This window comes from Balaenoptera acutorostrata, chromosome 2 (genome assembly GCF_949987535.1).
Source record: "Balaenoptera acutorostrata chromosome 2, mBalAcu1.1, whole genome shotgun sequence".
NCBI lineage: Eukaryota > Metazoa > Chordata > Mammalia > Artiodactyla > Balaenopteridae > Balaenoptera > Balaenoptera acutorostrata.
This window is the reverse complement of record NC_080065.1, coordinates 67,937,879-68,514,594: the sequence shown is the minus strand read 5'-3', so window position 1 is coordinate 68,514,594 and position 576,716 is coordinate 67,937,879. Positions and strand designations below refer to the sequence as shown.

The 576,716-nt window shown below is 37.2% G+C and overlaps 3 protein-coding genes across 11 annotated transcripts; 2 read left to right on the top strand and 1 right to left on the bottom strand.

Moving 5' to 3' along the window:
- The first annotated feature begins 141,240 nt into the window (after positions 1-141,240).
- On the top strand, positions 141,241-455,662 carry SSBP2 (single stranded DNA binding protein 2). 8 transcript variants are annotated; one of them, XM_007193053.3, is made up of 17 exons: positions 141,245-141,402; positions 215,672-215,744; positions 225,773-225,834; positions 237,076-237,160; positions 357,901-357,990; positions 378,829-378,888; positions 399,900-399,966; positions 400,694-400,764; positions 407,702-407,793; positions 412,719-412,767; positions 423,572-423,607; positions 425,397-425,451; positions 429,070-429,140; positions 431,966-432,044; positions 434,694-434,722; positions 440,304-440,402; positions 447,606-455,662. In XM_007193053.3, exons 1-17 carry the CDS (start codon positions 141,341-141,343, stop codon positions 447,633-447,635), a joined length of 1,110 nt encoding a protein of 369 aa, XP_007193115.1. In that variant the 5' UTR covers positions 141,245-141,340; the 3' UTR covers positions 447,636-455,662. The 8 variants fall into 8 exon arrangements, with proteins under 8 accessions (XP_007193117.1, XP_007193118.1, XP_007193115.1 ...); XM_007193054.3 differs by having other exon boundaries at positions 141,249-141,402; positions 407,726-407,793; XM_057540550.1 differs by lacking the exon at positions 225,773-225,834 and adding an exon at positions 204,710-204,778 and having other exon boundaries at positions 141,353-141,402.
- Positions 455,663-486,834: 31,172 nt separating this feature from the next.
- ACOT12 (acyl-CoA thioesterase 12) lies at positions 486,835-543,532 on the top strand. Of its 2 annotated transcripts, XM_057541869.1 has the most exons (15): positions 486,835-486,967; positions 491,797-491,866; positions 496,965-497,025; positions 507,744-507,845; positions 512,047-512,182; positions 516,471-516,627; positions 518,184-518,303; positions 519,155-519,305; positions 519,811-519,866; positions 520,152-520,215; positions 520,891-520,974; positions 538,266-538,399; positions 540,155-540,283; positions 541,657-541,783; positions 542,052-543,532. In XM_057541869.1, the coding sequence occupies exons 1-15, from the start codon at positions 486,835-486,837 to the stop codon at positions 542,199-542,201; spliced, it is 1,674 nt and encodes a 557-aa protein (XP_057397852.1). In that variant the 3' UTR covers positions 542,202-543,532. The 2 variants fall into 2 exon arrangements, with proteins under 2 accessions (XP_057397852.1, XP_057397853.1); XM_057541870.1 differs by lacking the exon at positions 507,744-507,845 and having other exon boundaries at positions 486,847-486,967.
- An 8,242-nt stretch (positions 543,533-551,774) lies between these two features.
- On the bottom strand, positions 551,775-560,281 carry ZCCHC9 (zinc finger CCHC-type containing 9). The gene is made up of 6 exons (XM_007193058.2): positions 560,145-560,281; positions 558,607-559,013; positions 555,792-555,942; positions 555,389-555,481; positions 553,394-553,462; positions 551,775-552,123 (listed from the first exon to the last, which is right to left on the bottom strand). The coding sequence occupies exons 2-6, from the start codon at positions 558,988-558,990 to the stop codon at positions 552,005-552,007; spliced, it is 816 nt and encodes a 271-aa protein (XP_007193120.1). The 5' UTR covers positions 558,991-559,013; positions 560,145-560,281; the 3' UTR covers positions 551,775-552,004.
- Positions 560,282-576,716: the final 16,435 nt, after the last annotated feature.

The following is a 576,716-nucleotide window of genomic DNA, read 5'->3' as shown; positions in this document are numbered from 1 at the left end:
AACCAGGGCTCCAAGGCAATAGGTGCCTTTGTGCAAATTAGCAGAAAAGCAATCCCACTGGGTAGGTGAATTGCAGTAAAGTGCCCCTCTGGCACCCTGTGCTGCTAGAAGAGGAATGGCTTTAATTCAGCACTCACTCATCCCTGTAGCTTGATATCTTTGTGTGGGGTACACACTGCATAGTCATTTGCGGTAGTTTTGGATTCCTTCTACAGCAACATTCCAAAGTGAGTTTTGAGGCCACCTAAGAAGAACTTCCAAAAGACTTGGTAAAAACTACCAACTCTACCCTGAAAAAAGAGATTAGAGAGGTCAAGAGAGAGGATGTGTTTGGAGAGAGTTGTGCTGAGAATCTAACAGTCTAAAAACTAGGTAGGATGGGAGATACTTCTTCACCTCAAATGTGAGAGGACCTCTTTTGGGACCACCCAGAAAGTATCTTATGTGTTTCCTAGTATTGGGACTGCATGTCTGATACAGGCCTGAAAAAATATAAACTGGCTCAAGCTTTAAGCTACCTTTAGCCACAATGCAGAGGGGAATAACTATAGTATAACTGACGTCAGATCAGTGTTTTGTGGACCAGACTAAGCTATGAATGAGCAAAACAGGCCAGAGATGTCTAAGGTTCTGCCCAGAAGGATCACCTGGAGGGTGAGGAGACCTCAGCATAAAGAGGTACAAGTTTTCTGCTAGATACTCAAGAGCTAATGGAGGCATCAGAAAAAGACCACTTTGAGGAGAAACATTTCTACTTTTCAAAGGACATTCCAGGTAAGAGATACCCAATGATGTGGGAGTCTCAAAAAAAAAAAAAAAATTACAGATGAGCTCATGAGGGAAAAAGTCAGGTGTAAACATTCACCAAGTCTGAAGAGTGTCAACACATGAAGAGTGTACCAGTCAAGGGACTTCCCTGGTGGCGCAGTGGTTAAGAATCCACCTGCCAGTGCAGGGGACGTAAGTTCGATCCCTGGTCTGGGAAGATCCCACATGCCGCGGAGCAACTAAGCCCATGCACCACAACTACTGAGCCTGCGCTCTAGAGCCCACATGCCACAACTACTGAGCCCATGAGCCACAACTACTGAAGCCTGCGCGCCTAGAGCCCGTGCTCCGCAACAAGAGAAGCCACCGCAATGAGAAGCCCACGCACCACACAAAGAGTAGCCCCCACTTGCTGCAACTAGGGAAAGCCTGCACGCAGCAACGAAGACTCAACACAGCCAAAAATAAATAAATGAATAAATGAATAAATAACTAAATAAATAAATAAAAAGAGTGTAACAGTCAAGTAAACCTTTGCCTGTTTCCTTACGTCTTTCCCTCACTCACATCCCAACTCTTGTGGGGTCAGAAATCACAGTTAGTGAGTGGCAAGGAAGAGAAGGCAGAGTCAAAAGAGAAGAAGCTAACTTCTCCCTGTTTTCCGCTAAAGGCCCGAAGTAAGAAAAGGTGCTTAACTTCAAATTAATGTCTTAAGCTTTAACAGTTACACAGAACTAGGCATTAATTAGTAACATTAGTCTCTTTAGATTAAAAGTGTCCAAAGACATTTTGTTAGCTAAGTATGTATATACATCTATCTATCTATCTATCTATCTATCTATCTATCTATCTATCTATCTGTCTAATCTATCTATCCTAATACTGTAGTGCCTTCTACAAGTCAGGGGAAAAACTGGTTGTACAGAGTGGGTTTGAATAGGCAGTATGGGGGGAGGGGAGAGAGTAAAATTGTATTGGTGTGCACTCTAACAGTGCCACTTTTCAATGTATTCATTCCTAAACTATCAAAATCAATAAACTACAATATGAAGAGTAGCCATGTCTTTTTAAATCACAAAATGTCATTTCAAGAATCTCTGTAAAAATAACTTTGATTCAATTCAAACAGTACTTTAAGTAGATCCCTAAAGAAATAACTGTACTGTAATTTGGGCATTGATAGCTATAACACAATTTAAACACGACTTCACTTTTTTGTCTTAATACGATTCCACCCACTGCATCCTTGTGTGTGTTGTTTTGATGACCCTGTCACTTAGGGTTCTTTGAGCTCAGTTTAAAGGCGTCAGTAATGAATGAAATGAACTCAGCATTGGGATACATTTTCAAGAATTCTGGTAGTTTGAAACCATCCTATATAATTCCATCATACTTGATTATAACATGAAATAGAAACAAAAAAGCTAATCATGACATAGAAGCAACTTCATGTCAAATGATGTCCATGAAAGAGCCAATTTAGTAAACTCTGAATTTACTTAGCCTGTTTTAACATCCGTAAAGGGGACTTAGCAAAACAGTCTTTCCATATGCCAGGTGAAACCCTCAGAGGGAATAGACCTCAGTTTAATAATGAAAGAGAAGGGAAGGGGCTGATAACTATTCTGTCTAAACAGTGTTTTTGTGGCCCAACATTGATTGTGTCTTGAAATCTCCTTTGGGAATGGAGCAGGCAGCTTTTCCTTTGCTTTCAGAAACATCATGCAAATTATTTAAACATTTTTGCAATTATTTTCCTGAAACTGAGTTTTGGCACAATGCCTAGAAACACTGAAAAGTGACATCACACCGCACCCAGAGATGCAGTTTCCAAAAAATTCTCTGGGGAGCCTTACAACTGTCTTGGACGCCGATTTCCATATCGCCATGTAAACATGGGAGTCTATTGGTACTTCTGCCTTTAGAGAGGCTCCAGATAAGGACACCACCAGTAAGCAAAAGTTTAGGCAATTTAATTCTAGTTATCTTCCTGTAACTTGACTGTATGTGCAGTTTTTTAAAGTCCTTTCTAACTATCTGTGTGAAAAATATTTCTGTTGGCACTTTCTTAAACCCTTGATGTGTCTATGACCACCTCTTTTTAATGTTAACCACAGAGAGAAGTCTGATCCCCTTTTCTCTATCCCAGACCTTATATCTGGTTATTCGTAAGGATAATTTTATAATTCATGCAGATGACTGGCCTAAAAATGATGACCCTCTTTTGTACTATTACTTCATGCTGAGGACAAAGAGGATACAGGAAAATTACTCCTTGGCCCAGGAAGTTTATTAAAATGCTAAATGAAGGTCTGGCGGCAGCTCAAAGAACTTTAAATAACCTTGTGGTGGAAAACCTCCAAAACCTCTTTTTACCGTCAGCTTAAACTAGGCTGGTTGTGACAAAGAGTAAGAAAATAAGTAGTTTCAAGAGTGCAAAAACACATCTATTTTTAAAAGGTAGGTCCGTCCAATGGTTGCAGGCAAATGTGACACAGCCTTCTGAGGCATGATGACAATAATTTATCATACAGTGGTTTTGCAAGGTTCACAGCCAGTCCTGGGCAGATTCCACGTGTCAAGCATGGATGAAGTTCTGCAGAAGGAAGTGTAATTGCATCGTGGTCAATGCAGTGTTCCCTTTTGTTCATCAGTGCAAAACATGCCACAGACACATCCTGTGAATAACGTTCTTGTGGCTAAAATTCCATGGAATAAAAACACAAAATTATGTGAAATAGAATGGCAATTGCTACTCCAATTAATTCCACTCTAGTGCCATATGGGGCTCTAACTCCATATGTGGTTTTGGCTCTGTGTTACTCTGCTGGATCCTTCAACATGCAACAAGTAGCAGACTCTCTAAGAGGTAGGAGTCTCCAGGGCAAAGTCATTGAGTCATGGTATCTATAAATTATTACTGGGGCATCTGAAACCTGTATTCGAATTTTCAGGAAACCCATAGGAATGGGAAAACCACATACAAATTGAACATGAGAAACCTTTTAATAGGGTCCCAGGGAGAACAAAAGAGGTAGATCTCCACAGCCTCAGAAGAGCCAACAGCAATGGAAAGAAGGCATGTTTTTCCCAGAGCCCTCATCTGGAGTACCTGTGCCCTTTCTTTCCAGCCTGACTTCCTGACACACAGATGCACAACCTCAGTGAATACAGCCTGTCCCCATGGCCTTTTTCCCAGTCCCTGAAGTTGTCCTCGTAGGGAGTCCCTGGGCTCCAAATGCAGCTATTCTGACAACCCCTTCCCTACAACCGAGCTCCCCAGGCCCAACATTATTCAGGAATGACTTAAGGAAATTGAGCCTGGAATTCAGTGTCTGCTTTAGGTCTGACACCTAGGCTTGGAAGGCTTGTTCCCACCGTATTCATTGGTCTTGTAACTGCTGCCCTTTTGTGTTTCTTCTCCTTGGTAATTTAACTATTATGGGTTCTTCTAGAACTAAAGCTCACCTTGATCCTATTTTTCAGTCCGCAGGCTGCTCCTGAACCTCAGGCAAAGGGCTGGAACCCTCAATCTCTGACAGCTTCTGGATTCTTCCTTCGGCATCAAGCCCCAAGCTGGCAGCCTTCTGGCTAGACAACAACCAGGTCAGATGCAGACTTCCTTTGCTCTTGGGCTGGACTCACTTCCAGTGCCTGCAGCTGGGCCTGTGCCCCCACTGCCTGCCTCACCCTTGTAGGAGAGGCAACTCCTTAACCTGCCTTTTCTAGTCCATCCTGCCTCAGGTTATCTAGGTCATCTCAGACAGTGCCCCAAGATATGAAGGCTGGAGCTCAAGAGGCTGACTTCTTCCTAAAGAGTGCTAACTGAAGCTAGAAAAATAATTCAGATAGCTCTGGATCAAGATGCTTCTTCCTGGGCAAGTCACAGGTATTTTGGTAGGAGGAAATGCCAATATATTTTGTTAAAAAAAAAAAATCCCTGAGACCAGTCTTCCCTCTCAATCCTGATCTACACATATTTTTTATTTATTTTAGAACTAGATAGTCCTTTGAAGGGTGGCCTGAGAAAATTGGACTATGTATGTCTAGGGAAATTTAACATCCAAAGCAATATGGAAATTCTTCTTAGCGCTGATCTTTATGAATGTGTATAAGCACAGGAATGCTGCTCTTATGATGCTTTGTGGGTTTCTCTTCAGTAGATATCCCAACAGTTTATTACTGTGAGTAATAGTCTAAAATACTAGGTTATTGAACCTTTCAGTAATTCATGCACTTGGTTGAGTGGCTATCAGCAAATGTGTGAGTAGCACAGAGGAAAATGTATAATAGTGTCCTTCCTTAGAACAAAATCCCAGCTACCAAGAGAAATCAACGAGCAACATTGATAGGAAGCAGTGATAGTCTTGCTTCTTTGTGTAAGAGCGCACAGAGCTTTTCAGTGTCTCAGCCGCACACTAGGAGACTGCCTGCTTTTGACCATGGGTGAGAGATCAAAGTTACATGGGATAAGAGCCTCCCACCCCTCTATCAACACCACCGAGAAAGCAGTCAAGGGAACTCTGAATCTGAACCAGCTGTGATCACTGAGTTGCTGCAACCCTCAGAGTGTGGGGACCCCATTGATCTTGCCAACTGAAGCAGCAAAGTACAGTGAAATGGAAGGAGCATGGCATCTAGTCCAACAGACTTGGTGTTAGAGCCCAGAACAAGCATCCATCAGCTGATTGCATGAGTTACTTGACCTCTCCGGGCCTCAGTTTCACCACAGAATGCAGATAAATAAACGCCTCATGGTGTTAAAGGAAAAAACGCATGTAAAACTCCAAGCACAGTTTCTGGCTTATAATGGGTACTCAGTAAATGGAAGTTCTCTTCCATCCATGACCCCTGCCCCCCTTATTTCTCTGGAAAATTCTTTATCTTTATCTTTTAGAAAGACTGACTTCAAATCCAATTTTTGCAAAGATAGTTATTTTCTTCAAATCTCTGAAATCTGGTAAAAGGCTAGAGTCACCTTCTAATTATTTTTTGGAAAGAGATGTCGTGCCCCTGAACCATGAAAAACTGTTGATAAAGGGAAACATTCTCAATTAGCTGAGCAAATGATCTATGTCAATATTGCGTGTGAGAAATGGATCATCATTTAACATGTAGGAATCAACATTAAAATTTAGGATAAAGGTATTAAAGCCCATGAGACTGAATGGTGTAAAAAAGGATTGATATTTGCTTGGCGAGTATGCCAAGCTTCAATAGATGATCAACACTTTCTTCTGTTTATTGAATAAGGGAAATACTCCATATTGAGCAAAATGCCTTCGTAAACTGCTTAGGTGTGGCTGATTAGCTTGGACGTTAAGATGCAGCTTCCCATATCCTTCCAAACAGCATTTTTCTTGCCAGTGTGTAAATGGGACTCCAGTCTCTCAGAAGGGGATTCAAGAATAGAAGTGCAGAAAGGAAGGAAACTCAAACTGGAAAAGAAGCTTTGTCAAAAAAGAAAAAAAATCAATAATTTTGCTACTGAGAAATTGCTACCATCCTTATTCAGGAAGAGGTGGGAAGGTCAGAATAACTTGTGTGATAAATGAATTTATAAAGTAGCCGGTATCAGGAGACTAATTTAATTGGATGTTTTAAGTATGATAATATACCACACTTTCTACAAATTCTTTCCTTTATTAAAATCTTCAAATTAAGCTGAGTATAAGGCTCACCATGTCCACCTTAATGGGACAAGCAGCACCAATTGCTTCTGGGGCATAAAAGCACTCGTTATTAATTATTATTACCAATACCTATCCCAAAATATATTTTTTAAATGAGGTATTTTTTTCTTCATGACATTTTAGACACTTTCAAGTCATAAAAGACAAAGGAAATATTTTTGTTCTACCGTCTCCCTCTCCACCAACCCCTGCCCTGGATACTTGGAACCTCACTAAATACCCAGTGTTGTTGCTTCCAAATTACAAATTAAATAGAGATTTAAATTAAGGACATTTGACTGTATAAATTTATAAACACCTTAGATGTGCATTCTCAAGTTTGAAACTCAGTTTCTTTCATCGCTACTAGTTGTATGTTATCAATGTAGTTCATATTCCACTGGCTGTCACTTTCTCCATTAAGAGAAAAATAAGATATTTGGAAGACAATGTCAGTTTTAAACATAATTTTATACAAGTTCCCTACCGCTTTTGTAAGAATAACTGGTAGAAGAAACAGCAGTGGATTAGCAAGACAGTTGAAAATACTATAGAACAATGTAATCCAGACACCATGTGCCTCCTAGAATATATATATTTTTTATTTTATTTATTTTTGGCTGCGTTGGGTCTTTGTTGCTGCACATGGGCTTTCTCTAGTTGTGGCGAGCGGGGTCCACTCTTCGTTGCAGTGTGTGGGCTTCTCATTCGTGGTGGCTTCTCTTGTTGCGGAGTGTGGGCTCTAGGCACATGGGCTTCAGTAGTTGTGGCACGTGGGCTTCAGTAGTTGTGGCTTGCGGGCTCTAGGGCACAGGCTCAGTAGTTGTGGTGCACAGGCTTAGTTGCTCCGAGGCATGTGGGATCTTCCTGGACCAGGGCTCGAACCCGTGTCCCCTGCATTGGCAGGTGGGTTCTTAACCACTGTGTCACCAGGGAAGTCCCTGCCTCCTAGAATATTAAGAGAAGGAATAAAGCCAGTGCAAGAACTGTGTTGGTGCACTCAGTAAATGGTCCTGAGTTTAGAACCTGCAAATCTAACTCTATACATAAGGGAAACAGTGAGAAACGAGAGGAAAAGATCCAGTGCAGTATTAGATCTTGTTTTCTGGTGATCATTGATAGAGCTGATGGTAGATGTTATACAAAACAACCACCAAAAAAATTAAAAGTTCAACTAAGGTTAGGAAACTCTGTATTAAACAGGGTGAAACAGGTTTTTTTTTTCCCTCTCCTCCCTCTCTGTCTCTGTTTTCTAACTTGAATAATTCCCCATGCCTCTAATAAGCTAAGGTACACCGAAATTTTCAAAAGGGTAACAATAATAATAGATTTCTTCCTGTACAAGAAAAAGCTAAGTTTACATATTAAAACAGGTAGCCTGCTGAGTACTTTCCTGAATTTTCCAAGTTCTCTATAGTGAACATGTATTAAATTTTTCATCAGGGAAAAACGAAAAGCTCTCTCCTTTCCTAACCCTTATATTCAGTCCAACTGTAAGTCCTGTCAGTTGTGCTTCCTAAGTATATCCTGAATCCAACTTCTTACCATGTCCTAAGACCACAACCATAGTCAAAGCCCCCATCTTCCTTTTCCTGGATTAATGCAACACCCCCAGTAAGTGGTCACTGCCACCACTCTTGCTAACCTTCAGTCCTTCTGAGTCCTCCACAGAGCAGCCAGCTAGAGGAATCTTCCTGAAGCATAAAACTGGATTATAGAGTTCCCCTGCTTGAAACCCTCCAAAGGCTTCTCTGTGAACCAGCATAAAATTCAAATTGCTGCCCTTGGTCCTCAAAGCCCTTCCTGACCTGGCACCTGTCTGTCCTCTTGCTCTCACAGGCCACCCCGCTCCCTGACTCCTGTGCTCTGGTCACTGTCTCCACAAAAGCCAAGCTCATTTCACTCTCGGGACCTTTGTTCTTGCCGCGCCTTTTGCTAAGAATGAGCTTGTCTGGGATCCTCACCTGACTCCCTCGTTTTCATCTTTCAGATCTCAATTCACACATCACCTTCCCAGAGAGCTTTTCCCTGACCCCCCTATTTAGCTAGAGCACCCCACCCATTAAACCCTCATTAACACTTATTGCAGCCTGAAGTGATTATATTTATCTCTCTGCATACTTACCATGTCCTTCTTTGCTAGAATATAATCTCCTTGAGAACAAGGACCTTTACCCTGCTACACGTTCACAATGGTTAGAATGAGGCATAGCACATAGTACGTGCTCAATACATCTTTGAAAGAGAAAATTCAGAGAAAAGCACATTTATTGTACCTCATATGACACAGTGCTAAATATCTGATTCTCTGCATAGACTTGTCAGCTGTATGTTATCCTCATTTTTATAGAAAGAGAAACTAAGATTTAGAGAAGTTAAGCAACTTGTCCAACGTCTCACAGCGAGCTCCTGTATGTGACCAATAATAACTGGGGAGAAGATACCTAATTCAAAAATTTTATTTCATAACCCCCAAACCCTCAGCAGTGTAAACTCCCCAACCCCTAATAACTACTACCGTAACAAAACCTACAGTTTCTCTCTTTCTTGTTATTGCAAAATATATTGATATTTCATTTATCAGGCACTTGACTGTTCCAAATAAGTGAATTTTTCAGATAATGTAAACTTACCTGTTACATGTCAAAACTTCATTTATTTACATTATGTTTGGTAAGATATTTCTGTATATTTCTCAGTCTTCTGAAACAGAGTATATTCAGCAAAAATTTTTTTTTCTGAATAACACATGGTAATTTTTAGAAACATCAGTTACTGTTCTGAGCAAAAAGAATTTTCTATTCATTATAACAGGAGTGGCTACAGAATCTGTAGGGCCCAGTGCAAAATAAAAATGCAGAGCCTCTTGTTCAAGACTTGATAAGAATTTTAAGATGATGACAGCAGAACATTAAACCAGGCACAGGGCCCTGTATGACTGCACAGACCGCACGCTATGAAGCTGACCCTGCATCATATAGCGTCTTATACATAATAGGAATTCATAAGCATTTACTGAATAATGAATAATATCTTTAAGCCTCAGTGAGCAAGGCTCATTTCTCTAAATGAATTCAGATGTGATGAAAATAATAATAATAATAACATTAATTGAGTTATGTAATAAGCACTGTTTTAATTGTTCTACATGCATTATCCTATCTGATTCTCAAAAACCCTTATGAGATTCATTTAGGATTTTATGGCTGCATGTAACAAACTCAGCTGAAGTGGCTTAACCAAACATGGATTCTATTTTCATATATTTGATAAGGGTCTAGTATCCAGAATATATAAATATATAAAGAACTTTAGCAATTTTTATCCCTCAGAGTTCTTCAGAGAAACAGAACCAATAGGATGTATATGTATACTGTGTGAGCGTGTTTGCATATTATATATGTGTATACACATATATATATACATATATAAATATATAATATTTATTTATAAATATATTATATATAAGCATGTATACATATATATTATATATATTGTATATGTAGTTATACACAAACACACACACAGACACACACATGCATATGAAGAGATTTATTTTAAGGAATTGGCTCGCAATATTATGGGATCTGGCCTAAAGGCTGGACACTCAGGCAGGATTTCTAGTCTTGAGGCAGAATTCTTTCTTCTTCAGGAAACCTCAGATTTTGCCCTTAAGGCTGATGGAATTAAGGCCCACCCACATTATCAAGGGTAATCTCTTTTACTTAAAGTCAACTATAAATGGTAATCACATGTACAAAACACTTTCATATCAACATATAGACTAGTGTTTGACTAAACAATTGGGTACCATAGCCTAGCCAAGTTGACATATAAAATTCACCATCACACAACTCAAGAACAAAAGACTACACAATTTTTAAAAGAACAAACTTCTTGAATACACATTTCTTCAAAGAAGGTATACAAATGTCCAATAAGAACATGAAAAGATGCCCAATATTGTCAGTCATCAAGGAATGCAAATAAAAACACCAATAAGGTGACTGACCTTATGACATTTCATATCTATGAGGATGGCCATAATAATAATAATTTTTTGAAATAGAAAACAGCAAGTATTGGACAGGATGTGGATAAACTGAAACTCTCATACAATGCTGTTGGGAATGCAAAATGGTGCAGCTGCTATGAAATACAGTTTGGCAATTTCTCAGTATATATATAAAATCACCATATAACCTAGCAATTCTGCTTCTAGGCACATACCTAAAAGAATTGAAAACAGGTGTTCAAATAAAAATCTGTACACAAATGTTCATAGCAGCTCTATTCACAATAGCAGATAGGTGGAAAAGACCCAAACGTCCATCAAAAGATCTATATATATATATATATATATATATATATACACACACACTACCAAATGTAAAATAGCTAGCTAGTGGGAAGCAGCCACATGGCACAGGGAGATCAGCTTGGTGCTTTGTGTCCACCTAGAGGGGTGGGATAGGGAGGGTGGGAGGGAGACGCAAGAGGGAGGAGATATGGGGATATATGTATATGTATAGCTGATTGACTTTGTTATAAAGCAGAAACTAACACACCATTGTAAAGCAATTATACTCCAATAAAGATGTTAAAAAAAAACAAAAAAAAAATGAATGTATAAACAAATGTGATATATCCATACAATGGAATATTATTCAGCTATAAAAAAAGATATAGTAATACATGGTACAACATGGGTAAACCTTGAAAACATTATGCTATGTGAAATAAACCAGGTACAAAAAAGGTCACATATTGTATGATTCCATTTATATGAAATATCCAGAATAAGCAGATTCATAGAGACAAAAAGTAGTAGTTGTCTAGAGCTGAAAGGATGGTGGTATGAGGAGTGACTCTAGTGAGTCTGGGGTTTCTTTTTAGGGTGATGAAAATGCTGTGAAATTACATAGTGGTGATGGTTGCACAACAGTATATATATACACTAAAAACCACTGAATTGTACATCTAAAAGATTGAATTTCATGACATGTGAATTACTTTTCAGAAAAGCTGTTATAAAAAAGAATCAAGGGCCTAAACATTGTGCATGTCCTTTTAACAAGTTTGGGAGTTTAGGGGCTGGGACCTTTTTTCTGTTCAATTTCTGGGCATTACACATAGGTCAGTTGATTGATGTAACTGCATAAGGGGGCTCCAGGTAAAGGAGCTATTTCAGAATAAAATTGGGAAATTCAGACAGAAGGCACAGAGGAAGAGAACAGTTCCTTTTGCTGGAGTCCTTGTCTCTGCTCCTCTGATTCCTGTAATGCCCTCAGAACTGCCTCTTGACCTTTCCAGGTCCTAGAATTCAGTTTGAGAAGCTCTGGTCAAAGCTATTTGGTAAAGCCAAGATGATGTGTATCAGTGCCTCATATTTAACCTGAAGGACTCTAACAGGTCATCTGAAAGTATTATTAAGGGGCTAGAGTTGACATTCTGGTCAGAGACCTAGCGATGGAGAAAGACATGTTAAAGGAATCAAATTGCCTAGATATGTTAAACTTATTTGTAGATAAATATCTCGGTCCTATACTTTAAAATAAAACAACCTGCAAAGTCATTCACAAGCTTCAGAGAAGAAATTAAATGAGCTGAAGCCCACTGATATTGCTAGAGACTCATAGCATGTGAGGAAAGAGAAGAGCTTAAAAAAGTGACTTATTCCAGGGAAAAGCTCAGAGAAGATCAACGCTTTTAATGAGCATAAGCTTCTATGCCAAAACAAAGCTCAAGGGGAGAGACCTGCGTCAAGAAAAGAGGTGTTGCCTGGAACCACCTTCTTTAGGAGGTTTACTTCTACTGTCCCAGAAAAAGAGAGTTGCTTCTGATACAGGACAATTTGAAATGATGTAGTATAAAATAGTAACATCTTTGTGCACAAAATGGAAAGAATGCAAATTCTGAAACTGCTTCTAAATTTATCAAGAATCTCAATTTCAAAGCTGGTATGTTAGGGATTTTTATAAATTGGGTTTTGCTATTGCTATTGTCACCAGCAAAGCCCACTGGGGTCCTGGGGAAAATAAGATGGAATCTAGATGATAAGATATAAGGTCTAACCACTTCTTTTGTGCTTAGTCTAGTTTCACTTGCCTGTAGGGGGGCCCTGCAGAGGCCTTGCACCTCAGACATGGGATTGGAGTTCCCAGTGCACAGATGCTGGCACTGAGATATGGTGTGCCTTGCGCAACACACCTGCCCCAACGGGCAAGGACTCTGCCCCTCCCTCCGCAGATGAACCCTATAAACTGGTCCCGCCAACCGCCCGTCTCAGAGAGCGTGTACTCCAGAGCGGGAGCTCCCACCTCTCCATTCTTTGATCAAAGAATAAAACTTTCCTTCGCTTCTGAACCAAACTCGGTCTCCTTCTATCAGCGCGAACAACACCAGGCAGAAGGACTCTTGTTGGGGACCCACTCTGGAAGGTCAGTAACACTATCATGGTGCCACTTTTAGCTGATAACTAGGAATACCTGTTCTTTTTGGGTCATGATTAGGTTGGAATTAAAGCTTTGAATTACACAAGATCTTTAGAACTTCCTCCTTTATGAAATGCTACTGCCCTGTACCTTGAAGAAGAAACTGATCATGGGAATTCCTCATTCCTTGGATCTCAACAGAATAATGAATGAGGAAGTTCCACAGAGACCCTTTAATCAAATGCAGTCAGGACAGGGAGTTGGTTGGTTAGTGGAAGATGTTAAAGAGATGAATCATAAAAATATCATCGATATACACATCAAATTTGTATTTTAAATTAAAATAACTGCATTCTTTTGCCAAGCTTTTGATATAAAGGCTTTTTCATTGAATGTTGGTCAGTTGGTTGGAGTTCTACCTTATCTTTCATGCATAAACTGCACCCGTAGTATATCCAGTACTATTTCCAGTTATAATTTCTTTAAAAGGAAGCAAAAACTTAAAGACACCTGTTGGACAAACTGAATGCAGAGTCCATCTAGATTTTTATAATTGCTTTTCCCCTTTAACCAGTGCCCAGCAACTTACTTTTATTAAATCTTTTCAAAATATTCAACCAAGTTTTCATAGAAACAACTTTTCTTTTTGCATTCATATTTCATATATTTATATATTTTATTTATTATTTATAATGACATGTTTAACTGGCATGAAACAGGCTGAGGAACAAATAACCTGAGTCTTAGTAAGTATAGAATTCAGCTGATGGTAGCAGAGTGCATGGGGGTGCTAGAGAGTGGCCTTCTGGCTGTGAGTGCTCAGGTGCTGAGGGTATGAGTCAGGATATTTCCCTGCAATATTGGTCACACTCTCAGCAACGTGTCTCAGAGCCGATTGGAGCTGCTCTACACCACCAACTCTGCATTGCCCAGTGCCTCCCTTTTCTTTACTGCTGCAAGTTCCTTTGCAAGCCCAGGCCCCGCCTTCCTCAAACAGCTTAGCTACTAGTGGTGGCCAGTCCAGACCTGCTATGCTCAGTGCCTCCTTGGGTCCAAGGCCCACTGGATGTATGAAAGCATGTGCCCACAGACTGGTTGTCATCACAGTGTTGTGGTGTGACTGTTCATGTACATGCCCAGAGGTTACTTTATAATCTGTGGCTGGCTTGGCAACATAGTTCTATAACCTAGAGGAAACTGTTTCTGACATCTGAATTTTAGGTCCAGATGATGCGGCTAGCCCAGAGCAGTTTTTGCCACCACGTAAAGTAATTTGGTTGGAGTCTTAGGATGAAATGGTAGGGGGCACAAAATGCAGTGAAAGCCCCTTTTTGGTGCTCCCTCAGCCTAGCTGACTTTACATCCTGGACAGCTGACCATCACCAGCCTAATGCACTTCCCTTGGTGGAACGAGGGAAGATAGATGCACATTCATTGAATCATGACAAACTTGATACCATCTCATATCTTCGTTGACACCTGTATCATTTAAATATGAAAGGGCAAAGTCAATTTGCAGAGTGTTATGTGACACAGTGTATGGTCCCAACCATCCGTTAACCCATGCTTGGAGCCACCAATTCCACAGAATACTAGCTTCCCTTCCCTTCCTTTTCTAATCACTTTGCTGGTCAGCTATCCTGGATTTTTTTTTTTTCTTTTCTTTTTTTTTTGCATGTCGGGAAAGGGGGCAGGGGAGTGGGCAGATACAGTTATGAAAGGTTTAATGTGAACATTAAGGGAAAGGGAATTCAAGAGGACCAGAAAATTCTTGAGAACCACCAATATTAAGAATGGAATCAGGTTTCAAAACGATGTGTATATAATGGAAAAAAGTTAGAAATAAATAGCAATTACACATTTCAGAATTTCAGAAGAGGAATAACAGACTCAGAGAATGTATAGGAAATATAGTTAAACCAATAAGCCAAGGGCTGCTAGGCTGGAGGTAACCAGGTCAGTGGGTCCTGAGGGCCCCAGGCTATACTTGCAACAGAAAGGGAACAGCTTCCAGGTCACAGGTCAGCGTTCCAGGTCCTCTTTCCACGTTTTCTCTTTGCTATCTTTATCAAACCCTTTTCCGATTACAGCATGATTTCATTTACATTGATTTTGTACTCATACACGCCTCTCATGTTACCAGAGAATGTTCCTCCCAATTGCTTAAGTATTTGTCCATCTTAACGGCAAAGTTTCTTCCTCTGGCTTTTTGTAATACTAACAAACTACAAACTCCCTATCCCCAGTACTCCTGGCAGTAACCCAGTGAAGGTTCTACCTTTGTCACTGTGTGAAACCCCTCCAAGAATGTCTCCTTACATGATGCTTCTCTCCTAGCCCACCTCTAGCTGGACTAGATTACTCGGGCCTCATCACCCCACAGACCTCTGTTACGTGTTCGAACAAAGTCATCTCCATTCTCTATTCTGGTCTTATGCATCTGCATATTCTCCATTAATTGTATAACCCACATAGCAGCTGTCAGCTCCTCCCTCACTAGCTTCCAGGAGTCTGGTCTGCACACCTTGTGATATGTGTGGTTTTGTTGGTAACCTATGGAGAAGGGTCACCTCACCCAATGACAGCATCTCAACAGAGACACCCCTTTTAGACACTTCTTCCCAAGCCTCAAGCGGCTCCTCCTGCTGGCAGCTGCCACAAAGCCCCTCCTCAGACTCTACCCCTTCCCTCCAGGCCGTTTCCAGCTCTGTCTCCTGGTTATGCAGAGCGGCTTTCTTCTCCAGGCTCTGAGACTTCTTTCCACTCTGCAGAGGGATCATCAAAGCACCTTCTCAACAAAGACTGGTCTCTTCCAACATGGAAATTAAACTGAAAACTTTCTTCATTCAGTTCTTCAGATCAGCTCATACCTCAGATTCCCACTGGTTGGCCAACTTCTGCTTTGCCCACAGTGTCCAGCTCTTTAACTGGTTCCTTCACATGAGCTTCTGTTGCTCCCTCTGCTGCAGCAACTCCTTTCTGGACTTTGGATTTGGGGCAGCTTTCTGTCTCTACTTTTATAGGTCTACCTCAACCTCAATCTGAACTGTCACATACTTAATACATTTTGCGATAAGATTTGCCAGCAGTAAGAACTGTCACTAAAACAAGACAGCAAAGCCACTCTCTAGGGTGTCGTTTTTGGTAACAAAAGAAACTAGGGATTTCATTTAGTTTGCAATAACTAGCCTTTCCCCTCTACCATCACCCAGGTTATCGCTAATGCTCTACACAAGCTGTCTCCTGGGGTGGTCTGATGGTACAGTTCTGGATGGCATCCTGGTTATCTTGCTAAATTCTTTACTTACCTCAGAGTCAGTACCAAACCCTTGACCATTATACCTCCTCTCGGGGAACCCATGATATGATAGTTCTTAACTTTAGGCTGATGAAAATCTCTCAGAGAGTCTGTTTGTAAGGCAGGTTTCCAGGCTTCCATAAACCGGGAATCTGCCTCTTTGTCATGTACACCTTAGTGATTCTGAAGCCAGTATTGGAGGAGCATAGTCCTTCCCAAAGTGGCCATTCATATTGTGGTGGCCCAAGACATTGTAAGAGTTACATGTTTATTTACATTTAAAAAACCCATATAATAGCAAAAATATTATTTCATATACATTACTTAGGATGCTAAATTAAAATAGTGATTTAATTGAAAGGATTATTAAGTAAATCAGAGTGGAGGTAGAACTCGTATGGCAAAAATTGTGAAAGTGGCAGGTACATGGTGAAGTTCGAGGAACAGTGAGTCGACGACTAGGTCTGCTTCTATGAATATCCAACATGATTATTTTTTAAGTTCCAGAATATTTCTTTTATGTGTAGTTTTTTAAAAAAATTATAAAATGATACATTTTCACCATAGAAAAATTTTAAATTTCATAAAAATAAGAAGAAGAAGATAAAATTTACTGAGAAACCATCATTGAGAGATTAGCACTGACGTCTTGCATACTGCCTTCCTACCTTCTCTCTCGGTGTTCCTCATGCTTGCTTTTTCTCCCTCAGTCTCTCTCTCTCCTTTAATCATCATATTTTTAAAACTGGGAGCATACTGCGTATACATATTTGCCACCGTTTTTAATTTTTTAAAACACTTTACCATGCCATTAAGGGGTCTACAAAAAGATTATTGTAATGGTTTAATAACATTTCAGCAAAGAACAGTAGTTAAGAGCACGTGGGCCAGTTTGCCTGGTTTCAAACCCTGGCTCTGCCTTGCGTAGTTTAACTGCTCTGTGCTTTCATTTTCCCATAAGTAATATGGGAATAGTGGCACCTAACTCAGAGAATTGGAGTAAATGAGATAGAATACTTAGAACTCTGCCTGCCTGGTCCATAGCAAGAACTTGAAAAGTTCAGACATTATTATCCCATGTGTATTATCATATTTAAAACCCCTTTTATTTTCTGATGTTTTATGTTCTTTAGAATGTTTGTGATTCCTATAGCACCTGATCCTAGGGTCAGAAAATCCATGTAGGTGAAGCAACAGTTTCTATGTTCCCTAATTCCCATGGCCTGTCGGCTTTAGCTCTTTGGTTTTCACATTTCTCCTAATACTTTTGTAGTTGTTGTTGTTCAAAATGTCTTCCCATTCTAGGCTACTAACATCTGGCTCAAACAAATATGACCTTTTCTACTGGCACCAAAGGAAGTTCTTAGTTTGAAGAAGAGAATTATTAGACACAAACTTGGCCAGTCTTTAAAACAGTCCCTCTCACTTATTCTGCTGAAGAGTTGAATGTCTTAATCAACCCTATCGGTGGAAAGTCACCCTTAACCTCTCTGTTACACCTTCCTGCCTGTGTATATATCCTCATCTTGTTGTTTGGATTGTACCTTAGAGTTTCCCTTTCTTATACTTGGATCTTGCTGACAGGACTGTTTTGTGACATGTGCGTAGAAAATGCCCACACCTTTCTTAAAGAGACCAAAGTTTCCACAGTGCTGTTATCTTGCTCCCATCACAGAGTTACACCTTGTGATTCTGTTGTGCTTGAGTTGCAGGGACGACCCTATCGCTTTTTCTCACTGCAATCTCCCTCGGGAAGCTTCAGTGGAGCAAGCTCTTCCTCCACTTGGGCCTCCATTTGTACCTGTTTGGTCAGAAAACTTCTGCTGAACTTTTGAGTTTTAACTGGCTTAGGAGAGACTTGTGTCATATGATTGCCATCTACCTTATTTTCTCTGGTAATTCTCCTGTCAGCTTTTTGGCCTGTTTATTTTTCCTAACAGTCTCAGTTATGTGTACGTCAAGTTAAAGTATTGCATAGGGCATCTTGGTGACTAGGTTAATATTCTATGCAGTTAGTGGGAATTCTAGCAAGCACCCCTGAGGCCCTGTCAGAACGTTTGCTCTTTGCTATGTCTTCTTCCACTATCAAGTTTCACTAAGATCTGCATATAATCTACTTCAAGATATTGGAGATGCTTTTGCTTTACTGTGCAAGAGGAAATCCTTGGTTCTGTATGCTCTGCTATAAGTGGTGGCTATGGGAGAGAATGCATGTCACAGAGCAAACCTATAAATGGGTGACAGAGGACAATTGTACAATTCGCACTGGATGATCCAACATTGCACTAATCTGTGTAATAGCAAATTAGGAAGAGCAGTACCTAGAGCTGTAGAGATATATTTATCTTTCTCAGCTTTTGTTTCGAAAAATTACAAGCCTACAGATAGTTTCCAAGTATAATGAACATCCATATAACCTTTATGGAGATTCCCCAATTATTTTGTCACATTTGCTTTCTGTCTCTCTCATATATATGCTTTTATACATCACACATAAACACAACAATTATTATTATTATTGTTTTTCTGACACTTTACCCCTAAGAATAAAGACATTCTCTTACATAACCATAAGACTGGAAAGTTAACATTGATTTGATAACATTATGTATTATACAGGCCATATTCAAATTTCCCCAATTGTCCCTTTAGTCTCTTTTAACCTAAATCATTTCCCAGCCTTTCTCTCTTTCGCCACATCGATTTACATATTTTGTTGTTGATGATACTGTTTTGTTTTACAGAATGTTTCTCAATTTGGATTGGTCTGATTGCCTTCTCATAATTAGATTCAGGCTAAACTGGGACTTGGGGAGTCGGAGCAGGAATACTACACAGATGACTTTGTGTGCAACAAATTAGGGACCTCATGATGCCAGCTTGTACCTCATTGGTGATGCTATGTGTAGTCTCTTGGTGAAGGTAGTATTCACCAGATTTCTCCATTGTTAAAGCTGTATTTTCCCTTTGTAGTAAATGAGAATCTATGAGGCAGGATTGTTTGAACATCCCATTCCCCAATGTTCTTTCACCCAATTGTTTTAGCATCCACTGACAATTTTTGACTAAATAATTGTAATTACTGTGGTGATTGTAAAATGGTAATTTATTATTTCTATTATTTCTTCTACATTTACTAACGGGCTTTTTTTTTTTTCTAGAGAAGAGCTTTCCCTTCTTCCCCTCTCTTTTAAATTTATTTCCTAGGCATATAAATTCATAGATATGTTTAAAATTTAATGTGTTTAATTAATTCCTGTCATTGTTCATTCTGATGCTTGGATTATTCCAAATTTGGCCAGTGGGAACCCCTTCAAGTTGGTCAATATGCTTTTGAAGAAGACTCTACTCAAAGTCCGGATTTCGGACAATTGCATTCAAACTGGAAGAAGATGGCGGGGGAGAGTAAAGCTCATCAGCTCAGTGATTAACACTCTACATGCATTGTTTCACTAATTCTTAGAAAAGCCTATAAAATAATCACTATATTTTAAGGAGTTTAAAAATTCTGTAATTAATATAAAAGCCCTGATATATAGAAATTACAGCACAGATGAACATTCAGGGTAGAACACATAAGAATACCAACAACATATAAACGGAAGCTCACAATAGGGCCAGAACCAACATTTCCTTTCCCCACACCTAAGAAAAATACCTTTGCTTTAGGTATGTGTATGTCTGTGTGTGTTTAACCATTTCTTTAGTAATGTTTATCTAGAATCACATAGCTATTCTGGGTAGTTAACAAAAACTAACTGCTTAACTAACTGTATACAGTAGAAACCCTCAACCACTTCCACTTAACTAACTTGCCAGATTCACAGATGTTCTCCATTCCCTCTGTGGACTGAATTTTCTGATATGCACAACAGGCTGAGCACATGAGGGCAGTAACTACTCTCCAATATATCCAAGGACTTCTGCTCCCATTTCTGCTGTGGTTTACTAACCAAGAGTTCATTGTATTTGTTCCCAAGCCTGATTGGGTTAATTAGAATTGTGATTGTAGTATTTTATTTAATTAAATTAAGCATATTTTAATTAAATATTATGAAAATCGACAAACTAGGATAGCAAAAAAGAGAGTAGTTGTTTTTCTGAAAATTAAGTTGACTGTATTAGAAAGTCTTAATAACCCCAAACCACTAAAAAAATTATTGTTACAATAGAGGTGAGCAAAAAAATGTTTAAAAGACTGTAATAGGAATCATAAAAGTCCCATCAGGTTCTAGATTCAGACTGCCTCAGAAATGTCTGCTTTACTTTAAATAAACTGAAACTAGAAATAGATGCATTGTGGATGTGATTTATGTAAGAAAGTCTTTAAAACACAGATCTGCACTTAAGGGGGAAAAAAGACCTTGACTGTACATCAAAATATTGCCAAAGCATGTTTTGTTATTTTTTAGGAGTTGGGACTTTAACCAAATTTTTGGATTAATTGACACAACACTGCTTTTGGTCTTATCAAATAAGAGTTTGTACTGTAAAGTTCTCATCCTACAAGGGTTTCAGCCATTCTTAATTAAGGTTTCTGTGTCTTTTAAAAATCTCGATTAAAGAACCATTTTTAGGTACTGTTAAAAGTCTGTATGTGGAATACAAACCCAACTAACCACTGCAGCCTATCTTCTGGTGCCCAGAATGGACAAACAGGGCAAACAGCCCCCTGGCAAGATGATGTTTAAACAGGGTTTATAGGTGCTGAACATAACTCAGAGGAAAACACTCTGGAACTTTATATGCTACTACATATGATGTTATATGGTGCAAATTATTTTTTTTTTAAGTGAGTTTTTTTTTTTAATTTATTTATTTTTGGCTGCGTTGGGTCTTCTTTGTTGCACATGGGCTTTCTCTAGTTGAGGTGAGCGGGGCTACTCTTCGTTGTGGTGCGCAGGCTTCTCATTGTGGTGGCTTCTCTTGTTGCAGAGCACAGGCTCTAGGCCCGTGGGCTTCAGTAGTTGTGGCACGCGGGCTCCGTAGTTGTGGCTCACGGGCTCTAGAGCGCAGGCTCAGTAGTTGTGGTGCACGGGCTTAGTTACTCCGCGGCATGTGGGATCTTCCCGGACCAGGGCTCGAACCCGTGTCCCCTGCATTGGCAGGCGGATTCTTAACCACTGCACCACCAGGGGAGCCCTATATGATGCACATTATTAATAGGTTAAAGTTTCTTTTGAATTTCTGTATTTCTGGAATGGCTATCACTTCTTTTGTATCTTGCTAAATACCTAACATTATCTTTGCTTCTCCTAAATTAGAATGTAAAAAAATTATCTGAGAAATTATTATATAATAGTACAGTATTGCAAAGGCAAGGATTCCATAGCCTATCTACTGGGTGCACCAACCTTAGCCTTAGCCCTTTCCTATTCTGAGTTCAAGCTTTTATTTTGCTTCTGGCTAAGACTGCTATTTTACCACCAATCTAGAACAGGGCAAAACTGCTGCTGTTCATCTAGTAGGTGAATTGAAAATATATCTTTAAAAATATTTTAATTTTTATTTAATTAATTTATTTTATATTAATTTATTTTAAATTTACACTTAAAAAATATTTGTGGATGATGCTGGTTTTTTCCCTCACTTCTGAAAATGTTCAGGAGCTCAAACGACACTTAAATAGCCAGGTCACAGTCCACATTCAGCAGCTAGATTATCCCTGGGGGAGTGGGAGGAACTTACCCAAATACCCCCTACCATGCTCTGCCCTTCAAGTAAATCTGTAGTACAGAACCAATCTCTCCCCCAGGGCTGGAGAACCAGCCTCACCCTTTCAGCAGGCGAATGTGACTGAGTACAGAAGCATGGGCACCAGAGCATAAACAGAGTAGTGTCATGTCACATCATGTCACATCCATCGACTTCGATGGAGCCCCACTGCTGACTGAATCGAGTCCAGACTGCAGGCTTACATCCAAGTCCAGAGACCCCATGACTGCCGCCCACCTTCCAGCTTTAGTGTGGCTACTCCCACATACGTACATCATGCTCCAGCAAAACAGGAAACTCTCCTCTCAAATAAGTTCTGTCTTTCCCTGAATTGTTTTCCCCACTCTGCTCAAACCAACCTCATCTCTGCTTATTGAAATCCTATCCATCCATTAAGGTTCTAGGTCAAATGTCGCTTTTCCTTGAAGCCTTCCTTGATTTCTCTAACCCATGGTCTTCTCTCTCTCCTTTGAACCCTTAGGGCACTGAACATATTGTGTCATCTACTATCATTTTTTACTTTACTTCCTATGGTCTTTGGGAGGAAGCACTAGATTTTACTCCGTTTGCATTTCCTGCAGTACGTTGCCCACTCGGCACCTTGAACACAGAAGGTGTTTAACCTCTAAATAAATGTTTGATAGCTTTTAGTTGAATTGTGTAAGTTCTTGACTCCATAACCAAGTAGTGCAATGCTGGTAGAGTTTAGGAAATATTTTTAGGAGGTAAAGGTACATAGATTTGGAATGAATATATTCTACTATAAACCATGAAATTCTCTGAGCTGAAAAATGATAACACTTAAAATTCAGATAGAAGAGTTGACTTCCAGAGATGTCCTTTACGTACGCTATAAATAGATACAACGTTTATTCCAATTTTTTATTTATTGAACACTAGGAAATATGTTACTTCTCTTTTTTTCTTGACACTTTTCAATTCTTGTCTTCAATATTTTTGACTTGTACTATTAATTTATTATTAAAATATCAATAGTCTTAAAAAAAAGACTTGACTGTTTCTTTTTTTTTTTTTTTTTTGGCGTTGAGTGGTCAAATACACAATCCTGAAGATTGATACTTCAAATAAATATAGGGAACTACTCCTTATATATAAGACATTTCTATAATTTATTATTGATGCATTCTATAATGATATATCTATTTCCTCCTTGCTTTTCTGCCACAGAGTTGGGTGGCAGGCAGCTGAACAAGCACTAAAGAACTTTCCCTATTAACTTTATTCTGCTGTTGAGGATGAATTGTGACATTGACAGCATTATGGATCACTCAGCATCCTCCCCCCAGCCCCTTGATTTTTTCTAGTACTTCATTCTCTAGGGACTGAGGGGCATTTCAAGGTGGGTTCAGTGCATTAAAATATGTGTGTGGTCTGACTACAGTTCCAGGATGGTATACACTAATGATATCACTCCAGGTTCTGGCTTCATTTTTAACTCCATGTGTGCAATGCACTCAGCTAGACCATGATCAGCCAGACACATTCCCAATTTTACTCATCTTGTTTATTTACTGAAGGGTTTCTACATGTGCCATCCAATCAGTGTCTCTCTTAGGTTTGGGGGAGAGTTTCCTTAAATGTGGTCATCAAGTACAGATTTTGAGCATCTGAAAATGAAATGAATAGCTTAAAACTACAAAGGAAACAAAGAACTATTCTCTTGGCATTGGCATGATAACTGGGCTTCACCGCTTAAACGCAAAATTGCTGGTCTTGAGTGATAGCAGGAAACAGTTTAGTTACTTCTGTCTAAAATTCAGGCCCCATAATGATCTATAAAAGAAGATCCTGTCAAACTCAAATACTTTTAGACAAATAAGTAGAAGTTATGAATGATATGTAAGAGGTGATCAGTATTTCTTTGGTTCAGTGCCTCCTTCATACAAATATGGGAATGTAAATCTTAAATCCCTCTCTTTTGTCATCTTAGGGTTTTCAGAGCTCTCATATAATACAGAGGGCTTTGCACTATTCCTTCTGCCTAAAATTCTCTTCCTACAGATAGCCACATGGCTTGCTCTCTCTTCCTTCAGGTCTTTGCTCAAATGTTCCCTTCCTTCTCAGTGGGCTTTACAATATATAGGGTGAAGTGTTCACCCAATTGCAAAGAATGTATCTATCTTCCTTTCCTGCTTTATTTTCTCCACAGAGCTTTTTACCACGTCAGTGATTATATGCATATATTTGTTTATAGACTGTTTCCCTCCTTAAAGCTGCATGGGGGCAAGAATTTTTTATTATTTAGCTCAATGCTATATCTTCAGCCCCTAGAAGATGCTTGGAAGATGGTAAGTACTCAATAAATATATGCTAGGTGAAAATGAGTGTATTTAGTCTTTTCCTCCTTTGCTTATTTTTCCAGTCATCTTTCCAAAACATAAATCTGATCATGTTACTCCCATGCTTATAAACTTTCAATAGCTCCCCATTACCTACAGAATACAATTCAAATGCCTTAGCTTGGCAAACAGAATCCCAACCCACCTCTCCAATCTCTCCTCTTAGCACTCAACCACTCAACAGTGTACAAACCTGCCCTACTCCTCACATCTCTATGCTTTTGTGCACATTGTTCTTTTCACTTACAGTGTCCTTCCCATCTTTCTACCTGGGCAACTCCTGATCATTCATCAGGACCCATATGAAATTGGGGCTCCTCTGGGAAGCTTTCTTTGTCCATCCTAGGCAGAATCAGCCTGTCCCTTATCTGGGCTCCTACTCTTAATACAGTACCAATGACACGTGGTTATAGTTATTTATGCATTTACATTCTGCTACCAAATTGTGATATAGCCTTTGTCTTTCTTAGTCCTGATGATTAATTAGATGATGTATATAAAACTTGGCACAGTAGTTAGAACACAGTTGGTACATAATCTCCTTTCCTTCCTTTCTTCCTGACAAACTTCCTTTCTTTTCTCAAAACTGGGTCTGCTCAAGTTATGACATATAAACTCTTCAAAGACTGGAAACATTTTATAACAATCTTTGAATCTTAGTAAGTTCTATAGAGACTCACACTTTGCAAGATTTTTTTAATGGAATGATGGATGGATGGGTAGATGGGTAGATGGATGAACCACCAGAGGATAAAGTTTCAGGTCCTTTCCCAACACCCCCCCTTTTTTTGTTGCAATACTACTTTTGTGCATAACTGCTTAATTACCATTCTTTCTTGTATGTACAATTATCCCCCCCATGTGCCCAGTTAAATGATTCCATATATTTGGGGGACACAAATGATTTATCACAGACGCAAGTGATTAACATTGGACACCCAAAGTTCATGTGTAAAAAAGAAAAAAATAAAAGGTTCATCTGAGGCTAGGCTGAAAACCTGGACAAAAAAGTTAAAGACACTGTGTACAAAGCAGCAGCTTACAATTCTTCAACTTCTAAATGTATTATTCAGTCTCCAGGGAATAAACAATGAGCAAAAAGTTAGAGTTGAATCCATTGGAAATTGTTTCTTACTTGATTCAGAAAAAGAATTAAAAAGACTTGACGTAGAATAGAGTGATTTTATCAAGGCAGAGGACACTGTGAAAGAAAGGTCATAGAATGTAGCTGAATACACAGGGACAGCAATAAATCATGTTAGCAATCAACACACCCAGTGTTCTATGCCCACCAACAGTGGCCTGGGTTTGAAAGAAAGGTGTAAATCCCTCATTCAGCATAAGTTTTTGCAATCCTATGCTGTAAAAATCATTTCTTTCCAAGCCCTTCCAGGGATCAGAATATGACCTGATAAATAGCCCCATTCTATTTTCGTTATTAAATACATGGGGTGGGAAAAGCAACAGCATTCACAGCAGAGGATCAGGTGACAACAGCCTTTTGTACAGTGGCTTCCACATGTGAGACTTGTAGCCCCATCGTCCCTGCACTTCCTTTACTCTGGGAATCTCATCTATCGCTACTTGACTCACCCAAGCCAGCTCCTGGATGACTCCTACTCCAATACCTTGAACACTGAACTCACTCTCTCTAACCACAGAGTTCTCTCCTCTTCTCCCATTCCTTCCCTCCTGCTGAATCCAACTACTTCAGAACCTCTAAGACTTCACCTTGGAAAGACAATAAGATGTTTGTGGCAAAGAATGCCAGTTTTCCTCCAGTATTCCTCCTTTGTCCTCAGAATAATAGAAGCCCATGTTTTATCAGGGTATATAGCTGCTCACATTAAAGGCTACATTTCTTTGCTTTCCTTGCAACAGTCTGTGGGCTTATGACTAAGTTCTGGTTTGTTGGATGGGACATGGAAGTGACATGTGCAATCTCTAGGTTGTTTCCTTAAAAAGAAAGAGTGTGCCATTTTGCTAACTAGAATGTGGACATAGTGCTGAGTTGTTCTGAACCATGTGATTGAGGGCAAAGCAACAAAATAAAGAGACCTTGGGCCTCTAATAACTTCTCAAAGCAGAGATGCCCACTAGCTCAGTCTGTAATATAATAGAGATTATAACTTTTGTTGTGTTTAAGCCACTGTTATTTTGGATTTCTATCACAGCAGCCAAACCTATAGCATAACTTATATAGTCTTTCACAAAGTGACTTGCCCACCAAACATGTTTTTCCACCATTGTTTTACAACTTCTTCCATAACCATCAATGGTTCTCAACTTTGGTTGGGTATTATAACACCTGGGACTTCTTAAAAAATCTTGATGCCCAGGGCTTACTGAAGACCAATGATATAATAATTTCTGGGAGAGACTCAAGTATTAAAATTTTTTGAGGTTTCCCAGGTGATTCTAAATGTATAATCAAGGTTTAGAAGATGGTTTCGATGATCTGCTGGTGTCTTGAGAAGTGAAAGAGTTCATTCCTAGCTTGAAGTTGGAAGAAGGAAAAGAAATATTAGAAAGTAGATAAAAAAGAATGATAACTCCTTATATCTCTTGCTTCAGAACCTGATACAACTATCCATTTTCTTGCTTGAATTTTGAAAACTCTCAGTTTACCACAGTGGCCATATTTGAATATAACTAGGAAGTACATTCCAAACAATGTTTTGATGACTTTTTTATTTTCAAATCTTGATTATTTTCATGACTCTGACTTCTTTCATGACAATGTAAGGTTGAACCACACAATTAACATCTTGCAGAAAACCACACAGATCAAAAACAGGGGCCACCAGGGAGGACCAGTAACCAAGCATCCCATTGTGAAGGGAAAGTTCATCCTAAGGAGTGACTTTAGGCACTTGGGAGAATTCAATGTTTAAAACACACAGACCACCTCCCAATAAGACAATAGGTTCCCAGGCCTGAGAGATTTGTAAACTGGGAAAGAAAGAGAGAAAGAGACTGAAAGAAAGAAAATGGGGGAGGAGGCAATATTGAGAAAGATGGGGAGGGGAGGGGAGGGAAGGAGAGAGACAGACAGACAGACTGGCAGAGAGGTAGATGGTTATAGCTCTTGAGTGGCCATTAAGGTTCAATTCCCTTGCCACATACCTCTCCCTCCATCACTCAGCTGCTCCTGTAAATGACTTTTCTGATTTATAGGGCAGGGGAGGGGCTGTTCATTTCCTGTGTATTATTCCATTACTTACTAATATCTGAAACCAGAATGAAAGATGGAGTAAGCTGAATGGGAGGAGGGCAGAGAGAAGTTGTAATTGTACGAATTTATTATTTCAGATTTTTTTTTTTTTTGCCAATGGGTTCATTTCATCTGATATCTGGTATGACAAAAATGCTATTATAATTTATTAAGATTGTAAGGGAGGAAAAAGCAAGCTTTTTTAAGTGCCAAAAGAAATAAACCCTAAGACTGATCACTTTTTTAAATTTAGTAGGGATCCAAAGTCTGAACTAATACACATTGTCATCACCTTTCCAGGCTGTCCTCAGATAGTGTTCCTTCTGAAACTAATGTTCCTTCTCAGAGGATATTCAGTGGAATCATAAGGTGGTGTGTCTCTGGCTAGATACAGTGGGAGTTGAAGAGATAGCATTTATAAAAAAGTAATTTGTCACAACTTAGATCTAGCTTTAACAAAACAGGGAATGATGTAAAGTCAGCTATCAGTGAGACATAACATGAAAAGAGGGCAAATTGCACAGCCCTCATTTGAGTTAGCAGGTGGGAGTTGGTTCTTAACTGTTTCTGTTTGTATTATCAAAGCCCAGCCTAGGAAACAAAATTTTAAACAAATTAACAGAAAAGCCTGATGGGTTGAAGAGAGCTCTACACCTTGTAATTAATCACAGAACTCATACTTAGATGGGTAAGAACTTGTTGGCTAAAACACTAAAATAACCATTTCAGAAGATCAGTACTTCACAAGAGAGAAAGCAACCACTGAGTCACAGACTCGACATGCTTCAGGGGGGATAGAGGCAAATGGCTTTTAGCCTGACTTTGCTATGATATATAATATTTTATTTGCTGCTTTACTGGACTTTCTTTACCAGAACCTTACAACTCAGGCTATGGTTTTTAGAATCTCTCTTAAAAGGCAAGGACAATATTTCTTTTGTATAGGGTCTAGCTCATTAACTAGTTGTAGACACACATTTAAAATATCTCAGATGGATACCATCAGGGAGTTTTCCAACAGTCTTTCTCCACTCTCCTTTACCCTAATTATTAAAACCCTGATTTTGTTTGGTCACAATGTGCCTAGCCCCAAGAAATGAATCATGGTTGGTCTAAGGCCCTTCTGGTATGGCCATAAGGTCTTTTGCTGGATATTTGTTTTCTCAGCTTCCCCTACAGTTAGTGGTGGTCACATGAGCCAGTTCTGGCCAATCAGATGTAAGAGTGAATCTCCAGGGGCTTTCTGGGTAATATTTTGATTTCCTTGGAGTGCTCCTATTCTTCCTGTCTGAGATATTGTTGTAAAGGACTGATGCTTGGAAGGGAAACATACATCTTGTGACTGCACATAAGGCAGCAACATGATAGAAGATGAAGATAATGTCAAAGATGCTGACCCAGAGCCCTAACATTGTTGAGCCCTGGGATTGCGTATAACTAGACTCTTGTTAAATAAACAATAAATATCCTTTTGACTTAAACTAGTGTTTGTTAGATCTTCTGTTATTTGCAACCAAAAACATCCCAACCAATACAATTCCTTTCCTTTTAGGACATAAGTTCTTATCGCTTTGTCATGTGATTATGGAAATGATTCTCATTCAGTTTGCCCTTTTGAGTTATTAGTCCAGTTTTATATAAAGTTTAATTTGTAACCTTCTCAAGAAAAGAAATAGGATCTTTCTTTCCATGAAATCAAATAGCTATTACTTAAAAATGTTAACCAGCCATATGGTAATATTAACCATGATCAGGGTTTCTGACAGACGTAACAAGCATTCTTCATCTTAAAGGTTGGTACTATGACTACAGCAATATTGTTTCCATGTTGATTAATGGGCATTGTTGTGAATTTGCTATAAAAAAGCAACTTTTTGCTGGACTTCAAATTTTACAGAGTGCTTTCACATATATTAGTTCAATTCACTCTCACAATAATCTCACAAGGCAGAAATTATTTTTAGCTCTGTTCTACACATAAGGACACCAAGACTGAGGAAAACTAAGTGACTTGCTCCTGCTAATTCAATTAATAACTTGAAGAACTTGGATTTAGATCAAAGCTTATGTTCTTTCCACAATACAATGCCATGGAGAAGAGTCACTAGGACAGCTCTTGAGGCTCTTGCTTTCAGCCGTCAGCCCAAATATTCCCAGATCTTACGATGTATTATTAGTATATTTTATTGAGTTTTATAGAACTTAAAAATAGGTAATATATATGCCACACCCATAATTAACTGCTAGCCTAATGTAAGTTTTGGTAGAACTGGCTTAAAACAAATTTTGCAAGGCCGTAAAAGGGCACCAGGGTGATATTTGAGGCATTCCTTATCCTGGGACTACCATAGTAATTTTTCCAACTGACTATTACTACTTACGTCACATTAGAATTAATATGTTAAGCCCATCCAGGGCAAAGACTCTATATTTTTTGTTTTTGTCCAGCTCAGTGCCTGCCACATAGTAGGCACTCCATAATACTTATCAAATGAACAGTGAGTTATTGATCTACTCACTCATAGACACAGAAACACTTTCATCTTTTCTCTCTTAAGCACATTAGTCTATTGTCTCAAAAACTTGCTTTGGACACCCAAAGCTCTGTGCAGTTTCAGGAAAGAAACATTATAAGTAGCAGCAAGGTGAAGTTTCTTCACACTTTGTCCTTCCTGAACTGGTGAAAATATCCAAAAACGGGAGGAAAGCAATTAGTTTTTGCAGTAGTAATGGTAGTTTCTAGAAATAGCTTATCCATCTTCCATTGGGAACTGTCACCTTTCTAATCACTTTTCTCCTCATGCTGGATTAGTTTAGAAATATTATTGCCGGAGTTTAGTGCATGCCTTTCGTTTTTAATATTGTAACCACATCACCACAGGTAGTGAAGGAAAACAGCTGTATTGAGGAAAGCCATACACCTATCAGAGTGTCAAAAAAAATGAAATTATAGCTCAGAAAACCTTAATTTTCTGTGAAAGTTAAAAAAATTTTAAGGGAAATCTGTGCTCCTGATATTTTTGAAATGTGCTTCCATTTTCATGGATCTGAATTGCTCTAATAAAGGAAAGAAGCTCATAACTGGAATTCAAAATGCTTGTGAATTATCACTGTGCAAGCTGAGTTTGTTCTAATGGGGAAAACGACCACTTCAAGAAATATTCATGCTTGGATTTTACGTTTTTAATAGTCTATTCAAATTTAATTCCATAATCAAATACATTTTAGGATTAAGGAAGGATGAAATGATCACTGAAAAATTTCAGGCACTAAAATATCAGTTAACTAGAAATCCAGAAAGCCCAGGGAAACTAAAATATAGGCCATTCCATGACCCCAGGAAAACATGGCTACAGTCACCATAATGTTAGAAAGGGAACTCTTACTATTAATCATAACATGCAAAAAACTTAGGAAAATGTGTGCTGTTGTTAATCTGATATCAATCAACGTTTGTATTCCTAGGGAAGAAATTCTTGAGGAGGAATAGAGCTGTGAAAATAAATTTCTTATTACATAGTAGTATGAATCTGATAGGTTTCTAGCCATTTATACATAACATGTCAGACTCCCACCAGGTGAGTGCTGGGTAGTTTGTAGAAACCTAAACTTGTTGTTTTTTTTTTAAATTTCATCTTATGGTATCTATTTTATTTCCCTTCATTTTGAAAGAGCTAGGTAGTATACTGGCAAAATCAAGGAGAAGGCTGCTGAATGTGAAGAGAGCAAAAGAGAAGATTTTATCCAGTTTGATCTGCATCTTTATCTGTAGAAACATGTTTGATGCATTTACTTAAAGAACCAATTTAAATTAAAATATATGAAATGCATATAATCCAGAACTTCATACTAATATTGACTATTAGTATTCAATTATCTACAGGGAAAATTTCAATCACCATTTGGAAGAATAAGGTCTGGTTACCAATTTTTTAAAATACATATGTTTTAACACTAGAATCCTTTTCTCTAGTTCAAATTTTTAAGTAGAACCACAGTATGTAAAATCCTCAAAAGTAGTGGGTTCTAGCTGAAGAAGGTGAGAAACAATCAACTCTCTCTTCCAAGGGAGAGACTCCTCAAGCCCCCAGACAGACAGGCTTGAAAATCACTGGGAAAGTAGCTTGACCTCAAAACCAGGCTCTAGATCTGGCTGGATCACCAGAACTGTACAACTTTGGAAAAGTGATTTTGCCCCTTTGGGCCTCAATTCCCTCACTAACAGACTGAATGATCTCTAAGAGTCCTTCTTGTGCCAATATTTCATCCTGATTTCTAATATAACTATTCACATAACGACTTTGTAAAGAAATCTATTGGGAGTAAAATATGAAGAAAGGCACCCATGGGTTACGTTAGCATTAAAAGCATGTAGTTTTGAAATATGATGTACTTATTTACTCTTGAAAAATATAATAAAAACCCATTCAAACCCTCAGGGTCACATTTCTTCATCTGCGATCATTGTATTCCATCTCCAACTTAAACCATAGCACATCACTACACATCAGAGGGAATATTTGTTACCTCACATGTCTGCAGCCCTCAATATTTTAAGACCCTTAAGATTACATATGTAGAACTTTCCTGGTGGCGCAGTGGTTGAGAATCTGCCTGCCAATGTAGGGAACATGGGTTTGAGCCCTGGTCTGGGAAGATCCCACATGCCACAGGGAAACTAAGCCCGTGCGCCACAACTACTGACCCCATCTGCCACATCTATTGAAGTTCACACACCTAGAGCCTGTGCTCCGCAACAAGAGAAGCCACTGCAGTGAGAAGCCGGCGCACTGCAATGAAGAGCAGCCCCCACTCCTGCAACTAGAGAAAGCCCGCCTGCAGCAACGAAGACCCAATGCAGCCAAAAATTAATTAATTAATTAATTAATTTAAAAAGATTACATATGTAATATTTTCAGTTTCATTGGCAGGTGTCTCATTTTCACCTGGGAAAGTTGCCATTATTACTCTTATGTGAATAATTTATGATTTGGTCAGTGGTATTTGCTTGGTTAGGTTACAATATAGTTAAATACATATCTTTATTCTAGAAAGTGTACACTCAAACCTACAGCATTCTTCACAAGCTGATTTTTTGTTTCCCTGCACAGCTGTTCTATATTATGCAAGTGTGTTGTGCAGTATTTGGCATACAAATAAACATTCAAGTACACCTGGTATAATTAGAATTGCTGTGGGTATTGAGGAAGTTGTAAGTGCAATGCTGAAGTGATTGCCCAGGCTGGGCAGAAGATAAATAGAGTTTTAGGGAACTGGTGGACTAGATGGGGAGGAAGGAAAGTGTCCAGGGATTTTACATCCAGGTGTTGTTCAAGAACAATGAGAAGGGGGAAAGGGATGGTCAAAGGGGAGAAAACCAGAAGTCTGGATCTCCCAGTAGGATGGGATTTCCCACATCCTGTGGGAGGTTGATGGGATAATTTCCATAACTCCTTCTTATTCCTAAAATTCTGTTATTTCCACCAGGAAAAAATATTACAGTTAATTTGATCTTGCCCAAGTCATAAGCATTTATAATTAGAAGTCACAATGATTCACAATATATTTGGTAGTGAACTACAGATATGAATGAGCTTTTAAAATGGTAGAATTTTAAAGATCTTAAAGTCCTATTTCTTCAGTACACAAAGGAGACAATTGAGGCCCAGGACGAGCATATGATTTGCTTAAGGGTATGAGACAAGTTTGACTACTCTGGACTCTAGATGAATCTCTTTTTTCCCCTATATGGGGCTGCTTTTAAGCCATTTGAATTTTGTGCTGATCTGCGAATTGGAGATAATAGATGCCATTAGCTGGCCAGATCTGTGTGAACAAAGAGAATTGCAGATTTGAAACAACTGTGCAGATAATTCTGTTTCCTAAGATGCTAAAAATGTTTCAGTGAAAATATCCAGATAATTGAAACCTGACCATTTTACCTTTAAAGTATTTTATGAAATAATTACCTTATTCACCATTTCACTTTACTAAATGCTCAATAAATGGATATATTGGTCTCATCTCTATGAGCTTCCCATAATAAATGATTCACTTGAGAAGTGTACAAAAAAAAAAAAAGAGAAAAGTGATCAAACTGCACATCACCAATAGTGAAACTACTTTCTCATGCTCTGCACTGAGAAGGAAACATCTCTTATGTAGTATTCTTCTCCCAAATGCTTAACCTGAATCCAACCATAAGGTAACAATCAGATGTACTGTGGGACATTTTACAAAATGATGGGTATGGATTCTTTAGAAATACCAATGTAACTGAAAGATTTTTAAGAAGTTGAGGGACTGTTTTAGATAAAAGAATACTAAAGAGACATAACAACCAAATGTAATGCATGATTCTTGTAAGATCCAGGTGAGAAAAAAAGCTAAATCAGATTTGGGACAATTAGGGAAATTTGGATATAGACTACGTATTGGATAATTTCATTGTATTAATGCTAAATTTCTTGAGTGTGACAATGATATTGTGGCTGTGTAAGAGAATGTCCTTTTCTTAGGAGATGCATGCTGAAGGATGAAGGGGTAACATGGTGATGTCTGCAACTTATTTTCAGACTGTTCAGTCGTAAAAAAGTGTGGTGTGTTCGTGTTGGGGAGAGGTAGAAGGGAAGAAGGGAGAGAGCATATATGGCAAGATGTTAATGATTGGTGGTTCTAGGTGAAAGGTATAATGAGATTTTCATTGTACTTAAAAACTTTCAAAATAAAAAGCGGGAAAAGTTGAAAGTTCTGTAAGTTGTTTCCCTTCATACAAAATATACAGTTGGAAATGAATAAAACAGGAACTTTTATACCTTCTCCAGTAAATTATTACTTGTCCTGGGCAAGCATCTATTAACAAGGTTATTATGAAGCACTTTATAACACTTGAAAAAAATGCTCAATAAATGACAGATCTAGTTTTATGTGTTTCCTAAGGGAATCTCTCTCCAGTTATTTAGGAGTTTAGTAACCACACATTTCAGAAATGATGTACATCAGATAATCCACGTTCTAGAATTGCAGAACACCAAGGGTCCTTAGTCACAACTAATCAGAAGCAATGAATGTGGCTTTTTCTTTCCTTTTTCAAAATCCCACCTTACCCAAGTAGATCTATATTTATTGTACAGCACATATTTTCCCCCTAAACTGTAGAGTGCCCCCCATCTAACTAGAGAAAGAGTGATCTAGCAGCTAGCATGCAATGCCGTGTGTGTGTGTGTCTGTCTGTCTGTCCTAAACAAAGGAAGGGTTTCTAGTATACTTGGTGTGTAGCAGGGGTTAGGAGTTGACTAGAGAGGTTTTCCAGAGAATGTGATACCTGCTGAGCTAGTGGAAGGTGGAGAGGGTAAAAGGATTTTGCAAAAAGTGGCAGCAGAATGAACAAAAGCAGCTGCTGGCTAATCAGTTTATCCAACATATAAAACAAGATTTAATGTGCCCAGAATGTCTGGTTTTTTTCCTCCTCTCCTCCCATAATTCCTGTTGTTTTGCCTTTGTTCATTGACAACAATCTAATGACTGTTTGTCTCATATATGAGTCAAATATTTCTGTGCAGATAACTAACTAAATATTTCTGAGTTATTCTTTGACAAGAATTATCATGATTGGCTTAGAATAGACAAATCAAGACTCATCCTTTGGAGCTGGGACAGAGACTGATGCCAGTTTTCCCTCAAGCACATATCTTTACAGAATCACGTGGATACCTGAGCAAAACTGGGATTCTGTTAGCAGGGAAGGAGGCAGGGAGAATGTTTGTTGGGCAGGTGGTCATTAGCATCTGCTACAAGGGGGGAATCTACTCAGTAAATATTTTAGAAGACCAACAATGTGTTGGGTCAGGTCAGGTGAGTTGAAGGTCAGAAGACAAAAATGGGCTTGCACCTCTGGGAGACTGGTATTATAAACGGAGACAGAGAATATAGCAGGGAAAGCAGATTTGGAAGTAAGATAATAAGTTCTGTTTTTAGTAAGTTGAATTTGAGATACCCTTGGAGCATCAAGGTGTAAATATACAGCAAACATTTGAAATTCCAGGTGGGACACTGAATTGGGTATATATAGATTTGAGTGTCAACAGCATAGAGTAAGAATGAAAACTATGGAGTAGTTAGATCACCCAAGGAGAATGTAGCATGAGAAAACCAGTGAACAGAAGAGGAAACTATAAGGGTAATAATAGAGAAGAGTGGTTTTAGGGGGACTGAGTGAGAGCTGTGTCATCTTGGGACCTAGATAGAGAGCTTGAGAAGTGAAGTGATAGACATCGTCAAAAGTAAAAGAGAAGTCTATTTACCTATGGTCTAAAGATGTGTTTTACGGTCATGCTTCTAAGGTCTTAGGAAAGTTTTTGTTTGGCTCACATTGGATCAAATGCCTACTCCTGAATGGATCACTATGACCAAGAGGATATGGTCATCCACCCAAACCACAGACATGAGAATGGTGAATGAGGAGGGTGGTGGTAATCGCCAGAATAAAAGGGGAATGGATGCTGAGCAGGCCACAAAGATGTCCACTGCCAAGGTCATTTGCTGAAGGCAACTCTATTGGGAGTTGCGTAGAAGACCTGTGAAGAATAGAGATTTGGAATATTACTTAAAAATATATGGGAGCTTGAACTTTGCCAAGTAAGAAGATTGACAGAAACATTAAGGATCCACCTGAAGTTGTCTAAATCATAACAGACAAGACTTTATTGAACAGTGCTTGACTACTCAGGAATAAATAAAAACAATAATACTAAGTACATGTGAGGCATTGTTTTAAAGAGTGCATGTACTGACTCATTTAATCTTCACAACAACTCCATGTGAGTGATGTAGGGATCAAATTGTGTATGAGCAGAGGAGGTTGATCATGGCATTGAGATTTCACTGATGGATGTAATAAAAGTAGAGGGCTATGAGGGGATCAAGGCTCTGTGAAAGCTAAGGATGGAAGTGGGGCTGAAGGGAGGCCAGTGAATAGGCAGAGTAAGAAGTTGAGGTTCTGAGGGTCTCTGTGAGGTTGATTGGGAATGAGACTTGGAAAGACATTGTACTCAGAGAGCAGGATATTGGAGTTTGAGATTTTAGGGGGATTTCAGATTCATTTCTGCTTGACTTCCATTCCTATCTCTAATATCTAAAAACGCAGTCTTAAAAGTCATCTAGACCAGAGTCTCTGGATGAGTTTGAGCTTTAGATGAGTAATCTCGAGCAAGAAATTTAACTTTTCTGATGCTCCTATTTCTTCAGCTGTAAACTAGAGATGATAAATGCCTACCTCATACATTGTGTAAAACTCAGGTGAATTGATGAACATAAGGCACCTACCTTGTAGTATATCTGGTATACAGTAGATGCTCAATCTACTATACATATTCAGTATCACTTTTACATTATTATCATCATTGTCATCATCACTATAATTAGTTTATACATAGTTAAGAGAAGCTTTAAAGAAACCATGAGGGCAACACTCAGTGTCCCATTCATCATGTATCCTTAAGACTTAGCACAGCGTCTGGCACACTGGAGGGACTCAGTGAATGGATGTGGAACCCAAGTTATCTTCTGCCTTCCATTTCAGGGGTCACCTATGTCTAATGTCTTTGGGAAAAAATAGTTTTTTCCCATATCATTGAACAAGTATCTACTGAGACCCACTTTGCAACTGGCACTATTCTAGGAACTAGGGATATAATGGTGCAAAAACATCTCTCATGGAGTTTCTATCCACAGGGGAAGCAGACATGAATGAAATAATCTTACAAATAAATGTAAAATTGTAACTATGATACATGCTACTAAGGAGAGGCAATCAGGAGGAGGCTGACCTAGTCGGGGAAAGTTTCCTTGTGTAAATGATGATGGAGTTGAGGATGAGAAATAGTTAATTTGATAAAAAGGGAATGGATGAGCTCCCTAATTAAAGGGAACAGCATATGCAGTCTCTGTAAGGAGCACATCAAGAACAAGACCTGTATGGTTGGAGCAGAGAGATACAGAGTGTCTTGTGCTGGATACTGCTGGATAAGAAGGTCATGGAAAGAGGAGCAGGGCCCAGAATCTCCACTCACTCTATCATTCAGGACACCATTTTCTTGACAAGGTGCTGGTCTTAGCCAAAGAGAAATGAAGAAAAGCCTTTACTTCACTTTACTCTATCTCTTAATTCTTCATTCGCCACTAGCCCCAGACTGCTGTGAAGAGTAGAATTTTTATAGGAAGTTTGGGAGTAAGAGAGGGTGAAATGTGGCACAGTTCAGAATAAAGGGACAACTGAAAATTGAATAACAGATGCTATTGGTCTTAAAATGTTTCAAGGTCATCTTTCACTCCAAACTCACCTAGGATGCTAAACTAAGGCCATCTACTTTGTGTTTCTACCCCTAGCAATGCAACTGCACCCATGATTCCTGCTGGTGTTTGTTCTCTTTAACCTGTCCAAGGTCAGGTTCTTTCTATTTTTTTTTTTTAATTTATTTATTTATTTATTTTTGGCTGCATTGTGTCTTCATTGCTGCTTGCGGGCTTTCTCTAGTTGCGGTGAGTGGGGGCTACTCTTCGTTGTGGTGTGCGGGCTTCTCACTGCAGTGGCTTCTCTTGTTGCGGAACATGGGCTCTAGGCATGCGGGCTTGTAGTTGCAGCACGTGGGCTCAGTAGTTGTGGCTCACGGGCTCAGTAGTTGTGGCTTGCAGGCTCTAGAGCACAGGCTCAGTAGTTGTGGCACATGGGCTTAGTTGCTCCGCGGCATGTGGGATCTTCCCGGACCAGGGCTTGAACCCATGTCCCCTGCACTGGCAGGCGGATTCTTAACCACCGCGCCACCAAGGAAGTCCCCAAGGTCAGGTTCTTAAGCATGACTTCCACCACTACAGATGAGAGCAGAGAGTATGTACATGTATGAAGGCAGGTTCATTTCTTCAAGTTCATTTCCTCCATCACAATGAATGACCAAGAACTCCTAGGTCAGCCCACTGAAAACCAGTGAGGTGACTTTGTGCAATCAAATTCCCTTTAATTTAAAAAAAAAAAAAAGCCTGTACCACTTAAAACTTTTCATTCATTTAACAAGCATTTACATAGCACTTAAAATGTGCCATCAACTGTGATGATGTGCCGACATACACAAAGATGAATAAATCATGGTCCTTGGCCTGGAAATGTTCACAAAACAAATCAGTTCAATGTAATATCTTGTGACGGTGCTATAACTGAGGTGTAACTGTGTTTTGTGGAAGCACAGAGGAGAGTAATTCTCTCTGGGGAAGTGGGATGGAGGGACTTCACACAGAAGGTAACATTTGAGATGTGACCATGAAGAACGAATTGGAGCATTCCAGGAAGAGAGAAAAAAAAGGTATGTTCCAGCACAGAGAACAACACATGGGAAGGCATGTTGGAAAGTGTTAACAAGTCTGTCTGGGGAGATGAACCAGGCAAGGAAGACAGACTTTATGGCCTTAATAAAGCAATGATGTAACCAAATCAATTTCTGAAAGGGTTTTCAAAGCTCTGGAGATGCCATTGTGGCAACATAGCTGCTTTAAGAAATTTTCCTTAGACGTTGTATACATTAGTCAAGAAAAATTCAGTCATCTTGAGTGTTTAGAAATGATTTTTAAATTTCATTAGATTGTCATTAGATAAACCAGCAATATATTTCTAGCCTTGTGGTTTGTTCACCTCCCATTTATAGTAGTCCCCAATTAGAGCACTGGGTGGAGACCAGGAAATGACTTTCTTATACAAAATAAGGATGAAGTAGGTGTGCAGGCCTAATAAAATGTAACCATGAAGCTGATTGAGAAGACCCAGTCAATTACTGGTTATCTCTATGTGGATTATCCACTGTTTGGTTTACTCCATTACTTGGTAATAATAAGAGCAACCATTTATTGAGTGACTATTATGTGTCAGGAGCTTTACTTATGTTAATATCTAACCCTCACACCTTCTTAAAGTAGGTTTTGTCCCTATGGTAGCCACAAGAAAACTACATTTTATAGAGATTAAGTAGTTTGCCCAGGACAGAGTGATTAGGAGCAGGGACTATAATGCCACAAGCTTATGTATGAAACCTGGCTCTGCCACCCATCTTGACCTTGGGAAATATGTCTGACCTCTCGATGGTGAAGTTTCCCCATCTGTAAAGTGGGGCTACTGTATCTAGGCACTTCAGAAAAGTGGGTAGCATAATTTTTTGCTGTTCTGATTATTAATGGCCAGATTAGAACCTCTCAATAACCCTCTGCTGCCAAGTATTAACCAATAAAAAATTTGTCCTAGATGAAGGCAACTGGGAAGGAAAAATGTGCTGCAAAATGATTACAATGCTTTCAAAAACAACAGAGAAGTAAGTGACTTCAGATGATGTCTTTATTTACCTTCATGATTTGGAATCATAGAAGGATGGCAGTATTCTTAAGCTGTATGGCTATAGCTCTCAAAATTCAGCATGTATAAGAATCACTTGTGAAAGTTTTGTTGAAACTTCAGATTCCGGAATACACCCCTCCCCTCCTACGTAGGATGCTGGTTCAGGAGGTCTGGGGTGACTGCTGGGTGTTAGCATTGCGTATTACTTAGAAAAAAAAAATGTCTTTCTGCTTTTGTTTTTTTATTTCTGCTAATTATATGAGCCACCAGCTGCAACCCCCTGCTATTAACCTGAAGCCCATCTGGATTTCTGCAGACCCAAAGCTTCATTCCCTTTCTTGTTCTCTTGGCTCCAACATAATGCCTGGATTCTCCAGGGTCCAAAATTCTTTAATAAAACCCAGAACTGTTTTGCCTTCTTCCAAGTGTAGGGAAGTGGGACTGACTTACCAACTTTTAGCCCTTAAGAGATAGCTGCAGTGGTTTAACATAACAAAAATAGGAGTCTACAATAGCAACAGGAGGAGGATTGATCATATTCTTCAATTTTCCTTTTTCTTATATACAGGGTAAGCACTAAATAAGAGAAATGAAAAAGGCTAAGAAAATTTCGCTCTTTTCCTTACCCTTTCAAAAAATCTTCTTGAGGTAAATCTGGGGCAAGGAAATTCTAACATTTTACAGAAGTTTTAAAGCATCAGAACTCACTCTCAGAGGACACTCCAGAGCCCAGACAAAGCTGGACTGGGAATCCTAAATTGATGAAGGGTTTCTCCCCAGGTGGATATGTGCCTCTGTGCCTTCCCGTGCTGGGTTGGGCACACTGCACCCACCCTGGATCCAATCCCACCTCTACCAGCCCCCTAGGCAGGAGGAAACCCAAAATCTGCTCTACCCTAGGTTGCCGCTGACAACTGGAAACTCTAGGCCAGGAGACAGCCTCCTGGGCAGCCTGGTTTTGCTCTTTCCCAATCTGTTCAACTCAGTTTCCTGCCGGCAGGAGTGTTCTTTTTGTGCCAGCTTTAAACCGCTGAGTGCCCTGGGCATGGGCCTGGGCTCTGGAGCTGTGCCCAGTGCTTGGCCCAGTGCTTGGCTCACCGCCCAGGAGTTGTCAAGTGTCTGCACCGGGTATCTGTCCCTTCAGCCGCCTGTCCTCCAATCTTCTCCTTGGAACAGTGGGATGAGAAACATCCATCCTTGTCATTTTTCCAAGCCTACCCAAGCTTTCCAAACTTCTTCATGCCCTTGTTGAGGCAATGGGCCCAGTGTGGTTGCAAGCCCTGGCCAGATGAGGGAGGGCACTGGGACTTTTAAAGGCATTAAGGGATTCCTTCAGAGCCCTCTAGTGATCACAAAACATTTTAAAAGGCCTGTGGGCCCTGGGCTATGGATTCTTCAGGAACCAGAGCCTGAATGCAACCTCAGCTTACAGGCCTCTTCTAGAACTTCTCCATCCTTAAGATCCTTTGGTTAAATATAGCCTTTTGGAAGAAGGCAGGAAAACATGGCTAATTTTAGCCTTAAAGAGCTTGTATGTGAGGTTAAATCTGTCAAACTGTACCCCTAGAATGTTATACAGTCTTTAAGCAGCTGCCTTCTGGGCTCTCCAGCCAGACCCAGTGGGGCACACTACAGGGGGATGGCTCAGAGCGAGAGAAGAGTCAAGTGTGTGGGATGGAGACAGAGCCACCGACTTGGAGAAAAGACTGACACAAACCAGAGTCAAGGCTGGAGGATCCTGCTACATCAGAATTCCCATACCAGGTTCTTGAGCACAGAGATTTATGCCATATTTAAATCTCCAAAGTTGAATGGGTTCAGAAAATTGTAGGAAAGTAAACATACTATTTAGCCACTAGGTGGGTGGTCATCACATATGTTACATATCTAAAAATTTAAGTCAGAACAGCTTGAACCTTTCCATATCTAATTCCCAGTAGTAGTTCTGAGCTGGGTTTGTACTGTTTATTAACAAAACCAAGGCTTCTTCTTTCCCCCCAAAAGAAGACAGTTAGCCCTTCAATATAAATCTATATTTTAAAAACTCTTGTTTCCAAAATCATAAGCAAGAGAGCCAGATTTTTTTCTAATTCAGGATTCTTTGTTTCCATATGTAAACAGAAAGAGATGCCCAGTCTGGTTTTTAGAAAGCAAGTTTAGTTTGCAGAATAGGCAGTTAGAAAAATCTCATTTGTACCTGAATATACAGCAAATTTGGGGAAAAAAGCACTGGTGGACCAAAAAACATATTGCCAACTACATGGCAAATGTAATTGCCATGTAGACTCTGACTATAGCCGCAGTCAAAAAATATTCTAAACTTTAAACCCACAGTTTAGTTGATAGCTTCTTTTTCATGTCTACTCATTACACAACGTCACAGAGTAAATGGTCATTTAGAGCATTATTTATCAAATTCCCACGTTCACAATGAGCTGGAGCTACTTTCCACATTCTACTTTTAAAAATCACTAAAAATTCTTTAGGTCACAGGAGTAAAATTAAATACCCAGCCATGGATAATGGTAAGTGAAATTGCAATCTGTGGTCCTGGCTGTAAAGATTAGCTTCACTCCAAACCATTTCCAAATCAAGTAACTTCAAATGATAAACTTCTAAAAAATATTCCTTATGGACAAAGAAATTCCATAACAACTTTAGGAAAAAAAATGCACTTTTATGCAGTATTAAAATGTTAGAAATATTTTTTATCCATAAAACTACAATTATTATCAAGGGCTTAATAACCCATTTAGGATTTTAGAATCTTTACTGTCTAATCTTAGCATACTGTACTAATACTTTTTGGCTAAACACATAAACTCATTATAATATGAACACAGAATTTTTTATAGCAGCAGCAGCACCACTTCTAAACATGTAAAAACATGTCACAGATTATAAAACAGCAATTGATTTCAAGTGCAAAGTAATCTCAGATTAAAACTGGCATCAAATTCTAATAAGCATTCACCTACCAGCACTAGAGATTGGACTGGTTATTAAAAACAAAGGAAAACAAGGAGGACACCAGAGTATACTCTTGTGTGTGTGTATTTTTAAACACACACATACAGAAAAAAAAAAAAAAATATATATATATATATATATATATATATACACATTTTTTTAAATAGAAAATCCCAACCAGCCCTATGGGAAATAGGAACATCTCTCTTTCTCTCTCAGAACTGCTTTCATTTTGACCCAAATTTGCTGGCTTATTCAAAATGATTTTACCTTTCTCATTATAAATTCATTTGAAGTAGAACTGTAGAATCTTGAAATTTAGAGCATCAGAAAGTATTTATCTTAAGGGAATGGATTCTGCCATTAATTAATTTTATATACTGTTTCTCTTCTTTTGTCATTCATTTGGTGTTAAATTTTGCAAATTTTGTCTAATGCCAATCAGTGATCTGGGAAACCTACCTTAGCAGGCAGATATCCAGATCAAAAAATAGCCTATTTTTATGGAAGAACTATACACAAACATTTACACACCATATAAAATAAGGTTGAAATGGGTGGGGTCACTTGATTGACATCCATTTGTCACTTTCATTAGAAAATGTCATGGGTAGCTTCCAATATGCTTAGACTAATGTAGATGAATGGAGGCACTGACTAATGATGCCATTATCTATGTACCAAATATAAGTGAAGGCCTAAAAATCCTGAGTCATTCATGTGAGCTACTATAATGACAGAGGAGTGGAACTTAGAAAAGTGAAAACAAAATGTCTTGAGGTGGCAAATTAATAAAAAGAAATAACATTCAGATATGTAAAAAGATAAAATATGCTTAGTTTTGAGGAAGAGATCCAGTAAAGTCCAGCAAACAGGGCCAAGTCTTATGAACTGCAAAAACTGCATTATGTACAGTCTTTTTAGCAATAGAATTATTTTAACCATCAATAACTAAGGGTTGTAATTTTAGGAGACTGAAGTCAATACATTTGTTTTCCTGAGGCAGGCAGGGGCAGTATTGTGCTATTCATGAACTTCATTAATATTCATTAATTTTTAAAGCAGTTTGGTTAGCTTTGGCCATATCTATCAGATATTTTTGCCTTTAAATAAAAATAATTACAAGAAATTCATTATTTAAAAATGTAATTAGCATGAAATTTAAAACCTATGTTTTCACTAGCGGACATTATTCATTGGAGGGTGTATATTTTTCAGCAGGGTCTGTTTTAATTGAATTCCTAGGGTAAAATTCTAAAAATCATAGTAACTAACATAATCTAAGTGTAACCAAAAGTAAACTGAAAATACTTTTTTTAAATGTTCGAATTACTTTCCACTTTAAAGAGTACCATAGTTGACCCAATTAGCTCTGTAAACGAATTCTGTTGTTTGACATTCTTTAGCATTTCACAGTAGACTATTTTCACCGGTCCACCACCTTAGATCCCCAAAGATCTCAGTGCACATTTAGTGATATTTACCTTATGAAGTAACTAAATCCAGATGAGCATAGAGCTCACATCACTGTAAAAAGAAATTGTTTCCTCATGCTTGCTGCTCCCATTCAGGGACTAGAAACTGAAAACTCTGAAAATTATCCTTGTGCAACTAGGAAATTGTGGACAGAAATGCAAAATAGTTTTATTTGTATATAAGCCCAGCCATAGAAACCATACAAAATCTTGCTCTGCAAAAGCCCTCCAGCCTTTGTAAATCAGGCTTTTTACACCATGACAGATTAACAACCAAGGCAAAAAATTCATGCACGTGGAGTTGGAAATGGAATCCTCCACATGTCGTCCTTCTTGATTCATGTCCACACTGAGGTACAACAATGTTGAGTAGTACTTTGTGGATTATAAGAAAATAAATAAATAGAAATTAAAGTACCATCCAAAGAAAAGAAGTCTGAATAATTCAGGGACATTTTCTGAGGCATGGCCAAAGGGAAAATTCACTGTAGTGAATAGCTAAACTTTCAAGAAAACACACTTCTTTGTGTGTGGCTTTTATTTTTTTTTAGGACTGCCTGCTCTGTAACTGTATTTGAATCAGTTTGATTTGTGTTTGTCAAAAGTAACTTCCAGTGCCAGATAAACACCTCAGTGTGTTTTCTTTGGATTTTATTTTTAGCTTTTTGTTTTTGTTTTGTGTTTAAGGTAAGCTAGCCCCTTGGGACTAGAACAATTTTCCTGTTCTAGGAAATTTAGGGTAGTTTGAAAAATAGGAGAAAGCGTCTTGCTTCTTGTTATCAAAGATACATGACTGTAGATATAATTTTTCTAAAAACATGATTAATATCAGCCTACCAACAAGAGTAAATGCAGTACCTGGCGCCCTAAATGGATTAAATCAGCCTCCCCACAATATCATAGTGGGATAATGGGTAATATTCTCTTCAGAGATATTTATTCACTCTGACTTATTTTTGAAGAATATAGAAAAATTTTGCTGCATCCACAAGTGGACATATTTCCAATTCAAGGGAGCAGACTTCGGGCTGTCGCTTTAGGGATACTGAACCCTCTCAGCCGCCCATACCTGACTTGACATTACACGGGGGATACCGCAACCCTCTCTCGGATTTCCCGGGTCTGAAGGCAGTATGTGGCCTCCCAAACTAGATATTAAGTTAATATCAGTGTCTGAGGTTTCCAGCTCCTCCACAAAAACCTGTGGCCCCCAAGTGGCACTAATTCATGAGTGCCTAGGGTCACAACTCAGCGAGTCAGGCCTTGTCCTCTGCAGTCTGAGCAGGATTGAACGTACCCGGATAAAAGTACGGAACGGAAAGGGTTAATCAGAATCCTCCTCTTCCTCCTCTCCCCCCTACCCCCGTCACCCCACTCCACCCCCATTTGAGCCTGGAGTATCTCAGCAGACGAGCAGCTGGAAACCACAGACACCCAAACTGGGGAACAGCAACTCAAACTAAACCTGGAGACCTGGCTTAGGGAAAGGAGTTTAAGTTTAGACTAAATGGCTTAATGAATGTATCAGAAGAGAAAAGGTGGTACATCTGTGCCCTCAAATAGCAAGGATTTCTTTTAGGTTGCAGTTGAAGCCTCAAAATACATTTCATGACCCTAATGCCCTTTATTCCGAAAGATCCCGAGAGGTGTTTGCAGAACCGTCCTGCAGGAGTGCAGAACGCAGTGGGAGCGTAGAACCCTCCCACCCCCAGCCGTATACGCCTGGCCACCACGTCCAGGTAACCTTTGCTGCGGGGTCGGGGCCGCAAAAGCAACAACCTTCTCCCAAGTCCGTGCGTCCTCCAAGCCAACCGCAGCCCAGGGGCTGCAGGACCCATTTGCCAACCCCGGTCCCAGCCCCCCGCCCCGCGCCCAGGCCCCAACCTCCCGCACGCCCTGCGCGGTCCCCTCCCTACTCCCCACCCGGGGGCAGTCCCTTATCTCCTCCCGAAACCTACCGGCGCTCGGAGCGCCCACCAGCAAATTCCTAACAGCCCCAGCCTTCCAGAAAAGCAAAAGAAAAAAAAAAAGACCATGACATCACGGGCAGGTTTATTTGGGTTTGTTTGTTTGCTTGTTGGCTCGATTAAATACTCGTGGAAGGTGAACGTACCCCACACAGGAGAAGTTTGATGTTGACAAACTTCTGGTGGCAGCGAGACTGTGTCAGCACAACTTCCGGGATAATGAGAGCTGCTTTGCAGCGAGCGCGGCAGCGGCGGCGGGAGGCGGCCGCAGGACGGAACAGCAAATGCTATTCAGCCCGAGCAGTTTCAAGCCGCCCGAGCTGGGGAATTACTGTAGTCGAGCTACGGCTCTTACCGCCGGCGCTGGATCTGGGCGCGCGTTAGGGGGGGAAGCTGCAGGCACAGGGCGCCGAGAGGGGAGCTTTCAAGTTACTTTGCTCCATCCCTACACCCGGCAGAGGCTGGCAGGCCGCGTCGTAACTGCCAACATCTTGGTCCCTGCTCCTTTGGGCGGCCGCCCTGGAACCAACCAACTTTTCTCTCCCCCAAAACTCCCTCTTTGTTTCAAATAGGACTCTCCAAAATTTATTCTTGGGAAGACTGACAGCCGGGGTCAAGAAACAGCTGTTGAAGTTAATGTTTCTTCCTCCCACTTCGTCTGATGGTTGTGCCCTGCCAAGACAAAGTGAGAGGCACTGCCTGGTGGCTTCTTTAAACAGACAAGCATTTAGCCAAAAAAAAAAAAAAAGGTTTGGGGGAGGGCGGCTATTTTCCTGCTTAACATACAATCTGATCAGAAATGCAACAGCATGTGCCTTTCAACTTGTGCTGATTACTTGCTGAAAAGATGCTGCAGCTTTTAGTTTTGAACACTTTGAGCATTGGGGGCAGGGATGGCGGGAGAGGTGGTTGACACTTTCCATGTTTTGGTAAAGGAGCAAAAATGTTAAACCTTCCTCTTTCAGACCCACCTCTCCCCCCTCTAAGAATGGTGGAATGGCCTGGGGGAGGGAGAAAAGAGTTGCATTCCTTTGCAAGGTTTAATTCACATTTCAAAATTCATATCATTATGCAGAACAAGGACTTGCCTAGAGCTAGGCAAATTGTTTTCATTTGGAGACCTAGGCCAACCTGGACCTTTCTGCCAGCTCTTTGCAGCTCTTGGTGGCTTTCTCCAGATTAGGTCTGTCCCCTCTCCTGTTACCCAACCCAACACCTTGGCCCAGAGGGCGTACTCTAGGGGAAGCTACCTTGTTTTTTCTGCTTTTTTCGGGGTGAAGGTTGGTTTTAGCACAGCCCTTCCTCTGCTCACTGTGCTGTTCAGGGTGCCCTGTTGTCTGCCTGAGTCTCCATCCCCTGACTGAGCCCTCCACAGGTGGCCAGTCTCTGCAGTGGGAGTGGGTGATTGGGAACTCTTCCTTCCACATCAGAAAGCTTAACCACTCTTCCACCTGACCCATTCTCCTTTGGGAACACGCTGCTCTCGTGGGCCTCTGTCAGACACAGTCATATGAAGACATAAAAGGCCTTCCTACTCCACCACCAGGTTATCCTGTCACTGCATCGCAATGCAGTGCCATCACAAAGTGATATTGCATCAGACCCAAGGATATTTTAGGAAGCTCTCAAGCTGGGTCCAACCAGCCTTCCGTGCAGGAATCACGGCCATACTGCCAAAATGAGGGCTGCAGAGATGCTGGACAGGTGGCAGTGATGCCCTCTCTATTCTCAGCTCCATAACCCACTGGCACCCCCCTCTCCACCACCGCCCCAGCCAGTCAGGTACACTCAGTGGCTTCCCCACCTCTCTCTGCCTAGCTCCTAGATGCCACCACCTTAATTTTTCCTTGTGTCTCTTTGCAAAGTGTTTCAGTTCACCTTCTGATGTATTTCCTGTTTTTCTGTCTATCGTGGTCACTCACTGAGACCTTCATTAGCATTTGTTCTTATTAACTGAATCGCCTGAATTACACTTGGAGTTGCCCTGGCTGCCGCACACACTGAGCCTCCAACTTGCGTGTCTGTAGTCCTCCTTGGTTTGCTTGCCTTGGGTAAACTTTTCTCCTCTCAGACTCTGGATCGCCCAGCTGGACTGGCATGATAACAGCGACCAAGAATCAGTGGCCCACCCTCTGCAAGTGCCCCCTTTTCTGAGTCCTGCTCATGCAATCCAGCAGCCAATTGACTTAAATTCCTTCCGCTTTATTGTTCTCCATCCTTAGAGAGGCCAGTGCTTAGCATCTAGCAGGGCTGTAAGGCAGACCTCCGCTGATCCTGGAGTTGTAATTCCCTACTGCTGGCTCCTGCAGTTTTATTATGGCCTCCTTTTTTTTCTGAGATTGACAGACATAAACCTCCAGTGTGGAGGCCTGCAACAGCACCCTTAAAGGCTTCTTTGTGTGGAAATGTAACCTTAGGGCAAAGTCGGGCCAGCTCCAGGAAAGGCACACTATCCTGCCACAGGGAAGTACTGTGCTGGGACAGACCTCAGGATTCCTCCTTCTGGCTGGCTACCTGGCATCCTCCCAGGGACAATGCTTTCTTCCTCTAAGTAGAATTTTTTGTGGGGAGACTTTGGTGGATTGGGAATAGTACTGTAAGAGAGTACCTGTAGTGGCTGTCCAGTGAACTCTACATGCAATCAGAGGAATCAGATGTCCTTCAGTGGGTGGGTCTCTAAATGCAACCATTCCTGAAGCCCTAAAGCACCGACCAGGTCAGGGTGCCCCCTGGTAAGGGAGCTCCTCTTAAAGCTAATGCTACCCTTCCCAGTGCCTTTGTATCACTTAGAGGATCTGATCTACTCATACAGGTGTTGGGTTAGACAAATTACTCCAAAAAGCAAAGGTGAAAAGATACAGAATCTTAATTTATCATGCAGGATTAAAGTCAGATTTAAATCAGGTAGAATTATTAAGGGATTTAGAGCTAGTGTCTCTTTCCAAAGAGAAAAAGGACCTAGGGACTTCCCTGGTGGCACAGTGGTTGGGAATCCGCCCGCGAATGCAGGGGACACAGGTTTGAGCCCTGGTCCGGGAAGATCCCACGTGCCGAGGAGTAACTAAGTCCGTGTACCACAACTACTGAGCCTGTGCTCTAGAGCCTGTGAGCCGCAACTACTGAAGCCCACGCACCTAGAGCCCATGGTCCACAACAAGAAAAGCCACTGCAATGAGGCCCGCGCAGCACAAAGATGAGTGACCCCCCCGCTCGCCGCAACTAGAGAAAGCCCGCGCACAGCAATGAAGACCCAATGCAGCCAAAAATAAATAAATAAATAAATAAATAATTTTTTTTAAAAAGGACCTAAAGAATCCTCTTTGTTGAAGGGTAGTGAGGTCGGGAATGTAGCATCTTATGTTTGAAGGGTTTTTTCTCTCTCTCCCTTTTAAATGTTCACTTATATTTCAATCAGTCAAATAAAACAGTAATAGGAAATTCAGATGTATGTAATTAGGCCTTAACTGTTGCATATAGACAGGTGCAAAAAAGAAGAGATGAAGGTGTGCACTTGTCATGACAGAGGACTCCCTGTAAGAACTGGGACTGTGCCTGGATTAAGAGTCAGGTGAGTTATAGCTGGTTAGAGAAGATGAATTTGAAATCAGGGAGAGGTAAATAAGACACAAATACAGTTCACATGGAATCTTGTTGAGATGTGGGCATTTAGTCCTATAGCCCCAGGAGCTGGAGTTATTAGTACAGAGAGGTTAACACATGCTTTTAGTCAATGTTTCTGAAAATGTATTCTCACAGAGTCAAGAACATGAACAGTGAAGGAAATGGAAACAAGATGTCTTTGCATAGTATTTGAGATTACAGAATATGGACAGAAATAAAAATACACATGCAATTATTTTCCCCCCTTCCCTTTTCATTCTAAATCTAGGCAAGAGTTTAATTTAGGATTAAAAGTGTCTGTGTTGTTTCTCCTCTAGTTTCTCCTCCAGTTATCCCATCCACACTCCAGTTCTGGTTTTGGGCAGAACTGCAATTGTCCTTTGTAGGGAATTGCAAGAACTCCTGTGCTGGTTTTCTAATGTGGGAAAATGTCAACTGGGGAGGCAAAGACCACCAAACTAGTTTCATTATGACCCAAGTTACACTAAATCCAGCCCTTCAGTGGTGGGCAACTGACCCAGCACACTCTTCCTCTGCAGCACTCATTAAAATCTTATTTATATCTTACAGCATGATCCGAATCCAAAAGTTGGAATTTTATCTTGGCAAATGGAAAAAGAATACTCTTGTCATATATGGGCCTGCAAAGTTTTAACTTCCACTGTGGACCTGCTGGTGATTTGCGAAATAAGTTTGTATCACTTGAGAGTGAGCTCTTCCCATTTCAGTTCAGAGAAGCTGGCAGGGAAGTAAAGAACAGATGAAAAAACCCATGGTCACAAAATCAAACTTATCAGCCAGATAGATTTTAACTTTTACCTTCCTTTTAAAAGTGAATTTATTGTTTGCCAAAAGTACAAAGTCAACAACTCTGAAGAAAGCGTGCTTCATACTTAGGTCCCAAACCCTGCAGCAAAGGTGATGATTCTTCATAACTATGCCCAGTCTCCTTCCCTTAGAACTCTCATTCATGTGACCAGAATTATTCCAGATCAAAAACAATATCATAAATCCCAGTCACTTTTAGGTGAACCAAACTGTCTGGATTCTTACCTCAACCAACCAAATTAAATTAACATTTTAATGATGTGTTTCTGGCATTGTTCATGCTTCATAAAGAGTAACTCACTTTATTTTATTTTTTTTTTGGCTGCGTTGGGTCTTCGTTGTTGAGTGCTGGCTTTCTCTAGTTGCGGTGAGCTGGGGCTACTCTTCGTTGCGGTGCGTGGGCTTCTCATTGCGGTGGCTTCTCTTGTTGTAGAGTGTGGGATCTAGGCACATGGGCTTCAGTAGTTGTGGCACATGGGCTTCAGTAGTTGTGGCACATGGGCTTCAGTAGTTGTGGCTTGCGGGCTCTAGAGCACAGGCTCAGTAGTTGTGGTGCACAGGCTTAGTTGCTCCGCGGCATGTGGGATCTTCCCGGACCAGGGCTCAAACCTGTGTCCCCTGCATTGGCAGGCAGATTCTTAACCACTGTGCCACCAGGGAAGTCCAAGTACCTCACTTTATTTGACTCAAGGCAACAAGGCTAAACAAGTGATTCTAAAAAATGGATCACTTCCAGGTCTGAAAATTAAGTTTCCTTAAGTTCTTCTGAGGCAGCAAATATTCTTCAGACTCTGTAGGCCCAACTATATGATGCTACCACCTTCCCAAGATAAACATTAAGAATTGCACCTAGAACCAGTTATGAGAGTAACTTTTTGTAAAAGCGGAGGCTATCTCTCAAATGGCAATAGGCCAAACATCTAAGACCTCTGGAGATGCTTGACATCTTGCCATGTGTCATCACAATCAGATCCTGGATAGGGTATTCTCGTCTGAGTTTCTCTGACTACCAGTAAGGGGCATGTGCAGAATAATAAGTGATTCAAGTTTTAGTGCCCCAGTTACAACCTAACATGCCTAATAACATTCCCTGGAAGAGGGTATGGGGACTGTGTATCAAAGATGGCATCTGCTCTTCACCTGTCAACAGCCTGATGATACCTGGCTGGGAGCCACCTTAATTCTGTGGTTTGTAAAATTCTGGGATTATTGTGAATACTATATGGGACTCTCAGCTGAAAACAGTGAGCCCTTTCTCAGCTGCAGATGGTGAACAACAAGGTCAACCACAGAGGATTTTTAAAAAAAAAAAAAGCAAAATTTAGGGACTTCCCCACCAGTCCAGTGGTTAAGACTCTGCACTTCCAATGCAGGGGGCGTAGGTTCAATCCCTGGTCAGGGAACTAAGATCCCACATGACACATGGTGTGGCCAAAAGAAAAAAATTTAAAAAAACATTAAAATAAAAAAGCAAAATTTAGGGGAAAGTAACCACTTCACTGACCCAAGAGAGCTTTTGTTGCCAAATAGCCATCTCAGACCCCAGCAATTACACAGTACCTATGTTTTCCAAAAGTGTTTGCCCCCAAAAGATCATAGCAATATAATATTACTATGAAGGTGTCTTCCCATTTCTGTTCAAAGAAGTCACATGCCAGTCTGCAGAGAAATACACAGGGAGTCTTCAAATTTAAAAGTACATCAAGAGGCCTTTAACACCATGCATCTAATTATAATCTAAATATAAATATAATCGTGGAATTATCTAAATATAATCATGCCAATTAACAAGTGCCATCATTTTTCAGCATTGCACTAGCATTTGACTTTCTTTTCAGGAAAAATTTTCACAAAGGAACAAAATTATTGTCTCTTGGCAAGATTTATTGCAGATGTGACAATTAGAGAGAACCATAAGAACTTGCTTAAGATGTGACTACCAGGTGGATGGCTGGGCCCACTCACTAGTAAAGTGCTTTGTTCTGAGACAGTCATGTTTGGGATTCTGATGCTTCCCTCAGCAAAACTGCAAATTATTTTTTTTCATAGAGCTTTGAGGTTGTCCATAAGTCATTGCCATGTTCAATGCCAAATCCTCACATTTTCAGAAATAAAGAAGGCAAAGAAGGAGAGAAAGAATGTGTAGCTCATTATCCACAAGTTATTTTCCTGTAGTTCAGGATGTCGAGAATACTTTTCAGAAATTTTTCAAGGCGATGACTCCCAGCCATTTTCCATAAAAGGGGTATTTTTGCATTTCATGTACTATCCCAAGAGTGGATGTAAGAATCAGTTTGTTTTCACTCTGCAACAAGGGAATTGATCTAAACAATTTGTCTTGCATTTCATAATGACCACAGTAGTGAACTAAGACCTTTTTTTTCTATATTTGGTTCTTCTATGATACAATTTTGCAAGTTAATACATATAAACTTTGCCTAAAAGGTCAAATGATTTTTTTCTTTTAACAATGTACACTCCTTAAACTTTTTAGGGGGCTTCCCTGGTGGCGCAGTGGTTGAGAATCTGCCTGCCAATGCAGGGGACACGAGTTCGAGCCCTGGTCTGGGAAGATCCCACATGCCGTGGAGCAACTAGGCCTGTGAGCCACAACTACTGAGCCTGCGTGTCTGGATCCTGTGCTCCGCAACAAGAGAGGCCGCGATAGTGAGAGGCCCGCGCACCGCGATGTAGAGTGGCCCCCGCTTGCCGCAACTAGAGAAAGCCCTCGCACAGAAACGAAGACCCAACACAGCCAAAAATAAATTAAGTAAATAAATAAATTTAAAGTTTTTAACTCTTTTGAAATGGGTCATAAATCCAAGCTAAACTCTAATTGATAGTTAAGTACTTTCCTTGTATTTCAAAGAGATCTAAAGAACAAGTTGGTGTAATTAAGTGGTAAATATTATGGCACACTACATTATCACTCTAGGTTATGTTATATAGCACATATAAGGCATTTTCATCCTGGATATTGAAGATGCCATACAAAGTGAGTCTGTAATTCAGATGTCTCAACAACAACTGTTTAAAAAGTGATTTTTGTTGCGGCTGAATTCAGAACCCAAAGCACTTCTGATTATCCACTGCTTAGGCAGAATACAGGCAGAAGAGAAAGTGTTACTGTGTTTATGTGCTTCAACTCTGCCCTAAAGGGATTATTTCCAGGAGTGGGTAGGAAGACCAAGTCTACAGAAATCTTGGCAAACTCTTATTCAGGAAGACTATAGAGATTTCATGGATCTTGCTGTTGTTTGCCAGGAGGTATTACCTTTCTCCAAATTCCATTCATGCAGCTGGTTTCCTCTTTTCTCCTGGGGTAAACTTCACAGTAAATATACACAACAATTAGTGCCATGCGGAACATTTCTTCCTTCCAGGTGATGATTAGCCTATAATCTGCAATGAGGAAGGAGCCGGTCATAAAAATTGCATGCAGGCTCAACCGTCACAGTGCTGGGTTCAAATCCTGATTCTGTCTTAGCAGCAGTGTAAACTTGAGTCAGTCTTAAGTTCCTCATTCATAAAATAATTGTGCAGAAGATTAAAAAAAAATACATACCCATTGTTCACCATCTCGCTTCATTAGTATCCCCATCAAATGCAACCCGAAGCTCTCATAAGATCTGGATGGAGCTCTAACTGGCCTTTGGAACAGTCTGTGAATTTCCTTTCCCATGGCAGCTAAAGGATTGCATTTCTCTCTAAAAGTTAATACCTTACACTCAGTGTAATATCTTATACTCTCATCTAATGTTTGACCCATCAAAACCTAAGCAGAGGCAGACTCAGAAGTCAGACAGCCAGTTTCTCAGCTGTCCCATCACACAGCTGTGTGCAGTTGCTTAGACAGTGTTCAGTGATGACCAGGTGTTGTTGCCAACCTCATTCACCGAGCAGCTTCTCATCTTCTCAGCTAGACTGTGAGCTTTCTGACTACAGGCTCTAGCAGTCTCATAGGTCCTTCTATCCCTCTGGGCACTAAGTGCAACACAGTACCTTGAAAATAACAGATTCTCAGCAAATGTTTTGTGGTTTGGTTATTTTGAGAAAGAGTTCTGGTGTGTTTGTAACAAAACAGGTTCATATTGAAGAAACAGGTTCAAAACAGGCCTATAAAGGCTCTTTCTAGGAGAATTCTGTTTGGTCACTAATGTAGTAACAGCTCATTTTTCTTTTCTTTTCCTTTTTTTTTTTTTCATTCTGGCCGCGTCTCAACTATATTAGTTTAAAATACCTTTAATTGGTTTTTTATCATATTTGAAAGTGCAATAAATTCTCATTAAAAATAAGGTGAGGTACACCTGAAACTAACACAACATTGTAAATCAACTATACTTCAATAAAAATTTTTTTAAAAAGTCGACATAGTTGGGCTTTCCCCATTTTCCACGTACCTATTAGAAAATGATTGCTAATACTTTGGAACAACCTCTTCCAAGTTGTTTTATTTATTTATGTTTTTGATGCACATATTAACATTATTATTTCATAGGAACATGGTTACACTGTTCATTGTCTTTTGGAACTTGCTTTTTTTCATTTAACAATGCATTGTGAATGTTCCTCCATGTCAACACACACGTCATTCTGTTTTAGAGTTGCATAGTACAAGTTTCTTGTGATCCGACTATTCATTATCATTATCTGAAACCCTGTAGTTGCTAAGTTGTATAGGGAAGCAGAAATAGGTCATAACAGGAAAATATCCACTAATGAACTGGTCACTTACTAAATTAGTCCCTACTCAAATAGCCCTCCCAATTTAATACCAGCATTTATCCCCACTCAGCCAATTTTGCTGATTGTAGATGTTATAAACATCCAACAATACAATGTAAATAAAATGCATTTCGGTTGCCATGTAAAATTGCTAATCTTGCAAAAGATGCAGGATTTTATGAAGTCATTGAAAGTGATTCTGGAGAACTGTTCCATAACAAAATGAGTATCCGGCAGTGTTAGACCAGTTAACAATTAAAGATGAGAAAAACAACAAGGATGATAAGAGGATAAGTTCTTCCAAAGGAAAATTATTTGAATATCAAAGGATTAAGAGAGGCTCTCAGGAAAATTGATGAAGCCCTCACATCTTTTTTCAAAATGACCTTTGTATGATTCTGCTATAAAAGTCAGTGTGAAGTAAAGGGTGTCAAAATTTGCTATCAAGTAATTTTGCTAGAAAAATTATCCCCCTCACCAAATCAACACTTGATTTATCCTTTGTTTATTCTAAAAATTAGAGCATAGTTGCAATTAGAGTTGTTATATGTATATCTTCAAAGATAAATCATATTTAAAGATAAGATAATCTTTAATTTTTTCAAAACAAAGTCTCAATCAAACCTTTTTTTTCATTCTTCATTTTACAATACTAAACTCTATTTATTACTTTTGCAGCTTTCATCAGCCATATAATGGCAAACAGAAGAAACAGATGCTGAAAATAAGGCTCCTAATAGACTAATCAGATTCCCTAGTTCTCTCTCCGTGAGGCATTTAGAGGAAGGACAGGCCACTTTGCAAGAAGTAAAGCCCCAGGGTGGTTGGATAATTCATGGGAGGGAATAGGCCTTAAGAGAGGAGACAGGCAGTGGACTTCCTCTGGCACTAATCCGGCACATTGATGTTTGGGCCTAATGTAATTTGAAAAAAATAAAAAAGATGTAACCTTATTTGTGTCCAAGCTGGTAAAGCAAGTTATACCAGTTAAATGTGGGTATATCAGGATTTATTTTTAGCAGTTACCTACTGACTGATATTTGGGTTGTTTCCAATTTTTTGCTACTAGAACCCATGTGGCAATGAACAACTTGGTGCACTTGTATAAGCATCTCTGTAAGAAAAATTCCTAGAAGTGAAATTCCAGGGCTTGGCAAAAGATTTAGCATTAAAAATGTTAATAGGCATTAGCAAATTGTCCTGCCATTTAATGCCACCTACAGTATCGGAGAATGCCTATTTCTCCACACCCTTCACAAAGGGACTACTATCACTTTTTTGCCAATCTGATTGCAAAAACATGCTATGTCCATTGTTGTTTTCATTTTCAATAATATAAATTCTTGATCTGCAAGATAAACATTGCTTACTGCCTGCTTAGAATCTTTAGAAAGAGCCTCATTATAGACTCTGGAAAATCTGCATGAGAGATGCAGGGAGAGATCATCTCAGCCCTGGTAATGAATGGGCAGGAGCTAAAAAAATGAGCTTACCATGCATTCATCTGTTTAAAAAAATCTCTTTTTGAAACTATTATAGTCATTGCTCACACAAGGTAAAGTGTTTATAGTCAGTAATAGAAGATGGAGATAACTTTTTTTTGCAAATTCCTGATTGCAGGACTGTGAGTTCCTTTACAGATTTTAAAATATGTGAACAGGTAAGGTCAGTAGATCCTGAAACTAGATGCTTGATGTTATCCAAACCCATACTCTTTCCATTAGGATTTTGGCCAAAGAAAGTGGCTGCTTTCTAAGTGAAAATTTCTTAGGTATATGGAGGACCTAAAAAAGAAACAAAAAATATCCACTAGAGTGTGCATTTGTCACAACCCATCAAATGGTAAATTAAGATGTGTGCATTTCACTGTGTGCAAATTTTACATAGGAAAGAAACCATAGAGTCCTCAAAAAATTAAGCATAGAGTTACCTTATGATCCAGCAATTCTACTTCTGGAAATATACCTTAAAAAAATGAAAGCAGGGACTTGAACAGATAACTGTACACTCAGGCTCATAGCAGCATTATTCACAATAGGCAAAAGGTGGAAGCAACCAGGTGTCCACTGATGCATGAAATGATAAACAAAATGTGCTATGTACATACAACAGAATATTATTCACCCTGAAGAAGGAAGTTCTGACACATGCTACAGTGTGGATGAAACTTGAAGACACTATGCTAAGTGAAATAAGCCAGTCACAAAAAGACAAATATTATATGATTCCATTTATATGGGTACCTTAAATAGTCAAATTCATAGAGACAGAAAGTAGGATGGTGGTTGCCATGGGCTAGTGGGAAGGGAGAGTGGGGATTTATTGTCTAATGGTGTAGAGTTTCAGTTGGGGAAAATGAAAAGTTCTGGAGATGGATGTGGTGATGATTGCACAAGGTGAACGTACTTCATGCTACCAAGCTGTATACTCACATATGGTTCAAATGGTAAATTTTATGTTATGGATATGTTACCACACTAAAAAAATGTTTTTAAAATACAAAAACAAATATTGAACTCAAATGAGATGCACGCTGAAGTGTTTGGGGGCCGATGTCTGTAACTTATTTTGAAAGGTATCAAGAAATGAAGATGAATTGATAGATTGATAGAGGAATGAATGAATATGTGATACAGTAAATATAGCAAATGTAAACTGTAAATGTAAATGTATGGGTGTTCACTGTGCCATTCTTCCAACTTTTCTGTATGAAAGTTTTCTTAATAAAATGTTTGGGGGAAATGATTTAGGCTAAAAAAATAACTAGCAAATGAAAGACTCTTTTTCACCACAAATTCACATTTTGCTTTTGTTAATTATGGGGAATAATTTTGCCATGGAGAGATCTTCAAGCAGATTTAAAGAAATAGTACTGATTTTTTTGTTTGTTTTTAATAACGGTCAGACAGAAACATTTATTAAACAAGTATGGGACAGGTATTGATTCACAAGTGACTCCATGATATTAAAAAAAGAACTCAATATCACCAAAGTTGATAAGCATCTCTGCATATCAAAGGCAAGAGCCATGGTTCAGCTTTTTCTTCCGTTTGTAGGATTTGAGCATGTGCAGAGGGAAAGGATCCCAGCCTACTCAGTCAAATGGAAAAGATGACATAAATAGATTGGCTATGATGACATGCAACTCTACAGTGTTTGAGAGACTGGAGGTCCTCCTGATAAATACTAGCTCATTGCAGAAGTATAGCAGATTATAAATAGCAGCTCTTCATCTCCTCATAGAAACATTTTAGAGAGCTCTACATTCCTTTTCTTCAGTTCATTAAAAAGTAAACAGAGAGAGATGGCCTTCATTTCTGGGATCTCTACGTTGCAGCAGAGGCAGTTTTTATAATTAGAGAAGCATGTGATCATCCTGTCCAATAACATTCTTATTGCAGTGAAGTAAACATCCAAAGTTTCAGAGGGGCAACCTCAGTGCCTACAGGGGCAGGGAAGTAACCCCAATGAGTAACACAGGCCAGTCCAAGGAAGAATTGTTACCTCCTAGAGAACGCTTATCCTGACTAAAAAAGGAGTCCATGACTCAGTGCTAGCCAACTGGCCCAAGATAGCCAGATATATCAGTTTTTTACGAGCAGTCTGAAATCCACATTTTTATGTGAAATCTTCCAAAATTAAATGCAGGCAACAAATTCAAATGTTTTCAACAATACTGTGTGGGTCAAACAAAATGCTTTTTTGACTTCTGGGGTCTATAGGTTGGCTCCCCACATGTGACCTCTAATGTATGTGTACAGGATGGGATAGTCCAATACTCTTTGGTGCTAAAATTCAGTAGAATTCAGATCTAGCAATGTTTCAGCTCTTTGGGATTATATGCTCACACCCACTGTCCTCAGTTTCTCCCTTGTAAATGTGGAATATGAGTAGTTCAGGTCTTTACCACTTTACATAGAAAACAAACATTTGACCACTGCAATGTTTGCAAAATTCACACAGTAAAAGTGTCTGGAAAGCGTGCTTTGTGTCATGAACCTCTTGTGTCCCCCCAAAGAGGTGAATTGACAAAAATATATAATTCATGGAGTCCTCAACTTATTTACATGTAATAATCCCCATTACGTGTTTGAAACTAGAAAAATATTTTCCCATAGGATGATAGCTACCATTGAATGAGTGCTGTCTCTGGATCATTTACTGTCTGAGGCCCCTTATATATTTAGCTTTTTAAATTTTCACATTATTCTCCCAACTTTACAGATGAGGAAAGAATGGGCCCAGAATAGTTGCATGACTTGCCAAGCTGGTAAGTGTCAGAGCCAGGAATCGAAAACACGTGAGCATCACGCTCCAAGCCCTGCTGTTCTTAATTCTTCATCACCATGGTGCCTATGATTGGTGTTCTACCTGGTGCTAAGGCAGTCTGAACAGGCTGCAAAGTACTACTGTATCCATAATGTACTTGTAGAACTATATTCTTAATACTCGACTTCCAGCAGAACCCATCCTCAGGTATGATTATGCTTCTTTTTTATTTACTTCCCTTGCTTTTATGTAGGAAAAATATGTTTAATTACCCAGGTGATGCATAGATACGTTCTCAGTGTGAAATATCCAAACAACACAGCAGCCTACAAGGCAGGAAGGAAAATTCCCCTTGGCTTTCTCCTCTAACACTGATCCGTCTCCCTCTCCGATCTCTGGCTCTAACACTGTTAATAGTATGGCTTCTTTCTTCCAGACTTTTCCTATGCATTTACATACATACATGTACATATATAAATATGCATGGAGCTATGTTTCTATGGTAAAGACATTCAGAATTCCACCTTGGGATGTCAGCACACTTTTCTCTTGCAGCCCTGGCAACTTCCCCAGCTCCAAGTCAAGGTTGGGAGGGTCTGGCGTGAGGTGGGGAGGGAGATGCCTGAATTAGTTATCTCCTGCTACATAACAAACCACCCCACAGTTTATCAGCACAAAACAACGAACATTTATTATCTCACAGTTTCTGAGGGTCAGGAATCCGGGAGCAGTCTAGCAGGATGGTTCCAGCTCAGGGTCTCTCATGAGGCGGCATTCAAGATGTCAGTTGGGGCTGCAGTCATTTTGAGGGTTCATTGGGGTTGGAAGATTCGCTCCCGATTTGGCTCATTCAATGGTTGTTTGCTGGAAGGCCTCAGTTTTTCGTTGGCTGTTGATAGGAATCCACAGTTCCTTGCCATGAGGTCTGCTCCGTAGAGCTGTTTGGGCGTTCTTATGGCATAGCAGCTAGTTTTCCCCAGAGTGAGCAATCTACAATTCACGAGAGACAACAAGGAGGAAGTTGCAATGTCTTTTATGACCTGGTCTTGGAAGTCACAGACCATTGCTTCCACCAAATCCCATTCGTGAGAAGCCAGTCTTTATATCCAGCCGGCGCTCAAGGGTATGGGGGTCAGGCTCCATCTTTGGAAGAAAGGAATGTCAAAGAACTTGTGGACGTATTTTCCAACCACCTCAAGGGCCATTTTGTGTGGGCAAAAAAAAAGGACCAAGGCAGAGTCTAAGATCAGGGCGGAATCTTCTGAGTAACAGGGAGGAAGGGAGAGGTGCAGAGATAATGAGGTAGTAGGGTGGTGGGAGGTGGAATAGCATGGCTGGCAATCCTGGCTGCACATTAGAATCACCTGGGGAAATTTCAAAAGTCCTCCTGCCCTGGTCCCCACTACAGATCAATTAAATCCATATTTCTGAGATTGAGGCCCAGGTATAAATAATGTTTAACAGCTCTTCAAGTGCAGCCTGAGTTGTAAACCATGTAAAGGCAGAGGTGCTGGAGTCCAGCTGAGTCTGGGCTCCAGTCCAAACTATGCCAATTAAGTATCCTGGGATCTTAGGCAAGTTAATTAGCTTTTCTGTGCCTCATCTGTAAAATGGGGATATTAATAGTACTTCCTCATGGGGTTGTTGTGAGGATCACCTGGGTTAATAACCCATGTAAATTCCTTGAACAGTTCCCTGCACAGTAAGTGCTGGGTAAATGTTACTATTGTGATTATTAGTAGCATTCGCTGGATTTTTCCTTCCTCCCCCTTTCCAAGTGCCTAAACCCGGAGAGGCGTGTGGCTTCCTGTGCCCCACCCTCCTCCTTTTCCCTTGAGAGGAAGGTACATAGACTCTTCAGCATCCTGCTCAGTCTCTACAAGCCCTGCTGGCCCTCAGGTAAGCTGGGGAGCTGAGCTGTTGCCCCGAAATGGTGGACGTAGACATAGAAGAACCTCCTGCCTGTCGGGAGGTGGCCGGAGAAAGGAGCCCTCAGGGTGGGAGAGGAAGGGAAATTCCCCTCTGCCTCAAAGGGAATTGAGAGACAGCATATTATATGTCACATGCCTTGCAGTTCCTTCAAGAAGCCTTTCCTGATCTCTATTTCTCTGAACGCCTATAATATCAACATGGTCCCTAAATTACCTGCTGCCATTTATTTACTTACTGTCTGTATTTTCTTTCCTTCACACAGTAAGTTCTTTTAGAGACGAGAGCTATGTCTTCTGGGAGAAGTATCAGTAAATGGAGGGAGGGGAAGATGAGGAAGGAAAAAGGGATGTCTTGTTGGCATTATAGATACCTCTGTAAGCTTTAGAAACTTACATGTGTGTATTTGGAAATGTACTCTGTTTCTTTAACTCTCTCTTCTTTTCCCCTCACACCCCTGCAACACCCCTTCCTCTAACCACCATTTTCACGGAAAAATAGCATGAGTCTTCTTTCTCCTGCTTTTACAGCAGAGGTTAATAAATTGTCACGATTACAGGGCATTCCCAGCTGATATTGATGAGGCAGGTACAGAAATCAGCTAATGGGTTATTTCCTATAAAGAAATGTGTTTTCCAAGCATAAAAGCAGTACTCCGTGGTAAAGTAGATTTAGTTTTTTCAAACCTGCTAAGATAGAAGTTGGGGGGTGGGGGAGGATAAAGAATAAAATAATTAAACTATAAAACTAAACTATAAACAACTATAGGATTGTTGACGGAAGTCCTACACAGATTTTTTCCCTGTTCTCCAACATTAAAATAGTAATAATTTGAATAGAATGTATCTTCATTCACTGCTTTTTAAAAACAAAATCCCTCTATTCTGCAAGTTTATAATTTGAATCTTAAAAGTTAAAAATCTTTTAAATAAAATATATTAAGCAAAAACATAGTTAAAGCCCCTGCTGTTTGTTAAGTGTGCTTTTATAGTAAATGTGGATGACAAAGGAGAACATGGTATTAATAGTTAAAACTGTGACAGTAAAGGGCCTAATTTCAGTAGCACTTGGGCTTAGTTTTCTAATATAGACACGAACATGATGGCTAAAAATTCTGAGAAGGTGAGACCTGATCTCGTGTATACCAGTGGTATCAATACATGCTATCTTGTTAGCAAGCATCTAGATGATAGAAAGAGGTCACTCTAGATTCCAATTTCTCCTCAGTTCATTCATTTCTGCCAATGCAGGGAATCCTGGAATTTAAGCCTTATAAGCTAGAAATATAATCAGCCCTAAATCTAAAAATTATTCTACAGAAATATGGCCTGGATGGTTAAGGTTATAATAACTGTTACTTACATAAATAGCTGATTTTATTGGTCTGGTTAAATGATTCCCATGTGTCCTTCTGAAACTTTCTGCAGTCATTCTTCATTGACTGCCATCTCAGCTATTTGAGAAGAAAAAAATGATGTACTCAAGCCTTCTTCATCAATGAGCTCAGCCAATAACCCAGTAGAGGGTTCAGTGGGCACCACTGACCTTCCCAGGAAAGCTACCAGCCTGAAAACGGAGAAAACATGGCACAGAGACACTGCAGTAAAATTCAAGAGACTAAAATAAACTCAGTGAGCCTGCCTGGTCGCTAAACACTGAATACATTTAAGTGCTATTTCGACAAGAGAGCATGGCGGCTTTTTAAGAATTTCATTTTTAAAACTCTAGTACGATTTTGTTCTTCTAACAGCATCATCCTGTGTCTGTGTTTGTTCCCAGTGAGGTCATTATTAAGTGAATTGAATTATTGTTCTGTTCAAATGACCTGTGAATTCAACAACGTGAGCCGAGCCCCAGCAAGAAATGTTTTATGTATTATTGGGAGATGGCCATCTGTGGCACAAACCGGGCCTCCCGACATGCAGAAATGTTGGGAGATAGTTTATGTTCAGTTTTATCTATGATCAGAATTCCATTTATAAGCTTTTTTTCATCCACTTGTCAACACTGTTCACTATAGCAACACTGAAAACGGCCAGAAATGAACAGATTTATCAGAGCAATGTGAGGTCAGACTGTATGTTTCAATTACTATATATTGGATTTTTATCATACATTTTAAATTTTGTCCATAAAAAGAAGAACAATGTAGTAATAAAAATGGAAGTAGTTTTCTCTGATCAACTTCCAGTTATTATATGTTACAAAGTGAACAAGCTAGATTGCATGACTTTTATTAGATAATGTCTCACATTATACATGTATATTTTAAACATAACATTGGTTGTCCATGCCAAGAAACATGGATTAATTTTTTCAAGTCTGAAGAACACTGCTCTTCCCTTTCCTGCATGTATAATGAAACAGCATGGCAATATGTAAAGTTAAATTTTAAAATTGCAGAATATATTTAAACCACACCCTCCCAACCTTTTCATATCCTTTTCAAGTAAACTGTTGGTAATACTAGGGGAATGTCAGACCAAATGAATGATTTTTCATCACCTAAATATACCCAGATATTCTGTATTACAGAATGAAATGATTTTAGGTATCTCTTCTGGCTGTATTTTGGTAGTTGTTGTTGTACTGATACCTCAGTTAACAATAGGCATCTCTTATAGTGAATCTCACAAGTGAAAGAGGACTTTGACAAGCAATTTTCTTCTCTCCCTCTTTCCTTCCTGTCTTTCCTCCCTGCTTGCTTGTTTCCTTCCTCTCTTTCTTTTTTTAAAATCAAGACCTTCTAAATAGTATAAAGTAGTGTTCACTTTACACAAATAGCCGTGCAATTAAAATATATTCTGATTTTAATTTTATTTGTAAGTGGGGAGTGTTTGTTAGAGAAATGACTTGTATCTGCAAACAGGTAAAGAGATAAGCTTTGTTCGCAAATGTATCCCGGGAGTCATACTACACTCTCTCACCTTCAAAGTATCATAATGAAAATGAGGATAATGATGATGAAGATGCTGGCGCAATAACTGGCGATCAACGAACACTTTGTGCCTGGAGCTAGGCTAAGTGTTTCACAGGCATTGTCTTATTTGCTCTTCACAATAACCCTATGAAAGCAGATAATGCCATCTTTAGATGAGGAAACGGAGGCTTCAGAAGCTAAGAAATTTGCCCAAGGTCACTTACTAGGACCCCATCCTAGGTGTGTGTGAGCTCTCAGGGTGTGACCTCTCTTTGAGATATGATGGAAAGTGTAGACAATGTGGGACTATCTCCAGTTTCCCCCAGTCAGTAGTGGAAGTCAAGCCAAGCAGAGGCCCGTGACTCTTGAGAGGCCTCAAACTTCTGATCTGGAAAGTGCCCACCCTGGGCTCGCTGCTTTTTCTGGGCCTAAGGCCCTTGGCTCTAGTCCAGATCACTTCATCAAATCCTTGCTCTGTGTCTTCTCCATATCCACCTCTCTGGTACACTTTTGATTTTCTGGTGCAAAATATTTTGATTTAGTATTTGCTCGATGTTTCATACTGTGACTCTACGTTCTTGGTGTTCTAGAACACACATCTCCTACAATGGGCATGATGGAGTGTCCACTTCATCCTAAATTCCCCAGCTTTTGTTATTGTTGTTCAGAGGATACCCTGATGGTACCAGAGATGGTGCCTTACCCGCCAGTGGCCGGGAAAAAAGAGCTCTGCACAGTGGAAACAGCAGTGTCACTAGCTGACCTCCTGGGATTTGAACTGACAAGTGGGAGAGTGTTGATCAGAGAGGAGCAAATGGAGAATGGAACAGACGCTCTGAGAAGCAGAGTTGACATGGAGAAGAGGCCAGGAGAGAGAGAGAGACCTACAGAGTAGCTGGCCCTGACCTGTCTCCTTTTTTGGTGGCTTTACACTTTCAGTCTCCACATATGTGTCCTTGTGAGACCTGAGTGAGGCTCTGTTTCTTGCAGCTACAAGAGCGTGACAGTACATGTGAGCATCCCACCACCAACACCCTTCCAAGGCTTCTTTCTTCCACCTCTGTCCTTGATGGTTTGATTATAAGAGGGTTACTAGTCACGATTCTTTCCTTTGCAAAAGTGACAGAAACCCAACTAAAATTACTTTAAGCAAGCAAGCCATCAAACAGCAAACAAACAGGGGTGGGATGGAGAAATGGGAGAAGTATGGAAGTTAGAAAGATACTGATAGAGACCACAGAACTGAAGAAATTGTTGCAGAACCCAAATAGCTCTGAGCCCTTAGTGACTAGAGGCAGAGACTTGTTGCTACCATGGTTCTCTTCCGCTCCTTCTTTTTGGCTTTTGTCTTCTTCATTCTCTTGCCTGTTCTACACTGTGGAGGGTATGGCTGATAGCAGCTCTTGGACACATTCTTACAGCTCTGTGACCAGAAATGAATGAATGAGAACTTTCCCCATCAGTAAAATTACAAATTCCCAAGGAAGAACTCTGATTGGCTGGGCTCTGGTCATGTGCCAAACGAATATTTGCCAAGGGAAGGGCACACATCCCTGTGGTCGTGGAGTATAATGCTCTGATTCTAAGCCCACCAGAAATATATGCTTGGAAAGGGGAAGAGCAGTTCTCCAAGGGAACAGGAATGCCTCTCCGTGCAGACAGAACAAGTGCGTCTGTGACAAGAGGTGTAGCTATACAACTTGGCTGTATCATCTTCTGTTACAAAGGAGCAGAAGAGCAAATGGGCTCTTTGTCTGATTTCCCAAGGTCCTCATACAGACCTCTTCCACACTCCCTGCTCCCACCTCAGATCTTTGGCTCATCGCGGGGATGAGAATCATTACCTAGGATGTTGACTCACCTCCACTTGGTAGTCATCCTCACCATCAGGCTCAGCAACCTGAATGAATTTGAGGACCTCAGAAGAGGACAGTGGAGTCTCTTTTCTTTATACTATGGGCTCCTAGAGTGGGTTCCCTGGACCAGCATCACCTGGATATCTGTTAGAAATGCATGTTTTCAGGCTTTACCCCAGACATGCTGGATCAGAGACTCTAGGTGTGGGGCCCAGGAATCTGTTTTAACAAACCCTTTAGGTGATTCTGAAGCAGGTTAAAGTTTGAGAATTTCTCCTTTAAGCCATCCTTTCAGTAGCCCCTTGTTTAGGTGATCTCTCCAAAACATTACTGAGGGAAGACTGTTGAGTCCAAGGATGTTGGCCTATCATCCCAACATGTCTCTCTGTGTCCAATATGTGTGGCCACCATGCACTATGCCACTATGCATCCATCCATTGCCACCCACATCCCCCAGATAGATCCCAGAGAGAGTCTAAAGGATAAGGGGAGGGCAGATGAAGCCGTTCTTTCATATGGCTTGTTCATGGCAAGGCATTCCTGCACTGAGAATGTGCACTTTCCTGTACAGGCGTACACACACACACACACACACACACACACACACACACATCTAAAGTGTACTGGGGGCACGGTGTCAGCCACACAGGCTCCTTGTGGCCCCGGAGACTTTAGGGTGGTTCTTGGATGAACCTCATCTTTCCCACATACCCAGTGGGACTTGCTTAAGAAACCTCACGGGTTTAAAGAGGAAAACTGAGCCCCAAGTGTTTCCCTGCCCTGTTTTCCTTTTTATATTGTTAGAAATCTGAGATCATGTTTTTGCCCTGCACTGTGCTCGTCGTCATTATAGTATCTCGTAAGGGCTGTGCATACAGTAGGTGTGGAGATGACAGACTCTCATGGCTCCCATAGTTCTTGCTTCAAACCATCAGTTATGGTTTCTGGCCCATTTACTCAGAAATAGATATTTTCTTTGCATATCCCAAAGTTCCTAACATTAAAATATCCCACTTTACTACTAAACAAAATATAGCATTCTGAAGATTTCAAGAAGCTTTATATTTAGAATAAGTCATCGATATGTACAATATAGATCCATGTTTTGGACAAGTTAAATGATTCAAAAACTAAAGATCATAAATCTTAAAAACAAACAACTTTTAGTTTTTGTCCTTAGAATCTTCTGGGTGCAAGAACCCTCGTACAATCATCTAATCCACAACTTCACCTTTAAGCTGAAACTGCTTCTGCCAGGAAGGAGTTCTCATCTCAGAGTAAAAGGATTTGCAAGCAAGGATTCATAACAGAAGTGCCATCTCAGCCTTATTGGTGGGATTGCAAAGTGATAATTTAATTTAATTACATGGTAATTTAATATCCCTTGTGTTTCTCCGCAAGTACTTTGAGGACAGTGTTTGGAGTGGCAGCTAGGTCTTTGACAGCATAGTTATACTAGTGGAAGGTGAAGTAGTGCCCACAAATACTAGGTAGATTTTTTTTTTTAACATCAATCTCTGAAAACATTTAGCTCATGTGAAAAAACATTTGTTTACATGAAATAGCATTCTTTGTCAAGGTCATTCATTTGCATTCTTATAGACAGAGTAGGGCTTCCAGAGAATAGTGGAGAGTTTATTTGCCCGAACAATGACTCAAGCTTTCTTCTCTGAAGTAGGAAGAAGAGACAGCCACTTCCTCGTTCCTTAGTTATACCACCAGTCCCCAACCCTAGCCCTAGAAACTGCCTAGAAATCTGTTGTCTTGGCTTCTTCAGTAATTCAGGGAGTAAAAGACAGATAGGACCTATGCCAGATTTCACTTTGTAGTGAATTATTTAAAATTGTTTAAAAGGATAAATATGCTGGAAATTAAATGTGACAGACTGTTAAAAATCACCCAAGGCAATTTTTAGAAATCTTCAGATTTCTTTTCTGCTACCTTGGGTAAGGAAAAATGGTGATGCTGATAACAAAGAGAGGAAAGTAAGATGGAAAATTTAACTTGTTAATAGGAGGCTGAGTTTAGTTCCCACATGGTGACTTTGTAGTGTTACCCAGCATAGTGGGTACTACAGTGTGCCACCCAAATTCCATGGACAGGACCAAGGCACTTACTTCCCCAGCTATCAGGGTGTTACGTGTGTACCACTCACAGCTGAGTCCCTCTCCAGCAATTGCCCATAGCCAAAAGGCACTGTCCTGCCCTAAATTATGTTTCTTTCACAGGGGTAGCCCACATCCAGTGACTGGTTAATGAGGTGGTACCAAGTCCTGGCTCCCTTGCCTCAGTTTGGCGGCCTGAGGGACCATCCACTTTCAGACTTGCGGTGGGATTGGCTGAAGCCTTGTTCCAGCCGCACCAATAGCTCAACTTGTCCTTCTGCCCATTCTGCTTTTCCTCGTAAAATTACACACATATCTTCATCTCTGTCTGTTTCCTGAGGAATCAAAGCTAAGACACTATACAGAGGAACTAAACAAAGATGTTAATATAGAGTAGGGAGGGTAGGAAAGAGATGTAGAAGGAGCTCCTTCTTCACTACAAGTGAATTCACTACAAGTGAATTCACTACAAGTGAATTTATCTTAATAAACTTCCTTTAGGTTTTGTGGTTTGAATCTGTAGTATCCCTCAAGGATGATTTGATGTATTATTGTAAATAACACCAGTATGAATCAATGAGTCAAGTATTTACTAAGCACCCATAAGATAACTAGTTTCTGACTCAAAATCTCCATTAATACTGCAGTTTGTTTATAACATAACCTATTCGTATTATTCAGATGATTTTGAGTTTTGATGATAACAAGCCCAGTTTTTAAAACTGCATCGAAAATAAGACCATGTAAATTCAAGGACTTAAAAGTGAGTTATTGACCCAGGGTGGACCTCATGTGGTAGTTTCCCATAAGCAACCAGAGTCACATACAACCAGCTCCTCATGAAATCTATTAAAAATGTACTTTTTGTTTTTTAATCACCTAATGAGACAAAGTTCCAGGTCAAAGTCCTCCATGAAATGACTATATTCTGTGTGATCCAGACGGGTAGCTCAGTTTTATAGATAATATCATGAGAACCACGCAGGCAAGAGCCTGAGTGTAGCATGTCTCATCAAGAGCTGCCCTAATGTTCTGCCGTTACCTCCCCTGGTGAGAGCCCAGTACACTGGCCTGGCTGGATGAGGGGAGACCACAGCATCCATGCCCAAAGCACACAACCTGCAGAATGGGTTCCGTGAATCATCTCATTTTTGCAAGCCCAACTGTTCAGGTTCTGCTCACTTTCCAGTAGGTCCTGCAGGCTTGGGTTTGGGAACTCAGAAAAATAGCTAATTATCCCAGTGTTTATTTATTGGGGGGGGGGTATTTATTTATTTATCAGAGTATAGTTGATTTACAAATGTTGTGTTAGTTTCAGGTGTACAGCCAAGTGATTCAGTTATACATATACATATATTCATTCTTTTTCAGATTCTTTTCCCATATAGGTTATTACAGAATATTGGGTAGAGTTCCCTGTGCTATACAGTAGGTCCTTGTTGGTTACCTATTTTATATATAGTAGTGTGTATATGTTAATCCCAAGCTCCTAATATCCCAGTGTTTTAAAATGATGAAGAATCACACATTCCCTAGACCTCCTCATTATTTCAACTCTGGGACCTCCAGAATCCATGGTGTTTGCTGTATGATGCAGCACATCTCAGCCGTGACAGACCACGTGTACTAGAATTTTGCAGAGGAAGACAGTGTACAGAAGATGAATTTTAGTAGTTTCTCTCTTTTTCTGTAATTTGATATTAAAATAGTGATTTAACATTTTAATGTGGCATAGTTGACAATGCAGTTTTGTGCAATGAAAAGATAATTGCTATAACATTTAAAAATATTTCATTACGGCATTTTTAATAATGAAAACAGTAAAATGTTTTTGCATTTTAGACTCAGCCTAAACTTTGATAATCATTCTTATTCAAATGACAGGATGTGGAACACTTGAATGTTGTACATATATATCCATGAATGATTTAGGGGAACTATGAAATTATATTAAATTTGAAGAATACAGTTTAGCATATGAGAGAAAAAACCCTAATGACTTCACAGGAGAAATATTTATTGGAATATCGTGTTACCTTTGTTTGTAGCATAATGGTCTCAGAGGGACCAAGTGAGATTGTTTTGATGGTAAATTTATTACATAGTTTTTAGGGGGCTGGGCCTGAGGGATCTTCTTGAAAAGGGTTTTGTGATCCCAGAAGCTATAAGGAACTTTGGCCTCTCACAGAGAGAGTCTCCACAGAGTGAATCCATGTCCTTGGAGAACCAAAACAGATGCTGCTGGGGGGAGCAAATGTTTCAAGTTGGTGTCAGCTCACCAAGGAAGGGAGCAAATAACACATATTTCACTTCTGTCAAAAATGCAGTATTTCCTTTCGGATAGCAACTCCAAAGCATTCTTTGTTTCTTCTCATTAAAAGCTCAGACTCGAGCACTGAACTGCTTCAGCTGGATTTCTGGTTCTGCCATTTGCTGGCTGTTTGACCGTAGCAAGTTACTTGACCCTCCTGAGCCCATTTCCCCATCTGCAAAACAATAATAGGACTTACCTCATAGCGGTATAATGGGGACTAAATGAGGTGTGGATATGTGGCCCTCAGGTACAAGTACCGTGCCTTGGCACATGCTAAACTCTCCAGCAATGGTAACCATTGTTATTACCGTTGAGCCTTGAACCACACAAGGGCTGGAACTTAAAGTCGGCCCTCTGAGTACATAGTTTCTCCTGATCAACAATGATTTAATCAACCGCAGATCGTGCAGTAAAGTAGTATTTACTGTTGAAAAAAATCTGCCTATAAGTAGACTGTGCAGTTCAAACCCATGTTGTTCAAGGGTCAACTGTATTATAAGTAACCCTTTTTTTTAAAATTGAAGTATAGTTGATTTACAATGTTGCATTAATTTCTGCTATACAGCAAAGTGATTCAGTTATACATATATATACACATTCTTTTTTTAATATTCTTTTCCCTTATGGTTTCTCATAGGATACTGAATATAGTTCTCTGTGCTATACAGCAGGACCTTATTGTTTATGCATTCTATATATAATTGCTTACATATGCTAACCCCTACCTCCCACCCCATCCCTCCCCCTCCCCCCTCCCCCAGGAGCTCTTTTTTAAGGCACTGTTTTGTTGACATATGTGTGGGGAAGGATCCACAAGGGCATGATTTGTGAAACAGAGTCTGTACTTTAATGCCTCCAACTCCAGGTTCACGTCCACAGATAGGGCCAGCGTGAGGCCAGAGGTGCATGATCTCTCTCGTGGTCACTGCACACCCTGGAGGTTTAGGGGAGCCAGTCTATGGCAGAGTCCCCGAGATAGCAGAGGACCTTCCAGGCTCTTCTGTCTCACTACTCACATCTCCAGCACAGGCCCCAGAGAGCCCCGACACGCCTATGCCGGATGGGCCAGGGGGCACAGTGACCGTGTGGCAGAGTCCACCTAAGGAGAAAATGCCCCTCTCCCAACTGCCCTTGCAAGAATTTGCCGGGCTCCTTTCCTCTGCAGCTCTTTTCCACCTCTTGACCCTCCTCTGTCAGCTTAGCCTCATCCCAGGCCTGTGACCAATCTTGTTCTTATTCAGAGGAAACTGAAGAATAAGAACAACTTTGGTGATTCCACATCAGGACCACCCTGTTGTTTCTTTGGCTTTATTTGTGCCAGTTCTAGTAAGGATAATATGAACAGTAATAACTAATATTTTTAACACCTACTCTGTGCTAGCCCTATTCTAAGCACTTTATGTTTTCCATTTGCTTCTCACAAAAGCCCTGTGAGGTAGGCATTGTTATTTTTCTCATATTGCAGATGAGGAAACTGTAGCACAGAGAGGCTAGGTAACTTGACCAAAGTCACACAGGTAGTGAGGGACAGAATGGAGATTTGAGCCCAGGCTGGCTGGCTGTACAGGCCACGTACTTAACTACTTGCCCCCTAATGAGCTTCTCCTTTATTCCTCTGTCTCAGACTGCAGCTTGTTCTCCCATTCTAAATATCATGACTCCAACTTGTTCTGTCTGCCTGAGTTCTATGGTGAAGAGCTGCCTGGGGTCTTAGGTCCTCACCATAGTGTCCCCAGGAGCTGGAGTGCTGACCCTGAGTCCTAGGGCAGTAGCCCTGCTCCTTCCACCCAATTTTAGGCCTCTCTGCCCTGGATCCCTACTCAGGATGCTGCCTAATGCCTGTCTCAGAACATTCCAGATACTACCTTTCTGGCTGGGTTCCCTCCTTCACCCATGGGGACTTTGGTCTCCAAGCCCCTCGCTCACCTACACTGGACATTCCACATCTGGGCTCCAGCAACTCCAGGAATAGTTCCAACTACAATGGCCCAAGCTCCATTCCTGAAGGTGATCTGCTGGGGCTTCTCTCTGCAAGGAGTGCCCTGGCCGTGGAAGAGAGTGACAGAGAAAGTGACCACATCATTTTTATACCCGCTAATTCTTTCCCCTCCTTCCACAGCTGAGTCTGGAAGGGGCCTTTATAGGGAGCCAGCATCTGAGATTTCTCAAGGTACACTGCCTGAGCAGAGACTCCCCCAGAAGTTCCTCTGGACTAGCACGTGTTAGGGTCGCTGGTCTGTTCAACATGTGTAGACAGGCTTCTAACGGTATAGACAAGAAGAGAGAAGATGACTAAGCCCTTCAAAGACCAGTTAAAAGTATTCAGTGTGTCCTTAGACTACACCATTTTCCTTGGAGTAGGAAAGAGGAACTTAGGCTTACTGTATGAAAATGATCAGTTGGACGCTTTTCTATTTAATGTCCAAGATATCGAAATGTCAAGTATCCCATGACGTTTTGTTAGGCCAGTGGAAACTAACTGAGTAATAAAATAAGGGACTCCTTAGCCATGAAGGCACATATTTGACGAACAGGTCAGAAAAATTCCCCTGTCTGAAAGGCAGAATGTTAAACATTTTGAGAGGTGGTAGATTCCCAACGTAGAAGGTGACAGGGCCACCACTTAAGATAATTAGCCTCCAGAGCAGGAGCACACATGTCTCAGAGTCAAGGATGTCCCTGACATGAGAGGAAGACCTGGGACATCAGAGCTGCCTACAGACTCAAAGTATAGTCTGCAAAGCCCTGGAGACAGGCACAGGAAGTCCTTAAAAGGAAAAACGCAGCCCTGGTTGGCTCAACTGGGGGAGTGTGTAGAAAGTTGGAGAGAGTGAAGGTCAGAGCAGAGTTGTTAAGATCAGAAATCATAAAGGAAGATATTTTCAGATTATATTCACCAAAAAATTAAATTCTCTGTAAAGCTAAGGGCACAATAAACAAAATTAAAAGTTAAACAACAAGCTGGTTATAGGGGTCTCTTTCTTTCTATCTCTGTCTCTCCCTATCTCTTTGCCTAGCCTCTGACTTCCTATTTTTGTTTGCGGAATTCTCCGCTGTATGACTCTAGGTGAAACGCAGGGTCTACTTTCCAACTCAGGAGATGAAAACTCCCCATATTCACTCTCTCAGCCCCCTGGCAACTAGGATGCAGGCTATGACAGGGGCTCCCCAGTAAGACACTCTGAATCCGGGACAGAGAACAGACCACTCCAGGGCCAGTGCGGGCAAATGTGCCGGAGTGGCTTTCAGCATCTAGTGTCAGTATTGGCAGGGTCCTCACCAGTCATTCCTAAGTTTAGTTTGGGCTGCCCTCTGCCCAGCCTCCCTTAGTGCTGCTCTATTTTCAGAGTCCAGTTTCCTAGCTTTTCAAATGATTCTGTGATCTAGCAAATATCCTTTCAAAACATTCATTTTCTGCTGGAATGAGCAACTTTCTGTTGCATGCACCCAAGAACCCCTGACAATACACTGGGAAACCTACTTACAGCATTTTACAGGCAGAAGCGAAATATCCTGAAAGTACAAATGGTTCTAACAAATTCAATAAGGAAAGATGCATATTCCAATAGAAAACAGGGCAAAGGGCATGAACAGACAATTCACCAACAAGGAAATAAACTTAGAAAAAGATATTTTGGTCAATAAACATAGAGAAAGACTTTGCCCTCACATTTCCAAGATGCAAAATTCTCATACATTGTTGATAAATCATTCTTCCCATATCATACTGACAAAGATTAAGAATGCTGACACTCAGTGTGGTGAGCTTGTGGGGAACTAGCTGTTATTGGGCATCTAAAATGACATACCCTTTCTAGTGGGGGGATCTGATATTGTGTATCAAAATGTAAAGTGTTCCTTTTGGCCCAGAAATTTTGCTTATAGGAGTTTATTTATCCTGAAAAAAGACTATGACCCATGAATGATGTCATAGAATATAGAGTTCATGAAAAGTAAATTCACAGTTCAAAGCTGTTTCAAAATAACTCACACCCTTTACTTGTTTGTGTCAAACATCGTGGAAAGGATGAGCTCCCAGAATTATATATTAGATCCCTTTTCACCCTCTCCCCTAATTCATTGCCCCTGTACTTTGAAGCTGTGATCCTCAAATATTCTGCCCAAAGTACTCCTTCTGCCCCAGCCTCAAGCGACTCTCCTCTCTCCTTTTGGACCAAGAAGACCAAGAATGTATGTTCCCTAAGGGCAGAGGGCCCAGGGAGACTGAAATTATAGGGGAGGTAAGGAATGGGAACATTCATAAATTAATAATCCTTCTTTTAATCTTATCTAAAAATAAATAGAGAAGGGTTCTAAGAGATACATCTTAGCCCCTGTTAACCTCCCCCTCACTCCACTCTAGCCACCCTGATTTCTTCCTGTTCCCCAGGCTTTTGCCCTTGCTGTTGCTCTGGTCATGCTGCAATTCAAAATAAATAAATAGGGCTTTATCTCCCATCCCATTCAAGTCTTTGCTGAGATGTCACCCTCTCAGTGAGATCTTCCCTGGGCATCCTATTTAAAATTGCAACATGCAGCTCCTTAATACCTCCTATCCTCTTCCCGGCTTTATTTTTCTCCATGGCACTTATCATCAATTAACATTCTACACATTCCTCATTCGTTCATTGCCCGTGTTCCTCCTCGCCCACTAGATTACAAGCTTCATGAGGGAGGGATTTTTGCCTGTTTTGTTCACTGCTTTATCCCCAGTACTTAGAAGAGCAGCTGACACACAAATGCTCAAAACATATTTGTTAATGCAAAAATACCTTTGTTATCTTTATAGTAAAGGAAAACAAAACACCCTGAGTATTCTGTAAATTGTAGATTTGTTAAATTACACCACATTCACATGATGGATTGCTTAGCATACTGTGGTAGGCACAATAATATTTTATTCTGATAATAATACATTCTGATAATACAAAATCAGGTCCTAAATCCCAGACCTGTAAATGGAAACTTATATGGAAAAAGGATCTTACAGGTACAGTTAAATTAAGGAATGTGAGGAGAGATTATCCAAGATTAGTAGGTAGGCCCTAAATGCTATCGCACAAAATATCTTTTTTTTTTTTGCAGTTTATTTTATTTTATTTTTTACTGAAGTATAGGTAATTTACAATGTTGTATTAGCTTCTGGTATACAGCAAAGTGATTCAGGTATAACATATATATATATTCTTTTCATATTCTTTTCCATTATAGTTTATTAAAGATATTGAATATAGTTCCCTGTGCTATACAGTAGGACTTTATTGTTTATCTATTTTATATATAGTAGTTTGTATATGCTTATCCCAAACTCCTAATTTATCCCTCCTCCCCCTTTTCCCTTAGGTAATCATGTTTGTTTTCTATGTCTGTGAGTCTGTTTCTGTTTTGTAAATAAGTTCATTTGTATCATATTTTAGATTCCACATATAAGTGGTATCATATATTTGTCTTTCTATGTCTGACTTACTTCACTTAGTATGATAATCTCTAGGTTCATCCATGTTGCTGCCAATGGCATTGTTTCATTCTTTTTTATGGCTGGGTAGTATTCCACTGTATATACGTACCACATCGTCTTTATCCATTCATCTGTCGATGAACATTTAGGTTGTTTCCATGTCTTGGCTATTGTAAATAGTGCTGCTATGAACATTGGGGTGCATGTATCTTTTCGAATTAGAGTTTTCTTTGGATATATGTCTAGGAGTGGGATTGCAGGATCATATGGTAACTCTATCTTACAGTTTTTTAAGGAACCTCCATACTGTTTTCCATAGTGGCTGCACCAATTTGCATTCCCATCAGCAGTGTAGGAGGGTTCCCTTTTCTCCACACCCTCTCCAGCACTTATTATTTGTAGATTTTTTATGATGGCCATTCTGACTGGTGTCAGGTGATACCTCATTGTAGTTTTGATTTGCATTTCTCTGATAATTAACGATGTTGAGCATCTTTTCATGTGCTTGTATTGGCCACCTGTATGTCTTCTTTGGAGAAATGCCTATTTAGGTCTTCTGCACATTTTTTGATTAGGTTGTTTTGTTGTTATTGTTGTTGAGTTGTGTGAGCTGTTTGTATATTTTGGAAATTAAGCCCTTGTCTGTCACATTTGCAAATATTTTCTCCTGGTCCATAGGTTGTCTTTTCATTTTGTTTATAATTCCCTTTGCTGTGCAAAAGCTTATAAGTGTGGTTAGGCCACATTTGTTTATTCTTGTTCTTATTTCTGTTGCCTTGGGAGATTGACCTAAGAAAATATTAGTAAGATTCATGTCAAAGAATATTTTTCCTATGTTCTCTTCTAGGAGTTTTATGGTATCATGTCTTATATTTAAATCTTTAAGCCATTTTGAGTTTATTTTTGTGTGTGGTGTGAGGGAGTGTTCTAATTTCATTGATTTACATGTAGCTGTCCAACTTTCCCAACACCACTTGCCTAAGAGACTGTCTTTTCTCCAATGTATATTCTTGCCTCCTTTGTGGAAGATTAATTGACTATAGGTATGTGGGTCACTCAAAGTATCTTTATAAGAGAGAGGCAGAGTGAGAATTAACATACATGTGGAGGAGAAGATAACATGAAGATGAAGCAGAAAGAGATTTGAAGATTAGAATGACGTGGCCACAAGCCAAGGAGTGCCAGCAGCCACTAGAAGCTGCCGACCCAGTGATACTGATTTCAGACCTGGCATCCAGAACTGTGAGAGACTAAATTTCTGTTGCTTTGAGTTCCCAAGTTTGTGGTGACTTCTTAGAGCAGCCACAGGAAACATCCACATTCCTAACTTTTAGGTTACAATTTTGGATTACCCTATAAATGAAATTTTCTTTCCCAATAGAGACACCTCAAGTGTCAAAAATGACTCGATTCCTTTAATTTTTTTAATTAAACTTTTTGAGAAACGTGTAGCTTCACATGCAGCAGTGAGAAATAATACAGAAATCCCATGTATCTCTCACCCAGGATACAGGGGAACATCTGCCCTGATGAAAGTCCTGGCTCCCTATTTGCTTTCTCTGATCCCACCTGGCAAGAGTTTTGCTTATCACAACCTCCTGAGGGTGGAAATCTAGGATCCCGCTTGGCTTTTGCCTGTGTGAGTGTCCCTGGGGCCACAGTTCTTCTCTGGTGTTTCACTGGAGTAGAGCAGTTGCTGTCCACAAGTTTTCTTTCTTTCCTGGCTGCCCCTCTCCTTGCCCTTTTGCTAGAGAGAGCAGACTTTTTTGGAACTTTCTTCACCTGTGCCCATTGGCATTTCTGGGTTGCTGGCTTCTTCAGTTCTAAGTGTGGGATAAATGAACCAAAAGGAAACCTAGGGCACTCACCACTGCAACGTTCCTCGGATCCTGTGGTCCCTATTAAGTTCGCCTATTCTCTCAGCCTTTCAGAGTCTTCTTATGTTTGTTTTACATATAATGTCCAGGGTTTTTAATTGTATTTACTGGGAGGAATAGGGAAAAGTATGTGTGCTCCATCCTCCCAGAAGTGGAAATTTCTCAGTATATTTAAGTGTGAACAAATTCTGTTTTATTTGGGATTTTCTACCTATAGGAAGAATGAAGGAATAGACTATTTGGAAAGCTCTAAAAAGCAGAGGAAGCTACTTTTCTTTAAGGTTTCCAGTTCTAAAGTCATGCTGACCCTCTCTTAATCTTTAGATGCCTAGTTTCCTTGTATACATTATACTTTGCCCATATTTTTAGCTCTTTCTTGTAAGCTCAGTTCCACTGTGAAGCCTTCGGTAAAGACCACATCTTATACTTTTTTTTCAAACTGGTTAACCACAGAGGAGGTGTCTAATAATTGTTGATTGAATACGTAGAAAGAATATCTACCACAGACCAAGCTATATGGGAATCTTAGAGAAGTGTGCAGGAAAAAAAAAAAATCACGATGTTCTTAGTGGCCTTAAAGTCTGGCATAGAATGAATTACCCTGGCATACCTTTTACGTCAAGTTCACCAACTTGATTTTGTGACAGAAATGAAAAGGTTGCTCATTCTATGGGATACAGAACCTAACTCCTCATTTTAGCATGTGGTATTCTGGACTGTTTCATAAGTCGGCTGGTGCTGGAAAGCAATGAAAGCTGGCCGATCCTATAGTTTCATTTCCTCATACATTTCTTTTTAGATTTTTTTCTAGGAAAGTCTCAAATAGTCTATAATATCTGGAATAGATGACTCTTAAAAGTAAGCTCTTCACCACAAAGTAAGGCATGTAGGCTCACCCATATCTTAGTCTCATAGAGTACTTCTGAATAGGCCTGGGGAAGACCAGGCCAGATGAACCTATGTGCAAACCTTACACCTGCCCCTATCTTATCTTGCAGACTGAATTCTTTCAAGCAGTGACTGACAGCTTCAACAAGCTGTCAGCAGTGGACAGAGATGGTCAATGGCTGTGAAACCACCATTACTCCTGAAATAACATAGCAGCTTCTTTCTGAATACCAATACCCCATGGACGATAATAACTTTCTTTCTCTGATTCATTAAAGCTGAATTGTCTCATCTGCTTAGGCTTTAATGTGAAGGGACAGAGGGACAAAATTATCTTTTCATCTGGAATACAGACAGTGCCAGGACTGGGGCCATTTTGTTCTAATTTGGACTCTCCCTTGACTTTTCTATAAAATGTTTAACCTCTTTGTATCTTCTCATCGGGATGTCATAAAAATTACCTCTTCACTTGAATGTTGTAAATGAGACATATATATCAGTTGAGATTTTTCTGATGTGAGGTACACCCTTAAGCAAAAGTACTGTCCTTGTGTTTCTAAACTATAAAGTTTAATCTTCACTCCCCAGCGTCGGAACCCTTGGTTGATTAATTCATATAAAATCTTCACACTTTCAACAGTTTTCTCCCTTTCGTTCCCAATCCAAATCTCAAGGACAATATACAGAAATTAATTTTTGATTTAGAATGGGAAAAGTTGTGTTAAGTTCCTTCAGAGAATTCATGTGGAGTTAAATGTAATATTTGTCAGCTCTACAATGCTTTTGCTAGTCTTTGTCCTTGCCATTTTTATTTTAATCCTTTATGTCTGCTTTTACAGTAACTATTTTAATTTAGATTTTCAAGTATTTTTCAATAATGTTTAGTAGAGGGGGGAAATGGCCAATGTACAGAGACAGTTTTCCTAGTTTGGATGAACATTGTTGAGTGGGTTGGATTTTCACCATCACTGTCTGGAATGTGGAGCTTCTACCTGACTGATATTAAGGGACACTTCTTGTGATACTAATACTAAGGGACTGATATTAAGGGACACTTTTTGTGACACTAATTCATAGTCCTAGGAAAAGAATATAGTTAACTCTTCTTTTTAAGAGCAAAATCTTTATTTCCTCAGACACTGAAGAGCACATTTAAAGTTGTGATGAATCTGAAAGACAGGTATCCCCCATTTTTCTTTTAAAAGTTCGATTTATGCCACTTCTCTTTTAGGAAAGACTTATTTTAGTACCTGTTTTCACGAACCGAGAGAGGATTTTCACTTTTATTTAAAAAGGTAATTGATTGCTTCTTCGCTTCATGTTGTTCCAGCTTACGAAAGATTTCATAGGAACGCTCTTCTTTCACATAGAAGGGAAACCTGTAGTTAGAAACTTGGTATTTTACATCCTCTCTCCCCCAGTTCTGATATTGAGAGCTTTTTGGATGAATTCTGACTTTTTACCACCTCTATTTACCCCCAGGGCATTATGGGGAGAAAAAAGTGAAAGGATGAATGCGAAAGTAATTTGGAAGCTGTAAGGGTAGTTTAATGTTAAATTCTTATAATCTCTGAAGTCATTGTCATCGCCATCACCACGCCACCTTCCCCAGTGTCATGGTACCTCGACTACTGCAAACTCATTTTCCTTTCTCTCTTTGATCCAGTCAGTTCAAAATCCTCTCTGAGTAATCTTCTCTCCCATCACTCCCATCTTATTCTTCTCCTTCAAACCTCTCCTCTGTCTTCCAGATTAAGCAACCTCACATCTTCCAAAAGATTCATTTTCTCCTCTAAGGCTTTTTCCTTAACCATCAACAATCTCAGAAATGTCCAGTGTCAGCGATGACTGATGACAGAAACTAATCTCTCTCCCTGCTGTCTGTTGGCTTCTGCCTTTCATATATTCCATTCTTCTCAGCGTAAATGCCCTCTCTTTGAATCGAGAGTTCCTAAAGACTAGCCTCCCTCATCTAACTGATACCAGTACCATCATTGCAATATATGGGTGAGGCACAGTAGACATTAATGCCATGTTCTTGCTCTAGAAAGATGGCATTGGAGACCAACCCTCCTAGGCTGCCCACAGGAGTTGTTTTCTGAGTTAAAGGACAATGGTGATGAGCCATCTTCCATGATCTCCTACATCCTCTTGTTCATAGGCATACAACTGAGAAACAGGTATTGTACAAAACAGGTATTGTTCTTCCATCACCCCAGAATAGTGGTTTCCTTTGGCTTCTTTCTACAGCCCTTTCTGTACCTCTCAGCTCCTGGTATGCCTATTACTAAGTACCCCATTTTCAGAAAGTGGCTGCTTCCAACTTCTGATGCCTGAATGACAGTCTAAATGGTAGGTGCTTAAATTAAAAGTTATTTATGGAGTTGAAGCTTGTTTAAATATATCAGTTCAGAGAGTTTCCCCGCAAGTCTTTTTGATTATCCTTTCTTGCTGTCCAAATTATAACTACTATTCATTTGCATAGTCCCTATGTTCCAGGCTCTATGCAAGTGCTTTATATATAGATATACATACATATATGTCTTTACAATAATCCTGCAATTTATATAATCCCTATTTTATGGTAGAGGAAATTTGGCATCTGAGAGGTTAAGAAATTTGCCCTAGGAAGTAATACCAGCAAATGACAAAGCCCAGATTCATATCAAGGCTGCCTTTTCTACCAAACCACTCTGGGGGCCCTTCCCCCCACCCAAATTTAGTGCCCCATACTACAAAAAAACTTTTTTCCTCCTCTCTAATTAATTTTCCTATTCTTTGAGTTTTTGTTGTAAAGAAAAAAGCAAGACAATTGCCTAACTAAATTAATTTATGCTATGATATTGATGACTCTTACCCTTAGAAGAAGAATTTGTCAGGTCAAGATAATCATTAATTTGTGGAACATGTGAGAAAACAATCTTGGCAGGGTGCCTTTCTATTCTTCCTTAGCTCAAGTCACCAAAAGCACTCCCACCAACACATGCTAATATTCATGCATACAACACACACACACACACACACACACACACACACACACACACCCTGGAGAATAAGAGGTTAACAATTTGAAGCTTGCTTTGTGCTGACCCCAGATTTAGCCAATTGAGCTAAGTGGTTCAGTAAGTATTGACAAACTGAGACCTGAACCCTGGCTTATATATGGGATTCAAGGTTCATTTTAATATTAGTCTACACAAAAAGCTACTGGGCTTTCCAATTAGCCAGAGAATATAAGACATTTTATGTTCAATACTTCAAGTTTAGCCACTGGAGAGAAATTATTTGAAAAGAGAATTGCTAAGGGACCTGACAGAGGAGGCACTACATCAATATATATACTCTCTCTCTCTCAATGTCTTTTTCTTTCTCTGATTCTTACCAGTCCCCTCTTGAAGTCGCCTACTGAAAATTTTGAATCATTTTTGTTAAGGCTATATAATTAAATATCTAATCATATCCCTAAGTCTCTTTGAAAAATGTTTTATTTTAGATTATACAAGGAACACAATTATAGGCTCACTGTAAAAAAAACAAAACAAAACAAAAACCCAAAAAAACCTAAAGCCTACAGAAATATAGAGAGTAAAAAATTTAAAATTCTTTATCATCTTCATTCCTGTTTCATTTCTTTCCCCCAAATAAATCAGTATGTATAGTTTGGTGTATAGCTGCCTGGACTTTTTCTATCATTTACAACCAGGTAATTTATACACAGACATATTTTAAAAAGTTTTTTATGTGACTGAGTTCATACTAAATATAATCTGAAATTTACTTTTTTTTTTGTACCAGGGATGCTTGCAGGTTCTCAGTCAAGTCCTTTAATCACTTAAGCCTCAGTTTCTCATTTCTGCTGTAAGAAGCAGAGGTTCTTACTGGACTGGCTCTTGAAAGCCAGTGGTGTACCTGTCTTTCTAACTCTTTGTTCAAATGTCAGGTTGGTAGCTTAAATTGGCCATGGTGTATGTATTTATACCATGGAAATTGGCAAATACTGCAAATCAAGGCTCCCCTAGGCCAGCATGCTAACCCTAACCCCCTGGCCTTCATGGTGTGGCTAATCCTAGCTCCTCCCCTTCCCTTCTGGCACACTCTACATCATTATTCAAATTTAATTTTGGTTCTTCTCTTCCACTGCATCTCTTCCCCCCCCCCCCCCACCATCCTTTGTGGGAAAGAAGTAATCAGAGTGGGCATTGGTCCACACAGGCAGTAGATTAAACTGGTAAATGGGGCTCAATGTCCCATTCGACAACGTAAGTCACATCCATGGGAGCATTTTGAACTAATTCCTCCCCCAGAGTTAAACATTCACCACCACACAACTGCTTACATTGTAGGTTGTTATGAAGATTTAGTTAAATGAAAGGTGCCTGGCACATAGTAGGTGTTCAACAATATGTTAATTCCTTTCCTTGTTTATGTAAGAAAGCTTCAGTTCAGAACTTGCTTAAGGATGCACAGCTGGTTACTGGCAGAGCAGGACCTGGGACCACAGTCAGAACTCACAGTAAGTGTAGTTCTGTAAAACCAATGGTTCTCAACATGTGGTCCAAGGAGTCCTGGGCAAGTCTTCCCTTTTTCAGCTACATATTTGTATGAGGCTAGGTTTTCTTCATACATTGTAACCAAAACAACATAGCACAACAGGTTAAATGCAGATGCAGATGTGAGAATCCTACCATATTCTATTAAGCCAGGCATTAAGGAGATGTACAAAAATGTAAATGAGTGACACACTTCTCACCAATTATTTTTATTTTGGAAAACAGCTATTTTTTATAAAAATATGTTAGGGTAACATATTTTTTGTTAGCTTATTTTGAATGAAATTCATAAATATATATTTAAATGTCTCACTTTTTATTTCTAATATATATATTTCTCTAAAGCATAGTATCTAGAGATATGACCCACGAAAACAAGCCCTCTTTTACATTCTTAATTTTTAAGAGTGTGAAAGCGTTCTGAAACCAAAAAATTTAAGAACAACTGTATGTATATATGAAAACATCCTGCCCTCCAATACTTTACAATGCTTCTGTACATCAAATACGAAGAAGGAATTACAACCATGAACAATCTTTAGAATCTTTAATAACTTAAAATATGCTAGAATAGAGCATTTTCAATCTGGGAATTTTGAAAGAGTGCCTGAGTTGAAAAACAGTTGGATTAAAGTTGGTGTGTTGGGCAAGGCCCACTCTGGCTTTAGCAGTTGTGATGGTTAATTTTATCAACTTGGCTGGGCCATCAGGTGCCCAGATAATTGGTCAAACATTATCCTGGATATTTTTGTGAGGGTGTAAATTTCTGGGTGAAATTTACATTTAAATTGCTGGACTTTGAGTAAAGCAGGTTGCCCTCCATAATGTGGGTGGGCCTCATCCAATCAGTTGAAGGACTAAATGGAACAAAAGTCTGACCTACCCTGAACAAGAAGGAATTCTGCCAGCAGACAGCCTTCATTTGTAACATTAGCTGTTTTCTGGGTCTCCAGCTTGCTGGCCCACTGTACAGATTTTGGACTTGCCAGCTTCCATAAGCATGTGAGCCAATAAATCTCAATTCAATCTCTCTCTCTCTCTCTCTCTCTCTCTCTCTCTCCCTCCTTCTTTGGTTCTGTTTGGTTCTATTTTTCCTCTGGAGAACCCTGACCAACACAGCAGTAAAGTTGGGGACAGACCTGGTGGGGGATGGCAGGGGGGGCGGTACAGTGGTTGAGGCCTTTTAGTTCTATTAGGTGGGCAAGACTTCAGTCTTTGGAGGGTGGAGGCATCTGACTCTGTCTCAGTTGCTTCAGGGCCAGGTCAGTGGGTCTTTAGCTGGGGAGAGCATGCTCTATGGGCAGTCCAGACTGTGGGCTCTGTTCCACTTCCACACCACTCCTCACCTGTTGTGCCACACTAAGGGGCTAAATTAAGGTTCCTTAGGTCCCTTGATTCTGTTGGAAATTTCCTTAGGGAAAAAAAATGTGTGTGTATATATATATATATGTATATATATATATATACACACAATTCCATAGGAACACTTCAGTGAGACTGGGGTTTGTTAGAGTGTCAGTTATTTTACATGCTATCAGAATCTTCTCAGGGTGGTTGAGGGTTGGGTTGTGAAAGGAGCATAAGGACAACCACATGCTCGGTGAGAAGACTGTCCCTAGGCTCTGAACGAGGGGGCAGGGCAGGCAGGCAGGGGGCTCAGGACCACATATTTCACCACTCTCATTTTTGGTTAGGATTGGTTAGCTCTGCCTGTGTCCATGCAGTTGTAATTCAGTATTTGTCTTTAAATCTAAATATGTTTGAACTAGTTTTCTGGGGGATTCATCAGTTGAGGCATCTTAGACCCTTGGCCATGGGCCATAAAATGCACTTGACCTGAGTATGATATAAATACCTTCCACTCCATTAATGTATTGCTTTGTTTTCATTTTGCTGTCTCTATGTACCATACACATCCATATCCCAGCCTAAGTTCCTGGAGAAACTTAGAGAAATTCTCTGCGCAAATAAGTGTCCAAAGAGGGAACAACTTCATGTTTATCCAGAACCTAAAATGTGACAGGCAGTTAAATATTAAACTTATCTGATCTTCACCACACTTAACAGATAAAGGAACTGAGTCTCGGATAGGTTCTATATGTAGTGTGGAATGTTATTTTAAAAGCATTTTCTGGGCTTCCCTGGTGGCGCAGTGGTTGAGAATCTGCCTGCTAATGCAGAGGACACAGGTTCGAGCCCTGGTCTGGGAGGATCCCACATGCCGCGGAGCAACTAGGCCCATGAGCCACAACTACTGAGCCTGCGCGTCTGGAGCCTGTGCTCCGCAACAAGAGAGGCCACGATAGTGAGAGGCCCGCGCACCGCAATGAAGAGTGGCCCCCGCTTGCTGCAACTAGAGAAAGCCCTCGCACAGAAACGAAGACCCAACACAGCCATAAATAAATAAATAAATAAATTTTAAAAATATGGGACTCACCATCTAAAAAAAAAAAAAAAAAAGCATTTTCTGCTGTCTTTCCCCCTCTTGGTAAGTTAGAGGTTTATTGTTGGTCAGTTTGTCTCCTTGAAGCTCTAGTTCCATTGAAGCCAAGACGGAGACTGACCAGCCTAAGGAAGCGGGGAGGGACACAAGTGAGAGAAGAAGGAAGTAAAAGGGGAGGGGAGAATGGACATAAAAACTCCCCAAATAGACGATTGGAAGCTGAAAGATGCTGAGTAGTGTTGAATGTAGAATTTTAACCTTTTTTCCTAATTCTGAGTAGGAATGGGAGATAGAAACTAAGTTATCAGTATTCTTCAAACTTCTTTGATCACTACCCTCAAAAAGCAACACATCTGACGTTGCAACCAGTAAACACATGAGTGTGTGTATACACCCCCCCCACACACACACATCACAAACATCTGAAACAAGCTTCATGGAAAATACTTAACCCTTACCATTTGCAAAGAATGCTATTATTTTCTATTCTGTTCTATTTCTTTTTAAAAAATGTTTGTCAAGCCTATAAATTGATTTCATGACCCATTAATGATCACCAATCTTGGAAAAACACAGACCTATAGAAAAGTTATTTTTTGACCCACCTAAGTAATTTGCTCAAGGTCATGTAGTGTAAATGGTGGATCTGGGTTTTACCCCACACTTATTATACTGAGCATGAAGGAGCCCCGGGAAGGAGAAGCCCCATCCATCAGTCACAGGTACCCAAGATACACCCAGTCTTCATCTCACAAACTTTCCCAGTTCATATGGGATATACACTTTCTCCCCCTACTACTGGAATCCCATCTGCTTTCAGCCACAAAATGTTTCTTCCTAGACAAGTTATGGAACTATGGGGCTGCAGGCAAAATCTGAAGAACTTTAATCAGCAATTACCAGACAGAATAAAAGAAAAGGCCATTCTCCCCACTGTAAGGGGAACTTCCTATGCAGGTGTACCTTGTTCAGGAGAAAAATACAACATACACCAAGTTCAGGGAGAAAAGGAGGTAAAAAATTCTCTTTCCTAGGGCCACCTAATCCTACACCCAGCCAGGCCAGACTCCATCAGGATGAGGGTGATGGGGAGCACTGAGTCAGGGGCGCAAAGGGCAACTCTCCCTTTGCTGACTTGTTTCTGTACTGCCCCTCACTTTGCACCTCCTTGGAAGTTTTTTCTCCTCCTTGTTTCTTTCTTTCACATTTTTCCTCTTGTCAATTTTACTTTGGGGTTATTTAAAATATCGAAGGAAAAACAAAAAACAAAAAAGCCCTCTCTTTCCACGAGGCAGGTGAGTGATACTTTTCCTTTGGAGAAAGACTGGTGCCCAGGAATCGGACTTCCCAAGCATCTCCTTTGACCGAGCTGAAGTCTTTATCTTTAATACATGCACTCCTTTCCTTTCAGAGTGTTTCTAAAATGTGGTGATTCCTTTGGGAAAGGCCTAGAATAGAAGTGGTCTGAAATTCCCCTCAAGCTTCCATTTGCTTGTCTGCTCTGCTACCTCTCTTAGATTCCTTTCATTCCTCCTGCTGAACCAGGGAAGGGGGTTGGCAGGACAGAGCTGTCAGCTCCTGATCTCCCAGCCCTGAAGGATCTGGTCCCTGCCCCTGTTATTCCCCCATTCAGGCTCTCAGCTCCAGTCACTCTGGTCTTCTTGCTGTTTTGGGAACAAAACGAGTTCTTTCCTGCCTCTGAGCCATTATGTAAACCATTCCTCTTCCTGTACAGCCCTTCCCTTGATTCTTCCCGTAGAAGAAGAATTAAGGGGCTCAGCTTAGAGACCACATTCTTAGGGAGATTTTCTTCAATCATATCCTCTAAAGTAGGTCTCCTTTGTTCTTCTCTATCTTGGCCCTTGGTTTCTCTCATGATACCAACCACAATTTGTTAATAGTTTACTTAATTGTCTTTGTTTCTGCTTCCTCTACCATAATGAAAGCATCCAAAAGGCAAAATCAATCCTACAAAGTAGACAGTGTACCACCACCACCCCCGCCTTGTGCATTAAGAAATCTCATTTGTCTTATGATTAAGATATTGTTGGCAACCTTCAGCAAAGTAAGTTCTTTGCCAGGCTCTTCTTTCTCCCCCACCAAAATTATTCATTCATTCATTCACTCATCCAGTCAACAGATAGATATTGAGTGTCCACAGAGTTATTCTGCACCAGACACTGTGCTCCGGTGATGAACAAGGCAGTTCTTGCTCACTTCACTCCGTGTTGCAGCTGGCCAGAAGGATCATTCTCAAGTGCATTTCTCTGCTAAAAATCTTCATCAGTTTCCAGTGCCTTGTGGATGAAATCTGAGCTCTTCAGTATGGAGAGCAGTGCATGCCCCACCCCCCACCCGTGACCTGGCTCCTCCTTCCTCTGCAGCCACACCTTTCGGTGCTCATCTCCTGCCCTAGGCTCTGCTGGCTAACTAACTACAGACGGTCCCCTGGAGGGCAGGCAGGTAGCAACAACAAAGGTCCCTTGGGTTTGCTTTTTCTGTTTTCTCTCTCTCTCTCTCTCTCTCTCTCCCTCTGTCTCACACACACACACACACACACACACACACAGCCTGGGTCAGTCACTTACAACAATGGCTTCTGGGTTCTCATAGACAATCTCAGCAGGTGTATTTCTCTGCTGGTTGGTCAGACAGGTTTTGCCCCTACCTGCTGGACTGTGGGCTTTTTCTAATTGAGATCTCAGTCCCAGTGCAGCAGGCCAGGGGTTGAGCTGGCCCTATGACTCGAGGGAAAACCTCCATAGAGGAACCCCACTTTGCCAGGTCATACTGTGGCTGGTGGTGTCAACAATGGCATGAACTGTGCTCGCTCAAGGATGCTAAATGTCTGCCAAGTGCTAGAAAAGAGGGTGTCAGGAGCTACAAAGCTAAGAGCTTTTTATCAAGAAGCTTTTCCTCGGTACAAAGGCAGTACCTTGGGTTCCTATCTTATTAGAAGGGCCAGAGAAAAGGGAATTTAAGTCTTTGCAATTTGGAAATATTTACTTCTTACTTTCAGGTCCACCTTTCTTCTGGATTGCTGATATAGACCCTTATAAAATTTTCCCTTTTTCAATTTTTGTGCTACTTGGGGCTTGCTTTTCATTTATTTTCCTTAGGGGAATACCATGAAGAAAAGGAATTTTTTCAGCTTTTCTGGAAACTTGCAGTGGCTTGTCTTCTAAATGCTTTATGCTTCAGTTTCTTCATCTATAAAATGGAGAATTAGCAAAATTAACGAAGCTTTGTCTTTTATAAAGTGTCTTATAGGCTAGGTGCCATGTGAGTAATATGCTATGGAATGATAGTGTTTTGTTAGTGTTTATAAACATAATTTGAATTCTCCATTAACTGGAATTAATCCTGTTTATAAGGAATGATCTTTCCAATTTAATCACTAGTGTGAGACTTTCGGGTGGCTGAAGCCTTCATTTTGCTTTACTTCTAATAAAATGGGTTCCTACTCTACTTTTGGTAAATTCTTAATTTGCAGCTTCCTTTGGCCTGTTTCAATGAAGAAGTTTCACCTTGTATGTAGTCTCTCTAAACATTATTATTTGTATTAGAAAATTTTCTTTGATATTATGCCTCTTCTGATGATTGAAAATCACTTTATAGCTGAAGGGTAATAACAGTGTTTATTCAAGGTAAGGCTACTATGTGCTTTAAGATGTTAAAATAAAAACAAACAACCTTTCATTAAACCATGATTTTAGTAGATCATATTCTATTTTTACCCTGGATGCATAATGTTCCTTCTCTTTAAGAATTAAAATTATTTTGAACACTACTCGCCCCAAATGGTAATGAACAACAAAACCATTTATACTATTAGGTTTCTCGTCAGTAAATGTCCACCTGGTTCTAACATTGACCTATGTTTTAATGCTATTTCCCCACTTATAAGCCTTTTAACTCTTGTACAATCTTTTTTTTTTCTTGAAAGGTAAAAGATTTTTTCAACATTCCTAGATATGCCTTGAATCTAAATCTCAGTTGCTTTCTAAACAGCATTTGTCACTGAAGTCATATACGTGATATTCTATAAATTGGAGTATCAGTTTGTCCCTAAGTGGTACCAATACAATTAGCAGCCACAGAGGGCAGAGTATGTCCTGACCTCCTGTGACCTGTTTAGTAACTTGGTGATTTGGGGATGTTTTGAATTTGAACCCATTTGGTGTTGGTTCTAGACAATTTATTGTGGTTGGAAACACCCAAGCTGATTTATTCTGACTCAAGAAGACAAAAAAAATTCTAGATTATCCTTCCCCCATCCTAAAACAAGGGGTTCCAAATAATTCAGGGAGAAGTGCTATTCTGTGAAACTCTTCCTGTTCCCCAGATACCATGCTAAATAGATTAAAATCCTGGGGGTGGGTTTCAAGATGATTCTTAGGTACTTAGTCTATAACTGTCAATTAGGAAGTTCTTAATAAGAAAACCCCTGTTCCTTGAATTTCTGGGACTGGTGCAAACTTGAACTGGGTCCTCCAGGATATCTCTAAATCAATATGGTTGTTTAAACACCCTAAACAAAATCAGTCTTCATGCCGCAAATAATCTGCCTACAAATCTTTATGTCTGGAATGCTGTAGAATCAGGCAATACTCTGAATGGCCCATAATCAGGTAAAGTTCCTTAGCCCCTTGTCTCCTTGGTGGATACCTTTGGAAATACGTGGCGCTGAGGTTAACTCATATGAAGTGTTTAGCCTGATAGCTGGCTTGTAAATGTTTAACATATTCGTGTCTACTTTCTTCCTTCTCGAGGGCATTTGGAGTATGAGAAAGCTCATGGCCAGTAGACTCCAAGTCAGGCCATAGTATTCAGCCTCATTTTCCTCTTCAAGAGCAGACGACTCCTAGCCCATACATCTCTTGTGCCTAAAGGGACTCCAGTATCAAAGCTCTGCTAGCTGCCACCCAGCCATGCTGTATTAGATATGGGAGGAAGAGCAGTACTGATTCTGAAACTGCCCCAGTGCAAAGTCTGGGGTGATGATGATCAGAGCTCTTCCCAAAAAAAGTCTTAAAAATAAGTTGAAAAGTGGGGAATTTTGAGCAGTAAGCCATCTGAGAACTAAAAGGAATTATGTAAATTGTTTCAATTGCCCCCTCACAAAGCTTTCTGTATAGTCCTGACAGTCACCCTCAAGTCACTTATGGTATGAGCTATAATCCATTCAGACCAAAAACATTAGCCAGTCTTGTAAAATTTACTAAAGATTTTGGAAGGGAGATCAAGGAATGTTTTACACCGCACCCTGCATATGATACACTCTCGTAAACCCTCTTTCTACTCAGCAATGCCTCTCTGCCCATGTCTCTCTGGCATGCCACTTAGACCCACACCACAGCAGACCTTCATTTCTTTTCTGCCCCTCCCCCACAATAATATATTACTCTAATGTAATACTCAGCCTTCCAAACTCCACCATTTCTCCCCCATCTCTTAAAACTGCTTTATGCCTCGCCATTTCTCCAAACTTCTCCACTTTCTCCAAACTTGCCTAGTCACGTGCAGGAAAATAACTCTTTCAAAGTAACCCTGAGTTATGTACGCTTGTATGATAGGCTGGGATTGGTTTATCTCCTCAAGATGTGACCAATTGAGCCAACTGATCCTTGCTGAATCCTGTCTCCCAAGGAAGAAGATAGATCTATAGACAATATGGGCTACTGGTATCTTCGCGTAATAGGCTCTTAGGAGTCTAATTTGTTTAGAAGTCCAAAGAAAGATACAGGAAGATGTATACTTTAAAAAGATATGTAGCCAGCAGATCTTCAGAAGGTGGAAACTCTTAGTGGAGGCGTGTTGCCCCACCATCCTCTCGGGCCCCGCTTCCTCCCTCTGACTCCCCACAATCTCCGACGCTCCCACCCCCCCTCCCCTAGAGACTTAGGGCCAAGCAGACCCCCCACCAACACCTGGAGTGGAGCCCAGGTCCCCACAGAGCCCAAACTCCCAGCTTTGTGTCTCTTCTCTCCACCACTGCTGAGCTGCCCCGGAGCCTGAGGGGAGGGCGGTGCGACCCTCAACCTCACCCACAGCCGCACTGCTGCCACACTCGGGCTGGACCCCACCAGCCGAAGCCCAGTCCGCCCTTGGAGCCCCATGCCAGGGCACCTACCAGGCACCAGTAGGGGACCACAGACCAGAGATGGGAGGAACCCCCAGTGACCAGCTTGTGGGATCTTGGTTCCCAGGCCAGAGGTCAGGCCCAAGCTCCTGTGGTGGGCGCTCCGAGTCCAAACAGCTGGACTAAAGAGAACCTCAGACCCCAGGGAATATCAGTCGGAGTGAGGCCTCCCTGAGATCCTCATCTCAGCACAAAGACCCAGCTCTATCCAACTTCCTGCAAATTCCAGTGCTGGACATCTCAGGCCAAACAACCAGTAAGACAGGAATACAGCACTACCCATCAAAAAAAAAAAAAAAAAAAAAAAAAAGAAACAACAAAAAAATTTGTTAAGGATGAAGGAGCAAGTAAAAACCTGCAACACCAAATAAATGAAGATGAAATAGGCAAGCTACCTGAAAAAGAATTCAGAGTTATGATAGTAAAGATGATCCAAAATCTCGAAAAAGAATGTAGAAAATACAAGAAACTTTTAAGAAGGATCATGAAGAACTAAAGAGCAAACAAACAGTGATGAACAACACAACTACTGAAATTAAAAATACTCTAGAAGGAATCAATAACAGAATAACTGAGCCAGAAGAACAGATAAGTGACCTGGAAGATAAAATGGTGGAAATAACTGCCAGGGAGCAGAATAAAGAAAAAAGAATGAAAAGAATTGAGGACAGTCTCAGAGATCTCTGGGACAACATTAAATGCACTGACATTCGAATTATAGGGGTCCCAGAAGAAGAAGAGAAAAAGAAAGGTCTGAGAAAATATTTGAAGAGTTTATAGTCAAAAACTTCCCTAACATGGGAAAGGAAATTGTCAGTCAACTCCAGGAAGCACCTTACAGAGAGTACCTTACAGGATAAACCCGAAGAGAAACAGGCCAAGACACATATTAATCAAACTATCAAAAATTAAATACAAAGAAAAAATATTAAAAGCAGCAAGGGAAAAGAAACAAATAACATACAAGGGAATCCTCATAAGGTTAACAGCTGACTTTTCAGCAGAAAATCTGCAAGCCAGAAGGGAGTGTCAGGACCTATTTAAAGTGATTAAAGGGAAAAACCTACAACCAAGATTACTCTACCCAGCAAGGATCTCATTCAGATTCGAGGGAGAAATTAAAACCTTTACAGATAAGCAAAAGTTAAGAGAATTCAGCACCACCAAACCAGCTCAACAACAAATGCTAAAGGAACTTCTCTAGGCAGGAAACACAAGAGATGGAAAAGACCAACAATAAAAAACCCAAAACAATTAAGAAAATGGTAATAGGAACATACATATCAATAACTACCTTAAATGTAAATGGATTAAATGCTCCAACCAAAAGATATAGACTGGCTGAATGGAAACAAAAACAAGACTCATATACACATGCTCTTGTCTCTCTACAAGAGACCCACTTCAGACCTAGAGACACATACAGACTGAAAGTGAGGGGATGGAAAAAGATATTCCATGCAAATGGAAATCAAAAGAAAGCTGGACTAGCAATTCTCATATCAGACAAAATAGACTTTAAAATAAAGATTATTACAAGAGACAAAGAAGGACACTACATAATGATCAAGGGATCAATCCAAGAAGAAGATATAACAATTGTAAATATTTATGCACCCAACATAGGAGCACCTCAATACATAAGGCAAATGCTAACAGCCATAAAAGGGGAAATCAACAGTAATACAATCGTAGTAGGGAACTTTAACACCCCACTTCCATCAAGGGACAGATCATCCAAATTGAAAATAAATAAGGAAACACAAGCTTTAAATGACACATTAAACAAGATGGACTTAATTGATATTTATAGGACATTCCACCCAAAAACAACGGAATACACTTTCTTCTCGAGTGTTCATGGAACATGCTCCAGGATAGACCATATCTCGGGTCACAAATAAAGGGTTGATAAATTTAAGAAAATTGAAATCATATCAAGTATCTTTTCTGACCACAATGCTATGAGACTAGATATCAATTACAGGAAAAATAATTGTAAAAAATACAAACACATGGAGGCTAAACAATATGATACTAAATAACCAAGAGATCACTGAAGAAATCAAAGAGGAAATCAAAAAATACCTAGAGACAAATGACAATGAAAACACGATGACCCAAAACTGATGGGATGCAGCAAAAGCAGTTCTAAGAGGGAAGTTTATAGCAATACAATCCTACCTCAAGAAACAAGAAACATCTCAAATAAACAACCTAGCCTTAAACCTAAAGCAATTAGAGAAAGAAGAACAAAAAAACCCCAAAGTTAGTAGAAGGAAAGAAATCATAAAGATCAGATCAGAAATAAATGAAAAAGAAATGAAAGAAACAATAGCAAAGATGAATAAAACTAAAAGCTTTGAGAAGATAAACAAAATTGATAAACCATTAGCCAGACTCATCAAGAAAAAAGGGAAAAGACTCAAATCAACAGAATTAGAAATGAAAAAGGAGAAGTAACAACTGACACTGCAGAAATACAAAGGATCATGAGAGATTACTACAAGCAACTATATGTCAATAAAATGGACAACCTGGAAGAAATGGACAAATTCTTAGAAAAGCACAACCTTCCAACACTGAACCAGGAACAAATAGAATATATAAACAGACCAATCACCAGCACTGAAATTGAAACTGTGATTAAAAATCTTCCAACAAACAGAAGTCCAGGACCAGATGGCTTCACAGGTGAATTCTATCAAACATTTAGAGAAGAGTTAACACCTGTCCTTCTCAAACTCTTCCAAAATATAGCAGAGGAAGGAACACGCCCAAACTCATTCTACGAGGCCACTATCACCCTGATACCAAAACCAGACAAAGATGTCACAAAAAAAGAAAACTACAGGCCAATATCACTGATGAACATAGATGCAAAAATCCTCAACAAGATACTAGCAAACAGAATCCAACAGCACATTAAAAGGATCATACACCATGATCAAGTGGGGTTTATCCCAGGAATGCAAGGATTCTTCAATATACGCAAATCAATCAATGTAATACACCATATTAACAAGCTGAAGGATAAAAACCACATGAAAATCTCAATAGATGCAGAAAAAGCTTTTGACAAAATTCAACACCTATTTATGATAAAAACTCTCCAGAAAGTGGGCATAGAGGGAACCTACCTCAACATAATAAAGGCCATATATGACAAAACCACAGCCAACATCATTCTTAATGGTGGAAAACTGAAACCATTTCCTCTATGATCAGGAACAAGGCAAGGTTACCCACTCTCATCACTGTTATTCAACATAGTTTTGGAAGCTTTAGCCACAGCAATCAGAGAAGAAAAAGAAATAAAAGGAATCCAAATTGGAAAAGAAGAAGTAAAACTGTCACTGTTTGCAGATGACATGATATTATACACAGAGAATCCTAAAGATGCTACCAGAAAACTACTAGAGCTAACCAGTGAATTGGTAGAGTAGCAGGATACAAAATTAATGCACAGAAATCTCTTGCATTCCTATACACTAATGATGAAAAATCTGAAAGAGAAATTAAGGAAATACTCCCATTTACCATTGCAACAAAAAGAATAAAATGCCTATGAATAAACCTGCCTAAGGCGACAAAAGACCTGTATGCAGAAAACTATAAGACACTGATGAAAGAAATTAAAGATGATACAAACAGATGGAGACATATACCATGTTCTTGGATTGGAAGAATACATTGTGAAAACGCCTATACTACCCAAAGCAATCTACAGATTCAATGCAATCCCTATCAAACTACCAATAGCATTTTTCACAGAACTAGAACAAAAAATTTCACAATTTGTATGGAAACACAAAAGGCCCCAAATAGCCAAAGCAATATTGAGAAAGAAAAACGGAGCTGGAGGAATCAGGTTTCCTGACTTCAGACTATACTACAAAGCTACAGTAGTGAAGACAGTATGGTACTGGCACAAAAACAGAAATATAGATCAATGGAACAGGATAGAAAGCCCAGAGATAAGGTGACCATATGTGTGTGGGCTTATGTTTGATAAAGGAGGCAAGAGTGTACAATGGAGAAAAGACAGCCTCTTCAATAAGTGGTGCTGGGAAAACTGGACAGCTACATGTAAAAGAATGAAATTAGAACACTTCCTAACACCATACACAAAAATAAACTCAAAATGGATAAAAGACCTAAATATAAGGCCAGACACTATAAAACTCTTAGAGGAATACATAGGCAGAACACTCTATGACATAAATCACAGCAAGATCCTTTTTGACCCACCTCCTAGAGAAATGGAAATAAAAACAAAAATAAACAAACGGGATCTAATGAAACTTAAAAGCTTTTGCACAGCAAAAGAAACCATAAACAAGACGAAAAGACAACCCTCAGAATGGGAGAAAATATTTGCAAACCAGGCAACTGACAAAGGATTAATCTCCAAAATATAAAAGCAGCTCATGCAGCTCAATATCAAAAAAAAAAAAAAAAACCCAATCCAAAACTGGGCAGAAGACCTAAATAGAGATTTCTCCAAAGATGATATACAGATTGCCAACAAACACATGAAAAGATGCTCAACATCACTAATGATTAGAGAAATGCAAATCAAAACTACAGTGAGGTATCACCTCACACCAGTCAGAATGGCCATCATCAAAAAATCTACAAACAATAAATGCTGGAGAGGGTGTGGAGAAAAGGGAACCCTTTTGCACTGTTGGTGGGAATGTAAATTGATACAGCCACTATGGAGAACAGTATGGAGGTTCCTTAAAAAACTAAAAATAGGGCTTCCCTGGTGGCACAGTGGTTAAGAATCCGCCTGCCAATGCAGGGGACACGGGTTCGAGCCCTGGTCCGGGAAGATCCCACATGCCACAGAGCAACTAAGCCCGTGCGCCACAACTACTGAGCCTGTGCTCTAGAGCCCATGTGCCACAACTACTGAGCCCACGAGCCGCAACTACTGAAGCCCGCACGCCTGGAGCCCGTGTTCCGTAACAAGAGAAGCCACTGCAACGAGGAGCCCGCGCACCACAACAAAGACCCAACGCAGCCAAAAATTAATAAATAAATAAAATAAAGTATAAAAACAAAAACAAAAAAACATTGGGGAAAAAAAAACTAAAAATAGAACTACCATATGACCCAGCAATCCCACTACTGGGCATATACCCTGAGAAAACCATAATTCAAAAAGAGTCATGTACCACAATGTTCATTGTAGCACTATTTACAATAGCCAGGACATGGAAACAACCTAAGTGTCCATCGACAGCTGAATGGATAAAGAAGATGTGGCACATATATACAATGGAATATTACTCAGCCATAAAAAGAAACGAAATTGAGTCATTTGTAGTGAGGTGGATGGACCTAGAGTCTGTCATACAGAGTGAAGTAAGTCAGAAAGAGAAAAACAAATACCGTATGCTAACACATATATATGGAATCTAAAAGAAAAAAAATGGTTCTGATGAATCTAGGGAGAGGACAGGAATAAAGAAACACACGTAGAGAATGGACTTGAGGACACAGGGAGGGGGAAGGGTAAGCTGGGACGAAGTGAGAGAGTGGCATGGACTTATATATACTATCAAATGTAAAATAGATAGCTAGTGGGAAGCAACCCCATAGTGCAGGGAGATCAGCTCGGTGCTTTGCGACTAGAGGGGTGGGATAGGGAGGGTGGGAGGGAGATGCAAGAGGGAGGGGATATGAGGATATACATATGCATATAGCTGATTCACTTTGTTATACAGCAGAAACTAACACAACACTGTAAAACGATTATACTCCAATAAAGATGTTAAAAAAAAAAGGTATGTAATAACATGTAGTAACATGTTCTCCTTGTCCTCCTTGAGCTTCCCAAATCACAAGACTTTTTACACAAAAACATTATCAAAGTAGACTTAATAAATATTTAGTAGGAGGAAAGAGGTTGTTTTTTGTTTGTTTGTTTTTTTAAATTTATTTATTTATTTATTTTTGGCTGCTACTCTTCGTTGCAGTGCGCGGGCTTCTCATTGCGGTGGCTTCTGTTGTTGCAGAGCACAGGCTCTAGGCACACGGGCTTCAGTAGTTGTGGCTCGCGGGCTCTAGAGCACAGGCTCAGTAGTTGTGGCGCACGGGCTTAGTTGCTCCACGGCATGTGGGACCTTCCCAGACCAGGGCTTGAACCAGTGTCTCCTGCATTGGCAGGCAGATTCTTAACCACTGCGCCACCAGGGAAGTCCCAAGGAAAGAGTTTTAATTGCATACCACACAGGAAACAATTTATAAAGCCCCCATTGTGCATTCTCCCCCAAGTCCCTTTATAGGTGGGCAAACATTTGGAATCTTCTTTTCTTTGACCACTTCCTCCAAGAAGCCCTTGGCCTTGCACCTACCTGCTCTCCTTCCTTTATTAGGCAGAGTCTTCTTCATCTGCACAAAGCCTGGACCCCAGCCGAAGCCTTGCTCCTACGCCATACCAGACTTATCAGAGTGTTTACAGCAAAGCAAGTTTCTTCCTACAAAGAAATTCTCACACCAACAGGCAAGAAGGTAGTGTTTTCTCCTTGTGTTAGCTATCCTTCATTATTTGAAAGGTAATACTGTGTTTATTGAATTTCAGCACATAGGTTCAGATTCATCTATTCAATAGATAATTACTAAGGGTTTTTTATCTGCCAGGCAATGGGTGAGAAGCTGGGGCTACAGCAGTGAGCAAGACCCAGTACCTGCCCTCAATGAGCTTACAGTCTAGCAGGGAAGAAGGACAAGAAAACACACCTTTTAACTCAGAATGATATTGGAGGATATATTGGTTGTTAGGGGAACACTTTCAAGAGCCACCCCACCCCATCCTGAGGAAGGAAAGTCTAGGAAGGCTTTGCAGAGAAAGTGTTGAGAGGAGGAGGAGGAGGGTGGAGACAGCATTCCACTTAAGAAACAACTGGTCCAAGACCCCGAGGGGAGAAGGAACACAGCCTGCCCCAGGCTGGGACAGCGCACTGTGGCTGCAGTGTACAAAGGGTGAGGAGGGGAAGTGAGGAAAAGATGAAGCTGGAGAAGGAAGCATGGCTGGTCATACCTGGCCTGTAATGCCACGCTGAGGAGTTTGCGTCTGTTCATTTGTTTGTTTGCCTGAAGTTAGTGGGAGAGATTTTGAGCAGGCACTCTGCATATTTAGATTTCAATTCTTTAGAAAAAAAAATCTCATTGGATGAAATATAAGCTAAACTAAACCAAAACAAGACAAAACAAAGTATATGTGTGATCATTGCTGTTTGAATTGTGTACAAAGTGCTTTGAAAGTGCTGTGAGGGGCTGGGTAACTCCCGTGGCTGAGGTGGGCTCAGGAAGTCCTTCTAGGACAGGTGGTCTGGGGATTGAGGAGACACTTCAGCAGTGCAAATACCCTGCCTCCTAAATGTATTGGTTTTATTCCAATGCACATCCTTTAATTCTTGAGAACTTTGAAGACAGTATTACTCAAATATCTTCTAAGGTCCCAGTCCCATTTATTATTTATCTGAAGCTCCTGGTGGCTTTCTTTCTTGTCAGGGATATGAATCTGAAGGAATATTAGAGCCCAGAAGATAACTTCCTTGAATAAATTATTATAACATTTTCAACTTCGAGGAAAATCACCAACTACAATAATAATGTTAGGAGTCTTAATCTAATTTTAGTGTTATTTCCTGACTGATCTACAAAATCCTCAAATCCTACAAAAAGGTTGAAGAATGAGTTTGCGTGATCATTAATTTCTTTTTTCAAAAGAAAATAGCTTCTCTTCTCTAATGAGAGCAATATAATAAAAAACGTGAATCTAGTAAGAGAGATTTGAGCATGTAGAAAAGGAAAATAATTTGATAGAAATAGATGTCAGATTTTAATTTGTCAACAAAAGAACTGTGAAAAATAATAGCTAAATAATGTTGAACACTTGCTATGTGCCAAATGCAATTTTTGCATTTTGTGATTTAATACTCAAAATAGTCCTATGAACTATATACTAGTAGTACCATCATCCCCATTTCACTAACAAGGAAGCAGAAGTTCAGAAAGACTATGCAACTTGCCTAAAGCCATATAGTTATTAAGCAGGAGAGCTGGGATTTGACCTAAGTCTCTCTCCAGAGGTTATGTTTTATTTCTTGTTATGACAGTTCCTCTTCTTAGAGATCTTGGAGATCTTAGCTCCTCCCTTTGGGCTAGATATTGGATACCCAGCGTGGCAAAAGGATAGAGAATAAGCATATGTGTAGAAGAAGACTAGTACAGAAGGGATAACTTGTATTTAATAAGCCTATAATTCCATCAGCGATCCAATAATTTAATTTTAATGTTAACTTCCAGAGCCTTCTATTCTCTCAAGGTCACCATCATCTTTATTGAAACCTGTGGGGTATGGCCCAAAATTATTTATTTTTCCTAGAGTTACAATTCTATCCTATTGAGTTATTTTCCATTCTCATCAACCTGTGGGCCATTATTAATTAAGCAGAACTGAATACTTCTCCCAACATGAATTGCTTTCATTTGTTGGGAAGATAGTTTTCTATAGTGCAAGGAGTATAGGATACGGTGAAAAGTGGCTCTGACTTTGAATTCTAGCTCTATCATTTACTCGCTGTATATGCCTAGATAAATTAAACTTCCCAGAGCTCCAGTTGCTTCATCTGTAAAATGGGGACCATAAGACCTACCTTGCAATGTTCTTAAGGATTTGATTACTTAACATCTGCAGGCACCTGTCAAGAATTTGCCAAGAACAGCTTTACTTATGGTGAAATCTGCTTTCTCTAATGCTACCACAGGTTAAACTATTGCAATAGGTTTCTCGGCTCTGGCAGGGTTTATTCACAAATATTTCTTCTTTCTTATATAGCATTATATATGAAACCTTTCTGAAAAGGTTTGATTAAAAGAATGACAAGTGATTCTGGTGGTGATGATTAGAGGGTAGGGTTTACTGGCTCCAACTGCCACCTATAAAATGTGTCTATCAGAATCAGATGCCCGCTTGGCTCTGTTTCATGTTCAGAACTAGGTGGTTTTTTAGTAGGATGTCATTTGCTAGAATCCTGGAGGCCTCAGTCAGTTCACTGTTGCTTGAACCCGTGCCACAGACTTAACAGTGATATCTGCCTTTACAGATCAGGAAACTGGTTGGTTTTTAGGCACAATGCCAAGGATCTGAATATAACACACATTTGAACACAGACAAATGACAAGTTTATCCCATTGTTTGTTGGTTTATGATTTTTACAACACAAGGCTTCTCTCAGGATCAGCCAGACCTCCCTCCCTGGCAATCTGTGAAACTGGTGATTACTCCTGCCCAGGCACAGTGGGACCCAGATGACCTAAAAGACTTGGTGATTCCCTCTTTTTCAGATATAGTTCACATTCCATAAAATTAATCATTTCAAGGTTACAATTTCATGGTTATTAATATATTCTCAAGGTTGTACAACCATCACCACTAGACCTAGTGATTCCGACTTGTCCAAATGCATATACCTGAGGGAAAAACAAAACTTTTCCTTAATATCTATTTACCTTTAAATAAGTTGCTGGTGCAAAAAAATCCAGAATTCTGTGTGCAGTGCTCTACTCTTCAGGTCACTTTAGTTTGCATATTAACGTGAGTTCATTAATATGAATTATAAGCATATTCCTTTCTATTTAGATGTCTTCTCCACTTCCAGTGATGAACGAAATGATTGTGAAATACATAGAGCCTACACATGTTTAATTCTTTCCTTCATGAGTATGTACAGCATATACTCCGAAAAATATCCTTCCAGAGGGTAACACTCAAGCTCCCCACAATTCCATTACCTTCTAACATTGTCTTTTCTTGTCAGGTAGAGGTAGAAGTGTAGGTAATCATGTTGCTTCCTTGTTTTAGTGATCCCACTCACATTTGGTAAAATCTAATTATTTTTTGCTTCTCTTATTAATCTTTTCACATTTAAAGTGTTTTATTTTCAGTGTAGGCACTATGGCACTATCTTTTTAAAATGTAGATTTTTGAAAAAATAGACAAAATGTGCTATAGTTTTTATATAAAAATAATACTATTGCCCAACCGTATCCATGTAGAATTGTTTTCCACTAGTAATGAAGGATGTATGTCAATGGTACAATTACAGGTTTAGAGAAACATAAATATCCCAGGCCAGATGAGTACCAGCCAGTTAATGCCATTGCAGACAGCGTTATGGTAGCACAAATAGCTCTTCTGTTTTTGCATGATAATAAGCTGGTTACTTTTTGAAGGAAGCATCAGGGACAAACAAAAGAGTCTAGAAGGTTTCATATGACAGGCTGCAGTTTCACACTTAATTCCTTCAAATAGTGATAAAAATGGTGATGAAGAATGAAGGCCATGCTAATTGCAGTTCAACAATTCTAGTAGTGCCGTTGCTGTATACCAAGGAAACTAGTTTCCATTTCATAACCAGTAATGGCTTTCACATTCTGTTGTAAATTGTTCACTCCTTCTAGTGTTTCTTAAGCATCTACTATGTATGAAACTTTGTGTTAGGGTATATTTTGTTCTACTGGATCTTGTGATCAAGTAGAAGAGCGCTCGCACTTTCATATGACAAAGTTATAGTTACAAGGTCAAATTCCATTTTAACAGAACTGAAGTGACATACAAATTATTTTATTTCACTAGAATTTTATGGTATTGAATATGCTTGAATAAGTAAGTTGCTGGCTAAGGCTGAGAATTTTTTTTATAATAGTGAAGTTTTCATTATGATGGTATTTATTGTAAGGGGATCTGAACTGTAATATAATACAATTACAATCATAAATATAACTACGAGTGTGTAAGTGCTGAGGGAATACCGTAGAGGAGATTAATTAGAGACAGGTGGTTCTAGGACTCCTCCAAGGGCTTCTGATTGATTTCAGGGGGAGATCCTGGTGCTCTCTAGACTGCTCTTTGCCCCCAGAGGACTCTCCTGCACAGAGGGCTTATGATGGGGAAGGTAAGGGTCTTTGCATCTGAGCCCAAATCAGAAGGATCTTTTGGCTCCAGCTCTTAAGAGTCTCACCTTATTACTTTAAAATAACTAACACTACTAGAAAATACTCTATCATCCATTAAATAACTTACTTTGAGACCTCTGATGGAAGTTTTCCCCAATTTTGAAAAATAGCTTTTTAAAATGAAGTGACATGCAGATGACCAGGGTCAAACCCCCAAACTTTGGTGAGGAGAGGCATGCTTAATGATGGATACCATAAGTTATGAAACATTAATGGGTCCTGATTTAGCCCTCACTGGGGCACCATGGTCATTCTGGTGGTCATGCATGAGATCTTACTTCCATTAGAGCAGGAGTGTAACCAATCCACATCCCTTTGTCCTCCCATACACCTACACCTTTCACAGTCTTACATATTTGATAAGAGACTTTCCTAACATTGATCAATGGGTGAACTGCTGGGTATAAGATTTGTTTTGCAGTAAGTTATTTGGATGGATATAAACACTTTTTTTTTAAAAAATAAATTTATTTATTTATTTATTTATGGCTGCATTGGGTCTTCATTGCTGTGCACGGGCTCTCTCTAGTTGCAGTGAGCAGGGGCTATTCTCCATTGTGGTGTGCGGGCTTCTCATTGTGGTGGCTTCTCTTGTTGCGGAGCAGGGGCTCTAGGCGCGAGAGCTTCAGTAGTTGTGGCACGCAGGCTCAGTAGTTGTGGCTCGTGGGCTGTAGAGCGCAGGCTCAGTAGTTGTGGCGCACGGGCTTGGTCGCTCCGCGGCATGTGGGATCTTCCCGGATTAGGGCTCAAACACGTGTCCCCTGCATTTGCAGGCGGATTCTTAACCACTGCGCCACCAGGGAAGTCCTGGATATAAACATTTTGACCATCACTGACACTAAAGATAATTAAACAATTAACTCAGGGAAATAAAAATATCACTAGGTTTTGCTGGCTACTCTTAGGTACTCTAAGCTTCAGGGAACAGCAGTTAGAAGTTCCTGCCTGACCTTGTCTAGACTGTCCTTGGTCTTGGGGTTATTTTAATGTATCAATACACGTTTAATTTCCATGAATAAGTAGCTGCAACAAAACTAGTCAAAGCCCGAGTTAAACCAGAAAGGAGAATTTTATGGAGCTTTAACTCCCAAAGTACTATAATCAAATATATTGTGTTGACCATCAACTGTCAGGAACTCTGAGTCCCAACTTCAGCTTAGTGATGACTCACTCTGCAATCCCCTGAGTCCCTTAAACCCTCTACTCTTCAGTTTCCCCGCTCGTCTCCCTTTAACATGTATGTAAAGACCATGCAGAAGAAGACTTTTTAAAAATCACCCGTTTTCAAGCATCTGAGTGGGAAATCATTTTATAGGCTCAAAGAAAAGAAACTTTTTTTGAAAAGCAAACTTCTAGCCTGGGTTGACTTTACATCAGTACCAAATTACAGTCTGTTGCCATACAGGGTTAGAAATCAGCAGTCAAGCAAAAGTTAAGTTCCAAGAATCTGCATTGTTAAAGTGCCAGCAAGCAAAAGGTAGCTTGTCATGTTTCTAAACCACTGGTAAGATGGGAGCAGGCTGAAGCAGGCAGCTAGGAAAACCATAGGCAGGATGTAACAGAGCCCCAGGGTTAAAAAGAAGAGGTAAGGGGGAAGTGGGATCTATGGCTCAACAAAGTGGTTAACTGCCGTCACATGATTCATACATGTTTATTTCTTAAACCTTCACCCTAGACTGAGGTGGGCAAGGGGCCTCCTTTTTTAGCTATAGATGACTATTAACAACAAATAAGGGGAAAGAAAGAAAAAGAAAAAACTGAATGAAAGAAAAGTATTGTATTTGTATTATCAAGAGTGATCAACAATCAATTCCTTAAAGACTGCCAGAACAACATTTCACCATTATTTTCCAGCTCCAGCTACCAGCAGAAACTCCCTGTCCAAGGAGGCTCATAGCAGCTCTCCAGACAACAGAGAAGGAAGCTGCTTGCAGACAACAGAGAAAGAAGCTGCTTGCTGTAGCCAGCACCTTCAGGATGGCAGACAGCCGACAGGGCATCTCACCCTGAAGGTGTGTGTGTGATTACACAAAACCTTCACTTGGTCATTTTTTAGGTGTTTTAGTAATGCTGATGCAAAATAAGAGTAAAATTACAGGTGCCAGTTCCCAGTGTAGAATGCTGATAAACAACTTACCATTTTGCAGTGGCTGGTCACATCTGGAGCCTTTTGGGATGCAAAAGTACTGGAAGGATTATTGCAAAACTTAAAGACACTTTTGCTGCCATTACTTTGTTTTTAACCTAAATTAGTGAGGGGTTTTGGGGGGGGGGGGTTGGAGGAGGAGTGCTCTTTTAGAGAGTAATAATGCTTATATCATAAACTTATTTAAACACTAATCAGATAGCAAAATGGAAAAGGGAGTTAGGTTTAGAGTAGTTGCTTGAAAACTTTTCTAAATTGACTTTAAATAGACAGAGGCTGTTATAAAACTATGGACTAGTGGATAATAATTTATTAATTTTGGTATGCTATCAAATTTCCCAATTTAAATAACCTGTTTAAACTTGATTTGTCATTGGTGATACCTCTCCTTTGGGTGTTGAATTAGCATGTAACGTACACAGCGTAAGAATAATAATATAAATAGAAGTGCTTTGTTCTTATTCTTTATGAAATTATGGTTTCCACAACCACAGAAGAACATTAACATAAGAATAATTAGAGTATTAGAATATAGTTGATATTGTAACTCATTTTTAATAAAGCTCTTCTTTTAGAATATAAATATTTTTCTATATTTTCTGTCCACTTTCAGGTTATTTGGGCCTGGCACCGAGACTAGACATAGATGGATGGAGAGAGGCTAGAGAGAGTACCTGTAGAAAAGTATTTGTGATTCTTTCGTGTTTTCTGTCAGGTTGCTTAAGGAATAATTATTCATGTATAAAGCTAGTAGTGTATGGTCCTCCTGCTCTCTTTTTTGTGCACCTCCTTTGAAAACATGCAGTTTAAACCTTAGGCTGCAAACTGATCAGAGTCACTGAGGTTTGGTTTCTAGGAGATTATTTCCTGTATCTATCACACAGGGGAATCAGACATTTTAATGAATGCACCTGGTTTTCTATAGCATTACATGGACTGACAGGCCTGGAGTAATCTAAAAAGATTTGGTTAGACTCATCGCCGTCCTCCAGAAATCATTTCCTGTGATATCACGTACTACATTTCTCATAGGACTTCCTTGTCAAGAATATTCCTCTTTTAAGCTAAATAATAACTTATGGGCTTAATAGATTTTATTACTGAATATTGAAGCAGTGTGCCCGGTATGTGAAGCTTTCTAGCTTTCTTCATGCAAATGAGCAGATATGCTTAACAAATCCAGTTTGAGTTTATGGGATAAACAAAGCCACTCTGTTGGCTGGGCCCTGCTAGTACATGTAGACACACGCACGCACTGGCTTGGACATGCATTGGCATCACATGTTACTGCACCGAAAGAGTAATTTGCTGACCGAAATATGCATATCTGAATTAAATAAAGTCCCTTCTGCCGAAAGTCTGATTTTAAGCCCTATGTATTTCCTCTTTTTGGCAATAATGTAAGAAACTTTCTGACTGACTAGGCCAAGAAATCAAAAAGAGCTTGTTTTCCTTCTAGTTTCCACACCCTGCTTATTAATTTGGAGTTATATTATGTGGTTTGTTGTAAAAAAAAAAAAAAAAAGGACTTACATGGTGAGAGAGGGGAAGGAGGAGATGAACATTTGCTGAGTATCTGACATGTGCTAAGCTCTTCCCATAAATTATCTCATTTATTCCTTACAACAAACTGAAAGGGAACTGTTGTTACTCTTAATGTATAGATGAGGAAACTGAGGCTGAGAGGTTAAATAACTTGACCAAATTTACAGAGCTCATACTTAGAGGAGCCAGAACTTCCATCTGAGTCTAACTCTAAAATTTATGTTGTTTTTATTATACTGGGGTACCTTCTATGGATTGTGAAGCTTCATAAAGGGAGAACCAGAGGATAGAATTCATTTGGAGGGTAACACCTCATATTGTTTGAGTTACATTTTCAAATCTAGTTAGTAAATCTATGTGCTGCAAATTGAACTTGTTCTTGAATCTTCTATGTTGCAGTCTGCATTTTACAGTTGGAAAAACATATCTAGAAAGAGTTCATCTTGGTAGCTACAAAGGACGGTTGGAAATTTTTGCTTTTGATACAATAAAATCTATGGTGTTCTTGGTAATGACCTTTCAATTGAGGTATTAATGTTTTAGCCAAAGTTCTACTTATAGCCAGGAAGAGAAAACCAATCAAGGGGAGTCTATTGTGAGGTAAAAACAGGCCATCTTCTGGTCATCCTAGGGAAAAAAAATCAGTGTTCAGCCCATACACTGGATTAAGAATGAGACCTAAAAAAAAAAAAAAAAAGAATGAGACCTAGAACCAAGGTACTTCCTCTGTCTCCCCTGTGACCACATGATGTACTATTTTTGCTTCTCTCTACTCCATTCTCCAGCATTCCCTGCCTACTCATCAGTGTGCTCATGGTTGAAAATGGCCACCATAGATCCCAATTTCTCATGGTCACCAGATTGCTCTCTAAGGACACTCTTGATTCTCTTTAATTTTGAGAGATCTGATTCCTCACTGCCATTTGTGTCCTTGATCACGTGTCCACCAGAGTCACCAGGGAGGGAGGCACAAATGTGATTGTTATGCCTACCTCCTTAGGAAAGGTTAAGAGCATGGGCAATTCCTAGAAATAGAGCTCTCAGTGAAGCAGGCATTCCAAATATACCTCCAACCATAAATAAAAAGTATGTGAATATGACTTTATAGTTTGGGGAATATTTTCATACAGTCTCCTTTGATCTGGAATTATCTCTCCCCACCTTACACTTAAGGAAACTATGGCCAACTGGCTGAATGATTTGGGAAGGTCATCTGGCAAAGTAAATGGAGGACCCAAAACTAGATACCAAAGCCCCAATTCTTTCCACCCTATTAGTATTTCCACCATACTAGATACCAAAGCCCCAATTCTTTCCACCATATTGTCATCTGGCAAAGTAAATGGAGGACCCAAGACTAGATACCAAAGCCCCAGTTCTTTCCGCCATATTAGGCTGCCTCTTTGTCCATGGAAATGGACACAGCTTATGGCAGAAGGTTGCTGTTGTGGCGGTTTTACATCTACAGTTTAATTCACAATTAGCACTCATGAATAAATTTGCTAATTTGAAACCACAGTGGGTTTTAGCTTCCTTTCACAATACCACATTTTTGTGTTGTACCTAATGGTTAGTACTGCACTCCGCTGGAAGCTTGTGAATACATTTTCTTATATTGGTACGGCACAAACTTATAGGAATTATGGATACCATGAAAAGAATAAGTTGAATAGATTGTTTTGGGTTATTGAGTAATTGTAGTTCAATTTTGTACAAGTAATAGAATATGCCTTTGAAATGTCACGTGACAGTTTTGTGGCACTAGAATTTTGGTTAAGGGAGGCATAGGCTCCCTGAAGGTGGGGATGTCCTTAAAATGCATGGAGAAATGAACCCTTAGTCACGTCTATACCCAGGCACATTTGTGCCAGTTTTTTTTTAATGACTCCTGAACCTCAAACCAAAAATCAAGAAAAAAAATTGAATAAAAATGCTTGGAGTTATCCTCTTTGCCCAGAGATAATGCAATTTCCCTGTGCTAAATGCTGTTAATTTTTCCAAAATCTAAAGAAGTGATAACATTTTAAAGATGAAAGGAATTTATTCCTGTCCTCAAGAGAAGTCTAGTATAGTGGACAAATTGAAATGCATCAAAATATAAAATACTTCTTTATTTCATCCCTAATGAACATATCTCCTGGCAATGACCACCATGGCAAGAAATGAATGGAAATTTTTCATGCAAGAGCATTACAAATAAATTCCTGTAGTGCTTTAAATGTCTGGAAGAGTCTCTAGAAATGGATCTTAAACAGTTACACAGTTAACATTCAGATATCAAAGAATTCAGCAAAATAGAAACTGCTTAAATATTAAACATCAAGTTTTCCTTCTATCAAAGGACTAATAACTTAGCAATAAAAATTGTCTGAATCTTGACATCACAAGGTCTCAGTCAGGCAGTGGATTTTAAATAAAAATTTGCAAGCAGTTCCTATTTAAGCAAAATTAACAGCTGAGCAAAGAGGAATATATTAGTAGCCTGCGCCAAACTCACCTTGAACAGACAACAGTCCACCTCCTTTGCAGTCCAAGCTCCTCCTCTGTGGAGCTGCCTGCAAAGGGAAAGCGCCCGGGATCGATGCTGTCAGGGAAATGCGTCTGCACAGAGGCAAGACACTAATCAAGTTCTCCTGCAGCTGCTGACCTAGCCCGCAACACCAAAAGAAGAAACATGCAGCCATGAAAGAGAAGCAGATGGTGGACAAGGAATTAGAGGATAGGGAAACAATAAAGGAGGAATCCCTGAGCTTGAAAATAATGGGACACACCAACAATAAAAACCCCTTTGTCCACAGTGATGAGGAAATATTTCATTAAGATGTTCTCAAAAAGACTCACTCATGTAGAGTGAGCAGCAAAGGGTAAAATGACTTGCTGAGGCTGTTCCTGGGGAGGAACTGGAGCCCGAGTATCAGTTCCCAAATGGTAGCCCTGGTACTGGACCAAAGAAGGAAGGTAGAGCCCAGCCAAAAATAACAGAAGGAGTCATAATCTGGGAGGGGGAGAACTTGACAATACAACATACTTTTTCTGTACTTGTGTTCCCCTGAAAAATATTGATTCTGCTTGGTTCTCAAGAGAACACTTGCAGAGAAGGAACCATGATGTCATAGAATCTTGGAGCTAAAAATAACCTAAGCCTTTCTAGTCCAACCAGAGACAAGGAATGTGAGATTCAGGAAGATCCAAGAGCTTCCCCAAGGTCACATACAAACTAGGGGCAGAGAGCTAGAAAGAACCAAAGTCAATTTCTCCTAGGTCTCAAGATAGTGCCTTTGGTGTTCAGTAAATTTTCTACACTTCTGAAGCCCTATTAGTTGTGGGCTCGTGTTGGAACACTTCACTTCAATAAGTAGGCTAAAATGAAACACTATGGTATGGTTAATAATAAAACTGGTTTTTATAAATAATAACTTCTATAGGAAATATGACTTCTATCAACCTATGAAATACATTTTGGTTTTGCAAATAATAAGGCAGTTGTGCCCCTATTGGACGTCTGGGATAATTTTCCAGATATTGTCACCAGCTGGGTTAGGTGTTATATAGCATAGATTGACATCTGAACTAGTAGATTTCTACAGCAAAAACAAGGAATTTAGAGACTTTAGGTAGCATTGTAGACAGTGCCATTGCTTCCAAAGCACTCACTTTATTCCCCTCATTTATTTGATTAATGCATTCAAAAATTATAGGCATTGTAAGGAATCAGGAGAGGAGTGATTTGGCTGGAGTAGTTTGCATATTGAAAACCTCTCCTCTCGAAGATCTTTAGGCAAGTGTCTCATGTTTTCATCCCCTAAAGAACGAGTGGATCACTGTAGAAGCAGCCGTCTCTTTTTTTTTTTTTAACACATGTCAAAGATTTCATTTAATTCATTAATTAATAAAGGAACCACTAAGATGTTACAATAGATTCAAAGGAGAATTCACGGTACCACACATCTGTGGTCAAATAATATATGCTGAAATGAATTTTAAAACAGATGCAAAAACAGGCAAAATGGGCTAATAGCCACAGGTAAATAATTGATTGCATTCTGCCGGATACAATTTGGGGTTTTACCGTCAAGAATTACATTTTTATCAATTTTCTACAAGTTACAGTTTACAGTAGCTCAAAGGCAATGAAAAGTAAGAGATCCCATAGAATCAGATAACCCAGAAGGATGTGTAAGACCACATGCCTTGTTTTCAACTGAAGACACCCAGCAACCTTTTGGTCCATTAAAATTCTTTCACAATTTTACCTGCAATTCACATTTTACAGATGAAGAATCTCAATTTAGAGAGGTAATAGCCTAACCTGGATCCCTTGGTGATGATAGAGCTTAAATGGGAACCAAGGCCTGTTTAATTCCAGGGACACTTCTCTTAAACTAAAGGGTGGTAGTTCTCAACTGGGGGTGATGGTGTGTCTCAAGTGATATTTGGCAATGCCTGGAGACATTTTTGGTAGCCATAATTTGGGGGTGCTTCTAGCTTCTAATGAGTAGAAGCGAGGGATGCTACTGAATATCATACAATACACAGCACAGCCCTCTACAACAAAGAAACCATCTTTTGAACAGTATCTGTTATTAAAAGGTGATATTTCCTTTGGACATATGTAGGTTATAACTGACTAAGAACCTACATGCCAAGGCCACTGTAAAAAGCAAAAACACGTTTCAGAGGATCATCTACTTAAGAATCTTCCACTAGCATGTAAATCATTAAAGAATTGAAACGGCTAAGAGCAACAGGTAAAATTCAATGAGAACTTGTAGTAATTGGCACAGTACTAATAGCATCGTAGTAGTGTTTATTCAACTTTCCTACAGGCACTGCTTAGGGTGTAGAGGCTCGTGCCAGGGAAAATATTTAATTGGCAGCATTATTATGAAACTTACCTGCATTTGGAAATAAAGGTAAATGAGAAGTATATATTTCAGTATTAAATGCAACATAAGTTAGATTCTGGCATGTACTTAAACTTTCTTTTAATATGTACTGTGTGCTAGATGTAATGCTAGGTGCAAGAGATATATGAAGATAGAAGCTTCTGAGCTAGTGGGGAAGATGAACATGCACATAAAAGATTGTAATGCAGCATGATCATTCCAGGTTCCTAAGGGAAAGCAAGCAAGATTGAAAAGAGTGAGGGAAGGCAACTCAGAGAATGCAGGCTGATCCTGGGAGATTGGACTAGGAGAATAGGAGTAGAGGGAGGGGGAGTTCTGGGCAGATGGAATTGTAGTTTTTAGAGGCATGAACATGAGAGAGAGTGTTGTGTTTTGAGAGTGTAAGTGAAAGGGTGGGAAGGACAAGGTGATTTATGTAAGACGACAATAGACAGGTAGCTAGGGGTCTGACAAGGAAGAGCCTCCCAACTGCATTGTCTCCAGCTTTTTGGCTATAATGAATAAAGCTGCTATGAACATAGTACAAGTCTTTTGTGAACACATTTTTAAAAAATTTTTTTTCTTGGATAAACACTTAGGAGTGGAATTGCTGGATCATAGAGTAGATACATATTTAACTTTATAAGAAATAACACAAGTTTTTTTTAAAGTGGTTGAACCATTCTATATACTCACCAGCAATTATGAGAATTTCTGCTATTCCACACCCTTGCCAGTACTGGATGTTGTCAATCTTTTAGATTTTAGGTCAAATTAGTGGATGCACGGTGGTATATCAGTGATTTTAACTGGCATTTCCCTGATGATCAGTGATGCTGAGCATATTTTAATGTACTTATTGGCTATTTATAAGTCATTCTTTGTGACATTTCCAAGTCTTTTGCCCACTTTTAAAGTGTGTGTCTTTTTATCATTAAGTTATAGTTGTGCTTTATGTATTTTGGATATAAATGTTTTGCCAAATCTATGTGTTATGAATATTTTCTCCCACTCTACTGGGACTGCCTAGTTATTTTCTTAATAGCGTCTTTTGATTAGCAGAGATGTTTTGACTTTGATAAAGTCCAATTTACCAATATTTCCCTTTTATGATTAGGACTTTCTCTGTCCAGTCTAAGAAATCTTTGCCTATCCTTCTTCATGAAGATTTTCCCCTATAGTTCCTCTAAATGCTTTATAGTTTTAGCTTTTGTGTTTAAGTATATGGTACATCTCAAACTAATTTTTTGTGTATGATGTGAAACGGGTCAAGTTTCACTTTTTTTGCACATATTGTTGTCCAGCTGACCCAGAACCATTTACTGAATAAAACCGTCCTTTCAACCCCACTGAATTTCTTTGTCACCTTTGTTGAAAGTCTTTTCACCCTATAAATGAGGGTCTGCTTCCAGACTTCTCTATTGTGTTCCATTGATTTATCTGCCTATCCTTTTGTCAATACTACTTCATTTTGCTTATTATAGATTTATAATATGTTTTGAAATCAGGTAGATTAAGGATTAAGTCTTCCAACTTTGTTCTTTTTTTTTTTTCTAAAATTACTTTTGCTATTCCAGGTTCCTTGTTTTTTCATATGTATTTTTTGAATTAGTTTCTACAAAAACACTTCTTGGGATTTTGATTTGGATAGCATTGAATTTATAGATCACTTTGGAGAGAATTGACATTTTGACAATATTGAGCATATCAATCCATGATAATGTTTAGCTCTATTTAGGTGTTTTTTTCTTTTTCAAATTTCTTAGTAGTACTGTATATTTTTTCAGCACAGAAATCTTGTAATTCTGTTATTAAATTATCCCTAAATATTAACAAAGTTTTTGAATGTTATTATAAATTTCACTTTTCAATCCTATTTGCTTTATTAAGAAATGAAAAATCCTCACTGTTTTCTCATTTTGGAAAATATATAGAGAAGAAAGTATCAATTATAATACTACCATCTAAAGATTATTATTATTAGCACCTTGGTGAATATGCAATAGTCTTATTTATATGCATACCTACATACACATTTTTTTTTTTAATTTTTAAAAAATTTATTTATTTATTTATTTTTGGCTGTGTTGGGTCTTCGTTTCTGTGCGAGGGCTTTTTCTAGTTGCAGCAAGCGGGGGCCACTCTTCATCGCGGTGCACGGGCCTCTCACTGTCGCCGCCTCTCTTGTTGCGGAGCACAGGCTCCAGACGCGGAGGCTCAGTAGTTGTGGCTCACAGGCCTAGCTGCTCCGTGGCATGTGGGATCTACCCAGACCAGGGCTTGAACCCGTGTCCCCTGCATTGGCAGGCAGATTCTCAACCACTGCGCCACCAGGGAAGCCCCATACACATATTTTAAAAATATAAATGGGGAGTCTTTTCTTTAAAAATTCAATCTAACACCAGTATAACCCAAGAAGCATTAAAAGGGAGCCTTACATTGAATTGTCTTTCTAAAATCCCTATAAACACTCATTGTTGGAAATCAGAACACAGTTTTCCCGTAGAGACAATGTTCAAATGACAGGTTATCAATTCAGGCCCACAAAACAAAACCTACTTAGCCCATAATGGCTTTTAGCCCTCTGGCCTGCACCTATTTCTAAACTCCTTTAAGGGAACACAATCCCCACACATTCATTCCCTACATAAGCTTTGGATCTCTTAAAACCCCGTAAGGAGAGAGACACAGGATGGAGCTGGTGCGTGAGGATGGAGAAGGCTTAGAAAGAGCAGGAGGCTGGAGTCCTGCAGGGAGTCTGTACCAGTGTTGGCTCTGGGGTTCTTGTGTGTGAGCTTCAGAAGTCAGCTGGGCTCTGGCCATAGGAGGACAGAGTAGTAGCAGCAGTTTACCTGTATTAACATTCATTAACATCTGCATTACATTCTCAAAGAAATTCTACTGAAGCTGAAATTCAGGAGATCCAATCTCAGGGTCACCACGCTATCCAAGAAACATGGCCCAGCAACTAAAAGGTAATCTCAAAATAATTTAAATACTTGCCTCTCTCAAACACAGTGTTGTCAATACATAGTCCACAAAAGTATTTGGTTTAAATCTCCTTTTGCTCTCCTGTTGGCTTCATCCTATAGCTTTTCTAGAATTGCCTTCTCTAAACCTGTAAAGCTTTCTCCCTAGCCACATCCCATGCACTTTTTTTTTTTCTTCTTCTCCCACCCCCTTTCTCCTAATTCTGCATTCCCTAAGCCCAGAGAAGCACCCTGGCAGTGGCAGAACCCTTTCTGAGTAGATGGGGGTTTGAGGGGCTAGGGGGCTGGGGTAAGGGAAATGCTGGGAAGGGCTCCACATACCAACTTCCATCACTTCTCCCAGAGCGTCTGTTTCCTAAATTAGGAAGAACCTGTTTGACTGGAAAGACTTCTGGGAATTCCTGGAGGCTAGGGAAAGATGAGACAGCCATAAGAATGGATTTTAATTCTTACATGTAAAGATAGTAGATACATGAGAAGGTGCTCTAGAAGAAAGTCATTTTCAGGAACTTTTCTTCCTATTTCCTTTGCGCCTCCATTATTAAACTGCCCAAGAAATTGGCTCCGTCCTGTGCTTGAGGGGGACCCAGGTTTGGGATTCCTGGGGAGCCGCAGGTCAGGAGGGTATTGCCGGGCAGTGCAAAACAGGGAAGCTGGCAGGGTGGTTGTCCATGCTGTGTTGATCTTTTGGTCTGATACTTGTTTTTAGTTTCACTTTCTTTTAATTATGGTCTCTCCATATCTGACCTGAACAGCACCATTCTTCTGGTTTGTTAGTTCATTTTAATGATAACACCATATTACCATCAGAGTGCCTTCTCAGGTCACAGTGTATTGCAGAGAGCAGATTGTTAATTAAATGGTAATGTTTTCTGAGTTTGGAAGTAATTCCTAAAGTTAATAGTTATTAGCTACCTTGAAATTGTAAAAAAAAAAAAAAAAAAAAATCATCAGTATATAAAATCAGTGCATAATTAGCAAGCTGCCCTCTAAGAAGCAGAGCACATCACATTCTGTCCAAAAGGAACAGCTCTGCTGATGAGGCACTGACATAGTTAAGAGAAACCATGAATCATGAGGGACCGGGAAAACGTTGCTGCCCAGCTCACATTCAGAAGCAGCATAATTTATGAAGCGCTGAGGACAGTGGGAGGTAGGCTGTCAGAAATGCTAAGTTCTCTGTGGAATTATTACATTCCCTTTGAAAGATTGGATGTCATTGAAACGAGGTAATCTGGGGAAGCTTGGAGGTTCTGTGCAATTGGTAAAAGTGCAAAGATACTTGGAAATGAAGCCAAATTTCTTCAGCCCTTTTCCCACTGGAAATCACGCCCAAGGTCTTATGAAAACAGACTTTCATTTCAAGCATCAGGAGGAAATACTTCACGAAGGACACCCGTGGCACGTGGAAACTTCCTGATCCATCGATACTGGAATGGTCAGAACTATGCAGAGATTGCATCGACTCTGCCTTTAAGATCTATGTTTTCTTTATTTACCCTTTGGCACACTCTTTTCAATTATTTAAGATTACGTATTGTCTGTGGGTCCAAGGGAAGGAGAAAATGTAAAAATTAACAATATATGTTGATGACTTCAGCAAACTTATTATCAGTCATTACTTTTATTATTCCTTTTGATAAATAATAATTTCTAACATTTATCATTGGCTGCTCACTAAAGTGCCAAAGACAGTGTTGAGTGCTTTTCATGGGTTATTTTATTTAATCCTGCCATAAACTAAGCACCACCTTCAATTTAGAGATGGGGAAACCGAGGCTTAGAGAGGCCAAGCAACTTGCCCAAGATCACACAATTTATCAGAGGTGGAGCCTATATTCCAGTCATTTCCTTTAGCTGTTATAAAGGTATCAAGTTTTAATCCAGTAGAAACTTTAAAATGACTAAATCTACTTGACATTTTGGAAGGGAATATGATTCACCTTGAAGAAGAGCACTCCGGATTTTGGCATAGCAGACTGGCTATTTCTTCTTGTCAAGTCATTTTTATACAACTCCTATCTGGTCCATAATGGCTCTGTGGCATGTATTCTCTGAATATAGATGAAATCACTCCACTGTTAACAGCTCAGTGGAATGTTCCCTCAACAAGTGAGAAAGTTTATTCAACTTTGGAAAGTGGTATCAGCAAACTATTCCAAAACCACCTCATACTACTTTCAGACCCTTTTCAGCTTGTCCATTGGAACTTGAATCATAAAGGGATTTCTTTTAATGGGCTGTATTATTTTCTGCCAAGCAGTCATTTATTTCCTTGGAGGTCCATTGTATCACTATCCATTTCCATGAGGGTAGGTAGTCCGGTTTCTGAGGTATTTATAAGAAATTTTATAACAGTTTCTATGATGATAGAGAATGAGAACATTACTTCAAGCCATTTAAAATGATAATTCGCCAAAACAAGTGTATACAATTTTGTTTACTACCTGGTCATTGAAAGGTCTAGGGTAACTTGGTTGGCAGTTTGAACAAACTTTTTTACTCCTCATTCTTTGCATCAGGCAACTACCTGGTCAGAAAATTGATTTCCAGAAGGATGAATGGCCACAGAGCAATTTTAGCAACAGTTTTAGTTGAACCTTTGCAGTAAACAATGCAATTTCCTGGGTGCCGAGTGATTGGACTTCAAAATGAACCATCAAGCCCACAGGCAAGCTTAGTACAGCAAGCAGGCCTGCTTTCCAGGCTAAGAGCTAAGCTTTTCTCCTCTGATTCAAATATCAGAAATAAGCCTTTCCCATTTATGTGTGATACCAAAATAAACAGAGGTCCCTCACAAGGGAAGCCTTTTGATTCGGCTTAGCTCAACAGATGGTTATGGGGACGTAGTGTGGCATTATAGAAAGAGAGCAGGCTTCAGGCCCACCGGAGGTGGATTCAAGTCCTGGCCTTAGTTGTACAGCCCTGAGAGAATGACTTAGCTGCCTCAAGGCTCTCTCTTCGCCTGGAAATTAAAGACACTAACGTCTCCATTGGCAGGGTGTTTTAAGGACTAGAAATAATATATATGTGTTCTGGGTCCCCATGTTCCTACCTTGGAGAAGAAACAGCAGCTAGGAGCAGTTAGAAGCAAATGATATCCTTTACCTGGATTTCTCAGAGCACAATGAAGGAGGGCCTATTTGTCATCTACAATAGCGCTCCCTAGAATAACCTCTCCGCTAGTCTTCTCCTCAAAGTCCTGTTTTCATAGGGCTATCCTTTCTTTCTCTCCCCCTTCCTCCTCATTAGTTCTGTTTCTCTGGCTCCCAGTCTCTCAGTTCTGTATCACAAATGTCCTGGAATCTGGCAAAAGTCTAATTCCCCTCAGAGGGCAGAGAATAGATGGTGTGGAGCAAAAGCCAGCATTCTCTTCAGAGGGCAGCAGAGGTGTAGCTAGGGCTGTGAACACACACTGTGAAAAGGTTTGTTCTGTCTTACACATTGTAACACTCACCTCAGTGGCTGGAACCTAGTAGGTGCTTAATAAAAATGTTCTCGACTAAGGAGTATCTACAATTGCCCAGATACTTATCTTGTGATTGTGGGGTTTAGAGCACAAAAATTAGTTAAGATAAGACCCCTGCTTCAAGGACTACACAGTGTAGAAGATATTCTTGAATTTTGGTGACTGTTTTTTTGAGGGTTTTTAAAATAAATTTATTTATTTATTTTATTTTTGGCTGCACTGGGTCTTTGTTGCTGCCCACAGGCTTTTCTCTGGTTGCAGCGAGCCAGGGCTACTCTTCGTTGTGGTGCGCGGGCTTCTCATTGCGGTGGCTTCTCTTGTTGCGGCGCACAAGCTCTAGGCGCGGGGGCTTCAGTAGCTGCGGCACTCGGGCTCAGCAGTTGTGGCTCACGGGCTCTAGAGCGCAGGTTCAGTAGTTGTGGCGCACGGGCTTAGTTGCTCCGCGGCACGTGGGATCTTCCCAGACCAGGGCTCGAACCTGTGTCCCCTGCATTGGCAGGCAGATTCTTAACCACTGCGCCACCAGGGAAGCTGTAGGTGACTGTTTTAAGCAGCTACATCATCACTGAAACAATGAAGATGCACTTGGTTATATCCATAAAATGTATTAAGCATAGTAAAACATCTCCATGGCATAAATGACTGATTACTGCATTGGTTGTATTCCAGAGAACTAACTTCAAAATGACCAGGCAACATTTCTTAAAAAAAAAAAACAAAACAAAAACTGAAACAACCCACCAAAAGCAAGTTATTTAAGGTATACCTTTACTAGTTTTATGCTTAACAACAAATGCTATTTGTGGGTTGTATGATAACGGACGTACTATCAATGTACATAAATTGTGTCATTGCTTTTTATCAATTATGTCATTGATTCTTGGGTTAGAATGATAAACACAGATTATTTCATTCATTCATTCCTTGCTTCTATCATCTTCTATAACTGCCACGCTATTCTAGCCCTAATTTTGTTGTGGAGTCTAAAATCAGCTACTTATTAACTGCATTTTGCAGCAAATTACTTAACCTCTCAAAGCTTCACTTTTAACATCTGTTGAGTGGGGTTAACTTTGATAGTATCTACCTCTTGAGGTAGGTTGTAAAGATTCCATGAAATAATGCACCTTTAGCATCTAACACAGCGTCAGGCACATTGTGGCCAACATTTAAGAAATGGTTGTTATTATTGTTGCTGTATGATCGTTGTTGTTTATTATTGTTGTCATACCAATATATTATAGGAGCAGGGCTCTATGAGGTACAAACAGGAAATAGCTTTATTTTTAAATTTCATTGCCTTTAAACATGTTCTGTCTTATCTCCCTTCCCTGCCCCTGGATGATACCTCTGACAGATTCTGTGTACTTTCCTGTTACTTTAAGATATTAGACAACAGTCTCATTTTCAAAATTTAAAAAGTCTAGTCCAATCTAAAGCAAAACATCCATTTCCCATCTAGTTTAAATCTTCTCCCCTCCCCCCAGTTCAGGCCCAGCCATGGGGCCCACAGATCGGTGGAGGGAGCAACACAGAGTCTGTTCCTTGGCCCTCTTTGCTTCTGTCTCCTGCTTCTGGCTCCTTCAGGCTGGAGGGTGGGGTTGGGGGTAGGGTGAAAGGGGTGGAGGGGACCAGAGGAGGTGGTATCTGCTGCCCCCTGTACTTCTTTCTTGATTCTCTCTTGACAGATTCTCTCAAATGGCCTCAGTCCCAGCAAATGTCCAAAGCTGGCCCTTTCCTTGAAGGAGCATTTTTGCCAGTTCTTTGGGACTCTCATCCCTCCACCTCCCTGCTGTCAAGAATGTCAAACACTCCTCTATTCTCCCAAGAAAGTGATACTTGCACCCAGCAAGCAGCCCTGGAACCCAGCTACCTCCCATGCTATTTGGCTTATGGGAAATTTACCCACTTTTTCTATCACCTTCTGGAAGCCGGGCTCTCCCATTGCTGTCTCTCTGTCCCTGTCCACCTCCAGGTGAGAGGCAGGCATCAGATTCTCTGGTTCCCAAACTCCAGGGAATATGTGATTTGAGAAGAGACACAGACTGTAGCCCTTTCCACTTGCACCCCAGATTCTTCCCATAATGATTCACTAACTTCCGTTATGTAGGATGGGAGCATAATTGAATGGACAGTCACAGAACCAATTAGCAAGTGCTAGCTGGATGTGTTTAGCAACTGTCTTTACAATGTGTGGACGCCTACTGCCTATTGTCCTCAGCTGGGGCGCTTTGGCGGAAACTCTGAGACAACAGGAAAAGTCCCATCCAGCATCCTGTTACATTTTTATTATGCCTGAACTTTTACAACGGTCTCGTAATTGGTTTTCCTGCTGCCTATTGCCCACTATTTCATTTCATCCCATACCTAACAGCTAGATTAATCTTTCTCAAAAGACACTGGTCTTGTCATATTTTTCTTTTCAGTCCATCACTGTGGCTTTTGCAGGTTGGCTACCATCCCAACAGCCCTTTCAAAAAGAAAAGAAAAAGCCCAGGGTCCCCAGACTGAATTGAATCCCAGAAGATTAAGCCAGATAGCACAGTAGTAGAGTTTCTGGGAGTCCCCAGAGCTCCTGTGACACTGGTTTGCTTCTGCTTATTATGTCATATAAACTCCCCAGGCTACAGACATAAACTCTACTTATTCAATGAGGTATTTACACTATGATCAGAGATCCCCGAGTCACTAGAAAGAATGTCTTTAATATACAATTCCAGCTTCATCATTTCATCGAAGTCTTCTAAATTTTGAGGAGTGACCCACTGGCTGCACATCACCCAGATCATTTAGAGCTAATTTCTCCAAGAGCCACACTCTGTCTACACCAAAAAAGTGCAAAGTATGAATTCTAGAGAACTAGAATTTTGGAACCCAGAGAATATCTAATTCAACTTTTCTGTTTTACACATGACAAAATGGTGACTCAGAGAGGCTGTGGCTTTGCCCAAAGTCACCAGGCCATTTGAAGCACAACCAGAATTAGTAGCCAGGTCTCCTGGTCCCTAGAGTCAGGCTGATTTCACCATCCCAGGTGACAGCATGCCAGTTGGTTTCATTTCTTTGTAAACCACTGTGCACTTAGCCCCTGTACTGCAGAAGGTCATCCACATGTAATGGAAAGGGAATGTTCTTTCTAAAATTGGTATTAAATCCTTCTCTGATAGCAAGTAGGGAGAAGAAAATTATTACTATTATAAAGAAGTAAAATGAACTGCAGACCCAGAATTTGTCTCTGAAGACGCTGATGCATATTTTTGGTAATGAAAGGGAAGGCCCAGGACATATCCTGGATGGAAAAGGCTGAGACAAAACAAACTAATTTGCTTTAAATAATAAAGTAAGAGGAATTTTCCATTTCCAGTGAGAATTGAGAGAAAGGTGTTTTTGCAGGCTAAGAACTTGGAAAAGAGAGAATAATGGGGAAAAAAGATCCCTGTAGATGGACAGAGTGGGCAGACCAGAGGGGAAAATGGCTAAAAAGAAACTCCGGGTGGCCAAAAACTTTAGAAGCAAAGATGTCTTATATTTGATTTTAAGTGCTTTTCTATACTGTACTGTGATCACCCTTCACGATTCACAAATCTTCAGTAAAAGTTCATTATACACAACAATGAGGGTCAGAGAGGTACCAGGGACAAAGGGGAGTGGGGAGAGGAACAAAATCGTGGAAGTACCTGACTGCTAGGTTGCTGTGGTAAGCAGAATAATAGCCCCCCAAAGATGTCCGTATCCTAATCCCAGGATCCTGTGAATGTGTTAATCAACGTGGCAAAGAGAATTAAGATTACTAATCAATAGATAAGGAGAGTCTCCTGGATTATTCAGGTGGGCCCAATATAATCACAAAGGTCCTTAAAAATGGAAGAAAGAGGCAGAAGAGGAGGTCAGAGAGATGCAGTGTGAGAAGGACTCCATCTACCACTAATACTTTTGACGATGGAGGAAAGGGGCCATGAACCAAGGAATGTGAGTGGCCTCTGGAAGCTGGAAAAGACAAGGAGATGGACTCTGCCCTCAAGAGTCTAGGGAGGAATGTGGGAGAGGGCACTCTGATGTTAGCTCACTGTTCGGCATGCCTCTGCTCTCTGTCTCTTCCTTCCATGGCAGCCACTAATGTTTGGGTCTACCCCTCCTTCTCTCAGCCTCACTGCTTCCTATCCTTGGTTTGTTTTAGGGGAGTATCTGCAGTAGCAGAATTTGAGGAAGAAGAGAGAGGAAGACAGAACAAATCCCCAAGTTAGCTGCTCTCTTATCACGCTCACCATTCATGTGCCCCCAGCCCTGTCGTCCTGGTCTCGTCTCAGTGTTCCCAGGCATCATTCCCATCCTTTATTGTTCTGTTCCTTATCATTCAATGTCTGACCCTGCTTTGTGTTCCAACATCCATCACCGATTTTAGGCCCAGACTGATTTCACAGGAATGATCACCAGTATCTGTCTTACATTCAGGGTTACCCCCAATCTCAGAGCAGCAGAGATGCTCCTAACATCTCAAATGGCAACTCAACATATTTTCCTACAGCAGCAAATTTCAGAATGTGTTTTGGGGAGCTCTAGTTTTGAGTGTTAATATCTGTTACTCAATAAAAGGGTTTCAAAGGCAAAGAAGGTTGATGAATTCTCAATGGAACAATTTTAAGCAGTTTTCTTTCCTGCAGAACTTCTTAAAGCTTTTAATATGCAAATGTACATTATGAATCTCTGAGTGGGATACATGACACGCAGTGTTTCCCAAACTTATTTGATCTTGGAATTTTTTCCTTGAAGCTTTCTTGAGAGAATATTCTTCTGTGAAACATATTTTGTCTTAAAGTAACATACTTAACTCTTGTGGGTCAGGCATAGGTTCTTGTGAATTGACACAGGGATATAGGCATTATTGTTCTGGGGGGACAATGCTTTCTAACTTCTTAAACTGCATTTTTTGGAACCCAGTAGTTTGTGGAGTGGAAAACTGCATGCAAGACCCTTCCAGCTAAGGACTGGGTAATTGCCCAGAAAGCAGAGGCAGATGACCAGGTAGAAAGCATCTGGGATCACAGGTTAGAAGAGCTGGTATCTGATCTCAATTTTACCACTATTAGCTGGGTACTCCTGAGCAACCTTCAATATTTGTCCTCAGTTTCTTCATCTATAAAATGGAGGGCTTAATGGTAATATTAAAATAAAAGTAAATAATAACTGCTTTAAATATTTCACAGGAATTTCAGGAGTTTCTAATGAGATGATGACATGAAAGCACTTTAAAAAAAAGAGTGAGGCTTTTCTAATGGTACAGATGAGCCGGTTTGCAAGGCAGAAATAGAGACACAGACGTAGAGAACAAACGTATGGACACCAAGGGGGAAAAGCGGGGGGTGGGGGTGGTGGTGTGATGAATTGGGAGACTGGGATTGACATGTATACACTAATATGTATAAAATAGATAACTAATAAGAACCTGCTGCATAAAAAATAAATAAAATAAAATTTTAAAAAAAGAGTAAGGCTTTTCTTAGTAAGTATATGGAAAAAATACTATATTATTTCTTAATTAACTTGGTTTTATACTAGGATCAATGATTCAAGCCCATAGATAACCTCTAAACCTTATCGATTGATTGATTGATTGCAAAACATTTCAATCCAAATTATTTTCCCCAAACTGGTAATAAAGAATAATTCACAAATTACAATTTTACCTCTTTTCTCTTTCTAGCTCTTCTGTCTGGTGGAGGAACAGTGCAGTGGCCAAGACAAAGATGCAATCAAGGGAAAGGAATAGAAGCTGGACATTTAGTAAACTGGATAATCAGGATAAGTCAGGTCATTGCCACATTTGAGCTTCAAGTGGGGTCTGATTGATTTGGAAACAGTGCCATTGGGGGCAAATTCTATCCTCAGATTTTCAGGTAACTTTGGATCCAGTTATTAGCTGACAGTTAATATTCCCATTGGCAAAACCTGAGAGTCTGACTCTGATTGACAAAGCCTAAAATGTCATCTGTGACACCAGGAATAAGTTTCATTTCACAAAAGAGCAGAAAGTATCAGTTATCACACTTCTCCATTGTCCATCTTATGTGATGGACACGTGAGAACACGCCAGTGGGTCATGGGCAACAGCAACAGGGTCTGTTCCTTGGCCCTTTCAGCTCCAGGATTGTCGTTATCTATTAACTTACATCACAGCATTCTGGCTATTCTTGTGCAATATTCAACCTCTTTGGTTCAGGAACTGACTTAGAAGAGGGAGACTCTAGATAACCTGTTATAAAGTATCATTTATCTGGTAGATCCTGGTATGTTGAGCCTGGATCAGCAATTAAATTTAATTCCTTGCTCTATTTGTTTGAAAATGGAACCTGTAGCAAAAGTAGATGTGTCATACTGACAAGTGTATTTTTAAAGCAATCTCCATTGTTTTTTGGTTTTTTTGGTTTTTTTTTCTGGCCGACTTCCTGGTAGCTAGGGAAAGTCGACAGTGAGCATGGGTTGCTGGTCTGTTTTTTGTTTGTTTGTTTGTTTGTTTGTTTTATAAATTTATTTATTTATTTTTATTTAGTTTTGGCTGTGTTGGGTTTTTGTTTCTGCGCGAGGGCTTTCTCCAGTTGCGGCAAGCGGGGGCCACTCTTCATCACGGTGCGCGAGCCTCTCACTATCGCGGCCTCTCTTGTTGCGGAGCACAGGCTCCAAACGCGCAGGCTCAGTAGTTGTGGCTCACGGGCCCAGTTGCTCCGTGGCATGTGGGATCCTCTCAGACCAGGGCTCGAACCCGTGTCCCCTGCATTGGCAGGCAGACTCTCAACCACTGCGCCACCAGGGAAGACCCATTGTTTATTTTTTTAATGGTAGAAGTCAGGGATGATTCTAGGAAGGTGAATTATACAGATAAGGATGAATAAGGAGGGGCACTGCCTTATAGTCATATATGTATTTGGGTTTAGTGGCTCTTGGAGAAGGGGAATTTCTCTGTGGATATCACATATTATCATCTAATTTAGAGACATTTTCTTTAAATCATCTGGTTGCTTTCTCTTACCAGCAACTGTACTTTGAATATTCCTTTCTTTTGTTACTTTTATCATATTATGTGAAGAGAGTAACATCTTATGAATAAGTATGGCTTACACGGGACTTTTTCCAAATTGTTTTATTTATATATTATTATCTTTATTTGTTATCTTTCTTTTTTAACAAAAGATCTCAAAGCATGTTACACAAACAAATTCATTAATTGTATACATGGTGAACCACTTGTTTGGCATTTCATAGGTACAATTACTCTTGGTTTTATCCAAAGTGATTCGGTGTTAAAAAACAGAACCTAGTACCCTTTATTTCTCTGCTTTCGGTTCTACTTTGACCATTAGCACATGGCACCCATTCTAGGCATTAGATTGACATTTTCAACAGTGGATTAATTAGCACATGTTCTTTGTTGTGGTTGAGGAAGGGGGTGTTAATAAAACAGAGAAACAACATTGAGAAGAGTTGAGGGGAACAGGTGATTTCATCTTTCAAAAATAAAGTTCTGTGGAAGGAAGCTTCTCGGTGCTCATTAAGAACAAAAGCTTCCATACATGCATGGAAGAATGGGGAGCAAAAAGAATTTCAATGACTTTTTCATGAAATCTGACCCAGAGTTGAACAAAGAGAATTCTAAAGCTTTTGCATATGCCATTTTTAGGAGGTGGGGGGACATCCATCTTTTCCCCCCTCCTCTGGTATTGCTTGAATAAAAAGAATTATTGAAATTGAACTTGTTCAGGTTTTTATAAATCAAGATGTCAACAAACACAAGCACTAGTCTAGATACAACAAGAGACTGTAGTTTACAGAATAAAAGTAACCCTGTATCTTTTTTTTTTTTAAGCGCTACAAAGAACACATTGCTTATTCTTCTGTAAAAATGTCATGTAAAGAAGCTGTCAGGTATTCTGTTTTTATTTAGTTGTTTCATAACTCAATTATAATGTTCCCCTCTGTCTAATAATTAGCATATGCATAGTAACAAGGCTTGAAAACCTGTTCTTTTCCCCACTGTGTGTCAGTTAAATTTCCAAATTGTTATGGAGAATGAGCTGTGCCTGTGTAGGTGCGTCTCCCTGCTGCTCTGGCAGCTTGCCCCTGTGCAGTAGTTGAGGGTCAGCTCTTGGAGAAAGGCCCAGCCAGAGAGACCTGAGCAGGGACTTCCTGCCATCTGGAACAGTCTGGAGCACAAGGAAAGATGTCAGCAAGAAACACTCGAGTCTCCTCTCCAGCTCCCCAGGGGAAGACCAGTATTTCCCCCAGGTCTGTGACTGGGGAAACTTCATAGGCACTCCCAGTCACCTGATGGAGATGTTCTTAGCTCTGTATTTTGTTGCCTTTCACGCTGAGGTTTTTGTGGCCACTTACCACCTTTTGAACACCCTTTCTACCTCTGAGGAATTCCCCACAGCCTGAGTCTTAGCCTCCCATTGTATAAGCCCCAAATGTACTTTCCCATCTTCTCTTATAGCAAGAGCATAAATTTGGGACCTAGGCTCAGCCAGTCCTCCTTGCTTGTACGAGAGATTGTTTTGGAAGACAGCAATGAGAGAGGACGTAGGTGCTTCACAGAATCCATTTTCTGGCAATGGTGGTAGTGGAAGTTTCTGGCTTTGGAGGGGGACAGTGTGGAAGTTCCAGCATGTGGTGTCCAGTCCGTACAGTATTCACTGAGATGAAGGGGTTGGGGCCACAGGGGTCTTCCTGTGGCAGTTGTGATGGATGCAGTGCCTAAGACCAAGATCCTCTTTGCAATAATAAAAAAAAAAAAATTACAGGCATCTAATGTAATTGTTCATTAGATACATACACTCTGAAAATCAAAGCATCAAAATGTTTAACTTGATTTGTTGAAATTTTTAAAAAGTTATTAAGATGATTACTTTTTAAAAAATGTTGAAGTATAGTTGATTTACAATGTTGTGTTAATTTCTGCTGTATAGCAGTGATTCAGTTATACATAAATATATATATATATATATATATATATATATATATATATTCTTTTTCATATTCTTTTCCATTATGGTTTATCACAGGATATTGAATATAGTTCCCTGTGCTATACAGTAGGACCTTGTTGTTTATTCATTCTGTATATACCAGATTGCATCTGCTAATCCCACACTCCCAGTCCTTCCCTCCCCCGCCCCCCTCCCCCTTGGCAACCATAAGTCTGTTCTCTATAGTCTGTGTGTCTGTTTCTATTTCATAGATATGTTCATTTGTGTCATGTTTTAGATTCCACATATAAGTGATAACATATGGTATTTGTTGTTCTCTGTCTGACTTACTTCACTTAGTATGATAATGTCTATGTCCGTCCATGTTGCTGTAAATGGCATTATTTCATCCTTTTTTATGGCTGAGTACTATTTCATTGTATATATATATATCAATATCACATCTTCTTTATCCATTCATAAGATAACTTTAAAGTGCATTATTTTCCATAGGCAATAATACAGCTTGTGATAAACTCAAAGACCAAAGTGTTTGTGGGAAACTGGTGTGGCAAGGTTGCCCAATGAGTTTTAGCCACAGAGACAAATTCCGAGGGATAAGGAATTTATGAACTCAGCACATAGTACTAAGTTACAGGAATGACAATTAAAGATCTTCACTATTTTCTGTGCCTCGTTCTTGCCATGATGTTGAAAAAGACTGGTATTCTGAACTTTGATGAGCCATTCTTTCTTTGGTCATTCTGTTGGTTTTTAAAATTGTCTCCCCTTCCATCCTGTACCTTGTGTCATGATTTCTACATGATAGTATTCCTGTTACAAGCACCATTCAATTATCAGTGATTCAGGCCAAGAGAGTTTAAATGTTTTGGTAGAGGTCCCTCAGATGAGGCTATAGCTGACAGGATGGAGGAAGGAAACCACAGTTTTCTCCTATGTTCCAGAGTGCTCTATGTTGCTTTCTAATATTCCTTCTAGTTCTGTGAAGGCTACATGATTGCCTTGTATGTTGTATTATTTCTGTGATTTCCACCATACACACGAAAAGGAAAAGAACAATCAATATTTTTTTTCCTGCTTTTCTTCTTTTAATTCCCACTGGTATTTTATTATTTATAAATGCTTTTAAACTCAGTTTTGTTTTTTTTAATTTATTTATTTATGGCTGTGTTGGGTCTTCGTTTCTGTGCGAGGGCTTTCTCTAGTTGTGGCAAGCGGGGGCCACTCTTCATCGCGGTGCGCGGGCCTCTCACTGTCGCGGCCTCTCGTTGCGGAGCACAGGCTCCAGACGCGCAGGCTCAGTAGTTGTGGCTCACGGGCCTAGTTGCTCCGCGGCATGTGGGATCCTCCCAGACCAGGGCTTGAACCCGTGTCCCCTGCATTGGCAGGCAGATTCTCAACCACTGCGCCACCAGGGAAGCCCTAAACTCAGTTTTGAATTCTTCTTTTCTCAACACCATTTTGGTATTTCTATAATTCTGAATATGGCACTTCTAAGGGTAGAAGATATAGTTGTGTGGCTGGAGTGGTGTAGATTTAGTTCTGCTAAGGCCAGGAAGACAGCCTGGCTCTGCCTTTGAGCTCCATTCAAATGTTGGTGTACAGGTATGGGAGACACAGAGTCACCCTTTCAGAGGACACGCTACCCAGCCGTGGGGAGTGTCAGCATCTTCAGGGGCTGCCGCAGCTGCTAAGAACAACATCTCCACAGATTATGCCCTCTCTGAGGCAGCGCGCATCTGATGGGTGAGACTGGAGTATAAAAATCAGGCCCTTTTGCAGGACACAGGACATTCTGACGGATAATATTTGCTCCAGAGATCTCTGCCAGATTGGCTGAGGCATAATCAGGCCTACATTGGGCTTGACTTCTTAACGGGAGAGTGATTTTGTCTGTTTGCTAGACCATTTGTGATATTAGCTGTGCAAATAAATGTTTTGAATGTTCCTTTGGGAGAAGAGGATTATTTGATGACTGTCTTGAAGTATATGTAGGCTTATCATGAGGAGAAGGATGACTAATTTTTTTCCCATTGTTATTGCTGATTCAGTGAGGAAAAGTACTTACATTGTATCAGTAGTTAAAGATAAGAAAGAATTTCTTCACTGGAATTAAGGGATACTGTGGGAACTCCCATTTTGCAGATGTGACTAGATGACATCAAAATCCTCATTTTCACCCTTGAATCTGTGAAATTTGAAATGATGTCATCGCAGTGACCAACTGCCACCAATAAAGAGGCTGTTGAATTCGGCATTACATTCTTCAGTCACTGCCTTCAGATAAGCGTTAGCAGGTACATGCTATGAATGTAGGACTGTCTTAGGCTCTGCTGAAGAATCACAGCATTCTCCTTGTGCTTATATCTCACTGGGGAGACAAGACACAGGAAAAGTTAAGTTCTAGTAAAAGGAAGCTTTTTCTTATGTGTGATACAGATTACAAGAGCAGAGAGCGGGTTTCAGAGGAGTTAGGGGCCAGAGTAGGGAAGGCCATTCAAGGCAAGGGGAACAGTATGCACAACGCAAAACAGTATTGACAGATGTGTCAGGTAGGTTTGTGTATGGTTTCAGACCATGTAGGGCATAGACCAGCTCTACTGAAGAAAAAACACCCATAAACATTCACTAATCACCAAGCTCTATGCTAACCCCGGTACCTGCGTTTTCTCATTCAGTCCTCATAATAACTCTAACGTACAGTTAGAAACATTATCTCTGTTTGCAGTTGATAAAATGGAGGCACAGAGTGGTTAAATGACTTGCCTAAGATCACACAGCTAGCAACTGATGAAGCAGGGAATTCAAACTCAGGTTGTCAGACTTCAGCTACTGGGACTAAAACTTAATTCCAGAAACATTGGTATCACTTCCCAAAGGCAAAGCACAAACTGAGGTAGGAATTGTAGGGTTTGAGAGTAGGAAAATGTCTTCAAAAGTATATTCCCCCATATCAAGCTCAACATGTAGGTATACTGTAAATGTCTGTGAATGAAAAGGCTATTTTCAAGGAGTATATACTCTGGTAGGGAAGACAGACATGTATAAATAACTACAATGTACTGAAGGCTATAGGTACTGAAGGATCAGATTGAATAAAATCTGAGGGGAGAGAAAGTTATCCTACAAGCAGTGTGGAGGAATTGAGGTTTTTGAGTAGGAGTGACATGATGAAAGCTTATTACTGAAAACTTAATCTGCTGACTTGTGCTACTTGTTTCCTTATTGTCAGCAACATTAAGCCACTTGGAACTCCAAGTAAGTTAGATCTGTGGTATAGAAAAGAGGAGGAAATATTTCTGTCTCTCTCGTCCTGCTCACCAAAGTTCTGCTAAATTGGCTTAGATGCTGGAATAACAAATTGGAGTAAGAGCTGAAGCCTAAAATCTGAAGACATGCTGATGCTTTCTGTTCAGTCACTATTGTTCCTAAGAATATAAGGAGCCCCCAGGGTGTAGGGGTTGGGTAGAGGCCTGGAAAGATGGTTTGTTGCAAACGTCTAAGAGAATTAGGACATAAGTTCATTCATGTATGATCCTTTTAGAGTTATCCATTCATTCAGTGGGTCTGTCATTCAGTGAATATAGTTGACCCTTGAACAACACGGATTTGAACTGTGTGGGTCCACTTATACACAGATATCTTTCAAGAGTAAATATTACAGTACTACACAATCCAAGGTTGGTTGTAGAACCACAAATATGGAGGAACCATGTATATGGAGGTTATATGCAAATTTTTGACTGCCTGGAGGGCCAGTACCCCTAACCCCCTTGTTGTTCAAGGGTCAACTGTATTTGTTTATTGAGTGCCACTGGGCACTTGGTACTGTTCTAGGTCTTGGGACATAAGGGTCTAGTATGAGAAGAAGTATAATAAGACAGCTGCCCTCATGGAGTATGCAAGCCAATAGGGTTATTCAGACCATAAACATTTCATATAGTGACATATGACTCTGAAGAAAATAAAACAGAGCAACAGGATGAATGAAGAATGACAGGATGGAAGAGTAAGCACTCTTTAAAGAGGACTCTCAGAGAAAACCTCTCTGATGTTCCAGCAGACTTGAGTAATAAGGAAAAGCCAGCCATACAAAGGGCAGAGGAAAGAGCATTCCAGGCAGAGGAAACAGCCAGGACAAAGGCCCTGAGGTTGGAAGTTAGAAGAAGAGGCAGCAAGAACCGGGGGTTTTTGCTATTAGCCGCATTCAGAGCTTTGAAAAGCATATCTGAAATACTTCTTCAAATACTGTGGCAGTGAAATATTTTAACACTTAACAATTCAATGATTCTCATTATTAACTTTGTTCTTAATAACCATTTAAAATGTTCCATCTGAAAAAAATAGATATTTAAAAAAATTAATTTGAGTATAAACTGACAAATAACAAAAAAGAAATAAAGATGATAGATAATGAGGAATCCAAACTAGGATGAAGGGTTTCAGAGAATCACCTTGAGAAGGGTGGTGGTGAGGGTTGGAAATGAAAGGCTGAAAATCATGTACTATTTATTAATTTAATAAATCTGTCTTGATGTCAATGTAATCGAATGTTGCCACAAAATAACCGTCTCCTGCTGCTACATAAACGTTGAGGCCAAGCTCCGATGTTTATTTTCAAGACAGGAGACATTGATCCTTCACTAATAGAATATTACAAGTTTATTTCTATTATGCTAAGTAATCAAAGTTGATTTCATTGTTTGATTTGAAGGATGTTGGTGCTGTCAGAGTTCAGAATGGTCTGGGGCTGGGAGGCCAAGAGGATGAGTATTTTTTCTTACCTAATTAGGCATCCTTGGATTTCATTTTAATATAAATCAATAAAAGAAAATTTTAGAGATACTTAGTCTCTAGGATCTTTCTTCTGATGCCCCAGAGATTGGGACTATTTGGCACAAGATTGTTCTCCCCTGGGACCAAGAGAGTCTAGAGCCAGAGAGTGAGTGAGCTGGATGGGGGCCCCACCCAGTTGGAAAGGCAACAGGAAAAGTGATGAGAGGAAAAGACAGCTACAACAATAGAAGGAGGAAGTGAAGCCAAAAAAACAAGAGAAGAAGGAAAAGTAGCAGTGAACTACAACAATTCACCAGGAAAGGAAAACCACACAGGAAAAAAAAAAAAACAAAGGGAATTGCAATCTGCTGATTTAGATGCAGCGGATGAGTTTTTGACCATTTGCAGAGGTAGGGCACTTTTACAGTTATCAATGAATGGATGGCGATGGGATCCAGTGATCCAGGTCTCCCTCTTCCTAAGCAGAATGTGAATTAAAAAAACAAAGACCTTGGTTTTGGGGTTTTATCTTCCATAGATCACACAGCCACCTAGATCTGGGAAATGTGATTGACATTTCCCAGAGGAATGAACAAGGCCAAGACTGGAGAGAAGACATGAACTGACCAATTTAGTCAGAGTAAGGAGAATCCTCACCTCTTTTAAAAATCAGAAAAGAAATAGATTCATGCTACATCATTTCTCCTTTTAATAACCTATAGTGAGCCAAGGGATTCACTTTGCAATAGTCAAAATGGGGAGAAATGATGTACTTGATAAAGGACAAGGCTGTACTAAAGCAGGATGTGGCTTGGTGTTTCTGATTTTATTTAATCATGGGGTTGGCTGTAAGAACAGAATTCACTGCTGCTTACCATGCTGAAGCAAGATCCCATAAGCCCTGCTCAAGTGGTCCCACCTATATTTAATCCAACCTGAATTCATAGAGAAGTTGCCCTTCCAGAATCATGGTACATGAAAGAGTAAATGTTAAGGGGCAGGGGTGGTTGGAAGGATGCATGTATCAGATTCCTTAGAGGGCCTGAAGACATAGGCTGTGTGGGTGAGAAATACACTCTTATTATTCAGTAGTTGTATAACCTAGAAAATTTTGAGAATAATAACACCTACCTCAAATGCTTGTGAAGAGCATTGCGTGAGATACTCTATGTAAAGCACTTAGATAGTACCTGGCACACTGCAAGGGCTTGATAAATATTAGTGTTGTTAATACATAAGAAGACTGTGGCATGCTTTGCAAGAACTGAAATTCTTGTATGGTTGAACCATATACCATTGCCAACAGTCAACCATATTTGACTTGCAAAAATAGCAGTTTCATGTATTTCAATCTAATATTTCCCCCCAAAACTTCCCTATTTCTCTCACCTTTTGTCCTTTTGTCAGGGGCTAAGGGGAAAATAAAGGAAAGAGGGAAGAGAGAGAGGAAGAACAGGGAAAAGAAGGAATGGGAAGGTGGGAGTTTACATGGTAAAGCCCTTTGAAGAACCTTCCCTGACTGGAAGCTGAGGTGATGAGATGCAGTCCTGTTCCCCTCAACCACTCTCACAACCCTTTAGTGAACTCTCCAGGTCTTTAGAAAATTCCTGAGACATGGATGTGTCTCCTTGTGCCACACATGATAAATGCTCCTTTAAAATAAAGAAAATACCCAAACCATAGAATAGAACTGACAGCTCCTAAAAGGACACAGTGCCGAGGCAAAAACAAAGGAAGCAGTACAGGTACGGGGTACAGGGGTAACTCTTCCAGAGGGGTGGGAGAAAGTGCCCAGAGCTGGGGTCTTCCATGACCACCCTTCTCCACAGACTACCCATACCCATCACCAGAGTGAGCTCTTTGCCTGCCACCCTCCTAGAAACTGGACCAGGCTGAAACGCTAGGGCAAATGGATATAGTGCTCCTGAAGCCTCTAATTTCTGGGCACCTCCGCATCAAACACAGAATCTAATTAGATTTTTCCAGAGGTCAGTATCCTTGGTCAAAACTCTCCTTAAAGAACAGTATGGAGGTTCCTTAAAAAACTAAGAATTACCATGTGACCCAGCAATCCCACTACTGGGCATACACCCAGAGAAAACCATAATTCAAAAAGACACATGCACCCCGATGTTCATTGCAGCACTATTTACAATAGCCAGGTCATGGAAGCAACCTAAATGCCCATCGACAGACAAATGGATAAAGAAGATGTGGTACATATATACAATGGAATATTACTCAGCCATAAAAAGGAGCGAAATTGGGTCATCTGTAGAGACATGGATGGATCTAGAGACTGTCATACAGAGTGAAGTAAGTCAGAAAGAGGAAAACAAATATTGTATATTAACGCATATATGTGGAACCTAGAAAAATGGTACAGATGAACTGGTTTGCAGGGCAGAAATAGAGAAAGATGTAGAGAACAAACGTATGGACACCAAGGTCAGGGGGTGGTGGTGGGATGAACTGGGAGATTGGGATTGACATACATACATTAATATGTATAAAATGGATAACTAATAAGAACCTGCTGTATAAAAAAATAAATAAAATAAAATTTAAAACTTAAAAAAAAAAAACAAAAAAACCCCTCTCCTTAACATAGCAACAACTTTAGCCCTAACTAGCGTCCACAGGGTTGGACACATTAAGTTTCTCCTCAAAGAATTAAAATCCCATGAGTATTACAGGGTAGGAGGTAAGCTCAGAGTAGCAGACCATAAGTCAAAAATGTATTCTTTCTTAACTTTCTTAGCACTGGCCCCCAATACTACAGACAACTTGTCTTAGAAGCTGAGTGAGGCTAATGGGGATTTGTCTTGTAGTAGTCAATAGCTCAGCAACATGTGGCAGGGAGATCCTTCTCTCCTCTGCCTCAAAAATTTAGGTCCAAGGAAAAAGACCTGAGGAGTCTAGAAAGCTGATGATAATTGGATTATAACATTATTCATCTGATGAGAAATCTGGTTTGTACATGTATAATCTAATGATGATGATGCTAGCAGGTAGTAATTACCACCACAGAGTACTTATATTTATTTATTTTTATTTTTATTTTTTGGCTGCGTTGGGTATTAGTTGCAGTGCGCAGGTTCTTCGTCGTGGTGCGTGGGCTTCTCTCTAGTTCTGGCGTGCCGATTTTCTCTTCTCTAGTTGTGGCGCACAGGCTCCAGGGCCCATGGGCACTGTAGTTGTGGCACATGGGTTCCAGAACATGTGGGCTCTGTAGTTTGCAGCACACGGGCTCTAGTTGAGGCACATGAGCTCAGTAGTTGTGGCACACGGGCTTAGTTGCTCCGTGGCATGTGGGATCTTAGTTCCCTAACCAGGGGTCAAATCCATGTCCCCTGCATGGTAAGGCAGATTCTTTACCACTGGACCACCAGAGAAGTCCCCAGAGTACTTACAAATCTTCAGGAACTTACTGCAGTATATAGGATGGAATCCAACTGGTTTCAAAGACTTTTTGAACACCCCAAAATAAAATATTTAAAGTGCCCTCTATATCTTTGGGAAGTATACATGACCCTGATAGGATTGTTTATTCCTTATGGCTGACTATTGGCAATGACAATATTCAGCACTTGTCTTAAACAGATTTTCAATACTGTTCTTAAACTATTTCAAGGTAAATAAAATACAATTGTGATATATTTTATCTTCCTTTTCTGCCACACTTGGTTAGAAGACCCAGTTATGTTGGAAAATTATGAACAGCAAATGTAGTGCTATTTTTTTCCCTGCATTTCCACTCCCAACAGAAGGAAATGCTACCACCTGGAATGCTGCACAGCCTCCCTCTTGAGACTGGGGCTTTTGTCAACTCCAAGAGTGCAAAGACATCATATTGGCATAACCTTAGCAGGTGAAAAACCATTGTGAAGATTTCGGAATGCACTAAAAATATATAGTAATACTTTTGAATAAAGAACACTCTTTGGCATGCTACCTATTACATAACTTTCAACATTTAATGACAAAAATCCAGCCAGTGAACACTGCAACACTTGGAATTTGTTTTGCAAAATGTGCTAAAGTGTGAGAAATTGCCATACATGGTAGCCCAGTTTTGTTTTTTTTTAAAAATTTTTATTCGTCTTCAGCTTATGCACAATTCTTTGGATCAGAATTATTCCAAGTTCCTAAATTTCCAATTCTTGATAGTGTTAAAAAAACTAGGCACTCTAGAGATGGAACTATTTAGAACCAGTAGATTTGCACACTGTCTCTCCTAACCCACTGGTAAGTGTTTATGAATATCTAAATTGGGATTTTAAAAATCCAGGGCAATAGGTTAAGAAAACAGTCATTGCCTCAGATTAACTGATGTTAAACCAATAGCAGTGTGTCAAATTATGTTAATTTGAGGCCCCGTTTCATTTATTATTCTGGTATGAGAGACCATGTTGCATCGTATTGTAGTTCTAATGACTCTGTTCATTTCACTACTTTGGTACATGGCATGTGAACATATTTGCGAATATGAGCACGCTGGTCTGTTTGGGAGTGAAGTTTCTTTTTTTAAATTTTTTATTTTTATTATTTATTTATGGCTAAGTTGGGTGTTCGTTACTGCACGCGGGCTTTCTCTAGTTGCAGCGAGCAGGGGCTACTCTTTGTTGTGGTGCGCAGGCTTCTCATTGCAGTGTCTTCTCTTGTTGCGGAGCACGGGCTCTAGGCGCGCAGGCTTCACTAGTTGTGGCATGCGGGCTCAGTAGTTGTGGCTTGTGGGCTCTAGAGTGCAGGCTCAGTAGTTGTGGCGCACGGGCTTAGTTGCTCCGTGGCATGTGGGATCTTCCCAGACCAGGGCTCGAACCCGTGTCCCCTGCGTTGGCAGGCGGATTCTCAACCACTGCTCCACCAGGGAAGTCCCGGGAGTGAAGTTTCATACGGTAGTTTGAGTGACAAACATCTCAGAGCTTGCTCACATTCCTCTGTGGAATAGTCACTTCTAAGAGAAAGAGGTGCGGCTTCGTGGTCTGGGAACAGGACAATCAGCCAGGAACACAGAGTTCTCATCTTGGAACTAGTTCTATTTTCTTTATGGATCAGATCATGCTAATGAATTTTTCTAGGACTCAGTTTCCCCAGTTTAAAAAGCTGGTCAGGAAAATCTAATTAACTGGGGGTATATTCTGCTAAACAACTTCAAATGAAAAGTGATATGAATGTAAGTAGGGAGACGTTATTTTCTTAAACTAATTAGTTCTATAAAACAAATAAATAATAGTATAATTTTGTCCTTTGGAAAAATTACCCCCAAATAAGAAAATTCATTTTTATGTGTAAATAGTTTATTTTAAACTATTTTCTACTCTAAATGTTTTTCTTTTTTAAGTTAACATGCTAAGTATTTTATGTGATGCAAATAATTAAATTCATGATTAGCTTCCATTTAAACATAAAGAGGTAGTCTCTTTGTTCTATGTAGCAAAGGGAAATCTTTTCTAATGTTCCATGCACTGTAAGAATACAGACATTATTAACCTTAATGTTTTAGAGAAAAAATTAGAATCAAAGGAATGTATAGTCAATCTAGAGCTTGAGCAGGGTGGTATAATAAACTGCCTGTTTTAAAATGATAAGGACTTCCAAGAATAAGATGCAGGTTCCAGAAAGAGAAAACTGTGCATATGTGCCCAAACAAAATGGGAGGGAAAAAAGACCTAATGATTGAGTAATTGTGGTGTTCTATATCTGACAGAATAAAGTTTAAAAAAAATCGACCTCAAATGCAAATATTCTCAGGTGGTCAGCATTCCCCTACCCCAAATCTAGCTCCCCCAAATTAATCAGCTTCATATGTGAGGTTTAAAAAGCCCCAAAACTTATAAAAAATATATTGTGATTCTTTACACTAGGAAGCTTTAAAGCTCCTATTTCTTCCCCCTTTTAAAAAATGAAAACAAACAAAACATGGATCTTCAATTCTGTGTCTGGGATCTCAAATTTGGCTCTGAATATGTGTTTCAAATCTCATTAATTACAAAATTGGCCCCATGAGATACAGTTGCTGATGCAAAGAACACTCTTTATACTCAAAATAATTTGAACAAGGGCAAAGAAGCATTTTATTTACATGTGTTAACATTAAGAGAAAAATAAAACAGAGATGATGGTTCAGGTAGCTGCTTAGATATTTTAATGATAATTGATTTGATTACTTAAGCTGTAAGGTTACCATGTGGAGGAATACCATGTGAAGTCATGTTTTCACTTTGTATATTTGTTGCATGATAACATTCTTGTAAAGGTAACTCTGACATTAACTTGGCAAGTTCTGAACTAAGACCTTTTGGCATTTTATTATTTCCAGATACTAAGACCAAATTGTTTTGAATTCCATACCCCACTGTGCAGATCTATAATTTATTTATTTTTTAAATATCAGAAAATATGCCATTACTCAAGACTCTTCCATGTAACAAATCTGGGTAAAGACCAATCAAACGAATAACTTACAGCTGTAGACAGCAAACAGCCTTTCTTGTTTTCTTTCTTCATTTTCCTTTCTCTTCAGGAAACAGCAAATTAAACCATGGCTATTTGTGGTCTTGTACTATAAGAACACATACATTTTCATCTTATTAACAAATTTGTTGGCTCACTGGGTAGAAAGTAAAGTCCACTGTAAAGATGTCTTAATACCTAACATGGGGAGGGTCATCTGCTTTGTATAGCCACAACATAAATATCTTGCTCTGAGAGATGGTGCCCATTGGCTGTCTTTAAATGGATACTGAAGAGCAGAGCTCAACAGCCCTGGTTACATATAAGAATCACTTGGGGCTTATAAAAAGTACAGATGCCTGGGTCCATCTCCAAGGTTTCTGATTTAGTTAGTCTGGGACAAACAAACAAAAACCAACAAAAAAGAAATAAATTCTCCTAAGGCAATTCTAATGTGCCGTGACTGAGAATCAGAGAGAATCCCAACACCAGTGCAAAGATAATATCGAATTTGTTTTTAGATAATAGTATAAAACCCACTCTTGGTTTTAAATGGAAACCTTACCTTATTCCAGGTGTGGGCAGCAGCTGCCAGAGCTCTCTCCTTGACAGCATTCTCGAAGCAGCACCTTACAGGGAACATTCTATGGGAGATAGAGCCTGGAGATGCTAATAATTTTCTGGGTTAAAGCTAATGGAAGTAGATAATTGAACAACAAATTACACAGTGCTAACCTTGAAGGTAGAGTTTGTAAAGAGTGGCAGCCTAATAACATTTGAGCATTTTGAACAAAAGTTCATCAAGAGAGGTTCATCAAGAGAACTCTTTCCAGTTCTTCAGAGCCCATGAATGCCATGTCCCCATCACCAAATCATTGCAGGTCATTGTAAACAGAGAATTTTGAGTAAGAAATGGCTAATTACTTCTCTTGAAAATCAATCAGTTTAAGCCACTGTGACTTTTATCATGTTATCTTCACTTCTATTGGCTGAATTTTTGTCCTTTTAATAAAAGCATGTTTATTTTTCTTATATCTTATATCAGTCAATCCTCTTTTGTTTTCATCATCTTTTGTTATCATATTCTATGGCTACTTCATTTAATCCTGTTTCTGTTATTCTTCTTACCTATCTTTTACACTTCACCTTTTCCAATTTTTTTTCATTTTCCTTAACATCAGTATGGCAGGTCCTTTCTCTTCATTTTTCCCAGTGTTTGATTTATGTTTGGTTGCCAGCACCTTTTCTGATTCTCTCTTTTTTACTGACTGCCTTTCCTTACCTTCTGTTGTTTTATTCCTATCACTTGCTGTCAATGCCCACACAAGCCCATTTCTTTCCATTCCATCTATTTCCGTTTCTCCATATACATTTTTATGATCCTACTACTAAAAGCTTAAAGCTGTATGTGCAGAATAGAAAGGTACCTTTCTCCATTTGACTCCTTTCCTCTCCCCTCCCATAGCTGTTCCATGTCTTTTCATCCTTTCCTGATGTTTTCCCCCATCCGACCGACCCCCACTTGCACCACTCTTCCCTTCTCACTCCCTATTTGATGCCCATCTCTTCTTTTTAACCCTATTTGCACTTTGTCTGATTTTACATCCAAGGATCTCCACGAGATGAAATTCAACTGGGAACCAGGTTGTGTGTGTTTTAGAAACTTTTATGCATTTACTGAAATGGGATCAGGGGCTTGGATCCAGAAATACTCTGGGGCAGCCTTTCAGCTGTGGCACATTTTTGCACACCTTGCAGGGCAGCTGGGGCCTATGCTGATGGACAAGGACAGGGATGTCTTTAAAGGCCTTCTATGGCCCTTTCCACTCCAAAGGTCAGGATGAGTTGGCATTAACGACAAAGGCTGGAAAAGCAGGCCAGGTGGGGATACCTGGAGTTCTTTTCTGCAGCAGATCTGGCAGGGAAGCTGGTGCGTGGTGCGCCGCGGGCCTCCGGTCTTAGGGGGACGGGGTGGAGGCCACTGAGTCCCCAGGAGTCACCGGGCCATCTTTGGGAGGCAGGCCCCAGCAGAATACTCCCCCAGATTGCAGGGCGCGGCCACAGGGGCCAGGCGACGCCATCCCAGCGGCGCCAAGTGCCGGAGGCTGTCCCTCCGCGGGAGGGAAGGCGAGTCCCTCCCGGTTGCTGAGCCAGAAGGTCGAGGGAACGGCGCGCGTGTCCCTCGGCAGCCGGCCCTCTGGGAGCAGGGCGGAGGGTGACACCACAGGGAATAGGGCCGAGGGCGGCAGAGATCAATCCTGGGTACCGGCGCGGGGTCACAGACAGGAGAGGAGCGGGAGAAAGGGGCTGGTGGGGGGGGACCCCAGGGCGGCTGGGGCCGTAGGTCTGCCTGTGTACTCGGCGGGCGCCCAGAAGTCTGGGGCCGCCACGGCTCCAGCTCCGTCGGCTCCTGCCAGAGACTCCAGGCCGCACTTTCCCCTCCTCCCGGCGCCTTCTCTCCAGTGAGGAGCCGAGCGCGGGCGGCGCGGGGGGAGGGGCGGCAATGGAGAGAACAGCCAGTTGTTTAAAATCCTTCTAGAGCAGTTTCTAATTCCCCCCTTGCGCCGGGGTTCGGAGGGGGGAGGGGGGTAGAAGAGCGGGTGGAGGGAGGAGATCGGAGAGGGAAGGAGGGAGGGAACCCGGGAGGGAGGGAAGGAGGGAGGAGACTGCCGCTTAGGCTGTAGCCGCCGCCGCGCGCTTCGGCAGGCCGGAGGGAGGGGGGAGGCCTGTCAGTCTCATGCGTTGCCTGGGCGAAGGGGGCGGAGCTTTGGCATGGGGCGGCCAATAGTGGGGGTAGCTGCGTGGGTCGCCATGGGGACGGGGCTGTTCCCGGGGAGGCTGTGATGGGTTGACAGGTGCGTGACAGTGGGAGCTGCTCTCGGCACAAGCATGTACGGCAAAGGCAAGAGTAACAGCAGCGCCGTCCCGTCCGACAGCCAGGCCCGGGAGAAGTAAGTGTCTCCGCTTCTCACCCACCTCCGCCTTCACACGCGCGCACACACACACACGCACGCACTCGCACACTCTCTCGGAGACACACAGACACTCTCCGCCCGGGGAGAGCCTGGGGTGGGCTGGCAGGGGGAGGGGTACGCGAGGTGGGGCATGCGGTGCGGGGAGCGGCTGTTTCCCAGGAGGGGCTCGCGCGGGGCGGGCGGCCCTGGGGTCTGGCGGCGGGAGGGAGCGAGGGTATCGGGGGGCGGCGGCGGTGCTGGTGGCGGGGATGGAAACTTGTTTGGGTGATTGAGGGAAATAACCCGCGGGTTCACCTCCTCACAAAGTAACTTTAGAGCTGGGGTCCGGGGCTGCGGGGAGCGGAGAGACTACGTGGGTCGCGGGTAGGGGGAGAAAGGGCAGCTGCGTGGAGGAGGGCAAGCGGAGGGAATGTGGGTGTTTGGCGGAGAGGGCAGCGCTAGCGGCCGGCAGCGCGAGGGGCGCCGCGGCGGGGGCTCGGGTGCCGGGACTCGGGGCCGGGTGCGCCGAGCAAGGCGAGGGCGGCGGTGCCGGGCGCGCGGCGGGCGGAAGCCGGGCGCGGAGCGGCCGAGCGGGGCCCCGCCGGGCGCGGAGACGCGCGCGGGGCGCGGAGGGCGTGTGCGGCCGTGGGTCGGGTGGGCGTCGGGGCTTTCTCCGGCCGGCGGAGGGACGCGGCATTCTCATCCCCGCGCGCCTCGCGGAGCCCGGGCAGGGGGCGCCAGGGGCGCCGCTGAAGTTTGGGAGTCTAAGACCGAGTTCCCTGTGAGGAAAAGTGTGCTGGCGAGAAGCGGGATCTGCTGGGGTAGGCTGGCGTTTCTGCCGCTCTCAGGCGACCCAACTCCGCGGCGGCCGGGGCTGGAGAACTTTTTTTGGAGACTTGCAACCTCTCAAACGTCTGGGGGCCTCGGCGGCCCGGGCGGCGGGCGGGGCGGGGGTCGCGGGGCGCGGAGGGGTAGCCGTGGGAGCCGCGACGGCCGGCGCGAGGAGGGCTGTCTGCGGTGGGGAGGGGGCAGTGGTCCGAACGGGGACTTGCGGGAAGGGTAGAAGTGTGGATGCGGGGAGGAGTTAGTTGTTTGGTCGGGGTGGCGGGGAGAGGGGAGATACAGGTGTTAACTTCGGTGGGAGCCCAGAGGAGGCTGGCGAGAAAAGAGCCCCTCCCGGCCTGGGATGCCACCGTCACGGCAAGCTGCGAAGCAGGGTTGTTTGCTGCTATTCTTATGTATTTGTAACTGTGATTTGCTTGTTACTAACAATGAGAGCGAATAGTGACTGTGACCACTGAGGAAGAACCCCTCTTTTCTGTACAGCAGATCTAACAGTGATTCCCAGTAACCACCTCCACTCTGAGGGTGAAGTGTATCCTTGTCATTGGACGCGCTCTGCCTTTCTTAGGGGTTCAGACTGGGAAAAAGTCTGAGAGCATCTCTCAAAAGCTGCTTTAGTTACCTTGCGCGCGGAAATAGCTGCGTAAATAAAAACCGAACGTGCAAACTACCGAGTTTCCCTCCTAGCTGGCAGTTAGTAGTCGTCTCCTGAAAGTTTCTTGTGCCCTAGGGATGGGAACATTTCCTAATCTTCGTGTTGGCAGCAACACACATAATTCCTGTAGGATTTAGGGGAGGCAGGCCTTGATGTGGCAAAACAAAAAAAATTAACGGAGAGGTACTTTCCCCCCCCCCCCCCAGAGGTATTTTCTGAGTTATATTCAGGATCTTGTTGCTGTGACAAGGAGTATGTAAAAGGCTTAGCATTATAGCTTGCTTAAGAAACAGCAAGTTACTGGAATTGAAGTTTTGAAATAGCCTAATCTGTGTGCATTTACTATTTGGTTGCAATATATCTGAGAAAATAGAGACATTTAGGGAAGATGTTTTAATGATTTTTGGATTTAGAGTATTTGGATTTAGAGTATTTGGATTTCACATTTTTGGGAGTGAAGGAATTGAAATGTGTATTGAGGTATAATCTTATTTATTTGGGGAGTGGTTGAATTTGAGAATTAAAGTAATTTTGTATTTTACTTGAACTTCCAGGAATGGCTGAATTTAATCTATATTCTGATAACTTTGTAGACAATTTTTTTTAAGTATCTAATACAATAATGAGGAAGTTGAACCTGGTGTGTCTGTAGTCCTTTCTAGCTCTAATTCTGTGATATTGCCATTTTGCTGTCAAATCTACCAAACTGAACACCAAGTAACATCTACTCTTGTAGGCAAAGTGGTGACGGTTCTGCTAGATGGTGCTATTTGATTTAAATATATTTCTTCCATTCATTATAATTGGCAGCAGGAATCCTGGACTGGTTTGCCTTATGAACTAAATATAGGTGAAGAGGCCACTTTTGGAGAATTGACAATGACTGTTCTGGGTTAATTGTCGTTGCATTAATTTCTAGGTGAATGTTGCTTGAATCTAAGACAAACATTGAGATAGATTCTGTTTTATGGAATAGACTTAGTTTCATTTTGCTGGGAGAGTTGATCTGATCACTCATTTTTTCCCTTTAAATGTACTTGGGACTTTAATGGCATTATTCTACAACAAACAACCTACTAAGTTCTGAAGCTAGGAATCTTGAAGTTGTCTTTAAAATGGATGCCCCCCAGATTTAAAAAAAAAATTTTTTTTTAAGGTGGCAGATTTTAAAAGTTACCTGAGTAAAGACAAATGCTCTGTTAGTAAGCAAATCAGAATTGTACTGGCCTTAAAAGTCACAGAAATGTTTTTTAGTAATGAATATGTAAATATTTATTTTACTCTAATAAAAACATTCTGAAAACTGAGTCATTATTAAAAATAATGGCATGCACATAAAATAAAAATATTGGTTTTATAATCTATCACGAAATGTATTTTCCAATGAGTTCATAGTAAATAGCAGACAGACCCTTACCTATATTATATCTTTGCTTTCTCTTTTGTTAAGAAGTCATTATATGGAGTACTTCAAATTAATTTGTAGGTTTTACACAGGTTCTATATTTTCACTATACAGTTCTGCACATAAAAATGGCTGAAGTCAGGTTAATTACTGATTTTGTTGTTTTAAAAGCCAGACAGATCAAGTCTATACAAAAGTTTGGATTAGGTTTAATTATAGAGAGAGTGATTGAAAACCCTTGGAGGGAGGAAGGATGTTTGTGTAGAAATTTAAATTCTGATCCTGTTAGGTCATTTACCCCTTTAGCAGGTTTTCTTTGTAACACTGCACTGCAATCCCAATTGCAATTAAGTAACTGTGGAATTGGCTGTTTAATGTCTGTCTTCCTCTAAAATGTAAGTTTCTTGAGGGCAAGGGATAATGCATCTAATTTCTTCTCTGAGGTATCCTTGACATTAAGAATAGTGTCTTCAAATGTCAAAAGCACCAAATAGTGTTGAATAAATGAAGATGTTAGACTCAAGGGCATTTTTTCAGTGTGAAATTTGTTTTTCAATGACCTCCAAAATAAGAACTTTGGAAGTTTGAGTTCCATATTCTCTAGCCTAGGTGTATTTCAAAAATAACCTATGGCAACAAAACAGTAATCATTATTTATTTGTCATTCTATGTGTCAGTCACTGTGTTCAGCACTTTATATATATTTTCTCTAATTCTCCCAACAATTCTGCAAGGTATTGATTTTTTTTTTTTTCTCCATTAAAGAAATAAGAAAACTCTGACTAGTTAAGTAACTTTGCCCAGGGATACACTACTGGCTGGATTTCTAACAAAGATATCTCTGCTTAAAACCTGTAGTGGAAGATGAAAGATACATTTTTTTTCACTATCACAGACTGCTTTCTTGATTTAGGGTAGAATGCTACAGATTTAGGGAACAGCATTACATAATCAGGTATAACAGACTGTAAAGATTGATCAGATATGCAGTTTTAACCATTGGTGCACCTTATGCTTATACACTCCATTTTAACAGATTACAGATATGTGTGTGGTGTGGGGAAGACAAACTTCAGGAGGGAAAGTTGGAAGCCTAAAATAATGGAGAAGCCTTGTTTCTTGAGATTTTTCCTTCCGGAAATTTGTTTTATCACTGAAGTTTTGAAATTAGACATTGTAGTTGTGAACAATTTCTGTATGAAATGTTGCTGAACTTTAAGCTACTCTGTATGCCACACTGCCACAGAAAGATTAACTCGCACCTGCAAATAGATGAGTTGTGATACTGCTTTTTCTTAAACTAATTTTATCTTTAAAATTGTGTAATAGCACAGAAAGATGAATCTGCTGTAAAGCAACATTGAACATAAGGTACACATACTAAACAGTGATATTAAGTAAACTTGTCAGAAACTACAGAAATCTAACTGTGCATCTAACCTGGGGCTCTGAAAAGTAACTTTGGTTTTTAAACTATGAAAACAACATATACTCATTTTTAAGTGGTTAAAGTCTAAAGATCATTTAAATGCTACTCCATATAGATTATCATGCTTATACATGAAATAGAATTTAGTCAAATAAATTCTGGTCATTTAGGAAAAACAGTAAGTAAATACTACTCCATATAAAAGAGAGTTTGTAAGGATTAGTATCTACCAGCATTTTTATTATTTTATTATTAAGTTGCCCCCCTAAAAATGATAAACTTTTCTTCTTCCTTCCTTCCTTTCTGAAGGAAATAAAGTTAAGACAAGTGAAGTAATACAAATCTCTTCAGAAACTTGATTGCATTAATGCAGTTAATGCAATTCAAGATTTCTAAAACTAATGAAGGAATATCTTTATGGGCATGAAATTTTCTATAAGATATTAAATTGACTCTTCCCTTCCCAATCCCCAGGATATTTCCTCCAAAATACTTGTATCTAATATGTCATCTTAGCTATGGGAGCTTTTCTTTTGATTGATCTCTTTTCCATTATTTTAGAAGTATCCAAAAAATGATTTTTTGAAGGAACAAACCTGAAGAAAAAAAGCGTAAGATGTTGAGAGTTAAATTTTAGTATTGTTTATCTACAGGTTTATTACTCTTAGAAATAGTATTAGTGTATTTTGAAATGTATTTTTGAAATGTATTTTTTCAGAGCTATGAAAGAAAAAAAATGGAAAGGTTTATTCCCACACTTTAGAGCCAGTTTGCCATATAAAACCAATTCAGGATGAAAAAAAAAGCATCAAATTTTAGTTGCTTTGCAGTAGAGAAGTAAATGTGTCTTACATCTTCAATTACTACTAGAAAATAGAATTATTTTGTTTTAAAATTGAAACATACCCTGTGGGTGGGGGTTGGAATACCTAGGTTGCCATTTATTAACACTTCACCCCAATAGTTTATAGAGTTAGAAGTAAAATTTGGGAAAAAAAGATTTTGAATTTAGAATGTTCTCTCTTCCATAGAGATCACAACTGTTACATTAATATTGGGACATAAGATTGAGGATTAATGTACTGGATTTAAAAGACATGAAACTACTTCTTGGAATGTATAATTTAAAATATGTATTGAAAATAATTATAATTTTATTTTGGAATATGTGGGGATATTCTCTACTATTGTGCGTACATTATTGCTTTGACATTGGTATGGGAATGATATAAAATATTTTACTAGTGACACTGTTGCTTAGTAGTATGTGAGCCTCTGTAAACATGCTAAAATATTAATTTTATTAATAACATTGTTTCTCAAAGGAGGGCCTTAAAATAGCATTAGAACAATAGAATAAGATATATTTGTTAAAATCTGAAAAGAGTTTGGGATAAAAAAAATAAGTGGTTATATTTAGATTTTAAACTTTGCTTATCAGATTTCATATATATTTTACATATGTAATATCTATTAATGTAAGGTTTTGTTAACATATGTATACGACTAGACTTCACATGACTTATGACTTGCACTGTGAGAGTTATTTGATTACTGTACCAAAACCCCATGTATACTATAAAGAGTGATCTGAAGGATGGTCTACCAAGATTTATATGCTACTTGTTTTCAGTAGTGTTAGAGAAATAGTAGAGGCTATTCTTCCCCGAACTGTGTATCTTAGTCACTGTGTGAGATGTTGAAAAACATGCAGAAAATGTTCCATCCAGGGAAGAATAGAGTTTTTCCAGATAACTTTTAATAACCCTACAAGTTGCTCGAATTTATGGTTGGTCATAATGAGTAACTGGTAATTTTTGTCACAGAAGGTTGATAGTTAAAGATTTTTGAAAAGTGGAACTAATAATGTTTTTGTAACATTAACAGAACCAGAAATTTATCTGGGCTCATAAGAGCCTGGGCATTTCCAATGCAGTGAAGGATTTAATATTTGTTCTTTGTTCATCTTTAAAAGAGACAATTTAGTTGGTGTCACTTCTTTAGTAATGACAAAACTACCCTCATATTTCACTTTAAGAATTTTGATTATTCTATTTCATGTAGGGCCCATACAGTTTTCTGACAGTAATGAGCCATCATAACATTTTAAATCGCAATTCAGCTGGAGTGAGCTTGAACCAATGACCTAGCAATTTCTTATTTTTGATCTTCTGTATTAATTTTGCTTCATGGCATATCAAACAAGTAGTTGAGCACAGAAAAAATTGTAGAAACTGAAGTATAACACTTCATTTTTCTTTCTTTTTTAAAAGAATTTTAAAATAACTATGTATAATATAGTTTTAGTTACTAAAGTATTTTAAATTTTTAATTGGTATAATCTAAGCTATATTAAAATACTGATGAAATATTTGTGAAGGTAAGTAGATGAAAATTTTTATGAGGCTCTGTCCGTGTCTAAGTTAAGGAAGGAGTTGATGCCAAAAACAGGGTCTCACCTGAAATTAATGATTATTTTTCTTCAGTGATCTGATATTTGCCTTGATTCTTCTTTTTACCTACTTCAAACTTGAGAAAAAAACCAAAAGCTTCTTTACTGATGGAAGAAAGCGAGGTAAATGAATTATTTTATTAAAAATGATTTTATTTAAACAGGATTAAAATGAATGTTTTCTGTAAAATAACAAAATCCTAAATACTACATAAAGAGCTTGTGGAGTTTTGTCATAGTAAGTTTAATGTTTAATAGTAACAATAACAGCAAATACTGTTGTTTGAGTATTTTGTTTCTGTTTGGCACTTTACTTGCATTGTCTCATTTAATCCCCTCAAGAATCCACTAGACTGTAGGTACTATTTTCTGTTAATGTTACAGAAGAAACAGAGGCTTAAGAGTTTATTGTGCTTTTGGGGGCAGGTATCAAAACAGGAGATAGAAAATGGCTTAATTGATCAGGGCTTAAAAATCTCACATAACAGGATGTCTGGAAGGAGGTAGTTTCAGACTTAATTCAGGGAATCAAGAACACCAAGAGATCAGCTTGTCTGCCATCGTCATGGTTTCCCTCTCATGAATGCAGCATCCCTGCATCAGGTTCCCAGTATCACTTCGTCACACAACCAAGTATGAAGGCAGGAAAAAGGGCAAGGTTTTTCCTTTATGTCTCATTAATCAGAGAGAAAACCTTTTCTGGAGGTGCTTAGCAGGTATCTTCTTATGCCTTATTGAAGAAAACTGTAAAATTCCCTCTCCTAAACCAGTTACTGGCAAAGGTAATGGGATTACCATAATTGGCTTAAATCAGTCATCCTGTGGGCTGGAAACATTTCTCCTTTGTACCTGACTACCTAAACAGAACTGGAGGTCTTTGGCAAGGAAGATGTATCTTGAGGATATGGAGAGAATAAAGTGGGTCCCTGCCTTATGGAACTTGCTTTCAAGTTTGAAGGAGAAACATATAATAATAAACAAGTAAATAAATATAGTAGGCAATTTCAGGTAGTCATAAGTGCTAAAAAATAATAAAGTAGTGTGGTGTAATATAGAGAGTGACTGGGAGGCTACATTAGATTGGGTGGTCAGGGAAAGGTTCCTGGAGGATACGTTTAAGCAGAAACCTGAGTAATATTGAAAGAATCAGTCATGAGAAGATTTGGGGTTTAGAGCATTTTAGACAGGTCTAAACTGCCGTTGAGGTAACCTCTTAGCATCGGCATAATTGCTCAAGGATATGTAAAATATGAGTCAGAATTGGGATGAAGCTGTGCTTTCTAGAGCCTGGTTTTGGTTTTTATTGAGGAATTGGGTGGTGGGTTTAGTTTATCTGGGTTTTCCTAAATAATAAGGTTGCCTATCTCTTGTCTTCTAAACCCTAGGGATATAGTTGTTCCTAATGAGGAGAGTGGAACATATGGCCTTTATAATAATGTTGATGGTAGAAATAGCTAAGATTTCTTAAACACTTAAAGCCTGTTGGGCTGACAAAGGATGGTACAACTGGCTAATTATTTCTCATAAATCTCCCAGATTGGATTAGACCCCCTTACTCTGTGCTTCATAGCAACCTCTACTTTTCCTTTTTCACGTCTGTCACAAATTTATGGATTATTTGTGTGATGTTTTGTTTAATGTCTCATCTTCTGGTTAGATTGGAAGTTCCCTGACGAGAGGAACCATGGTTGTCTGCACCAGTGTAGTCTCACTGCTTAGCACAGTGCTTGGAGTTCTGATTAGATATTTGTGGAATAAATGGATCAAGGATGTAACCTGTTATAAATATATCACAACAGGATATCACTATATCTAGCTCATTTTCTCCCCAAATATTTCTAATATTTAGTATCAGGATTAATATGTAATTCCTAAAGAAGAGTTTTCTATAATGTAGGCATTTAGTAGTATTGTCTGTGGCTTTCAGGACTACAGGAGAGTACCTAGTTGTATTAGTATGAAATATGTGTATATTTTTAATATGAATTTTTGATAGAATAATCTTTTTTGTGTTTCAGCAAATTTAATAATAAAAATGGAATCATACTTTAGAGTTTCAGGGTATTTTAATATGCTTTATTTAAATCTCTCGATAATTCTGTGAGGTAGGTGATAATTCCCATTGACTGTAGAGATTTGTACATGGAAATTGACTTACCCAACTAGGGTAATACAGATAATATGTGGCAGAGCTTAGTCATATTTAGATTTTTTTGGTTCCAAGGTTAGTGTTTCTTTCATTATACTACAGCTGCCTCTTTTACAATAAGAGATTCATACATATTTTAAGAAGGCTTAGGTATGGATTTGATGCAACAGAGAATCATGGACTAGAAGACAGTTAAAAGTTTATGTCAATACTCGAATGAAGATTTAGGCTAATTTTGGTTGATGAACTCTGTTCTTTTGCCAATTAGCTTCAATTTGGAGAGTTGGGGTGGTGGTTTTTTCCTTTTGTGCCTCTCTCCAATAAAGGAGAGAAAGTTTTTTGATATGGATTATTGATAGAACATTGGTTTTTTTGTTTTTGTTTTTATGGTGGTGAAATATGTATAACATAAAATTTACCATTTTAACCATTTTTAGGTGTACATTTCAGTGGCATTAAGCACATTCACATTGTTATGCAACCATCACCACCATCCCTCTCTAGAACTTTTTCATCTTCCCAAACTGAAACACTGTACCCATTAAATAATAACTCCCTGTTTCCCCTTTCCCCCAGCCCCTCCACCATTCTATTTTCTGTAACAATGAATTTGACTGTTCTAGATACTTTGTATAAGTGTAATTATGCAGTATTTGTCTTTTTTGTGTCTGGCTTTTTTTCTTGCTTAATCACTTCAGCAACTTCATAAAGTTGATATAAGCCCCATTTTACATAGGGGGGAAACAGTCTCAGTGAGGTTATATACCTTGTCCAAGGCCGTGTAGTAAGTTGCATAGTAGGGATTCAAACCCAGGTTTCTGACTCCACTACCCATTTTAAACATCTTGCCTCACTGTGTTTCATTGCTTCGTATAGGAAAAAAATAATGGGAGTTGTGAGGGTGGTGAGAGGGAGGGAACTGCGTGGATAGTTCTCTTTGCACATATCCACCATTTTTACTTGGGGTTGGATGCACTCGAAGAGAGAGGTTAAGGAAAAAGGTTAAAGAAAACATTTTACAGTTGCTAAGAAGGTGGGCAGAATTACAGCTACCCAAAGTGTTCCACAAATAGCTCCAAATTCTTTAGCTGGTATCTGAGATTTAGCAACTTGGATGTAATGCTTGTCAGAGAGGAAGATGCCAGTTAAGAGCTCAGGTTATAATTTCAGGTGGAGCTGTTTCTCCATTCTTCTTTCTGTATCTAGAGGCAAAGTAATCTGGCATAAATTACTTTACTTGGTAAATTTTAGAGGCAGAAATAAATAGAAGAATATGTAATGTGTAGAAAAAATACTCTCTCCTCTAATTATGAGTTTATTCTACTTCTCTCTTCCAACCAGCATATGGCCTATTGGTTTTTTTGTTTGTTTTTGGACTAGGGCATCTGGAAAGTTCCATGTGGTCCAGGAGCAGTAGTACAACCATACTGAATCTATTACACAGTCATTTCTGTAGTACTGACTATTAGAAAAAATAAAAACAATTCCTTTGTTTCTTTTTTTTACAGTGTGATGCGCTGTCATTTATAATTGGATTAAAATTATGATTATATTTTATCAGTGCATTTAAGCAATAGCTATTATTAGGAAGCTATTAAAGGTGTTTCAATAAGCATTTTTTCCCCTGAATTAACCTGAGAGACTGATATTATTCTTTCATTTAGAAATATTGTAATGAAAAAAACTTCAGTGAGGTTTTTTTTTTTTTACCATAAAATGCATTACATTTACATAAAATATATACATTTACACAATATACATATGTGTATGTATATATTAGGAATAGTTTTCAGGTAGAAGTTCATTTTGGGAAATGACTTACTAATTCATTTTTAATTCAGATTGGTACTGGTCAGTTTTGTAAGTGAGTTGGACTTACAGATTCAGGGCCAAAAAGATAAGAGTATAGGCAAGTTTTTACTAAAACATTAAATGATGTTTCCATTTCCAATCTTTGTGATTTTTTTTCCAACCAGCACCTTGGATTTTTACTGACTATGGTAGGCTAAATAATGGTGACTCAAAGATGTCCACATCCTAACCCTTAGAACCTGTGAATACGTTACCTAGTACAATGAACTTTGCAGACATGACTAAGTTCAGGATCTTGGATGAAGGATCTTGATATGGGTTACTTCCTACCTAGCTTATCTGCATGAGCTCAGTGTAATCATAATTACAAGAGAGAGACAAGAGTTTCAGAGTCAGGCAAAGGCCATGTGGTGACAGAAGCAGAGAAAGAGATGGGAAGATCTGGTTTTGGAAGATGCTGCTGGTTTTGAAGATGAAGGGTGGGACCATGAGCCAAGGAATGCTGGCATCCTTACCAAGCTAGAAAAGGCAAACAAATGGATTCTAGAGCCTCCAGAAGAAACAGAGCCCTCCCAACACCTTGATTTTAGTACTTCTGACCTCCAGTGCTATAAGATGATAAATTTATGTTGTTTCAAGCCATTAAATTTGTAGGAATTTGTTACAGTAGCAGTAGGAAACTAATACACAGAATTTTTGCACCTCAGAAGAATCTACCTTGACCATACCAAGCTGGCAATACCAAGCTATGTCCAGGGTGAAGCTCAGACAGTTTTTCTGGTTTTGGATTGAGAAATACTTAATATAAAACTTGGGTTTTTTGTTTTGTTTTCCAGCTTTTGAGATATTATTGACATACAACATATATAAGTTTAAGGTTTATATTGTGATTATTGGATATGTGTATATATTACAAAATGATTATCACAATAAAGTTAGTTACCACCAAAAAATGATGCTTTTCTGTAAGATGGGGATATCATTAACAATAGCCCACGATATAGCAATCATTGGCAAAGATGCTGCTAGTTAGTAAAATGTCTCTGTGTTTGTATTAGATCCCCAGTAGGATAGCTGCCTTAAAAGAATAATCAAAGAGAGTTTAATGAGGTGTGTGCATGATTAAAACCCACTGGGGATAGAGGAGCAAGAGAAGCTTTTTACCCCTCTTAGGTCTGAGAAGAAAAGAGAGAGAGCAGTTACCAGAATCTGATGAACACTATGGTCATTGTAGAAAAGCTACTCTCCTGGAGCTGTGGTTTTATGATGGGGACCACAGCTAACGGTCAGACCCACTGTAAACAGAGGCTGGAGGCCTGGCAGGGAGGGGATCTTCTTTCTTCTCCTGCCCTCTGATCAGCTGATGCCTCCTTTCTGTAGAGCCCAACTGGGAGCCATAAGGTAAGGGACCTGAGGTGATATACTCTGTAGAGATCAGCCTTCCTGGTCACAGCAGGGCAGAAAGGCAGGGCCAATGGAGAATACCCAGGACAGTGTTCAAGTTTCTATGCATTTGAAATAAGTCTTCCAGTTCTTTGTATACAATGGCCTGAGAAAATAGAGCTTTTTGAAAAGTTGGGTTTGGTCAAAATAGCACTTAAAATTAGTGTTTTTTTTTTAATACATCTTTATTGGAGTATAATTGCTTTACAATGTCGCGTTAGTTTCTGCTGTACAACAAAGTGAATCATCTATATGCATACATATATCCCCATATCCCTTCCTTCTTGAGCCTCCCTCCCACCCCCCCATCCCACCCCTCTAGTTCGTCACAAAGCACCGAGCTGATCTCCCTGTGCTATGCAGCAGCTTCCCACTAGCTATCTGTTTTACATTTGGTAGTGTATATATGTCAGTGCTACTCTCTCACTTCGTCCCAGCCTCCCCTCTCCACCGCCCCCGTCCTCAAGTCTGTTCTCAACATCTGCATCTTTATTCCTGCCCTACCACTAGGTTCATCAGTACCATTTTTCTAGATTCCATATGTATGCGTTAACATACGGTATTTGTTTTTCTCTTTCTGACTTATTTCACTATGTATGACAGACTCTAGGTCCATCCACCTCACTACAAATAACTCAATTTCATTCCTCTTTATGGCTGAGTAATATTCCATTGTATACACGTGCCACATCTTCTTTATCCATTCATCTGTCGATGGACATTTAGGTTGTTTCCATGTCCTAGCACTTAAAATTAGTTTTTAAAACCTGTTTAACTACTTTATGGTACTATAAATTTGTATACATTTTATGAGGTGGGGATAATATTCCTTCTGCTTTCTGCTCTCATTTCTTATTCATTTAAGAAATGCTAACTGTCTCTGATATGTCAGCCTCTGTTGAGCCTTCTTCAGTCAGATCTGAATAACACAGTAGTCTCTGCCCACTAGGACTCACTGCCCAGAGGAGGGTCACTACCAGTGATCACCACTCTGGGTAACACACCGTATAATGGGTATGCAGAGGGTGCTGTGGGAATTCTGAAAAAGGGCATTGAATCCAGCCACTGCCCTGTCAGTAGAGAGGTTTACAAAATATGTTGTTAATTATCATTTGTAAAATACTAATTTCTTATCATTTAGTTATTTAAAAGTATATTTGAATTTAAAAAATTTAAAGTATAAGAATTAGTTCTATATAACATATCATTAATAGCATATTTGCCTTTTACATAAATCTCATGACTGTTTCATTAGAGCTTTGAAATGTAACTGACAGGTTTAAGATTGTTATTTATTTTTTGTTATATAGTTATAAAAGATACAATAAATTAAGGTTTGTCAATATATATTTAATATAGTTGCAACATCCAACATGAAATGAATTAACTAAAGTTTACAACCATTGCTGTTCTAAGCAAAATTCTTAAGTACTTTCATTTGATCATTAATTTAGCATGCTTATATTCATTTAAAATCAACAGTGAGGAGCATATGTAGGTCAATTTGATTTTTCTCTTGGGAACTTGAATAAAATGGCATTTATTTGAAAAATCTTCCAGTAAGGGCAACTGGCTTAAGAGGGTAGCATATCATCTTTAAATGTTTTCCTTATAAATACTTCTTAAATATAGAAAAATCTTTCTGTTTAATAGATTTATGAGACTTTCTAAGTCCATTTCCTTTGCTGGTTGGTTGTCTATATGGTGTATACTGTGAATTTGTTGATGTTATGGATATACTTCTCATCTATTTTGTTTGTCCCCTTGGCAAGGCTAGGAACTTTGAAATGTATAAGAATTGTGCATGTGTTATAGTAGCCTGCTGTCATTTAGAGTAAAGTAGAGGGAGGGAGATATTTTCGTCAAATTGCAAATGGAAACCAAGATGAAAAATATCTTATTTTAGGTTTACCAGCCCTTTAAAGTATTAAAGATTGCGTAGAGATATTTTGCTTTGTTTTCTGTTTTACCACATTTTTTCTTATTGTTAATATATAAGTAATACAACAAATTAAACAATGACCTTTTCATCCATATGGTTAAAAAATTATAAAAGGCAAAGAATCAGGTACAGGTTGGTGTTACTTTGCCGCATCACCTACCAATTCATTTAAGTAGCTTTAATTAAAATAAAGGGTCTTAACTCTCTATTCTAATCAGAAAATATCATCCTTTTGTCCATTTACTTTAAATGAATGGGTATTTATGATACAACATGCACATTTCTGATGGTGTCTGTAGTTAAACGTTTGCTTTTTTTTCAGATAATTGCAAGACTGATGATGTTTAAAATTTTTCGGACTTCCTTTGCAGGGCTCAGAGAACAAGTTTCGCGTCTTTTTAAATGCGTAGAAATCCAACTAGTTGAAATAAGTACTACTTAGTATTCAAGGCCCTATTTAGACAAAAATAGCCACTGTGACAGGCTTATGGGAGATCTTTCAGTTTGCTAAATTATATTGCTACAGGTAAATACTGTCCAGTGTATGATGTTTGGTCAGATCAGGGTAAGTTATATAGAAAGAAAAAAGAAATCATTAAAATCTAGGGTTAATAATTTCTTACATTTCCTAATAGATATGATCTATCAGCAAAGTTGGAGGACTATAAAGGACAATACTTGAGACTTTGATTTTGAGTAATCCAATTTAGGTAGATTATAATAAATTCATATTATGTGAAACATATCACTTAGTGCAAATACTTCAGTTTTAAGTCTAAAGAGCTTCCACCTGTGTGGCTATAATGGGGGTTTCTGATCCTTCTCTTTCAGCTGTTGACGTGTGATGAGAATCCCTACAATTGTAATTACTATAACTAAGGGAGACTCATTTTTGTAATGCTTGAAAAGTCGTGGGAGCCCTCTCTATTTCTTCTGTTTGTTTATTACTGTAAGACTAGTTCTCTTCTCTGGCTGACTTCCAAGTTATATTTTCCATTCAGTGGAATCCTGAGATTACTGGGGCCTTCATATTTTTTTCTGTTGATGACTGATAGTATTTGATCTTGCTGATTGACATTAAAATGAGCGTAATAAGACCTTTATAATTGGGGGATTCTGGGCATATTTATTTTGTCTTTGACAAAGAAGGCTACAGTTTTAACAGTCAATTAAAATATTTCAGAAATTTAAATCTTTTGAAATTATCCAAGCTGGAGGATCTTAAAATTTAGAATTACTTTCTCAGACCTCTTTCCTTCCAATAATGAGAGGAATTATTCATTTAAAATGTATGAAGGTAGAAGTTGAATGTTTCTTGAATGTGCTGTTTTTCTAATTGTCTAAAAAGTTAAGATATCACTTAATCAGCAATGGATCAGGCTACTAAAATAGCTAAGGAGTGGTGGGGGTGGGTTGTGGAGTGTCTTTTTTTTTTTTTTAATGTTTAATAGAAAGAGCATAAGATACTCTATTGTACAATAGTGATAGTTACATCTGTACAAAACTCAATTTCTCCTGTAGTCAAGATTTCTTTCTTCTGTGTGAACCACTCAAAGTAACCAAACTGCAAAGCTTTATACCACATATAAAAGCAGCATTCAGACTGCTTGTTTTCCTCTTACTTATTTGCATATGTAATTTATTGTATCTGTAAAAAGGGAAGTTCTTATAAAAAGCAACAAAACAGGAAAAACAAGCAAATAGTCATTTCTTCTGGTAGATATGATTCAGAGCTTAGTTTAAAAAATTAAGTTTTAGAGATTCCATTTAATCTTGTTAGAATTTTGATAGGAAGTTGAACATGTAAAAGCAAAACTATTTTATTTAAAACATTTAAAACGTTGTTTACAAGATGTTAAAAGTAAATTTACAGAGTGCATTGACGTTACTCTTATTGCATGTCTTGCAGTCTAGGCTATAAATTATTATTACTTTGTTCCATAAAGACCAGTAATTTTTAATATATGTTTTCGTTCAAGTATTTATCCACACTATGGATCACGGATTACCACTTTATTTTGAAAAAAGGGAATGATAGTTTCCATATTTAGAAGCTGAAAAAAAAGAATTAAGGAAAAAATTGAAGAACCAGATGCTTTAACATCATATGCCATTCATTTTTGCATACTTAATTTCTGAAGTAAATTTACATGATGGTTCTGATTGAGTAGGTTCTTTTACTTTTGATGTAGCATTTTTAAGGATTACTATAAAGATTTTCTAATTCACGTAAGTGAACGTTATCAGAGATAACCTTGATTTGACATAAGACATCAAATCAATGCCCATCTTTTGAAGCCAATTTTAAGGCCTTGAAATCTAATGCTCCAATGCATTACAGTGTTAAAAAGCCAAAAGATTTTGTTCTCCTCACATGATAATTGAAATAAAGATAGAACTTTTCATTTCTCCATTTAAGTTAACTTTATAATACAAGAAAGTTCGATTTTGGGTTTTATCTTATCACCTTCTCAAGTTATACAGAACCAACAGGGAGAAGAGAAGCAAAGTTTTGGGTGTTATCCCTCCCAAGTAATCTATAAATAAATGGTTCATTGTTCTTATGGAAAAGGAAAAGGATTTCTTTTAACTTGGATGATGATCTCTTCTATGGATGTGTTGAAATCTGGAAATTAAAAAAAAATCATATTAATTGAACTCTATTTGGATCAAGTAGTTGATTTTCTATTTTTTAAGGTTCTTTACTGGAATGGTTACTGGAACACTTGAAATGGATAAGCATTTTTGCCTGAAGCTTACTTAGGCAGCCAGGAAATCTTTCTCCCTTACTTGGCATAAGTAAAGATACTTTTCCATAGGGTATTGCCAAAGATTCATTTGGCTTGGCAGTCACATGGATTTGTGATTACTTCTTGAGGGCAATAATTCTACTCCATGAAAATAGTAATCAGTTATTCTTTAAATCCATGGTCATCTAAACAAGATAAAGGGTTAATGTATAATTTCTTAATAAACTACTAACATTTGAATGACCTACAGAACACAGCATATTAAATTAGTGACTTCATTCATTATCTTGCAGTAACAATATGGTGGATGTTATACTCTTTTATAGACAAAGAATCTTGAGACAAAAGTAGTTAGAAACCTAAGGTCATACATTTTTAGTGTTTATAGAATCCATATTTGAACCCATTTTTTTCCAGTGAACATTTGTTTTTAAATGAGTATAGAGTTTCAGTTTTGCCAGATGAAAATTTGTGGAGATCTGTTTACAACAATGTGAATATACTTAACATTATTGATCAGAGGTCTGTTTACAATAATGTGAATATACTTAACACTATTGACCTGTATGGTTAAAAATGGTTAAGATGATAAATTTTATGTTATGTGGTTTTTACTACAATAAAAATTCTATGAGAAGTGATTTTTGGGGGGATTTACTTATTAAATAAACTTTTAGTGAAGAATAACCGGAGGTAAGATGTTCATCATTTTGGTTCATTTCTTATCTAAAATGAATCTGCTGAAATTTTACCACTTAGGAGGAACCTCAGTTTCTACTTATATGTGGACTGAGATACAAAAAGTCTAGTTTTTTTTTTATTAGCAGAAGGTTATATTTCTTTAAAAAATCTACTCAATGATGTAAAGTTAAAAGATAAGATATAAATCAGAGTTATGGTACCAGAGAATAAGTGTATTTCAGTTTGTCACTCTATATGAGAAGTCTACTTTTCAGTAGAGGTAAAACTCAAGTAAGCCTACAGATTTTTAGTTACAGATATGTTTTTCACTACGTAAATTTTCTTTTAAAAATACGATTTCTTTTAAAAATAAAATAATTTCCTTTAAAATTCTTTTAAAAATAAAATTTATTTTTAAAAGTACAACATCTCTGGGAATTCCCTGGCAGTCCAGTGGTTAGGACTTGGCACTTTTACTGCTGAGGGCCCAGGTTCAATACGTGGTTGGGAACTAAGATTCCACAAGCAGCATGGCGTGGCCAGAAAAAAAAAAAAAAAAAATCTCAATTAAAAAACAACCAGCCATTGGAAAAAGCCAGTGTTTTTCCTGGGTCTCTCATGTCTGTGAGAAATTTTATTTTATGCACCTATATTTTGTAAAATTGTTACTCTTTATTTTATCTTTTAGATTAAAAAGATTGATAACATGGGCCAATTGTTTAGAATTAGGTATTTTAAATTATGAGATTTAGTATATTTATATATGTAACTATCTATTTGTTTTGACAGTAAGTGTAGAGGGTTGAGTTAATAATACTCCCCAGTTCATGGCGTAGTATCATCTTTGGTCCATGTCAGGCGCCTCTACCGTTTAATTCACATTCATTATTCCTTCACTCATTCATTTATTCCTATCTGCTTCCATTGCCCATTTGTACAACCTCCAGCCATATAGGAAACAATTTAGGTCTATTTATCCTGCTGTGTATATATATATATATATATATATATATATATATATATGTATGTATACACACACACACACACACACACACACACAAGGATAAATATAACCTAATTCAGTGATTTATAAAAAGTAAGTTTAACATGTTGAAAGCATTGAGAAATCTAAGAGAGTATATTATTTACTCTTTTAACTCACTGACTTTTTAAACTCAATAAATAGTTAAAAGATAAACTTCATTTTCCATTAAGCACCAAATTTAGTTGTTCTTTGCAATTGGCTATAGTACTGCATAGGGCCTCAAATGTAGTTGGGATTCAATAAATGTGTTGATTCCATTTGATGCCACACTTACCAGTTTGTAAATTGGCTTGGTCGTTTGCAAAAGTTAATTCATTCTTGGGGACCTTAATATTTCAATATGACTTGGACATCAGCCAAACAACTAGAATTTATTTATTACAAAAGCAATAAGATATAGTTTTTTTCCTTTTTTAAAATATGTATATATTTTTGGCTGTGTTGGGTCTTTGTTGCTGTGCTTGGGCTTTCTCTAGTTGTGGAGAGCGGGAGCTACTCTTCGTTGCTGTGCGTGGGCTTCTCATTGCAGTGGCTTCTCTTGTTGCAGAGCATGGGCTCTAGGTGCCCGGGCTTCAGTACTTGCAGCACGTGGGCTCAGTAGTTGCAGCACCCGGGCTCTAGGGCTTGCGGGCTTCAGTAGTTGTGGCTTGCGGGCTCTAGAGTGTGGGCTCAGTAGTTGTGGCACATGGGCTTCGTTGCTCCGCGGTGAGTGGGATCTTCCTGGACCAGGGATTGAACTGTGTCCCCTGCATTGGCAGGCAGATTCTTAACCACTGCACCACCAGGGAAGTCCAAGATGTAGTTTCTAGTTTACAGTCAAGTTGGTGACAGTGTTCCCCCCTCAATATTATTGCTTTTGATTCACTATTGTGTGTGGTAAGCATGTCAGGTTTATCTCCGTTTTAATGAGACTGAAGATGTTAAGTGGCTTGTACAAGGTTACTTTGCTATGAAGTCATTCTCAGGACAAGGACTGGAATCTTCTGATTCCTAGGCCAGTGTTCTTAATTGTATATCCATGTTTTCAAACTCTTTTCCAGAAGGGACTGAAGGAGGTGACATGGTATGAAATGAGGACCACACTATGGTATGAAATGAGGCCATCTTAGAGTAGCTCCATTATTAATGTTTTTAGATAGTGGAGTGAAAAGAAATGTTTTGTTTTTTAAAAAGTGCCATTCCTTTTAACAAAACTTAGAAAATCATTGCTGTGTATCATTGTTGCTGCTTTTGTTTCAGGATGAAAGCTCTAGGTCAAATTAGTCAGTGTTAACTCCACAAAAGAATGAGAAAAAAAGTGGAGATCACTTTGGGTAGTATGGACATTTTACCAATATTAATTTATCCAGTCCATGAGCATGGAATATCTTTGCATTTATTTGTGTCTTTAATTTTTTTATCAATGTCTTTCAGTGTAGAGATCTTTTACCTCCTTTGTTAAATTTATTCCTAAATATTTTATTCTTTTGATGCTATTATAAATGGGATTTAAAATTTTTTCTCTAATAGTTCATTGTTAGTATACAGAAATGATTTTTGTATATTGATTTTATATCCTGCAGCTTTACTGAATTGATAACTATTTATTGAATGAGTGAATGTTGAATAAATAATGAGTTATCAAGAGATGATTAATTTACATTCACTGTTCTCTGAGAAAAATCTCAAAGTATATACATTTGATGAATATTTCCATTAAAATGATTTTGTCTTAGTGCATAATAGTATATGGAGTAATGTAGCCATGACTTAAAGAATGTTGTACCAGCTTTGGTATGTGATTTCTTTAATACCCACAGCAACTTTGAGAAGTTAGTAGTATATCCCCACTTTATAGATGATGAAACAGACAGTTGACACTTGCTCAAAGCTAGTTAAGTGGTGAGATTTGAGCCTAGGTGTTTCTGTGGCTGAAGTCAGCATGACTTGACTTTGCTGCTTCCTAAATTAATGCTTAAGTTGTCTGGAAAATTCACTTCTGATAAACACTTACCCTTCCCAATGATGCTGGATAAACGAGGTGTTACTGTAATAGGTGCTAATTGAGTGGCTCAGAGAGTACGTGCAAAAGAAATTAAAGAAGGAAAAGGTGTGTGCTGAAGTCATGAGGGAAGCTTCTTGGAGTATCTGTGGAACCTCCTTCAGTTAGTGCTACGAAAGTGTTCAGAACACTGGACCTTGCAGGATATATGGGATATGAGTAAGTATATATCGAGGAGAGGAGAGGTATTTCAGTTTGGAGAAAGTGCTTGGAGGCTTGGAGGTGTTGTGGGTATCTTGAAAGAAGTAAGGACTGGTGTGACTGGAAGAGAGGATTTAGAATGGAAAAAAAATAGGATATTTGTTGAAAGAGTGAATGAGGGTGATTGGGGGCAGTATATAGTCTATAAAGAATTTAATTTTTTTCTGTGGTTGTCAAGATCAGTGGCACTGTGGGATGAAGTAATATTTTAGGAAGTTGAATCTAGTAGCAGTGTGCAGGTTTTTTTTTTTTTTTTTAATTTTATTTATTTATTTATTTATCTATTTTTGACCGTGTTGGGTCTTCGCTTCCATGCTAGGGCTTCCTCTAGTTCCGGCAAGTGGGGGCCACTCCTCATCGCGGTGCGCGGACCCCTCACTTTTGCGGCCTCTCTTGTTGCGGAGCACAGGCTCCAGACGCGCAGGCTCAGTAGTTGTGGCTCACGGGCCTAGTTGCTCCGCGGCATGTGGGATCCTCCCAAACCAGGGCCTGAACCCGTGTCCCCTGCATTGGCAGGCAGATTCCCAACCACTGCGCCACCAGGGAAGCCCCAGTGTGCAGGTTTTAAGTTAGAATAGTGCAGCGTTGGTAGCACAGTGAGTAAGAGTGGCAGTTCTGGCCCTGGGCTTGAATTCCACCTCTTCTGTTTACTGGCTTATGAGCTTGGAATGTTACTTCACTTCTGTCCTTCAGTTTCTCCTCTGTGAAATGGGAATTGAACAGCAGTACCTTTTGCCCAATCCTGGAGATTCTGATTCAATGGGTCCAAGGTGTGGGCCAGGAATACCCCCTCCTCCCAAGTCAGATTTAGTTACCCCCTCCTCTGTGATCCTAGAGCACTTTGTATTTGCTTCATGTTTTCTTTCTTGACCTCAGGTGAAAAAAATTGAATTAAACTCCTCAGATAATGGCACTCTGTCAGCTTTGGCAGGTACAAGGCTCCTCTCTTGTTGTATTTTATTTACAGTAATTCTCATTTATCCCCAATTTCGATTCTCATTCCCTGCCTCCAAAGACATCCATGCTAATGTTTTTGAATGTGTGTGTATCTTTAAAAAAAAATATGGTGGTGTTTTATGAACATGTATGTTTTTCATTTATATAAATGGTATTCTGCTATAGGTCTGTTTTTTTTTTCACTCAACACTCTAATAATGCCTTTTATGATAGAAAATTTCAAACATACAAATGGGGAGAGAAGAGTATAACACACTCCCATGTATCTGTCGTTCAGCATCAACAATGATAAAATCATAGCTAATCTTGCTTAATAAACATTTGTAACCTCTCCACAATTCCACCTCAGCAAGCTGTATTACTTCAAAGCAAATCTGAGAGTTTTTTTCTGTAAGTATTTCAGTGCTTAATACTTAAAAAAAAAACTATCCATTTGAATCTCTGTATATATATTTCATAACTTGAAACTTCTTCAGGTGTTTGAGTGAGTATGCATCTATGACAACTTACTTGTCTGGTCCTCTGGTGATGGTCACCTAGATTGCCTTGTCACTTCCAGCTACCCCAAACAACTCTGTGATTTCCATTTTCATACGTGTCTTCTTAAGGGCTTTTGGGAGAACTCTGATTTTCTAGGGTAAGATTTCTGGATCAGAGTATACACATTCTTCATTTCACTGAGTACGGCCAGCTGGCTTCCCAGAATGGCTGTACTTCTTCACACTCTATCCAGCAGTGCATGAGAGTTCCCTTTCCCTTCGTTTCCGCTGATGCTTTATATTCCCACACATTATATTTTTGCTGGTCTGATATTTGTAAAGTGGTATATCATTACTTGAATTTTCCTTTCTCTGATTATCAGTGAGGTTGGTTATCTTTTCATGTACTTTTTATCCATTATCCTTAGAGTTTTCTGTTCTTGCTGTTTCTTTTGCCTGGAAAACTCTTTCTCCTTATTAGCTTGGCTCACTCACTTCATTCAGATCTCTGCTTAAATATCATACCCTTGACCATCTTATCTAAAGGAGTACTCTTCATCACTGTATGTCTTAGTTCTGTTTTATCTTTCTTCATAGTATTTATCACAACAAAACATAGTATATTAATTTTATTCTGTATTTATTTATTTCTGCTCAAGTTCCTTGAAGCCAGGTGTCTTATCTATGTTGTACACACCTGTAACCCTAGCACTTAAAAAAGTGGTACTCATAAATATATGCTGAGTGAATAAATGTGAATTTGCTATTTGTATCGTTGCCCATTTCCCCTGCTCAGCAGGAGTTCCTTGAATATTCTAGACATTAATACTTGTTGATTTTAGATATTGTAATATAATCCATTCCATTGTTTGCTTGTTGTCTGAGTTGGAAGAGTTCTCCAGAAGTTAAGAAAAATATTTGGAAATATTTTTAGATCCTGTGATTCTTAAGCCTGATCGAGAAGGATTAAATAGCTGACTTATTTTGTTGCTGTGACTAACCATCCCATCAAGTAGTAGTCTTAATATTTTTGGTGGTATCCATCCAGACTTGATTAGTAGCTGGCAGATTTTAGGTCTTCTACAATTGTGGCTATTTTCTAAAATTTCTGAAAATGGTATTAAGCTGGGTGGTTGATAAATATACTAGAGAACGTGGAACCGAGCCTGTTTGTATATCTGGTTACTTTTTTCCCACTTAGTTTTGTTTTAAAACCACTGTTCTACCTAATATTTTGTTTCGTGATGATTATATTAACTAGCAGGCATGCCTGTGATTGTGAAAACAATATAGCAAAAAGGAAACCCCGGGTTACTGATGTTATTTGTGTGTGTTTTATACAGATCTAGTTTTACGTGGAATAATCAGGCAGCATGCATAACAGTTCAACAGTGAATGCATCTTACCAGTTAAAAAATCATTGTACAAATTTAAGTTTTTCTATGGCTAAACATCTACTGCACTGAACGATGGTTACAGCCAAATTGTGGATTCTAAGAGTGCATGACTGATGGCATTTTAAAGTAGAACAAAAATTTTGTTCAAAAGCTTAACATCAGAGGAGAGGGGGAGATGCCTTGATATTTATCTAGTCAGCTTTCTTGCCTTTCTTCTAGACAATGATAAACACTAGTGATGTCTTTGAAATCCTGAGGCATTATTTTTTTTTGTTCTTTTGGTTGAAATTTTATGCAAACATCTAAACAGTAGCTAACAGTCTAGCTTGAGAAGCTTAGCGTGTATGCTTTTTTAGCACCTGAAGCTTTAGTGTTCTGAATGATTCTGACAGCAGTAGCATGCCTTCTTCAGAAGTTGTAACAAAGGCCATGCCATCATTTTGATGGGTTGTGATACAGGTTTCAAACTGTGATGTAAACAACAATCAGTATGAGACTAAGGGAAGATCATTTGGAATGACTACTCTGATATATTTTCCACCAACGTGTGGTAGTGGTGACACAAGGTGGAGATGGCTTGGTAGTGCTTCAGGGAGGGCTCTTAGTTTAGGAAAACTCTTTAGCTAAGAACATGCCATGCTACCAGAGTTTATGAAAAAAGTGCAATCTAGATGAGGTCTGAGCCCAGAAGTACAATCTGGCTGTATTATGTTTTTTATTTTCCGTATTTTATGATGCTTTGACATCTTGGAGCCTTGCTGATTTGGGACACATTGCCCTCCCAGGGCTAGCTAATTCCTAGAGGTAGCTAGGATTCCTAGAGATAGCACTCCCCTGTGAGTGTGCCTTTCATATAACAAACCAACCAATCCAGAGCCCTTACTCACCACGTTTATTGAGCTCTTACAGGCTGAGCTGCCATCCCTTGGCCCTAATAGCACCCCAGGGTCAGGTAGCAGCCAACTAGGGGCAATCCCTGTGCCCTAGAGGCTGCTGAAATGAATCAAACTTGCCAATCCTGAATGACTTACCCTGTCCTACCATGCATTTCCTGAGAAAACCACGGTAAAGGCTTGTGCGCATGTTTTCCCCTTGCTCCTTCTGCCTCCTGACCCATCTGGTACTTGCCCATATAGCCCTATGTGGTGCAGCCTGCCCACCTACCCCGCCTTGGGAACTGTGAGTAATAAACTCTTCTTTCAAAGGCAGTTGTGTCCATGTCTGTCATCTTACTATACCCAATGAAAACAAATCCTGGGTACATTGTAAAACATGGGCCCAGCTCTCTTCTGGAGTCCCCTTAGCTAATTCTGGTCGAGCCTCAATTCAAGCTCGTAATCAAGATGGGTAGAAAGATCTTGGGTGCCTGTGGTGTTCCCACTGTTACTGTGAGAAGCCTGTTTTACACCTTTTCCCTCTGTCTCCTTTGTTGTGGATATTGAGAAGTCCATGGAGGGCATCTCTTTGAGAAGTAATGGGATTGGCTGGATGAGGATGGTAATCTGCCCCCTCCTTTGGGATTGGCTTTAGCTGTTCTTGGAGGATGGGGGGATGTGGTGGGGGAGAGGAGGAGCAGTGGTGGCTGTAAGTCCTGGAGAAGGGGAGCTGGGTAACCTCAGAGGGAAGTCCACCAGTGGCTCCTCACTGCTGCAGAAGGCACAGAGCCAGATCCCCGAGACTGCTGCTGCTTATGGCCTGAACACAGCCTGTGGATTTCTGTAGCAGGAGGTTATTATCATACTCTGTTTTGAAACCTGTGGCGACCTCATCTGGATTCTAATGTATAAACAAGGATGCTTCAGTGGAAACACTGCAGGAGTAAACATAATAAATGTTTACTGAAGAAAAGATGATATTATATAATTCTGGCAAAAATATAATCATGTTTTTTATAAAAAATGTAAGTGGAGGAAAAATGGAGAAAAATCACAAATTCAGTGTTTACTAAATATCAGTTGTATTTTAACTGAGAGATTAATGTATGGGGTTTATAGTGATGTCTAGATTAGAAATGGCCTTAGAAGTTTACATTAGAGTTTCTGTGTCCCAAAATGCTTTTATTTGTTAGGGAAGCTACAGACTTATTTGCGATGGCATTGCTGGTGGCTACATATTAGGGAAGACCCTAGACAGTGCATTTCTTACGTATGTTCCCCTAAGGATTCCGTTTCATTGACTATTGACAGATTGACATATTCTTTTTTCATGTGTGGCACTCCTGGGAATATATGAAATGCAAAATTTATATTCTTATCATAGTTGTGTTAATAAATTTAACTAATGTAGAGCCTCAGCTTAGAGCTTGCTCAGTGAAACTGTGCTACCCTCAGCTTCCACCAGCTTCTTGATTTCTTAAGTCTCAGTTGCTTTCCTTTGACTGTGGAGAATATCTTCACTGAGGTTTCGCACGAGAGCCTGAGCTCTGCTGATAGTATGAGGCTGATGGTAGTTGCTGGATGACCTAGTGAGAGCTAGACTACTTTTCCTGCTTTCAAAGCTAATCGATGTCTCTGTTTTCTTTTTTTTTAAAAAATCACTGTTACCTTTTCTTTCTCTCAGTTTTTGTGTGGTTTTTTTCTTCACTAGTCTGCCACTTTAGACCCACTCTTTCCAGTTAGCCTTCTGAACTCTCTCTCTGTCTAGGGTACATTATATTATTGCCAAAATGAAAAACCTGGGTAGTTTCTTCCTCTATCTACCCCTTCTTATGTAAATTCCTAAAAAGTATTTCCCTGTTAATAATGTGTCACTTTGAGCTTCCCTTGTCTCCTTTCCCTGCCTTTTTCAGAAGTGTAATTTCTTAGTTATTTGCTTAATGTCTGGGAAAGTATGAAAGTCTATTATCAAAAAGAAAAACTTATAAATAAATGATGGAAAAGCATACTTAGCATCCACAGGGTGGTAAAAAAAGTTCTCAGGGGCTTACAAGATTAGAATTCAATCTAGAGTTCTCGAACTCAATTAGAACTCAGAAGAGGTACCAGCATGCTTCAGCTATATACTGACAACTTTTTGTTTATGTGAAGAGACCACAACTTATGCTCCATTGATGGGTTCTGGTACCTTTTAGGTAGGCTTTGTGAATTGTTTGGATGTGGGTTTTATATCTTATGGTTGGAGAAATAATATACTGGAAAACTCGTCTATTTTAAGCAATATACAGAGTAAAAGAGAGAAATGAAAACTTAAGTAGAATCATGAAGTTTATTTGGTTGGGGACAAAAGAATTGAAGCAGTAAAATAGTATAAATAAGCAGGCAGAAAATCCTGAAATGTATAGTAAGTTGAGTTTTGCGAGGAATATGGATTTTCATATATTATGTTTGTTTTAAATGGGTGGTAAAGAAGAAATGGCAGTGTTATTCTATAGTTTCAGTGTCATTCTATAGTTTCAGTGTCATATATTTGGCCCCAGAGGTTGGTGAGTTGCTAAGATGCAGGTTGGTGGGTCTGGGATTTGACTTCACTCTACTTATAAGTGGCCTGTTACTGTTTCATGACTGCTGGTAGAAGACACAAGACTCCTTGCCCCCAAGTCCCATGGAGGTGATACAGAGAGATGCGGTACGTGTAGTGGATTGCTGCTGAGGAACAAGGATGGGGACTCCACCACTTTTATAGTAACCAAGACTGCTCTTTGTCCTGGAGGGTGGTTTTACCTCATCCCTCAAGGTTGCTCACTGCAAACACAATCCTGAGAAATGGCCGTTGTAAAGAGTGGTCAGGATCTTGCATTTCTGGCATACCCAACAAGACATATAGGACTGTGAGAAGTCCATAGAGGAGTGTCTCCAACAGGTTATATTAAGAGTCAATAAGTACATCCTATTAAGTTTTAGAACTGTGAATATAGTATTTAAAGAATAATTAACTGAAGGAGATTTTAAAATGGAAAATTCTTTTTTTAAAAATTAATTAACTTATTTTTGGTTACGTTGGGTCTTCGTTGCTGCATGCGGGCTTTCTCTAGTTGTGGTGAGCGGGGGCTACTCTTCGTTGTGGTGCACGGGCTTCTCATTGCGGTGGCTTCTCTTGTTGTGGAGCATGGGCTCTAGGCGCGTGGGCTTCACTAGTTGTGGCACGCAGGCTCAGTAGTTGTGGCTCGCGGGCTCTAGAGTGCAGGCTCAGTAGTTGTGGCTCACGGGCATTGTTGCTCCCCGACATGCGGGATCTTCCCAGACCAGGGATCGAACCCGTGTCCCCTGCATTAGCGGGCGGATTCTTAACCACTGCGCCACCAGGGAAGCCCCCTAAAATGGAAAATTCTTCTAGCGAGATTCAAGCCATATGTTTCTTTAATGATGCAAAAATTAGAAAATTTATACCAAACTTTATATTACCAATGAAGTCATTATGTTAGGCAGTCATGCTGCAAATAGTTTTGGGGGGCTTACTATTTAATGGACTCGGGGAATTGGAAGATTAAACCACATGTCGTACCTCTGTGCACTGAGGATCGAATGGAGGGGCAGACAGGTAAATTATGTTATAGTGTAATAAATGCTGTGATACCCAGGATGCTGTGGAGACACAGAAGAAAGGTGCCCAACTCTGCCTGGGGTGAGGTGGTCAGGAAAAGTCTTCTGGGAGGAGTATGCCTTTAAGTTGAGTCTTAAAAAATAAAACGTCAGCAAAATGGATAAGAGAGGATGAGCATACAGGCAGAGAGACTGGAAAGGACAAAAGCACAAGATAAGGGAGGTTATTGCATTCAGCGACCTGCCAGTAGTATAGTAGTATTGCAGCAGCGGTATTTCACATATGCGGAAAAGGTCATTGAAAAAGTCTAAGCATGGGAGTGATAGGACAAAGGTTTTTTAGTTAAAAAAAAAAAAATCATGCTGGCACTAAGGTTGGAAGACAGGTGAGATTGATGTGGAGGTGTAGAGACTCCTCATTAAGCTAGCGTGGTAATTTAGGTAAGATTTGGTAAGGGTCTGAAGTAAAGGCTATGACAGAATTAGTGGCGAAGAGGGGACCAATTCAAGAATGATTTGAGAAGAATTGACAGGGTGCCATAAATGGGAAGATAAACATGAGGAAGAGGTTGTTGGGGAGATAATATCTGACAGACTAGTTCAGGCCTGAATATGTTGAGTTTGAGGTACCTATAGGACATCTAGGTGGAGATCTTGGTTGATTATAAGGATTTAGAATTTAGGAGAGTTTTGAACACCAGGATATAGGTTGGGGGGTCATTTATTCATTCAACAAATGAGTATCTACTGTATGTAAAGCACTATGCTAGCTGCTGAGGAACCAGCATTAAACAAAAGTTGTTCTCATGCAGTTTACATTTTCATGGGACACAGACATTAAACAGGAAAACTGCAAATTCTTTTGTTAAACTGCTGCCTGTCTTAGATTTCAGAGCTCTAGCGTTGCCCAACTGCAGGGGGCATTGTTTACATAGAATAAAATGAGTAACTTGAGGGTCTCGTTCAGGATGAATAGGAGTTAGCCAAGGAAAGATATGTGGAGAGGGGGAGAGAATTGTTTTAGGCAGAGGAAGCAGCATGTGCCAAGGCCTCCAGGCAGGAGAGATCTTGGTTAAATTCAAAGAACAGGAAGACTAGTGTGGTCGGACCATAGGGAGCCAGAGGGAGAGTGGGTGAAATGAAGCTGGAGAAATTGGCAGGGGTCAGATTATTCAGGACCTTGTAGGCAGGAAGGCATTTGGGAGTTTATTCTAAAACAAGAGTTAGCTATTGAAAGGTTTTAAGGAGGGTGCTGTGAGATTAGATTTGTGTTTTAAAAAGGTTCTGATTGTTCCGTGGAGAATGCTTTGGAGAATGCTTTGGAGGGGGGTGGAAATGGAATCTGGGAGATCAGTTAGGGCTCTAGGCTGGTGGTGATGACGGTTTGGACTAGGTAGTAGTAGTGGAGATGGATGGAAGTTGGTAGATTCAAGCTATTTAAAAGGTAGAATTAACAGAACTCTGTGTTTGACATTTATCTTCATATCGTACTGTTAGGGAGTCATCCAGAGTGAGGAGAGGAAATGGAGGATGAAATCCTGCAGGACACCAATGTTTAAGGGGGAGGCTGAGGAGAGGGATTCCACGAAGGAGAGACAGAATGGGCTAGAGAGAGGAAGGGAATCAGGGAAGAAACCACAATTCAAGTGATGGGAGTTTGAGAAAGGAGACCTCTGTTAACCATATATATGCTGAAGAGTAAATAGAAAAATGATTAAATATGTGATGCTGCAGAATAAGGTGGAGTACTCTAGTGTTTTAAAGGAATATTTATGGACATCAAAAATGTTAATGATATAATGGTAATTGAAAAAATTATGTAAATTTTCATATTCTGCATGAGCCCTCAATTTTAAAAAAGTCTGCACACGTGTGTATGTAGCAAAAATATTCAAAGGCAATACAGCAATATATTAATAACAGTTTTATCTGAATGGCAAAATTACTTTATTCTTAGTCTGTGCAGTTTTCAAATTATATGACCATGTATTCAAATTATGATTAGGAAAATTATTTTTTATTTTGATTTAATTTTATCAGTGATTTATTCAATATATGCATTTTATCAGTGTTTCACAAACACGTTGTTTAAAGAGTGCCAAATAGTTCTCTGAGGCTTGTAATGGGAAACTACATTGTCTACTATCACCCTTATCCCATTTTCTGTTTCTTAAGGATGACCACCTTCAGCAATTTTAGCTGATTCTTTTGCTACTTACTGTCCTGTCTCCAAATAACAAACTTATATTGCTGCTACTTAATTTTTTAGACGCCGTCTATTGACTTCCCACAGTTGAAGATGAGAGTTTTGTTCTCTTGCTCATTCTGTTCCCACATCCATGTATACATTTCTTTCCTTCCCATCCTCCCACTACAGTTTTTCTAATCTTGGTTAGAGCGGTATTTAATGTTTACATTATTACAATGATATAAATGCTCTTCATAGCGCTGCCATGTAGTAGTATTCTGTGATTACTTTTTCTTTCTTTTACGCAGTTTTGTTCCTGGAATACATTTATTTGTTAAAAGGTAGCATAATTTTCTGTGTACTTATCATTAATTTATCCCCAAATTCTGCGCTGTTGTGTAAATACCCTCTTAGTTATTCTATTAATTTTATTTTCTTAAAGATACATCTCTCAGTCTCTTTCGACCTGTTCTAATCTATACTAGATATTCTTTTGGTCTTTTTCGTAATTGTTATCCTAGACCCTTCCTTTCCCCTCATCCCCATCATCCTCGGGATTCCTCTTGCTTCTTTTTTTTTTTTTTTTTTTTTTTAGTATTTATTTATTTGGTTGTGCTGGGTCTTAGTTGCGGCAGGCAGTCTCCTTAGTTGTGGCTCGTGGGCTCCTTAGTTGTACAGGCAGGCTCCTTAGTTGTGGCATGCAAACTCTTAGTTGTGGCATGCATGTCGGATCTAGTTCCCTTGACCAGGGATCGAACCTGGGCCCCCTGCATTGGGAGCACGGAGTCTTATCCACGACACCACCAGGGAAGTCCCTCCTTTTGCTTCTTTTTTATGTTGGATCCCCTGTTACCTGATTTCCACTTTGTTGGGTCCTCCTGTGGTGGAGCACATTCTCCAGCAGCATCCTAAGTATTTGGTGGCTTCTTTTGACCTAGAAAATCAGGCCCAGTTCTGGGGCAGTTTTATTGAATTAGTTCTTTAATTTCCTTCCCTCAATTCTCTCATTCTCTTGCTTTTTAGAATTCCTATTTTCTTTGGATGTTGTAGGAACTTGGACTGGTCTCCAATTGTTTTAGCTTTTGTCTTCAGTTGTTTTTCACATCTTTCTTTTTGGTTTATTTTATTGGGAGATTTCCTCAGTTTTATCTTCCAAATGTCTGTAGATTAAAAAAATTTTCCTCTTACTGGACCTCTACCTCTTTTTTAATACCATCTTTATTCTTGTTTCATGGATGCTTGTATTCTTTTATTTCTTTGAAGGTTATTAATGATAGTTTTAGGAAATTTTCTTCTCTTTACGTATTATCTGTTCCTTCCAAATTACTGTTTTATATTCGCTTGCTTTGGTCTCTGTGTTCCTTGTTTCAGGAGTCCTTAAACATGTGGTGGTCCTTGGCTAATCTATTCACTTAAGCATTCTAAAAAGAGTTCTGAAAAGTTGACCAGTAGTTCTGTGTCTCTGGTTGAAGCTTGTAGATTTACAAATTTCAGTCTTGTAATCTGGCTTTCAGGGTAATTTGGCCGAGCTGTTCAGTTGGGGAATCTCTGATGTCCATATTTTTTAGATGTTTTATTTTAGGCTGCTTAGATTCCCCAGAGAAGACTCTTTATTACCTGACCTGAGCGTATAAGCCTGTCTTTAGTGTTTTGGAAGCCAAGTTGGGGAAGGAGCATATAAAGTTTCTCTTTATTCCTCTCTTTTTTTTAGTGTGATATGTCTGTTCTAAACTTGCCTTATGTCATCCAGTAATAATAAGACCATTTAAAAAGTCTTCTCCAGAAAATAAACCTCCAGTGTTCTGCAGGGGCTGGAGAGAAGCATTAATCTATCTGAAGTTTTGGAGAGGTAGAGTGGGGAATTAGGAATATAACAGCTTTACAAGCAGATTTTTAACCAATCCTGCTGTTTATAATCCTTCTTTGTCTTTTGGAGATTCTGTCATGCAAACTGAATTTTTTTACTTTCCATTTTTGCCTGCTTCGTATTCAGATTTCTTGGGTCTGAAAAGACATTTACTATAATTTTGTTATTGTTATCTCACCTCCTGGACTCTGTCTTTGTGAATTTAAGCCTAAAAACAAAACAAAACGAAAGCCTTTACTGTTATTTTGGTGGGAGAGTGTGCTTGTCAATATAAGTTCAGTCCACCATCTTTAACCATAAATCTGAAATCTTAATTTTTTAATTGATAGTGCTGTTCCCCCCTTCCCCCCCACCTCCCCTTTTTAGAAGATCTGGTGAATATCCCTCTGTCTATTCACAAGTTCTATTTCAGCTAAAATCTCATATGACTTAGGCCGTAACTTTTGATATTTTGCATGAAGAGCTAGTGGTTAATGATAGCTACAATAGGCCCGTGATACCAACAGTGATAATAAAAATAGCTTAAACAGCTTACACTTTCATACTAAGTGCCAAGCACTGTCTAAGTTCTCCACTTAACACATTTAAACCTCACACCAACTTTTTGGAAAAGGCACTGTTATTACCTCCCTTTTATAGATGAAGAAATTGAGGCATAGAAAGATTGTGTAATTTTGCCATAGTCATCACAGCTGAACTAGGAAGTGGAGGAGTAAGAATATGAATCTAGGTAGTCTGGCTCCGGAACCCACACGCTTAACTATTGTGCGGTACTACCTCTGGATGTTGTTGGGATTATCTCTTTTGTTTGAGAGAAAGATTTAAATTTTTTCCTATCAGGCAGAATAATCAATTTTATTTGTCCACTAGAATTCATGTATCTGTTTAGGTAGGCATCATTTATCACAAATAGTCTATAGATATAAAAATGTTTCCCTTTTGATGATTATCTGAAGGTAAGTTATTTGTTACTTAGATTTTTCTGTCGTGTCCTAAAAGGCTTTACTTTCTGCCTCCTTATACAAATGGATATATTTCTGATGATCCTCTTTTATTGAATTTTCATTGATTCATACTTTCCAAAGACTGCTTCCTGCTTCATCATACTATTATTTAAACATATGGTGAATTTCTGGTAAAGTGGTGAACCATAGGAAAATGTCTCCTTTTCAGATTTCACAAGTTAATTATGTTACAGGGGAATTATCCATATTTCAGAATATTTGGAACAGATATTTCATTGAGAATTTATTGAGCAGAATCAATCAGTTGGCTGAGTTTAGTTGTTTAAAAATAGACTGGCTTTTTGTTTCATTTGTTTTACTAGGAGTTGGAAGAAAGATGTTCTTAAAGATAAGCACCGAATTATTTAATTCCCTTCCTGCATCAAGTGGTGAATAAATAATTAACTTTGTAGAATTAAACTTGCTCTGTTTTAGGCTTTTGCACCGTCTTAACTATTTCAATTTATGCCTGAAAGAAAGAAGAAAAGTTTTTATTTTATTAAATGAATTTTAAGAGCATTTGATGTAGTCATATTCAAATGTACATTCAAAAGTATATCTCCTTGCCTTTGTTCTTTAGGATTTATTTATTGTGATTTATTAAAGATATTAAAAATTATTATCTATTTATATAAACAAATCCTAGAATCAGATTTAAGTTTTTTACTTGATTAACAGATTTTTATTCTTGTTTCTATGACTGTAATGTTCTTTCTTCTCTGAAAATTTTAGCCTCTTATATTAAAACATAGCTCACTCATTTCTTTTTAGAATTCATCTATCACTTATTCCAACCCACTCTGTGAGAGTGATGCTTGGGATTCCCTTAGTGCTTATGTATTCATACTATGTTTGAGGCAATGTTTTGTTTCTATGGAAATGTGCTTTTTTCCTATTGATACTATTAAGAATGAGAGGTTGTTTTCTAATTCAGGTCTTCTAGTTCTATTTTCATCCATTAGCCCCTCATATTATACTTTGGCTTCTAGAAGATGATCAATAAATGTTAATACAGCAACTTCATAGAAAAATTTGACTAAATTTCATAATTATATGGGTATTTATTATGTCATTTAAAAGCTCATCGTCATCTGCCCAGTTCTAATTGAGAGTAACACTAGACAGTGCTGGTCTTGATCACACAGGTCCTTGTTTGAGATTCATTTAGAAGGGAAAAGTGATATAAGATGTGAAGGCATATTGAAGTTAGAGTCAAACATCAGAAAGCACTGCCTCTGTGAAGAAGCCACATTTTTCTCCCAAGATATCTACTAGACAGTCTTCATTCATTCGTCTCCATTACTTAATTTACCTTTTACATCCCATTATAGTTGGGCCACTGGTTACCATTGTGTCATATAACCTTCCCTATTCATGGCAGTTAGGATCAAGGGGAGGTTTTTTGTTTGTTTGTTTGTTTTTTTAACAACAGTGTTCTCAGTTTGAATTTTTGTGGTAGAGTTCATCCTCATGAAATTTTTTCTCTTCCAATTTAATAAAGAATGAGTTAGAATAAATTGCTGAATTTGAGGACACTGTGTAAGAACTGCCTGTTTAGTTGAATATTTGAATTGACAGTGTAAAACGAAAAGCACAAATAAAAAGTATTGGTAAGAATTTATGTCTGCTTATTTTTCTTTTGATGAATTTTTAATTTTTTAAATTAAAATACTGAATTGAGGGAAAACTCTGCATCCCAGACAGACTGAGTCCTAACATATACCAAAGAATAATTCTCTAATTGTTACACATCTGGCTCTGGTGACTTTTTGTATTTCTTTTCATTTTATTATTTTTATAACTTTTTTTTTTTTTTACTTTCTAAAAGAAAGGTGTATAAAGAAACTATCTAATACAAAAATGGATGTGTTTAGCACAGGGAGATCAGCTTGGTGCTTTGTGACCACCTAGAGGGGTGGGATAGGGAGGACGGAAGGGAGACGCAAGAGGGAGGAAATATGGGGATATATGTATATGTATAGCTGATTCACTTTGTTATAAAGCAGAAACTAACATACCATTGTAAAGCAATTATACTCCAATGAAGATGTTAAGAAAAAAATGGATATGTTTTTAAATTTTCAGAAAGGGGAAAAATCTATGTTAAATTCTTACAAATCACAGATCATTTAAAAGTCTCTATTTTTTCTTTCTACATTTATGATTTAATTCCTTAAACTCTTGGAGATCAAATTAGACAAACATGTCAAGTTTCTAGGGTTTCTTTTTTTCCTTCTTTGTTACATTTTCATATGTCTGTATTTTGTATATCGAGCTAGATTAAGATTTGTTGATGTATTATGAGTTGTGATTAAGATATTATTAAGGAATCACTGGCAACTGTGCACATAGTGGTGGAGAAAATGAAGGAAACTATTGGAGAGGTATTTGCTTAACTGTATTATAGAAGAGAAAGCAGGAAAGGGGAAGGGGGTAAAACAGAAAACAAAGGTGAAAGAGAATAGGAGAAAAAATACGAAGAGAATTATTTGCATAGCTACAGTTGATTATGTATTTGCTTCTGTTTCAATTTATTTAATTTACTTGTTCTTTGCTCATTGAATTTTTTTTTTTTTTTTTAATTTTATAGCTACTTTATTTATTTATTTCTTTATTTTTGGCTGTGTTGGGTCTTCGGTTCGTGCGAGGGCCTTCTCTAGTTACGGCAAGTGGGGGCCACTCTTCATCGCGGTGCAGGGACCGCTCTTCATCGCGGTGCGCGGGCCTCTCACTATCGCGGCCCCTCCCGTTGCGGGGCACAGGCTCCAGACGCGCAGGCTCAGTAGCTGTGGCTCACGGGCCCAGCTGCTCCGCGGCATGTGGGACCTTCCCAGACCAGGGCTCGAACCCGTGTCCCCTGCATTAGCAGGCAGATTCTCAACCACTGCGCCACCAGGGAAGCCCCCTGCTCATTGAATTTTAAACTTCCAGAAAATGGGAGCCATTGCTTCTGCTGCCTTTGCAACTCCCAGATCCTAGTAGTGTCAACTCAGTTATCCATAGAGAGATTATCTGCTTTGTGTTTTAGCCTTTGCAAATATAGCTTTCAAGTTCTTATTGACATAAGTAAGCAAAGAGGGTGATACAGGGTTTTTGAGTCATTTCACTATTTCATGCTTGCTTTTATACTCGTGTAGTTTGGCTCTTGGGTCAGACCATTCATAGTCAACCTTTAACTTTGATTCAAAATGGATCAGTTGTCTTACTTTTTTTTTTCTTAAAAAAATAAAAGCAATTCACAATAAAAGTGTTTTTCAAGTGAATTTAATTGTCTTTAAATTGACTTTTAGCCCTTGCCTCTCCCAGTTATCCTCCACCTAGGGGTAAAGATCAACCCAGTATACTGTTCTTCTGTATTTAGTTATACGACCATGCCTGGGTCACTGATACTCAGCTGACTCCTAAGGACTTAGAAAATCTTTAGCCATCAAAGACAGCTTTAATTGGGATACACAGGCCAAACACACAAAGTTGATAAGAAAGGATGTATTTTAGTAGGATTTTCAGTAAGGATTGGAACATTCATTTTCTGGTGTTCTCTTATGAAAATAAATATCCGGTTACCTAGAGCTTTAACTATAATTCTCTTTCCCAGCACAAGAGAATGATAAAATACAGATATAGCAAATTAAAAACAAACAAACAAACAAACAAAAGCAGTTTTTGTTTAAGGCTGCTCTAAAAAATTCTGAGGGATAAGGTTCTGTATCTCTAACATGAAGCAGTGATTAGCAGAGTTAAGAAAAAGCATTGAAAAACTTTTCAATTAACCCATTGAAGTGTTGCTGTATGTGTTATGTAAAGCATTGTCAATTCCAGAAAATTAAACATTATTCTATTCAAATGTAGGTATGAATGACTGTATCTGCTCTATTGTACTATGTGCATACTTCTGTCATAGTTTATATGAATCTTTGTTTAATCACTTCCTATTTCCTTTGCTGTAGAGGGAGCTCCTTGAAGTCAGGACCCACATCTCTGAGCTCTGTTAACTTTAAGATTTAACCCAGTTCCTGGGATATAGCAGACACGGAACAAGTTTCGATGAATTAATCATTATATGAGCTATGAATGTTTCTGGGTGGTTTTTGTTTGTTTATTTGTTTTTTAGGGGGGATTGCAGTTTTAAAAGTAGATAAGGAAATATTAACCATGGTATACTTTAATTTGCACTGTGATTTAGTTTTTGGTTAACATCTGAAGTCATTAGTCACTCATTTCTAAGGAAAAAATGTAGGGACCACCTATACCTTTTCTGTACCTTTGCTGTTTTTCTTATCTAAAAGCCAAATGTATTAATTGTAAATGTTGGATGATAACATTTTATATTTAATACTTTGTACTTTTCTAAGAACTTTCATACATGTTATTAAACTTTATCTTCACAACAACCTAAAAGAGGTATAGGTAAGGAAACTGAGGCAGAGATTTATGTCAGAAGTTATCCATTTAAAACCTAGAAATTAAGACTTTTGAATTTCTAGTTTAGTGCTATTTTCCATTTACCTTACAGACACCTTTAAAATTATTTCTTGTTGCCTACTGTATTAGTTTGATAGGGCTGCTGAAACAAAGTATCATACAGTGGGTGGCTTAAATAACAGAAATTTCTTGTCTCAGTTCAGGAGGCTAGAAGTCCAAAATCATATTGTTTGGCAGGATTGGTTTCTTCTGAGGGCTGTGAGGGAATAGTCTGTCCAGGCCTCTGTCCATCTTCTCCCTGTGGTTCTTTACATCATCTTCCCTCTAAGTGTGTCTCTCTGTCCAGATTTCTTCTTTTTATGAGGACACCAGTCATATTGGATTAGGGGCCCACCCTACTCCAGTATAACCTCATCCTAACAAATCACATCTACAACAACCATGTTTCCAAATAAGGTCATATTGATGTATTCCCGGCTAGGATTCTAACTTCTTTTTTGGGTGGGGACTATTTAACCAATAACACTTAATTAAACCTTTTAGTAAAAGAAGCCTGACTGGAGATCAGGACTTTTTTTTTTTCTTCTCCAATAGCTTAATAGAAACTCATTTGATCCTCACTGCTCTGTTAACTCTCAAATGAAATTAATGCCAGTGGGAGGCATTTTTGACAGAACCGTCCCTGTTCTGGTTCTTAAGGCTATAGAGTTATCTAATGAGTAGTTTGTGGAAATACGCCTGTATATAATTTTATTTCCCTGGAATTTTCTTAAGTTAGAATACACAAAGTTAACTGAGAACCAAGCACTTCTCTTGGGGCTAATCTCTAAAGTAAATCTATCTGTCACTTCATGCTCCAGCTGTTCTCCTGTGCATCTAAATGGCCCCACTTCCCTGGAGGACTTAGGCAGATGATGGGAAGAGTCTCTGAAGGAAAGTTTAGGTTAATCAGACTATCAAGCAGCTAGTTATTATTTTTTTTAAGATTATTCTATAAATAAATGGTGAGAAGACTTCTTGAACAATAAGATTCAGAGGGAGACAAGTAGCTCTTTACTGTTATTTAGATAAAATCCCAATTAACTAAAACTGGTAACTGACCTATTTAGTTTAATTGAGCACCCCCCGCCCCCCATTGTATCATGCTTTAAGAGGAAGAAATAACACAAAGGCTGTTCTGGGCCAGTAGACGTTTTACCAGATCACTTTCATCTTATGTGTATCATTATCATCATTCTTAGGATTGCCAATGATTAATATTGAAAAAAATTGTGATTTTGAAACAATGCAAAGTTCTTGGTTATAGACACAGGTTGGCTTTTTGTACTTATTAAAACTGGAAGGTGAACAAGTGTAGTTTAGCACAATTTATTTATTTATTTATTTATTTATTTATTTTTTTTTATTTTTTTTTTATATAGCTACTTTATTTATTTATTTATTTATTTTTGGCTGTGTTGGGTCTTCAGTTCGTGCGAGGGCTTTCTCTGGTTACGGCAAGTGGGGGCCACTCTTCATCGCGGTGCGGGGACCGCTCTTCATCGCGGTGCGCGGGCCTTTCACTATCGCGGCCCCTCCCGCTGCAGGGCACAGGCTCCAGACGCGCAGGCTCAGTAGCTGTGGCTCACGGGCCCAGCCGCTCCGCGGCATGTGGGATCTTCCCAGACCAGGGCTCGAACCCGTGTCCCCTGCATTAGCAGGCAGATTCTCAACCACTGCGCCACCAGGGAAGCCCTATTTATTTTTTTAATACGGGCTAAACCAAGGAACAGTAGATTAGATCCACACACTTGGGTTCTTGCCCTGTTTCAGTTCCCACCTGACTGAATAACCTTGTGCAAGTTACTTCACCTTTCTAGGCTTCCTTTTTTATCTGCAAAATGAGAGATTTGCACATTCAGCTGTGAAACTTTATTATTCTGTGAAATAAGTTGTGTGCTTACTTTATTGAAAGTGTAGTACAGGATTTAAAGAAGGGAAGGAAATGTTGCTTGCCTTCAGAAAGGTTACAGTATAGATACATGGAAAACTATAATACATGAAAAGTTAAGTGGCAGTATAAAGTAACAATCTAAGTTGTAACATAATAGATGCTATGAGTGATACGGACTGTTAAGTACTGGGAGTTCTGAGATGGGTGAGATAGATACCTGTAGGGTGGAATCATCGAAAATACCTGCTCAGGATTGGGGATTGATCTAATTTTAGGATGCTGTGTTGACCTTGCATAGATGAAGGGAAAAGCACAGGGGAGTGTCCAGCAAATGTGTAGAGACTGGAGCCATAAGTAATATTTGTTTAAAATGAGTAAGATTGTTTCTGAAGTACAGCACACACTGATCATGGGTATATTTGGTCCCCAACATGTCCAGTTTGGAATGTCTTACCACTTTTAAGTTTTACTTGATAAAAGTATTTATTGTCAAATAATTTAAAGATTTTTCCTATAGTTCTTCAATATCAAAGTCAGGAATAAAATGAGGCAGCTGAAAGAAGGCTTGACTTAGAAAAAAAAATTCTAAAGTTCACGGCAAAAATTTTAAGTAATTGGTATTGCACAGTGGTTGATTAGTTGAATCTAATTAGGATACATTTAATTGTCTTGATGTGTTTATGGCTTTTAAATCCTAAAGTATATATTTAAGCACATTTTAATTTTTTAGACTTAAAAAATCAGTTGATTATTTTTAGCTTTAGTTGCTCCTGGAAAATTATGTACTTATAAACATAATTTAAACTATATTTGTGATATTTAGTATTTTAAAGCACTTTTATGAAGTAAATATTTCCTTCGTTTACCACTTGTAATTTCTTTACCACTTATAATTTCTTAAGTTATGTTTTCTGTTAATAGAGTCTTCAAGAATTTTAACATATTAAGTGGCTTTTAAAAACTCCAGTATTTTGTATGGAGATTAATAAGAGAATAGTAGAAAATGTGTTAAACATATTTCCAGATTTTTTTATCTCCCATAGCACCAAGCACAAGAATGTTCACATATATAGACACTCTATATGTGCGTTATCTGTTGGATGGCTGGTGGAATGGGTTTGTAAATGGATGAGTGGGTAAATTAATATATTCAGATTTGTTTTATATACATATTTATATAAATATAAATATTTTACATATAGATATATAAATTTTTGTTTATATATATACATATTTGTTTTATACATAGATATTTTATATCTACATTTAAAATGTTCTGTTTTGAATAATTTGGATGAGAGTTTTCCAAGATGTATACCATTGAAAATGTTCTATAAAAAAAAGGTCTCTCTAGCCAAATAGATTTGGAAATGTGGCATATTATGTTTATGTCAAGAAATTAATAGAGGTTAGCACATTAAAGGTTCTGAATGGTCCAGCAATAAAGAAACTTATTTAAATTTAGCCCAGCATTTCCAAAATTGTGTGTGTACGTGTATGTATATGTGTGTATATATGTACATGCAAAATTTGGAAAACAGTGGGTTTTTATGTAATGTAAGTGATAGAACTGAACAGATGGTGGTATGGCAGGGAAATGGGAGGTGGTGATGGTATTTCATAAGACTTGTAGGTAACTGAGAAAGCATATGTAAGCTTACAGTTTTTACAGGAGGTAATGAACTAGAGATAGTGAAAGCCTGCCACACCCTTCACAATCATGCTGTCATTAATTATATACCACAATGGAAGGACTGAGAAAGGAGAACAAAAGTGTACCAGGTGACTAAGGAGGAGAATCACCAATCCTCCACCTCATTGCTTAGGTAACACAAATGCCAGTGCTGCTTTGTGACAGCAGTGATCATGTGACCATTTCACATGGCTCAGATTGCCTGGCTTTTTGCCTGGCTTGGGTATTCACTCAGTGCATCAGCTCCCAGTTTTCTGTTCACATGTGGAAGAAACTAAAGCAGCAGGGAAGATCCATAGCCAGGTACTCTTGGCATTTATTCATTTTAGATAGCAAATATTTTCAGCTTTAGCTCAGTATATTTATTAGACATGAAAATATAATAAATATAATAAGGAAACAAAATGTAGAATTTGTCTATGGGTGCAAGGAGAAACTTGGCACCAAATTCTGGATCTGTGGATTAAAAAAAAAAGTATTTAAAATAAACTGAAAGATAATCTGAAATAAGCTGACTTTATTAAGCTCTTTTTTGGTTTTTCTCTTTTAAGAGAAAACATTAATAAGCATAATAAATCCAGTGTTTTCTATTACTAGGAAAATAAAAAAGACTTAGACTCAATGCTTAACAATTAAGTGAAAGAGGAATTGAATTTAAATGAGTTTTTTTGGTAATTCTTTTTAAAATTTTTTATTTTTTTGAATTTTTCTGACATTGGTGTTTATTAAGAGGTTTATATAAAACTCTTCTTCTCTTTCCCCACTATTTTTTTAAAATAAATTTATTTATTTATTTACTTTTGGCTGCGTTGGGTCTTCATTGCTGGTCGTGGGCTTTCTCTAGTTGCGCGAGCGGGGGCTACTCTTCATTTTTTGCGGTGCGCAGGCTTCTTATTGCAGTGCCTTCTCTTGTTGGGGAGCGCGGGCTCTAGGCGCGTGGGCTTCAGTAGTTGTGGCTTGCAGGCTCTAGAGGGCAGGCTCAGTAGTTGTGGCGCAGGGGCTTAGGTGCTCCATGGCACGTGGGATCTTCCTGGACCAGGGATCGAACCCATGTCCCCTGTATTGGCAAGCGGATTCTTAACCACTGAGCCACCAGGGAAGTCCCCCCCACTATTTTTTTTAAACAATTGAATTTTAAAGTAATTTGTTTGACCTTTTTTTCCCCTGGAAATATGTGTTGTGTTTCCATCTGGGCCTCCTCAGATAATCTGATGTGCTTCTCTTGTCCCATGGAATCACTGTATTAATGCTAAATTTTGTGTGTCCATCTGACAGACAGTGCAGATAATGGCTGAGGATGCCTGCGTTTTGGGGGTCCTCCTGGGTTGCTAGCACTACACGTGTCTTCTATCATGACTGATGCATATGTTTTGTCATGGCTTAATATCTTCAAAATAATTTGTGTGTTCTTAAAGCTCACTTTTAAATCTAATTTTTATACTTCTATTAAGTTATTTAATTTTTAAAAAAGCTTTGTAAACACTGAAGGTTTTTATAATTTAATGGGCAAACTGCTTTACCATTTAATCCTTAATTAAATATTGAACCACTTAAAGTAGCCATCACACGAAGAATACTGAATAAGACATGTGGGAAAAAAGGGGGGAGAAAAAGACAAAGATCCCTCATTAAAATGACCAGTTTGTCTTTTGTAGTAAACAGTGGAGACTGTGTGTACATATCTGTTCTTATTCCTAGTTATTGGTGCTTGAGTATGTTAAGGTTTAGCTGTAGCCTGAGAGATCACAGTTCTTTTACTGTCCAGTAGTTCAATCTGAGACATTAATGGCAGTGTGGAGTGGGTCACAGATCTCTTAGCTGGCTAAAGGCTATGAAGATATTATGTAACTGTTTAAGGGGACATAATGGAAAGAGGCAAAAAAAAAAAAAAAGTTCCAATCTACCTTCCTATAATAAAACAGTAAAAAAATGTAGTGATCCAGTTTGAATTGGCATTTGGGTCGCGTGACATAAGGATTATCTCTACTGGGGTTGAGCACTAGCAGAGAGCTCTTGCTCAGATGTCTAGATGGAAGTGTAAATTGATAAGCTTGGTTAAAAAAAATAGCATTCCTGCATTTGTTCAGAACTTACTGGCATTGTGTTTCATATACTTTGTATTTTCAGAATCCCATTTTCGAGCTTCTGTTCCTTTCCTTACATTGCTTTGCATGAAAGCCCTGTGTATAAGTAACATTGAGTAGTAGGAAGAATCTATAGCTTTTGTCCTTTTCTAAATACTACAAAATCTTTTTTTACTATGAAAAAATGAATGATGTTGATTTCTTTCAAAGTATGCCTTATTAGTCTCATATATCTTTTTTTTTTTTTTTTTTTTTAAAACGGCTCTGATGTCCTGCTAGCCATCTTTTTTTTTTTTTTTTTTTTTTTTTAAATTTATTTTATTTATGGCTGTGTTGGGTCTTCGTTTCTGTGCGAGGGCTTTCTCTAGTTGTGGCAAGCGGGGGCCACTCCTCATCGCAGTGCGCGGGCCTCTCACTGTCGCGGCCTCTCTTGTTGCGGAGCACAGGCTCCAGACGCGCAGGCTCAGCAATTGTGGCTCACGGGCCCAGCCGCTCCGCGGCATGTGGGATCTTCCCAGACCAGGGCTCGAACCCGTGTCCCCTGCATTGGCAGGCGGATTCTCAACCACTGCGCCACCAGGGAAGCCCTCATATATCTTTGTTTCTGATCATCCCTATTAATGATACAGTTAAACTTAAGTTTTAATCCTCTGTGAAAACATTAATTACTATGTAAATTGGCATTCTAGGATAAAAGGGTTCAGAGGTCAGATGGGTTTATGGAATGGTACATACTATATATCTTTTTAGAGATTTACAAGGTACATCATGTCAAAGGCTCTGATAGTTGCTAAGGTAAATAATTATTTTAGTCCAGAGTTTCTTTGGAGGCCAGTGATAGAATAAAGTGACAAGGATGTGTGTTGCCTTAGTACTATTGTATTTTGCTGGGCTTGTTTTGATATTACTAAAATAAAAGGCCTTATGAGATTAACCTAGTCAAAAAGTTCTTTTTCATTTGAGAGACCTTTAGTGGAATTATTTAGCATAGTGTTTGACACATAGATGCTTAATAAAGAAAGGAATTTGTTCAGATTGATCAAGAATGGACAGTGAAATAAAGACTTAAGAATTAGATTGGCCTCTTGTAGTGTTTAGTATTTCTGTAGAGTTCTCCTTCCTTGATTGCTCTAGGAAATATTTTCCTACATTATCCCTCTGGCTTTTTTCTGGCTTCAGAGTTGGGGTTGGGAGGTGGAGGGTGTAGAGACTCAAGATCTGGGAGACCAAGGACACAAGCCTTAGGAATCCTGGATTCCTGAACCGAGACAACCTGGGCACTGTAATAGAGCTTCATTTAGGGCTGATTTTTCCTTCCATTTATACTCATAGTTGTCTGTGCCCTTACAGGGCTGCAGCTGAAGTTGCTGCTGGATTGGAAATAAACAGGCCAATTGAATTTACCACCATATTATTCTTCTGTTTTACTTTAGAAATCTTGAAGTCTTTCACAACTTGGAGGGTTACATTTCTGGCTCTTTAAGTCCTACTTGAAAGAAAAGGAACTATAGTTACTTTCATAATGTGGTCAAGTTTATCTGTTTATCAATATATTCGAAGTGTTTGCCACAATAATAATAGTTACTGTTTTAATCATAATGTGCTAGGCTTTTTAGGTGGCTGATCTGTAATTGTCATAACCACCCCAAGTGGTAATTTACTGGGTAGTTCAATTTTGCAGGGAAGGTAGGGTCTCAGAGAGATCTATATTTGTTTTGTTGTAGTTCTTCTCAAAAAATAGTCTGTAATTCATTTTTTAAAACTTGTTTTTAAAGCCTCTAGTTAGGATTCAGTATATTAGAGAGTAACAATAGGGTAAAAACCCACTTATTTCTCTTCTTTGAAAACTCACCCTTATTTTTACTCATATACATATTTTCATTTTTTACTCACCCACTGGATTAATCATTTTTTTGGCTTCCTCTTTTGTATCTTGCTTAGAAATAACCCAGTGGAACAGAAAGATGCTTGCTGAGACCAAGGAATTAATCTGCTTCCTTCATTTCCACTTTTCCCCCAGCAATGCTTTTCATTGCTGTGGTTTAGGCATAGACAGGGCTGTGGCACTTGTTACAGAGATCAGGATTTTTGAGGGAGTGTAAAGGCTGTGATGGTAGGATAATGATTTTAACTCCCTGTTCTGCTGCCATCTTGGGCAAAACTAGTGGCACCAGAGAGATGCCTGGAAGTTCTTAATGATTTTTTCAATGGATTTTTTTTCATGATGTGGGAATTGAAGAATGGCTATCCAGAGTAGATGCATTGAGCATTCAGTAACCACGACCAACACTCCGCCTTACATTACACTTAGCAATTATTTATTTAGACTGTTGCAATATTTTTCCTGTTTTGATTTTGAATCTTGAATCTTTTGATCTTGATCTTGAGTCTTGAATCTTTCTCAGTCTCAGATTAACACTTTACAATGTGTGATGAATTAGGACTTTGAAACTAACAAAATGTTATATTGGTTTAGTTAGTTAAAAACTAATGGATGCCAATGTCATTCAAAGTACATGTTAAATCAGAATTCTTTTACCAAATCCTAGAAGCTTAAATTATGTGCCAGTGCTTTTGCTTTATTATTTCTTAAACTTATTCCTGGCAGACTAAAATTGTAAAGATTTGTTGGACTCTACTCTCAACCATTGGCTATTTCATTTTTTTTTATTACAAGTTGCACTATGGAGTTTGGTGTTTATTATTTTATCAGAAATTGGCAAAAGCATGCACAGTTTAAATAAATGCCATTTCTCTTTCTACTCCTCTTGTTATCCATCAACCCTTTCTTATTGCTGAAAATGAGTTATTTGTTCAAAATAGGATAACTTTTGGTGTTCACTGTCTTACCTTTTTATTTTGAGTTAATTTGTGCCCTTAAAAAAAAAAAACTAGTATAAATTAAGAAATGTGGAAATAGGTGGAACATCCAGACAAAAAGTATTTATTAAATACCTGTAGTGTAGATAGCATTACATAGTACATTAGGCCACCCATTTTACTGTTTACATATAAAGTGGAATAATTAAGCTTAATATACTAAAAACTCTTAAAATTAATTTTGACTATAATCTTATTTTTATGGTTGGAATTTTATATTTAAAATCTTTTACTATCTGTATATTTTCTTTGTAGTTCATTCATATTCTATGTTAATCATAGTCTGAGTATTTTAAGTAGTCACATAAATTTCTCAATATCATTTTTAACCTTTGAGGAGATACAGTGTCTTGAGAAAGAAATTTACTATAAAAATTAATTAGGATATAAAACACTGTGTAAAGAACTTATTTTTCAAAAGGATATATAGATGAGATTTTTGATAAATAATTTTACTTGGGCAAATAATTATGGTTATATTTTTATAATGTCAATATTTGTTCATTTGATACATTTAATCATCTTAATGTATCATTTGGGTATATGACTAATTATTATTGGATTTAAGGGATTTATACTTGTAACAATGTAATATTATAATTCAGTGTTTTACCTAGCCTATTTTGAGAACTTTATTTCTTTTTTAAGGAATTTTAGTGGTCTCCAGAACAACAAACAGCAGAAATGGAACCTCAGATCCTGCTTCACTTTATTCTTCAAAATCTTCTACTAAGTAGTTCAACAAACAATAAGATTAAAAATATTAAAGCTAGTAATCATAGTTGTTAACTACTATATTTCCCTTTTTGTGCTTTATTTCCTGAAACAATTGTTTCATTTCAAATTACTTAAACCTAATTAAAATAGAAGATCGGGCAAGTGATATAAGTGAAGCATTCTATGTAAATAAACACCAGGTTGTAAATTCCAGCAGAAGCTGTCATCGACTGTTGTAATAAAAACATACCTAAGAGTATAACTATTTTAGTGAATGAAAGAAGAAGTTGAAGCAAAACAAACCAATCTGGATAATTCAGTCTGAAAGAGTTTTCTACTGTAGCTAGTCTTCTTTCCCCTGCTTCTCAGCTTTATACAGAAAAATGTTCTCAGTCCTCCATTTAATTTTTCGGGCTGGTTAAAATTGAAAGCATTTATAATGTTATCTTGCAGTGTTGCCAGTGAAAGATGACTTAACATCTCATCTTTCAGCTGGACAGACCTAATTTTTGACAGCCTGTCCTGGATAGGTAAGATTTTGGCCATGAATAAGTTAAGATTATTTAAAAAGGAATCGCCACTTAGTCTTAGGTAACCTGAAGGATAAAGAAAACTCCTTTCTTCTCGATCTCTGAAATGCCCTGTACTCTTCCTTAGCTAATCATGGACACAAGTTCATCATGGAAGAGGACTCTTGGGGATGTTGGGCTTCTCCCTGTCCCCAACCTCCACCCACCTTCTTTTTCCAGATACTTGTTGAGTGATTAAAGTGTGTCAAATGCTGGATACAGGATAAAATGCTGAACAAGACACTCAAGGTTCCTGCTCTTCGGCAGCTTACAGTTTTATCTCCCCATACTTTTTATTTCATAGTATGGGAAAATACGAAAGAATAACTCTACATGCTGTCCCTATTGTTTAGGTAGGTTGTCTTTCAAAAGGTGGTTTATAAATTGGCTTGTTTGATACAGGGACCATATCACCAAAGAAAATATTATAAATTGTAATTATGTTCCCAAATGGTACCCATAATATAGCTGAATTCCAGAACTAACGATACTATGGTTTCCCATTGTCTTTGGGGATGTGAATTTCAACTGTAAATTTAAAATTTAGACACTCTATTTCGCTTTACAACAATTTCAATAACTGAAGAATGTTCCTTCCCCCCCCCCCCACTACCCCAATTTCCATACGCCTTAAACAACTGGGAGTATTTCAATTTTTTTCCCCACCCATTGGCAGTGAGAGATTTCTTCACCAACTGTGGTAGTGATGGTGGCAAGAGGAGAATGAGTGTCCTTGCACCTGTGACAGGAAGGAGATACGGGCTTTGGGCAGTTTGGGGGATGGGTGAAGTAGTCATACAGGGGGACTGATCTATGAAAGATCATTCGGGAGATGGAGAACCTTTTGCACCTAGAAAAGGAAGAACGGGAGTTGAGGGTAGATGGGGTAGTATTGGGATGGGGTCAAGATGGCATTAAAGGAGTGCGGTAGCATAAGTTGGATGTGGTAGAACAGGAAACTGGAGGGGAATGTTTAACAGTAGCTGCACAAAAGGGAACTGGAATCTTGGCAGTCAGCCCGCCCAGGGGCTTGAATTTCTCACATGCGGCAAATTTACGGGATTGACATTTGCAAGTCAGGTTCTGCCTGTACACTGTTTCTTTTTATTGATGCTTCCTTTTTATCTTTAGTATCATTAGGAAATATTTAAATGTCTACATATCACATGGATTAAAAATGTTACTTTTATGCATTTGAAAGTCTTTGTTAAAATCTCCTTTAAGTTACATAATCTTTGTGATCTTTTCAAAGATAAATGTTAATATCATTTAGCATAAACTAAAAACAGTGTAAAATAAAATCCGTTAAAAGGAGAAAGCACTATTAAAATAAGTCAAACGTCATTTAGTCAAAGTAAAGGGAGAAGTTTCTAGCAATAATAATCTGGTTAGCTTACATTAGCCATCTGTTTTTGCATGTTGTCTACTTTTTACATTAAAGCCGTCAGCATATTAATCATAGTTTAAAAAATTCTTGGTCTGATAACTCCAACATTCTTGCCATATCAGACTCTGGTTTTGATGCTTGTTCAGTCTTTTCAAACTGTGTTTTTGTCCTTTTGTATGCCTTGTAACTTTTTGTTGAAAGGTGGACATGATGTGCTGGGTAAAAGGAACTGCAGTAAGGAGGCCTTTAGTAATACAGTGGAAAGATGGGACCGTATATTCCATAGTCCTAGGATTAGGTCTCAGTCTTTTGGTGAGCTTGTGTTTCTGGACTGTGAACTTTGCCAGTGCTTCTCAGTTTTTGTGGTTTTCTTTTTTTTTTTTAAACTTCCTAGGTGGGAGAGGATGCCTAGAGGAGGCTGGGGTTGTGTATGTCACTTACTCCAAGTAGGTTAGGCTCTGATGAAACCCCAGCAGTTTAGGCTCTAAACTGGTTTCTCCTGAGGGCGGGCCTTTTTAAGAATAGAATGCTCTAGCATATTTCAGAATGGTTGCTTCCCCCCACCCCCTGCTAGAAGCATGAGGGGATTTTTCTCTGAATTTCACTGTAAGAACCAGGTTGGGTTCCTGGAGATAAAACTCACGATGATATGGAGGCCCTCCATGACTGGTTGCCCCTTTTTTTTTTTTAAATCTCTCAGACTTGTACATACTGAGTCTCTAGCACTTTGTCAATTACAGCACAGGTTTTCCTACCCAGGCACTGGTTTCTGGGTAGGTTCCTTTTGAGGGGTTTCCTTTCTGTTTGGTTGTATTTCTCTATATCTGCCTGTGTGTCTCTCCAGTTTTGGGGGCAGTAGTTTGCGACCTCACCTCTCTTACAGATCTAAGGTTTGTTGATTTTTCAGTTTGTTCAGCTTTTTACTGTAGAAAGAAGCCATAGCTAAATCTGGGCAGGCTGCATTTGCCATGTTTAGGTATCCGGCCTTTATCGTATAGGTATGCGGGTCCACTGATGACCAAGGAAGCAACTTTAAGAGATCGATGCTTTGTAATGATCTTTTGACCTCACAGTGGAGAGGAGTGAGGATAGGAGAAAGGAAGACCAGTTCAAATACTATTAGAGTAATCTGGGAAAGTGACAGTGAGGACATTGCCAGAGAAGATAGATATGAGCCATAGACTATAAGCTCTAGAATACTTAGTGACTGATTGCATATCAGGCAAGAGTAAGGAATTGAGGATTACTCCCAGGTTTTTGGTTTGGACAGCTAAATGAATATGTATCATTAACTAAGAGGTAGAACAGAGAGCAATGTGGCATGTAAGTTGCCCAGGGGATAGTCAGATGGATGTGCTCAGAAAACATTTGAATAAATTGACCTGGAGCTTTTGGCAAATTCTGAGTTGGAGATAGAGGTTTAGTAGTATCAACATTGACTGTTTTCTCTTGACTGGCATAGTACGTCTGAGGAAGACATGTAGAATTGAGAAGAGGACCATGAAGTAATCTTAGGGAATGCCAACATTTTAGGGGTAGGTGGAGGAAGAAAAGCTTGTAGAAAAAACAAAGCAGAGGTCCTGAACCAAGATGGTGGAGTAGAAGGACGTGCTCTCACTCCCTCTTGTGAGAACACCAGAATCACAACTAGCTGCTGGACAGTCATCGACAGGAAGACGCTGGAACTCACCAAAAAAGATACCCCACATCCAAAGACAAAGGAGAAGCCACAATGAGACAGTAGGAGAGGCGCAATCACAGTAAAATCAAGTCCCGTAACTGCTGGGTGGGTGACTCACAGACTGGAGAACACTTATACCACAGAAGTCCACCCACTGGAGTGAAGGTTCTGAGCCCCACGTCAGGCTTCCAAACCTGGGAGTCCGGCAACGGGAGGAGGAATTCCTAGAGAATCAGACTTTGAAGGCTAGTGGGATTTGATTGCAGGACTTCAACAGGACTGGGGGAAACAGAGACTCCACTCTTGGAGGGCACACACAAAGTAGTGTGTGCATCGGGACCCAGGGGAAGGAGCAGTGACCCCAGGGGAGACTGAACCAGACCTACCTGCTACTGTCAGAGGGTTACCTGCAGAGGCGGGGGGTGGCTGTGGCTCACCGTGGGGACAAGGATACTGGCAGCAGAAGTTCTGGGAAGTACTCCTTGGCGTGAGCCCTCCCAGAGTCCGCCATTGGCCCCACCAAAGAGCCCAGGTAGGTTCCAGTGTTGGGTTGCCTCAGGCCAAACAACCAACAGGGAGGGAACCCAGCCACACCCATCAGCAGTCAAGCAGATTAAAGTTTTACTGAGCTCTGCCCACCAGAGAAGCAGCTCTACCCACCACCAGTCCCTCCCATCAAGAAACGTGCACAAGGGCTTCCCTGGTGGCGCAGTGGTGGAGAGTCTGCCTGCTAATGCGGGGGACACGGGTTCGAGCCCTGGTCTGGGAAGATCCCACATGCCACGGAGCGGCTGGGCCCGTGAGCCACAACTGCTGAGCCTGCGCGTCTGGAGCCTGTGCCCGGCAACGGGAGGGGCTGCGATAGTGAGAGGCCCGTGCACCGCGATGAAGAGCGGTCCCCGCACCGCGATGAAGAGTGGCCCCCACTTGCCGCAATTAGAGAAAGCCCTCGCACGAACCGAAGACCCAACACAGCCAAAAATAAATAAGTAAATAAAGTAGCTATTAAAAAAAAAAAAAAAAAAAAGAAACGTGCACAAGCCTCTTAGATAGCCTCATCCACCAGAGGGCAGACAGCAGAAGCAAGAAGAAACACAATCCTGCAGCGTGTGGAACAAAAACCACATTCACAGACAGATAGACAAGATGAAAAGGCAGAGGGCTATGTACCAGATGAAGGAACAAGATAAAACCCCAGAAAAACAACTAAATGAAATGGAGATAGGCAAACTTCCAGAAAAAGAATTCAGAATAATGATAGTGAAGATGATTCAGGACCTCGGAAAAAGAATGGAGGCAAAGATCGAGAAGATGCAAGAAATGTTTAACAAAGACCTAGAAGAATTAAAGAACACACAAAGAGAGATGACCAATACAATAACTGAAATGAAAACTACACTAGAAGGAATCAATAGCAGAATAACTGAGGCAGAAGAACGGATAAGTGACCTGGAAGACAGAATGGTGGAATTCACTGCTGCGGAACAGACTAAAGAAAAAAGAGTGAAAAGAAATGAAGACACCCTAAGAGACCTCTGGGACAACATTAAACGCAACAACATTCGCATTATAGGGGTCCCAGAAGGAGAAAAGAGAGAGAAAGGACCAAGAAAATATTTGAAGAGGTTATAGTCGAAAACTTCCCTAACATGGGAAAGGAAATAGCCATCCAAGTCCAGAAAGAGCAGAGAGTCCCATACAGGATAAACCCAAGGAGAAACTCGCCGAAACACATAGTAATCAAATTGGCAAAAATTAAAGACAAAGAAAAATTATTGAAAGCAGCAAGGGAAAAATGACAAATAACATACAAGGGAGCTCCCATAAGGTCAACAGCTGATTTCTCAGCAGAAACTCTACAAGCCAGAAGGGAGCGGCATGATATACTTAAAGTGATGAAAGGAAAGAACGTACAGCCAAGATTACTCTATGCAGCAAGGATCTCATTCAGATTCGATGGAGAAATCAAAAGCTTTACAGACAAGCAAAAGCTAAGACAATTCATCACCACCAAACCAGCTCTACAACAAATGCTAAAGGAACTTCTCTAAGTGGGAAACACAAGAGAAGAAAAGGACCTACAAAAACAAACCCAAAACAATTAAGAAAATGGTCATAGGAACATATATATCGATAATTACCTTCAATGTGAATGGATTAAATGCTCCAACCAAAAGACACAGGCTCGCTGAATGGATACAAAAACAAGACCCATATATATGCTGTCTGCAAGAGACCCACTTCAGACCTAGGGACACATACAGACTGAAAGTGAGGGGATGGAAAAAGATTCCATGCAAATGGAAATCAAAAGAAAGCTAGAGTAGCAATACTCATATCAGATAAAATAGACTTTAAAATAAAGAATGTTACAAGAGACAAGGAAGGACACTACATAATGCTCAAGGGATCAATCCAAGAAGAAGATGTAACAATTATAAATATATATGCACCCAACATAGGAGCACCTCAATACATAAGACAACTTCTAACAGCTATAAAAGAGGAAATCAAAAGTAACACAGTAATAGTGGGGGACTTTAACACCTCACTTACACCAATGGACAGATCATCCAAAATGAAAATAAATTAGGAAACACAAGCTTTAAATGACACAATAGACCAGGTAGACTTAATTGATATTTATTTATAGGACATTCCATCCCAAAACAGCAGATTACACTTTCTTCTCAAGTGCACACGGAACATTCTCCAGGATAGATCACATCTTGGGTCACAAATCAAGCCTCAGTAAATTTAAGAAAATTGAAATCATATCAAGCATCTTTTCTGACCACCATGCTATGAGATTAGAAATCAAGTACAGGGAAAGAAATGTAAAAAACACAAACACATGAAGGCTAAACAATACGTTACTAAATAACCAAGAGATCACTGAAGAAATCAAAGAGGAAATCAAAAAATACCTAGAGACAAACGACAATGAAAACACGATGATCCAAAACCTATGGGATGCAGTAAAGCAGTTCTAAGAGGGAAATTTATAGCTATACAAGCCTACCTCAAGAAACAAGAAAAATCTCAAATAAACAATCTAACTTTACATCTAAAGGAACTATAGAAAGAAGAACAAACAAAACCCAACGTTAGCAGAAGGAATCATAAAGATCAGAGCAGAAATAAATGAAACAGAAACAAAGAAAACAATAGCAAAGATCAATAAAACTAAAAGCTGGTTCTTTTGAGAAGATAAACAAAATTGATAAACCATTAGCCAGACTCATCAAGAAAAAGAGGGAGAGGACTCAAATCAATAAAATTAGAAGTGAAAAAGGAGAGGTTACAACAGACACCGCAGAAATAACAAAGCAGCCTAAGACACTACTACAAGCAACTCTATGCCAATAAAGTGGACAACCTGGAAGAAATGGACAAATTCTTAGAAGGTATAACCTTCCAAGACTGAACCAGAAAGAAATAGAAAATATGAACAGACCAATCACAAGTAATGAAATTGAAACTGTGATTAAGAATCTTCCAACAAACAAAAGTCCAGGACCAGATGGCTTCACAGGTGAATTCTATCAAACATTTAGAGAAGAGCTAACACCCATCCTTCTCAAACTCTTCCAAAAAATTTCAGAGGATGAACACTCCCGAACTCATTCTATGAGGCCACCATCACCCTGATACCAAAACCAGAGAGAGATACTACAAAAAAAGAAAACTACAGACCAGTATCACTGATGAATATAGATGCAAAAATCCTCAACAAAATAGTAGCAAACAGAATCCAACAACACATTAAAAGGATCATACACCACGATCAAGTGGGATTTATCCCAGGGATGCAAGGATTCTTCAATATACGCAAATCAATCAATGTGATACACCATATTAACAAACTGAAGAATAAAAACCATACAATCATCTCAATAGATGCAGATAAAGCTTTTGACAAAATTCAACACCCATTTATGATAAAAACTCTCCAGAAAGTGGGCATAGAGGGGACGTACCTCAACATAATAAAGACCATATATGACAAACCCACAGCAAACATCATTCTCAATGGAGAAAAACTGAAAGCATTTCCTCTAAGATCAGGAACGAGACAAGGATGTCCACTCTCACCACTATTATTCAACATAGTTTTGGACATCCTAGCCACGGCAATCAGAGAAGAAAAAGGAATACAAATTGGAAAAGAAGAAGTAAAAGGGTCACTGTTTGCAGATGACATGATACTATACATAGAGAATCCTAAAGATGCCACCAGAAAACTACTAGAGCTAATCAATGAATTTGGTAAAGTTGCAGGATACAAAATTAATGCACAGAAATCTCTTGAATTCCTATACACTAATGATGAAAAATCTGAAAGAGAAATTAAGGAAACACTCCCGTTTACCATTGCAACAAAAAGAATAAAATACCTAGGAATAAACCTACCTAGGGAGACAAAAGACCTGTATGCAGAAAACTGTAAGACACTGATGAAAGAAATTAAAGATGATACCAACAGATGGAGAGATATACCATGTTCTTGGATTAGAAGAATCAATATTGTGAAAATGACTATACTACCCAAAGCAATCTACAGATTCAATGCAATCCCTATCAAAGTACCAATGGCATTTTTTACAGAACTAGAACAAAAAATCTTAAATTTTGTATGGAGACACAAAACACCCCAAATAGCCAAAGCAGTCTTGAGGGAAAAAAACGGAGGTGGAGGAATCAGACTCCCTGACTTCAGACTGTACTACAAAGCTACAATAATCAAGACAATATGGTACTGGCACAAAAACAGAATCATAGATCAATGGAACAAGATAGAAAGCCCAGAGATAAACCCACGCACCTATGGTCAACTAATCTATGACAAAGGAGGCAAGGATATACAATGGAGAAAAGACAGTCTCTTCAGTAAGTGGTGCTGGGATAGCTGGACAGCTACATATAAAAGAATGAAATTAGAACAATTCCTGACATCATACAGAAAAAGAAACTCAATGGATTCGAGACCTAAATGTAAGATGGGACACTATAAAACTCTTAGAGGAAAACATAGGAAGAACACTCTTTGACATAAATCACAGCAAGATCTTTTTTGATCCACCTCCTAAAGTAATGGAAATAAAAACAAAAAGAAACAAATGGGACCTAATGAAACTTCAAAGGTTTTGCACAGCAAAGGAAACGATAAACAAGACGAAAAGACAACCCTCAGAATGGGAGAAAATATTTGCAAACGAATCAACGGACAAAGGATTAATCTCCAAAATATATAAACAGCTCCTACAGCTCAATATTAAAAAAACAAACAGTGCAATCCAAAAATGGGCAGAAGACCTAAATAGAGATTTCTCCAAAGAAGACATTCAGATGGCCAAGAAGCACATGAAAAGCTGCTCAACATCAATTATTAGAGAAATGCAAATTAAAAGTACAATGAGGTATCACCTCACACCAGTCAGAATGGGCATCATCAGAAAATGTACAAACAACAAATGCTGGAGAGGGTGTGGAGAAAAGCGAACCCTCTTGCACTATTGGTGGAAATGTAAATTGATACAGCCACTATGGAGAACAGTATGGAGTTTCCTTAAATCCCACTACTGGGCATATACCCAGAGAAAACCATAATTCAAAAAGACACATGCACCCCAATGTTCATTGCAGCACTATTTACAATAGCCAGGTCATGGAAGCAACCTAAATGCCCATCAACAGATGAATGGATAAAGAAGAAGTGGTACATATATACAATGGAATATCACTCAGCCATAAAAAGGAATGAAATTGGGTCATTTGTTGAGACATGGATGGATCTAGAGACTGTCATAGAGAGTGAAGTAAGTCAGAAGGAGTAAAACAAATATCATATATTAACACATACATGTGGAACCTAGAAAAATGGTACAGATGAACCGGTTTGCAGGGCAGAAATTGAGACACAGATGTAGAAAACAAATGTATGGACACCGAGGGGGGAAAGCCACGGGGGTGTGGGGGTGGTGGTGTGATGAAGTGGGCAATTGGGATTGACATGTATATGCTGATGTGTATAAATTGATGACTAATAAGAGCCTGCTGTATATATATAAAAAAAAAGAGCCAAAACAGCCAGGACAGTTTTGAAGAGGAAGAAGAAGATGTGGTAGTGATAAGGTATGGAGACTTATTTATGCAATAACAAGACTTTAAAAATAAAACTAGTGTAATATTGGCATGGGAGTGGGCAAGTACTGTATGTCAGTGTAACAGTTCAGAGTGCTCAAGAAATGACCCACATATAATGAGAACTTGGCGTTATTATAAATTGGCATTATATTGATTAATCAATATATTGTGCTAGATAATTTTGTATGAAAAAAATCAACTTAATTCTATATCTAGGACTCTTCTTGGAGTTTCAGACTCATACTCAAACAGTGTATCCCAAACTGAACTGATTGTAACTTGTCAAACTATTCCTTTTGTATTCTGTGTATCACTAGCAAAGAAATTTGAGAGCCAGTATTTATTCTTCTGCCTCCTAAATTTATTCCGCACATCCAAGCAATGAAATATTTTGTAGAGTTTAAAAAAAGAAAAAGAAAAAATAAAGCAATGTTTTAAGATATGGAGGAGAATGAGTAAAGAGTGATTTGAGGTCTTAAGTCTGAGGGAGTTATCACCAGAGTCAAATACACTAAAGGAGTAAACTAAGACAAGGATTGCATGGTGACCACTTTTGACAGTGCAGCAAGAGTGGTTCAGGTAGAATTGTGTGGAAGTCATATTATGGGAAGACTGGAGAGTAAGCCTAACTTAGCAGCACATGTACTAGTTAGGAGTTGATTAGGTTGCACATAATTGGAAACCCTAAATAAGATTAAAAGTTATTTCCTCTTAAATAAAAGAAACCTGAAGGTTGAGAATCCAGGGCTGAAATGGCAGTTCCATGAAGTTGTCAGGAATCTATACCCCTTCTACCTTTTTTTTTTTTTTTTTAAATATACACTTTTTAATATTTATTTATTTATTTATTCATGACCGTGTTGAGTCTTCGTTTTCTGTGCGAGGGCCCTCTCCAGCCGCGGCAAGTGGGGACCACTCTTCATCGCGGTGCGCGGGCCTCTCACCGTCGCGGCCTCTCTTGTTGCGGAGCACAGGCTCCAAACGCGCAGGCTCAGTAATTGTGGCTCACGGGCCCAGCTGCTCCGTGGCATGTGGGATCTTCCCAGACCAGGGCTCGAACCCGTGTCCCCTGCATTGGCAGGCAGACTCTCAACCACTGCACCACCAGGGAAGCCCCTACCTTTTTATTCTAGTGTTTTAGTCAGCTTGGGCTGCTATAATAAAGTACCATATTCAGAGTGGCTTATGAAGAACAGAAATTTATTTTTCACAGTTCTGGAGGCTGGAAGTCCAAGATCAGAGTGCCAGCACAGTGTGTTTCCAGGGAGGATGCTCTTCCAGGTTGTAGACTGCTGACTTCTTGTTGTGTCCTTACATGGTGGAAAGAAAGCTAGCTAGCTCTCTGGTCTCTTCCTGTCAGGGCACTGATGCCATTATGAAGACTCTACCCTCATGACCTAATTACCTCCCAAAGGCCCCACCTCTAAATACCATCACATTGGGATTAGGGTTTTAACAAATCAATTTTGGGGGAACACAAACATTCAGTCCATTGCATCTGGCATTCCTAGAGTGGTCTCATTCTCATGGTCCAAGATGGAGGCTGAAACATCACTCCAACCTTATAGGCTGAATGCGGGATAAGGGAATGTGGAACAATACCCCTTAGTGTAAGTCTTCCAATTTAAATCTCTATCTCCTTGGCCAAACTTCAGGCAAGTGAACACACCCAGCTTCAAGGGAAATAGGGGAACATTATCTTTTAGCTGAGGAGTAATATGTCCAGCTAATAATTTTGTTTCTCACTACTCAGAGGAGAGACCTTCCAGGCAACTAAGAGTCTGTACTGTAGAAGAGGTTAGAAGTGTGTGTGTGTGTGTGTGTGTGTAACTGAGGGGGGAGAATAGAAGCTTATTAAAGCTCTGTAAATTCAGTTAATCTGCTGTTTTGGAGCTTCCATGGTATTTCTCCTGGACATTACTGTGGTTCATCATAAGGAAACTGTTAAAAATAGAGGAATAGATTGTGCACCTGACAGTGTTGCTCTGCAAACTATTCTGCTTTTAAACACATTTAATTTTGCAGACATTTAGGGAAGTCAATTAAGGAAGGCAGACCTTTGCTAAAATATTTTACTTACATTCTATAAATTATATTTTGGCATGCCAAGGAAACACTGAAACAGCATAGTAATCTGATTTGGTACCATGAACCTATTATAACACATATTCTATTTAACTGGCTTTGTAATTGTCAATATTAGTGTAATTTATCCCCTTCAACTGTTTTGGAATAAAAAGTATGGTTTCTAATTATAGGGTAGATTAGGTTAAAAAGCTTAAACTAATATAGGATGTAGCAATTCTCTGCTAACATCTGGGAGAATTTGGAAAGAGTAAATGTGTTTAGAAATTGCTTATTCTTTTAGATAGAGTTTTATTGTAATATGCCTCTTTCCATTTACTGATTGGAACTCTGCTTTTTACCCATCAAACCAACTTGTATGGAGTCAGTTGACTACTCTTTCACTGGTATGGTCAGGTTTTTCCCATAGGTATAGATAGCATGCTTTTATCTTCCATTTTTGGTTTGGAAACCTTGGAACATTGGTCCACATGATCTATAGGAACGACACAGACTTATATCATGGAGAAACAGTTTATCTTCTTAATGTTTGAGTGGAGGAGCAGGGTGGTGGGAGTGGTGGTTGTACTAACAGTTGCCTTAGGTTGACTTTGACAGGTAAGCTTGCCACTTCTCCATCTTTCACTTGGTCACAGAGTGATATTTCCTGGGAATATAATTTCTTCATGGAAGATGTTGAATCATGTTGTTTTGCAGTATTTTTCGAGATACAGCAGACTAAGCTCTGAGTCATATATCCTAATCTCAACTCTTTTACCAAATAGTTCTGTTGATCTGGAAGTCACTCAATTGCTCTGGGCCACATTTTAGTAATAATAGGATTATGTAATCTTGTATTTGAGAGGTATTTTAAAGTTCATCTGATCCAAACTTCTGTTTAATGAATAAAGCCCCTGCAGTATCCCCAGCTTCAACCTGTACTGTTCCTTTACTCTTTCAGAGATTGGACACTCACATCTCCCAACCCCAAAATGGTTCTTTTCTCAGCCTATAAGATTTTTGGATAGCTCTAATGGTTACAAAAAGGGTCTTTGAGGTGTTGAGTTACAATTTGCCTTCTTAGCACTTTAACCCATTGGTTTTAGTTCCACCCTCTTTAGCCATGTAAAATAAGACCAATCCCTCTAATAGCTGACAACCTATTCAGTGTTTGAGTCTTTACTTTCTGCAGGTTATGCATCACTGATACTTCCAACCATTGCTCACAACTTGTCTTTTTTTTCCCCTCATCTTTCTAGGATTTATTATCTCTCCTTTTTTAGTTCTATGTTAATGCATTTAAGGTAAAATTAGCTCTTGGCAGGGTGGTCTAATATACTATTAATTCATATTAAACTTGCAGTCAGCTAAAACCTCTCTTTTTATATGGGCTATTGTTATATTTGTCTATCTTGTACAAGATTTTTGATTCAAGCACAGTATTGTACATTTATTTTTGTCAAGTTAATCTTATTAGATTTAGTGCAGTGTTTCAGAGTGCCTGTTCTTTTGGGATAGTGATTCAAGAATCTAAATATATTAGTTATCTCCTTTTATTTTCAAATTCGATGATTATGCTGTGATTGTATATCTAAAATCAAGGAGTTTGATTATTTGTATCGGGACTTAAGGAAGTCAAGATCTCTTAGGTCACTCTTTTCATTGATTTAGGCACACATGGATGCCAAATGCTTCTTAGTGCAATTGACTGGAAGTTGAGTATCTGGAGATTAATTTAGAAGAGGTTCATGTTGTATTTAATCCTATTTTCTCCCCTTGTCTGTTTTTCTCTTTTATCTATTGATTATTTTAGCTCCTTATGTAGAGATACACTTTAAACATTTATTTTTAGATACAAATATAACTGAAGAATCAGAATAACTTTATCTAAATTTATAGATATATAGATCCCACTTTCTGATATTTAAAAAAATGTGGGTTTTTACTTATGTTTTGGGGTACAAAATAAATTTCTGTATTCTAAAGCTTTACCTGGTAACCTAAATTTTAATTAGGAAATGCCATAGGGAATGACTTCTAGATGAACATTTTTCTCAATTACAAATGTACATAAAAAGGCGTATTTTTTAAAAATCTGAAAAAATAAAAGAGAACTATGTAGAGAAATTCTTAATAAAATAACATTGCTATAAACTGCTACTAAATAATTAAATGTTTACTTTCATATGTGAATGCATTTTATAAGCTATAAAATAGTATAAATATAAGTTCCTATTATTACTCTATCATATTCTGTATAATAGAGTAAAATCTTTCTATTGCATAGTGATACGAGAAGTCTGTCTCAATAATGGAATATTTTGTGAAACATTTTATTACTTTCAGGTACATAGAGAATTTTATTTTGGCCACAGTGTTGTATATAATTTAGATAATTCTTTCATGCTATTATCCTTTACTTAAACGTCCTCTTTTCTTCCTGCTTATCCCATTTCCCTTAATACCTAGCTTAAGTACAATTTCCTCTGTCAGTTAAAGCCCTTTTGTAAAGAGTCTCTTACAGTGGTCTCTTCCTGTTCTGAATTCTTGATGTTTTGTTGCCTGTACACCAATCATATGCCACTTTGTGTTACTGATCTTATTTTTAATTATATTTTTCTTCCGATTAACAAGTCTGAAAATTACTTGAGGGCAAAATTTGTGTCTTCTTCTTTTTTTTTTTTTTTGGTTCAAGACCTAGAACAATGGTAGGAGCTTACTAATTGTTGATGGTGATGAGCATTAAGTGTTTATTTGTAGAATTTATCAGGATGTTTGAAAGTGTTTTTCTTTCTAACATTAGATATTTAGAATTATCTTTATGCTGCTAATTTGTTAAACTCTTTGTTAGTGTAAAGATGCATTCTTTTACCATATTGCCACAAACTCTGCCTTAGTGGGTCCTAAATTAATGATGTTTCATTGGTTCTCAATACTTTACACAAACTAGATGCTTAAGAGTTGTCTAATAAAGAGATAAGTAAATGTCCTGAAAGAGCAAATGCTGTAAATGTCTAAATATTTCAAACTAATACTAGGAAATGGATTAAGCCCTAGACAAAACCCCTGTGGTTCTAATTATTTTATATGGAGCTTTTTAAAAATAGCTTCAAATAGGGATTAAAAATATACATTTATACCCTCTGAAAATCAGAGAAGAATTATCCTGTGTCTTTCCTAAGTTGGGTTTTTCCTTCAAACACCTGCCCACTTCCTTCTGTGGTATTAAGAGTTCTGGGACCTGTGTCTATGGGTGTATTCTTCTGAAGCATTTCTTCCCTGTTCTGCATGTGCCCTAAGGAGTACAGATCAGAGACATTGCTGGAATTTGTTATGAGAAAAACTCTTCCAGAATTCCTCTAGGGAAAGTGGAAAATGAATTACAAGCACTAGCCTCAATGAATGGTGCATATTAATGTGGATACTTTAAACATGGCAATAATGAAGTAGGTCTAACTAAAGACATCACCAAATATGTTATAGCTAGATGATCATACAGATTTGGCTGGGGTTAAGGAAGTTAGAACAAGGTGAAACATTTAAAAAGAAGGTGCAAGAAGTAGTAGGGAATGTAAAGTGAGTGCTAAAGGAAAGCAGATATAAAGCAGAATAGATCTAAATGCCAAAATAGCATGTGCAAAGATTAGAAAAGAGAATTAACAGGAAGAATTAAGAAAAATAAGAATGTCAGATCAAGTTCTTCTCATTTCTATTCATGGACGCCTTAGAAGTCCCCATCACATGGAAACCTGAGGGTAGAGAAATAAGCTATAGTGACTTCAGTCCACATCAGGGAGCCTCAGACTTTTAGTGAGGAGACTATTAATGTTGATGAAGCAGGGAGTAGAAGGATATTGGAGGATTTACAGTTCCCTAAACTTGTTGGGGATACAGGTTACTAAAACCTGGTCAGAATGAAGTGTTCACCTCTGTGATCCCAAGTTTGAAGAGCCTCAGAAAGGAAGGTAGGTCCTGAACTGCTGATCTTAGACTTGGTTCTGTGGCGTGGGTTGCAACCACCTGGCATGTGACCTGCTGGGCACCAGAGAAATGATGTCTTATGGTGAGGAGGTGCTGCCTATACATATAGCTTCTGCTGTGTGCACTGTTTAAAAGACAGAAATAAGGAGAGAGAGTTTTTTTTTTTTTTAATTTATTTTTTATTTTACATTGGAGTGTAGTTGATTTACAATGTTGTATTAGTTTCAGGTGTACAGCAGGGTGATTCAGTTAAACATATACATATATCCATTCTTTTTCACATTCTTTTCCCATATAGGCTATTACAGAGTACTGAGCAGAGTTCCCTGTGCTCTACAGTAGGTCCTTGTTGATTATCTATTTTGTATATAGTAGTGTGTATATGTTAATACCAAACTCCTAATTTATTCCTCCCCACCACGTTTCCCCTTTTGGTAACCATAAGTTTGCTTTCAAAGTCTGTGAGTCTGTTTCTGTCTTGAAAATAAGTAGAAGAGAGAGATTTTAAATGATGCAATTTATTTTCAGTTCTACAATAAACTTCTGCATGAGGTGAAAAAAGAAAAAAAAAATCGTAAAGCCTGGAAGAAATTCTGAGTAAGTTATTTTCAGTGCTTAGTAGCCAGAGGAAAAACATTAGACTGCTTTTAAATGTTTTCCACTCATCTTAATTTCTTGGGATATGTAATTTATATTATTTATAAAGAAGATATTTTCTTGGTTATTAACTTATTATTAGAGTAAACTGTTATTGTTCATTTGTACTTGAGGAAAATGTTACACATAGATAATAATTTAAAATTAGCTTGGGGGGGGCTTCCCTGGTGGCGCAGTGGTTGAGAATCTGCCTGCCAATGCAGGGGACACGGGTTCGAGCCCTGGTCTGGGAAGATCCCACATGCCGCGGAGCAACTAGGCCCGTGAGCCACAGTTACTGAGCCTGCGCGTCTGGAGCCTGTGCTCCGCAACAAGAGAGGCTGCGATAGTGAGAGGCCCGCGCACCGCGATGAAGAGTGGCCCCCACTTGCCACAACTAGAGAAAGCCCTCGCACAGAAACGAAGACCCAACACAGCCATAAATAAATAAATAAATAAATAAAATAAACCCCCAAAAAAAGTAAAAAAAAAAAAAAAGCTTTAAAATTAGCTTGGGGAAGGAGATATGAACTGATGACTAACTTTTAAAATAATTTTTTCTTGATTATAGAAATTTGCAAAACACAGAACAGTAGAGAGAGGGAAGTAAGAAGCCCCATTACCTAGTGTAAATGCTTTGAAAAATACTTTTTTTAGAAAGAGCAGTTTTAGGTTCATAGCAGAATTGAGCAGAAGGTACGGAGATTTCCCATACTCCCCTTGCCCCCAGTGGACATGTCATTCACCAACCTGAAAGTTATTTTAATATCTCTGACTTGATACTTGGTATCACTTTTTAAAAAATATTTATCTTTACTTAAAGCTACTTTCTAGCCAAATTAATCTGGCTACACTGCATGTTGTTAAAAGCTTATTTGGGTTGTTAAAATTACACACTATGGTTAGGGTAAGTCTACTTTTACTTTAGGACTAGTTTAGTGCTACCTCTGAAGTGTGGCCCGTGGGTCTCTACCGAATGCTGTTGGTGTTCGTTGTGAGTAGTGTTCTTGAAGTTTCTCTTGTGAGTAGTTAGTGGTTTCCCAGCCCTCTGTGAGCAACAGTTCTTTGCCTGGCTTGGTGGGGTTCCACCCTATACATGGGCAAAGGGATTCCTATGCAGATTGTTGGAGTTGTTTTGCTGTGTAGCCCCCTCCTGTCTGATACTCTGCCCACAAATTCCAGCTGCCTCAATCCTCCCCAGTTTAATCCCTTGATCTCTTCAACTTGAGACCACTGTGCTGTATTTGAATTTGTTCCCTCCTTGCACTTTGTTCTGGAATGTGCCTTGAGGCAGAAAACTAAGGTTATGATAGGACTCAAATCTTGTATGTTCCTCTTTTTGCAAGTTTTACAGGTCTGCACTGCCTGTTGTCCAGTATCTAAAACCAGTTATTTCATATATCCAGTTTTCTAGTTGTCTGCAGCAAGAGGGCAAGTTCAGTCCCACTTACTCCTCCATGGCATAAGTGGAAGTCTGGTGTCTGGTGTTAATTTTGATGTTAACACATTGAAATTGAGTGTGGGATGACTCCCAAGGTTGGTCAGCAAGTGTTAGGAAGCTACTAGTATTCTGGGTGGATATAAAAGAAAATCTGCTCTCTATAAGGATGACACAAACAGAACTATGTATATCAGACAATATATATCAAGATTCCATGGGCAGGTGGGAGCATGGGTATAATGTATAATCTTCAAGCTGGATTGAAATGGACTAAGTGCTATTATCAAGTATACCCAGTACTGTATTTCCAATGTATATAACTTAGCTCTAAGAGTGGATGGAGTGGTGCAGTAGTTAAGAATACGCCTGCCAATGCAGGGGACACGGGTTCGACCCCTGGTCTGGGAAGATCCCACATGCCCTGGAGCAACTAAGTCCATGCGCCACAACTACTGAAGTCCGCGCGCCTAGAGCCTGTGCTCTGCAACAAGAGAAGCTACCGCAATGAGAAGCCCGTGCACCACAACGAAGAGTAGCCCCCGCTCGCCGCAACTAGAGAAAGCCCACGTGCAGCAACGAAGACCCAACGCAGCCAAAATTAAATACATATAAATAAATAAATTTATGAAAAAAATCAAATGAGAGATTATAGCAAGAACAATTATTTTAAAAAATGGATAGAAATTTTTACTAAATTTTACAAATAACCATATTTCTATATTACAAATAACCATATTTCTATAAACTCTTGATTAGTTTTAAATTAATTCTTATTTTTATATCTTAGCCTTTTTATTTTCTCTATTGATAGTCATTTTAATCATGAATTTGCCTGTCTGCACAAGGCAAGTGTTTTTATTTCTAAGCACACCAAATCATTTAATTCCAAATCCATACTCCCAAGCATTACTTGTCTATCATTTATGACATCAGTGACACATCAGCAAAGAAATATTTTTTATGCCCAGCTATCCATTTAATAATTTTTAAATCTTTCACTCCTTTCCCTGTCAGTCTTAACTGATGCAATTATCTCTGCACCAGAACATTTAATTCTGTTTAGTATCTTCAATATCTTTATGTATATCAGGTATCTAGTCTCTAAAACTGATATTGAGAGTATAAAAAATAGACTAAGTGAATTTGAAACAAAGGCTGGATATTAATATTATTGGGTGGTTGCATAGACAGTTTTTGACATGCTAAATCTGTTTTTTAGCTTCACTGTTTATGATGAAGAACTTTAAAAAGACAATGTTAGAAACAGATTTCTAATTTTTCACACCTCCTTAGCACCAGGTTGTAAGCTCTGTTGAAAATTTGAACAGGCTGATCTAGTTTCATTGCTAAACTACTTACAATCCCATGAGCAGTCTCTCGGTGGCTGCCAAATGCTCCTTGCTACTTGTTAGCTAGCTGTGATCCGGCTAACTCTTGGCATTTTATCACTTAGGAGACACATGTGGATACTGATACGTGTCATTAGTCAACAATGGAATTATACAATGGATCAGGAATAAGAGAGTTCTTTTTTCTAAATCCAACATGACTTTTTAAAAACTTTTTATTTTATATTGGAGTATAGTAGATTAACAATGTTGTGTTAGTTTCAGGTGTACAACAAAGTGACTCAGTTATTCATATACATGTGTCTATTCTTTTTCAAATTCTTTTCCTGATTAGGTTGTTACGTAATATTGAGCAGAGTTTCCTGTGCTGTACAGTAGGTCCTTGTTGGTTATCCATTTTAAATATAGCAGTGGGTAGGAATCTAGATCCCACATGACTTTTTACTGTCCGTTAGGAGAACTTAATCTGTTCTAAGTTCTCTATGTCTGCGGCTTCTCGAGTTAATGACACTGGGATTTAAGGACAAAAGATGGGGAGTGGATTTTGGATGTAGCATTTTGCAGCACATACTACTCACCAGTGTTAAATGTAACAGCTAGACCATTCTTTATAAAATAGCCCTCTTTCTAGCCCTCTACAATCTTTTTATTGTTTATTTCCTAACCTTGATTTATTTCCTTTAAGGATGTAGGCGAGAGGGAGGTTATTGTCTTTTGAGAATTTGTTTTATTAAAAATAACAAAACAACAGATATCTACCACCCACAACTAAATGGATTAATTTATTTATTTTAAAAAATTACCCTTTGTATGTAGAGATAGGAATCAGTGTGAAGGAATTGTTTTAGTAACATTCATGTTGATAAACGATAGTATTTTATTGAGAGGCTGAAGCTTAAGGATACTACAAGGAGGTCAATGCTAAAGTAGGTCTCTAAGGAGATTCCTTATGCTTCCCCTTTGAATGCCTTGACTAGAGGAAACCAAAGGATTCTGTAAGTGCCTCATGCCTGGTATAAGAGAGTCATTCCTTCATTAAAAAATATTTATTGGGTACTCACTAGTTTAGGTGCTGGAGATACAGAGATAAACAAGACAAAATGTGCTATATTAGTTTAAAGAGAAATTAGGAACAGCTGTTTTTTTGAAGTTAATTCTCCTACTGTGTCTTCCCTCTACCTTTGCACATATAGTGAATCAACCAAAAGAATTTTAAAACTACAGGTGGGGATTTGTTAATTTGAAGGCTTTATGTTTGAATCTTTTTTTTTTCCTTTTTTCTTGCTAAATGTAAGAAGATGGCAAAATCAGTTTTCATCACTGAAGTTTGGGATGGATGTATGTTTTCTCATATTAAATGGCTACTTTCTCTTGCTTTTCAGTTTCAACACTGCATCTTTTTGGAATATTAAAAGAATGGCATGCAAAAGACAGGTTATTTAATAGGTAAATGTGTGAAAAGTAGATATAGGATATCATGGCCAGGCTGACAGACATAGCTGTTTATTGGTAGTTGGACTTTTCATTGTATGAGTACTTACCTAATGATGTTTATACATAGTTCGTAACTCTGCCTCATAGGAATATATTGTGAGGCATGATTAAATGTTATCCACAAGTGGCACACATTCCTGAAAAGTTTTATGAACATTAAATTGTGTTATTATAACTAGCATGTATAATATAAAGAAAACTTTTGATGAATCCTGTTCATAAGATTAAAAAAATTGTTTCTATGATTTAAACAGTCATATCCATTTTAACTGTTCTATAAATTCAGATTAAACACATTAGGTCATTTTTATTGACTGACTTTTGTGAAATAATGATTATATAGATGTATTATACACACATGCATAGATATTGACATATGTACATATATGTGTATGTAGAGAGAGAGTTAGGAATTAGCTCTGAACTATAGGTAGTATTCACCTTTTATTTATGTGTAGCTTGGAGAACTTTTTTGCAAATTAACAATACTGTCTTTAAAACCTTTTTTATATGTTATCCATAGTTCCTTATTTTCTACCATTTCCTTCAGAGCAAGAGATTTAATCTCAAATTAGATAGCTAGATTATAGAGTGAAGTAAATTCTTTACCCCTTTTCCAGACTGTGAAGTCCTTATTTACAAGTGTAGTTGAGAATTTGCTGTAATTAGACTCCAAATGACATTATGTGTTGTAGATGTGCTGTTAAATACTTAACTGTCTTAGTACTGTTAGATGATACCTCTTGGCAAGCATGTAACAGATTTTGTTCATGTGAATGGTAAAAATTTGTTTCCTTGTTAGATTTTGTAATTTTCACAAGGTAAATTTGAAATAATTTTATTTGGTGGTATGGTTATGACATTTTCTCACATTTTAAAGTTCAAGAATTAAGCAGAGGGAAGTCTCTTAGGTGCTTGTTGAATGAATATATCTAAATTCTGAGTTATATTTTCAAACATGAAATTAATGCAAAATATTTTACTATAAATCTAGCCATTTTTCTTTTTATTTATATTTTGATTGTTCTACATGTTCTTCGGTTAAAAATTTTTGGGCATTAAGCTTTTCTACATTTAGGATAATTTCTTTAGACTAGACTCCCAGTAATGGAATTATTGGGTCAAAGTGTGTGAACTTTTTTTAGCAAGCTTTTGACGTATACTTATTGCCAAATTGGTTTTGAAAAGATATCTTAGATTTTTGTATAGTATGAGTGGCACAAAGTTTAATCTTTTACTGGAGACACAAAGCTACCATTATGATTGTTAATTAGAGGACAGTGCTATAACAAGAGTTGTCCTCAGGCCTTCTGAAGGAGGCATGGGGATGTTAGCTCTTACTCTGATTAGACCATACTGGTTTTATGCTTTATTTAGTTTTTCTGCTACATCCATACTAGTTGGACTTCATCTGTTGCTTCTTCTATTATTAATATTTCTACCAGTAGCTATAACTCATATTTCCTTCTACTCTTTTTCTCAATGCAGTATGTATATTTCTGTGTATATATGCTCACACTTTTAGCAATGAATTACGAACATTTCTTCATTAAACATCTTCAAAAATATATTTTCCCATCACCTGCATATATCACAATCCAACTATTCCCCTTTTATCAGATATTTAGGTTGCCAGTTTTTCACTGCTATAATTTTACCACGAGCTTCATTATAAATTGTTTGGATTTCGGATTAATTCTTTAAAATAGTATTTTAGAATAGAAATTACTGGGTCAAAGGTCACAAAAGGTTTTATTATTTTTTTCCTATTTGCTTGTTTATTTCTTTTTAAATACGTAATAGAAGAAGTACGGGGAAATAATCAAACAGAAGAAAGTTTATGCAGTAAAAAGTCTGCCTCTTATCCTAGGCTCCCACTCCCTAGGAAAAACACCCCTGCAATAAAAGATACTGTTTGGATACATATGTTTCCACTAGGGGGGGAAGCCTGGTGAGTTAAGCTTGTTGTTCCTGTGCCTGTATGTATATGAATTACCTCTGAAGAATATATGTGTCATATACATGGGAGCGTACTATACAAGCTATTCTACACTTGTGTTTTTTACTCATTCACTTACCTTTTCACTTTGCCATGTTATTTTCTTGAAAAGCTGTACCATTTACACGTCCGTATATTACCCTTTAGGCACCGAATGCTTTAATGTTTTTAGAGTCTTTGGTACATTGATTGGTGACATTTTAAAATATTGTTTATGGCTGGGAGGTTGAATATTTTTCCTTAGGATTATTTACTGGCCATAGGTAGCCATTCTTATTTGACCTTTAACGTCCATCCTTGCTCATTATTTAAAAATTAAGGTCTTCTTATTCTGGCAGGACATATTATATGAGCTGTTTATATATTAAGCATATTAGCCTTTTGTTGTCCTATTGATTGTATATCCTATTTTCTCAGTTCATTATTGCTTTTTAATTTTATTTGGGGTTTTTTTTGGTGGGGGGTAGTCAGGTTTAACATCTTTCTGTGTTCTTTTCATTTTTATATATCTTTAATTCACTTCTAATTATATATTTTGTAATTAACAAAAAAATCCACTTTTGTTAGAATCATGCGCAAAGTAAAGTGAGTGGGATTTCCCCCTTTCCTTTTGTAAATAGGTTAAAAAGTTAAACTGTAGACTGGTCAACATCCAAATTTATTAGAGATTTTGAATCCATGAAGTCTAGTTGAAATATCAATAGATTTGACCCTATCAGAATTGGAGATTGATAGAATTTGAATTGTGAAGTTTTATCAGTGGTGGTTGACTTTTCCGTTCTGCCTTCGATGGCACCCATGAGTGTATATGTGTGTAACTGAGGGGCAGTGAGTTGAGTGTGAATCGCATGGGTAGGTGATATGTAATTACTGTTTTGAGGGCAGTGCCAGGTGGGCTCAGGCTTTGGCTATTCTCAGTTCTCTTCCCATTTTAACCTCTACCTTTGCTCTTACTTTTAAAGCTTAAGAGCCTGCAGTAACCAGGGAGTACAGAAGGTCTTGAGCTGTTTCAGATATATTTTGCATTCTGGCTTTGCATTCCTCTCTAGAATTCCTGGTCATGATTTTGTTAACTCAGTCATTGGCATCTATTTGAAATTTAGAATGAAATGAAGGTAATTTAAAGGCATATGATCCATGAATCATTGATATGCTTTTTCATTAATCAATGTTTAAAAAAAAATCTGTGTCTACTTTCTGCAAACAAACTCTTACTGCATGATTATTAATTTTTTTCTGTGTAATTGGATCACATCATAAGCCACTAGATTAAATAGCCACTCTGTACTTTATGAAAAGTAGTTAAATTTGTTAAAGATCCTAAAAAGGAAAATGAAAATGTTAATATGAGAGTGTACACATTTTAAATATTTGTATATTCAATATTTATTTTTAAATTTTCACTGTCCAGTAGAAACTGAATCCGAATAAAATGTTTGATGATCTCCTGTCACTAGGTAAGGGACCATGCTATGATTCATCTGCACGGATGGACAAGTGTCACTCCTCACTCCCCTGGAATCATTTGTATTCATACACAAATAATTTATTGCAGGGCTTTTCCCCCAGAACCTCCTGGAGATTCTTACTTCTGGTGGCCCTAATGCCTCTATCGTAGGCAGCTAATGGGAAATACACAGTATCTGAAGGTAGAACAAATACTCCTATTGATGTGGCTTCTAGTGGTTCTTCAGGAGCAGGAGGGAGGATAGAAAGGAATGGCAAATGTGAGAGAGGCTGTGGCGTTGGAATCCAGTATGTGACTTGGTGGTAATATAATATGTAACAGAATTAGCTGAAACTGTTGCAGTCATTGTTACTATTTACTGTGCTGTCTGATCCTTTCAACAATACTACAAGGAAAGTATGCTTCCCATTTTACAAATGAGGAAACTGAGACTCAGAAATTGTGTTTCATTGAAAGTGACCACAGGTACTGTAAACAGAGGGAGAAGGTGAATTTAACTCTGCACATGGTCAAGTTAAGAGAGAGCTATCTTGCTAGAAATTTCAAACAGTAATTTGGAGAAGCAGGTTTGGAGCTTGGTAGAGAGGATAGGGCTAAAGACATAGGTTTGGAAAATCCTATGCACAGAGGTAGTAGTTAAAATGTTGGAGATTTGCTAGTGATGTATTCTGGAGTCATCAAGGCAGTAGAGTTGATTAACTGTTCACCCGTATGATGCTCCCTGCCACTCTCTCTGGAGTATAGGTCCTGACTGCCTGGGAAGCGTTCATTTTGTTCAAGGGAGTTACAGAACATGGATATATGAGGCGGTGTTACAGATAGATTTTCTCAGCCCTGTCCCATTTTATCATCCTGTTGATAACAACACGATGTCCTGCTACAGCTCAGGTTCTAAGGGTAGGAGGACAAGCACACCCCTAGGAAGACACTTCAAAATCTTTAGTTCTGCGGTCTGAAACCCCTTCCCCCCATTGATTCTGTGCCTCTGCCAATAGGTCTTTTAGAATCACTGTCCTGAGCCCATTGAGAGAGAGGAGATTGTTGCTTTAAATTCTACTTATAAAGAGAGATACTTTTTGCTACCTAATTAATTGGGGGAAAACATAGAAGAAATATATTATCTCCTTTAATATTACAAAGAAGAGGTTACAAGGAAGTGGCTTGCTTAACTTTAAGGAATGGTGTTTATTGCAAGGACACAGCAACAGTTGTGCTCTGGCCTTGACTGTTCTGGGGTCTGTTTTCTTATCACACCCCCCCCCCTCCCAGACCCACCACGGTGCCTCTGCTTCACTCAGTGCCTCTCACTTCCAACTTCCCCAAGCTTGGTGGAACATCCTTACTGCTGAGCCTTTGACTTAGGCCTGGCTTTCTTGTCCAGACTGCACCACTGGTATGGCTCTAGGCCCAAGATTTTACAAGCCACAAGGAATAACCCGAGGCTGTAGGGCCGTAGGCAGTAGGGCCACACTGCCACTGGCAGGCAATTTTGAGGCTTCAGTCTCTCCAGGAGAAATTCACAAATATTTTTTTTTTTCAAGGTGAAATCTGCCATCATGGTCAGGAATCATGTGATGGGTTTGGAAGTAGTTAGTGGAGAGACAGAGTATGTGGGATATGTGTGTTTGAAGAATGTGTGATAAGAATCACCAGTTGGGTTTGTTTGTTTGAAACTACAGGAACATTTCAATTCCCATATCCCATATGACATACTTTGGGGTATGAACCTTCCTCAGGGAGCCCCACACAGGGATGTGACATACTACCTGTGTTAGGGTAGAAAAAGAGTTGAGCAGCACTGATCCAGGAAGTGGCATTCAACTTGAAGAGAATAGGAGATGTTTCTAAATTATATTCGTATACTCACTGTCAACAACATACTTTTCATCTATGAGTAACTTTAACAGATGTCTGCTCATGGTGCTTAGTAACTACAGAATAATTCTCATCTTAAGAGTTTGGCAGTTTTGGAATGGAGAAAGAATTAAATGGACAGAGCAAGTGATTATATACAGGCTTTCCCTTTTCATGACAAATACATGTTATGTTTTCATGAAAATGGGGAAAATATTCATTTTTTCAAATGCCATCAGTCTTTAACAATCATAAGTTCACTTGGCGAGAGAAATGGAGTAGCTCTACAGAACTGTGGTTATTGTTACATTGTTTTGTTTACTGTAAACCTGGCTCAATATTGGTAAATACAGTGTAGCAGAAACTGAACTGTTGTGAGCCATCTGGGCATCAGTCCAAGATATCATTAAAAATACTGCCTCAGACTAATTTGGGTTTATGAATAATATTTTGTTAACAGCTTAACTAAAATTGAGCCACATGGTGTAGCTTAAAATTCTGAATCCACAAGATAATGAGAGTAGTATAAATGTATAGTGCATACTTAATATTCTATATTTGAGTGATAAATTTATATGTACTTCCGTGTTAACCTTTAAACTCTAAGCACCCAAATGCTTAATATAATCTGGTATCTTTAAAGTTTACTTAATGCTGTGATTTGCTGTTAATTTGAATTTCTTTTAAACTAAAATATTATTGGTTTAGCAATCTAAACTAAAGAATAAGGAGAGAGTGCCTGAACAAATATATTAAAATGGACATTCAACACCCATTTTGGCATAGGGATATGTAAACAGCTGGAGTTTATGTTAACATTCACCAGAAAGATGGAAGGATATAGTGTTGTTGTAAAGGTCCAATAACTTAATTCATTTGTTTTACTAATAATTAGACCTTCAAGTAGGTTATGGGAATTATTAATGTTTGGTTTTAAGTTAGTAATTCATACTAGGTATAACAAAGGGAATTGAAGGCTTGATAAGTTAGATGATCCAAGACAAAAATCCATATTTAGGTGTTTCGTGCCAAGAAACACCTAAATGTGTCTTGTTCTTTTGCGTCCTATTTTAATTAAAGTTCTTTCTGAACATATGTGTATAAACTCCCATTGAAAAGATGTTGGAAGAGGTGATTTTCTGTCACTGTTAGTGTGAAAAATATTTCTGTAATGAAAAGGTGTGTGCATTATTTAAAGAATGAATTTTAAATATACCTCTTCTCAATAAATATTTTACTCATTTTACAGGTTAGCACTCTACGTTTATGAATATCTGCTCCATGTAGGAGCTCAGAAATCGGCCCAGACATTTTTATCAGAGGTATGTTTTGTATATTTTCTGCATTGTATTTTGATATCCTATATAAGTGAATGAAAAATATACTGTAACAGTTATTTGAAAAAAATATCATTATGTATTATATAATGAATGTTCAGTTATCAGAATGCATAATATACTCTTTGTAGATTGTTTGTAAGCATTTTTAGTATCCCAAAATTCCATGTCCATGCAAATAACCTCCTACTCAACTTTCCAGCCATTTTTTCCCTGTAGAAATAGAACCTTTAAACACCATCATATCTCTAGTTTTAGCAATATCTTATTTTGGCATTATTCACAATTTTGGAAAATATGGTTTTTGTTTTTGTTTTGTGTGGATAATAGTGGGTTGATGACTGAAACTTCAGTTAGAAAACATTTTGATAATCTTGCTTCAAGTTCTTGTTTCTCTTTCTGTTTTTCTCCTTCACAATATTTTAAACTTTGAGCTCTCATACAATGTTATTTTTTCCTTCTCTAATTTATATAATGATGAGGATGAGGAGGATTTTATTGAGTTATATATATGCCAGGCATATTATCTATAATTATAATAAATATTATATTATCTATAGTTCTTTTAAGAAATTTGCAAGGCATATGGTATTATTCCTGATTTACTGATAAGAGCTACAGGGCCCAGGGAGTTTATATTACTAGCTTATGGTCACATAGCTTAGTAAGTTATGGAACTAGAATTCAAACCTTAGGTCCATGTTAATTCCAAAGCCCCTGGTTTCCCCTCTATATCTGTGCTGTCCAGTATGGTAGCCGCTGGCCAGATACGACTTTTTGAGCACTTGAAATATGACTAATGCAATTGAGAAGTGCTGTAAGTATGAAGTTACACACTGGATTTTGAACAGTTGGTGTGAACAAAAGAATATAAAATATCAATAATTTAAAATTTTTGATCACATTGAAATGATAATATTTTGGATATATTAGACAAAATAAAGTTACTAACATTATTTTTCTTTTTTCTTTTTTTAATGTAATTACTAGAAAATTTTAAATTACATCTGTGGCTCTCATTTGTGGCATATGTTTATGTTTCTGTGGGACAGTGCTGATCAAAATTACATTGTCTCTAGTGATCTCACTAGTTTGCCCCTTCCAGATCAGGGATATGACGGGCAACCCCTTGACCAAAGTGCCCTGCCTGAGGTACAGCCTTCTTGAGATTCACTATCCTCCAACAAGCACACAAGTAAACAAACACACGTAGTAGCCCCCCAGTCTTTTATCTAATTAATTAATATATGTGAACTGTTAGGGCCTGTTTGCAAGTAAGAAAATTGAGAGGTATGCTCAGAACTTAAGAAGTCAATTGTTTTACTATAGAAGGAATATATGCAATGTAATAAAAATGTGATTTCAAAGTTTATTTAAATCAAAACAGAAGTTTAATATATCCATATCTCATTAAATAATTAATTAGAAGACTTTGGTCTGTAACCTTTCTGAGTCACATTCACTGTTTGATATTATAAAGTGACTGAGATTGCAAAGAGAATGCTTTTAATAATTATATTCTTAATCACTGCCAACTTATATTTAAAAGAAACTAAAGCTACTTATGGAGATTTTCAAGTTTTATTTTAATGCATTTGAAAACTTGATGAAACTTGATAAAAGAATTTACTGGTCACTTTCCTTATATAAAGGAGCATTTTGGATTGGCTCAATTTTCTGAGTCCTCGGGGGTTCCCAAGACTATTTTTTCTTAGCAACACTAATAATCACTTCATCAAAAAAGAAAAATGTTGCTAACGTATTTAAGGAAGTTCAGGTACTAGGACTCAAATAAGTTATGTGGATTGAACAGATAACTAGATACTGTACTGATATGCTTCTGACTCAATGGACAATGGATATACAACTTTTCTAGAGCTACTTGGTAAAAATAAAATTATAATTCCAGAAGAGATTTACACATTTTTTAACAAGTATTTACCATGATTTTATTTTCTCTGGCTGCATTTGGAATACAAAATTGAGGATATCTCTGCATTATTAATCTGGTTCAATTTCACAAGAGGAATCAGTTAAGCTGAAAATAAACTATTTTCACCAGGAAGACACAATATTATTGGACTTTGGAGAGGGGTGTATGTGATTCCCAGAATAGTTACATGGAAATCGTTGAACATAAAGCAATCGTATATATTTTTGTGGGTACATACTTACGAATGTGAAGTATAGTAAAGGTCTGAAAGAACATACATTCCAGACTAGTTGTTGATGGGAGTGGGGATGTTAAAGGAATCAAAGGGGAATTTTATCCTTACTTGTAGAATGTTTTAAAACAAGAAATATATATGTATATATATTTGTATAGTTATTTAAAAATAAAAATAATAGAAGATAAAATACAAAATTACCTTGATTTTAAAATGGAAGTCTGGAGGTAGATTTGTAATAGGCCATTGCTGAGTATACCCTAGAGTTCTAGATACAGTCGTCCCTCCGTATCCACTGGGTATTGGTTCCAGGACCTCCCCACCCCTACCCCACTGCTGTGGATGCCAGAATCCACAGAAATCAGGTCCCTTATGTAAAATAGCACAGTGTTTGCACATTGCCTACACTTATCTTCCCATGTATTTTAAATCGTCTCTAGGTTACTTCTAATACTTAACAGTGCAAATGCTATGTAATAGATGTAAGTACAATGTAAATGATATGTAAATAGTTGCCCGTAGGAAGCAATTTCAAGTTTGGTTTTTTGGAACTTCCTGGAATTTTTTTTCCAAGTATTTTCTCTCCGTGGTTGGTTGAATCTGTGGATGTGAAACCTACAGATAGAGAGGGTTGACTGTAATTTCAATTGGTTAAATTTCAATAGCTTGCTATATTGTCCTCCCTCATATTTTAAGTTTCCATAATACCAGCTGCTTGTGTTTGCCTATACATACCAGAAGCCTTCTCTCATCTGGGCATTACTCCGTGCTATTCACTGCCTAAAATCTCCTCCCCTTCTCTCCTTGACTAGCTTCTAAGTAGCTTTTTCTAGGAAAGCTTTCTCAGGGCTCCACCTCTCTGTGCTGATAGTGCATTCTTACCTGAAAGCCTTTGCATATTCTGCCAAGAAGCTTGGACTTATCTTCTTGGCAAAAGAGAACTTTTATTCTTTTAAGTAAAAGAATAGCATCATTAGGTTTGTACTGCAGTGTCTATGTGAATGGCAGTACCCATCCTCTTTAACTGTGGACAACAAAGAAAGGAGAATGTAATCTTTTAGAGCTTTGTACCCTATTTAGCATTGCTTTCTCTCTTCCTTTCACTTGGATCATCTGGAAAATTTAAGGCTGCTCATTGTAGAATGACTTCTTCAGTCATTTGAGTAGTGAAGGACCATCTTATCTAAATTCTTACTCTATACCCAGATTTTTACCTAATTCAGAACTGTTATACAAGGAACTTAAAAATCAGGGGGACCTATTTATTTGGGTTGGGTATTTGTGATAAAAAGGAAATGACTGAAGTGGCACCAATTACTCAAGTATTCGATGTTCTCACACTGGTTCAAGGCGAAGTAGAATGCTTCTTCCAATTTCGGCATTCTCCCTCAGGATGAATGAGGATATAGATGACTATGATGTTAATGAGCCCTTGTGAGCCAGGATTTACTGTGCTGGGCCACCTCTTTTGTTTATATGGGTTTGCTTTTTGGATGAAGTTGTGAGAAGGTCAAGTTGGAACTCCAGGCATCATCTGAACAAGTAAGATGTGTATCTCAGCAGCCTAATCTCTCACTTGGGCTTAGCCTTTCTTATACTGCCCTTGGCCTAGCCTGTCAGAAATTGGACTGCTTCTGATAGCTTTTGTTATCAGTCAGAATAGTAGGGCACTATTAGCCCAGCTATTTTTTTTCTTAGTTAAAAGAGATAACACTGGGATAACAGTAGAAATTAAAACATTTCTCTAGCCAGGCTGTGTTAAAGCTCATTGTTATCTCTGATTCATCATAGATCCTAAACCACTACCTGAATCCTAAATGTAGTTTGTATGACTTTTCATTTTCTTACCACCAAGAGGACAAAATGGAATATTCTTTAGAAATATTCTCAATACAGAGCCCCTCCTCTGCTTTATATTTTATTATCTTTCAGTATTCAATAATTATAAACAGAATGCTAAGAAATCTTCTTTGCAATTCTATATCAATTTTTGTTATTTTGGGTTCTTTAAAAACGATTCTTTTCCTGCGTTATATTATTTCATTATGCAAAGATAATTCCTGCTTGTTTCTGAAATTTTGTATGGTATTCATGCCTCAGAATGAGGCTTGGTGTCTGTAGCAAATAAAATTAAGGATTAGAGTGTTGCAGAGATCTAGGTTTTTTTTCTCTTCTTAAAAATTTTACATTGTTTATACTATATTACTAGCCCTTATTTGCCATAAATTAGCCAATAAGTTAGCCAGAAATAGAAGCTTAAAAATATCTAATGGATTGTTTCTTCAGATTTTATTAGGAATGCTAAATTATTGAACTCCATAGACTCCAAAATTCTGTTCTGTTTATTTTTTCACCTATATGAAGAGAGAAAATAATAATAATAATTTCCTTACCTTATCTGTTTCTTGAACTTTAATTTGGAGGCAACATAGTGTAGTGGGTAAGAGCAATCACTTAAGGGCCACACTGCTGGATTTGAATTGTGTTCTACATTATATTTACTTATTCAGTTTTCTTAATTATAAAAAGAAGATAATCATAATAATACTTTAAAGTGGTGCTGAGGTTTAATTGAGTTACTACATGTAAAGTGATTTGAAGGGCCTGGCATGTGGTAAGTGCTCAAAGGTGTTATTTTAATGCTTGACTGATTCTTTTCTTTTTTTTTTTTTTTGCTATGGGATCTTAGTTCCCTGACCAGGGATTGGACCTGGGCCCTGGCAGTGAAAGCCCTGAGTCCTAACCAGTGGACTGCCAAGGAATTCCCCTCTTTTCTATCTTGTGTAGTTTATTTCTTTAGAGTACAAGTATAAATATATATCCTACGTGCACGTGTGTGCTCCAAGTATCTGTCACCTGGATGACCCACAATCCTCCTACCTCCTGGGGTTACCTTTTCTAGCAAAATGGCTCCAGCTCTAATCCCTAATATAATAGGTTGTCTCAAGTCCTCTCTAACATCTCTGGGGCTTACTAGGGGGAGGGAGGACAGTATGGTTCTCTTGCTGTAATTTCTTGCTCTCACTAAGTATTACAGCCCTGCTGCTTCTCCTCCTTATGGCTGATACCTTTTCTTTGCCTTAACTTTCCTGTTTCCTTCATATGCATCAAGGAGTTTTCCCAATAAAGGGTATTCCTTTTTAAGAGGACTTCTACCTTCCTTCTAAAGCAGAGCAGGACTATTCAATAAAACTTCCCATGATTATGGAAATGATCTCTAATCTCTGCTGTATAGTAAGTTCTCCACTAGTCACATGTGACTACTGAGCCCTTGAAAAGTGGCTAGAGCAATTGAGGAATATTCAATTAATTTTAAATGTAAAGAGCCACATGTGGTTAATGAGTACCACATTGAACAGCACAGTTTTGGATTATATCTGCTTCAAAGTACAGTCAGATTTTTCTTCCTGTTATACATCTATCAGCTTTAATTTTTTAAATTAGAATGGAAAAATTTTTACTTTTTTTTACATTTAGTTTAGTTGTATGGATGCACCGATACTTCTATACATGGAAGGTTTTAGAAAATTAGTAGGAACAGTGGATTATATCTAAATTAGAAGTCTCAGGATTTTGTCTAGCAACAAATGTGTACATAGGTATGCATTCTTTTCTTAACACAGGAACTGGCTTTATCCTTTCAGGGTATTAATTTTTTTAATATTGGTTTTCAAAAAGTATGAAAGGTTTTAGGAATACTCTGTAAAGCTTGTATCCCATGAGCTTCACATGAACTGCTGTGCTGTTGGAGATGCTGTTGACTGCCTAAAGTGGTCCCACATTGACGAGGCTGGAACCCCCCAAAAAAGGTGCTGTCGACATCCAGAATTGCCCCACCTTGGCTTTGTTGCTCCTGCTGCAACCAGCAACTACTCCTTTGGAGCCAGGGGCAGGAAGCTTCTCTTCTTCCTCCTGCCTTTTGATCTCCTACTAGTGTCTCCTGATAGCAGAACTTAACAGGAAACTGGCTGGCAAGGAGCCTAGGAAATGTAATTTTCAGAATCCAAGCACCAAGTGTAGAATGGAGTGTAGGAGGGGTGGGTTTGGGGCTGAGAGATAATAGGTAACTGACCAGTACACCTTGCTGGAAGCAAATGATGATGAGATGATAAGTAAATATGTGTGTGTGTGTGTGTGTGTATGTATATATGTTTGTATGTGTGTGTATCACAAATGTTTTTTTTATTATACGCTCTGTTCTGTGCTTTGATTTTTGTTTCACTTGTTCGACTTCAGTTGTTTTATATTGGTTCATTAAATTTATAATTCTCTATTTGTGGTTGTAGGGTATTTCGTTCTATGAAATGTGCCATAATTTCACCAGCCCCCTACTGATGGACATTTAGATTGTTTCCAGTCTTTCGCAATTACAAATGATGCTTCAATGAAAATTGTTTCATATATAATTTTGCACATGTGACCATATTAATAGAATAAATTCCTAGAAGAAGAATTGCTATCAGATAGTGATAGTTTGTAATTTATAATTTTCAGTTATAAACCATATGGCATGTCTTACTCTTGCCAATATACCTTTCATTCATGATTCAATGTTTGGCTGTGCATTTACATAGAGATGCTGAAAACACTAGATCATATGATAGAGACACTGCATAATCACAGACGGGGCCCTCAGATGCAGAGTATGGCAGTGGGAATTGGCCTTGGGATTTACAAGGTTACAGGAGAATACGGCCTTTAGCTGGACTAATGTCGGAAGGAAGGGAGGTGGATGATTAAACAGCAAAAAGCCTAAGGACTAGGGACTACACATTGGGCCTGGAATAATGCAAGAAGGAAAAATAGAATAAAGAGAGAGAGATTGTTTGCACAGATGCCGCTTAAACACCTAAACAAGCCTGAAGCCCATGAAACTCAGTACAACAGAAAATGCCTCTTCATAAATAGCAGAAGAATTGTTCCTGAAATGACTGTTGACATTTAGAAGTATTTTCTGGCTATTCCTCAACCCCATCCATCATTAATACACGTTTGCTAAAAAAATTAAACTACATATGTGGATGTGAATATGATTTTAAAATGAAAGTCTTCCTTTAGCTTTTTCCAGAGATAATAGTTGTAAGTTTGGTGTCATTTTTAATATGCATGCACCCAAATGCACATGTACATATTCATACATTTCTTTTTAAACAGGAAAGGTTTTATACTATATGTATTTGTTCTCCAACCTTTTGTAATCTCCAGTTTGAAAAACCAATATAGCATGGCTATTTTTCCATATAGATATATCTTATTCATTTTAATGATTACACACTGTTCTGTAGTATTTAAGCACCAAAATTTATTTTACATTCACTATTGGTGAATGTTTTTCAGGTTGTTTCTAATTTTCATTGTTTCTAAAAATGCTGCAGTAAATGTGCCAAAGTTTTCTATAGATCAGGTTCTGTTTTCTTGAGCATCATCTCATGCTTTCTCTAAACAAGTAATATCTAGAGTAGTAATTAGTTTGGAGGCAAAAACTACCATTCACTATGGAAACATATTCCTATGTATAACGACCTCTTCTTTGCAAATACCTAAAACGTTAGTTGTTGTTCATTGAATAACTGTGAGTTTTGTGTTAACTTCAGTATGATGGACCAAAGTTTTAGCTGTTTCTGCCACAGACTTGCAATTTAAAGTGAGAAAGATGAACTTTACTCACGATATAGTAAAGAATGTTTGAGGATGAAAAAGATGATGTATGTGAAACATTTTGAGTTTCTCTTAGGAATAATAAGATGTAATACTGTTTAAAATACAGATGCTTTACCTTCAGACTTCCTCTTGTGAAAGACCATATCAAATGTAAACCATATAGTTATTTTCCTAGAGTACCTTATCTCCTGAAATAGCTGATGATTGGTTGTGGAAGTTGTGAAGGTACAGGAAGGAGACTGCTTAGTAGCTGATGTGGTGCAGTGGGACTCATGTTAGACTGTGAGTCTAATCCTACCTCCAGCACAGTCTGGCACTGAGAGCTAGTCATGCTACTTTGACTCTTCATAAGTCATCTCACATTCTCCTTTTAATTATTTCACAGTTGTATTATATAAAGTCAAGATGAACTGAGATGAAACATAAGGACACTACTTTAAAAAACTTACTGTTTATATGCTTAGGATGATTCCGGGAGTTAGGAATATTAGTGTGTCTGGGGCGCATCTGTGAGGTCCATTATTATGCCCTTTCAAGAAGACTAGTGAAAAAATGGTAAGAGAAAGGATTGAGAGAAAGATGAGACACAAGTTTCTGACTAAATTATAACTTTAGCAGGACATCAGAGTTTTATTTCTCATAAGATTCATTAAGTACCATTCCTTATTTTTTCATGAACCAAAAAGATAGAATATTGATCAACTGAAATTATCAGATAAAAGGTAGTATACATTAAAAAATTTTTTTTTTTGAGTGTTACTGCTTAGGAGAATTCAAGCTAGGATCTGGCTTACATTTATATAACATGTTCTGGTTCATAGATCACATTTAGACTTTATAAATTCAAGTTCATTAATTGCTAGAGTTTCACCTTTTAGCTCTTTTTTAAAATGGTTATCACATATATAATTTTCTAATCTTTAGAAAGTTTGTTTGTTTTTTGAGAGCAAATTACTTGTCTATGTCAGGGTTCCCAGTGGTTTATATTTTGTATACATAAGAACTCTAAAAATGTAATCAGTTTCAGTTATTTTAATTGCACTTAAGTTTTGCATCTCTTCCTTAGAGAGGTTTTGATTTTTTTTCTTTTTTTACATTTAGGGCCACTTCTTAAGTTTTTATTTTTAAATGTTTTTGTTTTTTATCCTTTTGGGATAACTTCTTCCATAGTAGGTGATAGAAAGGATTCCTTGAATTTTTTGAAATCTATAATTATAGTTGTTTACTTCCTAGTAGTGTTAAGGGCCTGTGGGCACATTTTATTGATTGGAGTATTGTTAAATATTTTTAATTATTTAAAAAACTACAGGATATACTTATACATAAGGATTGTTTGTTTTCAAAGCTGGATCACCTTAGCTAAAATTATAACTTACATTTACCTTTTGTCTTTATCCTCCTTCACTGTTTTGTTTTCCTCCACAGCATTTGTCACCTTCTATTTCTAATGTAAATACAATTTCCTTTTTTTGTTTGTTTGCTTGTTTATGGTCTATCTTCCTTACTAAAATATTATCTCCCTGAATGCAAAGATTTTTATCCTTTCTGTTGACTGTGATCCAATGCTTAAAAAAGGCACTGTATGAACACCCACACAGCTTTCCAATTTTTAAATTTAATTTGTAAAAAGCATTTAGTCAGAACTTGTAATTTTGAGAATATTGACCTTGTTTTAAATGTTTATTATAGTGAACTCCAACTCATCTGAAATATAAATAATTGGAAAGTTTATGTCACCATCTTTTAAAAATTCTTATGGAAGTCATATACCTTCTTACTCCAATCCCCTCAAATAAGGAACTTATTAAAAAATTCAATCCTTAGAGTATAATTTAGAGTCTACATATTAAGCCCAATCTCTTGCAAATTTCTGGGTTAGTGGTGGTAACTGATTTTCATATTGGTGTTAATAATGGTGATTTTCATGTGCCTTAAGATCTTGAAATATCTTCTGAAATTATGGCACAGTGGGAAGCAAATTCAGGAAAATAATGGTGGCATCGTCTCTCAAACTATCCAGTCAGGAAATCACAATATAAAATGAGTATTTTTAAAACTTGAGTAAAGAATAACATGAAAATCTTATATATTATCATAATATTTTAAATGGAAAAATATTGCTTTATAATATGTGTAAGAAAAGTATTATTAGGAAGTATTTAATATCTCTTTTATTCATTTTAGATAAGATGGGAAAAAAACATCACATTGGGGGAACCACCAGGATTCTTACATTCTTGGTGGTGGTAAGTATCTTTAATTCCATTTTCACTAGATTGATGATGCATTTCAGTAGGCCTGCACTGTACCTGTTTATGATTTCATGCCTCTCATTTATACTTTTTCATTTTCTACAATTATTTTCTGAAAGGTAGCACTTAGAAGAATAAAAAACAAATAAACTCAAAACCAGCATTAATGTTATTTAACTTAAAGATACTTCTATTAAATCAAGCTGGAATTGTGACCAGTGTGTGGAATCTCCAGCTATAAGTATGATATTGTATTAGTCAGCTTTGGCTACCGTAATAAAATACCATAGACTGGGTGGCTTAAACAACAGAAATTTATTTTCACACAGTTCTGGAGGCTAGAAATCCAAGATCAAGCTGCTGAGCATGGTCTGTTTCTGGTGAGAACTCTCTTCCTGGCTTGTAGATGGCTGCCTTCTTACTGTGTCCTCACATGGCAGAGAGAGAGAGAGGGAAAGAGAGAGTGAGCACATAACAGAGAATGAGAGAGAGAGACCAAGCACATGCTAGCTAACAAACTAGCCTTCTGGTGTCTCTTTTTATAAGGGCACTAATTGCACGTGAGGGCCCCACCCATGTGACCTCATCTAAACCCGAGGTTACTGAAGGTAGTGGTGGTGATGGTGGTAAATTTTTAGGAGAGAGAATAGTCCAAAAAAGTTTGAAATAATTCTGTATAGACTCAGAGCTAGAACTGACTAGGAATGTACACAAAGATGGTCAGTCAGTATTAAAGGCCCAGTTGATATCAGAACTTATAAATTTTATTGTGGTACAAGTATGCCCAGGTATGTGACTTTTCTGCAGCAGTAATTGTTAGTCTAGGTATTCAAATGGGCAAGCTAGGCTTTTCTTTTTCTTTTATTTTTAAAAAATTTCTTCAGTTAGGAGCATTTCCTGTTCAGTACTTTATACATTCATCTCTCAACATCTTATTCAAAAGAAAAAACAAAAGCTCTCTTCTAGTGCCGTACACATGGTTTCCTTGGTCCGTTACTTCATGCCATCATCTTTTTAATCTCTCTCCTGAAAACGTGCTTTACTAGAAGTTCCATGGTGAATAGAACCACACTTGGTCAGTTGTGGTTGTGGGTTTCCCTTGTTTGTCTCACATACGTATGGCAGGAACAGGTGCAGTCCTTTGGTTCAGACTTGTTCCTTTATTTGGAACAACGGTTCACTGCAGTTAAGCACTGTCATTGTGCTGTTTTCCTGGGGTTTAAGACTGACTTCTTGTAACATATAGTGTTATAAAAGTCAGTTTTTCATTTTACATAGTCTGTATTTATGATATCTAGATCTAGACTAGAAACGCTTAATTATTTGCTGAATGTAGTTGAGTTTCCCACTTGTTGACACCCTTATATTTTGTATGTTTCCTATTAGGTCTGCAAAGTGGCACAAGAAACCACTTTAGAAGTCTGTCCCTACTGGATTAGTGGGTTAACAAAATGAGGATTTTAAGTTGTTCATTATAGAATTAATTCTATTTCTTGCACCTATTTCTGTTTTACTCCCTTCCTCATGAATTTAACCTATCCTCGTACTGTAAATGGTTGATAAAAACTCACTGAATACTTTGGCTTTTTGCTTCCATCAGACTTGAGTTTTTCTGGTCTTTGCTATCAGAAAGTATAGCTCTTAAATCTGCTATTGCCCTTCCTTTTTCTATGGCTCTTAGATTCAGGGGAGCTCTTCCTCTGTGGTTTTGGTATTTTAAGAAATTTTTACTTAGTTAGAGATATCAAAGAAATTGTAAATAATGAGCATAAATATTTTTAGACCATATTTATTTTAATTTAAATCTAGCACATGCAAAAGGTACATTATTTTCAGTGTTTTTAATGTTCTGAGAACTGATGAAAGGCTGTGGATCCCCTCTTCCAGGAAACTGCCCAGATCCTAAGCTTTCCTGATCATTGTGTGTAGCCAGCCATGACTGTGGGCCTTAAATCCAGCAGAGGCCTGACTTTTTTTTTTCAGCTGTTTCAGAGGTCCCTTTTATTTTATTTTTTTTAATTAAGACTTTATTTATCTTTTAGAGTTGTTCAGTAGGTTCACAACAAAATTGAGGGGAAGGTAGAGACTTTCCTTATACCTCCTGCTTCCACACATATATAGCCTTCCCATTATCAACATTCCCCACCAGAGTGGTACATTGTTGTAATTGATGAACCTACTTTAACACACTAAATTACTCAAAGTCCATAATTTGCATTACAGTTCATTTTTGGTGTTGTACATTCTATGGGTTTGAACAAATGTATAATGACATGTATCCACAATTATAGTAATATACAGAGTATTTTCACTGTCCTAAGTTCTATGCATTTAAAGTTTCTCCATGCCTTTCCATGGCTTGATAGCTCTTTTCTTTTAGTGCTGAATAATATTCCATTGTCTGGATGTACCATGGTTTAATTATTCATTCACCTACTGAAGGACATCTTGGTTGCTTTCAAGCTTGGCAATTATAAAAAAAGCTGTTATAAACATCCATGTGTAGGTTTTTATGTAGTCATACATTTTTAGTTCCTTTGGGTATATACCAAAGAGTGTAATTGCTGGATCATATGCTAAGAATATGTTTAGTTTTGTAAGAAGCTGCCAGACTGTCTTCTAGACTGGTTGTACCATTTTTCATTCCCACCAGCAACAAATGAGAGTTTCTGTTGGTCCACATCCTGGCTAGCATTTGTTGCTATCAGTGTTCCAGATTTTGGCAATTCTAATAGGTGTGTAGTGGTATCTCATTGTATTAATTTGCATTTACCTGATGACATACAATGACGTGGAGCATCTTTTCATATGCTTATTTGTCATCTGTGTATCTTTTTTGGTGAGGTATCTGTTAAGGTCTTTGGCTCATTTTTTAATTGAGTTGTTTTTTTTTTCTTATTGTTGAGTTTTAAAAGTTCTTTATGTATTTTGAATAACAGTCTTTTATCAGATGTGTGTTTTGCATATATTTTCTCCCAGTCTGTGGCTCGTCTTCTCATTATCTTGACATTGCCCTTTGCAGAACAGAAGTTTTTAATTTTTACAAAATCTAGTTTATCAATTATTTCTTTTATGTATTGTGCCTTTAATGTTATACCTAAAAAGTCATTGCCATACTCAAGGTTATCTTGGTTTTCTTGTAAGTTAACTTCTAGGAGTTTTATTGTTTTATACCTTACATCTAGGTCTGTGATCCATTTTGAGTTAATTTTTGTGAAGGATTTCTAGTGTCTAGATTCTTTTTTTTTTTTTTTTTTTTGCATGGGGTGTTGTCTAGTTGTTGCAGTATCATTTGTTGAAATGACTATCTTTGCTCCATTGTATTGCCTTTATTCCTTTGTCAGAGATCAGTTGACTATATTTATATGGGACTATTTGTGGGCTCTCTTTTCTGTCCCATTGATGTATTATCTGTTCTTTACCAATATCACACTGTCTTGATTACTGTAGCTTTATAATAAGTCTTAAAGTTGGGTAGTATCAGTCTTCCATTTCTGTTCTTCTTTATTATTGTGTTGGCTATTCTGGGTCTTTTTCCTTTATAAACTTTAGAATCAGTTTGTCAATATCCATGAAATAACTTGTTGGGATTTTGATTGGGATTGCATTGAATCTATAGATCAAGTTTGGAAGAACTGACATTTTGACAATATTGAGATGCCTGACCTTTTTATCCTTAACTCTTTAGAGCTGGGCTTCATAATCTGTGCCCTAGGTTAGGGATTCAGAACTGCCTTTTTTCAGGTTGTCTTTTTTTTTTTTTTTTTTTTTTTTCTGACTGGGAAAGCTGTTGCTGCTATTGAGGTCCAGATGATTAGGATAACGTGTATTCTTTGAGAACTTACTGCTTGCTCATTTGGTTATACTAAAAGTCCCTGTTGGATGGACCAGTTGCATTTTTATGACTTCTTCTCACTTCTGTCTTTTATAGAATATTTGTAAGTGGAGTTTTCCTGTTGTTTAAGCCTTTTCACCAAATATTTACTGTGCAAAATTATGCTGCCTTCAAGGGAATAAGTAGTAGGGGAGATAAACAATTAGTAGTATTATAACTGAGGTATGTACTGGTTATAATAGCAATACAGGAGGAATACTTACATCAGCTTGGAAGAGGTAGGAAAGGCTACACAGGGAAAGTGAATCTGAGCTGATTTGAAAGTTGAGTGAGAAAAGGGTATTTTGGGCAAGGAATAGTTAGCATGAAATCTTAAAAGTGATCCTTATGCATTCAAGGAAAGGCAGGTCTCTTGGATCAGTTGAATTGTAGATGCAGTACTATGAAGTGATAGAATATAAGGCTAGAAACAAAGGCAGGGGTCAGACTATGAAGTCCTGGAGTGCATCAAGGACTTTGGACTAGAACTCAAAGATCTTAAACAAGGTATATGACATGATTAGCTTTGTGCTTTTAGATACCTGGCATTACCATAGACATGGATTGAAGAGGATTGAGAGCAGAGGCAGAGTCTAGTTTACAGGGCAGTTGTTATTGTCCAGTTGAAAGGTTATTAGGTGATGGACCCCAGATAGTGAACACTGAGTGGAATAGATTGGAGGTGAATGAAGAAGTTGCCAAGTTTTAGATTTGGATGGTGGGATGAACACTGATGCCATTGATTGAGTGAGGGAGTATAGAGAGAGCAACAGGCTTTGGGAAAAAGACCATGATTTAGCTCGGACAGATTAAATTTTGAGATGCCTGTGTCACATTCAGAGAGAGATGCCCTATACAGTCAGAGATCTGGATCTGTAGGTCTGAGACAGGCCCATAATGGTTTGGGAATTATCAGCATAGACTATACTGTAGGGAAGAGTGTTCATGGGTGAAACTGCCAGTGTAACAAGTAAGAGCAGGGCCTGGGGTTGGGACTCTGGGCAAAGTCAACCTTTAAGTGTAGGTGGATAAAGAGGAGCCTCAAAACAAAATACTTAGAGAGGAAGGAGGGTAATCAGGAAAGAATAATGTATGGGAACCAGGAAAGGCATTCAAAGGAGAGATTAAATCTGCAGCAGGTAAAAGTAAAAAACAACAACAACAAGTATTTTCCTGAATCGGGAAGTAAAGTGAACTTTGGTGGTCTTGGGGAGAACAGTTTCAGTGGAGTAGTGAAAGTGAAATTTAGAAGGCTGTTATATTTCAATTTTCCAGCTCCAGGTTTATGGAGAGTAGTTGAAGTGTGTGGTGATGTGTGTAGTAGTTTCAGGATTAACAATGGAACAGGACCTAACATTTTTATTTTTAAAATTGAATAGATTTGAGCATGTGTATAGATTGAGGTGAAAAGAGTAGGAGAGGTTGAAGATGCATGAAAGAGCAATAAACATGCACAAAAATGCAGAATAAACTACAGGAGAGATGAGGGGCAAAGGCCTTGGAGAGAGAGGAGGAGGGGAATTTCTCCTTTTAGTATGGGATAGAGGAAAGTGTGTGATTTTATTTTCTGGAACTGTTTTTCTTGTTTTTGATATGATTTCCCTTATCATTTCTTTTCTTCTTTCCCAGTTTGCACCATGCCCCAGTGCTGTCATATTTCTTAGGCCTCCCTCCTGTGTTCATTGCATTTACCTTGATCAAATCCCTCTTGAAAGCGTATTTCCTCTTAGTATGCTTTAATTAAAAGTTCCCAACTCTCTTCCATGAATTTCAGAAATACAAATGGCAAGAAACTTCTTTCCTCTGAAATTAATGTCCTTTTAGATTTGTATAATTCAAAAATACACACTTTTTGAAACTTCCTATTTAAAGTTTTCATGGCACAAACTGTGACTCATTTTTATTTAATATTATATGTAAAACACCTTTTGAAGTAACTTTGGGCTTATGTATTTATATCCTGTAATTAAATATGTATAACATTGCAGAGAAAATAAACTAATAACTAAGATTATCATGATAATCCAGTTTCTGTCACTTGGCAGTGGAAAGTCAAATCTTGCAGCACGCTAGCACTCTAATGATTTTAGAATCTAACGATGACATCAGGTATAGCTAAGAATAACCAAATACTTATGTGAAAATAATAGCATTGGAATTAGTCAGCAGGCTTACTAGAATGGTATAATATTTGTAATTGGCAGACTAGTTCTTACTCATTAGTTCTTGCCTGTAACAGGCATTGCGTAGCTAATTATTTACTTGAATTAAGTTAAACTAAACATCAATATAAGACAATGTAGGCAACAACTAGGATAGAAGTAGAGTATAATCACAGTGATAAGGGAATAAATAGTATTAGGAAGAGAGAAAGCAAAGAACACAGGTGGTCAGGCTATAGGGGAGAAGCGAAATGTGTCTGGGAGAGTAGGAAAGGAATGTGGAATACAGAGGAAGATTTGGTGGGGAGAAGACATTGTAGAAAAAAAACTGATGGAATCTTCCATTAAATGCAAAGGATTAGAAAGGAAATTGAGGCAAATTTTACTAAATGAGAAAACTTTCTTTCTGGCCATAATAACTCTATGAGACTTTTCTAGAATACTTTTAATACCTTTATACTTATTTTAAAAGTACTTTAGTGTAAATCATCTTTGTATCTGCACAAAAGTCTGTAAAATACATAACAGATATTTTCTCTTTACATAAAAAAACTAAGGAACAAAAGTATTTGCTCAAGATCAAACTCAGAATTAAAGTTTTCTGAATTGTAACCAGTACTCATCGCAGTAACAGATATTATTTCTTAAATAGGGAGCAGAATTTAGTGGCCCACTATTAATAAGACACTAATTACAGCCCCCTTTTGAGCATCATGAGTGGCTAATTCCAGACAGTAGATATAAATGACTCAGGAAAGTTGTCTTTTCTGAGTCCAGTCTGTCTTGAGACATCCATGGATCACTGGCGGCTTGTGTAGGGTGAGGAGGTGGTTGCCCTAGGTTACTCAGGAAATGAGTTGGAGTACAAGGTAGAAGGTAGGGTAACAAAGTGTTTGCTGTCTTATCCAGGACAGGTCTCCATCTACCACACTCTTGGAACAGCTGATGGTGCTCACACTGCCAGAGCTGTATAAACCTGCCCATCATCAGAATATAAGGCATCTTTGAAATAAGAATTTTTAATACCACACGCACATTAGAGGCAAAACAATGTAAGATAAAAAGTTCGAGCCCAGCTCTGCCATTTGTGTGGCACTTGTGTGGCCACTTGTGTGCCACTTGTGTGGCCCTTAGGTAAATTATTTAACCTTTCGAAGCCTCAGTTCCCTTATCTATAAAATGGGAAAATAATAGGAGGATTAAATGATGAAAAATGTTTAGTATATGATGCTTGAATTTAGCACATACTTTTTAAATGTAAGCTATTTTGATGATACTTTAAAATATGAATTTGTTACTAATCCAGGATTATGTGAGAATTTTATGATAGTGGGGCAAAATTTAATGCTTACATTTTAGAAAGTATTAAGCAGTGCTAAGGAATGATACAAGTACATGTATGTGGAAGCTCTAAGGTGATGAGCAGGTACATGTACATTTCACTACCCTCTGTAGTGTTACGAATGGACAGTTTTCTTCAATATAGGTTAAGAGTAACTAACATTAATTGATAATGTATTTTTGGGACAGTCAACAAGAAATAACTTCCTTAGTTATTTTAAGACTTGAACTTATAATAACATGACTTGCTCCTCAGAAAAAAATGTCTTCCCCAGGGTTTTTTTTGGTCCTTCTTTTAATTTTTATTTTCATGGAATTCTAGATCTTGCCAGTGGCATGAAGGTTATATAATTACGTTAGCATCCCATCTTCTGGGACACATCTGGCATGTTTACCCACCCTCGTAGACTTCTCTGACAACCATTTTGCTTTCTATGTTCCCTAGAGATATTGAAAGCTAGCTAGTCACTTTGACTCTCATCCTCAGGATAGAAGGAAAAAGTATTTGGATGAGATCCTCAACCTGGGAATCCTGTGTTTTCTTTTAACTTAGGTGGGGAAATTTTTAATAATAATAAATGATACAAGAACAAAGATTTCAATACTGTGCAAGTTTTGCTTCTCTGTATTTAGTCTCTATCTTCTTCATTTGTAAAATAGAGATTTTTCACTTGTTTCTGCTTAGGAATAAAGAGACTGTAAATCTAAAACATTATTCATGAATATCAATCCACCACATTTCAAGGATAGTATTTTGGATTCAAGCTTTGGATTAGAGAAATTGAAAAGCTCCCGGGCCTCCAGCATGTCAGGTTGTAGAGAGAGGAAGTCTGTATTTGTTGATTACTATAACTTTATAGTATAGTTTGAAATTGGGAAGTCTCCAGCTTTATTATTCTTTCTCAAGATTGCTTCAGCTATTCAGGGTCTTTTGTGGTTCCATACAAAGTTTAAGGTTATTTTTCCTGTGAAAAATGCCATTGGAATTTTGATAGGGATTGAATTGAATCTGTAGATTGCTTTGGGTAGTGTGGACATTTTAACAATTCTTCCAATCCGTGGCATGGAATATCTTTCTATTTTTTTGATTTCTTCTTCAATTTCTTTCATCAATGTCTTATAGTTTTCAATGTATCGCTCTTTCACCTCCATGGCTAAATATATTCCTAGGTATTTTATTCTTTTGGATGTATTTGTAAATGGGTTTGTTTCTTAATTTCTATATCTAATAGTTAATTGTTAGTGTAGATTCACAAAAACAAACATCACAAATTACAACAGACTTTTGTATATTGATTTTTTTTATCCTGCAACTTTACTGAATTCATTTATTAGTTCTAACAGTTTTTTGTGGAATCTTTAATAATTAGAGTCTTCTTTCTTTTTTCTTAGCCTGTTAGCTAATGGTTTGTCCAGTTCGTTGATCTTTTCAAAGAACCAGCTTTTGGTTTAATAATTTTCTTTTTTTTAATTCTTTATTTCATTTATCTCTGCTTTAATCTTTATTATTTCCTTCTGCTAGCTTCTTTCCTTCTGATTTCTTCTTTGACCCATGGGAGTGTGTTGTTTAATTTCCACAAATTTGTGAATTTTTCCATTTTCCTTCTGTTATTGATTTCTAACTTTATCCCATTGTGGTCAGAGAACATACCTTGTATGATATCTATCTTTTTAAGTCTATTGAGACTTAATTTGTGCCCTAACATGTGATCTATCCTGGAAAACGTCCCATGTGAACTTTAGAAGAACGTGTATGCTTTTTGTTGGTTAGAGTGTTCTGTGTATGTCTATTAGATGTAGTTGGTTTATTGTGCCATTTAAGCCCTTTATTTCCTTGCTTTTGTTCTGTCTGCTTGTTCTGTCCATTATTGAGAGTAGAGTATTGATGTCTCTATTATTGTAGAACTGTGTATTTCTCCCTTGGATAAATGAGTTTAAAAGGATATATTTCTTTACCTTTATTCAAGGAAAAAATGTATAGGTAATGTAGGATTGTTAGAAATACCATATATAAAGTTATCTGCTTTAGTAATTTGGTTTATTATCCTTAATCTGACTCTTGCAAATTTTTGACCTCCTATTAAATCCATAAAGAGAAACATTGTCATAATATTGCATATAATATTCTGTGATTAAACTAAATACAATTTAAAGACAACCATTATAAAATTTTGGTTTTAAGAGCATTGAAGTTCCTTAAGAACATGAAAATGAGAATAATTGCAATATACTGTAATTCATAACACACCTGATCCAGGTGGAAAACTTTAAGCTGTATCCTTGTCTGTGTATAATTCTTATACTTTTTGTCCCAAAAGGGATAGAGGGAGGTCAGGTACAACTTTTAACTGCTTTCACTCTCCTAAAGGAATTGAAGTTTATTTAAATTAATTTGGTCTTTATTGTTTGCTTTGTATTTCTTGCTTATTGTAGAAATTTAAAAGGAAATAAATGCCAGTACTTAATCTTTCATATTTTTCACCTCTAAGGGTAATCTTATTTTTAGTGAATTAATTGTGTTATAAGGCATACAGAATGTTTTATCCTAACTGAGGAGAGAGACCCAGGTTAAATGAGACTTCAAGGGTCAAAACAAAGGGACCAGTTTGATTTACCAAGTTTTATTGTACCATTGTTAACTGTGCCCTCAGCCCAATGACCTGCCTTAACAATATGTATGCATTTTAAGCTTTTGTGCAAGCTAATTATAGTGTTGATGATATTATTAATAATACGCTTACTATAAGACCCTGTGTTTATTTTGTATAATTTAATTTTCTCAGCAACCCCATTGTATAGAGGAGGAAATTCCTATCTGTTTAAACAAATTGAGCTAGTAGTGGGAGGGAGTCTCAAGAGGGAGGGGATTATGGGGATATATGTATACATATAGCTGATTCACTTTGTTGTACAGCAGAAATTTAACACAACATTGTGAAGCAATTATACTCCAATAAAGATTTTAAAAAAAAGAGCTAGTAAACGGCAGGGCCAGCTTTTGTCTCAAATATGTCCTATTCCAAAACTTGTGCTGTTAACCACTTGGCTTAGCCTACTTTCCAATTCTATAGAGTGGGAAATGTATAATGAAAAATACTTGTTGATCAGTAAAATTACCTTTGTTTATTGCCAGTACTTTCAGCCATTTGCTTTCCTGATTTTTAATCCCATGCTCATGTTCATTGTTAATTTTATAAATGGGAGGATGACTGGGGCCATATGTTTTGTAAGCAGTATAATTATTTTTTCTCAACCAGTTCCGTCTTGCTTTTTCCCATTGTTCTTGAGTAGGAAGAAAAAAAGAAAGTTAGTGTGAATTTTTTAATTTTCAAAATTACTAACCTGTCTTTGTAATTACAAGGGAAAACCAGAGGATATTTTAAGAAAATATATTTATTTGACAGGTGTGACTTAACGGTCAGGATAGGGTATCGGCCTGGGGATTGGACAACAAAATTATCTTGAAAAAATTAATTCCACTTTTATAAGTAAAGTTACTTTAATTCCTTAATGATTAAATTGGTATTTTTAAAACCTTTTCATTCTTCATGGGGAAGTTGTGGAAAGTATTATAATTATTTCAATCATGTGTTTAAGTCATGTAAATAGACAGTTAAGAATGACAGTCTAAATTAAATTTTCATTTTGGAAAAATCTTAGCATTTCTAAACAATGGCTAGGTTATACCCTATTATTACATGACGAGCCTTGTCTGTATTTAAACCTTTCAAATAAATATTTGTCCTGAAGAAGAAAACACATTTTGTGTAAAGAACATTTGTCTTCTAATTTTTGGAATTGTGATCTCTCATTTGACATTATATGATTTTCTTAATGTTACCATAATTACTTTTTTAGTGTATTTTGGGATCTCTACTGTGCAGCTCCAGAAAGACGGGAAACATGTGAACATTCAAGTGAAGCAAAAGCCTTCCATGATTATGTAAGTTACTATATAATTTTACTAAGTTATATTGTCAGTTTTCTTCTTAACCACTGTTCTTGAAAAATGCATTGGACCATCCATGTTTTCCCTTTGGTACTTAAGAAATTATTCTTTTTGTCTTGGGAAGTAGGCTCATCACTTTAAAAGTGAAATACAAACGGGTTTGTGAGTCTTGTTGAAGAAACTTAGGATAAGAAAGTAGTCCTAGCTCCAGGATGTTAAAGATGTTTCTTATCTTTAAGTGTGCCTGATTTGTGAAGTTGCAGATTTATAAAAATTAAGTAGTAATTATTCCACAAAATTCATCATAAGAATTCTATAAGTGAAAAGTTCCTCTTCTGCACATAGCATTTTAAAAATACATAGAAATATTACATTATTCTCTTTTGCAACTTTTAGTTACACATCATAAGGCTAAATATCCCCTTCACTGAATTCAGTTTCATAAATAAATTTATTGTAAATTAAAGGAAATACAAGATAAGAGAGCAAAAGAGTCTGGGCAAAAATGAAAATGTGAATTTTTTTTTTAATTCTTAAGGAAGAGCAGTGGCCTATCCTTGGCTAGGTGATGTATTTTTTTAGAAGAACTGTAAATGTGATTTTAGAGAGTTGATGGCATCAGGAAGTAGAATTGTAAAAAAAAAAAAAAAAAAAAGTTGGGGGGGAGTAGGTTTTCTTTAGGGAAGAATAACATTTAAGAATGAGGAGACTGTGTTTTGAAGGGGCTGGGAAAACACTGTGTTTGCAGAACTGACCATAAAAGACATGCAGATTGAGTTTGGGGTGGAGGAAAACCAGTTTCCTTGGTGTGGAACAAGTGGAGTTGGGCCTGGAGCCTGAGGAAATATCGATTTTAAGTACCTGAAACTTTACCAGAGGGATACATGTTTAGTTGGTAGAAGGGAGGCATCATTCTGTGTAAACAGCCTTTAAAACCAGAACCGTGGCTCAAAAGGGAAAAAGAACTTGTTCTTCCAAAGGAAATACCTCAGCCTTAGTCTGAAGAGTGGAACTAGCCAGAAGAATTATAACCCCAAACACAGCACAAGGAAGAGTATGCAGACTTAAGAGAAGTGAAAATCTTGGGCACCTTGCAGGGACTGTGTAATACTTTAAACGTATACTAAACTGATTAAAGTGAGACTGCTTGTGATTACTTCATCAGATATTGATTGTACTCATAAAGCTTGCTATGTGCTAAACACTAGCTCTTGGGGACAAGGTGAGTGAAAGGGATGCTGCTGCATATAAAGAAAAAGTACAGAAAAGGCAGATAAGGCAGGGCCCAGGACACGGCATTTATTTGAACAATCTCCTTCTTTTTCACCTTTGGGTAATGGCTATAAAGTAAAGCAGAGACCCAACCATGAAGAGTGTAAGGATTCTGGCTAGAGTGAGATACTCATCTCATCCGTCTCTCACATCAAGAAAGACGTGCCTAGGTTTGGCCTGCCAGTAATGGGAAAAGTTTTTAAAATAACCACTAATTTTGACAACTAGATGGCATTAGATAGTATCAGTGGTCTGCTGTAAAGGACGTACAATGTTTGTGGATCTACATCTTAAGAAATTAATTATATAAGTACTTTTTCAAAATTCCATAGTATAGAAAGATGCAGCCTTCTGTTCACCATGGAGACCTTATAGGGAACACTGAACTAATTTAGTATCTCCTTAGAAGCATAGATAAATGATCATTGTTGTCATAGCCATCATCATCATCGTAATCGTAATCATTTTGCATCCATAAGGTGCTTGCGGTATTTCAGAGAGTACTCACACTTAATTAGCTTTAGAAACCCTCTTAAATATTTCAAGGTTTTTTGAAAATGAGCATTGACCAGAGGTAGGAGTGAAATTAGATTTTATAGGAAGAATAACCCCTTACCATGTAATTTGGTCCTAAGAAAATGTAGTTTAGAAAAAAGTCAGTATTTGGATTTTACAATTTGTTATGAATTAGCACATGTTTTATCAGATGTTTCATAATTTTATCTTAAATATTAGTTTTAAGAGATTTGATTTCTTAGGTGGCATTTTTATTATACCTTTAAGTCAATTTATTTTTAATGGTAATACATCTCTAAATTTTTTCAAATGGAGGTTCCTGAAAAGATAAGAGTTTGACTTACAGAATCTTATATTGCAATTGGATTTTTAGAAATGCATTTGTTTTCTGTAGCAAACTTTTATGGTAATTTTCATGGGTAGGATTTCCTGAATTCTTAATAGTAGACAGTTTCTAAAAATGATCAACATAATTCATGTTTAATGTGTAGATACAGAAGTTTGAAAGATTCAGGGAAGAAAATAGGAAACAGGAACAAACAATAAGAGTTTGGTAAAATTCTGTCACGTAATATTGCTATATTAGAGTCCATTGGGAACCATTTCTAAGATAGTGATTAGTATGTATACCTACTGAATTTCAAGGTAGTTCTCAAGGAAGCATTCTGAAAAGTATTTTCTTTATTAGCTGCATCTTCAGAGTAAAAAAATACTTGCATGCATAAATTCTGATATGTTTAAAAAGTAGTCTCATTATTTTCTAGTCTTCACTTATCTATGAGATTGAATGGATAATGAAAGATAAACTACTTTTTTTTCTTTATTTTATTTTTTAAAATTTATTTTATTGAAGTATAGTTGATGTACAATGTGTTAATTTCTGCTATAGAGCAAAGTGATTCAGTTATACATATATATATATATGTATACATTTTAAAATACCTTTATTGGAGTATAATTGCTTTACAATGGTTTGTTAGTTTCTGCTTTATAACAAAGTGAATCAGCTATACATATACATATGTTCCCATATCTCTTCCCTCTTGCACCTCCCTCCCACCCTCCCTATCCCACCCCTCTAGGTGGTCACAAAGCACCGAGCTGATCTCCCTGTGCTATGCGGCTGCTTCCCACTAGCTATCTGTTTTACATTTGGTAGTGTATATATGTCCATGCCACTCTCTCACTTCGTCCCAGCTTACCCTTCCCCCTCCCCGTGTCCTCAAGTCTATTCTCTACGTCTGCGTCTTTATTCCTGTCCTGCCCCTAAGTTCTTCAGAACCATTTTTTTTAAAAAGAAATAGTGGAGGCATAATGAGGTAAATTATGAATAATCCTTTTAATTAAAAAATAGGCTAAAGTGTTAAAAGTGATTGTCTTTTGATACTGGGATTATGCATGATTTTATTTTTATCTATATAGTTCTGTATTTTCCAAATATCTGTAGTTAACTTTATATACAGGAAAGTTACTTTAAAGCAGATTAAATTTCACCTTACAGTGAGTTCTAATCTTTCTTCTAAAATTAGAAAATAAAAATCTTAGTAAAATAAAATTTAAATTTTAGGTGGTCATATGTTTTCATGTAACCATGTTATATTCATAAGCATGTTTAGCACTGCTCATGAAAGACTTTTTTTGGTAAATGCACATACTAAAAGAGAGATATATAAACTGAATAGATGTAATTTTGAGCCATTCTATAATTTCTAATAACATTTTTGGTAATAATTATCCCAGAAACATTTTTGGCTTTTGGTTTTTAATTTTTTTTGGTTTGTTTTCTAATCATTGCTTTTTTAGAATATGGATTTTTGTCACCATATTATTTTATTTGCCAAATAATTATAGATGCAGCATTAATTAATATCTTTTTCCTCAAAAAATCACCCTGTTCATATTTATTGTGAGAAAAAGAAAAAAAGAGAGGAAACATTTAAGATGATTTTGATCTTTGCATTTATGTTTTAAAATATATTAACTATTTAACATCCGTGTGGAGTACCAAATGTAAAATAATTATACCTTTAGAAATCAACAATTAATAGTATGTAGGGATGCATTTTTGGATGACAAAGCTATAAAAAATCACAAGGAAATGATTACTGTACATGTCAGGATAATGGTTCCTTATGAGAGATAGGAAGAGGTTATGATTGGGATGGGGCTCATGGCCGTGGCTTCTGAGATGGCTGGCAAAGTTCTTTTTTTCCTGACCACAGTGGTGGTTACTTTACAATAACGATATGTTTGCTTTATAAAATTTCATAATGCCGCAAATTTATTTTGTATGGCTTTCTGTATTTTTTTATTCTAAAATAACAAGATTTTAAAACAGTTACACAATAATTAACTTTAGAAAAAGAATATGCACAGTCAGTTCTAATGTGTTTCCAGGCATTGTTATGGTTCATCCTTAAGAACTGATGGCAGAAAATCTAGGGATGGTCTCCAAACAAATCTGTGTTTGTTTCTTCTCTGCTATGACAGACTCTATGAAGTACGCCTACCTGTTGATTTTCTAGAGGGGAGTAGAGAATAAGATAAGGAATGACGGAGGAAAATTTAGTAATTAAGAATTTATTTTATAAGAAAAGAGAGAGATTTTACTATAAGATAATTATTTTGCTATATGGCTGGGGGATACCTAGCTTGGCCCTGTTATTTTTATCCTGAGTGAAAACCAGGTTCATCTAAATTATAAAGCTATTATTATATATTACAATATTATCATTAAAAAGTAAACCATCATTTCAAGTGATTAGAAATAATACCTGCTAGCTTGTAAAGTTTATTGGACTAGCTTTCCTTTTCTCCCTATTACTGTTGTTTTTATTTTACTCTGAAATCACAGGCAGTGCTTTTATGTGGAGCTAGTTAATGTTTACTGGATTTTTTTCCTGTTACAGCTTAACATGAGTTGTTTTATTTAATAATTTATTTCTGATTTCATTTATTTCCAAAATATTTAGGAAAAATATCAACATATACTACTAAACTTTTAATGAAAAACATATACAGTGATTATAATTTTAGTTCTCTGGTATGAAGAGAAGATTCCTTAATTGTCCTAAAGCAAAGATAGAGTCAAAATAAATTATTGCTTTAGCAGTGTGATGGTAATGAAATAACATTATTACAGTGAGCTCTTGAGAGCAGGGAAGATCAGACCTGTTCTTCCCCAGAGTCTGTCAAATAATAGATGTTAAATAAATGTTAACAGAATGAAGTAGTCTGTTAGTTGGGAAGCTGGAAATGTTTCACATCATTCAGATGTTCAGGTAGAGTGATAGGCTTGAGTCATAATTGTTGATAACATGTGGCTGGTTTTTGTATTCTTGCCTAAAACAGTGTTTGTAACATTTGGAAAGGATTATGTTACAGGTTTGTAGTGATGGGATGCTTTTTAAAAAATGATATAAACACACATATATTATGTAAATAAAATAATATGAGAAGAATGTTTTCATTCATACGTTGTGAAGAATTTTTTTACAGATAATTACATATTATTTAGGAAAATATCAATACTTGTGTAGAAACTACTGCAGAGTTAGGTGCGTTCTTTGCCATTATCCTGTAACATCCTCTGTGTATATCCTGAATATCCCTATATATTAGATTTTTGTAACAGAATGTTTTCGCTAATAATTTGTGAGCTTCTTCAAGGAATAGACTTTGTCTTATTTATCTTTTTCATGCTCTTTACCTGGCAGGGTGCCTGACATGAGATGTTCAAATTATGTTTGGTGTTTACATAAATGAATGATTAAATAAAATATTACCTAATAGGTGTTTATCATTTCTTATTTTAGTATAACTGAATATGTAGTTGCAGGAAGGTAATTTAATACTACTTTTATTCACTTTGTATTTTAAAACAAATTTAGATAAAACAGCAACTTGTAAAGACATAAGTGAATCAAAGCAGGTAGCAGAGGCTTTCTATCTTGGGAGGCCTGGCTCTAGGGAATGTAGTGGTGAACAAAACAGATATAGTCCCTATGCTTATGGGCTTATCATCTAGCAAAAGAGATCTTTCCTCAAGAAGTCTGAAATATCAAATAGTAAAGTACATGTAGAGATAGCATTATATTGCTAGACCAGTCAAAATTTATAGATATGTAAGAATATGGAAAGAGATAGGTAAGAATATGGAGAGTAAGTACATATAACTTTTGATATATATTTGATTTTTGGCATATAGAGACATAATTAGTAAATGCTCAAATGAATGAATAGTTTCACATTGGGCCATAATTCTCCTAAACAGTCTATGTAAACTAGAGTTCTTAATAGGCTAGGAACAAATAAAGTTATATTTAAAATTCATTAAGATGATAAAAACTATCGTAGGTATATATTAACATTTGTCAGTCAGTACTGTATAGGCTGTTGTTCAGCTCAACAGGTAGGGACATACAGTTGGCTCTCCGTATCTGCAGGTTCCACATCTGTGGATACAGAGAGCTAACTGTACTATGCCATTTTATGTGAGGGACTTGAGCATCTGCGGATTTTGCTATCTGCGGGGATCCTGGAACCACTCCCCTGTGGATACCTAGGGACCACTGTAATGGGATTCATTTTTCGCCTTATTCTTATCTGCCATATTATTTCTACCCTTGTTTTCATTTCCTGTAGGATCCAATTTAATTTCTTTTGCCATATATAAACAGTGTAAACCACCTTATATTCCTTATAGAGTAAGGTAAGTTGTTTGTTTTGTTTTTGTGCAAGCTGTGTTGATTTGAAGAAGTACATTCACCACTTTACCTGTGAGATGTGTGTCTTATCAACTTGTCCTTCGGCCTAGGATGGCTTCTGGGTGGCATCTAAGTACTGCTAATAACTCTTAGCTATTTTCCCTATTTCTTTTGATCCTGAGATTTCTTGTAGGGAATATGTTATTTCAGTCATTCGATGCGAAACATGAATAAAGGGAGACGATCAAGGAAACTACAAAGCATTGTGAAAGAATTCTACTTTACTTAAAAATCTTTTACAGTAATTTACTGCATTATATAGACATTATGAAATTCATAAAGAAATAAATGAAGAAGCTAATATGGAAAAGAGATAAAGAAACAGAACAGGTCTGACCTTATTTATATTTCAAAGTATGTATTTTCATGGAACTTCATCTTAAGCCCCTTTCCTCCCACTGATGTATTCATTTTTATTAAAGTCTAATTTCTGGTGAATGTGGAAAGATGAAGATGGAAAGGCCTTAATTTACTATTTTTGATGCAGACGTTGCACTGCCTGTGATTATGTTGTCAATAGCATCATAACATAAACAACAGAAATATACTTTCAAAAATAACATGCATTTCTAACTTTCTATTAGAGATATGAAATTCATGAATTTACTTTGGAGATTTTTCAAAACCGGCTGATGTTGGAACAATGTAGACTATGTTTAAGGAATGGTAAGAAGAGCTGTTTGACCAGAGTAGAAAAATCAAACGCGGGATCAATGCTTAGCTAACAGATGGTAGCATTTTAAAACTGTAAGGCAACTGTGAAATCATCCTTTTCAGTGGTTTCATGCTGAGTTCCCTGGAATCTTGAGGTGCAGTGGAAGGCCCATATGGTACCTAGGAGTGAGAGGGAGAGAATCCTACCAGAAGGCCCTTGGCCTCCTTCTGTTTTTAACCAGAGCAGCTCAGTTTTTACTCTTTCCCAGTTCCTTCTATTTTCTCTTTCTTATTAAATGGAAACTCGATTTAACTAGTTACCTCTGCCATAAATGAATCCTCTTTTAATCTCCCTTGTTATCGCCAAGTGGTCATCAAAACCAGTCAATTCCATTGCCTAAACATTTCTTACACGTGTCTTCTCCTCTCTGATCACAGTGCAGGTACCTCAGTTCCCATCTTCATCATGTTCCAACAGCATTACAACAGCTATTTCTGCATCTGTCTCCCTTCTACTCCCGCAGGGTTCAAGAACTCTCTCCCAAGGGTTCTTGGTAAAACGCTTGAATAAGCAACCTTCTTTTTTTTTTTAATCTCTTTTATATATTCACAGTGTCAGAATCCAAAACAATCCAAAAACTTTTAAAAAGTTTGAAAACTGCTTATTTGGGCTGACCTAGTTATTTTACTAGGTAAGAAACTTGGTACTCAGAGACACGAAGGATATGATATGCCATTGTTTAAAAACTGAGTGAGGTTTAGCCTGGAAAACTCAGGCTTTCCAAATTTTCATTGAGTACTTTTTCAACTATACTGGATGAAAGCTTTGTTCTGTCTGCACTCGAGAGTCATTTTTTCAAGCATATTCAAAAAATACTGAATTCTGTTTTAGGACAATTAATCTGAGGGCATTGTGTAAGAGGAGCTGAAGAAGGGAAAAGGGCTAAAGATAAAGACTGTGAGGAGGCTATCCTAATAGTCTTGATGTGAGCTCAGAAGCCCTTGAATTAGCATGGTGACAAATGAAATGGAAAATTAAGAATGAAAATGAAGAATTAAAAAGATGAGATTGTCTAGTTGTAAGCACTGAGGAAGAGAGAAATTTTTAAAATAATTTGTAGTTAACATGACTAATGAACTGAGACTTGTGATACTTTTAGCAGAAATCTGGAATTTGGAAGGAGGAAAGACAGTTCAGCTATAAAAGTGAGTTAAATTAATGAGGGAATAGGGGTAAAATAAGAACCAGAGGCCTGGGGATAGAAATTTGGAAAGAAGTACATTTAGGAGTGATAGAAAGGAAGGGACTAGCATTAAGATAGGGAAAAGTATGATACAATGAGAGGTAAATACTTATCACACTAGCTAGTCTGGCTTAGATGGCATGAGTGGTGTGTTCCATATCCCAGTAAATTTACCGAATCTGTTCACTATTTCTGGATGCGTCCAATGTGAACTGTGTATCCTAGGGCAACTAATAAAATGTGTTTGGTGTTAAGGTACTATCTTGAGTTCCTAAGATATTCAAAAGCTGTTTATGGTTTTTGAAGCAAGACTTGAGACTCCAGCTATGTCAATGCCTGAATGATTTTTATAGGCCACAATTTTATTTTAGAAAGCAGTCATGAATTGGATTGGGGGGAGAGTAGATTCAAATTTGGAGGAAAGCTAAGTGGACTTAAATGATCCATGGCTTCTTCCAGAAGTTTTTGAAACTTAGATTAATAGGTAGGGAAATCTCAATATATTAGCCTTCCTTCTTTGTTGAAACTTTGTTTTAGCAAGCATGTATTGACTTGCCTGTTAAATAAAGAGCAGTGTAAAAATTCACATACCTAAAGGAGGTGAGCATACATGAAGACTATAAAAATCCATCATGTTCAACTTGGTAGTCTAGCGGCTTGTACTTAATTGGTACTCAATATTTGATGAAAGAATGTACATTCTTCAGGCATGTGGTTTCTAAACTACGTGCCCCCACTTCCATGGGAACATTATATGTGATCCAGTCAATATTTCTTCTTGCTTTCCTTTGATTATTACCTTATCCTGTTTATCACCTTATCTTATCCCTCTTCCTGATCATCATCCTTTCTTTGTTAGCCTTTAGAGAGATATGAAAAGAGAAAATAAAGAAAAATATTTCAGAGCTGAAGTTATAACTTTTTATTATGGTATGGACAAAAGCCCAAATACAGAAAGGAAATGGAATGTTTTTAGCTATCACAAAATTACTTCTGTATTGCTTACAATAGTATATCTTAATTTAATGTGTATTAGAAATTATGAGCATAATTTCTATATGCACTTTCATCAACACGTAACCACATAACCAGACTAACTTCTTTTTTGCTCTAACCTGGAGTATCCTCGTGAAAGAACATTGGGAGCTTTCTGTAAGTTAAATCTGGAGACCTGTTCCATCACAGGCCACCTACCTGCATACCCTTCTATCTTTTCCAAACCATGACTATAACCTTTGACTTTTTCTTCCCATTTTCCTTTGTCAATTTTTTTTCTCCCACAGTGCCTAGTCCTTTCTTTATGTCTAGAATTTTCATTTCATTCACTACAGAGACATACAGGAAGTAACTAAACAAACACTGGGAGTTTGCAGAGACTTAGGAATCTCCACAAGTTTTTGTTTGAAATATAAATGGAACTTCCCTGGTTTTACCTCCATGTCCACATTCCTGATTGATTATTTATTTATTTATTTTAATTTTTTTCTTTTTTTTTTTTTCAAGGGGTTGTTGGGAGAGTGAAGTGCGTAGGGGTATTTTAAGTTTCTTATTTGGGAATTATTCTCCTCTCTTGACTGGATGAGAGCTCACGCTTCTTCAAGTTCAAACCAAGAAAGGATTGAGCTGGCACCACTGCCCAGTTCTTTAGAACTCGTGGTATCCTTGGAAGCCTCTCACTTTCCAAGTGGTCTCTCTGAGAGGGCAAAATAAATAAGGAGGGCACTTTCCTAGCTGACACTCAAAGGTTCTCCTCCTGGCTCTTCCACTACCTTTTAATGCTTAGTTTTCCATCACCTGTCCACTTGCTGGGACTTTCAGGCTAATTCTACCTTTGAGAGTAACTAAGCTTTTGTGTTCTTAATGAATGTTTGGGCTTAGTTTCTTCAGCGCTAATGAGGTTTAACATCAGGTGTTACTGTGAGGGAAGCTTTCTGCCTTTTATTACTAGCTCCCTTCAGTTGCCTTTAGCCGGCTCCTATATTTTCTTATGTCAAAGTTGTGCATCCAGTTGGAGCATCTACTGAGTTCCTCTGTCTTATCTGAGAGATGTTCATTTCTAGAACAAAAATGATTGGTGCCTTTGCTCAGGGACCTACTTGCTCAGATCAGTTTTCCAGATACTATCTGAATAAATTCTCAGTCTCCTTTTCCAAATTTAAATTCTATTAAATAGTAATCAACTTTAACAGTTTCCATCAGTGGGAAAAGGTAGGCCTTCGTCTTACCCTTGCTTCTGCCTTTGCAAGCTCTCCTGTCATTCAGGATACAAGTCAAATTCTGCTTCATTAGCGAGGACCTTCCTAACTACTCCAGTGTTAGTAAATTGTTCACTTTATGGATTTAAAATACGAGATTGCCTTATTTTTTAGATTCCACATATGTGATATCATGAAGTATTTGTCTTTCTCTGTCTGACTTATTTCACTTAACATAATACCCTCCAAGTCCATCCACGTTGTTGCAGATGGCAAAATTTCATTCTTTTTTATGGCCAAGTTGTACACCTGTAACTTATATAATATGGTTCATCAACTCTGTACAAAGATAAAATAAAATATGAGATTGCCTGTCAGTGCTCTACCTGATTTGCTTCTCACTTAGATTATTTGATTAAAATACTTTCCCTTTCTTCTTCTTTTTAAAAAAATTTTCATGGAGTTGAAGTAATAAGATTGAAACAGAAAAAAATTATCTCAGTAATTTTCTTTGAAATAAAAAAGAGCCAGAAGGATTTTTTCCCCTTATTTTAGGAATTTTAAGAAGTGATAATTATATATAGTTTTCTGTAATTGTGTGTGTAGATCTCATGGGCTGTTAGTACCTGTCAGGAACAAACAGCACCCAATGCTTTCCTTACTCATATCAGAAGACTACACTAGCAATAAAGGGAGGTGCCTAGGGAACTAGGGTTGATTAATTTAGATTAAAAAAAGAAATTTAGGGTTTTTTTTTTTCAGTTCAACTGTGATTTCTGTAAAACCTTATTTTTACTAATAATGGAAGTTAGAAATCTAAAGAGTGAATAATAGATCTTGTCATTAAATATTTGTAGAGAAAAAATTGTGCATGTTTTTTCCTTTAGTAAATATAAGTAGGTAGATACTTATTTTACTACAGTGGTGCTGTCAAGAATAAGAACATAAGAACCGTCTTTCTGTTGGGGAGAGTCAATGAATTTAATCAGAGTTAAAACAAATTCAGGAGGGTAAACAGTAATTCAGTTTAGGGTTTTTATTTCTGTAATTTTTATTTAAAAAGGAGGAGGGTTTTTTTTTTAATGAATCATCCTGAGGATCAGCTTATAAAATAAACAATAAGAATATAACTTCTACTTAATAAAATAAAATTGTAAAAGTTTAGTTCTATGTAATGAACCAGAGAGAAAGAGAGTAAGAATCAGAAACAAGACCTTCATATTTAGGAAAGTTCTGAAAGTCAGAGATTAATTTATATATTAGACTAGTGATCTAATGAAAAAAAATAACTCTTCAATTTAAATATATAAGTAAACATTAATCAGATTTATTAAAATAATTTATTATCTCATGAGTTCTTGATATCTCTTTACTTCATTTTAAGTGGAAGAAAAAATACTGTTTAATTAAACTGGTGCAGAATATTAAAAGTAAATTTTTATCATATTGAGAACTTTGAATAGTTGCTATTAGATTTCTCAGGTAATATTTTAATTTTCAATGGAAAATACAGTGTGTCTTATAACACATTACATGATCAATGATGTCATTAAAAAGATCTGATCATCAGTGCCTATCTGTATGAAATATTTAAATTTTAAAGCAGTTAAGATTTATTTTGTTTTGTATTATAATCAAAACATTTAATTTTTAAGGCCTTTGTTGCCATTTTACCTGGAATTGAACTCATGGTAGCCTTGTGGCCAAATTGAGCTTATCCTGCTTAAAAAAAATATAAGCAAGATTATGCAAGCTAATGTACCATGTTTATTTCTATAGACATTTAGCTAATAGAGTTTAATTTTAGCTGTTTGGATCTTCACAACTGAGGTCCAGATATCATGGAGTCAGAAGAGATAGCCATTTGTGCTATTCACTGTCCAAAGTCCTGAACTACAGAACGCACGAGCAAAATAAAAGGGTTATTATTTTTTCGGCTACTTTCGGCTAAGTTTGGTTTGTTATACAGCGATAGATAATCAGAACATAATTTGCTATCTGGAAGTGGGGTGCTGCTGTAACATAAACTAAATGTACATGGGACCAGCTGGTGGGTGGAGAAGACTATTCATGAAACCTGGAAGGGATTCATGGTGATGGCTGGTGAGGGCTTGAAAGAAGGTGATGACAATATTATTTGAAGCTGGAAATAAGAAGACCTTTATTATCTAGTGGCAGAAAGTTTAGCAAAACTGTCACTCAGGGTAGCATGGAAACGAGAAAATATACTTAACTGATAGATCTGGCAATGGAGATTTCCAGGCAGAATGTCTAAAGTGTTGTCAGCCATTTCTTTTAGGTATATCTCATGAGATATGGATGGAGAGAAATGAGCTAAAAAAGGAATTCTTGTTTTAAGCAGAATTTGGAGGAAATATAAAGGGTCCAGGACAGTTTTTCCAGCCTGCAAAGGATTCTCAAAGTAAGAAAGGGCCTCCGAACAAAGATCAATCCAGAATAAAGTTAGGAAAATGTGGTCTCCAGGCAAAAATGAAACTAAGGTGCAACTATAAAATCTTTTTTAAGATCTCAGAAAGATTTGAGGTGGTCCTCATGGACTCTTTCAGACACACAGAAAGCTCTCCAACTATCTTAAGGACGTGCCTTCTAGTTCCTCTCTGTTAAACAAAAGGGCTTCTAAGAATCGAAGGGCTTTGTCCCACAGTAGCCTCATAGATTGCCCAGGGTTGAGAAGGACTTATTTTAAAGAGATCTGTGGGCATGGCTTTTGCCTGAATGAGTGGATTCATAAATTGATACAAAAGAAACCTGTAAAATTTTAAAAACAATTATATCAGCCTGGACTTGGAATGAAACAACACAAAATGAAGAGACCTGTGGATCTCTGTAGGCAGGAAAAAAGCTGAGAAAAGTTTTCAGTTACAAACACGGGCTTCTTTTTTATGGAAAAGGAAACATGATTGAGATGGTGGAACCAAGAGGGCAGAACCCAGAACACAGAGAAATACTCCCACTGAGTAGGACTGGGGCCTGATCAAGGTACTGGTTACATGTGCCCTGCTGGATATTAGAATTATTATAGACCCGTGACATTTATATGACTCCTAGACCCTACCCCCACCTGCACCTTTTTGGATGGAAGTATCTGTTGTGATTATTGTATCCTGGAAAACTAAGTATTTTGGATGTGTGGGAGGTAGATAACTTGTCTCTTCAGTTCACAGGCCTTTGTATTGAGAAGAATTGTATTCAAGATGCAGTACCCAAGAACATCATTTGCATCTTGACCTGACTTAGATGATTAGATCCTGGACTTTGAACTAATGCTGTAATTATGAAGAGACTCTGGGGATTAAGGGGGAGGGAGTGAGTATATCTCGTGTTGGGATGTGAAGTGTTGTGAAAATTGGGTGGATTGTGCCAGATTGAGTTTTTAAAATTAAACTCTTTATTTTGAGATAATTATAGATTCACAGGCAGTTGTAAGGAATAGTACAGAGAGATGCCATGTACCCTTTATTTAGTTTCCCCTGAGGGTAACATCTTGCAAAACTCTAGTACAGTAACTAGGTTTGATATCCAGCAGAACACCTGTAACCAGTACCTTGATCAGGGCCTAGTCCCTCACTGGGAGTACTTCTCTGTGTTCTGGGTGCTGTCCTCTAGCCTCTTGGTTCCAATGTCTTGACAGAATCCACCAATCTAATTCAGATTTCCCCAGTTTTACTTGTACTCATTTGTATGTGTGTGTATGTGTTTCTAGTTTTGTGTGACATTTATCATTTGTAGGTCATGTATCCACCACCACAGTCAAGGTACACAACCAGAAGGATTCCTCCTATTGCTCTTTTCTGGCCACACCTGCCTCCCCACTCTGTTTCTAATCCTGCCAGATTGATTTCTGTTACAGCATTAGCTCACATTATAAATGCAGATACCCTTTGAAAAAATGAATATATATTATATATAGGATCATTTTATTAAATTGGTTCTATGGAAATTACCAACAAAGGCCTAAATATATATAGAAATATATAATGGTTGATTTTTCCAAGATCAGGATTTATCTGTTAATGAAATAAACGTCTAATATATCCATAAAGACTACTTTAATTTAGCTTACTATTTTTCACTGCTATCCAGAGATGGTTTAAAACACTGACCTAAGTGTTTCATTTGCATGAGGTCAATTGTATAGATAGATTGGGCAATAGGGTAATGCCTTTGCTTTTGTATTTAAAAAATGTATACCCTAAATAGTGATATTTTTATTCTTCAATATTTATAGCATATTCAATCAAAGGTAACCAGATATGAAGAGTTATAAGGAAAGCATTCCTAAAGGAAAGAATTGCCTTTCTGTGCTACTTTAATATCTATTCTACTGTACTGTTTTGTTGCTATAGTAAGAAAAATAGGCAAAATAATTTGTAAGGAATTTAGTTTTTCCTTTAAAAATTTTTGATTACCAAATTATTTGTTTTTTCCCTCCTTTTTCCTGTTTCTCTCATGTACTCAGCTGATCCTTACAGTCTTTTCCTGTGATTCTGAATTATTTATAACAATGCCAGAGGTATTATGAAACGTTGGTGTGAATCTTATTTTTTAATTAAGATATGTGCAGGATCTTTAACTTTGTAGAGCTTTATAGTGTATGATATGCATTATTTGTGATTCACAGATAGAAATATCTAAAATTATTACTATGTGTGATTTATTTCTAGTATCTAATCTACATCTTCTTTTACTTTTAAAAAGGCAGTTAGACCGTCTCAAACCACTCTTTTTTTATTTTGTTCCTTCTTTAATTAAAAATATATTTATTGACCTTGCCAAACAAAAGTCTAGGTCTTGAAGGGATAGAAATAAAACAGTCCCAGCCCTTACAGAGCTTCTGTCTAATAGAAGAGATAGGTCAACAGATGATTATAATAAAATGATCTCTGACAGAAAAATAAACCCAGAATACTATGGAAACATTCAGGCTGTGGGCTTTAAACTTAGCCTTCACAAGTGAGAGAAGGCTTCCAGGTGGAGGAGGAGATTGGAATTTGTTAGGCTTCTTCATGAGAGTGCAGAAAAATTGAGGCCATAACCCCCTCTGTATCCCCACTACCTATTATAATGCCAGAGTAGAGTGGGCCCATCATGTATTTGATGACTGTTGAAAAGCAGAGATGTCTAGCTGAATTTTGACAGAGAGTTTTGGAATGAGTTGAGTGAAAAATTAATTGAAAGAAGGTTGTTCCAGACAGAGGGAGCAGCATGTGCAAAGGCTTTTGTCCTTGGTAAAAATCCTCTCCTGAGGCAGACATTCTCAGACTTCCCCACTCTGTCTCCTCCTCCCTCCCTCCCTCCCTCCCTCCCCCTTTCTCTCTCTCCCTCTGCCTCACTCTCCCTCTCCCTCTCCTCCCCTCCCTCCTTCTCTTCCTCTCTTTCCCCTTAGCATCAACAGACTGTGACTACTGCCTGTTGTTTCTAAGCACAAAGCTGTGAGGATCTCTGACTTCTTCCAGAAGTTAGACAATAAAACACATATTTTCAAAATCCCTGTGCAAAGGTCCTTTGGTTTAGAAAGTGTGCTTGTTCTTGTTAAAGAGTTTTTCCATTGAAGAATAGAGGAAAAAATAGAAACTTGCCCCTTTCAGTCCTGAAGAAAGTAAAAATGATGTGATGAGATTCACCATTGAACCTTTAACTAGTGATGTAAGGGGCTTGTGATTGGCTAACATCATTAGCCTACAATTTCGGGCCTGGGAAAAAAGAGATGGGCATTCTTCATTTTTCCCTCCCTCCTGAGAATGGTCCCACTGGCAGAGGCTAAACTTCAGGTATCAGGCATTAAGTACTCTCTTTGTTATACATTCCCAAATGCCAACCCTGCTGTGGGGTTCTGGACTTTCTAAGACTGTTACTCTCCTCGGAAGAATAAGAGGAGTGCTGGTAATATCAGGTTATTGCTTGGCATCACATATGTCTGGAGAATAAAGGCAGAGTCAGATTCCTTTGTATTTTTGGTGGGACAGGAGTTACAATTTTAGTTATTAAGAATCATAGGGGCTTCCCTGGTGGTGCAGTGGTTGAGAATCTGCCTGCCAATGCAGGGGACACGGGTTTGAGCCCTGGTCTGGGAGGATCCCACATGCCGTGAAACAACTGGGCCCGTGAGCCGCAACTACTGAGCCTGCGCATCTGGAGCCTGTGCTCCACAACAAGAGAGGCCGCGATAGTGAGAGGCCCGCGCACCGTGATGAAGAGTGGTCCCCGCTTGCCGCAACTAGAGAAAGCCCTCGCACAGAAACGAAGACCCAACACAGCCAAAAATAAATAAATAAAAATTTTTTAAAAAAAGAAAAAAAAAGAATCATAGTAGGGTTTGGCTCAGAGGGAAGCCTCTCTAATTTTGATGAATCATAAGCCAATACAAATGTAAGACTAAGTATGTATATTTAAGAGATTTCTTGTAGCTTGATATGGCTAGAACAAAAGGTATGAGGGGGAATGCTGAGAGGTGAGACTGGATCAGTAAGCAGGGACCAGGTCAGAGAGGATTTTGAAGACCCAGTTAAGAAGTTTTGATTTTCTCTGAGGGCAAATTGAAGCTGATGGGAATTTTTACTTCACAGAGGGAAAAACATGATCAGATTTGTGTTTCTAAAAGTCCACTCAGGTATCAATATAGAGGAAACAAAAGTAGAAGTAGGGGTGTGTAGACCACTGTTAACTAAATTACCCCTCGAAAGTAATGGTGTAAAACAATCATTTATTATACTTAAGGGTTCCTTGGTTGAGGAATTTGGACAGGGTGAAGTAGTCATGGCTTGTCTTTGCTCCATGATATTTGATACCTCTGTCAAAATTATCACTCCATTGTCTTCTGTATGGTAAATTATGATGAGAAGTTTGTTGTAATTCCTGTCGTTGTTCCTCTGTATGTAATATGTCTTTTTATTTCTGGATGACTTCAAGATTTTCTCTTTATCTTGGGATTTGATTATGATGTGTCTAGGTAGGATTTTTATCCTGCTTGATATTTTCTGGGCAGGTTGGATCTGTGTTTTGTTGTCTTCTATCAATTTTGAAAAATTCTCAGCTATTATATTTTCAAATATTTTTTCTGTCCTCTTTTTTTTCTCTTTTCCTTGCAGATATGTTAGACTGTTTGATATTGCCCCATAACTCTTAAATGACCTGTCCTCTCTTTTTTTATTTTTATTTTTATTTTTGACCACGTTTGGCATGCAGGATCTTAGTTTCCTGACCAGGGATTGAAGCCGTGCCCCCTGCAGTGGAAGCCCAGACTCCTAACCACTGGACCGCCAGGCAACACCCCTGTTCTCTTTTTTTCTTTCTTTTTTTCTTTGTGTTTCAGTTTGAGTACTTTTTATTGACTTATTTTCAGGTTTACTGATGCTTTCTTCACTGTGTTGAGTTTACTGATGAGTTTGTCAAAGGCAGTCCTCATCTTTGTTACTAGGTTTTTTATTTCTAGCATTTTAATTTGATTGTCTTACATAATTTCCATCTTTCTACTGAAATCTCCCATTTGTTCATGCTTGTGGCCCATCTTTTCCACTAGAGCCGCTAGCATATTAATCCTAGATATTTAAAAATTTCTGATAATTCCAATAACATCATCATATCAATATGTATTTTTATTTCTTTGTTGGTTGACAGTGTGTCTTTTTTTCATTCTTTTTTTGTGTGTCTTGTATTTTTTTTGTTGAAAGCTAAACATCTTGTGTAGGACAAAAAAGGCTAAGGTAAATTTTATTTATGCCTGGAGAGTGACCAGATCTCTTCTAGTCCTTTAATGTGTGGGCAGAGCAGTTAAATTAATCTAGTCAGGGATTGAGCTGGGCTTGGATTTTGTTGTTGCTTTGGTATCAACATGCCACAGGCTTCAAATTTCTTTAGCATTACTTTGTGCTCAGGATGGAGCACAGTTTGCCAGTGAGCCAGTTTGCTCAAGAGTTTTACTCAGTATCTAGTCTGCCTTTAGCTCCAAGTCCTCTATTTGTTTCCGAGCCTTAAAGAGGGTTTCTTTTTTCTATCTGGCACCTCCCCTAGAAGTTGACTGGTTGGCTTGTTGCTTGACGCTTACTACTTACCAGTAGTATTGGGCAGGAAATGGCATTCTCTGTTGTTCTGATTCAGCCTCAGTGTTAGGCAGGGGTTGTTTCCCTGAGTCTCAAGAGTGTCACATTCTGAATAATACTGTCCTATCCCAGTGGTAGGGGATCACTAATAGTCTTGGTTCAGGACTTTTTTCTCCCCTTCCTTCTCCAGGGATGGAGAGTTTTTTTTCCCTGTTCTTTACAGATCTTTGCCTGTGCCCTGAGGTCTATAGGTTTTTGTTGTTTCTTGGGGGAGAGGGGACTAGATGGAGCTTTGTGCTTCCTCTGCCCTGCAGTAGCTGCTTTTCCTCTCCTCCAGGCCTGCTACAGGAGGGAGTCTCTCTCCAGTCTCTTGCTTTCTCCCAGTTTTTCTTGTGAGCATCTTATGAGGTTATGTGGAGAAGAGTCTGTGACTACTAGATGAGCATTCCCCTGATGTTTCTGGCTCTCAGGGACTCTGCATTCTCATGCTAGTTCACACTCAGCCTTTAGGAATTTGTTGGAAATTCTAGCTGGTTCTTACCAGCTTGCATTCCATCTGGCCTCTGCTTCAGATTATCAGGTGTCCACATCATGTTTCTCCTTGGAGGTGTCTGTCTGTATTTAGATGAGCTCTCTGATGGGTTCAAGGAAATTTGCAGTTTTGTAAATTAACTGCCTTTTTTGTTGTAAGGTTGGAAATGATACTGTTTCCAGCTTTCTACATCTTATGTGGAAAACATATGAGCAGGTCCCTCAATATATAATCACATTGTTCATCTATGTTGTTTATGATACTTACTGGGTTACACATTTTATTTGAAAGGTCCACAGTTCCGACTTTGATTTGCTTTCTGATAAATTCTTTTAAAATTTCTGGCTAGAGCCTGATAGTTCTTTTTAACCTTTTCCTCCTCACTGCAAACATATCTCTAAGGCAACTTCTGAGAGACACATTTTGAAATACATTGGTGGGGAAAGGAAATCCCATTTTTAAGGATTAGAAAAATATGGGTCCTGGTGTCATCTCTTCTTTTATTAGTTAATTCATCTAGAATCAATCACTCATCTAGCTGGACATCTTTTTTCACTTTTAAAAGAGGATTTTAAGACCTTTGTTCCTCTTATAGAGTTGCTGTAAGACTCAACTGAGATATTGTGTATAAATGATCTCTGAAAAATGTAAAACTCTATACAAATTGTGATTTTATTATTACCTTTCCCAATATACTTTTCACCCATGAGTGCATTTATTTTTACTAAGATTAAGTGGACCAGCTATAATCTTACTTCCTGTTTTTGATTTATTTAAAGAACTTTTTATGATTGGTTTAAAGACTCTTGGTAAGGGCTTGAATTGTTTTTTGATTTATCTAACTTCTAATTTGAACCTCTCATGCTCTAATTCCCCGTTTTGTTTTGTGGTCAGAATTTTCTTATCTCAAAATATGTCTTTTTACCTTTAAAGATTTTTTTTTACTTTATTAGTTGCCCATGTAAGAGTTTATTTGCTACTATTTGATATTTTTAAAGTTCTGATTTTTTGATCTGTATCCTTCATTTCTTTTTTGTTCCTAATAAGTTGTTGTAAAGTTCCCAGGCATCTTGTCAGTGAGTGTTTTTTAAAAACTTTTTTCTGAAAAGAATATCTCATTTATTCATAATTTCTTGAAAACTTGGTGACTCCATAACTGTTCTACGAGAAAGTTGAGCTTGATCAACAAGTATTTACTAAGTACTCACCCACTTGTACTTCAGATGTCAATTATTGCTCTTCACTGGGTTTAGCAACCCAGATGTTCTGCACCAATATGGTGACAAGGACAGAATGACTGGACTCAATGTCTCCATCTACCACCTTCTTCCTTCTTCATAGAAATGTTATGTTCCAGGTTTCCTTCCTTTCCTCCCTTTACTCTGGACCCCTTTCCCAAGTCACATCTCAGTTTATTCTGTTTCAAGCAGTATTTTTCCCCTCATATGTACATATTGACATCTTATTTAACTTTTCTACTTTTCTAATATGGCTTAGTTATTATTAATCTTCCTCTTTTGCTCATTTGTTTATATACGGAGAACCTCAAACAACCCTAATCAGAAATGACAAGACTCAGAATACTGTTACTAGTTTATTTGTACTAAGGATGAAATATTCATACATTTAATGGAAATGAGACGAAAACATAACAGCCTATGTTGGGTTAGTATACCAAGACCACTTGAAAATTCAGTGATTTGCTAGAAGGATTCACTGAGCCCAGCATATAGGCATACTCACTGCTGTGATTTATTATAGCAAAAGCTTAAAAAGCAAAAAAAAAAAAAAAAAAAAAAAGGTTGGGGCAGGGGAAGGCTGGAGGGAAAGGATGAAGGTTCAAGGACAGGCAGGATGGGCTGGAGGAAACCAGATGCAAACTTCCAGGAGTCCCCTCCGGTAGAGTTATGCAAGATGCACTAAATTCCTCCAGCAACTACTTGTGATAACAAATGTTAAAAATAGAACTACCATATGATCCAGCAATTTTACCTATCTGAAGAAAACAAAAACACTAATTCTAAAATATGCACCCCTATGTTCATTGCAGCATTATTTACAATAGCCAAGATATGGAAACAACCTAAGCGTCCATCAACAGATGAATGGATAAAGAAGATGTGGTATATGTATACAATGGACTATTAATCAGCCATAAAAAAGAATTAAATCTTGCCATTTGCAACATTATTGGACCTAGAGCATATCATGCTAAGTGAAATAAGTAAGACAGAGAAAAACAAACACTGTATGATTTCACTTGTATGTGGAGTCTAAAAACCAAAACAAATGAACAAACATAACAAAACAGAAACAGAGTTATAGATACAGAGAACAAACAGGTGGTTGCTGGAGGGGAGGGGGGTGGGGGAGGAAAGAAAGAGGTGAGAGATGAAGAGATACAAGCTTCCAGTTACAAAACAAATGAGTCACAGGTATGAAATGTGCAGTGTGGGGAATATAGTCAGTAACTGTAATATCTTTGAATGGTGACTATTGTAACTAGACTTGTGGTGATCATTTTGAAATGTATAGAAATATCAAATCACTGTGTTGTGTAACAGGAACTAACATAGTGTTATAGGTCAATTATACTTCAAAAACAGACAAACAAACAAACTCATAGAAAAAGAGATCAGATTTGTGGTTACCAGAGGTAGGGGGTAGGGAGAGGGGGAATTGGATGTAGGTGGTCAGAAGGTTCAAACTTCCAGTTATAAGATAAAGAAGTACTAGGGATGTAATGTACAACATGATAAATATAATTAACACTGCTGTATGTTATAAATGAAAGTTGTTTAGAGAGTAAATCCTAAAAGTTTTCATCACAGGAAAATATTTTTTTCTATTTCTTCAATTTTGTTTCTATATGACATGATGGATGTTCACTAAACTTATTGTGATAATCATTTCATGATGTATGTAAGTCAATTCATTATACTGTACACCTTAAACTTATACAGTGCTCTCTGTCAATTGTGTCTCAATAAAACTGGAAGAAAAAAATGTGAAACCTCCACCAGGGAAGCTTATGTGAGACTCAGTGCCTAAGGTTTTTACTGGGGGCTGATCGTGTAGGTACACTCTCCTAGAAGGAAAACAAATGTTAACTATAGACCATGTTGTTTGTGCAAACAGTTTAGGCATAGTGAGCTATCATTTTGTGAATGGTGAGAACCCTCCCCAAATCAGAGGTCCCAGAAGACATCCAAAGACCAACCTTGTACACAGATCTTTCTAAGGATAGCAACCTCAAGCCTACGATATTAACTGTTTTTTGCACACTGCTATTAGACTTTGAAGGTCCTTCCAAAAAGCATCCAGAAGCTCCATTCAGGTCAATACAGAACTCTGGCTATGTTTCCTCATGTTCTGCTAATTGAACAAACACTAACATTTGTTAAAGCTATTATAATGTTATGAAACAATTTTCTATTACTTTTCACCTCAAGTTGTATATCTGCTATGAATTTAAAAGGCTTTTATGAGACACCGAGAAATTTTATAGCAAGTTTTCTTACATAAAACTCCATTCCAAGTTTCAAACAACTGATTTGCAAATGAAATTTTAGAATAAGATCTAGATATAGGATTTTCTTTTTTTTTATAATTATTTTTTTTTATACAGCAGATTCTTATTAGTCATCAATTTTATACACATCAATGTATGCATGTCAATCCCAATCACCCAATTCAGCACACCACCATCCCCACCCCCCCAGGGTTTTCCCCCCTTGGTGTCCATACATTTGTTCTCTACAGCTGTGTCTCAACTTGTGCCCTGCAAACCAGTTCATCTGTACCATTTTTCTAGGTTCCACATACATGCGTTAATATACGATATTTATTTTTCTCTTTCTGACTTACTTCACTCTGTATGACAGTCTCTAGATCCATCTACGTCTCAACAAATGACTTAATTTTGTTCCTTTTTATGGCTGAGTAATATTCCATTGTATATATGTACCACATCTTCTTTATCCATTCGTCTGTCGATGGGCATTTAGGTTGCTTCCATGACCTGGCTATTGTAAATAGTGCTGCAGTGAACATTGAGGTGCATGTGTCTTTTTGAATTATGGTTTTCTCTGGGTATATGCCCAGTAGTGGGATTGCTGGATCATATGGTAATAACATTTTTAGCTTTTTAAAGAACCTCCATACTGTTCTCCATAGTGGCTGTATCAATTTACATTCCCACCAACAGTGCAAGAGGGTTCCCTTTTCTCCACACCCTCTCCAGCGTTTGTTGTTTGCAGATTTTGTGATGATGCCCATTCTAACTGGTGTGAGGTGATACCTCATTGTAGTTTTGATTTGCACTTCTCTAATGATTAGTGATGTTGAGCAGCTTTTCATGTGCTTCTTGGCCATCTGTATGTCTTCTTTGGAGAAATGTCTATTTATGTCTTCTGCCCATTTTTTTATTGGGTTGTTTGTTTCTTTAATATTGAGCTGCATGAGCTGTTTATATATTTTGGAGATTAATCCTTTGTCCATTGATTCGTAGATATAGGATTTTCTTATATGTGGTATGCGGAGAAGAAAGAAATTAAAATAGATTAGATTCCTTGGGGAAGCTTTTAAGGAGGAAACTGGAATTGAAGTGAAGATAGGGAGTATAAGGAGAGGAGGAAAAAAAGGACAAAGGATATGCCAGGGAAATAGAAGAGCATGACTAAGGGAAAACAAGAGGGGGGTGGGTTGGAGGGGAAAGATAATTGTATATTTTTTCTCTGAAGCAAATATAAACTCACAATCACTTTTTGCATCAGTGTTGTTGAGACATGATGCCTGATCCATATATTTAGTGCTTTTGTGGTTTTTAAAACTTTCTAGGAAGACTTAACTTTTCTTATTTAATAGTTTACATAAGGTGTAATATAAGTATTATATATTTCTCTTTTGTTGTTTCCTAACTGGAAACTACTTAACTCATAGGGTTGTTTTGAAGATTAAGTATGATGATATATATGAAAAAGCTGTGTGAAAGTATTTATGGCCATCATTTAAAAATTATAACTTTCTCATCCAAATGAGTTACGTTAGGCATACTTAGCATATAATATTTATTATGTATGAAATTTCTCCACAGCAATGTTATGTATCTTCCTCAGTTTGCTCTTACCTAGTCCCCTACCACCTTACTGAATGTTTTTACCAGAAGGTTCTCTTGCTGCTAAACATTATAGTTCTCCTGTTTTATAGTGTAAGCTCCTAGCATTTATATATGTACTGGTTTGGGTTTTCCTGATTCTTCATATAATATAGTTTCCTTATTTGGCCTTTGTTTCCTGTGTTTTTCCTCTGGCATACTACTCAACTATTTGGAAAGCAACTTTTGTAAGAATAAATCTTCTGTACTTTGTTCCCTTGCAGTATTTTTTAAGGTTGAAATAGAATTTAAAAGGGTTGTCTAGTCCAGGATAGCAAAGCTATATAAGAAAATTTCCTTCTTTGTACTAATAAGAGGTGGAAAATATTTCATGAGTGCCTAATGCCTAGCCTAAAGCTGCCTTGCACATTATAATTATGTATAAATATTTGTCTCAATATGAAAAGTTAACTTTCAAATATAAGATATATTGCAAGAACTATTAGGAATTCAGCTAACTAATTAATCATTGTCTACTAATACAACAAGACTCTTGGTAAACATCTAGATGAAACTTTAAAAATTTTAGACCAAATATTTGAATATATCACCCATCACTAAAAGAACCACCTAGCTATTAATGAATAGCTCAATAATTGGCTGATTTATTCTCTTTTCTCCAGATTTATGATGTGTGTAGAAACATTTTTAATGTTTATTAAATAACACATATCAGTGTTACATTGACTAACTATAATTCTCCTGTTTCAAACTAGTTTTTGAGCATGGAGACTACTGTAATATAGTTATTACATTAAAAAATTCAAGAATAGCAGATGTTATGTTTAGCATCTGGTGTATTAACACTAGTTAGATGGAAAACTGCATTTGGTGAAGGTGGATTTGAAATAAGAGCTAGAAAATAACTGGGTGGAAATTTCTGGAATGACATAGGTATTTGGTAGGTAAATATGAACAAAAATGCCATGTTCTTTTTAAAAGTCAAGAAGCTGTTCTTTATTAATAGTTTTTATATCTATCACCAGTAATCTAATATATTCTAAAACTAGTTGGACAGTGATGGGAAACCACATTTCTGATTGGAAACGTATCAGAATGTCTATTTTTTAAACTGAAGGAGAGGGCTTCCCTGGTGGCGCAGTGGTTGAGAATCTGCCTGCCAATGCAGGGGACACGGGTTCGAGCCCTGGTCTGGGAAGATCCCACATGCCGCGGAGCAACTAGGCCCGTGAGCCACAACTACTGAGCCTGCGCATCTGGAGCCTGTGCTCCGCAACAAGAGAGGCCGCGATAGTGAGAGGCCCGCGCACCGCGATGAAGAGTGGCCCCCGCTTGCCGCAACTAGAGAAAGCCCTCGCACAGAAACGAAGACCCAACACAGCCAAAAATAAAAATAAATAAATAAATAAATAAATAAATGAAGCAGAAACATACGTATGGTAGCACCAGTTACATGTTTGATGTAGTTTTCAGAATAGTTCCTTGTTGGTTACTTATGTTTTAGAATATCTATATGTTAAAAGAAGGTAGTAGTCTATATGGTAATACGTGTTTACTATCAAATTTCAGTAATCATTATAAAATTTTTCTTCACATTTGTGTCATTTATCTTCTGTAAATGAGAAATACATGTTATAAAGGAAATCATACTGTATAATAGTTTAATATAAAAATTGACTACATATACACTAGGTTCAATATAAACTGTTTTCAGAAGAATGTTTTCTTTTTGTGAATTTATGAGAATACATATTGAACTAGATAGGTTTTTTTAATGATTAAAATGGAAAAAGTCTTATCTTTTGTACCATAAATTTTTTAAAGTGTAATTTCCTCAAAATAAAACTTAATTTTGTTAACTATTTTATTTTCAGTATTTTTTAAAAGTTTATTAAGAGAAAAATAATAGCAGCTCATAGACCCCAACCCCTAACAAAGAGGGATACTTTTGTTTTGAGAGGATGGATTTTCTTAGACAAAACAACCAGAGCATTAACCTAATACTTAAACAAACTGAACTTATTTTCCGAGGGATAAGCTATTTTTGATACTCAGTTTAAGAAGCCCTTTGAAAAACTGGGGACGATCAAATGGCCTTAGCTGAGATAGAACTTGGTTGCTGCTGATAACGACATTTCTATATTTTTAACCTAGTAAGCTTTAAATCTAAATTTCTGAATTAAAAAGTTTTAGTTAGAATTCATAGCTAATATAAAGTTTTAAAAAGGTATTTGTTTTTGGAGCAATTATATGACCTTCTCCTGTTTTAGACTGCATTTTTTGTATGTATCCTTGCTTAAAAGGAGCCAGTCAAATGGAAAATATTGAGGCAACAGGGCACATAGACTCCATTATGAGAACAAGACTATTCTTCTTAGCTTTTTCTACAAAATATAAAATAAAGTTTATCTCCCGTACTTATATACTTCAAAAAATCATTGTCCTATGCTCAATTTTAGGCAACAAGTAGCTATAAGTGATAGATTCTCCCAGCAGAATCATTTTCCTCTGTCTTCTATGGGGAAAATTCATCATTTTTCTCTCTACTATTTTTAAAAGGCTGAAATTGAATTTTTCAACTCAGTAGAGTTACCCTTAATCTTACTGGATTTTCCTTCTTGGCTCTGAAGGTTCCTGTTAACATGGTACTGCCTCTGCAAAGATTATAAGGTATAAAGTAACAGATTTTTAGAGCTAAAAGTGACTTTTCGGATCACCTAGTCATACACTTTCATTTTACATTTAACCCCAGTGTCAGCACAAGCCTCCTATCCGTCCTGTGGCCTCTTTAGTATTGCTGCGTATCCTCAGGGATTATATGCTCATGGTTACTTCCAGCTTCAAATTTCTGACCCATGGGTACCCTTGATCTCACTTGCAGCACACCTCACCACTAATCCTTTTCTCTCTGTTTCTTACAGACCTAGGCAATAAATGCTGTGATTGAATTGCAATCAGTGGTTGCCTATCAGGTACCAGACCATTAATATGCCTACTAAACCAGTGTGATGGACTGTATATTTGACTTATAAAATCTGTGCTTTTACTTAACTTTCTCATGGGTTACTTGGTGCTCCAGATAGAAAAGCAGAATATTTTGTACTTGGTCTATAATTTTTTCTTTCATTTTTAGATCTGAGATCTCAAGTGGTCTAAAGACCTTTATTATGAACATAACTATATTGAATATTATCTTTAATCATTTATGCTTTAAAAAATAGGGTACTGGGATAATGGAGAAACCAGAAGCTGAGCACAATAAAATCAGCATTTGGTGTTAACATATGGTGTCATTGTGTGTCCTTGCCTTCTATTCACAGAGCATATTTTTCCTCACCTGCACGTGAGACTTTTTTTTTCCTCACCTACACATGAGATTTTTTTTTTTAGGAGAATCCTAGTTAAAATGTTTTGCCTCATAAATACCTTGACATTGAGCAGGTATATACTTGATGTAGTGTACTAGAACTGAGACTGTACTAAGATATCTTATTATTATTATCTGTAATAAGATATCAGTCTGTTCCATCCAGGACCAATTTACCAGGGTTACACAATAATTCTAATATCAGGCAGACACAACAATAAAATGTGGAGATATGAACACAGGACTGGGAGACTTGATACAGTGATGTTCTTTTCCCAAACAAAAATTAAGATTTATAGTCTGAATTTGGAACTAACACAGAAAACCAGTATGGATTTTGATTTTGCATTGGCTGTCTTTTGGTTGAGTTGTCACCTTATTTATCTTTCTTCCCTGCAGGCCTTACTCAGTGGGTACTCAGTAAATGTTCATGAGCTTGAGTAGGATTTGGAGTTAACATGGCTGATGGTCTTCACCGCCCATCTGAGCAATGCCAAGAGTGTGACCTAATATAGGTTCTTCACTCTTGAGGATATATCACTGTGACTCCGTTTCTTCGCCTACTAGCCCAACCTCTTTTTCCTCAAAGCAGTAAATCCTAATTGCTGTACAGTTGGGCAGATTTCTGTGAAAAAGATTTTTTAACAGTAGTAAATCATTTCTATAGTTCTGCTTTAATATCATGCATCATAGAGACCATAAATTTTTTTTAACATCTTTATTGGAGTATAATTGCTTTACAATGGTGTGTTAGTTTCTGCTTTATAACAAAGTGAATCAGCTATACATATACATATATCCCCATATCTCCTCCCTCTTGTTTCTCCCTCCCAACCTCCCTATCCCACCCCTTTAGGTGGTCACAAAGCACCAAGCTGATCTCCCTATGCTATGCGGCTGCTTTCCGCTAGCTATACATTTTACATTTGGTATTATATGTAAGTCCATGCCACTCTCTCACTTCGTCCCAGCTTACCCTTCCCCCTCCCCGTGTCTTCAAGTCCATTCTCTACCTCTGCGTCTTTATTCCTGTCCTGCCCCTACATTTTTTTTGTTCTTTTAAACTCCATATATATGTGTTAGCATACGGTATTTATTTATCTGTTTCTGACTTACTTCACTCTGTATGACAGTCTCTAGGTCCATCCACCTCACTACAAATAACTCAATTTTGTTTTTTTTATGGCTGAGTAATATTCCATTGTATATATGTACCACATCTTCTTTATCCATTCATCGACACTTAGGTTGCTTCCATGTCCTGGCTATTGTAAATAGAGCTGCAGTGAACATTGTGGTACATGACTCTTTTTGAATTATGGTTTTCTTAGGGTATATGCCCAGTAGTGGGATTGCTGGGCCGTATGGTAGTTCTATTTTTAGTTCTTTAAAGAACCTCAATACTGTTCTCCATAGCGGCTGTATCAATTTACATTCCCACCAACAGTGCAAGAAGGTTCCCTTTTCTCCACACCTTCTCCAGCATTTATTGTTTGTAGATTTTTTGATGATGGCCATTCTGACCAGTGTGAGGTGATACCTCATTGCAGTTTTGATTTGCACTTCTCTAATGATGAGTGATGTTGAGCATCCTTTCATATGTTTCTTGGCCATCTGTATATCTTCTTTGGAGAAATGTCTATTTAGGTCTTCTGCCCACTTTTGGATTGGGTTGTTTGTTTTTTTGATATTGAGCTGCATGAGCTGCTTGTAAATTTTGGAGAGTAATCCTTTGTCAGTTGCTTCGTTTGCAAGTATTTTCTCCCATTCTGAGGGTTGTCTTTTCATCTTGTTTATGGTTTCCTTTGCTGTGCAAAAGCTTTGAAGTTTCATTAGATCCCATTTGTTTATTTTTGTTTTTATTTCCATCTCTTCAGGAGGTGGGTCAAAAAGGATCTTGCTGTGATTTATGTCATAGAGTGTTCTGCCTATGTTTTCCTCTAAGAGTCTTATAGTGTCTGGCCTTACATTTAGGTCTTTAATCCATTTTGAGTTTATTTTTGTGTATGGTGTTAGGGAGTGTTCTAATCTCATTCTTTTACCTGTAGCTGTCCAGTTTTCCCAGCACCACTTATTGAAGAAGCTGTCTTTTCTCCATTGTATGTTCTTTCCTCCTTTATCAAAAATAAAGTGATCATATGTGCCTGGGTTTATCTCTTGGCTTTCTGTCCTGTTCCATTGATCTATATTTCTGTTTTTGTGGCAGTACCATACTGTCTTGACTACTGTAGCTTTGCAGTATAGTCTGAGATCTGAGAGCCTGATTCCTCCAGCTCCATTTTTTGTTCTAAAGATTGCTTTGGCTATTTGGGGTCTTTTGTGTTGGCATACAAATTGTGAAATTTTTTGTTCTAGTTCTGTGAAAAATGCCATTGGTAGTTTGATAGGGATTGCATTGAATCTGTAGATTGCTTTGGGTAGTAGAGTCATTTTCACAGTGTTGATTCTTCCAATCCAAGAACGTGGTATATCTCTCCATCTGTTTTTATCATCTTTAATTTCTTTCATCAGTGTCTTATACTTTTCTGCATACAGGTCTTTTGTCTCCCTAGGTAGGTTTATTCCTAGGTATTTTATTCTTTTTGTTGCAATGGTAAATGGGAGTGTTTCCTTAATTTCTTTTTCAGATTTTTCATCATTAGTGTATAGGAATGCAAGAGATTTCTGTGCATTAATTTTGTATCCTGCAACTTTACCAAATTCCTTGATTAGCTCTAGTAGTTTTCTGGTGGCATCTTTAAGATTCTCTATGTATAGTATCATGTCATCTGCAAACAGTGACAGCTTTGCTTCTTCTTTTCCGATTTGGATTCCTTTTATTTCTTTTTCTTCTCTGATTGCTGTGGCTAAAACTTCCAAAACTATGTTGAATAATAGTGGTGAGAGTGGACAGCATTGTGGTCGGAAAAGATACTTGATACGATTTCAATTTTCTTAAATTTACCAAGGCTTGATTTGTGACCTAAGATATGATCTATCCTGGAGAATGTTCCATGAGCACTTGAGAAGAAAGTGTGTTCTGTTGTTTTTGGATACAATGTCCTATAAATATAAATTAGATCCATCTTGTTTAATGTATCATTTAAAGCTTATATTTACTTATTTCATTTTGGATGATCTGTCCATTGGTGAAAGTGGGGTGTTAAAGTCCCGTACTATGATTGTGTTCTGTCGATTTCCCCTTTTATGGCTGTTAACATTTGCCTTATGTATTGAGGTGCTCCTATGTTGGGTGCATAAATATTTACAATTGTTATACCTTCTTCTTGGATTGATCCCTTGATCATTATATAGTGTCCTTCTTTGTCTGTTGTCATAGTCTTTATTTTAAAGTCTATTTTACCTGATAAGAGAATTGCTACTCCACCTTTCTTTTGATTTCCATTTGCATGGAATATCTTTTTCCATCCCCTCACTTTCAGTCTGTATGTGTCCCTGGGTCTGAGGTGGGTCTCTTGTAGACAGCATATATACCAGTGTTGTTTTTGTATGCATTCAGCCAGTCTGTGTCTTTTGGATGGAGCATTTAATCCATTTACATTTAAGGTAATTATCGATATGTATGTTCCTATGACCATTTTCTTAATTGTTTTGGGTTTGTTATTGTAGGTCTTTTCCTTCTCTTGTGTTTCCTGGCTAGAGAAGTTCCTTTAGCATTTGCTGTAAAGCTGGTTTGGTGGTGGTGCTGAATTTTCTTAGCTTTTGCTTGTCTGTAAAAGTTTTAATTTCTCTGTCGAATCTGAATGAGATTCTTGCTGGGTAGAGTAATCTTGGTTGTAGGTTTTTGCCTTTCATCACTTTAAATATGTCTTGTCACTCCCTCTGGCCTGCAGAGTTTCTGCTGATAGATCACCTGTTAACTTTATGGGGATTCCCTTGTATGTTATTTGTTGTTTTTCCCTTGCTGCTTTTAATTTTTTTTTTTGTATTTAATTTTTGATAGTTTGATTAATATATGTCTTGGCATGTTTCTCCTTGGATTTATCCTGTATGGGACTCTCTGTGCTTCCCGGACTTGATTGACTATTTCCTTTCCCATATTAGGGAAATTTTCAACTATAATCTCTTCAAATATTTTCTCAGTCCCTTTCTTTTTCTCTTCCTCTTCTGAGACCCTATAATTCGAATGTTGGTACATTTGATGCTGTCCCAGAGGTCTCTAAGACTGTCCTCAATTCTTTTCCTTTCTTCTTTACTCTGCTCTGCGGTAGTTATTTCCACGATTTTATCTTCCAGGTCACTTATCTGTTCTTCTGCCTCAGTTATTCTGCTATTGATTTCTTCTAGAGAATTTTAAATTTCATTTATTGTGTTGTTCATCATAGTTTGTTTGCTCTTTAGTTCTTCTAGGTCCTTGTTAAATGTTTCTTGTATTTTGTCCATTCTATTTCAAAGATTTTGGATCATCTTTACTGTCATTACTCTGAATTCTTTTTCAGGTAGACTGCCTATTTCCTCTTCATTTGTTTGGTCTGATGGGTTTTTACCTTGGTTCTTCATCTGCTGTGTGTTCTCTGTCTTCTCATTTTGCTTAACTTACTGTGTTTGGGGTCTCCTTTTTGCAGGCTGCAGGTTCGTAGTTCCTGTTGTTTTTGGTGTCTGCCCCCAGTGGCTAAGGTTGGTTCAGTGGGTTGTGTAGGCTTCCTGGTGGAGTGGACTGGTGCCTGTGTTCTGGAGGATGAGGCTGGATCTTGTCTTTCTGGTGGGCAGGACCACATCCAGTGGTGTGTTTTGAGGTGTCTGTGACCTTATTATGATTTTAGGGAGCCTCTGTGCTAACGAGTGGGGTTGTGTTCCTGTCTTCCTAGTTGTTTGGCATAGGGTGTCCAGCACTGTAGCTTGTTGGTTGTTGAGTGGAGCTGGGTTTTAGCGTTGAGATGGAGATCTCTGGGAGAGCTTTTGCTGTTTGATATTAGATGGAGCCGGGAGGTCTCTGGTGGACCAATGTCCTGAACTCAGCTCTCCCACCTCAGAGGCACAGGCCTGACACCCTGCCGGAGCACCAAGACCCTGTCAGCCACACGGCTCAGAAGAAAAGAGAGAAAAAAAGAAAGAAAGAAAGAAAAAAATAATAAAAAGAAATAAAGTTATTAAAGTAAAAAAAATTATTAAAAATTAAAAAATTAAAAAGTAATTAAAAATAAAGAAAAAGGAAAGAAAGAAAGGAGTAACCAAACCAAAAAACAAATCCACCAATGATAACAAGCACTAAAAACTATACAGAAAAAAACAAAAACAGACAGACAAATGGTAAAAGCAAAGGTATACAGACAAAATCACACAAAGAAGCATACACATACACACACTCACAAAAAGAAAAAGGAAAAAATATATATATATCTATGTATTAAAAAAAAAAGGAAGAGAGCAACCAAATCAATAAACAAATCTACCAATGATAATAAACTCTAAATACTAAACTAAGATAAACAGAAAACCGGAAAACAGTCAGTCGCATACAGCAAACTCCAAGTCTACAGTTGCTCCCAAAGTCCACCACCTCAATTTTGGGATGATTCGTTGTCTATTCAGGTATTCCAGAGATACAGGGTACATCAAGTTGATTCTGGAGATTTAATCCGCTGCTCCTGAGGCTGCTGGGAGAAATTTCCCTTTCTTTTCTTTGTTCACACAGCTCCTGGGGTTTAGCTTTGGATTTGGTCCTGTCTCTGTGTGTAGGTCACCTGAGGGCGTCTGTTCTTCGCTCAGACAGGACGGGGTTAAAGGAGCAGCTGATTAGGGGGCTCTGGCTCACTCAGGCCTGGGGGGAAGGAGGGGTACGGAATGTGGGGTGAGCCTGTGGCGGCAGAGACCAATGTGACATTGTAACAGCCTGAGGTGCGCCGTGTGTTCTCCCAGGGAAGATGTCCCTGGATCACAGGACCCTGGCAGTGGCGGGCTGCACAGGCTCCCAGGAGGGGAGGTGTGGATAGTGACCTTTGCTTGCACACAGGCTTCTTGGTGGCTGCAGCAGCAGCCTTAGTATCTCATGCCCGTCTCTGGGGTCCACGCTGACAGCTGTGGCTCACGCCTGTCTCTGGAGCTCGTTTAGGTGGTGCTCCGAATCCCGTCTCCTTGCACACCCCAACAATGGTCTCTTGCCTCTTAGTCAGGTCCAGACTTTTTCCCGGACTCCCTCCCGGCTAGCTGTGGCGCACTAGCCCCCTTCAGGCTGTGTTCATGTAGCCAACCCCAGTCCTCTCCCTGGGATGTGACCTCCAAAGCCCAAGCCTCAGCTCCCAGCCCCCGCCCGCTCTGGCGGGGGAGCAGACGAGCCTCTCAGGCTGGTGAGCGCTGGTCGGCACCAATCCTCTGTGCGGGAATCTCTCCTCTTTGCCCTCTGCACCTCTGTTGCTGCGCTCTCCTCTGTGGCTCTGAAGCTTCCCCCCACCATCCCCACCCTGTCCTCGCCAGTGAAGGGGCTTCCTAGTGTGTGGAGACATTTCCCTCTTCACAGCTCCCTCCCCAAGGTGCAGGTCCTGTCCCTATCCTTTTGTCTCTGTTTTTTCTTTTTTCTTTTGCCCTACCCAGGTACGTGGGGAGTTTCTTGCCTTTTGGGAAGTCTGAGGTCTTCTGCCAGCGTTCCGTAGGTGTTCTGTAGGAGTTGTTCCCCATGTAGATGTATTTCTGATGTATTTTTGGGGAGGAAGGTGATCTCCACTTCTTATTCCTCCACCATGTTGAAGGTCTCCCCAGTGTCTGCTTTATAACAAAGTGAATCAGCCATACATATACATATATCCCCATATCTCCTCCCTCTTGCGTCTCCCTCCCACCTTCCCTCTCCCATCCCTGTAGGTGGTCACAGCACCATGCTGATCTCCCTGTGCTATGTGGCTACTTCCCAGTAGCTATCAGTTTTACATTTGGTAGTGTATATATGTCCATGCCACTCTCTCCCTTCGTCCCAGCTTACCCTTCCCCCCCCCACGTCCTCAAGTCCATTCTCTACATCTGCATCTTTATTCCTGTCCTGCCACTAGGTTCTTCAGAACCATTTGTTTTTTAGATTTCATATATATGTGTTAGCATACAGTATTTGTTTTTCTCTTTCTGACTTACTTCACTCTGTATGACAGAGTCTAGGTCCATCCACCTCACTACAAATAACTCAATTTCGTTTCTTTTTATGGCTGAGTAATATTCCATTGTATATATGTGCCACATCTTCTTTATCCATTCATCTGTCGATGGACAGTTAGGTTGCTTCCATGTCCTGGCTATTGTAAATAGAGCTGCAATGAACATTGTGGCACATGACTCTTTTTAAATTATGGTATTCTCAGGGTATATGCCCAGTAGTGGGATTGCTGGGTCGTATGGTAGTTCTGTTTTTAGTTATTTAAGGAACCTGCATACTGGTCTCCATAGTGGCTGTATCAGTTTACATTCCCACCAACAGTGCAAGAGGGTTCTCTCTTCTCCACACCCTCTCCAGCATTTATTGTTTGTAGATTTTTTGACGATGGCCACTCTGACCAGTGTGAGGTGATACCTCATTGTAGTTTTGATTTGCATTTCTCTAATGATTAGTGATGTTGAGCATCCTTTCATGTGTTTCTTGGCCATCTGTATATCTTCTTCGGAGAAATGTCTATTTAGGTCTTCTGCCCATTTTTGGATTGCGTTGTTTGTTTTTTTGATATTGAGCTGCATGTGCTGCTTGTAAATTTTGGAGAGTAATCCTTTGTCAGTTGCTTCGTTTGCAAATATTTTCTCCCATTCTGAGGGTTGTCTTTTCCTCTTGTTTATGGTTTCCTTTGCTGTGCGAAAGCTTTTAAGTTTCATTAGGTCCCATTTGTTTATTTTTGTTTTTATTTCCATTTCTCTAGGAGGTGAGTCAAAAAGGATCTTGCTGTGATTTATGTTACAGAGCGTTCTGCCAATGTTTTCCTCTAAGAGTTTTTTAGTTGGAGACCATAATTTAATAGAAATACTGTTTTTATTCTATAGAAAAGCCTCTTTGCCCAACCTCATACCACCCTTTCCCTAAAATTCCAATTTTCAAAATGGACAACAAGAGGTACTAATTTTTGTTTGTTTTACAAAACTTTTTTGCATGGCCTATTTAAATAGGAAGCTTTTTTAATTCATTAAATATTATTTATAGAACATTAGCTGCTTAACTGAGGGGCCAGAGGGCAGATAAACTGAAAATTGAGTTGAGTCACTGCCAAATTAAGATCAGAAATTAAGATAAAGCATCTCTTAAATTTAAAAATGATATTTTCTCCAGCTTCTTATGAATACATCTATGGTGCAAGAGATGTCTATTTGTAATGCATTTTTGTATATTTAATGACCATATGTTTTAATTAAGTTGAAAACTGTTGCTGGCAGTTGGTCAGGGCAGGAACTGGCAAAACTGTTCACCAGGTAGTATCTAGGGGCTTTTTGACAGCTTCCTTTCCTATTTTGAAAGCCTTATCTGATTACATAATGGGTGTGTGTGTGTGTGTTTGTGCATGTGCGCTGAGGGGCCAGGTGCTGGTTTTTACTGTCAACTGCTTGCAACTATATGGTAGAAACCATGTCATTTAAAACCAGAATATCTCCACTCCTATTTCTACAGTGGATGATGACAGAAGCAGCTAAGATTAAAATTTTAAACATAATGAAGTAACAATTTTTTAAACCATCCTTAACGAGGTCTACACATTTAAATGTAATGTAATGTGCTATCTCTCTTTTTTCCTGTCGGTTCCCTTTTTACACCTTAACACTCAGAAGTGCTACAATGCCAGTTTTTTTCTTCTGTCCTTATAATTCATTTCATCATCCGTATTAGCGTGACTCCCCAATCCCTCTCAAGCTTTAGTCTTACTTCTCCAGTTGGTCCATTGGACTTTTGTACTTAGGCATCATTCTCCCACTTTAAATAAAATGTTTTTAAAATAATTAAATCCACTCCACCCTGGTTAAACCTAAACAGACAAAAAACTTTATGAGACAACAATTAGAGACTTGTTATCCCCTTCTAGCTTTCATAATTCTAGTTCTGATATCATATTTTTTCTTTTCTTTCATGATTTGGAACTTTGACCCTTCCTTCTCTTTTTCTGCTAACATCCTTCAAAAATTATCTTTTGCTTTTTGCCACCTTCCCTCCTACCAGACTGATACATAGTTAACTTGCTTTTCTCAGGTGATTACTCTATTCAAAAATGTTTAATAATTTCTTAGTACTTTCAGGAAGAAATCCAGATTTCTTTACCTGGCATTCAGTTTCATGATTATCTGCTTCTATTCTCTGTATTCATTTTTAAGTTTCTACTCCCAACCATTTCAGCCAAGTCTGTCTGCTTACTGTCCTGTGAATATGTATTAAAGCTATGCTCAAACCCATCACTTTTTAAACCAATCCAGCCCTTTCTCAGTCACATGGCTTTGGAAATGTTTCCATGAGGTTTTCTAATGGTCAAACTCTCTCTTCACCTATTAGATGTAATCCACCCTTTGAGAGCCTACTGTAGATACGATTTTCTTCATAAATCCTTTCTTGACCTCTTCAGTGGATGTACTTTTTACCCTTTACTTCCTCATATATCGCAGTGGCTATTAACAAAAATAAATCTTATTATTGGTATAAGTTGTTAACACTACGTAATTGTAAGCTTCCAGTGTCCAGCACAATGCTTAGTGCATTTCATATAAACATTAATAAATATGGAATGACTAATCATTTTGCTGTACTTATTTTGAAGGGAAGACAGTGTAGTATAACCACCAAGAGCAAGCAGTGTCTTTGGAGTCAGAAGGTTAGATCTAGGTTTATATCCATGTTCGCCATTTAAATGCCATGTGATCATGTACCATAAACAGTATGTTAATGACCCTCTCCGAGGCTCATTTCCTGATCTTTAAAATAAAAAGTAAACTTTAATTCGAGTATAACATATACACATACATGTGTATAAACATGTATAAATATTTTAAATTCATTCAGCCTGACTCTTATTCACTTTGCACTGATACATTGGTTTTTTTGAAGATAATTTTTACATCTTAGGATTGGGAACAAATTTATTATAGCAAAGTTGATTGATTGGCCCCATTTTCCATTGAGATACGTGCTTAGGGGAGTATGATATGACAGAGAGGCAATATCAGAGAAGGTTGTCATTGCTTTGGGGTCTATCCCTTGCCAAAAAGTGGTGGCAAGAAGTTCATCCCAGATCATAGTGTTATTCCTTCACTGCCTCTTTGTATTTGCTTCCTCCTGCCTAGACTGGGTGAATAGAACATACATGGGAAAAGTATAAGTTAGTTGCTTTCTAAGATTTACTGTAATAGGTAGTTGTAAATTAATTTTTTTCTGACACATTTTAGAGTCTATTCCTGGAATGTTCTCGAGTATCAGTGCCTTTAATGACTAGAGTTCATTTTATTTTGTTTTGTTTAGTTTTTTAACATAGGAATCTATTGACAAGTTACATAGCTGGTTATTTAAATAGATTCTACTTTCATTATGTAGTATGTCTTTTGTTATATTAAAATTTCCCCTCAATTTTTCAAAGCTGAGGTGTTGCATTTTATATCTGTTTGTTTCCAGTTAGGGTCCTTGAGCATATTTTCAGACCACTGAGAAGTTAATTTATAAATATATCCAGTGTGAATCAGTGGATTTGTGAATATACTTATAAAGGCAGATTTTGTTTATAATCAAAATTTCATCTGCATTAGAAGCATTTTTCTTAAGTTTGTTCATAAGTAATAAATTCCAGATTTAGGATAAATGGAATTATTTCTATAAATGAGTGTTAGCCTGGAAAAGGACCAGACAGGAAAGGATCACTCCTTTTGATTTTCGTTTCATTATAACAAATATCTTATTGGCAGGTTGGAAAGAGCTTCTAACTTTGCCTGTTATAAGTAATATATTAACCTTTGAAAGGAAATATGCTTTCTAATGTCATATTGCAGAAGAGCAATGTAAAGTGATTAATAGTATATTAAGAAAACACATTTATTATAAAATAAGAATAAACTAAAATACTTTTTAGTATTTCATAAGACCATTTAGGCTCTTGAATTTTAGTTTATGTACTTCAAAAAGAAAAAACAAATGTTTAAAGGCAAGAGACTGTGAGTAAGGGATTAGGGTGTCTCCTTAGTATTTTCCTGACCTACGTACGAAATAGCAAGCACTGTGTCTGAATAGCTACCAAAGAAGAGAAGTCTAGAAAAAAGAGTAATGAAGAGATCTATACTTAGTGGATGATTGCAAGAAAGGAATGGTCATAGACACAGATTTCTCATTTTTCATTTCTCATTTTTGCTATCAGTCTACTTTTTATGATTTATCTTTACTTGTGTAACTTACTTTTGTAGATTTGTAATTTATTTTAGTAATTTACTTTTCATAATCTTTCTCATTCTTAAATACTCTCCTTTTCTCTTTATCCATTTTCTTCTCTTTTCCCTTTTTGCATTCCTTCTTACTAGTCTTTCTTTCCCTCTCATTGCTTTACATTCTTTAAGTACTTTTTATTTTTGGTCCTTTCCTTTGTTCTCATTAAATTGTATACATTTTTTTAAATCTAGAAATAATTTAAACTCAATCATGTACCAGCTCTTTTTAAGTAAAATTTATCTTCTAATTAGTATAATAGGTCAATGTTGTTTTTGTAATGCCACTTTGATCCTTACCAAGCTCTAAAATTCTTTGGGATTTTGGAGGGGAAGAGAAAACACTGAGAAGAGAGAACTTCCTAGAATTGTGTCAGTGTGCGACTCTTGAGGCTCTGTAACTCAAGCATCCTCTGATTCTTATTTGCAAATAGTCACCAATCTGATATCTTCGAGCTGTTATTTAGTCTATACATGTGTAATTGCTAATTAAAGGAAAATTTGAATCTAAGTGAGTACTTATAGAATTATGACATGCTCTTAATATATTTTTGAAAAGTTTGGAAGTGTGCTGTTGGTATACCTACCTGGGTTTAAGTCCCATTTGAACCATTTATAGGCTGTCTCATCTTAGGCAAGTTACTTAATTCCTCTAAATATATATATATATATATATATTTATATTATATATAATATAATAATAATAATTATTATTATAATTATAATAATTATAATTGTAATTATTATAATTATTATTATTAATTAATAATATAATTATTAATATTATTATGTATTATATATATATAATATATATATTTGCTCCAGTTAAATGGGGCTAATAATAATATGTGTCTCATAGAAGTATAAGTAGGATTGAATATGGTAATTCATTTAACTTTATACAGTGGTACATAGTAAGCACTTAATAATGATAGTTGCTCTTCTGCTTTTGCTATAACATACTTGTACTACCATTTTTCAGTAAGTATATTGCATTTAAAATGTTAATCTCAACGTGAAGCAAAAGAGGTAGAAAAAAGGGTGTGATAATTATATAGGGTTACTGTTAAATTTTTTGGCTTACTAAGTTATGTGGAAGTTGAATTTTTTATATGGGAAAAATACAAATGTGTTTCATTGGTTTAAAGACAAGTGATTTTGATTTCCTTCTAATTTTGTTCTTATGCTTTTCTTATTCTCTTTGTAAGCTACTACATAGGATATTTTAAATTTATTCTTCTCAATTCTTATTTTATCTGTAAGCTAGTCAGTGATGGCCACTGTTTGAGTGTGATTTCAGAGCAACTTAAAAGTGAATATAATAGTGTTTTTTTTTTTTTTAAACATCTTTATTGAAGTATAATTGCCTTACAATAGTGTGTTAGCTTCTGCTTTATAACAGTGAATCAGTTATACATATACAATATGTTCCCATTTCTCTTCCCTCTTGCATCTCCCTCCCTCCCACCCTCCCCATCCCACCCCTCTAGGTGGTCACAAAGCACCGAGCTGATCTCCCTGTGCTATGCGGCTGCTTCCCACTAGTTATCTATTTTACATTTGGTAGTGTATATATGTCCATGACACTCTCTTACCCTGTCACATCTCACCCCACCCCCTCCCCATATCCTCAAGTCCATTCTCTAGTAGGTCTGTGTCTTTATTCCTGTCTTGCCACTAGGTTCTTCATGGCCTTTTTTTTTTTTTTTCCCTTAGATTCCATATATATGTGTTAGCATACTGTATTTGTTTTTCTCTTTCTGACTTCACTCTGTATGACAGACTCTAACTCCATCCACCTCATTACAAATACCTCCATTTCATTTCTTTTTATGGCTGAGTAATATTCCATTGTATATATGTGCCACATCTTCTTCATCCATTCATCTGTCGATGGACATTTAGGTTGCTTCCATGTCCTGGCTATTGTAAATAGAGCTGCAATGAACATTTTGGTACATGACTCTTTTTGACCTATGGTTTTCTCAGGGTATATGCCCAGTAGTGGGATTGCTGGGTCGTATGGTAGTTCTATTTGTAGTTTTTTAAGGAACCTCCATACTGTTCTCCATAGTGGCTGTATCAATTTACATTCCCACCAACAGTGCAAGAGTGTTCCCTTTCCTCCACACCCTCTCCAGCATTTATTGTTTCTAAATTTTTTGATGATGGCCATTCTGACCGGTGTGAGATGATCTCTCATTGTAGTTTTGATTTGCATTTCTCTAATGATTAATGATGTTGAGCATTCTTTCATGTGTCTGTAGGCCATCTGTATATCTTCTTTGGAGAAATGTCTATTTAGATCTTCTGCCCATTTTTGGATTGGGTTGTTCGTTTTTTTGTTATTGAGCTGCATGAGCTGCTTGTAAATCTTGGAGATTAATCCTTTGTCAGTTGCTTCATTTGCAAATATTTTCTCCCATTCTGAGGGTTGTCTTTTGGTCTTGTTTATGGTTTCCTTTGCTGTGCAAAAGCTTTTAAGTTTCATTAGGTCCCATTTGTTTATTTGTGTTCTTATTTCCATTTCTCTGGGAGCTGGGTCAAAAAGAATCTTGCTGTGATGTATGTCATAGAGTATTCTGCCTATGTTTTCCTCTAAGAGTTTGATAGTGTCTGCCCTTACACTTAGGTCTTTAATCCATTTTGAGTTTATTTTTGTGCATGGTGTCAGGGAGTGTTCTAATTTCATACTTTTACATGTTCCTGTCCAATTTTCCCAGCACCACTTATTGAAGAGGCTGTCTTTTCTCCACTGTATATGCTTGCCTCCTTTATCAAAGATAAGTTGACCATATGTGTGTGGGTTTATCTCTGGGCTTTCTATCCTGTTCCATTGATCTATATTTCTGTTTTTGTGCCAGTACCAAACTGTCTTGATTACTGAAGCTTTGTAATATAGTCTGAAGTCAGGGAGCCTGATTCCCCCAGCTCCATTTTTCGTTCTCAAGATTGCTTTGGCTATTCGGGGTCTTTTGTGTTTCCATACAAATTGTGAAATTTTTTGTTCTAGTTCTGAGAAAAATGCCAGTGGTAGTTTGATAGGGATTGCATTGAATCTGTAGATTGCTTTGGGTAGTAGAGTCATTTTCACAATGTTGATTCTTCCAATCCAGGAACATGGTATATCTCTCCATCTATTTGTATCATCTTTAATTTGTTTCATCAGTGTCTTATAATTTTCTGCATACAGGTCTTTTGTCTCCTTAGGTAGGTTTATTCCTAGATATTTTATTCTTTTTGTTGCAATGGTAAATGGGAGTGTTTTCGTAATTTCACTTTCAGATTTTTCGTCATTAGTGTATAGAAATGCAAGAGATTTCTGTGCATTAATTTTGTATCCTGCTACTTTACCAAATTCATTGATTAGCTCTAGGAGTTTTCTGGTAGCATCTTTAGGATTCTCTATGTATAGTATCATGTCATCTGCAAATAGTGACAGCTTTACTTCTTCTTTTCCGATTTGGATTCCTTTTATTGCTTTGTCTTCTCTGATTGCTGTGGCTAACACTTCCAAAACTATGTTGAATAATAGTGGTGAGAGTGGGCAACCTTGTCTTGTTCCTGATCTTAGTGGAAATGGTTTCAGTTTTTCACCATTGAGGACAATGTTGGCTGTGGGTTTGTCATATGTGGCCTTTATTATGTTGAGGAAAGTTCCCTCTATGCCTACTTTCTGCAGGGCTTTTATCATAAATGGGTGTTGAATTTTGTCGAAAGCTTTCTCTGCATCTATTGAGATGATCATATGGTTTTTCTCCTTCAATTTGTGAATATGGTGTATCACATTGATTGATTTGCGTATATTGAAGAATCCTTGCATTCCTGGGATAAACCCCACTTGATCATGGTGTATGATCCTTTTAATGTGCTGTTGGATTCTGTTTGCTAGTATTTTGTTGAGGATTTTTGCATCTATGTTCATCAGTGATATTGGCCTGTAGTTTTCTTTCTTTGTGACATCTTTGTCTGGTTTTGGTATCAGGGTGATGGTGGCCTCGTAGAATGAGTTAGGGAGTGTTCCTCCCTCTGCAATATTTTGGAAGAGTTTGAGAAGGATAGGTGTTAGCTCTTCTCTAAATGTTTGATAGAATTCACCTGTGAAGCCATCTGGTCCTGGGCTTTTGTTTGTTGGAAGGTTTTTAATCACAGTTTCAATTTCAGTGCTTGTGATTGGTCTGTTCATATTTTCTATTTCTTCCTGGTTCAGTCTCGGCAGTTTGTGCATTTCTAAGAATCTGTCCATTTCTTCCAGGTTGTCCATTTTATTGGCATAGAGTTGCTTGTAGTAATCTCTCATGATCTTTTGTATTTCTGCAGTGTCAGTGGTTACTTCTCCTTTTTCATTTCTAATTCTATTGATCTGAGTCTTCTCCCTTTTTCTCTTGATGAGTCTGGCTAATGGTTTATCAATTTTGTTTATCTTCTCAAAGAACCAGCTTTTAGTTTCATTGATTTTTGCTATTGTTTCCTTCCTTTCTTTTTCATTTATTTCTGACCTGATCTTTATAATTTCTTTCCTTCTGCTGGCTTTGGGGTTTTTTTGTTCTTCTTTCTCTAATTGCTTTAGGTGCAAGGTTAGGTTGTTTAATCGAGATGTTTCCTGTTTCTTGAGGTAGGCTTGTATTGCTATAAACTTCCCTCTTAGCACTGCTTTTGCTGCGTCCCATAAGTTTTGGGTCGTCGTGTCTCCATTGTCATTTGTTTCTAGGTATTTTTTGATTTCCCCTTTGATTTCCTCAGTAATCACTTCGTTATTAAGTAATGTATTGTGTAGCCTCCATGTGTTTGTATTTTTTACAGATCTTTTCCTGTAATTGATATCTAGTCTCATAGCGTTGTGGTCGGAAAAGATACTTGATACGATTTCAATTTTCTTAAATTTACCAAGGCTTGATTTGTGACCCAAGATATGATCTATCCTGGAGAATTTTCCATGAGCACTTGAGAAAAATGTGTATTCTGTTGTTTTTGGGTGGAATGTCCTATAAATATCAATTAAGTACATATTGTTTAATGTATCATTTAAAGCTTGTGTTTCCTTATTTATTTTCATTTTGGATGATCTGTCCATTGGTGAAAGTGGGGTGTTAAAGTCCCCTACTATGATTGTGTTGCTGTCAATTTCCCCTTTCATGGCTGTTAGTATTTGCCTTATGTATTGAGGTGCTCCTATGTTGGGTGCATAAATATTTACAATTGTTATACCTTCCTCTTGGATCGATCCCTTGATCATTATATAGTGTCCTTCTTTGTCTCTTGTAATAGTCTTTATTTTAAAGTCTATTTTGTCTGATATGAGAATTGCTACTCCAGCTTTCTTTTGATTTCCATTTGCATGGAATATCTTTTTCCATCCCCTCACTTTCAGTCTGTATGTGTCTCTAGGTCTGAAGTGGGTCTCTTGTAGACAGCATATATATGGGTCTTGTTTTTGTATCCATTCAGCCAGCCTGTGTCTTTTGGTGGGAGCATTTAATCCATTTACATTCAAGGTAATTATCGATATGTATGTTCCTATTCCCATTTTCTTAAATGTATTGGGTTTGTTATTGTAGGTGTTTTCCTTCTCTTGTGTTTCTTGCCTAGAGAAGTTCCTTTAGCATTTGTTGTAAAGCTGGTTTGGTGGTGCTGAACTCTCTCAGCTTTTGCTTGTCTGTAAAGGTTTTAATTTCTCCATCAAATCTGAATGAGATCCTTGCTGGGTAGAGTAATCTTGGTTGTAGGTTTTTGTCCTTCATCACTTTAAGTATATCCTGCCACTCCCTTCTGGCTTGCAGAGTTTCTGCTGATAGATCAGATGTTAACCTTATGGGGATTCCCTTGTGTGTTATTTGGTTTTTTTCCCTTGCTGCCTTTAATATGTTTTCCTTATATTTAATTTTTGACAGTTTGATTAATATGTGTCTTGACGTGTTCCTCCTTGGGTTTATCCTGTATGGGACTCTCTGTGCTTCCAGGACTTGATTAACCATTTCCTTTCCCATATTAGGGAAGTTTTCAACTATAATCTCTTCAAAAATTTTCTCAGTCCCTTTCTTTTTCTCTTCTTCTTCTGGTACCCCTATAATTCGAATGTTGGTGCATTTAATGTTGTCCCAGAGGTCCCTGAGACTGTCCTCAGTTCTTTTCATTCTTTTTTCTTTATCCTGCTCTGTAGTAGTTATTTCCACCATTTTATCTTCCAGGTCACTTATCCTTTCTTCTGCCTCAGTTATTCTACTATTGATCCCATCTATAGTATTTTTAATTTCATTTATTGTGTTTTTCATCATTGCTTGGTTCCTCTTTAGTTCTTCTACATCCTTGTTAAATGTTTCTTGCATTTTGTCTATTCTATTTCCAAGATTTTGGATCATCCTTACTATCATTATTCTGAATTCTTTTTCAGGTAGACTACCTATTTCCTCTTCATTTGTTAAGTCCAGTGTGTTTTGACCCTGCTCCTTCATCTGCTGTGTGTTTTTCTGTCGTCTCATTTTGCCTATCTTACTGTGTTTGGGGTCTCCTTTTCACAGGCTGCAGGTTCGTAGTTCCCATTGTTTTTGGTATCTGTCCCCAGTGGCTAAGGTTGGTTCAGTGGGTTGTGTAGGCTTCCTGGTGGAGGGAACTAGTGCCTGAGTTCTGGTGGATGAGGCTGGATCTTGTCTTTCTGGTGGGCACTTCCACGTCTGGTGGTGTATTTTGGGGTGTCTGTGGCCTTATTATGATTTTAGGCAGCCTCTCTGCTAATGGATGGGGTTGTGTTCCTGTCTTGCTAGTTGTTTGGCATAGGGTGTCCAGCACTGTAGCTTGCTGGTCGTTGAGTGAAGCTGGGTCTTGATGTTGAGATGGAGATCTCTGGGAGATTTTTGCCGTTTGGTATTACGTGGAACTGGGAGGTCTCTTGTGGACCAGTGTTCTGTAGTTGGCTCTCCCACCTCAGAGGCACGGCCCTGATGCCTGGCTGGAGCACCAAGAGCCTTTCATCCACACGGCTCAGAGTAAAAGGGAGAAAAAGTAGAAAGAAAGAAAGAAAGAAAGAGGCTATAATATAGTGAAGTAAAATAAAGCTATTGTAAAGCAAAGCTATACAGACAAAATCTCACCCAGAAGCATATACATATACACTCACAAAAAAAAAAGGAAAAGGGGAAAAATTAATATCTCCTGCTCCCAAAGTCCCCCTCCTGAATTTGGGCTGATTCGTTGTCTATTCAGGTGTTCAGCAGATGCAGGCACATCACGTTGTTTGTGGAGCTTTAATCCGCTGCTTCTGAGGCTGCTGGGAGAGATTTCCCCTTCTCTTCCCTGTTCGCACAGCTCCTGGGGTTCAGCTTTGGATTTGGACCCGCCTCTGCGTGTAGGTCGCCTGAGGGCGTCTGTTCCCCGCCCAGACAGGACGGGGTTAAAGGAGCAGCTGCTTCGGGGGCTCTGGCTCACCCAGGCCACGGGGAGGGAGGGGTACAGAGGAGGCGGGGCGAGCCTGCGGTGGCAGAGGCCGGCGTGACGTTGCACCAGCCTGAGGCGCGCCGTGCGTTCTCCCGGGGATGTTGTCCCCGGCTCCCGGGACCCTGGCAGTGGCGGGCTGCACAGGCTACCGGGAGGGGCGGTGTGGAGAGTGACCTGTGCTCACACACAGGCTTTTTGAAGGCGGCAGCAGCAGCCCCAGTGTCTCACGCCCGTCTCTGGGGTCCGCGCTGATCGCCGCGGCTCGCGCCCTTCTCTGGAGTTCGTTTAGGCGGCGCTCTGAATCCCCTCTCCTTGCGCGCAGCGAAACAAAGAGGCAAGAAAAAGTCTCTTGCCTCTTCGGCAGCTGCAGACCTTTTCCCGGTCTCCCTCCCGGCTAGCTGTGGTGCGCCAACCCCTTCAGGCTGTGTTCACGCCGCCAGCCCCAGTCCTCTCCCTGCGATCCGACCGAAGCCCGAGCCTCAGCTCCCAGCCCCGCCCGCCCCGGCGGGGGAGCAGACAAGCCTCTCGGGCTGGTGAGTGCTGGTCGGCACTGATCCTCCGTGCGGGAATCTCTCCGCTTTGCCCTCAGCACCTCTGTGGCTGCGCTCTCCTCCGTGGCTCCGAAGCTTCCCCCCTCTGCCACCCGCAGTCTCCGCCCGCGAAGGGGCTCCCTAGTGCGTGGAAACCTTTCCTCCTTCACAGCTCCCTCCCACTGGTGCAGGTGCCGTCCCTATTCTTTGGTCTCTGTTATTTCTTTTTTCTTTTGCCCTACCCAAGTACGGGGGGAGTTTCTTGCCTTTTTGGAGGTCGGACGTTTTCTGCCAGCGTTCAGTGGGTGTTCTGTAGGAGCAGTTCCACGTGTAGATGTATTTCTACTGTATCTGTGGGAAGGAAGGTGATCTCCACGTCTTACTCTTCCGCCATCTTCTCCCCCTCCTATAATAGTGTTTTTGTTACACAAGATTATTTTTCTTTTGAAGAAATTATATTTTATTTCCTCCAGAAATAATTTATAATTTTTAAATAATCTTCAAATGTTGGGAAAATTTTCACTTGGAGGCATATGAATATATCATAATTGATTTGATAAATATATATAAAAATCAAAGATTTATGGTAAAAAAGAAAAATAGTTTTCTTAAGGCCAGTGAGTCAATGAAAATATTCAACCTTAAGCAATACAAGAAGGGAGCTTGGATTAGTTTAGCATAATAGTCTAACATTGGGAAACTGAATACCCTGCTAATTAATGTAGCGCCAATAGACAAGGGATGTTTATCCTTACTCAGCAGAGATAAGTGTTTCTCTTGCACAAATGCCAAGAGTCAGAGATAGACGAAGGATGAGAGAACCTCCAGACTTACAGCAAAAGCAGAAAGAAGTAATACATTACAAAGGGGATTCATACAAATGGAAAAGAGTTCCTAAAGTCATGTGCATCTAGACATCTAGACTCGGGTGGATCCCATAGTGCATGGCTCAAGAAGAGAATTATACAAGACCAGGTCTAGGACTTTGCCTCTGTGCCTTACAGTTTCTTTTTCAAATCTAGTGTCTAGAGTTCTGTGACTGGTGGTTAATGGCAAATAATTCTATATACACACCACCCACAGAGTTGTTTGGGTTCCTCTCAGTTAATTCTGTAAAGAATTAAATCTTATTTTAAAAACCTTATTCAGGTGTTCATTAGAAGAACATGAATCAGTGTGGACCCAGATACTCATTTTTAATGCAATTTAATTTAGAACCCTGGTTAGTATCCTGCATTAATTACCCACAGCACATCAAGTTTGTCATCAAATGCCAACCAAACTAAAAGCAGTAAAGAAGAATTTCAGGATACTTTTACAAAGTATAGCTATCTGATCAATAAAATTATTGCATTTAGGAAACTATTTGAGAGAAGTTTATAGTTTAAGCTGCCCTGGACTGGTTTGTAAGAAAACAAGGGAATCTATATCAGTACAAAAACAGAGAAACAAGCAAAACCTCCTTTAATTAAGTTCCAAGGAAGCAAGCAAAGTTATTAATTAAATGTTTAGTCAGATTATAGCTGGCTTGTTAATTTTAGGTCACATTTATGATACACCATATATAATTGAGATATATGTATTTTTATATTTATGTGCAGAGGTTATATAAGCCTGTATAATCAATGTGCATAGCATATTTGCATGTCTTTTTATTGTAAGATATCATGATTTTATAATGTAAGGGAGTTTAATGATATTTTATTTTGTCCTTTTATTGTATTGTTGACAACATTTATCTTAAAGTTAAGGCTAAGGATAAGAACATATTCCCTAATTACAGCTTTTTGTGTGGAAACACAAATTACTTTGTGATTGACTTCCTAGTTCTAAATTACTTAGGATTCATGGCCAGTGGCGAAGTTAAGAGCTCCCCAATAAGTTAGAAGTGTATTTTTCACTCATATAAATATCTGGGCTGGTATGATGGCCCCGCAAATATCAGAGAATTAGGCTTCTCTTTTCTTGTTGCTGTGCCAGCTTCAACACACAGTTTACATCTAGTGGTCCAGTTTTAACCAAATCCAGTCAGCTAAAAAGGGAAAAGAAGGGAAAGAAGAGAGCACTCCTCTTCCTTTGAAAGGAATGACCTGGAAGTTGTACATAGCGCTTATGCTCAGATCTCACTGGTCAGAACTTAGTCATATGCCATATGTAGCCACAAAGCCTGGGAAATGGGGTCTTTAGCTACATGAATATGTGTTCAATTGAAAATTTCTACAGCTTTGTAAGAAAAGAGATTTGGGAGGGAAACTAAAAAATCACTGTTAGAAATTGCCAAAAACAGGAATTACTTTCTTAGTGGAAAATACAAGTGCCTTTATAATGATTGTACAGAAAAATATGCCTGTATTTTATTAATAGGCTTTCTTCCTGTACTCTTACAGTAATATTAGTTGACTTACATTGTTCAGAAATCAGGAAACTTATAATTAAACTGTCTGGAGAGGCCTAGTGTTCATGTAAGTTTTCTACGGTTAAGGATATAATTACATAATAAAGCTTTGCTATTGAAAATCAGGTTTTTAAAAATTAAAAAGGATTTTAGGTAATATTTTGTAAAATTTTTCATTTCTGTGTACTAGGAAGAACATGTAGAAATATGAAATGTCTTGCCAAGGTTAGACATCTAGTTTGTGGTAGAGTCTACGTTAATCCCAGAGGCTTCTCTTAGTTGGTAAGGAGCACAGACCCTGGAGCCTAGATTCCAATACTAGCCTCTCTCTTTATTATCTATGTAATCTTTTTTTTTTTTTTTTTTTTAATATTTCAGCTTACTTTTTTTTTTTTTAACTTTGGGTTTATTTTATTTATTTATTTATTTATTTATGGCTGTGTTGGATCTTCATTTCTGTGCGAGGGCTTTCTCTAGTTGTGGCAAGTGGGGGCCACTCTTCATCGCAGTGCGCGGGCCTCATTATCGCGGCATCTCTTGTTGCGGAGCACAGGCTCCAATCGCGCAGGCTCAGTAATTGTGGCTCACGGGCCTAGTTGCTCCGCGGCATGTGGGATCTTCCCAGACCAGGGCTCGAACCCGTGTCCCCTGCATTGGCAGGCAGACTCTAAACCGCTGTGCCACCAGGGAAGCCCTATCTATGTAATCTTGATACTTAAACTCTCTGTGCTTCAGTTTCTATGTTGATAAAAAAGGGATAATGATGGTACTTACCTCAAATTCTGGTTACGATGATTGAATGAGTTAACATGCATAAGATACTTAGAACACTGCCTAACATATAGTTAATGCTATATGTGAGTTATATACTGTACTTGTTGATATTTTAGAAGTTAACCTCAAATATTTCACTTGAGTATAAAATTAGCTCAGAATAAATAATGTATTTGAATTTTTAAGTTTTGAGGAGACAAAGACCATGCAACTTGGCATTGGAGAGTCTGAATGCTAATATGAACTAAACTCTCCACAGATTATCTGTGTAACCTGAAACTGGGCATACTATAATTTCTCTAGAGAGATTTTAAAAGAAATCTCAGTTCCTTCTTCTTTTACATACAGGGAATTCAACTAGAGCATCTCTAGCATCTCAGGTCTGAGGTTAAGGTGTGTGGTGTGTGTGTTGAATTGACAAGAATGCAAAGAAATAGAATTCTTGTACAAATTCCCCTTTTACTGATGACTACTCTCTCATCACTTTAGAACACTTTCCCAGAGTCCGGCAACTATATATTTTTTTATTTTGTTAAGCAGCTTTTTTGATAATGTCTCCTGTATTTTTTTTATTGAAGTATAGTTGATTTATAATGTCATGTTAGTTTCAGGTGTACAACACAGTGATTCAGTTATACATATATATATGAGACACAGTTTTACATGTATATTCTTTTTCAGATTCTTTTCCCTTATAGGTTATTACAAAACATTGAGTATAGTTCCCTGTGCTATACAGGAGGTCCTTGTTGGTTATCTATTTTATGTATAGTAATGTGTACATGTTAATCAGTGATTATGTTTTGCCTCAAAGTATACTTTGTCTGCTATTACATCAGCTTTCTTTTGGCTGATAGCTGCCATTATATCTTTTTTAAATTTCAAATTTCAAATTTAAATTTTCTACATCCTTATATTTAAGGCTTGTGGCCTGTTATTGGCATATAGGTGGATTTTTTAAAAAAAAATCTAGTCTGACAATATACATTTTTTAATCACAGCATTTATTCTGTTTACATTTAATATAATTACTGATACATTTGAGTTTAAATCTATCATTTTATTATTTTATTTTCATTCTTTCCATTTTGTTACTTTTTTTGGTTTTATTTTTGTTTGATTACTTTTTCTTATGGCATCTCTCTTCCTCTCATCATTAGCTTGTAATTTTTAAGTCTTTATTGTTGTTTTCATGGTTACCCAAGAGGCTGCACTATCCATCTTTGATTTATTAAGGTATGATGTAACGTAGTACCATTACCACTTCCTGGACTGTAAAAGAACCTTCTACTTTAATACATTTAATAACCCCCTCCCCCAACTTAAGTGCTATTGTTGTGTGTTTTAATTTTATATGTATTATTTATGAGGGATTTTTATTGGCACTGTTTTTATAGAAGACATTCCTTACTGCATCTCTGAGCTTTGTTTTCAAAGCATTCTTTCTGCCTGGAGAACATACTTTAGTTAGTATAATAATACTTTGTGTGGATCTGCTCATGATAAATTCTCTCAGTTTTTGTATATTTGCAAAATATCTTTATTTTACCTTTTTTTTGAAGGACATTTTTGCTGGATATAGAATTCTATGTTGACAGTTTCCTTTCAGTATATTAATAAAGGTGTTGTGTTATCTGGCTTCCATTGTTTCTCTTGAGATTTCACCTGTCTATCAGTGTTCTTGCATCTTTTTTTTGTTTTATTTCTGACTACTTTTAAGGTATTTTTTGCCTTTGGTTTTCATCAGTTTTTACTATTATGTGACTAGATATTGTTTTCTTTGTACTTATCTTGGTTGGAGTTTGTAGTGCTTTTTAAATCTGGAGCTTAATGTCTTTAATCAGTTTTGGACAATTGTCAGCCATTATATCTTCAAATATTGCTTCTGCTTCTCTTTTATTAAGTCCTTTCATTCTGGGATTCCAGTTACCTGTCTGCTAGATATCTTACCATATCCTATATATCATTTATGTTCTTTTCTGTATTTTTCATCTTTTCTTCCATATTTTAGTTTGCATATTTTCTTCTCACTTATCTTCTGTTCACTAATTTGCTATTCAACCCATCCACTAGTTCTTAATTTCACTGATTGCATTTTAGTCCTAAAATTTCCATTTAAGTGTTTTTATTCTACCATTTTCTGACGATCTCAATATTTCTGCTTAATTTGTCAGTCATATTAAGCATAATGGTTTTTAAGCCTGCCTCTGATTGTCCCATTATCTGAATCCACAGTGGGTCTGATATCTGTATTCTTTTGTTTCTCTTGGTCTCCAGATGTTTGGTTTTGTTGTCTTCTCATATATCTGGGTATCTTTCATTGTGTCCAGGTGTGGTATATGAAAAATAATGTAGATAATTTGAAAATCTCAGTGATATTCCAAAGAGGATTTTTCTTTTTGGCCTCTGGCAGGCAGCAAGTCTAGGAGCACTAGTAATTCCAGATCACTGTAAACCAACCAAGAGAATGAGGTGATTTAAAACAGGATTTATCTTCTGTGAGTTAGGGTCTGTTTCTAGAGTCATACTTACTCCAAACCCTTTGAGATCCCAACTCATACCAGGCTTTATATTCTCCTTACTAGGCTCTGAATGCTAATTTTTATGCCCCAGCACTGTAAGTTTATTAAAACCTCTGTTCCCCTTCTTAGCCTCTCAGCTATGCTTTTGACATTGACAAAAGCTTTGAGCACAAAATTGCCCTCAAATGCCAGGCTCACCTCTCTGAGCTGACTTCCTTTTCTAGTCATGACTCCAGAGTTCTTTATTACCTCAGTAGAATCTGATGCCTTAAAAATTATGAAAAAAAATTCTATTCATTTCATTTCAACATTTTAAGACAGACATACAGTAGGACTGGTCTCAAGCACCTAGTTTGTTTTCCTGGAAGTGGAACTTTGTAACGAGTATATTTTAATAATGACGATAAACTAGTATTTTACTGAGCACTTATGTTCCATGTATAGTTTTCATGCATTATTTCATTTAATCTTTACAGTACACACTATAAAGTAAGTACTATTATTGTTCCCATTACTACAGATTAGGAAACTGAGATTTAAAGAGCCAGGGTGCACAGTTATGATAAAATTAAATTTTGAACCTAAGGCTGTTGAACTCTAGAAAAAATAGTCTTAGCCAGTCAGTGCTGTATATAATAAAGTACATATGACTAATAAATACATGATAATACTGAGTCTATGATTTATAATTTTGGGTGTATCTGTGTTTTTGACTAGGGATTCTAGTCTTTTTTATTTTATTATTGAGATTTTATATAACCTTTAAGCCATTCAGTGTATATGTATCTCACTTCTGCATTAGCACAGAGTTTCTCAAACTGTCTCAGTTCACAGAGCCCTTAGTATCTTAGTATTTTTCATGGGGCCCCTTGGCACAAACAAGCAAAACCTTAAGAGTGCTGCTTATTAAGTGAATAAGTATCTGTGATTTAACAATTTAATAGCTATTTTAAAATACACATAAATGGAAAGAAAAAAGATATTTTCATTTTAAAATAATCATAGTTACTTATAGGATCTGAGCACCTGTTGGGCACTGCACAACTTCTCAAATCCTGGAATCACATTGGACACCACCAGCCTCATTTTCCTTTTCACATTAACTTTCACGTCATCTAATGTCAAAACTGTGAACTAGTGTGAGCTAGTACTTCACACGATATTCCACATATGTTGAGTACTCCTGTGTTTCCCTTAAATATTTAAGATGTCCCGTGGTGCAAGTTTGTGGATTGTGGCATTAGCATGTTTATCTTTAGAGGTTGTAAGTTTGAAAGAACTCTGTAGCCCCCAGATTCTTTGGTCTCTCAGGCAGTGTGCCTTCACATTCCAGATGAGAATCCAAGCATTACAGGTATTGATAAAGTGTTTGATCTAAATAGGATTTTGTAAAGGCAGTGAAATGTTAAAACATCTAAAAGAATACTTTTGCAAAGGATCCTTTGGTAATCTTAATAATCGCCTCCAATACACTTGTTTACATCTATCTGGGGATGACGAGCAAAGGAGTCTGTTTGGCTACTCAGACAACCAGTTGCATGTACATCAGGTAGGAGTCCATGAAGTACAAAATGTACTTTTCCTCTTCCTCAAACTTTAAAAATTAAATGATTGACCTTTTGTGGCACCACGAATTTGTTGAGAAATAGTGGAAAGAGGTTGTCACTGTGGCTGTTTTTCTCATTCTCTATGCCTGGGGACATAGGTTCGGGCTACCAAGTTATAGAGGTGACAGGGATGATGGCAGTGTATATGTTGCATTCTTATCCTGAAAACCGATTATGTAATATAGTCTATGGGGATGACATTGTCTTGTTAATATGGTGTTTGGACTTGCTAGAGATCAGGCAAGTTCATAAAGGAAAAATGCAAAAGTCAAATTTCCAGTTACGGCTGTACTTTGGACAAGTCACTCTATCTCTATAAAATGAAGGTTTTCTTAGATGCCTCTTATATGATCTCTAAAGTTCCTCTTCAGTGCCAAAACACATTGATTCTCTTGTTTACCTAAAGCCTTTGCTATATTCTTTACACCGATAGGCCATTCCTTTACTGATAGAATTTATTTGAAAATTTGTAAATCTAATGTAAATAAGCTCCCTTCTTAATGACCATTTAAATCTTCCCTCAGGATTTATCCATGGAGCCATAATGTTTACTGACATGCCTTCTTGGATGTGGTCTTTAATTGGGAAGCACATCTGCTAAGAGAATTATAGCCTCCAAATGGGATAATTCCTGTGGTTTAAAAGTTGCCACAAAGGAATTCACTGGCATTAGAAACTAAAACAGATTTATTCCTCAATACTTGTCCCCGAGGCTCTAAAATGTTACTGTAAACTCAGAACATTCCTAGAGTTACCCAGATTTATTTTTAGGTTAATTGGTTATTCAGTATTTTCCTGGAAATCCATGAATTCATATCCTTTGGAAAGTACATATGTACTGGGCCCTCAAGTTGATGTGAGAAGTAGAATGCCCTTTTCATTAAATATCTGGTGTGATACTATGCACAGACTTGTAGCTGATTTTTCCAAATTGATGATTTGCTATTTCTTGGAACCATTTAAATTAAAAACATTTACTAACTTTTAAAAATTTAATGTAATCAATTTCATTGAGGTAGAAGAGTTAGGAAGGGCAGAAAAGGATAAAAGTTTATTTTTAATTAGATGGATTGCCATGACTACTTTAAAACTGAGCTCTCACATATTTTTCTAAGGCATTTTTCACCTGTAATATCATTAGAATTTAGGTCTCTTTTGATTTGTTAGAACTCTAATAGGAAAAGACAACCAGAAGAATTAAGAAACGTTCTGCCTATGGGACTTCCTGACAAATAATATTATTAAATATTTTAGGTTATTTTATTTACTCTTGGAATCTTTATTCTAATAATTAAAAAAGAGACCAAGTCTTTCATGTACATAATTGAACTTATATAGTTAAATTTTTACAATTATACATTTTACAATATATAATCCAATGTTAGCTAGTTACACAAATAAAACCAAGTTTATGTTTAAGCTAAAAAATAAAATGTACAAATCTAGAAAAGTGACTAGAAAGCAGCTCCTTAGGGAAAATATATCTGAGAGTTTTTGATGAGTTAAGTATAATACTCCAGTAGGTAAGAAGAAATAGTTCTACACTTATTTGTTTTTGTTTGTTTTGACTTCCTCCTGCACACGACCCTTTGAGAAGTATGTTGACTAGCCTAGATGCTATTAGAGGGCTGCAAAATGTGTTTTTGCCTCCTGTACTCCCACCCCCAAAGCCTCACTAAAGCCATCCCCCCAAAAAAATTAAAGGAAGAAAAAAAGAAAATCAGCAAAGTTTGTTAAAACCTACAAGTCAATATGTCAAAGCTTGATTTGTGGCAGAAACTAAGTAAATGCTATCAACTCTCTTTGGCATAATTGGACAGTTATTAGGGAGACAAAAGTAGTATCATATAAAAGCTAAGTAGAAACTCTGTGTCTGCCCTGCGGAAGAAACTTAAAGACAAGTCCCCTAGCCTGTTCTGTATAGGAACTCTGGAGTAGCCACTTTCTAGAATCATATCATATGATAATGAATTAAAGGAACTAAAGTTATTTGCAGTGAAGAAAAGGGAGAAAAGACAAATGTGATAGCGGTCTTCAAAAATCCTTTAGGGAGGCTTCCCTGGTGGCGCTGTGGTTAAGAATCTGCCTGTCAATGCAGGGGACACAGGTTTGATCCCTGGCCTGGGAAGATCCCACATGCCGCGGAGCAACTAAGCCCGTGCGCCACAACTACTGAGCTTGCGCTCCAGAGCCCGCAAGCCACGGCTCCTGAAGCCCAGGCCCCTAGAGCCCATGCTCTGCAACAAGAGAAGCCACCACGATGAGAAGCCCGCGCACCGCAACGAAGAGTAGCCCCCGCTCACCGCAGCTGGAGAAAGCCCGCGTGCAGCAACAAAGACCCAGTGCAGCCAAAAATAAATAATTTTTTAAAAAAATCCTTTAGGGCTATCATGTGTAAGAGCAGTAATTGCAAAGGGCAGAAGTTTCAGAGAGATACAATTTGGCTTATCACAAAGAACTGCCTAATGGTCATGTATGTCCATGGAAGTACTCAAATATAGGTTAGAATGGTGTATGATGTATTTCATCTGGAGGAAGTGGAGAGGCAATGACCTAAGATTAATTCTGACTTTAAGATTCTATCTGAGATCTTCCTCCAGTAATACTACATGAGCTGCTTTAAGGATTGGCAAAGTAATATTTTTCAAAAATTTTCTATAATATTTTACCCTTACATTTTCTGTGGGTTACCCTGCAGGGACGTGGCATAACTAGTGAAGTGGGTTCAGTTCCAGGCTTCTCTGCTTCCTCAGCTAGATGCCCCTGAACAGTGAGCAATATGCATACCCTGAACCACCATACACAGCATCTGATTATTTGGTGGTCAGTGTTCTGAGGACATTTCTCTATAGACTGATTTCAGATGTGTTGTGATCTTTTTACATGTCTGTGATTGGTTGTCCAATTGTTGGCGTAATTAAAAAAATAAACATAAGTACTGTTGCTCGAAGACTTGTTTCCTCTGAATGAAGTTAGAGTTTCTTTTAACAAAAATTCTATAATTTGCTTGATTTCAGATAACTGGAAGATTTAATTTTCAAGAACTCTGATACTATTCAGTTACTAATCAGCCAGAAAATATTAATTGATCCACCATGTTTGATTATAATATTTCTAATACCAATTATAGTATTAATATTAGAGGGGACTTTCCTCCCTTTCATATATATATGTGGGGGGGGGTTATGAGTGTATGAATATATATATTTTTTGAGATCTACAGCTCCACTGAGTAAAATTGATGTAAAACTGCTCATACTTACTATATACAATTTTATGAGTTTGGGCATATGCATACATCTGTAATACCATCACCAAAATCAAGGTGTTAAACATATCCATCACCTTCAAAAGTTTGTTTGTGTTCCTTTGTTAGTAAGAACACTTAACGTGAGACCTACTTACTCTCAACAAATTAAAGCATAATACTATATCAATTTTAGGCACTGTGTTGTACAGCAGATCTCTAGAACTTACTCATCTTGTATGCCAGTAACTTTATAGAACAACTCCCCATTTTCTTTCCCCCATCACCTGGCAACCATTATTCTATTTTCTACTTCTATAAGCTTGGCTATTTTAAATTTCTCATATAGTTGGAATTATGCAGTATTTGTGCTTCTGTGACTTAGCATAATGTCCTCCAGCTCCATCCATTTTGTCGCAGATAGTAGGTTTTACTTCTCTTTAAGGGCGATTAGGGAATTCCCTGGTGGTCCAGTGCTTAGGACTCAGTACTTTCACTGCTGGGGCCCAGGTTCAATCCCTGGTCAGGGAAATAAGATCCTGCATGGTGATGAGGCAAAAAAAAAAAATAAACAAAAATAAAGGCTGATTAATAGTCCATTGTACATATATACCACATCTTCTTTATCTCTTCATCTGTCAGTGGACCTGTGGGTTGGAGTTGTTGAGTTTCATGTTGGCTGTTTTGAATAATGCTTCAATGAATGTGGGACAGCAGATATTTCTTTGATATCCTAATTTCAGTTCTTTTGGATATATACCCAGAAGTTGGATTGCTGCATGTTATGTTAGTTCTATTTTAATTTTTTAAAGGAACTGCCATATTGTTTTACACAGCAGCTGTACCATTTTACATTCCCACCAACAGTGTAAGAGGGTTCCAATTTCTCTGCAGTGTTGACAGCATTTATTATGTTTTGATTTTTTTCAATAATAGCCATCCTAAAAGGCGCCAGATATTTCACTGTAGTTTCGATTTGTATTTCCTTGATGATTAGTGATTGCTGAGAACCTTTTCATACACCTATTGACTATTTGTATGTCTTCTTTGGAGAAATGTCTATTCAAGTCCTTTGTCCATTTTTTAATTGGCTTATTTAGATGTTTTTGTTTGTTTGGTTGGTTGTTGGTTTTGTTTTTGTTTGGGGTTTTTTTTGCTGTTAAGTTGTGGGAGTTTTCTTATTTATTTTGGAAGTTAACCCCTTATCGGATATATGGCTTACAGATACTTTCTCCCATTCTGTAGGTTGCCTTTTCACTCTGTTGTTTGTTTCTTTTGCTGTGCAGAAGCTTTTTAATTTAATATAGTCCCACTTCCCTATTTTTGCTTTTGTTGCCTGTGCTTTTGATGTCATATCCATGAAATCACTGCCGAGACCACTATCATGAAGCTTTTCCCCTATGTTTTCTTCTAGGAGTTTTATAGTTTCAGGTCTTATGTTTAAGCCTTTAATCCATTTTGAATTGATTTTTGTGTACAGTATAAGATAGGAGTTCAATTTAATTTTTTTGCATGTGGATATTTAGTTTTCCCAATACCATTTGTTTTTTGTTTTAATATTTGTTTGTTTTACTTATTTATTTTCTTTATTTTTTTGGCTGTGTCAGGTCTTAGTTGTGGTATGCGGGATCTTCGTTGAGGCATGTGGGATCTTTTGTTGCGGCGCGCTGTCTCTTCATTTTGGCGCTTGGGCTTCTCTCTAGTTGTGGTATGTGGGCTTCAGGGTGCATGGGCTCTGTAGTTGTGGCACATGGGCTCTATAGTTTGCAGCACATGGGCTCTCTCGTTGAGGCGTGCGAGCTCAATAGTTGTGGCATGCGGGCTTAGTTGCCCCACGGCATGTGGGATCTTAGTTCCCTGACCAGGGATCAAACCTGTGTCCCTTGTACTGGAAGGCAGATTCTTTACCACTGGACCACCAGGGAAGTCCCCCCTACACCATTTGCTGAGGAAACTATTCTTTCCCAATTGTGTATTCTTAGCACCCTTGTTGAAGATCAATTGACATTATATAGGTTAGTTTATTTCTGGGCTCTCTGTTCTGTTCCATTGGTCTGTATTTCTGCCTTTATGTTAGTACTGTACTGTTTTAATTACTCTATTTTTGTAATATATTTTGAAATCAAGACATGTGATGCATCCAGCTTTGTTTTTTTTTCTTAAGATTGCTTTGTTTATTTGGGGTCTCTGGTTTTAATTAGTATTAGTTTTTCTATTTCTGTAAGAAGTGCCATTGGGATTTTTATGGGAATAACATTGAATCTGTAGATCACTTCAGGTAGTTATGTACATTTTAACAATATTAAGTCTTTGGGATATGTTTCCATTTATTTGTGTCTTTAATTTCTTTCAGCAATGTATTGTAGTTTTAATGTACAAGTCTTTCACCTCCTTGGTTAAGCTTATTTCTAAATATTTTATTCTTTATGAAGCTAAATGGAATGGTTATCTTAATTTCCTTTTCAATTAATACATTGTTAGTGTATAGAAGTGTAACTGACTTTTGTATCTTGATTTTGTATCCTGCAACTTTACTGAATTCATATATTCTAACAGGATTTTTTGTGGAATCCTTAGGGCTTGCCATATATAAAATCATGTCATCTGCAAACAGATTACTAGTTCTTTTCCAATTTGTATGACTTTTATTTCTTTTTCTTGCCTAATTGCTCTGGCTAAGACTTCCAGTACCATGTTGAATAAAAGTGGTGGGAGTGGGTGTCTTTATTTTGTTCCTAACCATAGAGGAACAAAAAACTAAGTTTTTCACTAATGAGTATAATTAGCTGTGGGCTTGTCATATATGGCGTTTATTATACTGAAGTACATTTCCTCTTTGTCTAGTTTATTGAGTGTTTTTATCATGAAAGAGTGTTGAGTTTTATTAAATGCTTTTCTGCATCTATTGAGATGGTCATGTGATTTTTATTCTTCATTCTGTTAATGTGGTGTATCACACTTCTTGATTTGTATATGTTGAACCATCCTTGTATCCCATGGAATAATCCCACTTTATCATGCTGTATGATATTTTTTAGTGTGCTGTTGAATTTGATTTGCTAGTACTTTGTTGAGAATTGTTGCTTCTATTTTTATCCAGGGATATTGTTCTGTAGTTTTCTTGTGATGTCTTTGTGGCTTTGAACAAGGTAATATTGGCATTGTAAAATGAGTTTGGAAGTGTTCCCTCCTCTTCAATTTTTTTTTTTTTTAATTTAATTTATTTATTTTATTTATGGCTGTGTTGGGTCTTCGTTTCTGTGCGAGGGCTTTCTCTAGTTGTGGCAAGCGGGGGCCACTCTTCATCGCGGTGTGCGGGCCTCTCACTGTCGCAGCCTCTCCTGTCACGGAGCACAGGCTCCAGACGCGCAGGCTCAGTAATTGTGGCTCACGGGCCCAGCTGTTCCGCGGCATGTGGGATCTTCCCAGACCAGGGCTCGAACCCGTGTCCCCTGCATTGGCAGGCAGATTCTCAACCACTGCGCCACCAGGGAAGCCCTTCAATTTTTTTAAGAAGAAGTTGAGAAGGATTAGCATTAATTCTTCTTTAAATGTTTGATAGAATTCACCAATGAAGGCATCTGGTCCTGGACTTTTCTTTGTTGAGAAGGTTTTAATTACTGAGATTCAGTCTCCTTACACACTATTGGTCTGTTTAGATTTTTTATTTCTTCATGATTCAGCCTTGATAGGTTGTATGTTTCTAGGAATTTCTTCTAGATTATCACATTTATTGGCATATACTTGTTCATAGTAGTCTATTATGATCCTTTTATTTCTGTGTTATCAGCTATAATGTCTCCTCTTTCATTTCTAATTTTATTTGTTTGAATCTTCTCTTTTTTAGTTTAGGTTTAGTAAGGTTTGTCAATTTTATCTTTTCAAAAAATACTCTTAGTTTCATTGATCTCTTTTATTGTTTTTGTAATGTTTATTTCATTTATTTCTGCTCTAATCTTTATTATTTCCTTTTTTTGCTAATTTTGGGCTTAGGTTGTTTTTCTTTTTGTGTTTCCTTGAGGTGTAATGCTGTTATTTGAGATTTTTCTTTTTTTTTAATGTAGGCATTTATTGCTATAAAATTCCCTCTTACAACTGCTTTTGCTGTATCCAATAGGTTTTGATATGTTTTATTTTTATTTTCATTTGTCTTAAGATACTTTTTTGATTTCCCTTTTTGAATTCTTGTTTGGTTGTTCAGGAGTGTGTTGTTTAATTTCCACATATTTGTGAATTTTTCCTCCTGTTACTGATTTCTAGTTTCATACCATTGTGGATAGAAACAATACTTGATATGATTTAAATCTTTTTAAAATTAGTTAAGGCCTCTTTTGTGGCCCAGCATGTGATGTCTCTTGGAGAATGTTCCATGTGCATTTGAGAAGAATGCATATTCTGATGCTGTTGGATGGAATGTTGTATATATGTCTGTTAGGTCTAGTTGATCTATAGTGTTATTCATGTCTCCTCTTTATTGCTTTTCTTACTGAATGATCTATCCATTGATGAAAGTGAGGTCTTGAAGTCCCTTTTTATTATTGTGCTGTTGTCTATTTCTCTCTTCAGCTCTATTAATATTTGCTTTAATAAAATTTTTGCTCCAATGTTGAATGCATATATGTTTACAATTGTGTATCCTATTGATGAATTGACCCATTTATCCCTGTTTAGTGACCTTCTTTGTTTCCTGTGACTGATTTTAACTGAAAGTCTATTTTGTCTGGTATAAGTATTGCCACCTCTGCTCTATTTTGGTTACCATTAGCAAAATATCACTTTCCATCACTTTGATTTCAGCACATGTGTGTTCTTTTTTTTTTTTAATTTTTTTAATGATATTCTTGTCTGCTTACATTCTTTTTATTTACGTTTGTATGTATGTATGGCTGTGTTGGGTCTTCGTTTCTGTGCAAGGGCTTTCTCTAGTTGTGGCAAGCGGGGGCCACTCTTCATCGTGGTGTGGGAGCCACTCTTCATCGCAGTGCATGGGCCTCTCACTACCACGGCCTCTCGTTGCTGAGCACAGGCTCCAGACGCACAGGCTCAGTAATTGTGGCTCACGGGCCGAGTTGCTCCGCGGCATGTGGGATCTTCCCAGACCAGCGCTCGAACCCACGTCCCCTGCATTGGCAGGCAGATTCTCAACCACTGTGCCACCAGGGAAGCCCACATGTGTGTTCTTAAAGTGAGTCTCTTGTAGGTAGCGTATTGTTAGCTCTTGTTTGTTTTATCCACTCCACCACTCTGTGTCTTTTAATTGAAGTGTTTAATCCATTTATATTTAAAGTAATTATTGATAAAGACTTACTGTTGCTGTTTTTTTAATGGTTTTCTAGCTCTTTTGTCATTCCTTTCTTCCTCTCTTTCTGTCTTCCTTTGTCATTTGTTGATATTTTGTAGTGGTATGCTTTGATTTCTTTGTCTTTATTTTTGTGTGTCTATAGAAGTTTCTTCCTTATGGATTTTTCAGTTCAGTTATTCTACACTTCAGCTTCAGAATTGTGGGGTTTTTTTTAATGGTTTCTCTCTTTGTTTATATTCTCATTTTGTTCATGTATCATTTTCCTGATTTCATCTATTTATCTGTGTTTTCTTGTACCTCACTGAGCTTCTTTAAGATGATTATTTTTATTTTTTTTGTCAGGCCATTCATAGATCTCCATTTCTTTAGAGTATGTTATTGAAGATTTATTTTGTTCCTTTGGCAGTGTCATATTTCCCTGATTCTGTGTATTTCTTACAAGCTTTGCATTTGGTGTCTATACATTTGAAGAAACAGCCACTTCTTCCAGTCTTTATGGATTGGCATTGGCTGAGAAAGACTTTCACCAATCAGCCCAACTAGAAATCTTCTGGGAGTCTCTAAAATCTTTTTATGGATGTGCATGTTCCACTCTTTTCCCTCCCTCCTAGGGGAGAATTCTCAGGATTCTGTACCTTCTCCCAATCCCTCAGAGCTATTCTCAGTACTGAGAGCCACCCACCCCTTTTCCCTAGGGCAGTGCACTGAGATGCCAGGATGTTAGGTGCAAGCTCCACTTCTCTCCCCATTCCTTCCCTCCTAAAGAAGTCTCAGGATTGTGTGCCTTATTCCAATCCCACAGAGCCAAGTCACCTGCTAATATCCATGCCAGCTGCTGAGAACCCTGCCAGCTGCTGAGAGCCCCATGGACTGCTGAGATCCTTCCTGGCTGCTGCAGTCTACACCAGTTGCAGGGGCCCATGCCAGCTGCTGCCATCCATGCCGGCAGCTGCAGTCCACACAGGCCACTGCTGAGAGCCACCTACCCCTCTTCCTTGTTCTTAGCTGTCTTGAGGCATTCAAACTATGGTGGATCTCTCAGTACTCTGGGTGGGGTGAAACAGAAGCAGTTCTCTTGGGCAGCACCCTGAAGGTCTAGAGATGTTGGATTCACCCTTGGCCCTCTCCCACGTGATAGAAATTACATAGTAAAGTGATTTTTTTCTGCACCGACCTGTGCTGATTTGGGGATCCGGGGAGATACAAGTACAGTGTAACTGCCCTTCTTAACTATTTCAGTGTAGTTTGTTCTTATTTGGTACTCTTATAGGGTACTGCATCTCTTAACTGCATTCTGGGGCTCTCATCAAGGTATTCTGGTCTGCATATAGTTGTTAAATCAGTATTTCTGTGTGGGGACAAGGACTGGGACTTCCTATTCCTCCATACTGCTGGCGTCACTCTGCATAATATTTTTTAACTGTTGGAAACTTGAGAAAACTATAAAGTTAGGTACCTAGCCTCTGAAGAGATATTTACCTCATCCTGTTCCTCTGCTAGGCAAGTAATGTATCATTTAAATGGAAGGGTTTATTATTAATGTATTGCCCGTTTATGGGATGTCTTTTTTTTTTTTATCAAAGTTTTAAACATTTTTAAGTCATTATAGTTTTATCTTAAAGTAAGATTTGAAACTAGCAGACTCAACAGTGATAAGTGATATAATTGAAATTATATCTGAAGTCTCAGACTTTAGGTTTTTCTAAACCACTTTACACTGCCATGATTATTACCATAACAAGCTTTAATTTGGTGTCACTTTGAATTTAGGCCGTGATGTCAAACTGCGCTAAAAGAAATTCTCTAGTGACTAGAACTATTCAGTAACAGCTGTTGCTCTACCTGTGAGAGGATTAAAAAAAAACCTGTCTGCAAAAAGCAGTCTGATATGCCTTTTAAATTATTACTGTATTAGTTGCTGCTTATATATGTAGAGGTTGACTTTAGTTGTGGATATTTTGTAAGGATACTGCTAATTTAATTCTGTGGAACAAAGTAGATTTGGCATGACTGTACCAGCAGTGGAGGTTCTCAGCATTGGAGAGCAATCAGATGTTTAAAGAAAATCATCAGTCTAATTGTGTACTTTATTTTGTTTTGTAACATCGTGGAGTCATGGAGGATTACTTCTAGGATATAAATGTATCTCCCATGTAAATAATTTTTAAGAGTTTAACTAAAAGTAGTTATTCGCCCACTCCCCAGTCACCTTTGTTAAGCTGTTTCACTAAACAAAAGATAGCTAAATTTAATGGTTAGACTAAGACACAGGATACAAAGAGACAGCACAAGGGAATTTGGGGGTGATAAAGCTGTCTATATCTTGATTGTGGTGGTGGTTACACTGTGCTTTTGTCAGAACTCACAGAAATTTACACCAGAAAAGAGTGAATTTTACTGTGTGTAATTTTAAAAGAAAAATTAAAAATACAGAAATCCTTTCTTTCCTCGGAAAATTTATTTGATATTATTAAAGATACTTGGTGTATCTTGATGCTCTTCTGCCTTTCTTTTATTCTAAGACCTAGATTAGTAACACCTGGCTGGAATTCTCAGACATACTCTCTGATTCAGAAGAGCCTCAGAAGACTGATATTTGGGCAAGACTTTGGAAGATCTCGCCTCTCTCCCTCCCTTTTTTCTTTCCTTCTTTCACTCCTTCCTTCCTGCCATATTTTTCTGTATACCTTTGTTTATGGTATTTTCACACATATGTTTATATTTCTAACATAGACTCTTCTACAAGCTAGATTTCTTAAGACCATTTATGGAGGAGAAATACCCAACTTCAAATATTGGCTTGTTATTTATAGAGAAAAATTTGTTTGTCATGTATGCACAAAGGGAAATTTTTAAATGTTGTATTTTTTTTAAATATAAAAATATATGCATCCTAATGACTCTATTTTTAAAACTTGCTTTATATGATTTTAATAATGCTAGTGATGTTTGTATGTAGAAAACTGCATTGTTTCCTCTCTTCTTCCTTTGGAATAATAGCACACATTTTCAGAATAAACTATGGGACAGAGTAAAATTACCTTACTCTCATAAGGATTCAGTTTATAATCTGAGCCTTATATGCATACTGCATTAACAGTATAAAAAGCTATTTAGCACAGTTATTTATCAGAGTCTAAATAGATTAGTAAATTGAATGAAGATATATTACTCACAGCCTGTCTTTAACAAATAAATAGTCCCAGATTTTATCTTTGTATAATTTTTTTTCAGTTGCTGTACACATATATTCAGAAATCAAGAATTTTCATTTTTGTTACGGTTCTCCTTGAGCCTGATATTTTCTCCTTTGAGTTCTTACTACTAAATGATTGATGAAATGAAAGTATTATTCTGAGTTGAGTATTTTTTAAGAATGAAGGTTAAGAAATACGAACATACAACCTTCCTTTTTAGCCAGATTAAGAAATAAATTGAGTATATTGGCTGGAAACATTTCTTTTTCTGAATGTGTGAGATACTCCAAATTTAAGGGTTACTAGCCTAAATTTACGTAATCACTTTACTAAGATTTCCCATGAAATGGATATTTCAGTCATCAAATCCTTTTAATGTGTCTCCTCTGAGGTAAGCACTGTTATAGGTGCTGAAGACTCCAAAGTGAAGTATATGGTTGGTTCTTTCTCAATGAGTTTATGTGATGTGAGGAAATGAGTTTATTACAGCTTTGAAAAATTTACTGTGTTCTACACAGTAAAAAAAAAATTTTTTTAAATAGTTGCTATCACAGGATGATAATCAACAGCCATTAAGTTGTAGTAAAGTGACTTTGTCTAGGTTTTTTTAAGATAGGCTAATTTCAGATACTGTGCTCCATTATAGGACTGTTTGAAAAAAACAGTGCCAACTTTTTAATTTAGAAATATATTCCTGGGCTTCCCTGGTGGCACCATGGTTGAGAATCTGCCTGCTAATGCAGGGGACACGGGTTCAAGCCCTGGTCTGGGAAGATCCCACATGCCGCGGAGCAACTGGGCCCGTGAGCCACAACTGCTGAGCCTGCGCGTCTGGAGCCTGTGCTCCGCAACGAGAGGCCACGATAGTGAGAGGCCCGCGCACCGCGATGAAGAGTGGCCCCCACTTGCCGCAACTGGAGAAAGCCCTCGCACAGAAACGAAGACCCAACACAGCCAAAAATAAATAAATAAAAATAAATTAGAAATATATTCCTAAAAGAAACTGAAGATGGTAATAAACTGCTCTTATTATATGGTAAAGAATCATTAAGCATTGCAAATGGAAAGAGGTATTGAGAGGAACAGATACACAAGAATACTGTACATAATGCTTTATCATCTTGCAAAGTTCACTTTTTTGATTGGAGTAGGGGTGGGAATCATAGGAATTGGTTCTTTTCAGGTGCCATGGTATTGCTTTTGAAATTTCAAGTAGACAGGGAACACAAAAGTGTAAGTATATAAGTTTTGCTTCTTTGGCAGCAACTAGCAAGATGTTTCTAGAACTAATTTCCATGATAGGGATATGTGTGTGGAGAGAGAGTGGGAGAGGAACTCTAAATTAAGAGCAGAACTATTTTCAAGCACCAAAGCATCCCTTTGAATACAGTTAATGAACCAAATTGAAATATTATTTCATCACTTCTAAGATGCACTTTTTTTTTTTTTAACATTTTAACATCCCTGTAATTAGAATACATCTTACAGTTGATAGTTGTGCAACCAATGTTGGCCAAACAGCAGTCATCATAATTGTCCTTGTAAGAATTTTGTAAGGTGATGTTTGTCATTAGAAGGAGCAGGAAACCAGGAGAGAGCTTTTGAATATCAAAGCTTGTAAATGACTGGCTCATTCTTTAGTCCAGCTTTCTCTTGATTTCTCATAATTCATAGCCTTATTTTACATGAGACTTTGACATTCTAAGATGCTGATTACAACCCTAACTCTGCCTGTCTTTTGCTAGAGAATCAATCACTGTCTGTATGAGTATGAATAACTTGGTCTTGAGAGAATCTGGTTGGGGTAGGCTGCGTTGGGTCAGATATTTCCTTTGAGCCAGTAAGCTGTATATAGTCCTTAGAGATGACAATCCCAGGAAAAAATTTTTCTGAAAGTGGTTAAGGGTAGAATAAGCAATGAAAAATGTTTACTATACCATTTTAAGAAAAAGGAATTTTATTATAAGGACTCATAAAGTGGATTAAGAACTGAAACTAGACAACTGTTAGGTAGCAAGGCAGTTCTAGGTTCCAGCTTCTTTCTCTCTCATCACCCAGCCATTTCATACAGGCACTCTCCTGGCAAGTGTGTTCTCTACACACATATCCCCCGTTCTTTTGCATGCACACAATCATTCACACTCTACTTGTTTCTGTGTATTGGCTCTTCCTTTTGCTGCTGATTAGCCAGTTTTCTCTTGTTTATGTCTGAGAATATTCAGTCTGACTGGCTAAACAAATTACCATTACTTTTTCTAAGCAGAGCTCTTCAAGCCTGCCTGCCTCACAGATCACTGATTAGCCTGGAGATTGGCCACCCCTGAGACACTAACTACTCATTGATAATAATAGATCAATGGTGCATCCCCAATTGAGAGTGGTGGCAATATAAATGAGAGGGAAGCTGGCGGACTAATTCATGTGGATTTTCTTAATAAGAACACTATTCTTTTAAAAAGCGGTTACCTTACATTCTGAGATCGACCACTTTTGGAAAAACTTGGGCCTTTAGAAAAGAAGAGAGGGAGGGGAGGGAAGGAGCAAGGGAATATTTCATGGAAGATTTAGAAGCCAGCAAGGAGCGAGGTGTTTTTCTGTTACTTCTTGTGTAATCAACTAAGGTAATTTAAGTGACATTCTTAATTTAAGTAAGCAGCATAAATAAGACTTGAAGTTAGGCCTGTCTGTCGCCAAAGCCCATGATTTTTTCCCCCAAACACACCATAGTGTCATTACTTTGATTATACATTGGTGATACTTCTTGCCTTGTGTTCTTTAAGTAGATACGTGTTCAATACATGAAATGAGATGGTCTTGAGAATAGAGGGCATGCATGACCTATTTTTGCATATTATCTGTGTATACAATAGTTTCCCAGTTTTTTATTTTATTATTTTAAATGTTATTTTTACCTACTAAATGATAGAATATTGCCTTATAGTAGTAAAATCTTGAACAGTATCCATGAAATTTGGGAAGATCATGTTTTTCAACCGATGTTCATAATCAAATAACTCAGTATTGAATATTTCTCATTGTCTGATTATGGTGTTTTTCCCCCACTCTTTATATTAATGCATAGCTTAGATACAATAAAATTCTCCCTTTTTGGTGTGTAGTCCTGTGAGTTTTGATGAACACAAAGCCATGCAGCCACCACTGCAGTGGAGATATAGAATAATTCCATCACCTAAGAAAATTACCCCTTAGCCATTCATAGTTAGCACCTCCCCCCCATTCCCAGCCACTGGTGACCACTGATCTGTTTTCTGTCCCTGTAGTTTTGCCTGTCTAGAATGTCATATAAATGGAATCATACAACATGTAGCCTTTTGAGTCTGGCTTCAATCACTTAGCGTAATATATTTGAGATTAATCCATCATGTTGCATGAATCAGTAGTTTGTCCTTCATATTGTTGAGTAGTATTCCATTGTATGAATATACCACAATTTGTTTATTCATTCCTTACTTGAGAGACATTTGAGTTGTTCCAGTTTGGGGCAGTTATGAATTAGCCAATATAAACATAGGATTGTGGTGTTTTTTTCTTTCCTCATTTGGGTACATACCTAGGAATGGGATTGTTGTGTTGTATGATGCTATGTTTGACTTTACAAGAAACTACCAAACTGTTTTCCAAAGCATCTGTACCATTTTACATTCCCACCACCAATGTATGAGAGTTCTAGTTGCTCTGTGTTTTCACCAGCACTTGTTATTGCCAGGTTTTGTGGGGATTTTTGTTTCTGTTTTTAGCCATTCTAATAAGTATGTACTGTTTCCTGATTGTGGTTTTGTTAGCATTTTACTTTTGAATAACGATGCTGAATACCTTTTCACGTGCTTATTTGTCATCCCTATATCTTTGGTGAGGTGTCTATTAAGATCTTTTACTGATTTTTAAAACTGGGTTGTTTTCTTAAGTTTTGAGAGTTCTTTATATTCAGGATACAAAAATCTTATCAGAAATGTGATTTGCATATATTTTCTCCCTGCTGTGGCTTGTTCTTAATAGTATCCTTCCAAGAGCAGAAGTTCTTACTTTTGATGAAGTCCAATTTATTAATTTTTACTTTTGGTGATATATTAAGGAATCTTTGTTTAGACCAAGATTCCACAGATAGACTCGTCTTTCTCCATTGAACTGCATTTGCATCTTGGTTAAAATCACAGTATGCGTGGATCCTCTATTCTTTCTCCATGGCCTTGTTATCTTCTTTGCTGTGCTTTATCTAAGTCTTGAAATCAGGTAGTGTGAGACTTGCAATTTTGTTCTTCATTTTCAAAATTGTTTTGGCTATCCTAATTCTTTTTCATTTTTATATAAATTTTGGAATCAGCTTTTGATTTCTACAAAGCAATCCTGTTGGGATATTGATTGGAACTGTGTTGAGTTTATAGATAGTTTGAGGATACCTGAAATGGTAACAATATTGAGTCTTCCCATTCTTGAACACTACGCATTTCTCCATTTAAGTCTTCTTTAATTTCTTTTATTAGTGATTTGTAGCTTTCAGCACACATATTTTTGGATTTATAGCAGAATATTTTTATGATTTTTGTGGTATAATAAATGGCACTTTTAAAATTTCAGTATCTAAATGTTCATATCCTATATATAGTGTATTGATTTTCTACCTTGTTAAGATACTAAATTTTAGTTTTAGTACCTGTTTTATGGTTTCTTTTGGAGTTTGTATATAAGCAATGGTATCTATTTAGGATTTCCTAAAAAGGTGTATTTTGTTTTGTTTAATTCATGAGATCCTTAGGACATGGGATGGTTGTTCTTACATACATGCCATATGATTAGATGATTTTAATGGTATGTTTTTCTTTTTTCACCTTGGTTGTTTTTAGTGTCAATTATTTAGTACAGGGAACCAATTTAATTAATTATCTCTTATAAAATGCCATATTCTTCTATAGTTATGATATACGTTTACATGAAAAATGACATGTAGCAAAGTGAATGTTTCTTATAGTCCTCTCTATTAATAGGATTTGAAAGAATGTGTATATTACTTGCTATAGACAACTAAGATAAGTAACAAAAATGGAAAATACCTTCTTGCTAGAATTGTACTTCTTTTTGTACTGTTTAGTCATCATTGTTATATAAGTAAAAAAGGTCTAAGCATTTTAATCATGTTCAAGACTGCCTTCATATTTCATGTGATTTTAAAAAAAGTTGTGACACTGCTTTAGTGAGTTCGCAAGACCTTAAAAATGAATCTTTAATTTGAGCAGATTATGATGAATGAGAGGCATTTACAGTGTACAATTGCTATCTAGATGCAATTCTACTCTGTAATGCTTTATTGATTTCTTTCCTTCTGCACTGCTACAACTCAGGATTTCTTCTCAGTAATATAAGGTCATTGAAAACAAAATGCAGTTGATTTTAGATAGTTTTTCTCCCCTCAATCTAAAAATTTTCTTACATTTAGTATTTAATAGAAGAGTTTTATCTAATAATTTGGCTTGCCTATTTATTTATTTATTTATTTGACAATGTTAGTTTCTGGACTTATTTCCTAAGGCTACTGATTTGGACTAGAAGTTATTAAGTAGAATTTTTTTTTTTCAGTATTAACAAGTGGAAAAGCACTGACTATTTTTTTTTCAGATACTGCATTGCCATCATTTACTGCTATGAATAAGAAGACAAGATTTTTAAAGATACTTACAGCCACGTTTTAGAGATAATACTCATTGTTTTCTAGATTTTAAGAGACTATTAGCAATACTTTGCTTCCTTTTTCTATTCTCAGTTTCTTCAACTTTTATTTTCCAGTGTCATAAGATGTTCCCATAATAAAGCAGAAAAGAAACATTCTTGGGGAAAGATTTATCAGGGGATTATACTTATTTGGTGTGATATTTTACTCTAGCACGTTTAGACATTTATTAAAGTAAGTGAGAAAACTAATTTCTGAAAACATTAATTGTAGAAAAGATTTCTGGGAAAGGAGAAATTCTTTTGATCAAAAGACAGTGGTGGAGTCTGGGGAGTGGGACAACAGTCTTTTTTTTTTTTTAAATCCTACAGCAATTTTTAATGGTTCTTAAAAATTCTATAATTTCTTAAACACATTCTTCTACTCTAAAGAGTGTTTCCCATTTTAATACTTAATGAAAACAGAACTTATTTATAAAACATAATTTTATAGTCATTATGTTAAAATGTATCTCTATAAAATCTAAGAATGCTGCTTCTCTCCTGATGGAGTTTGAAAAGAGTAAGGAGTAGGGGAGGCCAGGGGTGAAAAAATAAGTACTGTGGTAGCTTTCTATTCATATCTCGCTAGAATAATACTTATGCTATTATGCCATAATGCCTGCTTTCCTTACAAGTCGATTCTGAAGTTCTTCCAAAGGATTAATTTCCTTTGTTTTGGTAGGATAAGCTTAAGTGCTGGCTATGTTTTTAAATTTTCTGCAACCCTTTAACAGTAAAGAGTGTATAGTCACATCTATGTTCCCATCTAAACAGAGAGCAGGACAGTGAAATATAAAGGGTCTCTGGCTGTTGATCTAGGGGCTTGATACTTTAAATCCCAAGAAAATTACTCATATTCTTAAAATTTAAACACAACCTTTTTAAAAAAATTGGAAATGACATAATCTAGTAGGAGCATTACTCTTTTTTTCTAACTAAATAGTAAGTATTATACAATTAACCATGGCACATAGTAAAAGGCTCACTTGATATACCATTGTATTCTGTTTTTTAATATAGTTTATTACAGTTTTATTTTTTAGGAGAAGCAGTCTTTTTTCAGTCACTAATTGTGGGACTTGTATATCTGGAAACCACAGAATAATCGAAAGAAATCGAATATTTATTCAAGATAATTTTGTTTTGTTTAATAAGCAAATCAAAAGCTTATTTAATGAATTTTCAATCAGTTAAGGACAAATGAAACTAGACTTCTGATACCTTCTACAGTACTCTATCAGAATAAATTGTTTATTTTTTTGTGAAGACAAGTGTTTTTACAGTCTTTTAAGGAAACCTTAAGATTTTGACAGTTGCTTTATATAAAGACATTTTTATTGATATACAGGCTTGGATATACAAAAGGTTTAATTATTACTAAAGTGATATATATTAAAATAAAGGGTCCATTTTAGAAATATAGTTAAGTGATATTTTGATAAAAAGAGAAATTATAAGGTTTAATAACTCAGATTTTAATGCAGAAATCATTACTAGTTTGCAGTTAATTTCCAATTTTTATAACATTATAAATGTGTTTTAAAACATCTTTCTAAGCAGGCTGAGTTTCTTAGATGTTGCTCTGATAATTCTAAGTATCACTACACTGCTTAAGAGACCAGATGTCCAGTTCTGACAAGTCACAGAAAATATAGATAATACTGCTACATTGCAGAATAAATCTTCTGCTTTGACTATTAGTTTAGTCTGGAGCCTAATGTGAAAGAGATAGAAAGGGAAATAAGTTATCTTGAAAGAGATGGAAAGTAAAATACAAGTTGACTTCCCTGGTGGCACAGTGGTTAAGAATCTGCCTGCCAGTGCAGGGGACACGCATTCGAGCCCTGGTCCAGGAAGATCCCACATGCCACGGAGCAACTAAGCCCATGCGCCACAACTACTGAGCCTGCGCTCTAGAGCCCGTGAGCCACAACTACTGAGCCCACGTGCCACAACTACAGAAGCCTGCACGCCTACAGCCCATGTTCTACAACAAGAGAAGCCACTGCAATGAGAAGCCCTCGCACCACAACAGTAGCCCCCACTCGCCGCAACTAGAGAAAGCCCACGCACAGCAACGAAGACCCAATGCAGCCAAAAATAAATAAAAATAAATAAATAAATAAATAAATTTATATTAAAAAAAAATACAAGTTGAGCCAAGGTTTCATATTCAAATATGTAGGTGGTTATGATCTCCCTAAGAATAAAAGTATACCAGTATGTTTAAAAAATCATGCAAGTTAGAAAAAGTTCAGTCTTAAACCATGGGTTTATAAAAATTTCGTTTAAACATGTAAAATTTTGTATTTTGTCACCATACACCTATGAATGTTCTTATTTATTCAGCTAGTATCTGCTGTGCCAGGACTGTGCCACGTGTTAGGAATACAAAATATGCATTGCTTAAGTATGAACTTAATATAGCAACAGTATGGAGAAAGAACTACATAATGAGAAGACAACCACAATAGCAGTTTCAATGAAGTATAAGAGGTGCTTTATATAGGGAAAGTACAGGGTGCTATAGAAATATATGGCAGAAAGAGTGCAAAACCTCATAATTCACAGGCCATTGGGTATCCTACTCAGAAGACCCTTGCTACAGTAGTGGAGAATAATTATTCCTAGACTATAGGCTACTCCAGTCCCACCTATGATATCTTAAAAACAAGAACCAAAAGGATCAAACTGTGTGCAAGTAACTGTATCTCAAAACAAAACTCAAGAATATTTATAAGGATGTAGAAATATCCAGTACCCAACCAAGTATAATGTCTGCTTTCGATCAAATATGACTAGGCAATGCAAAGAAGTGGGAAAATCTGACCCATAATAAGGAAAAGCAATCAAAACTAATCCAGAACTGACATGGGTGTTAGAATTGGCAGACAAGGACATTAAAACAGTTGTTATAATTTTCAGTATCTTCAAAAAGTTAGAGGGAAGCTTGAACATATTAGGTAAAAACATGGAATATGTAAAAACAACCAAAATTCTAAAGGTGCAAAATACACTGGATGCAATTAATGGCAGATTAGACATTGCAGAAGCAAAGATTAATAAACTTGAAGACATAGCAATAGAAATTATTCAAAATGAAACACAGAGAGAGGAAAAAAAATGAAAAAAAAAAGTTAAGTAGAGTAGCAGTGAGCTATGGGCCAACCTCAAGTGATCTAATATGCTTGGAACTGGAGTCACCAAAGGAGAGGAGAGAGATAGACAGAAGAGATAGACCAAAGGAGAGGAAAGACAGAAAAAATCTTTACAGAAATCATCAACAAAGGTTATCCAAATTTATGAAAACTATAAACTTAGAATTTCAAGAGTTTCAAAGAACCCAAGCACGCACACACGAAGAAAAATGCACCAATGCACCTGATAATTAAATTGTTCAAAACCAGTAACAAAGAGAAAAATCTTAAGGATTCTGGAAATTTTCTTGTCAAAAGCAGTGCAAGTGAGAAGACCGTGGAACATCTTTAATGTATTGAGGGGAATCAATGTAGAATTCTATATTCAGTGAAATATCCTTCAAAAACAAAGACAAAATAGAGGCTTTTTGAGACATACAAAAGCTGAAAGAATTCATCACTAACAGAATTGTCTAAAAGAAATGTTAATGGAAGTCCTGAGGCAGAAGGAAAATGACACCGAAAGGAATATGGAGCTACACAAAGGAATGAAGAAAATCAGAAATTGTAAATATGTGAATAAATATGTAAGATGTTTTTATTATAATTCACATCTCACTTAAATGACTTAAAACAAAAAAATGTACCATGTGGTGCATAGCATATACACATGTACAATGTACAACAATGACACAAAGGATGGGAGGAGAGAGATGAAGTATAGTGTTACAAGGTTCTTTATGCTATACATGAAGTGGTAGCATATATTATAAGTATGTATGCTACATAAATATGGATATTATAAACCCTGGGGCAACCTTAAAAATAAGAAAAAGAGTTATAGGTAATAACTCATCAAAAGAGATCAAAAAGGAATCATTAAAAAATATTCAATTAATTGAAAAGAGGGTAGAAAAGAGGAAAAAGGGAGTAAAGAATGGATGTGATAAATAGAAGACAGATAGCAAGATGGTAGATTTAAACTTAACCATATCAAGAATCACATTAAGTATAAATAATCAAAACATCCCATTTTAAAAGCAGACATTGTGAGATTGGATGAAAAAGCAAGATCCAACTATATGCTGCCTACAAGAAACCCACATTAAGTATAAAGAAACAGATACATTGAATACTAATCAAAAGCAAAGCTGAAGTGGCTATATTATTGTTAGAAGAAGATTTCAGAACAAAGAAATATAACCAGGGATATAGAAGGTCATTTCATGTAATAAAGGGGTCAAAGAAATTGTGTGATGTACTCCTACACAATGGAACATTAACCATCCTTTGAAAAGGAGATCCACCATTTGCAACAACATGGATGAACCTGGAGAACAAACATTATGGTAACTGAAGTAATCCAGACACAGAAAGAAAAAAGAACTGCATGATTCAATTACATGTGGAATCTAAAAAAGTCATATAAATGAAAAAAAAAAAAAGGGTAGAACAGTGGTTACTAGAGGTGGGAAGATGGTGGTCAGGGGTACAGATTTGCAGTTATGTAAGGTGAATAAGTCTGGAGATCTAATGTACAGCATGATGACCATAGCTGATAATGACATATTGAATATTGGAAATTTGCTAAGAGAGTAGATAGACTTTAGCTACTCTCATCACACATGCACAGAAAGGTAACTGTGTGAAGAGATGATATGTTAATTAGCTTGATTGTAGTAATTATTTCACCATGTGTATGTAGATCAAATCATCATGTTGTATATATAAAAATATATACAATTCTTATTTTTAAAAACTTTTTAAATAATAAAGGGGTCGACTCATCAAGAGGATATAGTAATCAAACGTTTACGTGCCTATTAACAGAGCTTCAAAATTCAGGAAGTAAAAACTAATAGAACTATAAAAATAAATAGTGAAATCCTCATACCAGTCAGAATGGTGATCATCAAAAAGTCTACAAACAATAAATGCTGGAGAGGGTGTGGAGAAAAGGGAACCCTCCTACACTGTTGGTGGGAATGTAAATTGTACAGCCACTATGAAGAACAGTATGGAGGTTCCTTAAAAAACTAAAAATGGAGCTACCATATGATCCTGCAGTCCCACTCCTGGGCATATATCCAGAGAAAACCATACTTAGAAAAGATGTATGCACCCCAATGTTCATTGCAGCACTTTTTACAATAGCCAAGACATGGAAGCAACCTAAACGTCCATTGACAGATGAATGGCTAAAGAAAATGTGGTACGTATATACAATGGAATATTACTCAGCCATAAAAAAGGAATGAAATAATGCCATTTGCAGCAACATGGATGAGCCTGGAGATTATCATACTAAGTGAAGTAAGTCACACAGAGAAAGACAAATATCATATGATATCACTTATATGTGGATTCTTAAAAAATGATACAAATGAACTTATTTACAAAATAGAAACAGACTCACAGACTTAGAAAACAAACTTATAGTTACCTAAGGAGAAAGAGGGGAGGGGGAGGGATAAATTAGGAGTTTGGGATTAACATATACACATTACTATATGTAAAACAGATAATCAACAAGGAACTACTGTATAGCATGTGGAACTCTGCTCAATACTCTGTAATAACCTCTATGGGAAAAGAATCTGAAAAAGAACAGATATATGTATATGTATAAGTAAATCACTTTGCTGTACACTTGAAACTAACACAACATTGTAAATCAACTATACTCCAATATAAAACAAAAATTTTAAATTGAATTAAAAAAAAAGAAATAGAGAAATCCACAACTGTTTTTGGAGATACCCTTCTATCAATAATTGATAAAAAAAAAAGTAGATAGAAAATCAATAAGGATATAGAATATAGGAACAACACTGTTAACTAACTTGGCCTAATGGATATTTATAGAACACTCTACCCATAACAGCAGATTATACATTCTTTTCGAATGCATGTTAAATATTTACCAAGTTAAACAGTATTCTTGGCCATAAAACTTAAATCTCAATAAATTTAAAAGGATTCTAGTCATACAAACTATGCTTTCTAACCAAATGGAATTAATTTAGAAACCAATAACAGAAAAATATTTGGAAAATTCCCAAATACTTAGAAGTTTTTAACTATTTGAAAATGAAAAGTGACACATAAAAATTTGTGGATTGCTACTAAACCAATACTTAAAGGAAAATCACCTGTATTAGAAAGAAAGAAAGGTCTCGAATTAGTGACCTTGGCTTCAACCTCAAGCAAGTAGGGAAAAAAAGGCAAATAAAACCAAAGACAGAAAGAAAATAGAAATAATAAAGATCAGAGTGGAAATTAATGAAATAAAAAACAAAAAACTATAGAGAAAACCAATAAAACCAAAAGTTGATTTCTTGAGAAGATCAGTGAATTTATAGCTAACTGGTCAGAAAAAAAAAGACACAAAATCCAGTGAGATGAGAGATAAGAGAGATGGCATCACTACATATTCTATATATATTAAAAAGATAATAACTTTGTACCAATGAATGCTGCAATTTAGATGAAATGGACAAATTCCTTGAAAGGCGCAAATTACCAAAGCCCACTCAAGAAGAAATTGACAATCTGAATAGCTATTAGTTAAAGAAATTGAATTTGTATGTAAATACATTCCCACAAAACAAAATCCACACCCTAATAGATTTACTCTGAAATCTATCAAACATTTTCAGGAAGAAATAATACCAATTCTACATGAACTCGTCCAGAAAATTGAAGAAGAGAGAATACTTCCCAACTCATTCTGTGAGGCCAGCTTTATCCTGCCACCAAAATGAGACAAAGACATTCCAATAAAGATAACTAAGGACTGGTATCCCACGTGAATATAGATGCAAAAAAATTCTTGACAAAAGTTAAGCAAACAGAATCCAACAATATATAAAGAGGATGTATATACTGTGAGCAAGTAGAGTTTGTCCCAGGAATATAAGGTTGGTTTAACGTTTGAAAATCAGTCAAGGCAACGTGTCATCTAGTAAATACAGAAAAAGCATTTGACAAAATCCAACGTTCATCTTTTATAACCCACAGCAAACTGGGAATAAAAAAGGAACTTCCTCAATTTGATAAAATCCTACCACTAGCATACTGTTTCATGGTAAAATATTGAATGTTTTCCCCCTACCATCAACAAGATGGTAGGGGGAAAAAGTGGACAGATAAAGCAAGGTGTCCACTTTTACTACTTACATTCAACACCATACTGGAGGTTCTAGCCAGGGCACTTAGGCAAGAAAAAGGAAAAAAGGGCAAACAGAAAGGAAGAGGTAAAATTGTCTTTATTTGCAGATGACATGATCATCCATGCAGAAAACCTGTGGTGGGGAAAGGGGGATATGACACAAAGCTCAAGAGGTAAATAAGCCATGAATGCTTTTAAAATCTACATTAAGGAGTGCCAGAGTTTCGTAAGGGCAATGCATAACCACTAAACTTTTTTTTGCATTGATCAGATTTGCAATTAGAGAGTATGTTTCGATTGCATTGTGTAACATATATTGAAGAGGGCCTTAAGACTCAAGGCAGAGACTTCAGGTAAAAGTCTATAGAAATAATAGAGATGAAAGTTGATAGTTGCCTAGTCTGCAGTAGGGAAGGAGAGATGTGAACAGATTTGATACCTATTAAGAGATGGAATTGACAGGACCTTTACTGAATGTGGAAGATAGGGTAGGAGTTGGGAAGATGGAGTGAGTTTTAAACATGTGGAGCTTGGGATGCTTTTGAGATAGCCAAGTGATGATGTACTAGAGCCAGTCTATACAGGTGTCTGGATAAGAAGAAAAGTTTTGATGGGCGATAATAGACTGGAAGACACTGAATGGTAATTGAAGCCATGGAAATGAAAGAGATTGCCTAGGAAGAAGATGTCATGTGATAGAAAGGTGACCTTAGGAGAGAAACCAGCTTATAAAGAAGAGGAACATGAAAGTGAGATTAGGAAGGATGAATCAAAGAGGTAAGAAAAAAACCTAGAGAATGTGTTAGGGAAAGAGATGTTTTCAGAAAGGAGAGAGAGGTTCATAGTGTCAAATGCTGCTGAGAGGTCAGTAATAACTAACACTTAAATAGAGGTTACTGTGGACTAAGCACTCTTGTAAACAGTTTTGCATGTTTCATTAATTTAATTTTCATCACAATTCTTTGAGCTAGGTATTAACATATCCCAGTTTTCCAGATGAGGTAAGTGAGGTACAGAGCGGCTAAGTGACTTGCCCAAGAAAATGCTTGGCTAATAGACAATCAAGATTTGAACTCAGATTATTCAACTATGTAATTTGTACTTTTGACCAGCAAGATAAGTGATCAGAGTGACAGATTTAACAACAAGGGTTTCACTGATAACTTTAGTCAGTTTTTGTGGATCAAATGGGAGCAAAAACCTGATTGCAGGAGATTGAGGAATATATGAGAAAAATGAGAAAAGGAAAGTGCAGACAGTTCTGTCTTGAAACTAGAGTGTGAAAAGGGGGAACAGGGGCATAGGCGAGTACTATTTGAGATTGAGGAAGGGCCTTCTAAGATAAGCAAATATTAGATAAGTTTAAATGCTGATGAGAGAACACACATAAAGAGAGGGAGGGGGTTAGAGAGACGAGAGAAGGAAGGAAGGGGGAGAGAGAGAGACAGAATAAAAAGAGAGTTTTTGGACCATGATGACAAAGCAGTAGGGAATAGGATCCATAGCAAATATAAATAAATAGAGGGACCTTAGGAGGAGAAAGCCCTCTTTTATTGTCACAGTGGGGAAGGAGGAAAGCATGGATTTGGATGCATGTAAACTTGTAGGTTTCCTGCTATTCCAACTCCTTCAATCTCAATTTCTCTCTCTTTCATAGATTTGAAACAGGGATGAAAATTCTCTGTGTCAGCAAGTTACTACCCATTTAACTTGGACTTCTGTTGGCTAAAGGGGAGAGGGAAGAGCATCCTTCTACTTTGCTATTGAAATACAGGTTTCTAAGACACAGACTGAGCTGGGGAAGTCTTTCTGGTACCGTTCCGGCATGGATGATTTTCAACCACTTTTGAAGAATCACATTTGCAATTACCACAGGAAATGAACATACTCCTTGGTGATGTGTGTTGGGGTAAATCTGTATTGATAGAAGAGGTTGAGTATAAAGATAATCTGTAAAATATTCAGCTGTAGGTGATAGTGATCATGATATGCAATATTTCTTTTTAAGCAGTTGTCTAGAATATGGGGTCAGCAAACTACAGCCCTCTGCCTGCTTTTTAAAATAAAGTTTTATTGGGAACTTTATTGAGATATCCATTCTTGATGTGTGTCTGTGATTGCTTTTGCACTACCACACCAGGGTTAAATGGTTGTAGCAGAAACTATATGGCCTACAAAGCCTAAAATGTTTACTGTTTAGCCCTTTTCAGAACAAGTTTGCTGACCTCTTGTCTAGAATAATAATGCAGTAAGGACTCAGAAAATTCTTTTGTGAAAAAGAGAAATTGAGATACTAAAAATGTGAAGGGAATTAGAAAAGTAGAAGCTATTTAGGATGTATTGCTAAATGGAAATATCACTTTAAAAACCTATGCAGATTATACCTTAATCTCATTTTTATTTTTAAAAATTTATATTAAAATGTTAATTGTAGATTCTGAATGGTAAGATTACAGTTGATTTTTATTTTCTTACTGGTTCTCATATGTTTTCTGATTTTTCTACAATGAACATGTGTTACTGTATTATTAATAAAATCATCTAGTAGTAGAATAGGATGAGACATAGAAGCCAAAATGAAATAGATTGGAAAGAATAGTTTGTCAGGGTTAGGCAAAGATGAGACTCCTGGAAGATGCATAAAGAAAATGCTTCTTGTTGGTTACCAAAAAAGTTGGAGAAATTTTTTGATGATGCCACTAATAAACACTTTCAAGTCCTTCAGTTCCTTATATTTAACCAGCATCTGATATGAGCACTGCCCAAGAGTATAGTTTCCCTCAAAAAAAGAGAAAATAGAGGTATATAAGTTATAAATTACATTTAGGCTTTGTCTCTCATTTCCAAAGATTCAGATTTTTCAGTTTGGTTTATGGAGATGTTTTTAATTTTTGTGACTTGTAGATAATGCTTTATATTAGTGATTTATATTTAATTTGAAAAACTAAATTCAGTTATTTAGCTATGAATAAAACCTATACTTTATTATAGAAGTTGAGGGCTTTGTTTTGTAAGAAGTCACAATTGTGCCTTAAAAGAAAAAGGTGAACAGCTTTTATTTGGGCAAAACTAAGTCAAATTACAAAAAGTAATGTTTTCAATGAAGTACTGTTATTAACCAGGTGATACTTGAAGTAATTTTATTGTGGTATTCTATTCAACATCTGCACTGTAGCACTACCCAGATGCTCACTATAAAGTTCAATGGATCTTGGTAAACATTAAGTTGACTTCAGTGGCTGTACTATGTTAGGAGTCATCGAAATAGAAGAGAAACCAATTTTTACCAAATCTCATCTCTTAAGTCATATATTTTTATTTAAATTATCACTATGAATGGTATTTATTATCTCTGTAATGACCAAATCATTTGTTGAGAGCAATCTCAAGATTGAAGCTTGGGCTACAAACTACCGACTTGTGGATAAATTGTCATGCAAAACAAACAGAAAACCAAAGCAAAAAATAACCCCCAAAACCCTTGTTCTCTTTGTCCTTTAAATATTAGTCAAATAGGCTGATGATTCATTACCTATAATTAAAATATAACCTGTAAGAGGAATTTTTATGTAACCTTGTTAAAAAAAAAGAATAGAGAGCCTCAGAACAAGAATATATGTGGATACAAATGGCATTTTTATGTAAAATGTAAAATTTGAGCCCATGTGTCAATTAAATATGTAAATAATTACATAAAATTAAGTAAATTCAATAATATTATATATTTATAATTAAACACACATACACATATGTATATACATGTGTATATACATATGTATGTATATGTGTTTATGTGTATAAATTGTATCCATCTATTCTACTGACTATTATGACAGTGAATAATGGGAAGGATTTTGAATGAAGAATTTCAGTAATAATTATATTTAAAAGAAATTTGCTGTTACTGCAATCCATTATGTTATAGGATTATCTTAAAAGGAAATGGTAGAAGTCCCAATAACAAAATAACTGTTTGTTATTTAACAATGCACTGAAGAAATCCACACAATTGTTGGGAGCAAACTTCATTGGCCATAGATGTGCAAGGTGTCCTAATAGATCTTATCCATATCTGACATTTATTATTCAAGTTGATTTTAATCATAATGTAGACCAGAATCTGTTTTCGTTGCTTTTGCAAGCACCCTCCTTTTTTTTTTTTTTTTAAATTAATGTACTTCTCATTTATTCAGGAAGTCTCTAATAGCATTTGGGGAGGGGAAACTTATTAGCTTCCTTCCTGAGTAATGCAGTTTTTATTTCTTGTCGAAATTGTGGTCTCAGCCAAAAACCAACGATGGATGGAAGGAAGGAATAAGGAAAGAGGGATGAGAGAGAGGGAGGGAAGGATGAAAGGAGGAAGGAATAGCAAGAAAAGAAGAAAAAACAAAAAAGGAAAACAAGAAAGTTAACTATACATGTAGTTCATTTGTATAAAAATAAATAAGAAATTGTAAAATGTTCTTCCAGAACAAGATCCTGTGATTGTCTCGTTTCTACTCCCTGCTGCCCTGATGATATCATTTTATTCATTTATAAATAAACGAAACAATATGTATATTTTTGGTGATGTTGTTGTTACTGAATTTCTAAGTAATTGAAACATAAAGGAGAGTTGTTCTGGTCATACTTTTTAAAAAAAAAATTTATATTACTACTGGAAAATAGCTGGCCATCTCATATAGCTTTCTAAGTTTACTTCAGTAATGATATGTATTAATGTTATGAGTAAAAAATTTATCCTGCCCAAATCTGGGATTTGGCTAGTAGGGTAGTAAATGGAAAAGTTCAGGGCAGTGCATAAAAATCTTGTTTGGGAAGGAGAGTTTAGGCAGCTGAAAATACATATTTAATATAACTATTTTTATATTAAAAGCTATAGAAGGTAAAATTTAACTAAGTTTTAGCTGATAGGTATATACAAAAGGTGGAGTGAAAAGGCTGGCGAACGCTGTTCTGAGGTATTAAAGTGACACTTTCTAAATCATTCTTAGAGTTTTGGAATGGTAACAATTTGAGTAGTCTTTCCAAACTAGTATAATGCTACAAATATTAGGTTGCATGGTACTCTTCATTTGTCAAAGATCAAGCGTCTAGTTCATTTTCACGACTTTGCTTTCAAGTTTTGTTCCACATGAAGTGAGGAAAATGTAAAACCAATATTTTGGAGGGCTTTCTTTCCCTTCTAAAATAAATCCTCTTCCTGAAAGATTCTCATATTTTTAGAATTAATCTCTCAGCTTTTGTGACATATGTAAATCTGGAAGTTGTCTTAGAGAAAATACAACATAAAAGGTATTTAGGAAGACGAGGGCCATGAGTAAAGGAATATGTATTACATGTTCATTTCATCATGGCTCTATTGGACCTTATAATACGTTTGTGAGGAAAGTCAACTCAGAATTGCTGTTAATCAAATCACTGAGAGTTTAAGTGACTCACCCAAGACCATATAGAACATGGCGATAGGGCTGGATGACGATAGGGCTAGAGTGAGAATTCAAACTTTCTCAGCAGAACTGAGAATCAGCAGTAATGCGGTCTCATTATTACCATCATCGCTTGAACTCCTGCTGTGCTTGTAGCCCTCATCCTGGCAGTTTGTATCCTGTGACCTATTTTTAATGCTGCCTTTTCAAGGGAAGAGATAGTATTGCATGCTGTGTTTCATACATTGCTGTGAAAAATGGATGGAGAAAAATTTATAAATTCTGAGTCTACTTTGCATATTCATGCTGTTTATAATTACTAAAAGTCTATCACCATTCAAGTCATAAGTTAACTAAAAAATCAAACTCTTCCAAACTGTAATTTGTTCTACCACCTCCTCCCCCACAGGCACACCTTTACATTATTTTCTATAAATCTTGTTTTACTTGTTTTGACTGTGTAAATTTTTGGTTTTTTCATATCATTTCTGATTATAATTAAATACGTGGTTTACACTGCTTCTTAAATATGGATATTATTTTAAATATATACTGTGTGAAACCATCTTAGTCATATGAATGTGACTAGTGCTAAGCATACTTTATAGACTGTTTGCTTATGTATCACTCAGTACAAGAATTAACACAAATGTTCACACATTCAAGGACTTACCCAGTTAATGTTATTAGCTTCATGCTATAAAACAAAATAAATCTGTAAACAGTGTTTTTCTAATCCCAAATGAGTGTAACTGGAAAAGGAATGTGAGCGATCACAAATATTTATGGTTTATATTTGTTTCAAAAAAATATTTATGGTAGGTGGTTAGTGAAATATGAGTTGACATACATACCTTTTCATATTCAGTTAATTGTTTTCTTAAAATAGCCTGCTCTAAGTTCTTTGAAATTTCCTGAAACTTATAACTACAATGTAAAGCATAATTACTTTAGAAATATTTCTCAACATTTTAAAAGAATAGTTTTACAGGTATTTTTTTAAAGTACATGTGACATAAAAAGGACAATGACATAAAAACAAGCATAAATTCTAATTATTCTAAATTTGATAAAGTATACATTTTTAAATTCTAGAAAACTTAATTTTATACTGTTTTCAGTACTGAAATATAATTACTGAATCCTTTAATTAACAGGTGACTGTCAAAAAATTCAAGCAAGATTTAAGTTGAGAGCTTTACTGGAAGAAATTCTGTTACATTCCTTTATGAAAAAGGATACTTTTAATAAATAGTAGAGAATAAGTAGAAAATTGTCCTTAGAGAGTCATTTGTTGTTCGGGCTTTCCCGCTGAGACTGATTCTGGACTTCCAGAACTTTATAGGTTCACTCTGTATAAAACCTGCATTTGCATTTCTAAAAGTTTTAAAATTATAAGCATAGTAAAACTCCAAAAATGGATACGTAAGATGCTTCACTTGAAATACCATTAATTAGAAAACCTGGTGCTTATGCATGTGTTAAATATCTCCTGAATATAGAATCAAATTTATTGTTATGAAGCAGATACATATACTTAAGAAAAATAAGGTCTTGTTTTTCTAATTCCTGAAACCAAATGTATTTTATAATGTAATGAGATAACACAGAACAGAAAAATCTTAGAGGCTATTTAATTAGCTGTTTTTATAGTAAAAAGAAATTGATTCCTAGTTAATCATAATAATAACATGAGCTTTCTTTTTTCTATGATTACTATACTTACAGTAAAATATGATGCCTGTGTTTTGGGAGCTCAGAACTAGCTTATTAATAAGTTCTTGTCCATGATCCCATGGAATATAAATAAGAAGCCAAATCCTGAAATTATATCTACATGTTTAAGTCAAGTAAAGATTTGTTGATTATGTTAGACATATGTAAAAATCAAATTGCCCCATTCAGCTCAGTTAAAATCAACTAAGGGTTAAACCATTTGTGCAAATTCAAAATAAAGTTTAATTAATGGATCAGTGTGATTTGTTTTATCCCCTTTTTAAAATCTTTAAACTGTTGTTTTCCATTTTCTCATTAATAAAATTACTTTAGTAAAACAAATTGGGGTAACTTAATATGATGTTTTAATAACACTGTTTTTTGAACACCTTGCTATTAAGTCTAAGGTGCTGAATGAGGTTTCATTAGGTAATAAGAGAGTGTAAGACATTATTGTGGTCTCCAAGGAATTTGCAGTATATTCAATAGATAGAGTCAAGACCCAAACACATGAAAAGTTAAGCAAAAAAAATTTAATGTTAGACAACTTCAGAGATTAAAATAGTATCAGAATCATAGTTATGCTTTCCAAATGTTAGAAAGTAGATTTGGAGTATAAAATATAGGTAAGTACCAATTAATGTTCAAGTATAGCAACATAGGCTAAAATTCATTTACACAGAAATTTAGTCAGTCCATCAGCAAGCAAGAGTAATTATATCATAGATATTCTTTTATTTCTTTGAGCTGTGAATCTGGATATGTGTCTCTAAGATGGGGGATTGGGAGGAAGGGTATGGGGAAGTATAACATAAAAAAGAAGGGGATATGGTATCCTCTCAAGAGAAGATTGCTGTCTAGGAAAAGAGGGCACTTTAAGAAGAGGATGAATATACCAGAACCTATTGACCTTAAGATTATGACTTCTTATAGTACTTTAAAAAATCAGAATGCGCTATTAACAGGTAGTCAATCAATAAATATTCAGTAAAATCACTATCATAATAACACTTTAATTGAAATAATTTTTGTACAGATCATTTACTTATTCTTTCAATAGATACTGTGATCCCCATTTGTATGGAGGATATTGAGGTAGGCACTGTTCTTCTTTCCAAGGGGCTTACAGTTTTAGCTTGGTGGAGCAGATGCATATACAAAACAATAACAGGATGTGGGATATATGTAGGAAGGTAGTAGAAATAGGCCTGGAAACCCACTTCAGATTCAGAACATGGAGGGCCATATTATAGCTTAAAAAATACAGAATTAATTTAGATAAATGGGAATCGTGGAAGATACTTGGATATGTCAATGACATGGTTAGAGCAGAGATATTTGATATTTGGCAGTGTGATCTGACATTGTCAGAGCAAATGAGGGATTGATTGATGAAGAGAGATAAAGACAGAAAGATAGATCAAATGCTATTTTATTTCAGTGGTTCAGTTAAGGTATAGTAATGACCAAACAAAATTATAGATTAAAAGGAGAAAGATGATTTTGGAAAGTTTGGAAATTTAAAATCTTTAAAGCCAGATAAATCTTTAAATCTTGAAGCCAGATAGTAGCTCAGCAGTTAGAAGTTTACTTTGATAATTTAAAAAAATATGATATGTCTTGCTTATTAAGCATCTAGGCTACTCTTTCTCAGATAAAAATGAATTAATATAATGTTAATTAAGTGTGTATAAAATTTCAGTTTATAAACGATAAAACTACCTTCCTAATATTATACATTTTAAAACATTTCACGGCTTGCATTAGCAAATCCAGTGGAGGAAGAGAAAGGAAGGACATTTTTCACTCATTTCCCTTTAATTCCTACAGATGTCATGAAGAGCACTATTTGGGCAGAAGTAATGTACATTAGATCCATAGTTAAAACATTTTCTAAGAACTGTAAGCCTGATATAGTGCTATCTGAACATGTATTTCTTGATAGGCTTCATTTCTATTTTTTGGTCAAGATTTGCCCCTTACTAAAAGCCCAGAGTATGAGTGATGATTGGTAGGAGTTTTCAGCTAGACTAATCATTATTCCAATAAATTCTAAGATAATTCTTTCTGAATGATTTTTGAGAAAATGTATATATTCAGACTCTATAGAGTGTATTGTGACATTTAAAATTTTATGTTTATAAGATTGGCATGGTGTTAGAAGGCAAATTTCTTTTGAAAAGTCATTTTTGGTAAAAAATAGTTGATCAGTACATCTGCTGATTTTTCTACTCTTCAGTAGCCTGCCCAATAGTTACCATAGATTCATAATATTTTACTAAATTCAGTGAAGAGGAGAAATGGAAATGATACTTGTTCTGAGAAAATTAAGGCCTTTTTAACAAAGACCAGCAGTTTTATCTTTGAACATGTATGAAGAATTCTGCTAATAAAAAATTTTATCCCTTAGACTTCAAAGACCTGTTACTATAAATGTAACGTAAGCCTAAAAAGGACTAAAGCTCTAGAAAGTTAAGGTTCAAGACACTGAGAAAGTGTTCATACATCTTGTGGTAGTAGAATAAGGTTTCTTTTTCCAGTTAGTGCTTATATGGAGAAAAAGACATTTTCAAATTTCACCTGAAAATTGACTTCTATATCAGTATAATAACTCAAACTGTATAACATGGACTAAAGACTTGTTGGATTGAGGTATAGAATAACCAGTCTGAAAAACATCATTATACAGGGTAGCTTAGTGATGAAGAATACAACCTTTGAAATCAGAACTGAATTTAAAATTGTGATTTTAGTACATAGTAACATGTGATTTGGATAAGCTGGATAGCATATTTGTGCCATAGCTTCCTTATCTGTAAAGTGGGAAAGATAATGCTGTTCATAGCTACTATAATGATTAAATGAGATCGTATGATTAAATTAGATCATATAAAACACTTGGTACATACAAGGCCTAACACCCAGTAGGTACTCAATAAATGGTAGCCATGGTAGCCATCGTGCTTGTTTTTAATAAGATCAACTAGGTTTATACTTAAACATTCCCTTTAAAAACTATTAAAGGCAAAAGGAAAGTAAGTGAATTTCATTTGTCCACCGAGAATGGAATGGCCTTTAGATTCCAGGAGCATAGATTCATGACAAAGAAATGAAAAATAAAATACTCTCTCTGCCCTCTTACAAATCAGTTTTTCTCTTCCTGCCTCTTCTGCAATACCTTTTGTGGTGTCAGAATTAAAGATTTTGCATTAACACCATTTTCCCTCCTAATTTGGTGGGCACTGCTTTTTGCATTATACAAGGGTTATTTTAACATTTGTATCAGCTGCCCTGCTGTGCTCCTGAAGGCACAAAATGTGTCTTATTCATTGTTATATATCCCAGAGTACATCATAACGAATACATACTCAACAAGTATTATAAATGAATTCCCTGAATCTCAGTTATCTCATATACTGTGCCTGAGAGTTAGAGGTACTTGGTTCTTTATCACCTTAACCACAATAAACTATGCAGTGATGTTTTCAGACTTCATTCAGAAACCTAATTCTTTTTATGACTATTATTGGTATTATTACTACAAATTATTTCTATTATATTCCTTTAAAATATTTTTATGTCTTATATTAGTCAAGGTAGGCAAATGGTTATGAAACAATTATAAATCTCAGTGCCTTAATGCAATAAAAGTTTGTTTCTTGCTTAGGATGGTCTCGTGTGGGTAGGATTGTAAGATAAAATACAGGATGCCCGGGGGAGTGACATTAGCATAACGGTAGCATAAGACAACCCTCATTTTTGCCCCCCCCCAACTTCAAAAACAAAAATTTGGCATCCATCCATTAACAGAAATACCTTTGTGGGAGTTGTGGGATCCAGCAGCCTCACCAACCAGTGCATGGGGTAATAGGTAATAGACAGATTTAAGTACCAGCTGTCGAACCTACAGGAGTCTGTGAATCAATTCTGGACCCTGTTGGCTGCAGTCTGGGAGCACCTGCAGAACAGAGACGAGAGAGCCTTTGTGAAAGTCCAGGTTTCCAGAGAAGTTCCAAAACTCTATTAGAGAAGGAAAAAAACAAAACAAAACAAACAAAAAAAAAACGAGTTTGGCTGCATTGTAGTTGGTAAGAGTAATAGCTCCTCTTTGCCAGCATCATCCCTCCTCCAAGGCAGCACAGTTTAAGACTAAGTTAGACGGCTGGTGATTTCTTCTGGGTAGGGAAGGCAGGGCCTGGCTTCCCCAGCTGTGTGAAACACTGCCAGAGAGACTCATTACTGTCTCACAGCATCCAGAGCATTAAAGAGGGAGCTTCATGATTAGGGGAGGAAACAGATTGGGAGAGCAGCATATAGGGCTCCCAAAGGGCATTAAAAGGATAAGGTTCCTGCTGACTGTGGTCTGGACTCCATTAGGAAGCTCACCCACCAGCCAAAGAGAAAACTTCACCCATGGATCCCTCCAACTGTCCCATGGGCACCTGCAGTGCCATGCCAAACCCACGCCTCCCCCTACTCTGTAGCTGGCTCCCTGGGTGGCTCCGAGGGCTGCTGTGAGAGCAAGCTCTGGTAGGCAAGGAACTCACTCAGAAAGCAGGCCAGGGTCTATGGGCAAGAGTGAAACCATAAACTTGAGCTGTAGTGCCACCTTCAGAAAAATAAAAGACAAGCTGTTAGCAGCTGGCCTGCTACATGGTAGGATCAAGAGAAGACAAGCTTAAGAATTCAGCCACAAGAGGGAGGAAGGAGCGTGGAGCAGTTGTGTCCATACAAGGTCAAAGAACACCTCAGAATCTATATCAGGGCTGACATAAGGTATTTTTACACCTCAGAATCTATATCAGGACTGACATAAGGTATTTTACTGACATAAGGTATTTTGGGGTATTTTTACCCAAAAGGGAGTTAATAGAAATTGGAGAAGTTGACTGCTACTTTAAATGCAAAAACAACAATGCAAAACTTCAAGGAATGTGAAAAAACAAAATTGTAACATCACCAAAAGATCACAATAATCTTCTAGTAATCAAATCCAAAGACATGGAGATCTACAATTCACCTGATAAAGAATTCAAAATAGCTGTTTCATGGAAACTCAGTGAGCTATAAGAAGACACAGACAATTCAGCAAAATCGGGAAAACAATATGAGATCAAAATGAGAAATGTAACAAAGAGATAGAAATCATAAAAAAGAAACAAATAGAAATTGTGGAGCTGCAGAATTCAGTGAATGAAATGAAAAAAATGCAGTATAGAGCATATCAAAATAGACCAAATATAAGAAAGAATTAGTGAGATAGAGGATAGGAACTTCGAAATAACCCAGTCTGAAAAGAAAAAAAGAATAAAAAAGTATGAAGAAAGCCTAGATAGTCTATGGGACACCATCAAAAAAAACTAATGTCCAAAACATTGGAGTTCCAGAAGGAGAAGAGAGGGAGAAGGGGGCAGATAGCTTATCTAAAGAAGTAATGGCTGAGAACTTCCCAAACATGGGGAAAGTTTTAGACATCCAAGTTCATGAAGCTTATAGATTGCCCCATTATTTCATTCCAAACCAGCATTCTCCAAGACATAATAAAACTGTCTAAAATCAAAGACAAAAAGAATACTAAAGATAACAAGAAGGATATTATGACCTACAAAAGAACCCCCATTAGGTTATCAGCAGATGTCTCAGTAGAAACCTTAAAGGCCAGGAGAGAGTGGAATGATATATTAAAAGTGCTGAAAGAAAATATTGCCAACCAAGAATATCCAGTAAAGTTATCCCTAAGTAATGAGGGAGAAACAAAAACTTTCCCAGACAAATAAAAGCTGAGGGGATTCATTCCCACTGGACCTTACAAGAAATGCTGAAAGGAATTTTTCAACCTGAAATGAAAGGATGCTGTCATTTGAAAATATGTAACATGAGGAAAGATATACCGTGTTTTGGGATTGGAAGAATCAATATCATCAAAATGACTATACTGCCCAAGGCAATCTACAGATTCAGTGAGATCCCAATCAAATTACCAATGGCATTTTTCGCAGAACTAGAACAAAACATTTGTATGAAAATACAAAACACCCCAAATAGTCAAAGCAATCTTGAGAAAGAAAAACAGAGCTGGAGGAATAAGGCTCCCTGACATCAGACTATACTACAAAGCTACAGTAATTAAAACAGTATGGTACTGGCACAAAAACAGAACTATAGATCAATGGAACAGGATAGAAAGCTGAGAAATAAACCCACACACCTATGGCTAATTAATCTATGACAAAATAGACAATATACAATGGAGAAAAACAGTCTCTTCAGTAAGTGGTGCTGGGAAAACTGGAAATCTACACATAAAAGAATAAAATTAGAACATTCTCTAACACCATACCCAAAAATAAACTCAAAATGGATTAAAGACCTAAATGTAAGACCAGATACTATAAAATTCCTAGAGGTAAACTTAGGCAGGACACTCTTTGACATAAATCACAGCAATATCTCTTTGGATCCACCTCCTAGAGTAATGAAAATAAAAACAAAAATAATCAAGTGGGGCCTAATTAAACTTAAAAGCTTTTGCAGAGCAAAGGAAACCATAAACAAAACAAAAAGACAACCCACAGAATGGGAGAAAATATCTGTGAATGAAGCAACCAACAGGGATTAATCTCCAGAGTATACAAATAGGTCATGCAGCTCTATATCAAAACAAACAACCCAATCAAAAAAATGGGCAGAAGATCTAAATAGACATTTCTCCAAAGAAGACATACAGACGGCCAAAAAGCACATCATGAAAAGATGCTCAGCATCACTAATTAATAGAGAAATGCAAATCAAAACTACAATGAGATATTACCCCACACCAGTCAGAATGGCTGTCATCAAAAAGTCTACCAACAATAAATGCTGGAGAGGGTGTGGAGAAAAAGGAACCTTCCTACACTATTGGTGGGAATGTAAATTGGTACAGCCACTATGGAGAACAGTATGGAGGTTCCTTAAAAACTAAAAATAGATCTATCATATGATTCTGTAATCCCACTCCTGGGCATATATCCATAGGAAACCATACTTTGAAAAGATACGTGCACCTCAGTGTTCATTGTAGCACTACTTACAATAGCCAAGACACGGAAGCAACCTAAATGTCCATCGACAGATGAATGGATAGAGAAGATGTGCTTTATATATATGATGAAATATTACTCAGCCATAAAAAAGAATGAAATAATGTCATTTGCAGCAACATGAATGGACCTAGAGAAAGGTAAATATCATATGTATCGCTTATATGTGGAATCTGAAAAAAATAAAAAATACAAATGAACTTATTTCCAAAACAGAAATAGACTCACAGACATAGAAAACAAACTTATGGTTACCAAAGGGGAAAGAGGGCTGGGGGTGGGGGTACTATACTCAATATTTTATAATAACCTATAAGGGAAGAGAATCTGAAGAAGAATATATATATTACATATATATATATAATATATATATAATATATCTGAATCGCTGTTCTGTACCCCTGAGAATAACATGATATTGTAAATCAACTATACTTCAATTAAGAAAAAAAAATATGTAACATAAAAAGTATGAAAATAGACAACAGACTGATAAAGGGATATAGATATAGAGAGGCAAATTCAGAAAATTCTAATACTGTAATTGATAAGTTAAGCATTTGACTCTGGTATAAAGGTTGAAGTACAAGAGTATAAAAATCATCATAGCTACTATAATTTGTTAATGAATACACAGTATAAAAAGAAGCAAATTGTGACATTAAAAACAGAAAAGGGGGGAATAAAAGGGTAGAGTTTTGAATCAGCATAAATAGATTGTTATATGTATAAGATGTTTCATATAAGTCAGTTGTAACCACAAAGCAAAAAACTATAGTAGACTCACAAAAAATAAAGACAAGGGAATCAGAGCATACCACCACAGAAAATCACCAACTCACAAAAGAGTACAGCAAGAGAGTCAAAAAGGAACAAGGAAACTACAAAACAGCCAGAAAAGAATTAATATGATGGCAGTAGTAAGTCTTTACATATCAATAATTACTCTAAATGTAAACGGATGAATTCTCTAATCAAAAGGCAGGGCGGCTGGATGGATAAAAAAAAAAACAAGACCCAACTATATGCTGCCTACAAGAGACTCACTTCAGCTTCAAGAACACACACAAGCTCAAAGTGAAGGGATGGAAAAAGATAATCCATGTAAGTGGAAACCAAAAGAGTACAGGGGTAGCTCTACTTATATCAGAGAAAATAGACTTTAAACCAAAAATGTAACAAGAGATAAAGGAGGTCATTATATACTCACAAAAGGCTCAACTCATCAAGAAGACATAACAATCATAAATATATGCACACCCAATATTGGAGCACCTAAATATATCAAATACTAATAGTAGAGGATTTCAGTATTCCACTTCCAGCAACAGATAGATGCAGTTGAAAAATAAGGAAATGTTTACCTTAACCATACTTTAGGCCAGACGAACCTGAGGTGTATATATATAGGACGTTCCAACCAACAAAAGGAAAAAATACATTCTTCTGAGGTACACATCATCTGTTCTCAAGGATAGATCATATGATAGGCCACAAAATATGTTCATTTATTCTTCCATCCACCGAATAGTTATTGAATGCCTACTATTTTTAGAATAAAGCATGTATCATTGAAGAGAACAAACACATATAACCCTTGATACTGAAAGGACCCACACTCAGTGCCCTGTTTTTTGAGTCATATAAGTAGTGATGATGATTTTTTATTATTGAAGTATAGTTGATATACAATGTTCTGTTAGTTTCAGGTATACAGCAAAGTGATTCAGTTATACATATAACATATATATTATATATATGTATATATTCCTTTTCAAATTCTTTTCCATTATAGGTTATTACAATATCCCGAATATATTTCCCCGTGCTATACAGTAGGTCCTTGTTGTTTAACTGTTTTATATATAGTAGTGTATATCTGTTAATCCCAAACTCCTAATTTATCCCTAAATTTTAATCCCTAAATAGGCTGCCTCCTGATTCTCATGGTGGTCACTGACATTTCAGAATATCTGCCTAGAGTTAATGATGTCATTTATAGCCTAGTTTCAGAAAACGTAGATCTCATCAGCATTGTCCTTTATCCAACCTTCAGTGAAAAGAGAAATAAATACATTGACAGTTACGAATATTTTTAGGTAAATAACTTGTAGGTGTTGATCTTAAAAATTTCATAATACAACTTTGGTTTATTTATTAACAAATAAAGTCAGAAAAACCCAGTGAGACTGGAACATGTTCAAGATATTAATTTCAACCCATCATTTCTTTAGAGAAAGTTGACAATTGAAAATTTTCAATTTTTAAAAATTCCTTTCAGAAAATGAATCTAATCTTTTCTAGAACAGATATCAGTGCTACAATAATACCACAATTTTTGAAAATAAGATAGTTTTTCCTGTCCTGTGTTAGAATTAAACACATAGGTAAAGCTTTAAAAATTAAGACAGTTCTTACTTAGTCATAAAAATGAATGAAATTCTGCCATTTGCAGCAATGTGGATGGACCTAGAGAATATTATGGTTAGTGAAATAAGTCAGACAGAGAAAGACAAATACATATGATAGCACTTATATGGGGAATCTAAAAAACAATAAAAATGAATATATATATGCAGAACAGAAAGAGACTCACAGATATACAAAACAAACTTGTAGTTAGCAAAGGGGAGAGGGAAGGGAGAAGGGACAAATAAGTGAAATGGGATTAAGAAATAAACCTATGTATAAAATAGATAAGCAACAAGGATATATTGTATAGCACAGGGAATTATAGCCATTATATTGTAATAACTAATAATGGAGTATATTAATTAATGCAGTATATTATTAGTTATTAATAACTATAACTAATAATGACTATAATCTGCAAAAATGCTGAATCACTGTACTGTACATCTGAAAATAATATAATACTGTAAATTAATTATACTTCAATAAAAAAATAACAGTGGCAAAGAACCCCAACAACACACACACACAAAAATTAAGACAATTTTCTAAATCTTACAAAGAAACAAAATTTCATGTTTGCCTTAATTTTTATTTCATGTAAAAGTGTCATCCTAGAATCATTTTTCTAGGCAATTTTTGTAGTTTTCCCACCTACTTTCCACTTAAAGAGACAAATTTATTGAATAGATGAACATTTAATATGTGCCAGGCCCAATAGAACAAGCACTTTTCATGTAGTAAATCATTTAATTTTCATTAAAACTAGCATAATTGAGATAGATACTCATAGTTATTCCTACCTTTTTTTTAAATTTATTTATTTATTTATTTATGGCTGTGTTGGGTCTTTGTTTCTGTGCGAGGGCTTTCTCCAGTTGTGGCAAGCGGGGGCCACTCTTCATCGCAGTGCACGGGCCTCTCACTGTCGCGGAGCACAGGCTCCAGACGCGCAGGCTCAGTAGTTGTGGCTCACGGGCCTAGTTGCTCCGCGGCATGTGGGATCCTCCCAGACCAGGGCTCGAACCCGTGTGCCCTGCATTGGCAGGCAGATTCTCAACCACTGCGCCACCAGGGAAGCCCTATTCCTACTTTTTAAATGAAGAAACTGAGGCAAAGAGAGTTTAAGATTAATTACTCAAAACTTGTTGAAGACTGTCCTTCCCCTATTGCGTTACTTTGGCATCTTTGTCAGAAATCGAATTACCATTCAACTTTGAAGCTATTTCTGGCCTCTGTTTTGTCCAGTTGATCTAAATACCTGTTCTTACGCAATACCACATCATCTTGATTACTGTAGCTATATAGGGAGTCTTGAAATCACTTAGTGTGAGTCTTCCAACTTTGTTCTCCCCCCCACCCCCAATTTCTTTGACTATTCTGATTTTTTTACATTTCTATATAAACTTTAGAATTAACCCATCAATTTTACATAAAAAACTTGCTGTGGTTTTGATTTGGGATTGCATTTATAGCTCAATTTGGGGTAAATTGATATCTTGAAAATATAGAGTCTTCTATTCCACGAACATGTCATATCTCTTTAAGTCTTCAATTTCTCTGAGCAATATTTTGTAGTTTTCACTGTACAGATCTTAAACCTATTTTGTTCAGTTTATCCTAAATACTTATTTTTTTGATGTGATTGTTGATGTTTTTTACATTTTATTTTGTAATTATCAGTTCATAGCATATTGAAATTTAATAAGCTTTTGTATATTGACCTTGTATCCTTTTATCATACTAAATTTATTTATTATTTCTAGGTACTTTTTGGAAGCCTCCTATGTACTTGATCTTGTTGTTTGTGAATAAAGACAGTTTTACTTCTTTCTTTCTGATTTCTATGCCTTTTATTTCTTTTTCTTGCCTTATTTCACTGGCTAGTTTATTTTCCCTCCAATAAAATGTCAAATAGAAATGATGATGGTGGACATCTTTGCTTTGTTCCTGATGTTAAGGGGAAAGCATTTGGTCTGTCATCATTAAATGTGACTCTAGCTATAGGTTTCTCAGATTTAGGAAGTTTCGGTTTTTATTTTGCTGCAATTTTTTTAAAATCATGGATAGGTCTTGAATTTTGTCAAATGCAAATGCTTTTTCTATACATATTGAATTGATCATGTGGTCTTATACCTTTATTCTCTTAATATTCATTTTTAAATATTAAACCAACTTTGCATTTCTGAAAAAAAATACAATCTCACTTGGTCATGATGTATTAACCTTTTATATGTTGTTGTGTCCTAATTTTCCCAATATTTTGTTAGAGATATTTGTGTGTACATTTATGAGTGCTATTGGTCTTTGTTTTCTTTCCTGGTATTTTGTTTGTCTGGTTTTGGTGTCAGAGTAATTCTGGCCTCATGGAATGACCTGCAAATTTTTGTGCAGGTCTAGAATTTTGTTGGTGGAAATGTTTTTATTAAGAATTCAACTTATGTATTAGATGTAGAGATATTTAGGTTTTCTATTTTTTTTTAAGGTCAGTTGTAGTCATTTTTTTCTCTCAAGGTATTTGTTCATTTCTTCTATGTTATCAAATTTATTGGCTTACAGTTATTCATAATATTCCCTTTTCATGTCAGTAAGATAACTATTGCTATACTTTGGTAAGGGTGACTTATGTCTTCTCTACTTTTTTGAGTCTGGTTTATCAATTTTATTGAATTTTCAAAGAACCTGCTTTTGGTTATATTTTCTTTTTAAAAATATTCTACTTTATTGATTTCTGCTTTTATCTTCACTGTTTCCCTCCTTCTGCATACTTTGGCATTAATTTGCCCTTATTTTTCTAGCTTTTTAGCATGGAAGTTTTGGTCATTGATTTTAAATCTTCTTTTCCTATTTAATATTTAATGAATATATTAACTCTGTAGCACTGCTTTAGCTACATCCACAAATTTGGATATATTCTATTTTTATTATCAATCAGTATAAAGTATTTTCTAATCTCTCATGTAATTTCTTCTTTTACCCTTATATTATTTAGAAGAATACTAATTTCTAAATGTATGGAGTTTTTAAAAAATATCTTTTTGTTTGTAATTACTAATTCAATTTCAGTGTTGTCAGACAACATATGTTGTATGTTATCTTTTAAAATTTATTGAGACTTGTTTTATGGCCCAGCATATGGTCTATTTTGGTGAATGCTTCAAGAGTACACATTGAAAAGAATGTGTATTCTACTATTGTTGAGTGTAGTATTTTATATTCAATTAAATTTAGTAGACTTACAGATTTATTCTATTCCTTTATATCCCTGCTGATTTTCTCTGTACCTATTCTATCAAACATTGAGAAATGTTAAAATTTCTACCTATAACTGTGAACTTGTCTATTTCTCTTTTCAGTTCTGACAATCTTTGTTTCTTGCATTTTGAAGCTCATTAACTAGGTGCTTGTACATATTTAGGATTGTTTTGTCTTTTTGGTCCATTTACTCTTATTATTATAAAACTGTTCCTCTTTATCTCTGATATTCCTTGTGCTGAAGTCTAATCTATCTGATATTTATATAGATACTCCAGCTTTCTTACAATATTTGAAGGTAAGTCCTTTTCTATGCCTTTGCTTTTAACTTATATGTATCTTTATATATAAAGTGTGTTTCTTGGAATAGCATGTTCTGTATCTTGTTTTATTACCCACTCTGAAATCTAAGTCTTTTCATTGCAGTGTTTAGACCACTTAAATTTAGTGTAATGATCTGTATTTTGGGGTTGTCTACTATCTTGTTTTCTATTTGTCCCATCTAATCTTTGTCCTCCTTTCCCTTTATATTTGACTTTTTTTCTGATTTTTTAGTATTTAGTTTTTGATATTCCATTTTACCTCTGCTGTTAGGTATACTTCTTTATTTTAATTTTTTAGTGATGCTCTAGAGGTTACAATATCTGAAATATACTTTTCCTTAAGGAACAAAAAGCTCAAACTTAGAAAATTATTGCTGATTTGGACTGTGCACATCATTGATTAATCAATTACCAGAATTTTGAACTAAGAAGGTTGTAGTTTGAAGATGGTCATTTTAAAGCAAAAATTAATGAGTACTGCTTTATAGAGTTCCCTATTAATTTTTCAGATTTGTCTTTGTATTATCACTTCTTCCCTTGTATTAAGGAACATTCTTTTTTTTTAAGAGAATTTAGTGTATTAGAGAAACTGACAGGTTAGTCTTGTGGGTTTTTTTTTTTTCTTTAAATTTTTTTTTAATCCTCGTTCTTTATTATTTATTTATTTATTTATTTATGGCTGTGTTGGGTCTTTGTTTCTGTGTGAGGGCTTTCTCTAGTTGCGGCTAGTGAGGGCCACTCTTCATCATGATGCGTGGCCTCTCTAGTTGTGGAGCACAGGCTCCAGACGCGCAGGCTCAGTAATTGTGGCTCATGGGCCTAGTTGCTCCACGGCATGTGGGATCTTCCCAGACCAGGGCTCAAACCCGTGTCCCCTGTATTGGCAGGCAGACTCTCAACCACTGCGCCACCGGGGAAGCCCAGGAACATTCTTTTTATCAAACAGACTTCGTCCTTTCAGGTGTACATTCCCAACATAATCTTGGCCCTGTATACTCCTGGGAATACTACTCTTCACTCATTAGTTGACAGCTTACTTTTTATAGCAACTGTTTCAAATAGCTCCTTTCCAAATGTGCTCAATTTCAGCTCCTCTCAATAATAGCCCATAACTTCATATCCTTTTTGACAGAGAAGACCAAGATGGACCAAGACCATCTGGAATGAACGTCATGATATACTGCTTTCACCTCAACTAATTTCTACTTTCTTTACCAGTAGATGATGATAATCTTGTCCTTCCTTGCTGTCTCAGAAGAGAGTTCCTTCTTCCCTTTCTAAACTATGCTCTGAATTTCATTTCTTTGTCTCTTAGAGGTTCTTCTCTCCTGATTTATCATTTTCTTGCACACTTTCCCCATCTAAATAAAACCTCCAGTTCACTGTCTTGTTCCTTTTAACTACCTTATGATTTCTGAACTATCTTTCTTAGCTAAGATTTTTAAATGAGTAGTCTGTAGCTACTACCTGTATTTCCTAGCAACGTCCTTCCTTCTTCACACCTTGTACTATAGCTTTCATACTACAACCTCACTGTAATTATATTTCTTTGCCTTGTTAATTCTTACTTACTTCAACACTAAGCTCCAGAATAATAATTACCAAGAAGACTTCTCTAAACTCCCCAGATGGACTCTTTGTGAATTTCTCTTTCTTATTAGTGTGTCTAGTTCCCACTTTACACTATATTTATTCCTTTAGAGCTGTAATCATGTCTTAGTTATATTTGCAGAGTTTGATATATAAGTTCATAATTAGTTGTCTTAATTGAAGTGAAAGTCAGTATCTTTTCCTTTCCTAAAACTTTTGATCAATGTGTCATTCAGCATTTTTAATATTCCACTTGAAATTGTCTCCTCTCTTGCCTTCTAAACCTTTCTGGTTTATTCCCTCAAAATTCTTTTTTGAGAGCCTATATTTGCCAACATTTGCTTAGCACCATAAAATTACCATTATATATATTTATGTAGCTTTTAGTGAACATATCTTTAACACTTTCTGTGCACCTAGGCACAGGAGATTTAGTGATTGATAAGGCAAAGCTCCTTTAACTGAGAACTTTATTGACTCAAATGAGAGAAAAACACTCAAATGATTATAGTAACTTATACATTACACTATGCCAAGTAATCAGCTTTCTCCTATAGGACATGAGGTACCTTTTTTTTTTTAAGGTTTTCATATGAAGAATTGATAGGAGCACATCTGTGCTTATAAAAAGGTAATTATTGGCAGCCTTAAATGTGGACCTGAGGGAAAGGAACAGGAGAGAAACGGGGCTATTGTAACAGTCTTTTATAAAAGATGAGGGAAGACTTAATTTTGACAATGGCAACGGAATGAGGATGGGAAAAATACCAAAGATATTTATCCAGCTTTGTTCTTTCATCCATGTTTCAGTGTGTGTTTTCCCACTGGACTCTTAAACACCTCTACTTGTATATCAACTCAAACTAGAAATAAATAATGAGAGAAACAATAGCTAATATTTACTGATCCCTTACTTTGTGCCAGGTATCATTTTAACTGCTTTATATGAATTAACTCATTATTCCTCCAACAACTCTATATGATAGGTTCTATTATTATGCACATTTTCTGAAGTAGGAACCATTGCTCTGAGAGTTTCAGTAACTGACCAGTGTCACACAGGATCCATGTTCTTCTGTTTTGTTTTTTTAACCACAGTACTATATTGTCTGAAACCTGAATTGATTGTTTCTCTCCTGCCTTCTCTTCTAACTGTGTTCATTCCTTTGTATCACCATTTCTGCCATCCACTTTTCCAACTGAAAACGTGGATAATTTTATTTATTTATTTATTTATTTTATAAATTTATTTATTTATTTTTTGGCTGTGTTGGGTCTTCGTTGCCGCGCTCAGGCTTTCTCTAGTTGCGGCGAGCGGGGGCTTCTCTTGTTGTGGAGCATGGGCTCTAGGTGCTCGGGCTTCAGTAGTTGTGGCTCACGGGTTCTAGAGCACAGGCTCAGTAGTTGTGGCACATGGGCTTAGTTGCTCCGCAGCATGTGGCATTTTCCCAGACCAGGGCTCAAAACCATGTCCCCTGCATTAGCAGGCAGATTCTTAATCACTGCACCACCAGGGAAGTCCCAAAACCTGGATTATTTTAAATACTGGTGTCTCTGCTTTCAGTTTTAACTCGTTCTTCTTTCCTCTTTTTACTACCAAAGAAATATCACTATCATCATGTTACTGAGTTGCTTCATATCTTTGAGACATATAATAACTTTCTGTTACTCATTAAATCAAATATATCTTGATATATTTCCCAGCATTCTTGATATATTTCCCAGAATTCCCAGCAACTGGTCCTAGCTCATATATACAACTCCTTTTTCCCCTGATTACCAGGGAGGGACTAATTTCCTATCTTCTATAGTTTCTCTGTAGTTCATTGCTTCCTTTGTGCATTTTTCCATGTTCTTATTCTGGGCTGAATTTTTATTTATTTACTTTTATTCCTTTCTATCAATTAACTTTCCTTCAAGATTCAGCTTAACCATGATTATCTTCCGTGAAGTTAATCCCAATGGTTTGTTGTTTTCCTCTTAATGTGAGTTCCTATAGCACTTATAATAAGCTGTGTTCTGAATTACCTGTGCCTTTGGTGAGGCACTGGTCTCCTGGATATTGCAAAAAGGACTGAGACTTCTCTGGGGATCACCTTATCAGAGCTGCATCAGGGAGTTAGCGTGTGGGGGATAGGTGGTGGTGCCTCAACTTAGGCATGAATACCCATGTTTCTCACAAACATATAAAGAATATGTAATATTTTTGCCAAGGCAATGAAATGCAATACAGTTTATGAAAACTTCTTCCCCAACCTGAATGGTGTTTGTTTCCTTATATCTCTCTTTACTTTCCACTTCAATGCAATTTCGGGGGTTAGAATGCACACAGTATAGTTGGTTTTACCCCACAGCTATGTTTTTACCATTACATATTATACTTGCTTATATGCATTACCTTACACTATTAAATAATTGTTTCTTTTTCTTTTCTACAATAAGCTTAAGAATAGACTCTTGCATCCCACTTTACTCAACTACATCTTTCAAGTACCAAGTCTAAAATAGAAACATAATAAATATGTTTGTAAATTTCAAATGGAGCAAAAATAAGTTCCCTATATTTATTACTGTGCAGTGATAAATCTAAAACATCTAATGTTTCTATACCCTTTCCCATCACTTAATATATATATTTAAGCTATGAACTTTCTCTAAGTACTGCTTTAACTATACCTTACAAGTTTTGATATGGAGGGCTTTTGTAGTTCAAATCTAAACAATTTTCCATTGTGATTTTATATATTTAGAAGTATGTATTTTCAGTTTCTAAAAGTATACAGTTTTGAATAATAAGTTTTATTTCAAATTTTATTGCATTGTGTTCAAAGAATATAATCCATATCATATATATTCTTGGCTTTTTTATGCCTCTTTGTGGCCTAGTTTATGATCAATTTTTTATGAATATTCTAAGAGTGTTTGGAAAAATATATATATTTTCTATCTGTGGGTGCTCAGTCTTATAAGTGTCCATTAAATCAAGCTTGTTAATTATGGTCAAATCTAAGTTTTAGTTTGCTTAAATATATCAGTTTCTGAGAAGTCTCTTAATCTCTCACTGTGATGATGGATTTGTAATTTTGTAATCCTGTCTGTTTTGCTATATGTATTTTAAAAATATGCTGCTAGATGCATTAAGTATCATTATAACTTGCTTGTAAATCATTCCTTTTATTCTTAAGACCCTCTTTTTATCTACTGATGCTTTTTATTTTTAGACAAAACATCTAGTCTTATCTAGTTGAGTAATCGCCAATAGTGATTTCACAATGAAATAAATGGTTATTTTATGGATCCATTTTCAAAATGGTGTTTAAAATGAAGTTAACTTAATGGTGATATGTGATTGGCAACCATATATTAGAACTTGATCTTGAAAATGAATTATGTGGTCATCTTACAGTAGTCAAATTACTATTCAGATGAAATGATGCTAAAAATAAGTTGACATTTCCCATGTAATAGCACCATTGATTCATGTTCATCACCTACAGTGAATGCTAACATGAAGATTGTATAATTTATTTCACTTCAGTGTCCTTTAAAACTGTCCAAGCCTATTTAGAAAATAGCAAAGCAAGTACCAGCTACATTGACTTCTGTCAACTTGTCTTCCAGGAACTTGATATGCTTGCTTGACATAAAAGAACATGGGCTAGTTTAGATTTAAGATATTTATTAATTCTGTAAATGACATAACACTTACTTTAGCCAGAACAAAGCATGTCATCATAATAGCATGGATTCAGTTCAGCCATTTTTTTACTGACCACACTCCAGGCACAGCTCGGCGCTGAGTATACAAAAGAGGAAAACAGGTCTGACCCTTTAGGGCTAAGTATTTTCAGACTGAACAGAGAAAATCTCAATGTAATATGGTTGGTACTACAAGAGAATTTATGCAAGAGTTACAGAAACCATAAATTCTTATTCATCATTTGCTAATGAAGGTATATATTGCTATAAGTACATGCCTCAGGTAGTGGTCAGTTGTTTTCTCTGTGATGTAAGAAAAATGGAAAAGAAGGACTTAAATGAAAAGAAGTGGGTTTAAAATTCAAGGTCAATAAGATTGTTAAAGTAGTTAGGGGGTGTGGAATTTCCTTTTTGGAAGTACTCCCTAAGGGCCCAGTTGTTAGTAAATAAATGTTCTTGCTGAATGTCTTACACGTTCTAAATTGAACTGATGCTTCTCCCCTCCCCTTCTTGCACTCTTCCCTCCAAACCTGATGCACATCCAATGCTACCTATCTCATTGCATCCTAGCAATGCTTATGCCAGAAATCTGGGTCATCCATGACATGTCCTTCTTCCTTACTCCCGTTTTGTTGGCCTTCATCAATCCTGGCAGTTTTTTACTTTAAAACATATTTTGAATCCATTCACATTTCTCCTCTACTGCTGCCCAAACACCTTAACATATCACTATGCTACTTCAGAAGGAATCTTCTCTTGCCCCCTCTATTTCATTTTCTCAAGGGAGCTATCAGAATTACCTATTTAAAACAATAGATCTGATGATCATGTGCTTCTTTCTCAAAACACTTTGTTGACTTTGTATTGGTCCTATGATAAAGTTAAATTCTTCTCTCATACCACACATTGGAATCACTGATTCAGCCACACTGACCTTCCTTAATATTTCTTATACTCTGTCACTATCCTGCCCACCCTAAGGTCTTTACTTTTTAATTCTTTTAGTTTGTAATAATTTAATTCTGCTGCCTCACTTTTTTTTTTAACATCTTTATTGGAGTATAATTGCTTTACAATGGTGTGTTAGTTTCTGCTTTATAACAAAGTGAATCAGCTATACATAGACATATATCCCCATATCCCCTCCCTCTTGCATCTCTCTCCCACCCTCCCTATCCCACCCCTCTAGGTGGTCACAAAGCACCGAGCTGATCTCCCTGTGCTATGCGGCTGCTTCCCACTAGCTATCTATTTTACATTTGGTAGTATATATAAGTCCATGCCACTCTCTCACTTCGTTCTCTTTTTTGCTCCTTGATCACCAACACTTTCTTCAGCTCTCTGCTTAAATTTTACTTCTAGGAAATGTTCTATAATCCTCTAAAGTACATCTCCTCCTTTCTTTTTCTAGCATTTATCACTCTGGTAAATAAATATGTGTGTAATTGTCTGTTTCCCCCTCTAAGATCATAAGCTCCTAGGAACAAGAATAAGGTCTACTTGGTGTAGTATCAGACATGTAGTGGGCACAAATATTTGTTGGATTAAAAATGCACTAATGAGTGAAAATTATGAGGTCAAAAAATTGATTTAAAAAATATAAATAAACCTAAAACGTCTCAATCATGTCATCACTTTAAACACTTCAAATTTTTGCAGTTGAATTCAAAGCCATTTTATGTGGAAAGGCTGTCTTATTAAAAATTTTTAATTCAAAAATTTTTTTATCCTTATTAAGCACTATTTACGAAACACTATACCAAATGAATTTTGCCTGCTTCCAAAAAGCAAATTTTATTTTGTCTAAGGATAAAAATTTCTTATCTTGAGAATATCCAAAAGAATGTGGTACAGTGTCTGAAGGCAGATAGTTCCCTAAAAGGAATTCCAGATGTTTTGAGGAGTGTTGGCATACTCTAGAGCCTACTACCACTTTGTAATGTAAGATTTTGTATATTTATTTTAAAAAGAAGTCACACTAGCTCTTTATGTTGAAACTGTACTTAACCATCCTTTTCTGATAACTAAATATCTTACATATTTTATATCAGTGAACATCAGTGATTACTGTAGAGCATTGCAGTTGAAGGTTAGAAAAAAATGGTAGATCAAATTTGGCCAAATGTATCTTAACCACTGTCCCATGAGATTTACTTTTTAAATTAAAGCAAATCTTTAGCATGATTTTCTTTACCTTTGTTTCCCTGTTTTAGTAGAGAGTACCAGTTATTTGCTGAATTTCTCATTTTTTAGTCTAATTAACTGTATCTTTATAGGTACTATTTTTAGAATCTTTGATAGGCATTTTTTAGATTATCTCCCTACCAAAACATTACACAGATATAAAAGCACCCTTTGCAGGTATCCCTTAATCTTATGTTTATATGTGCTAACATACAATAATGTTTTGTTTTGTTTTGCCTGTGACCTCAAATACCTCCAAACCCAGTGGCAGAATTAAGCCAAGTTATACTTTATATTAATAAAGATTTAGAAAACTGGTTCAGTGGCTTAGCCCATGTTTCTAGTTTGGAGGCAATGTAAACAAATATTTTCATTTATTATCTTATTATTATTTTTATTTTGTGACTTTTATAATCCACCTGTTATGCCACTTTCAAGAAAACAGTAACTAACACCTTTTAAAACTAAACAATATTTCTGTTCAAGTTACTTTCAAGTTCTCTTTTTATTCATAGTAACAACTTTTGAGGATATGAGATAAATGTTGAAGCTTTAAAAATTAATCTTTGTATGGAAATCATTCTAAAATATTGTGATGTAGTGAAATCATTTAAATTTCCTTTTTTTACACCTATTAAAATTTCTCCTTAAGCGTATTTGAACTATTCATTCTAGGTAAAATTTAAGAACATTTAGAAATTTGTTGTATTAGGTATATATTGTTTCAGGTCCATGCTAATAATGCTGTTAAAGGAAAAAACTCAGAATTACTGACTTTAAATTTCTTCCTATAGAAGCTGTAAATTACAAAAGAGAAAAAGATATTTCAGAGAAGGTGTGCCTTTTTGCGTAAACTTTTTAACTGACTCATAAGGGATGTGACTTTTTAAAAGATGAGTATATAATGGTTATCTTCTCCCTGGAAAAATTAAATACACGAACAAAAATTACAATGATTCTTGCTATTGATACAGAGCTATACTTCCATGACTGTAATTTGTTCTATGACAAAGTTTTAAAAAAGAACTTCTTAAATAGAGTTCCTTTGGTCATGCAATCAGAATAAGTGTGACTTGGATTCTAAGACAAAGCCATTGTAAGATGACAGAGGAAACAATTGAGAGAGGGTGTACAGCAGACCATTGAGAGGAAGTCAAGACAGGTTAGTAGATGTGCCTTGGAGATCTTAGAGACTGATAGTAGGTAACAGGCAGAGGTGTGTGCAAATGGTCATCGTTAGGATACTAGAGAATGAGTAATGCGAATATTCTGCAGGTGCAAAAAGCTATGCATGGGGGTAGGGGACGGGGCATGGCAAGAAATAACGAGTAGAGATCTAGACAGATGAACTGTTGGTGTCAAGGGAATCCAACTGCAAATACTGATGACTCGACTGTGGAAATGGAACTCCAGTGGCAGAACGTACTCCCTCAGAATTAATATGAGGAAAGAACTCAATAGAATGTTTTCCTCTTGTCTCTAAGGCAGTGAGATGCTAATTAGATGGGAACTGGGCTGAAAGTCCAGCAAATGGAAGTAAGAAATGGACCTTTTTCTGGTACAAGGATTGAAGCTGGATCCTAGTTTCTTTGAATCAGTGTACTGGGTCAGGGACCATTAGCAAAGTTGACATGATGGTGGATCCTAAACTATGGTTTCAGTTGTCTTTGTATTCTCCCTATAGCTTGGCTGGAATCTAGATGGGATTGGTGGAGACTTCATTTACTAGTTAAGGAGTTATTCCTTTGTGGATAAGAAGAAGGCAGAGTTAGAGTCCTGGCAGGCAATCATAGCTGAAGAAAAGATGCTTCGTGTGCCATTCTTCTCACTATGCTTCCCTACTCTTAACTGTGGAAGGGAAAAAACTGAGGGGCATGATTCACAGCCACTAAAAGATTTGTGAGACCAAGAATACTCAACTGTGGAAGGGAAAAACCTGAGGGGCATGATTCACAGCCACTAAAAGATTTGTGAGACCAAGAATACCACAAAAGTAAGCTTTGTTAAACCTGGGAGATACTTTTGTTTATTTTTAATCAGAAGGACAGTTGATTTAATCAAAATCATAGTATTTGCAAACAAGCACTGCGCAACAGGGCAAGTGCAGTAACCTGTAAGGACCCATAGAGTTCCCTAGTTTCTAGATGCCCCATGGAAAATGTTCTTCAAAATGAAATAGTAATTTTGGGGGAGGGGTGTATTAGTTTTCTATTGCTAACTTAACAAACTGCCACAAATTTAGCAGCTTAAAAGTTTATTATCTCATAGTTCTGTAGGTCAGAAGTCTGGGTTGACTAAGCTGTTTTCTCTCCTCTAGGTCTCACCAGGCTGAAATCAAGGTCTGGGCCTGCTGGGTTCTTACTAGGAGGCTCTGAGAAGAATCCACTTTCAGACTTATGTAGGTTGCTGGTAGAATTCAGTTCCTTGTGGTTGTAGGAGTCGGCCAGAGGCTGCTCTCAGATTCTAGAGACCACCACGTTCACAGGCTCCAGGGATTAGGGCATGGATATCTTTGGGGGGCTATTCTGCCTACCACAGAGGAAAACAATTCTTTGTCAAAGGATGACTCTGATTATCCAGTTTCTCTTACCAATAAGAATAGTTAAAATACCTAGACCCCAAACAACTAGAAGCTTAGGGATTTTTATACTGAATCAATAGTGTAGAAAAGAGACAAAGGCTTCCATCTTTGAGGTCAAAAGGAAAAAGTAGGGCAATGACCAGAATCTATAACTGTTAAAAACTTGTGAAAGAGGGTAACAACATTAGTATTTCTAACAACTTTTCCTTGTTTTTCCTTTAAACTATGGTATTATGAAATACTGTTTAAGGTTATTTTATTAAATGTTTGACTAAAATGTTAGTTTGTGGATTGCGGGGTGGGGGAGAGGGTGTTTAATGGAAAAGCTCACAGATAGGCCTGTAGTTTGACTATGTGGCCATAATGCAGGCTTAATGCTGTAATAACAATTTGCCCAACCTCTGAAATTCATATGAAGACAGTAAGTGCTTCTTGAGCACTGAACTTATATGAATGCTAAAAATGGTGTCTTAAATATCCCCATTTTGTTTCATTTTTAAACAGAAAATTTTATATGCTATTTGTATGAGTTTCCTTAATAACTCATAATTTTGAGGAGTAATTGCACTAGGTTCAAAATTCTTTGTAATCAGAATGAATCTGCATCTTAGAACAGCCCCAGGTACATAGTAGGTACCTAATATTTGGGATGCATGTACAGAAGTGAAGATATCACCTAGAACTTAATTGTCCCAAAGCAAATTCTTTATGTCAGCCCTTTTTCTTTCTTTCTTTCTTTTTTCTTTTTAAATTGAATTTATTGAAAATACAGAGGTGGAGAAGAGTTCATGTGGTAGTGCAGAATCCCTAAATTCATCTTGGGAAGTATAGTCTTACCACTTGTTTAAGCTGAATTTTTCTCTACATTACTGTAGATTGGAGCCTAATTTCATTAGCTTATTTCAATTATATTTTTTTCTACATGTTATTTTGAAAATTTTCAAACCTATAGGAGAGTTTAAAAATAGTACAATGAACACCAAATACCTCTCACCTAACTAAATCTACCAATTTGTTAGCCCTTTTTCTTATAATCTACCTTTTCTGATTAAAGCTGAATAGAGAATTCAGGGAACCTGATTTCTGAACCATGAAACATGGCTGCTGTTTTGAAAATTAACAACTAAATCAAAGGCTGCCTGCTAAAGTATTCTTTAGGAATGAAATAATCACTGTGTTTATCAGGGTCTTTTTGCATTTCTCTTGCACTTAAAACATTTTTTAGCACCCATAGCTGCTTCGCTTCTGTTGCCTGTCATATTTCCCACGCTTCTTGGCTTTCATATGAAAAAGTTAACATTTTGTAGAAATTACCAGCCAGTCAAAGCACTCTTTTTCTTCTGCATGGCAAACATCAAGCTGTAATATTTAGATCAACTCTTTTACACTTTATGTTTCTAGGCGCTCAGGGGCTACTTTTAATTTTGTTTTTAATGCTCTTTCTGGGTCTGTCCCTCTTTTGGAAGCCTAAAGGGTTGAATACTATACTCTGGATAATTGTTTTTGTGAAAGCACATATAAAATATTTCTAAAACAAGCCTAAAAAGTACACAGTAGTCAGTGATGCTGGTTCTCTGGACTCTAAGAGGGTGACTGAGTGGAGTGGGCTAGGGTAGAAGCATGTGGCACTAAAAATGAACTTGTGAAGACAATGCTAACAAATGCCCAGGAATAATGAAAATGATTTTTAGATTACTTCTAGGATCTAACTTTCCAAAACAGCAAAACTGGTTCTTCATGGTCTGAAAATTAAAATGTTTCATGTCTTATTGAAATAAGAGTTCTTTTTTTAAGTTAGAAATACTTGCATTTTATTTAACCTTAAATTTTAGGGATTAGGTTTGTCTTAAGTTAGCATTTGGTCTTGTTTTATAGCTATTGACAAAACTGGCAGTGTGTATTCTTAATCCATAATAATTTTTATTTATATTAGAAATATGAAACTTCAGAAAGTGTGTGAATGTTTTATTAAAAAATCAATCAGTTATATCATTCTAACAGTTAATTTTATGTATCCACCAACCATCTTTGATAGTATTTTTTACCATTTCCGTAATTATAATCATACACCCAATTCTATATTTGGCATGTTTTACATAGCACTATATCATAAATAAACTCCTATGTTTCCCAAATAATTCCACTTGTAACTACGATTTTTAATAGTTGAAACATGTTCTATCATATTTAGACACATATATGTCTTATATGTGCTACAATTTATAGAAATATTATATTATTGCTGAATTTGGGGGTTACCTCGAATATTTCTTACTATAAATATATGACAGTGAACATATTTTATGCATACTGTTTTTCTCATAGTTCAGAATTTATATTTGGATAGTGTCTGAACAGAAGGATTACTTAGTTAAAATTTATTAATTTTTTTATAGCACATGATATGTACATGAAATGTGCTTTCTACAGTGTACCAACCAGGTTCCCATGCCACTAATAACCTATTAAAATCCTGTCCTATCAAGATTCCTAAGCATATTTCCCAAGTTATCAATAATATCATAACTGTTTACTTAGTTGCTAAAAACATTTGCAAAGAATGACCCTTTAAGGTTTGCCAGATCTTTCCTTTACATCTATTAACTGAAAAGATTTCCCCCCAGTTTTCTAGCATTAGAAAAAAGTAACCTATGTGTGATCATTGAAAAGGTTCACCTCACTGTAGGCAAGAAATTTAGAGATCAGTACCTAGAAATGGAATGGAAACATTTGGGAATTATAAATATCAAGAAAACATTCTTCAAATCTTTAGAAGAGAAAAACAGATTACACCCCAAGGAACAAAAATCAGGATGGCATCAGACTTCTCTGCAACACTAAATACCAGACAGTGGTGGTGTCTATAGTTTTGATGAGAGTCAAAAAAAGACATTTGCACATATAAGGATTTGGAAAATCATATTCATACATCATCTAGCCAACTAAGAAATACATAAAAATTAAAACTCATGAGTAGCACAGTTATGTTATTGTTTTAAACTGATAGGGAAAAAAAACTAGACAAAATTGGAGTTGTATTTGATACTGAAAGTATAATTATAAAACTGAATGTAGAGGTCAAAAATTATTACTGAAAGCAGAGATGATGAAAACAAAAAGTTTATGCCTAAAACTCCAGATGTTTATAATAAGGGTTAGGAAATGGAAGAGGGAGATGTAGAATAGGGAGAGAAAGCTAACTTCATTTTTCATAAAGAAACATAAACGATATTGTTTGTCTTAACGTTGGTACCTTTAAAGCTTAAGATAAAGAAAAGTTTCTTTTTTCTAATTTTAAAGGACATCTCATTAGATGCATATTAGAGTGCTTTTCTGCTAACAAGTGAAACAGGTAGATAAAATACAGCATAAAGTTTAAAAATAAAAGGACGGGAGATAATTTGATATATGAACACACAGAAAAGCTGAGTTTGCAGTGTCAATTTTGGGCAAAATAGATTCAAGGCAGTGATCATTAAACATGAAAAAGAAAGGCGAAATGGACAAACAACAATAATAGGGTATTATATATATTTGAAAGAGCAAGGAGACAAAAATTAGAGACAATATAAAGATATTAGGCAAATGGATAAAATGTAGAGCAGAAACGTGGATATTTTATTAAATATCCCTGGGAAATTATGAAAATTGGTCATTGATTAGACCACAAAAAATTATTCAACAAATTCCTAAATACAGAAGTTGTATAGTATATCTTACCTGGACACAATTGGGAAAGCTAGAAATTAAAAAGGAAAATAAAACCTCCAACCATTTGTAGATTAAAGTATATCTTTGGTTAAATCTACAAGGTTTGATATTGGTGTTCTCGTTTTTTTCTAAATCATCTAATCAGTATAATTTTGGTTTCCAGTTATATCCAGTCACTCTTTGGGAAATCAAAATTATACTTATTGGATGATTTAGGAAAAAAATCATGAACACCACCATCAAACCTTGCAAATGCAATCAAAGGTAAATTCAGAGTGAAATTTACAGTTTTATATTCTTTATATTTTAAAAAAAGAAAATAAATTAGTTACTAATCTATTAAGAATTTTTAAAATAAACGAAACCTTTTTTACAAAAAAGGAAAATAGAGATAATTTTTTAAAGAAGAAAACATATTAATTAAACAGAAAAAGAAAGTGAACTAATAGAACAATTCCTGGCAAAGATAATGATGAGAACACTAATTCAATTTAGGAGAGAGAAAACAAGTCATCATCTGTCTAGTGCCAGCAGTTCAGTAAGGCAGTCCAGGGCAGGTGGGCAGGCTGTGCTCCACAAAGTCATCCAGAGACTAAGGCTAGTGGGTGCTCTGCCATTGTTCAGGACATTGGTTTTATAGGCATGACAGAAATTAGATCTCCAATTAAAAAGTAGGAGGCAGTCTAGAAGTGGTGCATACCTCTTCTGTTCACATTAGTAAGAGCCTAATTCTTGGTTGAGAGCAAGGGAGACTGAGCAATGTAGTGTAGCTGGGCTGCCAGGTCCCTGGCTACAGTTCTATTACCATAGAAGAAGAGGGAAACAGATGTTTGTGGTCTACTGGCAGTCTCTCACAGCTGCTACAGAGGACCTTTTTAAGCATGTGAAAGTGGTGTGTATATGAATAATACTAAAAATCTCAATGAAATGAAGTTTTCTGGGAAGAATATAATTGAACAGAATTGAAGTAAATAGAAGTAGAAAATATAAAAAGAATAATGGCCATAATTACTTCCAAAATTGCCTTTGTATTCAGGCAGTTTTACCCGCTGCATATTTTTTAACTTTACAAAGTAGATAAACACCATATTATGTAAATTTCTTGAGAGCAGTATAAAAGAGTTGGCAACCCAGTCCATTTTGAGAAGGTAGAATAATCCTAATGCTTAAATTTGAATATAATCCAGCAAGGAATTTTCTAAACCTGTCTCATTTAGAATATAGATGTAAAGATCCTAAATAAAATATTAGCTAATATAATTCATTAGACTATTAAAAGGATCATCCATGATGATCAAGCATGACTTATCTCATAAATACAATGATAGTTTAAGAAAACTATCAATATATAATTACTTATATCCCAAAAGAAAAACCAGATGATACCAATCAAATATGAAAAGGCAAAGTGTCTTTGCCAAAAGAAAACCAAATAATACCCATCAAATATGAAAAGGCAAAGTCTCTTATTATTCCTGATCTTTGAAAATTGTTTTTAAAATACTAGGCATAGAAATATTTCTTAATATGATAAAGAACATGTCTTCAACCAACAGCTAAAATATTTAACTGTGCTCTGCATTAAAATTGTGAAGACAGGAAACCTACTACAGGGCCCTGATTAACCACGGTTTTGATTTCTGCAGTTTTAGTTACAGTCAACCAAGTTCTGAAAAAAATTAAATGGAAGATTCCAGAAATAAACAATTCATACGTTTTAAAATGTGGACCGTTCTGAGTAGCATGATGAAGTCTCACCATGTCCTGCTACATCCTGCCTGGTCCGTGAATCATCCCTTGTCCAGCTTGACCCACCCATTAGTCACTTAGCAGCCGTCTGCGTTATCAGATACAGTGTAGTGGTATCACAGTGCTTGTGTTCAAGTCACCCTTCTTTTACTTAACAGTGGCCCCAAAGTGCAACAGTAGTGATGCAGGCAATTCAGATATGGCAAAGAGAAGCTGAAAAGGGCTTCCTTTAAGTGAAAAGGTGAAAGTTCTCAACTTAATAAGGAAATAAAAGCAATTGTATGCTGAGGTTGCTAAGATCTATGGTAAGAAGGAGTCTTCTATCCATGAAATTGTGACAAAGGAAAAAGAAATCTGTGCTAGTTTTCACACCTCAGACTGCAAAAGTCATGCCCACAGTGCATGATAAGCACTAGTTAAGGTAGGAAAGGCATAAAATTTGTGGCTGGGAGACATGAACAGAAAATGTGTTCTGATTGACAGCATTGTGTTGGGCCAGAAAGCATATCGAGCCTCTACAAAGACTTCAACAAGAGATCCTCTGAAACAAGTGACACCAAGCCATTTACTGCTAGTAAGGGATGGCTACACAGATGCAGGAATAGGTGTAGATCAGAAAATATAAAAATTATTAGAAAGGCTGCTGAAGAAGCTGCTGCCACATTTCTGGCAGAGGTAAGGAAGTTGATTAAGGAGAGAGACCACATTCACATAACTTTTATCACAGTATATTGTTATAATCGTCCTATTTTATTATTAGTTATTGTTGTTAATCTCTTACTGTGCCTAATTTATAAATTAAACTTTATCATAGTTATGTATGTATAGGAAGAAACATAATATATATAGAGTTCAGTACTATCACAGTTCAGGCATCCATTAGAGGTCTTGGAATCTATCTCCACAGATAAGGGAGTCTACTGTATGACCATTTTAAATGTTTCTCAAACAATACTTATATCTGACTTAAAAATAGTATAAGTGTGTTAATAGTAAAGACAAATAATTCTCTGCCTGGTCTCTTCCTACCTACTCTTACCTTTAATCCTCCTTCCAATTTCTAATAAGTATATCACTATTTTAGTTCCTCTGTTATTACCTTCACAATTTTACATATGCTTAAAGTATTTTTTCCTTTTCCACCAAATGTAGACTTTATATCTTGATTCCCCAGTGTATAGTTAGGCAGCTGGTTCTGTACCATCCTTAGTAACTAAAACTGTTAGTTATTTAATGTGTAGAATCTTGATAAATGCTAATTATGTTATAATAAATTGCATCTTAATTTTATTTTTAAGCAAAATTTTATTTTATGCCTATTGTTTTGAAACCTCCTTACAGAAGTATATACAACTTTTTTTTTCTACCAGAGGCCACTAGTGATAATAACTAAGGTCAAAATAAGAACTCTTCTAGCTTTTATTTCATATTTTTATTTAAGAAGGGAAAATATAAAATAACAGTATACATCCCTGTTCTTTAAATTCAGAAATAGGGAATTAGAGAATAAAAATTCTTATTAAAATTCAATTATATAATCGCATTTAAGAGAAGGGGCAAAATGGGAAATGGTGCTGGATATATATGCAAGGGAAAATAAATAACACAGAGAGGAAGGGGCACAGATTGACTTGTGCCTTCTTATAGGTAGAAAGATATAAAAACAGAAAGTCCAAGAGAGTAGACTTAAACAAAGATAAATATATAGCAACATGAAGAAAGATTTCGTGGTGACTCTTTAAAGTTCATTTTAATATATCCCTGGAAAAGCAAATAATTGTTCCATAATTTAGTTCATTTGAAAACACCAAATTTAATATATTGTATTTATAAAAAGCAGGTAAAAATTATATTAGTGATTTGGGAAAATATTTTAAAAATTAAAATTTTCACTTCCAAAAAACCTTGAAATTCAAGTCACATGACGAAGTAAATGATTTAAGAGCAGTTAGAAAATACATATGTGAAAGTATATGTTAAAAGCATACAAAGTAAACTAGTAAAAAGGAAAAATACTTTTTTTTTTTTTTAATACTTTATTTATTTTATTTATTTATTTATTTATGACTGTGTTGGGTCTCTTAGTTTTCGTGTGAGGGCTTTCTCTAGTTGCGGCAAGTGGGGGCCACTCTTCATCGCGGTGCGGGGGCCGCTCTTCATCGCGGTGCGCGGGCCTTTCACTATCGCGGCCCCTCCCGTTGCGGGGCACAGGCTCCAGACGCGCAGGCTCAGTAGTTGTGGCTCACGGGCCCAGTTGCTCCGTGGCATGTGGGATCTTCCCAGACCAGGGCTCGAACCCGTGTCCCCTGCATTGGCAGGCAGATTCTCAGCCACTGCGCCACCAGGGAAGCCCGGAAAAATACTTTTAATGATAATTAATATTTTTACATTGCTCTAAAGTCTTATGTATTCAGTTTAGTTAGAAGAAGTATTTTAAAGCCATATTATTTATATGTCTTTCTTTTTTACAAGAGAGAGAATATAAAAAGTCAACCCTAAATAATTGTGGATATATTATATATAAAGGATTTTCCATGGTATTCTAATGGGAATTCACACAAATCCAGCGAAACTAATGCTTTGTAGTAGTTCTTAGTATAAGTAAATTATTTGCTCTCCTTTTTTAATTCAGTCACAAACCCCCAGAATAATGTTATACATACTTTATGAGTTTGAGACAACAACAACTTTCTGTGCATCCTCAAGTCATGAGATAAATTTGTCTCATGAGTTGGAAGTAAACTTGAGACAAGTCTCAGAAATTCCAGCAATGAAACCCAAGAAATGTGGTACTTCTCCCATCTACATTAAGCTCTAATCCCCAAAACTTGATTCTTATTTAGCTTACAATTTCAAAGCATGTATTATTTATTATTGCTACCGTATATAAATGAGCAAGTTAGGCAGTTTGAGAAATATACTCTTTTACAAAACTTAGAGTACCATTTAGTGTAGCTCTTCAGTGTTTATTATCAGACTAGTATTTGTTACTGATCAACATGGTGTACCAAATGGTACTCTAAGCTTCAGTCCATACAGTACAGTAAAGGAGGGAATTATCCCTTGTCAATAAATCGCAGAAGAATGGATGGATACTTTAGCTCAAAAATGTGATCCACAAAGTGAAGTTTGGACTGCAGTGCTCTATACCAGTGCTTTGTATTGGGTAAATAAATTGGATAATTACTAGTATTCTGTTCACTTCAATTTGTGTCCTTAGGCCAAGCCTAGAAATTGCTATTACACCAGAAAACTAAAGCATCGTGCTCTATACTAGAAATTATGTAGCTATAAAACTCTTTATTTTCAAGGCACCTGTATTGTTATGGCCAAAGTATGATTATTATGCAAGAAAAAATTTCTATAAAATTTTTGTGCCACTGTGAGGGAATAGGTGCAAACTATGTGAGACATCTTTAAAATGTAGAAGGCAATCTCAACAACAGAGTAAGAGACATATTTAAATCAGTCACCATAACTTGATCCATTCATTTGTTTGGTTGATTCATTCCTTCCTGACTATTCTATTTAAAATTATAATTCCTACCCACTTTACTGGGAACTCTATTTCCTGCTCTTTCTTTTTCTCCATAGCACTTATTGGGCTTTCTTTCCCCCCTTCACTAGAACGCTAACTTCAAAAGGGCAAGGATTTTTTTTTGTCTGTTGTGTTAACTGCTGTGTTGTAGAGCTTGTAAAAGAATCCTTGGCAAGATATATTTTGATTTTGATATATTGAGTTTATTAAATAATTTTGAAGTCATAAAATGAAAATTCAGAAGGCATCTCCAAGATTTAACTTGCTTAAATCTTCATCTGTATCATTTATTTTGTTTCACTTTTAAATAACAGCTGAAAAAAAAATCCTTAGGAAACATACAATGAAGAACTTAGAAGAAAAAAGCTAGTGTATTATATACCTTTAAACAATGTAGTCCCCCCGAAAAGAGAAAAAATAAATGAGCCAATGATGACCCAACACCTTTACTTGTTAAACTTTAGATGCAAACAAACATTTTTTTTCCCTTTAGGTAGGCAAAAGCTTTTTTAATATACTTGCCAGGCAACAAGAATTGCAGGAGAAATAGCATCTTTGAACAACACTACGGAGGTGCAGCAATTCACTGAATTCTGTTTTGTTTTTGTAAACCTGCTCAACATTGTAGTATACATTTCTATAAAAGCATAGGTGAGTGTGTTTTACAAACTTGTCTCTTTTTACGTAAGTCTTTTTTATTGCAAAAACAAGTTTCTATTCTGCAATTAATTAGAACAATAGTGACATCCTATGTCTAGCTTTCAGTACTAAGAGCAACTTCCCCATTAAAATAATTGACTGTCAAAGGATGTAGATCAAATCTTTCTTCCTAGATCTGCCTGTAACCATATATATTTAAACTAAAAGAAGATAAATGTTTGGTGGTAAGTTTTTCTCTTACTCTAACATTGTGTATTAAAATTTTATGCAAGTTTAATTAAAATGAAAAACAATTTGCCTTTCATTTTTTAAAAACATGAGTGTTGATATTATAACGCAAAATAGAGCTATCTGACAAATGGTAGGTATTCAATTAATGTACACTGAATGAAATTGCATGTTTTTGCTTAAAATGGGATGATAGATTGATGTTTCATCTTAATATCTAAGAAATATTATTTCTCCTTTTATACTTCTATGCTTTATCAGAAGTTTAGAATGTTGGCATTCATAGGTAACCAACATTTTAGATAACCACATTTAAATCTAGGTTTCCTCAGGAAATACTAAAATCATTGGCTTTCAGTGATAATAACTTCCAGTACTATAGAATAAACATGTTTTAGTATTTTTATCAATTTATATGTTGGGAAATATATGCTACAAATATACTGAGATATTACATCTTCTAATGGAATATTAATTCATGAATGAATAAACTGATCTACAAGTGAGAAAAGTACAACAAATACACTAGATCCAGGATTTGTTTTGAGTTCTTTTCATAACAGAACTGTTGAATTCATACTGATCTGTCTTCAGCATATTTCTGCTCCCTTCTTGGCTGTTCTTAGTATTTGTAATGTGTCTAATGAGATTGAGGGATGAAATCCATGGTTGTAGAATAGTTGTATGTATTACTGCTCTATGTAAGAGTTAAATCTAAAACCTTGACTTGATTACAAAGAGCCTATCCCAAAGTTTTTCATATTCCTATTTCATGAAGCTGTAAGATTCCATGAAATAATTTGCAAGTAAAGTAGACTTTGAATTTTTCAATCTGATTTTTTCATAATCTGTTTATCTGAGACTAATCTCTCCAAATCTAATTCCTTTCTCTTATTCAATCTCCTAATTACTTTTTCATCCTCACCACCCTGTTTTTTGCTATCAATTATATTTTGGCTACCAATTATAGTATATCAGAAAGTGAATAATGTGCGTGTTGCCACCTATAGACAGAGAAGTAATTATATTTATTTATGACAGAGAAAAGCATAATCTAAACAGAGTTCTTTTTTCCAGCTCCTACAACCACCATTTTCAAACTTGTTACTTAAATATTTATCTATTTGTTGTTGATGTTGCCATTTCAGAAGCCTGTGCCTTAAAATGAAGCATTTACTTAAAACTTCTATCACTTTATCATTTTATTTGCCTTTTATATTTTACTCAGATATACTATCTTATTAAAGTTCTGTGATTTCAAAAAGTTTAAAGAGACCTGTTTAAACCAAATAACTTAGTCATATCCTAAACTAACTGCTACATCTTAGTTTACCTCTGGAGTGGGGGAAATTACCAGTTTTTGTTCCCAGGAATGAAAAGCTTCCCTCCCTACAGTCTGTTATCATCAGTCTTCTGTTCTGTGCCTGCTCTGTAATGATATAGGTTTGTTTCTCCTTTATTCTTTGCAGAGTGCTGCAGCAGCTCCCAGTCCAGTGCTAGGAAACATTCCCCCAGGAGATGGCATGCCAGTAGGTCCTGTACCACCAGGGTTCTTTCAGGTACTCAGAGAAACTCTGACTAGGAATGTTAAGGCATAGGAACTCATGTTCAATTTTATTGAAATATATGAAGGAGAATGAGGCTATTTTAATCCTTAAGGTAAACATAATGCTGTGCAGCCAACTCTTGATTATTCTGAGACCGGTTATCTTGTATGTAGATTAGCCCTTCCTTCCAATATTTTCTTTATTGTCAAATTTTTATTCGTACATTTTACCATTTCACTGTGCAAGTAAGAAAGAAAGGTAGCTGAAATGCAATTAGCTAAGCTAACTGTGGTGAAGATTTGGTGGGAGAAAAGGCTAATGGATGAGGTTTTGGAATGATATATGGATTTTAACTATCCAAGCCATCCATATCTCCACAGACTAAAGATAATCAAGATTTGGCTGTACTTTCACATTATGGCTAAGTCATAACCTATTCATTTATCAAAATTATAGGCTATAACAAAATATTTTGAGAATCATCTTTGTGGCTTTTAAACTGGAATTTTTATCAATATCATTATGTAACATTTATAAAATCAGATTTTAAAATACATATGTTAGTATTTTAAATTTGCAGCAAGCACATTTATTTTAGCAAAAGATGATAATGATTTTAGAATTACATCACTTTTCAATTTTATGGCATCCACATTTAAATCTGACAGTTTTTTAACCCAAAGCTACATAGATTCTGAAGTTTACTTTTTTTTAACTCCATAGTTAATTTTATAACACCCTTTGAGAAAATTAGGAAGAATTTAGGAGTTAAGAACTGCAGTTGTAAGGCATTACAGGAATTAATGTTATATGCCATATTGTTAATGAATTACATCAGGTACTTATAAACTAATTTGTCACTTTAGTGTTTTATATTTTCAAAGTCCTTGATAATCATTTGTTAATTAATGCATACCATCATTTCAGTGTAGATCAATGTACTTTATAAATGTGAAAATGGAGAAATAAAATTATACGTAATTTTCCACAGTACAGCAATTGAATAAAAAAGTCATAATTAGAACCTAGTACTAAGTCTGAAATGTAATGTCCTTTAGGATATGCTATTTGTCAGGCTACTCTATATTAATATTCAAAAGTCTTAGAGCTCACATTCTGTCTTGAGGCCCCTTTCTTAAAATCTAGGAACATATTATAACTCTTGGTTATTAATTAAACAATCACTGTTTAAGATAATAATAATAATAGCTAACACTTAGTAACTGCTTACTGTATGCCATGCTTTGTTCTAAATATTTCATGTGTATAAACTCTTAATCCTCACAATAACCTAGGGTTCAAGTAAGTATTATCATCATTACCATTGCACAGATGAAAAAACCAAAGCATGATAAGCAGTTTGCACAAAGTCAGAAAGTCACAGGACTGGGATTCAAGGCAAGGCTTTCTGAACTTCTGCCATTGACTTTACCTTTTAAAGTTCATAGTTGATCATTACTCATAAAATATTTCTAGCTCATTTTATATTTTTTCCTCATGCTCTTATTTCTCTTACTAAGGATAGATTGGAGTTAGGGAGTAAATCAGAAGAGTTTACTTACAAGAGCTAGTAGAAGCTCTCTAAGTGGCATTTTAAAAAAGAGTCAGTGGGCTGGGAAGGAAGCCAAATTCTTCCTAGGGTTAAGCAAAGACGTATAAACCTATACATTTTCATTTTTACATTTTGTAGAATGAACCATTCTCCCCTTACCTGCCTTCTGCCTGAGTCTTGGTAAGAGTAGTTGAAACAGAATTAACTTCTGTTTTAGTCCAATTAGATAAACACTTGACTACTACTAGATGCCAGGCACTGTGGTAGGCATCTAAAAATGAGTGTGTATAATATGTACCTTCCTGAAGCTCACTGTCTAGCCAGCGAGTCATTATTAAAAATAAATAACTGTAATACAGCAAGATTTGTGCTGTAACAGAGTAAAGTTCTGTGTTGACCTAGAAGAGAGAGCTATTAAGTCTGCCTGAACTGGAGCTAAGAGTGGTTTGGAAAAAGTTTTCCAAGAAATCAAGCAGAGGAATGATATTCCAGAAAGTGGGAAAAGTATAAGCAAAAGTGTGGAAGCATCAGAATGACCTGTGCAGAGGTGTTCAGGGTAATATGAATGGAAAGTAGAGGGGAGGGCAGGCAGGAATTCCTGGAAATGAAATTGGAAGATAAGCTGTAGCATCTTGAGAAGGGCCTTATATGCCATGTTAAGAACTTGAGTCTTTATTCAGTAGGCATGTAGGAACTGTCAGACATCTTTAAGAAGGGCAGTGACCTGAATTCAAGCTATAGAGTAGATTTAGGCTTTGTTAGGCACCTATGATATAGTTGTATACAGAATCCCTGCCGTTAAAAAACTTACACTGTGGTGAATGAGAGAGAGAGAGAAGGCAATTAGAATTTAGAAAGAAAATGGCTATATTAAATGAGTAGTGTGTGTTTTTAGTGCACATCAGAAGGCCACCAAACCCAATCTTGGGAGAGTCATTGTCAGAAAAATATTGTCAAAACAGTAAATAGGGCTTCCCTGGTGGCGCAGTGGTTAAGAATCTGCCTGCCAATGCAGGGGACACGGGTTTGATCCCTGGTCCGGGAAGAACCCACATGCCATGGAGCAACGAAGCCCGTGCGCCACAACTACTGAGCCTATGCTCCAGAGCCCACGAGCCACAACTACTGAGCCCACGTGCCACAACTGCTGAGCCTGCGCACCTAGAGCCTGTGCTCCTCAACAAGAGAAGCCGCCGCAATGAGAATCCCACGCAATGCAAGGAAGAGTAGCCCTGGCTCGCTGCAAATAGAGAAAGCCCGTGCACAGCAGCGAAGATCCAATGCAGCCAAAAATAAATAAATAAAATAAATTTTTAAAAAAATAAAAAGACAAAATAACAGGCATGAATTCCAACTGAGACTATGCTAATAACCAGAAAGTTGGGGGGAAAAAAAAAACAGTAAATAAAATCCAAATTGGCATCTAAAGATGAATTAGGCAAAGGAAGCAGAGAGATATGGAAAGAATATTCCAGGAAGAGGGAAAAAAATTTATGAAGACCCAGACAAGAAAGGAGAGAGACCAAATAATTCCAAAAAAAACAGAGCTTAATTAGCTAAAGGGAGAATGGCTGGTGATGAGGCTCCAGGGTAACCTTGAGGAGCCTTGTAGGTTAGTTGAGTTTGAACTTGATCTTAAGGGCAGTAATAAGCTATTGAAGGACTTTAAGCAGGAAAGAGGCATGTTCATATTTGCATTTATAGAAAAATCACTCCAGTTATAGGGTGTAGCGTGGATTGCAGAGGGACAGGTTTGAAAGTAGGGAGGCTATTTAGGAGGCTATTACAGTAATCCAGGTGAGATTTGATGATAGGGACCACAAAATGAGGAGTAGGTTTGAGGTAGGACAGATGAAGAGATTCCTGTGGGACCTCCAATTAGAGGTATCCCTTAGGCTGATGAACATACAGGTTTGAAGCCTAAGACAGTGATCTAGGCTAGAGATAAAAATTGCAGGATTGTCATCATATCAAGGACCTGAACCCACAGGCATAGAACGATTGTCCAGGGAGAAAGTACAGAACGAGAGAGTAAAGGGGTATACACCTGGATTCCAAAAACACTGACCCTTGAAAGAAGAGCAAAAACAACAGAACCCATTAAAGAGACTGGTGCAGACTGTCAGCTGGTTGGCTGTGACAGTAGCTCAAGAAAGAGACTCTGTGGACCTACTTAAGAACAGTGGCAGCAGGACTGGGGAGGAAGAAGCTATGCATGGTATGTTTGATAGGCCTTAGTTGATTAACCAAGTTAGGGGTAGAAGGGAAAGAGTTGGAGGAATCAAGGATGACTCTGAGGTTCCTACTTAAGGCCCCTGGAAAATTTTCATGTCTTAATCTAAGTTAGGAAAGATAGCGGGTAGAAAAAGTTTTAGATATGTTTGAGCATGATAAATGTCATTCCTTTTTATCCAGGGAGACCATTCCAGCTAATCTTTTAAATACTCGTTTCCCCTATTCAGTAGGCTTAAGTATGGCCAGTCTCCCTAGAAATGCCTCTCTGAAATATTGGAAAGCTCAAGTCATCGAACTTTTAAAAAAGAAATAGTATATTACCTTTGGTACCTATCATGATGGGATCAGGGTACTCAAATGTTTCCTAAATATCACTATCAGTTTCCTATCCTTCAGCATGATTCTGACCACAATGCTTGTTGTTAATGAAGAGCAGCTACCTTCTATAAGTAGAAATAGCACCATGACAATCATAATTCAAGTCCAAACACCAGTTTCTAATCCAGTTCCATAGAGATAGTGATGTCCAAGAATTATCCAGAGTATGAAAATAGTTTTGAATCCCCATTCTTAGTGAGGAAATGCAAAGCTTATTTGGGGATGGCTGGATGGGACTAGACCAGGAAAAGATTGAGCCTATTAGAATTTAATGAATAAAGGAAAGTAAAGCAAGAAGAATTTTAATTAACACATAAAGCTTCACCAGCTTCAACAGTTCTGAGCTCTACTCACTGTGTGATCCTACTATAAGAAGTACATTGAAAACATTCTCCTAAATAGACAAACATTCTCATTTTATCCCTGTTTACACTGCAGAACAAGCCCCCTCTTTTCCATTATAAGTATAGACTTAAATATATTACCAAGTGGAATTATTACAAACTCTAAATTTGTGAATTCATAACAACTGCATTTGAATAATAGCAATTAACTCAAACTCCAAAATAAATAGTTATGATTAATACCCCATACATTTAATAAGTCCATCCTGGAAGACAGTCTCTAGATTAGCATCTATCAACCATGTTGATATCTGTCACATCTATTTGTGACAGATATCAACATGGTTCAGACTTAAACCCTGACCTTTTTTAATTGAAATGGGAGTGCTTCTATTGTTGAGTAGGAGATCAAATTAAGTAAAATCAAGGGGAATAGTTGGACATGCAAAAGGAGGTGTCAGTTTAGTAAAATAAAGCCATTTGAAGTAAGGCACATTTATTTACTTGGAGTCTTTTATCAAAGGAGTAATTTGTATAAGAAACCCTCTAAATTCTCAAACTGACCTACCATGGAACTGGTGAATGACTTTAGAGCAACTTTCTTAAATTGAGGAGTGTTGCTACTGGGGTCAGTGGGAAGATAGTAGAAGTGGCCTTTGATCTAACTAGAGTTTGGAAGTTTTGGTGGAAGAAAATACAGCACTGTGGTGTGGTGTGAATACACCTAATAGGTCCTCAGAACTAAGTCTGTACTCTGACTCTCCTGTCCCTATGCTAGAGTATTATTCAAAAGTTTCATTGTATGCTAAGAAATTCGAATTATGCATTAAAAGCATCAACCTGCTGTATACTCATTCTCATAGCATTCTTACTAAAAGTCAGGCAAAATTTGATTCCTGTAGTTTTATCGAATGGGCAGCAGTAATCCTTGAACCAATTAGATTTTCTTCACACTTATGTATAATAATGAAAATAGTTTAGTAAAATGCACTTACAAAACAAAGTTCTCATTCATTTGTGTTTTTTTAAAAAATAGACTATTAACTCTGTTGCTTTATAATTTTCTAGATTTGAGTAGTAAGAAATCTTCTCTTGTGAATTTAATATAACTTAAACTACATTAAAGAAATGGGCATTTCTTATTTCAGCCAAAAACAATCTGAGGGGAGTGAAAAAAATACTTTATTTTTTCCTTCTTTCTGCTCTTTACCACAAGAAAACTTTTAAGAAAACCATATCTTGTTTTTATCACTCTAATCAAGCACATCTATAACATATAGAAACACAATGTAATCTTTTTAATAGGTCTAATGTAGATATCTTTGCGTATATAACTAATGTGGGATATACTTGTAAATATTTAATTTTGAATTCTGTATAGCCTTTTGTTCAGTTTTACCATGTATTGTGTTTTGATTTTTATCTTAATACATTTGCTGTATTCTTAGTCACTGGATCTGTCTTCTTTACTGAGAACTGTTGAAAACTAATAATACATTGATGATGGATTGTAAATGTAAGGCTTTGACATGAATAAGATTATAAATACTTGTTGCAGATAAAGTATACCAAGTAATTTAGTTTCAGACTACAGTGGCCATCCATATTTTAAAATCCGAATTGATCAAAACTCTGATATGGTGGAAAATATGTTGCAGCAGGTTCCTAAGTCACATTCTTTCTACACGCAGAATGTTAGCAATGGTAAAGCGGCTTTGCCATCTAGTGGTGGTTTGCCGATGTCTCTACTTGTTTGGGTATATTTTCCAAAGGTTCTATTTTTAGCAAGACTGCACTGTAGCAAGCTGACCTAATGCTTTGACATAGTAATAATGTAATAAGAACAACAACAACAAAAATACAAAGAAGTCTCCCCTTTTCTCCATGGGACACTTATTGACTAGAAAAACTCAATATAAATGACATTCATAAAGCACCAAAGACAAAAACAAAGCTCAGGGTAATATAATATTCTTGATATTTTAAAAGAAAGAGAATCAAAAAGGAGAAAAACAATTATTTAATCTAACACTTGAAACTGAAAAGGAAAAAGACAAGAAGAAATGTTTTTACAAGCCCTGGTTAAATGTTTCTGGAGGTAGATATTTATTTGATTTATTTTTGGACATAAGTCCTACATTTTGAAGATACCTTCATAACTAAGCATACTCTTCTTCCTATTCAGACTTTCACAAAACCACCTTTTATTATCAGTAGCACCTGTTTTACCCTATTATTTATACATATAGTAGTTAAATAGTCTCTATTCCTTCTCAGTTTCCTTCTGTTATTAATCTTTAAATTGTCTTCTCTCCCAATGGTTTGCCTTTCCTCTTATCCCTCCTGATCATGGCTGTTTCAGAAGTTAGTTTTAGGAAATACTCTAAACCAGGAGAAACTCCTTTTCCTTCTCCCCAGAAGTTGTAGATATCATCTTTGACCTCAGATAACAAACCAAAAGATTAGTAAGTACATCATTTCTTAATTTGAATAAGTGGAATACTGAATATCTCAAGTTGAATTGACTTACTGAACTATAACATTTGACATTATCAATATATATAGTTTAAAATTCACACATTAAAAATAGTATTTCTCAGAATTAAATACACCAGGATTTGGAGAGTAGAGGTGGGGAAGGTTGCTTATTTGTCAAAGTTCAAGAAATAAAACTGAAGTTTAATTTTCTTAAAAATGTAATTTTGAATCTTTAAAGAACAAAGATTCTGAATATTGAGAACAGAACAAATCTTTCTCTAGTATAAAGATAAAAGCAGCCTAAAAAAATCAAGGTGCCTGACAGCTGCTGGCTTTGATAATGCTTTCCTGCAGTTGTGGTAATAGTTTTTCTGGCCTCAACTATTAGAACAAATTAAAACTGCTCAGCTTGAGTAACTAAGTTTTTTTTTAAAATCGCAGTTTCAAACAACAGAAGACCCTATAGCGGTGACTAGATGGACAACAAACAACGAAGGGGGTGTCAGGGGTTTAGACTCTTTACTTGGGTTTTTCAGTTAGAATGGAATGAAATAGTTTCCTGTTAGAAACCTTACTTTTGATGTTTATTTATCAAAATGGGTATTTATGAAAAAGTTAACTTGGCCATCCTAGACCAATATCTTATTTTTGAAAAGTCTTCCCAGAACGCCTCTATTTTTATTATAGGTCCTTGGGAAACAAAAATATGTATAGCAAATATCCAAAGGCAGTTTATAACACAATCTTAGTTTTTTGTTTAACGTTGGTTACAGAAACAAAAATGGGCACCCTTCTTTGGGGAATTAAAGGTAAGGAATGGATTATTAAATATAAATCAAATATTAAATATATTGCAAATTCCCTGTATAGGTCGGATAGATTTGTCTTAAGTATACATAAGGATACCTTCAGCTTTTTGAAAAATAGCTTATCAGACTTCCTTGGTGGTCCAGTGGTTAAGCACGGGTTCAATCCCTGGTAGGAGATGAACATGCCACGCCGTGCAGCCAAAAAAGGAAAGAAAACACCATTTAAAAAAAAAAAATAATAATAATATATATATATATATATATATATATAAAATAAAAAATAGCTTATCACTAGGTGGTGGTCTGGAATAATTTATCTTCTATCTATATCAGAGGTCAACAAACTTTTTCTGTAAAAAGCCAGATAGTAAATATTTTAGGATTTGAAGGCTTTGAGGTCACGCTACTCAACTCTGTTGTAGTATAAAGACAGCCATAGACACTGTGTACACTAAAGAGCATGGCTATTCCAGTAAAACATTATTTACAAAAACAAGTGGTGGACCACATTTAGCCATGAGCCATAATTTACCCACTCCTATTCTTTATGAATATGGTCACCACTAGATGGCCTGTAAGAAATCCAAAGGGTAAAGACCAAGAACAGTGTTTCTCCAAGTGTATTCTTGTACTATCGTCAAGAGTCCTGGGGTCACCTGCCTCGTAGTATATCAGGATTCTTGGTGGTGGGGCAATGGCACTGGAAATCCTTTGGTTTTTGTTGTTTGTTTTTTATTTTTAACAGATGAGTCTTACAAGCTAAAATTTGAGAACCACTGGCTCAGATTGCTGATGACATTCAGCAACAAATATTTATGGCCCCCTCCCACCACCCCGTGCTAGAGTTACTGGAGTAAACAACCTAAACAGAAATCCTTACCCACATCCAACGTAGAATCCACTATGGGAGACAGTCAGTAAACAAAATAAATAATTATTTTTAAATATATGATATTTTAGATTGTGATAAGGACTAGAGAGAAAAATGAAGCAGAAAAGGAAAATAGGCAGTGTTGAGGAAGTTCTGAATGGGGTGGCCACAGAAGGACTCATCAAGAAGATGCCATTTAAGTAAAGACTTGAAGGAAGCGAGGGAACAAGCATCTCGTGTCTGAAGGAAGTGTTCTAGGCTGAGGGACAAGCAAGTATAAAGCCCTTGAGTTCAGTGCATGACCAGCTTTTTCCAGGGACAAAGGGAATGCCTGAGTAACTATAGTGGAGTGTCGGCTGGGGAGAGCAATTAGATATGAAGTCGTAGGCAGTAGAAAGCCACATCAAGTAGAATTTTGTAGGTCACTGTAGGGATTTGGGGTTTTGTTCTGAGTGGAGGGTTTTAGCAGGGTCTTTCTGGCTCTTATGTTGAGATTCATCTATAGGAGGGAAAGGTGGAAGCAGGGAGACCAATTTGGATGTCACTGCAAAACTTTACAAGAGAATATTATGGCTCAAACAAGGCTGGTAACAGTGGTGAGAAGTGACTGGATTCTAGATATATTTTGAAGTTAGAGCCAACAGATTCTGGCGATGGTTTGGATATGTGTTGTGAGAGGAAAAGACAAATCAAGGGTGACTGCAAGTCTTTTGGTCTGTTCAGCTGAAAGAACGGAGCTGACATTTACCTGTGTTATATAGGTAAAACTGCAAGAAGAGGTATGAGGGGACAATCAGAAGCTTAAGTTTAAACTTGTTAAGATTAAGATGGCTATTAGATATTCAAGAGATGTCGAGTAGGGAGCACGGTATCAGATCTGGAGTTTTATGCTTGAGGCTTGGGCTAGAGGCATTTGGGAGTTATTAGCATATGGCTAATATTGAAAGCTGTGAGCCTGGATGACATCACCCAGGTAATGAGTAGAGAGAGAGACGAGAAGCTCAAGGATCCCAGGGTTCTGTTTTTAAGAAGGCAGGAAGATGAGGAGGAACCGGCAAGAAGAATGGGAAGGAGGAGCACATGAGTTAGGAAGAAAACCAGGCAATGTGGGAGCCTGGAAGCCAAGAAGAAAAATTCAGGGAAGTGAGGAATGATAGCTGTGTCAAATGCTGCTGATAGTTCAAATTAGTTGAGGACTGACAACTGACCATTGGACCTAACGAGGTGGTCACTGGTGACTTTGATAAGGCCCGTTTCCGTGGAGTGATGGGGGTGACAGCCGCATAAAAGTAAATTCAAGATAAAGTAGGAAGAGAGAAATTGCAGACGAGTGTGTCCAACTCTTTCAAAGAGTTTCAAAGAGTTTTGCTGTAAAGGGAAAGTGAAGATGAGGCAGTAGCTGGAGAGAGAAGCTGGGGAGGTCAAAGAAATGCTGCTGGGAGTGAAGTGTTGGCTATTATAAACTGTTCATTCCTGCCGAGGGACAAAGAAAACTGCTCTGCTGGCACCTGTGGACAGAGAGTACAGGCAATTGCCAGGTGCCATCTATTATACCCAACAATCAGGTATAATCTTGAGTTTAAGACATAATGCCAAGGAATAGAGTACTCGGATATTCTTTGTACACAGTAGGATGCTTATCAAGAAAGGGTAAAATAGAGTTACTTACTAAGGATGCCTGCAAATGTGACTACTACCTGTTTTCTGTCATTTTTATATTCTATAAATAATCTGACATTACAAATACCTTTGACATCAGTAATATTTTCTCCACTCAAATTTGTCTTAGTTTTATTCTGTACATTTATTCTGTACCTATTTAAGACACATGGTTCAAAATGCATCTTAATTGGAGATGGAGAAATAACTTCACTTTGTGCAATTTAAATTCTCTCATCTTGCTTATTTTTATACTTTTTAGCATTAGTCAAATTAGTAAGCTGTAGTTTCAAAACAGACTTTCTGGGGCATTAATCATTTCTGTTAAAATCTGTTCAGTAGAAAAGATTACTCTATACAGTTCAGACATGGGTTGAGTAACTTTAGACTTCATTTTTGCAGGTAAGTAACCAAGTGAATATGAAGTGTAACATTTCATTTTAAAGAAAGTAAAAATATATATAATCTGCCACTTGTATCAGAGACGGAGCCCATAGGCAGGTTTCTTTAACAAATGTTATCGCTGCTTGTGAATTTGAAAAGACTACTGCTTTATCAGTAGAAACTTACCTAGCATATCAAGATACCAGAAGGGTACCAGAACAAAGTAGCTTTTTTTTTTTTTTTAACCTAATGGTACATTTAGGTAAATTAAAGTGCTTGTCTCCCACCCTCTCATCTAGAACAAGTTTATGTGGAAGCAAGAATATAAAATAGGGAAAAGGTTGGGGAAGAGGGGAATGTTTTTGCATTCTTCAATGAAAAATTGAGTTGTTTTAAAAAATTATTGTTTTTACTTCTTTTTTTATTGAGTTAGCCCAATACTTTTCCTCAGTTATAAACCTCACATATTGATTTTCATACCCATAGTGGGTTACTTGTAATGTGGGTTGATCTGTCCTTGTGACTTTAGTCAGGGATGGGAGGCAGCACAGAGCGAGATTCAACTTACGCAGGACTCCAGCTACGTGTCCCACAGACACCAAAAAAAAATAAAAGGGTCTGTGTGTATTTGTGAATATAAATTGATCTAAAACAAATCATTAAAGTTTTTCATAGAATGTTATTCAAACTTCTGTAGTTGATTAGACCAGAAGGCAGCATAGTTCCCCTTCACAATCCACAAGTCCATTGCCACAAGCCAGTATCTGATATATGGTAATGAAGACTTGAGAAATAGTCTCATCTTTTTGAAAAGGCCCATAATAGAAATGAGCAATTTTAATGCTTAGACTAAATCCATATCAGAAGAATCAACCTGCTTATAACTCTGTGCTGAATTGGATTAGCCTTGCCAAAACAACATCTAGGAAACCTGATCTGTTCATACTTTACAGGTATTTGATATGCGTTATTTTAATTAAGTGTTGTTGATGATAGAATATCTAAGATGTATGGAAGATAAACTACATATTTATGCTTATCAGCAGAATTGCCAGCACAAGTATGTCATTTTGTGAGCTAAATTAGTTTAATACTAGTTGGAATTAAAATGTGTTAATCAAGAGTGTCTTATCCACTGGGGTGTCAGTAATGTCTGATGGAGATTTTCCTGAAAAACAGAAAAGAAACTGAACAAATTAAGATATATGAATTGTAAAGTAACTTTAACGAAATTCATTTGATGTATAATTTATGCTTCATTACTTTTCTACAGAAAACTTATGAAGCATCTCATGGAATCATAAAAATAAAAAAATGTGAACAGTCTTACTATATGAACGATGGCAGAAATGAATGTACAAGTCACAACACTTTTTGTGATGCTTTTTTCAAAATAATATTCTCAATATTATTTATAATTGACAGCCATATGACTTCAACTCTTATCACAATTAAGGAAAAAAAGATTTACTTCTAAGTGAGATTTTGAATAGCAAAATAGAGAATAGAAATCTATATAGGAGAATCATGTAAAGAGAATTGGACTAACTAAAAAAATGGACCCAGAATGAATTAAAAGTAATGTTTAATTTTTAAAAGAATGTTTATGCTTGGGGTAAAATCTCATAGTGAACATATTTTTATTACCTTTACAGGACTATAAATAATTATAATCTTCTATATTTATCATTTTAAAAAAATTATGTTCAAGAGAAGTTTTTCCCTTGAAAGATTCTGTAATAATTTTTATGACACAGAATTGTGTATTATTCCCTGTGTCTGCCTAAAACAGTATGTGAAAAATATCAGAAGAAAGATTATATCTGTCTAAAGTCATATCGGCACAGGATCAAGAAAGGTAGATATTTGATCTTTATATAATTAATATAATTACTAAAGATAACCCATATTTTTCCTAGCTGTGTATCACTTTGTGTCTTGTGTTTTTGCCTAATTGTTGATGGAAGCAAATTACTTTTTAGCAAATAACCATTTTTTCTTACAGATTTTTAGACTAAAGATGGTTATATGGTAAAGACAATATGATATTACTCAAATGCTGAGCCTCTTCTTAATGGAAAGAAAATATGTAAGCTAAAACATGTTTCGGAGACCTGGGGATTATAGCTCTTTGAATGTATTTAAATCTAAGAAGACCAGGGTCTCATGTGTACACCTGGCACTATATTAGACAAACAGTTGAAATGCCCTGCTATATGGAATTAGTGGCAGTTCTCATGGCTGGCCGCTGCTTTAGAAAAAAATTAGGAAGTTATCATACTTTTTTTTCCTCCAAATCATACATAAATTAACCTGACATACTTCTATACCAAAAAGTGGTTATTAAATACTGTTACTTTGTAAAACTGCCTAAGAATCACTATTTTCAACCCTGATGCCCAGAAATAGAGAAACCTGAAAGCAGTAGGAGAGAGTACAAGACCTTCTTAGTCATCTAAATCATAAATTCTCTTATATGTTGTTGATGTAGATATTGTAATTATAACTCAGTATCATCTTGGGATCTCCAACACTTTGTTCTTTACCTACTTTTATTAGGTCCTCTAGAACAGGGGTCCCCAGCCCCCAGGGAACTGGGCCACACAGCAGGAGGTGAGCGAGCGAAGCTTCATCTGTATTTACAGCCGCTCCCCATCGCTCTCATTACCACCTGAGCTCCGCCCCCTGTCAGATCAGCAGTGGCATTAGATTCTCATAGGAGTGTGAACCCTACTGTGAACTGCACATGCGAGGGATCTAGGTTGCATGCTCCTTATGAGAATCTAATGCCTGATGATCTGAGGTGGAGCTGAGGTGGTGATGCTAGTGCAGGGAAGTGGCTGCAAATACAGATTATCATTAGCAGAGAGGTTTGACTGCACAGAGACCATAATAAATCAATTGCTTGCAGACTCATATCAAAACCCCATCAGTGAGTGGCAAGTGAAAACAAGCTCAGGGCTCCCACTGATTCTGCATTATGGTGAGTTGTATAATTATTTCATTATATATTACAATGTAATAATAATAGAAATAAAGTGCACAGTAAATGTAATGCACTTGAATCATCCCGAAACCATCCCTCTACCCCTCCAACTCCCCCCACCCCCCAGTCTGTGGAAAAATTGTCTTCCACGAAACTGGTCCCTGGTGCCAAAAAGGTTTGAGACCGCTGCTCTAGAAGACATAATTTATCCTATATAAGCAAGCTGAATTTTCCCCTCTATACATATAAGCATTTTCTCATTAGACAACCAGATACACTATGCCAGTACTGTGCCTTACCCTTTGCAATATCAATAGATACTACCTATTTTTAACAAGACACATAAATTGGCCAGGTGAGATTTTATACAAGAGAACCAAACTTTATTACATCTTCTGCTGGTTTTTAGAGTCTTCCATCAATGTTGTTCACTCACTCAATCAATGACCCAGCTATGGAAACAGCCAAGTATTTATTGAATGCGACTCTGTACATTCTCTCTTAGAATGCGCTAACTGCTTCCTTCCCTTCCTCCTGAACCTCATTACAAGTTGTCACATTATCATGAGCAGCTTGATTACAATGATAATACTCTTCTAATAATACCACATCCATGTAGCACCATTCCTAACCCATCTTCTATTCCCTTCCAGTATTTGACTTAAAAACAAAAATAAATGAACTAAAGACAACATATATTATCAAAACTCTACCAAAAATATTCAAGAAGAGAGAGATAGAGCTTACTAAATTGATTTTATATTTCAGTTGTTGAATTTCTTTTCATCTGGTGAATAAGAGCACATGCTAATTAGTGCTTTATGTGCAAATTAACTTGATTACCTGAAATACCACTGTCTTTTCAGCTTTTCATGGTTGAGTGGTAACAAAGGTAAAGAATTCTACATTAAGTGAATGGTTGCAAGGTTGCTGGGGGTGCCTAGGAGGAAATGCCAAGTCAGGCAATTTATTTATGGTCAGTTAGTCATAAGAATGAAGTATGTGTACCTGCCTTTATTCTTTAAAGTTATTACTATAGTCGGATGTTACATAGCTCTAAGAAAACTGAAGTGGCAGTTAAGGAATTTGGTCTTTGGTTTTCTTTTACATAAAATAAGGAGGTTGACCTAGTTAACTCTAAAAACTTTTTGCTGTAAAATGTGTCAAAAAGGTATATTGGAATAAAATTCTATAAGTCAGATTTTATTATAATTGTACAATACAGAACTTGTAAAACTTTACTTGAGTAGTTTTGTGAAGTCATTTTTTTAAGTGTGTATTTATTTTTTAGATTGTAAGTTCATGTTTTCTCAAACTTGGTAATTGTGTATTTCTATGTCATTTAAAAACTACTATTTTTTCAAAAATAGAAGCAAATTTCACACGAATTGTTTTGTACTCGAAAAAGTTCAGTTACTTTAAGTTGTAGAACATATCTCAGACTTCTAAATTTTCAGAATTGTAAACTGTCCTAAATGTTACATTTGTTCATTCTAAAGAACTTAGTATTATTCTTTTCATCATTGATTTGTTCTAAATTGTGCTCATAAAATAAAATGTAGTATATAGAAAATGCTTAAGTATAAAATTGGCATTTTAAAGAAGATTTTACTTTTTAGTGATTTTAAATTTTCTTTATTATCAACCTGCTCTTAAAGACCAAGATTTAAAGAGTTTCTAAAGCCATGTTGAAATATTTAAAATAAGATATAGGGTGATTTATACACTGCTACCATCAATTTTAAGGATTCTTAGAAATATCAGTTTTATTTTATGGATTGATTACCGTGGCATTAAGGTACTTGCTCTGATCTGGTTTCATGTCCTTTCCTCTGAAGTGGGTTCCCTTCATATCAAGGCACACATTACACTGCAGTGTGCTGAATCCTCTATGAGAATAGTGTGAACAAAGTGCTTAGGAAATGGAGGGAAAGGAGCCTATAGAGATTCCTTAAAGAGGAAGTGACATTCCAGCCCCTGGAGGATTAGTAGATGTTTACTTGGCATAGAAAGGAGAATACTGAGTTATCTCAAGAAAAATTGTGGTATTGATAAATCATATTTATGCTTTCTGGAAACTAATTAAAATGTTAGAAAATATTAGTAAAGTTAACATTTGAGCAATGTGTCATTTAAGATGTACAGTTTGATCATATATATATGTGAAAAGAAGTTAGGGCTTTAAATGGTTCTTATCACCTGTAATTTCAGAATGGGTAAATTATTTATAAAATAATTCCATTGGTGGGGTCTGGGATCTTTGGAGAAGGAGAGATGAGAAAGAACTTGTTCCTTCTAAATCTTAGAGAATTGAGATAAAGCACTAACAGTTTATGAAGATGAAATAAGAAGAGGCAGACTACTACTTTCCACTAGCAGAAATGGCAAAGAATAAAGGAAAATCTCTTTTAGGAAAGCAGAAGTTTAATATTTCATGAATAATTCTTGATCTAATGGAAAATAATAATCCTTTAAGACTGAATGATGTTCATTCTGAAATAAATTATGATTCTAAATGGGTGTGATTTTTTCTCTAAAAGACTACTTGGAGGAAATGGGCTGGACATTTAGTTTATATTTCTATTAGAGTTTTTTTCCTTTCATTTAGTCATCAAATATTTATTGATTTTCTGGCTTTGTATACATTTTTATTGCTTGCACTTTGGTTTATCCCATTCATTCTAAGTAGATAACTGAAACATGTAGAAATGAGAATTTATGCCTATAAATGTATTTCCATATGTCAGGGTACTAACTGTGCTACTCAGTTTATCTTGTGTATTATAAAGAACCTTTGTCCACGAGTTTTGCCTAATTTGGAGAACTTTTTTAAAAGCCTAGCCTTGATTTTTAGTCATTCATAACACTACATGTTCTGTCAAGTAGGGATGATGTAATATGACTTCTGAGGGAAGCCACCAGATTGAAATATTATTTTCTTTGGGTTTTCATTGATATTTGCCATTTGGTGAAGAGAACGTTTTATTTCTTCCAGATTAGTGGACTGTAGAAAATAGTTTTTCCAGAACATTTTTTCTCCTATTAATTACAAGACTGTGAACCTTGAAAAATCCTAAGCAGAGGGCAGTGATCTTCATCTGCTTTGTTCACTGATATGTCCCACCATCTAGAACAGTGCCTTTGTGTGTGTTTAATAAATATTTGTTGAATGAACAAATCTCTAGCATACCTTTTAATCAATAAGTGCAGCTTTTTTATTCTCTCTATTGGCCTTTGATCTGAACAAAGGGCATCATTGTTTGTTGGAGTATTTTTTTTCTTTACCTAGGTTTTTCTTTTTCTCTGGAAAGCATGGGAATAAGCTTCTCTAGCTCCTTGATAAAGATAGCTTGTGCCTTAGGAGCATAGACTGATATCACCCACACACACTTCAAATATTTATAGCTATTTACAGTATGCTAATCTTTATACTTGCTGGAAATAATTAACATGGAATCATGGGAGTTTTATTTTTATTTTTTTTAAAGAATCAAGTATTCTTTATTATACCAACTGACCACTATGTGGATGCAGATTCAAAATTAGGAAATAATACAAATTAGTATAAACTATATTTTAAAAGGCCTTTTATGAAATATTAAAAATTAAGAAGTAAAAATATTCCAAGTAACTGGAAATTGTATATCTTGATTTGAAGAGTTAAACTACCTATTCTACTAGCATTAATTTTTTTTTTGTTTTTTTTTATTTTTTATTTTTTTTCACTCACACACACAGTGTATTTTATTTTTGCAAGAGATAAACAAACTGACACCAAGCATTGTAAATGGATGACCACAACAAAAGCGACAATGATTGCAATTACCAAACACGAAACACACTCATACTATGTCATAATATTGACATTCAGTATCATGGGGATTTTAAATTATTATTTCCCAAGAGACTTCTGAGATCATCTTGTCCAACTCTCTCATTTTAAGGTTGGGAAAACTAAAGCCCTGAAAGGTTTTTAATTTAGGGTCCCTCTGCTAATTAGTGGTGGTGCAAAAACTAGAATCCAGGCCTTTGACTCCCAGTCAAATGTTTTCCATACACATTATAAATAACTTTTTAGCCCATTTTTCAAGGGGAAGGCTTTTTCCATTTAAAATATTGATTCATCATTCTGACACCCTCAAGCACATATTTTGATGCCCAAACTATTAAAAAATTTTCCCCAAATATTAAGAGTAAGCATACTTTCATAGCTAAGGGCTCTTTTGAGGAACCTGTTCTTCCCAGGTTATCAACACAGAGAGTACTGAAGGTCTGTCGATAGATGTACTTTATAATATCAGTAGGTATACTTTATAATATCAGTAGGTAATCTCTTAGATTAGCATTTTACCATAAAAGAATTTAAACTTGTTTTAATACCTTAAATTGTATTTAAAAGCAAATTGACTTCTGAATAGTGAAATACAGAATATTAGTAGAATATTCTCAGTTGCTAACATGAAAACTCTTTTGGGTTCTGTTGCTGTGTCTGTACCTCAACAAGTAGGCAGTTGAGGACCTAGGTGGTTAACCAGATATCTTAAGAATCAATCTGAATATTAAGAGCTTATAACAGCACTAGTTGGATATTAAAATGCTTTAACCATAATAATGTTTATATTTTAGGGGAAAGTAGTAGTTTTTTATCTAAACTAACTAGATTTTTGTTATTTTTTGCTTTAATTGTATAGCTATAGATTGAAAACTGGAAGTGGTTTTCTTTCTTTCTTTTTTTTTTTTTTTTTGGCTAAAAAAAATTTGAACTTCTGGAGGAGGGCATACAAGAGGAAATAAATTAAAAAGAGACTCTTTTCTCTCTCGCAATCTTATTCCATAGGGGACTACAGGTTCACAACTACCACATGCACTGCCTCTCCCTCTTAGTAATCCCTTGATGGGGCCTCATGGTCAGATAGGAGAGTACAACAGTCCTGTTAAAATACATTTATTCACAATGCCATTGATCAGAGAAAAATTTTCTCTTTTCAGATAGTCCATTTATATTAATACTATAACATTATTTTACATTCAGAGGAACATACAAATCTCAAATGCTCTGTTTCAAATAAGGTACATTTCAAGGTTATCAGTATTTAGTAGTGTTTTAACAATTTCTACCTTGTATTCCATTTTGAGGTGATTTTATTATAGACAGGAATTATTAGTAACCTATTTTTATTTCTCCATGTCTCAAACCTTAAATTTATATTGTACTTGGGCTTAGTGACTATGTCATAAAACATCACTTTGTGAAAGAAAGGCAACCATTCCAAAATCAATGACACGATATTTAATTATTAAATTTTTTAAGTGAGTCCAGAATTTATAAGACAGTTTCATAAATGAAATTAGGTGGTTAGAAAAGTAGCAGAGGGAGTGTGAATATTGGGATGAGCTTCCAGTTGACAGTATAGTTAACTAATTAATCCAATTTAGAGTAGAGCTTCAGAAATGATGAGAGTCAACTTTAATCAAATATGTGAAAACTAAACATTTTTTAAATGTTTAAACTGGAAAATCCACTTAAGTTTTATCAGCTGGAGGTGACACTATTACCTGAATAATCTACTGTTTCTGTCCATTTAAAATGATCTCCTAGGAATATGTTAACATATAACAACACAGTAAGTAAAAACTCAAACTGCTTAATTCTAAAGTTCTTCTTGTTGGTTTGTCAGACCCTCCAAAAGATATTATAGAAAAGTCTATACCACATAAATTTGCTAGAATTTTATTTTTCAGCTGCTGCTTTTAAAATAGCCCTAGAACTGCAGGCCTAATTTCTAAAAATATTTTTAGAAAATTCATTATAAATGTGGAATTTAATTATGTAAAGTACTATAGATTTGGCTTGCCCAATCCTTTGGTAAATTGATTCTTAATTTATATTAATTCATTCTTAATATTTTACTTAATATTCAACCCTTTAGAGTTGATAATTTGCTTATATTACATGTAATTATGTATTATAATTAAACAAAATTGTATTTTTCTATAAAAATGGAATTTTGAATAATTTTAGGAATAAACCTAAAAAAAAATCTGTGCCCAAATCTGAGTGATCAAAAATATTCTCCTTCCACTCATCATTGGACAATCACTGAAATGATACTTTTAGCATGTTTTTCAGACAGTTTCGGGACTGACAGAATCAGTACATCTTAGCAGCCTCTGATTCATCTAACAAGATAAATTGACTTGAGTTTTAATATAAGGCCATTTTTTTCTTCTGTTAAAAGTACACACCTCATAACATATACATACTACTACATATAAAATAGATAAACAACCAGGACTTGCTGTATAGCACAGGGAACTATATTTAATATCTTGTAATAACCTATCATGGAAAATAATATGAAAAAGAATATATATATGTGTCTATATGTATATATTTGTGTGTGTATATGTATATATATAATGGAATCACTTTGCTGTACACCTAAAACTAATACAACATTGTTAATTAACTATACTTCAATAAAAAATGGTTATTAAAAAAAGTACATACCTCATAGTCTGCTAGGCTCAAAATATGCAAAGCAATGTCAATTTTAAAATTTATAATCGATTTTGAATTATAAAAAACCCTTAATGAAAGAAAGCCAAAGCTCTCCTAACCAGAAATGTCCCTTAGAAAAGAAATTTCTTTACCATTTTAAATGGAGCTACAAAAGAAAAGATGAAGAAATTTGGCAACTTTAAAATTATTAGAGGAAAATTATAACCGAATTGAGTAATTCAGTCAAAATTATTAGAGGAAAATGATAACTGAATTGAGTAATTCAGAATCCAGTTTGTATAAAAATGTAGCCAGTGATCCTCTGCCTGAAGTCTTGACTAAGATTCAATTGCCTAAATTTCTTAGTCTTACTTTTTGCCAATTAGATAGCATTAAAAAATTTTTTTGCTACAGTTACTTTAGTCATCTTCCATTTTTTTATGATTTCTTTGGAAATTTTTCCAGATATTCTACAAAATAAAAAATAGGATGGTAATTTTTCTTAAAAGCTTTTATTTTACTGAAATCAGCCACATAAGTAAATTTGATTTATGTTTTGTATAATTCAAAAATTCTTTAAAGCAGTTTATTTTCAGATCTGTATTTTACATTGTTTTTTTGTTTTGTTTATTTGTTTGTTTTACTTCAATAGCCTTTTATGTCACCTCGGTACCCTGGAGGTCCAAGGCCCCCACTGAGGATACCTAACCAGGTAAGATTTGTGTGTGCTATTTAAGTTTGGTGGTTTTTTGTTGTGTTTTTTTTTAAGAGTCAATAAAGATCTTGAAAATGTCACATATATTTCTTTCCTATAAAAATATTATTCTTCATCCCATTTTATGCTACTTCTAGTGATGTATAACCTACATTAAGGGTTGGCAAACTATAGCCCATAGTTTGGCTGACTTTTTGTAAATAAAATTTTATTGGAACACTGCCACATTCATTCATTTATGTATTGTCTATGGCTTCTTTTACACTGCAGTAGCAGATCTGAGTGATCATGATGGAGACCATAGGTGGCCTGCAACCCTAAAATATTTACTGTCTAGATCTTAACAGAAAAAAGTTTGCTGACCCTTGGAGTCTACCATATACTTTGAACCTACCTTTCAAAATATATATAATTTTGGTAAATGCAGATTATACTGTAAAGGATGGCAATAAAATTTTCTACGAACATACTTAAGCTTATTTTTATATTATATAGTTACAATAACATGGCTGTAACATACCAATTTTGCCCAATTATAGTGGCATATCAAGCATATAATTAGCTGCTTCTAGAAGGGTTAGATCTATTAATAGTTAACAATAGATCTTCCAACTATCTTTACCTACAAGAGCTCTGCGATTTCATAGACTTTCATCCTCAGATAGTTTATCAATAACATAAATATTTATTTGCTAAAGAGAATAAAGCACAGTTTTTACTTGCAGGTAGCTTGTAGTTTAGGTTTAGAATAGAGACAACGTGCATGTGTGTGTGTGTGTGTATATATATATATATATATATATATATATATATGTAACACAAGAAGAAATTAAATGCTTAACCATATGGAATATTAATGTCAAGATGATTGTTTTGTCACTTTCTTTGTTTTTGTATACATCATTTTCCCAGATTTAAAGTAAACCCTGGTTTATTATTATTTTTATCACAATAATATCTTTTTCATTTTTTAAAAATTTCCACTTCCTTCCTGACCAAAAAATGGAACAAGAAAGCTGTGCTTACTTTGATAGCACATTTGACAGAAATGGAGTTTTCCTTCTCCTCTCCTAACTCTTACTGAAATTATGCAGTGTCCTTGAAGTGTCCCAATTGCTGGTGTTCTCTGCTTCTAATGCACAGCAGAGAGTGCCAGCACCCACATTCACCCCCAGGGGAGAACTCTAAGCAGGCAGCAGTGCTGGGTCATCTCATGGTTACAGGGCTAGAAGTCCTCACATTAGCAGCTGGAGGAGTTTTCTCCTTCACACTGAAAATGCATTCAGTACATAGGGCCAGGGAAACATGGCATGAAATAGGAAAAAGAAGTGCACGGATGCCAAGTGTTTCAACATATGGGAGTTTTATTTTCTCTGTGGGTGAACCTATATGTATTGACAGTCAGATCTACTTATAGGTGCCTGAGTCTTTTAAATTTCCTTTTCTAAGGACAGAAAGTTGTATCTTTCATTGCAGTCTTCATGGTGTTTCAGACATCCCATTCATAGCTTTATGTATTTCGTAGATATAAGAGGTTTGTGAAAATCTCCATTAGGGAAATGTGAATTTCTTGTACAAGCATGTGAGAATTTTTCTGATTCCATTTATTGCATATGAATAATGAAAATCTCATGGAGTTATTGGAATTGCATCCATTTGACATTGTTGAAATACCTGCTATGTATAAGATACTAAGTTCCACACCTAAAGAAACTGACAAAATGAAAGACACTTTTAGGAAGAATGCGTTAGTGGTAGAAATGTGGAGTTGTAAATCTAGGTTGTTTGAAATTTTTTTTAAGAACAACAACCTTTGGAGTTTTAAAAGAGGCAATTAAAAAGTTAAAGGTAATAAAGAGTTATGATACAAGTTCTTTTTCCTCAAGACTTTTAAACAGTCTTTACCTAAGTATATTTTAAAACAATTGTACTCTTCTATGAGTGGCCCTTTTTTGCCCCCCTCCCCATATATAGTTAAGCTTCATTAATCCAAATATCTGTCTTTCAAATTCATAGTAATTTACATTTATACTATTTTTTAAAGAATTTTGAGCAAACTGTTAAACATTTCCTAAAACAATGTTTACACTATTAACTATTTAGTAGCATGACCTTTTCAAACAACAAAACATTTCTTCAATTTCATTATGTAGTCATTAAAGTAGAATTGGCAAAGCTATTTTTGTGATTAATTGAATGATGTATATAAAAACAAATGTTAAATTTTTTATTTAGTCTATTTAAAATGATCATAAACTAATAAAATTTTCTTTTATTGGTATATTGTATCTAAGAAAATAAAAAGTACGCTATTAACTTCTTCAGTGGTGTTGACTAGTCATTTTGAATATGTAAAAGACAATCTTTTAATAAACAGCTTCTCCAGAATTTATAATTACTAATGATTAGACTATAATTTTTAAGTACTTCTGAGATGGTTTTCATGGGTCTGAACTAAATCCACAATGGCTTACTTATACTGTTTATATATTTATGGACTGGGTATTTGGAACATGGTATCAAATCACTATGCCCAAAAAATGCAAGAAAAGGTAATAGTATCTAAAATTATGAAAGCAAAGTAAAATTACAAAAATCTGCAATGTTGCAAAGAATAAATATCTATGAGAGAACACATGAAACATAGAAATTATACCAGAATTGGTTCAACTGTCAGAATAGGTTGGTGGTGTTGAAGTATCCATAACCTGGAGGTCTTTATCCTTCTCATAGATAAAATGTTTAATCTGAAAAATTCACAGTGTTCATTCAACACTATGCTAAGAAAACCAAGACAGCCAGAAATATAGAGACTGTTAATGAGTGACACCAAGAATAAACTATTGATTTGTTGACCCTATAGAATTGGAATTTCTCACCATTCCTAAAACTCTATAAACAGGTGTGTGAATTGAGGTAACATAGTGAGTGCTGTTGACCATTTTATATTCTAAAGCTGATTTTGACATTCTAAAAGCACACTGCATCTGACCATTCTACTGAAAGTCTCAAAGATATTTGTCCAATAATAGATGAATGAGTGGTTAAGTAAATTATAGTATATCCAAATGGTGAAATAGTATGCAGCTATTAAAAGGTATGTTATAGGATTAAATTTATTGATATGACAGAATGTTTATGATCTATTACCAAATGTAAAAAAGGCACAAACCTGTGTGGTATGTCACCTTTACCACATATCACTGTACAAACTCAGTTCCTCCACTCCACACCCCCCCAACATGCGTGCACGCGCACACACACACACACCCCAAAAAGACTGTAAGGGACTTATCCTTTATTTCTGGGTGATAGGATTATGAGTGATTTCTTTTTTTATTTCTGTATGTTTAAAGTTTGCATTGAACAGGAATTTTATTTGTGACCGGATAAAGATATTATTAGTTAATTATATATGTAAATGAAAGTACAGATATTTTATTCTTCTGGTTATTCAGTATATGAGATTATTCTTTGTTAATACTGAATGTATAGTTCTTACTATACATGATAAAATGAAAAACATAATGGATGTTAAGGATAGGCAAATCTTGAGAAGACTATCCTTCACTTTTCAGATAGGGAAAAATCAGCAAGCATTTGAGCAGAAAAAAAAAAAAAAAAACAGGTTGTTGGGACATTTACTCATATACTGAAAATAAATGTACTGTATCCCCCCGTATAACCAAGGTACCTATATTTTAAACATACTACACTTACTCTTCATTACATGTTCTGTTTTTCAGAATAAATGCTATTTAACATGTCCTTTCCCAGTAATTTTGTCTTTGTAAAGTATTTCATACGTAGAATTTGAATTTATTTAATGATATCAATGTGAAAACATAAGAGAAGGACTTCAGCTGCATAAAGAGAATTAAGTTCTACATTGAGTAAATGATAGGAGTCTTACAGCTGAAATCGTAAAGAAGACTGTAGTAAATCTCTATTGTGTTAATTACACTGTTAAAGTATTTAAATTATTATTTGCAATCCAGTGAAACACAATGAAAAATATATTATTTTCTTTTGACTTTGAATTATGACCATGTCCTGGGATGTATGTCTTTTCCAATTATTTTCTACCTTTGTAGGGCAAAGGAAATTAACAAATTCAAAATCTCTGGCAAAGAAGAAATTCATTCTCCTTCCCAAACCAAGAAAAGTTTACATAGTGAACACTGTGCTATCTTACTCAATTTAAGTTAGCAGTATATCGGGCTTTTTGGTACAATGTTTACTTCTTTTGCCAAACTGCATCTCATTATTTTACAGCCATTTTGTCACAGATATTCCCTTTTTGGACATAAGCCAATAACAAAAAAATGCGTTGCCATATATATGATTGGAAAGTTCATAGGGCTGTACAAAAATCACTCTCAGAAATAGTCATTCAACAAAAATTTGTTGAGGTTTACTATGTGCGAGGCACCATTCTCCATGGGGGATACATCAGAAAACAAACTAATGAGAATCCCTCTCTCATGGAACTGGCGTTCTAATGCAGCAGTGCCCAACAACTTTCTGGGAAGAGAGAAATGTTCCATATCTGCACTGTCATATGCAGTAGCTCTCGTACTTTGAGCACTTGAAATGTGGCTAGTGTGACTGAGGAATCTAATTTTTAACTTTATTCATTTTAGTTTAAATAACCACATGTGGCAAAGGGCTACTATATTGGACAGTGCAGTTACAGTGGTTGAGATACAGAAAAAAGAAAAATAAATAAGTAAATATATATGTCAAATGGTGAGTTGTAATTTGGAGACAAATATCTTTCCACACTGAATGTCACATTTCTGAATTTTAATATCTTTTCTACTGATACTGCCTTTATACAGGAAAAAAAAATGGCAGTGGTATTGTTAGCAGGACCTCAATGTGTCAAGCATCTTAGATCCAAATGCCAGCAAAGCCCAGCAATGTATGACTTTGAGCAAGTCACTTAACCTTCCTGGGCCTTGCTTTTCTTACAGGTAAAATGAGAGTGGACTCCTGTATTTCTAAAATCCCTTCTAGTTCCAAAATTTCATAATTATTTCGTTCTACTTCATTTCATGTAATTGAGGGGGCCCATTAAAAAAATTTGGTAGGTCAAAATTGTTAACTGAATTATATCATAAAGGCATAGATACATTCACTATTTTTTAATCATCATTGAGTGTTTAGTCTCTGTGAGTAGATTATATACATATAATGGTATTCAAAGAAATACATACCAGAATCTTAAGATCCTAGAGGGGCTCACCATTGGAATCATATGATGAATCTTCTGTAAACTAAATGATTTTTTCTGCAGCAAGAAATTCCTTCGTTGAATTATTAATTAGTTTAAAATACTTAATAACATTTTATGTTATTTCATTTATTTTAAATCCTAGGATTTAAGGCTTATCTTTTAGAACTTTTGGAATATGTTGATCTGATTTGAAGTCCTGGCTCTACTACTTACAGATAGTATAACCATGGACAAATTAACAAACTTACTTATGTATTAAATCTCAGTTTCTCATCATCAGAAAGGATTTATAATAACAACCTCGTGGGATTGTTGTAAGCATTGAGGGAAATAAATATAAAATGCTTAGCAGAATTCCTGGCACAGATGTACTGGCTCACAAGTATATATTTTTGTTGATATTATGTTTGTTATTATTAAGCATTCTCATCATTAGTGTCAATTTCCCTGTCAGAATGAAGATCTTTTATAGAACAAAAAATGTGTGCCAAAATTTGTGACTAGTTAAACAATTATCAATGGAATACATTTAACATGTTGACAAATATGAGAATATATATTGACCCACAAGATGTATAAATCTGTTTATTTTTCCTGATATTAAAGGTTTAAAGAATCTAGTGATCGTGCTCTTTTGATGCACAAAACCATCATCCGGTCATCTCGGGACTGATCAAAATGTTTTAAAAGTTAAGAGATTTGACTTACCAAAAGACAAACACTGGCGACTAAAGAGTTAAATTTGGGTAAAGACACTCATTTTGAAAGACAACTTGACATTGATCAAGATTTCTATAGGATTATGCTATATTTTTAAGTGATAATAGCAGGAAGACTTGTCAATTGTTCTGATGTTCCAGGATAAACAAGAAAAAATAAAATTTCGAAGAAAATGGTTTCCAGTGATAAAACATGGTGTCACCAATGAGATTTAGAAATTCACAATCAGAGTATAAAACTTGAACCACTTAGAGACTTTAAAAAACGGAAGAACTTCAAACTCACAATTGAAGATAATGTCTAGTCATACATTTTCACTCCTCCTCCTAATTCACTTCTTTATAACTTTTGACACTGTTGACCATTTCTTTCTTCTGGAAACTCCCCCTCTTGCATTCTGAAATGTTGGTCCTGGTCCCCTGGCTAATATCATACCTATTCAGTTTGTTTCCTTTCCTACCTCTTTTTGGTATTTTAAGAAAATTGTATCTTTGATTCTTTGACCTTTTTTCTCTCACTTCTTGAAATCTAGTCCATTCTTCAGATTTTATCACTGATGATTCCTAAAATTGTCCAGTGAAAACTCTTTGTTTTATTCCTTCGATAAATATTTGTTACTCTGAGCCAAAAAGGCACAGATAGGTTTCACTGTCTGAACTTACAGCCTGTTGGGGATACAGAGAAGAAAGCAAGCCATGATCATATATAAGTTCTATAAAAGTGAGGTATAAGAATCTAGCACCAACATTCGAATTATACGGGTCCCAGAAGAAGAGAAATAGAAAGGGACAGAAAATACTTGAAGAGATTATAGTTGAAAACTTCCCTAATATGGGTAAGGAAATAGTTAATCAAGTCCAGGAAGTACAGAGAGTCCCATACAGGATAAATCCAAGGAGAAACATGCCAAGACACATATTAATCAAACTATCAAAAATTAAATACAGTGAAAAAATATTAAAAGCAGCAAGGGAAAAACAACAAATAACACACAAGGGAATCCCCATAAGGTTAACAGCTGATCTTCAGCAGAAACTCTGCAAGCCAGAAGGGAGTGGCAGGACATATTTAAAGTGATGAAGGAGAAAAACCTACAACCAAGATTACTCTACCCAGCAAGGATCTCATTCAGATTTGATGGAGAAATTAAAACCTTTACAGACAAGCAAAAGCTAAGAGAATTCAGCACCACCAAACCCACTTTACAACAAATGCTAAAGGAACTTCTCTAGGCAGGAAACACAAGAGAAGGAAAAGACCTACAATAACTACCACAAAACAATTAAGAAAATGGTAATAGGAACATACATATTGATAATTGCCTTAAATGTAAATGGATTAAATGCTCCAACCAAAAGACATAGACTTGCTGAATGGATACAAAAACAAGACCCGTACATATGCTGTCTACAAGAGACCCACTTCAGACCTAGGGACACATACAGACTGAAAGTGAGAGGATGGAAAAAGATATTGCATGCACATGGAAGTCAAAAGAAAGCTGGAGTAGCAATTCTCATATCAGACAAAATAGACTTTAAAACAAAGACTATTACAGGAGACAAAGAAGGACACTACGTAATGATCAAGGGATCGATCCAAGAAGAAGATATAACAATCGTAAATATTTATGCACCCAACATAGGAGCACCTCAATACATAAGGCAAATGCTAACAGCCATAAAAGGGGAAATCGACAGTAACACAATCATAGTAGGGGACTTTAACACCCCACTTTTCACGAATGGACAGATCATCCAAAATGAAAATAAATAAGGAAACACAAGCTTTAAATGATACATTAAATAAGATGGACTTAATATTTATAGGACATTCCATCCAAAAACAACAGAATATACATTCTTCTCAAGTGTTCATGGAACATTCTCCAGGATCATATCTTGGTTCACAAATCAAGCCTTGGTAAATTTAAGAAAATTGAAATCGTATCAAGTATCTTTTCCAACCACAGCGCTATGAGACTGGATATCAAATCTGTGAAAAATACAAACACATGGAGACTAAACAATACACTACTTAATAACCAAGAGATCACTGAAGAAATCAAAGAGGAAATCAAAAAATACCTAGAAACAAATGACAATGAAAACATGACGACCCAAAACCTATGGGATGCAACAAAAGCAGTTCTAAGAGGGAAGTTTATAGCAATACAACCCTATCTTAAGAAACAAGAAACATCTCAAATAAACAACCTAACTTTACACCTAAAGCAATCAGAGAAAGAAGAACAAAAAACCCCAAAGTTAGCAGAAGGAAACAAATCATAAAGATCAGATCAGAAATAAATGAAAAAGAAATGAAGGAAACGATAGCAAAGATTAATAAAACTAAAAGATGGTTCTTTGAGAAGATAAACAAAATTGATAAACCATTAGCCAGACTCATCAGGAGAAAAAGGGAGAAGACTCAAATCAATAGAATTAGAAATGAAAAACGAGAAGTAACAACTGACACTGCAGAAATACAAAGGATCATGAGAGATTACTACAAGCAACTATATGCCAATAAAATGGACAACCTGGAAGAATGGGCAAATTCTTAGAAATGCACAACCTTCTGAGACTGAACCAGGAAGAAATAGAAAGTATGAACAGACCAATCCCAAGCACTGGAATTGAAACTGTGATTAAAAATCTTCCAACAAACAAAAGCCCAGGACCAGATGGCTTCACAGGCGAATTCTATCAAACATTTAGAGAAGAGCTAACACCTATCTTTCTCAAACTCTTCCAAAATATAGCAGAGGGAGGAACACTCCCAAACTCTACGAGGCCACCATCACCCTGATACCAAAACCAGATAAAGATGTCACAAAGAAAGAAAACTACAGGCCAATATCACTGATGAACATAGATGCAAAAATCCTCAACAAAATACTAGCAAACAGAATCCAACATCACATTAAAAGGAATGCAAGGATTCTTCAATATACACAAATCAATCAATGTGATACACCATATTCACAAATTGAAGGAGAAAAACCATATGATCATCTCAATAGATGCAGAGAAAGCTTTTGACAAAATTCAACACCCATTTATGATAAAAACCCTCCAAAAAGTAGGCATAGAGGGAACTTTCCTCAACATAATAAAGGCCATATGTGACAAACCCACAGCCAACATCATCCTCAGTGGTGAAAAACTGAAACCATTTCCACTAAGATCAGGAACAAGACAAGGTTGCCCACTCTCACCACTGTTGTTCAACATAGTTTTGGAAGTTTTAGCCACAGCAGTAAGAGAAGAAAAAGAAATTAAAGGAATCCAAATCAGAAAAGAAGAAGTAAAGCTGACACTGTTTGCAGATGGCATGATATTATACATAGAGAATCCTAAGGATGCTACCAGAAAACTACTAGAGCAAATCAATGAATTTGGTAAAGTAGCAGGATACAAAATGCACAGAAATTTCTTGCATTCCTATCCACTAATAATGAAAAATCTCACAGTGAAATTAAGAAAACACTCCCATTTACCATTGTAACAAAAAGAATAAAATATCTAGGAATAAACCTACCTAAGGAGACAAAAGACCTGTATGCAGAAAATTATAAGACACTGATGAAAGAAATTAAAGATGATACAAATAGATGGAGGGATATACCATGTTCTTGGATTGGTAGAATCAACATTGTGAAAGTGACTGTACTACCCAAAGCACACTACAGATTCAATGCAATCCCTATCAAACTACCACTGGCATTTTTCACAGACCTAGAACAAAAAATTTCACAATTTGTGTGGAAACACAAAAGACCCCGAATAGTCAAAGCAATCTTGAGAAAGAAAAACGGAGCTGGAGGAATCAGGCTCCCTGACTTCAGACTATACTACAAAGCTACAGTAATCAATACAGTGTGGTACTGGCACAAAAACAGAAATATAGATCAATGGAACAGGATAGCAAGCCCAGAGATAAACCCATGCACATATGGTCACCTTTTCTTTGATAAAGGAGGCAAGAATATACAGTGGGGAAAAGACAGCCTCTTCAATAAGTGGTGCTGGGAAAACTGGACAGCTACATGTAAAAGAATGAAATTAGAACGCTCCCTAACACCGTACCCAAAAATAAACTCAAAATGGATTAAAGACCTAAATGTAAGGCCAGACACTATAAAACTCTTAGAGGAAAATATAGGCAGAACACTCTATGACATAAATCACAGCAAGATCCTTTTTGACCCACCTTCTAGAGAAATGGAAATAAAAACAAAAATAAGCAAATAGGACCTAATGAAACTTAAAAGCTTTTGCACAGCAAAGGAAACCATAAACAAGACCAAAAGACAACCCTCAGAATGGGAGAAAATATTTGCAAATGAAGCAACTGACAAAGGATTAATCTCCAAGATTTACAAGCAGCTCATGCAGCTCAATAACAAAAAAACGAACAACCCAATCCAAAAATGGGCAGACGATCTAAATAGACCTTTCTCCAAAGAAGATATACAGATGGCCTACAGACACATGAAAGAATGCTCAACATCATTAATCATTAGAGAAATGCAAATCAAAACTACAATGAGATATCATCTCACACCGGTCAGAATGGCCATCATCAAAAAATCTAGAAACAATAAATGCTGGAGAAGGTGTGGAGAAAAGGGAACCCTTTTGCACTGTTGGTGGGAATGTAAATTGATACAGCCACTATGGAGAACAGTATGGAGGTTCCTTAAAAAACTACAAATAGAACTACCATACGACCCAGCAATCCCACTACTGGGCATATACCCTGAGAAAACCATAATTCAAAAAGAGTCATGTACCACAATGTTCACTGCAGCTCTATTTACAATAACCAGGATGTGGAAGCAACCTAAGTGTTCATCGACAGATGAATGGATAAAGAAGATGTGGCACATATATACAATGGAATATTACTCAGCCATTAAAAGAAATGCAATTGAGTTATTTGTAGTGAGGTGGATGGACCTAGAGTCTGTCATACAGAGTGAAGTAAGTCAGAAAGAGAAAAACAAATACCATATGCTAACACATATATATGGAATCTAAGCCAAAAAAAAAAAAAAAGGTCATGAAGAACCTAGGGGCAAGATGGGAATAAAGACACAGACCTACTAGAGAATGGAATTGAGGATATGGGTAAGGGGAAGGGTAAGCTGGGACAAAGTGAGAGAGTGGCATGGACATATATACACTACCAAACGTAAAATAGATAGCTAGTGGGAAGCAGCCGCATAGTAGAGGGAGATCAGCTTGGTGCTTTGTGACCACCTAGAGGGGTGGGGAAGGGAGGGTGGGAGGGAGGGAGACGCAAGAGGGAAGAGATATGGGGACATATGTATATGTATAACTGATTCACTTTGTTATAAAGCAGAAACTAACACACCATTGTAAAGCAATTATACTCCAATAAAGATGTTAAAAAAAAAAAATCTCTAAAAGCACATAAGAAGCCCTTACCTCCCCTGCATGCCAAGATATTCAGGGAGGCAGGGTGGAGTCATACGGTAGTGCCACATAACGGTATTAAAGATAATTAAAGATAAAGATAATTTCATTAAAGATAATGAAAGCCAGATTTCTCACTGTTGGAGAAAATACTTACAAACAGAAGAAGGAAGAAGACTGAAAATAATCCTGAGGTTTTGGATTGGAATTGGACGTGTTCGATTGGTGTTAGAGAGTATGGATTTATGGTATGTGTATGTACCATACACACACACACACACACACACAGATATAAAATTAGTCATAAATTTATGTGTGCACATATACACATAGATTTTCAAGTGCAGCATTTACTGAGAGAGCCAAAAGGCAATGTACTCAACTAAGAAGGAGCACTTTGAGAACCCAGATCTTGGTGCCTAAATGCTGTCCTCCACTAGAAGGAATCGGGGCCCTTTGGACAAAGGTCTGATTCCAGAGCTAGGCCAGGAAAAGTATGAAACGAACCTGGAACATCTCATACCAGTAAGGAAATGCTCAAAATATGATGGAAATGTTTCAAAAGGACAATAGAGCCAGCTTGAAGAGCCTCCCACTGGCCAGATCTTGCATAATTTAAATATTAAAATGAATGATGACAGTAAATAGTTTACAACTTTTTGATTAGAATAGGAATCCGTAAGTGTCAATGTATCAATCAGTAAGAAGGGAAAGCTGTTCCTTACAATGGAATGCCAACTAATAAGCATAGAAAGAATGATACACATGCAGTGTTTCCATTTGGCAACTGTCATAGTGTTTAGGAGTTGTCAGTGGATGCTAAGGCTGATAAAGGATTGATGAGGAATGGGATATTGACAGTCTTGGAATAGCTCTAATATTGAATGTAACCAATTACAAAGGGGAAAAATAATGGTCTAGTGTTGTAGGACCTGGCAGACACCAACAGAATGAGATGATAAGGTTAACATCAACAGTAGTGGGATGAGTCAACATCATGTACCCTCTGATGTGATACATTGAGAAGAGTATAGCATCAGTTCTGCAGTATTCCTAAGAAAATAAAACCTGAGTCTGGGTCATGAAGAGACATCGGAGGATCATCCTGTAGAATTTAAGACTACTCATTCTCCAAAACAGTTCAGGCTGTGATAGAGAAAGCCTAAGGAAAGATCTGGAAGAGCATGAAGAGACCTGACAACTAAATGCAACATGTGTTCCATGAGATCCTGGTCCCAGAAAGTAAAAAGAAACATTGTTGAGACAGGTGGCAAAATTTAAATGACGTGTGTGTGTTTTGGATGGTAGTGTTGTATCAATGGATTTCCTGACTTGAAAAGTTGTGTTGTGGTTATGTAGGAGAATATCCTTGCTTAGGGAACTAAACTCTGTGGTACTTAGAAGTGAAGAGGCATAATATCTGCCACTTGCTCTCAAGTGGCAGATATGGTGAAATGTTAACTGTTGGGCAGTCAGTGTCAGGGTATATGGGAATCCTTTGTACTGTCTGTGCAATTTTTCTGTAAGTTTGAAATTTTAAAAAATGTATTTTAAAGCATATAGAAGGAGAATTTATGCCAAACTGGGATTATATGGAAGAATTTTGTTAGGAAATGATCCCTAAACCGAGATCTAAAATATGTCAGAATAAGCACTTAAGGGTCTGTGACCTCCTAGAGAGGCAAGAAAGTTTAGTTTTAGTTTGTGTTTAGTTTTGTTTTATTTTGCTTTTAATGGTTGGCATTTAGATATTGTTGACTGAGTACATGAATTGAAAAAACTGAAAGGAGTTTGGTATAACTGGAAGTTGGAATGTCAGCTTGGCAGTAGCAAGAAATTAGGCTGAAAAGGTAGCAGGAAATAGGTCATTTAGTAGGAGATCAATAAATTGGCATTGAGTGTGCTTGTAAACAAACAAAAAAATCAAGGGATTACAAAAATGGCTTGAAAAATGGCAGCTCTCTACTGCATCCCAATGATAACAATTACCGAAACAGTTCTGGTCTGGATAAATAAATTATTTAATATCAGATTTCCTTTGAAATATTTGAAATTTTAAACTAATTAAATAAGATATTCCTGCTTTTAAGTTAAATTAGTGAACCTTTATAGAAATTCTTGCCAGTTGTCAGGATTATGTGTATATATGTATACATACATGCTTCATAGGATCAGTATGTTTAAATCATTTATAGCTTGGTCCAGCTCTAAGTGCTTCTCAGATGACTATTAGAAACTTACAATTCAGTATGTATCCACTATTGCACCCCTGCATAAAATATACCCTATCTGTTAATCAGCACCTTTTTTCAGTTCTAGTTCTCTTTTTCCATTCAGCCAAATTGTTTGAACTTAATTGGAGTATTATTTTTCTAAATAGTTTCTTAGGGAAAATATGACTACCCAAAACAATATTCATTGGCCCCTTGGCATTTTAGTTCTGCTCCTATTATAATCCCCAATGAGTAAAATAATCTATAGAAATCGCTTATGTTTAAGAAGCAAAATTAATTTACCCTTAGTAAATTAATTTCGGGGAAAGGCATTATATATACTTCTAAGGAAGAAATAGGACAATTTTTGCCTAGATTTTGTTCCCAACAATACCAATTTTCTTTGCCTGAAAAAAAAAACTGGGCAAAGTAGGATCATTTTAAAACTAAGAAATTATACTGGGTGTACAGACTTATAAAATTCATAAATGAGTGTGAAATATAAGAAATCTTGTGTGGACACTGGTGGCAGAGGTACTAGGTACTCATTGACATGAACTGTCCTGGAGGCCGCCATTTTGATGCCAAAACTGGGCCCGACCCAACAGCCTGAAGGCTCCAGAGCTGGGATGCCTCACGCCAAACAACCAACAGGGCAGGAACACAGCCCCACCCATCAGCACACAGACTGCCTAAAGTCGTCTTGAGCCAACAGCCACCTCTAAACACACCCCTTGACATGACCCTGCCCACCAGAAGGACAAGACCCAGCTGCACCCACCAGTGGGCAGGCAACAGTCTGTCCCACCAGGAAGCCTGCACTAGCCTCTTAGACCAGCCTCGTCCACCAGGGGACAGACACCAGAGGGAAGAGGAACTATAATCCTGCAGCCTGTGGGATTGCAAACACAGAAAGTTAGGCAAAATGAGATGGCAGAGGAATATGTCCCTGATGAAGGAACAAGATAAAACTACAGAACAACTAAGTGGAGTGTATATAGGAAATCTACCCCAAAATGAATTCAGAGTAATGATGATAAAGATGATCCAAAATCTCAGAAAAAGAATGGAAGCACAGATCAAGAAGATACAAGAAATGTTAACAAAGAGCTAGAAAATATAAAGAACAAACAGAGATGAACAATACAATAAGTGAAATGAAAAATACACTAGAAGGAATTAATAGCAGAATGAGGCAGAGGAACATATGAGTGAGCTGGAAGACAGAATGGTGGAAATCACTGCTGCAGAACAGAATAAAGAAAAAAGAATGAAAAGAAATGAAGGCGGGGAGGGATCGATTGGGAGTTTGGGATTGACACACTGCTGTATTTAAAATAAAAATGCCTTGCCATAAATAAAATTTAAAAAAATGACAGTCTAAGAGACAGCCAGGACAACACTGAACACACCAACATTCACATTATAGGAGTCCCAGAAGGAGAAGAGAGAGAGAAAGGGCCTGAGGAGATATTTGAAGAGATAATAGCTGAAAATTTCCCTAACATGGGAAAGGAAATAGTCACCCAACTCCAGGAAGTGCAGAGTCCCATAGAGGGTAAACCCAAGGAGGAACATGCTGAGACACATATTAATCAAATTGACAAAAATTAAAGACAGAGAAAGTATTAAAAGCAACAAGGGAAAAGCAACAAATAACATACAAGGAATCCCCATAAGGTTGTCATCTGATTTTTCAGCAGAAACTCTGCAGACCAGAAGGGAATAATAGCACAATATATTTAAAGTGATGAAAGGGAAAAACCTAAAACCAAGAATACTCTACCCTGCAAGGCTCTCCTTCACATTTGACAGAGAACTCAAAAGCTTTACAGACAAGCAAAAAGTAAGAATTCAGCACCACCAAACCAGCTGTACAAATACTAAAGGAAATTCTCTAGGCGAAAGAGAAAAGCCCACAACTAGAAGCAAGAAAATTATGAATGGGAAAGTTTATCAGTAAAGGCAAACATACAGTAAAGGTAGGAAATCATCCACACACAAATATGATATCAAAACCAGCAATCACGAGAAGAGTACAAATGCAGGATATTGGAAATGCATTTGAAATTAAGAGATCGTGAACTTAAAACAATCTTGTATATGTATAGACTGCTATATCAAAACCTCATGGTAACCTCAAACCAAAAATCTGCAACAGATATACACACAAAAAAGAAAAAGGAATCCAAACACAACATTAAAGATAGTCATCAGATCACAAGAGAGGAGAACAAAAGTGGAAGGGAATAAAAAGACCTACAAAAACAAATCCAAAACAATTAACAAAATGGCAATAAGAACATACATATCAGTAATTACCTTATATATAAATGGATTAATGCTCCAACCAAAACACATTGACTAGCTGAATGGATACAGAAACAAGATCTGTATATATGCTGTCTACAGGACACCCACTTCAGATCTAGGGATACATACAGAATGAAAGTGAGGGGATGGAAAAGGTATTCCATGCAAATGGAAATCAAAAGAAAGCTGGAGTAGCAATACTAATATCAGACAAAACAGACTTTAAAATAAAGACTATTACAAGAGACAAAGAAGGACACTACGTAATGATCAAGGGATCAATCCAAGAAGAAGATGTAACAATTGTAAATATACATACACCCAACACAGGAGCAACTTAATATATAAGGCAAACACTAACAGCCATAAAAGGAGAAATTGACAGTAACAATAATAGTGGGGGACTTTAACACCCCACTTTCATCAATGTACAGATCATCCAGACAGAAAATCAGTAAGGAAATCCAGGCTTTAAATGACACATTAGACCAGATGGACTTAATTGATATTTATGCATTCCATCTGAAAGCAGCAGAATATACATTCTTCTCAAGTGCACATGGAATATTCTCCAGGATAGATCACATGCTGGTTCATAAAGCAAGCCTTGGTAAATTTAAGAAAATTGAACTCATATCAAGCATCTTTTCCAACCACAATGCTATGATATTAGGAGTCAGCAGCAAGAAAAAAACTGTAAAAAACAAAACACGTGGAGGCTAAACAATTTGCTGTCAGACAACCAATGGATCGCAGAAGAAATCAAAGAGGAAATTTAGAAGTTCCAAGAGACAAGTGAAAACAATACAACGATCCAAAACCTATGCGACACAGCAAAAGCAATTCTAAAAGGGAAGTTTATAGCAATACAGTCTTAACCTCAGGAAACAAGAAAAACCTCAAATAAACAACCTAAGCTTACAAACAAAATCCAAAGTTCCTAGAAGGAAAGAAATATAAAGATCAGAGGAACTTCCCTGGTGGTGCAGTGGTTAGGAATCCGCCTGCCAATGCAGGGAACACAGGTTTGATCCCTGGCCCGGGAAGATCCCACATGCCACAGAGCAACTAAGACTGTGCGCCACAACTACTGAGCCTGTGCTCTACAGCCCACGAGCCACAACTACTCAGCCCGCATGCCACAACTACTGAAGCCCACGCGCCTAGAGCCCATGCTCTGCAACAAGAGAAACCACCACAATGAGAAGCCCATGCACCACAACAAACAGTAGCCCCTGCTCACCACAACTAGAGAAAGCCCGTGCACAGCAACGAAGACCCAACACAGCCAAAAATAAATAAAATTAATTGAAAAAAAAAAGATCAGAGCAGAAATAAACGAAATAGAGACAAAGAAAACAATAGAAAAGATCAATGAAACTAAAAGCTGTTTCTTTGAAAAGATAAACAAAATTGATACACCTTTAGCCAGATTCATCAAGAAAAAAAGGGAGAGGGCTCAAATCAATAAAATAAGAAGTGAAAAAGGAGAAGTTACCACAGACACCACAGAAATACAAAGGATCATAAGAGACTACTGCAAGCAACTATATGACACTAAAATGCCTAGAAGATTTGGACGAATTCTTAGAAAGGTACAATCTCTCAAAACTGAACCAGGAAGAAACAGAAAATATGAACAGACCAATCACAAGCACTGAAATTGAAACTGTGATTTAAAAATTCCCAACAAACAAAAGTCCAGGACCAGAAGGCTTCACAGGCAAATCCTATCAAACATTTAAAGAAGAGTTAACACCTATCCTTCTGAAACTATTGCAAAAAATTGCAGAGGAAGGAACACTTCCAAACTCATTCAGTGAGGCCACCATCACCCTGATACTAAAAGCAGACTAAGATACCACAAAAAAAGAAAATGACAGGCCAATACCACTGATGACCGTAGGTGCAAAAAATCCTCAACAGAATACTAGCAAACTGAATCCAACAATACATGGAAAAGATCATACACCATGATCAAATGGGGTTTATCCCAGGGATGCAAGGATTTTTCAATATCTGCAAATCAATCAGTGTGATGACCACATCAACAAATTGAAGAATAAAAACCACATGATTGGACTTCCCTAGTGGCGCAGTGGTTAAGAATCCACCTGCCAATGCAGGGAACACTGGTTCAAGCCCTGGTCTGGGAAGATCCCACGTGCCACGGAGCAACTAAGCCCATGCACCACAACTACGGAGCCTGCGCTCTAGAGCCCACAAGCCCCAACTACTGAGCCCATGTGCCACAACTACTGAAGCCCACGTGCAGCAGTGAAGACCCAATGCAGCCAAAAATGAATAAAAAATTAATTAATTAAAAAAGAAACATATGATCATCTCAATTGATGCAGAAAAAGCTTTTGACAAAATTCAACACCCGTTTATGATAAAAACTCTCCAGAAAGTGGACATAGAGAAAATAAACCACAACATAGTAAAGGCCATATATGACAAACCCACAGCTAACATCATACTCAATAGTGAAAAGCTAAAAGTATTTCCTCTAAGATCAGGAACAAGACAAGGATGTCCACTCTCGACACTTTTATTCAACATAGTTTTGGAAATCCTAGCCACTGCAATCAGAGAAGAAGAATAAACAAAAGGAATCCAAGTTGGAAAAGAAGTAAAACTGTCACTGTTTGTAGATGACATGATACTATACATAGAAAATCCTAAAGATGCTACCAGAAAACTACTAGAGCTCATCAATGAATTCAATAAAGTTGCAGGATATAAAATTAATACACAGAAATCTGTTGCATTTCTATACACTAAAAACAAAAGATCATAAAGAGAAATTAAGGAAATAATCTCATTTACCATTAAATCAAAAAGAATAAAATACCTAGGAATAAACCTTCCTAAGGAGGCAAAACACCTGTACTGTGAAAACTATCAGACGGAACAAACAGATGGAAAGGTATATATGCCATGTTCTTGGATTGGAAGAATCAATGTTGTCAAAATGACTGCACTACCCAAGGCAACCTACTGATTTGGTGCAATTCCTATCAAATTACCAATGGCATTTTTTGCAGATTTAGAACAAAAAATCTTAAAATTTGTATGGAAACCCAAAAGACCCTGAATAGCCAAAGCAACCTTGAGAAAGAAAAGTAGAGCTGGAGGAATCAGGTTCCCTGACTTCAGACTATACTACAAAGCTACAGTAATCAAGACAGTATGGTACTGACACAAAGACAGAAAAGTAGATCAATGGAACAGGATAGAAAACACAGTCTCTTCAATAAGAGGTGCTGGGAAAACTGGACAGCTACATGTAAAAGAATAAAATTAGAATATTCTCTAACACCATGCACAAAAATAAACTCAAAATGGATTAAAGACCTAGATGTAAGATGGGATACTATAAAATTCTTAAAGGAAAACATAAGCAGAACACTCTTTGACATAAATTGCAGCAAAATCTTTTTGCATCCAACTCCTAGAGTAATGAAAATAAAAACAAAAAGAAACAAATGGGACCTAGTTAAACTTAAAAGCTTTTGCAGGGCTTCCCTGGTGGCACAGTGGGCTTCCCTGGTGGCGCAGTGGTTGAGAATCTGCCTGCCAATGCAGGGGACTCAGGTTCAAGCCCTGGTCTGGGAAGATCCCACATGCCACGGAGCAACTAGGCCCATGAGCCACAACTACTGAGCCTGCGCGTCTGGAGCCTGTGCTCCGCAACAAGAGAGGCCGCAGTAGTGAGAGGCCCGTGCACCGCGATGAAGAGTGGCCCCTGCTTGCCGCAACTAGAGAAAGCCCTCGCGCAGAAACGAATACCCAACACGGCCAAAAATAAATTAATTAATTAATTTAAAAAACCATTATGGTGACCCATCTTTAAAAAAAAAAAAAAAAGCTTTTGCACAGCAAAGGAAACCATAAACAAAACAAAAAGACAACCCACAGAAAGGGAGAAAATATTTGCAAATGATGTGACCAGCAAGGGATTAATCTCCAAAAATATAGAAACAGCTCATGCAGCTCAATATCAAAACAAACAAACAACCAATCAAAAAATGGACAGATATAAATAGACATTTCTCCAAAGAAGACATATGGATGGCCAAGAGGCACATGAAAACATGCTAAACATTGCTAATTATTAGAGAAATGCAAATCAAAACTACAGTGAGGTATCACCTCACATCAGTCAGAATGGCCATCATCAAAAAGTCTACAAACAATAAATGCTGGAGAGGGTGTGGAGAAAAGGGAACCCTCCTACACTATTGGTGGGAATGTAAATTGGTACAGCCACTATGGAGAACACTGTGGAAGTTCCTCAAAAAACTAAAAACAGAGCTACCATATGATCCTGCAATCCCACTCCTGAGCATATATCTGGAGAAAACCATACTTAGAAAAGATACATGCACCCCAGTGTTCATTGCAGCACTATTTACAGTAGCCAAGACATGGAAGCAACCTAAACATCCATCAACAGATGAATAGATAATTAAAATGTGGTACATATATACAGTGGACTCTTACTCAGCCATAAAAAAAGAATGAAATAATGCCATTTGCAGCAACATGGATAGACCTAGAGATTCTCATTCTAAGTGAAGTAAGTCAGAGAAAGACAAATATCATATGATATCACTTATATGTGGTATCTTAAAAAATGATACAAATTAACTTATTTATAAACAGGAACAGACTCACGGACTTAGAAAACAAACTTATGGTTACCAAAGGGGAAAGCTGTGGGGGAGGGATAAATTAGTAGGTTGGGGTTAACATATACACACTACTATATATAAAATGATAATCAGCAAGGACCTACTGTATAGCACAGGGAACTCTACTCAATATTCTGTAACCACCTATATGGGAAAAGAATTTGAAAAAGAATACATGCATGTATACTTATAACTAAATCACTTTGCTGCACACCTGAAACTAACACAACATTGTAAATCAAATATATTCCAATAGAAAAAAAAAATACATCTTGAAAAAAAAATCTTGTGAAATACTCAGATGCACTCTGTAATTGTTACAGCACTTATTTTATAAATAGTTCCAATATTGCTTTTTATTTTGTTTTACTAAATATGCTAGGCTCTTGGAGGTGTCCCAGGAAGTCAGCCATTACTTCCCAGTGGAATGGACCCAACTCGACAACAAGGTGACTACTTTAAAGTAAAAGTGAAATTGATGTGCAAAATCTCAAAGGAAATCCTGTATTTTTTAAGGAAGGTTTTATTTGTACAGATATTCCATAATTATATCAGTTGCATTTTTACAGGTAATGTGGCCAAGTAATTATCTTTTTAGCTAACTCTTAATTATGTGTGATACTGAGGGAAGTGATAACATAAGGAACAGAATAATTAAATATCTAGAATCTGTATTTTAACTAGTAACTTCTAAAACCTCTTATATAACTTCAAACAAGTGAGACTCAAAGTGATTATATCACTTGTGATTTTCTCTGCCTTTTTCAGATAGAGAGGTTAGTCCACCAGAAAGATAAGCAGGAGGAAAGAGGATGCTATGCAATAAGTAACTTACTTGGTAGTTTAACAAACCCAATAATCAGAGCTGTTTAGGTACCACAAATATGTATGGCTCTATTATACTATTCCAAGAGAAAAAAAAAGGAGCAAATGGTGTGAGAGACGTAATTCAACACAGAATAGGAAGAACATTTCAATTTCAAGACATTAATGGAGAGTGTGGGTAGGTAGTGATAAGAGGTAGAAAACTGGCCATGGAAGCCAAGATGAGGTGATGTCAATAACACAGTCCTTAGTAAATAAGATGTGACACCAGGCAGAGAGGAGGCTATAGCCTCCGGTTTAGCACTTATGCTCATTACATTGCTAATATCGTCATACTTTTTTTCCTTTTAGGACATCCAAATATGGGTGGGCCAATGCAGAGAATGACACCTCCAAGAGGAATGGTGCCCTTAGGACCACAGGTAAATAAATAATCAGTGCAGGAAGCTAGAGGCTGAGTTTTTTGCCTTCATCTTATACAAACAAACTATATTATTTGCTGGCTTCTAGTATGTACATTAAAGGCTTAATAACATGGTTTAGTCTCTTGAGGACATATCTATGACATGTCCAAATTGATGTAACAACAAACCATATTTTAACAGGTGCTACACATATGCCTTTGGTACATTGGAGAAAAAACATTGTGCAGAAATACATTATAGAAATTATTATTAAAAATAACTATTACCCTTTTGTTAGTTATATTGAGGAAATATGAAAAATTATAGTAATTATTATAAAAGATAACTAAGATAAGTTAAATGAAACCTAGTTGACTGAATTAAATAGAATAAGCAGCATAAAATATATTTCTAAATCTTTTAAAGAATGCCATTGACTGTTATATACTACCATATTTCTTTACAGAATATGAAAGCATAGAGAACCATTTAGAAATAAACATTAAAATGGGTCTTACTGAACACGCATAATACTATCAGTATACATTAGATGTTAGCCTACTTCCGTATCACAATTTCCCAGAAGTACACACCAAGATTGAACCTATTCAGCTATTGATGACATTTTTAAGTATGCTGCTCCAGGATATCACTTATTTTAGCTAAAACATCCCTCTGTCTCTCTTGGGAAGACTGCATGGGGTAGAAACTAATTTTGTAATGTTATATTTCAAAGAAACTAATCCAGAATTGAGAATTTTAAATTTCTTCCTCAAAGGTCAGAGGTTAGTGTATCATAACATTGGTTAAAAGAATGAATTGATTTACTTTTTTATTCTTTCCAAGAACAGTCTTTATAAGTGACAGTTTTAGGAGCTTGTTTCATGTATCTGCTTTAAAAATGTTAAGTATTTTGTTGTGTCCCCAAAGGAGTCAGAGAATTAAGAATCTAACACCCATTGGTCTTAAGCTTTTTTCAGCTTAAGACCAATGTAGTGAAGAGGGATAGTAATTATCTATTGGAATAATTGAATTCCTAGAAGAAATATATATAATTTGATTCTCAGGTAAATGTGACTTAGACCAAGGAGTTTCTGCCAACATGTAATAATATACAGTTGACCCTTGAATAACATGGGAGTTAGGGGCACCAAACCACTGCGTAGTCGAAAATCCATGTGTAACTTTTGACTCCCTAAAACTTAACTAATAGCCTACTGTTAACTGGAAGCCTTACTGATAACATACATAGTCAATTAACACATGTTTTATATATTGTATGTATTATATACTGTATTCTTACAATAAGGTAAGCTAGAGAAAAGAAAATGTTATTACGGAAATCGTAAGAAAATACATTTACAGTACTGCGCTACATTTTTCAATACCATAAGTTTATATCATCTGTTTATAAGATGAATCGTCTGTCAGTATCTTCATCAATGTGGTCTTAAATTATACAAAACACTGTAGATATTACATATATTTCTAACACAGGACATCAAAAATGAAAAGATAATGTGAAAAAAATTCCTATTTATTTACAGGTATAACAATTCATGCATTGATAACAAAGAAGCAGCAATATGATAGCTTTATGGTAAACTAGCGTAATCAATGATTGCTTCATCGTAGCCTATCCTATACACTAATGAATAAATCATTATAACATTTTTATGGCATACAGTATTACAGTCATATTCACAATACAGTATTGTAAACATTGTTACATTTTTTTAAACCACTTACATGTGATGATAGGCCGATACATAGTTTCTTCAGTTGGGGTTGGTGGGTGAGGGGAGAGAGAGAGAGAAAGATGGAGAGAGAGAGAGAGGCACGTACTGTATAGTAATGTAGTTCTTTGAAAGCAAAATTATAAAACAGTAAGAAAACACATTATTAATTTTATATTACATACCACTCCCCTTATACTTATATAAGGATAGACTTATGTCTACATGTATTTTATGCGTTCATGACATACCTTTTTCTTAATGTTTTAGATATTTCTAGGCTATGCGGTTCATCTGCAAGTTTTTTCGAATTGTCACAAATCTACAAAAAATTTTCCAATAGTATATTTATTGAAAAAAATCCACGTATAAGTGGACTGGAATAGTTCAAACCCATGTTGTTCAAGGGCCAACTGTATATATAAACTGTATTGGGACATGAAGCACAAATTTTTCAGAGATACCATATTACATGATAAGAAAAAGTGTTATGTAAATGTTTGTGGGATCCTCAAAGTCAGAGAAAACCCATTTCTTTTATTTAGGCTCAGTTTTCTATGTATTTTCTTAAGATCTTATAAAACCCTAATTTAGATATTTAAATTATTTTTTCCTATTTCTACTCATGTTAGGGATGATGATTTTTATGACCATCATTAATCTATTAATAGCAATTAGAATTTATAAGATCTGTAGGATATTTCACTGACTGAATATACTTTTAGTCTTTAATGAGCTAAGCCAACCAGTTTAGCTATATACAACTTGAAGGATTTTTTTTCTCAAAAGATTTTCATAACAGATGCATTTTAAATATACATCAAAAGTTGATGCCTATAATTTATTCTTCATTCAATTCTCTTACTTTTCAGCTAGCTGCTCTTTGAGTTTTTGTCATTCCAGACCAGTATTTTCAATACTTTTAAAAATTAGAGTCTGATTTGAGCCAGTTCTGCAGTGTTTGAAAGATGAACCAATGCTCACCTAAGCTGTATGAATACTTAGATCTCATTTTAAAATGCAGAAGTAAAAAGCATATTGGTCTTTATATTTTATAAATATCTAGCCAAATATGTATGTGTTTTGTGTTATAAGTAAATTACGACAAAGTAAGAAAACATTTCTGGGGAGTAATCGCTTATTGAAGAGTTTAACTAAGTTTATCATATAAGTATGAATTCTTTTCATTTTCAAACCCAAAGAGAGTAGTTTATTTCTTCCATTTGGATTAATATCATTGCTATCTATTTCTTTATAATTTGGAGGAAGTAAAGTGTTTTGGTATGAATTTACCTCAGAAACCAGAAATACCTACAACAACTTTTTAAAATCAGAGTATATAAGTATAAAAGGTTAAAGGAAATTATTTATAAATATCATGTACTTAAATGAAAATAGGAATCATATTCATATGAATGGTACAATAGGTAAAAAGTGAAGTAAAATTATTTGAATTAAGGGATTCTTGTAAGGTATTTACTCATAACACCTGGTATATGTAACATATGGATTATAAACTGAGCTTTATAATAAAAGTTAGCTGTGTTTCTTAAAAGATAATAGAAAAACAACTCTCATGACAGATATTTAATCCTATGGATGCTACTCAAGAACAGAATGTGTCTGCTTTTTTTGTATCCGAACTATAGAAACAGTCTCTGGAATATTGTTTCTAGCTTTATGCAAAACAAAATACACATCTCCTTTGTATCGTAGATATTATTTCCACAATTTTTTCAGCTTAAGACCAATGTGGTGAAGAGGGACAGTAGTTATCTATTGGAATAATTGAATTCCTAGAAGAAATATATATAATTTGATTCTCAGACAACGCTGATGTAGGCAAAGTGCGCACCTAGAACATAGTAAATATGTGATTAAAACCTACTGCATGGATGAAGAAATAAAACTTTGCTCCAAATTCTGGCATATTTTTTCCACCCCTTAATCTATTTTAAATCTACGTTCAGTAGTAATACATGATTTTTAGATTGATATCAGTATCCTTTCAATAGAAAAGCAGAATTGTCTGCTTAATCAAGAAAAATGTCTTCCCTAATGCCATATTTGAAGTAATTTTTCTACTTGGCTTTTATAATAAGATATACTTAGCTTGTCTGTGTTCTTAGGCTCAGCAGGTACCATATGATTAACAGAAAAATTCAACAAGACTGTCCAACTATTTCTAATTCCTCTAGAAATCTGAAGGATAAATGAGTTATATACAAGTAGGAACATATCATGATTTCCAAATCAAATACTTGGGGTGGAGAAATAGTGAGATGGAAATATATGATAGGCTCTCATGTAAAGAGAGAGTAGACTAATTCTGTATTTTCAAATCTAAGATGGGAAGTGGAATTTAGCTCAGTATAGGGAAGAACTTTCTAGAAATTAAACTGCCCAATCATGGAAAAACTCTTTATAAACTTTGCAAGCAGAGTCTGAACAACCCTTTTGTCAGGAGCGTTGCATTGGGAGAGAGATTAAACCAGATGGAATTGTATAGTTGCCATCAGCTTTAAAATTCAGTGATTCTAAATTAGCTCTTCACATTCTGCCTTTGTTACCAGTTAGAAAGCTAGTTGTTATTCTTTCTTATCTTCCTGTTCTCTATATGCTTCAGATTCTTCACAAAATGAAAATATTTTGTAAGTCTATCAAAATATGTGTTGGATAATTTCTTACTCATTTCCTATGACACTTCTGCACTGTCAAACTTGAGCACTGGATGCACAAAGATGAGTAAAACAGACTCTACCTTCAGGTACTTATTGTTTAGCAGGAGATGCAGATACATAAAGAAAAACTATTAGGCAGTAGGAAAAAAGTCAAGAAAAGAAATACATGTACTCTGTCAGGGAGTCACTATATCACAAGCATGTTAGGGTTGAGGGCTCAAGGGAAAATGAGAAGACTCATTTAAGTCAGTCCCTTATTAACAGTGATAAGAGTTAGCAGCTACAGTTTTTGAGCACCAGGTATCATGCTTTTAATGCACCAAGCACTTTAATATGCATTTTGTACGATTTCATTTTTCCTCCAACAAGCTTATAAGAGAGGTGATATTTTCACTTTACAGATAAGGAAATTAAGGTTGAGCAGATCATCGGGAGAATCGTTGGCCCACAATCACACATATATAAAGAGGAGCAGAGGAAATAGGGCAGGGGCAAGAGAGATTCAAACCAGTATCTTTCCATGTCGAGAGCTAGAAGGAAAACTAGTGTTTTCCTTGATAAAGCACAGACCACCTAAGATCAAAAATGAGGCACAACCTTTTGTGTGAAGAATTTCTATTATACTCTACCATTCAGATTTTGTTCCCAGTGACTCCTTAGTAATACTGCTGCTGCGACCCCCATCCTTGTTCCGGAGGTTAAGAGAAATAGCTATCTCTTTAACCAGTGACTCAAGTGTGGATAGACACCATTCTCTTATCCCATAGCATACACAATTGAGATGTTTAAATAAGATTTCTTGAAAGTAAAAGTAAATAAACAATGAGAAGAGCATGTAATTAGGTAATTTATTTACAAACTGTGGCTTATTCTCTGGAGTTAACAGACCTTCTCTCATTGAATATTTCCTTGTCATCTTAGCACCTACTACACAGAAGGCCATAGCAGATGAGTTATCATGAGTGTAAAAGCATACTGCATGTTTCTGAATCACAAGAAATTCAGCAGTCTGGAGGGTATAGTTGGGAGTAGGGGAAGAAGGTAAATATTATAGGAAATGGGTGCAGGAAATATAGGCTAGGGCTGATCTGTGAATAACACCATAGACCCATGCTGAAGTACAGACTTTATTTGATAGGCAGTGTGGGTCATCATGGCTTTTAAGTGACATAAATAGGACTGAGTTTAAGAAGCACAGTTCTGGAGGCAGTACGGAGAATAGATGGGGAGGGGGAGAGGCTAAGTCAGAGAGACCAACTAAGACAGTACAGTAGTCTCAATAAATGACAGAGATGAGTGATACGAAGGAGAGCAGTATTTCAAGAGCTATTTCACAGGTAGGATCCATAGACTTTGGTAACTGACTGGATATGGAAATTGAAATAAAAGGAAGAAACATCCAGGAGCTCTCAGAGGTTCTTAGCCTGGACTGCTACATAGAAGGTGACGCCACAGAACTGACTGAGGAAGGCAATATAAAGAACACAGTGTGAGAAGATAAACTTGAGGTTACTTTTAGGTATGTTGAGTGTGAAATGGTATCCAGATAGAAACAGCTGATACGAAGTTCAACATATGAGTTATCTAAGAGCTTAGGAGAGACATCATGACAAAATAGATTTGAGATTCCTAACATATAAATAATTGTTGAACTAATGGTAGCAGGTAAGATTACCCATAAATGTGTATTTATTTAAAAGAACGCTGTGGCTAGAACTTGGGGAAAAGCAACATTTTTAAGAGCTAGCAAAACAAAAGGAGCCAGTAAAGGAGATTGAAGAAGAGTGGTCAGAAATGTTGGAGGAATAGGTGGTGTCAGAAAACCAAGCATGAAAGTAGTTGATGATGTCAAAATATATTAATATGATAGTGTTAAAAGTAGTCTTTTGGCCCTTGTGGAAACTAAACTAAGCTAAGCTGATATGCCTGTTAAAACATTAAAATGTTTTTATCCTTTGAATGCACATAATAGATATTGACAGAAGCCTGTTGAGTCATATAATTCACGCATACATATTTGAAGTATACTTTAGTGTTCATATATTTTTGTGTATCTGTATATTTGTACATTTCTCTCTTGGATATATTATTTTGTGAACAGAAGTTTGTATTCCACTTTCTTATGCTGGATTCACCTATTTGTTTTCAGACTTTATGTAATTTTTCTGAGTCAGACAATTTCAAACATGTTGACTAAGTCCTTTCTTTAAAAACAGAGTTTTGGATTTATGAAATGTTTTGTTTGAAAAAGTTCACTGTTGTACAGATATCAGGAAATTAATAAAGATATGTTGAATATTATAATTGCAACTATACCTTAATCACTTAACATGCTCCAATGATTGTACATATTCACATAGTTTTTAAAAGACACAAACAAAAGTAATTGTTAAAATAGAAGCAAAAGTACAAGAGTGGACCCTTCTGAGAATGAATTGCACAGGCCTTATCCCATCAGGAGTTATGTAGGGAAATCATTAACCTGCTTTCCTTTCTTTCCCCCCTCCTCTTTGGTTTTGTTTTTTTGTTTTGTGGTAGTCTGACCCTTGGTTATCATTACAGAACTATGGAGGTGCAATGAGACCCCCACTGAATGCTTTAGGTGGCCCTGGAATGCCTGGAATGAACATGTAAGCAAAATGCTATATTATCCTGTAAAGTGTTCTCTTTTCTGTCTTCTAAAGTCACACCAATTTGTAACACAATTTAAGCTCAATTTCTGTGTAGTATAAAATGAAACTGTAGTATAAATGAACTAAACATGAGCTGTAGCATTTGCTTCATTTTCACAACATATTTTCCATGTTTTTCTTCCTTCCCTTGCAACCCTTATTTTTTTTCCATTTTCAAATGCCACAAATGCCAACTTTTAGCCTGATTTTCATGTTTATCATAAAAATGAGTCTTTTATAAATAAGCACATAATATTTATGTAGTCCATACAAAAGTATGAAGAGATGATGACGCCAGGACCATGACTTGACTTTACAGAAGTAGACAATGGAATATCGTTCATTTTAACACATATAGCATGATTCCTATGAGTTTTTAATTCTTATAAATATATATATGTCTTTACTTCTGCTTTGTTGGGACCATTGTTAACCCAGGAAGAAGTCTCTCTGGTAGTTTCTTCTTTATTAAAGAACTTTCCATAGTATACTTTCTTTTGAAAATTCAAAATATACTTAGGGAGTAAACTAACAGTTTTTTTTTGTTTTTTTACTGAAAGGGCCTTTCAAGCCCAAAGAGAGTAGTTGCTTCTATCAGCCAATATAATGCAATTTGTTAAGGAATTTTTATTTATTTTTCATTATCTTACTTGCCCTCAAAGTTCCATATACACCCAGAACTTGTGAATGACTTTCATTAATTGATTAGAGGATCCAATTCCATGATGTAGCCTAAAGAAAATTTATCAGAAATAATGAAAGAGCTCTATATAGGGTTCTGGGTAGTCTCCTCTAATATATTTCCCATTAGTCCATGTTTTGGTTACTTACCTATCAAATTAAACAACTCTGCCATCATTTAATAGCATTGAATATATACTGAGGTGAGCTCTTTTGATGTACATAGGGATTTGTTTAAGTTTCTGGAACCATTTTCATGGAAAGCAGTTTTGCCTAAAATAGAAAATAGGTTAATAGGTGGATACCAGCCAGGCTCAAAACTAACAGAACAAGGGGAAAAAGTAGGTCAAATTTTCCTATCATGTCTTCTTACTTTTAAAGTAAAAATGGATAGACATGAAGTCTGACTTTTCTTAAATCCCTCAAAGGTTTAGGCTTATTAATGGTTTCTACAAAAAGGAGTGATATCTTATGCTTATATCAAAAGCTGAAACTCTTAACAATAGGATTTAGATACATATAAAATTTACCTACCTAAGATTCTGACTTTAAAATGGAATGCCTTTTAAAGAATAATTTTGAATACTATGTATAGATGTAAGGAGTATACATTTTGAATGCTATGATCAACCCAAAATTCTCTTTAAATGTTAAGGATGTATCTAATATCATTTTGTAGTGATGTGGTCGACTTTAGATCAACGCAGTTTTGCTAGTATAGAGGAAAGTTATTCTCCTGTGACTATTGAGAGATTCAAATAGCTGCTTAAAATTTTCTCATTCCTTTTTCACATACATTTAAACAGATACATAAGGGTACATTTAATTCCCTAGACTATGGAGACTAAAAGTATGGCTGAAAATTTCAAATGATTATTTTTGTTCATATTTGGGTTTCTCATTTAAATATACCCAGATATTTTAAAATATTTTTATTACATAATATTTTACTATTTATATTATATCTGGTTTTTAAAGAGCCTTTAAGCTTTACAGACTCAAAGTTCCATTATTTGTTACTGTTGACTGTTATTTGGAGTTTTATACCATTTTCAGTTTTCTATAAATTAGGATTCAAGGACAATGAAATCACAAATATTTCCCTCTAACAGGGAAAGTTCTTAAGTATGGAAGGTCCAACCAGAGAGACTCATTCTCTTATTGATATTGGCCCCAAGAAAGCAAAAGTGAATTTAATAATAAAACATATTATTGTCTCCATTGTACTCAATAGAGTAAATTTTATTGAAATTCACTTCATAATTTATTATTGTTAAAACAAACTAAATCTTACTGTATTATGGCAAGTAAGTATTTCTAACTGGAATTATGGCTTCCTTCATGTCACTGTTTTACATGTTGGCTAACTTAAAAATTAAAGGAAAAGGCATTAGAATAGTGTTACCTTAGGCTATGTTTTTAAGAGTCTAAGATATTTGTGTGTTGGGATCAGGAGGGATCTACTGGAGGATCATATCTGGATGAGGTTTCTTTAGCTTGTCACTTTTTATTATTTGACACCAAAGTATAATGCCAGTAAAGAATACCAAACCCCGGTCATTAAAGTAACTAAATACCATAGTCTAACTGCAGCTTTCTCTCTTATATTGACACCAAACCATTTGGAACAAAATTCTGATAATTTTGTTGTTAAAAAAATATTGGTGACCTCTAAAGAAAATAGTTATTCTGATATGATTTTTACATTTCCATGCTCCAAACTCAGGATAAATCATATGTAGTGTCACCTAAAATTAAAATGAGTATACTTTTAATGTTTATATAACTAGTATTATATATTTATAAAAAATTTTAATATCAATTTCAGTAGTTTAAAGTAGAATTTACAAACAACAGCCACAATGTAAATGTTTTCAAATGCATTATAGATTATTTTTTAAAGAAAACGGTATTTCTAAATAAACTACATTTTTACAAATTTCAAAAGAATGTAGGATTCAGTATTAAAATATTTCTAATTCAACTTTGTATACCTTGCTATTTTATAGAAACTAAGAGGACAAATAATTTCAAAGGATCTAGACTTTCTTGTTCTAAATCATATCCTATAGAATTATAAAGTTTGTATAGATATTATCTCAAAATGACTGAATTACAGAAGAAAAGAGAATTTTTCTCTTTGATAGTCACGGTTGCCTTGATTTAATCATATCCATACACCCTTACCAAAAATTAAAGACTTCTTTTAAATTTCATTTTTCTCTTTATTTTTAAATGAGGCTAACCTGATTCTACTTCAAACTATACTTATGTAGAAATGTACATTCAAAATAATGTCTGTGTTATAGTTTGTAGATTACTCTCTTGATAACTGATGGCCCTCAAAAGGAGTAGGAATTACCGCACTTAAGAAGTTGTTCTAATAGAACTACTCACTACTATAACCCCCACTTTATTTAGCGGTATTTGCAAAACTGAAAATGTTTTCAAACACAATGGTAATGGTGGGGGAAATTTAGCTTATTCAAATGAATTAACATTTAACCCATTACATTAAAATGTAATTTAATATGAAATACATGGTGAGCTGAGATTAGATTAGTATTTGTCAAACAGTTGAAATGTATAAAAGGTATTCTATGGTTCTTAGAATAAATTTAACATTTAACTTTTATCTTATTTAATTTGTATTTATTTACTTAAGTAAAATGTTTAATTATTTTAACATTTAGTTTAGCACATTAACATTAAACAAATTTTTAACTAACAAAATTATTTTATATTTAATATCTCTTATTCATGCAGTCGTTGTTTAAACATAATATTTCAAAATATGAGATTGTCTGCATGTTGTTGCATACAAATTTTTGCCATGATTTGGATATATAGTATATTTTTATGTTGTTTTAAGATAAATATTTTCCAATTTCTTTACTGTGTTTTATTTAACATCAAACAAGTGCTTTACTTGATCAACATATATCCTATGCTTTACCTCAGTTTCTGTCCATTAAGACATTGAATCCTCTATGTAAAATCACTTTCCAAAGTGTTCCAGTAACTAATTGTAAAGTCATCATCATTATCCTAGAGAGGAACTATTTCCAGAGCCAATACACGTGCCCCTCACCTTCTCCCTATGCATAATACTTTGACCAAGTCCATTCTGGTCAAAAGGGGACTTGCACTTGGGCATCCTAATAGAGCCTAAGGACACAATTTTTCATGCCCTTCCCTGCTGTTTACATTCCTGGGGAATCCCAAAATAATACCCAGAACAGTTCTAAATATTCCAAGCAAACATGGATAATATAGCTAACTTGGAGAGCCTCTAGCTAACATTTAGAACTTTAGGTTTAAGGTCCCTAGAATAAGAATCAGGGGACTTTTTTTTTTTAATTAAAAAATGTCACAGTGTTTTCATTGAGATTAGAGGGAAAAGGGGAATTTCGAGTGACTCTAATTACAGAAGACCTGCTGACAGTAGTCTACTTTTTATCAGGCAGTATATATTCAGGTACACTTAATACTAAAAAGCAAATGGACAAGAGACGTTTTTAATTTAATTAGGCATTAATTTTGTTTTAAAAGCTTTATGTCCTTTTAAGCTATAGAATAGGAAACATTCTCCCTCACCCTAACATGAAGTAATATATTGACATACATTGGCATAGATTACCTCCTATTTTTCCCCAAGATTTACTCTGGCCACTATCTTGAACTACAATTATGAAAACAAGAAATGTGTTTCCCTTGTTTAATAGTAACTAAATCATCAGTAGCACTGAAAGATAGATTGATATATAGATGTATAAAGTAACATGATATTCTATGCAATTTTTTGAAGAGGAGACAAATTTAGATACCTACTATGTACATTTATTCATTTGTAGCTTAAGAGCAATCATTTTATGTATAATGATATTTTACAAATAATTTCATTTTCATTTTGAATGATACATGCAGCACTTATTATTGTCACAATTATCTTTTATATTTATCTCATAATTAGTGATAAAGCTGTTTAAAACAGCTGTAAAACACTGAAAGCTGTTTGGGGGAATGATAAAATTTTTGGATTTTAGAGATAAAAAAGCTGTGAAAATATAAAGAGTAATTTCAGTGCTGAACTAGAACTGCATGGTAACTGAATTATAAATGTTTGTATTTTATGATGTTGTTGCTTATTGTGAAACATTCAGAGCGTCAGTTAAAATTTCATTTTTTATTTTGTCTTACAGGGGTCCTGGTGGTGGTAGACCTTGGCCAAACCCAACAAATGCCAACTCAGTGAGTATATGTATTTTTACATTTTCCTTGCACTTTGTAGCATTTAACAACAAAAATCTGTTGCTTTTGAAAGCCCTGCAATTGGTTATATTAACCTTTTTTTAAGAAATCATTCAAAAAATATATTTTTATATGTTTTTAGAAAAATATGTATAACTTTTGAAATTATGTGATTTTTTTCACTTCAGAGTCTAATGTAAACATGCATTCTATGTAGATTACCAGGCCCTCAAAAATATAGTAGTGTGATTTAAGGATACTCTACGGTAGCCTACATTTATCATAAAATTTATCATATAATGAATTCATCTTCTAAAATAACTATAATAATTACTAAGTTGCCAAATAAAATCAATCTCAGTTATTATGATTATATTTGCTGTTCTGGTTACACCTAGGTTTGCTCTTTCGCTGCCCCAAGAAGGAAGTACACATTTACCTTGTGCCTGTGGGCTAAACTGCCATCCTTACACTTGTATCTATGTATCTGACATCATGGGAATTTTCCTTACAAGTTTTGTGGCCATGATTTGACTGTGTAAATATTTTTGTCTCTTATTAATGTCACAAATATAGGCACAGGTTAAAAATTAAGCTTTCAATCTTAAAATTAATATTGATATGATTTTAAGTTTAATGAACCTGGAGATTTTTTTCTTGACTTTTGAAACCTTGAGTTCTTCAATCTGTGAGAGAGCTCTGCTCTGTACATTTGTGTAGTATGTGCACTGCACAAAGATGCCTGAGTCTAGGGAGTCAGAAGGAGGCTGAAATATAGCTGTTTTCCACTTGTGAAGTCTATGGATTATCTGCCCAGAAGGGACGCCTTTTGCTAATATGCAGAGGTACCTTCACTGACTAGCAGTGGCCTTAATGCTAAATAAACATGAAACTGATTCAATGTTTAATGTTAATTTAAACTTAAAGAAAATTTAAAGTGAGGTGTGGGTGATATAGAAAGAATCATCCTAAATCCATTGCTATTCTAAAGCAGAAATCACTTTCTTCTCAATTAAGTAACTGTCATATTTTTAGAGAAAACATTTACTGTATATTATCTGCCTATCTCTTAGTTTCAATAGCTATGACAGTTGCTAATTAAATAATATTGTTTGGGGTGGAGAGAGTGATGTTGCTGCTACCGTTTGGGTCTTCAGTTCACTATTTAAGTTCAACAAATCTTCTAAGATACTGTTTTACCTGATTATGTTGTAATATGACTACCTTTACTCCTCCAAATTTCTTTTAGTCTGCTTATATGCTTTTGACTAGTTCACATTTCTATTTGCCTCTTGTTATATATGCCTTTCAAATTTCAAGATTTCACTTTAAAAAGGCATTTAACTAGCAGCTCAAGATAACTTTCTTTGAACTCCCCATTAAAATACCCATAAAGGTGCAGAAAAACAATTTTTTAATAACAGTGAAAACTGCAAATCTTCCTATTGTCAGAATCTGGAAAGAATTTCTATTATCTACATGTCTGATGAAACTGGGTTAAAAAGCACAGTCGATGACCCACCTTAACTAGTAAGCCTTCCTACCTAGAAGCAAGAGGACCCTCTCTCCTTCCTCAGTGTCAGCTCAGCCAGCCATCCCCTCCACTGCCCACTGCAGGCAGCCAGAGTGCAGTTCACACAACCACTGCCCACCTCCTGCAGGACCTCCTTTTGTACGCTCATCTGGAGATACTATCCTCCAAAAGCCATCAAGGAAGGTGGGCAGGATATGATACTGAAGGTGGTGCATTGTACCTAGCGGGTATGTTATCCAAGTGAAGAGTATTAGATGGAGGCAGAGATGAGGAGAGAGTTATGCTTTCTGATCATTTTTAGTTTTTAGATACCTAAACAACTCTTGGGGATTTCACAGAGCCGAGCACATGGATAGGAGAATGTACTGTATCAGGGCAGCAGCTCTGCATTATTTTAGACCCTGAGAAACACTAGGCGTTAGGGAAGGAGCTGTGCATATCAAACTACTGAACAACCACTGTGAAATGGGCATTTGGCCAGCACACATGTAGGCACGTAATCAAGTTGAAAGCAGTCCCTTCTGTTAATATATACCACATATGGGTACACTTCCCCCCAAAGAATTTGAATAGGGAAAAGTTGTGAAGGAACACCTATACTTTTCTCTTTGGAAAAAGAAAGGAGTCATCATCCAGAGCACAGAAAGGAAAAACATTCCTCTGAATATGATAGATTATGAGAAGAAAAAAACCAAAGACAACTGATGACTTTCTAGCAAAAACATAAGGCTTGCATGAAACAAAGCAAAAGTATTAAAGAGAGATTTTTTTTCCCCAAATACCATTGATTATGTTGTAGTGACAATTTATCTGTATTATTTTGAATTCCAAGTTCTTTGGACTTTTTGTCCATATTTAAAATTACAAATACTTTTCATTTGGTATCAATACAGTAAGCCTCTGGCTCCTCAGGGCAGCACATTAAAGTGGTTGGTTGTTTCATTTTTGCTGTTTCCAAATATGTTTTTTTTTTTCTTTTAAATACTTTGTGTTTCCTAAAAACAAAGACATTATCTTTTCATAACCATAGTATAAGGATCAAAATTTAAAAATTAATATTGATGTAATCCATTTTCTAAGCTGTACACCTTATTTTGATTTCACCAGTTGCCCCAACAATATCCTTTGTAACAAAAGAAAATCCCAGTTCACTTGCTGTACTCATCTGTCATGTCTCTTTGTCCCCTTTAACCTGGAACAGTTCCCTTAACTTTTGTCTTTCATAAACTTGGAGTTTTGTTGACTGCAAGCCAGTTATTTTGTAGAATGTCCCATAAGTTTGTCTTAGCTGATGCTTCCTCATGATTAGATTCATGTTATATATATTTGGCAGGAATCCACAGAAGTAATTTTGTGTTTTGCTCAGTGCGTCATTTCAGGGGGCATATGATGGTGATTTATCTATTACTTGTGATGTTAACTTTGATCACTTAGTTAGATGATGCTTGTTAGGTTTCTCCTAGCTTGTTAAATTACTATTTTTCCCTTTGTAATTATCAACCTGTGGAGACATACTTTGACACTATCATAAAGATCGTACTTTAATCTGCTACTTTTAGTAACCATTGATGAATCTCGCCTGAATCGTTTTTTTGCTATGTTGGTTGCCAAATGTCTATTTTCTAATTCTGTCTTTCCTTCTCCACTTATTAGTTGACTTTCTACTATAAGAGATTTTCTTTCTTCTCCAATCATTCATGTAATCCGATGTACTCGTGGATTCTTACCTTGTCCAGTAGGTTTTTTTAATACTAAAATCATTTCAGATTTGTCCAGTTAAAACCCTTTCAGGTTGGATCATTTGTCCTTTTGCCATGTCCCCATTATTCTTTGAGCATATTGAAGCTCATATTTTCCCAGCCTTCGCCTTGGAAACAGCCATTTTTTAAGGGTCCCTGGTTCCTTTTAGTGGAGAGTGGTATTTAGAACCCATTGGAGTGATCTAGCTTCTAACCCTCTCAACCAACAGAACTAGGACACAGATGTATGTATATACACACACCCACACACATCTGTATCTTTCTGTATCTCTACATATTAAAACCATGAGTGCACACTGCAGCAGTATTTAATAGCCAAGATATGGAAGCAACCTAAATGTCCATCAACAGATGAATGGATAAAAGAAGATGTGGTACATATATACAGTGGAATATTACTCAGCCATAGAAAATAATGAAATAATGCCATTTGCCACAACATGGATGGACCTAGAGATTATCATACTAAGTGAAGTAAGTCAGACAGAGAAAGACAAATATCATGTGATATAACTCATATGTGGAATCTGATTTTTAAAAAATAATACAAATGAACTTATTTACAAACAGAAACAGACTCACAGATATTGAAAACAAACTTATGGTTACCAAAGGGGAAATGTGGAGGGGAGGGATAAATCAGGAGCTTGGGATTAAAATATACACACTACTATATATAAAATGGATAATCAAAAAGGATCTACTGTATAGCACAGGAAACTCTACTCAATATTCTGTGATAACCTATATCAGAAAAGAATCTGAAAAAGAATGAATCTATGTATATGTATAACTGAATCACTTTGCTGTACACCTGAAACTAACACAACATTGTAAATCAACTGTAATCCAATAAAATTTTTTAAAAACCCCATGAGTGCACAGTGGTGCTTCAACTTCAATTCAGTACAACAGAGTTCACTCTAGACTTTCTGCTTTCCATGTTTATACCTCACTTCTCTGAAAGTGAGAAATCTACCAACCATTATCCACAATACATTTATTTATCTGCTTAATCTTTATCTTTACAAATTTTTGTCATATACAAGTGTTTTGATCAAAAATGTTTTTGGCAGTCTTTTGCATGGCAGCAGGAGAAACATTTTTAAGGACAAATTTATGTTTTTAATTCAAAATAAGAGTATGATTTTTTACTTTTAACTTCCTTCACTCTGAGCATTACAGTATTGGCCTCAGATTCTTATTTGGAAGCTTATTTACAAGTCTACCAACCATTTTTTTCTTTTTTATGTTTTTCACAAAGAACTGTGCATTTGGGTTGAACTATAAAGCAAGTTCTAATCATTAAGTAGCAAGCACCTTTATCAAAAATATCTTAATTAGCTTTGTCTGCAGACACTTCTTTTGATTACAAGGTATAGAAAACTAACCAAACTAGGCTCATATTGAAAGAGAATATTACTGGATCATGTATCTGAAAAGTCCAGACATAAATTTGCTTTGGGGTACATTTGGTTCCAAGTATTCAAATAACATCATCAGACACTGCCTCTATTCATCGTTTACCTTTGTTCCACTCATCTGGCAAGAAGGCCCTGTGAAGCTCCAGATTTATGTCCTCACAGCTCCCTCTTGAGTACAAAAGAGCACAACTCTATCAGTTAAGCACAGGTATTGGGAATAACTAACTGAACTGGATTCACTTAGCTTGGGTACACAGACTCATTCATGAACCAGTTATGTACAATGCTCTATCGGCCAGGCCTAGGTCACACACCCACTTCCTGAGCCCCGCCCGAGCCACATGGAAAAATAAGGGAGGTATGGTTCAAAAAGAATTCAAGGAATTGTTGGCAAAAGAGGGAATAGGCAGAAACAACAAACGTTCAGTATAGCATTGTATTCATCAACTCACTAGCTGGACAGATAGAAGAGAAAACCCCTTTAAGGAAAAATGAGGATCTACTACAATGATTAAGCCTAAGAGAAATACAAATATTTTACTCCAAATAGGCTCTGCTCTGTACAAATAGATGCTCATTTTTTAAAAAGAGCATTAAAAAATAATAGAATATTTTCAACTTTACACTGACACAGATAATGTTCCCCTTGAGATTTCTAGTGAACTGAATTTCAGTGCTTTTAAGGTAGTTTTGAAATTCACAGTTGACGAAAGCTACTTAGCTAAAATGTAAAGCTACTTAGCTAATCATTTTTTTAATAAAGCCAAAAAACTTCTAGTTATTCTGCTGTTCCCCCTACCACGGCACCGGTCATGGATATTAGGAGTCAGAATATTTGGATTGTTGTCACAGCTCTGGAATTTTCTGTCTAGCTTAACCAGACAATACATATGGGCCTTAATTTTATTATCTGTCAAATAAGAGATTCTTGTTCTATGATTCTGATCTTCTACCTCTCTGGTCTTCCTTATCTTCTACATCTGCATTTTCCTCTTTCATTTCATATTAATGGTTATTTTGTATAGCATATGGGAGAGGGGTGGAGGGAGGAGATTAATTACATTGGGAAGAATCTGGTCACTAGAGGTGGAGAAAGGCCTGGACAAAAGTAAAGGGAAAGGGAAATGCAGGCAATGTGTGAGAAAAAATTATTAGATTCTTAGTGACTAGGAACATAGATTTGGAAGGCAAAGCTGGAAAAAGAAAAATGGGACCATGATGTGTTCAGGGCTCTCAATGCTGAGAAATCTGGAATTATCATCTGTGTAGAACAGAGCTGTGTTTTAGGAAGATAGTATATAAAATGGATACATAGGGAAACAATATTAGGAGAGTATAGTAACAGACCTTATAAAATGTTGTCAGAGCCTAAGGTAAAAGCAGTGGAGAAAGGATGGCAGAGATAAATGTCACACATAGAATCAAAAATACCTGGTGACTTGTTGGATTTGAGGATAAAGAAAGTGAAGAAGTTGAAGGTGATTTCAAGTCTTTGAACATTATAACATAATGTGTTATAATTTAAATCTATAACCTTCAACCTCTGCTGAGTCCTCACTGATGTGTGACCAGCAAATTTTTTTAACTCTTCTTTAGTCGCCTGCCTTTCCTGCACTTCTTATCTTTGGCCCCTTCTCTATTAGCAAAACTTGTCTCATATTTTATAGAGGAAAAAAAACCAAAACACCATTAGACTCAAATTTCTTCAGATTCTACCCTTACCTCCAATATTATAAGACCTTTCATCATTTTTCTTTCCTCTTGTCTCAGAGATGTTCTTCTCAATACTAACTGTTTTATCTGTTCTCTTTATTCCATGTCTGGATGTCTCTACATATCTTGCTCATTCATTTTCTAAAGGAGTTTTCGTCGATCCCTTTCCATTGGCTGGAACTTTCCCTAACACTGTGCCAATGAACAAAATCCCAAGACAACCTTAAAACCCCCAGTCTTTCACTCCTCTAGAGTTGGGAGGGGGCAACTGATAGAAAACTTCTCTCAACCCTTCCTCAGTCTCAAACCACCATCCAGTGTCTCTCACACATTGAATCCCTCACCACCATTCTCCTGGGCAGTGAATTCCTTGATCCTCTTTTCCATTTCATTACTATATGGTAGTGCAGTGCATGAAATATAACAGGTGATGGACGAAGATTGATTGAATTGACTTCTCAACTGTTTCAATTCCCATGAAAAGTACTATTCTGAAGGTTACTAGTGACATTCTACTTACCAACCAAAAATAATGACTTATTTTCTGTCCTCATCATACCTGACCTTTGAAATATTTGACACCTTGGTTTTGTTTAAATGTCTCTTCATTTCTTTTCTTCATTTAAATAATGTTTTTTTCCATATTTGTACTAGCATATTCCTTTTTATTATTTATTCTTAGGTGTGTCACAGAAAGGTTGAAAGACTTGAGCCTGACAGAGCTCAAAAATAAGCCCAGTTTAGGCATTTCCTAGCCAAGCTGCCCCCACTCCTTGCTTCTTGAAAGTCTAACTTGCTTGACTTTTTATAAGATATTTTCTCCTGATTTTCCTCCAGTCACATTATCTGCCCTTTCTTAACTGGTAATGTTCTTTAATTCCAATCTTGGGCTTTTTTTTCTTTTTTTCATTTTAACATTTTCAACTATCACTAAATCTAACCAAATCCTAGATTAAAGTCTCGTGCCCAGTACAAAATGGAAATTTATTCAATTGAAGCTTTATCTCTAGACCTGATCTCAAATGAGTTCTAGACCTCTGTTTCTAAATATCTGTTGATCAGATCTAACTCAGTGTCTACTAGTGCTTTCCAATTCAACATGGCAGGTATTCCCCAAACTTGTCCCCCACTTCCTAAATTCCCTATATATAAATTAGTAGCACCATCATCCACCCAGTCAGCAAGTTGGAAACCTCAGAATCACCTTAACTTCTCCCTTCCCTTGTCCACCACACCCAGTTTGTCATCAAGCCCTGCAGAGGACATCTGTGAAAAGTCTGTCAGATTCTCTTACTCCTACTTATCTTAATCAGCCCTGCCTAGAACACTTTTTACCATCTCTTGCCTAGACTTTTTGCAATGGTCTCCTAAATTGTATTCACGTTCCATAATGCCTCTAGAGTTACCTTACTAAAACATAAATTTGAACATGTCTCTCTAAAACCTGTGACTCCCTATTTCCAACAGCATAAATTCACTCTGACCATATAGCCTCATCATTTACCACAATCCCCTGTACATCCCACACTGCAGCAACTGTGTAAAATTACATGTACCATTTCCCTAATAAACTGTGTACTTTCACATTTCTTTTCTAAATGCTGATCCTTCTCTTTGTCTTTCTAATGGACCCCCGCCCTCTCTAAGTCCTAGCTGCCCAGCTCAAATACGTCTTCTATACCCACACAGTACTTCTACCTACATTGTCATATTTTGTTTCTCAGGCTAGGCTGGCAGATGCTGATGTAATTTACAAGAGTGCAGGTTCCATAAAGTGCTGGGGGTAGGAGCCCAAATTAAGAAATTAATTTAGAAATTAAGAGCGCATTTCTCTTAATGAGGGCAACAAAGACTATGAGGTAGAAACAGTGAGTGTAAGTCAAAATTAGAGAGTTTGACAGGGCAAAAATAGAAAGAAATTGAACTAGAGGTGGTAACAAACTTTTAAAAGTATTTTAAAATGTTTATTATATTTAATGGTGTTTGAAGGAACCATGAAGAGGGAGAAGTTAAAAGTATAAAAGGAGCAAGGACTTAGGAGAATGGTATGGTCAGGAGGGGCTAGCTTTGGAAACACAGATTTTTTTTTCCTACCTGAGATGAATGGATGAAATTTTAAATCTATAAATAATGAAGTGTTTAGTTGAAGATGAAGGCAGAGCAAGAATTTGATGGCTTTAATGTATAACAAAAGGGCAAAGTACCAACTCGGGATGGTATAACCACCAACGAGAGCCAGATCACAAAAGTCCATTGTTAAAAGTTCAGGAGTTTTGTGAGCTGATTGTTAAATCATTGGTAGCTTGAAATCTGCCTTAGAGGAATATTTACACTGCATAAACAGGCAAATGCTACAGATTGGGAGTTTTCCCCCCTGAGTTTACTGGCACACCTCTAGAATGCTTTGGGGCTTCCATAAAGGCCGAGCCAAAATGCTTCCAAGTGTTAGTGAAAACTAGGTTGAAGTTGGAGAACATGATTATGTTTTGGACCTTGTCAACCCTATTCTGTGTTTCTTACCAGGAACTCTCTACCATAAAACAGAAAAGTTGGCTAGAGGGTGATCAAAGAGTTGGAAATTAACAAAGTAGACTTCAGGATAATGAATTTAACATACTGGAGAGAGAAAGAAAATACTGGCAGTGGCATGGGGGAGGGGCACAGGCAATTTAGTGGGAAACTAATAGGGAAATAATGAACTTAGTAAACATGGAGGAATTGTGATGGGATAAGTTTCTGATTGGAATATAGAATGTTATTTGTGAGTGCCATGAGGAACAAGAAAAATGTCAGGAAAGTTGTTTAGATCTCTGTGCAAAAACTTTTAGGATGTATTCATGCTCATAAATGGAAAAGGGGGGTATATTGGAAAGGAAAGGCAGTGAGTGTAAATTCCAAAGATCTAAAGAGTGGTTAGGTCATATCTTGAAGTTGCTTAAGGATGACGGTAGGCAATAGAGGCAGAAGGACATGAGCCAGGTGCTAAAGTTGTAAGGAGATGAAAACTGGAGCTAACAAATAAGTTGGTGATTTGGAGAGGGCAGGTGCACATGTTTAAAATAATAAGCAGAGGATGGATAGTAGATCATGAACTGCAGAGGACCCTAGAGAGCAAAGCGATATTCATTCACCAAGTCGAGTAAATGTCTACTGCCATAGGGATCCCCATACTCATAGAAGTGATCGTCATCACTAGTGATACTGGACACTCTGGTAACGGCCGCCTGCAGTGCTGAGTTACCCATAGGTGGACCAACCAGAGGCTCAGACACCTGTGGTCTGTGCTTAAGGCAAAGCAAGGACACCAAACAATGAGGAGAGAGCTTTCAAATAACTCAATATTAAAATCAAAGGAAAACCATAACTTTGTTGTATTTCTTTCTGCTTACTTTATTATTTCATATTATTTTTAAGTGTAATTATCAGGAAGGAGTTGGGGTGGAGGGAACATTTAGGTACAGGCACTATAATCTTTTCACCACTCTTAAGGTCCTATTTTGGCCCTGGCTGTCCTACTCCAAGAAGACAGTAATTTACTGGCTTTTTTCAGAATAAGGCAAAAATATCTCTTCTGGATGTGCAGAAGGATGTAAGCTAGTGAGTTTGTGTGAAAAAAGAATATTTGGATTTAACTTCTCTATTAATATCCACAGTTAAGGGGTTATTTTTAAATATATGTTTTCCAGTTTTCATTTCTTAAATTATCATAGCAATGTTGTATTAATACCGTCTAATCTCTAGAAAAGAGCTTAGTTAGGAGCTTGATTTGAAGGGAAGAGGGAATATGTTACCCATATCTGATCCCCACAAATTAGTAGTCTTTGGAGACTTACATTAACAAAATCTTTTCCATTCATTATATTGTTTTCTAGACGCTAATTAGAAAGGAAAGGGGGGAAAAGTGAGGTTTATATATCAAGTATTGACTACTGCATGAATATAGTAGCCTGAAACCTGTCTTTAAAAAAAATAATGTATCCCGGAATGCACATAAATTAGAAATTGCATCTGTAAAGGCTACTAATTTGAAAAATTCTGGTTTCCAGTTTTTAGCTGCACAAATATATATCTTTTTAATTACAAAATAAGTGTCATTAGTATCAAGCAGTGAGTACAACTGCCCTGAAATCAATATAACTTGAAGCTGTAATTCTATCTAAATTCCTCTTGACTAAAATCCTCTCTTTTTTGTAAATCAAGATAATTCTGCATTTTATTCAGTTTTCTAGCACTCAGACATATATAAATGCCTTTATCCTTTGTGATAAATTTTAAACCTTGACAAAAGTTAGAAAGTAGATTCATTTTAGGTCAGTCTCCATACTGCCACATGAATCAAAATATGTATATTTTTTGTCCTGTTCATGTTCCAGATACCATACTCCTCAGCATCTCCTGGGAATTATGTAGTAAGTACATTTGGGTTTGTTTGCTCATAAGAATTGATGTTATGTTCTATTTGGGCAATGAAATAGTTGTCCAGATGTTAAGAAGAGCCCCTGTGTGTTGGCCAAGAAGTGAACATCTGATTTGTATTGAGTTGTTCCGTCTGCCAACCTCAGTACATGTGTTGATGTTCATTAGTGAAACAGTTATCAATCTGGCCAAAATTGCCCTGAGTACTGTGTTTTACTTCAGCATATGTTTCTGTAAACCACGCAATACACTGTCCAATCATGAAGACAGCCATCCCAGTTACACAATGATATGCTTGAATTTGCAGTTCTTTAGAATAATCTGCACCCCCCCCACCCTACTTGCCATACACAAAGTCTTAAGAAGACGTTACGCTTTCTCCCAATCACAAAGATAATTAGATAGCAGAATAATGACTAGTAATTTGGGGGAGGAGGGCTAGTTTTCATTCTTAGAAACTGAGACCACTTCTTCTTCTTCTTATCACTTAGTACATGTTAAAAATTTCCAATTCTTTACATTCGTCAAATTAGCAGGTTTTACATGACCTCTTGAATTTGCAAATGACCTTTTAACCATCATCACATTATAATTCTTGCTGTATCTCAAGGCCATCATAAAAGATAATTTGTTTATAATATTTAGAGGGAAATGCCTAACAGAGTAGCAAGGATAAAACGGTAAAAAGAAAAATCTTTCCTAAAGAACTTTTCAGAGGTGGTGGTCAACCAGAGTAGGAAAAAAGGAGTACTTAGGAAGAAGATCAACGCGCATTTTCCCTCCATGGAAACAGTGTTCTGTGAGCATAGCGAAAAGCACACGCTGTTGGGACCTGTGAACTTAGTGCTCAGTATTTCTTTAAGCTATAAGCTAAGTCTAACTTTTTGCACAATCTCTATGAAAGTAAAAAAGTTTGAGTAAAACCTGTTTTTTCTTCAAGTCAATTAAAAATAAGCTTGATATATATAGTTTTATGGAATTACAGACTTATTTGAAAGTAAATTTAAGCTGTTTAATAAATAGCAATACATATATTATTTGAAATAATTAGTGGGTTATGTCTGTGCACTCAGAATGAAGCAAAAATTTAGCCACTTAATAGTTAATTTGACTACTGTAAGTCTGAACATTCTAAAACTCATTGCCTGAATTATCCATTTTGGTTGCACGAAATAACTGAATTAACTTGAGTCACCTAACATCCATTTCAGATTGATTGTGTACCTACAGCCTTAGAAACCCTCACATCAGTCAGCATTACCTCTCATTTCTAATTGACGTGATAGCTGAAGGTACAGTGCATCAGAAGTGTTGCAGTTGATGCTGGCAGAAGAAGCAGCATCAATGTATTTTTTTAAACATATGAATATCTTCTGATTTTCAGTTGCCTATAAAAAACAGTGATACAAAATGTAAGAAAATTACAGTAAACTAAATCACAAATACACATGAATGATTTCTATTGTATGGGATTTGTAAAGGCCTTATTAAATGGTTTCTCCTTAACCTCCTTATACCTGATGTCATTAAGCCATGAATCATAAATCAACGTTACAGGCTCATTGCTTTTGGAAACTTGTCAAAACAATCTCAGCATATTTAAACTAAATTATATTTTGCATAACATTGAAATGATTGTGCATTCAAAGAAAATAAATTATGGAGAAAATGTATTTCCTCTACTGTTTTCAAACTGGATTATTATAAAGTCTAACTTCTGTTTTTCCTTATATTGTTTAATGCAATGCCTTATTTTTACTGAAATTTTGTGTAATTATTTAGGGTCCTCCAGGAGGTGGAGGGCCACCAGGAACACCCATCATGCCTAGTCCAGCAGGTATTGTAATCGAACTAGCCACGTGGGCATTTGATTCTTAGAGTAAAATCACAAAATACAGAAATTGTTATGAAAGAAAGTTAGTAGTATTCTTTACCTCATTGGTGGTTTCACAAGTTGAGTAGAGGTAGCAAATAGGAAGAAATAGTGTTCTTAAGTAACTACTGTCCAATTACTTTAAGCATTTAGAAAACTGTTGTGTAGGTAATAGATTTAATCAGAATGAAAACTGTGTTGATCTGTATGAATTGCCCAATAATTTATCTGACTAAAAGTTTGCTTGAGACTGTGGAAAAGATCCAAACCTCACAACTTAAGAAAAATTCTGCATAAGTAACACATGAAATACATGGATCCATTAGGTTTAATACAGCAAATCAGACCCACCATATCTAGCATCTAAGATAGATGTGGACGTGCTTACAATATCATTTATCCTACACGTCTATAGGTATTTATTAGTTAGCTAACCCACTATGTAGTGGGGAAAGTTTTTTAACCTTTTAAACCAAAATAATTTAATATTCCTGGAATCATATCGTTATTTTAAATATCTCTTTCCTTTGAGACTTTAATACAAACTATTAAATGTGTTGTGTCTTGAGGCCTCTGATGGTAGCACAGCCCTCCTAGAAAGCTCCTGGCAACGTGTCGCAAGAGCCATGAAAAAGCTCATACCACTTGACACTATAATCCTACTACTAGAAATGATTGGAGGTACAATCCAAGAATCATGTAGAATGATGCTCATTTGTTATAGCCAATAGTAAAATAATAGAAACAACCTTCATGCCTAATCCGATTTTAGTGATATTTTTAAATTAATGTTTTATGGACTAAAATGTAGCCATTAAAATTATTATCAAAGAAATTTTAATGACACAGAGAAATAAATGTTCATGATTTAATACAATATGATCACAGTGTTATTTTAAAATATATTACACTGAAATCTGGGACTTCCCTGCTGGTCCAATGGTTAAGACTCCGTGCTTCCACTGTAGAGAGCATGGGTTTGATCCCTGGTTAGGGAACTGAGATCCCGGAAGCCGCATGGTGTGGCCAAAAAAAACTAAAATATATTACCCTGAAATCTGAAAAGTAGATAACAAAGAAATAGACTAAGACTTTGTCAGTTTTAACTTCTGGGTAATGAAATATATGGGAAATTTTTATAATTAGAAAATATTTTTTTATTATGTTGCACTGTTAAATTCGTATGTTCTTACAAATTTGTTGGAATCTAAGATACACAGAAGTTTGAAATTAAATATCATTAATCATACCAATAAATATTTTTAAGTTTTGAATCTTTAGTTTAGAAAAAGCATAAATTTGATGATTAATTCAAAATTTTACTTTGCCTCACTAACTCTTTGGAATATATCATAAATATTTCATGGATCTCTGTCCTCAGAACATCTTCAGTGAAGTGAAACAAAATTCATTGAAGATAGAAGTATATGAATTGAACATCTTGCCCACATTTGCAATCCTTTTGGTGAAGTTAAGGTTTAATTTATGAAGGTAGCATGTGATTAATAAATACTTTACTACATACTCAAACAAAGTTTTCAGAGTAACACTAAACTTTTCAGGTGATAAGTAATCGGATCACTTCTTCCTTTCAAGCCAGAAATTGCCACCAGTGTATCTTGCTAGCTTTTCTGCCTATTCTTTCATGTACTCATCCTTTATCACAGTCAGTCCTCTAATATGAAGCCAATATCCCCCACTCTCCAAAAAATAGGTGCCAGAATACCTATTGTAAAGTTTTTTTGTATATAAAAATAAATCAGACATTTTCTAAAAAATACCAACCTTATTCACTCAATGTTTTTTCATTTTCAGATGCAATTATATTTGATTGGTCTTTAAAGCAATAAAGTTTTCTTTCTGCATATTTTAAAATATACAGCCCATTTTCCTTTCAAATTAATTGCTAAAATTAGTAAGTAAAATTAGTAAGGCTAATAAAGGTGAAGAACCATTTGAAGGTTTCCTATGTTTAAAAAACAATTCCAGCTTTTCTGAAAGATACATTTTTATGGGATAGGGTTTATGCCATGAATTGAATCTAAGTTAGTAGATATTTATTGTTTATAGTACACAACATGAGTAAGACATGGTCCCTTTCCTCCTCTCAAAGAAATTATAACCTAGTTTGAAGCGGGAGGGAAGAATAAGACAAAATATTAACTATAATGCAAAGCAGAATTCAGTGGTAGAGGAGCACTCACATACTTTTAAGTATCAGGGGAAAACTTCATGGAAGAGGTAGCGTTGGCAATGGGCCTTGAATAGTGAGAGTATAATTTCGGTAAGCGGAGATTGTGTAGAGAAGATGCTCAGAGGAAGAAAGAACAAAAATAAGGTGATGGAAAAGGATGATCATATGCAAGAAAGAACAAGTAGCCCGGGTTGACAGGAGTATAGTGTACATAAGGATGTAAAAATAGTTAAGGCCACAAAAGTAGATTAGGAGCTTACTTAGTATAAACAAACAGAGGTCAACCAGAGGTGGGCATTTCAACTTTCTCAACAATATGATGTATTAATCTAGAAGTAAAAAATAATACTTAGGTTTATGGATCAATGTTTACAAAGTATAAATGGCATCTAACCTACTCTAAAATAATAAATTAACGTCTAATAATCACAAAACAAGAGGAAAAGTAATTGCCCATTTCTCACTCTATGGTTATTGCCATGAGAAAGCAAATAATTTTTATCTTCTGCCTTGAATCAGTACAAAACATTTGAAAAACATCTTTTTCAAAATAGAGGCCTGCAACATTATATTTAAGAGAACTATATAATTGTGGAAAAATAGAAAAGCATTTTATAGTTGATAGTTCCTAAATGTAAAATATTAAGACTTTCACTCTAGGCTATACATTATAAACACATATACTGAGAGACTTAATTAGGACTAGCTAATAGACATGAAATGTAAAATGTTACATATATTTATGTGGATATACACTACAGTTATTTTTATTATAATGAATCAAAAATAAAATGAATGAAAAGACTTTTATCAAAAGTTGTACTAGTGGAAGCTGGCTTTTACTTCAAGCAAGAGTATTTTCATTCCAGTTGTATAGTCTCGTTCTAATATCTTTCTGTGGGAACTAAGCCAGGATATTCCACCAGCTTTTATTAATTATTAGCTAAATAAACTATTTTTTAAATTGGTCTATAAGAAGCCTAAGGAAATAATAAGTAAAAAGCTACTAAATCTGAATTTTAAGAGATTTCTGTTATATGTATACATATAAATTGCTTAGAGAAATCAAAAGATATCATGTTTTTTAAAGAAGAAAAAATTTACAGTAATTCTTTAGACTTTTAAAGTAATATTCCTTTTGATCTGAATTATTCAAGTGATTATTCCTAATATATTAGGTAGATATTCCTAATTTACAACCTCAGAATGATAATTTTGGGGTCAGAAAATGACTTACAGATATTTGTTTCTGAACATTAGTAATGACTATTTCAAGTGCTGTAGCTATAAATATGCATAAGTGTCCAGATCATCTTTGATTATTACTTTGTGATGACTTGGGTGTAGATTATAATGAAAGATATTAATTCAGTAATATTTTGTTTCAGACTCAACCAACTCTGGAGACAACATGTATACTTTAATGAATGCAGTACCTCCTGGACCTAACAGGCCTAATGTAACTATGCATTTTTTAAAATTTTTGGAATGTATTTGAAGACTCAAACTCTAAGTACATTCCTTTTCCTTGATACTGTTTAAGCTTTATATTTTATTATCCAGGATCTTACTGGATATCAAAAAATCAAATTCTATGTTCTGGGTTGGAAAAAAACATAATATATAACATACATAACAAGAGATTTCATATCAGTATAATATAAATGTAAAAGAGAACTTAATTATAAAATGTTGATATGTAGCCTTATTTTATCTCGAATACCTAATAATTGACTATTTGAAAGTGACAGTTAATGTGTAATCATATGTTCACCTCATTTTACACATCACTAATTTCTTCAGGTGGTTGTTTTTTTTTTCCTGTTAAACTTGAAACTAAATTAGGAAGTTGAATATGCCTGTTTTTCTTTAAATTTTTGAAATCTGGAGTTTAAATATAGAACTGAAGCAGTTCTACAGAAAGAATTTGAGTGTACTTAATAAAGCATATGGTCATGATTTTTCCATGAACGCTTACAGAAAAATGATATCTATAAGACCTACATATTAACAAAATATATAAGAAAATACAGTTAATACATAGGTATATATATATGAATAAAATGTAGCTCAAATTAAAGAAAAATCAAAACACATATAAAGAATTTCCAAAAGTATACCAAAAACTGGGGATGAAATATTATAATTGAGCTTCCTAGCAGTGAGGACAGCAAAGGGAAACTTTAAATTGTCCAGTATGTTATGGTACTTGAAATAGGGCTAGTCCAAACTGAGATGTGCTGGAGGTATGAAACACACCCTGGATTTTGAGGACTTAATATGAAAAAATATATAAAATATCTCATTAAAATTTTATACTGACTGTATTTTGATTGATAATTTTGATTATATAAGTAAATAAAATTATTAAAATTAACTTCATCTGTTTCTTTTTACTTTTTAAAGATGGCTGCTAATCTAAATTTTTTTATGTAGTTCACATTTGAACCTTACATATTATTTCTGTTAAGCAGCACTGCCTTCAGTTACCAGTATTCCCTTTGTATAATCAAATAAATTCTTTTTCAGGAAAAGGAAACAATTTTCTGTCAGTAATGTCTAAAAGGTGTTTTCACAGAGATTTTAAAGAACACTGAATATGATCATGAACAATGTTCATTTTAGAAATGCAGCACAAATGTAGAAAAGCTCTTCATACTGCAATTTCAGATCTTAAAACTTGATATTTGAAAGGGAGGGGATACAGGAGGAAACCAGGAGCATATGGTACTGAAGACATTTCTGCAGACAGCTAAACTGATATCATCCAAGTGTGTTCCATTCTGCTTCTCTTACTTGTTACAAAGATAAGAGATTCAAGAGAAGCAGAAGCTGAACATGTCACTCTTCCAAATGTCATTCATTTCAGCCAGAGGTAGTCAAAGCAAAATGCCTGCTGAGGGCTAGGACTGCAGTATTATGTGCTTCAAGTATAATACCTACAGTCTTAGTGTTGTTTAACGCGCAGTGGGGGCCGGATAAAAGGACCAAACCAAGGAGGTTCACCGGCTGTTGGCCTCACCGGCACCAGTTTCTCAGCCCAGATCTAAACTATGCTTTTGAAAAAACCTGAAAAACAACAGTAAGTTCAAAGTTAATTTCTTTGACCTCTCATTAGAGGCATGCGTATTCCAAGTTGTTTACTGAAAAAAAAAAACCAAAAAACACAATCCATCCATGTGTTTTAGGCAACAAAACTTTAGGCAACAGAATTGGCATTATCCTGTGAAAATGTATAAGCATGTGGTTTGTGTGAGCACGGTGATGGAAAGCTATCTTCTTTCCACACAGAGTCGGTGGTATACAGGGTGTCCACTCAGGGCAATCTTCCCCCGAAGCCTGTATGATTAGTAACCACCACAATCCCATCGATACACATACATACATGCAACACATTCAGTATTCTGCACCATACAACATGGAAGAAATGATTTGGGCATGGGAAATTTTAAGAACAAGTGTTTTCAGTAATCTATCTTAACTGTAAACATAAGGTAATTATAGATAGCCTGTCTTCAAACTGAGGTCTGAGTTTCCTTAGAAGTATTCCAGGGAGTTGAGGGAGAGACTAAGCGGGCAGGTCATGGGCTCTCCACCACCACCTCTACCACAGCACATCTCTTCACATCTGTGTTGTACTAGGCTTCTAATGTAAGGTTTCACTTGAAAATGAAATACCACTACTTTAAAAAATGTTAAATATAACTGCTATTGAATGCCTAATTGTGATTGAACTGACATAGTTGAGACTGCCAAGAAGACTTAGCTATATTCAGCTATCCCCAAGGAGCTAAATGTATTTAACCTGCAAGATGAAATTATTTATCATGTTCATTTGAACAAAGATAGATTGTCTGCTAAGAAAAATGTTAATGTTGGCATATAATGTTCAATTATTCTTATTAATAAGCCAATACCTTTAGCAGCTTCTTAAGAATTACCTCTGGTTTATAATAGCAAAATTTGTCAATAGCATAAAATACTTATCTTCTCACTTGCACTGGAATATATGTGCTTTCTGGTTAAGGATATCTGAAGAAAAATTTGGATATGAATGAGCATTAGCCTGGAGATCTAGAACATAGAGAAGATGGAATGAGGGAAGTAGCAGTCCAGTTAGAGAATCTAGAAGGCTGGAAAAAAATCTAGGAAAATAATCTCCATAATTTGGAAATGAAAATAAGTTGTAGAAGTGTCTTACAGTGTTAAAGATAGGTATTGTGACATTGAGATAAACAATTGTTTTCAATGTGATCACAGTCATTTTCTCCATTTTTTGAATAGTTTCCAATGGGCCCTGGGTCAGATGGTCCCATGGGTGCATTAGGAGGAATGGAATCACATCACATGAATGGCTCTTTAGGTAAGGATATTAAATCTGATGTTCAGGAATGAATTCAAAACAAAACCTTAATTCTACATAGTGAATATCATGACTTGCGAAGTTCTTCTTTGTATAGGAACTCATTTTGAAATGCTTCAGCTGTTATCTACAACTGATAGTTTAATCCATAGGATATTCGCTATGATGGCTAAAGATTATTTGGAAAATCAGATATGTGAGATTTGTTCTAACCTAGCTCATATTCACAGGTATTTACTTTAACTTACCAAAATCTGAGTGTTTATGATAAAAGGAGACACTGCTGCTTTGGGCACCTAGAGGACCATGGTATCCTCACAGTGGGTTTCTTTGTCTCCAAAGGTCTGTAGACACAGTCTCAGAGGAACTTCAGTCCTCTGCAAGAATTTCTTGATTTTGTTTTTGCATTTTAATGTTTGTCTCTTTTTAAAAAGTAAAATTGGTAATCATATTCTGGATAATCTGAATGATTCTCTTAAGAGAGAACACTGCCCACATTGTCTGTGTTCGTGATAAAGCTGATTTCAAGTAGTGCAAATAATGGTTGTAAACATACTTCATAAATGATGTTTTCTTACCAAATGAAGCCAAATATCTGCAAGGTGAACAAAAAGTTTCACAACAGTGAGAAACAGAGACAAGTGGTACAAAACTGACCTGGTCACACAGCATACTGTATATGTAGGCAGGCCAAATGCAAAACCAAAACAAGGGGAAAAAGACATTTATTTTATGTTTGTATGTTTATCATCATCATATATCATAAACTATTTTAAAAGTTGACAGTGGGGTTGGAGGTTTGTGATAATTTTTTTCTTTTGAAAAAGAACCATCTTTTACTTAAGTTGGAGAAACTATGCCATGAGTAACTCAGTTTATACACGGATTTCACAACCCCACCCTAGGTCAGGAAATGCCATCCTCTGATACTTCGAAAAGCTATGTAACTTCAATAATCAAGAAATTATTTACAACACTTTGATAGACTTTTTTTTTTGATAGACTTTTGTGCTTTTAAGGATCCATGCTTGTTTTGCCTAGTTTTCAAAATGTTAATTTGCACTGTCCAGTTGTGGTAGTTACTAGTCATGTGTGACTATTTAATTATAAATCAAATTAAATGTAAAATTTAGTTCTTCAGTTGCACTGCCACATATCAAGTGCACATAGTCACATGAGCTAATGGCTATCATAACAGACAGCACAAGGAAACATTTCCAGCATCACACAAAGTTCTACTGGGGATAGCACCATTCTAGAATTTTACTTTCTAATTTATTGCAAAATAATTTACTTTCCAATCTTTTAATTTGTAAAATCATTCACAAAAAGATGGCATTTGGTCATAGTGAGAAGATTCTCAGTTATATTACTCACTAGAACAGAATTTGCAGAATAGTTTCACATATACTTGTCATCTATAATGAATATTGTATATATTTACAGATACATAATTGCATATATACATTCAGTACTTAACATTATGCCTATTTATAAACTAATGTTAATAAGCCTTTACTTTATCTGTGACCGTCTGCTGAATGCTGTACTATTAAAATATTATAATATTTTTATGCCAGGAAAATTATTTAAATAGTTAAAAATAAAGCTAAAGTTGTGGCAAGGATCTGATTATTTTTCTTTGTTACCTAAGTTATGATTCCATTTCTTCAGTAAGAAATTAGTATTGATTGTCCATTTCTCCTAAGAATTAAAATAAAACCACAATGTTACATTTTGAAAACATTTTTACTTTTGATGGATTGCCATGAATATTTGTTGCTGCCAAATTTTTCTTAAAAATATTATACTTGGGCTTCCCTGGTGGCGCAGTGGTTGAGAATCTGCCTGCCAATGCAGGGGACACGGGTTCGAGCCCTGGTCTGGGAAGATCCCACATGCCACGGAGCAACTGGGCCCGTGAGCCACAATTACTGAGCCTGCGCGTCTGGAGCCTGTGCTCCGCAACAAGAGAGGCCGCGATGGTGAGAGGCCCGCGCACCGCGATGAAGAGTGGTCCCCACTTGCCACAACTAGAGAAAGCCCTCGCACAGAAACGAAGACCCAACACAGCCATAAATAAATAAATAAATAAATAAAATTAAAAAAAAGAAAAATTATAAAAAAAAAAATATATTATACTTTGATTTTGGTTATTATAGTAAAACATGGTTCAGAATATTGTCAGGTATTGTTGCAAATGCCTGTTTTGTACTTTATCAGATGTACAGAAGCATCATTTCAGAAAATAGAGATCTCTCTCTCTCTCGTTCTCTATTTACATATCTATAAATATATATATACACATGTGTATTAGTGTACAAATTTTAAAGTTTTGAATTGAGTAGGATATATATGTCTACTGTTTCACTTTCAGGAATTTATGATAGCAATAGTTTTTTATTCTGCCATTACCAAAAAAAGTAGATGATTGGGAAGGAAAGGTACAACTCTTCCTTGCATTTGCCATCAGATGATACCACACAGTATAAGAGAAAAGTAATTTTTTGAGATTCAGAAATCCAAGAGATATACACTGCAAATACATACAGTGCACTGCATTACTACATTTGTTTATTTTAAAGGAGTATTTAATTTACAGATAGAATCATTACCTAATAAAGGCTTTCTTTCCATATTTTGTTTTAGGCTCAGGAGATATGGACAGTATTTCCAAGGTGAGTATTATGTATTGTGTGTTGTTTTTTATCTGTGTTTTATTCCACACAGAACTCTTCTTAAGATTGAGAATAACGTTATGAATTTTGTTCTTAAAGAGTTTGAAAGTAGAAGCCAGATATAATTAAGTAGAAGTGTAAAATATTAATGCATATAATCTGTGGGAAAGGGTAAAATTAGTCTTTTAAGAATATTTCAAAGCATGCTAGGATTCATTTACAGGATATGCTATACATGATTAATTGATACCCAAGCAAATAATAATCAGTTTAATCACATTATGATGTTACGCATTTGTAAAGCAAACTGACATACTATAGATAATCTTTTGAAAATGTAAAGAAGTCTAGAGCAACACGAAAAGAGGTAAATTTGAAAAAGTGGTTATTATATGTTGTAAGGGCATTGCATTTATACATCTCATTTGTCTTCCAAACCCTTATCAGGCAATGCTGATGTCCTCAATCATTATTATAGTTCCACAAAATAGAGTAAGAAAGTAATTAGAGGAAAATTATATTAATAGAAGTAGGAAAGTGACCCTTCCAATAGCACATGTCTCTGTTTTTCCTCTGTCAGTCGTCTGAGTATCTAAAATTAATGCTTTGCTAAGATGCCGTATATTTTTTGAAGAATACCTAAATACTTTTTAGGTCATGATGAATTTTAAAATACTTCTCTGTGGGTCAAATGTATATTTAGAATGGCTGATGAGAACTAATTATTAACTACCACTAGAATGACTCTCTCAGAAGTCTGCTTTATATCAATAAATACAGAAATTCATTAAAGGATGACTTCATTTTTAATTCCACTTTGAATTTATATTCATGTATAATAAAGCAAAATTCCTGATGCCAAGAAAAATAAAATGAAGTTGAGCTATAGAAACTTATAAATTAAGACTTCAAGCTAAGAAAAAAAAAAGAGCGTTTAATTGGCATTCTGACATTGTATCTGCATCGCTTGGCTGCTTGGCCTAGGAATTTCATCATGCACTTTGGATGTCTGTTTAGAAACAATCAGGAAGATCTTTTTCTTTTCTAAAAATAGATATATACAAACGGCACCATCTTAGCTCTGTGAGAAATAGTATTAGGTAAGCCTTCAAAAACCTTGTTTTCAAAATAAGATTCATTGTATAATACCGTTAGAGCCTTCTTTCTGGGAAGCACCTTTACAAGCCAGATGACCATGATTGTATTGGCTGTCTTAGGTATCTAACAATTGATGTTGGCTGAATTGTGCTTTGTGGTCACAGTAAAATGTCTGAAGTTATATTTGAGAAACATATTCTAATGTCTAAAGATAATTCTTCATTACACAAAGGCGGGAACATCCAGATTGCTTAAGGCCGTCTTCATAACGTTTGCACTGACATAACCTTGTACACTACATAGATGTAAATGAAATTCTATATGGGAATGTACTTTGTAATTTATAAAGCACTTTAAAAAATTTTAAGGGCCATAATGACAAATGAAATACCATCTTCTAATCTGCCCTCATATCAGATCTATTGCTATTCCTTCTATACTTATTTTCCCCTTCCTATAACCAGAAGCAAGTTTTTCCACCACACTGTGCCTGCTGCTGATAATATTCTCTTGCCTAGTGATTACTGTTCATTCTTTAAGCATTAATTGACCACCCATTGTGTACTTTTATGTACTGAGTATTGCCTTGTGCACTATGGGGAAATACAAAAGACTTCTTTAAACACAAACATAATCTTTGCCCTCAAATGGTTTGTACTTCGGCAGGAATTCCTTCATTCAGTAAACATTAATGTGCCAAGGCATTATTCTGGGCTATGAAATTCCAAAGACAAACAAGATATGGTCTCTGCCCTCAAGAAGTTCAGTATAACTAAGGAGACCAAACAAATACAATAGGGAAAAACTTTACAAAGGAAAGTTCAAGTACATTTCAATTGACATAAGAATTATGCCCAAGGGAATTCCCTGGCGGTCCAGTAGTTAAGACTCTGCGCTTCTACTGCAAGGGGTATGGGTTCGATCCCTAGTCAGGGAAATAAGATCCTCCTGCATGCCGTGCGTCGCAGCCAAAATAAATAAGTAAAAATAAAGAAAAAAAATTAAAAAAAAAAAAGAATTATGCCCAAGTAATAAACTTGCCACAATGTACTAGAAATGACTGGTTGCATCCACCTTCAAATGGGCTCCTAAGCGTCTCATTTCAGCCCTGCCCCCACTCCTCGTTCCTTGGCTCCAGGCTCTAACCAGGCTGTCTGGGTGATGGTACCACTATTGTCTGTCCCATCTCCACTTGTCTGTCACTTTATCTGTAATCAGCAGCATCAAACATATTGTACAATTATTTTTTCCCTACGTCTTTCGACTCACAGCTGAATTTTTCAGCCTTTTACTCCAAGCTATGCAAGTTGTCACTAACTTCGTTTTCCCCACCTTCTTCCTTTTCCACCTCATGTCCGGCCATCTCAAGAAGCTCTCTTCTCCCTTTTCTCTTATTTCCTGGGCTCATTCCTTTTCATCCTATTCTTTTTCTAGTCATTCTTATTTGTGAATCAGAAGATGATCTTAACCACTTCTGCTTAGCAGTTGTGTTCAAAATTGCTCTTGGGTCTCTAGCTGCATCTTCCTAATTCTCCAGTTAAACCTGTATTTTGTCAAGCATCAGTATTACATTTTTTAAATTTCTTAACTCCATTTCAAGAAGTTGTTTGACCAACCTGTGCCCTTTTTGTGCATTACATTCTTGCCTTGTTGATGCAATCTACTGGAGACACTGCACACAAACAGCTACAGTTAAATGCAGCATACACACAGTTCATTGCCACCCACCGTCATAACCTGCTCTGGGCTGGTGTTTGGAACCACTGTCTTAGCTGTTCCTCAGATACCAATACTGAGTATATCTTTAGCTATAGCTTCATCATGTCACCCAGTGACCATGGACAGCACAATTTCCTTAAGACTCCTCATTGAGCAACTTTTGTTGTTTTCACAACATTTTGCAGAGATTACCTCAGATTTTTTAAAGATGTTCTATCATTTCATGATTTTCAAATATGCCCAGTGAGCTAGATAGGAACAGGTTTCAGAGATCTGATACTAGCTCAGTTTTGTGTGTTGAATGTGTCCTTTTAATCTGCCTCTCAATGTTCTCATATACACCACCACCACTCCCCCCTAAAAAAGTTTAATGCTGAGCCACCATGCTATGAAAAGATTGCATGGAAAACAGAAGCAACACCATGAAGTGTTTTATAAGTATTTAAATATTACTGTAATGTTACTTTCAAACTTCAAATATTTTTAAATCGACACTTTGAGTCAGGAATCAATTTGAAAGTAGCCAGACTTTCAGAATTGAAAATCAAGAAATGATATCACTTCGATGTGGAGTTTAAAAAAAGGATACAAATGAACTTATCTACAAAACAAAAACAGAGTTACAGATGTGGAAAACAAACTTATAGTTACCTGTGGTAAGGGGCGGGGGATAAATTGGGAGATTGGGATTGACATATACACACTACTATATATAAAAGAGACAACTAATAAGGACCTACTGTATCACACAGGGAACTCTACTCAATACTCTGTAATGGCCCATATGGGAAAAGAATCTAAAAAAGAGTAGATATATGTATATGTATAACTGATACACTTTGCCATACACCTGAAACTAACACAACATTGTAAATCAACTATACTCCAATAAAACTTTTTTAAAAAAGTATAAAAAGAAATGAGACATGGCAAAAATGCAGCGGAGTCTGGGAGCACCCCAGTTTAGTCAGAGATATGCTGCTCCTTTCAGGGCACCTCACGTACTTAAGGCTAGGAGTGTGACTATTACGCAAGGATGGAGAGGGCTCGTTTCATATATCTGTTTGAATATGTAAAAGTATGCAGCTTCCAAATACATGCTCAAATACCCCTGTATAGGTATGTTAGATTATTTTTTATTCCAAGATTGCCAGTTTCTCCATTATGTATGAAATGACAAATCTGCCTTCACCAAAGACTTCTAGATTTTGGGTAAATCTTATAGTGTTTTTATAAATTTGCCCTTTTTTGAGCTAAGTAAGCATTATCATTCCTGCTTTCAAGACACAGTTGAGTAATAACTTTATTCACGAGCTGTAGCTTAGTTACCTATAGCTTAGTTAATTGCACTTCAATTTTACTTAATTTTTTTTTCAGGAAATCAGGTTATCCATGTTCATTTCAAAGTCCAGTTACTTTATACTTGGGAAACTAACATTTTCAGAGGAAAAAAATTTTTTCCAAAAAAAAAAAAAAATAGAATCCTCTTTATGCCATTAAGCTGTGGTTCCCCAGCCCTTGGGGTTCGCTGGCAAATGGAGCTCCTACGGACTTCAGAGGATCCCTGTTCTCAGATCCTCCCTGTGGGGTGCACAGCAGGACAAGATACAAGCTCTATTTCTACCAGCTCATCTACCTGCCTCTGCTTTACAGTTTAACCATATTTTTAAAAAGCACATATTCTTCTGGGGATAACCCATTCATGACATTTTCGTTTCTATTGCCTAACTTGGTTTTAGTTAAGTCAAAATCCTCAGAGCAATTTTGTTTAAAAAATCTAAAAACTTATTCGAAAACAGAATATAAAATGGCAACGGCTCAGGAAAAATCTCTAAAATCTGGCTTACATTTGAAATAACAAGTAAAAGTTTTTAACCTTGAAGTTTATTTTTACAAGAATCCCATAGTCACGGTTGCAATCCTGTGTGAGCATGCTTTATACGCCGCTGCCATTCTGTATTCCCTATCGACGTGGAGTATCAGATGACCTCACATGGCTAAAATCGCACAGCAAAAACGACTAGCGAATTTAAATAGAATATAAAGCAGTATACTGTTAACTTGTGTTTGATTAGATTGCTAATATCAGCCATTTTATCTTAAAAGTTTCAAATAAATCTGCTCAAACAAATGATAGGAAAGGGTTCTAAATCACAAAACCTCTGAGCCTCCTTTTCCTATACAAGTACATACTGAATTCTCAAGTCCTGAGGTATTTATTTCTCTTGTTCTTAACTATCGTTAACCATTTTCCTTTTTTCCTTATGGTTCATATAAAAATAATGGTTAAAGTCGTGTTACTATGTAAACCACATGTAGAATTAAAGGGAAATATTTATCAAAACAGTGACCTTTCGAGTTTGATTAGTAAAATCACCCAGGGAAGTTATTGTTCCATCCCGCCCAATCAGTGTGTAGACTGCACTCTTCATCATGCCCCTCCTGGGAATGTTTCTTAAACTCTCCAGAAGTCTAGGAACTCTATGAACTGAGAGTGGGAAATGGAATAAATGATTCTGAGACTAAGACAAAGAGTTACAGTGAATTATTTGGGGTTTTCTGTTTTTTAATTTTCATTTGGGAAAGCATTAGTACTTGTCAAGGTGCAAAGAATGAACAGAATCCATGGTAGAAGTCTGAGATTGGAATTATAAGTCTGCTTTGTCCTTAGAGATGATGGTATAGATTCCATGTTTGAAAGAGTACCATGTAAAAGGGAAATTTAAATCTTCAAAATGCTTTGTTTTCTAAATCTTGTTTACAGAATTCTCCCAATAATATGAGCCTGAGTAATCAGCCGGGCACTCCTAGGGATGATGGCGAAATGGGGGGAAATTTCTTAAATCCTTTTCAGAGTGAGAGTGTAAGTATTCCCTTGACTACATTACTATATCCAGATTTTATTTCTGAAGCTCTTCTTTAGAATAAATGCATAAAGCCATTATTACGACTGTTTATCTAGAGTTCAATAGGTTGATCTTTTAAAAGTTAGAAAACTAAGTGCAATTTCTTTGGAAGTATTAAAAAATAAACTTTCTACTCCGATTCTATGTACATAGTTACAAAGACAAAAACTTTAATCCTAATTTTCCTTTAGAAAACATCCACCATAAAGGAATGTACTAGAAACAGGTTGCATATGTGATCGTTTTTATAAATTTTTCACATTACTAAAATGTCTTTGATCACTGCAAAACCAGGTTTATTCTCAGTGCTGTCCTGAAAGCTCTGAAAATTGTCTCTAAGATGTCTTTACATTATGCACTAGACTTTCCTGTCTTGTATGTTAACGAGTTATTTACATTTAACCCGAACGGGATATCCACGTCGTTTTCTGTGTGACTATAGTGTTAAGCAAAGGCAGTATCATTTCACGTCTCCATAGAAGTAGATAGGAGCAAACGGAGAAGCGATCAAATTCATTCCTTCATTTAACAGTCACTGAGCACTGACTACAGGCCACAGCAATGTGCTAGGCACTGGAAAGACCAAAAGGAAAACATGGTATCTTTTCTCAAGGACTTACTGCATTATACAGTAATTTATTAACTAAGATTTCACGTAAGAAGCATCTATAGAATTTTTAAAAATACAATTTCCCAGAACCCTCCCTGGACCCAGCGAATCAGAACTTCCAGGAGCGGGGCCAGGCGTCCTCCCATGTGGAAAAGCTTCGTCAGTGATGCTGATACACATTCTCTGCTAAGAACTCCTGAACTGGAATAAACGAGTTCAGAACCCAAACCAGTTTCATGTTCATAGAATCAGCGCCTCCAATACATGTACCGCCATCATTAAAATAATGGAGGATCTACCAAACTATAAACAGAATCAGAAGAGAAAATTACCTTCATTTTGCCCAGACCTTTACCAGAGGTGATGCCATCAGAATTTGAAGCGGTGGCTAGTAATATACCTACTTTTGCGCAGAATGGCTGCTTCCCAAAATGGAACCCAAGATTGAGTGTTCTGCGGTTTCCTTTACTTCTTGGTGTTGACCTAGCACCTCGGCATGGGACAAGACTTCCCTTGTTTTTAGACTTTAATTTCCGTTAAAACTAGAAATAATATGATGATCTTTAGTTTGTCTGTTTCATTTGCAGGATATTTATGATTAGTGAGAACCAAGAAGGTAAACATAAAAACTCATATTTAAAGAAATCAAAAGATTAGCCTGTCAATGATGAGGAAATAGAAAAATGTGAGGAACTATATAGTTTTTATAATGCTTAGGATTATGGGATTTCTTAGAGCCCGGTTCTTTCACTAGTTTGCTTCAAGACTATGGACAAATTAGTTAATTTTAATTAATTAATGTTCACTTTATCTAATTAGAGACATTAATTTCATTTTATGCTAATTCTTCCAGTAATGGTATAATTCAGTGAGGTATATGATAATTAATTCAGTTCAATTCAACATGTATTGAGCCTGCACTATGCAAAGCACTAGGTTAAGGACAAAATATTCTGAAACAAACATAACACATCCCTTACCTCAAAGAATGTAATCTGATGGGAAGAACATGTTTACACAACTAATTAAACCATACATCAGATTAATAAGTGCTACAATAGATATAAACCAGGTGTTTTAAGAGCACCAAGGAAAGTATTAATTTTGTATTGGAAAAGAAAACTTCTTTAAAAAGGTTCCACGTGACTTTAACTTTAGGGGCAGCAATGACAGGAACTCTCCCCCCCTTCCTTCCCAGATTTGTTGTGGGCGACTGCCGCCTTGTTTGCCAGAGAGGGGAGCTGCTTCAGAGTTGGCATCAGAAAGCTCTTCACAGGGATCAGAGAATCAGATAGAACAGGACTTAAAAAACTACTTTGTGCAGAATAAAGACCAGCCTCATCCTTTAACCCCAAGTGGATTATGCACATTCTGGATAGCAGATCCCTCTGGGAATATGTGCGTAGCATATAGAGCCACTGGAGTAGGGCTTCCCCCACCCCTGACTTCCTGGCCCAGCCTCGCTACCCTTGAAGCCAAGAAGCAGGTAAAACGCCAGACTGCTGTGCAGAGTTAGCAGAAAACAGAATCTGCCTCTTGTCTCCCCCCTCCCTCTCTCCTGTCCCCACTAGAAAAGTCCCCAAAAGAGAAATACTTGGATGGTGGTTGAGAACCTGCACCACCGCCTGGAGGGTAGTGCAGCCTTGGAAGCGGGTCCACACTGGCTGCGCTGTTCTGTCTGCTGGGTGAGGGGTCTACATGCTATGAGTGACACCCTGGTTATCTGTGGCTTCCTCTATCACATCCACACATTTTTGTTTGCACCTTTTTAAAAGATCAAGAAAAGAGAGCAGAGAGGAAGAAGACAAAAGAGATTCATTGCTGACAAATGTAGTAAGGCCTTAAAGAAGTAAATAGACTAGGTATCTCCACTAAGTTAGCTTTACTATCATCAAGGAAAAGCAGGAGGTCTAAGAGGGAGGGGATATATATATACGTATAGTTGATTCACTTCACTGTACAGCAGAAACTAACACAACATTGTAAAGCAATTATACGCCAATTAAAAATAAATAATTTTTAAAAAGAAAACATTTCCAGTGACTAAACATGCCAACTGAATTCTAGTGGTTTTTAATGCACGTAAGTCTGAAAAGCACAGATTTTTGAACATTCTGCCTTTTGAGGGTTTGTCGGTCTTTATCTTGAAGTTTAACCACATAAGGGGCCTGGGAAGAGAGCAAATATCTATTGACTGATTATCATGTACAGACACTATCCCAGTCACCTCACACATGCTATTTAATGTAATCAATATAGAAACAGAAATGTCCAACCCAAAGGCAGAAACCTTGCAGTGCCAACACACTTTACTCAAGAAAATAGGAATCAAAAAATGTTTCAACATTCAGACGACTCTTTTGGGGGGGAATCAAAAAAAAAAAACCTTTATTTCAAGAAACAAAGATGCCCCCTAGTGTTCAAACTCTATAAAATGTTTGGCTTTAAAAACATAATACAAAAAGGCTTAATTCAAAGAAGAGTGCTTCATGCCTCTCAAGTAAAGAAAGCAGTTAGTTTTATTTCTTGAATTAATTTAGCAGAATATTTTCACCATAGCATTGAACTATAATCAACTGAGCAAACATGCTATTAAAATCACGGTGTCAAATAGAAATTATAAACAAGGTGGTAGATCATTTCCTATTACCCTTACTGCCTTTTTTCATTTTCTTCTATTGTAAAGAAATCACATATGCCCCAATTTTTTTTTTTGAATAGTAACATACACACTAGATTTACTTCACTTTAGTTCAGCTCAGGTACCTGTAGTATTATCTCTCATTAAGAAAATAAAATATTATATAGATGCTTAGAAATATAAATGTAAGATCTGAAGTGTTCTTGAAGTGTATGAAGAGAAATGTAAGATCTGAAGTGTTCTTGAAGTGTATGAACAGAAATGTATGCACATTGTTCAAAGATTTAATGGATATTTCTGATGGAGTCCATGGTACATGAATTGGGTATAATAAATTCTCTAGCTCATGTTTTACATGCTAAACCAAACACTGATGCAGTCAACAGCATTGTAAGGCCATTTTATCATTTGATCAAGGAGAAACAGACTCACAGAATAGTTTTGAATGCTGTGATATCAGGGCAACCTGATATCACAGCATTCTGACACAAACACTAGAATATGTCATGGCATATTGATGCAGCAGTACAACAGAAACATTGCAGTGTGGTCTCAGGACAATACACCATGAATATTTTATGTCTCTAAATATGATACCCCATTTAACACTTGCTCTTCTACTTCTAGAAAACAGTAAGCCACTTCTACTTGAATAGTAATCAATAGCAAAATTCCTTTTTGCTAGCACATTCTGTGAGTTTCCCTAGAAAGTTTGCAATTTCCCTCAATCTTACTTAGTTGAAGCAGTTTCAATAAAAGCAGCAGCAGATGAGCAGTTTACAGCCTTAGCAGTGCAAATAGCCCATCGCTTATAAAGACAGTCACACACAAATACAATCTATTTTACTGTACCAGATACACTTAGGGCATCATTTTACAGTTACCTGTACTATTCAAAATTTAAATTTCATTAGATGCTTGCTAATTTTTGAGCTGTATTGCTTGGAGATGGTGCTTCCATCCTTTCTGACTGAATCTGGCCCTGACTTTCTTGTTGTACCCTATTTTCCACTCAGTTTCCTCCCTGAATAAGCCTAACTCTCTTAACTTCCCAATGAATCTGTAACAAATTCTCATTTTACTGTAAGATTTGCTTAAGACATTTGAAATAACACAGGTTAAAAATCCTAACAATTGCCAGTGTTAAGAAATGGGAGCAACCAATAACTATGCTTGGTAGCATGGAGAATGTGAGAGAATGTGCATATATACTTGTCTCTATATATGCATACTTTTAATGGTGTATAATTAGAATGAAGGCTATAATATATTCTTAACTATATTCCCTAATGTTACATTACATTTGAATGAACTGGAACAATCCTTGTGAAAAAAGGATTCAGGGATTTTTAAAATCTGATTATTCAGAATGTGCATTAAATGAGATGGTCTCTAGAATTAATTATGACTTACCCAGAAAATTTTTTTCCGACATATCCTTTGAAGTCCTTTTTAAAAAAGGAGACTTTAAAAAAGCTTTAAAGTCTTTCACTGTTTTTAGATTGGCACAATATATACCCATTAAAATCTTTGTCTTTAAAATAATGATTGATGATCTAGCTGTGCTATTTAAAATTAAATACAGTTAAATTTTCAGTTCCTAAATTACATTAGCTACGTTTTAAGAACTCAGCAGCCACGTGTGGGCGCTGTGCCGGACAGCACGGAATAGCACATATCCATCATCACAGAAGGTTCTACTGGGCAGTACTGATTGGCTCACCCATCCTTACTATAAATAACAGTAGCCAAAGAAAGCATAGATTAAATTTCCTATGCCCATTTTGCCATATTCTTATGTTTTCTACTTTCAATAAAACCTTAGTATCCATTTATCTTCTTGTTTAGTCTTGCCCCTAAAAGTCAAATGCAAAATATGATTATTTTGTCAAAGGTTGTGGATAGGTCATGGCAGTGTGCTGTCATTATTTGTAGTGGAGATTTGCATGGTGTCTCCTGATGAGATGGGGGTAGATCCACTCCCAGCTCAGGGACGGGGTGGGCTCCACTTCACTGATCCTTCTCAATGATTGTTTGGGGGCTTGAGGTTTTGTTTAGCTTTGCTTTTTTGTTGCCATTATCAAGCATAAAGGGGAGTTTTTCTATCAAACTGAATCCCCTTTCGCTTCTCTGGCGGTCTCCCCTTTATATCACCCTACTCACTGTAATCCAATGTGGAAGGTCAGTAACATATATAAATAAGCTTTCCTATACTGAGGAAATTTGAGGCTATTAAGGGATTAACAAGTAGATTTTTCCTTGATTTGACCTGTGTTTAAAGGATTAACAATCCTCCCCCTAAGGTCCAGTGACCCGTTTTCAGGCCTAGTCATCTGCTTTTACTCAGGATCAATGTGGGTTTTTGGTTTGAGCACTAGATCAAACTCTAATGACTTCCAGTCCAGACTTCTGCCAGCTGAGCCACTGTCAGTCACCCTGCGCTCTTCCCTGGGAAATCCTGCTTTCTCCATATGAACAAATCCATCCCTATCTAGTACACACCTTATACCTCGTTTCTGGTTCCTGCACGACCTCCGTTCATTTGGAATTCACTTCTTTCTGTTCTGTCTGTTCCTTTTTTAGAAGGTTCATGCTCCCCTTCCCAGGACCATCACTGTTCCTGGTTAAGCCCCTGCAGCCTGGGACCAAACCCTCTCACTTTATCTGCCTCTTTCCATGAGGTGCAATCATTATGAGCGCATTAAAAGGAATTCCCTTTTGCCCTGGTCCTCACAGGTTCTTATAAAGCATTTAAAATATTTAAGAGGTCATATTAAATATGGAAACCGTTACCACTTGGAAGTAGATGCTCCTCCTTCCCATAACAGGTGATCTAGAATGTGCTGTCCAAGATGGTGGCCACCAGCTACATGGGGATATTTAAATAAGTTAAAGTTAAATAACATTAAAATTTTAGTTCCTCAGTGGCACTGGCCACATTTCATGGGCTCAAGTTGCCACATGTGGTTAGTGGCTTTCGTACTGGACACCACAGGTTGTGGAACGTGTCCATCGTTGAAGTAAGTTCTTTTGGGCAGAGCTGCTCTAGAACTTTTCTGTCACAGTCTATTTCTCAAGCATATGAGGGTAGATTGGCATCATTATCTAAATAATTGCTGTTTGTCATTTGTTAAGACCACTTTTCCAAATTTCTGAAAGTCTCACCTTGTAGCAATGGTCAGCCTCAAACTGACAAGTAACATGTAACAAGAATGCCCCTACTCCCACCCAGAAATGCTTGTGGATTGAGATAGGAGTCACAGCTTCAGGGAAGAAGTTTATATGCTAAAGTATAAATCAGACTCTTAAGTATTTTCTAAATGCTTTAATAAGGATTTCTTATGGCCAGCTGGGAGTTATACTATTACTCCAGCATTTACTGAGCACTTTCCATGTATTCAATAAATACATAGTTTTAAGGGTTTTATACTCAATCCTCCCCAAACCCCTTTAAGATCGATACTATCATTAAGCTGATTTTACAGGTGAGGAAACAAGCACAGAGAGGTTAGTAACCTCCCAAGTTTACACAGCTAACAAAGACTATCCTATCCCTCACACGTATTTGATTATTATGAATCACCCTTGGACTTGATTTACCCAAATTGTTCCAAGGGCCTATGAAACATGAATCTGGCTAGAAGGAGAAAGCTGAGGGACTAGGTACTTATCAAACCCCGAAGCTCAGAGAGAGAATGAGACTGCTTGCTTTCCAGAGGAAATATTTAACAGTTCAGGACAGTCAATTCTATATAATTTTACTCTTTTTATGCTTTCTTATTTTTATGCTGTATTTAAAGCTTGTGCATAAAAGACATTAAAATTCACAGTTACTATTGTTTACCAAGGGGAATGTTAGTGGCCTGTAGAAGAATTGTTGTTAAAATATGGATTCTTCTCTCCTTCTAGTACTCCCCTAGCATGACAATGAGTGTGTGATCCATTACCAAGTCTCCTCATGGAAACCACAGTGAGTCAGCCCTTCACAGAACTACTACGGAAGAAAATTATTCATCACAGTGTACAGTTAAACAAAGGAATCTCAGTCACACCAAACCAACCTTTTTATTTCCTGCTCTCTCCCCTATTTTGTGAAGAAAGCGGGTCCAAACGTGATTCGAACAACTGTACAGAGCGGCATATTAGAATTGCCCTCAACGGAACTGCAAATGATTATCTGTGTATGTATATGTGTGGGAAAGAGAATGTATTGTATGTGTGTATGTTATATGGACACATGCACATACATACATTGACCCACAGGACATTGTAAAATACTATCACATGACATCTTAAGTAGAAATAAGTAGGGACTTTTATTCCATCCTTTTTTTCACGTTTACATTTTAATTATTAAAAGTTGCTCCTGCCCCTCCCTGATCTATTTTGTGCTGTGTATATCACTGCTTTATATAAGTTATTTTTTAAGGTGAACTCAGATGTTATGGTTTTGTAAATGTCTGCAATCATGGATAGGAATAAAATCGCTTATTTGAGAGCTTTCATTAAATTGCGTGTGATGCAAGTTATCCTGTGAATCACAAAGTGTACTGTCTCAGAAAAGAAGTGTGTCTTCATCTTTATGTCAAATCAAACAACTTCTCAGTAACCTTCAGTGAGTATTTTTGTACTTTTTATGTAGGAAAAATATTACTTCAAATCAACAAAAGCTTAACTGGAGCCTAACACAGTATATTTCTGCAATAACTGCTCTAGATGGAATTCTTGATTTGTCTTAGATGATATGGAAAATCATTAATTAGCTGCGATTGCTTAGACCATAGCAATAAAGTGACAGGGGTCGTCATATTTTTAGCAACATATTTCCTGTTTAATATGATAAAGCCCAGAAGTGATAACACAGCCATTTGCTTGAATATGTCACTTGTCACCAGGAATGCTACAGCTAAATTTTTAATAACATACTAACGTGAATTGTACCTCATTTTTATTCAGACTTGTGAACATCTCCACATAAAGGAGATACATTCAAATGATTGAGACTTTCAGCACAAGGGGGGAGGGAGTTTTTAATCACACGCCAGGGGCTCTGGAGTCCTGCTTCTCTACCCAGGTATCTTAGTAGCAGCAAAACTGACTGTCCCTTCTTGCTGCCAGCAGACCACCTGCTCTGTTCCCAGGATATAGGACTTATAGTAGAGTGAAATTATTGATAGTACCTATATTTCATCTTGCCATTGACTTCAGTAGGCTACATCTGCTTCATATAACTGTTCATAAAACATTAGAAAAATTTAAACAAAACACTTCCCTTATGAAAGCACATTGCTCTATGGCCCTTTCCAGATCTTTTGGGTTTTCTGTGTTTAATCAGGCATACAAACACCAAAGTCATAATAGAAAAGTCTGAAGACTGATTTTACATTCTAAAAGCTAAGTTGGTGATCCTTTCTTTGAAAATTGTGATAAAAATAACCATTGATCAACAACTATATATCGAAACTCCAGAGACTTTGAAAAGCATTGTTTACTCTCAGGTAAGGGGCATCCATCTTTCTTTAGGCGTATGGTCTCTAAAGTGAAAATTTGGCACTATATTTACTAGTTCCTCATCCCAGATGACTTATTTCTCTCAAATCCATAAGGATTTATTCCTTCTGAAAATAAAGATTTTTGCCTGTGCATGACAGGGATGTCAGGCAGAACTGTTAAGAGGGGAAAAGGAAGCTGAATTAAAATTTATGTTCCAGATTTAAACTAATCAAACTAGTTGCCATTAATCACACAGTGTGCAGAGGCTAGGACTGCACACTGGAGAACAACTTCAAGGTTTCAAGCCACAGAGAGGCTTTCATGAAAAATTCAAACGACAAGGTCTTTAACTCAAGCCAAGGTAACCTGAAGATGACACCTTGTACAGACACATGAATTTACCAAGAATAATTTTAACTTTCACTTTTTATGACAACTGTGTGAACACTGAGAGTCTTGTGATTATTAAGCTTAATCTTATAATGCTAGAATTTTGAAACCTTTTGTTGACTCTTTTCTCTATTGTTACTGATCTTGAATTTCTTTCATTTGCCTTCTAAGAAGGTCTTGTTTCTTATAATCAAAGAATCCTGAGCATGATTTTACTTGCTCTTATTTTGGAAGTAATATTGGAATATGAAGGCAATAGGGTCCCATTATTTCTAGCCTATTTGGTCAAAATAGTAAAATTGACTTTTTCCAAGGTATAGCAATCAATTCAGCCTATTTCTCTTTCTCTTGGAACCCAGATTAGAAATAGCTAGTTTTTTAAATTCCTGAAATCATTGAAAATTTGAAGAAGTTGTATTCAAGAAAACCAGAAAATAAAGATATTTAATTCCAATATCAAATAATTTTCTCATGCACCGAATGGAGGATAGTATAGCTGTATATTAATTTTGTTTAGGTTTTGAATCATTTAAACCTTATCCTTTTCTCTTTTCACCCATGTTTTCCATGCATTTGTGGTGGTCTTTATATGTACTACCTGTTCCTGAGTTACTTTTAACATTTCACCTCTCAGTAACATTAGCAATTCTTGCCTACATTGAACATATAAAATATACATGTGAAATATAAAAATAAATAGGTGAAAACATTAACTCTTATTACTCTGCTTTGCGTTCTGCCTAACTCACTACAGTTGAAAATATATGTCAAAGTCTTTCTAAGGTATGTATGTCCTTAACCAGCTGCCTTTCTTATAGCAAAGCTGCACACAGGAACAGAGGCTGTGAGGTGCCACTGATCTGGTAACAACCCACACATTGGATGGGTGAATGTTCGTGCTCCTTTCCAAGTGTTCCAGTTTGGATGTCCAGTTGCTGATGAACAGGAATTACATAGCTGAGAATCTGAGGTTAAGATTTCTCTATTGCCAGAAAATTAACAAATCTGCTCCCTGAGCCATGGAAAGTGCCCAAAACAACCCTTTCCCTCCAGGAATAAAATAGAGAAAAGTTCCATTTCTATGTTTATGATTCTCTAAGCTATCTGAACTCTGTTGCATTTCATAGGATCATTCAGTTAACACTCTTCTTGTAGTTTAAAAGAGCAAATGAAAATATATGAGTTCAGTTTGGACATGAGGAAGCCCTACGTCTGTCCGTACCTTTTCTCTATCATTTCATCCTGAGAATGTGTAGCAAAGCATTGAGAACTGTGCCCTTGGCAAAGAGTTTTCCACAGTCCTTAATACCATGAAGTCTTGATTGGGCTTTTTCTCCATGCCTCCTTCCCAATCCCTGCATCCTCCAGTAGAAATAAGATACAAACTGAACATTTTTACCTCTTAGCCGTTACAGTTTTCTTCTTCATATAGTATATAGTTTTCCTAGGGGACGTAATCACAATTTCCACTTTCTGACTGCCACTGGTAATTGGGTCAGTGAAGCATACCTTGAGAAATACTGGAAAAGTGAACCACTATTAATACACTTCCATTTGGCATATTAAACTTGCACGTGTGTGTGTGTATGTGTGTGTTGGGGGTGGCAGTGTGACGTTTGCTCACAAAACACTTCCATTATGACTTACGTTATGTTATTGCACAACTGGTAACTATTAATCCCTTCCTTTGATTGTATTTTATTTCAATGGTAAAATAGCTGATTAAAGTGATTTCGGATGGAAAGAGTGATACAAAACATAAGCAGATGGACTCGCCGGCTTTCACATCCTCTGCTAGCTTGTCCACATTAGGCTTTCTTAAGAAGGCACTGCATCTAAAGGTAAGATCATAAATGACCATCTAATCCTTGGTCACTTCACTGCCACGAATTGTGCAGTTATTACAGTCTTTTGATGTAGACATTTGTTTAGAAGAAATTGAGTTGATGTTATTTCACCAAAAATGTCAACTTTACCCATGAACTGTAATTCACATTGAAAGGAGTGACCTACAGATGAAAACACCTGAGACCTCTTTAATTACTTTCCTGAACTATATTCTAAAGAGAAATTATCAGTTGAGTAGGTCTCCTAAGGAGGATTTCCTCTAAGTTTCCCATGTTAACTTAGTACAAATGGTCTTCCTGAGTAGAAGAAAAATAATTTCTGTAAGCACTGATAGTTTAATATGAATATTTTTGCTGTCTACATCCTTAAGTATGTAGACAAATATATAGATACTGTAAAATTTAAAGTGGGACTAAGTGTTTTCATGTATAGTTTGTCTTTTCCCCCTTTGCGGATTTACTGTCCTCAGGATAAATTGGACTCACTTTGATTATCCCAGTTATTGAAATGTAATGATATGTCCCTAGAAATATTTAGCATTTCCATTTTTTAAGTGAGATGTGCAATTAACATGACAAAAGCAAGTATTAATATTCCTATTTAAAAAGTATTCCCAGAATTTTTTCCCAGTTAACATTAAAACTTTATCCCACTTTTCTCTTTTGTGCCAAATGACCTCGGTACATTGCCCAGAAAATGAAATTTGGATTCTTCAGTGTTCTCAGAACACAAGACAACATGTTATTAGCTAAATTACCATCATGTCCTGACAGAATTGCTCAGGAAAACGCAATTAATCATCTACTTATTAGAAAACAACTCAAATAACCTTTCCAGTTTACGTAATTTGAAAATAAATCTACTTTAATTTTAGCCACACCTTAGAAATGTTTTTAATATAAACAGATTAAACTGTGTATGTGGCTTTCTATTAGATTATATTTCAAAATATTTACTTTCCATGCATTACAACAATTAAAAACTTAACAGAAACTATATGTTAGAATGAATAAAGGACATGGTGTTGTTTCAAACATGAATGGACAAGTCTTTATAAAGAGGGTTCTTTATAGCCATCAGCTTATTGTACTGTTTATCTAATTGTGATTTTAAGAATTTAAGATGTTTTCTTACTACATGTGTTAAAATGTTACTTATAATATCTTCCTGGAAAAACAATTATTTGTCAGGCTTTTATGAACGCACAATTACTGTATAACTGTAATTGGAGTCTGGGATGCCTTTTCATAATCTCCTGTCCTTCATTCTGCGATGGCCACCAGCTACCCAAGACATGTTGTAAATTTAGCGTCTGCCTGTGTGTGTGCACACATGCATGCACACGTGTGCATTATTACATTTTCAATTGGATTTATCACTCCCCGTTTTTGTACAGATATTTGAGCTAGTCATGCAATGGAAAAGGTTGCCATAAAGATGTACGTAAATATCCCTTAATTTCACACATTTTCACATTTAATTCTAAAAATACAGGTTTTCATCTACCGTTTCTACCATTTCTAGCCTCTAACTTTATTACTTATTGAAAAAGTAAAGGAAATTGTTCATATGAAGCTAGCATAAATGCTGTCTGAATGATAAAATTGTAATTAATGTGGACATCTGTGTCTATAATTGAATTAGACATTATGCTTTATGTAAAAACCAGGTGTCTCTAATATCAAAGAATTTCTTTATATGCATTTAAATAGGTTATGATGAGTGGCTAGTTCTATGTGGTCAGATAACTAAACTTTGAATACCAAAAATATAACTAATATTATTAGCAAATCTGTTAATGGGTAAAAGTTCAGTATTTTATTCCAAGTAGGACTGCACATAATGTGGAAATCTGAAGCAATTATGCAGGTAATTCTTGTAAAACTATCCTTTCCTCAAGTACATTCATCTTTCTGATGAATTATACAGATGGTCGCCTCAGCTCACCATGAGCATTTGCCCAAATACAAATTCTGAAGTAGGTTCTGCACACTACTGCATAGATATTTAAGAATATAGGAGGAGGGAGGTCTATAACTGAGATTAAGAATTCATCCTAGATAAAATGGAAACATATAAATTATTTTTTCAATAAATTCTTAAATGCTGTTTCTGTAGTATTCAAGAGAATTTAAGTGTTAATTATTTTTAGCATTATGGCTTTGATCCACATGGTGTCTTCTAGCTCACTGCTGCCACACATTTGTACGTAGTCTTTAGAAAGGGTAATGCTGTAAATCCCACTGGGCAGACACCTTACTGAGTTGAAGGTTACCTCAAGTAACTTATGAGGCAGTCTTAGCAAGGTGTCTGGATTTCTGGGAGATGGAATGTAGGTAGCAAGGCAACTGAAGAGTCCCTGAATTGAAACAGGTAGAGTCCTATAACTAAGAACTTCTCTGGAAGTTGTTACTTAAGCTATTTCTAATGGTGCAAAAGTGGCTATTAGTGGTAGTAACATCCTGTAGATTCAGGACAAGAGTAACATACATAAAAAAAAAAAAGTAGAATTAGCTTAATGCCTCCTCAGCTCCTTTTGGTAAGTGAGATAACAGTACAAGTACAAAATGAAGGGTAAGGGGCTGGAGTCTGCACACCCAGCCCCACACAGTGAGACTCATCAAGTGTTTGTTCCCATAGCTCAGTGTATCTCTAAAGGTAAAAGAAACCCTTTATATCTAGAGAGTCATAAAAATTAAATAAAAGAAATTCCAGAAGTTTTATTCCCTACAAAATTGTCTGATGAGGAATATGGTATTGCTGTTTAGAAAGCTCTAGAGCCAATAGACATTATACATATCAATGTTTATCTGTCTTATTCAGTTTGCAAAGTTTCCCTTGAAGTCTGAAGGGCTCTGCTTGGCTGCAGGTGCATTTCTCAGTGTACAGTGATATCAGATTTTCCTCACGTGACTGTATCTTTGCATCTCATAGCACGTAATTCTTGACGATAATAGGAAACTCTTGATATCTACTCATGTCACATGAAAAATTTTGCTTTTAAATGTGCTCACAGTATAATCTCAGTTATGACATAAAAACATAAAAATTAGAATACATTGTATAAAAGAATTCAGTGTTTATTATTTTTGTAAATATGTTTTCAGAGAAAGAAATAGTTTAAGAATTGAAAAGTCAAAAGTATTTCCTTGACAGTCTTAATGGTGCTCACTGTCTTGTCATGAAGTTAATCATTATTCACTTATGACTGAAGGGATAGTACACATATTTAATGGTCTCAAAATTGTTTTAACAGAACACATGTATAAATAATTGAAAGTAGTAATTAATTTTAATTTTGAGAACTCGGCATGCTATTACAACAAGCAGTTACTAGCCAAATTTCATATATTTACTTCATCTTTGAGAAGTACTTAACTAGGTACAATTTTTAATTCGATTGAAAAACCTCCAGAGAGCTGAACTTATACCCACTGAAAAAGAGAATACAGTGAACACTTTCACACATATAAGCAATATATGAAAGTGTTTTATGAAAATAAATCACTAGCAATTGCAAGAGATCATCTCACCATAAAAGTTCTCAAACTAATACACAATTCAAAATTGAAATGCTCAGTATAAGAGTTACTAATAAGAAATTTATTGAATCCAATAACCAAACCAAAACCAACATAGGAGCCACATCTAAATTGTACCAAAAGTGCATTAATAAGACCACTACCAGTATTTCTAAGATAATTACCTCCACAAAAATCACAACATAACCAAATCCTCAATATTGAGACAGAGTTTAAAATTCAATCCATTTAGCAAAAATTCCTTTTGAAATAGGCAGCACAATCTTCTCAGGCCCTTCTCAAAAAATAGTAATCTTGCTGAAAGATTTCTGGTTGTAAAACTACATGGTCCAGTGAAGCTCAGTTTAGAATGTAAAGCATTCAAGGTCCAAATCTCGGTAGAACATACATGCTGCGAGTATCTCTAAGATGAGCCTTTTAAATCATCTCCGAGGGGAGATGGTCTGGGGTGAGTAGAAGTCTGGCAAGCTCTCACTGGTTACTTCACTTCCCAGATGACTCAAAACCTTGTTTAATAAGGTATTTACTACTGTATTTAAGTTGTAGAAAGCTTTTGTATAGTGTTTCTGTGTAAGAGAGTTACTGAACTGTGTATCTGCAAAAATGAGTAAGCAATATCAACATCTTTTCCGTCAAGTAACCAGAAATATGTTGTTGTTCTGCTCTGGCAGGCAGCACTTCAGGAAACATGAAATGTAGATTGGAAAAGTATCTGTTCCAGATAACTTTGATCTTCATTTGAAATCTGTTAAATAAAATATCTTTCTGGTTCACTTGGCAGTATTATTTCTCATCAAGTTTGCCATGACACGAGCTCTTGCTTTGGGCCTCAAAAATTGGGGTCCACACTTGTGCATTAAAGAGGCACTGAGGGGCTTCCCTGGTGTCACAGTGGTTAAGAATCCACCTGCCAACGCAGGGGACATGGGTTCAAGCCCTGCTACAGGAAGATCCCACATGCTGTGGAGCAGCTAAGCCCGTGCGCCACAACTACTGAGCCTGTGCTCTAGAGCCCATGAGCCACAACTACTAAGCCTGCATGCCACAACTACTGAAGCCCATGCACCTAGAGCCCGTGCTCCACAACAAGAGAAGCCACGACAATGAGAAGCCCATGCACCGCAACAAAGACCCAACACAGCCAAAAATAAAAACAAATAATTAAAAATAAAAAAAAAAAGAGGCACTGGAAATGTAAAAGCTTATCCAGCTGAAGAGGAGTTTTGGAGCAGACATAATTAAATCACATATCTTTTCCATTTGAGTTGCACAAATAGATGTTCTTACTCCTAGTAAGTAGGAAATTGGCATTTACCAAGGTTAGTGATTAATCACTAAACTGCCATGTAAACTTCAGAAGTAAATGTGTACAGTTAATCCCTAACCTATTGTGGATTTCTTCCCACTAAAGACAAAAATTTATGCTATAGGCTCTATATTATGGATCGCTTTGTGGTGGATCTTGATTCTGCTTGCCAAAAATAAGCTACATCATTCCAACTGTTTTCAGATATAAATGCCAGCAATTAAAACACTTCAAATCTATTTTTGACATAAAAACTTATATACAAAAGAGGGGATTCAAACAAAAGAATTGTGAAAAATAACTAGGTAATTTGGGACTTAGAGGAGAGCGTATGCATGTGCTAACAGTGATTTATTAACATTTCAACTTTCAAACTCTTTAGAATAAATGCTTATTTCACAAATTGAATTTATATTTTCCCATTTGATTAAAAGTTGAAAATCAACATAAATATTCAGAATGTGCTTAGAGTTCAAGACATTTCTTGGTTACTTGGCTATGAATTTTTATTTTCAGTGATTATGTTAAAAGAATATATTGAAAAATTTCAGACTTAATTATAAGAAATCAGAGATCTAAGAGTTTGAGATCAAGATGGTGGAGTAAGAGGATGTGAAGCTCACCTCGCCTGATGAACACATCAAAAATACATCTACATGTGGAACAACTGTCACTGAAAACTGGAAACTGGCAGAAGGACTCCTGTACAACCAAGGCTCTAAGAAAGATACACAGGTAATCAGGTGGGAAGGGAAGAAAAGCAATAGGACTGGAACCTGTGCCAGTGGGAGGGGACTCAGAGGAAAAGGAGAATACACGGGGGGACACCCACCCTGGGGAGTGAATGGTTGGAACCACAGATTGGGCACCCCAGTCCTGGGGTCCTACTTGGAAGAGAAAAGGCCCCTTGGCTGGTTGGAGGACTGCTAGGAGTAACGGAAGGGCTGGGGGAGCCAGGACTCTCCTTGTGAGGAGCGCACGTTCACTGCCTTGTCCCTGAGGCAGGACAGAGAGAGGTCTGCTCTAATGGCTGCCGGGTTTCCTGCAGTCACTTTGCCACACATTCCAGCCTGAGCCAAGCCAACACTCTGGCCCCACTCACGTCACACCACAGTGCAGCACAGGATCTGGAGCAGCCATGACCAGGGGAAAGGCGTGACCATGGAACACAGAGGCAGCCTGGTCCTGGGGTGGAGCCTGGGTGGGATGGCAGTGCCCACTGTTAGTGATTACACAAGCAGCGCATCAGAAGCTGCTGAGATCTCTGACAGTGGCCACTCCACCACATTTCACCCCCCAATACACACCAAGAGTCTGCATGGGGCCTGCCTGCCCTGTGGAGCAATTCTACACAGGGCAGGGTCAGCGGAGGCTGTGGGCAGTGATTGGCTGTGAGGGACAAAGGGGACTTACACCTGAGGCTGCGTCTAAACAGAGCAAAGGAAACAATTGTGGGTGCCTGCAAAGGCAGCACATCGGACATAGCTCAGATCTCTTTCAGCAGAGGACATGTTCTGAGAGCCTGCACAGGCCCCACTTGCTTCAGCATGCCCCCACTCTGGGGCAAGGGTTGCAATGAGGGGAAAGGGAAAAAACATACACTTAAAGGGAACAGAGCCAGCTCAGACCCAACTCTCAGGCTTCTGACAGCCCTCAGGGCCTCGGGGTAGTGACAGCCACTGAGCAAAGGGGAAGTCCCACACCCAGAACCAGCTCTAGCGACTCCATCTCCAGCGACTCCATCACCAGCCCCACCACCTACCAAGGTGATAGCTGCCAGCACACACTGAAGAAAGATGTGACTTACATCCATGTCAAATCCAGCTCACCCACCAAAGGCATTGGGCACACTCAGACACAGGAATGCAGACATAGGGATGTTCCCACATAAGAACACCCCTTCAAGACCACAATAGGTAACTGTTTCACATAAACTCATAGAGGCAGAGGAAGTTAAGCAAAAAGGCAGAGGAACTACTCTCAATTGAAAAAGAGCAAGAGAAACCCCCTGAAAAAATAATGAAATAGAAATAAACCATTTACCAGATAAAGAACACAAAACATTAGTAATAAAAATATTAACTGAATTAGGGAAAAGAATTGATGTACACAGTGAACATTTTAACAAGGAACTAGAAAATAAATACCTGATCATAAATGAAGAATTCAATAGCTGAAATCAAAAACACACTAGAAGGAATGAATAGCAGACTGACACAGAAGAATGCATAAGTGATCTGGAAAATAGAATAATGGATATCACCCGATTATTAGAATATCTAAAGGAAAACAAAAATTTTTTAATGAAAACAATTTAAGAGATCTCTGGTATAACATTAAGTATACCAACATTCACATTATAAGGATCCCAGAGGAGAAGAGAGTGAAAAGGGGATCAAAAATGTATTTGAGGAAATTACGACTAAAAACTTCCCAAACATCAAGAAGGAAATAGATATCCATGTACAAGAATCACACAGGGGTCCCAAAAAAGATGAATCCAAACAGACCCACATCAAGACATATCAGAATCAAAATGACAAAAAGAGAATTCTAAAGGCAGCAAAAGAAAAACAGAGTCATATACAAGGGAATCCCCATAAGGCTATCAGCTGATTTCTCTGCAGAAACTTTGCAGGCCAGAAGGGAGTGGCATGATAAATTCAAAGCTCTGAAAAGGAAAAATATGCAACCTAGGATACTATACCCAGCAAGATTATCATTTACAGTAGAATGAGAGATGAAGAACTTCTCAGATAAGCAAAGACTAAAAGAGTTCATCAATACTAAACCTACCCTAAAGAAATGTTAAAAGGGTCTTCTCTAAGTGGAAAACAAGTAAGTATCTATGGCAAAAGGAAAATCCCACTAGGACAGGCAAATATATTGTAAAGACTGAGGATCAACCAGTTAAGCCAGTCTGAAGATTAAAAGACAAAAACTATAAAATCAACTATAACTATAATAAACAGTTAAGAGATAAGCATGAAGATATAAAATACGACATAAAAAATGCAAAAAGTGGGGTAGGGGAATAAAAATTTAGATATTTTAGAATGTGTTTGAACTTAAATGACTACAAGTTTGAAACAAGTAGATATACCTATAGGACAACATATATGAACTCCATAGTAACCACAAATCAAAAACCTATATAGATTCATACAAACGAAAAAGGAAGGAACACAAGCATACTACTGAAGAAAATCAAACCACAAGGGAAAAAGCAAAAAGAAGAAATGAAAAAGCAAAAAGAAGAAATGAACAGAGAGGAACTAAAAAAGAAAAAAGAAAGAAAAATGGAAAACAAGTAGTAAAATGGCAGTAAGTACATAAATGCTCCAAACAAAAGACACAGGATGGCTGACTGGATAAGAAAAATGACCCTTCTATATGCTGCCTACAAGAGACTCACTTCAGAGCTAAAGACACACACAGACAAAGTGAGAGGATGGGAAAAGATTTTATACAAACAGAAACAAGAAAGCAGGGGTAGCAATACTCATACCAGACAAATTAGACTTTAAAACAAAGGCTATAACAAAAGACAAAGAGGGGCATTATATAATGATAAAGGGATCAATACAAAAAGAGGACAGTACACTCATCAACCTATATGCACCCAACACTGGAGCACCTAAATATAGAAAGCAAATATTAACAGACATAAAGGGAGAAATTGACAATAACACCATAATAGTAGGAGACTTTAACACCCCATTTACATCAGTGGACAGATCATCCAGATAGAAAATCAAAAAGGAAACAGTGGTTTTAAATGACACCTTAGACAAGTTGGATTTAATATCTACAGGATATTCCATCCCAAAACAGAAGAATACACATTCTTTTCAAGCACATGGAATGTTCTCCACAATAAGTCACATGCTAGCCCACAAAAAAAGTCTTAACAAATTTAAGAGGATAGAAGTTATTTCAACCATTTTTCCAACCACGCAGCATGAAACTAGAAGTACAGAAAGAAAAATGGGAAAAGAACAAGCACTTGGAGACTAAACAACATGCTACTAAAAATAAAATGGGTCAGTGCAGAAATCAAACAGGAAATCAGAAAATACCTCAAGATAAATGAAAATGGAAACACAATACTCCAAAATCTACAGGATGCAGCAAAAGCAGTTCTGAGGGAAGTTTATAGTGATACCAACCTTCCTCAAGAAACAGTAAAAATCTCAAATAGACAACCTAAACTACCACCTATAGGAATTTAAAAAAGAACAAACACAGCCCAAAGTCAGCAGAAGGAAGGGAATAAAAAAGATCAGAGAGGAAATAATTAAAACAGAGATTTAAAAGATAGAAAAGATCAATGAAAGCAAGAACAGTTTTGTTTTTTTGAAAAGATTAAAAAAATGATAAAACTTTAGCCAGGCTCACCAAGAAGAGAAGAGAGAGGACCCAAATAAAACAAAATAAAAACTGAAAGAGAAGAACAGATAACAACAGATACCATTTAGTTACAAAAAAATCATAATACTGTGAACAGTTACATGCCAATAAATTGGACAATCTAGAAGAAATGGACAGGTTTCTAGCAACATGCACTTGCCAAGACTGAATCAAGAAGAAACAGATAACTTGAACAGACCAGTCACTAGTAGTGAAAACAAAAATAGTAATTAAAAAAAAACTACCAACAAACCAAGTCCAGGACCAGATGGCTTCACAGGCAAATTCTACAAACATTTACAGAAGAGTTAACACCTATCCTTCTCAAACTATTCCAAAAAATTGCAGAGGAAGGAATGCTTCCAAACTCATTCCATGAGGCCAACATTACCCTGATACCAAAACCAAACAAAGATATCACACAAAAAAGAAAATTACAGGCCAATATCACTGATAAACATAGATTTAAAAATCTTCCATAAAATATTAGCAAACACAAATTCCACACTACCTCAAAAGAATCATACACTATGATCAAGTGGGATTTATCCCAGGGATGCAAGGATTTTTCAATATCCATAAAATCAATCAAAGTAATACACCACATTACCAAATTGAATAAAAACCATATGATCATCTCAATAGATGCAGAAAAAGCTTTTGACAAAATTCAACTTCCCTTATGATAAAAACTCTCCAGAAAGAGGGCATAGAGGGAACATACCTCAATATAATAAAGGCCATATATAACAAACCCACAGCTAACATCATACTCAATGGTGAAAAGCTTAAAGCATTTCTTCTAAGATCAAGAACAAGACAAGGATGTCCACTCTCGCCACTTTTATTCAATACAGTTTTGGAGGTCCAAGCCACAGCAGTCAGGAGAAAGAGAAATAAAAGGAATCCAATAAATTGGAAAGGCAGAAATAAAACTGTCAGTGTTTGCAGATGACATGATACTACACATACAAAATCCTAAAGACACCACCATAAAACAGAACTCAACGAATTCGGTTAACTTGCAGGATACAAAATTAATATACAGAAATTTGTTGCATTTCTATACACTGACAGTGAAATGTCAGAAAGAGAAATTAAGAACACAACCCCATTTACAATCCCATCCAAAAGAATAAAATACCCAGGAATAAACCTACCTAAGGAGGTAAAAGACCTGTACTCAGAAATCTATGACACTGATGAAAGTAACTGAAGACAAAAAACAAACAGATGGAAAGACATACCCTGTTCATGGATTAGAAGAATTAATATTGTTAAAATAACCATACTACCCAAGGCCATCTACAGATTCAATGCAATCCCTATCAAAATACCAATGGCATTTTTTCACAGAAATAGAACAAATAAGATTTGTATGGAAGACCCCAAATAGTCCAAGTGTTCCTGAGAAAGAACAGAGCTGGAGGAATCACACTGACTTTAGACTATACTACAAAGCTACAGTAATCAAAACAGTATGGTACTGGCACAAAAACAGATAAATAGATCAATAGAACAAAATGGAAAGTCCAGAATAAACCCACACATTTATGGTCAGTTAACCTACAAAGGAGGTAAGACTATACAATGGAGAAAAGACAGTCTCTTCAATAAATGGTGCTGGGAAAACTGGACAGCTATATGTGAAAGAACGAAATTAGAACGTTTTCTCACAAATAAACTCAAAATGGATTAAAGACCTAAATGTGAGACCTGAAACCATAAAACTCCTAGTAGAAAACATTGGCAGAACACTTTGACATAAATTGTAGCAATATTTTTTTCAATCTGTCTCCTAAGGCAAAGGAAACAAAAGCAAAAAGAAACAAATGGGACCTAATTAAACTTAAAAACTTACACACAGCAAAGGAAACCATCAACAAAACTAAAAGTCAACATACTGATTGGGAGAAATTATTTACAAATGATGTGACTGACAAGGGGTAAATATCCAAAATATATGAATGGCTCATACAACTCAACATCAAAATAAACAACCCAATGTTAAAAATGGGCAGAAGACCTGAATAGACATTTTTCCAAAGAAGACATAGAGATAGCCAACAGGCACATGAAAAGATGCTCAACGTCGCTAATCAGAGGAGTGTAAACAAATCAAAAGCACCATGAGATATCACCTCACACCTGTCAGAATACTTACCTTCAAAAAATCTACAAATAACAAATGTTGACGAGGATGTGGAGGAAAGGAAACACTCATACATTGTTGGTGGGAATGTAGATAGTGCAGTCACTATGGGAAACTGTATGGAGGTTTCTCAAAAAACTAAATATATAATAGAACTACCATATGATCCAACAGTTCTACTCCTGGGTATATATCCAGAAAAAGATGAAAACACTAATTTGAAAAGATACATGCACCCCAGTGTTCATAGCAGCACTACTTCCAATAGCCATGATATGGAAGCAACCCAAGTGCCCATGAAGAGACAAATGGATAATAAAGATGTGGAATATATATATACATATATACAATATTATATTACTCAGACATAAAAATGAAATTCTGCCATTTGTCGCAACATAGATGGACCTAGAAAATATTATGCTTAGTGAAATAAGTCAGACAGAGAAAGACAAATACTATATGATATCACTTATATGTGGAATCTAAAAAATAATACTGATGAATATATATAGCAAAACAGAAACAGTCTCACAGATATAGAAAATAAACTACTGGTTACCAGTGGGGCGGGGAAGGGGAAAGGAGCATGTTAGGGGTGTATGACTAAGAGATACAAACGAGTATGTATAAAATAGATAAGCAACAAGGATATATTGTACAGCACAGGGAATTATAGCCATTATCCTGTAATAACTTTTAATGGAGTATAATCTGTAAAAATACTGAATCACTATGCAATACCTCTGAAACTAATACTGTAAATCAAGTATATTTCCATACAAAGAAAAAAGAAATCAGACATCCTAAAGAACTGGTTTTTGAAGATGTTTGTATATAGAACTGTTTCAACTGGAAAACATAATCTGAACATTTCTGGAATGCAAACAGAATTATAAGATTACTTTCACATTAGGTAAACTTCGTCCTCCTAAGACATTTAGCCAGTATACGGAGATGAGAAGCTAGCTGTGTGAAGTTTACTTTGACCTTTACATTCTAGAAGAGATGAGACCAGAGGAGTCGTGCTGCAAAGAACCAAGAAATTTATGTGCAGGGTTGGTTCCTCTGTCTTCCTTTGAAATAATTCCATTCATATATCCAACTTGAGCACAATACTCCTTTTCCTGCAGTTAGTTTGACAGCTTCTGTCTGCATCACAAAACCTCTTATTTCTCAAGCCACGTTAAAACAAAGAGGGTGAATTAAGATGGAGGGATAAGAATGGAAACTTCAAGAAGGAGGCTTTAAAATAAACAAACCCTATTTTCAGCTTTAGAAAAAAAAACCTATTTTCCTTTCACAATAGAAGAGTACATAGAAAAAACTCTTACAGGTCAATGAAAAAATTAGTTACCCAATCATGCATTATCTTGATCAAGTGAAATCTAACTTGTCTAATAAGAAATTCATATAATTTTTGTAAGTAGAATTACATTAAATCCTCTCTATATATCTTTCTCTCTCATTCGGGAGTCCTGTTATCTCTAGTACCTACAATTAGTCCTTGTAGTTAAGGTACTATGTAGAATTATTGAAAGGTTAATGCACCTTCATAAATAGTTATTAGTTTAAAAAGATTAATGTGGCTCTTGAAACAACTACTTTATTCCTCAAGGAGTAACTTTGACACTGGTAAGAACAGTGCCCAATCTTTTATGGAACCTTATTAAGACAAAAAAAAAAAAAAATGACTCCAGGAAAACTCAGTTAAATAAAGCCAAGTTGATACAAATCTTAAACTACTGTGGCAAGTGGTAATGGCATCTCACAATTACTATAATCTTTCCTGTAATGAAAGATTACAATTTGATAAAAGAATTCCATTTCTCCATTAAGCAATCTTTCAAGATGTTTTGCTTTGGGGCTAACTACACTCTTCACCTCTACCACAAGACCCATTATTTACGTTCAAGCCAGTTAAAGGTAACCTTTCTCAATCTCTCCCTACTTGTACCCCTCCCCATTGGTCCCTGGAGTCCTGTTTGAATCTGCAGCAGGTGGTTTATAGCACGCATTAGCAGCTACTCAGAATGAAGCCTCACTGCTTCCCTCCCTGGTACCAGTCCCCCAGTCTCTGTCAGTCCCCATGGAGACCCACGAAACTTTTAGCTATTCTAAGTTTTACCTCCAACTTCTATAGTTTGCATTGTGTCAGTTTGGTTTTTGTTTTTCAAGGTTTTTTGTTTTTGTTTTTTTCCTTTTACTTGTCTATCTGGGTGTTAGCAGTTGTTAAGGAAAGAAAGTGTTCAGTGACTGACAGAACATGATAGCTCAACAACGAACTGATTATATTTTTATTAAACATGATTACTGGTTTCTACTGATAACTGTTAAGCATGTCCTATTAGGTAGGCACATGATTCTTGAAGACCCTGAGTTCACTCTGGTGTTTTGGCTCCACATATTGTAACACTGAGACAAACATCTATTAATATCTTACAAATTAGCTTTGATGGAATATTATAAATGTGTAGTTTTCTTCCCAATGTTTTGAAGCAATGGGGGAAAGGAGGGGAGGGCGAGAGCATGCCCCTTCCTCTTTCATTATTGATCCTTTACATGGATGAAGTGTGAGCTGATTGTTTTATAACAAGCTGCCTCCATCTCTTCCATCAACAGTTCCTCAATGTGGTTTATAGTAAACATACCTAGGCTTCTAAGACTTCTAAAAATCTATAAATAAGTAATTTAAATATTTTAGATGCATGCTCATTACATCTATGAATTTCTTCTGTGAACCTAATTCATTAAAACATGCCAATGCAGTATTTTTTCATCTAAACACGTTCAATTATCTCAGTATCTGATGTGAGGGAAAGGGGAGACTCTTGGTGGTAAGGCAGTCATATCCAGCAAAAACACATTAGTTATATGGCTTTGAAAAATTAAAATAGGAAGCATTTCTTAAGGAAAATAATTAAATCATAGCCCAACATACTTCTGAAACCTGAGTATTTGATGATTGCTTACAATAATTAACTGGTTACTTCCCTGAGATGAGACTTCCTCCTTCATAGGAAACAAGTAAAATTAACATGTGAGTATGCTGATTAAAATGCTGTGATTTCACTCTGTGTCCCAAGTGACTCACATGTCTACTCAAAGGCTAAGATTAAAGGGGGGGTGTGTAGGTGGGATGGAGGAGTGCAAGAAGCTCCTCTGGCCAGCTTGGCAGACACGGCTGCTGTGTAGCTGAATGAGTACATGCCCCTCTCCGGGGTAAGCTCCCTCTCCCTGAGCCTGAATGGTACACGAAAGCCTAGCGGTCTCCAGAAATCACAGAGCCAGTATGTTCCCAGTGGGCAAATAGCATCAAAGAGCAGCAAAAGTCTTAATCTTTAAAGTCTACATGTTTTGTTTGTTTTAAATCATTTTATTGAGGTATGATTGACATGTAAAGAGCTGTACATATTTTATATATACATATTGCTAAGTTTGGGGGTAAGTATACACCCATGACACCATCAGGAACACACACATATCCATCACCTCCCAAAGTTTCCTCTCACCCAATTTGCCACATACGTGTGTGTGTGTTAAGAATACAGTACTGGGCTTCCCTGGTGGCGCAGTGGTTGAGAATCTGCCTGCTAATGCAGGGGACACGGGTTCGAGCCCTGGTCTGGGAAGATCCCACATGCCGCGGAGCAACTAGACCCATGAGCCACAACTACTGAGCCTGCACGTCTGGAGCCTGTGCTCCGCAACAAGAGAGGCCACGATAGTGAGATGCCCGCACATAGTGATGAAGAGTGGCCCCCGCTTGCCGCAACTGGAGAAAGCCCTCGCACAGAAACGAAGACCCAACACAGCCAAAAATAAATTAAATAAATAAATAAAAATGTAAAAAAAAAAAAAAAAAGAATACAGTACTGTTAGCTATTGGCACTATGCTGAATAACAGGTCTCCAGAAATTATCTTACATAATTCAAACTTTCTACCCTTTGAACATTATCTTCCCATTTCCTACTTCCCCCAACTCCTGGCAAACACCATTCTACTGTTTCTATGGGTTTGATGATTTTTAGATTCCACATACAATATTCATCTTTGTGTCTGGCTTCTTTCAGTTAGCATAATGTCCTCCAGGTCCATCCATGTTGTCGGAAATGGCAGGATTTCCTTCTTGTTAAGGCTGAATAACATTCCATTGTACATATATACCGCATTTTCTTTATTCATCCATAAGTGAACATTTAGGTTGTTTCCATGTCTTGAATATTGTGAATAATGCTGCAATGAACACGGGAAGGCAGGTATCTCTTCAAGATCCTAATTTCAATTCCTTTGGATCAATACCCATAAGTGGATAGCTGGACTATATGGTGTTCTATTTTTAAGTTCTTGAGGAACCTGAATACTCTTTTCCATGGTGGCTGCACCACTTTACATTGCCACCAACAGTGTACAAGGGTTCCCTTTTCTCTACACTTGTCAACACATTATTTTTTTAATAAGCAATATCCTAACAGGTATGAGATAATATTTCATTGTAATTTTGATTTGCATTTCCCTAATAATTAGTGATGTTGAACACCTTTTCAGATCCTGTTGGCCATTTCTAAGTATTCTTTGGAAACATGTTTATTCAGGTCCTTTGCCCATTTTTTGATATTGAGTAATATGAGTTCCTTATATTTTGGATGTTAAGCCCTTAATAGACATATGGTTTGGAAATACTTCCTCCATTCCATAGGTTGCTTTTTCATTCTGCTGAATATTTCCTTTGCTGTGCAGAAGCTTTTTAGTTTGATATAATCTCACTTATGTATTTTGCTTTTGCTGTCATATCCAGAAAGTCATTGCCAAAAATCAATGTCTAGGAACTCCTCTATGTTTTCTAAGAGTGTTAACAGTTTCAGGTTTTATGTTTAAGTGAAACAAAACATAAAAATTTGACTCACCCCAAACAAGAAGATGGAGACATATTCCTAATAAGGAATACGTGTAAACTATAGCCAAAAAACAACTTCAGATATTAACTTTCAAAGTTTTGTTACTTGTGCTTATTAAAATATTTTGGTTATTTTTAAAATTAAGAAATTAAAGACATCTGATTAGAAGCAGTAGAGTATAGTGTCACAGTGACCATAGTATTAGCAGACAGAAAGAAGTGGGCGTTATAACCTTGCTGTCATGATATGACTCAACAGGTTATGTTTTTCTCTGAGCCTCAGTTTGTTCAGCTCTAAAATAAGATCATGGATTTGACAAATCTCTAAGCATCATAAACTTCAAGAAAGTAACAATGATAAAATATTTCTTCTTAAAGCTATTGCATTTTGATAATACTACTAATAATACTATATCTAACACTGTTAATGTCAAGATAAGATCTTATAAATAGCTAGAAAATTGTATTGAGGTAGAGAAACAGTCTGATAATAAAAGCAGATTTGGAGGCCTGATTTTTCTGAAAGTTTACCACCATTTTTGAGTCCACTTTCCTATGTTAACAACCAATTTTCCTATGTTGTTATTGAAAATGCCAGAGAAATTGTCTAATAATATCAATCTTTTCAGAGTTTAGGTTCCTAAAGAAAGAGGCAGCTAAGAAGTGATGAGAGTCACAAGTGACATGATTAAATGCATCCCCTACCCAATGCATTAGCCCTTTCACATATTTAACAAAATTTTAAAATGTACCCACATCTCTGTAGGACTAACTTTTGTTCCCTTGGCTACATTCTGAGATTTTACTACATCTAAGCTCTAAAACTCTGACCTGGGGAGTTACTTACTAATAATATTTCACGAGTATTAAAGAATAAAGAAGTATATTTATGAAGTTATCTTGTTCTTGTGGAGTTGTCTGCTCTTCTTTTTCATTCATTTGAAGAGAACTCTAAATGTCCACTTGAACGAAGGAAGCTACCGTAATTATACAATCATGCAGTAATGAGATTTTGGTACCTGAAATATTTAGAATTTAGAAGACATACTGATGAAGAAAGATGTCACAGGAAAGCAAATTTAATGAAAAGGTCTCAATCAAAATGCCCACAATCTAATAGGCCATGCAGTGGTTAACATCAGATGTGACAGAACCTGATTTATTTTAGAGGGAAGGAAAGAGGTAGAGGTGGCAGTTGCCGGATCATACAGGAGATTTTGGAAATAAATCATTTAGTCATTTTATGAAATCTTTGTTCATTAGTCTATGATTGTTGTGGACTTGGTTATGCAATCTGTTTGGAATTAGACTACAATTAATTTGAAGCACTCTGCACAGATTCAAATGTACATGTATCTTGTTTTTGTACTTGAATTCACAGTTTACATAGTTTTGTGTTTTACTTTGACTATTTTTTAGAATTATGCTAGAGTTAATATATGTAATTTGTTTTGAAACAAATCTTTATATTGGGTTTTTATTGATAAAGACTTCTTAAAGGCTAAAATTCTGTTTCACCATTCTCTGTATGTATACATTTACCTGTTTCAATGGTACTTGTGCCTTGCAGTTTGGGATATGTTTTAGAATAAAGTTTCATATTATAAAAAATTATATAATATTATATAAAATAATTATATAATTACATTAAAAATTATATAAAGAGTTATAATTATATTTTAAAAATTCAATATACTGAATTTCTGGAGAAACTCCTAAGAATTAAGCAAATTTCAGATTATGTAAGAATGTAATCATGCCAATATTATAAAGAATAAGACAGTATAAAATATCTAGAAGCTTGTCATAATCGCAAGCATTAAGCTGACTCTGAAGTCAGGCTGCTCAGGTTCAATTTCTGGTTCCACAATTTCCCACTGTGTGTGACTTTGGACAAGGTGCCTAACTTGTGCTTATTTCCTCAAATATAAAATAGGAATTCTGAGTATTACCTTATACTAATCCATGCAAGGTTTTGTGACAATTACATGAAATGATGCATGTAAATCACTTTGTATGCTGTCTGGCACAAGCAACAATAAAGTACTAAAAATAAATAAAGTACTAAATAAGTCTAATGATTCTCTTTTATAATTAGAAATTATTGAATGAAAATTATTTTAGGTTGATTCTATTATGTGAAAAAAATATTTAGGGTTTACAAAAAAATCCCAGGGACTTCCCTGGTGGTGCAGTGGTTAAGAATCCACCTGCCAATGCAGGGGACATGGGTTCAAGCCCTGGTCCGGGAAGATCCCACATGCCGTGGAGCAGCTAAGCCCGCGAGCCACAACTACTGAGCCGGCGTGCCACAACTACTGCAGCCCACGTGCCTAGAGCCTGTGCTCTGCAACAAAGAGAAGCTACCGCAATGAGAAGCCCACACGCCGCAACAAAGTGTAGCCCCCGCTTGCCGCAACTAGAGAAAGCCCACGCACAGCAACAAAGACCCAACGCAGCCAAAAAATAAATAAATAAATAAATTTATATTTTTAAAAAATCCAAAATTATACATGCATATTTCTTTTAAAACTAACTGGTAAATTTCCTTTTTTCAAATTAAAAAAAAATAAGGTTTTGCTCTGTTTCAGTCTATGAGGTGCCTTGGTTGACTAAGAACTTAGAACTTTGAGTATTCTTTAATTAAAAATCTCATGTAGAGGACTAAATTTTTATTCTATATAGATTTAGCTTTTTAAAAACTTACCTAGTGAAATCAAGTCTTTCATATTAAGATCAGTTCTAGAAAAACATCAGAAATCACAAAGACAATTTTTATTATTTTGCTATTTGAGAAAGAACAGCAAGGTAGCTGATATAAAAATTCTATTAAGTGATGTGTTTTATAGGGTATATTCTGAATTCAGGTCAGATTTGGTCTGATCACAATTTTACATTTATATTCGGTGCATTAATTATCAAGGTGTGGTAGAAAGTCCAGAATTATGAAAAATTTTATATTTGTTTCACTACAGATGATAGCAAGACAGTGGGCCTAAGTACTTAAGATGTTCATCAGGTGCTGAAATTTAAAAAGTGGTTCTTCTTAACCCTCTAATATCAGGAAGTCCAGTTAGCTAATGTGTTCAATGTTTGCATTACTGCCTCCTACTCTTATTGTGGATCTTGGCCAAAAAGTCACCTCCCCAGAGAGCTCTTCCCCGATCCCTGTAGCTAAAGTTGTCCACCCCTGCCCCTGCCCCATTTCATGCTTTATTTTCTTCATAGCACTTATTTCTATGATAAATCATCTTACTTATAGTTTATGTGTTTATCTTTGGTCTTCTCCCACTAACATGTGAGTTCTATGACAGCAGGAACTCTGACTGCTTTGCTCACTGTTATGCCTAGAACAGCATCTGACACATGAATGAATGGAAACAATGAACATGATCACTAAACAGTAGGATTGCAGCCTCATCATTGTTCTGTTGTTGAGGGTGTCGGGGGGGGGGTGGTTAAAAGTGGATTAAACCCCACATAGAGTCCTGTCATTGTCTCCTAGACTTCTGTTCCTAGGGATGGACATAGGGATGTCACGGAACAATGAGGTGACAATGCCCTTACATTAAAAGGGGCCCCCTGCCCTGGTCCTGCACTTTAAAGGGCTCCATGTAACACAGGCACGCCCACCCAAATTTTTATTAAACTATACACGCGATACTCTGGGGGTCTGGCCCTCACTGACGTGGCCCCATCCTTAACCCTGAATATCCACTCCAGTGAGTAACACTGGCCAGGTCTCAGGGAAATGCCTCTCCACCCTGCTTGCCCTACACCCTCAAAAGGTGTCTGAATTTAGTAAAGGTTTGTGATTTTTCAGTCAGACATAAACACTGCTTTAGAGTGTGGGAGGATTTCATTGGGAGAAGCTCAGTGAAAAATTTCAGTAGGTGAAAAGAGAAACTAATTCACCTGACAACTTTACTGTGAGATGGTTATGTATACAATAGATTCTATTGCACACCAAGGTGTTTCCTGGGAGTTCTGTCTTTTTTTCTTGTCTTCATTTTCCAGTTCCTGACTGGGGAGATACCTGGGAATTAGGGAAGTATGTGCAACAGTAGAACAGAGTGGCTGTGTAACTTGCTACAATATGAAACAGTTACTCATCCAGACATCATCAGCCCAAAGACGTGTGTAATAATAAATTGATTTGTGTTTTGTATTTTGCCAACTTTCTATTTTGTCATCATAAATGTATATTTTAAGATGGGAGGATAGAACATATTTTAACAATTTGCTCACTTGATTTATAATTTTTAAATATTTAGACATATGGAGTGTGGGCCTCCATTTGGACTCTTGTTCTAAAATGTACAATTTTTAGGAACAGGCTTGCAATGAAGAGAGATGAAACAATCATTTTCTCCCTATCTGTGCTGTAAGTCATAGTTAGTCTGAAAGGAAAGGTTTCCTTATATCTGGAAGAAATTACAATCACCCTCATCAGTTAATTCAGCCCCATATTAATTCTTGTTCTGCTTGAATCTAGTTCTGGAAATTCCTACCCAGTTCAGTTTTATGATCTTAAAGTTATCAGAAAACTCTCACTTGTCAAAGTTATTCTATTTGGACATATCAGATTTCCAGGAATTTTACATCATTTCTAGACACAACATAATACTTATTTGACAATGCTTCCCATGTAATTTAACATATATATATATATAGTTGTAAGATGCAGCCCTCTTAGGTAATCAAAGACCTGACATGATACCACACAAAATCTTTGTTTTCTAGGCAGATCACTGAAAAGGCAAATAAAATCCCCTGCTTACAATTTCTAATCAAGAAGAGACCAACAACAACTACTGAGCCCGTGCGCCACAACTACTGAAGCCCACGCGCCTAGAGCCCGTGCTCCACCACAAGAGAAGCCACCGCAATGAGAAGCCTGCGCACCGCAACGAAGAGTAGCCCCCGCTCGCCACTAGAGAAAGCCTGCACGCAGCAACAAAGACCCAACACAGCCAAAAATAAATAAATTAATTAATTTTAAAAAAAAATGGAGAAAGCACTAAAAGCCTAAGTGAAAAATATCCAAGTGACTGAGGATGAAAGACTCCTACCTTTCTAAATGCTGCCATAAGAGGAGTTATCTTGCGGTTATCAGCTGCATCCACATCTGCACCTGCTTGCACCAGTAACTGAACCACGTCAAGGTGTCCACCATTTGCTGCCAGCCACAATGGAGTGTTCCCCTTCTTGTTACGTACATCAATGTGAGCACCCCTAAATGAATGACACAAATATCACTTTTAAATGAAATGACACAGATAATAATAAAAATCAACTATGAAAAAAAAAAGAGACCAACAATCTGAAAACTCATGCGAGACAATAGAGAATTCTGTACTACATTGTAAAGAGAGTCAAATACTTTTATCAACGTTTTCTAACCCAAACAGTTTCTCTGATGATTGATCACACTAGCATAGGAAACAGACACACAATACAGCAGGAAAAGATACACCTTGACTCTGGATTTTTCTCTTAGAATAATTCCTCCACTCCTCTTACCTTCTTTTACCAAAAACATACATGCTACTTCTCATATATAGTCATTTTCTTTCATTCTTATTATTCCTAGTAGTTTTGTACAAATCGATTTTTGGCTACAGCAGTCTGTATTTTTTAAAGCCTATTTTGCTCCCTTTTATTCTCATTACTTTCCCACACATTCTATCTCTTAGCTTAATCAGGTTTTGTCATCACCTGAATCTTAATCTGTGGCATCTAATGTCCTCCTAGCTTTGCAAAATGTGAGGCTAAGGTGTCTAACTTATTATCCTGTTTTTCCATCTTGTCTTCCCCAAGCTAGCAGAGTAGTGGACAACCACTTGTCCTTCTACCTTTTAATTCATCCTCATAGTAAGTTTTTTCAATGTGACATGAACATGTTCAATACATCCAAATATCCCCAGTTCCTCTGCAAAAAGGAACAAGACTCTAATGGTGTAAATTACCTGTAAGGGAACATGTATTTGTTTCCTATTGCTCCTGTAGAAAAAAAACTAACACAAACAGTAGCTTAACACAGCACAATTTATTCTTTAATAGTTCTAGAGATCAAAGTCCAAAATCAGTCATCAGGGCCACCTTTCATCTGGAGCTCTTGAGGAGAATCTCCTTTCCTGACTTTCTCATCTTCTGGAGGCCACCTACATTCTTTGGGTTGTGGTCCCTTCCTCCATCTTCAAAACCAGCAGCGAAGCATCTTCTCTCTTCTCTGACCTCCTGATTCTCTCTTAGAAGGACCCTTGTGATGACATGTGGTCCACCAAGGATAATCTCTCCATCTCCAGATCTTTAACTTAATCATGTCTGCAAATTTCCTTTTGCTGTGTAAGGCAACACATTCATGAGTGCTGGGGAGAAGGATGTAGACATCTCTGGGAAGCCATTCATTATTCTGTCTACCACAGAAGGGAAGGGAGCAGACTGGGCAGAGGGAGAAGTTGAACTATGATACAGGTACATCAGAGACCTCAGCCAATCCCACAGAGATTCTAAACCAGGCTTGTTCTTCAGAGGTGTCCCAGACTGAAGCAAGAGGCCAGGCCCTTATACTCCCCAAATTAGCCAGTCAGTGAATACAACTTCCCTATGGAAAGGGAACATAAATAAAAACCCAGCAGTTCCCTTCCACTAAGGGCAAATCCTGGGGAGGTGCCCAGGTGTCATCCAAGAATAGGGACACTCTTGGTAACCGGGAGAATGACTGTTTGGGTCCTGAAGGGGGTATTGTGTGCAGTGCACCACAAAATCCACTGAAGTCCACCCCTTGCCTGCTCAGATCCACTTGCTTTGTACAGTAAGTCAGACAACTTTGGAACCAGCCACTCCAAAATTCTAGCTGATCTCTTTTCCTGGAGAAAACTTACAAGAGGAAACTTAGTGGGACAAACTGTATCCCCCGTGCTGCAGCTGGTTTCAGAAATGTAATGATGCTAATAATCACCCTCCTCAGTTGTCCATTCTAGATTCCCCTTGGCTACACCTCTACCGGCTTAGGCAGTTTACCAGGTGAGTTAACTACATCCTCATCCCTGAGGGATCTTGTTTACCCTTGTCATCATGCCCTTCACAGGACATGGCTGCTGCACAGGTCTATCTATCACCAAAATTGGGCAAGTGAGAACGAAGAGATGCTCCGAAAATTACTGCATGCCGAATGTATTTTTGCCTTCCTCAAAAATCTAACCTACTCCTGGAGTTTTAGGTCAGTGGCCCTCGTGGGAATGGTGACACCTTTCCTTCCTGCTGGTCTCTTGGCACAAGGAGACTGGAGTGACCGGGACTCTTGCTGGACCCCCAGCAGAAGTGTCCCCCTTTGGGAATCAGGAGATCTACACCCACAAAGCCCTGAGTTGCGAGTTGCAAGGCCTGGAATCACACATTTTCCAAGCAGCATAAGCGACAGTGATTGGGTTCACCCCTACTTCCATCCCCTGCGTCCCAGACCCTTGGGTTCTATTACATATGCATACAATGACCTGCAATGGTCTCCTAATTCCCCTTCTTGCACCTTTGCCCCCAGCAATCTGTTCTCAACAGAGCAGCTGGACTTATCCTTTTGAAATGTAATGCAAATCTTATCTTTCCTCTACTCAAAGCTCCCCAATTCCCCATTTCGTTCAGACTAAAAGCCAAAATATTTACAGTGACTTAGAAGGCCCTGCACAACTTCTCTCTCCCTTCATTACCTTTCTGGTATCATCTCAGGACCCTTCGGCCCAATCTGCTCCACACAGCCTCTGCACTGTACCTCCAACATGCCAGATACACCCCTAGCTAAGGGCCTCTGCCCTGCTGCTCCCGCATCCAGAACACTGCTACATTAGTTGGAATAACCTAGGCAATGTTGCAAGAACAAACCACCCCCAAATCTCAGGGTTACAGCAACAGAGTCTCTGGGTTAGCTGTAGGCCCTGGCCCATGCTGTTGTGATCGATATGCCTCCTGAGGGGGCCTCTTCTATGCGGACCCCACTGGCTGAAGAGAAGGGAACACGACAAATCATGCCCTGACCCTTAAGGTCCTTCACCCACCACTGCTTATGTCTCATTGGTCAAATCAATTCATACTCGGGGAGATACGAGATATAGTCCGACCATGTGGCCAGAAGAAGGACAGGAACATTAGCGAACAGTCCTAAAGGCAACCTTCTCCCCTAGAGAGGCCTCATGGCTCCTCTGTCACTTCCTTCTGACCTTTGCTCAAATATCGGGTCTCAGGGAAGCTTTCCTGACTATTCTGTTTAAAATTGCAGCCATGCCTACCTCCCTCCATCCCTCTCCTGCTTCATTTTTCTCCAAGCATCACACACACACACACACACACGTTTATTTTGTTCAGCTTCTGTCTCCCCTCAGCAGAATGTAAGCTCCATGAGAGCAGAGTAAGCTCTCAACATTTGTTGAGGGAATATTCGGGACCCTCTTGGCTTCCTACTCCCGTTCGTATTAGGATTTTGAAAGATTAATTATTGTCGTCGTTTGCCTCCAAACTTCTTCTGACCAAATTCTGACAAGAATAAGAGCAAAACAGTAAGGAAATTTGTATGTTCCTTTGATATCCCAGGCTTCGTGTGTGATTCTATCGAGGAGAGAATGCGCAAGACAGTTGTAATTCCAACAGGTAGGAAATATATTTTTTCTAAGATTTATTAAAATCTTAATTAGTTCCAATTGTCTTTATTAGTTCTGATCTGTAAACCAACATTTTTTTGACCTATGAATTACTGTCATCTAATGTAAAGTTAATTTCAATTTTCTCCTCTTTGATTTTCTCTGCATGTGATAAAATTAAGAGAAAAAAAATCCTTAATGAAAAATCCAAGATGTCAATATCTACATTATAGAACATTGTTTTCTTTTCAAATGCTATACGATGATTATTAGGATATTGTTTAAAACATTCATATTATTTTAGCTAAATAACATCGCAAATGGCAAGGGTAGTTTGTGCCTTGGATGCGTGACTCAAGAAGCAGAGTCACTTAGGAATTCAGATTTGATTACTGATTACGCGGACAATGCAGGGTAAATACCTGGACCTTAGTGTTCTCATTGAAAAATTGGAGTAATTGTAGTGGCTGCCCCCACGCAGAGTGTCTTGTGAATTAATTAACGGTTCTAAAGCCCCTCAGAATAATGCAGCATTATATAAAGTTGGGTTACTTTTCTAGTCTCCCATAGGGACAGGAACTGACCTGGATCTCTTTGATGCTGCTTTGCGTGCCCCACAGCACCCAGGCAGGGCTCATGCCCGCGAGACCTTGTGGGGACCGAGCGGTTGCCTGATTTAAAGACACACTGATGACTGTGGAGGTTTCGCATCTCTAGCCCAGTCAGCTGCACAGCTGAAAAACTGATTTCAAAATTGCTGTAAGAAAAAAACTATTTCCGGGCTTCCCTGGTGGCGCAGCGGTTGAGAGTCTGCCTGCCAATGCAGAGGACACGGGTTCGAGCCCTGGTCTGGGAGGATCCCACATGCCGCGGAGCAACTAGGCCCGTGAGCCACAACTTCTGAGCCTGCGCGTCTTGAGCCTGTGCTCCGCAGCAAGAGAGGCCGCGACAGTGAGAGGTCCGCGCACCGCGATGAAGAGTGGCCCCCGCTTGCCGCAACTATAGAAAGCCCTCGCACAGAAACGAAGACCCAACACAGCCAAAAATTAAAAAAATAAATAAATAAACAAATCCTTTAAAAAAAAAAAAAGGAATATCAGTATCAACATAAAATAGTTCTATAAAAAAAAAAAGAAAAAACCTATTTCCAATGTGTGTTGCCTTTGTTTTATTAGAATGCTGCAAAGCGTGTAATCAAACATCATTATAAAACTATACCACCTATTTGAGAAAAATGACTTAAAATAAAAATGTTATATTATGGAGCTGGATCACTCACCTGATATGAGCTAAAAATGAGAAGCACTGATGTCACTCAGAGACTGGAAAAATAAATAGAAATGAATATTTTCATAGCAAATAAAAGAAAAATAAAGAACTGCCAGCAATTGTGTAAGAACATTGTGTGGGTGTATCAGTTAGAAATCTTTCGGTTACACATGACAGATAACCAGACTCAAACGGGCTTAAACAAACAAACAAACAAAAAGTGGGGGCAGGAAGGGCCATAGAAAAGACTTATCTGTTCATGTAATTGGAAAGTTCCAAAGTATGTTGGTTTCAGGTGAGGCTTGATCCAGCAGCTGAAGAACATTATCAAGGACTTGCCTTTCCCCATTGTCTTCCCCATGCCTGAAGGCCTTTGTACAAGTCACTGCTAATTTTTAAAAAATTGTCTAGCTTCCCTTCTCCATTCCTAATCAGAGATGAATTTCCTTTGGGGGAATAACTTCTCCCACAGTGGCTTTAATCTTAGTGAGAAAGTAATTCCAGGCACCTGTCTCATCTCTACTGAAACCAAGAGAAACAGGTTTTGCCCTTCCTGTACCCTTCCCTTCCCCAGTCCTAGGACCATGAGAAGACATATGAGTTAAGCTTGAGCAGATAGATGCTCTCTCCTGGGACTTTAGATCTTAACCAAGGTCCACAAGGAAGGAAGGAGCAGAGGCAAGGCCATACCAGAATCTTCTTCTTCTTCTTCTTTTTTTAAATAGGGTCTCTCTTTTTTAAAATTAATTTATTTAATTTATTTATTTTTGGCTGTGTTGGGTGTTCATTGCTGCGTGCAGGCTTTCTCCAGTTGCCATGAGCGGAGGCTACTCTTCATTGTGGTGCACAGGCTTCTCATTACGGTGGCTTCTCTTGTTGCGGAGCATGGGCTCTAGGCACGTGGGCTTCTGTAGTTGTGGCACGCGGGCTCAGTAGTTGTGGCGCACGGGCTTAGTTGCTCCGCGGCATGTGGGATCTTCCCGGACTAGGGCTCGAACCCATGTCCCCTGCATTGGCAGGCAGATTCTTAACCACTGCGCCACCAGGGAAGCCCCAGAATCTTCTTAACAAACATTTGCTGCACTTCTCAGCCCTGCAGCACAGCGTTTGCACCTGCCCACTGTCAAGCCTGGTTCTCCATATCTAGTCACTTCTGGGAGCCCCCAAAGCATTCCCCTTTGCTTAGGATGCTTAGGTTCTGCTGCTTGACTGACAAAGTGATGAACACTTTCTGGGGATGGCCATGCAGAGGAGAGCCTCCCCTCTCCATGTCCCCATGGCACTGTGTACAGTATCTTATGATATGCCCTTTTCACATCACACTACTGATGTAAATACCAGACTGAGAGCTCCCTGAGCTCTGAGAACGGGGGCCTTACCTACGCTTAGCCCAGTGTCTGGTCAATATTACATATTTAAGATAACATGTTCAATGAAATAGTTGATGAATGAATCTCTTTAGAGAGAAAAGACATGCTGGTATTAAACAATTTTAAAATTTAAGCAGTATATTATCAAGCACAAATCATAAAGCCTCTTTACAAAGTGTGGAACTGACAGAAAGAATATTTTTAGGCTGTTTTATGAGGAGTTATTGCACATTCTTTGAGGATCTACATACCTGTCAGGACTAATCTTGTTTCATCCTTGAAATTTAATCTGAAGGCTTCTTCACAGCAGATTGATGCCTATATAATAGGGGAGAAATATCCAATTTGCCACCAAGAAATGCCTCTGATGTTTAGGTACAGGCCTCTTCCTAAATGAAATAAAGTATCGAAACCTCCAGGTTGGTTTTAGCCTTCCAGCATCACTCCGGTCACCAAGTCCTGGCTGATGACTCCTCCTGGGAAAAGAGGTACTTGGTCCTGCAGGGTGAGGGCGTCTCAGTGGGCGCCGGCCCCTGGCCCCTCCCACCCGCTGCAGGGTCACAGCCACATCCAGCCCCGCTGGGGTGGGCTCACGCGGATCCCAGGGGGAGCGGGGCTTGCGCTGGGCTGCAGGGCGTTCCGGAAGCAGGGGCAGCGCCGGCACGCCCAGTCAGGGCCCGCCTCTTCCTCTCCCCTTCCCCTTCCTTCCTCTTGCTTTCCTCAGCCACACAGCTGAAAGCCATCATGTGAGGCGAGCAGGTGTGGGTATGCGCAGGTTGCCTGAGCGGGAGGCTGTGCCTGCCCAGTGGGGAGGTGGCCCCAGGACAGGCCCCGGCTGGGCGTTGGAGCCTGAGCAGGTGAGGAGGGCGCCCCTCAAGGGCGATAATGACCTGGAGGTGGTAGATTGGATACACACAGGGGGACTGACCAAATAAGGCAATCTGCCAAGTGGGATGTAAGCCAGGCTTATCATTGTCAGAAAATGGAGTTAGAGATATGCGGAAAGAGAAATAAAATGAACCCTGCATTGGTGGATGGGAACTGATGTATCCATCTGAATTTGGGGGGACTTCCCTGGCAGTCCAGTCCGTGCTTCCAATGCAGGGGGCGCAGGTTCGATCCCTGGTCAGGGAACCAAGGTCCTGCATGCAGAGCAGCCAAAAAAAAAATCTGAATTTGGGGTTTTATAGATAGTGTATTAGTTTCCCAGGGCAACGAGTTACCACAACCTGGGTGGTTTAAAACAACAGACATGGGCTTCCCTGGTGGCGCAGTGGTTGAGAGTCCGCCTGCCAGTGCAGGGGACGCGGGTTCGAGCCCTGGTCTGGGAAGATCCCACATGCCGCGGAGCAACTGGGCCCGTGGGCCACAAGTACTGAGCCTGCGCGTCTGGAGCCTGTGCTCCGCAACAGGAGAGGCTGCGACAGTGAGAGGCCTGTGCACCGCGATGAGGGGTGGCCCCCACTCGCCGCAACTAGAGAGAGCCCTCGTACAGAAACGGAGACCCAACACAGCCAAAACTAAATAAATAAAAGTGTAAAAATTAAAAACAACAACAACAACAACAGACATTGCTTCTCTCGAGGTTCTGGAGGCCGGAAGTCAGAAGTCAAGGTGAAGGCACAGATACACTCCATCTGTACCCACCTCTTCCAGCTTCTGGTGGCTCTGTGTGTTCCTTAGCTCGTGACCACATCACTCCACCCTCTGTCTCCTCCACTCCTCTGTGTGACTTGTCCTCTGGGTGTCTATCTTTTTTTTTTTTTTTTTAAATCCTCCTCCTTTCTTTTTTTTTTAAATTAATTAATTTATTTTATTTATGGCTGTGTTGGGTCTTCGTTTCTCTGCGAGGACTTTCTCTAGTTGTGGCAAGCGGGGGCCACTCTTCATCGCGGTGCGCGGGTCTCTCACTATCGCGGCCTCTCTTGTTGCAGAGCACAGGCTCCAGACGCGCAGGCTCAGTAATTGTGGCTCACGGGCCCAGTTGCTCTGCGGCATGTGGGATCTTCCCAGACCAGGGCTCAAACCCGTGTCCCCTGCATTGGCAGGCAGATTCTCAACCACTGCGCCACCAGGGAAACCCCCTGGGTGTCTATCTTATACGGATACCTGTGATTGCATTTAGGGCCCGTCTAGATTATCCACGATAAGCTTCTCCTCTCAGATCGTTAATCACATTTTTTTGTTTGTTTACCACATAAGCTAATATTCATATGTTCTGGTGAGTAGGACATGGACGTATCTTTGGGGAGGACCATCATTCAATCCACTATAGACAGATATACACACACACTTACACTTCGTAGCTGTGTCCACAGTGAGGGCCTGGGAGCAGTGACACTCCAACAGCAACAAGCACATCTTTGTATGGTACTTCCACTTTTCTGTAAGTTTGTGACTGTCTAAAAACACACACACAAATCAGGAGTGATCTTCAGTCTAGTAAATGGTCAACTGCCCGATATAATTTGAGGAGCTGCCCAGAGCCATCAGCTAGTTTCCATACATGTTTATCACTGCTTCATCCTTATTAGAATGATTTACATTTTTGTAGCACATTTTATTAAACCATGAACTCTATAAAGTCAGGGACTAAATCTATTTCACTCATCATTTCATTTATCCAGTGCCTTGAACAGTCCCTGGGACACAGGAGGCACTCAATAAATATGCACTGATTGAATGAATGAATGAATGAGTGAAGGTAGCTTGACTAAGAGAGGCATGGCCTTTGAAGTTGGATCTGGGTAAACTCCCATCTCTCTCATTTCCTAATTGTGTGGTCCTGACCCCACTGGTCACCTTCTCAGCCTAGCTGAGACTCCAGCCAGATTATCCGGTTTGAATCCTGTCTTTACTATTTCCTAGTTGTGTGGTCTTGGGCAAGTTGCTTCAGTTTCCTCATCTATAAAATGGGAATTATAATAATACCCACACTTCATAGGGCTGTGTAGCATGTTATGAGTAGCTCAGATGGTTTCACTGGAGATTTCTAACAAATGTTTAAAGAACAATTTCTTCTAGAATATAGAGGGAACACTTCCCAATTCATTTTATGAACCTGACACCAAAACCAAAGACAGTAAAGAAAAAAAAGAAAAAGAGAAGAGAAACCAATATGCCTCAAAAATGTAGATGTAAAAATCCTTAACAGAATATCAGCAAAGAGACTTCAGCAACATGTAAAATGAATTATACCCCGTGACCAAGTGGGGTTATTCCAGAGATGCAAGGCTGGCTCTATATTTGAAAGCAATCCCCGGAGTCCAAGCAATGGGGGTGGCCGCCAGGGGGTTCCACTGAGCCGTTCCTGGAATGAAGGTAGGGCCAAGCAAACCCTGGGAAGAGAAAAAATTGGACTCCATACACATGGCTTTTGTTCAAAAAAATAAAGTGCTGCACTCCGCATGCATTAGGTGACACCTGGCTTGTACACCTAATGCTTGTCTGAGAGCCGGGGCCACGGAAGGCACAGGAACAAACAGGAGAAAGTTTTGCTTGAGGCTCCAGGCACTAAATGGGACAGTTCAGTTTCCCAAGGTCAGCGTGACCCCAAGAATAGGGTCCAGGAGCAAAAAAGACCCTCCAGGCAAGAAGTTGGCACCCGAAATATATGGAAACACACTCTGAATTTTTTGTTTAGGAACTCTGTATTTAAACTTTGAACCATATCCGTATAAATTTGAATTTGAAAACATTGACCTGGTGCCTTTCATAACCTCTACCAAAGGTGGAGATAGAGACTGCTAGCTAATAAAGTTCATCTCGGTGTGAAACACTTTAAATGACCAAACCCTCTGCCTGGGATTCGTCTCATAAAAAGAAAAGGCTCCCAGCTGCCCCTGATGTTCAGAACAGTAAGTATCATGGCTCTTGGTGCCTTGCCACCATCCCCTCGGCACTCGCCATTCCAGCTTCCAGTACAAGCTGACAGCATCCTCCCTTCCTAAGGAGGCAAAGCTCTGCCTGAGAGCCCGCTCTTGCCCTGCAGTCAGTGTAAGTGCTGAGGGATTCATGCTGGGAAGCAGCCCTCAGCCAATGAAAGGTGGGGACTGGAGGGTAGAAACCTCCAACCTCCTCCATGTCTCCGGCGGGAATAACTCAGGCTGTTCTTCACAAACTTGAATGTGCTTATGACTCCCCTGGGAATCTTAATAAAATGCAGATTCTGATTTAGCAAGTCTGGGGTGGGGCCTGAGATTCTGCATTTCTAACAAGCTCCCAGGTGGTGCTGATGCTGGTCTGGGGACCACACTTTTTTTTTTTTTTTTTAGAAATTCACGTTCTTTTTATTTATTTATTTATTTATTTATGACTGTGTTGAGTGTTCGTTTCTGTGCGAGGGCTTTCTCTCGTTGCGGCGAGCGGGGGCCACTCTTCATCGCGGTGCGCGGGCCTCTCACTGTCGCGGCCTCTCTTGTTGCGGAGCACAGGCTCCAGATGCGCAGGCTCAGTAGTTGTGGCTCACGGGCCTAGTTGCTCCGCGGCATGTGGGATCTTCCCAGACCAGGGCTCGAACCCGTGTCCCCTGCATTGGCAGGCAGATCCTCAACCACTGCGCTACCAGGGAAGCCCGGGGACCACACTTTTGACTCTCCTACAGGTGCTTTCTGCAGTTTTCTCCCAAATAAACTGCTTGCTCTCAAATTCCTATTGGAGGGTCCGCTTCTGGGGGAAGCACTTTTTTCTGTCTCTTTTCTTACATTTCATGCTCCTTGTTCTCAGTTTTCTCAAAGCCTGACCATTACCTTTGCAACGTGACCCAGGGCCAACACCTCATTTCCTCATCTCCAGAATGACGGGGTTCAACTGTCTAGTTTCCCTCCTACACCAACATTCTAAAGATGTTCTTATTATTCTAGTGATTATCATACCTTCCATACTCTTCCTGATCAGCTTTCCTGCTCTTGTGCATGACCTTCTAAAATCAAGCTGGCTTCACAGCCTGCTCATCTTCAACAGATGTCTCTAAACAGAAATGGAAAATGGAAGCCTTTTTTTCAAACATAATAGCAAAAATCCTTGACAGATAAAGGATATAGCAAATGTTCACACATGCAGATATTATTCAGAAAAACATAAGAACAGTAGTTTCAGGCAGAGGCTATGAAAATGAAAATCAGTGCAAAACCAACAAAAGCTATGAAACCAAAAAAAAAAAAAAAAGCTATGAAACCATAATCAAGACATCTTATTAGGAGATAATATATATAACAAAACAATAGTGACTTTGTGTACTGTGTCTGCTTCTTTGATCAAACATTCCTAGACATACATATACAGATGCATGCTATCGCTTTCCAGATAATCACTTCAGAAAGCCACCAAGTATATGTATAAAGCAAGTACAGAAGTACTTACATATTATTATCACTTTAGTCACTGTTTTTTACCCAAAACAATACAACCCAACCTAAACACTTACTTTATTTCCAATAACTTAATAAAATTTCTAAAATATGAATAAATGAAATTCATGCATGTAATCATTATTTATTACTGTGTAACAATCCCCCAATCACAGTGACATGCAACAGTAAATAGTTATGTCTCATTCAGAAGTCTGCATGTCTGCTGTGGGGCTCAGCTTCAGGCTGCAAGTCTGCAGGTTGGCTGGAATGGCTCTGCAATATGTGAATTCAGCCCGGCACCCACATGCCGATGGGGCAGCAGCTCAGGCTAGCATCTTCTCACTGCAGAGGTCAGATGTTCCTGAGAACAGGAGCAGGTGGTACCTCCAAGGTCTAGGTTCAAGTTGGTACACTGGTACCTCCTCACGTTCCGTTCCAAAGCAAGTCACGTGGCCAAGCCCAACACCAATAAGTGCCTCGCAGGGAGTTATTAGTAGACACAGTGAATATTTGCTGAACAATGATCTAATCTGCCAAGATGTTATTTAAGAACTCTAGCGGCACTTTCCAATGAGGAATGCCAAAAGTGATATGAGTAATAACACTGTCATTGAAATCAGCGTATAACCACGTGAGGGGACCATCCTGGAAGCACACATTTTAATTTGTTTGTTTAAAAAAGTCATTTTCATGCTTTTTATAAAAGTCAAACTTCATACTTGCCTAACTGCATGCATCTAATTCTTATTTATGCTTATATGGGACGGAAACCTCACAGAGGATCCTGAAAAGTTATCGAGTCCATGTTTCCTTCATTCCTCTCTTACATTAAAAAAAAAAAAATCTTTAAAAGGAGAAGCAAAATTACCAGAATCACCATTCTGATGCTCCAGGCTGGGGCTTGGCAGGCCATCTGCACAAGAATAAAAAAGCAGCACTGATTTGTTGGGGTCAGTTAGACTTTGTGGTAAGTCAGGAGCCCTGAGTTCAAGTCAGGCGCTCTACTATCTTAACTGCTCCTTTTACATCAGCTGCCTGCCTGACACATGGTTTTCTCTCTAGGTGTCCATTCCCTCACCCATCCCAGATGCAGCCAGCCCTCGCAATATGACATCTATGGCTCTATAACATGCTGGAGGTTTTCTGGTGTCACTGTTTCCATAATGGGAACCGCTTTGTAGAGTCACTGATTTCAGCTCTAGAAAGTGTAACAGCTTATATGTGCTAAAGTTTGACAATGAGAACTCTTATTTAATGTTCTAGATTCTGTCTCTCATAAAGAAGAAATTCTCTTGGGATTTTTTGGGCTCATTTGTAATGAGTTGACAGGTTTTTTTGTTTTGTTTAATTAATTAATTAATTTATTTATTTATTTTTGGCTGAATTGGGTCTTCGTTGCTGCGCACAGGCTTTTCTCTAGTTGCGTCGAGCAGGGGCTACTCTTCGTTGCGGTGCACAGGCTTCTCATTGCAGTGGCTTCTCTTGTTGCAGAGCACGGGCTCTAGGCGTGTGGGCTTCAGTAGTTGCAGCACACGGGCTCGGTAGTTGTGGCTCGCAGGCTCAGTAGTTGTGGCACATGGGCTTAGTTGCTCCACGGCATGTGGGATCTTCCCAGACCAGGGCTTGAACCCGCGTCCCCTGCATTGGCAGGCGGATTCTTAACCACTGCGCCACCAGGGAAGTCCAAGTTGACAGGTTTTAACTGTAAATTCTCTATATTAAAACCGAAAGGTTGCCTTCCCTTATTGGGTGACTTCTGATGTGCAAGCAAAGATCAGCCCTTTTTAAATTTTTCTCCGTTTGGCAGTGGAGGTAATTTCATAACAAAAAGATGAATAACAGGGTTTTTTTTGGAGCCATTATATTATCCTAAGACTCAGAAGGTGGATTTTGAACTAGGGATGGGAGGAGTGAGTGCCCACCCTACCTGGCAGTCTACAGCCAGAAAAAAAGAAAATAAGAAGTCAAATACTTTAAAATCAACTTCTAAAGCAAAAGGTCTACATTTCTCTGGACAGCATTTAACTAATTAATTATTAACTCCCCATCACCTGTCAAGTTCTTCAGACGGATAATAACCTCACTATTTACTTGGCAAACACCTATGTCACCTTAGCCAGGCACACGCTATGACTTTTGTACTTTATCTCATTTAATTCTCTGCACAGTCCTCTTGAGGTAAGTACTGCTATCCCCCTTTATAGGTGAGAAACCCGGTCTGGTTCCAGCTTTGCCAACCTCGGCCGCCCGAGGCAGCGTCTTCTGAGACAGAAGAGAGTTCCCTTTCGCCCTCCTGGCGGTATTCCTGGCCCCTTAAATCTCACCTCCCGGTGCACCAGGCGGCCAGCAGGGAGCGGGATGTGGTGGGGCGGGGGGCCGGGGCGGGGCAGCGGCTCGGCGCCCTTTGGAGCGGGGGCGGGCCCAGCTGGTGGCCGGGCGGCGGCCAGGCCCGGTTGCTTCGCACTCTTGACCAGCCATGGAGCTGGAGCGGCCGGCGCCCGGCGAGGTGTGCATGAGCCAGGCCATCCAGCCCACGCACGCCAACCTCCGCGGAGAGCTGAGCGCCGCTCAGCTGCTCAAGTGGATCGACGCTACCGCCTGCCTGGCGGGTAGGGGTGCTGGAAGGGGAGGGTAGGATGGGGGAGACACAGGGTGCCAGGGATCTGGAATGGAGGAGCCCTGAATGGGGGGGGGGCGGTGTGTGTTGCGGAGGGGTGTGTCTGGGAACTGGGAAGCGGGCTGGGATATGGGGATGCGGGGTGGCGGGGGTCCAGACGGCAGAGGTCGGGATGCTGCCACACCAGGACCCCTGATCGGTGAGGAGGGAGAAGGAAGGAGACGAGAGTATTGACAGAGCTTTAAGCCCTGTGCAGCTGGGAAGTAATGATTGAGATTGTTCATCCAACACTGGGAATGACCTAGACCAGTGGTTCTCAAGCCTTTTAGTCTTAGGACTCCTTTACCCCATTAAATAAACGAGGACCCCAAGAGAGCTTTCGTGTTGGTTCTTTTATCCATATTTACCATATGCGAAATTTTAAAAAATAATTCATTTGAAAAGAACAAAAACCCATTACATATTTTTATTGTAAAATAACTATATTTTCAACAAGAACAAAAATGTACTTAGAGAAGTGGTATTGGTTTACATTTCTGCAAATCTCATTAATGTCTAGTTTAATACATCACTCACCTCTTATACCTGCTTCTGAATTCAGTTTGTTGCCTTCCACACCGTCATGTAGTCTCTGCGAAGGACCTTTGCACCTGCTGTTCTTTTTGCCTTTACACTCTTCTCTTGCCCCTTTCCATGCATTCCGTCTCCACTAAATATCATTTATGCAGAGCAGTCTTTCCTAACTACCTGCTTTACATTTGCACTCTTTCATCACAACACCCTTTCCAAATTCCTCCACACCACTTAACACAATCCGTAATTACTTTGTGTACTAATGTGTTCACCTTTTATTTCCTGCCTGGCCAATTAGCATGTAAACGGAAGCTTAGTAAGCACTTAATAAGTAAGCACTAAATAAAAACTTCCTGATTATATGGATGGGTAATTGGATGGATGGGTCCAGAACTTGGAATCTCATTTATAAAAGGAAGCCAGGCTTTGCGTAAGGCACTTAATAGACTCAGCAAATGTACATTTTAAGTAAAATATGTTAGGATAAAATATTAGAGCTGGAAGGAGCTTAAGATCGTGTATCCCAGGACTCTTATTTTATAGAGGACAAAAGTAAAGCTCAGCTGATTACAAATCCCTGTTTTCCTCAATGAGTGTGCATAGAGTTTCTAATCCCCTGTGTGCTAACCACCCACAAAATTCAGTCATATATCTGATGCCAATCTGTTTATTTTCTGTTTGTTGATAGGTCTGTTTGGTTTCTGTCTTAACAGTTTTTATCAGGATTTGAGGTCTGTTATAATAACAATAATGGAGACATGAATATAAAAGTAATTCACATGTAGGAGAAACTATAGAAATTATTCACTTGCTATGCCTATTGCCATGGCAACTGAATTCATTATGTGAATATTGATGTGACTTTTAAAGTTACCTCACTTAGTGCTTCTGTCCTATAATGGAGAAACAATTGCCCTCCTGCAATTTTCATAAAAATTTCTATGGTTTTACACCTTTGGAAACTCAGATCACAGCAGGAGTCAATTGATAACCAATTACTGTGGACCTTAATAGTTATATTACTAATAATACAATATTGAAGAAACCTTTATGATAAAGTTGGTTTGGAAACATGGTTAATGTTAATCCTTGTAGGAAAACAAGGATTAGAATTAGCCACTGACCTCGTTAGAATTAGCCACCGGCCTCATCTGGAGACCAGAAGATACTGAAACAATATCTTTAATACTAAATATTATAAAAATTGTCAACCAAGAGCTTCACAGCCCTGTGCATGGTTTATCCTCAGCCTTCCCCTCAGCCTCATCTTACCTACTCTCCTTCTTGCTTTTTGCATTTTTACCACAAAAACCTTCTCAGGACCTTTGTAGTCACTGTTCCTTCTGCCCAGCAAGCCCTTCCTCCCCTGCTCTCCTCCACAACACACATCTGTTTTACTCCTTCTCGTCTTTCAGATCTCACTTCAAGCATCCTCTCCACAGGGAAACCTTCCCTGACATGCCACCTAGGTGTGGTTCCTCAGTTACAGACCCTCATAAAATCCATGTTTTCTTCAGATCACCTAACTCATTTTGTTATTATGTATTCGTTTAATGAATGTCTGGTTCCTCACTAGATTCCATGAGAATAAGGAGAGTAGCTGTTTTATATTTCCAGCACCTTACAGAGAGGCTGGCATAGCACGGGTGTTCAATCAATATTAGTTAAAAGAAAGAATGAATGAAGCCACCGTCATTTTTATCAGTCATCATACCTGGATTACATCCACTTAGCTGTTCCTCAGCTTCTCTCAGTTTCCCCAGGAAATCAGAAATAGCTTTAGGGTTTCTCCACTTTTACTGGCATACTGCATGAAGGACAATCAAAACCAAGAACCAGAACAGACTGGTCCTGTTGAATTCATATCTGTCATGCTTGTAAAAAGAAAATAATCACATGTAAAAATTGTGGCCCTATGTTGGTTCCCCATATTTTAAATTTTCATTTTTAATTTAATGGCCCCTGAAAGTCTATAATGTAAACCATGGCAATTGAGCTCCTGAAGCCCATATTCAGCCAAGTACTTCTCTAGGTAGCATTCCTTGGTTGGTCTTTTCTTTTCTCAGAGTTCCTGTTGCTTCTGTAGTAAAAATAACTATTTAGAACAATGTATTTGATCTTTGTAAGCCAAAATTGCCTCTTTTGTAAAATAGAACTAATAACAGTATCAACCTCATGTAATTGATATGCATAAACACTTAGTGCCAGGCCAATAATAAATCATAATTATTATGATTATGTTTCTTTGTGATCCCTAATGCAATCTGGTATAGTGCTATATATACATAGAAGACACCCAATATATACAATAAAAATTTAGTCTTTTATTGGTTTTTGCACTTTAGTTATCATTTAAATCATTCAAAATTTGGTAACTCATGTTGGTGTACATGGTAACACTTTATCTAAAAGAATAGTTTAATAAACTCAACATATCATTCCCTCATGTCAGGTGACCAGAATGAATGTCTATTACATACCCTTTAGTCAACACTTTACTGACTATGGCTAGATCTCTGTCACTGAGTAGACTCATTAAAAGATAGGACTGATAACAGCTCAGTGTCTGGAAATCAATGGGAATTTAACAAATGTTTGATACACTGAATTAAATTGAACCCAACTTTCTAGAGTCTAATACTTTTATGTTTCCTTCCTCTAATTGAACTTTAGAGCTGGGAAACCCATTTCCCCACCTCCATCACTCACACACAGAGTTCTGCTACGGTTAGTTTTCTGGTAACTCAGTTTATGTTATCTGCATATTTGGAAGAATAGTTATTTCCAACTAGTAAAACCAGAATGTCCAGTTTTCTACAGAATTAGATCATAGAGAGGAATGTCTTAAATACTTGCTCTCTGGAGTATTTTCTCATATCACTTTACCTGGGACTATCAATATATATTGCAATTAAAGTAATCCACTACACACAAAGAATGCAAATTCAGTATAATTCACTGTCTCTTTCTTTTTCATAATATGACAGCAGGAGTGAAGTCTCCAAAATTAAAATGGAGTTAAAATTTCTTTAAAAAGCTAATGCAGTCTGTTTGGGTTTTAATTGACTGTTCCTCAAAATGAAATTCTGGAAAAACCACATGTCAAGATTTTTCCCAAAGAGGAAAAATTCTGATACTTTTACATAAAGTAAAACCAACAATCAAAAAAAAAAAAATCTCAACAAATTAAATGCAGACAGAGGGACTTCCCTGGTGGTGCAGTGGTTAAGAATCTGTCTGCCAATGCAGGGAACACGGGTTCAAGCCCTGGTCCAGGAAGATCCGACATGCCGCGGAGCAACTAAGCCCATGCACCATAACTACTGAGCCTGCGCTCTAGAGCCTGCAAGCCACAACTACTGAGCCCTTGTGTCACAACTACTGAAGCCCATGCACCTAGAGCCTGTGCTCGTCAACAAGAGAAGCCACCGCAATGAGAAGCCCGTGCACCGCAACGAAGAGTAGCCCCCGCTTGCTGCAACTAGAGAAAGGCCAAGGGCAGCAACGAAGACCCAACACAGCCAAAAATAAATAAATAAATAAACAAACAAATAAATACATGTTATAAATAAATAAATAAATGCAGGCAGGGAACATGGAAATAACTGGAGCGCGTCCCTAATCTCTCTCACCCTACTCAATACTTTTCTCCTCCAACATAATTAATGCATAGTGAATTTCATATGAACTTGGTAGTAATAAATAATAAATATTGATTAAATACTTACTATGTGCCCATCTCTATTTCTCTGATGCCCAGACAAGTTTCTCTCTGATTTGGGGTATGAACTTGAGGTCTTCCACACTGTTCAGTGCTTGCACTGGTTAAGTGGTTTAAATATATTCAGCTACTGGTTATGTGGGATAATAGATACAGCTTTGATGTATTGTTTTTTTAAACAAAAGAAGGGTAGTACCTGACAAAATATTTAAATTTGACACCAACTTACTAAAGTTACTATTTGAATAGCTAGATATGCTGGGTATTGGTGCTGAATTTCAAATCAAAGATAGTATAAGTTAAAACTTAGGAGAAAGTACAGTAATTTACATGCAGTAGGAAAATAACTTATTGAGCAAAGGAACTGTTATCAATCCAGTTCATCCAGAAGTGTGGGCACAGTGGTCCTATACTGCATAAGAGGATGAGTTACTAGAATAAATCCACTTGTTTTATTCCTTTTCCTGCATGCTGAAATATTTAAACATAACTATTAATGCAGCCCATTTTTAACCTATTTTTTGAAGCTGAAAAACATGCTGGGGTTTCCTGTGTTACAGCCTCAGTGGATGACATACAATTTGAGGAGACAGCTAGGTAAGTGGCATTGCTTTATCATGCCTTTCTCCTGGGTTTATTGGTTCATTTACAACATGTATTTGTGGCACCTAAGCTTACTCATTTGGAGTCAGGGATCCAATTTGTTAATAAGTAACATTTGAACCAATGTAAATCAGTAAAAAATAATAATAGTAATAATTTCAGGACCTACTTTTTTTTTTTTTTTTTTTTTTTTTTTTTTTTAATAGGCTTTATTTATTTATTTATTTATTTATTTATTTTTGGCTGTGTTGGGTCTTCGGTTCGTGCGAGGGCTTTCTCCAGTTGCGGCAAGCGGGGGCCACTCTTCATCGCGGTGCGGGGACCGCTCTTCATCACGGTGCGCGGGCCTTTCTCTATCGCGGCCCCTCCCGTCGCGGGGCACAGGACCTACTTTTAGTAAATACTATTAAGTGTAAATTTGCAGCCCTGATTTTGTTGAGAAATAGCTCTCAGCATTAAATGCATTCTGGTATAAGCCATTGCAGGATTTCTAAAAGCTGATTCTGAATGGCTCCTTCCTTTACTAGTAGAATAATTAATGATAATAAGTATCTCTATGATGGTGAATTTCATCATTAGGTTGTTGGGTAAACATTAATTCATCTGAGTAGAGGTGTTAAATTATGAAAAACATTTTATGTGTGGGAGTGTGTATATGTTTTACCATCTCTTATTGTAGAAAATTTCAAGATACACAAATCTTTCAACCATATACAAAAGTAGAGAGAATACTACCATGTATCCCCAAGGACCCAACACCTAACTATGACAATAATCAACTCATGAATGCTGTTGTTTTATCAATACCCTTCCATACTCCCCCACATACCTGGATTATTTTGAAGCAAATCCCAGACATCATCTCTGAATATTTCAGTATATAGTTCTAAAAGATCAGGGCTCTTTTAGAAAACATAATAACATAACTGCAATACCATTAAGAAAAATTATCATTCCCAATGGTCTCAAAAAAAAATTTTTTTTAATTTAAACAATTGGTCTATGGATTGAATCAGGATCCAATATGGGTGATACGACCTTTAACATAAAAATTTCCCTTTCTTCTTTTCTCTTGCAATTTGATTTTTAAAGAAACCTGGTCATTTGTCCTATAGCGTTTACCACATTTTGTATCTGCTCATTGTATCCCTGTTTAACATGCTCACTGATGCAGGATTTGTCATTATTTCTATGCCTTTTCGGTGGGCAGAATTAGGATTTTTTTTTTAAGAGGTTACATTAATAAATCTAATAAACTAGGGTTATATGGTTTTACTTAATTTATTTGATTTTATGTTTGTATCTCTTTTTTTTCTTTCTGAATATCTTGATCCTAAAAGAACCATCCCAGACTAGAAACAGATGATCTTCTCTCTTCCTTTTTCTAAACATAATATAAGAAAAAGGAAGAGAGAAGATCATCTGTTTCTAGTCTGGGATGGTTCTCAAGGACCATGGGGTAGCTGCCACAAGTTTTCAAACCCTAAGTAGTCTGTCCAGTGAGATGCCCAGTTCATCTCTGAGTTAAATAAAACCACATGCATAAAGAAGTTATATCTCCAAAGCTAACCCAAAAGAAATTTTTGGTAGGCATTAGAATCATAGATATGGAGAGACCTTTAGAACTCAACCCAATCATCTCTTTGTACTGATAAGAAACTGAAGCCTAAGGCCCAGAGCCAGCCAAAGGACAGAGGACACTTAGAGCCTGGATCTTCTTATGCTCTATCTAATGCTTTCTCCAACCCACTTCTTCTATCTTCGTGATCAGCAACCTTTATTGAACATCTCCTGATGCTTGTTCTCATAGGCAGCTGCAGTGTCAGTGAAAGAGCCCTTGACATTCTAGAGACTTGTAGATACAGATAAAAGTCTACTGGGTCTATTGACTAAGCACAGATACTAGCTATGTGATTTTCCCTGAAGTAGAAAAAGTTGACATGTGTTTGTATCTCAACACAATTACAGATTACTTAAAATCCAAACTTAATTGGGAATAGATTAAAGCACCATTATTAAACTTAGGAATGCCAACAGTATATTGCAATAAACATCTATTATGTACTTTCCAATCCTAAATTCTGTAACTTAGACTTAACTAGTAACGTCATCATTAAAGTGTGGTTTGCCATTTGAACCATTTTGTGTTTGTGTTATCAGAAAGGATTTGTGGCCACTAAAATATATGGGACCTGCACCATTAAAAAAAGAAAATTGAAAGCTACATATAGAAAGCCATACAATTTGTTTAAATGCCATATTAATTTTTTTTTTTACTATATTGATTTTTTAAAATATTTATTTACTTATTTATTTGGTTGCATCGGGTCTTAGTTGTGGCAGGTGGGCTCCTTAGTTGTGGCATGCAAACTCTTGGTTGCAGCATGCACGTCGGATCTAGTTTCCGGACCAGGGATCGAACCCGGGCCCCCTGTGTTGGGAGTGTGGAGTCTTAACCACTGTGCCACCAGGGATGTCCCATATTAGATATTTTTTTAATTCACAAATGTATATTGAATATACCAAAAGTACTGCTCTAGGCTCAATAGAATATGTGAATGTTTATGACACAATACTGAAGTGTGGCAGTCAGTCTGGTAAGAAGGTCAGACAAATACATAGTCATCAGAATAGAAAGTATGATAGGATGCATGCCTAAGGTGAGATATAAATTCTGTGGGGTAGATAAAAGGTACATTTTGACTGGAGAACCAATGAGAGTTTCATGATGGAGGTAGTATTTAATGTGGGCCTTAAATGAGGTATAGATTTTTCATCTGGTGAATAGGAAAAGGACTTCACAAGATGAGGTACATGTAAGAGCCTAAGCATTGAGGTGGGAAGAATTGGGGGGTGCTTAGGAAAAGCCTGGCGTGCAGAGATGATGCCCCAGCAGCAGTGTGGGACTGGATAACAGAAGACCTTGAATGCCATGCTATGAAATTGATTTTACTTGGGATTTTAGCAGAATGAAAAGCAGAATGTCTCCTGCTTTTAAAGGAAGGGCAGAGTTCACAGAAGAGACAAAAACTTGGCAAGATGGACTTCTCTGGTGGTCCAGTGGTTAAGACTCAGCGCTTCCACTGCAGGCGATGCAGGTTTGAGCCCTGGTCAGGGAAGTTACACATGCCGCATGGTGTGGCCAAAAAAAAAAGTGTCAAGATGCGTCCCCTCCTCAGAGTCTGACAGGCAGAGGCAGAAGATTTTGGTAGTATATGAGTACAAAGTACTACAGTAGCTTTGAAGAGGGACTCTCTGCCTCATGTTATCACTGTAAATCTCTGCTAGAAACTTTACCAAACAGAGCTAGGAAATCTAGGAGGAACAAATTTAAGGAAAAGAGAAAATTGGTTTGGGTTCACATGTGCTAAATGTGGGGATTCAGTTAAATTAGGTAATGTGTGTGCAAGCAGCTATCACTCAGCCTAGTAGGGCCTCCATAACTATTAGCTGAATCTGCTGAGAGAAGTTTGAAAATATGGCTTTGTGTTTCAAGAATGAGGTTCGGGCTAAAGATTTAGATTTGAGAATCATCTCTATAAAGATGATAGGATTGTGGAAGAGAACAAGGTCTTCAGGAAGAGGCTGAAATGAGAAAAAAACAAAGAGCATAAATTTGGTGGATGGCTACCCTTAAGGGATGGATTAAGAAAGGGAAATCAGTGAAGAAAACTGAGAATGAAGAGAGAACAGTATTTTGGAAGCCAAGGGAAGAGAAGGTTTCCTGAAGAAAGAGGTTGATTGATGCTGTTAAATGAGAGGAGACCTTGGATTTAGCTGTTAGGAAGTGACTTCAGAGAGATCAGGAGTAAGATGTGGAAGCAACAGATAGATTTGAGTGGCTGAGAAGTGAATGAGAGATGAAACCCCCAAACTTCTGAACCTGACAAAATCCTAATCCTTCAAGACCCATCTCAGATGTTACCTCTTCTATGGCTCCTTCCCTGGTTTTTCAAATTAGTCACTTCTGGGTGCTTTTGCAATACTTGATTCTTTCTTCCTTTTGAAAAATTTCATAGCTTTGCACTTCATCTGTCTGCATCCTGGTGTCCCAAGTGAAGACTGGTCTCCTTGATGTCATCAACCTTGTCTTGTTAATCACTGTATCCTGAGGTCTTAGCTTAGTGCCAGGACTTGTTGTAACTCAGTAAACATTTGTTAAATGTATGAGCTGGAAAAAGAAAAAGATTATTTTAGGAAGTTTGAATATGGAGAAATATAGAGGAGAAGAGAAAAATATGTTGTGATAGAATAAACTTGAGAGAAAGATTTTTAGCAAGGAAAAGCCTTGAACATTTTCACAGACTGATAAGGAGTCAAGGAAGGGGCAGAGATTGAGGGTACAAAAGAGGAAAGAGCTGCCTAAGCCAGGCCATGGTGCAGGAGGAAAGGTAAGAGCAGGATAGGATCAAGGGCACGGGTAAAGAAAGAGGTCTGGAAGAGATCTATTTTTCTTCCCCTGAAACAGAAGATTGAGAAGAATAGTGAGAATGTAGTTCAACTTTGAAGTCAGGGAGAAAAATTGAGGAGGCTTATATTGGGTAGACCCTTAGGTGACTGAAGGGCCAGACACAAAAGCTTTGAAACAACTTAGGGTTACATGACCAGAGTCCCAGTAATAATGTGGAGTGAATGGATCATCTGGCAACATTGAGGGCTCCTGTAAACCTAGTGAAGGTATTGTTTGTTTGCTTGCTTGCTTGCTTGCTTGTATGTTTCCCATTTATTTGTTAACCAACATTTAAAAATATCAACTGTATAGGTTTGCATGTCTGTTCGTTTTCTCTTAACCAAACAGCTGTGGTACAGTCAAGTATCTGTTGTAGATTTGGAAATCATTTTGCACACCATCTTTGCAAAGGCCGTCTTCTGTTAAAAAGAGGTAGTCAGCTAACTCTTGTGTGGTTTACAATAATCAGTATCTATTTCTAGTGCGGTCTTGTTACGTTATTAATTTGAGTTTCTCAGGCATGAACATTATCAGCATAAAGTGGAACTGTTCTATGGCACACGCATTGAAGTGAATCTTCAAGTCTGAAATGAGATGTGCTAGAATCACTGTTTTTTTTGTTGTTGTTTTTTTTTTAACTAGAGTTGGACAAGTTATAACCATCAAAGCGAAAGTTACTAGAGCGTTCAGCACAAGCATGGAGGTAAGAGGCTCCCTTTTCTTCCTTCTGCCTGTTGGTGCTCATTTCTTCACTGTTTACAGAGGAGAGAGGAGGAGGCCTGGAATAACTTGGAGTTCATGTGATTCTGAATTTCAGAAGGCCCTTGAATCTGTAGTCAGGCTCACAGGTAAATAATAAGCCTGTGTTTCCCTGCTACTAAAATTAAATGTGATGCAATGAACTATTTTTACATAAAAGGATATACACAAAGTAAACATACAAGGGAGGAGGGCACTCTCTTGGTTCTTTGCCAGGTATAGGTTTTATTTCTTAATTATTCTGACTCTATTGCTATTCTAATTCTACTTGTTCTCTATCTCCTCACCTATACTGAAAAGTAGCCCCACGATTAACTAGTTTTTGAAAGGCAGAGTAATTGGAGCAAGAAGGGAAGCTTAGATTTTTCTTCTTCGTCTACCTGGTTGTGTTTTCTTTATTATAGCTATGAATACAAAATTCTTGGGAGCTTTTGAAGTCTCTATCCAGGTTAAAATAGCAGGAAAGGAGTTCCTGGATCCCATATTGCAACTTGTTGTTTGCTCTGTAGCAGTCCCTTTGATCTCTGGGCACAAAAGACATGTAGGGACTTACATTTGTTTCTTAGGGATTCTTCGACAAAGTTTCACAGATTAGGTGCCTTAAACAACAGAAATTTATTGTCTCTGTTCTGAAGGCTAGCAGTCCTAAATCAAGGTGTCAGTACGGTTGGTTCCTTCCAAGGCCTATGGGAGAGAATCTGCCTCCATCCTTCCTCCTAACCTCTGGTGGTTTTCCAGTGGTTTGCTTCACCCCGATCTCAGCCTTCATCTGCACATGGTGTTCTCCCTGTGTGTGTGTGTGTATGTGTCCAAATTTTCCCTTTTTATTAAAAAAAATTTTGTTAACATCTTTATTGTAGTATAATTGCTTTACTAAGGTGTGTTTCTGCTTTATAACAAAGTCAATCAGCTATACATATACATACATCCCCATATGTCCTCCCTCTTGCATCTCCCTCCCACCATCCCTATCCCACCCCTCTAGGTGGACAAAAATCACTGAGCTGATCTCCCTGTGCTATGTGATTACTTCCCACTACCTATCTATTTTACATTTGGTAGTGTATATATGTCCATGCCACTCTCTCACTTCGTTCCAGCTTACCCTACCCCCTCGTCGTGTGCTCAAGTCCATTCTCTATGTCTGCGTCTTTATTCCTGTCCTGCCCCTAGGTTCTTCAGACCCTTTTTTTTTTTTTTAGATTCCATATATATGTGTTGGCATATGGTATTTGTTTTTCTCTTTCTGACGTACTTCACTCTGTATGACAGTCTCTAGGTCCATCCACCTCACTACAAATAACTCCATTTCGTTTCTTTTTATGGCTCAGTAATATTCCATTGTATATATGTGCCACATCTTCTTTATCTGTTCATCTTTCAATGGACACTTAGGTTGCTTCCATGTCCTGGCTATTGTTAATAGAGCTGCAATGAACATTGGGGTACGTGACTCTTTTTGAATTATGGTTTTCTCAGGGTATATGCCCAGTAGTGGGATTGCTGGGTCATATGGTAGTTCTATTTTTAGTTTTTTAAGGAACCTCCATACTGTTCTCCATCGTGGCTGTATCAATATACATTCCTACCAACAAGTGCAAGAGGGTTCCCTTTTCTCCACACCCTCTCCAGCATTTATTGTTTGTAGATTTTTTGATGATGGCCATTCTGACAGGTGTGAGGTGATACCTCATTGTAGTTTTGATTTGCATTTCTCTAATGATTAGTGATGCTGAGCATCCTTTTATGTGTTTGTTGGCAATCTGTATATCTTCTTTGGAGAAATGTCTGTTTAGGTCTTCTGCCCATTCTTGGATTGGGTTGTTTTTTTTTGATATTGAGCTGCATGAGCTGCTTGTATATTTTGGAGGTTAATCCTTTCTCAGTTCTTTCATTTGCAAATATTTTCTCCCATTCTGAGGGTTCTCTTTTCATCTTGTTTATGGTTTCCTTTTCTGTGCAAAAGCTTTTAAGTTTCATTAGGTCCCATTTGTTTATTGTTTTTATTTCCATTTCTCTAGGAGGTGGGTCAAAAAGGATCTTGCTGTGATTTATGTCACGTAGTATTCTGCCTATGTTTAACCCTAAGAGTTTTATAGTGTCCGGTCTTACATATAGGTCTCTAATCCATTTTGAGTTTATTTTTGTGTATGGTGTTAGGAAGTGTTCTAATTTCATTCTTTTACATGTAGCTGTCCAGTTTTCCCAGCACCACTTATTAAAGAGGCTGTCTTTTCTCCATTGAATATTCTTGCCTCCTTTATCAAAGATAAGGTGACCATATGTGCATGGGTTTATCTCTGGGCTTTTTATCCTGTTCCATTGATCTATATTTCTGTTTTTGTGCCAGTACCATACTGTCTTCATTACTGTAGCTTTGTAGTATACTCTGGAGTCAGGGAGCCTGATTCCTCCAGCTCCATTTTTCTTTCTCAAGAAAGTAGTGGAAATATCTACTACAGAGCAGAATAAAGCAAAAAAAAAGAAAAGAATTGAGGACAATTTCCCAGACCTCTGGGACAACATTAAACCCACTAACACACGAACTTTTTGTTTCCATAAAAATTGTGAAATTTTTTGTTCTAGTTCTGTGAAAAATGCCATTGGTAGTTTGATAGGGATTGCATTGAATCTGTAGATTGCTTTGGGTTGGACAGTCATTTTCACAATGTTGATTCTTCCAATCCAAGAACATGGTGTATCTCTACATCTCTTTGTATCACCTTTAATTTCTGTCATCAGTATCTTATAGTCTTCTGCATACAGGTCTTTTGTCTCCCTAGGTAGGTTTACTCCTAGGTATTTTATTCTTTTTGGTAAATGGGAGTGTTTCCTTAATTTCACTTTCAGATTTTTCATCATTAGTAGATAGGAATGCAAGAGATTTCTGTGCATTAATTTTGTATCCTGCTACTTTACCAAATTCATTGATTTGCTCTGGTAGTTTTCTGGTAGCATCTTTAGGACTCTCTATGTATAGTATCATGTCATCTGCAAACAGTGACAGTTTTACTTCTTTTTTTCCAATTTGTATTCCTTTTATTTCTTTTTCTTCTCTGATTGCTGTGGCTAAAACTTCCAAAACTATGTTGAATAATAGTGGTGAGAGTGGGCAACCTTGTCTTGCTCATGATCTTAGTGGAAATGGTTTCAGTTTTTCACCATTGATAACAATGTTGGCTGTGGGTTTGTCATATATGGCCTTTATTATGTTGAAGTAAGTTCCCTCTATGCTTACTTTCTTGTGGGTTTTTATCATAAATGGGTGTTGAATATTGTTGAAAGCTTTTTCTGTATCTATTGAGATGATCATATGGTTTTTACCCTTCAATTTTTTAATATGGTTTATCACATTGGTTGATTTACATATATTGAAGAATCCTTGCATTCCTGGGATAAACCCCACTTGATCATGGTGTATGATCCTTTTAATGTGCTGTTGGATTCTGTTTGCTAGTATTTTGTTGAGGATTTTTGCATCTATGTTCATCAGTGACATTGGCCTGTAGTTTTCTTTCTTTGTGACATCTTTGTCTGGTTTTGGTATCAGGGTGATGGTGGCCTCGTAGAATGAGTTTGGGAGTGTTCCTCCCTCTGCTATATTTTGGAAGAGTTTGAGAAGGATAGGTATTAGCTCTTCCCTAAATGTTTGACAGAATTCGCCTGTGAAGCCATCTGGTCCTGGGCTTTTGTTTGTTGGAAGATTTTTAATCACAGTCTCAATTTCAGTGTTTGTGATTGGTCTGTTTGTATTTTCTATTTCTTCCTGGTTCAGTCTCAGAAGGTTGTGCTTTTCTAAGAATTTGTCCATTTCTTCCAGGTTGTCCATTTTATTGGCATATAGTTGCTTGTAGTAATCTCTCATGATCCTTTGTATTTCTGCAGTGTCAGTTGTTACTTCTCCTTTTTCATTTTTATTCTACTGATTTGAGTCTTCTCCCTTTTTTTCTTGATGAGTTTGGCTAATGGTTTATCAGTTTTGTTTATCTTCTCAAAGAAACTGCTTTTAGTTTTATTGATCTTTGCCTATCGTTTCCTTCATTTCTTTTTCATTTATTTCTGATCTGATCTTTATGATTTCTTTCCTTCTGCTGACTTTGGGGTTTTTTTGTTCTTCTTTCTCTAATTGCTTTAGGTGTAAGGCTCGGTTGTTTATTTGAGATGTTTCTTGTTTCTTGAGGTAGGATTGTATTGCTATAAACTTCTCTCTTAGAACTGCTTTTGCTACATCCCATAGGTTTTGGGTATTCGTGTTTTTATTGTCATTTGCTCCTAGGTATTTTTGGATTTCCTCTTTGATTTCTTCCGTGATCTCTTGCTTATTTAGTAGTGTATTGTTTAGCCTCCATGTGTTTGTATTTTTTACAGATTTTTTTCCTGTAATTGATATCTAGTCTCATAGCATTGTGATCAGAAAAATTACTTGATACAATTTCAATTTTCTTAAATTTACCAAGGCTTGAATAGTGACCCAAGATATGGTCTATCCTGGAGAATGTTCCAAGAGCACTTGAGAGGAAAGTGTAATCTTATGTTTTTGGATGGAATGTCCTATAAATATCAATTAAGTCCATCTTGTTTAATGTATCATTTAAAGCTTGTGTTTCCTTATTTATTTTCATTTTGGATGATCTGTCCATTGGTGAAAGTGGGGTGTTAAAGTCCCTTACTATTATTGTGTTACTGTCGATTTCCCCTTTTATGGCTGTTAGCTTTTGCCTTATGTATTGAGGTGCTCCTTTGTTGGGTGCATAAATATTTACGATTGTTATATCTTCTTCTTGGATTGATCTCTTGATCATTATGTAGTATCCTTCTTTGTCTCTTGTAATAGTCTTTATTTTAAAGTCTATTTTGTCTGATATGAGAATTGCTACTCCAGCTTTCTTTTGATTTCCATTTGCATGGAATATCTTTTTCCATCCCCTCACTTTCAGTCTGTATGTGTCCCTAGGTCTGAGGTGGGTCTCTTGTAGACAGCATATGTATGGGTCTTGTTTTTGTATCCATTCAGCCAGTCTATGTCTTTTGGTTGGAGCATTTAATCCATTTACATTTAAGGTAATTATCGATACGTATGCTCCTATTACAATTTTCTTAATTGTTTTGGGTTTGTTATTGTAAGTCTTTTCTTTCTCTTGTGTTTCCTGCCTAGAGAAGTTCCTTTAGCATTTGTTGTAGAGCTGGTTTGGTAGTGCTGTATTCTCTTAGCTTTTGCTTGTCTGTAAAGGTTTTAATTTCTCTGTTGAATCTGAATGAGATCCTTGCTGGGTAGACTAATCTCAGTTGTAGGTTTTTCCCTTTCATCACTTTAACTATGTCCTGCCACTCCCTTCTGGCTTGCAGTTTCTGCTGAAAAATCAGTTGTTAACGTTATGGGGATTCCCTTGTATGTTAATTGTTGCTTTTCCCTTGCTGCTTTTAATATTTTTTCTTTGTATTTAATTTTTGATAGTTTGATTAATATGTGTCTTTGCGTGTTTCTCCTTGGATTTATCCTGTATGGGACTCTCTGCGTTTCCTGGACTTGATTGATTATTTCCTTACCCACAGTAGGGAAATTTTCAACTATAATTTCTTCAAATATTTTCTCAGTCCCTTTTTTTCCTCTTCTTCTTCTGGGAACCGTATCATTCGAATGTTCGTGTGTTTAATGTTGTCCGAGAGGTCTGTGAAATTGTCCTCAATTCTTTTCATTTTTTTTGCTTTATTCTGCTCTGTAGTAGTTATTTCCACTATTTTATCTTCCAGGTCAGTTATCCATTCTTCTGTCTGTTATTCTGCTATTGATTCCTTCTAGAGAATTTTAAATTTCTTTTATTGTGCTGTTCATCATTGTTTGTTTGCTCTTTTGTTCTTCTAGATCCTTGTTAAACGTTTCTTGTATTTTCTCCATTCTATTTCCAAGATTTTGGATTATCTTTACTATCATTACTCTGAATTCTTTTTCAGGTAGACTGCCTATTTCCTCTCCATTTGTTTGGTCTGGTGGGTTTTTACCTTGCTGCTTCATCTGCTGTGTATTTCTCTGTCTTCTCATTTTGCTTAACTTACTGTGTTTGGGGTCTCCGTTTAGCAGGCTGCAGGTTTGTAGTTCCCATTGTTTTTGGTGTCTGCTCCCAGTGGGTAAGGATGGTGTAGTGGGTTGTGTAGGCTTCCTGGTAGAGGGGACTGGTGCCTGCATTCCGGTGGATGAGGCTGGATCTTGTCTTTCTGGTGAGCAGGACCATGTCTGGTGGTGTGTTTTGGGGTGTCTGTGAACTTATTATGATTTTAGGCAGCCTCTCTGCTAATGCGTGTGTTTGTGTTCCTGTCTTTCTAGTTGTTGGGCATAGGGTGTCCACCACTGTAGCTTGCTGGTCATTGAGTGGAGCTGGGTCTTAGCGTTGAGATGGAGATCTCTGGGAGAGTTTCTGTCATTTGATATTATGTGGGGCTAGGAGGTGTCTGGTGGGCCAATGTCCTGAACTCGGCTCTCCCACCTCAGAGGCTCAGGCCTGACAGCCAGCCAGAGCACCAAGACCCTGTCAGCCACACGTCTCAGAAAAAAAGGGAGAAAGAAAGGAAGGAAGGAAGGAAGAGATGGTGTGAGGGAAGGAGGAAGAGAGAAAAAAAGAATAAAATAAAATAAGTTATTAAAAATAAAAAAGTAATTAAAAAAAGAAAGAAAGAAGAGAGTAACCAAACCAAAAAAGAAATCCACCAAGGATAACAAGCGGTAAAAACTATAGTTAAAAACAAACAAACAAAACGGACAGTCAGAACCCTAGGACAAATGGCAAAAGCAAAGCTATACAGACAAATCACACAAAGAAGCATACACATACACACTCACAAAAAGAGAAAAAGGAAATATATAAATATATATAAAAAAATTTAAAAAGGAAGAGAGCAACCAAATCAATAAACAAATCTACCAATGATAATAAGCTCTAAATACTAAACTAAGATAAACATAAAACCAGAAACAAATTAGATGCAGAAAGCAAACCCCAAGTCTACAGCTGCTCCCAAAGTCCATTGCCTCAAATTTGGGATGATTTGTTGCCTATTCAGGTATTCCACAGATGCAGGGTACATCAAGTTGATTGTGGAGGTTTAATCCGCTGCTCCTGAGGCTGCTGGGAGAAATTTCCCTTTCTCTTCTTTGTTCGCACAGCTCCTGGGGTTCAGCTTTGGATTTGGCCCCGCCTGTGTGTGTAAGTTGCCTGAGGGCGTCTGTTCCCCACCCAGACAGGACAGGGTTAAAGGAGCAGCTGATTAGGGGGCTCTGGCTCACTCATGCTGGGGGAAGGGGGTGTATGGAAGGTGGGGCGAGCCTGTGGTGGCAGAGGCCAGTGAGACGTTGCAACAGCCCGAGGTGCACCGTGTGTTTTCCCAGGGAAGTTGTCCCCGGATCCTGGGACCCTGGCAGTGGCGGACTGCACAGTATCCCGGGAAGGGAGGTATGGAGAGTGACCTGTGCTTGCACACAGGCTTCTAGGTGGCTGCAGCAGCCGCCTTATCATTTCATGCCCGTCTCTGGTGTCTGCGCTGATAGCCATGGCTCACGCCCAACTCTGGAGCTCATTTAGGTGGTGCTCTGAATTCCCTCTCCTCACACACCCTGAAACAATGGTCTCTTGCCTCTTAGGCAGGTCCAGACTTTTTCTTGGACTCCCTCCCGGCTAGCTGTGGCACACTAGCCCCCTCCAGGCTGTGTTCATGCAGCCAACCCCAGTCCTCTCCCTGGGATGTGACCTCCAAAGCCCAAGCCTCAGCTCCCAGCCCCTTCCCACCCTGGCCAGTGAGCAGACAAGCCTCTCAGGCTGGTGAGTGCTGGTCGGCACCGATCCTCTGTGTGGGAATCTCTCTGCTTTGCCCTCTGCACCCCTGTTGCTGAGCTCTCCTCCGTGGCTCCAAAGCTTCCTCCCCACCCACACCCCCATCCCTGCCAGTGAAGGGGCTTCCTAGTGTGCGGAAATTTTTCCTCCTTCACAGCTCCCTCCCCAAAGTGCAGGTCCCGTCCCTATTCTTTTGTCTGTTTTTCCTTTTTTCTTTTGCCCTACCCAGGTACCTGGGGAGTTTCTTGCCTTTTGGGAAGTCTGAGGTCTTCTGCCAGCATTCAGTAGGTGTTCTGTAGGAGTTGTTCCACATGTAGATGTAGTTTTGATGTATTTGTGGGGAGGAAGGTGATCTCCACGTCTTACTCCTCTGGCCTCTTGAAGGCGCCCCCCCAAATTTTCCCTTTTTATAAGGACATCAGTCATATTGGATTAGGGGTCCATCCTACTCCAGAGGGATCTCATCTCAACTAATTACACCCTATCTTCAAATAAGGTCACATTCTGAGGTACCAGATTTGGTGAGGGACACAAATCAACCCATAAAAGAACTATTTTGGCAATAACCACACCTGTGGTGATGGCTTTACCCTGATTTAGTCACTTTCCCCCAGTATGTTTATAAACAGAATAGAAAAAAACTTGAAGAAATCAGAAAGGTAATAAAAACTTGTGGATAAAATGAGCTCTGTCAAAGACAGTTTATGATGGTGCCTCTGGATCCTGATTTCTCAGCTATGGGGCTCTTGAGCTTTGCCTCACAGTAGCCTCTGGGTCTGGCCTTTCTCCTGAGAGACAGCACTCTCCTTTATATTCAGCCCATACACAGATGAAAGTTTCCTTTCTTTTCTCCTTTCTTCCTGTTCCCTGATAGCAGCTAGAATTTCCAGAGGAAGTTTGACTAAAAGCTAAGAAAAGAACCCAGGGAGTTTGAAAGCACAGATTTCTGATCTTAAGAAAAATAAATGCTAGCCCCATCTAGGGCTAATTTAGTCCCTCTACTAAGTTGTGGTCTTCTATGGCCTCTATGAATGTGTTGTGTATTCACTGAGGTCTGGCTGGAGGGAACACCAGATTCCTAGCACTGTATGAGCTCTTGGAACTGTTTACCTTACAATAACTGTTTCTTCCTCAGAAGCCGTTCTTTTCTGGCTTTGTCAGATTTCACCCTACACATGCTCAGACTGGTATCAACCCAAACACTCAACAGGAACAATATGCAGATACCTGGGAATTCTTTCCTTTTGTAGCTCCCTCCTTTCTGGGACAATCTCAGCTGCCTTGATCTCCTTGATTTCTGGTTCTTCAATTCAGCAAGTTTCCATTTCCCCTCCTTGGTCATAGTCTGGGAATTACCTGCAGGCTGAGAACCCAGGAAATGCAAGTGCTCCCTTCATTTATCTCCCTTTCTTTGGAGATCACAGGTCTGTGTTGCCTGCTGTCCTGTGTGTGAAAATAGTTGCTTGCTATACTTGGTCCAATTTTCCAGTTGTTTTCATAGGATGTAATTCCAATCTGACCCACTCTGTAACGACACAAAGTGAAATTCTCCCTGGCATATGTTTTTGAGACATTTGGCCATCGTACATAACTAAATTAATTGTTCTAATAGAAGACAATGTTTGGAACTTGTTTTAACTCTCCAGAATTGTTGCTTTGTTTTTACTATTAGTTGTCTATTCTATTTTTCATTTGCCTATTTTTCTGAAAGTAGAAAGCTATGTGGGGTTGAGAGTTGTTGGGGGTTGAAAATGGATGGTTTAAATTTGGTTAATCACCATCTAGTTAACTTACGTTTACCATGCAAATACTAATTTGGTTTCATAAGTTAAGTGAATCACCGATTGATGATTATTTTTGTGCATGATGTACTTGGCGAAGATGTAGAAATAGATATTATCATTGATAACACAGTGCTGAACTAAGATGCCCGAGGTTGCCCACTATTTCAAGAAGGTAGTATTATTTCTCTGGGCTATGTTCCCGAGTTTACCTACACTTCTGCAGTGTGTGATCATGAGGACCAGAGCTTCAGAGTTCTTCACATGGGGAAATCCAGTCCACTGTGGTGTCACCATAAAATGTCTCAACTACTTTCTTGCTATTCCTGAAAAAGAAAACTCCTGAAAGAGGAAACAAAGCTGCAAATAACATGACTACAAATAACATTCTGTCCATGTCAACTTGGTTATAAAACTCAGACTAAAGATTAAAAAAAAAGTTATGGTGCATCTCTCCGATGGGCTATAAGGAATTCATTAATATCTTGTTTTCAAAACCACATTTAGATTTAAAACAAACAAACAAACAAAAAACACATTTAGTAATAGTGGGATTAGAAAACGCTTATCATATAAATGCCAAAAAATTTCGTTATAGTATAAAATTGTAAATACAGTATGATAATCTTTTGTGTGTGTGTGTATACACACATACAGACACAACTATATACATATAGATACATTTCATACATATGTATGAAATGATATTAAACTGGAAGAAATTTTATATAAAGGTTAGTAACTATTCATCTGAGTGATGGAATTACTGATAATATTTACTCTTGATTGTCAGATTCCATCTTTATCATTTATCTATTTTTAATCTTACCAAATCTTCCATGGTAAATATATATTTTTCTATAATCAGAAAAAAAATATATTTCCAATTTTATAGAAAATCATTGAGAGGACAGTATTGGTTAAAAGTAAATTGAAATGCTGGTTTTATTCAAAAAACAAAACAATGGTGAAGTGCATAAATGAATTTTGAATGCTGCAGTCTCATCTGTTGTCTAGATGGCTGAAAAGTTTTGAATTTATTTTTCTTTCCTTTTTAGATCAGCATCAAGGTCACAGTACAGGACATGTTCACTGGCATTGAGAAACTTGTTAGTGTGGCTTTCTCTACATTTGTAGCCAAACCAGTTGGAAAAGAAAAGGTAAATTTCTTTGTGAAGAGTATCTAGCATGTAATTCAGGGACATACCAACAGAAGTATCAGCATCAGAATTATTATGGAATAAGGAACATTTCTTTTTACTGTGAAATATACTTTCCCAAGATTTGTTACTCACCAATACTTATCATAATTTTCACCAATATTTATGTGGTAATATCATAGTATTAACTGCCTTAGAGAAAATGAGAGATGTAGCCAGTTTGTGAAAGAGAAAAAAACCATTGTGTTTTAAATGATCTGAAGGTCATCTCAGTTTCCCCACAATATTGCTTGCTGGTTTAGTTCTTTTCTTTTGTGGTTATATAACTCAAAATTGAGTTAAAATATTTTTTTAAAGCAAGAGCATTTTAGCTAGCAGTTGTGTCTTATGGTCCAATCACTTTTTCATACCTAAAGGAATAATGTCAAAGTTGCTGAGTTATTGAAGTTTAAACATAAGCTGCAGGGCATATAGGGTAAAAACACCCTTAAAAGAAATATGTTGGCCTGATGTGGGTGCCCAGTGGGCTTGCCTGGCTTTGGCCCAGAGCAGTGTGTCCCTTGTCTGCTGCGGACTTACTCATAATTTCTTGGCTTTTCTTTTTAGGGTCAGAGTGCCTAGGGGAGGATCCGCATTTAGTCTAAGCATTATTTTTTTTACATTTTATTTATATAGCTAGTTTATACAGCAAGTTCTTATTAGTTATCTATTTTATACATATTATTGTATATATGTCAATCCCAATCTCCCAATTCATCCTACTGCCACCCCCCCACACACTCTTTCCCCCCTTGGTGTCCATAGTTTGTTCTCTATGTCTGTGTCTCTATTTCTGCCTTGCAAACTGTCTTATCTGTACAACTTTTCTAGATTCCACATATATGTGTTAATATATGATATTTGTTTTTCTCATTCTGACTTACTTCACTCCATATGACAGTCTCTAGGTCCATCCGCGTCTCTACAAATGACCCAATTTCATTCCTTTTTATGGCTGAGTAATATTCCATTGTATATATGTACCACATCTTCTTTATCCATTCGTCTGTTGATGGGCATTTAGGTTGCTTCCATGACCTGGCTATTGTAAATAGTGCTGTAATGGACATTAGGGTGCATGTGTCTTTTTGAGTTATGGTTTTCTCTGAGTATATGCCCAGTAGTGGGATTGCTGGGTCATATGGTAATTCTATTTTTAGTTTTTTAAGCTCCATACTGTTCTCCATAGTGGCTGTATCAGTTTACATTCCCATCAACAGTGCAAGAGGGTTCCCTTTCCTCCACGCCCTCTGCAGCATTTGTTGTTTGTAGATTTTCTGATGATACCCATTCTAACTGGTGTGAGGTGATACCTCATTGTAGTTTTGATTTGCAATTCCTCTAAGAATTAGTAATGTTGAGCAGCTTTACATGTGCTTCCTGGCCATCTGTATGTCTTCTTTGGAGAAAAGTCTATTTAGGTGTTCTGCCCATTTTTGGATTGGGCTGTTTGTTTTTTTAATATTGAGCTGCATGAGCTATTTATATATTTTGGAGATTTATCCTTTGTCTGTTGATACGTTTGCAAATATTTTCTCCCATTCTGAGGGTTGTCTTTTTGTCTTGTTTGTAGTTTCCTTTGCTGTGCAAAAGCGTTTAAGTTTCATTAGGTCCCATTTGTTTATTTTTGTTTTTATTTCCATTACTCTAGGAGGTGGGTCAAAAAAGATGTTGCTGTGATTTATGGCAAAGAGTGTTCTTCCTATGTTTTCCTCAAAGAATTTTATAGTGTCCGGTCTTACATTTAGGTCTTTAATCCATTTTGAGTTTATTTTTGAGTATGGTGTTAGGGAGTGTTCTAATTTCATTCTTTTACATGTAGCTGTTCAGTTTTCCAAGCACCACTTATTGAAGAGACTGTTTTTTCTCCACTGTATATCCTTGCTGCCTTTGTCATAGATTAGTTGACAACAGGTGTGTGGGTTTATCTCTGGGATTTCTATCCTGTTCCATTGAACTATATTTCTGTTTTTGTGCCAGTACCATATTGTCTTGATTACTGTAGCTTTGTAGTATAGTCTGAAGTCAGGGAGTCTGATTCATCCAGCTGTGTTTTTCCCTAAAGATTGCTTTGGCTATTCGGGATCTTTTGTGTCTCCATACAAATTTTAAGATTTTTTGTTCTAGTTCTGTAAAAAATGCCATTGGTAATTTGATAGGGATTGCATTGAATCTCTGGATTGCTTTGGGTTGTATAGTCATTTTCACAGTATTGATTCTTCCAATCCAAGAACATGGTATATCTCTCCATCTGTTTGTGACATCTTTGATTTCTTTCATCAGTGTCTTATAGTTTTCGGAGTACAGGTCTTTTACCTCCTTAGGTAGGTTTATTCCTAGGTATTTTATTCTTTTTGTTGCGATGGTGAATAGGATTGTTTCCTTAATTTCTCTTTCTGAACTTTCATTGTTAGTGTATAGGAATGCAAGAGATTTCTGTGCATTAATTTTGTATCCTGCAACTTTACCAAATTCATTGATTAGCTCTAGTTGTTTTCTGGTGTCATCTTTAGGATTATCTATGTATAGTATCATGTCATCTGCAAACAGTAAAAGTTTTACTTCTTCTTTTCCAATTTGTATTCCTTTCCTTTGTTTTTTCTCTCTGATTACCATGGCTAGGACTTCCAAAACTATGTTGAATAATAGTGGTGAGAGTTTACATACTTGTCTCGTTCCTGATCTTAGAGGAAATGCTTTCAGTTTTTCTCCATTGAGAATGATGTTTGCTGTGGGTTTGTCATATATGGCCTTTATTATGTTGAGGTAGGTTCCCTCTATGCCCACTTTGTGGAGAGTTTTTATAATAAAATGGGTGTTGAATTTTGTCAAAAGCTTTTGCTGCATCTATTGAGATTATCATATGGTTTTTATCCTTCAGTTTGTTAATATGGTGTATCACATTGAATGGTTTGTATATATTGGAGAATCCTTACATTCCTAGGATAAACCCCACTTAATCATGGTGTATAATCTGTTTAATGTGTTGTTGGATTCTGTTTGCTAGTATTTTGTTGAGGATTTTTGCATCTATGTTCATCAGTGATATTGGTCTGTAATTTTCTTTTTTTGTAGTATCTTTGTCTGGTTTTGGTATCAGGGTGATGGTGGCTTCGTAGAATGAATGTGGGAGTGTTTCTCCCTCTGCAATTTTTTGGAAGAGTTTGAGAAGGATGGGTGTTAGTTCTTCTCTAAATGTTTGATAGAATTCACCTGTGAAGCCATCTGGTCCTGGACTTTTGTTTGTTGGAAGATTTTTAATCACAGTTCCAATTTCATTACTTGTGATCAGTCTGTTCATATTTTCTATTTCTTCCTGGTTCAGTCTTGGAAGGTTATACGTTTCTAAGAATTTGTCCATTTCTTCCAGGTTATCCATTTTATTGGCATAGTGTTGCTGGTAGTAGTCTCTTAGGATGCTTTGTATTTCTGCGGTGTCCATTGTAACTTCTCCTTTTTCATTTCTAATTTTATTGATTTGAGTCATCTCCCTCTTTTTCTTGATGAGTCTGGGTAAAGGTTTATCAATTTTTTTAATCTCAAAGAACAAGCTTTTAGTTTTATTGATCTTTGCTATTGTTTTCTTTGTTTCTATTTCATTCTGTTGCATCACATTTCCAGGTTTCTGGAGGTCAGTTAGAGCTTTATTCTGACTTATTGATTTTTTCAGTTTGCTTATTAGACAATGTTTTCACCATGTGTTGAAATTTCCAAGTTGGGAATATCTCTTGGTACATGATAGCTTTCTCTAGAACATCTTTATTCTCTCCCTTTGATAGATTAATTTTGCAAAAGGTAGAAAGCATTTCTTGATAAGAATTTAGTGGAGTCAAAGTCCCTCTCCTCACTCATTAATCTGAAGATTTTTAAATTTTGTAGTTCTGTTGAAAATTTTTTAAATCAGGGAAAATTAATATTTGGAAAACTTTTTAAGGCACATATTATATGAACAAATAATTAAGTCTATGTTGATTTTTTTTAGTTTAAAAAATATTTTAAGAAAAAAATTAAGTCAAAATAAAATGTGTATATAAACACCCATAAATGCTCTATTTACTTTGAGTTAGAAAACAATGTAGCATATCATTTGTTTTTGCAAAATTCATGTTGTGCTTTTATAATTTAACAGGGCAATGAAAGATAAATGTTTTTCTTTCTCTAGATTCATTTAAAACCAGTCACACTTCTAACTGAACAAGATCATGTGGAACATAATCTGGCTTCTGAGAGAAGGAAAGTTCGATTACAACATGAAGATACTTTTAAAAACTTGATGAAGGAAAGTGGCAAGTTTGATGGTCAGTAAATCTACTTACAGGAACTTTAATTATATGACTGTGGCCTAGCATGTGATCTATCCTGGAGAATGTTCCATGTGCACTTGAGAAGAATGTGTATTCTGCTGCTGTGTTGATCCTTTCCAGTAATGAGAAAGAAAACCAGAGATAGAATAACCTCAATTCAGGTCAGAGTTCCTGACCAGAAAATGTGGGATAAATGTAAAATTGTCCAAGCAGAATGACACAATAGTTAATGAACATCCAAAGTACAAGAATTGAAATTGACCTCCAGATGAGTATGCCCCTACTTGGAAGCCTGTAGAAAGGGTGACATTTGTTTATTGTACTTAACATGGGTACACAGCCAGAGCTGTGAGCCTAGACTGGTCTCTAAACCTGGAAGAGCCCTATTTCCCCATTGATTGGCAATTACCTCCAAATAGGCATACTTCTGCACCAAGGTCCCCTATACTCAATATATTTCTGTGTAGATGTCATAGCTGATGCTTATACACATATGACCTGCCCTAGTACCCTCCTCTATGTGTCCCAGTGTAGGCCATGTATGTCTTCATAGGAATCAAGTAGCTTTTTCTTTAATTATCCCTCAGAAAAGGAGTTGCCTTATATTTGAGTCTTTGCAATGTCTCTCACAGTATAAGGTCCTCTCTTAATTTTTTATTTTATCCTGGTAACACAATATTCAAACAAGTATGCACCTTTCTTTTTTTCATTTAACAATATAGTTTACAGATAATTTATATTAATTTATTTTGAAACAAAAAAGTACCATTTGAGTAAGAGAAATTAACCTTAAAAAATCTCAATCAATACTAGTTTTGGATGTTTATAGAAAATTATCTAACAAAATCAGTACTTAAAAAAGAAGTTGGAAGGGATTTAAGACTTCATATGCTTTTTAAGGATCACTTTAGGAAGCAATCCAATTCTGATTACAGCACTATGGTGGACTTGGAGTCTGAAAAAAACTAAAATTTCTGGATGAAATATTTACAAACATCTTTGCAAACACATCTCAGCAGGCAAAAAAATAAGAGAAAGCCTTGAAGTCCACAAATGATTAGAAACACAAATTCAGCAGTGTAAGGAGATACAAGAGTTGGCATTTACTCAGGAGGAACCTGTATGTGCCAGACCTAGAGCTGTGTTTTAATGGGCCTGCCAGGGCTCAGGAGACACAGCCAGGTGGAAGGTTGGATCAAGGAACCATACCTAGAGCTGCAACACCCCCAAAATGATACCCTCAGTGGGTCAACTGGAAAAATCCCACCCCTCAGAGAGCTCTGGTAGGGATGCTTTCCACTTAGCCCTAGGTGGAATGGAAAAAAACTGTTTCTCTTTGAGGATTCAATCACAACTACATTCTCAAGCAGATTTGGTGTCAGAATTCACATAATTTGTTTGGCCCAAAACAGACCAAGTGATACTTAGTGTGAAGTGGTACTGTGCTACGTACCCACGGGTGATCTGCAGCCACAAATGCAAATCCTCTGTGAAGAAATGACTTTAAGCCCAGCCCTTAAGAACTGTCACAGATAAAGATCCAAGGAATGTGAGCTCCTAGTCAAAAATCATAAAAGACAAAAATAAGTCACCTAAATCCAGAAAAGCACCAGACCATAGAATGAGGCCCACAAAGACTACAGATACTGAATTTACCATATAAAGAATTCGCAGTAAGAACATTAATATATTTTAAGAAAAGAGTATCAAAAGTATTATATAGGAACAAGAAAATGACCTAGACTACTTGACAAAGAAGCAAAAGGAATTTCTATAAAAAAGAATATATAATAATTAAAATTTGAAACTCAATGAGTGGGACTTCCCTGGTGGTGCAGTGCTTAAGAATCTGCCTGCCAGTGCAGGGGACACGGGTTCGATCCCTGGTCTGGGAAGTTCCCACATGCCATGGAGCAACTAAGCCTGTGTGCCACAACTACTGAGCCTGCGTTCTAGAGCCTGTGAGCCACAACTACTGAGTCCACATGCCGCAACTACTGAAGCCCACACACCTAGAGCCCATGTTCCTCAACAAGAGAAGCCACCACAATGAGAAGCCTGTGCACCACAACGAAGAGTAGCCCCAGCTCGCCACAACTAGAGAAAGCCCGTGCACAGCAATGAAGACCCAATGCAGACAAAAAATAAATAAATAAAAATTTAAAAAAAACTCAATGAATGAATTAAACAGTATCTAAGACAGTAAACTGGAAAAGTATATCTGAAGAAGTTACCTAGAATGCAGATGGATAGACAAAGAAATGGGAAATATATAAGAGAGATTAGGAGACGTAGAGAATGGAGTAAGAAGTCTAACAAGCATCTAATCAAAGTTCCAGGAAGAGAGGAGAAAAAGAAAGGGAGAGAAGTAACATTTGAAGCAAACAACATTGACATTTCATTAAAGGGTAACATGAAAGTTTAACATACATATGAAAAGATGTTGGACCTCATTATTATTCAGGGAAATGCAAATTATAACCTCCATGAGACACTATTTCACACCCACGAAATTGGAAAAATTGAAGAGTCCACAATACTATTTAAGTGAAAATGGGGAGCAGTAGGAACTGTAATAAACAACAGACAGAAGTATAAATCAGTACAATCATTTTGTTACCTAAAAATATTCTGTTGTTAGTAAGGACTGTGAACATGGAATAAATCAGCAAAGTTAAGTTTATTCATCCATTCATTCATTCAATAAATATTGACTGAGCACCCACATTCTGGAATTTTATTAGAATTTTAAAAAATCAGTCCTTGCCCAAAGGAGCTTAGGATATAGGGGGTCAGATAATCAAAGATCACACAAATAAACATAAAATTATAACTGTGAAAGAAAGGTACAAATGGGAGCTCATAATAGTGGGATTGCTGTGGTCAGAGAAGGCTTTCCTGAGGAAGTAGTGACTGAGATGGGCCAAGAAAGAATAGGAGGTAAGTGGAAGAAAGTGTGGGTGGCCAGTGGAACTGCCGCTGACAGAGGGAGCACCATGTAGAAATGCCCTGATGTTGAGGGCAACATTTAGTTACAGGAACTGAAAAAGGGCTATTGTGGCTGCAACAAAGGGAGAGAGAGCTTGAGAGAGGAAGGGGTGCTAGGAGCAAATCAGACTAGCTGGGGCTGGAGAGGTAGGCATAGGCCAGCCAGGAAAGGAAGGGCTTGGGGCCATAGGAATGATTTAGGTTCTTCTAATAAGCCAAGGGGAAGTCACTGCATGTTTTTAAGCAGGGGACTGAAATGATCAGTGGAATGAAGGGGAAAAAACATAAAAGAAAAATACCATCAATTAATGAAAAATATAATAATTAGATCAGGAAATGGAGTTAAATCTCTGTAACCGCTCTTCTCTGCTCACTTATATGTGACTGTGATAAGAAAGGCTCCATTCCCAGTTACCGACAACAGCCAGGCATGTCTGTGCTCTCACACTGAAAGCCCAGCTGTGCCTCTGACGGTACAACCAGGATGGTACCCTGCTCTGTAATTCTTTCTCCCACCTCCTCAACAATAGCACGTGAGATTTAAGCCTAGCTGGTGATTCCCTTGATGATGCAGGCAATATAACTGAATACGTTTTACTGCTTTGCCGCCAAAGTAAATGATTTCTCCATTGTTGAGAGTCAAAACCAATTGGTCAGTAAATGAAGCAGATATGATTCAAAAGAAGCAGAAAGACACTAAGAAGTACAATGTATTGTGTCTTTTCTGTTTGTGACTGCATTCATTACAAAACAGTAACTATGGGAGGCTATATTCCCATTCTGAAGTTTATCATACAGCAAACTATTCCAGATTTTCAGTGTCTGTGGCCCTTTAAAGCTCAAATCGCTTTCTTTTTAATAACTTTATTAACATACCATAAATGGCCCATACTTAAAGTGTACAACTTGATAGGTCTTGAGACATGTATACCCCCATGAAACCATCACCACAATCAAGATAATAACATATCCATCAATCCCCAAATTTCTTTCTGCCCTGATCTGCTCTGATCTGCCCCTCTTCCACCTGAAGCAACTCAAATTTAAACTTAAACATTCTTTTAATCAAAATTCTGGTTGACTTGTAAAACAGGTTGGAATACAATCTCTAAAATGCCCTTTCTGATCTGTGGTCTTATTCAATTCACTGTAAATAAAGCCTATTCATTTCTTCAGGAGTTTTAAGTCTTTGGTAATAATTTAATTTTTCTAAAAATCCCATGAGTTGAAGGAAAGGCTGTAGCTTCAGGTTCTGCATGTAACTCCACCATCTTTGTTCACATCCACCTTTCAGATCCCACTTGTGATGAAGAAGAAGGAACGGTTTCCACGAGGGGCACCTCTGTGCAGAGCATTGAACTTGTCCTCCCACCCCATGCAAACCATCATGGAAATACATTTGGTGGCCAGATCATGGCTTGGATGGAGACGGTGGCTACTATTTCTGCAAGGTTCTTGGTTTGGACCTTTGGCTTGTGATCTTGAGACCAGTGGGGAGAGGACAGAAGGGTCTGAGGCTCAGTTATTGGGCAGTCAAGGAAATGAGTAGAGAACAATGTTGCCTTTTATCAAAATGAGAAAATGATAAGTCATTTTCCTGTTTACCTTAGAATTATTCTGTCCTTTTTTTGAAGGTGAATGTTTAAATCCTTGGTTCAAAACTAAAAATGAAATGACAGTTCTTATACTTGATTCTGAATTATGACTGTTGATCTTATGACACTGCAACTCCTTGTCACATTACTTATGACAAAGTAGATGCAGGATAGAAATAGAAGATAGCCTTTACACTTAAAAATGGTCAAGATACAAACTTTTATAAAGGCGGTTTACAATTAGGTCTGATCTCTGAAGGTGCTGGTTAGAATCATCATGGCCAAAGGATTAACTGAAACATAAGATGAGAAAGAGGAAAGAACTTAGAAAAGTACTTTTAAATGCTCCTCAGTTTCAAAAAGGGTTCCTTTATTCTTAATGGAGCCATGTAGGTAATTGAGCAGCTTTAAAGAACATTGTTCTCTGAAAATGCATTTGAACAGGATCTGCCCTTCCAACAATTTTTGTAACCACTGAAAATTGTTAAGGTTTTATTTTCCCCAAATTAAAGGAATTTTATTATTAATATGTCTACAGTTATGACTATAATTAGAAACCTGTGGTTATCCTTCCTATAAATTGTGCACAAATATAAGAGCTTGTTTTTAAAATGACATTGTCACTCTTAATGACAATAAAGCATTTGAACCTGTTCTATTGTAAAGGCTTACAATATAATTAACTGTGGCAGAGTCTGTTCACTTATTGTTGGCACAATTCTTTAGCGTAACTGGATGACGACAGTGGGAATCTAAAATGTAGAAAATTATGGAAGTAACTTTCTGAGATTAAATTTTCTTTATAGATTTCCAAAACTCCGCACACCACAAAAATCGTAAAATGTATTCTTTGTAGCCTTTCAGGCTTTGTGCAGCAATCCAGGTAATTTTTCTTTGGGGGAAAAAAAATTAGTCTTTGACATGCGGGTGAACTCAGGTAACAGTGAAGCCAAGGAATGCATGTGAGTGGTACCAGCTGACAGTTCCCTTCACTGTGCCCCACTCCAACCTGGGAGTCACAGCTTTCTGCGATTGTAGTCATGAACTGTCAGGAGGAAAAAAAAATCCCTCAAGTTAGAACAAATGACAGTGGTTTGTTTTTTGGAGATACTTCCATAGGGCACAAAACAAGAGCAGGACAGTCACCACAAGAGCAGGAGCGCCAGCATCTTGGTAAAGACCCCACGGCCTGGGGACGTGTGGCATTTCCTACAATATTTGCAGGTAATGTACGGGGCCACTCTCAACACACACAATCCAGTTATTCATTTCCCTCTGAGCTAAAAGAGATATTCATTTAGAAAGCACCCCGAACACTGGTCTATTGCGTCCATTAAGCAAAGCAACAGTTCCTGAAAATATTTTGGAGAATGATCACTTTCTTCTCTCTCTCCTTCCCTTTGTTTCATCAGCCGCCTGTGTCGAGCGCATCCCCTTCTGAAGTCCGTGGACATGTTTAAGTTCCGGGGACCATCTACAGTTGGAGATCGTCTTGTCTTCAATGCCATTGTCAACAATACATTTCAGACCTGGTAAAGCATGTCTGGTGCTCTTAGGCTGCTATAATTGAATTCAAACTTGCACATAAGCAATATTTTTGTTTTATTTCAATCTGGAGGTAAGTATAGTGACTACTTTAAAGAAATCAAGTTCCTTCTAATTTTTTTAAAACTTCACTTAATCTTCGAAATCCATAGACACACATTTTAACTCTCTGTTCCACTTCAGGCCTCCTTACACTGTTATGATAAGTTGGTTTTTGTCTCATAATAAGTGTGACTGTATGTCCTACTTGATCCAGGATGGTCTTGGTTTGCACCTGTCATAATTATTAATTCTTCCTTTCACTCTCAAAAGAGTCATGTGGTCAACCACTTCATAATGGACCTGTCATTTATCACCATGAAGTCCAAACCACTTCCCAGTTATTTTTATTATTCTTGATACACAAAGAAAAGATTTAATTTAGTATTTTTTTCTTTTTAAATGTAAAAAAGAACATCTGTGTTTCCTATCCAGTTTCAGTGTTTGACGCTTTTAAATTATAGGACTATTGTTTTTAGGAGAGAAAACTTGATTTTGGCACAGTTTAACCACCCCCTCCCCCATTACCAAAATATGTTCATGAAGGTATATAAAGTTCCACTGGCCTTTTTACCACTTGAAAGTGGGAAAGTAAAGCAGAAATGCTCCTAGGAGCTTGTACATCAGATCAATTGACCTGATGAAATGGATGTTAACAGTTGCATAGATTAGCAGATGACAATGAAACAACCCAGGGTCCTCATTCTCTTCCTTGCCTGGAGGAGGTGGTGGGGCAGTGGGCAGAGTAGGCCTGGCATGCTCAGGTTCTCTGTCCACTGCCCTTGTCGCCCATCTGCAGTGTCGAAGTGGGAGTGCGCGTGGAGGCCTTTGACTGCCAGGAGTGGTCTGGGGGCCAGGGCCGTCATATCAACAGTGCTTTTCTCATTTATAATGCTGTCAATGATAAGGAAGAACTGATCACATTTCCCAGAATCAAACCGATGTCAAAGGTCAGTTATTAGCACATGTGGTTCAGTAATCAGACCACTTATTCTGGGGAAGCTGTGGGTACAGAGCTCCACCCAGAATCTTTCCCTGCACTGGCAACAACCTCCATGTCTATTCCCCTTTGGTTTTCTTTCTTTTCTGCATCACAAAGTAAAGCAGTCTTTTTCTTCTTTTTCCAAATCACTCTAGTCATTTATTAACTGGTGAAGTCCTTGAAGACCTCACATCTACTCAGCCACATGCTGCTGTTGGAAGCATATCGTCTTCTGTGTCTCATTTCTGACTCTCTTCTCCCACTTTACACCCAGTTCTCTATGCTGCTCTACGCTCATCGGAATTAAGTCTTTCGGAATAAGCTGCCTTACTGCCAACTCTGACCTGAAGATAGTTCACGTAGAGACTCCTTGTCCCAATTAGCCTTTTCAACTGACTTAGGAGAGAGAAACTTAAGGATTGTAACACTAAAATATTAGAAATTTATTGATTTTACTTTGTTTTTTATTTAAGGATGATTTTAGACGGTATCGTGGAGCTCTTGCACGCAAGAGAATTCGCCTAGGCAGGTAAGGGACTTAGGTGTAAGGATTTTATGGAATCTTCTGTCATCTGACAAATTACATAGCAAAGAGCCCTCTCTGTGTCTCTATTCCCATATAATGTAAAAAGAGAAGGTCTGATGTTTTTTGACTGTGGAGACTACTGTGATGGAAATTGTTCTTTCTGATTGTTCCACCAGTAAAGGCAGATTTTTAAAACTGCTGATTTCAGTTCAAGAAACTGTCATAGTTATTGCTGTGTGCTAAATACAGGGAAGAAAACTGTTATTTAATATTTTAATTTTTTTCCAGAAAATACATTATTTCCCACAAAGGAGAGGTTCCACTTTGCATACACTGGGATACTGGCAACCAGGTGACAGTTTTATGATCTGAAGTTGTTCATGTAAAATCACTTCATTACAAAAATGGAAATCCCCTCATTTAACTGACTCACGTTGTACCTACACAGGTTAGATGAAAAGGTGAATTATAGCAACCAGTCATCTCAAAATGAAACAAAACCAAGCTATCAGTAACTAGTTATCAGCCAGCTGCTTCACTGCCTTGTTTGAATTATATGTATAGTTCCTGAGTTACAGACTCTGGATGCTCTGCCATCAAATGCATTCAAGCAACATAGGACATTGAGATCTGGTGTTTCATCACAGCATGTGTTGAATGACATGCCCACTGGCTTGCATTTTTATAACACAATAGCAAAGTATTAGTCATTTTAATGTTTTTGACCATAAAATGTAAAGGGAAATCCAAGTTTACTTATTACCCGTTGATTACAAGTCATACTGAAGGGTGTTCTTGTCTTTGCTTAGGATACTAATTAAAATGATACTAATCTGCTAAGCATATATGACTCACATTACCTGTCTGAATTCTGCATTAAGAGTTTGAGACAGAAATTATGTTCCTGTAACTTAGTTCTAACCTCAACATCATCACTTTGGCTCTAACAGTGCCCACTTTCTAAGCAGAAAATGTTTGATCACATATCTGCACTGAACTCAGAGCATTTCAAATATTTGTGTTTTAGGTATCCTTGAGTAATGGCAATGTGGAGGCTCTCAAAAGCCTGGCAGCCAAAAGTGGTTGGGAGATTACCAGTGCTGTGGAAAAGGTAGGAGGCATCCAGGTATACACACAACCCGTTGCCCATCACAAATGAAAGTTGTCATGGTACTGGTTGTTCTGCTACTTCTGATGCTGCTTTTAAGAAGGAAAAAATGGAGATCAAGATGGCAGAGTACAAGGACACTGAGCTCACCTCCCACTACGAACACATCAAAAATACATCCACATGTAGAGCAATTCACACTGAAAACAAACTGGAGAGTGGCAGAAAGACTCTTATACAACAAACAAGGCTGTAGAGAAAGATCCACATGGAGTCAGGTAGGAGGGGAAGAGAAGCAATCAGGTCAGGACCTGCATCCCTAGGATAGGACACCTCAGCCCTGGTGTCTGATACCGGGAGAAGGAGTCCCCTTAGCTTGTTTAAAAACCAGTGGGACTAACAAGAGGGCTATAAAAAACCTAGACTCTGCTCTTAAAGAGCATACACATGCTTCCTGGCTCTTGGGAACCAGGCAAAGGAAGCAGATTGAAACTTCCCAGGGCTCTGGCTGGTTTCCTGCAACCACCCCAGTGCACACCCTGGCCCATGCCAAGCATCCACTCCAACCCCTCTAGCTCCACTGCAGCTCCCCACTAGGGTGAAGGTTGCCACTGCTGAGGAGGTTGCACAGCTGGCAGAAATGGAGCCAGCTCAGACCAGGCACTGCATCTGAACAGGGCGAGGGTGGCCATTACTGGTGCTCATGAAGGTGCTGTATCACGAGCAGTCTGGAGCTCTGACTGGCGTGCCAAGACTGCCTAGCATGTATCCCAGCCTACACCGGGTACCCACTATGGGCCTTCTTGCTCCAGTACTTCTCCCCTCTGTGGTGATGGTGCCACTGCTGGAATAGGGGAGAGCGCACACTTAGATGGAACAGAACTAGCTTGGACGCAACTCTCAGGGCTTCTGCGCCAGCACCTTGGGACCCCCTCACTGTCCCCAGTAGGAAAGTAATGGCCACTAAGCATAGGAGAAGCCCTAGCTCACAGCTAGCTCTGGCTTTAGCCCCTCCATATCCAGCCCCCCCTCCCACCAAGGTGATAGCTGCCAGCACACCCTGGGGGAAGATGTGACTCATGCTCACGTCAGATCCAGCTCTCCCACCAAAGCCACTGGGCAGATATGGACTGCATATGGACATTCCCACACAAGGATACTCTTCAAGACCAGGATAAGTAACTGTTTCACCTAATTTCATAGAGACAGAGAAAGTTAAGCAAAATGAGAAAACAGAGGAATTTGTTTTAAATGAAAGAACAAAAAAACCTGACAAAACAACTAATGAAACAGAGATAAATAATTTACCAGATAAAGAGCTCAAAGCATTAGTAATAAGAAATGCTAACTGAACTAGGGAAAAGAATAGATGAACACAATGAGAATTTTAACAAGGAACTAGAAAATATTAAGAAAAGAACAAGTCAGGGATAAATTAGGAGTTAGGGATTAACATATACACGCTACTATATATAAAAGAGATAATCAACAAGGACCTACTGTATAGCACAGGGAACTCAGTATTCTGAAATAACCTGTATGGGAAAAGATTCTGAAAAAGAATGGATATATGTATATATATAACTGAATCACTTTACTGTATACCTGAAACTAACACAAAATTGTAAATCAACTATACTCCAATTAAAAAAAAAAAAAAAGAACCAGTCAGAGCTGAAGAATACAATAACGGAAATGAAAAACACACTAGAAGGATTTAAAAGCAGACTAGGTAATAAAGAACACATAAGTAACATGGAAGATAGAATAATGGAAATCACCCAATCAGAACAGCAAAAAGAAAAATAAATTAAAAAACATAAAACCAGTTTAAGGGACCTCTGGGACAACATCAAGCATACTAACATTCACATTATAGGGGTCCCAGAAGGAGAAGAGAGAAAGTGGTCAAAAATGTATTTGGAAAAGTTATGATTGAAAACTTCCCAAACCTGAAAGAGGAAACAGGTATTCAAGTACAGGAAGCACAGAGAGATCCAAACACGATGAACCCAGAGACCCACATCAAGACATATCATAATTAAAATGGGAAAAGTTAAAGAAAAAGAGAGAATTCTAAAGACAGCAAGAGAAAAAACAGAGACACATACAAGGAAACCCCCCACTCCCCAATAGGCTATCAGCTGATTTTTCTGCAGAAACTTTACAAGCAAGAAGGGAGTGGCATAATATATTTAAAGTGCTGAAAGGGAAAAACCTACAACCTAGGATACTCTACCCAGCAAGATTATCATCTAGAATTGAAGGAAAGATAAACAGCTTCTCAGACAAGCAAAAAATAAAGGAGTTCATCAGTACTAAACCAACCCTAAAATAAATGTTAAAGAGTCTTCCCTAAGTGGAAAAGAAAAGGCTACAACAAGAAGTAAGAAGTCATAGGAAAGGAAAAACCCCACTAGTAAAGGCTGTGGATCAACCATTTAAATAAGCTAGTATAAATATTAAAAGACAAAAACTATAAATAAAATAAAATATAACTACAATAAACTGTTAAGGGATAAACATCAAAAACATAAAATATGAGGGAGGAGAGGAAAAAATGTAGATCTTTTAGAATGTGTTTGAACTTAAAGGACTACCAGTTTGAAACAAGCAGATAGTTACATGACAACATATATGAACACCATGGTAACCCCAAATCAGAAACTTAAATAGATGCAAAAAAACAAAAAGAAACGAACTCAAGCATACTACTAAAGAAAATAATCAAACCACAAGGGAAGAAACAAACAAACAAAAAGAAATAAACAGAGAAGAACTACCCAAAAAACTGGAAAACAAGTAATAAGATGGCAATAATATCAATAATTACTTTAAACGTCAATGGGCTAAATGCTCCAATCAAAAGACACAGGGTGGTTGACTGGATAAAAAACAAGACCCTTCTATATGCTGCCTACAAGAGACTGACTTCAGAGCTAAATACACACACAGACCAAAAATGAGGGAATGGAAAAAGATTTTATACAAACAGAAACAGCAAGAAGGCAGGGGTAGCAATAATCATATCAGACAAAATAGACTTTAAAACAAAGTCTATAACAAAAGACAAAGAAGGGCATTATACAACGATAAAGGGGAGGAAGACAAGATAGTGGAGTAGAAGGACTTGAGCTCACCTCCTCTCATGAAAACACCAAAATAACAACTAACTGCTGAACAATCATCGACAAAAAAGACTGGAACCTACCAAAAAAAATATTCTACATCCAAAGACAAAGTAGCCACAATGAGACGGTAGTAGGGGTGCATTTGCAATACAATCAAATTCCATGCTCACCAGGTAGGCGACCCACAAACTGGAAAATAATTATATCGCAGAGGTTCTGCCACAGGAGTGAGAGTTCTGAGCTCCATGTCAGGCTCCCCAGTCTGGGGGTCTGGCATCAGGAGGAGGAGCCCCCAGAGCATTTAGCTTTGAAGGCCAGAGGGCTTGACCTCAAGAACGCCACAGGACTGGGGGAAACAGAAACTCCACTCTTGAAGGGCACACACTAGGTCTCATGTGCACCGGGACATAGGGAAAAAGCAGTGACTTCATAGGAGCCTGGGCCAGACCTACCTGCTGGACTTCGAGGGACTCCTGGGGAGGCAGGAGGTGGCTGTGGCTTACTGTGGGGACAAAGACACTGGTGGCAGAGGTACCAGGAAATATTCATAGGAGTGAGTTCTCCTGGAGGACTACATTTTGACACCAAGACCTAGCCCCACCCAACAGCCTGTAGGCTGCCAAGTCTTCCTGAGCCCACAGCCACCTCTAAACACACCCCTTGACATGGCCCTGCCCATCAGAGGGACAAGACCCAGCTCCACCCACCACTGGGCAGGAACCAGTCCCTCCCACCAGAAAGCCTGCACAAACCTCTTAGACCAACCTCACCCACCAGGGGGAAGAAACCAGAAGCAAGAGGAGCTACAATCCTGAACCTGCGGAACAGAGACTGCAAACACAGAAAGTTAAACAAAATGAGATGGCAGAAGAATATGTTCCAGACAAAGGAACAAGATAAAAACTCCAGAAGAACAATTAAGTGAACTGGAGATAGGCAATCCACCTGAAAAAGAATTCAAAGTAATGATAGTAAAGATGATCCATGATCTCAGAAAAAGAATGGAGGCATAGACTGAGAAGATATAAGAAATGTTTAACAAAGAGCTAGAGGACATAAAGAACAAACAGACTTGAACAATACAATAACTGAAATGAAAAATACACTAGAAGGAATCAATAGCAGAACAAATAAGGCAGAAGAATGGATAAGTGAGCTGGAAGATAGAATGGTAGAAATCACTGCTGTGAATAAAGAATAAAAAATGAAAAGAAAGGAGGACAGTCTAATAGACTTCTGGGACATTAAATGCACCAACATTCGCATTATAGGGGTCCCAGAAGCAGAAGAGAGAGAGAAAGGGCCTAAGGAAATATTTGAAGAGGTAATAGCTGAAAACTTCTCTAACAAGGGGAAGGAAACAGTCACCCAAGTCCAGGAAGCACAGAGAGTCCCATACAGGATAAACCCAAGGAGGAACATGCTGAGACACATTAATCAAATTGACAAAAACTAAAGGCAAAGAGAAAATATCAAAAGCAACAAATAACATACAAGACAATCCCCATAAGGTTATCAGCTATTTTTCAGCAGAAAGTCTGCAGGCCAGAAGGGAGTGGCACGATATATTTAAAGTGATGAAAGGGAAAAACCTACAACCAAGAATACTCTACCCTGCAAGGCTCTCCTTCAGATTCGACAGAGAAATCAAAAGCTTTACAGACAAGCAAAAGGTAAGAGAATTCAGCACCACCAAACCAGCTGCACAACAAAAGCTAAAGGAACTTCTCTAGACAGAAAAGAAAAGGCCACACCTAGAAAATTACAAATGGGAAAGCTCACCAGTAAAGGCAAACATACAGTAAAGGTAGGAAATCATCCACACACGCATATGATATCAAAACTAGCAATCATGAGAAGAGGACAGTACAAATGCAGGATACTGGAAATGCATTTGAAATTAAGAGACTATGAACTTAAAACAATCTTGTATATATATAGACTGCTATATCAAAACCTCACAGTAACTGCAAACCAAAAATCTACAACAGATATACACACAAAAAAGAAAAAAGAATCCAAACACAACACTGAAGATAAGTCCTCAAATCACCAGAGAAGAAAACAAAAGAGGAAAGGAAGAAAAAAGACCTACAAAAACAAATCCAAAACAAGTAACAAAATGGCAATAAGAACATACATATTGGTAATTACCATAAATGTAAATGGATTAAATGCTCAAACCAAAAGACACAGACTGGCTGAATGCATACAAAAACAACACTGGTATATATGCTGTCTATAAGAGACCCACTTCAGATCTAGGGACACATACAGAATGAAAGTGAGGGGATGGAAAAAGGTATTCCATGCAAATGAAAATCAAAAGAAAGCTGGAATAGCAATACTCATATCAGACAAAATAGACTTTAAAATAAAGACTGTTACAAGACACAAAGAAGAACACTACATAATGATCAAGGGATCGATCCAAGAAGAAGATATAACAATTGTAAATATATATGCACCCAACATAGGAGCACCTCAACATGGCAAATGCTAACAGCCATAAAAGGAGAAATTGACAGTAACACAATAATGGTGAGGGAGTTTAACACCCCACTTTCATCAATGGACAGATCATCCAGACAAAAAAATCAATAAGGAAATACAGGCTTAAATGACACATTAGACCAGATGAACTTAACAGATATTTATAGAGCATTCTTTCCACAAAAAAAGAAAATGACAGGCCAATATCGCTGATGAACACAGACACAAAAATTCTCAATAAAACACTAGCAAACAAAATCCAACAATACATTAAAAGGATCATACACCATGATAAAGTGGGATTTATCCCAGGGATGCAAGGATTTTTCAATATCCGCAAATCAATCAGTGTGATACACCACATCAACAAATTGAAGAATAAAAACCATATGATCATATCAATAGATGCAGAAAAAGCTTTTGACAAAATTCAACACGCATTTATGATAAAAACTATCCAGAAAGTGGGCATAGAGGGAACCTACCTCAACATACTAAAGGCCATATATGACAAACCTACAGCTAACATCATACTCAACAGTGAAAAGCTGAAAGCATTTCCTCTCAAGACAAGGATGTCCACTCGTGCCACTTTTATTCAACATAGTTTTTGAAGTCCTAGCCATGGCAATCAGAGAAGAAAAAGAAATAAAAGGAATCCAAATTGGAAAAGAAGAAATATAACTGTCACTCTTTGCAGAAGACATGATACTATACATAGAAAATCCTAAAGATGCTACCAGAAAACTACTAGAGCTCATCAATGAATTTGGTAAAGTTGCAGGATAAAAAATTAATACACAGAAATCTGTTGCATTTCTCTACACGAACAACAAAAGATCAGAAAGATAAATTAAGGAAATAATCCCATTTATCATCACATCAAAAGGAATAAAATGCCTAGGAATAAACCTAGCTAAGGAGGCAAAAGACCTGTACTCTGAAATCTATAATATACTGATGAAAGAAATTGAAGATGACACAAACAGATAGAAAGATATACCATGTTCTTGGGTTGGAAGAATCAATATTGTCCAATGACTATACTACCCAAGGCAGCCTACAGATTCAATGCAATACCTATCAAATTACCAATGGCATTTTTTATGGAACTAGAACAAAAAAATCTTAAAATTTGTATGGAAACACAAAGACCCTGAATAGCCAAAGCAACCTTGAGAAAGAAAAATGGAGCCAGAGGAATCAGGCTCCCTGACTTCAGACTATACTATAAAGCTACAGTAATCAAAACAGTAAGATACTGGCACAAAAACAGAAATATAGATCATTGGAACAGGATACAAAGCCCAGAAATAAACCCACGCGCCTATGGTCAATTAATCTATGACAAAGGAGGCAAGAATATATTGGGTTGGCCAAAAAGTTCATTCAGGTTTTTCTGTAAGATGTTACAGAAAAACCCAAACGAACTTTTTAGCTAATCCAATACAATGGAGAAGAGACAGTCTCTTCAACAACTGTTCCTGGGAAACTGGACAGCTACATGTAAAAGAATGAAATTAGAACATTCTCTAACACCATGCACAAAAATAAACTCAAGTGGATTAAAGACCTAAATGTAAGACCGGATACTATAAAACTCTTAGAGGAAAACATAGGCAGAACACTCTTTGACATAAATTGCAGCGATATCTTTTTAGATCTACCTCCTAGAGTAATGAAAAGAAAAAGAAAAAGAAAAAGAAAAAAATGGGACCTAATTAAACTTAAAAGCTTTTGCACAGCAAAGGAAACCATAAACAAAATGAAAAGAAAATATACAGAATGAGAGAAAACATTTGCAAATGATGAGACCGACAACGGATTAATCTACAAAATATACAAACAGCTCATGCAGTTCAATATCAAAAAAAACAAACAAACAACCCAATCAAAAAATGGGCAGAAGACCTAAACAGACATTTCTCTAGAAAAGACATACAAATGGCCAAAAATAACATGAAAAGATTCTCAACCTTGCTAATTATTAGAGAAATGCAAATCAAAAAAACAATGAGGTATCACCTCACACCAGTCAGAATGTCCATCATCAAAAAGTCTACAAACAATAAATGCTGGAGAGGGTGTGGACAAAAGGGAATCCTGCTACACTGTTGGTGGGAATGTAAACTGGTACAGCCACTATGGAGAACAGTATAGAGGTGCCTTAAAAAACTAAAAATAGAGCTACCATATGACCCAGCAATCCCTCTCCTGGGCAGGTATCTGGCAAAAACCATACTTCAAAAAGATACATGCACCCCAACGTTTGCTGCAGCACTATTTACAGTAGCCAAGACATGGAAGCAACCTAAATGTCCATCAACAGAGGAATGGATAAAGAAGATGTGGTACATATATACAATGGAATATTACTCAGCTGTAAAAAAGAACGAAATAATGCCATTTGCAGCAACATGGATGGACCTAGATATTGTCATACTGAGTGAAGTAAGTCAGAAAGAGAAAGACAAATACCATATGATATCACTTATATATCTAAAAAAATGATACAAATGAACTTATTTACAAACAGATACAGACTCAGAGACTTAGAAAACAAACTTATGGTTACCAGGGGATAAGCGGGGGAGGGATAAATTGGGAGATTGGGATTGACATATACACACTACTATATATAAAATAGATAGCTAATAAGGACCTACTGTATAGCATAGGGAACTCTACTCAATACTCCATAATAATCTATATGGGAAACGAATCTGAAAAAGAATAGATATATGTATGTATATATATATATATATATATATATATATATATATATATATATATATATATGTATGTATAACTGTATCACTTTGCTGTAAAGCTGAAACTAACACAACATTGTAAATCAACCATACTCCAATATAAAATAAAATTTTTTTAAGTGATAAAAGGATAAATACAAGAGGATATTACACACATTAACATATGCACCCAATACTGAAGCACCTAAATATATAAAGCAAATACTAACAGACATAAAAGGAGAAATAGACATTAAAACAATAATAGAAGGGGACTTTAACACCACACTTACATCAATGGACAGAACATCCAGACAGAAAATCAAAAAGGGAATGGTGCTCTTAAACGATACAATAGACCACTTGGACTTAATAGAAATCTAGAGGACACTCCACCCCAAAACAGCAGAATACACATTCTTTTCAAGTGCACATGGAACATTCTTCAGGATAGATCACATGCTAGGCCACAAAACAAGTCTCAACAAATTTAAAAGGCTAAAAATCATATCAAGCATTTTTTTCAGACCACGACACCATGAAACTAGAAATCAATTACAGGAAGAGAAAAGGGAAAAACACAGACACGTGGAGACTAAACAACATGTTACTAACAAACCAAGGGTCAATGAAGAAATCCAAGAGGAAATCAGAAAATACCTCAAGACAAATGAAAATGTAAACACAACCTTCCAAAATCTGTGGGATGCAGCAAAAGCAGTTCTACAAGAGTAGTTCATAGTGATACAAGCTTACCTCAAGAAAAATCTCAAATAAACAACCTATCCTACCATCTGAAGGATTTAGAAAAAGAAGAACAAAGCTTGAAGTCAGCAGAAAGAAGGAAATAATAAAGAAGGAAAATAAATAAATAATAATAAAGAAAATAAAATACAGAGTAAAAAAACAATAGAAAATAACAATGAAACCAAGAGCTGGTTTTTTGAAAAGATAAACAAAATTGATAAGCCTTTAGCCAGGCTCATCAAGAAAAAAAGAGGGAGGACTCAAATAAACAAAATAAGAAATTAAAGAGAAGAAGGGACTTCCCTGGTGGAGCAGTGGATAAGACTCTGTGCTCCCAACGCAGGGGGCCCAGGTTCGATCCCTGGTCTGGGAACTTGATCCCCCATGCATGCCGCAACTAAGAGTTTGCATGCCACAACAAAGGAGCCCACGTGCCACAACTAAGACCAGGCGCAACCAAATAAATAAATAAATATTTTTAAAAACAAGAAATTAAAGAGGAGAAATTACAACAGATATCACAGAGACACAAAAAAAATCATAAGAAAATACCATGGACAGTTATATGCCAACAAATTGGACAGCCTAGAAGAAATGCATAAATTTGTAGAAACACACAATCATCCAAGATTGAATCAGGAAGAAATAGACATTCTGAACAAACAGTGAAATTGAATTAGTAGTCAAAAAAATTCCAGCAAACAAAAGTCCAGGACTGGACTGCTTCACAGGGGAATTCTACAAAACATATAATGAAGAGATAATACCTAGCATTCTCAAACTTTCCAAAAAATTGAAGAGGAGGGAACACTCCCAAATTCATTCTATGAGGCCACCATTACCCTGATACCAAAACCAGAGAAAGACACTACAAAAAAGAAAATTACAGGCCAATATTTCTGATCAATATAGATGCAGAAATCCTCAACAAAATATTAGCAAGCTGAATCCAACAATATATAAAAAGGCTCATACACCATGATCAAGTGGGATTTATTCCAGGGATGCAAGAATGGTTTAGTATTTGCAAATCAGTCAATGTGATATACCACATTAACAAAAGGAAGGATAAAAATTATATGATTATCTCAATAAATGCAGAAAAAGCATTTGACAAAATTCAACATCCATTCATGATAATAACTCTCATCCAAATTGGCATAGAGGGAACATATCTCAATATAGTAAAGACCATATATGATAAAATCACAGCTAATATCATACTCAATAGTGAAAAGCTGAATGCTTTTCCTCTAAAATCAGGAATAAGATACCCTTTCTATTTAACATAGTATTGGAAGTTCTAGCCACAGAAATCAGACAAGAAAAAGAAATAAAAGACATCCAAATTGGAGGGGAAGAAGTAAAAGTGTCACTATTTTCAGACAACATGATACCATATAAAGAAAACCCTAATAAAGTCTCCAACAGAAAAACTATTAGAACTAATAAATGAATTCAGGAAAAGTTGCAGGATACAAGACTAATATACAGAAATCTGTTGCTTTTCTGTACATTAATAATGAACTATCAGAAAGAAAAAACAAGAAAACAATCCATTAAAGTCACATAAACAAGAATAAAATACCTAGGAATAAACTTAACCAAGCAGGTGAAAAATACATTCTCTGAAAACTATAAAACACTGATGAAGGAAATTGAAAATGACAGAAAGAAATGGAAAGATATTCCATGTTCATGGATTGGAAGAATTAACATTGTTAAAATGACCATACTACCAAAGCAATCTATAGATTTAATACAAACTCTACCAAAATACTCATGACATTTTTCACAGAACTAGAACAAACAATCCTAAAATGTATATGGAACCACAAAAGACCCCAAATAGCCAAATCAATCTTGAGAAAAAAAGAGCAAAGCTGGAGGTATCACATGCCCTGGCTTCAGAGTATATTACAAAGCTACAGTAATAAAAACAGTATGGTACTGGCAAAAAAACAGACACATACAACAATGAGACAAAATAGAGAGCCCCCAGATAAACCCACGTACTTATGGTCAATTAATTTATGACAAGAAGGCAAGAATACACAATTGGGAAAGTCTCTTCAATAAGTGATGCTGGGAAAACTGGGCAGCTACATGTAAAAGAATGAGATTAGAACATTTTCTCACACCATATACAAAAATAAACTCAAAATAGATTAAAGACTTAAGACTGGAAACCATAAAAATCTCTGTTTCTTCTAGCAGGAAACAGAGATGAAAAACTCTTTGACATAAATCATAGCAATATTTTTTTGGATCTGTCTCCTAAGGCAAAGGAAACAGAAGCAAAAAAGAAAAAAAGAAAAAAAATCCAAATGGGACCTAACTAAATTTAAAAGCTTTTGCACAGCAAGGAAAACCATCAACAAAATGAAGAAACAACCTGCTGAATGGAAGAAAATATTTGCAAATGACATGACCAATAAGGGGTCATATAAACAGCTCATACAACTCATACATATAAACAGCTCATGCAACTCAATATCAAAAAAAAAACAACCCGATTAAAAAATGGGCAGAAGACCTGAATAGATATTTTTCCAAAGACATACAGATGGCTAACAGGCACATGAAAAGATGCTCAACAGTCCTAATCATCAGAGAAATACAAATCAAAACCACAATGAGTTATCACCTTACACCTGTCAGAATGGCTATCATCAAAAAGACCACAAATAACAAATATTGGTGAAGAAGTGGAGAAAAGGGAACCCTAGTACACTGTTTGTGGGAATGTAGACTGGTACAGCCACTTGGAAAACAGTATGGAAGTACCTCAAAAAACTAAAAATAGAACAACCATATGATCCAGCAATTCTACTACTGGGTATATGTCTAATGTATAAATATAGATATGTACATATATATAGATTCATACACAGTCACATACATATTCATATATATAGGAGTATAAGCTATAAAAATATTAAATCACTATGTTATACACCTGAAACTAATAGAATATTGTAAATAAACTGTATTTCAATTTTTTTTTTTTTTTTGCTGTGTTGGGTCTTTGTTTCTGTGCAAGGGCTTTCTCTAGTTGCGGCGAGCGGGGGCCACTCTTCATCGCGGTGCGTGGGCCTCTCACTATCGCGGCCTCTCTTGTTGCGGAGCACAGGCTCCAGATGCGCAGACTCAGTAGTTGTGGCTCACGGGCCCAGTTGCTCCACGGCATGTGGGATCTTCCCAGACCAGGGCTTGAACCCGTGTCCCCTGCATTGGCAGGCAGACTCTCAACCACTGCGCCACCAGGGAAGCCCCAAGTATTTCAATTTTTTAAAAGGTAAAAAAATCTTTGGGGGAAATTTAAGAGTCAAGTATCTTTCCAGCCCTGTCTCTACTCCTCCACAGTGGCTGATCTAGGGTCCTTCAAATCACCCTACACATTCCTACCTCTGAGCTTAGTTCTCATGTTCCACCTCTCTCTCCTCCTCCTCTCTATCTACCCCAGTCCTACCTGGTCTTCATGACCCAGGACAAACGCTTTTCCATAAAGCCAATCACCCCTGACTGAAGGAACTTATCCCTCTAGGAACTCCTTTAACAATTACTTCTTTATGATTAACTTGTCAATTAATTATGCATTATCTCATGACATTTCTCCCACAGCTACGTTGAGTTAGTATTTGTCCTACATAGTAATTTAACTTTTTACACATGGTCTTTTTCCCTAACTAGATTATAAACATCTTAAGAAAGAAGCCTTGTCTTGACATCTTTCTTCTCAGCACCTTTTACAATGTTTTGCATGTCATCAAATTTAAATTAATATATATCATTTGGATTTTAATTTTATCTAATTTCAAAGGTATATCAGGAGACCCTTTGAGGCTGATGTCCACACTAAACAGATTATAAGCTCTTTAAGGACCATTTTGTTCAGGACTATAGTGCCAGAACACAGCACTGCCTAGCATTCAGGAGATGCTCAAGAATGCTGACATTTTGTCTATGCTCACATTTCAGTGTGTACTGTTTTTCATCATCAATGAAACAGTAGCCTCTAAAATATGATTACCATATGTTCTGGTTTTCCTGGGACAGTCCTGGCTTTCCCATCATAATTATTAACAGTGCCTAAGTGTTCCACTTTGGATATTAAGTTATATGGTCACTTACCCTGAAATCAAAGCAAATTCAGATACTTCATTTATTGTTTTCAGCTCTGACTTTGACCTTCTCTGCGTGTTCTGGCTTTGGTTGTTTGCTTTTATTATGTCTTGGTGTTCACTTCTGAATCCTTTCAGGGTCTTCCTTACCTTCTTTGGATCCAGTTAGGTTTCCATCTGTGTTTGGTTCAGTGATGCAGAAATACAGGTTTAACATAACTAAGTTACTTGCTTCTCTTTATCCCTCATAAAAGCTGCTTCAAGACTGTTTTCTTTTACTAATATGAAATCTGTTTCTTGCATCATTGCTGGCATCCAAGCATTCATGAGCAGCGTAGCAAAGGACAAACTCATGTCTGGAATGAAGGACAAGAACATATTTAGTGAAGTCATTAAAATTTCAATTCTTAAAGAGTTTGGTGCCAGAAACCAATCTAAACAAATAAACGTATATTTGCTAGTGTCTAAGGAGAGCCATCAATAATTAATTCTTAAGTTTTGTACAGATACTTATTAGAGAACACTGTATAATTAAACATTCTTATGTTATCTCTGTTGAATTTGAAGCCCTCCTTTATTTTTTAGATTGTATTTATAATAAAAATCTAAATTTTTCTTTCTGAGTTATCCCCCTCTTCTCTCCCACTTTTTAAAGCTTTTATGTGGTTTTTTTAATCACCTTCACCATTATATGCTTTTAATTTAAAAATACAGCTCACATTTTTTTCTGTCACCTTTTAGCTGAATAAATTCTTACCACAAAACAGTCTGTTAAGAATTATACTTATTTCGGGTTATAAAAATCTATACTTATTTTGATATAAATTTTGATAGATGGCAAAATTCTAAAATTTCTAGTATATGTAATGAAATTGGGCAGTACTTACTGTTTTAACCCATATTTCATTTTCAATGTATAGTGTTGGAATTAATAATACCAGTAATACAAGGAGCAAAAGATGAGCCCCCATCTTAAAGGAGCTTATAGTCTATTTTGAAAGCATCACATATATACATATCATAGCTGAAGGTAATTTTAAGGTAGTTTATAAACAAGTGAGAGATTGTAGTATTTAAACCACAAAGGTCAGCTCTTAGGCAATTCAAAGTCAGGGAAGACAGTTGTTTAGAGACAGCTTTGGAGAGGAGTTGATCCTTTCCTCCTTGAAGATAGTGTAAGGGTAAATTGCTGGAGGGGTAAAGAGTGCTTTCTAGGCAGTGAGTAGCTTTGAGCCAAACCTTCCTGGTTGGAACTGGCATGGGTAAGAGATTGGCCTGACAGGAGTAGCTTTTTGTTTAGGGAGTAGCTGAGAGTGTACTGGAAGCCAGAATGGCAAGGCTCATGTGAAAACCTTCACACAGTACAAAACCCACAGGAAACAGACCAAAGAAGAGCTATTCTCATTGAAGCTGGGGAGGGGCTGGTCCCAGAGCTCCACCTGATCATGTCTCCTCCCCTTAGCCCGGGGGGTAACCTACCTCCAAGGATGCTACCCCTCTCCCCATGACTCTGTAACAACCAGTTTTGTTCTCCTTTCCGCAATATAGTCTCAATAACATGTTTGTCAACAGATAGTATAAAATTCTAAAACTTTGAGTTATGTCCTCTTGCGCTATTTGTATAAGATCCAAACCCATTAAACAGAATCTTATTAGAATGAAAAAATATATCATTAGTAAAATGTTAACAAGCACCAGCAGATTTTGAGCCTACTATAAACTTCATTTCATAGACTAAAATTCTCCAGGCACCAAATGATAACACATTTGAGATGATAAATGGAATTTAACCTGTATTCTTCTAAGCATGAAAGGGAACTCGTTTTCTTGGAGAGTTGGTCTTGGAGAATTTTTGAACTAAGCAAAAGTTGGCTTTCCTAAAATAGTAGGGTTTAAAGAGAACCAACATCAACCGCTGCCTTTCCTTGTCTGCTTTGTCTGCATCAATGTCATTAACTCTGATTGTCTGCTACTTTTAACTTTGGGGAAAGGATCAAAATATCATCCACTCATCCAATACTGTACTTGGCACTGGATAAGTCAAGTGAGCTTTATAAGGGCAGAATTTAATGATGGCTACTTAGCGTGAAGTTTGTTTTGGCTCCAGGATAGGAAGTAGCAGCATGTATCTGCAACCTGGGGAGCAGCTTCCTGGAAAAGTGCTGTGATAGTTTCCTAGGGCTGCCATAAGAGTACCACAAACTGGGTGCCTTGCAGTTTTGGAAGCTGGAAGTCTGAGATCAAGGTGTTGGCAGTGTTGGTTCCTTCTGAGGGAGTGAGCGAGAATCTATTCCAGGTCTTTCCCCTAACTTCTGGTGCTTTGCTGGCAATCTTTGGCATTCCTTGGATTGTAGATGCACCACCTGACCTCTGCCTTCACCTTCATATGGGGTTCTCCCAGTGTGTGTGTGCGTGTGTGTGTATGTTTACGTGTCCACATTGCCCCTTTTTATAAGGACACCAGTCACATTGGGTTAGGGGCCCATTCTACTGCAGTATAACCTCATCTTAACATATTACACCTGCAATGACCCTATTTCCAAATAAGGTCACATTCTGAGCTACTGGGGGTTAGGACTTTAATATATGAATTGGGGGAGGGGAGGACACAATTCAACCCTTAAAAAATGCTCAGTCCAGTGTTACATCCCACTCCACCCTGGTTCCACCAAGGTTGACCATGGTTGCCTCATGGCCAGAATCTGACTGAGGTGGTGGGATTCACTCTCGCCCCCTGCCCTTGCCTCCTCTGAGACTGCAGAGCCTCAACAGGCTGGCTAAGAGCCACATGGACACCAGGCTTTGATAAGGTGACTTCCCTCTGGATTTACACCAATGAATCTGCTTCAACTTCTGCTGTACGGGGGGCAAAGGTAGGCATGTCTATGCTGGGGTGAGTCTCACCACCAACTACAGCTGCATTCATGGTTTTCTTTCTCTTTGATAAGTGCCCACAGCCTACATCATGTCCTCCTTTGCAGGCTCAATTTAAAGACAGGCTTGGCACTGAGGTCAATTAGAGAGGTAAAATAGCATAAGCAAATAGTCACTTCTTACCTTTCTAAGCTGCTTTTAGTCAGTTTCTCATTTCTTCATTCTCTTCCTAAAGATATTTATGTTTAAATAAAGGTTTTCTCCCTCACAGCCTGATTTTTCCATCTGCTTGATTCCTGCAGTGAAGTCTTAACCCTATGTTTGTTTGTCTTCTCACAGCTTGTTGCCATGGGAATGATTATAAGATGGTAAATTTCAACACTGTCTTCAAAGCACCCTGAAAGAGATGGAGAAAATGGGCAGGATAGAAATGTGCTCTTAGCTGAACACATATCTCTGATTACTGGCCAAAGCACACTAGAAAGAAAGTTCAGAGTAACAAGGGATACATTAATGCTTAAGTATACATCAAATGGATCCCCATGACAAGCCTCCTCTTATCTAAGGAATAATAAGCACTAGAAACCCAGGAATTGGCCACCTTGAAAGACGAGCTCTTGTGATTCACAAATGAAAGAATGCTTTGTGCTGAAGAAACGCTTCAGCGGTCCTGTTGAGAGGCTGAGTTGGTTCTAGAGGTGTTGACTTACTTCCTGGGTTCCCTCAGCCCACATGAAGGCATGCCTGACATCCTGAGAAAGTATGTTAGGCTGTAGCCTTGGCTCCAAGGTCTTAGGGGGAAATGAAGCACTGACTTGCCCAGCAGTCTGGTTATAATTTCTGCTTTTCCTGGATAGAGGCAGGGAAATACCACACAGAGATAAAGAAAGAAAGGCTTATGTTCTTAATTTTTCATCAGAAAAACTATTGCACAATAATAACCCACCCTCAAGTCACATATTGTTTAGATGACACAGGGGCATAGCATCCTGGTCTGAGCTCTAGACATCCAAGTATTTAAAGTGAACTTGCCATCATTTGGCTTCATTATTATCCAGGTGCCAAGATGCGTTAGCTAGTGCAATCAGCCTATGACTACGTATATATGCTTGTGGTTTTTAATATAAAAACACCTATTTTTCTTTTGTAATTTTTTTCTTGTTATTTTCTTTTAGATAAAAATATATACTCTCGAAGAGGACAATATTTTATCTGTTTGTGTTGAAAAGCATGTGGAAAGACCCGCACACTTGGCTTATCATCTCTTGTCCGACTTTACCAAGCGACCTTTGTGGGACCCCCATTATATGTAAGAATAAATTTTAAATATTTTCTTATTCAACCCTGACATCATGTAAAAGATGATCTCTACATTGCAGTCTATCTCCATTGCCCAATGTATGACCTATTGTTTTATTAAACAGTATTTGCTAAAGCTTGCTCTGCATGGAAAACTGCATCAGGTGCTACTGAGAGACACAAAAATTATTATAATCATCTATTTTTCATCTATATTGAGTTGACATGCTTTACCCACAACTATTGTACTCCTATCAATAACTCTTCAAAGTTGATATTATTCCTATTTAACAAGAGAGAGATCCCAAGACTTGCCAACATTACACAGGCAGTAAAGCAATGGAACCTGAATTGGAACCCAGGTCTGTCAGGCTCTGAATTCCATACTCTTGTACTTTAATACACAGTCTCATTGCTCTTGAGGAAGTGATTATCAAATAGTCCCTCCAACTTCCCACTCTTGATCTTTATTTGGCAGTCCCCTCTTTTTCTGTGAAGCAGCACTCCCTGGTGAGAAGCTGGGAGAAGCAGCTGTGTGAGTACACTCCTTCCTGCTCTCCATGCCTGATCAGGGCCCACTCCTGTCAGCCTACATCTCTTCTGTTACTCCTTGTCTCCCACATCCCTAATCCAATCTTCTCCACTCTCCCTCCTTTCCTGGAATGCAGAGCTGGGCATCTTGTCAACTGCACTGTCAGGGTAACACCCCCTTCTCCAAGGAGTCCAAGCTCCTGGGCTGCAGGGCTCAGGCTTCATGGACATCTTGCTTGAAGGAAAGGATTGGTAAGATTATACCTATTATATTCAGCATTACCATTTACTTCCTAATTTGGATGAAGTAGAGTTTCACCTTTTAAATGTCCAAATCTCACTGTGATTAACAGCATGTAACAGACAATTTAACACCACTAAAGTGAAACATCTCTGGGCTCATGTGTTACATTTGCATAGATGCCAGAATGATACATCCTGGTTAATGTTACCATAATAAACATTCGGAGAGAAAAGGAAACACTTGATGATTTTCTTGCGTTGATCTTTGTAGATACTCTGTAAGTACAAAGATTTTAGCAAGAATGATGCCTAAACTTGCTGCTCTTTTCAAATGTTTCTCCCACTATTTTCTATATCACCTGACATTCTAGCCTAATTGAACTTGAATGAAGGAATGAATGAATTCTAATTCCACTTACTTTTTTTTTGCATCTATCATGATTCAGGTACTGTGCCAGGTGTTTTCATTTGATCCTCACAATAACCCCATAGGTACTATTATCTACATTTTATAGATGGAAAAAAAGTGACTTGCCTAACATAACATAGCTACTAAGTGGCAATCTGAGACTCAAAGGCAAATTGCTTGATTCCAAGCTTAGTGCTCTTTCCCAATATACGATATTCCTTTAGCTCAGAGTCATTGGATTGTCCATATAATTCACTAGTCTTCAAAATATTATTACTTGATCCTAGAGAAAAATAATTTTGTGGAAAAAAGAAAAGCGCCTTTCTCTGCAGTGTTGAAGGCAGTGACCTTAGAGTCAGATGGCCAGCATTCTTTTCATCACATGCAGAATTATTCCTTCTGGCCAAACAACTCTAAAAACGGACTTTAAGAAATGATGCTGGCTTTGGGGGGATGGTTATGTGAGCAGAAGGGTGAATATGGACACCAATAATGAAGTTATGCAAACAAACAAAAGAAAGGAATGCCTTATTCTACCAGGTAGAAAAATGTAGACTTTCTGTCACTGTTCTATTTACATAGGTCCTGTGAAGTCATAGACTGGGTAAGTGAAGATGATCAGATATATTATATCACTTGTCCTGTGGTGAATGATGACAAACCCAAAGACTTGGTAGTACTTGTTTCACGGAGAAGGCCTCTCAAAGATGGGTGAGTATATGTTATTCAAGTGTTATAGCAATGTCTTACAGTATAGAGTAGAAAGAAAAAGTTGATATGAAAATAAGGAAGTCAATGGAATAAGCATTTCTGGTCTTGAATGATGTTCATGTGAATTTTTTCTAGATGAGGCTTTAGTTATCATTAAAAAACAAACAAACAAAGAACCAGAAAGAAACAATTATCTATTAAGTGCCAGCCATGTGCAAAGCATCTGTAAAACTCGTAAAGCAGTTCTCTTTCCTTTTGCTCTATGCAGATGTAAAACGGATATTTAGCAAACCTTCAAAATATCCGTTATTGTAAAAATGCAATGAAAGCCAAATAAAACACCAGGAATTGGTTTTGGTTCAGAATTTACAGACTCAACTGTGCTAGACACCCAAAATGGCTGGCTGTCAATTAGAGTGTCTGTTCATGGCTTCTCCATGGGCACTGGACTTCTCAGAGAATAGTGTCTAGGTTCCAAGGGGAAGGGTCCCAAGAGCAGGTGTGCAAAAGGACAAGAAGTGGAAGCTGCCAGGGCAGTTATGGTCTCCCTCTGGAACTCCCTCAGCATTATTTCTGATGTCAAAGCTGGCCTATAGAAATAATCCCTCCCGTGTGGGATTAATGCACATGGATGTTCAGTGTAGTATCATTTACTACGGCAAAAGATATTAGAAATAAACTGAAGCTCCATCTTATTAATTATGGTAGAACCATACTACAGAGTACTACACCAGCATTAAAAAGGATGAAGTAGTCACGGAGGCATTGATACAGAAACACCTCCAAAGTTTCACCGTTAGGTGAAAAATCAAATTATAGATCAATATTTGTAAAATGATTATATTTATGTAAAAATCTACATACGTCCATTTGCTTACATAAATGTTATATATTTATAAAAAGATCTGGAGGATCACAATATAACGTGGTCATCTCTAGGATAAGTATGTATTGTGCTTATGGTGGACTGAAGGATGACTTCTATTTTCTAATGCATAGGATTCTCTATTGTTTGAAGGTTCTTTAAAACAATGGTATTATTTTTTCATTAAAAAAAGAAGAGATTGAAATTACAATCCATTAGGGCAAAAAAAAAAAAAAACCAGTTTGGAGGTTGACTGCAGCTTTGCAGAATTATACAACGTATATGTAATTCTTAGGCAGAAAACACCTATGGCCCTTATTATTATTTGCTATACTTGAATGTATCCATAGAGAATGTTTTCCTATGTATACCACTCATCTAAAAGATCTGGGTGTCTATAGTTTTACTTCTACTATATAAACAAGTTGCATTAACTGTAGGAATTTATTTTCTAACAACTATTCTTTGTTTCTCTCAAGAACTTTGAAAATGTCCTTTTATCTTTCAGTCACACTTACACGGTGGCAGTGAGGTCAGTTATTCTGCCATCAGTCCCACCTTCTCCACAGTACGTCAGAAGTGAAATCATAAGTGCCGGATTTCTCATCCGTGCTATTGACAGCAGTTCATGTACCGTAAGTTTGATGAAACATCTGCAGATTAATTTGTTCCTACAGATACAGAGGAACCTTTTACCTGGATTTACTAATTAACTGTAATTCTGCAATGTGTGTCCACCCACACCCACCAGGCAATCCTAAGGTCATCCTTTCAGATCCATTCCCAAAAGGTTAGGGTCATAGCCTCCCCTACACCAACAAGATTGAGATCCCTGCTTGAAAAAGCTCTAAGTCAATAAGAAATTAAAATATTGTTTTGTTTTGCTTTGTGTTTTTGAAACAGGTATCTTACTTTAACCAGATTTCTGCTAGCATCCTTCCTTACTTTGCTGGAAATCTTGGTGGCTGGTCAAAATCCATTGAAGAGACAGCAGCCTCCTGTATACAATTCATAGAGAACACTACTGATGATGGGTTGAAAAGCATATTTTAAATGATAACCTTTAAATTATCTGTCATTTTATTTTCCACTTTCAATTTCAAGCACCCTTAGCTCTGACACTTGACAAGCTTCTGGGCCACAAATAATTTAATATCAGTCTAAGCAAAATGCAGTTATGAAGAGGTTAAAAAACAAAATGCATCCCAAGTCCAATACCAGTGATTTGGGTTAACATTAAAAGAGCTTTAAAACTCTGTTTTAGATCACCCGTGGCTTTGCTCCCTTCCAGGGGCACAGGCAATGGAAAATTTCCCACATGCAATATTGTGTGTTCTGTAAAATGGTGGAAGTTAGGTTAAAATAATCAAAACATTTTTAGGCTACATGTTCTGTTTGAAAGTTTACAAAATTTTATAAAATCAGAAATGATAAGTTGGCTAGTTGATTAATAGTATGGGGTTGTTCCATGTACAGCAGGTATCTGTATGTCAGGAGCATCTGACAAGATGTATTACATGTTTTAGAGCTTTAAATTAGGAAGACATTAAAACATAATGGAATCCAATCAATTTTAGTAATAGGAACTACTTTCCTAGTGTCATTTAACATATATCAAGTCAGCTGACCAATTTAGTATCTATTGCTCTATCTACACTCACAAAGTACCTGCAAAATGTGATATTGTAGAGAAAGCATTAACTGAGCTCTACTTTCATAATCATTACATTAGAACTTTATTCCCTAGGCTTTTTAAAAAAATTTATTTATTTTATTTTTGGCTGTGTTGGGTTTGTTGCTGCACATGAGATTTCTCTAGTTGCGGCGAGCAGGCGCTACTCTTCATTGCGGTACACAGGCATCTCATTGTGGTGGCTTATCTTGTTGTGGAGCACGGGCTCTAGGTGCGCGGGCTTCAGTAGTTGTGGTACGTGGGCTCAGTAGTTGTGGCCCATGGGCTTAGTTGCTCCGCGGCACATGGGATCTTCCCGGACCAGGGATCAAACCCACGTCCCCTGCATTGGCAGGTGTTCTTAACCACTGCACCACCAAGGAAGTCCCCCTAGGCTTGAACATTTATCATTTTACTCTGTCTGTGATTTGTCTTAACTCATAAGACAAACCAGCATACGTCAAGTTAGCATCCTCTACAGGACAACTTCTAAAAGTTAAAGGACTTCTCCGTTAAGAGTTTAAAGCACTTAAGAGATTAGTTACATCCTGCTTTAGTTTGTCAAATCTTTACTTCTGTCCAAATCTGGTTGTAATTATTTTTATTAATCTGTGCCAGCAGATTTTCATTTATATGAACTTTGGACTGTGCCCCAATTTTATGAATTAACATTTATATACAATAAGAAGAGTGGATATGTAGATTAAAAAATGCTTATACATTACATTCCAAAAGTAGAAAGATTTTTGAGAATATTTTTAGATTTTAAAAAGGTGAGAAAAATGAGCAGTAAAGAGGGTTACAGTACACTAGAGTTTTGTATGCTAAAATTTCAGCCCTCTCCTACAATTGAAACACTTCTAACTTCTGTCTCTCCTACACCTCTGAATTTATTTTTTTTGAAACTTTTTCCTGAACAGTAACAGAAACATTGTGAGGTTGAAGGAATAGAGTAACTTTGGCTGGATCACTTTTAGACGTAAAGATGTTGCCCACTCTAACTTATAACAGGCATAGTCAAGCACTGTCCAATATGGTAGGCACTAGCCACATGTGACCATTTAAATTAATCAAACTTAAATAAAATTTAAACATCAGCCACACTAGCCCCACTTCAATATTTTCAGTCACATGTGGTCATCATGGCCTTACTTGAAGTGCTCACTTTCAGACTACTGGACTAAAGAGACTTTTAAAGGACATGACACCGGAAAAGATAGCAATGAATTCAGGCTCTACATAGGTCATCTCAAAAAGTTTAAAATCTATTGCCTCAAACCATGACACAACTGACTAGGACATTCTTATTGCAAAATTCAACAACAGCCCTTAGGTTTACATTTCCCTTTTTTTGTCTTTTTTTATAAATTTATTTATTTTATTTATTTATTTTTGGCTGCGTTGGGTCTTCGTTGCTGCATGCGGGCTTTTCTCTAGTTGCGGAGAGCAGAGGCTATTCTTCGTTGTGGTGCGCAGGCTTCTCATTGCAGTGGCTTCTCTTGTTGCAGAGCATGGGCTCTAGGCACAGGGGCTTCAGTGGTTGTGGCTTGTGGGCTCTAGAGCGCAGGCTCAGTAGTTGTGGTGCATGACTGTTGTTCCACAGCATGTGGCATCTTCCCGGACCAGGGATTGAACCCGTGTCCCCTGCATTGGCAGGCGGATTCTTAACCACTGCGCCACCAGGGAAGCCCTATATTTCCTTTTTTAATGGAAAGGTATTTGACTGCTCTTTCACTCATTCAATAAATATTTATTAAGAACCTACTTTGTGTTAGACACTTTTAGGCATTGTGGGTTCAGCAAGGAACAGAAGCATACTGATAACATCATAATAAAATATTGATAAATAAATAGAATATTTAGGAGATAAGTGTTAAATGGAAAAATAAAGCAGGGTAAAGGATGTGAGTGCTGGGGAGGTGTTGGAGGTGGATGCTCATATTTTAAATAGGGTGGTCACTTGCCAGAAGCAGCAGGAAAATGCTTCTGCTGCTTCTGGGCCCCCCTCCCCAGGGCTGGGAGGCCAGCGCTATGGCTCAGTGCAGAGCCTGGGGTCCCTCAGCCCCGCTGACTTTGCAGACGCCCCCCTCCTTACCTCTGCCACCCACACTCCAGCTGGGCCAGGGCTGGAGGGGCCTTGTGAGGAGTTCCAGGAGTTGCCCTCGTGCCTGGGAATGCAGGCATGTGGACCAGGGGTCAGAAGTGTGAAGCTTCACATCTACTCCTTAAGGCCACTGCAAGTTAAGGACGTAAAATTTAATAACATTTTTCTGGCCATGAAACATGACTTTTGTTAAACAACAAGAAGGTGTGTGGGGGAGTTCACACTGAAAGATAGTAAATATTCTATATAATGAATGTAGCAATATGTACATCCAGGATTTGGGCTTTTGGTTATTGATGGCCTGGCGGATAGGGTGGTCAGAGTAGGCCCCACTGAGGGATATTTCAGTGAAAACCTGAAGGCAGAGAGGGACTGAACCACGAGGATCTCTGGAGATAGCATGTTTCCTGCAGAAGAACTAGCCCAGGCACAGCCTTTGAGATGGGAATGTGTTTCTGGCACCTTCCAGGAAAAGCAGACGCTGGAGAGGCTGGAATAGAGAGGTAATTAAAGACAGATGAATTAAAGACAGCCTTTTCTGGATTTCTTTGGTGCCCTGACTTTAAGCAAACACGACTGAACCAAGGGTAAGCAGCGAAGCTGGTTCATCAGCAGTCACCCTCAAGCCGCTGGAGACTAAGGACAGAGGGAACATAAAAATGTAGTCATGCTTATTTTCTCCTTTGGAGTGTCAAAATATCCTCCAGGAACACTAAAGATTTCATACCTTTCTTCATAGTAAGGGTTTTCAAGTGTGTCTAACAGGCCTGAAAGCTGTTTGGTTAAGAAAGGAAGTTCTTCCCTATTAATTCTTCCTGGTTTTAATGCAACTGAGTTTCTGATTTATATTCAGTTTTTCTATCATATTTTTAAAGAAGAATTCTAGAGAAAAAAAAGATGTAAAAATTGATCTATACAGTTTAGAATATAGTTTACCCTTATGGTCTAACACCTCTAGGAAATAATGAACAATTTTAATTAAATCTAGAGAAATCCAGAGTAGTTTTATATATACCATCACATGGTTTTGTTCATATTTCTTATTGCACATTTCAGAGACAAACTTGGACATTTTTATTGGTATATTTATAGGAGTAGTTTTGAAAATATATGTTGAAAATGTGTATGTTAAGGAATAAGTTTTATGTTTAGAATAAATTATTCAAATGTAAACTATGAAGGTTGTTCATGATTCATTTTACCCGTTTGAAGGTAGTGTAACTACTGGGACAGACAGTTCACCATGGGCCCAGAGGGGGCCTGCACATTATTGCTGAGTGTGCCAAACTGCAAGACTCACTTATCCACAGGCAAGTGCTAGTCCCATAGGCAATTAAGTAGGTCAAGGTGACCACAGCTTGACGTCAGTGTAATGGCTCACTCTCTGGGCGTAGGAAGGCTGGCTTGTTTGCTCTGTGCTACAGCGTTTGCAACTTGTTCCTCAGCAGTGACACAAACCCGCTATATAGATAGCATCCATCTGGGCCCATCATGTCACCCTGGGGGGACTAAGGGATAAAGGGAAGCAACAGAAATAAGTTGATACTCACGCTACTCACGCTGTTTGCTGTGCCATGAATACCATCTTTTGTCTCTGAACCAGGATTCTCACGCCTTGTCGACATCCATGAAACAGTAACAGACTAGTGTATTAAGAATCTCAGACCCTTCACAGTTCTTGATAGTAACCCACCTCCAGATTCAAAAGTCAGAGAAATATTATAAAATGTCTTTCTCATTGTACACTTGCAGCTATAAAGTACCATATAAAAATTATACATCTGATGCCATCTTTCCCTTCCTCATTTTGTGACATTTTTAGGGACATTTGAAAATAGATTCAAAATTAATATTTCTATCATTTCCATAGCTCATTATCTCTCTCCATGTCCTCCCTTCTTTCCTTATCTGGCTTAGATTCCATGGTCTATCATTAATATCACACCCTGGAAAACACCTGTACCTTTTCCTTTCATTTGACTTGTCTGGCAAACTCAAAACTGTGGTTAAAGTATTTGTAATACCTCACCCCTGCACTAAGCACCTGAAAATTGTGGACAGGTCTCACTTGAAATTTATGACCACAGATTTCAAAAGGGCTCTGATAATACTACTACATTTCCTATATGTTTGCTATTTCACACTGCCTTCTCTTCCTTCAAGTTTCTCATGTCTCCTACCCTTTCTCAGTTAATGAACTTTAGAAAAAACTACTTTGAGGAAAATATAAACCATTAGGCAGGAGTTGTCTCATCTCCCCATCTATATACATTCCACACCTTTGCCATCCCTCCTAACACAATGAATTAAACATCTCTACCCCTAGCAAAGAACCATTTCTCTAACCTTCTCCAAGGCTCCCCTCCTCCAATTCTCTTTTTTTCTCTATTTCAGGAGTCTTTCCTGGATTCTTTTCATAGCCGCTATTATCTCTTATCTTAAAATAAATCAAAACAAAGCAAAACAACACTTCACCTGATCCAGTTTCCTAAAGGCCACCCATCTCCACTCCAATTATCTATAAATGTGGTCTTCATATCCTCATTTCATTTACCGAACTGTACTTCTCCCTCTATTACTCCACAAAGACCTCTCTTATTGCCACAACTAATGAACCTGTTCTTAGCTTATTTAGCCTCAGCATTAACAAAGTTGACTAGTTCCTTCTTTTTGCAGCATTGTCTCCGCTTGGCTTCCATGATGTCACACTCCTGGATTTCCTCCTGTGTGACCAGTCACACTTTTAAATCCTCTTGCAGTTCTTCCTCCTCCACCAGACCTCTAAATATTAGACTACCCAGGGCTCTGTTCTTGGCCTCTTCTCCTCTATCTCCATTCCTCAGTGAGTCCACCCAGCCTCTGGGTTTTAAAAGACATCTACTTGCCAATAACTCCCAAATCTGTGTCTCAAGCCCTAGACGCTCCTGAACTCCACACTTGTATATCTAACTACTTACTTGACATTTCCACTAAGATAATCATCATCTCAAAGTCCACATTTCCAAAACAGATCCCTTAATTCTGCCACCTTTCCCTCCATAAATCCTCCTTCCTTCAGGAAATCTTATCAGCTCTATGTTAAAAATATCAACATAATCAGAACCTGACCCCTTCTAACAACTCCACCATGACAACCCTCATTCACACCATCTTCTCTCGCCTGAATTATAACCTGTTTTTATCCTTACTCCTCCCTTCACTCTCTCAACTCGGCAATCAGATCATGTCACATTTCTCCCCAAACGTGTGAAAAATTTTGCCTATCACAGAGTGAAAGCCAAAGCTTTATAATGGTCTGGGGTATGTTGTGGTACGTTGGATTATTTTTCAGAAATATTAACTCCCTCACCACCATCCCCACCTCCACGAATGGAGTGCGCTATTCTACCTCTTCTCTCTGAGCTCGATTGTGTGACTCCTCAACAGACATGATGCAACCAAAGGCTTGAAAATGGTTTTGCAAGTGGACCTGCCCTCTTACATCTCTGCCACTGTCCTGAGAAAAACATGTCAGGGCTAGCCTGCTGGTCCCAGGAAAAGGAAGAGAGACACATGCAATAGAGCTTCTTCATCTGAGCCTAGCTTAGATCAGCTGACCCCAAACCAAACTTCTTATGGAAGTGAGCAAGCCCAAATGAGATGAGCAGAGCTGTCCAGATAAGCCCAGTCTAGATCTGACTCATAGGCATGAGCTAAATAACCGCTTAGTAGTGTATGCTTCTGAGTTTGTGGTTTTTATGTGGCAGAAACTGGTAGAGGCTGTAAGATATGACCCCTGTTAACTATGTGATCTTCTACTAGTTTATCCCTCTCTTTTCCAACCATATTGGCTTCTTTGCTGTTTTTCAACTATACCAGGCAGGCTCCTTCCTCAGTATCATTGCATTTACTTATTACCTCACATCAAGATATCCAAGGCTTTCTCCCTAATACCTCCCTGTGTACTATACAATGGAACATTACAAATGAACCTTGAAAACATTATGCTAAGTGAAGGAAGCCAGTCAAAAAGATCACATCTTCTTTCTGCCCCTCAAATATGGCAAGCTCATGGCTTTGACTATTTTCTCTCCCTAAACGCTCTTCCTTATTATCTTCACAACAGATTTCTTCTTGTCATCCAGATTTCAGCTTAAAAGTCTTCCCCTCAGAGGCCTTCCCGTTTACCCAATCTGAAGTAGCTACCCAGCCTCTTGCATCATCTCCGTGTTAATTCTATCACATATTCAGTTGATTCACTCATTCATTCAACAAGTGTGAATGCTCTGTATGCGCCAAGCACTTCTGAGGATAATGAGTAAGACTCAAAATTCCTGCCCTCATGTAACCTATAATCCGGTGGAGAGGGGACAAATAGTGTTACATAGGGACATAAATTATGGAGAAAATTTAGACAGCAAGAGAATGAAAAGTTATTGGGATGAGGAAAGAGCTATTTCCTATAAGGCTAGTCATAAAAGACTCTCTATTAAGCAGATTATAGTAGACGCCTGAACGAGGTAAGAGAGGGTTGACTTTGGGGTGTGGTGGGGAGAATGTCAAGAAAAGAGTAACTTGAGATGCGAGCCTACAGGCTTGGAATATAATTGTACTGAATAAAATGGGGACAAGAAAGGGAATTAATTAGTCCATTTTTTCCCGCAGGAGAAGTGATGAGATTTAAAGCTATTATGAGTTTGAGGTGTTAGTGCAACATCCAAGCAAAAATGTCCAGCAGGCAGGTGAGAAGACAGAACCGAAACCAGGGATTTTAGGGCAAGATGGAGATTTAGGAGTCAGCCATAGAAAAGTGAAAGATAAGCTTGTAAAGGGAGATGACATTTCCAAAGGACTAAAGGAAGAAAAGAGTGCTAACCACTAAGTCTTAGGGGATTCAACAAAATATTTATAAAATGTATAAAATATCCCTCTCTGATATTATTTTTACTGATATTTCTGATATGTATTTTTTGTTCCTAAGTCTCCTCTCCATTCTTCAGCCCCAGCAGAATGCATGTGGCCTTGTTTGTCTTATTCACTGCCACAATCTCAAGTGCCTGAAAGAGTACCAGGAACATAGTAGGTCCTTGGAAAATATATAATGAATAAAGTAAATGTGTGCCTTCTTCTTTTGGCATTCTTAGTCAAGAAAATAACCAACATCAAGCAATACACAATCTCTCAGATGTCAGAATTTCTGTCTCTGGTGAGTTTAACAAAGTGTCCACATAGTCTTCCAATGTTACGTTCAGCACCTGCAATTTATTTCTAATGATTTCACTGTCTACTTTATAGACCATTAAAATGTAAGCAAAGTAACCCCAAGGAAGACAAAATTGACATCCCTGCATTGAAGACTACATAAAAAACATTAGACTTAACTTGCAGCTGACAGGTTTTTGACTTTCCAGAGCCTTTTGCTCCTGATAGGACAGGTGAAATAAATCTGGGTGTGTTCAGACTAAATGACTAAGGCAGCACTGCTGTCCTTTTCCAGCTGCATGACTTGTACCATTCCTTTTAAATGGCACTCATTTCCTTAAGTTCGGGGATGCTGAGCCATATTCTGTCATGTTTTCCTCTGTCACTGGAAAAAAAAAAAAAGAACAGCTCCTATTAAGATTAGAAATGTTGAGATGTACAGACATTAAAACAGAAAAGTGTTCCTTTTCTTATTTGGTAAATATTTTGCTTTTGAAACATCAGTAACTAATCACAGCTGTTTCCTTTCATTACAAATGTATCCAATCAGGTAAAATTCCAAATGAAACACACAATCCAACAGTCATTCCATTATACAGTACAATGGGAAGCGTAAGCCTTGTGAAATGTATGTATTAAGTATGCATGTATTCATCAAATCAAACAAAGAAGCTAATGGGTCTCTGATTAGTGTTCTAACTCTGTTACGATGATGATGATGCTTGCATCTCATCCTGACTCATCTAAAACATGTGAACAAAATGCTATTAAGTTTGATAGACAATCTGTTATGTGCCATCATCATTCTGGTTAAATAGCACAAACTGAATTTTGGCTAGAATTTCTCTCTTGAAAATCAGGGGCAAAGCAAGAGCTGCTGTTAAGTTGAGATACTCTTCTATTTTAACCTCAATAATTTGTTCTTTATGTCAAAACTAAAACAAAAATTAATAAAAATTAAGCTCATCTGGGATTCATAAAGATTGTGTTTCCAAAGGGATTGTTACATGGACATTAATGGACAATGGCTCATTCAATCCAAAATTAGGTATTCAGAAAAATAAGTAAATAGCAAGTGAGTTTTTATTAAATATTTTTAAAATACAGATTTTGTGGCAATTATAAATTAATTTCTAATATAATAATAAACTGATACTTTGAACCAAGAAAACAATATAACAAAAATTCATTTCCAAATGCAAAGCAGGTACCCTATATTTAGGGATAGTTCATATTAATGCATAATTTTGTTTTTAGAAAAAGATGATTGCTACAATCAGGTATATAACCACTGAGTTACACCTAAGTTCTGTTGGTTAAAAATATATTCTTTTAGGGGCTTCCCTGGTGGCGCAGTGGTTGAGAATCTGCCTGCTAATGCAGGGGACACGGGTTCGAGCCCTGGCCTGGGAAGATCCCACATGCCGCAGAGCGGCTGGGCCCGTGAGCCACAACTGCTGAGCCTGCGCGTCTGGAGCCTGTGCTCCGCAACGAGAGAGGCCCGCGCATCGCGATGAAGAGTGGCCCCCGCTTGCCACAACTGGAGAAAGCCCTCGCACAGAAACGAAGACCCAACACAGCCAAAATCAATCAATCAATCAATCAATCAAAACATACGCATCTGATTCAAGATCCTCATTAAAAAAAAAAAAAAAAAAAATATATATATTCTTTTAGAAAATCCATTTTGAACACATTATACTTTTTTTCAGTGATTTTCTCCAAACAATGGTAGAAGTGCTCCTTGATGGACAGAACTCAGGAACTGCTTTGACCACACCTAGATTATACTGATATCTACAATACAGGACTCCAAGGGAGAGTCCAGCTCCAACTTATGAAGTAGGCCCAGTTCAGAATGTTTAACAATGAGGTGCTAACAAACGATAGCACGAATCATCAAAAATTAACAACTTTAGGTATCTTTGTTTTGGGTTTCTGTGGTTTAGGCACATCCAAAATGTCTTCATAGTCCGCACTCATTCCCTTTGCCCAGCGACCAACCGTGACCATTCGATCTGTAAAGACATAGAAAAGTCAGAATGTAAGAGAAACAGTCATCAAATACATCCACCTAGATTGGTATTGGTTTAGCAAAGGAACTAGTTTTGACATGAATAATCACAAAGAGAGAAGACTCCATCACTAAAGGAAAGTGAGCAATTCTGTAATTGATTATAACCCTTGATTTCAGAGTACCACAGGCAATTTCTCATCCCAATTAGGGAAATGCAGCAACTGCTTTGCAATGCACGAATTGATGAGAAAGCTCTTTCATTCTTTCTCAGAGTTCATCATTATAGAGTCAATGAGTTCCAAGAGTCTGTAAACAGTAAGAGTTATGAAGCATCAGTTTCAAATGAACAAGATTCCACCTGTGAAATTATACAACATCTGCTTGTCAGTCTTGTCATTTGGGAAGAGGCAATCCTCCCAGGAGGGAGAATTCAAATTCCACTTCATCATTTCAATCTCACTGCCTACAGTGTAGTAAAGACTATCTTCTTCTAGACAAGATTGTAAACAAGAACTCTTGGTTTTCAGATTCAAATGCTAGGGGTAGGAAGTAAGAATGGGCAGGCTTATTTGTGTGGTACTATGACTATATGATATAAAAAGAAATGTGCTTTTTCCCCAAGAAGCGCTAGTGGGCTATCCCACTGTCTTGCTTTCTTTCACACAGGATTATCATCATTTTAAGCTAGGTAAACTAATGTAATAATGGTCTCCACATCCCAAAAAAATCTGCCTTAGGTTTGGTGAACATTTATGAAGTTTTCGATGACCGAGGGTAGTATTTCACTGGGAAGAAAATATAACTGGCCAGATGCTGTGTGGATAACACAATTTTAATATTTTCGGCAGTTTTTGCAACTAACTGAATCCTTTTGGTTTCAGAGCATACATGAGGATACTCAATCATAAGAATACTGTAAGTTATTCTCAAATTTCTTATTTTCTCTTAGTGAATTAATACTTTTCTTCAAGTAACAGAATTGGCTCTATTATTAAATACATGGGTTAGCAAATAAAAATATTTATGAATAAGATGCTTTATAAAATCAGGGTCCTCTGGGGCTTACTGGTCATTTTTTTTTCCCACCTGAGAACAGCAGCTGATGCTCAGTTAGTACTGCTGATAAAGAAATGATGAAGTCATTGCTGCAGTAGGAAACCAGGCAGCCTTAAAATCAGTTGTGCATCAACAAGTTATTAATAACAAAATTCAGCAAAAACACAGAGGAATACTAATCTCACCCCTTCTAAATGGAGGCCCAGAGATCTCACCTGAATTCTGACTTTCGGGGCAATCTTTCTTAAAATGTTCCACAGAGCCACAAAGTCTGCAGCAACCACCTATAAAAAGAACAGAGTAATTGAAAACCTCTAATACTTACATAGGGCTTTTAATGTCTCAAAGCACTTTCATACCTTATTTGGTCCTCACAACCTTGTTAGTTACGAAGGTAGCTGGAGCCAGGAACTTACTCCTATTAAGTCCATTCTCCATTCCTCTTGACCTCAAAGAGCACTAAACTGTACCTACCCACCATTTCTTGCCCCTGGCCTTCAGGGCAGATGTGGGAAAGAGAAGTGAGATATGATGGAAGGTACGTGTCCTCTGGAGTGTCCAAGAGCCACTGCACAGAAGCCTGGATCTTAACCATGATTAGAAAGGGAAGGGTTTGTGAACTCTGAAAAATCTCTGTGCAGATGCATTTTTTGAGGAGAATGCCCACAGTTTTTAATCAGATTCTTTAATGATCAGAATGTTTAATCATGAGGTGCTATGAGGTCCCCAAAGGGTTAGGAACCACTGCTCTGCTGTACAGGTCAGATGGGGGTGATCAATTACAAAAGGAATGAAATTAACTTTTGTTTCAGTGCCTTCTATCTGCCAGGCATCCTAACTCGAGTAAAAATGCCTATTGGCCTTCTTTAAGCAACATTCCAGGACTGTGAATTACAACACATTTGGTTTCTAAAATGAGTCTTCACTGAATGGTCGAACACTATTGCTTAACGGTCAAGCATTATCACGATCATGCTCATAATGTTAAGTGACTCACTCAGAAAAATGACCCTAATAGGATGAATTCTCACTTCTATGTGACCTACTCCCCTTGCTGCACTTTTTTATATCTAGTCATTTTGGTTGACCATACAAAGGCATCTTTGCTCACTAGTCATATTATATGACCTGTTTCTTAAGTTCAAAACTGAAAGGCACTTTTGAGCATCTTCCAGGTCCAAGACTCTTTACTATTGTAGATGCCATAGTGAAATAGAAGAGGCATTTGAATAATACATTTTAATCCTCATAACTCTTCAAGGTAAAATACCATAATTCATCAAATCTAAGACACCACTGATTATAAGATGTATCATTATTCTACATTGCTCTCTGGAAAAAAAAAAACTTCCAATTATGTGACACCCCCCAATAGTAAGATACATTGAGTTCAGAGACACCAAAATGTGAAAAAATGTGCATTTTAGAATCAATGAAATACAATTTTCTCATCTCCATTTTACAGATAAGGAAACTGAGAAGAGAGAATTTAACTCGGCCGAAGTCCCACAGTTAGTGAGTGGTAGTGCTGAGGCTATAACTGGTCTAACTCCAAAGCTATGCTTTTTCACTGGACTTCTGCAAGGGATCCCAGTCATAACACAAGTGGTTTCTAGAACCTGATGGTACCAGCATCACATTAATAAATGACTCACATTAACAGATGACAACCTCCTCCTTAAAGCTTTAAACATCACAGACTTTATTGTGGGCACCTTAAGCCATTAGTTGAGCTAGAGGTAAGAAAGTTACTTGAGTCCCATGCCAGACAACTAACTAAGGAAAACATTCAGAAACAAAAGTTTCTACAAATACGAATAGTGTGTACCAACCCTTCTACCCAAAATGGTATGCTAGACTGAGATTAAATTCACAACACTATTTTTAAAATCTTATCCTAGTTTGAGAAATTATCCCTTTGTTTCTGTTATGTTTAAAAGTAGATACTTATAACATACTCTCACAAACGATGCTGAAGCAAGCACAAATATTTTGAAATATACACGTCAGTTTTTTCTGATTTGATGTATTAAAAATAATACCAAGTTACATTACACAAAAAGTCTAGTACATAGAACAGTGCTTGATAAAGATAATGAAATTCTCAAGATTTTGCTACTTACTCAAGAATTTATTTAAAAACTGTTTAAGTATAAACTAAATCACAACTGCATGATGACTCACCATTTTCGACATATAAATGTACTCACCATCAGCATAGAGTCCTTTGGGATTATCAGGACAGGATCTGGACAGATGTCCCATTTCCCCACAAACAAAACATTTTGCAAAAGGAAATTCACCTGTAACAATCAACAGTTCCTGTTAAGTTAGTCATATATATATATATATATATATATATATATATATATATATATATATCATGTAATTCATATTATTTTAAAACACTGTATTCTCAGAGTGTTTTCAGAGTGTTTAAAAAACATATTTGTTTTTACATGATTTAAAGTTTAATCTCATTTGATTTCAAAATATTAAGTGACACACTCATAACAAACCTTGTCAACAACGAAAAAAACAAGTTGGCTACCTATTGGCCACTTTCCCCATTAACCAAATAAAAAATTGATAGAAAAAAAGATACATTAATACCAAAAGCTGGGTCTACTTTAGCCTTGCACTTGGTTATTTCATGCTCTGTGGATCCACACCGGTAACATATTCCAGTGCCCATTTCTTGATTCTCAAGGGCAGCTGGGCAATCTGCAATCCCATGGCCAGGTTTTCTACAATGGAAACATACCTGGGAAAACAAAAATGTGAGTTTCCACACTGCAACACTACACTGGCTTTATTAATTCTAGTCATTAAAAATGTCTTTAAAACATTCCTCATTTTAAAGTTATCTAGTTCTTTTTTTGAAATCTCAGTATTTTATCTGTAGAAAAAAAGTGTTTCACATATTCCTAAACCATAAGGAATGTCATTTCCATCAGAGAGTTTCAGTGCTTTTGAAAACCCTCAATCCATAAATCTCTCAGTCTCAGACACAAGTTATAAACGTCTTTGTAGGAGGTAATCGCTTAAATGAATTAAGCAAATATGGACTATTCATTTCGTTAATGGGGATGTCTGTACCTAGAAACACTGAGTTTTCTGGAGGAGATGGACAATGACCATTAAAATGATCACTCAAAATTAATACTTTCAAAGTTCACATAATTGAATGAATTTGGGCCAAGTGATTCCATTTAAATTATGATTCGAATCATAAGATATATTTTGTACCAAAATGTATGCTTAAATTTTTATATCTTTCATACATATTCCTTACTATTCATAAATAGACAGAGGTTTCATTTTAGAATATATGCACATTTTCAAGGTATAATTCTAAGATGAATTATTTGGCTCCAGCCTAACATTGAACAATGGTTTGGTTTCTTTACATACTACCTAGCAATCTGCAGGATAGTTTTCGCTGAGATGAATGAGAATATCAGTCATAATCAAAGACGGTAGATAGCTGAAGTATTTTATTTAAACTGGAAAAAGGTATATTTTTTGGATAACAAATAATTCATCATTTAATCTTTTTTCGAAATAAGCACAAGGTTTTTAAAAAGCAAATTCAGTAGGTAAAATAATATTTTGCAACTATGCCCTCACTTTCTTTTTTTCCTGTTTAATAACATACTGGAAAAGAATGAGTCCCTTTAGACTTTATTAACTTTTACATTTAAAATGAGCTAGGGGAAACAAAGAAAATTCATTTATTCTACAACTGCAGGAAAAGTTACTACCCAAAACTGGATCACCAACATAAGAAGTCTTGGATTCTTGGTGAAGTCAAGGTTGTCTCTAGTAACCTGACAGCTTACTGACTGGGGTTTTATCTGTAAAAACCTAATCTTCACCAAATACAAACTTTTTGAATGATCCTTAAATTTAATGTAGATGGGATTGTGGAGAGTGGACTGGTAAATTTCTAGATGTCAACTTATTAACAATAGAACTGATGCTTAGTCTGCTTAGTCTGAGGTATTAAAAAGAAAAACAAGAAAATGAGTTGAAGGGTCTCAACAAGCCATATACTATTGAAAGCACATGCTTTAATATAAAGAATTCCTCTTTTTTTTTTTTTTGGAAAAACAATGCCCTTCCCCTTAATTAAAAACATAAAACTTCTCTTAAAAGGTCACAGTACTAAACTTTTTCAAAAAGTATGCAATTCACCACACCGCCTATGTCAATGAAATTATCTTTACATTATCTTTACATTAAATTAACTTGACTTTAAAATATTTAAAAATTGTATAATTTAAACAAAACTATCTTGATACAAATAGAAATGATTATCTTTTCTATCCCAATTTATCCATAAGGAACATTTTATCAGTATTATCTCCACAAAAGAATCTTTAAATATGACACTGCATAAAACTAATCCTGCAAACAGCCAGAAGCCACATCTATGGAGGCTGTAATATTTCAAGTCTACACTGGTGCCAACAGTGCTCTACATGTAGTAATTCTAATAGAAAATAAAACTGTAAAGTAGCAACAAATCCTGATTCTTATGTAGTATCCTGCTAGAAGAATCCCTTGCTAGAGAAGGGAAAGAATTATACCAAGTAGTTCATTTCCTGTGTCTGACACAGTTTAAAATCTAGGTCTTGGCACCACGGAAATAAACCTGTAGCCCCCAGCACTCCTCTCAGTGTAACATGAGGAAGGAGGGAGCAATGACTAGGGAGAGTCTCAAGGAGTTTTAACTCTGCTATTACTCTGCTCTGTTACTAACCAGTATGATTCTTATTAGCTCTCCTTCCTGTGCAGTTTTTCATGGATAAAGATAAAAGGAGACATCCTTTCCAACTAATGGGAACCACACATATCTAACCTGTTGTACTTAACCTTCCCCCTTATTTTGATCTTTTTTAAAAATGGCTGTTTGAAAAAGGGCTACTGGAAGGGGTGAGAACATAGGTCTTAAAGTCAGACTCTGGGTTTAAATATCTTCTTTTTTTCTTTTGGCTGAACTACATAGAGTTAGCAGCTCATTTAGGTTCACATTTATTTAATAACGCATATACTTATAAAGTGCCAACCACTATTCTGAGTAATCAAATATTAACACCTTTTCCTGGGTTTGAATTTCTCCTCTGCTACTTGCTAAGTGGCTTTCAGCAAGATACTTAACCTAGCTGCACACCAGTGTTCTCTACCCAAAATATGGAAATAATGCCACCATCTTTGTATGTTGTGATAATTAATCAGTACATCAAGTGTCTAGCATAGAGGAGGTGTTCAAAAAAAGTCCTAGTGTCATTACTAGCCCTCAAAAAGATGCCGTATAAGTCTAGTACATAACCACAATCAGACTCTGCTAAAATACATATCTGAGTGCATGAATAATAGTTTCTAGCCATACAAAGTAACATTTTAGTAGAAGTGATCATCTTACCATTGCATTTTTCTTTGCTGCTTGTCTTTTTAATCGTCTTCCTTCCCGGCGACTATCTTTCTTTAAAGCAACTGCAATTTCTTCCCTGACTTCCTGACTGTCTGCTGCTATTATCTCCCCATTGCGAACCATCTGTGAATTTTGTCTTAGATATTCCATGAATCCATTCACATCTTCATTTAAATACTCCTTTTTCTTTTTATTCTTTTTGTGTTTTGCTTGGGGTGCATGATTTTTAAGGGACAGGCTATCGGCTTCAAGTTGTTTACTCTTTGGTAGGTTTTGGCTTTTTCCCTCAAAGGACCCCGTCTTCATGTCCTCCCATGATGTTGCAGGGAAGGGTCTTTTGTTCTGTGTGGTAGTAACTCGTGCCCACCTGGTCATGGCTTCATCAGATGTTTATCAGTCTTTAAGACAAGCATGGCCAGTTAGTCATCTCAAATAAAAAAATGAAACTAAAGATACATGCTATATCACTATATCACCTGTACCCATATGTTAAGAGTTTTAATTATTAAAACACTTTTTAACTTAATTTAGATATCTGTATATTTAATTCTATAACATGCTGCAGCGATATGCCTGTAATGTAAATCTAGCCCTTGCTACCACACCAGTAAAAAAACAAACAGCAACAACAAAAAACACACGGATATAAATACTTGCTTCAAACTGGAAAACAATTCATTAAGAAACCAAATTATTTCCAAAATTAAATCACATAGTAATAGTAAATGAAGTTACTTTTCCAAATTCTGCAGTTTTCTTAGCGGTTTATTTTCCTATCTCTAAGTCCCAGGTCTACTTTCTTCCAATCTTCTTGCTTAGTCTGCCATTTCATCGCAAATAATTTGCACAGCAAATTAGTAAGTATACACAACTCCTGTCCTTTGACCTGAAGTCTGTCATTACAACTCTTTCCGGCAGATTGATAAGCAAAATATGTGTTTGCAGTCACGTGATAATACCGAGTCTTCCTTTTATTAATCAGAGCGTAAGCTACTTCCAGCCCAGCTGTTTCAAATCATTTTCAGTTATTAAGACGCCCCTCTTTTAGGGTAGCATCCCGTGCGGAAAACCTCAGTTCCTGCCACGACATCCCTTCAACACAAGCTGCGGGGCGGAGCCAATAAACAGGTGTGGGACTGTGCACAACACTTCACACCACGCGCGCGCACTCGTCGCTGCGGATCCTGTGACTGTCACAGTGGGGACTAGAGCTGTTCAACAGGAGAAAGGTTATCCTTCCCCTGAGTATATGGAACAGGGGAAGCTCTGAGTACCCGGTCGGCCGGATCCATTCGACCCGAAGGATCCCAGTGGGGCTGGCCCGCGCCGGCCCAAGCGGCCAGCCTCCTACAGCTGAGGCGGATCCCGTCACCGGCGGCCTGGGCCCGCCGCGGAGCCCGGTGCTTCAGCCCCACCTGGCGCTGGGGGCCCTCGGGGACCTAGCCGCCACTCCCTCCGCCCTCCCGCCGCGTCCCAGGGAACGAAAGAGGGGATCCCACCACCTTACTCCCCCACGCGCAGCTTCTTACCACGCACGAATCCTCCAGAGCAGCAGAGTTGGCAGGCCAGAGAAACCCGTCCCCCCTGCGGCGGCGGTGGCGACAGTCGGGAGCGGAAGCACGTCGTCCCTGACAGCGCGTCACTTCCGGGGGGTAATTGGCTCACACGCCGAGGTGCGGCTATCAGGTGCTATGGTGCCTCTCAGCGCCAGTAAATGTGGCTAATTAGAAAATGTGAAGCTCGCAGTGTTTGAAGGGCCCCGCTCTGGACGCCGGAGACGCGAAGCTGAGAGTGCGGAATCTGTGCTGTGTGGAACGCACAGCATAGTGGGCGAGATGGATGGAAGGATCCGTGGGGTGGGAAAGGCCCGAAAGACTTCCCTGAGAAATGATCTTTGTACTGGACTTCGAAAGATATAGCAAATATTTCTTGGGATTGGCGGCGGGAGGGAGTTACGTTTTTCTATCCGACGTAAAGTAAAACTATTAGCGCAGTGGGAATGGATCACTGTGATAGAAGTGTAAAAAGGACATTTGGGGCCCTACTGGGTGAAGGGCGGTGCCCCATGGTCCTGACCAATGCTAGTTCAGCATTCAATTGAAATACCACCCTGTGGAGCCAAAGACGTTCTCCTTTAAGAGAGAAATTGTAGTCTCCTGAGCAACTCTTTATCTCAACTTGCTACCCCTCCCCCCGCCCCCCCCCCAACAAAAAAAACCCGGCTACCACCAGCATTTGTGCTTGGTGGAAAAATTGGCAATCCACTCAGTTCACCAGGACAACTGCTCCCATCCCCATCATCATGCTCGATCCCTTTTACCTCTTAAATATCTGTCCACTTTATCGCTACTGCTACCTCCCTTGTTCCAGCTTTCATCATTTCCCGCCTGGATTACTGGCAGCTGATCTGGGCATCCGTTCTTGTTGCACTTCCTCAAATCCATTTTCCGTGCCTTAGCAAAGCAAACTTTCGAAATGTAAATCAGATTGTTGCTCCCCTGCTTTAAACCCTTCCATAGTTTCCCATTGTTCTTAGGATGAAGTTCAAACTCATTAACAAGATAAGTCCCTGCCTATTTCTCTAGCCTCACGCTGCACAAGTTCCCCCTCTTCTTTGAGCTCCATGCATAGGAGTCTCCTCAGTTTGTCAAATGCCACATGCATCTTGCTATCTCCAAGCCCTTATATATGCTCTTCTCTTTGTATGGTACTCCTCCTTCTCTTCTTCCAATTAATTTCTACTCACCCTTCAAGGCTTTTAACGTTTTATTCTCAAGTAAGCCTTCCAAAGCCCCCTCCCCAAACTAGATCAATCCCTAGTATACATTCATGGCACTCTATACTTCTTTATGGCGCTTTTCAAATTCATAATTGCATAGTGAATTGTGTAATAAGTTGTTTGTTGTATCCCCATTGCCTGGTACATAGTTGATGCTCAGTATGGTTTGTTAACTAAATGAAGAATAAGTATTTTGCAATACTTGTTTAAGTAAGCTAGAAAATGACTATTTTAAGAGGAAAGATTAAAGTCAATGCTATAGGAATATTGGAATTTGGTGTGGTAAATATCACAAATATCCTAGGTCTTATGGTGGGGAAAGTTTTAAAAGATTTTTTTTTTTAAATCCTCCAGCTCTGGAAGAGAGGGAGCTTCCTAAAAGATGTATGCGAGTGCCACTCATACCATCATGTTCTTAACCAGCTGGCTTCAGGCTCTAAGTGCCAACCTAAAACCTGACATTTCATAAAGAGGTTTTCTTTGGTAGATGCCAGGTTCTTGCACATAATGTATGCCACTAGAGGGTGCATTCAACTAAAACTCGTCTTTAGTATTGTGCTGAATTTTAATCTGTAGAAGGTTGTATATTCCTGGAAGTGAAGGAACATGATCTCAATTTGCTTTTGTGGAAATGCAGCAAATAAAAATTAGAAATTGAGCAAATCAGCCATAGAAATCCTTTGGGATTCAGAAGAAAGTATTAGTACCAATTATAGCTAACTTCCACTGAACATTTTATAGGTACCTAGCACTCTGTGCTTAATACTTTCCATTTATTACCTCATTAATCCACCCAGTATCCTGAGAGGTAGAAACTATTATTTTCTCCACTTTACAATGAAGAAACAAGCTCAGAGAGCTAAAGTAACTTATCCAAGGTCACACATTTAGTAAGAGGCAGAGTCAGGATTTGAACCATAAGCTCAGTCCAAAGGTGTGAGCTCCACTATGTTGAAATACTATAGGGGATTGTTTGCCAGCTTGAACCCACTTTAAAATAGACTTACTCAGTTAGCCTTGCCCATATGAGACTTTATTTATTTATTTATTTTTAGAATATCTTCACTTTTACAGTTCAATGGATTATCTTTTTATTAAATTTTTTCATTCAGATATCATTAAAATACTGTAAATGTGTTATTTTCAAAAGAATATGATCCAGAGGATAAATGTTAAGTGAGGAACTGAAGTTCTGGTTATGAAGGGCTGAAGTACCTCATTTTTAGAAAATTGTGAAGTGTATGATGCATACAGGAAAGTATATAAGACATATGAAGTAATCATAAGGCACATGTTCATGTAAACACTGCCCAGTTTAAGAAGCTGACAATTGCCAGATATTGTTTCAAATCATATTAATTTTATTTTGCAGAGGTAGTACATTTTAATGTTTCAAACAAAAGTAGTTTGTTATGCTATAAGCTTTCTACAAACCATCTCTTATCCTGATGACTATATATTCTGGATAAAATATAAAAAACAATTACCTGAGGATTCTGAAGAGTAAGTAAAAGCAGACATTTGTGGAGGGGAGTCAAAATCTGAAGAAGCAATTAGCACATGATTGTGTGTCCCTTTGTGTGTTTGTGTCTTTGCCATGAGAGTGGGCCACAGTCACAAAGTACATGAACAGCTAAAACTGCAATGGAAACCCCACCATCAGCTTTCTGGTTGGAGGAACCAGGGGAAGAAGAATTCAACAGCCATCCCTGGAGAGTGAGGGGAGAAGATCCTGGAAGGAAGAGTGCCACAAGAAGCTCTCTTTGTATACGTATGTATATGTATATGAAGATGTAGATGTAGATGTAGATGTATGTATATGTATATGTATCCCTCACAAATCTCAAGCTTGTCCCTGAACCCACATGCACAAGACAAACTTGGAGGCTAAAAGAATGAACTGAGATTTGAATTTCCACTGACAAAAAGTGAGGCCAACCTGTAACCCAAGTCTACACAAGTTAACTGCCTGCTTAAAAATTTTTTCCCTAAGGAATAAAACAGAACTCAGAGTATATATAAAATAACAACCATAATGTCCAGGATAAAATCCATAATGTAAATTTAGCACTGATTCAGTGGTACTTTGAATTCTGATCTTCCCTAATTTGCCTGCTACTATTTTTCAGAGTGCTCAGTTAGCTGATGTATGCATTATCTTTTATAGCTGGACTCACTGGGAGATAGGGTGGAGGTGTGCTCATTCCATCTTACCTGGAATTGGAACCACTACCATTAGAATTTTAAATCCTCATTCTTGCCTGGATTCTCTCAGAGTAAGAAGCGCTTGTCAGCCTGGCTAAAGTCACCAGTAGGTGCTGTAGGACTAGGAGTGTCCAAGACCCACCGTGGATGAGCCAGCTCTCAAGTTGAGTCACATAGCACAAGCAGCTTCAAACACCTATTTAGCTGTAGAGTAATTTGGAATGAAGGATTAGTGCATCTAAAAAGGTGGGCTGGCACCAGATTTTACTAAATTAAAGGGTTTTTTAAAAATGCCAAATCAAAGTGTTTGTATTTTATCCTTTAGAGCTTAAGCAATGAAGACCTATACATAAAAGCGTTGTATGTAGAAAAATGTACTTTATGCAGTGCTCAGGACCCTCTGGACACTTGCTGAACTTCATTAAATATACAGAAAAATAGCGCAGGAGAGAAAAAGAATTAGTGATTCTACTGTTGGAAATAAAAATGAGATCCAGACCAGTGACATTCTAACAGCTTCTTTATTAAAAATCCATCAGTTTTTTTTTTTTTAATCTGCTTTAGGGCCCTTACAACAAGACCAATGGGTAATAGAATTATGAGTTCCATTTTTCCTCTTTAAATATTATTTTTACAAATGTTCCTTAATGAGCATAAATTACCTTTAAAATCATTATTAAAGAGCTTTTTAAATCCATGGATATTTTGAGACAGCACATGAGAATTTCCAATTACGTATAGATTCGTAGAAATACATACCTTTAAAAATCTTGTTTTACAGGTCAGAGAAGTTAAGTGATTGCCATAGGACACAGAATTTTATTACCTGATATGCACATAGAGATGTCCTTATATTTTTAGTTCTTCATTTGATTGTTGGTTTTTTCACTCAATAATAAAGTTACAAGCAAGATCTGAAGTGCCTAACAGGAGAAACCTGTTAGTGGAAGTTGCTTAAGGTTGCTAAGGACTAAGGAATAGAAATAATATGAAGTTTGTGTTCTTCCCTGAAAAAGCTTGAATCTTTTTCATATTCTTTGCTTAAACATGAGAAAGAGTAGCACTGGAAACGTTAATCACAAAAATGATGTGGTCTTCTGCCTCTCATCTCACCCTCTTCTGGTGTGTCTCTCAAGTTTGAGTTCCTAATCAAGCATTTTAGTGGTTAGAGTGTCAAGTGCTTCAAATGAATACTTAAACCTAAATTACAAGTAAGTGGTAAGATTTGCAAGCTCTCTTCTCTGAAGTGAGTACTTCCTCCCCTCCTCCTTAGGCCTGAGGAAATGCTACCTGATATGGGCCTTAGATTGTCCCTTCCAAGGGAAAAATGAGAGGTCTGTAGTTACAAATGGAATTCTATAAAATGGGGTAGGTGAGGAAAAAGCATTTTTTTATATCTGCTGTTTGCCAATACCTTGTTAAAGACTAGATATAATATATAAAAATGACAGTCCTTGCCTTTAAGCAGCCAACAGCCTGTGAGGGTAAGACATGCAGAGTCGTAAACCACTAGTAAGGTGGTAAGTGAAGGAACTAACTACACTGGCAGTACAAATTACAGATAAAGTCATTCTTCCTGGGAGATTTTTGGAAAACCTCACAATAGAATGTGTTGCAGACAACTGGAAAAAGGGATTTGGGAGGTGATGGGGAGGAGTCAATAAAAAAGAAAAAATCTAACCACCCTCTTCAATACGCTGAAATGCTTCGTGTAAATAAGGCACGATCACACACACACATATACGCACGAATTTAAGGTAATACTTTATAAAATACCAAAGTGAACACAACCAGATGGCCAAAATATTTAGTACAGATTTAGTGACTACTATAAGTAATCTACCTATAAGTCTCTGGGTAAAAAAAAAAAAAAAAAAAAAAAAATTAATTTAAGAATACCACATAGTAGGAAAAAGTTAGCCCTCTAAAAATTATGGCATAGCAAATAAATGATCATGGGAAAAGAGGTCCCACAAATATTTTAAGAAACGTTTATGGACCAGTAAAATGTACAGTCATATTGCATTTATTCTGGAAGATGTGAGTATATGATGGTGAGCTCTATGAAGATGAATTGGGCACCGTCCATACCCCCAGAAGAATCTGTAATCTAGTAGAGGATTCAGGAAAGTAAGCCCATAATACCCCCAAAGAGTAAATGAAGGAAGGCAAATGGGAAGGTGTACCCAGGTATGCCCAAGGCAGCGCAATATGGAAATCACCAGCGAGTTTTCAAATAGAAATTGCCTATATTGGGTGTATGTTTCTTTAGATATCTAAACCATGTCCTGGAGCTGGAGAGCAAACCAAACAGAGGGATTTCTTTCAAGAACTGATCCCAATGTACAGTGATGGGGTTCAGGGCAGGTTGCTCCAAGATGTGCCACTCTGGCATGCTGATTATTTTAGCTGAAAACAAGCAAGCCCCAGAATACTCGAGAAGACCATTTGAACATCCCGCATACTGCCTACAAGAATTTAAGATAGGAAGCTTGTGCCAGGAAGGAGTTATCACCATAAATAACAACTATTTTAGATATGAACTAAGAGTGGTAGACAGGAAGAAACCTAGCAAGGCCCATTTGATCAAAGTCGGCTCTGTGCCCCATTGTCTTTGGATGGCCCAGCAAACATTTGTTTACCAAACGTTAACTCGTTTTTACCTTCCTGTGAATTACCTTACTTCCCTTTGAAGTCCTAGACCCTTACCTACTTCTCTTTAGTCCAGAATAACAGATATACCTCATCTTGCCATCTTCTGAATTCTTCATATTTATGAGGATTTTCCCATGCATATGTAATAAATTTGATTTTGTCCTATTAATCTGCCTTATGTCTGCCTTTTAATTACCAGTGTAAACAAAGAGCGTTTTTATTCACCACCCAATTCTGCAAGGATTAAGTCGTAACCTGCTGCAGTCACTGACTGACACTGCACTCTGAGAGGAAATTAAGACCATGACAGGATGCTCTGTGCTTTGGACAAGCAGGCCCCATAGATAGTTAGATATATATCTCAGGAAGAATTTTAATGAACCCAGATTCTTGCATCTTCCCATACATAGAGAAACTCTGAAATCATTAACTTGAGATACCTGTTCTTTGTGACTAGCAGTAATCTTTTACCAAGATATATGCTTGACTGCACAAATTCCCTCGCCAAGCATTATATATATATATATATATATATATATATATATATATACACACACACACACACACACACACACATATATATATATATATATGTGTGTATGTATATATATATATATATATATATATACACTGACTTCTTTCCGTACATCTTCAGAGCAGTTCCTCAGAGCTACTGAGAGGCTGTATCTTGGGCTGTAGTCCTTAGTAAAAATCCCTGAATGAAACAAACTCACAACTCTTACTTTGTGTGTTTTAAAGTTGATACCAGCCAAAAGAACTAAGAGGGGAAAGAGGGGAAAATCGCTCTCCCACACAACAGTCTTCAGTCTATAGGTGTTGCTGTTTTTCCTGTACTGGGTATTTGTTTTAAAAATATATTTAAGATAGTGGTGATGATTACACAGCAGTGGAAGTGTGCTTAGTGCCACTGAACTGTACACTTAATGGTAAATTTTATGTATGTTTTACCACAATTTAAAAAATAGAAAAAATGATATTTGACCTTTTTATTAGTAGTATTTTTCATCTTGATTCTCTTGAAGCTGACTTTTTACATCTTTATTTACTATTTAAGAAGCTGTTCTTAAATGTAAGAAGCAAGTTGTTATCCATGTATTATTTCCCTTTCTTATCACAAAATCAGTCATCAGTTTGAATTTAGAAAGTGCTATTTGTGGAGCACAAAGCATTTTAAAAATAATTATAGCCACTATTAGTAATCATCTTATGTTCTAAAGCTTCCCAAATAGTCATGAATGATAATATTCATGATATAGTCATGAACAGTAATACTCATTAACACCTGGGGAAAAACTAAGATACAGAAAGTTTAACTAACATTAAGTTTGTCAAAACTGTATCCAGGCTTTGAAATGTCTGTTCCCTTTCCTGCACTCAGAGATATGGCCATGTCACCTTCCTGTGGTTGCCTAACATTTCATTCTGTTATTTGCCAGGCTAATATTAAAATAAGCATTGATACTTAGCAAACATTCATCTTTCCTTCCCAATTTCATATTCTGCTGAATCTCATAGTGAAGTCCTATTTGAAGGTGGTTGGGCTCCCCCCCGGCCCCGACCCATGATGAATACATTCCTAGAAAAGATAAAAAAAACAGGGGCCGCATTGGCTTATAAAAGTGCTAGCAGCTTAAAAGAGGGAAAAATGACATCTCAGCAATATAATGAGAAAATTTGGAATCTGAGAGAGAACAATTATTTAGTTTCTATTAAAAAAAAAAAAAAACAGGACAGCAAAAGACAGATAACTCAGCTTCTGTTTTAATGAAGCTAAACCTATAGGCCATTTAAATGAATGTTGAAGAGATGTGCCAGGGAGTATGTTGAACACAATGTGTTACTTAAAACCTTTAATAACCAAAATTTTTTACCTGTCTACCAGAGAGAGATGTGATTGCACTGTGAACCAAATTGTTGTCATGTGAATAAAATGCATAAAAGACTTTAGAGCCAACCCTCTTTTACTCATTAAAGTCTTCTAGTGCTTCATTAATTTTAATGGTATAATCTAGTTCTGATTGAAGTGCACCTGAATGCAGTTAGTGCCTCATCAGTACTGATGAGTTCCAAGTAATTCAGGCCATGTCTGCAGAGTGATCACAAATTATGTCTTTATTTACATCTACTCTATGCCTGTTTGCCCATGTCTTCAACAGCACAGCTTTTACATTCCAGGAGCCCAGCATCTTCCTTTTTGACCTTACCTACATTATTTTAAAGAGATTTCTATTTTCAGAGCTGCTTTTATACTAACAACCGAGTTCTGTGCAAACAAAAAAAGAAGATTTTGTGGAGATGCCAAAATATGACATTTCTTCCTCAGATCTTCAGACTGAATATAGATATAGAATATAGATATGAGTCAAATGCATTTTTGAAAAGTAGGGAGTCTGATGTATATGTTAGAAAGTAAATGAATATCAGTTTTGCATTTCCACTGTAACTGTTTCATAAAACTAATTTTTTAGAAAAACCTCTTCTTAAGTCCTCTTAGAATTCCATAATTACATCTCTCAAACTAGATTTACTCATTGTCAAATACAGGTTTAGCTTACAGATTGAAAACACAATTAATTATGGGGCACCTCTAATCCTTGACCACTAGTACGAGTATTTTCACGGTACTAAAATAAGTGACTCTCTGAATATATAGACCCAAAGCAAGAAGATCAAACAATCTAACCCCATCCCCACCATAGGAACTAACTAAAGAGGATTTGGACATTAGTAACACCCGAGTGGGGCTTTCTCCAATGATGCTAAAGGCGCTTTCACCAAATGTGGTCTCTTCATCTCCCTTTTCTAAGTTCCATGATAACCATTTGCCTTCTCTTCACATAGGCTTTTTGCAGAAAGGGTAAAATGTAGTTAATTTGGCTTCCTTTTCTGAATCATCTGATTCCAGTCTTGCAGTTCTTCGGTTTAGTCTTAGATCCCAGGCAGTTTTTTGATTTAGTCTTCCAGGTGGCTAATCTCCATTATGTGCAAATTTTTCTAGTTCTCAGATGGCAGTTTAATTTACTTTTTTTCTTTTTTTGAGGGTTTTGAGGCTCTCTCAGATATGTTTTATTCCCCAATAAAATTCTAAAGCCTTGTATAGTTCCCTACACAGATGAGAAAAAGAATGAATATTTTTAATGTAGACAGATGGTGATTATTTCATTTCTACCTTGATTATTGGATTAAATACAGTAGATATTGCATAATTTGTACCAAAGTTTTTCTCCACTAAAATTAATAGCAACTGTGTATCCTTTCACATTAAAAAAAATTAGGCATGATTAAATGTCAAATTTTTAAAAGTTGTTATGAAATATTTTTGACATTCAAAAAGCAATAAAAGACTTCTTATGTCTGGGGACCAGCAGGTGAGGATTCATCATTGTGAAAAGGGTAATCACCAAATACCATGGAAATCAGAAGGTAGTGGAACAAAATATTTAGAACTGAAAGAAGCGGGGGGGGGGGGGAGGGGGAGGAGAGAATTTAATGTTTACTGAGTCAGGTAACTAGGTCTGTGTCTTCAAAAATGTGAATTTCATCCCATAAATGTGACATCAGTATAGAGGATCACAATCAGCATTTTTTTTAAACTGAAAGAGAATAAGTTAATATAGAATAGAAAAGCATCAAGTGTATCTCACATAGTAAGGATAACTATTATTACCTGAAACTTTTATTTGGGTTTTACATACATACACATACACACTCACTTGCTTACTCATATATGTGGGTACCAGATTCTAATGTAAAATATATTTCTTCCCAGAGGTTACAGTGAAAGAAAAAAATGCAAGTCACTGCCTTATATTATTTAATCATCATAAAAACTTTGTAAGGCAAATTATCTCCATTTTACAAATGAAACCAAGACTCTATTAAGTTAAATCATTTGCCCTTGGTTATACACCTGGTTAGTGGCTGAGCTTGAATTTAAGGCAAATCTTTTGACCTCAAAACAATTTCTTGATCCACATCAGGGCACTTGTGAAAGAGTTGCCGATAGAGATGGGTTCAAGATGGCAGAGTAGAAAGATGTGCGCTCACTCCCTCGCAAGAGCACCAGAATCACAACCAACTGCTGAACAATCATCGACAGGAAGACACTGGAACTCACCAAAAAAGATACCCCATATCCAAAGACAAAGGAGAAGCCACAATGAGATGGTAGGAGGGATGCAATCACAATAAAATCAAATCCCATAACAGCTGGGTGGGTGACACAAACTGGAGAACACTTTACCACAGAAGTCCACCGACTGGAGTGAAGGTTCTGAGCCCCACATCAGGCTTCCCAACCTGGGGGTCCAGCAATGGGAGGAGGAATTCCTGGAGAATCAGACTTTGAAGGCCAGTGGGATTTGATTGCAGGACTTCGACAGGACTGGGGGAAACAGAGACTCCACTCTTGGAGGGCACACACAAAGTAGTGTGCACATGGGGACCCAGGGGAAGGAGCAGTGACCCCAGGGGAGGCTGAACCAGACCTACCTGCTAGTGTTGGAGGGTCTCCTGCAGAGGTGGGGGGTGGCTGTGGCTCACCATGGGGACAAGGACACTGGCAGCAGAAGTTCTGGGAAGTACTCCTTGGTGTGAGCCCTTCCAGAGTCCGCCATTAGCCCCAACAATAAGCCCAGGTAGGATCCAGTGTTGGGTTGCCTCAGGCCAAACAACCAACAGGTAGGGAACCCAGCCCCACCCATCAGCAGTCAAGTGGATTAAAGTTTTACTGAGCTCTGCCCACCCGAGAAACAGTCAGCTCTACCCACCACCAGAACCTCCCATCAGGAAACCTGCACAAGCCTCTTGGATAGCCTCATCCACCAGAGGGCAGACAGCAGAAGCAAGAAGAACTACAATCCTGCAGCCTGTGGAACAAAAACCACATTCACAGAAAGATAGACAAGATGAAAAGGCAGAGGGCTATGTACCAGATGAAGGAACAAGATAAAACTGCAGAAAAACAACTAAATGAAGTGGAGCTAGGCAACCTTCCAGAAAAAGAATTCAGAATAATGAGAGTGAAGAGATCCAGGACCTCAGAAAAAGAATGGAGGCAAAGATCGAGAAGAAGCAAGAAATGTTTAACAAAGACCTAGAAGAATTAAAGAACAAACAGAGATGAACAATACAATAACTGAAATGAAAAATACACTAGAAGGAATCAACAGCAGAATAACTGAGGCAGAAGAATGGATAAGTGACCTGGAAGACAGAATGGTGGAATTCACTGCCACAGAACAGAGTAAAGAAAAAAGAATGAAAAGAAATGAAGACAGCCTAAGAGACCTCTGAGAAAACATTAAACCCACCAACATTCGCGTTATAGGGGTCCCAGAAGGAGAAGAGAGAGAGAGAAAGGACCCGAGAAAATATTTGAAGAGATTACAGTCGAAAACTTCCCTAACATGGGAAAGGAAATAGCCACGCAAGTCCAGGAAGCGCAGAGAGTCCCAGGAAGCATAAACCCATGGAGAAACATGCAGAGACACATAGTAATCAAATTGACAAAAATTGAAGACAAAGAAAAATTATTGAAAGCAACAAGGGAAAAAAGACAAATAACATAGAAGGAACTCCCATAAGGTTAACAGCTGATTTCTCAGCAGAAACACTACAAGCCAGAAGGGAGTGGCATGATATATTTAAAGTGATGAAAGGGAAAAACCTACAACCAAGATTACTCTACCCGGCAAGGAGCTCATTCAGATTCAATGGAGAAATCAAAAGCTTTATAGACAAGCAAAAGCTAAGAGAATTCAGCACCACCAAACAAGCTCCACAACAAATGCTAAAGGAACTTCTCTAAGGGGAAACACAAGAGAAGAAAAGGACCTACAAAAACAAACACATAACAATTAAGAAAATGGTCATAGGAACATACATATTGATAATTACCTTCAGTGTGAATGGATTAAATGCTCCAACCAAAAGACACAGGCTTGCTGAATGGATACAAAAACAAGACCCATCTATATGCTGTCTACAAGAGAGCCACTTCAGACCTAGGGACAAATACAGACTGAAAGTGAGAGGATGGAAAAAGATATTCCATGCAAATGGAAATCAAAAGAAAGCTGGAGTAGCAATACTCATATCAGATAAAAGAATTTAAAATAAAGAATGTTACAAGAAACAAGGAAGGACACTACACAGTGATAAAGGGATCAATCCAAGAAGAAGATATAACAATTATAAATGTTTATGTACTCAACATAGGAGCACCTCAATACATAAGGCAAATGCTAACAGCTATAAAAGAGGAAATCAACAGTAACACAGTAATAGTGGGGGACTTTAACACCTCACTTACGCCAATGGACAGATCATCCAGACAGAAAATTAATAAGGAAACACAAGCTTTAAATGACACAATAGACCAGATTGACTTAATTGATTTTATAGGACATTCCATCCAAAAATAGCAGATTACACTTTCTTCTCAAGTGCACATGGAACATTCTCCAGGATAGATCACATCTTGGATCACAAATCAAGCCTCAGTAAATTTAAGAAAATTGAAATCATATCCAGCATCTTTTCTGACCACAATGCTATGAGATTAGAAATCAATTACAGGGAAAAAAACCTAAAAACACAAACACATGGAGGCTAAACAATACGTTACTGAATAACCAAGAGATCACTGAAGAAATCAAAGAGGAAATCAAAAAATACCTAGAGACAAATGACAATGAAAACACGACGATCCAAAACCTATGGGATGCAGCAAAAGCAGTTCTAAGACAGAAGTTTATAGCAATACAAGCCTACCTCAAGAAACAAGAAAAATCTCAAATGAGCAATCTAATCTTACACCTAAAGGAACTAGAGAAAGAAGAACAAACAAAACCCAAAGTTAGTAGAAGGAAAGAAATCATAAAGATCAGAGCAGAAATAAATGAAATAGAAACAAAGAAAACAATTGCAAAGATCAATAAAACTAAAAGCTGGTTCTTTGAGAAGATAAACAAAATTGATACATCATTAGCCAGACCCATCAAGAAAAAGAGGAAGAAGACTCAAATCAATAAAATTAGAAATGAAAAAGGGGAAGTTACAACAGACACCGCAGAAATATAAAGCATCCTAAGAGACTACTACAAGCAACTCTATGCCAATAAAATGGACAACCTGGAAGAAATGGACAAATTCTTAGAAACATATAACCTTCCAAGACTGAACCAGGAAGAAATAGAAAATATGAACAGACCAATCACAAGTAATGAAATTGAAACTGTGATTAAAAATCTTCCAACAGGGCTTCCCTGGTGGCGCAGTGGTTGAGAATCTGCCTGCCAATGCAGGGGACATGGGTTCGAGCCCCGGTCTGGGAAGATCCCACATGCCACGGAGCAACTGGGCCCGTGAGCCACAATTACTGAGCCTGCGTGTCTGGAGCCTGTGCTCCGCAACAAGAGAGGCCGCGACAGTGAGAGGCCCGCGCACCGCGATGAAGAGTGGTCCCCACTCGCCGCAACTGGAGATAAGCCCTTGCACAGAAACGAAGACTCAACACAGTCATAAATAAATAAATAAAAGAACGTGAATTTCTTTAAAAAAAAAAAAAAACTTCCAACAAACAAGAGTCCAGGACCAGATGGCTTCACAGGTGAATTCTATCAAACATTTAGAAAATAGCTAACACCCATCCTTCTCAAACTCTTCCAAAAAATTGCAGAGGAAGGAACACTCCCACACTCTTTCTATGAGGCCACCATCACCCTGATACCAAAACCGGACAAAGATACTACAAAAAAAGAAAATTACAGACCAGTATCACTGGTGAATATAGATGCAAAAATCCTCAAAAAAATACTAGCAAACAGAATCCAACAACACATTAAAAGGATCAAACACCATGATCAAGTGGGATTTATCCCAGGGATGCAAGGATTCTTCAATATACACAAATCAATCAGTGTGACACACCACATTAACAAATTAAGGAATAAAAACCATACGATCATCTCAGTAGATGCAGAAAAAGCTTTCGACAAAATTCAACACCCATTTATGATTAAAAACTCTCCACAACGTGGGCATAGAGGGAACCTACTTCAACATAATAAAGGCCATATACGACAAACCCACAGCCAACATCATTCTCAATGGTGAAAAACTGAAAGCATTTCCTCTAAGATCAGGAACAAGACAAGGATGTCCACTCTCGCCACTATTATTCAACATAGTTTTGGAAGTCCTAGCCATGGCAATCAGAGAAGAAAAAGAAATAAAAGGAATACAAATTGGAAAAGAAGAAGTAAAACTGTCACTGTTTGCAGGTGACATGATAGTATACACAGAGAATCCTAAAGATGCCACCAGAAAACTGCCAGAGCTAATCAATGAATTTGGTAAAGTTGCAGGATACAAAATTAATGCACAGAAATCTCTTGCATTCCTATACACTAATGATGAAAAATCTGAAAGAGAAATTAAGGAAACACTTCCATTTACCATTGCAACAAAAAGAATAAAATACCTAGGCATAAACCTACCTAGGGAGACAAAAGACCTGTATGCAGAAAACTATAAGACACTGATGAAAGAAATTAAAGATGATACCAACAGATGGAGAGATATACCATGTTCTTGGACTGGAAGAATCAATATTGTAAAAATGACTATACTACCCAAAGCAATCTACAGATTCAATGCAATCCCCATCAAATTACCCATGGCATTTTTCACAGAACTAGAACAAAAAATCTTAAAATTTATATGGAGACATAAAACACCCTGAATATTCAAAGCAGTCTTGAGGGGGAAAAAAACTGAGCTGGAGGAATCAGACTCCCTGACTTCAGACTATACTACAAAGCTACAGTAATCAGGACAATATGGTACCGGCACAAAAACAGACATATAGATCAATGGAGCAGGATAGAAAGCCCAGAGGTAAACCCACACACCTATGGTCAACTAATCTATGACAAAGGAGGCAAGGATATACAATGGAAAAAAGACAGTCTCTTCAATAAGTGGTGCTGGGAAAACTGGACAGCTACATGTAAAAGAATGAAATTAGAACACTCCTAACACCATACACAAAAATAAACTCAAAATGCATTAGAGACCTAAATGTAAGACTGGACACTATAAAACTCTTAGAGGAAAACATAGGAAGAACACTCTTTGACATAAATCACAGCAAGATCTTTTTTGATCCACCTCATAGAGTAATGGAAATAAAAACAAAAATAAACAAATTGGACCTAATGAAACTTAAAAGCTTTTGCACAGCAAAGAAACCATAAACAAGACGAAAAGACAACCCTCAGAATGGGAGAAAATATTTGCAAACGAATCAACAGACAAAGTATTAATCTCCAAAATATATAAACAGCTCATGCAGCTCAATATGAAAAAAACAAACAACCCAATCCAAAAATGGGTAGAAGACCTAAATAGACATTTCTCCAAAGAAGATACACAGATTGCCAACAAACACATGAAAGGATGCTCAACATCACTAATTATTAGAGAAATGCAAATCAAAACTACACTGAGGTATCACCTAACACCAGTTAGAATGGGCATCATCAGAAAATCTACAAACAACAAATGCTGGAGAGGGTGTAGAGAAAAGGGAACCCTCTTGCACTGTTGGTGGGAATGTAAATTGATACAGCCACGATGGAGAACAGTATGGAGGTTCCTTAAAAAACTAAAAATAGAATTACCATATGACCCAGCAATCCCACTACTGGGCATATACCCAGAGAAAACCATAATTCAAAAAGACACATGCACTCCCATGTTCATTGCAGCACTATTTACAATAGCCTCGTCATGGAAGCAACCTAAATACCCATCAACAGACGAATGGATAAAGAAGATGTGGTACATATATACAATGGAATATTACTCAGCCATATAAAGGAACCAAATTGGGTCATTTGTAGAGACGTGGATAGATCTAGAGACTGTCATACAGAGTGAAGTAAGTCAGAATGAGAAAAACAAATACCATATATTAATGCACATATGTGGAACCTAGAAAAATGGTACAGATGAACTGGTTTGCAGTGCAGAAATAGAGACACAGATGTAAAGAACAAACGTATGGACACCAAGGTGGGAAAGTGGCAGGGTGGGGGTGGTGGTGTGATGAATTAGGAGATTGGGATTGACATATATACACTAATATGTATAAAATGGATAACTAATAAGAACCTGCTGTATAAAAAAATAAATAAAATAAAATTCAAAAAAAAATAAAGACAGGAAAAAAACCCCCCAAAAAACCAAAAAGAAACCAATTTCTTCTGGCTGCTTTCACAATATGGTCTTTTTTAAACTTTGGCCTTAAGAATAGCCGGTTCCACATAAGCAGACGTACCGTGGCAGCACAGAAGTCAAAGAGAAGGACGCAAGGAAGAGAGCCAGAATGGATTCCTAGCCATCAAAGCCTAATCTAGCTGCATTCTGCCTCAGA

What these genes read in the sequence shown, in the direction of transcription:
- SSBP2 (XM_007193053.3), top strand. Translation starts at nt 141,341, where the DNA reads ATGTACGGCAAAGGCAAGAGTAACAGCAGCGCCGTCCCGTCCGACAGC. An exon ending in TGGTGCCCTTAGGACCACAG is followed by an intron (nt 400,765 to 407,701) that starts GTAAATAAATAA and finishes GTTTTGTGGTAG; the next exon opens with TCTGACCCTTGGTTATCATT. An exon ending in CATCATGCCTAGTCCAGCAG is followed by an intron (nt 425,452 to 429,069) that starts GTATTGTAATCG and finishes ATTTTGTTTCAG; the next exon opens with ACTCAACCAACTCTGGAGAC.
- ACOT12 (XM_057541869.1), top strand. Translation starts at nt 486,835, where the DNA reads ATGGAGCTGGAGCGGCCGGCGCCCGGCGAGGTGTGCATGAGCCAGGCC. An exon ending in CGCTACCGCCTGCCTGGCGG is followed by an intron (nt 486,968 to 491,796) that starts GTAGGGGTGCTG and finishes TATTTTTTGAAG; the next exon opens with CTGAAAAACATGCTGGGGTT. An exon ending in TTGACAGCAGTTCATGTACC is followed by an intron (nt 541,784 to 542,051) that starts GTAAGTTTGATG and finishes TTTTTGAAACAG; the next exon opens with GTATCTTACTTTAACCAGAT.
- ZCCHC9 (XM_007193058.2), bottom strand. Translation starts at nt 558,990, where the DNA reads ATGACCAGGTGGGCACGAGTTACTACCACACAGAACAAAAGACCCTTC. An exon ending in CAGCAAAGAAAAATGCAATG is followed by an intron (nt 555,943 to 558,606) that starts GTAAGATGATCA and finishes TTGTTTTCCCAG; the next exon opens with GTATGTTTCCATTGTAGAAA. An exon ending in CCCCGAAAGTCAGAATTCAG is followed by an intron (nt 552,124 to 553,393) that starts GTGAGATCTCTG and finishes ATGTCTTTACAG; the next exon opens with ATCGAATGGTCACGGTTGGT.